Here is a 543787-nt window from a genome sequence, read left to right on the forward strand (position 1 = left end):
GCGACCCAGCCCGGGCGCGGATTTGTGGGGGGGGAACGTTTTTATCGTTGTTAAGAAATTCCGCTTAGTGAACGGGTGTGCGCGTGTGGACACGGTGCGCTTCCCCGCGGGGACGGTGCCGCAGACGCCGGCACATCGCCAAACGTCTGAGGAGCTGCGGGACGACGGAGAATCGCCCCGGGATCGCCGCGGCAGCCCCGGCGCCGGGCAGCGGGTCGGGCTGGGGCCCAGCCGGCTCAGGAGGAGCGGCGCCGAGCGGCAGGCAGGGCCGGGGGCTGCCCCTCGCCCGCGCCCCGGGCACACCGCGCCCCGGGGACGCTCCTCGGAACTGTCCGGCATTTTATTCTTTTACATTTTTTTTTCTTTTAATTACAATAAAAGGAAAAGTTGTTCTCAAGAGTTGGCTGCTTCGTTCCCGGTGTACGTGCGGATGCAGTGTGGCTGCCCTGGCCAGCCCGAACCCCCGGCTCCCGGGGTGCCGCCCCGCGCCCCGCGCTGCCCCCTGGCCCCGCCGCCCTCGGGGCCGCCCCCGGCCGCGCCGCGCAGGGACGGGTCTGAGACGGAAAACGGCGGTTTCGGCCTCTGCGAGCCCGGGGACCGGCTGCCGGCCCGTTCCCGAGCCCCCCGGGGCAGGGGGATCCCGGCCGCTCCCCCGCGGCCGCCGCCGCACGGGCCCGCTCCCCCGGGGGCCGAGGCGACGCGTAGGGACCCCCGCCGCTCCCCCCCCGCCCCGGGGCCGGGTCGGCACGGAGCGCTTCCCGCGGGGACGGCCCTTGGCAAGGGGATGGGGTTCGAGCCCGGTGGGGCGAGCGAGCCCCCCGTCCACCCCGCTAAAGCAAAGGGGACGGCTCACGGCTCAGCTCCGGCTTGGAACACAAATACAGAGGCAGAGCAGCCCGGGGACGCCACGGGGACCCCGTCCCCAGGGGCCACCCCGAGCCCGGCAGTGCAGAGGCAGCTGGAGCAAGCGGCGGAGCAGGGGATGCTCCACGGCCAGGCCCCGCATCCCACCTCTGCGTGATGGAGCCGAGGAACCGAAGCCCCCGGCCAAGCACGTTGCTCTGAGAACCGCGCCGAGGGTCCGGGCAGGCACCGCATCTCCTGGGGCCGAGGACTGGCTCCGCTGGGAATGCCAGCCAGCTTCGGGGCTGTTGGCCGAGGGGGTGAAGAGCCCGGCAAGGGGGGAAACCTGCAGGGACAAGCCCTTCCCAAAGCGGCCCCCCAGAACCTTCACCCAGCCCCGTTTCACGTCTCCCAACCCCAAACACAGGGACAAAAGCCCACCGGCACCCGGGGCTCATCCTCGGGAGCAGGGGACACCTTTGGCAGCGTAAGGACAAGACCCCAGCTCCTTCTTCCAGCCTCATGCTCCAGCACCGCATTTGCATGAAAATTCACGTTTCGCCACCGGTTTTGTTCTGCTGGAGAAGCAAAATTACTTTTTTTTTTTTTTTTGAGACCCAAATATCTTCCCGGCCGAGGAAGAAGGCCATTGGTGAGGGCCGATGGCTTTCCCAGCTCCGGGCAGGATGGCGACTCTTTGCATTACAATGGAGGATTCTGCTCCACCCTCAGTCACTTGAAAATAATGTTACATTGGTCTCATCTTTTTCCTCGTTACTGGTGATTAATATCTGGGCCCTCAAAGGAAGGGGCTGAAAAACTACTCACAGTAGGACCGTGCCTTGCAACCTTGTGCAACGGCACCGGCAAAGCTTGGCAAGTGCACAGATTTATATGATATGCATGTTTAACGGAAAAGTCCAAGTGCAGCACAAGGGGAAGATGTTACCTTAGCATTAACGCTGGTCATTCACCTGGAGGCTCTCATAATTTTTTGGGATTAACCAAAGGTTCTGAATGCTGTTATTGAGGCTGTGCAGAATTTTTTTTCAAGAAATCAAATGTGTGCAAGACAGGTATAGATAAAAGACAGAAACATATTCTGGAGGGGGCTGGAAATAAACCACTGCATACTGCTCAGAATTTCAAAAGCCACTTTATAAAGCAAATAAAAATATTTACTGATTTGGTACACTCACACAGAAAATTTCTAGAAAGAGTGCTAAAAATGAATGGAAACTCTGCATCTATTTTAAATTATATATCAAAACGGACAAATACACCTTCCGTGCTTGTTTATGTTACAATAACAAATTCAAAAACAGGCACAAGTCATAAAAGTTGAAATGTTTTACTCCAAAGTCCGTGTCGTGTCCCCCCCCCCCCCAAATCTCTGCTCTTTGTGAGAAATTCAAGGAAGCAGCTGACGAGGAATACCGACAGACATGTCTTTAAACACCGTGCTCCGCAGGCTGCCCGCTGTGTCTTTCCCCAGAGTTAATAAAATCCAATTTCTATGCATTCTTTAAAACTCCGGGTCTGTTTTCAGGCTCTTATGTGTGAAGTAAAGGATGTTTGGAGCTCAGATTGACAGGCACAGCTAAGCACAGCTTATATATGTAATAAAGACAAAACAGCACTCCTACTTCATCAAATGTCTCACAGGCAAATTAGCAAGTCTAGCTTACTTGTATTTTGCAATACTCTATTTCCAAGTGACATAGCTCCCCACCTCCTCCCCCCAAAAAAACAAAAAAAAAGCAATAATCAGTTCATTAAGAAATGTGCACAGTAAAACAAGTATTATATTTTAAAAACTACAGGGATGATTCTTAAGGATTCCATCCATGCCCCCCCCCCCCCCCCCCAATAATAAAAGAACAAAAGCAAAAAACCCTGGACATTTTCTATACTTAAAAAAAAAAAAAAAAAAAAAGACAAGAGCTAATTCCAGCTGTATCTTCCTGAGGGAGGTGGTAGCGGGTAGGGCCTCCCGGGGCCATATGCCTACAAACAAACAAAAGCAAGCATTTATTTTTTGGATTAACATCACAGTAAACAAGCTTGCTGAGCTACAGGCGCCATACAAAAATGAAACAATACATCCTTTGCAGAGCAAGGTACCACCGGCAGAGCTGAACGTCTCGTCATGGTGTTTACAGATGCCCTCCTGAAAACACAAGCTGTAACTTCCACCCAGGGAGAGTGGATGCACAGCACCGGCCTCAGCGTCCAGCTGTACCACAGGAGCCACAATGCTTCTAAATCAGATATAAATTTGCCAAAAGGCAGCACTGAGGACAAGTTATGTCCAAGCTGTAACACCTCTGCGTGTTCTTTGCGTGCAGCAATGCTGGAAGCTAAGAGGTACAAAATGGTAAAGCCACACACACACATACATATACACATACACACATGCACCTGAAGGACAGACTGGAAATGTGAATTTTTAATTCCTACAGAAATATGGGCTTTGCAGTATGTATGCTTAAGCTTTACACAGTAATGATGTAAACATTATTTTTGTGAACTAACTAAAGTATGAATTAGAGAAGCAAAATGCCTGTGTGCTGTTAGCAGATTTAGTCAGGTTTATTTTTTTAGAGGAAAAAAATTAAATTCCCTCAATTACCAGCTTTCTGGTTTAGTTGTAAGCAATCTTATGCTGAAGCAAGGCAGACATTTTTACAAATAAGTATGTTAAGGAAAAAAAAAATATAAATTGTATTTATTACAGAAGCAGCATTTTTCAGCACTCATTCGATTTTAAATAATAGGTGGAAGATGCCTAAATCCCACCTTGGAAATCACTCCAAATTAGATGTGTTTTTGTATTTAGATTTAGACTAAGCATTCTGTATACCAACTACCTGGTGAAAAATCCATTGGAAAATTATTTCATATCGTCCCCTTAAAGCATTTAGAATTATTTCAAAACCTGATATATTGCAGAGATCAGAAAGTTAATTAAATGTGATGCACTAATGACAGCTACAGGGCTTTGTTTGTTTCTTTCTTGGGAGGTTTTTTTGGTGGGTTCGGGAAGAGAGGCTTCCTTTCATTTCTTTAAAAGAGAAATCTGTCTTTACCCTGTCCTACGGGGACTCAGAGAGAGCCACAGAAACCGAGGCGACAGCGAGCGAACCTGTGACAAGGGAGGTTTGCCTCAGCCTGCTTCTGTCCGGCAATCCAGAACAACTTCCTAAACATAAACTGATTAGCTGGTTTTAAGGGGCTCCAAAACAGACCTGCAGAATACACTGTTTCCACAATCAGGAAGGTTTTATGTTTGTTTTCCGGTGTAGTTGTAATCAATTAAAAAAGGAAACAAGTTGACTATATCCTTTGAAAAAATCCTTCCCCTTACATAACAAACAGCACCCATCCTGTACAGGAGTGTAATTTAGAGGTCTCGTAAGAGCTGCACAAGACATTTATCTGGACATTCAGTTGTGTATTACTGCAAACTAAAATAAAAACATTAAACCCCTGCACAACACCAACAAGTTTATTCTTTAGTTTTCTGCAACTGCTGGAAGACACCAACACACACCCGCTACCACAGAGCAGGCCATATCCATGGCAGTCGCATTAATTTTGTAAGCACTTTGTAGCAGCGCATTTATTAACCTCTTCAGACCATGTTCTGTACGCTGTAAAAAAAGAATTCAGAGGTGAAAGGGACCAAAGATAATTATTTATGCTGCTGTGTGTCACCACTTCCACTTGAATCCCTTTTCAAGGCTTTAAAGCTTTGAAATTTACAGGCAGCAACGCTAGATTCAATTATTGGTTTTGCACCCTAAACCCTTTAAGGTAGCTTCTAATTTTACTCCAGTGTTGTCAGCCCTGAGGAACTAATGACATCTGAAAGTAAATTTTAAAATAACCAAAATAAAATCTAAAAAAAAAAAAAAAAGACAAAAAGAGGCAACAAAAATTTAAAAGGAGATAAAAGCAGCTGGAAAGCAACACTACCCAAACGGGATTTTTTTAAGGAAGCAAACTTGACCTGAAAGATTTGCCCTTAATAACTGCTGCGTACATGAATACAAATAAAACCCTTGTCACCGCCCAGTTTTAACTTCCTTTCATGACCCAGCAGACACCTCCTGTGCTAGTGACAGGTGAATTACGTTTTGGGCAAGACTGGAGCATTACCAAATATGCATCCTGTTTAATCATTCAGCTGGCAAACAGCTGGAGCGCTGCGAGGGCAGAGGTTTTCTGTCCCTGCCAGGCTGCAGATGTCTGTGATGCTCAGCCACCAGACAGCTTTCCAAATGTGCGCTAACAGGGGCTGCCCTCCCCGAGCCCCCAGCACAAATGTTTCTGAAGACACTTCCCATTCACCTTTGCCGTCCCAGCTGTAGCTGTTACACATGGAGATTTAAGGTCAGGAATGAACTAGTTGAAGCTCCAATTCGTTTTGCAAATATACCCACCTATGCTACTCAGGATGAAGTGTAGCGTGAAGTATGGCGTAGCAGACAGACTTTTTTCAAGCATCTATTTTCCAGCCCTAATTAAATACCACCCAGACTCCACCAGCATCAAAATCCTCTACCAATCTTTCTACAGTACTACAGCAGCCCCTGTTACGGATTAGCGCAACTATGCATTTACTCCTTTGTCTCCGGGGTTTTGGGTAAACCCATGTAACATAAAATGAAAGATTTCTGAGAACCAATCCTACTGATAAACCTCATCCAAATTTGAAATATACTTAAACTCCCACACCGGGGACTAGTTGGGCAGCACAGCCACGATTCATACCCCACCATTAAGCCTAATGTGATCATAACCCATGCTGTCTAGTTTTGCTTATAGCCAAAACCAGTCCTGGAAGCATTTGTACTAGTAATGCTGTCCCACTATACTTGGAGCAAGAGTGCACAGTGGTATACATGCCCCTCTTTTTCCCTTGTTCCTCGCTGCAACACCAGTATGGCAACTGAATGAGCCGAAGAATTCCTACTCCAGTCCTAAAAGCCTCCCCTGCACTAAAAATGCTTCAGGGTAGGAGTCAGGGGGGAGAAGGGAATCTCACCGCTGCTAACAAGGGTTCAGCTGAACAAGAGTTTAAGAGTTGGGAGCGTTGGGGCAGGCTGCTTGCTGGCTATAGATCTTTTCAGCAGCACCATGTAATCCTGCCGCTGGCAGACAATGCTGAGAGCGGTATTAGCAGCTCACAGGCTGCTTCTGCTGGGCTTTGGTCCTGACAAGCTGCACCAGACAGAGAAACACACGGCACTCTGCAAAAACCTTCCCCGGCAAAGGCCAAAGGCTCTTCCCTTACAAACTCAGCTTGACAGTACATGTTTTTATTGTATTAGCTGCCTCAAAACCCCTACACCGTAATGTCATGGTGCAAAAGTGGTTGTGATAGATAGCGCTACCAGAGTCTCCCAACCAGAACAGAAAAGCAAAACATAAGGCAGACAAAGAACCAGAGAAGTGGTAAAAATGCTCTAAGAAGAATTCCTCATACGCTGTATGACATGACAATTTAAATGGATTGTACTTGCAGTCCCTACTGTATAAAAAAGGATACTGGGCTATTACCCAATATGCACGCTGCAGGACTGAATTTATACCTATGTGAAAATGACTACATGCTGCCAGTAGCGTGGAAAACCAGTCCCGGAAATAAACCACCAAATTTGACTGTGTTGGTCCTGTACTGTGTGACACAAATGTTTGCATACTGGGGAGATGGGCAGACTGGGAAGAAGAAAAGAAAAAGTAAGAGCATACACTAAGAAGTAACTCGTCTGAGGCACGTTGATGAGAGGTAGCTGAATCAGGTCCCAGCAGAAGGCAAATTTCAAACAGTCCATGCCTTAGTTTCCATATAAAGGATTGGGAAATAGTGCTGTTACCAAGCAGCCACGTGCTTTTCCTCCTCTTCCCCATTACTGGTCAGTAACCTTCCCACAGCTGAGGAATAGTTCTGACTTACCAGAATAGCAACAGAACTTAAAAGTTTTAAATAAATTTCAGGTATTTATATTAAACTAGTACAGAGCATTGTCGCAGCAATAGTCAGATTTCTAGTACAAGAATTTATGCAGATTCTATTTTTACTGGGCACACACATACACAAAAACCACACATGCAAAATCACCTGCTGCTTTCAAGAAGCATTTTCCTTATGTGGCATTTTCATAAACTGATGACAAAGTCAGCTATAATTTTTTATGAGGTTCTCCTATCACACTCACTTTTCATTTAACTGCAACAAAGCTATTTTCAGGTGTTCTTTCACAGACATATTTTATTTCTCTGGCTACCAGAATCTAACACTTGTGCCCAAGTGGCTTTTCAGTTAAGAGTAAGCCAATAAACGTTCGAAGGCAAAAATTAATGAAGTCGTAAGAATCTACATTTTAAACATACTGGAGAGAAACCTTTCTATCCCCAAGATTCGTAGCTCATAGATTTCCTTACAGAAGGGGAGGACTCTGGCTGAAATACTTGCCTTCAGATTATGTTTTCTCAGGCTGCAAGAAGCGTGTGACTTGGCAGCATGTTCGATCTACTGTTAATGAAGAACAGTCAGGGCACTGGCCAGGGGTACATATGGAGGGGCTGGACAAGGCTGGCAAGCTTACCTACCTGTCTGTGCTTTCACTGACGACACAGCTCCTGGGCTAAAACCAGCTTGGGAATGCCTACCTATGCCGCATTCACTCTCCACAGCCACACATAAAGGAAGCTTTACTCAGGAGGAGAACAGGACATGCAAAACGGGGCAATGTGTTTATACCTGTCTTCCCCTGTCCATCCGATCTTCAGGTCTCTGTGGGTAACTCATTGGTCCGCCCAGCCCCTGGTACTGACTTGGCTGGTACTGATTTTGGGATTGTAGCATACGGTTCCACGCAAGCAGAGGAGCAGCCCCAGCAGTTCTGTGTAAAGAAGAAACACAGTGCAGCGTGAACTTCGCTCCTACAGAGAGTTTCACACCACAAAATCCAAGTTTCTACAGTCTCGTGTGCTAAATGATTTGATTTGTCTCAGAGCTAAACACTGCCACATCCAGCTATGCCTGCAGTGGTACTGCAGGTTGCCAAGTCATTAGAGGTGAATCGGGGAAGGGGGAATATCTTCCAAGATTCCCCTACCAAAAGGCCACATTTGCTTACTGCTTCCTTATCACAGCCACAGAACCAGGTACTACCACAAGCAGCAAATTCAATTTTACAGGTCAGAGATTTTTCACATTCCTTGGAAGGATTCTTTTATTTTAGGGGCAAATTTGCCAATTCATCTGCCTGATCTTGAACATAGATTAGCTAACTTGGTGATATCTGGGGTTTAAACGTAACACACCATCCAAAGAGTAAACATGTGCGATACAGGAGAATGAGGCTTTCTTTTCTAAATGTCCAGACTCTTTCTGGGAGTCCATTCTTTCTAGTTAATTGCAGGTTGCAAATGAATTCTTACTGCGAGTATTCTGAATCTAGGGTAGGGGCCTTGGCTGCTTTTTCCCATCCATTATTCTGCTCAATATGTCAGAAGGTCTGATCGGGAAGAAACCTTTTCAAGTTCTATTGATGCCGTTTTCAATTGACCACGGTGACCTAGCAACATAAGCACTAATTGGCATGGACTGACTGACATTTGGTGTACAGTTTATATGGGAACGCAAATTCAACATCCATTATAACCTAGTTTGCCATCCTAGATTACTAATGGCAAGAAATGTTTTAATTGCCTTCAAGTACCTATTTTAACATTGCAATTATAAAGCAACAGGTATGATACATCAAATCATTGTTTGATTAGAAATATTTAGAAAAATGATATAGCCATGATACAGTCTTTAAAGCTGAGCACAGGTAAGGGTACAGTTCCTTACAGAATTCATAGCAGTTATGTTTTGCAGTACGATCCACTGTTGCAAAGGAAAACCACTGGATAGTTGAGACAGTTAATCTTTTCTGATCCCTGTTTAAGAGAGTCAGTTGAACAGTGTGCGGCCAGCCTGCTGGGAATCACAGAGAGCACGAGCACTGCATTTCATATTTACCTGCTGCACCACTGAACTGAAAGTTACTCAGTATACATCTTCCAAGAGCCTCTGCCTAGATTTGCCAGATTAAATTGGCGGGACCTCCACCTTGGAGGAGCAACCCTACCCAGGGGCTGATACAGTCTTTCAAACGCACATGCACTTCAGCGAGGAGGGTATGACACTCGTGACTGAGGGAAGATTCACAGCCAGCTGTACAGTGTTGGGCAAACTGAGTTTTGAACATCTGAAGAAGAGATGCCAGGAGAGGAAGGGCTTTTAAACACACGTTTCAGCAGCTGGGACAGAGGCAAAGTTGGAATCAAGACAGGTAAACGTAAGATTAAAATGAATGAAAATAGGCATTCTGGATGTGAAGGCTTTCTGGTTTTGGATGCAAATTGCTTTTAGTTTCACACTAAAGCCTGCAAGACAGCTGCTCTACCTAGTCAGATTCAGACCTCCCTGAATTTTAGAAAGGCAAAATAAATTCCTGCCATCTCCAGAAAAGAAATAACTTGGTTCCCATTTATAAAAGTATGAGTCTTACTTGATAAATAGGCAATTGGTAAATACAATGTGCAATACATGTAGTAAAAATGAAAATGCACAAAAGTTAAGAGGTACCAAACTGTGTGGTTTTATTTTTAGCTTTAGAGGTCTGTCTAGAAATGAACAATTTTATCCGAATCATTCATTAGGGGGAGCAATACTATTATTGCTATTATTATAAAAAATTAACTATTTAAAGTTAATAGCACACTACACTTGCAGGGACCAAAAACTCAAAATCAGTATTCTAAGTATGATCCTCCTTTTGGTTAAGTATATTGACTACTAACTACCCCCTCTCCACTATTCCCAGAAACCAGCAGACTCTCCAGGAAGAATACACTGCTCAGCCTTAAGGAAAGCTACAGGGAATTACCCAGAGAGGTCTAGGGCTTTCATCAACAGTCACTCTGTCTCTACAACTTTGCCAACATGCTTGTGACCAATACCCTCAGTGACTGATGATCACAGGCCAACACTTGCTACATGCCTGGAACGGGAAAGTTTGATGTAAATTCTGCATTCATATGTATTTTGCACAGAGTGTAAACTTTACTTGGTAAAGTGCTGCTTACTGAAAAGCTGGGATAGTTTAACAAGTAAACAAATAACACTGCTTTGTTGGGGCATTTTTGCTTCGAGGCCATCTGAAAGAGTGAAGTTGGTGATTTTCAAGTCAGAACAACTACATACTCTAGAGGATAAACCCAGTAGGAAAAGAAAAAAAAACAAAACACCAAACCCCTAAACAAACCTGCAATGTATCTTCCAGTCTTAAAGCCAGAAAAGCAGCTTACATCTCTTTGCTGTTCTTAATTCACAGAACTATGTACTGTTTTTAAAAACCAAAATTTTAGATTATCATCTGGTAAACAGAAATCAGAAATCATAGTCCTCACAGCACTTGACTTCATGTTTATCTAGCCAATGTATTAATTGGTGATTCAAATTACCTGAAGGTGGAGATTTGTACGCAGCAAAGCTGTGACTCACGGGTAATGAAGGAAGAACTGCACCACTTGGAATATTGCACGAGTTCACCCTGGCAGAGTTACTCAGGTGCACACTACCCAGAGTTATGTCAACTTATGACTAAAACTAACATGCCAGGAAAATTTATGCAGTAAAAAGTTTCCGTTTCCCAGCCTGAAGCATCTTTGGAAATCTCTTTTATGAGCAGGTTAAGCAAAAGGATCTGCTTAACGAGATTACAAATTTCCATCAGCCAGAAAAACATGTAGCATGTATCTACATCTGTCTCCCCTGAAACATATCAGATCACCAGCACTGAAGGCAAGAGCATGAAATAATCTGCGATCTCCAGTAACGCAGCCCAGTCAGACCAGGGCCTGAACAGGACATGCTGAAAGGGGTCCTGTTCAATGGCAACTCACCCATTTTATTTTACTTGCTGCACACTGAATTGCATCGCTACATTTAAAAGTAAGAAATCTTACGCAGGAAACAAGATCATCTGGATTACGAAGAAGCAGCTTTACAATGTCAGGTTTTCTTCCACCCAGGCCTGTGAGGCAAGTGCTAGTGTAGCCCCCACTACAATACTCAATCCCTGCACTAGCACAAAGGGTCGAAGCTTTCCTAGCAGAGACAGGGCTCCTTGCTTTCTCCCTTTCTTGGTGTCGCAAATCAAGGATATTGTAGCCTCCTGCCAACCCACTTCATCTGAAAAGGCTGGAGCAATGGCTGACCTGTCCCTCAATTACTTTCTTCCCAGGAGCGGGGGTGGCAGAGAACAGAAATTCCTCACTGCTCTCCCCTGTGGCACCTTGTGGCTCCTGGAGCACCTGGAGCTGCAGCAGCAAGTGGGGATAGCCGCAGCAGCAGTATGGGGAACAGGCAGCTCCCAGGGAACTGACTGGGAAAATGAAGACCTCTCGGGCAGGTTCCTTTCAACAGGTTCAGTCGTTTTTTCCTGCACTAAACCTACCTATCTTTGTATTTCTGTTTAAACTTCTGCTTAAGTTTCCATGTTTATCTCTGTATGACAACTAACTCCACACCAGCCCTAAGCATGTTTGATTTGTTTCTCAAACCAAACAACTCCCAAGAACATGGCAAAATTACTTATCCTCAACACTGAAGCTGGTGGTTTAGTGATTTTCACAAACCAGAGGTATAACAACGCACCACCAGGGAGGAAAAGCATTGTAAATACACTGTTGTCACTTGAAAGCTACAACAGCATTCTTCGAGCTTCTCTAAAGCTTATTTTCTAGATGATGATGATACATCTTCAATTTCAAGTCACCTCAGGGGACCCCAGTTTCCTCAGGTTTGGGCAGTGAATGGTGAGGTCGATACTGCAGCACTAGGGGCACACTGGACAGGTTAGCAGATCCAATCACAAACACTGTCTATCTGAAAAAAAAGCTCTGAAGTACTTGGGCAGCGTGCTGTCACTTCTAAAAATATTAGCACAAACCAAACACAGTAACCTTATGATGGGATTCTGATTAGAGAGACAGTCAATTATTACAATGGTAACAAAAACGTGTATTTCAAGTGAGAAACAACCAGAACTCCTGGCAGACGGATTATTTATATGTGAATTGAGAAACCCTTCCACTCCGCAAAAACTAACAGGCTGGTAAAATGACAGAAGTATAGTGTTGTAAAAGTAGCAACAAGTTACAGACCTGCAGCAGTATTTCATCAAATGGTACTAAATAACTTTGATTTAATTAAGGTGTGGGAATAGGAACTCCCATGGACAAAGTAAAACTGAAGTTTTTAATGCAAGATTCATTTATAATGCAATATTCCACATTGACTGGCACAGGACAAGGGACCTGGAATTATTTCAATAGGGATCAAAATGGTTGCCATGGAAAGCGTGATTGTGGAGAGCTCAATAAATTCTCCTGAAGCTCATATTTTCAATGGTTAACATTTGCAAATAAAACCACACACACAAAAAAACCTGTGCCTCAGCAGAAACTTCAAAGATCTCACATACGCTCTCATTCCTCCATAAATATAAATAAATATAATTATTCATGGATTTCACAGGTACACTGGAGTTTATAAAGTCCATCTGACTTAAGGACATACAACCTATCAATGAAGGAACGCATGTAAAACATCCCTTATTATCAAACCATGTCACATTCCTTCTATTCGATGGCACTTATTGGACTGCAGATTCCATAATCCTTCCCTGAGTCCCTTCTGCATTTAATTCAGTTCAGTCTTAAGTAGTTAAAGAAACTGTTTTCAGTGGCAACTAATAACTACTGACCTACAGTGACACTGCCCTACAATAGGCTTGTCAGGCCTGAAAAACTTGTACCAAAGAAGCTGATTAGGACTTCAAGAGGTTTGTAGCAAGAATCAATGGCTAGTCTGTACTAATGCTGCGGTTGCGGCACAGAAATGATAAAAGTGGAACACCATTAGTTATGCCTCATTAAGCTCCACAGCCCTCCTAAAAAGAAATTTGTTTAGCCTGTCCAAAATCTAATGCAGTTTTAAGCTCTCTGTGTTCAATTTCATAGTATCTCAAAAGCTTCAATAAGATAAAGGCCAAAGAACCAAGAACGGTACCAAAGCACCAACAGTAAAGTTAATTTTGAAGTCCGAGTTTTAATGGGAAGTGTTTTTGCCTTCTTTTTTTTTAATACACAGTACTTGAGCCTTTTAGAGGATGAACACCACATAGTGTACTCACAAAATGTAAATAAATCATGGACATTAATTAACTTTAAAAACCCTGCTGTACAGCATGATTCTGAAAAATTTAAACAACAAAGTTCAGAACAAAAAGGGGAAAAAAAAAACAACTTGTGAAGCCTGGCAGAACGAAGTACATCCTCCTGGCTGTCTTTTACAAAATTTCAATCCCTCCTGCCTTACCTTTGCGGTGTCTGTTGAAACAAGGGTGTAGGACCTCGCCAAGACTCCTGGGGTCTAAGATCTAGAGGGTAAAACAAAATGTTACAACAAAAAAAGAGCAAGTATACTTAAAGAACTGCGCTCCACTTATTCTTACATGTGCCTGAGAACATGTTTTAAGAAGTCAAACAGAAAAGCTCAAACTGGATATACTAACAAAGACATTTCACCAAGTCATTGGTTACTACTGCTGATTTCCATAAAGCTCTTGTGTCCATCAGTGCAAATTTAGTATTAAGGCAATTATTTTGTTTTTTTTTTTTACTATGTCTAGTAAGAATGAATTTTAACTGCTAGAACTAGCATTTGTTAGTGCTTGGGACACTTCACAGGTATCTTCTCTTGAATTTTTAAAAATGCAAACCTGTATCTGTTACCGTAACAGCTGGAGACTTCATTTAATGTTTACATTTCACCTCTACAGTATATGAAAAAATATAGATACTTTTACAGACACACGTACAGCTGTGTCATCATCACAACACCCCGTGTCTGTGAGCAACAAGTATTGAAGACTCAAAATATGTGCAAGTTTTCCTCTGACTAGGCTAAGTTATTCTATAAAGCAAACTAAAAGAATGAGCATGTAATGAAGTGAACAGTTCCACTTTATTCGTGTTTAATACACACATATATACAGGGGGTGTGGGGAAGAGAGAGAGAGTTCTATTTAGGATATATTTAAAGATAACAAAAATATATTTAAAAATTAACCTAGACAACAATAACATAGTAATAAAAATCTATTACTGATCTCTCTGATAATGTAACCAGACTGAATTAAACCTTTTTGGGTAAAAACTTGGCCACAGACCTAGCACTGCAGTTACAAGAAGCCGCAGTGGATAAAAAGACCACCCACTTTTCAATTGTTTGTTCTACCCAAACTAACTCTTTACAAAGATGCAGCAGTAACAACATTGCTTTAACAGGACATGCAATTAAACGGTTGTTGTTCTTCTAAATAAACTGGTCGGTAAACAGGATAAAAGAAACAGCTAATCAATAGCTCCCCAGTCAGTCCACAACACTCAGATTGTGCATCAATCAAAAGCTTCAGTTTCAGTGACACCTTTGATTATTTTCAATGGTGTTTAAGTGTGACCTAATTTCGACAGCTGGTTCCAGAAGTTGTCTAATGGATGTACTGCGATGGGACAGTAATGCCCTGTTAAACTGCCAGTATTCAAGTACACTAAAGCTCTCAATAATTTGAAAGAAAAAGGGGTGTGGGTGTGTGTGTAAAAAAAAAAAAAAAAATGGACAGAGGAAAAATCTGTGCCTCTCCTAACTGTGGCTGGATTGTCTGCAGGCTGTAATGATCTGACCTGGACAGAAACCTTTCACGGCAGCACTTGAGCGCACAGGGGAGGGCGCGGGCAGCGCCCATTGATGATAACACCATTTTGTCAGGGGAAATAAATTCTGATCCCCAGCAGCTCCCCTGTTTCTGCCTGGGCCTCCTCCGGGCAGAGCTAATCCAGCCCACCCAGCTCAGGGGTACATGCTGTATTTCACTTCTTTATTAAACATTACATGTATACACACACCCCAACCCATCCATACACCTCTCTTTTCATACACACACACCCCGTTACCAGGTGATGTTCATCAGCAGATATAATTGGTCATTTCCTATATACGGTAACCAAACCAGTCTAAAGCATCACAAGGACTAAAGACGGACACGTGGCACTCTTACTGCTCAGCCTGCGAATGACCAGGACTTTTACATACATAAACAGGCTGTACTAACATGCTGCTTTAAGTGATGCTCCGTTTGCTTTTGAATACAAGATTAGTGCAACACAAGAAAACCCAGGCCCATATTGCTGTCTTCAGTTAACTTTGAGGGCAACAAGTGATTAAGACAACATTAAACTGAAGCTGAAAAATTAGAAAGTACAAAGATGATATTGCTAAAAAAACCAAACACGCACATTTGGTAAAGAATGTCACTATTTTAAATCAAAAAATATCCTAAGACTACTTTATTTCTAATAATTTAAAGTTGCACAAATACCAGTACCACATGCAATACAGAAGAACTGAGTTCTGCTACAAATGTTTTCAGACGCACAAAACCCCTTCTATCTGTAGTTACTAACTCCAGCAGCTCTTTCCCCAGCATCCCCAGAACAAGGGCTAGGTTTTGGCTCTGTCACTGCAACCAGACCTGCAGGTCTCCTAGGCTTGGCTCAGTTCTCCTTTTGCTTGCTGGGTGACAAAAACTTCCAGAAAAACACCTATACTCCAGGAAGGACAATGACTGTGTTTCCCCCACCCTCCTCCTCTCTGCAGGCTGAGCTAGGCAAGACCCCCAAGTATCCAGACAATTATCCAGACTAACAGAGTCTCTCCCTCCCTGACCTTCCCTGGTCAGAACATCACATTTTAATTGAAGTTTATTATCACATTTTCCATTCTGCTGCCAGGGTCAAATGGTGCTCTAGTGAGAAACCCTGCGAGATGATGCTGGTCTTGCCCTGGTACGGTGTTTCTCATTCATACAGGCCCCTGCTTAAGGGCTAGTTAAAAACATCTATCCCATTTAATCACTTTCTTTCCATCTGAAAAAGAAAGGACCCTGCTCTCCTGCTGTAACCACATCTTTTTGTAGCTCTAGGGAACAGTTTATGAAAGAGTTTAATGAAATCATCATAAAACATTTAGAGCCACCTTATTACTATTCCTTTGTGTGGCCCTGACAGAGAGCAATCTTTGAGAGAAAAAGCTTGGAGAAGTGAATTACACTTCAAAAAGGTACAAAATGGGAGAAGAAATGACAATTAATATTTTCTTTAGTCTTCAAAACTTAGGCATTTCCTAGAGCTATAAGGCCAAATAAACTGCCTTCTCTAGCAGCTCCTCAAGTAACAATTTATCTAATCAGCGTGGCAATCAAAGATGAGATTTTGTGTTTACTGATTGCACTAATCAAAATCACTTTTCAAATGCAGCTAATTGACAAGTTTACTGACTGAAATGAAAATCATAGATCAGATATCCTGTGCTGCAGAGACCAAATATGCCATTCATAGAGTATAGCCAAACCACACTTGACTCCCCAAGTTATCAGCACAGACAATTATTCATCAACTGAAAATTGGCACATCAAAGTCAAATCAGAGAACAACAGTAAGGAACACCCACAGCAGGCTCTTGAGGAAGAGATAGCACTCTGGCTGACCGCATTGCCCTTCTAATTTTACTTCATCATACATATAAAAACATAATACACAAAATGAAAAGTTGCTCTGCATCAATCCCATAAAATGTGGGAATTTTAACCACACCAGCTCTAGTTTTTCAGGAAAGCGTGGGTTCCAGATGCTTCCCAATCCAATTATGTCACAACATATAGCTCATGCCACAACACATAGCTGCTCTCTCACAATTATATAGCTGATGAATGTGACTCTGACATAAGAGATAACCTGCCCTGTTAAGAAAGCTCTGCATATGCCTTCCCATTCTTTCTGTTTTTTTAGTTGAAGGTACCTGTGCTTTGACAGACATTTGTGCTTAAACTGAAGGGGGTGACTGCAAAAGGCAAGAAAACAGCTGTGATGTCAGACCTAGGAACACCTTTTGGTACCCCTAGACAGAATGCCATCTGGGTGACATTGGCCCACATGCTTAATTCTGAACACAGATTTCCATCGGAGCAAATGCACTGTCCACACAGACTGTTCCTGTTCAACAAGAGGACTGCCACCTACAGCAAAGCTGCTGACACTTTCATCTTCACAGGTTTGCTTAATACTAGACCCACACAATCCATAATCCAGGATGTGTTATGGTGTCGGGGTATGGTCTGATTTGTAAAAGCATCCTTCAGCGTGAATGTCTGAAAGACTCATCTCAGAATGAGTCAGCAGAAATTTTGGACCACGACACTTGAAAGTATTCCTCTTACAAGGGTTTAAGCAAGTCTGACTCTACCTGGCAGAAGAGGAGTTAAGATGCACATGGTTCACTTGACACTGATAGTTGCAGGTGGCGTGGGCTGGGTCCTGACCCACCAGCCAGGCAGCAGGATACATTTCTGGGACTGCTAGGAAGCAAGCTGTTTTAATCTGCGCCCGTCCCACTGACTGGGACACCAACTGTTCTCACACCCTGGTTAAATAATGAGGCACTGAAAGAAAGACAATCTCCAAATACTAAGTCAACTGCTGCTGTAATGAGTTGTAAAGACTTGACGCTGTAGTCAGTTTAAATCAGAAGTTAGAGTTTAAGACTTCTGTCCTAGGACAGTTTAGCATCATTAGTGTAAGAGGAGGAGAAACAACAAAATTAACTGACAAAGACTACATTTGCAGCATGTTGCACTGTGGTCTCCCATGAAAACAGAGAGTGGCAGGAACCAGCTTCCCTACTTCGGGATGAAGAGCCCCAGAGAGCAACAGCAGGCGCACAACCCCTTGCTTTGTGAAAAAGCCTTTGTACGATGACTGCCGGTGGCGCATGAGGCAACCGCACCACAACGGTGGCTGGAGGGACCAGCAGGTTGACCTGGCATCTCTTTTTGCTGCACAAACAGCACAGGATCAACCTCTACCTAATGGGGAAAGAAAGCAGCATCAAGGAAAGTGGCACAACGAAAGGGAAAAAAATCCCAAATCACCATCAAAACCAAAAAACCCACCCTGCTTTCAGATTTGCCCGGCACAACTGCAGAACAGCAACTAGGGATGCCTGAGGCAATTTGAGGGTGAGGAAGAGGCAGATGAGGGGAAGAAGGAATGCATGAAAGAAAGCCACCAGACGTTTTTTCTGAGGCCAATAGATGGACTGAGATTTCGTATCAATCGGTGGATTCAAGCCTCCTCAATCTGAAAAAATGATGACATTGGGGCATATTTGCATGTGAAGTGCTTGCCACACAACACAAGGTGCTCAGGTGCCATGAGGATGACAGCTTTTTAAGTACCTAACCAGCAAGATCAGCTCCATGTGAGGAAACCGCTTTGAAGTATTTTCCACAACATGTCAAGACTTGAGCTTCAGAAGACGCGAACAGCAGTATAGGGACTAGTGGGGTCATGAATACTTTCTCCAAAACCACACAGACTTTCTCTTTTTGGAGATTCATGCAAAAATGCAATACCTGTCTGGTAGTGCTGCCTTCCCATTTCCCACACTCTTCTTTTTAGACTACACTTCTTGTTTGTTTAAAAAAAAAACACTTGTTTTCCTTTAATCAAAGTTAATAGCTCCAAGCTCTCATATTCGATCCATCTCTCCACTTAAACCAATCTGATTCCTCACACAAGGAGGCTTCTGCACTCACTACTCAACTACACTTCACCTGCTTGGGACTGGACAAGATGTTTAACTCAGAGTGCCCATCAAAATTATTTACTGTTTCATGGGCAGCAGAAATACAAGTCATATATACAAAGGCTGACAGCCTCACTATGTAGTAATCTGGTCTTCTATATGTGACAAAATGTTATTCAAACTTTATCTGTGTCAGCTGTTTAAACTTCAAACACTTGCATAAATACAATATTGCAAGAATTCAGGTGAACAGTGAGAACTTCCTCCTTTAAAGCACTTTTTTAGGCAGTTTAGCCAAGTCTTCTCCTGTCTCAATCCCACCGTTACAGAAACATAGCTCCTGATCACAGGTGAAGAGACAGAACTCCGAACTAGCGCTCTTTTTGGGAGCCATTCGCACACGTAATTCCTTCCCAGGATGAAGAACTCCACTTTGGGTCACACAGTATTTACCTTACCCACTTCCACTGACCCACTTGTTCACCAAGCCAACAGCAGTGGCATCCCTGCCCTCCACCTCCTGTCAGAAGTTGCAACACCTGCTGCAGGGCAGGAGAAGCCAATACAGGACTGTGAAATGGCAATTTCGGTTCAGTCTGGCATCTCAACACCACAGCTCTTCTGTCAGTCTTACAATCTCTGCTGATCTGCCACCATGCCTTGTGCATTAAATATTTTCTGTGGGCAGCATCCTCCTCTCATTGTTCTCTTCAGACACAAAGTACCAAGCTTCTTCTATGTCTGTTGATACTGGTGGTGTTGAGATTTAGCCACATACTGAATACATTCTGGATAGCAGACATTAGGACACCTTAGTAGACAAAGTGCTACCGGGCACAGTATTCAAAATGGGATCCCACTTACATTTACGTGGGATTTAAAATTACATTTTAGTACATTTCACTACAGTAGTTCCATAAAGGAAGAGCAATAGAAAAAAGCAACACAAGGTTGATGCAGATAGATGCCTGAATCTGTCTTTGTTTTTTATTTGTAACAGTGCAACAGACCAAAACAAAACTGTAGTATTTTTCAAGCTCCGAAATGCAGAAAGCAGAACTAACTTACTTGACAACAGTTTAGGAATCTGCTGCTGCCCACTCAGAAGTGGCCTGGCATACGGGTTCCCATAAGTTCCGAGAGGTACTGCATTGGCATACATTCCTGGCATCCCTCTTTCCCTTGGCATCGTATGGCTATTATGTGTAAGAAATGGAAAGGAAAAATAATAGGATGTTTTTATGAATGTCATCTTACAGCACAGCTGCTACCCAGCCCACCAAATGCCCCAGCTCTCTCCAGTGCATCAGTGGAGATGTGCACAAGCACGATGCAGTGACTCGCTTCCAGATCAGGGTCCCAGGCACACCACAAAGAAAGCACATGCTTTGTGAGCTGGTCCCAGAAAAATTTCTGGTTTCTATAGCAAGCCACAATAAGCAGAAATACACATACTTCCTGCAAACCGCTTAAAACTTCACATTCCCAAAGAAGTGAGAGTTGATAGAGATGCAGGATTTGCAAATATTGGTGTGTAAATGTCTGCCAGCTTTTTGCTGTTTTTTTCTTGTGCAGAACTACATTTGCATTAAGACTTGCTGCTTGTGGTGTCTGCCACCCTGGACAGCAATTTAATGAGACATCATATGTGATCAGTAACACAGCTATACTTTTTTTTATAACTATGCCATGGAAGAACAGATGATGGTTCACAAGTGCAGCACTGGAACAATTATGCTTTCCAACACATGAATGGGGGCAAGGGTGTAGCTTTTTCTCCTTACAGCTCCTCCAGAGCAGTAAGATGAAGAAGGTATTTTCCCTTCCTAAAGAGACACTCATGTTCAGTTGCTCATGGAGTTTAATTTTATACGCTGGTATTACAGTCTCCTTTAAACCATTCTCTTTTCTGGCTCCGAAAAACATAAGGCTCCTTGCACCCCCCAGTAAAGAAAAACATTTAATTTTATCTGTAATACATAACCCCAGCTCATTCTCTCATCCTGTGCTCAGAAGCATTCTCATACTACACTGCAGCACCTGAGAAAGTTACTTGGACTTTCAGAGAATTAATAAATAACAACTGTGGCAATGCCTTGAAAAGCAACAACCAGATTGTCTGGTGCTACACATGCCTCAAACAACAGTTTTTAAAACTTCATTTTTAAAAGCATAAGACTGTTATAAAGACAGGAATCTGTTTTAATTATTACTTGTGTGTAATATTCTCATTGTACCTTCTGTACTTCAAGTGAGTATACACCAAACAAGTTTAAAAAACCCAAAACAGCAGGAAAGCTAGTTAGAAATATTTAGTAGAAACACCTCACCCACACCCACCCCCCACATCAAGAAGAATGCAAGACATTACCCCGAAATTATTGTAATATACAGTTTTCATCAACACTGAATGTAAATATCACATGCAAAAGTTTCCAGCATGGAACACCAGCACCTAATCTCTGACAGCCAATCTCTACCCCTTTGTTTCCTTTTTTTTTTTTTTTTTCTTTCTTAATTTAAAAAGCAATAAAAGACTAGAGTCATTTCAGGAAGGCAGTCAGTAACAACGCCTCCAGTCTTACCTTAAAGTTCTAAATGCCGACTGGTCTAAATGAACTGGTTTTCTGTCTCTGTTAAAGCCAAGCTGTGGTCTCCAAGGTCTGCCATCATTGTTGGTTTTTTCCCAGTCTCCTGGCTTCAGGACTGGAGCAGGCTTCCTTTAATATTAAGATAGTTCCAGAAATACTTTTCGGAGCAAATACTCAGATGAATAAATGAAAATGGAATTATTTGAAAACTGACGAATGATACTTACTTTGCACCAGGTAACACTATAGCCTTGAAAACAAAGTCTTCATCAAATTGTGGATCTTTGAAAGAGATACTAGAAGAAAGTATTTGAGGATTAGGTTTACTTGATAACTCAGACAAACAAGGTGAAAAAGTAATTGCTGCTTTATTAAATGTGATGTACACAGCAGACAGGATTCAAGAACCCATGACTTAAATTGCAATGGGTATTCCCTGCATATAGATATACTGATTATATTGAACTTGGATGTCTTGATTATTTTCCACAGGGTGACCTTTTTCCTCCCCTGTATCAATAGCCAGTCCAAAAGAAAGTTTAATGTCTAGAAAACAGTTAGTCCTATGTATGGTAATGAAACTATCTTCTGCAGACGATTGAGTACAAATCCTCTAGTCAAAGCACTGATTGTACTTGATTAAGTTCAAAGGCTGCCATGACACAGACAGGCAGGATATCAGCTTGCTATGCAGTCTACTCAAAAGCGTACACAACTTAGAAGTGGGATTTCCTGGGCCAGGGAGTTTTTATCCCGAAAGGCAGCTTTGCAGTTGTATGCAGCTGTATGCATACAATGTATGCAGTTGTACGTGTGTATGCAGCACAAGAGATATACACCTATTTTCAGTGACATCTTGCAGACCTTGCATTTTCACCTGTCTAGTATTAGACAAACTAATAGTAAATAGTAATAGAGCAAAAAGCAGCTGAAAGCTTAGTTTCTGCTGGTATGATGCATTACAAAGCAGTTTGGGTTTGCTCCAGAAAAATTCACACTCCCAGCAGTTCCAACTCCCTGCTGTAAGTATCCAGGTCTCAGGTAGGTCCCACCAGGGACATGTTTGAAGTACATGGCACCAAAATGCTTCCTGTTCTCTCACTACCTACCATATGATACAGAAAAATGCTTGGGATGCTGAGAAAGAGAAAAACAAGCAGCTAAGCAGAATAATCCACTCTTCCAGCTCAAACACATCTGTTTTTCAGCAGAGAATGAATGAGACTCAAAAGAAGGAGAATAATGATCCCTTGGAAAATTCAGCCAAAGTCACAAGAACTGAAGAGCAAAACCATGACTGCTCATACTATCTCAAAAGACAGGAAGAAAAATCCTTGCAACAGAGAAATGGACAGAAGCGTAGAACAATTCAAACCTCCTGACAGTGGCAGACAGAAAGCCAAAAACTACCTTTAACTCATTGCTCAAAGCAACTAAATCCTCATTTCAGAACATCCTTTCTACAGTATCCTGACAAGCCACAACTTGGCATTTCTTACTGCCTGTACATAGTTGTCCTACTTGAAGCAAGTTATGCCTCCTTGCCGGAAAAAATTATGCAGACAGATCACAAGTGATTTTCAGTGTCTCAAGTATCTTATGTGGCTCAAGAAGTGAAAGGTTACAGGCTCAAGCATTACATAGCTATTATACCATGCCAAATTAAGTGGGAACGACATACAACACACTAGATCTACAAAAATTTGCTGTCAAGTGCAAGAGCAATTAAAATCTTCTGTGACCACAAGATGCACTCTTGGAAACTCTGCATTGGTTTTATTCATTATGAAGTTCCTTATTATTCTCCCAAATACCACATTCAGGCAAGTTAGTATTACTCCTTTACTTCTTAAAGACACAAAGCTTATATTTTCAGGCATCCTATGGGAATTGCTAGGAATAAAAATGGGTCATAATCCAAGAGGCAAAAATCAAGAGCTGCAGGGCTGTCATTCAATATGCCATTCTGTCTCTGAGGTTTCACGCTCACTAACACTGGGGGTTTTTTAACTTAAAAGGCTTGCAAGTTCTGTAGATGTTCTTTGCTCGCCAAAGACCCAGAAGCCCCAACAGAGGGTGAGCAGAAAAGCAACAGCAGGTATTTCTGAGGGGATGAAACACACCTGGTTTGATGCATTGAGCAGCGACTATTTCGGACATCCCCATACGGCACGCCACTATGCACACTCTGACTAACCACCCTAACCTAAGCCCACTGGGTTACAACACAATAGCTTGGATTCAGCTCTCACAGAAAACCAGAAACGTTTAAAGTAAAAGCTTCAATTTTATTGAGATGGATTCTGTTGCAAAATCAACACCACAGAGCACCAGAATAAAAACTGCATTTTGCACACCATTGCATTAAAACCCAGTTTACTTACCTGACTGCAGAATTTTGTGCAAGATCACGCAGCATTGGAACAGGAGACTCCACTGTTCTGGTAAAGAGAAAAATCCCTGTCAAAATGTCATTTAACATATTTCTCACCATTTGCTCCACCTTCTCTGTTGCTACCACTCCTGTTTCTCTGTCAGCTAAGCCTGTGACACGTAAAAGGGATTTCAAAATTAACTTGCCTTTTCCCAAAATCAAATACTTCTATAAGCACTGGAATTGTTGAATCCTTATTTCTTAATGTCATTACTTTTGCAGCTGATCTGTGTGGATTCTCTAGTGTCTAAAAGTAGGTTCACACACTTCTCACTGCCCAGCAGCCAATTTACTTAGGACTAGTCTGCACCTTGGACACCTCCCTGTACTGCTAGGTGTTGATTATAACAAGTCAACAGGTTCTAAGAGGGCAGGAGAAGACCAGAAAGGCAAACATACATGCAGACACCATGAAGATGCAAACCTGCTTCACTAGGAAGAAAAAGGTTTTTAAGTAAAATAGAATACAATTCTAGCAGCTGTTTTACACAGCACCTAAAGAGTCTCCTTTCTAATTGAAATTTAATAGGCTGACACGCACTTGCATCTCAACTCTTTCCTTCCTTCCTCCAGAAAACTTTACCCCTTCAATTCAAGCAGACTAAAAACATGCTTAAGAAAATTATTCTGATCAATCCAAACCCAGATTTCTTTGTTCACCCTACTGTGCACAACTGTCACAGGCTCATGGTACACACAGAGGTCACAAACCGTACACATGTTGGCTGGATTTGATCCAAACCTTTTTAGCAGAGTAAGACTTATTTTGAAGAGGCAATATAAATGCCTGCTCATCTTCAAAGAATTCCTAGCAAACTACTTTCCTAGGTAAAAAACCCATCCATTTCTTACACCCTATCTAGCGAAGGCAAAGCCAGAAGAGTTTTCTTTTTCCTGCATTGCTATTCCCTCCAAGAACAGCTCTGACTTGCTCATATTCTCCACAAGCCATGACAAGAATAGAGAAATGTATATTAGTGAGTGTGACCTAGGATACATTATCTATCCAACAAAATCAGAGTGTTTGTGCATTTAATGCAAATGAGTTACTGAACACCTGCTTATGCCTCTAAGCAAGGTTAGATAAATGAATGCATATCCTACAATGCAAAGATGATACTGATAATTTCTCAAACTAAACGCATTATCTAGAAAACAAAAAATATTACCATTTTTTGTATGTGTAGCTGGTAACAGTCCCAAATTTAGTGCTAGAGCCCAAATGGAAACCAGCAAAATATAACTAATATATCTCTATCTGGATTTTTCTTTCATGCAATTAAGATTGGCATATAAAAAGCAGAGTTTTGGTTTGTTTGGTTTTTTTTTTTTTTAAACAGCATGCACTATTGGAAGTTACATCAGACTGCATTAAATTAACATTCATAACACAAGCAAAGAGGCCAAAACAACATGGCCTTACTGAATAAGACTAATAGCAAACAGGACCTATATAATAAAAGTAGTAGTGATCAGTAAAGTTCAAACACTACTAAATACATAAGTCAGTCTTCCATAGATGAAATGACAAAAATTCATCAACAATTAAACACACACATTAGAGAACTTTAAAGATTTCTGATGCTGCCAAAAAAGCCTAGATCTGAAATAAAAAAAAAAAACAATTTCAGAATTAAAAAGTTTCACTTTCTTGGATTTTTACATATGCTGATGATAACACCACCTACTATGAAACTTCGCAGAAAGCATGTTTAGCCTCAAAACTAAATACACTGCCTTGTCGAGAATTTGAAGTTTCTCGTTGTGGGCACAAAGATATTTTTATTTAAATGTAGATATAACTGAAGGAAATGTCCTTTAGCATCAAACAATCCATTCCAGAAACCATACTCACTGATCTGGAAGAACGGCATTTTCATTCAGTGTAAGCTTTCCCTGGATTCCATAGCACAACTCTGGGGGTATATCCACTGGCTACGGAAAAAAAAATATGTTTAAGCTGAAGCACTTTATTAGACCTCCACCCTCACCATTTACGCAATCCCTTAAGAACAAATACAACCTACCTCTGTATTTTTGGTCTTGTACTGTTCCACAATAAAGTCACAAAGTGGATGGTGTTTTCCAACAAAGAGAACATCACCACCAAGGCTATTTCTTCTGCCTAGAAAAGATGAAGACAATGGGGTAAGAGTTCAGAGCAAAGAGGGAAGGAAGGAATACAGAAGACCAGCACACCGTCCTGTTGACATCTCCACAAAAGGAAAGCTCCATTGTGATTTAGGAGAAAGCTCTGAACCCTCCTTCAGAGTGTTGGAAAGACAGTGTCTCTGCTCAGAACAGGATGTCTCTGGTCACAAGGGTAGCTGGCAGTCAGTAAATGGGAGTCTTGTCTTTAATGGGAGGAAAGCTGAATTTAGAAAGTGATGTTGAAAATACAGACAGGCTGGGCAAAAAAACCCAAACCAAAACAAACCAAAAAAAAACCCCAAAAAAAGAAAAATGAAACCACCCCCTTGTGCTGCTCCATGCCCAAGCAGTTTACCTGCAAGAACCATCTATTATTTTTGTACAACAGAGAAAGTAGCACATATATTTGCCTATATAAACTGAACTTGAGGCTTCACATATAACCAGGCACAGCCAGCCTACTGGTCAGAACAGCCAATACACCTATCAAGTTTTACCAACTCTAACCTTGGAAACAGAGTTTATTCTTTTGATTGCCACATACTCATCTAACAAGGACTTTAGCAGCATATACTGGTAGAAGCTTTTTATACAATTAACCTGCCATCTAATTTTCAGGTTGTCTTACAAAGATCTACTTGAGTAAAAGAAAAGTGGAAGCTACAAAAACAAACCTGTGGAGGATCATTCTAATTACCAGCACCATCCATGAAGAACAGGCTACAGACTGCCATAGTTCAATTCATCCAAATGTCTATCATACCTTGCTCATTTAGGGTGAAACAAAGGTAGTAACAAGTTGTTAACAAAATATCACAATTCTTACTTTCTTCAGGAGTGAGGTCAGGGTAGACTTCTTCCAGGGCAGCTCTAAGGCGTCGCTCATCAACAAATGGCAATAATGCAACACCTAGCAAAACAAAACTTTTTTTCAGCACTTGTTGAAACAAACAGAAAACCCCCCAAACAAAACCACACTAAAAATAAACAAAAGAAACCCCCAACACACCCAAAAGACACTAGCATGGAAAGGTCCGGTAGATTCTAACCCAAGAAACAACTGTTGCATCAGTCACAGAAAAGAAAACCCTGCATTTTCAGAGGCTGAGCCTACATGTTTAGGGAAAAACAGTTCAGTGCTACTGCAAGTTGAAAAGGGAAGCTTCTCTCCAAGCACCACTCCATCCTCCTCCTTCTCCCAGTCCCGGGCACCGGGAAGCAGTAACCTCTACCCTCACCTGTCTCATTTAGGACCAAGATGAGCTCAGTAAGACAGTCATTATTTGTCTCATTTGCTACAGTTACTCCCCTGACAGAACTCAATACTACTTTATTCAAATTAATTTATTAAGAGACAACAATGGAAGAAACCACTCCAATTTCAGCAATGAGGTGATAGAGACACTATCCATTAGGGACTATTCATACCAGCTATTAATTTTACTCTGAGATAACACAGAGGCTCTTCTCAGGATCAAAATCCTTCACTAAGCAGCACAGCTCAGAGCCTACTCGATCACACTGAATGAAGCCGAGAACAGCCTTCCCTGGTATGCTCCTGGATATGTTTTCTTCTACTATAAAATCAAAAAAGGCACTAAAAAATTTAATATGAAAATTCTTCAAAGATTTGCTCCCGTCAACCTTATTATCAGTCACAACCTAAAGTAATTATTTTAGTTTTTATCTCCCTTACCACAAAACATTAGAGCTTTTCCTGACCAAGATGACAGCAAAGGATTTCTACTAAACCAATATTTAGAGTTTCATATTTGTGCCTGTACCAGTTCTACTGGCAGGCAGATCTCCTACACACTTGTTATCACTAAGGTACAACATTCACAGAGACTTCCACAGACTTAAGATTCTTGATCTAAAAGTTGCTTTGCCTGAAACACTTTTGCTTCAGAAGTTAGATCATTACATGGCTTTATTAAAACAAATACCCTTGTCCTAGGGCTAAAGGAAAGGAGGCAACCTAAAACTCTACCTGAAGTGTAATTATACCAGAAGCTCATATGCTCTCCTAACAAAATCAGTTTGGAACAAACCATAAGTAAACTGTTAAATATGTCAGAAGTTTGAGTCAGAATTTTATTTAGCCTACTGTAAAATAACAAGGAGCAGAGCTGTACAGCCTGCTGTCATCAACCTCACAAACAAGAAATCTGCACTGTCCCTGCTTGTAAGTATGAGGATAATCTTCACACACCCTGACTACTGCTTTATCAAAGACAGCACCAGACCTCAGCCATGTTTGAATTTCAGCTGGAACATAACTACCTGTGAACGGGAACGGCGATAAGCCTACCCTGGAAAACAATTTATTTTCACCTTCACAACACACTGGTAGAATGACAACAAAACAGAAAGTGTTCATAACGTAGGAGATTGCAAAAATGATCCATGCTGAGCTTTCAGAAGCATAATCACATCTCTAAAAGGAAGACCTTCAAACATGTCATTAAGAGGACAAGGTATACTAGATGCTTTTAACCAAGACAGTCTGTACTTCCAGCTTGCAATATATTTGTTTCACAACCGCCTCTTAAGTATGAGAATTCCAGATGTTAATCCAGAACAAAGAGTTTATAATGCAATTAAGCATTGAATGAATCAAAAATAACTTTGCAGGCTGCTGAAAGCATGCGGGAGCTACTTAAAACATTACTGCTTGAAACTATGGACTTGAAACTGGACAAAAGGACTAAGGAAAGTTGCCAGAATTACCACAGGGATAAGTAAGAGCTTTAATTTACAGAGAGAAAACTTGTTATGCAACACTGCTCATAATATCTAGGAATATTCTCTTTGATTTTGGAACACTGTCCTGAGTAAGACACTTGTGTGTCTAACTGTGGCTATTTCAAAGCATTGGTGAGCTGCCTTGCGGCAGGCCAGGGAGGGAAATCACAGAACTGCTGATGTCAGCAGGAACCTCTGGAGATCACCTAGCCCCCACCCCCTGCTCCAGCATGGTCATGGCTGCTCAGATTGCCCAGGACCACATCCAGCTGGCTTTGGAATATCTCCAAGGATGGAGACTCCACAGCCTCGCCAGTCAACATGTTCCAGTGTCTGACCACCCTCACAGTAAAAATGTGCTTTCTTACACTCAGGTGGAATTTCATGTGTTTAATTTTGTGCCCAAATAATTATTTATACCTGTAACTGAGATGTTACACTATTGCCTGAGCAGCATAACCAGCCACAAAATTTGGCAGACCTTTAATATTCTCTAAAGAAAGAAGCTGCATTAAATACTATAGCTGCTTTTTCATTCTCTGTATGCATCCAAGTATTTCTATATTCCCCAAAGCATTTTTCACCAGGTACTAATGAGCCACTGATTGAACAGAACAAGATCCATTAATTAAATGCAAAGAAGACAAAAGACAATTACACAGTAAGCCTGATCAAAACACAGAAATGATTAATCTAGTTCAGGACAAATTAAAAAATCTAGAATGACTGCTGAAATTACTAATAATCCTTGCCAATCCTAAATCAGTTACTGAACCATAAGTTGTTCTCCATACTGATTTCTTTTCAAAAATATACCTGCTGCAAAAATACTTCTCCCACACACCAAGTAACACAAGTTACTTGTGTGACTTGGCGCATCATTATCTCACCAATTTTCCATTTTCTTCCTAGTTTTACACAGATTATTACAACTAAGGTCAGTATATTATAGCTCAAAAAAGAAAGTTGAAATGTCACCTTGCCAAGCATATTTCTTCCCATTTAAATCAATAGCAAAATCTTCAGGGTAGAAGTCAATTATGCTTGATTCCTGTATGTGAGAAAATAAAAAAATAATCATTAAAGCCAATTATGAATTTGACTCAGAATGCCATGTAGTACCATACTTCACAGAGGGTGAGCAAACAAAGCTAAGGAGGATACAAAGGACTTTGACTAATAAAAACATCTCTTACTAAACGTCTTTAAACACGTATAAAGTGTGGTAAGGCACTTCCATCAGAATGAGAAATTAAGCAGGACAGAATGATTCCAGATAAGTGGATTAATGTGTTTGCTCCCCAATTACATTTTGCAAGGTTTCTATAAGAAAGTAAACAATCTTACTAAAAAGAAGAGTAAAACAGTCAGGAAATAACTTTTCTCACTGAAACATCTGAATTCAAAGAGCCACTTTTAAGGATCTTTGAAGAATCTCTGCAATCTACCAAAAATGTTCCCTCCTGGTCTCTTATTTTTCTGCCTGAAGTAAGAAGCAGTGAGTCACGCCCACACAACTGCAAGATGACATAACCTTACAGGGGGGAATACAACAAGGACTCCTACCGGATCTGTCATGAGTTTCCTCCATGTTGGTGGCAGAAAATTCCCACTTGCAGCTGGAAATACTCCCATGAGTTGTTCAAGAGGCTTAAACTGTTGAAATTAAACAAGCAGATGTAGGACATTTCTAATGAGCTGTTAAATCATAAGTAAATAAATACGTAAATAAAGATGCCCTACCGGTTTGGAGCCTTTCTCAAAATCTGAAGGCATGTCTGCAATACCCTCAAAATCAGAAGCAAATGGAGCATAGTGAAAAGGGTAATACCAGTTCCAGGATGCACAGCCCTAGGATAGAGAAACAAAAATCAACAAATCAAAAAAGAAAAAAAATAATCACATAGCCCAGTCACAAAAGGTGACAAAATTTAGCCCAACAACAACCAGGAGAAAGAGGAGTCCCAATGATTAGAAAAGAAAGAGCTCTGGCCTCTAAAGGTACTCTGGACTTCAGGTTGGGACTTAACTTTTCATAGCCAGACTAGAGCGAGTGAATTCACTGGACAGTGAATGGAGACCTCGGGCATTTCCTCAGCAGCACAGAACAGTGGATAGACTTCTATGCCAAAGTACTCTTGCTATCTGCTAGGTTTGAGTCAGTAAGGGAGACAGTCAAAGAGACAGGACCTAGCACCAGAACGACACAAAAGACCTTAAAGCAGAATCTTAAACTTATCTCATGCCTTTTTCCTCCCCCCGAGAAAAAACATACACGCATGTGCACAAAGTCTAATAAAACCAAGCACAAGTTTTCTTGCAAAGAGTAGGAAATCACAGTCTATCCACACAGGTAACCAGTCCCTGGGGCTAAGCTGAGGAACGTGTAATAAACGGACACATTTTCAACTTGTGTAAACAGTTTCTACTACTGTTTTTCAATGCAAAATCCCACTGCTAACTTGGGAATATGGGAGACCAGAGAACCCTGACAAGGGTTTCACGCCACAAGGTGTGAAAACGTGAACACTATTTGTTGCAGGTTAAAAAAGTATTCTGGTTTTAACTGTTACTTTTCTGTTCAGTACCAGCACTAATACACACTTTGAGTAACATTTTGCTTTTCCCCTCTTCATCCTGAATATTGGGAAATACAAAGTGCATTCACTTGAAAGACAGAAAATAATCCTCAAAAAGGAGAAAATAAAGTAAACTCAAAACACATCAGAACAATGCATTTTGTAAAAGAAACGCAGCTCTAGAAGGTCTAAGTCAAGTTTTCACCTCCTCAGCTATTTTTCTTAGCAGTACCACTTGAAACAAAAGCCTACTATTTTGACTTCCAATTCTGAATTAGCAAATGTCAATGAGGCTCCTCCAGCGATATTTTTGGTATAAAATTATTGAGACTGTAATTATTAGATGTAATTCTTCATATGGTTTCAGTATGTTTCAAAAGCCAGGTGGATTGGTTTCTTTCTTTATTTTTTTCTTTCCTGTTTTCCCCCCCCCCTCCAAACAGATGTTTCCACTAGTGGAACGCGCGCTCTGCATTATTACCTTTTTATAAGAATAGAAAAGCACATACCATATTCTGTCAGAAGTTTTATGGACAATAAGCAATGATTATTGGAAGCAATTGTTATTATGGTAAAAAGAAAAACCAAAAAACCCTCAAGCAAGCCTATTTTGAAATTACCCCAGTCCGAACAGCTTCCTAATCTAACTTCGATATGGGAAGAAAGTGATTTGACTGCTGCTCCATACCAGTACAACAGACTGCCCATGTATAGCAGGTTACAGTATCTTGCCTACACATAGTCCTGTTAATGCAAGTACAAACAGCAGCACATGCAAGTACTTCACTGCTGCACTATTTTAAGTCTGCAATGTAATTTTTACGAGGTCTAGAGAGAGACTTGCCTTCTTTTGGAGTAATCTGAATACGAAGCAAAATGGCAAAAATGAAGGCCTAAACATTTAGGTACTTTATTAAAGTTTCCCTTTGGAACATTTCTAAATCAGAAAATATTTTCTGTACAGTCACTTTTCCTTGAAATCTTATTGGCAGTCCTCAGTTTTCTTGAGAGCAGCATGGTCCTGCCCGAAGTCTGAAGCTGTCAACCTCACAGATTCACTTTCTTTGCAACTGTAATCACTTATCACTTCTATACGCACTGGTCCCTTCAGCCAGAACGTCCACAAACTCAGAAGGACAAGGAGTCACCTACGTACATCTCAGTAACTAAACTGGTTTTACCACCTGGACTGCAGAGTGTTGCCTAGGGGCTTGCCCATATTGTTTTAAGTTTGGTAGGTGCCTGTCTTCCAGCTCCTACACATTCAAAGCCACAAATCTCTCAGCAGTGCACATGCAAACACCACCCCGGTTTGAACAGTTGTAAAAGCACACGATATCTGCACAAGGCCATGGCCACTGATTGCAAAGGAATAAATGCACACCCCACGCATGCTTCTTTGCATAAAACAAAGTTAACTTTACAATCTTCAAATGAGTATAAATATTTTGGCCACCTCACAAATATCTCAGTTTTGGCATAATACTCCCTTCCTATAAGCCCTTCAGTTGCCCTTAAAATTCAGACTGCCTTTTGCAGTGGTTTTGTACTACTGCACCACTGAAGGTCACACTGACAGTTTTCCAGCCAGCAGACACCTACCGCTCATCTGAATATTCATTTACACACTTTGGAGACATACGGGCACATATAGAGTTCTAAGAACGTATTTTACCATGGTTAGCGGGAAAACAGTTTGCTTTCAGCAGACCTTGACTGTGCACAGGGTCACGGGAATTTCCACCTATAAAGGTGTCCAGGTGACATTCGACCTCGGCGAAAGGAGCTACTCAAAGGTGAGGAGAGCTCAGCTCCCCTGCACATCAACTGCAACAGACTTGCAAACCTAACTGATACAGTGGAAGGGAAGACTCTTCCTTTTTGTTCTAAGGGGAAGAGTGGGGAAAGGAGTACACATTAAAATAAACTAACTTTAAGACTGCATAGTTTTCTTGCAGGCATGTGAGGTATTTGCCCTGCCTGTGCTCCAATTTGGACAGATGTGAGCTACCTATGAAAAGTGTGCAGTGTTATCAGTGTGGCACTGTGTTCAAGATACAAAGCTCTGCTGAGACAGATAAAACTTCACTGGCTCTAGCACATTCTGTTCCCAGGTCACACACAAAACACAACTTACTTTGTCTTCAGGGCATGAAGCTAGTTATTAACGATCGGTGCAACAAGCCCCAATATGTCTAACCAATCTCTTGCAGTCTGAAATCTCAATTATCAAAATATTTAAATCAGATACAGATTACTTCAATCACTATACACTTCATGTAGACCACTACAATCTATGGAGGAGACTGACAACTCTGTTCCGTTCAAATTCTTACTAGCATTTCACAGGCTTTGTCCCTTGTTCACTCATTTAGTCATCTGCAATTTCACTATGCATGGTTATGTATTGCAAAGGAAAAATATGCATCAGCCCTTAATAAACTAACAAGTGCTGTTACTGTATGCGAGAAACAAAAAATGCATTCAAATCTTGAGTGCCACGTAGAATGAGCACCCACTTATTTATATCATAAAAAAAAAGCACTGCTTTCCAAAAATGAGCAATGGATAATTATTATTTCCTGAAAAGAAATAGGGTACAGATGCAAAAGAAAACTGAAGTTTCAAGAAGAAATTTAAGTACCTGATAATAGTATCTGAGAACCCAGCAAAGCCCTTCTACATAGGACTGTACAACTTTACGACGGAATTTCTCATCAGAAGCATCAACATCAAATTTGTTTTTATAGTAGCGCTGTTTCCAACCAGTTTCCCATAACCTGCATAACAAACACAAATAGATGTCAATATATGCACATTTACATATCTGAATTAAAATATAAGCTAAAGTCGCTTGCTACTTCAACTCCCATTTTTATACAACTGAAGTGAAAGCATAAAAACTAATACTCAACAGCAAGAGAATAAAATTTGATGGTTGGCATCACACAAAATCCAGATGAAATTCTGAAGATACCACCCTGATAAATAGGTCTTCAAAGTACTTGTTAGGAACAGGGTAGCTTTTCAAACCTCTGCCTGCTGCTGTCAGGATTTTCCAGAACAGTATCGCTCCTGGTTGGCAATTTTACCTCTCTTATCAGGAATCTATTACCAAAACTGCCGTATGAACTCTATTCTTTAACTCTTCCAACCACTAGAAAGAGAACAAACTCTTTCCCTTCCTTATTTAATCTACCCTAGGCCAAAATCTTAATCTTATTGGAATATCTTTTCACATCAGGTTCACTCCTCTATTCTCAATACCCCTCTCAAGCAGAAAAGATAGTTTCCCAGTTAATCAAAATGAAAAAGTAAGAAAATAAATAATAAACAACAGAAGCTTGATTTCCATATTCCATTGCTGTTCAGACAAGCTACGATTACCAGCAGAATTACTGCAACTCAGGGATCCCGTGCTTGCTGACTCACATCAGTCTAGCTCCCTTCTACACAAGGATCTTCAACCTTTCATGCCAGAAATGGATATTGGAGCCAAAAGAGCACCAATCTCAGGCACCATTTATCCTTACTTCATGCAGCTCCCCATTATGTCTGTCTACAGATGGGGCAGGGGAAAAAGAGCCATTTGCTCATGTGACATACAAGCATCTGAATCTCTCAGCTCTACTGTATAATTTAGGAAAAAAGTGAATAACGCTCTATATTGTGCCACATTTCAAGCAAGATCATTCCATGAAGACTAACAGTAAGCCCAGACCATAGGCTCCTCAAAAACCTGACAAGGCAGCAGGAATAGAGCTGTGGGGGGCATGGGCAGCAACAGGGATTGCTGTCTACAGACTCCTGACCTTTTCATCCTTGGCCATTTTATCCGCTTGCTGCATCTGCTGTGTTCCCTGTCATTCAATAGGTGACACGTAAATTCTGAGAGAACAGTTGTGCCACAAGCAAGAAGCCATTAATATGCACAAAATTCTTAGGACTAACAACTTGAAGTGACACGACAATCTTGGGTGAAATCACAGTTCAAATCAGACTGCCATCTACAAAGGCAGTTTAAGTAATAGAAAGATAAAGCTCGACTTAACATTTGGTTCAATCATGATATCATGCTTCAGAACTGACCTCCCTCATAGAACTATTTGGTTTGGGATTTTTTGTTTGTTTATGGTTCGGTTTGTTTTTTGGGTTTTTTTTTTTTTTTTTTGTTTGTTTTTTTTAAATTTAAACCTATTAATCACCAGAGTTCATGCATTCTCTACACATCTCTCAAAGTTCATGTGACTTTTGGCATTCAAGTGAACTAGAGTAAAGCAAATTACAAATCTGATTTAGAAACTAGTTAAATCAGATAATCCCTTAATAATGGTGGGGCTTTGAAATAGAATTTAATTCCCAACAATTCAAAACTTGGCATTATCACAGCCAAAACCAATTGTGCAAGATCTCTTTCCACAAAGGCTGTCACCACTTTAAATTACATACAGAACCTAAAGCACACAAGTAACCTGCGAGGCCAACTCCAACTTCACTTGTCAGAATCTCGCAGAGCAATAAATATAGCGTGTGAAGCCTTTAAGACAGCAAAGATCAATCAACGCTTTTTTACATGACACATGTCCTTCTGGTTTTGGAAAAAAGATCATCCCTTGCTTCTGTTTCAAATTAGTTGCCCAGTACAGGGATGCTTTTAAAAAATCTGACCTGAGCTAGTTCAAAGTTTCAAACTGATGAGGAGGTAGAGAAACCAAGACATATTTTCAGGACTAAGAAAGGAAGGTGAGCAAGGACAGAGCTACTTGCATTAAGTCTTGAAGGACAGAGTCAAGAATGTCTGCAGCCTATGAGCATCTGACCCTAGGAGCTCCATGGCAGCTAGACACTTGCATAAATTTCAAAAACCTTTTCTGTGAGGTAACAAAAACCAATCTGCTAGTTGACTAGAACTATTTATTCTAGTTTCAAAGTCATCTTAAATATAAAAAGTATCTTTGCAGACAACTTTGCTGCATCTAATACCTTTATGCAGTTGTTTTTACCTACAATGAGAAGTATAAAATTAGTTTCCACTCAGAAAAGGATCTGAATAAGTATTCTGAGCTACAAAAGAGCTTAACTGCAGATGAATGTAGCATTTGGTTTTGCTTGACAATACCAACCCTGTCAGAACTATTGCTACTCATAAATCACAGCGGTTCATTCACACCGGTTGTTATAAGACTATTAAAGTTTCTTAGAGAACCTCTTCTAAAATTCAAATGGAAAGTAACTTTTAAATGTACACTTTAAAACCCAGACTCAGACAAAAATTCTGCTTGATTGATTAAAAAAACCCTATCGATCCATTCAGATCTGCACCTATAGGAAAGAAAGTAAGGATAAGAGCTAGAACACATCATATTGGAAGATCTGACAGGCTGCATGTCACAAACGTCACAGTAACTGTTGGACACTAGTCATCAGTACTTCACAATGAAGTAACCCTTACTGTTTTCCCATGTCCACTTACCTTCCCTGACGCTACAGGAAACAAAAACCTACTGGTTGCATTTATTAGCGCAGAACCTTTAACAAAAAACTGTAAGGGTCTTCATCCTCAACTTAAAAGGCGATAGCTTGATTTAAACCTTTGACAAATGCAGACTCACTGGTAATTCGCTGTCAGTTAATTCTCATAAAATTCCTATCCCTTAATCATCTAGGGATCAGCCATCCTAAGGCATTTAAAGAACTCGTCATAGACAAAACAGGGTTTGCTACAAATCAAAGATGGAGGAAAGCATATTGTGATAGTCAGGATAAATAACACTGCACATGTGAATGTAACTGAATTTTATGGGTTAAACAGCTCAAAAATTCAACTGCAAAACAGCGGCATTCAGCTCACATAATCAAAGCTGAACAGTGAATGTCTAGCCAATCTAGTGCTTGGTCTCAAAGGGAGTAGTGGCTTGGAGGATGAAAACCTGCACGCATACTAATCTAGATACTTAGATTTAACAGCTATAGCTTACACATCTCACTGGAATTTAGTGAATATTCTAACCCTCCACATTAATTACTGGTGGATAAAAAGATCATAGAAAAGCATCTGAAGGCACTGCTGCTCTAAGCTAAATGGCATTAATTAGACTGCATCTATTTCAGCAATTCGCTAACAAAGTGCTACAAAAAATGGCTTCACCTGATATTATCCTCTGGCTCAGGTTCACTGTCACTATCTTCAGCTTTCCGCTTAATTCCTCCTGTCAGGGATGGGCTGCCATCAGAAGTGAGGCTGGTATTTGGAGATGATGAAGTTGTCTAGGGTCAGAATTATTACAGATAAATGCGGGGGGGGAGGTGGTGGTGGGGAAGGATTTATTAGGCATTTCCAATTCAAGTTAAAATTAACAGCTTCGTGATAATCACATGCATTATTTTTAGTTCCCCCAAAACTCAAGGCAAAAGCTACACAATCCTTAAACTACTAAGCCAAGGAGCAAGAGAGAAGAAAACCACATCTTTGTATTAAAAGGCAGGCATTAATACAAACAGGCAAAAAGTTCATTATATTTGAGAAAGAAAAAAATGCATGAACAAGATAGCATAAATTGATAAAACATGCCATTTCTGATATATTCCCGTTTCCGAATACAACTGTTTTCTGTAGTCCTAACAGCTTATGTTAGAACTTTATTTCACAGCAATGGTGAAAAAAGCACGTGCAGATTATTGTAAAAAAACCCGCTGCTTGTAATTCAGAACTGGCAGAAATACTCTTAAGTTTCTTCATGACTGATCTTTTAAACGCCTTTCAAATTTATCTATTCTATTACTACAGAGTCTAAAAGAAACTTTTCCCATTCCATAAAGGAACTGATTTGCCTAACCCATGTGCAAAAGTTTCAAGACTAAAAGGGAAGAATAGCAGAAATTATATTTGGAAAAAGCATATTGTATTTATTTATTCTTAGGAGACAGAATACACATCTTTATGATGAAAAGGACCTTTAATTTGTTCACTGGATAAAGATTTGTGCTCAGAAATAAAACTTTAGTTATAATTGTTATTTAAAATTAACAATCAAGACTTCTAACACAGAACTCAACTTATTTCCAGTTTCCTCTCACTTCCTAATACCTTTCCAAAAGCTTCATTTAAGTTTCTCCTCTTCTCAGTGAGAAGCAATGCTTTGGAAAGTAAAATCAGCTGACAAACATGTACCCATGCAAATCACAGATTTCCAAAATACAAAATATCTATGTGTCTGTGCGTTTTAATATTCTTTTTGGTAACTGCAAAGACCCCCAGCTCAGGTATTCAGTTTGTGTCTCTCACAAGGCTACTGAGGAAGTTCCTAAACCTGACTCTGCAAGTGGCAAACAAGTTCAGGGAGAAGAGCCCCTGTATCTGACTTGGATGCATTCACCTCACACTTGCCCTCCCAGAGCTATTTAACAAGCAGTATCATACCAAACATTAAAAACACCATTTTATTCACAAAATAAATAAAGATTGGGTATTAAAAGCCACTTCCTTGAAAACAGAAATGTTTTGGTGTCTGCTTTTCAAGAAAGCTTGGTGGGGTGGAGAAAAGGGTGTTCAGAGCAACACAGGATGATTATTTCCCCTTCTACGTGGAAATACCTTTGAACATCTACTTACAGAATTCTGCCTGTCATGCATTCTCATCTCAAAGGCGGCTTGTCTAGGGTTACTGATTGCCTGAGGGCTAGATCGATTTCCCAGAGCTTGAGGGGAAAACTGTCCACCGGGAATAAAAGAAGGCTGATCCCTCTAAAAGATAAATATATACAAGTATACTGAAAAAGCTGTGTAATCTCCACAGCAGCATGATAACGCTCTCCTGCAATTTTGGGATTAACATGTTATATGAAACAAGCATAATTTACTTAGTTCAGCTTAAATTAGTTGTGTTTAACTACCACAACCAGATATAAGATGACACTTTCAAGTGAGATCCTTATATTCCTATAATTTATTACGCTCTTTAAAAAAACCAAACCAACCAAACAACCCACCCCTACATTTTGTGCCCATGTTCTTTCTACAAGGGCTGAAAGGCAGGTTTCTTCTTGGGGTGGGGGGCGGAAGCGAGACTTCGTCTAACTTACTAGCCAGAATGTATTCTTTGTAAGCAAAGTGAACAACCTCTCCCACTCTCATAGGAATAGTCAGAAAATATGTAATTTAAAAAATACACACAAGATCTTGATAGTACTCAGAGGGAGATATCATATGCCCTGAAAGTTCTGGAAGCTACGCTTACCTGTATGCCCTAACCAACAACAAAGAGCTATGTTGAAATGAACACACAAGAGCCCACTTAAAATATCAGAATTATTTTGTTAATAGAAGAAAATTCAACATCATTTCAATAACACAGTTTTAAAGAATATGATTTACATGGGTCAGAAAGGGAGAGATTTTTGACAACATCGACTTGTTTACAGGCAGAACGCAAGGTAACTATAGTTTGCGGAAAGCCTTCCTTGCTTTTTTAGAAACATGCCTCTAAGTGAGCAAATCCATTTAACGCAAACTGGTACACATATTTAACTTGAAACTCAGACTAAACTCTATTTGCCGTTGGCAAAACAACTGCTGAGACTACTTGTGTCAATGCATGGAAAAGGAATTCCTGTACAGTGACCATGCTGAAGCATCACTAAATAATCTTGAAAGTGCAAATTTGAGGGAAACAACATACAGCTATCATCCAGTGCATGCAACACTGTCCCTCCTTTCCCTCTTAAGAAGTCTTTAATATGCAATTCCTTCTTTTGAAGCCCCAGTCTACAAACAGCCATGAAAAAACACTCTACTTTTTATTCTACTGCAACACAGTTTACATAAAAGGCCAGAAAATACCATGATTACAACTGCAGCTTCAACCAACCCATGTGCTGAAAACTATAGTATACATTTTAATTCTTGTTAGCTTTTGCATTGTGAAAGGAAATAACTTACCTTCATTCTTTTTCTTTTTTCTTTTTGCCGCCTTTTAAAGTTATCCTAGACAAAGAATAAAGAGAAATAAAATCAGTAAAACATACAGATTTCCTGGAAAAATATTTCATTATAATCCTCTACTGACCGGAAGGCCATAGGTTTTTTACATAATGTTCTGAACAAGACATAGGTCAATTTTCCGTTGGATTTGCAGACGCGAGATTTTCTAACCTACCCTGAAAACCTACGGGGGAAAAATGTAGCTGTGCATTCAAAGCCCCACAATTTCAGTAATGGCTTGTATCATCTGCTATGTTTAGCTATAGCCTTACTTCAATGTGACAGCAGTGTCAAAGGGCACAAGCTCCTTGCCTGCACTGGAACAGCCACCAAGAAAAAAAAGTAATGTCTCTTCTACTTTCCTAAAGTCCTCAAAACAGGAAAAGAGGTGGCTCAAGGAAGATATTTCTTATTCTTAGGCCACGCAAACTGAAAACTTGAAGTGGAAATGCCAATTTGATATTCAAGAGGTGCAGGCTGGGGCAACTATAAACAAAACATTTTGCCAGCACTGGCAGAGCATTTTTTGACTGGAAAGTAAACACAACCCTGCCCTTTAATTCACAAGGTGTTTTATCCCCTGAACTTTATTAGTGAACTGGAAGATGTCTGCAAAAAGCTGCATAAACTACAGAGACACACCAAAATAACAATTTATAAACACATTTCAAATGACAGGAAGTACAGCAAGACAAGAATGCACTTAGAACTCCAATTCAGTATTTCACCCCTGCTCCTGGCTTGCACTTCCACATGCTGCAGCAAATTAAAAAAACATTCCTTCTCCAGTTTTCATAGCTGCTATTCAAAAAGCTGCAGGCAGTAACAGAACTCGCACACAGTTTTCGTTCTGCTGTTACTTGGGGTAACAATCAGAAAATCAACTGGAAGCGTGCAATTCTTTTTTGTGTATGGAGGAAGTCACTATAGATTATAAGAAAAAAATACAAAGTTTGGAGTTTTTCTTATCCTGTTAAAGGGCCGTAACAGTTTAACAGTAACACATCTGATTAAAACCAAAATGTAACGAAGAATGTAGGAAAAAAAATTTACATCATCATCTTTTCTCTTTTTGAAAATACTATCTTCAACTTCTCCAACAGCTAACATGATCATCTGGACTCGCTGCAGGTTGACAAAACCGCTTTCTGTGAGGTACCCCTGCAAGTTAGAAAGTAATATAGTTGAAAAACAAGGCTTTTTTTGCAGCAAACACACAGATGTTTTTAAAGAAAAAGTAAAAAGACTTACCCCAGTTTTATGCACCACATTTTTATATATGTTAACCAAGCGATCGATTGCTCCTTCCCTAAGAACAAAAAAACCCCAGGAGATTTTTTTAATTTAAAAGCACAGAATGTATACTTGCAGGATAAGAAAACATATATTCTCATGTACCTGATCTCCAAAGAAGGCAGATGAGGAAGAAAGTCATTTCCCACAAAGAAGCACATAAAGACCCAGTCATCAACACTTCTTTCGAAATCAAAGGTGAAAGGCAAACTGGCCATAGTGAGTTCTCTTTCCAAATACTGCAACACACACACACACACAAAAGGACATTAGAAAACGCTCTGTATGGAGTTTAAAAGTCCCATTTGTATAAAGCAGGTACAGTAACTGCTTCAACATACCTCTCGCAAAACACATAATCGGATGAAGATAAATTCTTGTTCAGCCATAGGAAGACTGTCTGCAAATTGATCATGCTAAAATAAAAGGAGAGTTGCATTATATCCAAGCTCACCTTAAAGTTCTCCGGCTCAGTTTTACAGGCTTGCTTTGAAAGGAGTTAAGAGGTATACAAGTACAGTTTCTCAAATTCTTGTGCCAAGCATGCATTTTGCTACTTTGCATGTCTTTAGTGATAGTTTTCTCACACCAGTGGGAAAAAACCCAGCCCAACAACAGAACACCACAAGTGAGGACATTAGGTTTGGTACAAGATTTTTGTGCTACAGAAGTGTAATTTTCACTGGGTAATTTCAATAATATAATTTGCATTATGTTTCAATCAAAACGAACAGCAAGAACAGTTTGAAGATCTCATTAAAGCATAAACGAGCTTATAGACAAAAAGAATTTCTAGAAATCAGCAAATTCTTACCTTGCCTTGTTTTTCTCTGGGCAAACCTTGGCAATCCTTAACTTCATGACCCATCTGGTTACACAGACTACATGGCTTGGGTTTATTTGGTTTAAATTCTTCCCTAATTATAGTGAAGTTTGGTTCATGTGTAGCTAACCCAAGCATAATCAGATCAGCTACCGACCAAAAGAGAAGAATAAAATATAATGAAGAATAAAAAAAAAAAAAAAGCTTGATTTTTAAACAAAAAAACCCCAACACCCAGTTTTAAAAGCAAAGTACATTCTACCCTAAGCAAGTGCGAACAGACAGATGTGCTTACCCACAAACCACCCAGATAGTACAACGAAGTGAAAATTAGCCCTTCAGCTATGGACAGTGCTAGGTCCTTCCCCATACATTACACAGAACTTCCAAAACCAAAAAAAGTACACTGGATTACTTACACAAATACAAGTGAAGCCCAACTCAATCAGAAAACAGCACAAGAAAGCTTAATATGACATATTGTTAGCAAAAGAGAACTCACCGTCGGCTCCACACAGACAATGATGAGTGTTTGGGTCATGGTTTGGTTGAGCTATACAAAAGAAAGTTACATTTAGTCAAGCAAAGTCAAGTAAAATAAATCATTACTGACCATATCTTAATTTAAAACAAAGCATTTGCATTTATTTGAATTTTACCTCTTTGTCTTCTAATGTAATCCATGATTTTATGTTCACCTTCACCAGGAGCACTAGCATCAGACAAAATAACCTGCAAAACATTTAAATTATGTAAACAATTTATGCTGCCATAGTAAAAAACCCGAAACTAAAACAACTTAGGTAGTTATATGGAATACTGAATCTAACATGAACATCTGAAATTCTACCTTGTAGTTTTAACTAAAATATTTTGACTCAAAATGAAATTATTATTTAAGAGTTTGGAATCAATGAATAGACCTTCATTTTTCTCTACTAATTCAAGGATGAAGCTGACGTATTGTTTCAAATAATGACCTGATAATTTCAGTGGTAACTAACATATCTGTAGTTTCCTGATAAATTGTCAGGGCAATCAAAATATGCTCCAGAGAACTAACAGATAAAGCACACACGCCCACTTCCCTTTAGATCTTCTAAACTTGCACATACCTGGATACATTACAACATTATACACCTCCTTACACTTATGTCCAGATGCACATTAGCCTTTGTAAAACTCATGTCTGATGGAGGGGAATTAAACAGAGTCAACTGCCTTCTAATTAGACCGCTTTAACAGTCAGCTTCTGGAAAATAAACCAGACAGCTGCATCCGAGAAGATTGACTATGCTGCCCTCTCGTACAGAGCAAAGACAGGGCTGTCAGAAACAAAACTCAGCAGATACGGAGTGGTCGAGGAACAGGAGACTAGTCCAAAAATACAACAAAACTAGTATGTGTTATTTTCATTGCCTGTCATCTACTGTCATCCATCATTAGAATAATGGAGACAACACAGCCTACCTGAGGTAGCAAGCAAGTTAAAACAAGAAATAGTGAAAATAATACATATACTATATACTTAAGACACTTTTCCCCAAAAGAAGAAAAAGTATTCCTGAAACCCTGTCTCCCATTATATCAGACTGTGGCTTCTATTATCAAATCTTTTTATTGCTCTTAAATGAAATCAAAACAAATGGTGCTGTTAAATTGTGTTATTAGGATGAAATTTATCACTGAAGTCCCAGCAGAATGTGCAAGTTGGTCCATGATTAACAACAGCACAGTGCCAGAAGAGGAGACAAATCTGTTTAAATTTATACTTTTCAATTGTATCTCAACCCAGCCTAATAGATCACCTTAATTTTCCTGAAGTACGAAACTGTGAAACTTACTGTCAAATTTTTCCACCCTGGGTCACTGTTCAAACGGTCAGCAATGTAATAGCGGAGACATTTAGCAAGATTGTCCATAAACTCAGTTCCCTAAAAAGTGACAGAAGAAAATATATTAAACCTTCATTCAGACACTGGCAATTGCTGGTTAAAGTGCAAGGCTACTTACCGGTGTAATACAGTTGCTGTCAAATCTCTCTTTCACTTCTTCTGGAGGAAGAATGCCACCTACAGCAATAAAAACATTTAACAGAAGTAAATCAACATGGAACATTAAAAACATTTTTGCATAATAAAAACCCAGATGGCTCCCCTGATAACAATGAACACTTACTGAAAATTAGTTTGTTTTAAAAAAAACAACACTCCCCTCCCCAAAATTAAAGCAGCTCTTACCATTACATTATTGTAATCTCAAAATAAGGTGTTAGTACATTTACAAACATTGTTACTTCAGAAAAGTGATTTCACTACCTATTCTGTCAAAAGACTGTGAAAGAAATATCAAAGAAACTAAGCTTGCTAAATGACATAAAACATTAGGAAATAATCATTTTCTTACATATTCTCCCCTATGTTTCCACTATCTATTCACTTGGGCTCACAAACAGGGTTACATCAACTTCTCTCATCTCTGAGCTTCATAAAGGGTCTTCGTAGTCTCGAAATGCTACAGGAAGAAACGTTAAAAAAAGTCTTTGTCCTCCCTTTTTAATTTCTAAGTTACATAATGGCCATCTCACTTGGGCTACAGCATTCGTTCTTCCTACACAGTCACCTGAATTAATTGCTCCAGCCCAGATAGCATGCGTCAGCTACACATGCTCCTTTCACGTGAGTCACGTCACTGTCACCCTTCGAAAGTTGCACTGACTTTGTTTCCTCACCGAGTTTAGAGTTTCCACTGCCCAGGAACGACTCTTGCTCACAGTTCGTTATTCCTGTGGAGTAGTATTTTAATTTGATCCCTGCTTTTAAGCCTCAACTATCCTTTCACCAAACCCTAGAAATCTGTACTTTCATGACAGCTGGCTAGTTTCCCACTACTACATTTATCCCTGTTCTTCTAAAGGAACTAAGAGTACTCAACACAAATCTATTACAGGCAGGAGACAGCAGAAGAAAAAAAGTGGCATTTTGTTTTATCTTAGTTCTTAACTTTGGAAAACACAGAGGCATTCTTCTGTAGGCTTGCTATCCCCTCCTCCTGGTAATGCACATCTGAATATCCACTAAGCAAGACATCCCTTCCTGAAGTGTTCAAAACAAACAAGGTGACTCTCACTTGAAAAACCTCAGATATGGTCACAGCTTTACCTTTTGCCAGAATTTCTTGTCTTATTTTTTGCTTCTCTTCAGCAGCTTCCATGCCTTCCTTTGATGCTCTGAATCTTCTTGACCGCTGTTGATTCATTTTTGCACGTGGAGCCTAAAAAACAGTATCACAATGCTTAAATCAGTTATAGCATCTGGACAACGGCTTCCTTTCTGCTAGTTGTTTCTGGCAGCCAAGACCAGTCTTTTGAAATAGGCTAGTCTGTAATTATACAAGCATTTAACAAGACATCAGTCTAAACTGTAACCGAAACAGTGATTTCTGTTGTCCCTGTCTCACATCACCACTAGCTCTCATGGCAGCGCAGAGAGCTGGACACGTTTCTGCCTAGGTCTCTTAAGCTTCTCGGTGAGGTAAAGCCAACTGTACTCCCATCTCAGAACCCCACAAAGCTCAAGGATTCAAAGTTTCTCTGGCAAAATAAATGAAACTTAGTGACATGTATCCAAACCCATTATTTCTTACATACCTATCTTCCAACAAGAAACTCCTACATTTGTATTCATAACTCTTGAAAACAAAAAGACTACAGCAGACAGTAGTGAGCTATTATTTACAGCAGCTCAGCTGGGGTTTTTAAAAAGACTACATCAACATTTTGTTTGGATTACTTCTCCATACACACACGTTAAGAATTCCTGCACTCAAATTCACGTTAAAAACACTTTTTACTTAATGATGCTCATTTTACCTTTGAGAAACTGAAAAGCCTAGAAAACCAGCCAAAGCTTAAAAGTCCTACCAGCAGTCTCTGCTAGACCATTTTGGCATCTCTCAGTGAGAATATGCAAGCTGGATAGAAAAATACTCAGTAAAGCAAAGTTTTAAAAAGGATGGTATCTTTCATTAGACCAACTGATGTACTGAGGGCAGACGAGGATCAGGAATAGCAAAAGACAAGCTTTCAGCCTCAAATGTCCCTTAAGGTTAGCCTGGGAAATATTCCACAGCACAACTAAGTCACAGCCCATTTTAAGTGAGTCTGCTTCAATGGTTTTCTGGTCTTTCCTAGCCTGCAGCATGAATTATTACTAAAGCCACAGAACGGAGGAGCATTACTGTCTTAGAGAAGTTTCCTGCTTTTCAGAAACAAAGTTCAGACTGCAGTAGACTACATTAGCCAGCTCATACAACACTGTGGACAACAAACCCCATTAATACTTTTAATTACCTTCACCATAACTAAATTAACACAAGTATATAGGCAGATGGCATCTACCCTAATTTTACAGTCATTACTGGGAACTAAATATATCAATACTTACTACTCCATCTATAGCCATGTAAAGAAGTCGCCTTGGTCTTACAATGTTGAAGATTCTGTCAATATACTCAAAAATAGCAACCATCATTTCATCTTCATTTTTGGGTGCCGGCCTAAAACATAGAGCATTCAATTTAACATCTGAAATGCTATCCATAAATTCTATTTGTAAAAAGAAAAAAAAAAAAAAAGCCTTACTTGTCTTCTGGATGTGTACAAGGGTGAATTATACCATTCATATCCAGATACAGGTTGTCAAACTCCACCTCGTTAGGGTTAGGTTTGCTTGTATCAATCGGAACCTTGACGCCATTGCACTCTTTCGCCTGTGAATGCAGTTGAAACAAACACTGCAGTACTTGATTAGAGAAGTATCACAAATAACCAGAGGTATTAATGTACACACTCGCGCTACCCACATAATTACCTGAAAATGCATGCTTACACTATTAAAATAGCACTTTGTTATTCAAGAAAGCAATTCCTTTTACTGCCAAGACCATACTGACTCCCTCGAAATTTAGCAAAGGGACTTCAAAGTTTATAATATGATGCTATAACCTTAACAAGATAACCAAGAAGAATCAAAGTTTTCCTGCTTTTAATGCTTAGTTTTTTATCCCCAGACTGATACATCCAAACAAACCTGCCCCTCTGCCTTTTCTCGCTGCAATCTGATATTTAAGTCACACACATAGCTGGGGGAGACAGGGCAGTAAAAGTGATTCACCTACAGCTGATGGTATACTGGAGCCCCACTGATGACCGACAGGCTTCCCAAAGTACATCAGCACATCCTGGTAAGCAAAGGGCGATGAGATTTAATGAGAAAGAGGACTTCTCTCAAATTCCACTACACGAAGAAAGGAGATCCTTTCAGGTCCCACCAGCCAAACCTCCGCTTTGGGCACATGTCTTTCTTTCCCTCATGACTGTCCAATGCACCGAGATCCTCAAACCCTGAACTCTTCAACTCCTGTCTCTGTGTTTTTCTGTGGCTATATTTGAAATGCTAAATAAAACCCAGTCCTTACCTTCTACTTCCGAAAATAAGTAAACTTTTTACTCTAATGCTTCACTTCCTTTACCTCAGCACTTTTTCCACTGTCAGGCTGCTGCCTAACCAAGAAGAAACTCAGGCCACAGTGCAGACTGTAAACTCAGAGCAAACTTACAACTGCCCTAAACCACCTACAGGCACCCATATTCCTGTACTACTCTGACATTCTTGAACACTTACAACAGGTGACAAAAAGTAAACCCAGAAGCACAAAGAAAACAAATCTCAGCTGAACTGGAAGCGATAAATAGTCCCATGTTATTTTTGCATACGCTGCCATGCTGATGACAAGTAACTACCTAGGTGAAGACAACAGTCCCTCTCGCCAGCCCCAGAGCAGAGACTGGAGTCAGCCCTGTAACACCTAGGCAAAAAACCTTACCCCCTTCTCTCAAGCTGTCAGAGCAAGCAGTTTTGAAACACCAGTGAGTGCTTCAAAGGGTGCCTCCTCTACAAGGTCCAGTTTTGTTTCCTCACCACACATTTGCCGTTTTTGTTTGTTTTGTTTGGGAGTTTGTTGTGGTGGTGTTTTTTGGGTTTTTGGGGTTTTTTTTTTGGGTTTGGGGCTTTTTTTGTTGTTGTTGTTGTTGTTGTTTGTGGTGGGTTTGGTTTGTTTTCTTTTTTAAAGTTTGGTCAAACGGCAGTTAACAACACTCTCACAGCTATCATGAGTAATTCTACATTCTCCCTTCTGAAGCAAGACCACCAGCCAAATGTGTAAACCACTGAATTTGAAACCACTGTGAAACCAACAGCATGGAACAGACATGAGCTGATCAAGAAAAAGTAAAATGATTTTCAGAGAAATTATGACCAAAAAGGTTTATAACATATCATAAAGTTGGAAAGAAGCGTATTCTTGAAGAGCTTGGCATAAATCGAAATGAAGGGAAATGAATGTCTTTTTATTACATGTAAGACTACAGTCACAGGATTGCATGAGACAGGAGGGAAAGATGTGGTGCTGCTGGTCCCCTCCTTCACATGAAACTTATCCACAGCCGATCAACCAACATCAAGCACTCCCTCTGAATTTGTTTGCAGACTTGCTGCCCGCTACTCATTAAATTAGTTTCCCAGGTCTGATACAGAGCTCAAACTATCAGATTCCAAAGGAGAAAAACACCAAAAAAAACACCTTACAGATTGTATCATTGACTTCCTTGCAATTTTCCTGCTTAAAGTATCATTAGAACTAGCTGAACTTGCCCCAGTCTTAAAAGGCAAAAATTAAAACCTTTAAAGCAAAATAAGTCTTTATTTGGTATTCACATTTTTCACAGTTATAGGTGTATGCAATTCTTTCAGGGCAATTTTGTGAAGTCATTTTTAAATAACCGAACACTAAGACCTTCTATTTCACTTCTTTAAACCAGGTGAAATTTCTGCCAGTGTGCATCTTTCCTATACTATTCACCCAAACTAGTTAAATCCTGACAGATGAAACCTCGACTACTGCTTGCTTCCTTTTCTGAACTTTCTAGAACGCACAAACACAAATCACATGGTTTTGGCAGAAACCAACTGTCAGGTGCAAACACTGTACTGTGGCTTGCAGTTCTAATAAAGTTACTCTGGGCAACCAAGACCTACAGTTTTAAAAGAAGAGTATTAATTCTGGTTAACATCAGATAATGGGACGAGAAGCTTGCCTTGTGTTCTACTTGATCTTTCATCAAACCTCTTGCCAGAGCTAACTGTGACTCAGAAGATATCAAAGGCTTACGACTATGTGATATGTAAAATAAAACTGTCCCCCTCACAGATCTTACTTTCAGTCTTGAAGGTATAGCAAAATAAGCATGATCTCTTTTAGATGTCTTCGAAAGCCATTCAGTTTTCATCTGCATACTGCTGTGTCAGCAACTTCACCATTATATTCTCGTAAACCTATCAGATTTTTAATGGAACAGCCTTGTAAAAGGTTTAAGTATCTGGTAGCGATATCTCTTGTGATATAACTAAACTGTTCACTTTTAATCTACAGCCTCTTTTGAAACCATTGAAAACAGATCTTCAAATATGATACTTTAGTTGCAGCTTTATTAATTCATATGAATTTGATTAAGAATAGTCTCTCCTGGATTTTATATTATTTTCAAGATCTTCCTCTTATTCTTCCTGCTCAGCTTAAGAAGAAGATTAATCAGATTTAAGAAAAAGAAATAATCTAGCATGGTAAGAGAACATGGATCAACTTTTTAATATTTCGAAGAGACAAGCTACTGGGAGATACAAAATTTCTGATTAGAGAGATTTATAGCAATCCTAAAATACACATAGAGCTGATTACATCGTGAGAGAAGTTTAAATTAATCTACAGTAAGACAAACTACAGCTTCTCACTACTGTCCTAGTATGCTCTCAAATTTATGACCAGATTTAAATATAAAAAAATTTAATGAATATGATTTATCCATGTGCTGTCCTTACTGTAATTGCATCGTGCTCTTAAGTTGGAACAAAGCAACGTAGATGAGGACATCAGGATCTGACATTTCAGCTATGGTAAACCTAACTTGGCCCAACGGAATCTGTTGTATCTCTTCATTTCTTTTAATAAAGAACATTTGCTGCTACAAGCCAATTATTAAAGACCCAAAAAAAGGGACATACAATCACAAACTCAGTAAAACCAAAACTATATAAACCTTTATTGTACCTAAATATTTGAGCAGTTTTGATTGCATAAAGATTAACATAAGTTTTTAATAATTTACAAATGTGTGATGATGTCTCCTGCTCTTAGAGCAAACTATTTAATTGTTGCAGATTGCAGATATATTTGCTATTTAAATTATGACTACTTTTAAATAAACTGATCTTAAAGCATTATCCAGAAACAGCTGGACAAGCCTGCAAGACAAAAGTGTAAAACATCCATTCACAATTAAGACAAACCTGTAAAAGAATCTACTTTATATTGTCAAAGCTCTATCTGCATCCTGTTGATCAGAAGAACACTGCTTCAAAAAACCAAAACTAAACTTCACCTCGCGGTTACTGAGTGCCAAGGCTATCTTGCCAGCGTGGCTACAAATATGACAGACAACTATTAAAGCTGCTGCCTCCACAGCCTAACTGTACTGCTGAAACAGGTGTTCATTCGCACACGTGAACTTTTGGCGTAATGGAGGAAAAGGGGGTTTGGTGAATGAATGGCTTGGACCATACAGCCAGCTGTGATGCTGACTATAACCAAAGAAGTTGTTCACCTCTGTGAGTTCCCTGCTTTGGTGGAAAGAGCTACTCAAATACGAGATATGTACCTGACAGCCCTCTGAACCAAGGGTTGCCCAGACGCTCAGAATAGGTCACATGAGAGATGGCACAAAACCCAAGAGTTTGGTAAAGCAACCAGAACAATCACTGCTAGCTGCCAACAGCTTATTCCAGAGCAAACACTCATACAAATGGTGATTAAGCTGCACTTGTAAACCCACAAACCACATGCTTCTATAATAGTTCCCCATGGAGCACAAATCCTCAGATTTTACCTATCCACTGGAATAAAAAAAAATCCACTTATTGCAGCTACAGGTAAACTAAACTTCACACATCATGCTGAGAGAGGCTAACTGAAACCACAATTGTAATAAAAACAAAAGGAGTATCTCACAGTTTTAACTGTGCAACATTTAATTAATCCAAATCTATGGTTCTGTTTCACTGCCCGAATCTGAAATGCAAAAACACCTTGACTGTAACAAGAACTGAATACTAAAACCGAACTGCCTGCCATTTGCATATGCTGGAATCTCGCTGAAGGCAGGCAGGTAACACATGCAGTCAAAACCACCCAACGTCAATACATAATTCAATTACCTAACTCTCTTTTCCCTTATCTTCTCTACCCTGCCTACACATTTCCATCTCCTCACACTACACTGTTTCCCAAACAGGAGGCATGTCTCTCCCATGGGACAGGAGGTAGCAAGCAGGCAGAAGCCACATCACATGCTTGGCAGCAGGGATCAAAAACAGTATTACGAAGGGCAGAACGCAGCTAGTACAACCTGACAAAAGACGACAGAATTATTTGGAAAAGCATACAGGAAAAAACAGTTTACGAAGCATGAACTCGAGACTTCATCTTCTTGGAAAAACTTTGGCTAAGTTAACCCTGAAGAGAATACCTCATCGTGTTCATTGCACTGTGAAGCTATCACAGCGCAGCTATTCAAATCCAATGCAAGCCTGTGCTGTTGCTGAAGGAAGACAACCCCATCCTCCCCATTACCTTCCACCTCCCACCATGTCCCTGAGGATGGCACAAGCCTTCACGTGTGGCTCCAATGATGTGCACAAAGGAACCAGCTGATCTGAGAACGGGCCTAGCAAAATATAAGGCAATGTTATTTCAAGCTGTTACTTCCTAGAGAGCGCTCCCCAGGTAACCATACAGAGCTCAGTGCTGGTGCGAGGGACGGGATGAACACCAGCCATCAACTGCAGGCAGTGACCAGCTGTAAGTCAGCCCAAAGAGAACTATATTGTCTCAACATTGCCAACAGAGACCTGGAGATGGAATGTGGTCCTCATGGACACCAAGATGCAAAGACCCTGGGAAGGAGAACTGCATGGTACGAGGAGTACTATGCCGCTACCTGGGACTGAAAGGAATGACTATATAAGGCCGCATAACTGCTTTCCAGAAGATGGATCACAACCGCTGTCATAGCAACAAACCAGAAAACTTGAACTTCACGTGAATTTTCTTCATTATAATACCATTATAATACAAAAACACACCTCCTGGCCTAAAGCTACCTGCCTCTAAGGCAAACCACACCTCGGGCACTCCTCTTTGGACATGCTGGTAACCTTGCTCGAGAAGGTGGAGACTGGCAACAATCCATGGGCCAGAGGAGGAGCAAGGTGTGTTGTTTGGCATAAAAGATGGCTCCTTAGCAACCGAACTTTGAAGATCTTCCCCACCAAGGATCATGACAATCAGAAGAACCATAGGGACGCCTTGGACCCGTGGCGGTAGCTATAATCCTCTTCCCTTTTCTTTTTTACTTTACCTTTTCTTCCCTTCCTGTCACTATCTATTACACGCCGCTTTACAGGCAAACAATAAAGTTGTGCTGTTTGATCAAGGCATAACCCCTTGGCATGGTCACCTTGATATTTTGCGCTTCAAGATCATAGTAAATGAAGCATCATGAGTCCACTGAGTGGACTGTGACACCAGCCAGCTCAAAGTAGTCAACAAATTGTACCTACTGTGAGCTGCAGGTTAGTAAAGACCACCCATGGAGCCCAGCAACTAGGTCAGGACTAAGTCTTCATCAAAAAGCATCTTCTGGTGCTATGAAAAGCCAGATTTCAGAGGACGTCTTTGGGAAAATCAGCTTCATGTTTGGGCAGGAGATACTTCTATACTAGAAAATACCAGCAAGACCAAAAAAAGCTGAACCTGCTCAAGGTTAAAGAGTCCAATTACAGTTTTAATTTAAAATTTAATTAATTTAAACCAATTGTTTTAAGCCTTGGATGCAAGCATGACCTGCTGCGTTGTGAGCACATTAAAAAAAGAAAATCAGGCTAAAGCAGGAAGCTGTAGAAGGACTAATATATGATAGAAAAGACTGACAAAAATAATAAGATCTGAAAATGATACAATTGTGAAGTACTGAAAAGCTAGGAGAATGAGAGCCCAAGGAAGTGTATGACCATATGTACACCAAGACATTGTTTTAATCTTGTACAAAACTCGTGCAGCTAGAAAGGGACAGCTCAGTTTCTTCTCAAATGCCTCATTCCCACCCTCACCCTTGTGCTGGCACCAGCTTTCACACGCAGCACCACGGAACTGATCTGCTTGAGAACAGGATGATCTCACAGAGACAGACGAGTTTCCAGGCCCACAAGTTACCTTTAACCATTCACACTAGCATTTCCTTACTCCTTCCAAGACAGGCAGCTTCACTTTTGTTTTCAACAAGTCCTAAAGCTTCCTTCAGCTTGTAATTTATAAAAAAGTTGTTGAAAAGCCGGGACTACGAAGAACAAGCACATAAACAAAACAAGAACCAGCAAAAAGTATCCCCACTACCCGCTATTCACCAGAAGTTTTACCAAACCCTTTCACAAAATCCACTTGTTTTGCCCGAGGCACGGCAAAGGCAGCGGCCACCATGCTCGGGAGGGCCGGCTTCAACAAACCGGCTGGGGCCTAAAAACCTGCCCGAGGCACCCGGCTCCTGCCCCCTCGGCTTCTGCCCCCCCGGTCCGCACCGCTGGGCACAAGCCGAGCAGCAGCCCTAACTTCTCCCCCACGCCGGCTGCTTCCAGCCAGGCTAAAAGCCCCCGGTCAAGAAACCACCACCAAACACAAACGCAAAAAAGTAAAGAAAGAAACCCCAGACCGACGAACCCCACTCGAAAAGGCAGCGGGAGCGGCCGAGAGAGCACAGAGGGGCAGGAGTGGCGTCGCACGGGCTGCGCCCGGCGCCGGCAGGCGACACCCACCGGGCCCTGCCTGCGGCCCCCGGCCCCGGCCCTGGTCCCGCGGCCCCGGCGCTGGCCCCGACCCCGGCCTCCGGCGCTCCCTCAGCCCCCCCAGCCGCGGGGCGGCCGCTAGAGGGGCCCGTCCCGGGACAGGAGGCTGCGGGGCGGCCCGCCTCACCTTCTCCTCCACACAGTTGACGATGATGGAGGGGTACTTGCGGCTCAGCCAGCGGAAGAAGGCCGGGACCCCCATAGCGGGCCAGGGGAGCGGGGGCGGCCGGCCGCGGCTCTCGGCAACAGCCGCGCCCGGTGAGGCAGCGAGCAGCGCTTCCGGGGGCAAAGGGCAGCGCAGGGCATTGTGGGGGCAGGTCACGTGAGGCGCACGCGGCGCGGCCGCCATCTTACGGGCGGGCGCGGCAGAGCGCGCAGGTGCAGGGCTGCCGCGGCGGCCCCAGCGGGGAGCGGAGGGGCTGCTGTTCGGGCTGGCCCCTGCCCTCCCGGGGGTCCTTGCTGGGCCCCCGAGCCCTCCGGCTTGCAGGGTTGCTCCTTTGGCCCGTCGGTGACAGGCGGAAGGGAAAAGCCTGAGAGCGGTTTGTGGTCTGAGGTGGCACCGCATGCCACCCTTCTCTCAGGCAAGGCTCTGTGGGAAAATGCCCCTCAATGAACGGCCTCGTTAAAAAAAAACCACAATGGCATGCTGTCGTGGGATGGCTGAGGCAGAAGACATGAGAAAAATAATTCAGGGCATGGCTGCTCTGCTGAGGCTCGTGCTGTGGGGCTGCTCTCCGTTCTGGTGAGCCTGCCTCGCCATGAGGAAGTCGGACAAGGGGCAAGGCTCTGGAAGAGGCCATTGCCCCTTCGGGAGGAGAGAGGGGGCTGTTGGCAGCAGTTTAAAAGGAGCATCGAAATACTGGCAGGAGGGTGGGAGAGCGGGAGAGGCCATGGGGACATTGGCAGCAGCAGCGAGCATAAAATTGCTCGGTGCGATATGTGACGGTTGCAAGAAGCAGCCTAAAGAACCCCCATCCCATCGGTTTGCCTGTTGCATAAGCAAATAGTATTAAGTTAGCTGTCTGACAATGTTGAAATGGAATTAAACCTTAAGGTATTAAACAGGATTAACACGAGGAAGATTCTGTGCTCCGCTGTGTCCTGTCACTACACACCAACTTCATTAGGAGGGCAGCAACAGGGGCGAGGACATGAAAAAAGCAGCCTGGAAATCATTAATAAAAATAACAAAATCTCAGCAGTGCTTATTGAGTCAACGCCGCTAATTTGGGGAGGGGAGAGGAACCTTGCTACCTTGCTAATTTGCTGTAGAACAAATTAACCCAATATTGTATTTCTCATTATTCTTAGCCTCACTTAGCTGTTGTTAAGCCATTTTCTGTTGTCACTCCTCTTAATAAAATCTGTGACTTGAATAAATTTCTCCAGCAACTTTATATTGGCACCACATCTGTGGTATCAGCTAAAGATTGTCCTTTATCTGTTCCTTACAAAATGTGCCCTGATTGAAGTTTCCTCCTCCTGGAATTTAGTGTAGAGTAAGACAGCTTAGTATTAACAGTTGGTTTGTATCGATGGGCAATCAGTTGGTTTTCTGATAATGCTTAAGAAAACAGAAGACAGTGGCACTAGCAAATGCAAATGAAATATGATCATCTTATCTTATAATTACTTGCGTAAACAAGTGCTGAAAAAATTAATACTGCAACAAACATTTCTCTGAAAAGTCAATCTATGTTTTGCTAATCAAAACTCAAACCCTTACAAATATCCTACATCAAAACTCGTGCTGCAGAAACTTATGACCTGGCATTCTCAGTGGAGGAGCGTGCCTGGTACTTGCTAGATGAAAGCACAGCTCTTTACGAACAAGATAGGCAAGGCAGAGGCAGCTGAGCAGGAGGGCTGCTGCTGTGCCAGGGTGTGCACCAGCAAACTGAAAAATACGGAGTCTTTTCTCGTGCAGGAAGCAGTAGCAGAAATCTGCCACTAAAGAAAAATAATCTCGTTGCCAAACAGGTGACAGGCTCTGCTTTACATCCAGTTTGGAGTGGGGATGACCACCTTCCTCAGCACAACCATCTCTCCTGGAAGTCCCCGCCAGCTCCATCAGCTTCCCTGTTAGTGGCCAGAGGCAGCAGCAGTTCTCTGCTCCCCGAGCTCCCAAGTACAGTACGCTTCTCTCTGCAGGCTCTCGGAGTCAGGCTGCACGCCCACGCAGGCTCTGTTTCAGCTCACCAGGTAACGGCACTCATCCGGCATTTTTTTTGCCAGCCGCCGTGTGCTAGCTTGTTTTTGTACAGGGGCACGAGCTGAAGTTTCGCCTCACGACTGCGTACGTATGACATGCAAAAAAAGCACACAGCACCAAGTCGTTGCACGTATACAGCAGGAACAGGGGAAGACTTTTCTTACAGTATTTCCCATAGATGAGTGGCATGCTGATTTAAATCTGTTAAGGCTGTATTGATTACAGTCCCCCTGTCCATCACCATCATCTGTCATCGTCCTCCAGCTGCCAGTATGACAGCTGTGAAGGAGCAGAATAAAGTTGACTGGCAGAATGTTTTGCATCTAATGAGTCTGTGCACAGTAAGAGTATAATAAATAACACTCTGGAGGAACTTGGCTATCGCTTAAACACCAAAAGGGAGATACTGCCTTAGCAGAAGCTCCCAAAGCCATCTGTCATCTGTCATGTGTTGCATGTCTGTGGCTGAGCTGGACTGAGGGAATGGAAAGCACCAAAGACTGGTGATGGGTGCCTTGTATCATGCGAGGAGATATAAAGTGGGCTGACATCAAGAACCTGGAATCACTCAGGAAGAGCTTAAAAGTACAAAGCACTGTGGATTTGATGCACCGTTACTGAGCAGCGAGGGACTTTTTCCACACGAACCTTGGTCTGACATTCACTGAAAAATCACCCAGCGATAGCCTGTCTGCAGCATGACATATCGGTGAGCTTACATTTAGCTGATGGCTAGACTGTCGGGAATGAATGACCACGGCTTAGGGAAGATCAGAAAAAAGCAGCAAGGAGTGATGATCCAGGCACTGGCCCTCAAGACGGTGGGTTCAGACATCAGTCCCCGTACAGGTCTCGTGGGTGACGTGAACAGCCTGCAGCACACAAAGCCTCCAACGGGCTGTTGGAAGACTACTGAGAAGCCCCTAAACTTACCTGGTGGTCCACCTTGGGCAGCAGCATGACAGGGCGCTTGCCCTTCTGGTCATATTGCCATCATGTTGCAGAATTTGTTTTCAAGTGTCACAATTTGCAGGATGGTCCTGCGATTACCCCGCCCTATGGCTCCAACAGCCAAGTGTTGACTGAGGCTGGCCATTGCAGTGAAGAGTTGGGAGCTGTGCCACCCTCTGCAGCAGCCTGGCACAGAGGCCTCGCGTGGTCTCCTGTCCTCCTCCTCCTCCTCCACTCCACGCACCTCCCATCCCTTGCCCCCCTGCCCTGACTGTCGCACAGTACAGGGACTTCTCTGTCAGGCAGCAGTCCCACAGGACATGGGGAGCTGGTGTGGTAAAAATCGGGAAGGGCGGGAGGATCTTGGCTGTTTTTCTGGCTGAGACCATATCAGCAAGCCAGCCCCTGAAGGGAGGGGTCGCAGGAGCCTCAATCCAAAAATAGCCTGTGGCCGAACGGGCTCAGAAACCCTGGCACAGTGTGGTGAGGGGGACGCTGGAGCCTTCCGTCAGGTCCAGCTTTAGTCCTTCAGTGGAGTGCAGCTGTCTTGCCTGACATCAGCCCTGGCCATACACCCACCCCACCCCTTGTGCCGCTGATTTTCTGATTGTTGGAGCATTCGCTGCTGCACCATTGCCAACGCCACGCTGTAGACCACAAGATTCAGCAAGCCAGCAGGCATCTGCAGTAAGGGTTTCTCCTTATTTTCAAGCCTTCTGCGAGCCTTTATTTCATATTCTCGAGCTTGTCTCAGAGACTACATACTCTCTTTATTAAACTGAATATTGTTACCATTTAAAAATTGTTTTTGATGGACTGGGTCCAGAGATTGGTGCCTATATTCAAAGCTGCAGTGCTGCTTTGCAGCCGAGTTTAATTGGGGTGCTGTTTTTTGCTTTTGAACTTATCATAATTATGAACAGATTTTTTTTTAATATGTCCCCTGGTTTCTCCCTTCGAAAGAAAATCTCATGTTTAATGAACTTAATTTTAGATAAAAGGAATTAAAAGAAGAAAATTAAAAATGCATGAAGCTCCTGGAGTCATCCAATTACTGTGATGTCCACACAGCAATGCCAGCGTGGATTTTACAAAGCAAGTAAAAGCAGAAAATCACTGGGGCTCGCCACATGTAAATGCTGCTCTATTCCAAAATGTGCTGAATTAGAAATGTACGTTTTATGAATTTCTTCTTCTTGATCTGTTGCAGAAGAAGATAAAGATCAAACATGCCAGCCCTCCCCGAGCAGCATATGTATGCATACCCAGAATGCTAGCTTTTTTTGAAACCACATCTAGTTCTGTAGGCAAAATACTAGAATACATATGAGCATCGGGAAAGGACGGCCTGTGTGTTCACAGTGCAACCACAGCAGCGGCCAGGCTGGTTCGAGGAAGCTGAGCACTCTGTCACTGCTGAGCAGCTCGCAGAAAAACAGAGACAAGGCTGACCTGGCCATGAATACTGCTGCCAATTCCCGATCGCTGCTGCCGGCCTCCTCAGCCCTGCCGTGCGGAAGGGTTGCAGTCAGGGGCTGTGTCCGGTACTGTCCCTGCTGTTGCCGGGCAGATGCTTGCTCACTGTGAGCAGGGGACCGCAGACAAGTGGCTCTCAGCAGCGAAGAAACGGGACAGGCACCGTATGTAGGGACGCATCTCCCTGCTCGAGGAAGAGGGTGTTTTACAGACAGCCCAACCCTCCAAGGTGATCACGCTCAGGCACCGTGCTAGTCCACCTTCTCCGAGATGCATCTCGGGACCCATCTTCAGCTATTCTCTGAAACAAATACATTGCAAAAAGGCTCAGTCTGGTGGGGCAGGATTGCCGTCAGATAGGAAAACACTTACTAGTTAAGAGAAAGCACACATATAAGGAGGCTGTGTATAGTACTGAGTAATATTTATTTTGTATTTAAATTTTGAGTATAAAGTGATGAGCTGCACTTCAGACAGTGACACTCTCAATACGTACGAGATGATACCATTTATTTCTTCCCAAAAGCGAGTGGGGAAGTCTTAATCATAGAAGTCATCAAATTCGTCTCCTTCTGTGCTGTGTGTTTGTGGGCGCAAAGCAGCCTCTATCTCGGAGCTGCTGTCATCAGATTCGCCCCAGAAAGCTGAGGGTGAGGAAAAAAAACAAACCAGTGTAAAATCTTTTCAATGTTTATGTCATTTATGTCACAGACATTTCACAGCTCTCCTGAGGCAGCTAGACACCATGGCTCATAGAGGCGGCCAGGGTTCTGAAGATGGCAAGCCCTAGGTGTGTGTTTGCGATACAGTGTACTGTCAATGTTGTGGCCTGCGACAGCGGGGCCGCTGTGGCCAGACAGCGGGCTCATTCAGAGGTCCCACTTCATTGTTCCTCAAGGTGGCTTGAGAGAACATTTCCACTCCAAGCAATTTACTTGACCAGCTGCTGCCTGAATTACAGCTTTGTCTATTATGTTCCACTTTCTCCCTCTACTTGACCCTGCGGTGAAGTCAGAGTCGGACCATGACATCACAGATTTGGCATAGAAATGGCAATGATGTCACAAATGAAAAATCACCACTTTGAGACAGGATCAAATACAGGCAAGACTGACTTCAAACAACTGTGTGGCTTTAACAAACAGCTCTGAGAATGAGCAAAGAATTTCACTGACATAAACAGAATCACATTTAAATTCTGAGTGCCTGAGAGATTCCTCAATATACAAGCTTATTTGGCTGGTGGGAAAAAAACCTGAAAAGCAAGGCACACGGGGAAGCGTGAGTCAAGCCCACAGTCACTTGCAGAGCCGTGCCACCTGCCTGCTCCCGAGCACTTGTGGAGGGCTGCTCTTTTTCCAAAGTCATCGCAGTAGCTGTGATGCCCCAGATCAGGCATAAAACTCAGAGATGGGGATTCAGGCGCAGGAGAGAAGGCGGCTGTCATACCTCATACAGAAAGTTCAGCTTGCGTTTGACTGAGGCACTGTTAATGCGTTTGGTGCTTTTGACAGCACAAGCTATATAAACATCTTATCTACAAATGCAGCAGCTGCATCTTTTATCCTACATCCCCAGCTCCCTGGACTGCAGGTTTGCGCTTGGCCGGGAACATCAGAGTGGCACTAGCTGCACCCACCCCCTGCGTGCGTTCCAACATGGAACACCTGGGAGCAGGCTGAACATGCTGAAAGCCTCCAAAAAAACCCCAGCCAAAACAAACTCCCCAGCAGAGAAGGAAACGAGCTGGGGATGTGAGCCTTTCAAATGGCACTGAAGACGCCATTGTTTATGGCATCCTTGGTTCAATGCAGATGCCACACCTCTGCAACAAATCCAGGGCTGCACAGCACCTAAAGCTGAGCTCCAGGTGAAGAGCTCCCTGCTCCCAGCGCTGGCTGCACTTACGTGAGGCTCCATTAGAGGTGACTTCAGACACCGGTGGTCCTTATGGTAGTTAAAAGAGAAAGATGAAAACCGAGGGAGGATGAAAACATGCAGGACCCAAACACCAATTTAAAAGAAAGCCTGCTGACTGGCAGAAAAATATTGCTCTGGATGCACACAGCTGCCATGCAGGCACCTCTGTGTGCCTTCCTGCTGTAACTACGCAAACACACGCACTGCTGCCCACCCGCTCCTGCAGCCCCTCTTCCAGAGGGAAGATCAAGAAAATGTCAGGTGTTTCTTCCCTACATTTTCCTCCTACTTGCTGTTTGCTACTGTTTGATTTAAACCCTGAAGCAAGCATCACTACTCCTTCCACACCATATGCGCTATGAAACACAACCTCTCTGGTCTAGAAGCAGTCATCATCAGCTATATGCTGGCTTCTGCGTTGAGCCAGGGAAATTCCATGCTTTCCTGTCTCCTTATGCCCATATTTTACACAGTTCAATCATATTGTTCCTGGACGTTTTTCACAATATAAATTACACTTAGTAAGACATTGATTTTAAGTAGCATAACATTTGTTTCTTACCTTTGGATCTTATAGCCGTTGCCGTTCCCTTCCTCATTTCAATGCTGTAAAAAAGAGAAAGAAATAATCAGCACAATGTCACAAAATTAATAGAATGTAGATTGGTTTTTTTAAAATAAAAACCTGTGATGTGGTTTAAAAAATATCAGTAACTTCTGTAACTACTCTTTTTTGCCAAGGCTTTCTTCACTCTTGTATCTTTTAAAAGGTCAAGAAATTAACATGCAGCAGGGACACTGGTACAGATGTTCAGACAGCATGAACTGGAGTCATGCCTTGGTAACGGCACCGATTTACACCAGTAGTGAATTAAGGGTATAAAGGATCAGAGCTCTGTCTCTCTTTTGCAGCCTTTCAGATAATGCAAAGTAAGTAAAGAAAAAATCCAAACAAAAATAAAAGCACCCCCCACTGATGCTCGCTGAACTTCCTTATGCCCTTCCTGCCTGGGTACTCCTCCAGCCCAGCTTCTGGGTTCCCATAGCATCACCCTCATCCCCATGTAAATGTGCAATCTCCCAGCTGCCTTTGATCTACCTTGATGTATATGCGGTTGCAATTCTGTTCTGTAAAATGACTGCTCTTGTGTCTAGAGCATCACAGGCCCTTTTGAATCTCTCAAACAAGCTGGAATCATTTTGATCTTTTGTGTGTAGCGTGTGTATTGTGTTGGTGCTGTGAAATAATCACATAGGGGCGATGATGTAGGAGAATTAACTGTTATATTAACAATCCTGCAATAAGCTCTAGAAATAAAGCTTCAGCTTATTTTAATAAGGAAGATCAAATAGGAGGTATTTGTGACATTACTCTGCAAACTGGTAAAATATAAGCAAGTGTCAAGCTGCAATTTGAAGCTGTGGCCACAGTCAGAGCAGGACTCGATCAGCTGTCAAAAATTTCGTAAAAATTTGGTGCATTTCGTTTAAAGAGATGGCAGCTAATACATAATTGCTTAAAGTGGGAATAATTCTAGTGTTCTAATTGCTATTGTGGAGGCATTTGTGAAGGAGATAAAAAAAAAAGCAGAGATGATTCACTGTATGTCTTGTACCACTGTATTCAGTAAGAATTTGGAATTGCAACTGGAAAGCTAAACTTAAAGCAGGGAGAATCTTCATTGCATTACAGTGACCTATGTTACAGAAACTTTTCCTTTTAGATAAGAAAAAAGCTCACGCTGTTTAAATCACATTCTTTTTCTACAAGCTGTGACTGCCATTAGCATGCAGCCTTCCTTCCCTCTTTGCAGATGTACAGAAATTCCCAGAAATAGGTTATTAAACACAGCCAAAGTTCAACCAAGCCACCGAACCAAGGCTCAAGTACTAGCAACAAGTTATTAACTTATTATTTAAATACGAAACCTTAAATTTTTAGCCTTCAAGTGTTTATCTGACGTTTTGTTAGCATGCCATCCAAATGCTTTTCCGTTTCATTTGGAGTAAAACCCCATGTGGCATTACGCTTCAACTTCTTGTTCAAATCCGTTCACTGGACGGTATCCCCAGCAAGTATTTTAGGTCAGAGCCTCTGGGCTGAGTCCTGCAATACACCGATCGCCCTTAACTCCTGCTCCCTTTTGGTGAGGTTTCATGACCCTCAGCAGTTATCAGGAGGTGCTCCACGTACCCCAGGCTTAGCCCATATAAATGTGCTCGAGAGGCTGCAACTCCGGCGGCTGCATCATTTTTCCCCAGGGTGTAGAGCGAGAAGCCACTTGTCGCTGAGCTGCACACATTGGGAGGTGATTCCATGGCAGACCGCACGAGAACCATTTTATCTTCAAGTGGTTCAGTGGGGCAAGGACTGCCCCAGCCTCCGTGGTCCTCTGGCACAGCTGGAAGCATGGCAGGGTGCTCCAGCTCCGGCTGAAGGCTGGTGGTCTGATGGAGAAGGTGCAGGGGATGGCGACCACTATGGCTGTAGGAAGTTCTAGAGACCTTCCCTCTTCAGCCCCAGCTTCCCACAAAGGTAAAGGTCAATGCTGACGGGACAAGGGTGAAGACAGATGGTCATCCTCCACCCCAACCCATCCAGCTGCTGGGGCTCGTCCTCCTGGGGCTAACCTACTACGCGTGGAATGGGATTTGCAGCAGAAGAGCATGGAGCCGCAGTGCTGCACGCCGAGAGCTGGGCACTGGTGTGACACAGCAGTGCGTGGAGAGAGGTGGGGAACGGGTGTCAGCGAAGGCCTGACATGAGCACTGCTGCCACAGAGACATGTCCGGCGCCATACGGGAAACGGAACTGGGGCATCAGAAAGGCCAGACTGGAAATCACAGCTCCGCCAAACCAAGCCTGGAAAATGCTGCAAGATAGCTTTGTCACAGGGAATAGAATTCCTGATTATGTCTAAAGTGTTACTCAAGGCTGATAAACTGCAAGAAGACCTCTACACTACAAAACATTTGTATTCAGAAATCAGAAAACTCAATCACCAAAGTTATCATCTGGTATATACTGAGCACACAATACAATAACCAAACAGACCTCCACTGAGAAATTTTAGGAGCATAAATGAAGTAAAAGGCCGGTTTCACTGCCTTGACTAATCCCCCATCGTGACCCATCAATATCCATTTACACATTTGCTTCTTCCCTAAAATAATTCCAAACTGAACCCAGGCTCTAACAAAGAAAAAACCCAAACCAGTTTAACTTCAAAGGGCCTTTTAATCTCTCCTTTACTCCGGTGAAACGGCCTTTTTGTATTGAAAATGTCTGCACAACAATAAGAAATTAAAAAGCTCCAAGAAAATATTTTTCCTTCCATAAAGAAAATTAATACTAAGAGGAAAATACCAGACCAACAAGAGCCAAGTTAATAGAGGCGGCTCACTGAAAAACAGCAGAAAGCGTTTACTTGAGCCTGAGCTTTTTGCTAAAGCACCTGTTGAACCTCTACGTTTTAGAGTCAAGTGAAAAAAGACACCCAAATACCGGGGGGTGGGGGGGTGGGGCGTGGGGGGAAGAAAAGAAAGAGACACAAAGAAAGCTACCCAAACATCAAGGGGGAAAAAACACCAAAAACCCCCAACCAAAAACCACTGAAGCACCAAGAGAAAAAAAACAGGACCCAAATGCCAGGTTTTATCAGAAAAACAAACAAAATGCAGAGTGCATCAGCCTTGGGAACACTGATACTCTGGCTAATCCCGTCAGAGGCTCGAAGCCTGCGTGCCTCCGCCTGCACATGCACCGCTGCGGCAGCACACCACGGACAACAAACCCAGCGTTCCTTTTGCACAGGGTGCTGCTTGTTAACCCTCAGCAAAAGGAGAGAGGAGGCTTCTTCCCGGCAATACGTGAGGATGCGGGGTGGCAGATCCATCTTGAAAAGCATTTTTCGAAAACATCTAAAAGCCTCTCGGCAGTAAGCGAGCCAGACAGCTTAGTGGCAGTGCCTGCAACGTGACAGTCTCGGCTGAGCATCCCCCGCGATCACACACTCTCCTGCCAGCTCCTGCAGAAGCCTGACGGCTCTATCTTTTGCTGCTGGTCGTTTACTAGAAATTGGGCATCACTGAAGTATTCCCCGCCCTGAAAAGTGAGTACAGCCTACAAAATCCATTCATCACTCCAGAACTGGAGTAATAACATTGAATTTAAGTAATCACAGTGCTAATAGGATGACCTTTATTTTAAGATACCAAGATCAATACCGAGCTACATTGAAGACCATTCTCTGTTTAGATACAGCATGCTGAAGAAAAAGAAAACGTTCCTGCCTAGAGAAACTGTTAACACAAAGACTGCATCGCAGCGCTGCGCGGAAACTGTCTTGGAACTGCTTAGGGCATCACTGCAAAAATAAACTATTTCCTCTGCAGTACAAAGGCAACAGATTTAGAGAGACATTGGCTCTCCCCACAGACCATTCCCCACCAATATTCCTAGAGCATCGCCACTATGCCATTACTCTTTCTGCAACAGCTGGATGTTAAGATTTAGGAAATAAAGCTCACACAAATATCGGTAACATCAGAAAAACATGCTTGAATTTACGGTCAGCTTTGTACAGAAGTGGTTTGACGACTGAAAGTACGGCAGAAGGCTAACTCAATCAGACATGGGCTAGTTTCTGGGGGCATCTTTCAGGGGTCTGGAAACATGCTATACCATTTTCCCTTGGATTTCCTGGTTAAATGCATCTCCTGACCACTCCCCAGCCCCAAACCTTTGGAATCTCTCCTCAGAGCTCTGGCCAAAGCGGGCTGTTGCCCCCCCGTCAGCTGGGGGTGCTGATGGGGGACACGTGGGGCCGGAGTGCCCCCCCGACGGCCAGCCCACCTCAGCACCAAGAGCAAAGGTGATGGGCCCTGTGTTAGACATCGCCCCCGAGAATAATTAGAGGATGAGTTATAATTTGCCAATTTTCATTTGCATGTCACTACAAATGTGTTTGGTAAAAGTGACTTTTGACTGAAAAAACGCCTTCAGAGACCAGACCGGATTACTTCCAGAAAACATATATAATCAAAATTTAAAATACTTTACACCGTGTTTATGTCCTGACAAATTAAAATTATTCTTTGGTTCTCAGTTGATAACGCATCTTTAATCTCCAGATTATTCTGAAACAAGACAGCACAAACAAGTAAAATAAACTGCTTGCATGGAAAATTCAGAATTACCCAGAAAATAGTGACCTCCACTGGCTGCATCCATTGCTACAGGACTGCGAAATACCACACACATCGCCTGCCGCCCGCTCTTGCGGAGAGATTCAGTCCTGACTTCTGGTACCTTTTTCCCCAAGCAACTGTGTAATTTAACGCGCTCCTTTCTGCTGCAAAACACTAACTCTTCAAACGCAAGTTGCATCTCCGTGTGTGTAAATACTCTCTCAGCAAAGTAAACGAAGCCAGGAAAAAGTAGTTTTATAGCTAAACGTAGAGCAGGACGATATTTGCAGGAGAAGAGGAAGCTCTGGCATGCACCGCTGAACAAAAGGGAACAAGTGGTCTTTACTCAGAGAGCAGCTTCCTATTAAGACTCACTCCTTCGTACATTATGCCTTTCATCCCCACTCAACCACAAAATGATTTTGCTGTAGGAAATACAATGGCAGAAAAAGATTTACATTGAAAGAATCTTTAATAATAAACTGTTGCAGATCTGCCTACTTCCCCATGATTTATAATACAATAAACATCGGATTCTATTAAGTCTCATGCACTGAAGACATGCACTGAAAAACCGAATATGAAAGCCCTCAATTCTTCCCGTCTCCAGTACCATAATAGTGAAATGAGCATGTATAAATGTGCTAAGAGTATCTCTTTGCATCTTTTATAGCTTGTGTGTATCAATCTGTAAAGCTTATTAAGAAAGTCATTGCTATGCAAAGCAGCACCCAATCTCTTTCTCTTGCTTTTCAACAGAGCGCAGTGTTTAGCCAATAGCACCGGTCCCCTGCCCCTCATTCAGCATTCATAACATGCAACATTTGCACAATGTATCTCTCAAAGGCTGCTGAATAGAAAGCCTTAATACTCATGTAAACAACTGCAAACCAATTACTTAATGAATCAGGCCCACACATAATGAGGTGCCAGACAAAGAGCTATAAATGCATTTTTGCGCCCGAGCCTCTGCTTTAAAGTAAAAATCCCTCAGCTGTAGTTTGGGCTTAACTGGCACATCGTAATTATTGTCTGGAGGACATCAGAGGAAGCCATTTTTTTTATTTAGGTCCAGCAGGGTCTTTTGCGAGGTCACTCATCAGCTCAGTGACAAAACGGCGCAAAGAAGAATTTATAAAAAGTACCACAGCAGCGCTGCGTGGTTATGTTTATTCTCAAGTAGTGGGTTTCGAGACCACTTGTAAAAGCAATAAAGCCCCAGAAGTGACTGCAGTAAGTGGAGCGCTTAAATGTGAGCGGCGAAGAAATTGCATCGCGTCCTGGCCACAAACAAGCAGCCGGCCACCCTCTCCAGCTCTCCGTCTTTCTCACTACTTTTGCCGCTCTCCCTCTCTGCCGAGCAGATGCCCAGCATCCAAAAGCAAGGGCTGCTAATAAACTTTGTGTCTGTAGGGCTGCATTATTTTTGACTCATTTAGAAAAAACTAACTTTAAGCCTTTATGAGTTCTTTTTTCTAATTTTTTTCTTTTTAAAGCAGCATCATCGTGTACCAGCACATGAAGTGCGCTTGCTTCTCAGCGCTGAAAGACATGAAATTATAGGGCAGAATGAATTACTTGAAAATCTATCACAAATACGAATCTGAAAAAAACCAGCAAAAAATACGCATGCCAGATGAACAGCATCTGAAAAATGCAGAAAATGGCCAAACGCATCATTAGCAAGCAGTGCAACATCCAATGGGGGAAAAAGCTTGAAGAGTTGGTTTTTTTCTTTTAAATAAGAAATCAGCTCATTTTAAATTATACAAATTTTACTCTGATGCTTAGCAGTGATCCTGTAGGCCACTTCTTCAGGGCCTGATCCTTCTCTTCCTGCTATCCTGGGCTTCAGTGAATGACTAAATTTTAATGTTTAAAAATTCATCTATAGGAGCACCCTTGCGCTTCACAGCACTAGACAGTACGATTTGGAACATCATTCTCAAAGTTTCAGAAAATTTGAAAAGAAAAAAAAGTGGAAAAAAAAGTTTAAATGTAAGACTATAAGAATTAATCCTAACCAAAAGACTGAATGCCGTTCATCAATATTGTATTACAGCTTGTATTTACCACACTTGAAAAATTACAGAAATACTGTGATTTTTAACACAAAATGCAGAACAACACTTGCAGAATTGGAACTGACCTCATCAATAACAGCATAAAGAAGCTACAGAAAAATAGCAACGTCATATAAACAGGAGTAGTAAAAGATATATCAAAATGCTTTAAAGTCCCTCCCTGAGTACTATTGATGGCAGTCGTCAGCCCAGGGGCTGCGTGGCAGCACCCGCTTGCCGGTGTTCCAGTAAGAGCAGATAAGGATCTAAAGCCCAGCCAGTATTTCATGAGATGGCTGTGTTATATCCTATTTTCTGCTGCTTCTTGACTAGTAATTTGATTGCTGCTGTTTGATGACTGTTATATGCCAAAGATGAACACAAGGAACATCCAACAGAACTGCTCAGAGACCCAAAAGGAAACTGCTGCAGTTTAAAATAAACAAACACCAGAACAAAACCAACTTTTTCCTTTTTTTTTTTTTTTTTTTTTTTTAAGAACAAGCTGTGCCCTTTAGGTACACGTAAGGCCATTTAATTAAAAACACTCCATATGAAAGAAAGAAAGGCATGTTATAAATACCCCAGTATCAAACAAGAAAAAAACAAACCCCAAACCCATGGAAAGCATTATCCAGTTCCAGCTAGTTTACATCTCGGACACATGGAGAAGAAACCCACCACTTTATTTCTGGAAGACTTTATGTTTTATGTCTGCCCCTCTCCTGACAAGCCCTATTGTCTGGCCCCTGAGTAGCCCTACTGAAAGCAGCTGTACACGCCAATTTGTGGTTCACTGAGATGTCAATTGAGTCTTAAAATGAGAAAACAACAGCTGCAAAACAATACTTGGCTTTGGCACATATATTTTCTAAGGTGTACCAAAGTTTAAGATGTTTTATTAGATAAACATAAATATGAACCTTAACCCTAGATCAAGTTAAAAAAATAATAATAAATCAGCGATTTGGTCATTTTCTGTCAGCATTTCTCATTCTACAGAAAAATTTCAAATGTTACAGGATTTAACAACTTTACCTTGAGAAGGGAGGACTTCTTCCATTCAGTGAAGAACTAGTTTCTGAATGCGATTCCTGGCTTTCTTTTGCTTTGGAACTCTTACTGCCAATATTGCAACCTGTTAAGTAAAAAAGTGAAAAATAAACTTTCGAATAATGGTGGCTGGACCTTATAACAGTGTGCAGTCACTAGCAGCAACACACTCTTATTTTCAAATAGATGCACATAACGGCAACACTCTTGGTTTGATGACAAGGTCCAGAGAAGAGCACACACTGCACAGTTATGGCATCCGCCTCAAGAGTGTTTGCTCATGATTAAGTGGAAACTAGTTAAAAACACTGAAAACAAGACTCCCTCAGTATAAATCAAAGTTATCCAATGACGATTTCTTGTGAATACTGAAAGTTTTGCACATTTTACCTCATTTTAGAAAAAACAAACACTGAGATTCTCTTAAGAGCTGTATTGCATCATGGCAACTAAGTAAAACCTAAAGGATATAGATACCTAATTTTTTTTTTATCCCTGAGTTCTCATTTACTTTATTCAGGAAGCAAAATTATTTTTATTCTCCTTCCCCTTAAATGCAGATTATTTTGGATAGTTACAGTTTTCTTGATATTAATTGTTACATCATTATTTTCAACTGTTCTTTTGAACTAAAGCTGCATTTGGGAAACACAGATCTTTATGACTTGAACAGCCAAACACCCAACTATTTAAAAATCTTTTATCCACACTTTCCTTTCTTTCCTTTCCCCCCCTCAGCTCTGCGAATCTCATTTCCATTCTGTAGAGACTGACTTAAAAAAAAGAAAATGAGGTAAATTAATTCATTCACTGGAATTGTACAATTGCTCATCTTTGTACTCATTTCCAAAGAAAATGATGCTCAAGTACAAATCCCACTTTAAAAGGCTACTTTGCATGCATATATATATATATATATATAAATAGAGAGAGAGAGAACACCAAAATTATAAACAAGCCCTATCGTTACCAGCTTCATTCCAACTCAGGACAGTTTAGTATTTCTGTATATCTCGGACACTTCACTTTCTAGCTGGCCATGCATGTTGCCAGCCCTCTCCAGTGGCTCACAGCATTCTGTGCGTGGATTCTGGCGGCACAAATCCTGCACAGTCTTGGGCACTTCAACAGAGGGGGGCATGAGCCGTCTGATGGGCACAGGGGATGGCAGAGCTCAGGCACAGCTGCTGCAGTGGCAGCAGCGCGTTGCTTGTGGAACAAAGTCCAACCGCTTTCCAGAGAAGGCACAGAGAAAAAAGAAATCAAGAATGGGAGGGGAAAAAAAATGAAAAAAGAAAAAAAAAGGGGGGGGGGGGGGGGGCGGATCCCCACCTTTCCTATGATGTACACATGCAGAGACCTGTGGAGATGACGGTGGAGGTCCTGGATGCAAGAGCGATGGCAGCTCAGAGCTGCCGACTGAGCGACATGGGCACATGCTGAGAAACCATTGCCCACAAAGGAACAAATATTTATGCTTGTTTGTACATTACTTTGTGAAAGTACAAAAGCTAATTTAATCTAATCGAGCCAGAACTCCCTGCTTTTCACTCTAGCAGTAAAGCACTTAATACAGCTGTATTTTTCAGGGCTCCCCATGCACGGATTCAAACTACAGCACACGATGTGTCCGAGATCATGTGTTCGCTTCTTGCCTGGGATAGCGGCTCAGCGCCAGGAGGGCACCCCGCCGCCTCCAGAAGCCCACCACAAAGCCAGCTGTGCCCGCTAGCAGAACGCCACAGGCCACAGACCCCGCAAACATTTAAATCCAGTTACGTGTGCCCTCTGAGGTGGCTCTGGTGTGTCCAGGGCTTGCTCCTCGTGTGAAGGAGAACGTGGAACAAGCTGTCTCTGCCCAAATCACCAGCTGTAACCACGCTTCCCGTCCCAGCCCTGTGTGTGCAGAGGGCCACATCCACCAGTTACAGCCTGTCAATGGAGTGAACGCTTCTCCTCCTTCCCAGCCTCAACAGGCAGCGCTCCCAGAGCGGGTGGCACCACATCAGTTAAGCGGCTGCATCCGAAGTGTGCCTCTCAAAGCCTTCCCTGTGCTTCAGGCTAAGCCTGGCACCCCAACCCTGGGCAGGGACCCCACACCTAGCTGGCTGCCAGCAGGGTCCCCTGCAGCAGGAACACATCTGGAATTGCAGGGAAGTGCTGCTACCTGTGCACGAGTAGCTGTGCTGCTGTTGAAAGCTCTCCTTGTCCCTCAGGGCAGTGACATGGAGCCTGTCTTTGATCCTGGCATACTCGCTGCACCTCTCCAGCTGGCACTTCAAACTCCAGGTCTTTGCCAGCTCTACCAAAACTTGAGCTGGGCCACCATTGTTGTGCAGCTCTCCTTACGGCTTTTGCATGCACACCAGCCTCAAAAGACCGTTCCCTCAAGCCTTCCGTGCCTGCACTGGCTCCCCTTCCTTCGCAACATCAAGCAGTAACTCAAAGTACTTGTTCTTCACCCTTTAAGACCCTACAGAGCCCAGCTTTGCCTTATGTACAATTATAATACAATGCTGGGCTATCAGTCCCCACTTCTGCCTTAGTTACACCAGACTGCCTTGCCAATTAGTTCAGTCATTCCCCTTGAGCATCTTTGTGCTGACTTACATCCCACGCACCCTACAGAAATGGGAGATCCTTCTAGGAACTCCCAAGCCCACCAGCTCACCTCCCTGCCATGGGGATTCACCTGGGCTGTGGCACCCACCAAGCGTCAGACAACATGTAAGCAGTCAGCATGCAGCGACTGCTGCTTTGCGTGCTGAGCACCCACCTGGCTCTTACCTCCTCTTACCCCACTCACCTGCTTAATCCCTGCGCCTTCAACATGTCTGCATTGTACGCTGGCGGAAAGGAAGAGTCTCAGTTACAGATGTGCAGTGCTGACAACAAAACCAGCCCAATGTAGGTGCATGGCAATGCTTCACCGCTGTGAGACAGCACAAGCGACTGGTGCAACATGCAAGGCAGAGAAGCAAAAAATATGCTGCCAGGAGAGAAAATGCTTAAGCACTTTGCTCCCAAGAGAACGGCATCATGCCATACAACCCTCACGCAGATCAGTGTATTTCCTTCATAAAAACTGATTGTTGTGTCCAAGGTTAAATGCAACTTAGTTCAAAAAGACACTTTTATTCTGGGGGGTGCATGTGTTTCTGTTGTTTTGCAAGAAGCATCTCACCTGCTGTGCTATGACAGCCAAGTGCACCCTCCCTGTCGCAGGCTGGGGACAGTGAGAGGCCTGCTGTGCTGGAACACAAATACATATTTTTTCCTGAGCGTGCAGCAGAACACAATAGCCCTGGCCAGAAAAGATGCACTGAAAAAAAAAAATAAAAGAAGAAAAGATGGGTTTAGAGCACATCAGCAGTGCGCAGGCTGAAACCCTTGGATAAAAGAATTGCAAGCACTATAGAAATCGTTCAGTGGGGAGCAGTAGCACTGAGAACCAGAAGTGGAAGCGAGGAAGGCCACGGGCTGTGGCAGTGCTGCTGGCAACGGCTGTCTAAAAAGGGCTTCCTAAAAAGCACCTCTCCCTTGGTAAATTCTTGCTACGCTGGGTAAAAGAGTGTCCTGGTTTCAGCTGGGATAGAGTTAATTTTCTTCCTAGTAGCTGGTACAGTGCTGTGTTTTGGCTCTGATGTGAGAACAAAGTCGATAGGACACGGATGTTTCTAGTTGTTGCTGGGTGATGTTTATACTAAATCAAGGACTTTTCAGTTCCTTGGGCCCTGCCAGCCAGAGGGCTGGAGGGGCACAGGACGCTGGGAGGGGACACAGCCAGGACAAGTGACCCAAGCTAGCCAAAGGGACATTTCATACCATATGACATCATGCTGAGGATATAAACTGGGGGAAGAAGGAGGAAAGGGGGGACATTTGGCGTTAGTCTTCCCAAGTTACCATTATGCGTGCTGGAGCCCTGCTTTCCTGGGGATGGCCCAACACCTGCCTGCCCATGGGGAGTGGGGAATGAATCCCTTGCTTTGCTTTGCTTGCGTGCGCAGCTTTTGCTTCACCTATTAAATTGTTCTTATCTCAACCCTTGAGTTTTACATTCCTTTCCGATCCTCCTTCCCATCCCTCTGGGTGGGGGGCAGTGAGCAAGCGGCTGTGTGGTGCTGGGTTGCCGGCTGGGGTTAAACCATGACTGAACCACGGGGTTAAATCCCAGCCGAAACCAGGACAAAGACAGATGCCATTTGCTTGATGTTCTCTTCCTAAACAGGTTTTGGAAGCATTGGCCTCGCCACATCACCAGCTCTCGTGCTCTGGAGACACCCCAGAAGCAACACGGGCATGCAGGCGTGCAGCTGTCCAGACGGGGTACCTGGAGCATCTCCTCAGTCTGAACGGCCAGCCCGCGCTGCACAGGCACAACTGAACAAGCCTGATAAAACTCAAGTCTTTAAACTCAAACTGGGATTTTAGCAATGGGAAGTTCTCAATCCAGTCATTTGAGCCATACTGCAGCAGAACAGGAGCTAGGGCATCCCAGATGACAAAGCTCTCCTTGCAGCTTTTTCCCCTATGCACTGCTTCTTTCTACTCGGAACTAGCAAAAGATCTGAAATACCACTATTAATTAAAAACACTCCACACTTCAACTTTTAATTAATTGTGCAGCCGGCATGGGTCAAAGCAGCTTTCATGTCAGCTTTTACAGTTTTGTTCTGAATAAAATGGGTGTATTTTTTTTCATTAGCCAACAATTCCAGGAAAATACACTGTTGTTGCATAATGAACCAGTATTATTTTGTTCTGCCAAAGAGTTAAAGTAATCTTTAACCCAAAAGATACTGCACCAGCACAGAACTGAAAAGAAGTCATTTTCTCCATGTGTTCCCGCTATGGCCTAGGTTGCAGCATCTATCAATTTACAGCCAAACATCTCAGCAGCTAAAAAAGTGATATGATGTAATTTCCTGCATATAAAAAGACAAGCAAGCTCTTGGCCTTGTACTTGCAACATTTGTATCTTGCTAATTGTATCACCTCTCTTCACAGAGGAAGCAGCCCACATTTTAAACATCAAAACCAGCACTGAAGCCCTTCACTACAGCTGGAGTCCCAGCACAGTCATTGCAGACATCAAACTGTCTTTCTACAACAGCTTCCAAGTGCTTGACTCTGGAAATGGGAAAGGTAATTCACAAGGCTGCTGGTTTTTAAAATGCAGACTGGGAAAAGAGAAATACCACTGTGTTCGTGTGTAGCCCATACAGTGTGAGCAAAACTGGAGTCTTTGACCTAAGTGACAAAGTGTGTAACCAAGTTGTAGAAGCAGTATAGTAGGTATTGCTCTACCGGGAGAGGAACAAAAGCACTTTGTATGCCATGCAAAAGCTATAAAGAGCTATCATCCATTATTTCCAATAAAAATAAATCTCATATGCAAATGGAGGTAGTTGGAGGGCAAAAGACCCCAGTGCTTTTGCAGACCCAACCCAAACACATGTTTGCATCTTCCTCGTGTACGCAAGTGAGAGTCTATGCCAGGAGGAACATTGCTTTTCTATGTGCTTTTTATCACCAATAAAATAGTTAGCAGCTTGGGTATTTCAGCTGTCACTAGACTTCAAAGTCAACAATGCCTTGAAAGGAATATTATCCGGATCAGCTGAGCCTGCAAGATGTGTAGCTTTAAGTTACCTCTGCAATAGTTATTGCATCTGCATTCAGAAGTCCTGGTAGCTCTGGGCTGCCATAGTGCCAGGTCCTGTACCAAAACAGACCAGCAATAGTTCCTGCCCAGAGCAACTTTAAATCTGAACAAGCTCCTCTACCACCGTTAACGCTAATTACTGTGCAGGCTGATAAACTGCAAAGAGTCTTGTGGGATTAAAGGTGGGCTTCAGCTGCCGTACCACTGCCAGCGCACACACAGCCGCGCTGGGACAGGAGGTGGGAGTGCCAGCTGCATACGGGCTCTGAGACACACTGATTTCCCTTGAGATAAGGCAAAAACACTTGCATACAGAGAGAAGGTAAAAGCTACCTGCAAATCTGATAGAAGGATGTGCTCTTTGGAGAGCAAAGAGATGGAAAAAAAATCTCCAAATTAAAACCTAACACTGCAGCAAAGTAGGTCAAATATCAACAAATATTTCCCATCTTTCTTTAAATGAAAAAAAAAAAGATAAATACTCTTATCACAATAATATACCAACATACGAGGCTATCCTCTCAAAAGCAGACTCTTGGATGACCAGAAGACTTAGGAAATCCCAGTGGAGCAAGCCATCCACTGGGAATATTTCTAGAAGCTGCTGCCTCTGTTTAAAGGTCAAAGAAGAATTATCACCCAGAATTCATAACTAAAAAAGATTCTGAGGTCTTTCAGGAACTGTTGAGCAGCATAAAATATCGCCTACTGGAGTACGCAATCCAAAATAATTTAAGCAAAAAGTACAATCTTAGGCTGTCCCAAGGTAGTTCTGTTGGATCACAACAGCAGCAGGAATTACTCACATACAGATGAACTTTTTCCATAACAGCAGTTGTGAATGGGTTGATACCAAGTGAAGCGAAAAGTTGGGTAGACTTATTAATGCCTTTATTAGTGCACTCCAAGTGAAACCTTGGGAACCTTTTAACTTCAAGCTCAAAGGAGGACCTCACTGGAAGGACATGTGGGCGTGGGAAAAGTGTTGGCAGGATTATTGGCTCATTAAAGGTGACCTAAAAAGGAAAGCAGAATTGGATTTGTGCTCTTTTATGTTCCCTTATGATATATAAAGAAGGGCTAATTTTCTTTTTCTTCTTAAGAGGGTTTTTCCTCCTTATTTCTATATTAGAGATTTTATATCTGGAGAGTAGCTGGAAGGTGACATTCAAGACGTTGTGAAAGTGAAGCCTGATGAGTGGAGAGGTAACGGCATTTTTATTCAAATGCTTTATAGCTTTAAAGTCTGTTTAAATCAAAGACATACATGAAGGGGGGGGGGGGGAGAGAGAGAAAATCTGGTTTTGTTAAGAGATTTAACAAAACTGCCCGTTCAATAAAATCATCAGTTTCCTACCCATAAATGAGACGCCTAAACAGTCATCCAGCAAAATAAGAAATAATGGATTTTATCCTTTCTTTTTCATCTCACATTATTCGCCTCAGGAACTCAGGAACAGCAAAAAGCTGAACAATTCCTTTTACATGTCTTCCCACGATAAAAAACAAAGCATCCATGAAGAAAATGAGAATGAGTTCACCTATCTTCCTCTATCCTCATACAACCTGGTACAAAATGAGATTGTTATTAATAGCTAACTCCTCTCTGGGTGAGACCATACACAAAATATAATCCTTTTAAAGTCAATTATCACAACATGGCCTTCCACAAGCTTAGGAAAGAAACCATCATCATGCTATGAGCTACACTGCCCCTGCGCCCCGAGCTGACTACATGTTTGGAAAGCTCACGTGTCCTGCTACGGGGGGGACAGCTCCACAGATGTTTCAGTCCCAGCCTCTGTTTATAAGAGCTCCGGGTGAAGTCAGTCCTCGCACAAGCAGTTTCAGGTACCACCACAGGCTGCCTCTAAGGGACATACAACACTAAGCCAGCCACCACTCTGAAGCCCTTTCCCCAAAGCCACAAAGCTCTCTCTTCCCTCCCCTACAGGCATTAAAGAAAAAATACAAATCTCTCTGGAATATTTACAGAATATTTAAATAAATTTTTGGTTGGTTTTTTTTTCTTCTGTAACAGAAATAAAGGAAAAATAAACCAAAACTGCAGAAGCATTCGTAAAGTGCTGTTACAGAAGACTGCTTGGAAGCACATCCACCCGGCTCTCACAATGAAGCCCATCAGAACCAGAAGCCCCAAGGCTTCCCATGTTGCAAGACAACTTAAAGCCCTTAAACAATGCAGCAAATACTGAAAAACCCCACAAAATTTGTATCGCTTAAGCTTAGAAAAAGTTGTGCAGCAAAACGATTGCATATAGAACGGACATCAAATATCAGTTCATCTAAAAACACAATGCCAAACGCCCAGACAAGTCATTTGAGCCCAAAAGACAACACGCAGAGGTGCTGCCTTTATTTTAGGCACAGAACAATTCCAGAGCTCCAGAGCCACAATCTACAGCAAATAATGACAAGCAAAAAGGAAAAAAGTGACAGGCTGGAAGGGTGAGGAGCCAGAAGAGAACAAGGAGCCCAGAGAAGATCACGGGCTGAAGATGAATCACATCTGAAAGGAGCAACTTTGCTTTCAATTGAGATATGAAAAGCCTCACTCCTAGAGACAATGTGATCGCTGGCTACTGGAAACATGCAGCAACAAAACAGTAAATACAGCAGACTCAGAAAGAACGGAGTTTAAACTGAAGTCACTGGTTTCAGTGTTTAGGTTAGGGAGAGTTTCTCAGCATTTTTACAAATAGGAAGCATGCGTATTCACATGCCCATTCAAAAAGAGAGCTATGGGAGAAGGAGGGAAGGGGGATGTCCATCGTGGCTTGGCTTACGGCTGACACCTGACACAGCAGCCAGCTGCACAGACCGCCGGGGTCTCCAGCATGAAAAACTGCAGCAGAGAATTCCCCAACAAATTCATGTGCAAAACCACAGCTAAAACCACTACTGGCCAGTCACAAAATTCAGGGTGGGCAGAAGCAAACCAAAAGCATTGGCAGTGACAGGAGTCTCAACTCCAGAGCCGGTATTCTTAAAAAAAAACAACCCCAAAATACTATCAGTGATGGCATTAGTTGGAGTGAGCCACCACTCCTGACACTGGTCTTGCTGGCACTCTCTGCAGTTTAGGGAACTTCAACCTCCATCCTCAAATTTGAATCCTCTTAAATTACAAACAAAAATTGAATCAATCCCAGGATTTGTAAAATTTTAGATCAATTTTCAAACGAGAATTGTGTTTTGTTTCATGAAAAAGATTTAAGTGGCTTTTAATTCTTCTAAAAATCAATGCAATTCATGTTTTAAAATATGTTACCATCTGTGACTGAAGGACATTTTAAGAAGCAGGAAAATGGAAAGCATTCTACTCTAGAAATATCTAAGTTTTATTGGGCTAACATAGGAATATTACTGCTGCAGTATAATTCACGAATACAAGAAGCACATTTTTATATTTCAGCTGCAAATGAGGCTCAAAAAGCAGCAGAGGAAAACCTCTGTAGAGAAATGAATTGCTCTCTGAAAGACAGGCTATTTTGAAGCCGTAAAAGAGCAGAAAAGCAACAGTGAGCATTGCATAAGCAGATGCCCTCGCACCTTTCCATCGGAGTACACACCTGCATAAATAAATATTTAGCCAAACATCAAAATTTATAAGGAAGCAGCCCACCACTTTACAAAACCAGGCAAAAGAAAATTGAGACTCATTGCAAAGAGCCCTGCCCTGAATACTAATGCATTATTGATACCCCCGGACCGAAAAGCAGCGACATCTCGGGACCCTAGGCGAGCCTTATACATCTGCTGTTGGGAGGATCTGAACACGTCTTGATAAAACCTTATTGCTAAAAATTTTGTGTTATCAGACAGCTTTTGTAACAGAGGCAAAGGCACGGCTTCCCAGCTAGCCAGGCTTTTCCCTGCACTTATTCTAATGATACACATTCAATTACTCGAGAAAAGAAAAGAATCAAATCAGAAACATCTGTAGTTTGCCACATAATTACTGGATCTTCCCCATGGAGACTGACCTTTGTAACACTGATACTGGGACCTGAAAGGCTAAATGACAGGATATTCACATGGTTTAAATGTATAACACGATTACAAGGAATTAAATAGGCACTGTTATTTTCCATCTTGGTTTATGTTAACATAAGCATGGACTTTATGATCTTATGTTTAATCTTTGCGCTCAGTATGTAGTAGCTGAATTTACTCACTATTAGTGGACCCAAACCACTAAAATGCTGCGTTTTGATTATGTAATAAAGTTGAATACTGGATTCAAGGTTAATATGCAGCCATTACTTTTACCTGTAATAGGAATCTTTTCGACTGTGCTTTCTTCCTTGCTCTCATCTTCACACCAGCTTGTGACTTCTGGATGTGAACACACCATAATGAAACACATTTCAAAGTCGCAGTGATCAGACTGGTTTGTTTGCTTTTAAGCCCTACTCCCTTTAATTCTCACTTTTGTTATCTCTTGTTTATTGATCTAAACTATCCATTACCGTTCTTAAAAGAGGCGCCTACTGTGAACTTTCCTCGTATGCGAGGCTACCCTGCCTCTCTGTAGCTTCCAGAGCAAAGGACAAGCTAACCAAATGTCTTAAATAATTTAAGACCCAATGGGATTTAGGAAACAAACAACCGACGGTAACTCTGCGATCTCATCCAGCAGCCCGACAGCAGCAGCATCTATCATACCGACTGAGGAAAATTAGTTTAAATCAAAGTCTCTGTCTCCTCCGCGGATAAAAGTCGTGTGAATTTAGGAGGCCTAAAGCAGTTTGTTTACATTTGCTGTGTAAAGAGCACTGCAACCTAATTGCCTGTCTCTTCCGGACTTTGATGTAAGGGATGCTCTGAGAGCAGACTGAGCAAGTTGCCGTCGCCGGTTATTACGCCGGACTAATATATTACTTCCTTATCTAAAAAAATTAACTGTGTTTTCACAAATGCGTCCACCTTCTAAGCTCTGAAATGGCACCGCACACCTTGCTCAGCATGAGCCCTTTTACGTTTGAAAATTTGTTTGCGGTCTGGCTTTATAATAAAAGGCAACAAATATATCCCACAATTTCTATACAGTAGGCATTTTTTTAAATACATGCACACCTATAGATCTGTTTTTATTAACTACCACAAGGCTTGCTTTTCTGCTCCTGCAGAAAAAAAGCAGTCACAATAGGCATCGCTCATTTTAAGAGGTAACAAGTATGACGAACGGTACTGATATATTTAGGAAAATCCCTCCAAGTTCATTACAAATACACATTAATTTGCCAGTCACTATAATACAGTCCCCTGCGGGTTTGGATAGAAAATACATATATACAGAGAAGGACAGTAACTTTGAGCGCACAGCCAGACCGTTTACCACTTGTTACCTTGTTCTCCCGCGCCGGCGAGCCAGGGAGCGTGTTTTGCCGGCTTTATTTCCTCACCGTCGTTTGGGATCGATGGCAAGCTGTAAGATGACTCATTACTCTGAATAGATGGCCTATCCCCACACTCTTCTGGAAGGACCTCTCTCAACACTGGTAGAGCCTGCAGCATTAAAAAAATAAAAATAGCCACAGCCCTATTATCCTTCATCTCAAGCGTTTTCCAACATACATTTAGGCTAATCTATAATTCACGGTGTAGTCTGTTTCCAGGGTGGTTTTTTTAGATGTTAAATTACCTCTGCGTTATATCAGCGCTAGTTCAGAAATTGCATTCTGCCTTGAAGTAACGCAAACTTTGAATTATTCTTTTAATCACTAGGTTTTCTGGAAATGCTCAGCATTCCCTGCCTCACGCGTTCAGGGTAAGCAGAACAGAAGGGTGTATCAAATACACTGCAACAGCAACAGACTGAGAAGAAATCTCTCCGTTTCAGGCACGCAGCGATAAGGCCAGGGAAGCCACAGTGTTAGCAACAGCTGCAGCTTAAAACAACACTGAGACTGATAGACCTTGGTCACAGCTTGACCAAGCCAGCCTCTGCCGGGCACGGCTGCGATTCTAATCCACGGTATTCCTGCACATTCATAAAGTTTGGTCCGTCCTGCCTGTGCCTGCAAGCCCTCCGCGGCAGCATATTCAGACGTCCACAGTTAAACGTATTTTTAATGCAAAAAATTAAGTTGGAAGCCAGCACCTTTATAGGGAGCTGAACGAACCTATGTAAATGTCTGAGTTAAAAACAGGCTTAAAATAAAGCAATCACTTTTTCAGCTACCATCCGCCTGTATTAGAAGTACTGTGTGTGGCTTTATAAAGCCCTGAGAGCAGGAGAAATCATCCTTCCTGGTGTTTATTATTTCACAAAGAGCAGCAAGGGCTTTTTGGGCCTCCTATCTCTTCTTTACTTATAGGGTGTTCCTCTTGGTTTTATCTTGTAACCCAAAATATGGTCTGGAGTCTTTAAAATCAACTAGATTTTCTGCCCTAATTATCTAATTGTTTAATAAAACAGTAAGCCTTCAGCGATGAAAAACAACATCTTAGAGAGAACTCCAGGCTTTTTAACTTATTTTGCTATACCGACCTGAGAGTATGGGACAACTCCAAGCCAAAACACTCTGGACTCGTGAGGATCTTTTGTTCCCCGCATCTGCCCCTCCTCATTAATCTATATTTATTTAGGAGCCCAGAATGGCAACTTTTCAGTCTTAAAAACAGCTTGCTGAGTTTTTTTCTTTGTTAAACTTACATAGGGGAAGTCTCCCTGTAAAAACAACGTGAGCAAGCTGCTACTTTATCCAAAAATGGGGACGGACTTTAGGTATCACTTTCTTAATGTAAAGAATGCCTTAAATTACAGGCAGGACTGGGAAATCTTTACTATTGAAGTAAATTAATTCCCATCTAGCAGTTTATCTCAGTGTGGATTTCTCACACCAGAAGTACTTTGTTTACCTATCTGCAGTATCATTTAACATCCAAATAGGTACAAACCACCAACAACAAATACAAGCACTCAGTGTAAACTCTAACACCACAATTAGTCCAGGCAGAAGGACAGGAGAACCAAAGCTCAGCATCACAGGGACCATGGCAATTCTGGCGTGGCTGACACCTCCATCAGGGCATGAAGACAACCAACATGCTGCATGAGCCACACCGGTCTTATTCTGACAGGAGTGTAACTTGACTGATGAAGGCACTCAAGTCTCCAGCTGTCGCAGCCAAGGGACTATCCCACTGCCCAGAAGAGGTGTCACTACCACATCAGCTCCCCAAGGCTGTCCTATGTTCCACTGGAACAATACCCAATTTTCTTAACAGGGATAATGGGACAGATCCGTGAGAGAAGAGAAAAACTGATAGTAAGATGTAGAGAACAGAAGAGAGACATAGTTTAGCGATAAGAGACAAGGAGAAGACAGGCAGGTGGACAGACTCTGTGGACTGCTGCAATGGGAAAGATGCTGAAGGCACTGGAGAAGAAGGTGGACCTGCTGCTGGTCATCACCAAACCCCTGCAGACCACAAGTGCTGATGGGGATGGAGGTGACAGACTTGCCAGGGAGCAAAAAGGCCCCCCACCTGCACCTTCATCCTGCTGCCTGGCTGTACAGTACCATCATCCAGTGGGGTTCTTGGCAGATCCTTAAGCTCTAGGAGAAAGAAGCCATCAACATGGGCCAAAAATTCAAACTTTGGAGTCATAAATATATAGGTGCAGATCACTTATGAGTTCACTACTGCATTATACACATCTTTATGGTAAAGCAAATGCTCCAGTACACGCACATTGCATAATTTATATTGATCCTGTTCTGTGCAACCTGCTTGGAAATACGGTGTTTCAAAGTAGAGGATGCCTCCTGGCTTTACGTTTAATTGACTGGATCCACTGAATAGGTAGTAGAAATGTTAAATGAATACGTGTGGGCCACAGTAACACACAGCAATAAACAGATTACTGCTGCGTATATTCACCCATAAAGCTTGTGTTATTGAGCTTTGACTTTGTAGAAGTTTTTTTACATGCAATTATAAATTTATGTATGGTATTTGTTTATCTGTCACCAGTGCAATGATACATTCCTTGCTCATCTCTTCTACTTGACTGACTGTACAAAGGACAGAATACAAATTACTTGGCCAGATACAGAAGCAGCAGCTACCCTGGCTATAACTGAAAGTCTACAACAAACAAAAATATTACATCTTCATTATTTGTTTCAAATGCTATTAAAACTAGAATACAGTAAAGCAGCTCAAACTGCTTTTTAATTTCTTGTTTACAATTAGAGCAAAAAATATTTTTTACACGTTTTTTTGGAGCAGAGCATGGGGCCAATTTGTTACCAGCAGGCTGCCTGGCAGATCTCCCGTTCCCAGTGCAGCAGCAGCTGGGACTTCACCCCGGTGCCAGCGTCCCAGCTCTCCTGGCATGGCTGCAGCCCGGGCGCTGGAGGCAGCGGGGATCGGAGCCCTGCCCTCCCCCCGCGGCTGGCTGCTCTGGGTGTGCAGCAAAGGAGGGTGGGGCACTTACGGGTCTATCAAATGCCAATTTTATAATTTTTTTTAAGAGTCAGTTTATAACCTTTTGTATTAACATTTAAAAATACGAGCATGCTACTATTTGTGAAATGCTTTGTGCATTCAGTGTACCAAACATAACTGTTTTAAAAGAAAAAAAAAAGATCAAAATACACCATGATAAAAAGCTACCAAGCCACAGAGAAAGACAGATGATAGAAACCTTGTGATAAATTTGCACCACAGGAAATGCGTGACCTTGTTTAAATAAATAACTGGTTTGAAGGGTGGAAAACAAGATGCCCCCCTGGAGACCTTAAAGAGACTGTTTTCTTCATGGGATGAAGTGCTGTATGTATTTGCCCCAAGACAAGCAAAGAACCTGTATTCTCTCCTTACCCACCTCCTAACAGTCTCCGAGGCTGATTAACGAACGCAGACTGCTTGTCATTCCCCTTAAAAGCCCACACACTGGACTGTATGAGCAGCACACAGGGCTCATCTGACCTTAACAGCGCAAATCAGTCTCTAGGTGTCATCCATTTAAATATTACTAGGTGCAAGTGCCAACCTGGCCATCCTGTGCCTCCTTGCTGGAAACCAGCAGTCTTCCAAACATATCTGCCACTTCTTCTGTGAGCTGAACCTGGTGCTTTTTCAAGAACAAGGCATGGCTGCTCAAGCAAGTCCGCAGCACGTCCACATCCCACTGCTGGTCTGGCCTGAGGAACAAACCGAAGCACCGTTAGTGGGACACCCCACGCACACCAGGCTCACACAGGTGCCGCACTACTCATTTATCTGGACAAGCCGATCAACATGCAGTGGGAAAAGCCATCATGCATTGTCCCCCACTTTTTCTTTTAAAAATGTTCAAAGTGGAAAATGTGATAAGTTACTCATGACTTCTGCAAATGTGGGGAGGATGGACAGGGGTGACTGTCATCATGTCTGTCCCCTGGGTACATCCTGAGATGCAGGATCAGGAGACATTAAACCTTTCCTGCATCCCCTTGTCTCAGCCATGGGCAGACCTGGCTTACTCCATTCAGGCGCTTCCCCAGGCTTATCCTTTTTTTTTTTTTTTCCAGAAATCTTTTTATTATTTTTGAGCAAAAGTGCTTTTTCTTTTAACACAGAAAATATAAATACTGCAATCTTGTTCACCAAAGATGTTTGTTTTTCCAGTTGCTCCAATGAAGTTTCACAAACAGAGGAGCGAATTCCAATTAACTCCACAAGTGTTTGTCCCTAAGAAACCATTCAGGAAATACAACAACATATTAGTGCTCGCAGGCATATCGGCCTCAAAAGGAGAACCAGGTATAGTTAAATAGACCATTCTTCAGCGCTCACAAGTGCCCCGATCCTGCTAACACTTGAGCACTGCTAAGCCTGTAACAGGGAGGAAGGTCTAGACAGAAGCTAAGTAAGAAAGAATGGAAATTGTTTTCATTACTGTATTGGAGACCTAAAAAAAAAATATTTAAAAAAAATCAATTCTCACTTGTCCTTGTGGCATACGCACAGGAAAGCAAAAAACCATTTTGAATAACTGCGGTTTATTGTTTTTAAAGGCTATATGCATCTTCTGCTTCACAGAAAAATAATTTGCTTCTCAAAATTACATTCCCCATGTTTACGTGCCTGAGACTCATGTTGAAGATCACAGAAATTACTGGCTAAGAGGTCTCTGAAGTTAATATGTTTTCCTCCCTGCTGGAGCAGCCTGGGGGAGGTGATGCCGTGGACTGGGTGAGACAGGGAGACCTGGCCCAAGTGCTGTCCAGCATTGTAAGATTCACCATCAGTGAATGAAAAGGAAAATAAATGGATTTGCTTAACGTTCTCATTTCAAGTCACACAGCTGCTGCCAAGATGCGTAAAGATCAGCACTCAGATGTCTTTATTTCCTGGTATGATCGGAGGTCTGGCCTCAGGTCTGCTTTCAGAGAGGCAGAGCAGGCTTGGGGAGGAAAGAAAAGAATGTTAATCACACCCACACACAAGTTTTGTGTCTGCGTACCTGGTTTGCTTTTCATCTACCGCTGCACCTTTAGCATCAAGTGTTTTCTCAGGTAGAAGACATCCATTCAGAGCGCTCTGTAATAAAGCCTGAAGCTGATGAAGGACAACTGCTTCACATGCTTCAAGGTCTTCTTCTTTCAGATTGCCAGCCCGATTACAAAAGCTACAAAATAAAGCAGGTATTACATGCGACGTTTATTTAAAGCCCAGACAGTCAGCATCTGTTGAAGGCAGAATCTGTAACACTTCTCCTGGCTAATGGAATAACTGGTGAGACATCCCAGAGGGACAAACACCTGTGATGCTCTCCGCGAAAGATGCAGAGGATCAGGAGATCCAACCCAGCACTTGAAAAATGCCAGGTTTAATCTCACACCTTTGCTTTTTGACAGGGAGAGGAACTAGCACACATCCACTTGGTGAAACCGCTTCTTGGCCAGGCAGCTCTGGCCATGCTGCCACCAAAGTGGTGATGTTACAGGAACCTGCCTCCAACAGCAGGCTGGAGGGCCAGGTCAGTTACGCAACCCTTCCTCCTAATTCCCTAGAAATCCTCTACCCATCAAGTGCTTACAAGAATCCTAGTTTAGGGAAGCTGACATACAACTTTAAATAAAATTACAAAGCCGTTCCCAGTTCTTGTAATTAAGAGCCTGTGCTGCAGAGGGGCAGCAAGGACTCTCTGGCCCTCGTTTTGTTAACAAGTGGGTTTTGGTGATTCTCTTTACTCTTTTACCTTGAAGAAGAAATTATTTTTCTGGTTATTGTTGTCTACCTGAATAAATCAGGTAGCAGCACTACTAGCTAAGGGGACGCTCTCATTCTTGGAAATAAGTATTTACTTCACCTAAGGGATCTATGGAGCAAGGCTGCAAGACATGCTACATTTAGGAAAGAGTATTTGTTGGAGTAATTTGCGCATGTGCTTCTATGTGCCCTATTTCAGCTCTCTGATGACATTAAAACGGTGGAAGAGGAGGGAGGCCTCTTAGCAACTAGCAATATTTGTTTGCAGGAGCCCGCCTGCTTTTTGCACCAGCCATTTGTCACCACAAGAGCGAGGACTCTGGCTCAAATCTCAACAGGCTCCTGCAAAGCTGCTCGGTAACATCCTCTCCCCACTGCTCACCCAAATTCAAATAGAAGCATGTAAGCAATCAACAGCAAAACTATTACAAGCAATAGGTTGCATGTATGGCAGCAAGCAGACAAGAATACGGGTGACGGGGTTAAGGCGCAGGCAGCACAGCCTGCCTCCCCGGTTCTTGCCGCTCTATGAGGGCAGCAAAGAGGGGAGGCAGCTTGCAAGGAAATGGCATTAACCTGAGCAGCTCCGCCGTCCCCATCGTCCCCACGTGCTTGCCCTGGTACAGAGCCTGGCGCTGGGGGCTCATCCTCACCACCACATCTTCTATCAACTGCAGCGCACAAGAGAGTCCCACCAGCATCCTGTGGTGCCTGTGGATGACCGCAAACAGGGCTTGAGGTGACCAGAGTTGCGACAGGTATTTTAAATGCATTGCCTTGCCGTCACACCCGTTGGAAAAACACACACCCTCATTTTAGCTTTTCAAAGCCAACAACAGCAGAACCCCCCGGCGCTTGAGCTCTGTAGGAAGGAAAAGAAATAAAAAAGCACATGAGCAAACAAACTATCCAAGAATCAGCCAGGGCTTGAGATGCTGCATTGAAATTACCCCTGTGCTGGGTAGTTTTAATTCCTTCACCTCCACAATCGAAACAAATCTGGTGACCACCTACAGGTATGGGCACATAACTGGGACCTCAGAGGGGGTTTGATGAAGCTGCACCTCTATAATGATGCAAATTAGGACTTAAACATTGAAACAATACAGCAGGCTAATCCTTGAACAGAGGTGTCAGTGGCTATTCAGGTCCAGGCCGGCTGCCTGCTTTGTTGGGGACTTTCCAGGCCAGGTCTCCACCAGCAACGCCCCAGCTGGGCCGGCGCCCGCAGAGCCCCACAGGCAAAATAAAGATTTATTTTTGTTTCTGCAGCATGTAGAAGCCGACATATTTATACAGTTAACCTTGGTTTATGCTCCCTCAAGTGAAAAGCTCTACGCACGAAAGCTTGCGTTGCTTTTGCCATCATGTTAAGCTGTACTAAAAATTGTGTTTTTCATTGGACTGTTGGGCAACAGTGAACAATTAAGTGGGAGCTGCCGTGCATTTAGTTGAGTTTCCTAGACATTTAATAAGCAAAACAATACCAGGGAGATCACATATGCAGTTAAACAGTGCTTTTTCTTTTCCCCTAGTCTTACAAACCCTGTATTTTAGCTGCCAGCTCGTTTCCCATTGTTTTCCTCCCGCTGGGTGGTCCTTCCAGGGTGCCACTCGAGAGGGATACAATAATAAAAAGGGAAGGGGAAGGAAGGGACACCAACATAAAGAAAAACAAAATGTATGACAATCTGCAGCAGGCTACGGATCAGAGGTCAGCAAACAAGAGGTCCTTCTCTTTTACAGGTTGCTTCCTGGAAACAGTCTGATTAAGCTGACAGCTTGAATTATGTGTTACATTTTGTAATGCACAATCCATCTGTGCTAAGTCCTCTTCAATGCAGCTGAAGCAGCACAGGCATAAGCTCTGCCTTTTTCCACCCCTTCAGCGCAGGCCTTAAAATAGTCATCATCTTTTTCTGCACTAATTCTCAGAGACCCTCTCCCCCCACCACCTCCCGCAACCCGGGTTTAAGCCCTTAAAGAAACGGCCGGGTGCTCTAAGGAATGGTAAGAGGATACGGAGCCTTTCACCTCCGGTTCAGCAGCTCAGACCGGCAACAAACCACCGAGGACCAGAGCTATCGGATGGCTTCACCTGGCGGGAGGGGGGCTCGGGCACCTTTATGGTGCCGCTCAAACAAGCCAGGCAAGCTCCAGGGATGCAAGACCCGAATGGAAAATACACAGCCCAGGCTCTCATGTGGGTCTGAGCTGGCAGGATGAGTCTGAAAGCATGTGTACAGCCTCTGATCAACAAGCCCACCCAGCAGCGCTCAGAAACACAGAAGTTATTTGCCAAAAATCGTAATTTTTAATAACTAAGATAGCAAAATTGCAGCACCCTACTGTGGACTGCAGCCAAGGCACAAACCTTACACTAAATAACTTTTCACAGCAACATCACCTTTACTTGGTTAAGAACTCAATGATGTTGTCACGATAACCATTCTTCTAGCTGGAGAAGGCAGTCTGAAACTAGGCTGAACTCACCCAGCAGTAAAACATGACCTGCAAACACTGCGGAGAAAAAAACCCAAAACTTTTTTTAAAAAAAAAGAGAATGCTATCTCTGCAGTAAGGTAGGAAAGGCATTTTCTCCAATATGTAAACTTGTGACTTCCTGACATGCAACAACGATTATGTTTTGCCTCTCAAGTGAGCTGTGGTCTCTGCACACGAGAGTTCAGCTCCATCACCTGTACTCACTTCAAGTAATGCATCAAAAGGGAACAAACAGCCCAAAGACAACAGGTGAGGGAACGGTACTTTGTTTGGATGGCACAGAAGCAACACTGCTGCACTGGGAAAGTCCAAGCTACAAATATTTCAATTTAAGGTGACAAATATGCATAGTTTTGCATAATTTCAGCACATTTATTCAAACAGATTAGGAATTTCATCAGAAAAGCACGCGGACTGAAGGGACATCACAAGACGTACGACACGGCTCATTTTGTTAAACTGTGGCATGATACATTCAGACCAAAAAATGTTGCATTCTCATTGTTTGTATAACTTACATAATTGAAATTCATGTACTAATAACTTGGAAACTTCTCTCCCCCAGATTTTCAGCTCGTGAATTATTTTGCAAGACTTGAGCATGCCTGCTGAATTTCACGTGCATTGGAAAGACAGACTTGGAAGGTCCACCTGGTTTCAAGTGCAACAACAGAAATGCTGCTTATCCCACCATGAGATCTTTCATGCCTGCCATTTTCAAAATTTTATCCCTGCTTTCATTTTCAGGTAAAACAAATTAAAATTTGTATCTTTCCTGCAGAAACAGCTATCAATGGCAATCCCACTTCCATGGCCTTAAGAAACAGAGGTATTCGGCTTCGCATTACGTAAGAGGAAACCTCCACGTTCTGGTTTCAGTTGTGCTCTGGAGATAATGCGAGTAGTGAAACCTTTTGTATAATTTAGCTGGGCTTCAAGAGCATCACACAACATTTTCATCAGTTTGTGAACAGCGAGGCATCACTAGTGTTGACAGGGAGAGAACAGAAGGTTAAATGACTATTGCTCAGCTATGACTTCTCTAGCAAAGGCAGGCACTCTATGCAACTTCCCTACAAAGTGTTATGATTAACAGGTGTTATACAAAAGAAAAACTGGGTAAAAGCTATTTAGATGTAAATTAGATGATGTTTCCCTAGCAAGTAACAGTCTGATGCAAATGTGAAATGATAAAGTTACAGAAGTGTATATTGATGGCCACTGGTTTCTGCTCAACCGTCATCTATTAAAACACAAACTAATATTGAAATCAGTAGCAAAGACAACATGACCATGAATGCAGGAAGAATAGATGAGTTAAGCAGATTAAAAAGCTGCAAACAATCAAAAAGAAAAAAAAAAACCCACACAAACCAGAAAAAGAGGAGTACTCATTCTCCAGGGGTAAAAACACCAGTTTCTTTTGTACCTGGTCGCTCCCCAACACCCCAACGCACAGCTACCACCTAACCACCCTGTATCTAGTGTCTAGTTAACTGCTCCAGCTAGGAGCATTTTGCATGGAAGTAGTACTCACACCAGGTAGGGAAACCCAAGGGGAGCAGAACCTCTGGAATACAGCACGTGCCTGCAGAAAAGGCTTTCCTCAATATTTCTGTTGTGACTGGGGGCAGGAAAATGCTGGTGAGGAAGGAGAAGGGTGTTGAGGATACAGAGGAGAAGGAAAGAGAAGCATGCTGCTAAGGCAGAGCAGGCAGGAGAAAGACAGCAGCTGTAGGTCACAAAATTGTGGGGTCAAGCAGTGGTAGGATGGCCGGGGTGAAGGGGGATGTGGACATGAAGCACTGCAGAGCAACCCAGCAGCACATGGACTTTCAAAAGAACTAGGAGACAGGAGATAAAAGTGGGAGGGATGCTGTTGCTGCAACATGGCACAAGGCGAGGACAGGAAGGGCTAATGGTGGTTGGCATGGGGCTGTTCGAACACAGCAAGGGAGCAAAGCCAGCCCTCCCATGCAACCTGGGCAAACGCCATGGGCCATCTCAGAGCAGGTATTACCCTGCCAGGATGGGGATGTACTTCCCTGTCTTACAAGGGCCTTGTGAGGCCAAAAATCCAGCTACGATTGATATTACAGCCCTCTGATATTGCAGCTGTTGGCAGTAAAGCCCCACCACTTTCACTCGGTAGCAGAGGACAAGCTGTGCACCTGTGTCGCACTTTCCTCAGTTTTTCTTTCTCTCCTTCTCTCACTGCTACTTCCAAACAAAATGTTCAAAATATTCAAACAACTGGAAATTTTAATCCACAGAAAGTATGCTGTTTAGTAAATTGTATTATTATAAACTTGTTGAAATAAGATTTGTGTACATTTAAAGAACTTCTGTTGCATTTTAACAAGCATACTTAACTTGTCCAAGTCTGACCTGAACAAGTTACCTGAGGCCATCAACCACCAGCGCAGAGGCAGCAAGATAATAAACAAATAGGTAAGAAGTCTTTCCCCCTGTACATGAGCTTTAGCTCCGCACATCAGCGAAGCTGCAAAAATAGCCTCCAGAGCACACACTAACGAGTGAGTACCGGCAAAGACAAAATATTTAAGGACATACCCATCTGGTCCTGAGCTGACCGAGGGTTCCTTGTGCGCCACGGCAGGGTTTGGTGGTTGCAGTGGGGAGCCCTCCACAGTGTGGGCATCCCTGCTCCGCTCCCAGCCGGTCACCAACGGGGCTGTTCCATGCAGCATGCCAGCAGTGCTCGGCACCACCTCCTCAGCGCTCCTGGGGACCGGGAGCTTGCTGCTGCTCTCCCAGCTTGCTTCCTTACAAGTCCACCAGTTACTCAGGCATGGCTTTGGTTCTGTAATAACAACAGCGACAACAATATTCCCAAAACATTAGCAGAACCAAGGAGTACATCGTAGCATAGGGAATTAAACTAAGATTGCCTATGCCATTTGCGCACCTCTCATTTAACACAGAGCATCCCCCTGCTCTCCCTTCACTTGGGGTTTCCCTGCCCAGCGTGTCCTTCCGCAGCGCTCTCGCAAGGGGGAGTCTGGGGAGGCTCCAGCCTCCACGCTCGCGCCTTTTGGGTTTGCAGCTCTGCCTGAGTGGGAAACAAAGCTGGCACTCCTCGCTCCTCAAAAACCACCCCCGGCGTGAAGACCAGCTACTTCACTAAAACCTCCCTGAAGGAATGGTGAAACGGGAAAGCTGGAAAAAGCTTTTCTTAGGGGGAAAAAGGTGCACGTAAAGAGGCTACTATCGTACACATTTTTCTACACCTTGCAGAAGAAAAACATGCCTGGAGGCTTTTAAACTCTACATGTTAATTGCCTTCTCTAAAAGGTACCGGGGCTGAATCACGCTTCTAAGATGACAGATACACTCCACCTATCTTTTTATAGCATGCCAAAAGTTAATGGACCAGGCAGTGCTGTAACAAAATAGTATTGCTATGGAAATTCCCAGTTTTCCATAAAATTCACCACGGGTTTAAATTAACCAGCATTCACACACCTGCTAACACTACAGCACCCAGCATTTCTGCCTGTCTTGGTCATGGAGTTTCACTGGAACTAAATCACTTAAGGTTTATGCCAAACAGTAGCTGCTGCCAGGATGGGCTCTCTTGGCCTTGTTCCAAATTTGTGAAGCAAGTATGTGCAACAGAAACCTCACACCTGCTGGGAAACAAGGATAGAGAGGAACTGAGGGTTTTTTCCACTTTGGGGCTGGAGTGACAAAAGGGCCATTTTCTTGCTTTGGTAACGTGGCGGCAACAGGGTTTATTCTGTTCTAAATTTTGTGCTGCCACTGCCTAGCTCAACACACAGCTGCGAAGCTCTGCACCAAGCTGGCAGCAGAGCCCAGCGCGTGCTTGCCCCTGGTATCTTCATCAACTCCCATCATTTGCAGCATGGAAAGTCAAGCTTAGGAGAGCTGGAACAAGCCAGTCCCCTCCACGCATTCAAACCTGGACCACATTAGCCTGTTCACTTCATAACATGCATTTGGCAGCGGACAGACATAAGAAGCCCCCCAGGCAGTCCAAGGCGATTACTGTGCCATTTGACAAAAACCTCATTTTGATTTTGAACCCAACTGTACGGTTTCTCTGAAGGCAGAGATACTGCATTCCAGACATTAAATGGGTATTTCTTTCCCAGACACGATGCTGGCCACCTCGGCCTTCCCCGCAGGGAGGAACCAGCGCTCTGCAGAGCCCAGGGCTAACGTAAGCCCGGCTGGACTGGTCTCCTTCCAGCACCAACAAGGACAGGCTTTCATTAAAATGGAGAAGTGGCAAATGCATCACATGAAAGAAAATGAGAGGCAAATAAATTCCTTAGAGAAATAAGGAGGAATGGAAAAAAACCTTGAGAAAGAGGATGCCAGAAAAACCCTGAGGACAGAAGAGCATCTGATGGGGATGCCAGTTTTCCTCTATAAAGAAACCCAAAATCATTACAGGAGAGAAGTCGTCCCCGCATCATTAGGGTTGCCACCAGTCTCCATTATAAATAGCACAATTTTAGCAATTGTTATGGGGCTTGGGAAAAACTAGTTTAAGTTGAAAACTGCTATGTTAACTGGGAAGGCAGGGGAGAGTATTTCTGCAAGGTCTCAAAAAAAGGAATAAACTTTTACTTAGCGACAAATCTTTGTCACTGTGACTTCAAAAAGAAGACCATTTGCTTACTCCAAAGTAACCAACCAAGCCAGTAAAATGGGAGAGAACACATGTTGCCAAGATGGGGGTGGAAGGGAAAAAAAAAAAAGAAAGGAATGACAAGTTGGAACACAGCTGTCACAAGCAGCACATCTCACCCCAGAGCCTGAGTATCTTGGCTGGGAGGGTCTGCATCACCCTTCTCAGAGCAGCCCAGAACACAGCAGACCACCAAGGAGGAGTTAATCCAGCCACATCTGGGGACATACCGATCCTCACTCTACATTGCCAAATCCCACTTTTGGAAAAGGTTGAACTATTGTGCAGAAGTGTGTGAGGGTGAAGGAAATCAACCTGAAACAGAAGTGACATACTCTTCCAGTAAAGTAGGTTCACATTAAGCCTCAGTTTAAGAAGTTCAGACTACTTTAGCACAACCATGGGCACAGCAGTGAAGAAATCTTCACCTTCTAACAGTGAACCTGAACAGGTTATCAGCCCCTAGGAAGCCCTTGCCTGCCCAGATGAGCAGCCTGGGAGGAAACAGAGTTAAAAGGAAAAAAAGAGAAAGAAAAAAAATTTAGAGTGCCACCATGCTTCAACCATAGTGCAACAGGTATAGGAGAAAGCAGCAGCCATGGGCATCGCTCTGGTTGGGATGAGCGTGTCCCAGTGCCAGGCAGAGGCAGACAGGCACACATCCTGCCGTACCTGGGATGCTTCCCTGTGGCTCTTCCTCCTTGGGGGTAGCTGGTTTAAGATCAGAAGCTGAGGAGATGAGCTGCTCGGAGCCTTCCTCACTGGCAGCCAGGTCCCTGTGTCTTGCTACTCCCTCCACTGATGCATCGCTCTCTAAATCAGCATTTCTTCTCTCTGGACCAGGTTCTTCAACTGACAGAGAGCATGACGGTGAGTCGAGTGTCAAGCAGCTCTCTGTGGGCTGGGGGTGGTTCTGCTGTGCGCCCAAACTTCCAGCGGCAGAGACAGCTGAGGTATGGCAGCCCATAAAGACTGTTGCTGGATGATACAGTCCTGTTAGCACGCCTGTCTTGGTGCTGATTTCTGCCTGTCTTCCAACCTGCGGCATCTGAAGAACACATGTGGGAGATGGTTTAAGGAAACACACAGGCAGCACATTGCAAATGGAGCTTCTAGAGGCTGGCATGTTAGTTTCTGGAGAGAAAAGTATCACAGAATTCAAGTATTTTCTACAGTAGTAGTATTATTATTATTAGACAAACACTTGGCACGCATTTCTGGCATCCTAGCGTGAAAACAAGGGCCTGGACCTCAACTGATGTTCTTGTGAGCCAAAACAACCAGTGGCAAAAGTGCACTGCACACCCAACCAAGCTAAAAGAGACTGAAATATATGAAGGACTTCAGTCAGAACAGTTACTGTTGTTTTTTTTTTTTTCAAATGGGCAAATCTTTAAGATTAGATTCCTGCAAAGGCTTTTAAGGCCCTGGACCAAAGCATGACCTTTTAAGTCACCATCCCTGGAGGTATTTACAAGATGTGTAGATGTGGGACATGGGTTAGTGGTGGACTTGGCAGTGCCAGGTTAACAGTTGAACTCGATCTTACAGGTCTTTTCCAATAACGATTCTATAATTCTATTTAGAGCCATCCACAAAGTCACTGAAAATGCCTTGAAGTTCCTGACTGTAGAGGAACCATTGTGCTCTACTTGTATGCGAGACGGTACAGCTGCCGGTAGCCTGTGGTTTAGGCACCGCAGCATCCCCAAGCCAGGAGAGGATCATTAGGACACCATTGCAGTGTCCGTGGCACAGCTGGCCTTTCTGGAGCCACCCACAGCAGCACCTCTGAGCAGTCTCCTCCTGCTGCTCTTCTCATGGTCTTCTCCTGAAGGCAACAGGATGGGAAACAGTCCCCAGAGAGCTGGAACCGTACATCTGCCATCACTCACTTGTCTATATTTCCAGCTTTGCTCACAGCACATCAACAAAGCAAATAAGAACGAGGCAAAAATCACTGCATTCATTGTCTTCCTTCTGCTCTTTCCTGTCTGTTAAATCACAATGATGAGGAAGGACTACTCAGCTAACCCCACGTAGATGAAATTGCATTTTCCACAAGGCAACTTGGGGCACCAAGTAGAAACATTTTAAATGGCACTTTCCTCCAAGGACTGTTGAACTTGCATGAAAATAGTTCCAATGGCATAACCACTCTGCTTCTAAATCCCAGTATTTTAATACTTGCCTTTTTTTCTTTGTAAATCTACTCAATCAGAACAATTTAGGAGGAGTGGCTGCTGCCACCACTACTACTAAAAGGTCACCGCCAGTTTATGCAAAGCCAAAATTAGCTATCGTAATACCATTGTTCATACTAAGCAGGGCTTACTTTTCAGCCCTGAATCACAGCAGGACAATTTACAGTCACCTCCACACCTCTCTCCTCTTTCATTGCCTGACCTCTTCCTACCACACAAACTCAGCTGCCAAGCCCAGCTTAAAGGAAACAAAGGCATCTTGTCTAGTTTGTGACCAAGTTTCATTAAAAAAGCTCAAATTCCACGTAACAAGAAGCAGAACAAAAAGCCATGAAGTTATTTTAAGGAGGAGTAAAGGTTTGCTACTCAGATTAAGTTCACAGCTTATTCCATCACCACTGCTCGCGGGTTCCTCCTAATTACTTTTTGGGTGTTGGATTTGCTGCTTTAAAATGCATCTAGCAAGTACTTTATGGATTTAGCAGCTCCTGGATGTGGTGTTCCAAAACAAATGCAATTCGAACAGGTACAAGCGCTTGGCAGTCACACCTCTAACAAGCTCCTCTGATTGCTGAAAAAAATTATCTCTTCACTGCCTTTGGATTCTCAAAACAAAAGTATGGCACATAACACTGATCTAGGTACTGTTTTTACCACCAACAAACAAGATGGTAAAAACACGTAGATGGCTTACCTAAAACAGTCAACAAAATTACTGAACTTCACGTCACTCCAGCTGGGAGTTAAATGAAATCTCTGCACAAAGCACACTTAGAATCCTTTTTTTGGCTGTGAAGAGCAGGCTCCCCACTTCTTCCTCCAGTAACAAATACAATCTTTTTTACTATCATTAAAGTGTTTTGAAGACAACAAAGGTAAGAAAAAAAATGCCTTCCAACAGGACTTACACAAGGGCCCAGTCTCCCATGGCAGTGGCTGAGCACGTGAAAGCTAGGGAGGTGAGTGAAGTCCAGCCAGAGGCTTGTCTCTTCCAGGTGCCAGGTGTTACGCTCACCTGGTGACTCCTCCTTTCTCAGGCAAGGATGCTCTGCCACCCACGGGTGCTCCTGGGAGGTGCCCTATGCCCCACATCCAACAGGCATGGCAGTGCCAAGATGCACAAATCCAAAAACTTCAAGAAAGTGTTTTGAAGTTGAACAACAGACCTCACTGCACAAAGGCTTCAGAGGCCCAGGTTATAGGGCTCTGCCGGCTGAGAAGGACCTCTTCTCCTCCAGCTTCCAGCACCAGACTGCCAATACACTGGGCTTAAAGACTGGTGCTCAAGTCCTTTCCATGGAGAATCACGGTTTCTAGACAAATTGTGTTTGTGTATACGATTTCTGAGTTTGAAGACTCCCATAAAAATTGAGAGTCCTGAAGGGGACATATCCCACAGCTCAGCGAAGCACCAGATATGCACACTGGCGTTTTAGGGGCACTGTGATACTGACCATCTCTAGAAGATTGGTTCTGTGACTGTCCTTCTTGGTCTCCAAGACGCATCAGTGACAAGGTTATCACGTGATCACTGGCATCCTGACTAGCCTGAAGGAATATCCTGGATATACCACCTGTTAACCACACACGCTCACTATGACTGACTCGGTGCCACATCACCCAGAACAAACTCTTGTATTTTGGACATAATAAGAAGCAGATTTTAAGCGAAGTGAAGGTGGTGGGAAATGGACACCGTCAGTCTAAAAAAACCCCACAAACCCACAGAGCTACAAAGTAAGATCTGAGACACAGCACACAGACAAGGCAAAAGGATGCACAATTTAACTGAAGTTGCCTTTGTATTTAAGGAGGGAGAATGAGGAGAAAAAAAGAGAACGGGATCAAAGAGTCCACAATCAAGCTATTAACTGTAATTCAACATGAAGTGACATATTTGGGTATGCACCAAGTTCTTGTACTGTCCAAAACCTGCTAAGAGTTTTTAAAAATCTAACTCACATCTTGAGCCTTTGAAGTTCTAGTATTTATGTAAACTCTTCCATAGGTTAGAAATCACGTCTCCTACACTGACTGCTTTTAATTGAAGGTTCAAAATTAGCGGTCAAAAATAAACTCACCTTTTCACGTACAGCTGAATTAAAAATGTAATTCACAAACTGCTGGAGGTCTGCTTATATAGGTCAAGGTTGCTCAGGTTCATTGCTTTGTATATTACAGTTTAAAGAATGCTCTAAATTCAAGGTTTTTAACTTTTTAATCTATGGGGAAAACTTCCTATAAACTCAGATTAACAACTGCTAATGCACTGAAGAAAGAAAACTGAAAACCTTCCTCCTACTATAAAAACAAAACAGTGTGGCCTCTGTTTCTTTTCTGATAAGAGTCTTAAATACCAAACATTTAACTGCATAATAACATTTACTGGCAGCCAGGCTGCCTGCTTAGCAGATATATAAAGCAGGTAAAAGGAGGAAAAGTTAATTTCTTGGCTGAATGATTCCATCGGTAGCTATAGGGCAAACTAGAAAGTCTTTTAGTAAAGTAGCAGTTGATTCTTCTATCAATCTGCAGCACACATACTCTTCCAAGGAATGCATTAAATATGAAAATCATATCCCGTTATCATCTGTTTCCAGCTTTCAGCCCAGTAAGCTTTTCTTAATGAATGCTGTAGCCTAAGGGACAAGCATGCTGTTGGCTTTTCTGAATAATGGAGTGATGCTACCATTTTTGCTTATTACAATATCGACTAGCTGAGGGGGTTTCACACATAGTCACAAGTGACTACTCTTGCCAGCATGCTCCAAGTTATTACAAGATGTTTTTAGACATTTCATCTAAAAGAGCTTTACTGCTTTTAGTGAAGAAAACAGCTATGGTCTTGAACTGTATCATTTATATGGAGATAGGAGGAGGGATTAGAAGCCTGCATTACTACAGATATATAGCAGAATATATTTAAGTATTCCTTGTCAGTCTTTTTGTCTGTTACTTAGATACGCAATCTCTTTTTGCTTCTTCTGAGAAAAGGTCAAAATGCACAAAATTATAAATACACCGTATGAATTGACTACTGCATTTTTAAAAATACCATTCATTAAGAATATTTCCTCCTCGGTCAAGGCCATTTTCACACTATTCGGCACAGGAATTACAAAAACCAACACAAAAATGAATATAAAGAGTTAGTGCTCTCCTTCCTTTCTGATTCTAGATCTTTGGTTAAAATAATTGCACTTTTTACCCAGGTTATTCTACTTCACTCAGTCACTAAACAGCATTTCACACTACAAATGCCACAACAAAAATCCCCACGCAAAGACTGCTTAGCAATGCCTGCCTCTTCATGCAGCAGCTCAGAGGAAAGCACATCAATGTAATAAACACATTTCCCCACACACACTTCTTTCGCATTACCTGCTTGTTGTATTCTGCTTCCCTGTCACCTTCCGCTGACAAGTTACCTTCCTGAAGTGGTAACATACTTCTAATTTCTCTTCCATACCATGCCTAAAAGTGAACAAATCTATTACATAAAATTGAAAGCCAAAAAAACTCCACCACAAATCAACAAATATTACTTTGCAAATTGTGCGCTTTTAAATGTAATATCCTAGCAGCACTTTTTACTTGGACTATATTTAAAAAGCCAGAGATCCCATTTTCTCCTAATTTTTCCGCTCCCCTGAACAAATTACATGGCCTGTACACAGCATTCTACAGGTTTTTAATACACATGTACTCGTTCATGTAATTTAGAATCCTACAAAACAGTAATAACTTGCTGACTGAAATTTATTTCATTCCAACTGGTATTTGTTACGCCAAATTATTTCTGCTCTATCCAGACAACAAATCTGCTGCTTTGGGATGAAATGAGCTTTAGGATTTCTTTTTGTTTTACATACATCATCTTACAATTCACTGAGCTATTATAAGGAAAAATATATGGCAGATGTTATAAAGAGCAACCCAGCATGAAAGGCAACTTGCTGTAGTGTTACTAACAAACAACTGCACACACCGTCTTCACCTCCACTACATTGTTTAATTGACCAAATGTAATGCGTTCGTAGTAGGACTACTGCATAAAAGCCAAGCACATGCAGCACCTATAATTAATCCTGTTTGTTAGTAATTGTAAACCCCAATAACAAGTTACATCGGCCCTGAATGAAAGCACTTCAGTACCTATTCTGCATCAGGTAATATGCATGAAAATAAATCTTTAAAACAATTAACCAGCTCTGCACTGCACTCCAATGGTGCATTCAGCAAGCCTGCTATTTCCCAGGTAACAGAAGCTGTTCATAAAATTGTAAACATGAAATTTCAAGAAACAAAAACTAACCACATGAGAATTAAAGATGCTTAAAATAAACTCAAATGTAACTATTAGATTTTCTTGAAAGCTTAAGCATATTTACTTATACTCCCAAAAATTACCGAACAAATTGCAGACATGCAAACAGAGGGAAAAAAGTGAATTTTTCAGAAACAAAACAAGTTTGGTCAGCTACAGCTTCATAATAAAATGTGCACATAGTTTTAATAAAGCACTCCTAAAAGGCACTCCCCCTTCCTGGGGAAAAAGAAAGAAGAGAGAAAATAGTAATGATTTCTTTCTGTGTACTTCCATGATAGATTAAACGATTCGTAATTCTTATGCAATCCACAACAAGGGGGCTCTTCATAACCACAACACAGAGGATATGTAATCTGTGCTTTGTTCAACAGCTCAGAAAAATAAGTAAGTGCAACCTGGCAAAAAATAAAATGGATGGCACACAAACATCAAAATGGAAGCAATGAATGAAAACCCTGCATGCAGACCCACTCATGGCACAACTGTGACTCACACCAGTACGTTGTAACAACCCACCCTAGTGAAACTGGCGTGCATTAGAGTTACTCAGGGGGAAAAAAAAATATATATTCTTAAAAACAACAGGGGAAACCTAGCATCACAATGCATACCCTGTCCTGCCCCGCTTTAAATAAAAATTTAAAATGAAAGAAAAGGGGCGGGCTGGGGGTTGCAGAAACTGAAGCGAGCAAAGTATACTCTGTGAACGTCACCAGATCCAACATGCTTAAGAGTTACCAGGCACTAGGTAGCCTACAGTTGGAATTTATTAATGTGGGTATGAACCACGGCATGTTAGCCAGCCCACTGGTTTAGTGGAGTGGAAATAATCCGCCACCACAAGAGATGGCTATGTCTTTTCCAGAGAGCTTCCTTATTTCCAAAGACAGGGAGACCAGCTAACAACACCCCAGACCACCAGCTCCGCACACAGAAGTCAAGGACAGCAACCCCCAAATAGGAAGGGCAGATGCAAACCTACAGCATTTCAGAGTGCACAATAACCAACACGCATGGGTCCCACTGCCCCATCTCAAATGCCATACGTAAAAATCTTCCCCGTGAGCACAGAAAAAGGGAGAGCAGGGCTATTTACTTTAATGGGAACAACGGAAGGCAGGGTTAACACATTGCAAGTTATAGCTAACATGGGGAGAGTTGTCTGGGGCCAGCTAGTTGTTGTTCTTAATAAAAAAAGCAAGGAGGCTTTCAATGAAATCAAAGACAACTAATTTTAAAACAATAAAGCTGGGGGGGAGGGGGGCACGGGTTTGTTTTTTCTAGCCACAGTGCAAAATTACTGGATTGGGCTTGTCACGTTACACTGCATTTGAAACCTTATGAGGATTCAAAAAAGGACTAGAAAATGCATTAACATCCACAGTTAAAAGGACCAAAGATTTTTAGAAAGGACAAAGGCTCACAATTCGGTTCATACATTTATCTACTGAAAGAAAGGAACTTTTCTAATGCAAGAACTGCATACAAAGGGTTTCTTGCCCTTTACTGTGACGGAGCTAGTGAAAGGCAAACCAGACAGCAGGAAAAAAAAAGGTAATAAAACACATTGCTGCTTCTACATCCCTAGGTCAGGCTAAACCGTAATAACGCTTCATAGTGTGGTGCTTCCAGAGCATACCGAGAGAAAAGTTTCAAAAACACTTCAAAGTAAGGTTTCCTCATTTGTTTTCTAAGTTTTACACTTTCCCCCCCTTCTGCTCCCCCTTGTTTTTATGTTGCAGTTGGATTCTTTCCTCCTCTTAGCTTCTTTCAGAAGTGCTTATGTATTTCTTTTCACATACTTGCTGCATTTAGCCTCTCAGCCACCCCACACTTTTCAGTCCTGTACCACTGTCATCCAAGGGTGCTGCTGCATGTTTACATTTTCGGGAACCTGGACCCAGGCTTTTTAGACACATCCTTTCAAGAGGATCACAGTCTAAGTTTTACTGTCTCAGATCAAGCTCTGTGTGCTCCTGAACAGCAGAAAGAGGGAGGAAAGGAGTACACTCCTTGGACAGTGTTCCTGTCTTAATTCAAACTGCATTTTGGAGAAATAAAACACAATCACAACTGAGTTCTAGAGAGCCACACAAAAGTGTTGTGTCAGTACCCCATCACAGGGGCTTAAAATGCCTCAACTGATTTGTTTTCTTTCCTACTTTCTTCCAGCAAGTTAAAAAAGGGGTGCAGCAGAGGGACCGAAACAGCCCCTGCCAAATTCTTCTGAAGAAGCGCTACTGCTGAACTCATTTCCCTCCCAGATTTTCCCTCTCCAAAAATCTGACTCCATATATTAGTGGCATGAGCATGTTACTTTTTTTTCTTTTTTAATCTGAGATCATCGCCAAACTATATCACTTCGCAAAATCCTGATTTGTTCTTCAGTGAATAGCAAGACAACATATTAATAATGACTCAAAAATCCTCACAGCTCGGCTTTTTCTTAGAGTAGCCTATTCAAAGTACTTCAGTCATGAGTTATGATAAAAAAAAATCCTGTTTCAAATTGTTTCAAACATCAAGGTAAGTAGTAGAACTAAGTGTGGCCTTGTTTGAGCTCAGCTTTATTCCAGATAGTTCAAACACAGTACTTTGTTATAACCCAAGTTATTTACTCTGACACTTCCTCTGCTGATGAAGACAGAGCAATAAGCAACGGCAAGACTAACTACAGCTATTTAGGGTGTTCACACCAGCAAAATTATTAAATACGTCCTGAAAAACTTCCATGAAATATATTTGGGTATTTTTAAGTAATAAAAGCCTTACTAAAATATGGTTTTATAACAAAGTTTTTTGTGAAACTATTATAACTAGTCTTTTTGTCCTAACCTAGATAACACTGGTTTATTATCGTATCACTAAAACTCCAAACACATGAACTATCTCTACTTTTTTAACCTTAGTTCTTCCTCTCTTCCAAGAGACTTGGAAGACTGTAGAGCAGATGTAGAGTTCTGCGAAGTATTGCCGACTACATCTGCAGCTACAAGTAGGGTCCATTACATCATATATTATCAGAGTTTGGGTTAGTTTCAAATCCCCAAACACCACCATTTTAAGCACTCCAAAACATCTAATGAGGTTTCACTAGCATCTGAAGTCTTAATGTGCATAATACTCAGACAAAGCCAATTTAGCAACCCTGTACTAACAGTAAACACTAATGTATTAAGGCTTATAGAAAGTTACTTCCATCTTCTGAATCATCTCTGAACTTGAAGCTTTCATATGAGCTTCAAATTGGTCAAATTCCTTTAAAAAGGTCTGGTTTCGCAGAAGAGCTCCTTTTTGTCGTTCTTCTATTTCTTTCAAGTATCTTTTCAGCTTCACGTATTTTGTTTTCATTCTACGGGGGAAAAAGAAACCCTTTTATTTTCATATTATTTTAGTATAAACACATCTTTTACAACCACCCTTCTTCAGACACATGCATACTAATGCTTACGTAGGAGCTGCCCCCTCAGCCCTTGCAAAAGAAGTAGACATGTCCTTCTGCACAGCTGTCCAAAGCTTCATAACACAACTGACAGGATGTCTGCTACATAACTTCAGACTGAAACAGGGGGGTTTAGTGTTCAGAAGGGCAAGTATATTAAAAAACTCTTGTAAATCTGTTTTAAATGGATTATGTTTTAGTCACATCACATTAAAACAAAATGAAAATTGTATTTAGAAGAATGTGCTCCACAAGTCATACAAATTGTAACATGAAGGCTGCAGTTTCACAACTGCTTTAAACCAACCTAAATCCATGCTGTCACCAAAAGTGGCATCTCACTCCATGCCTTTCTTTTTTGTGCCAATACTATCCCCTGTGTGGCCAAGTGACAATTTAGGCCAAGAGTAATCCAGCTGAAAACACCATCTACACCAGTTCTCACCCATCCAAAAAGCAGATTCACTTTGAGCCAGACTTATTTTCTTATGAAGGGCAGCCACACAAGCCTTTAGTGCCAACAATGGGAAAATGTGAACCAGGTGCAGTCAGGAGCACTTTTTGGTCTCGATGTGCCTACAGGTCTGCTTAAATCAGGAGTGAAACTGAAACCTATATCCCCCCAAATACCAATATTTTCAGAGAAACTTCAGTTCATAACTTGTTAGATTCAAATAAATCAAATAAAAACAGAAAACAAAGTACATGTGATGCTCCCCAAACTGTTCAGGCACTTTTTTCTGTAATTTACACCTTCGCTTTCTAATCTAAAGGTCCTCTTTCATAAGAGGAGTTCCTGAGGAATTGGTCATTATTGCACCTAGCTCTTGGTCCCTTGAGCCAAGACAGAAAAGTCACCTCTGAGCTTTACAAAACACATTTGAGGAAAGGAACAGAACAATGGATGAGACACTTTTAATTCCTCTTTTGTTGTTCTAGTTTGTTGATTCGGGTTTCCGTGAGGTTTTTTTCTCTTTTATTTGTTTGGGTTATATTGCACTTTGGTTTGTTGTTTAGGGTTTGGGTTGGTTTTTTGTACCACCTGTATATGCAATTTACATTAAATAGATAATGCAGAAACAATCCAAGCATCAGGACCAGAACCTAGAATTTCCTCCAGGACTTGCCAAGACTTTCAGACTTTCAAGACCCTAGGACTTTCTTGCATGAACTATGCTACAGTGATTTTGTAAAAGTTGCATAAAACCAATTTGCATGTTAGTTATTATGAAGATAATAACATATACAGTATTAATAGAATAAGGCAGTTGCGTTATTGCTGAAGTTATTTCACCAATAACGCAAGAGACATTAATCTTACATTATACTTAACATACGAATATAAATTTATTATAAAAAAACCTTCAAGGTCACATTCCAAAAGCATTCCACGATACCCAACTCTTTGCAACCAAAATAAAATAACCTATAAGAAGCTTTTCAATGGGCTTACAGGTATGCATCAGATTTTCGGTATTCCATCAGTTTTCTTTCTAATTCTAGCCTTTTGGCTTCACTGGAAGAAAACAAACAAGACAGTAAGATAAAACTATTTCACAATTCAAACTCTCCAAATGCAAGAAATAAAGCATTTTTTAACAGAGCATAACCTTTTCATAGCAGAAAGCACATTTTTGCTAGATTAGCAGTCTTACAGGTTGATATGCCAGCCAAGCTTATCACTAACACACACACCCCCCCACACCGCCAAACAAAAAAACCCTAAACCTCAAAGCTTTTACTTTTCTCTTTGTCCCTCGCTGGAACAAGAGCTATGTTGTTTGAAAGGGAAAAGATGCCTGAACAGGTATGTATCCACACAAGACCCACCAAAAAGCCAGAGACTTTTGCCCAGCTTAAGCTGCTATTCCAAGTCCCTTCTCCAGCAGCCCCAAGAAGGGCTCTGAACCCTGAGACTCATCACGGGCTCATGCCTCCCTTTCTTCCCCACTCCGAGTCCCAGAGCAGATCACTTCCAATGCAGGAAATACTCAGCTGAACTTGTTCAAATGGACAGCTCCCCAGAACTCCTCACAGGAATGAATCAATGCATTAAAATGGAAAAAAAAAACCCAATCCCAACTGGTTTACAGACCCAACGTCCTATCCAAGAATTTTATTTAACAATTTGAACTGAAAATCAAGTACATATTTCACACTTACACATTAAAGCCAAGTACATCTAGAGATGTGCTAGCAATACCTGCCAGTACTTAATACAGGGTAACAGATAAAAGTAACCATCAAAAATATTTACAGTTGTGAAAATGCTACGGGGCCATCTGTATCCGCCAAAAGCAACGCAAGGTTATAGGCCCATGGGGATGATCAATGTGCTTAAGAACAAACTCCATCTCTTATCTACAATCTATTTCAAAGTAAATCTACTTCAGGGAGGAGAAAAGAGCAAAGCTGATACTATTTCATAATTACAAACTGCATCTGAAAACGAGCAGCCATCCCACGAGCAAAAAAAAAAAAATTAAATTGATAAGACAGGGGCTTCTAGTAAATTCACATTACAAACCCTGCAACAATCAAAGTGTCTCGAGTTGCTTATTAAAAAAATAGCATCAAGTTCTTAGTAGTGAGGAAGGCTGTACACATGCAAGTGATGTGGGCATATACATGAGATCGCATACACCTGTACGGCTAGGTATGCTTATCTGTGGATTTGTGCACTCCCCCACAGACACGTCCGCACCACAGCCACACACATCTGCCTCCTCCCAGTTGCCCTGCAAAGGAAAGCAAGGGGGAAAAAAAACCTTTCTGCTTCTTAGTCTGTGAGATCAAGGCATCCATTTTACCCATCTGATCCTGCCACTGTCTGAAATAAGATTAGGTTTTCATGTCATGTATGCAATTTAAAAGCCACGCTTCATCTGGGATCTCATCCTTTCAATTTCCTTTAACATGATGGACAGCTAAGCAAAAGCAGATTTCAAGATCTTGTTTTTACACTTCTAGAAGTAATTTTCATGACTCAGTGAAGATCACCGATATCCTGATGGATGTAAAAGCCAATGGATGCAAACAGCCATTGGCTCCAATCCTATTTCTCATTCTTTGATACCATGGGTAGTACATCACACTCCTTAGCTCCTGAAAGGCTGCTTCCCTCCTACCAGTGTGGATTTTCAGTATCTCATTCATTAGTCTGTTACAGATATTTAGACAGCACATGAATATAGAAGTAAGGTCTTCTCAAGGCAAGACAAAGCAGTATAAAAAAATACCAGGTAAGAGCCTCTCAACATTTGAGTATCATCATTACAGATGCCTAAAATGGTTACTGCACAGCTCGTGGTGTTTTGCAACACAGCTCTGTCCAAGCACTGAATTAGAGGCAATCAAGACTTTACTTGTAGATTTTCTTGCCCAGGCTCTGGCGAGGTTTCAGCAGTTTCTTTGTGTCAGTGACAGAAGCGAAGCTTAAAGCAATACAGGGATCGTCCTGGCCATTCCGCTGCACCACACCCTCCTTTTTTACATGAAAAAGGAAAGCTTTCCACCTGAAAGTTTTATTTGTTCACGCAGTTTCGCATTAGATTAAAATGGTGCAAACAGTCAGTTATCAACCTTTTTTTAAATGGGCAAAAATAGCATACCAGAACTTTTTAAGGATTCAGGTGGCTCATTTTCAAAGAACCCTGATTCTTCAGTCTACAGAGTGTTGGTTTGGGATTTGAAAGCAGAATTGAATTCTCCGGTCAGCTGCAAGCTCTCTCTAATCTCTGTCATTTCACCAGGCATCAATCTGTAGCGATATTTGATCCCTCACCTCCCATTTAAACCAGCAGGACTAAGATGCCTCAATATTTTTTGAGATACCAGGCCTTAGTCTCTTTGTGCTTCAGTTTCGCATCCATAATGTAGGAATAACAGTACTCCTGTCACGATACCCTGTTGAGATAAGTACATAGAAAATTGTGCAACACTTGGGCACAATGCAATCTTCCCATAAAAGTAAGAAATGTTATTTTTACAGTTGTTTTACTACACCAATCTGGCATTAAATCAACTGTTGAGCATTCAGCTGCATCCACCTTACCAGCCTGGAGCCTGGCCAGAGCTTGCTCAAGCCTTAGCTGATGCTGCTGGTCTCCTGGGTGGGTTAGAGGAGGCCTCTTTGTTACCATCTTCTACATACAACCGATACCAGCTGACATTTCGGAAAGTAATAATCCCTACCCGGTTTACATTCTCTGTTCTGGACATCTCAGCATTTGCACACATTTACTGCAAATCCCCCTCAGTGTGAAGCACCTGGCCTCACTGTCTGAAAAGCAAAGCTAATTGCAAAGTTAGTCACAGTGTTAAGTACAGCACTTAACTATATAATGCATTTAAGTCATTGCCCACATGCCTTTCTCACTGGCAACCACTGAAGATTAAGTGCTGAGTAATCACAACATGGTCAGGTCTGTATAAAATGCAGAAGGTAAACCCTCTGCCCCGATTCACTTAAGGTCTTTGACACCTCAAGCCTAATTCTTTCTAATTTTGCTCATAACAGATACCACTGACCTGTGTACAGAGGCCTATGCATGCAGTGATTCTTATCTTTAGATTGGCCAAAGTACCAGCATTGGGAAATAAAACATGGCCAACAGAGTCTAACGTGTAATTTGAAGCACAGTTACACGCTCTTTGCACAAGTCTCAAGGCAGTCCACACTGACCATTTATTGGCAGCTTAATATCTGGTGGCTAATTTCTCAAGCACTACAGAGCTTAGATATTTAAAGAAAAAATATATTTATGAGAATAGGTTGAAAAGAAATGTTCATGAGAACTCCCTTCTAGTTCACCTAGTCAGATGAGGGACATAACCAAGCAGTAGCTTCCTCACCATACTCAATATCTTGCAAAACAGCTTATTAGTAGTGGCTCATTGTGTGCTTAAGCGCAAGCAGGACTGCCGTCAGGGGCGAAACAGCTGTTGGGTACTTCAGGTCTTAGGAACAGGCGACTTGACATTAGATCAGTGCAGAATTCCAAAGCAGGATTTAAGAAGCTGAAACGCTCCAGTGACTTAACAAAAGTTTTTATACTTTACACTTTAAAAAGTTGGTTAGATAGAAGGTATCACTTTGAGGAATTCTGCAGAGGCAACTGCCTCTGCAGCATCATTCCCAGAGGCAAAAGCAGCATACAACTTGCAGTCTGGTTAAAAAAATATAAATTACTCCTTGTTTGTCGCCACCACCAGGTACAAATACATATTTTATTTTATATTTGAAAGTACATACAACAGAAGTTTGCCAGGCAAAAAAGTTCTATTTATTATCACAAGACCTGTTAAGCTGGATCTCCAAAGGAAGCACAGCTTATGCCATCGTGCTGTCTGTCTGTAATTCCCCTTCCTCAAATAACTCCTGAATGTTTCAGTGCAACTGAATTAGAGAGACGAGCAGATGTTCAAAACATCCTATGTTCCCAGAGGTTTCAGAGGAGTTGGAGAGGGGTAGGTAGTCCATTTGTGCAGGGTGAGCTCAGCCTTAGCTCAGACAACAGAGAAGCTACAAAGGAGGTGACCCAACTTCATGCAGACAGGGCTCTCAGGAAGTACAAGACATCTCCCATCCTAAACACGAGGGACATCTGCATACAAAGACATAGTTTAAAGCAGCATGCAGTCTAGAACGCTCAGATTTTAATCTGCCCTCACTCTTCATTTTCTAACACTGCAATTTAGATAAAGTGCCCTCCCTATCTAGGGCCCACATCTTTAATAATTTCTATACAATAAAAGTATACTTTGTATATTCTTATCCAGTCTTTTAAACAGCAAGTTATTCCCATTTTGCTTGCCAGCAGTCTTCCAGACCAGAACAGGATATTAGCAAAGACATAACGCAGCACTTTTGTAAAAGCACTATCTATGTGCACATTCATATTCTCACAGCCACGGTGTTGTTATTTCTGCTAATACCGCACATTTCAGACACCAGCACAAGACCCAGAAATCAAAGTCTTCTGCAGGAGCTGGAAAACAGGTACTGCTTAAATACCATAAATGATCTCGAGAGACTTCCTCTGGCCAGAAAAAAGTGCTAATTGACACCAATTACTGTGGCTATTGCAGCGAGTAAAAGGCCAGGAGCATCACTAATTGCGCAGAGCTTCAGAGGAACTGACCACAGATGGACATCTCTCAGGCCAAAGCAGAAAGCCTGCATCACCACACACGCTTTCTTCCTGAAGTCATATCATAAATCTTAAACTGAAACACATAAAAAAACTTTTTTTTACAGATTAAAAAGGTGTCTGTAGAAGAAACATCTGTACACATCCATTCATCAGCTAGCCAGCTCCACAATACCAGCATCTGTATCATTTGCTTGTTTGCTTAAAATAACAATTTTATAAATATTGCAAGAAGCGCTCCAAAAGACCCGGCCAGGCAAGCAGGAGCAGCACCAGCAGGAGCAGCACCAGCAGGAGCAGCACCAGCAGGAGCAGCACCAGCAGGAGCAGCACCAGCAGGAGCAGCACCAGCAGGAGCAGCACCAGCAGGAGCAGCACCAGCAGGAGCAGCACCAGCAGGAGCAGCACCAGCAGGAGCAGCACCAGCAGGAGCAGCACCAGCAGGAGCAGCACCAGCAGGAGCAGCACCAGCAGGAGCAGCACCAGCAGGAGCAGCACCAGCAGGAGCAGCACCAGCAGGAGGCCTGCCGCGCTCTCAGAACCCCCCGGACCCAGAGCCCAGGCAGCAGCGACCCGCGGCGACAGCCGGGTGCCCGCAGTGAGCCCGCCTCAGGCACCCCCCAGGCAGTGCCGTAAGTGCCCCGGGACGCTGCCGGGGCCGCCGGGCTGCCCACCCCCGCCCCGCAGAAGCCCCCAGGTATTCACCCCCCGCATCAGCCCGCTACAGCTCTCCGGCAGCGCGGCATCGGCCGCCTCCCCAGGGCAGAGGCCCGGCAGCCGCCGCCCCCTGCGGCAGCCGCGGGCGCACCGGGCCGCCACGGCAGGGGCTGGCGGGGAGGCCCGCGGGTGCCGCCGCCCCTCCCCTCGGTGCCCCTTACCCCACTGGGGCGCGGCGGGGGGCGAGCCCGGGGGGCGGAGGCCGGCGGAAGGGCGCACGGTCTGCTCACCTGTCGCGGAGGCGCCGCAGGAGCCCGCCGAGGCCCTGGCAGCAGGCCCGGGGGGGGGCGGCGGCGGCCGGGTCCGGCCTGCTCATGCCGCGCTGTTTACGCCGGTGGCCAAAGCGACGGCTCCCGCCGTGCACCGCGCCGGCCCCGCCCCGGAAGCCCCTCCCCGCGCGCGCGGCTGTCCTCCGCAGTGCTGCGGCGCGGCCGGCGCTGGGGCGGGCCGGCGGCGGGCCGTATGCGGGTGTCTATAGATACGACACGGACATACACAGCGCATAGGTGCGCACGTCCGTAGCAGGGAGGCACCTGCGGGACTGCGGCCCAGGGAGCCGTGCCCGTGCTCCGTCCCGCCGCCCTGACCGGGCCGTGCCGCTCGCTCAGTAAACCCCGAATTGGCCGGGGTCTGGGCAGCGGCCCCTCAGCGTTCCTCGGAGGCTGCCCCGGGGCCAGCCTTGAGGGCATTTGTACGCCTTTAGGGCCCTCTGAAGCCTTCAGTGGCTTAAAATATGTCGACTATGTGAGCGTTGCCAGTGCAGGAGACAGCAGGCACGCATGTGAGGGCTGTAAGAGGTCTCCCCGCCATTGTGTTGGAAATCTGTGGCGTAACTTTGGGGGACTGTTGAGATTTTAAACATGTAATCCTAAATTATTGCTTCATCTGTTAATATAATGTTAATGTTAATAAATCTGTTAATTTAGGTATTACTACAGCAGTTACAATGGCTGTGGTGCTCAGCCAATTCTCCAGGCTGGTGCTGAGGAAAGCTGGGCCCCAGCCTGTTCAGTACCCTGGGGCAAGGCAGTAATCTCCAGAAAATGGGGTAAATGCAAGGCACCAAGACATTAACTCCAAAAATAATTGGGAGCTGACAAACAGTTATGGTAGCAGGGCCCCCCTTTAATAGTTGGTTTTACTGAATTTCTTGTACGGTATTGTTTTTCAGGAAAATAACCAAGAAAATGCAAATGGCTTCTTTCCATTTGTATAGAAATGAAATGTGTCAACAAAATTCCTGGTTCCTTCTCCTCTGAATTGCCACTGTCAAGCTGGCAGAGCTCTTTGATGTCCTGTCACCAAAATCCATTGGCCAGTGGAAAAAGCCTCACCTTCCCTGAGTGCTGGACCAGCTCTGACAGACCTTGCATTTACATCTCCAGCTGGCAAACGAAGCAGAGAGGAAACCCACAATTTTTTCATCTTCACATAAAAACTTAGGTCCCTTTGAAAGGACGTTGCCAAATTAGTGCTTAAATTCCAGTGACCCCGTGAAGTTCAAATACCCTGAGAGTATTTGAATTAAGAAGAAATGCTACATCAGTAGCCAAAATTGTGGATGGCTGTGAAATGCTTAAGCATAATTAGAACAGCAATCAGTATACGATTAGCATGAGATCACCATCATAATTACCCTTCATTAGAACTTCTGTCCAACAACTGCCACATAAAAGCATCAGCTGTAGTTGCAAGGTAGTCATGGCATGGCTGAGGATGCGGCAGTAGCTGGGGGCTTCAGGGGCTCATCAGGACAAGCTTCTGGGTGCTGCTGCAAGGCGGCCCCATCCTGTGGGTCAGGGTTCTGCCACTGGGTTTCAGTGTCACGATCCAGCAGCATTCCTAGTGTTTTTCAGCACCCACAGTGTCAAACCCAGAGAAACCAAATCTGAATGTAAAGTAAAAAGCTTTGCTGAATTGATGTAGTGGTACTTAACAGTCCCCAAATTAGCTTCTGTCACTTGAATAACCATGGCTGCTGCCTGGCTTAGCCTTTGCATATCCGTGCTAAATAAATGGCTCAATAAGATATGGAAGGCTTTAGCTCATGTAAGAGCTTACCTACTCAAGAAAATACATATGCAAAGGATTTGCAGATTTGGGAGCCTTTTATTATTGAATTCACATAAAACACACTTGTGATGAAAGTCATACTGTTCTTCCTCACTCTGCTGTTTATTGAAAGCAAAGATGAGCTATGGAGACCTCCATCACGGTGCGACTTCACATCTTCGCAAGAACCAACAAGTGAGATCTGGGTCTGCGCTTGCCTCAATTTCCACAATTAGGCATGTTTTCCCCAGGTCTTGACTTTCTAACCGAGGTCCACCACAGCTTGCCCTTTCCTTAAAATATATGTAGGAGCGAAAAAATGGAGCTTTGGCATCTCAGCTGTGAACATGATCCCCCCACCCTCCTTGAGATACTTGTAGTACTAAGACTTCTCCAGAGCCTTTGTATCAGCATGATGTTCCTGCTCAGTCATGGGAGCAGATAAAATGGAAATAAAAAGGTTTCCATGGTTAAATTGCTTTCCTCCCCCCCCCCCCCCCCCCGAAGGTCCCTCATAACAGCTCTCTTTACTAATATGTACGTCAAAATAAACGTCTCCCCTTTGACACCAAGGTGAGGCACTAAAAACTTGTTATTTCAGAATGTCAGCCATGAAACGCGCTCTGTCGGGCTGACATATATTGAATGCATCGCTGATTGTCAGTGAAGAAAGCTGTCAAAGGCTATATGGCGTTGGAACAAGAAAACACTTTCATATACGACAAATTTGTTATTTTTCAAAACAGGCAAAGAATCTGGCTTTCTTCAGCCTGTACCTGTGACATACCAGGTTTGGTTCTGGAAGACTACACTGCTTTCGAAAATATTTGTGCTTGCTAAAATAATATCAAAACTTTCAAACGCTTCTGGTGCTATTTAAAATGACAAGCATACATTATATTTACATACTGGAAAACCTTATTCCCAAAGTAAGATTTCCAGGTTTCAGCTGAAAGGGGTTGATCTCCACCTGACAGCTCAGATTTGTAGGACTGCGCAGTTTATTTGTCTCTCGTGCTGTTTCAGCCCCAGCAGATTTTCTTTTAACGGTGGTCCACAGTGGAACAAATGTGAGGAGCAGGGGTCTTGAGGGTGCTCACCTACCCATGACCAGTGCTGCCGCCTGGGAGAAGGTGGGCTGCTCAGCACCTCCCTGCCTGCCTCCCACAGCATCTCTTGCTCCAAATCCCTTACCTGGAGAAACGGGCAAGGGCTGGCAGAGAGTCCTCTAACTGGGGAGGAGCTGGGAGGGACCATCAGGGATCATGGTGACAAACTGAGAAAATTGTGGCAAAATGGTGCTGGCGGAGAAGAGAGGCCAGGAGGGGCTGGGGTAACTGCAGCAGGGGGTAGAGGTCTGTAATGCTGCCAGGGATGGCGCTAACCTGGCCTCACCAGTCCCAGTGCTGTGGCCAGTACAAAGGAGAAGGAAAAAAAAGTGGAAGGAAAGCAGAAGAAAAGCAGACAGGGTCAAACATTCTGCTGTTTTATTAAAAAAACCCCAACGCCCACAAAATAAGATGACTTTAGCGAGGGCCCCCCAATATGATTCCTGCTCTGTTTCTCTTGTCCCTCTACTCCTGGTCTCGGTGCTCACCCTCTGTGGTACCACAGCCCCAGGCCAGTGACATGATCCTGGCGCTGACACTTGATGGGCTCATAATTGACTCAAGAATAATCTTGTTACTCATATCCCTGATAACCAACATCAGTACCCCATCCCTGAAAGCCTACAAAGAGGAGTGTTTTGTTTGTGTTCTCCCTTCAGTACTTAACACTTCTTTTAGATTGTTTTAATTTAATTTTAATGTAATCTGATAAGAGCTGTAAAACTGTCAAAGAAATCTGTCTCCTTCTGTCTTATTAAATACACTTTGAATGAAATTATGCTTTTTTTCCCCCAATCGCTGCCAAACGAAAGTATCTCTTGATTCAAATGCAGGGATTGATGTGCACTAATCTTAACAGCTTTACACACTCTTTTTAATTTAGGGTGGAAACCATGTGTGCTTTTAGCATCCTGCTTTCCTCTGGAGATGTAACAGTACCCCGGAAGGTGCAGAATCCACCTCATTGTGATGAACATCTGGCCACACGGTGCTCACCTGCAGGAGAAAAAAGGGGTGAGAGGAAAAAGAAAGTGAAAAATAATACATCTTTGCAGGGGAAAAAAAAGAGGGCGAGGGACTGACGGTACCTGCCTCCAGAGACAGCTTGTGCTGCTCTCTTCCAGCGAAAGGCTGGGGTCCCAAGGTGTCACCCTGTGTCCCCACACTTCAGGACATTGCTGCCAGCACATCTACCATGGCTGGCAGGGCACCTTCCCTGCTGCGAGAGGGGCTGCTCCAGCCTGAAGCTCCATCTGCAGAAGGACCCGCTGTCTGCAGTGGGTGGTGAGGTGAATGGCAGGACTCGAAGGCACTGCCACACTGAGAAAAACTAGAGGGAAAAATCTTGCATTTCTGCCTTTTTGACTATTGGGATCTTTCCGAAGATCTCTGCCACAGTTTTCTCTGCCCGATGCTTTTTCTTCCCAGGTGCTACAGATCATCTGCCTCACCCTTGGCCTTACCCCAGCCCTTGACTACATCTGTCAGAAATCACTGTCAAGGGGTTGGCTGGTTTTCCTGAGCGATAGATCTATGCACTGTCTGTACCTGCTGCAGCCTGTTTGCCACAGCCTCTGATCTAAAGCCAGAAAATGGAGGGGATGCTGCTTGGTCCCAGAAAGGTAGGAAACTCTTTATATAAGGCAGAAATTGCCTGTGTCCTCGTGTAGAGTGCCTGGGACAAAGCCTCCCCCCACCAGCCTCTGCATAACCACCCCACCCGCACTGTTGCTGTAATGGTAACGATGAGCTTTTACAGATTAAGAGCCCTCTCTGATTTTAGCTGATTTTCACTTAACGTGAGAAAATACAAATATTGCTTGACATCTGGATTAGAGTAAACCAAATCATATATTCAAAAGCATGAAAGAGAAATCACTGGTTGAAAACAAAAGGGGCGATTAGCTGCGAGTACCAATGTACACAGCAGACACAAGCATGAGATACGAGAGCCTGAACATTTCATTGCCACCATTTTGCTATTTCTGCCCAAACACAGCAGGATGGGGTTTGTGCGTGGTTCCTCTGAAAAGGGATTTCCAGAAACATAGCCTGTGATGTGCTGAAGAGAGTTTTTTTTCCTCTCTGTGCTTATTTGATTTCTGAGAGTGACCGTACATTTAGCTTGCCTACAAGTCAGAACAGAACTGAATAAATTTTCTTCTCTCTCTTTTTTTTTTTTTTTTTTTTTTTTTTCAATTAGATTCATAATACATGCCCTGGTAGCTATGTAAAAGACATAAAAAAAAATTTACATAATGCCCATAAGTCTTTTTGTTAATGAATCAAGTCCCAAATGAAGAGCACTAATAATGTATTAGTAATCAAAGAGCAAATAACACCAGTGAACATATCTCAGCAGAGCAGTTGTGTGGATCCATTTCCGACTGTCAGTGTCAATGCACGGAAATAGTAATTAACATGTTGAATTTAATGTTTAAATTTTAATAAATTTAAATGTAATAAAATGCTTTTATTAAATGTTACAGTTCCTTGAAACCTATTATTACTCGTTTCTGATGCATAAATAGAAAATACATTGTCTTACTGAAGAAGGCATTTTCTGCTGTCGACAGGACAGGTGAAATGAGTTCCTCCAGCAAGAACTTGTTAACACAGAAGCCAACGATAATGGCTGATTGAATAAAAACCTTAAGAACGCAACTACAGCATTTAAAACTATATAATATTTATTAAGAACGTAAGGGCCTTATCCAAAGCCTATTGACATAATTGAAAAGTCTCTAGTAATGTCATTGTCAAGTAATTTTGAATTAATACTGGAGAATTTAGATACAAGCACACGCCATTGTTTACAACTCCACATTGTTAATGAGCAACAGAAATGCCATGGCACGGGGAGGGAACCAGTTTAAAGCCTGTGTGCCGGGAAGCATCCCTCTTCTCCAGCCGTCTCTAAGGACTTGTGGAGTCTCCTACACAGCATGTGAGGCTCTAAGACCAGAAGGGATCAGGTGTGACTCGACTCAGGCTCTTCCAAGGCCAAGGATCTGGAGAGGATGCCTGGGAGATTTCAGGTCACTCTACTTTCACAATAATTCAGAGTCACTTCTGTTTCTAAGATGGAGACACTAGGAATTAACCACCCTCCATCTAAGTGTCTGCTGTTTGAAGAGGAAAGAGGAGATTGATGGTGTTGAGCTTCCCCATCCCTGAAGGAATGAGAACTGAATTTTGGTTTTCTGAGATGTGAGGCAAGAGTCTGAGTTTGAACTAGACCACTCGCAGCCAACCATCAAAAGGCTCAATTCCTGTCTTCTCCGAACTCATCCACACCTTCCATTCTGGAGTGTCCCATACAACCAACCACTGCTTCCATTTCTGTTGCTTAGTCGGAAAGAGTTCTGCTGTGTTTCTGAGCAGGAAAGACTATTTTGTGCTATTTTGGATCATTATGGAATGCCTCTCTCAGGCCTGCAGAAACCAAAAAGAAAGCAGGAAGAAGCCTTCCTTCACAAATACGTAGCCCAAATCAATCTCACAGCTGCCCGCTTGGGTCTGGCAGCAGGCAGCGTTCCTCTGCCACGCAGGCTGCAGCTTGACCCAGGTGCCATAGCCCAGCACGAGGCAGAGCCAGCCGCACACTGCAGACCACGACCACCGAGAGTTCAGCTTCATTACAAATCATGGGATGGAGAACATCCATCGTGGGGCTCAAATCTGCCAGATAACTCTCCAAACAAATGAACGACACGGTGCGCCTGAGCGTCTCGCTGCCCGCTCTGCACCCACAGCGTGCAGCCGTATGTTCACAACGCCACAGAGCGCCTGCAAAGTGGAGACTTTGCGCCCAAACATTTTCCTAGGCACAAAAGCGCCCTACCTCGCCTTCAACGTGTGGTCTTTTGCACCGAGTCAAGATTCAAGAGGGTGCCGTGTTTTTGCCAGGATCCTCCTGGAGGCCATGTCATTCCCAGCTCCCCATCCACCGTCCATTCCCCATCTCCAACAGGTAAGGCAGGAGCACAACCACGGGTTGGCCAGTCAACTCCGTCTCTCTTGATCTTAACCCTTGCTGCTGCTTTGAAGGACAGAGACGTCTCAGGCTCTTCCATTAGTATTTTAACAAATGAGTGGATTAATCTCACGTACTGACTGAAATACTGGAAAAGATTTTCTTCTACAGGTCATGAAAAATTAAAGGGAAAATATGAAATAACTGGAAAATTGTTTTAACTGAATTAGATAATGTTTTCCTTTTAGCACCACATTTTATAGTGATCTGTTTTGAAGCGTTACTTTCCGCGTTGACAGGGACAAGGTATTTAGACAAAGTAAAAAGCCTGGAAGATCCAAACCCACAGACTCAAAGGGAGAGTGTCTGGCCTATTGTCTATTTTGATTAATGAAGCCTTTTGCATAGTGAGTTAATGTTATGTTTACTAAGCAGGGAATACTGCTGTGCAGCAGAAGCATCAGAAGTATGAATAATATTCAATATGATAACTACATCAATAAGCTAATCTACGTGTTACTGGATTCTGCTCAAAAATGCCTCAAATGGTATTTGTTTATTTCCTAATTGTCAGCCACTTTGATGCACTTGTCATCAGGTTCAACAAGTGCTCCAAGCTACAAGGGTTTGAAACGAAGGGAAGCACTTGGGCAAGCCTTGCAGTTCAGGGCTTTTTTGGACGAGGGAAATAAGATCCGAGGGCTGTCCCTAACTGACGGCACAGGCAGCGAGGTGCTGCTCTGTAGACAGACACTGACAAACACGGAGTCTCTTGAGAATACCTCACCACCTTAAACCAAAATATTTAAAACCTGTTAAAGGTGTTAATATTTCAGCCTGAGTGTTTGCAAGTCATTGGCCACTCTTTAAAACAAAAGCGAGCAAATCGGCATACGTCGAAAATAAATGCGCCTCCCTGAACTAGAATTAGATGTAAACCTGAACTAATTCCCAGCCACTGTTTGGCTGCTGTCTCCATTTTATTTTTACTTCTGTCTGAGGTTTGGAGCTGAGCGTCTGGACACTGTGAAGGGCCAGAGAGGCTGTCTTGTTTTTCAGCAAGCACTGTCTGCGGAGTGAGACCAGATTTCACCTGGGGCAATAAATATATGCTGCTTCTCCGAGTTCTCCATTTCATTGAAATCCAGTTTTGAGTGGACAGGGGTTTTTTCACTTCCTGTCCCAGAGCACACAGTTTTTCTGTGATTTATTAAGCATTTTCCCACCTGTTTTGTACAGAAGATTGTTCTGTGATGAATGAAAGGATCCATATGTATAAACTGTTCATTCATTTAAGAAGCAGGAAAACAAGCATAAGACTATGAAATTAATTAAACTGTGTCTGCTCAGAGCTCGGCATCACTGGGCCCAGCCCTCTGCGCTCCATTTAGTGTATGCAACAGTAAATAATTGCACTGAACATAAAAAGGAACCTGAAGCAGAAGCTGGCAAAAAGGCTTGAGGAGACTGAAAATATTCTGACAGCGCATTTAGATAGTGCTTGAACATTCATTTCAGCTCTACTTTCGAGGAAACACTTGTGTCAGTTAGGCATGCAGGTGGGATCTGCGAGCAGCAATGGTCTGGACTGACTTACAGGCTGAAGGTCAAAAATGTTTCGACAGTTTGCAGATGCACGTACCACGAAGAACCTCTCCAGAGCGCAGGATGGTGGCCCGGAGGTGCTCTGCTTCCATCAGGAGAGGGCCAGACCCCGGGGACAGATGCTAACAGACCTGAGCATCCGAACGTGGCCCTAAGCACTCGCCTCCAGCTGCCCCCCCTTTGCACAGCACCAGCATGCCTTCAGGTGCCACACAGCCCACCCCGAGCAGCACAACTGCAACCATCCAGTAAACTTTTTAACGAGCAAGCCTTTATTCTTGCTCAATTAAAACACTCCCCTCGCCTTTTTTTTTTTTTTTTTTTTTTTGAAAGTGCATTTATTTGCTGCACCCCGAAGCACCCACGGACGCACTGCCAGCCTGCCCGGCGACGGCCTGAGCGCCCAAGCCTTTAATACCAATTAAATAAGCAGCAATTAGCCAAAGGCCAAAACGAAATCTGGGCTGGCCGCACCCCCCCCGGGCCACAGCGAGCCCCCCGCCGCTAGCTTGGGCGAAGTGGCTTAAAAAGAAAGAGAAAAACCCAGGAAAAAAGCAAACCGCCCAGCTCCGCGCAAGAAACCGAAGGGAAATCTCTTCACCCGGGAGGCGACGCGGATCGTTTTCGGGAGCCGCTGGAAGACCCCGCCTCGCCACTCGGCTCTGGGGGTTGCAGCCAGCAGCTGCTCGACCCCTGCTCTCGCCACGGCGACTCCCGACGAGGGGCGAGCCGCCGGCAGGCGTGGGTGCCCCGGGGCGGCCCGGGCTCGGGGAGCTGCGGCGGCGTGAGGGGCGCAGGTAGGTCCCGCTCCTTTGCCTCTGCCCCCTGCCCACCGCCTCCCTTGCCCTCTCTTTCCTCCCCGTCGTTTTCCTCCAGTGATTTAAATCTGGCGATTTGATCACCCCGGCAGCGCGGCCGCGTAACGGCCAGCGACAGGGACGCTCGCTCCCGGTCAGAAACCAGGCGGCGGCGGCCCGGGGCGGTGAGCGCGGCCGAGCACCGCGCCCCTCGGGGCTCATCCCGCTGCTTCCCGGCGTTCGGCCCGAGCGGGGCCGGCGGTGGCCGCCAAGGGCTAAAGGCAGCGGCTCAGGCGGCCCTGGGGCTGGCCGGAGGCTGCCGTGTGGCGCGGGGCTGCGGGCTCGGGTGGTGGGAGGGCGGCGGCGGGTCGGAGCCCCCCGAAGGCTGCTCCGTGGGGGGAGCGCGCCGAGAGGCTGGGCTCTGGCGGTACCAGCCCGCTGGTTCCCGGCTGCCCCGGTAGAAGGGGCTGGATTCCTTCCCCCCGCCCCGCCCGAGGGGCCGCGGCCGCAGCCAGGCGGGGAGGGAGATCGCGGCTACCGGCTCCGCAGCCCCCGAGCACCCTCCCGAGCGGCCCGGCGCGGGGAGGGGCTGGGGCAGCGCCGTGTTCCCCCCGCCGAGCCCCCCGGGCAGGCTCCGGCCGCGCTCCTTACCTGGCTCCGGCCGCTCCGCAGCGAGACCCGCCGGCGAGGGGCCCGCCCGCGGCCGGGCGCTGGGCAGGCGGCGGTCGCGCTTCCCTGGAGCCCTCCTGCGGGGGCGGCGGGGAGCGAGCGCTGGGGATGCGCCCCCCGCCCGCTTTGGCCTCGGGACCCCCTTCCCCTCCATCCCTCCCTGCCTGCGCCGGCCGGGAGACCCCGTCCTTCCTCCCCGTATCGATTTCAGCCCGACGCCGATCGCATTTAGGCCAGGATTGGGGTATAATGGAAATATCATCAGGAGACAATTACCTTTTCACAGCATTCACTTCTCCTCCCAGACACTGTTATTTGAGAAATAGGATCATTTGATTTCATATTGCACTAAATAACACCCAGCCATCTCAAATTGCCAGCTTCTTAAAAGCCACCCATTGGAATAAATTGCAGAGCGACTCTTTTGGCTCTGGCTTTTTTTTTTTTTTTTTTTTCCTCCTTCCCCTCTTCCCTCCTCTCCTCTCCTCCGCAGAGCGGCGGGCCGGGGCGCCCGGGCAGGCTGCGCTCCACGAAGTGCCGGCTCCTTCATAGGCGCCTGAGCCGCTCAGCCCGACCTACGCGGGTTTTACTCGTGTTTTTCTCCCCCACCGCCCCCCGCCTTTTTTTTTTTTTTTTTTTTTTTTTTCCCTCCCCCCCCTTAAAGCCAGCTTTTCCCCCATCCCCGCCTGGGTCCCGCGGCTGCCAAAGTGCGATGTGCCTTTAAGGCTATCAGTGCGCGCTCGCTAATCTGGTCATCACAGGCTTCATTATATCGGTATTAATGTCATCCGCGGATTACTAATTAGATTTGCGGGATAAATGAAATTACCCGAGTGGGCTGCGTGGGAGGGGGAGCGGAGTCTCCCAGCGCTTCCCGGGATTTACGGAGGGGGAAAAAAAATCGTGTGGGGAAAAAAAATATCCTTTTATTTCCCCTCCTTTTTACTTGCCCCCCCGGCCAGGCCGCCCCGAGCCCCCCATCCCCGCGGCGGGGCTGCACTCGCGTCCTAATCGTGTTCTCCTCCGGCAGACACTAATCAAGTAATTTCCCAATCCCAGCCCCATCAAATTGCTCTTTAGCTGTTGAACTGTGGAGTTTTGCTCCTCTTTTCTCATGCTAATCAAGCCCATTCAGCATCTCTCTGTGAGGCTATTTGTAGTGGAATAAATCTCCTTGTTTGCCTGCTGCATGATTAATTGATATTGTTGTATGGCTTTTGTTTGGGCTGCGGGAGAGCTGAAAGGCAGTGCATATTGGATGTGACGAAAGGAGCTTGAAACATCATTTCGCTGCTGAGGTCTTTCAGAGGTCGAGGGATAGACCGATCGCATTATTCATCCTATTTATTTATCCTTATTAGAAAATATGATGAAAGAATAAGGCCCAGAGTCTTTTTTTAAACATTGACTAAACAGCGCATACACAACCCCAATTAAAAAAAGTGCCCAAGATGAGGCCTTTTCTCCGTATTAGAAAAATAGCTCTTTTTAACGAGGACCAATTAAATCGTACTTCATTTTACCTGGGATCTCACAATAGACTTGACAACAAATTGCCTTTCTTCTTCACTGTTAATTACCGGCAGAATCAGCCGCGCTCGCAGCGCCGTGCGCCCCTCCCCGGCTCACCCGTCCGAAGCCCCCGGCAGCCGGAGAGCGGGGCCCCGGCTGCCCCCCCCGCTCCCCCCGCTCCCCCCCCGCTCCCCCCGCTCCCCCCCCGCTCCCCCCCCGCGGGCAGCGCAGGCTGCAGCCATCGCCCAGCCCGGCCCCACGGCGCGGTGGCCGCCAGAGTCGGGCCCGTCCGGCTCCAGCCCGAGGAGCCCAGCCTGGCCCTGGCCTCCGTTCCCAGGCCTCCCCCACGCCCCCCCGCTGTGTTAAAAACTGCGGCCGGACTCCCAGAGGACGGCACTGCAACCAGGAGATTCAATTACATAGTCCCGGTCCTTTGCTTCTCCCACAAATGGCTTTTTCCCTCCCCCAAATATTTCCAAGTTCCTTTTCAGAAAGGAGGGGGGGGAATAATAAAAAAAAAGAAAAAAAAAAAGGAAACAAAAACCACAAACTGGAGAACAACAGGAAAAAAAGAAGGAGGGGGAAGAAAAGAAAGAAACTGTTCTCCTTTCTTTTCCCTGTATGCAGGGTAATTGATAGGCTCTATCAGAGGTCAGGATTTGCATAAGAATTAAGAGCAGTAAATTAATTTAATATTCAATGCACATCTCCAATTATTCCTGCAGACCTTTGTCTCCACGGCTGGCAGAGAGAAGGTTCAGCTGCTCTTCAACCAAACAACATCTGTGCAGTTAATAATTTGATAAACAGCTCATACAAATAGTTTCTGAATTATCTGCCAACCCAATGACTATTCAGTTTTGAAACACTTGGCAAGGTCTGCAACGTGCGGTCGGGGCTTTGTAGCCTTGTTCCAGTGATTTAGCTGCCCGGGCAGACATTTTTCCCTCCTTATCTCTTAAATATAATCAGCTACTTGCAACAAATAACCATCAATAACAATATGTAAAATAAGTAATTACCAGTAATTAATAAAAGCTTCCCCCCCCCAGCCCCCATTGCAGATGAGGTGCAGGGGTGCCAGCGCGCGGGGCGGGCTGCAGCTCACCGGGCTGGGGGATTCCCACGTCCCCAGCAAACAGCCCGGTGGGGGCCGGGCATGCCACAGGGCTGGGGGTCTCACCCTGACTCGGGGGGGCTGGCTCTTCATCTCTAGCTGACCCGCATAAGGCTGCCCAGTGAGCGTGGGTGCCCACGCAAATGAGAGCCGGAGAGCTCTCGCTGTGTCTTGGCAGGGGCCCCTTCCCTCCGTGCGGGATTTACAGCCCCCGGCTCCTTCCTTTCCTACACAACAACCTGGAAAAGGGTCAGGTTTTTCTGGGAGCCCTGGCTGTCCCCCTGCCCGGGTCTCAAAGGAGGAATGGGTGATTTAGCAGGTGGCTCTGCTAAATCCAAATTCCAGCCTGAGGAGGGCATCTTGATTTTCCCCCGTTGATTTCCAGGGGAAATCCAATCTTACAAAATTGACGTGTCTCCATCCATCCCAGTGCGGAGTAGACGTACGGCTCCATGTAGGCCAACCACCACACCTTCCGATACAACCCACGATGATGACTCGCATCGCTGCAATAGCTCTCAACTCGCCTGATTTATTTTTAAATGCATGCATTTAATGCACAACCGAGAACAGTAACTATAGGGGTAATACCCAAATGCTCCACTCTCCATGGCGTCATCGAGATGATAACCTTGCACAGACACGGGATAGCCCTCCCCAATTTCCTGGTGTTGCTTCTGGTACCTACTGATAAATGCGAGTGAATACATGGAGAAGGATTTACATGGATACTGGGAACCCACTTGTAGCGAGCCCGGATCCAGTGAAACCTCGTGGCTAATGAAGATGAATGGAGAGGCTAATTTGTTCCAGTGTATTGCAGCCTGCTGCCCTCCTTGGCAGCGGGAGCAGAGCGGACTGAGGAGTGGGTGCCGGCCACCCGGCAGGGTCCTTCCTGCCCCACCGCCCATCTTTTAAACAAACTGACTTCCCCATGCAGCAGCCGCCCTGCATTTCAGATTGCTATTGCAGCACCTCTGTTCACGGGGCTAAACTGAGCGCACAGAACAGTTCCTTTTTCTGGTCGATAGAACTGTTTAGGTTGGAAATGACCTTTAAGATCATCACGTTCAACTGTCAGCCCAGCACTGCCAAGGCCACCACGTTTCTGTGATGGCAACTACATCATGCCTTTCCTGCTGCACAGTGGCTTCCAGCTCCTGTGTGTTGCCCGTGCCTTGCGCATTGCTGTGGATGCACTTCAGTTGGGCTGTTGATCCCACCACCTTTCTGGAGGAGAAACCCCGATTCCTACATGACCATTCTCAGGCACTTCCATGGTTTCTAACACATCAATAACCCCTGAGTCTTTGCTGCCGCATGGATCTCCATCCCCCGCCTCCAGTGGGATGGCGTGCCGACAGACCTCGCTAGCACACCTCGTGAGCACACCATCCCCCAAACGCTGGCGTGCTGCCCCCGGGCTTATCTCTAGTGAGCCTGGTTTTACTCCTTCCCTCCTTCAAATCTAGTTTAGCACTGCTAGCTCCAGCCCAAAGACCCCTGTCCCCCTCTGAGACAGGCACACCCCATCTGTCGCCAGCAGCCCTGCTGCTGTGACCAACCCATGATCAAAAAAACCCCAAATTCTGCCCGTGACAGTGCAACAGAAGTGCTCAAAGCCACTGAAAACCACACCGAAGTTTTGAGTAGGCTTGATGAGAAGTGCTAGGCTCAGTGCCCTTCCACTGTAGTGAGGGTGCCCAGCACTGACCTTTCAGCACTGCAGACATTCCCCAGCGCAGAGGCTCTGCTGGGACGGTGCTGCGAGGCCACCGCGCCAGGGGAGTGCGGCAGTTCGAGCTGGGTGCTTACCACTCGAAACCCAGCTGTGTTCTTCCAAGGTGCATTCGCTCGGGGAAGAGCTGCCCTTCACGCACCTTGCGGGTGTGCTTCTTGGCCGTGTGCTGATGAAGGGGATCAACCCCTGGGGTGGATCACAGGGAGCACGTTTCCAGCTCATGCTCCAGGATTTTTTCGTAGGGTGAGACACTGCGGGACACAGCCAGGGAATGTGGTTTCTAGACCTCTCCTCAGAGCTGCATATAATCACATTTGCCAGATAAGTAACTGACCTCATCCTTTGTCCCTGCCCTGGCCTGTATGTCCAATTACTCTGCTGGAGTGCAATGAGAAGGAAAATTAAATTTACACACTGGGTGCCATTAACAAACCCAGTGGACACCTCATTTTTGTGTTAACGAGCCTCGTGGTGAAGCCACCAAGGAAAGGGTAGCACTGTGGCATCTCCTGGTGTTGTTCACCTCCTCCCCGGCCCCGAGGGAAGCCCTGTCCGGCCATCAGCGTCGCAGCACCTGGTCCCACAACCAGCGCCATGCTGCCTGCCCTGAGCGCCTGGCGGGTGCTGCCTGCGTGGCGCGGGCGCCTGGCAGCGATGCGCCGCAAGGAGAACTCTGAATGGCGGGCTGTTTTTCAAGTCCCTTGCCGTCTGAAGGAGCTGCAGCTGGCTGGCGGGCACGGGAACATTAGGAGAGGACATGCCAAAGGATGGAAACCCGCCTCAGCAGGGCCAGGGAAGAGCCAGCAGCCTCAGATAGCTCCGCTCGCCATCACACGCTGCTGCTTGACTGCCTTGAGTCGCTGCGCACCGCTGGTTCTTACAAGCCCTTGTCTGTGTTTGTATTCCGTGGTTTTGGCAGCAGTGGGGTAGCAGGGAGACGCCGAAACCAACCTGAGCGCTGCAGGAGGCACTGCTGAGCTTCCACGGGGCAAAAAACTGCTGAGGGTGGGACATGGGGGGCTGCAAACTCGCCGGTTGGTGAGCAAGTGCAGCCGGGAAATGGCCCCAGCTGGGCAGCGCTAGGATTCCCGCAGCACCCACGGGCACGCTCGATTTTGGCGTGACCTTAAATTACAGACGTGAGAGGATGCAGAGAGTTCCCCTGGTGATGCCACTGCGTCTCACTTCCTTCAGGCACTGAGCATCACTCCAAAATTAATAAAAAGTTGATTTTAAACAGATTATGAAGTTCTTCAGGCTAAAGGAAAGGTTAATGCTCCTCTCCATAGTCATGCAACTTTCATGACTTTGCTGTCATAAAGAGGAGTTGATTTTTCTCTTCCTTTTAAAGAGAAAATTTACATGATGAATAGGAGGCCAGAAATAGTGACATAAACAGAAAAGAAAGGATCAAGTGCCAAATTTGGACAGATGTCTGGGGCTTGATAAACCGTTGCAGGCTTATCCCAGCATGACTAACACGGGGCTGCAGGCGCCACTCGCTGGTTGTGCGGGACAGGCCGAACAGTGAACGACCCCGCGCCTCGCCCGGAGGGGCAGATCCCAGCACTGCGCCATGCTGAGCTGCAGCGGTCGCAGACTCAGTTCCTGCTGATGGCAACCCACGCTGGGGCATGGCGTTACCTGGCTGCGGCACGGGACTCAGCAGCATCGCAGCAGCAGAAACCCCAAAGCTCACCATGGTGGATCAGCCCTTTAAATATGCAACACCTGCAGCTTCAGGGCTGCTCAGACCCAGAGATTTGCTACGAAATGGACGCTTTTCTCCTTTCCAAAATTCAGATTCAGATCAATGCTCTGTGCTGTCTCCAGAGCCTAAGCTGTTCTGACTGAGACTGTGTTTTGCCCCACTGCTAATTAAAAAACCACACGCAAGCCCAGTTTGTAGTTTGGAAGCTAAATGGACAGCTTTAAGAAATTCAATTCCCCCTTCTACAGCCCCCAAACCCAAGGGCTCTGTGTTGTAAGGAGGGAACTGGACCCCCAGCTGCTTTCTGTCGCCCCAGCAAGGGGCATCCCCCAGCTCCTCATCCACTTCTGAGGGCACGGGCAGGGGTTTAAGGCAGCCTTGGGCCTGGCTTGGTGCTTTTTATAATCAGGAAGATGCAATTCTGGTTTTTGAGAGTCGGGACGCTGGACACCCTGCCTCTTTGCTGCTGTCGGTTCACTCCTGAAGATTTTAAGCCCCTTTGGTCCCTCAATTTAACCACAGCAAGAGGATTTCAACACTAACACTTTCCAAGTGGTGTTAGGCAACTTAATGTTTGCAGAGCTTTGAGGAGACAGCACTATACGTGCATAAATTTTGTCTTATTCCAGCCAGGCCACAGAACCCATGGAAATCCCGGCGCTGCTGCTGCATCAGCCAGATCCATGGCTGCATGGATGCATCACCTCTGCAAGAAGCTGCCTTCAGCATCTCCGGGGTGAGACACCCTGGGCACCCAGAGCCAGAGGACGCAGTGATGTTCAGGCTTCAGGAGCACAATGGGCCCCAGCTCCTCCAGAAACGCCTCTGAGAGGCACCAACACGCTGCCAGCCCCGGCACATCCTCCCGGCTTAAGATAATCGAGCAGAAACCAGTTTTGCTCTGCTGGTCAAACACGCTCCATCACAACTCTTGTACCATAGCTAATTCAAATAGCAAATAACTTCTAAAGAAAACCATTGGTAGGCTGTGGATACAAAATAAACAAGCCCCCAAACAGCTTCAGGTGATGCCAGTTGGTTGTTTTTGGGGGGGTTTTGTTGTTGTGGGAGTTTTTTTGTTTGTTTATTTGTTTTGTGGTTTGTTGGTCTTTCCCCCCCCCCCCCCCTAAAAGCAGTATTCATACCCTGGAAAGCTGGGCTAAGATGCTGCAGCATCGCGACACACTGTGGGATAAGATACCGTGGGGACACACTGTCTCTCACTTGCACAAGTCCATCACTCTGCACCAGACCACAAAACCAAAATCAGCATAAGGTCACTGTGGGCCTGGTTCATGCTCGGGAGAGCGTCCCCAGGCTGGCAAACACCCAGCAGCTCTTCTGCATAGCTTCGAGTTCGCCTTCAAGTATTTCCTCTGAACAGAGACAGATTTTAAGCCCTATCCCAGGTGTCAGACCTCTGCCCGCTCCCGGTCCTGCAGAGTGCCCCTGCACCCGCACGTGCACACGAGCCCCTTCACGTTTGCTGCTGCTTGCAGGTGGAAATCACACGTCAAGAAAAATCATCTGCACCAGGGGAGAGGGGCAGCTACCGCATGCCACCAGCCTCTGCCCTGTGAGTGACCGGGGCTGGGGGTGCAGGAAGAGACGGGCAGCACCTCTCCAGTGCCACATGGAACGCTGAGCAGCGGTGCGGGGCCAGTGCTGTGAGCGGTGCTGCTGGCACTGCCTGCCATCCGCACACCCATCCGTGCCATCACCAACGGCTGCTGGTGACCTGCAGTGGCAAAAGGCACACCAAGCCCGTGCCGATGGGGGCATGTAAGCCGCTCTCTCAGTGCCACTTTTTGGAGCAATCTCTCTTTACAGACTAGCTAATCGAGTTGTGCCGCCACTCTTTTTTTATTGAGCCATAGAAGTGTCTGTAATGAGAGATTAAAATAGTAGTCGTGCCCTGTGATTTATTTTTGAAATTCTTGTGTCTACGTGCGTGTAAACTACACCACGTCACCCGGCTGCAGACCGAGGATAAATAATGCATTGCAATATATTAAGCGAATGAGAATGCAAACCACAGAAAAATATGTAGAAGAGGAAAATGCATTTGCTGGGTGGTAAGTTATTGGACCTTTAAAGGCAGGGAAGGGAGAGGCTGGGGAGGAGGGGGGGTTTGCTCCTGCCTTCCCTCCCGCAAATAAATCACCAGCCTCGCAGTACTCGCGCCTGAATAAAATATGACAGGTCTCTCTCGCAGGGCCAGCACGCGGCTCTGTAACAAGTCGCACCGCTCGCCATGCATACTGACTGCAAATTGCGTGGGTTATCAGACGCCGCCATAAAAAAAACAACCCTCTTCCCCCAACTGATTATGAACCTCATGCATAGCAAATGACAGAGCAATAACGCTCGTGTTGCCTGCAGCGGAGGTAAAAAAAAAAATAAAATATTTACAGACTGACAGGCTAATGGACACTTTCCCAAAGAGCGGTTAGAAAGAAGTAGTAAATGGGCCCGTGCTGATGCAGGGCAGCGGGCCCGGTCAGGGATCAAGACACACAGCACCATATCGGATAACACATAATTGGCAGGTCACATCCAAATGAGTGTAGTCATGCATCATCCGGAAGGCTTTTGCTGGTTATAAAGACACTTGTAAACAATTCAGCCGCTGAACATGGCAATAATATGTTGATCCGGCATGTAATGAGGTGTTCCTGGAATCAATAAACTAGTCATGAAGAGCAGGGAGCAAGGTCAGCGCCTGCCTTTTTGATGACCTTTCCTGGCTGGTAAGGACATCATATACTCTGAAGAGGACTTTTCTCATATTGCAGAAGGCGCCGAGTGTCAGAACTTCCATTCGCAGCAAGCAAATGAACAGCCGGGCTCTGCATGCTAATGAAGTCCAGGCTATTTTCCACCTTTTCATCTGCACATTATGCTCTTGACTTTGGAGAAGGTGGGAATTAGGTTGGACCCTCGTGTCAGACTGCCTGATGGCTCAGCTCCGGAAAACTGGTAATTGAAGCTGATGACTGATGCGGAGGAGGCCTGAATTTGGAAATAAACAGTTTCAAGCACTGCATGTCATTTCTAGAGAGACTGCTGAGTGAATGGAAATGAGCTCTGTTTCTCCAATCTAATGCAGTTTCTCAGCAGGAAAAACACCGTCTTTGAGACAACAATGCCAGTCATTAAGATTTAAATGTTCTGGCGATAATGTAAGGAATCGCACCTGCCTTCGCAAACAGCACTTATGGAAATGCTGCCCCATGCCACGGTCTGCATTTCATCTCCAGCCCCCCTGGCGCCGGTCCTGGAGGGGTCGGGAGGCTGCAGACACCGGTGGGCGGAGGGCACGTGTGGTGCTCTGCTGTTGCTAGCTGGGTCAAAACGCAGGAAAAAATATCGGTGACGCGGAAAGTGTGGTTTTTGAAGAATCCGTAACTAAAAACAATGCTTACTGCACTGCATCTGCACCGTTTAATTGCTCATCCCGAGTGCATTTAGCAGAAAGCCCGCTGGCCTCGTCCTCCACCGCTGCTCACTGAGGTGGCCTTAATTCACGTCAGCCCAGCCGCCAGCCCTGGAAAGATAAAAAAAGAGTTTCTAGACAAGGCACTTAAAGGCCGATATTTTCAGATGTGAATGTGAACACTCTGCCAGCCTAGCTGCTGGGAAATAACATTTGAAATATTGTGAGTCCCTTCAAAATCCCACCTGGTGCTGCGAAGCTGCAGAGCAACTTGTTTGCTGGGGCAGAGGCAGCTCAGCAGCCCTGCGGCAGTTTTAGGGCTGTGGGGACATGGCCATCAGCTAACGATTCGTTATCTAAGGCACGCTAGCAATGCCGTGCATGGGTCTGAATAAGCAGCTAGCCATCCTGCTGCTGCCAGAGGAAGCATATTTTGGGTCTCACGCTGAGAAGTGGAGACTCTTGCCTACAGCCCGTTCTGGCTGACCAGGGAAGCGGCAGAGGATGCTTCAGCGCACACCGCTCCCATTTGACACTGCTGCAAAGCCCTTATGTCCACCTGTCTAGAATGGTTCACGCATAACATGGAAAATAAAGGCTATTTGTGCTTTGAATGTTCTTTTTTTTTAATATATATTGTGTTGGTTTCTTTCAAACCCAAGTGCTACCCCAGCAGCTGATAGCTCAGTCCCCGTTGCAGGCTCCCCCCAGGCGCGGGCAGGACGGGGACCCGCAGGCTCCCTGTCTCTCCAACAGCGGCATGCCGAGAGGCGGTGTAAGGTGGGGTGTGCTGCAGGCAGGGGCTCCCCAAAAACCACTCAGCACCCTGTCCAGAGCCCACTGCTCTCAGTGCTCCCCTGCATCCTCACCAGGGCAGCCGCTTCCCACTCCCTGAAACTGCTGCCCACTGCCAAAAGCTGTCGTCTTCCCCCTCGGAGGTGGCTGCATCTCAGGAGTGGGTCTGTTTGTATAATAGTTTGCAACCCCTCAACATGAAAGGATATAGAAGGATGCAAGTTATTATTATGAAAATGAACCAAGCAACAGACAAAAATATTCAGAAGATGTAATCTGCCATCCCTACAATGCACTCGCGGAGAAGAGCACTTGGCAGACAGAAGAGTAGTCGTCAGATACATTGCCTTTTGTTAAATTGCTTTTGCTCTGACAGTGCCTTTTAAAACCACATGCAATCTTAATGTAAAATACCTCATACCTAAAGGTATAGGGCCAGTGCTGGTCTGCAGTTTGGGATTTGTCCAAAGCAATTCACTGGCTTAATACCACTATTCCTCATTTTAATCACACGACAAACATGGGAGGCTGAATTCTGCTTGCAAGAAACCATGGACCTGATCCAAACATCACTAAAAATCAATTGAGCAAAGGTTTATTTCTTTAAAGAAGTGAAGCCAGCCTGCCACCTCACTTTCTTCCAAACCTTTGTCATCGTCAGCAGGTACGAAAGGGTCTCAGTCAGCTTTGCCATGCAAGATGGGGGGGAAATTCAGCCTTTTGATTTTTTCATAGTTTTAGCAAATGGTTCAAAGTAAGGAGTTGCTACATGCGGTAGTGTGAGAAACTATTGCATTTTTATTTTCCAAAGATCGAGCAATGGAGAAAAAAAAACCCCAACCAACCAACCAGCGCCTTTGTGTCAGCCGGCCTGCCCCTGTTTTTGCTGTGGCAGACAGGGGCAGGCCGTGGGCGACTGAGCCCAAGATCGCTTGAGGCCAAAGGTTTGGTTCTGCACCCTGCAACTCAGTGCTTAACGCAGTGCCCTCCGGCCTCCCGCAGAGGCCAGTGAGGTGCCAGTTTCACCCTCCGGCTGCCTGAAGGGAGCCGAGACGCTGGAAGTGAGCGGCAGCATCTCCGGCGCCATTCATGAAGGGCAGGTGTATATCGAGGCAGGCTGTGGCGGGGTGACGCTGTCTTCGGGCTCACCCCATCCATCAGCACTCCTCCCGGCCTCCCAACTTCATTAATAACCTCCTTCCCTATGCTAATTCCATCAGAAAATTATGCGGACTGTTTATATTTCTTTACAGCCAGAACAGGCTGCTGACACAAATCAGCCATTAGCGATTCACATTGAGGAGTCTCCGCTAATTGTGCAGAATGTAATTAGTGATTATGTAATATCTAAGCTCTTGCAACTGTCATTAATGTCCACTATTCACCAGGGATAGTTCTTACTGAATTAGAGAATGATTACTGCATGGTAAATCTACTTAATCCTAAATATGCTAATTAACACTGTATGCACTTTAGACAGTGGTTAAAAGCACTAGTAACCTCAAAAAAGGTTGCCATACACCAGAATCTAAATTGCTTGCAATGGATTTTCCTTCAAAAGGTAAATTCATTTAATTAAACGGTATAGTAAACCGTTAGGCACAGCTATTGATTAGTGCAACCCAAGCAAGGGTTTTCTGTAACGGATCTAGTGAGGTGCCACCGCAGGGCAGCCATGCTCTGGCAGCATCCCGGTCCTCCCTCTGGCAGTGTCCCGGTCCAGGTGCCGCCTCGGCAGAGACCCTCAGCGAGGGGGCTCCGTGCATGCCCATACACACGCGGATACTCCCCAACAGGCACGAGATCGCCAGTGGAGCCTTATGTAAAACAGCCTTCTGAAAGCTCTCCCTCCAGGATTAAATACCGTATTCCTTAGGTCATAAACCATAATATTGCTGCAGGCAGATACAGTAGCTTCCCTCAATAAATTCTTACTTAAATCTTAATTTTAAGATTTATTTGTGTAAACCAGACTTTAGATATTAAATACTGCCTACTAAATGAATGGAATAAATACAGCAATTGTACAGTTTTTGAGACGTCCCTTTTGAATGCCTGGGGTGTTTAATGTATCCTGGTTTTCTGTAACAAAAAAACAACAACAACAAAAAAGCTATGGCTGTCATGAACCCCGAAGATAATAGCATTTTGTGATTTATGAAGATTCTTCCTGCTTATATATTTTATATAAATAATACTCCTGTGTGTATCTCTGCACTCATTCATTTTTTTTTTGATTAAAAGCTGCACAGGCTGTAAAAAGAGTTTGCGTAGTAACATTTAAAATCAGCTTACAAAAATTGGATAACTAATACATCAGACACAAAATAAGTCATTGTAGCAACCATACCAAAAGGAAAATTAACAGCTCAATGCAATCCACGACACGCTTTTATCAGCAGACTGACACAACAAAAGAACACAAAACAAAAATTCCCACAAAAGAAAGTTCCTCAATGAAAAATAAAAGGTGAAAACTACGATAAGAAATTAAGCACACTCTTAATTTACCTGGGTGTATTAAATGTTCGTAACTGATAATGAGATTGCAAGTGCTCTTTGAAAGCTGCGTGATGCAGCGCGTGTTGCACTGACACACTGCGCCGGTACGGAGGATGCCGGGGGGGGGCTGCGGGAGGGCCCCCCTGCCACCCTGGCAGCTTTGGGGGTGCGGGTTTCGCCCCAAAGGCTGCTTTCATCTTCCACGGAGGCCGACGGCATCCTCTGCTCACCAGATCTGACGGGGAAGCACCGGTGGAGGACGGCCCTGAGGTCAGAGCCCAGCGGCAGAGCCGATGGCACCCACCGTTTCTGTGGCGGGGGAGATGCAGGACACCCCTGGGGCCTCCACCGTGGCCGGGCAGCACCTCCAGCAGAGCCCGGCCTGGGGACAGCAGCGCCGAGCTGCCCGCCTGCCCGCGGTGCCACGGCACGTGCAGTTCGCCCAGGACCCGCCGCAGTCCTCAGCCATGCTCGCCCGGGGCCGCTGGCAGGCTCTGCTCCTGCCGCTGGAACAGCTCCACGGCCTGGGAAGGGCCTCCCTGTCCCCTCTGCTCGCGGAAGATGACCAAAGGGGACCTGTGCTGCCAACGACCCCAAACCCATCTCCCTGGGAGCTGAGGCTTATGGTCCCGCTCCCCCTGAGAAAAAACACTGCTCTAGACTCCAATTCAGAACCCAGAGCTTTAGACTGGTATGGCGGCTTTAAAGCTGCTGCCTGGACCTCCAGCAATACTTTTGGGTTTGTTCACCTCTATTTAATTAAAAATACTTTCTCTAGCCAGCCCAGATGACTCTGACCTTTCGTCACTGCTGTTCTCGAACACCAAGCTGCCCTGGGTCAAAACCAGCTGGAAGATGCTCACTGGCCCTGCGGTGCCGGCGCGGCCCTGGGGTGCCCGGTGGGCATTGCGCTGGGGCAGAGCTGTGTTTTAAACAGCCCACTGTGGGTTATGAATGCGTTGAACATTTATATTCACTTTTTAATGAAAGTTTCTGGAAGGTTTAGGCTAAGCAGACTCAGTATGCATGGGTGACAGCCTTATAATCCAGCGATTTAGCAGCCCCGACGCATTTACTTTATAAAGGAGCTGTAACAGCCTATAGCATTGAAGAGGAGACATCTCTGGCACCTAAATAAAGATTTACACAGAAGGCCTGACCCTAATACTGACTTAGAGGATTATTTTCAATCATCATTGTCAATAACACAGGCCCTGAAGTTGGCAAACCCTCCTTGCCCTGGAAGAGGTTTGCAGGGTCAGCTCCATGTGTTTTAAATGCCCCTATACATATGGCAGCCTGTAATTACAAGATAAAAATATATGTGCAGAAGTGGGGAAGGAGACGGGCAGGCTAAGTCTGCGAGTTCACACGTGGCATCCCTGCGCTACAGATGGGTCTCACGTGGCTTTGAAAACCTGGGTTGCCCTGCGCTGCCCTGCTCCTCCTTCCCAGAGCCGCCTTCCCGAGCGGGGCGGCGCAAGTGGTCCTCAAATCCACGCCACCCTCTGGGGAGGCGGTTTGTTGGGGTGCTCCTGGCTCTCCCCAAATCCCCAGCTCCTGGAGCAGGGCTCCCTGAGAAAACCGCTAGCCTGTGCAGGGATGCTAAAGTCCTCAACAGCAAACCAGGCAGCAAATAAAAAAATAGCCTGAGCTTTTTTTCAAAGTTACTCTTATTTTTAAAAACATCGTGAGCCCTGGCTTCCAAATCTTGGATGCTGCCAGGAGAGGAAGCACTTCACTGTCATTAGCGGCACCAGCAGGCAAGCGAAGCAGTGTCCCTGAAGCCTCTCCAAAACAGCTAATTCCCCTCGTGCGTGCTCCCGAGCATCGCTTTCCCCCCTCCCCGTGCTGCTGCGGTATCGTCTCATTAACACAGCCCTTCCCAACCGGTAATAGCAACCCTGGCCTTAAATACCTCTGTGTAGCGACATTAATTCCTCAAACAGCGCTCTTACCTTGTAGAACGGTAAGCCACAGAAGACAGTCAATAGATGATGAGATAACAGTTGTTATTTCAAGCCTCCGCATGGCTGACGGGCTTTCTCTGCCACAATGCAGCTCACTCCAAGGTGATAAGCAAGCCCGTTATCGCAGCATCATGCTCTCCCGGCGGGCATCCAGGGGGCTCCGGCTGCTGTCCCCCCGCCGAGCCCTGCTGCTGGCTGCTGGGGAGGCATGGCCCGCCACCAGGGCCTGGCAGCAGCATCCAGCCCGGCCGCGTCCGAGGGCAGCACCACTGCCACGCAGCAGCTGTAAGGGACCCCGAGGGGACATCAGGGCTCCACATGGTCACCTGCGAAAACAGCCTCTCCGTCTGGAGAGGACACTTGGCTGGCTGCGGATCGAGGGTTTCCCCCCTGCCCCACCTCCCCCTCTTCTGGCCCATTTTGCAAAATATAGCAAGTATTTCTGCTTTTGCAGTCGCATGCCTCTGGTGGCAGTGGCCAAAGGCCCACCGAGAAGTACCTTGCACCGGGGCTGGGTGCAGGGGGGGCCCACCAGCACCCACGGCAGCAGCTGGAGCAGAGCCTCTAACCAGCTTCTAGCCCAGGTCTCCCGCTGCCTCCGACGCCTGAGGGACACATGCTCTGCCTCCAGAGCTTGCTCAGCCACATACACGCGCGCTGGGTTAAGGAGCAGAGCCTGCCATTCCTTACGCCTGAGCTTTTATGCTCCCGCTGGCTCCCAGCACCGCCACAGACCACCCTGCCTATGCCGAGAGAAGCATCCCAGGCCCTGCAGCACCCTCCGGTGCTCACACGCCCCCGAGGTCTGCTGCAGCCCACAGCAAAAGCCCCTCTGGCTGGCTCCCCCACACCCAGAACACAGCCGCACGGTCCTGCAGCTCCACGTTACCCCCAGGAGCCCTGGAGGGGGTCACAACAGCCACGCCACCCCAGGGAAGGGGCTCAGACCAACCCTGCCAGCTTAAATAACTGCCATTTGCACCTTCTGATGCTCACCTGAGCTAGAGACCCCCAGCCACGTGCCCACATCCTCCTTCCCACTGGGGAGGCGTGGTGGGGCTGGGGACACACAGGAGTGTGTCCTTCCCAGCCATGGGCTGGCCCACTCCCTGGGTGAGGGACTCACTGCCAAGCACGGGGTGGGCCAGAGACCACTGGGGCAGAGCTTGAGCTCAGCTCTGCAAAGCTGGTGCTTCCTGCGCTGCTGGACTGCGGAGAGAGGCAGTGGGCACAGGCAGGCATCGGGTCCCCCGGGCTCGCACCAGGGCATGGCACTAATTGCATTTGCTCTGATTTGTGCTCGTGCCGCTGCCCATCAGAAAAGCTCATCTTTCTCCAGATCTGCTTTTGGATCAGCGGGGAACAGCCAGTCTGCAGCTGTAACAGCATTCCCTTGAAAGGCCAAATACCGTATTCCAGCCAAAGCCTGTACGTACCCCATCGGTATTTTTAAGTAGCAACTCCAAATTATTGCCAGAGCAACTTACAAGGGAACTGAGTGGCAGTATAATTCAAAAGCAGACAGCAGCCCAGCGGCATGCAGCCCAAGGCTGGGCAGCGCGGGCAGGGGATGCTCTGGGGAAGGACGAGGGAGGACGCTCGCAGTGGCTGGCTGAGTGCCCACGGCCGCAGTGGCAGCGTGGGGCGCGACGGCCCCACTGTCCCAGCAGGCCCCCAGCTGGCAGCTCCCCGGAGGGCTGCGGGGAGCGGCGGGGGGGACGGTGGCACCCGAATGGTGAGGGGACAGGGAAGGTGCTGCCACCAGCACCGCCACCTCCCCGCAGGTTTGCCAAGCTCCAGCAGCTGCAGAGGCTCGGTGCTGCCGGCCAGGTTGCATCTCCCTGCTGCCAAGAAGGGGGTTTGTCCCTCTTTGCAGGGGGCTGAGGGCTGCAGAGCCCATCCAAGCCCTGGCCCCTGTTGCTCAGTGGCCAGCAATGCCTGTCTGCAGGAGCCACGCCTGTGCAGAGCCCTGCGCAAGCTTCCTCCCTCAAAGCCCAACACTTAATTTTTTTGCAAAATCAAATATTTCAGTGAGAAAAAATTCAAATAATTTCTGGCAGTAAAGTCAGAGCCGACACCTTCCCCTGGAATGCTCCTTCAGCCCCCTCGTGCCCAGCTGCCCCTCGTCCCCAGGGGGACCAGCCCGGGCTCCGGAGCAAGCATCCCACACCACTGTGCAGGAGGCAGGGAGGGCACGTGCTGTCCCAGCCCTCCGGCCAAGCTACCCACCGGCCCCACCGGCCCCTGGAGACCGAGCAGAGGGTTGGGGCCCAAGGCGGGCGGTTTGCAAGACAGATAACAAGCGAGGAGGGACCAGACTGCCCGCCTCCGCAGTTGTCCGCACTGGACTGCTGGCCGAAGTGACAAATCCAGAAGTCAACTGGGGAAAGAAATGGAGCCCCTTCTTCCTGAAAAGCTGCTGCAGCTGCCGAAGCCAGCGCCCAGGGGTGTCCCTGGTGCCGGGGGCAGCATGCACCAAGCACTGAGCCCACGCTCTGCCTTGTGCACGTAGACACAGGGAGCTACACGTGTGCATATGTGTGTGTATGTACACACAGGTGCACCGGCGTGCGCCTACATGCAAACACGGGCTTTCGGCCAAGGGGACAGCTCGTCAGAGCTGTGTTCAGTAATGACAATCACCAGTGATGGAAATGAAAGAATTAGCCGCACAATAAACCCCTAATTGCCTGGCAACAGCATTTAGGCCCCATTAGGTAGATTTGTAACTGCTTCCAGAGAAATAAACTCCTGTGTCATTAGATAACAAGGAAAGAAATAGGTTATTCCTTTTTTGAAAGGTATGAAAGCTTCCAACTGCCTGATGTATTCGCTTAGTAGATTATTTTCTGTCATCTCAGTTAATTGAATTTTATCCATTGCTCTTAGAATTCCTCCCTTTCGTGTAAGGTTAAAAAGTTCAGAGGAGTCATATTTTTGAACCTCGCCCATTTATCGCATAAGCCAACTCCAGCTGCACTAAGTGTGCTGGGGAACACGGAGTAACAAAAAACTATGCAATAATTGCTTTTTAGCATCTGGGTGAATTGGCGACCGAATAATTGTAAAGCGTCGCTTTTCAAAACGGTGTCCAGTTGGGATGCTGCTGGGAGTAATGGGAAGGTATCTGCTGTGCTGGGCAATGCACTGCCCTTGGGAGGTGTGCGGACCAGCCGGTTGTGCGATGGTCTCCACCTCCTCCCCCAGAAAACCAAATTGGAGACCCAGATTTAAACCATTTCCCTAAATTCCCCAAGGGCGGAGAGCCTGGCTGATGGCAGCCAGCCCTGCGAGGTGCAGCCCGGCTCTCCTCGCCGCTGAGCCGAAATAACTGCGTGTCGGCTGGAGTGCGACGGGAGGAGTGACAGCTTGGCAGCGCTTATCTCCGTGCGTCGGCTGAGCGGCAGGTCACCGCCGGCACGTGGGTGCCTGGGGGCGGATTTTCTGCTCGCCCTCATTGTTGGCCTCCGTAGGACCAATTTCAGACCCGTCAAAACGTATTATGGCAAACCTCCCCTGAACAAAACCCAACATCCAGCTCTTCCAGGATGTTTCCTTGACATGCCTCAGCCCAGGAAGCCCTTCCCAGCACACGCCATCACACATCGTCTCCGCTCAGCTCTTCATGACAGCGTCTCTCAGCTCCCTTCCTTCCTTTCCCTTTGGTAGCAGCATCAGCAATGCTCAGGTTTGCTTTTAAACCCTTCCCTACCCCTTTCCCTCAAGATAACCAAGGTAACAGACAAACTACCTGGGCTGGAGATCACTCTTGCCAGCTGAGACTTGCCTGTGGGAACTAACGCTGTTCTGGACCGGAGCTGGTCCTCCCTCCTGCCGTCTGTCCTTCCTCTGTGAAGCCCAGGGCAGCTGTGACGCATGCCGCAGGGGATGGGGCAGAGCTGTTCCCTGCACAAGTGGGGTTATTTTTTTCCCCTGGGTAAGGTAGTGGCATGGCATCTCTGAGCATGAGATGTGCAGAACCAGAAACATGTCCCCAGGATGCGTGCTGGGTAGGGTGGACGCTGAGCTAGGGGCAGCTCCATTCCCCATCCCAGTGAGCAGAGCAGCTCGTCCTTGCTAACACCTTTGAAGTCACAGCCCTCTGCAAGCGTCTGCTTTTCTGCCAGGCCTTGCATCTCCATGGGAGTGAAAGTCCTGGGGAAACCAGAGGTGCACACAAATTATACCCGCTTCCCTGTAAGACATCAGTGACACCGCGTTAATACGCCCACCCACGGGATACGGACACGAGAGCGTGAGGGTGTGCGTGCCTGTGCTTGTGCCGGTTGCACAGACGCAGTGGTGTGGACAAGTCGGGGGGTACCCATGTCCAACACCCAGGCGTGGTGAGGTGGGCTGCTCTGAGCACCGCTCCATCGGTGGCTGTGTCACTCCACGCCACTCTCCTGTCCCTCGCCCCAAGCGGTGATCAGCCCTCACTTTCAAGCAGCACCCTAATTTCCTTCTTTCCAAAGCAAACCTAGGCAGATGTTCTTAATTTCTGAGTAAATCCATAACATACGTCATCCCTCTCATCATCCCTCAGGCCGCTGCTCTTAAACTTCAACACCTTCCCCCCTCTCGGTCACTCCCAATTACTCCTGTGAGGTGCTGGCACCTTTACAGCCTCTGGCTGGCACCTCCTTGCAGGGACCTGATAAGCAAAGTTAAAGTGTAACAGGGGCGATGGGGAGAGGCAGCTTCATTCTGATCCCCTGCAATATCTGCTGTGCAGAACAGCACCGCCCTTAATGAAATGGGGTGGCTTGGCTGCCGAGAGATTACCTAAATAATTGGTTGGTGACTCCAGAGCCGCTTGATTTTAAACACTTCTGAAAAGCCAGCTCCATTTTCTGCTTTGGTGCATACCAATTCCCTGCGCTGGCATATGAGAATAAATCAGCTCTGTCGGTAGGGCATTGTTATCCAGTTCCCAACTATTATGACATAGTTTCTATCAGAGCAGTTTTCTTCTCAGCCAGTCGAGTGGAATGATCCCTGAAAGCAGCAGTTTGTGGAATAAACGCACTCGGCTTCCTCCCCCCAAAGTCTCAGCATCGTCATAAATTTGTGATTGCCCACACGCACGCCAGCGGCCAACGGGGTGGCTTAGGAGAGCTCGCGTCCGGATAACAAGGACGTGGTAAAGTGCCTGGAAAGACAGTGGGGCTTTGAAGTGCTGGGGAGGGAAGAAGCAGCAGAAGACCCAAGGAGGAGAGGGGGAAAAAAGTAAGTATGGAGAGATAACTGATCTGGAGCGGCAAAGCCCAAGGTAACGAACCTTCCCAGGGGCTTGCCTTGGTCCCACCTGCATGCACCGTAGGCAGCAGCGCAGAGAAGCACCTTCCCTCGCCTGCCCCGACTGCAGGAATCCCACTCTCGCCCTTGTCCCCTCCTCCTGTGCCTGGTGCCCCTGCGCCGAGGCATGGGGAAACCTCCCAGTTGTTACAGGCACATTTCAAACCTCAGGACATTCAGGGGTGAGAGCCCTGAACTGCCACCGCTTAGGGCTAGCAAGGCGGCAGGCATCACTCCCAGGCCCCGGGACTGCGTCCTTCAGGCTCGGGAGGCCTGTTTTGGAGAGCTGGGCCCTGTCTGGTCTGTTCTTCAGCTGGTTTATTAAACTGCTGATGGGGACAGGAGAGACCCTGTGGCACTGCCAGGCTCGTGTGCATGGACATGACCCGTATGTGTGTGGGGGGACCCACGCCCCCATTCAGGAGGAACAGGAGCGGGGCAGCAGGTCTGAGCTGCTGGGTTGGTGCTGGTGGTCCCCAGAAACCATCCTTGCGGGGGCTGAGAAGGCAACACGGAAACCAGAGAGGGGGGAAAAGTGGAAGGAAAGGGCAGGGCTGCCCTTTTCCATGCTGTCTTTCTGGGGTTTTTTTGTTTTTAATTGCACCCTAGAGCACTGCATATTAATCATCCTTAATCAACGAGGGACGTGAAGGGCCACAGGCGCTGGGGGAGCAGAAGGGCGGGCAGGCGGCCAGACCCTGCTCCCCGCATCGGTGCGGGATGGGATGCTGGCGTGGAGCTGGCGCCGGGGAAGACCCATCCACCTGCCAGCAGTGCCATTCATGGGGATAACCCTGCAACCTACAGAAATCTGGAAATTATTATGGATATTACATAAACCACCCCCCGTGTCAATAAGGAAAAAAACATATTTAAAAGTAAAGCAGCTCAAAATTAACCCTGAGAGCATGGTTTTACCCAGATCACCTTGGAAAAAAGCAGCAGAGACAATGGTATGCATTCATTCCCTGTCCTTTATCATTTAAATAACCTGGCCTTCATTAGTTTCTGATGGATTGCTTTAAAATTGCTAAAAAGGAGGTTTGTTTGTTTTTGATGTGTAGTTGCATTGATTCCCTGCCCCCCCCATTTAATAAAAGGCATTTTATAGAGCACCAGAGTGAACCAGGGTAAAGCACCCTGCAGCTCCCAGTTTGTCAGGCGGGGTGTTCACAGACCCGTGTGGAGGGACAGACCCACCCCGGGCAGGCAGGAGCCGTCGGAAGGAGTTTGGGGAGGCAACACTGGGACCATGGCAGCAAGGCCCCCACGTTGGCCACTGCGCTTTAACTATGCAGCGGGTACCAAAGCATGTGAGGCTCCTGAAGTTACGCCAGAACAGAAAAGCTGAATTGCTGTTCAACACCCCATGCACAGTCCCCGACACCATCCTTGCTGGTGCTGCCAGCCCTGCTGACCTCTCCGAGCGGATGCAGATACAGGATGCATCTAAGCAGCATCACCAGCTCATTGCTCATTAGGAATAACCTGCTAAGCCCAGGCAGCACAGCGAAGCGAGGCTCTGGGTGTCTCACAGAATCATAGAACCGTTCAGGTTGGAAAAGAGCTTTAACATCACCAGTGCCAACAGTTAAGCCAGGACTGCCAAGGCCACCACGAAACCGTGTCCCTAAGCACAACATCTACGCATTTTTTGGACACTCCCAGGAATGATGATTCCACCAGGTCGCTGGGCAGCCTGTTCCAGTGCTTGGAACACCTCAGCACCGGTGCCGAGGAGCCCTGCCTGCCATGCCTGCTCTAGAGGGATGCGGCCAGCACCCACCGGGGAGTAAAAATGGGTCATGTCTTCAGCAGCCATCAACCCTGTCCCGAGGCCAAAGCCCAGGCATCATGGGATACAAATGACTGTCAGGAAACTCATGGATAGCAGCAGCATTGGACTGTAAACACAGACGGGAAAACAGGGACTTGGCTCTTCTCTCCTTGCAGCAGCAGGCTGTCCCAAATCCCCCAGCCAACAGCACCTTCCCGCAGTGAAAATGTGCATCAGAATAGCAAAATTCCTTCAACTCCTCTGCCTGGCCCTGCAGATATTTCCAGTAACGGTGCTGAAGGTGGCAAAAGGCTTTTGCTGCGGTGACTGTGAGCAGGGAGGTAAGAGGGTGCCTTTTCCCTTCCCACAGAGCCATTTTTGCAAGAGCCCGTGGGTTCCTGGTGTGGCTAGAAAAGGCAGAAGCAGCAGCTGGTGCCAGCAGCCCCTGGAACAACTAAATGCATCCCCTAGTCCAAGGCTGTCTTTTAAACTTTTTATTAAGTAGTGAGCCACACTGTTAGTAACTTGGTATAATCTGTGAGATCTGCGTGTGCACGTTAACACACACAAAGCTGATAAGCTCCCAGGGATGGATCGTCTCTGTTTATACATCTGGACCAGTATTTGTATATTAGCAATCTGAAATCTGACTACTGAAATATACTTTTTTTTTTCCTTAAAGGAGAAATCCTGAGTTAATTTAAAATATGTTTCATTTACAAAACCCTCAGTTTTAAAAACCTGCTATATCTACTTGGTTCACAGCAAACAAACATCTGGCCAGTTTTGCTCTCGTTTAGGTACACGGCAACCTTGCCAGCCTCTTCCAGCCGATCAGCATCAGACCCCCAGGGAAGTTTCTCAGGGCTGGTTCCTGCTACACTGCATTAACACTCCTCACTTCTTCTCTGCAGCCCTCGCTATTTGTAACACAGCATCTGGAAACCACATTAAATACTGTTCTTTCCTCTTGTTTTAACTCTGCACAAGAGATCTGTGTTTCACGACGGCAAGTGCTAGAAAGAGGATGAAGCAGTGATCGCTTAGGGAAGAAAGCGTGTGCAGGGCAGTGGGAGAAAGCTGGCCCAGGACGGCTCTGGGGCACAGCATGATGGCACTGTCCTGCCACCCCTGCCCTAGCAAACAGTGGCCCCGTGCCACGCCACCCCACAGTCAGGAATCGAGGGGTAGCTCCTGACCGCGGGCAGCTCCCCCTCCCAGTGCCAAAATGCTCCTTCTTCGCATAACTGCTGATGGACAATGCGGCCTGTGAAAGCCCGGGATGTCCCCGAGCACGGCTCTGCAACACTGCGCACTGGACGCACCTCCTTTGGTGGGACCAGCTGGTTCAGCCCATGCTGGGGGCTTTCCCCGAGCCTTGGGCAGCTCTTCCCCTGGAAACCCCGCTCCTCTGGATGCGTCCCTCTGCGGGCTGTTGGATCCAGCTCTGTTTTTCAGAGAAGGTGGTGATACTACCTAAATAAAATAAAATAAACCAGAAAATAGAATAAAATCAAAAAGAATAAGGTACAATAGAATGGAATAGAACAGAATGGAATACAACAGAATATCACTCTCTAGACTGAAGGCGGGTACCCCCCCAAGCAGCAGGCGGGGGCAGGCGCTGGCCAGGCTGGGTGTTTGCAGACTGGCTGGGTGTCTGCAGGGAGCCCAGCGGGCAGCCAACGAGCCGGGTTTAATGCTCTCGGTGGCCGCGCACGGGCCCGGAGAAGTCGTGCACACACCATCAAAGGGAGGGCACGCAACCTGCCTGAGTCGCCTAACGCTGCTCAAATAGGATTGCTGCCGGTGATGGACAGATCCTTATTTGTAAGTATTTAATGTTTCTTAGGAAGCACTTCTAAAAGAAATTGGTATGTAATGACAGCACTCACTGGAAAACAGGCCGATTATAAAATGCACTAACTTATCTGGTATTCATTTGAAAAGTAAATGGACGCAAGTAAAGGTGAGAGTTCACTACCAATTCAAATATTTTGCTCTAACAGGCTCTAGCACTCCTACTTTAATTCAAGCAGAAGCACAAGTATGAATAATCAAACTGGATGATGCTCATCAAAACCTTTGTGCCTTGCACCATTTCAAATGGTCATTGAAGCTTAATGGCAAAAAATTTACATTATTCCTTTAATTTGTATTCTGTTCCTTCCTTCTGAGTGATGTGATTGTGATTTTCTCTTGCTGGCTGTATTATTTTGATGCAAATGTTATGTGCTGCTACAGTCCAATTTCCTGCTTTGCCCCCCCCTTTTCTTCCCTCAGTAAAGAAACGACAGCTAAAATAGTTCAAAACTGGGGAGGGATTTTGAAATAGTTCCTTAACTACTGCTCCTAATTAAAGCAAACAATGCAGGGTCTTGAAGCACCCTGAAAAGCTGAAAATTAGTTATTAGCTGAAGCGGGAGGGAAGTGGCTTTGCTCCCCGACCTTCGGGGTGGTGGTGGTGGGGAGTGGAAAAGAGAGAGAGAGAGAAGTGAGGGATCCCAATTCTGTGTACAAAAGAATTAGGAAAGAAAATTTGTAATTCAGTTAAAAACTCCTTTTGCTGGAACATAATCACCTAGGGATGAATGCTTTACTGAGAGGCATGGGGTTGCAAACCAAAGCCTTGCAAACAGGAGGCCCCCGGGGTGCTCACAGCACGTAATATATGCACCAACTAATTTATTGCGCTGTGACTAATTTCCATTCCTTGTGCTTAGAGTTGCCTCACTAATTACAGGGATGTTTTCTTAACTTGGGTAATTGCACTGCCTGCGCGCCGCCCCCCATGTGCGCCCCATGCAGGCTTTGATGCACCCCCACGGGGCGGCTGCGGTGGGGCGCCACCCTAATTAGATTGGCTGCCTTAATTAAGGGAGATATAGAGGTGTGTGGAGGGGTGGCAGTGCCAAGCCCCCCGCTACGCAGGCACGCGTGGGGCTTGTGCATCCCGAGGCTGCCCAGATGTGCGAGAAGAAGCCAGCTCTGAGCTTGGAAGGATACAACCAAAACCAGGGGAGCCCGTATCCTGCGCACTGACACCCAAGCGTCCATCCCACCGAAGCGTCCATCCCACTCAGGCGTCCCTCCCACCCAGGTGTTCGTCCATCCCACTGAAGTGTCCATCCCACCCAGCATCCATCCCATCCGGTGTCTGTCCCACCAGAGCATCTGTCCCCACCAGAGTGACTGCGCAGGGCCAGGCTCCCACCGGGAGCATCCCTAAAAAATAAGTGCTGGGGGAACAGCCCCGTGTGTTTGTGCCACTGTGCTGCTTGCCGTGCGTTAAGCCTATCTCCAAATCTGCTGCCTCGGGCTGCCTTAATTTCATATGTGGAAGTCACTCATGCATTTAAAATTATTAGACAGATAATCACTTCCTTGAAATAATTTCAGCACTCATCTATAATAAAGAAGATTTCTTTCAAAGGACCCTTAGTTAAATGGGCTCAGTGCTACTTTCTGTATCATGCAGGTCAATTTGATTCTGCTCTATACTCTCTATACAGCTAAACAATCGCTTTTCATAAACTGAAGAGCAGAGTGAAAGCAGCCTGTAATATCCATCCAGAGATGGCCTTGAACACTTTTGTTAATAAAAGCTTGACATCTGAAATTCTACTTCTTTATTCCTCCCTTATCAAAGAGTTGGTCAAGATTTCAGAAAATTATTGCCATATTAATAAGTACTAATAACCCGGCAGTGGATGCCAGCAGGAAGATGCTGAAGCAAAGCCCCCGGCATGCCGGGTGCAGCATCCCCTAGCCCGGCCCCACTGGGTACCGCTGCTCAGTGCTGGGGATGGCTGAGAGCTGGGGAAGCCTCGCACGGAGGGACAGCGATGGAGGCCACACCGGAGCGCCACTTCCCGCTGGGACTTGTGCCTCTCTGCAGGGCTGAGCCCTGACCATGCTACCCACATCCCATATGAGCTTGCCAGAGAGATGCCAGGGAGAGACCGTCCAGGACGCAGCCCCAGCAGTGTGGAGAGCCCCCAGATTTTACCCAACCAGTGGAATTCCAGCTGTGGGCTCTGACTGCGTGTCTCCAAGATGACTTTAAACCCTCATTCACCTGGCGATGCATCCCTCCCTGAACATGGGATCGCCAGCAGCTTGAAGAAAAGCAGTTATTTCCCTTTTACCTTAAAAATAAACAAATGAAGAGTTCCATCTCATCTTTAAAGGCTGGATGAGACCTGGTTTCAGAGACCACTAACATCAGAGATGCAGACACTTGAGAAGGGGAGAAGTTCAGTTTCCCTACCACACAATTAATTGAAGTCAACACACAGGGAGGAATGCCACCTCGTGGGACTGTCCCCACCACTGCCCAGCCTGCCTCTGGCACACGCCACCCCATGCCCCTCTGGCAGCAGACCAGCTCCCTTCCTCATTTACTAACCCAGCACACGAGCAGACCGGAGGGACTAACCGTGCCTTGCTGACAGGTTTTGGTGCTCAGGTTTTTAAGTTAGACAGACTTTAAGCTCCCTGCAGCCGGTGGTGCAAACAGGGAGATTTGCAAATGCATTCTGTGTACCTCCGGCTGGGCAGAAAGGGTTTTTTTCTGCCTGGACACATTTTCCAGTCTTTGCGATTCATGACGAGCAGGGGAAAGTTGCTCTGAGCTTGAAGGTTTAAAGAAATAGATGGCTCCGCAGGCGATGGCCCAACGGCAGCCTGGCTGCTCCTGCGGTGCCCTGAGCCAGCAGCCTCGCTCTCCTTGCTCCAGCCCTCGCCGCAGTACTGCTCACCTATCCTTTCAGTACTGCTCACCTATCCTTTGGGCTGGTAAATAAAGATAAGTTGAAAACCAGCACAGCTCCTACCCAGCAATGCAGCATAAAACCTCTTTGAGAGTTTGGAGGTTTTTCTGAAGGCAAATTCAGCAGCCAGCCCTGCCTGCCCTCTAGCATCGGCAACTTCACTGCAGTTACCCAACGGGGTGTATCGAACGTAACGTGGAAGCAGCCCGCAGCACTGAACCAGCTGCCCGCTAGCACCACCGTGCAGAGCCAGCACGTGCCGGGCTTTGCCCCAGGAGACGAGGGGGTCCCTTGCCCGCTCCGCTGTCTCACCACACTCTACCCAACAAAGTGTCACGCACTGGGCCATGCACATGGCACCACACTCTCGGGGCTGGGGATGCACCTACTTCCGCTCTTGCACCCATCCTGCAGTAGCAGCCTTGGGGCTAGAGCTGGAAAAGCGTGCAGAGCACCAAGGATAACGTGGTGGGCGGGGGGCACGTCTGCTGGGGGGCACCCGGGGGTGCTGCAAGGTGCCTGCAGCTGTGTGTGCCATGTGAGGAGCACATGCACCCCAGTAAGCTGCTGCTGGGGACCATGGAGGCATGTGAGATGCTCACATGTATAAAACACCTTCTCAGGCTCGCACTTTGCTTTGAAAAAAGGAAGTAAAAAAGAGTCTCCCCTGACGAAGCTGCCTTCAATGTCTCCTTTCTAATAACTTGGCATATTCACTTAATACAGCCCGGCTCCTTCCAAGTCGTTAGCGGCAGCAGGAGACACAGCCTGAACATTGACCTGGTTTGCTTGCCAAGACAGAGCAAAGAGAAACCTTCACATAATCATTTCCAAACATTAAAATGGCTCCATTGTCATTATAGCTGAGAGATTGAATTCGCCTCATCAAAGCGGCGTATGACAGGTGACTCAATAGGATGGTGCCAAGCGCGGAGGCAAGGAGATTAGCAGGGCACTGATATCATTATTTCCGCCTATCACAGATTCGGCAGGGAGGCAATTGTAATTTCTGGGCTTATTAGTCTGCATTCGCAGGAAAAAACCTAGTGATAAACCTCAGTGTGACAGCCAGGCATTTGTGCAGCAAGTGCTGTCATAGTGACACTTAGAAAATGCCAATGTGGATACGTTCTCATAATCCCCCCTAATAGAGGTTAAAGCATGGCACAAAGGCACTCTTATCAATGATCGGGACACTAATAACATTTGCATTTTTAAGTTAAATATAGTAAGTAAAGAGTAAGTCTCCTCTTTGTGGCTTCGGCAATTAACTCTGCACTGGAAGAATAAAAGCAAAGCAGAAATTTCAGCCACCCCCAGCTCGCCGGTGGGCGCAGATACTCTGCGGGTGGTGGTCCCCAGAGGGCTGCAGCGGGCAGGCACCCCGCGGGGCTCCGCTGGGCAGCGGGGCTGGGGTGGGGGTCAGGCACCCCGCGGGGGCCAGCATGCCACAGAGATGCTCGCCCAGCTTGGGGTCTCCTGGGAGCTGGGGGGTGGCTCGCCCTGGGTGCTGCCCTTTCCCCCGAGCTGGGGAGATCATTTGGGTGCTTTTACAGACTTTTACAAGTGTTTTTGCCTCGGAGGGACGAAACTTTTAGGGATCGGTTTTCCACTCCACGGCACATGCCAGGCTCGGGTTTTCTGTGACAACTCCCACCCGGACATGACCCCAGCATGTGTGCACGCACACGCACGCTCTCCGCAGGAATTTCTTAAGGAAAAAAAAAATAATTACAGGTGGTAAACTGTTACTTTTCCACATTTAAATAAGAGACCAATTAAGAAGACTATGTAATTCAATTCTTGAGTGAGTGCCACTGAATTCAATTTGTTTCAGGTCAATGAATATAATGTGAAGTTATTAACAAAAAGGTCAGGGACTGCATATAAAATATACACACATGACACAGGCAGGAGTAATTAGTACACATTTCACATGTTCTGTTGCTCAGACATATGGTGTAGAAAATCTTAACAGGATTAGATGTTAATAAATGTTCCCCTCGGCCTCCCCCCTCCCCCCCCCCCCCCCCCCGCCCCTATTTAAATGGGGTTTAGAGCTATTTCCCCCGGTGATCCTGGGATCCACCGGCGGTTAAGGACCCACGGCTTGCACACCAGCACCAGTACCAGGATCCTCAGTCAACGGAAAGCACCTGACTCGCCTAACGCAGGGCTCTCCCTGGGACCCATCCCTGGCACCATCTCGTCGTATCCCCTTAACGGTGTCTCCCACGCATGGGGGACCCACGGCACCCACTGGCTGTGGCTCCACCAGTTCCCACGCAGCTGGCGGGGGCAATGCTTTAACATCTGCTCTGCAGCAGAGGGGAAGCGCCGTGCCTTAGCTTTAACAACAGCTGCCGCAGCGTGCCTGTCATTTTGCTTTCTAGAAACGCAGGTTATTTGCCTTTACCGCCCTTCCCCTCCCTGCCCTCGGCACAGTGGGGGACAAAGCTGGGAGGAAGGGGTGCAGGGCTGCGGTGGAGCCAGGCTCCTCTGCACGGGCAAATTGCTTGGGGCTGGACACAAGGTGCAATGGGAGCCACGGGCAAATTGCTTGGGGCTGGACACAAGGTGCAATGGGAGCCACGTGCCAGCACGTGCTGTGGCAGCAGCAATGCTCAGGGACCTTGTGCCCTGCACCGCGCTCATCCCCAGGCTCTGCTGACAGACGGGGTCAGGCCGTTTGTGGCCCCCTACCCTCCGTGAGAGCCTCACATGTGAGCTGTTCCAAGGCGGCGCGCAGGTGGGACAATCGGAGTGGGCTGGGTGAGAGCAGGGGCAGCGATGGAGGAAGAGTCCCATCCATCCCACGGCAGGGGGACAGTCTGCAGGAAGTGCTCTGCCTGCTCCTGTTACACTCCAGGTGACCCTGAAGACATTCCTGCACCAATTACTACATTTTTCAATGTAAATTTGTTACAATGGCACATACCTAATGTGAAATCATTATATAAATAATAATAATAAAAAATTTTCTATATAAATTCTATGTTTAAGCAGTGGTTGAATTAAAATAGTCCACAACATACAATAAAAAAAGTATCAGAGGAATACAAAGCCCTAAATGCCTTTGTGACTCTAAGCCTAAGTATCGAAAGTCAAGATTCTTTCTCAGGTAAGGCTGCACTTTAACAGGGGAAGAAAACAAGGATTTGGGCAAAGTTCCCCTGGAAGCTAGAGGAACAAATCCCAAGTTGCAAGAACTCTGCTCAGCTCTGTATCATATAGGGGCTTTTAAAAAAAGGTACAAGGACAGAAAACACTGGAAAAGTGCAGATTTGTGGCAGTCCTGGCCCTGTCTCTGCAGCAAGGGAGGAATGAGTGCCACTTAGGCACTGGTAAAGAGTATCTCTGACTCACGTGAAAAAAGTGTCCTGCCTCCAACCTGCAGCACCTCCTCTCGATTAAGCTTGAGTTAATGTTTTTGCTTGAAAACTTTCAAATGTAAGGTAATTTAAAGCTAAGTGCTTAAAGGAACGACTGTGCCATTCTTTTTTTATGCAAACAATAATCCTGCCTGCAGAAACTCAGGGGTTTTCTGAACAGCCAGAGCTCAGTGAAACTTTGTGGGCAGGCTGCATGTGATGGACTCGTCGTAATTAAGCAAGGGCGTTGATGGGTACCCCATCCCATCACGCCCCACAGGCAGAAGAGGCCCTGAGGTCTGGAGCGCTGCGGTGGGGTCACACGAGCATCCCCAGAAAGTCCAGTGACCACAGCCACTTCCCTCCATGCAGTTGCCCCCTTTGGTCTGGCAGCTCCGAGCTCCCACGGTCGCTTCACTCGAGCCGGATCTCACGGCTCCCGACAGGCAGTGGGTGCACAGGCAGTACTGGAAAGATAGTACTGTTTGCCTTGGGAAAAACATCATGCGAGATCACACACCTCTGGGTGTCAACTTTAGCGCTCAATTCGTAGAAGTAAATTTTAGAGGCCGGGTCTGGGTTTGGACTAATTCAGCGAGATGCTGTCCTACGCCATGGCATGGAGCTGAATTTCTTTTTTATCACTTGTGACCTAAAGAAATGTCTTCCTCTGGCGTGTTGCACAGACCTGGAGAACTGACATGTGGCTGGATGCTTCTCTGCTGAGGAAGACGTTTATATGGAACATAGATAATATGAAGTCTTGTTAATAATTCCTCAGATGAATGACCTCACTGTGTTACATGCCAAGTGTGTCCCCTTTCCTCTGCCAGCCCCTGAGTCAAGAGGGAAAGCCACAGCCCCCAGGGCTAAGTCATCCCGCAGGAAAGCTGCTGCATGGCAAGTCCCTGCGGGATCGGGAGATGCCCTTGGAGCCGGTGGCTCTTCACCGCCTTCTCCCTGTCAAGGGACCACACACACATCCTTACAAAAGCCTTGCTAAAAGCCTGCTGAGCTGCATCCACGTGTGTACATATTAATAGCAACCCCCTGCCCCACCCCCAACCCCCCCACCCCTCCCAACCCTGGAGGTCTTCTGGACCACATACAGGCACACCCCTACAACACGCACTGGGAGAAGCCTTCCCCAGCCAGCAGCACACTCCCCATGTCGACCAAAAACCCCTGTGTTACACCGTGCACACGATAAGGCATGTATGTGCCCTTGTTTTTCCCCACCGGATGGATTTCTCCATTTAAGCCAACATTCATCCTAAGTCAGTAAAATATCTACTTCCCTCCCTACAGAGACTTAAGTTCCTCTTTTTTCACTGGAAGCTAGAAGATTAATCCATGCCTAATTCCAGTCCTAGGCTTGGGAAGCAGGAGGTATTTGGGACTACAGAAACTTCCCCGATGTTTGTGGAGTTAGCAGCGAGAGCAGCACTGTGAAGGACAGGTTAACTGATGCCTGGCAGCTTCCCCAGTACTTGCTGTGCAGAGCTAAATCTGATTTATAGAGATGCTCTCGTGTCCATTCAAATCTGCTTGAGATTCTTTACTGGGAAAAGATAATCATGTTAATGAGCCAGATGTGTTTGCTTGTTCTGACCTTTTTCTTCACATCTTCTGTTCAGAATGAAATATGCAACAAATTTCCCAAGTTATACTTTATCTCCAGTGTTGCCTGATGCATTAAAAGAATTAAGTCATTTGTATATATTGATTAATAATTGTCATTTATTGCTGAACTTGTTAACATAATCCTCAGCTGGAGATACTTATTTTGCCCACACATTGCTGTTATTGTTTTTGTATTAACTGATTGCGGAGAGCAACAGGAAAATGCATGAGCCAGAAATGGAGAGCTTCAATAATGGATATGAAACATACTGCCACACAGGTACAGCCCCAAGTACATATGGGTTTAATACCTGCTTGTAAAGAGCGAACTTTACAGTGAGATTGGCTCATACAGGTTCGAGGGTGAATTAAACCCGAGTTTGTTACCTAATGTTACCGTGGCTAGGTATTCAAGGAGGATCGTATTCCAGAGCAATCAGCAGAATTCCTTGCGTTTGCTCAGAGGAGATCCAAGTTAGTGCTTACGGTGTATTTTGTCCTTAACAAAAGGCTGAATTTCACTTCTTCAGCTGCCTCAGCACGTCACGCGCCACTCCCCACCCTGCAACAGCCCCTTGCCTTTGCGTTGGCTTCCCAGGTACCTTTTCCCACATCCTCCTCCCCACAGAGATGAGGAGTTGCACATCAGTGCCCAGGAAGGGCAGCTGCCTGGCTTTGTCCCAGGACTCTCACCACGTGTTAGCTGGCACAGCATAACGTACAACTTGTAGTTAGGACAGGACGAGGTTTTCACCAGTACTACTGACGATTAATTTCTCCCTGCTTCCAAAAACTGCAATGTCACACAGTCACCCTTAAGAAGAGAAGCAGAGAGAGGAAGGGCCAGCTCAGCAGCTTACTGAATGTACCAGGTGGAGAGGCAAAAAAGAAGCAAACAAATTAAAAAATCTATTTTCTTTTTAATTAAGAGGTGATTACTCCCCCAAGTGGCTCATTTTCTCTCCCTGTGATTTCCCATTTTTTTTAAAAAAAACTGAAGGATTTTATTTTTAACTTTACTGTTTGGCTTGCACATTAGAAGAAAATGAATAAAAATAAATATCTATGCAAAGCCTTTGTTTTTGATTTCCCCCGCTTTTCTTTTTGTGTTTCTTTTCCCACTGCAAAACACAACCAGCTTTCCAGTAACACATGACATGACTCCCAAAACCTCTCCACGGCTTGAGCCAACCCAGAATGATGCTCCCAGCCGTTTCCGACACTGCTACGTCTCAAGCTGGATTTTTAGTTCACGCCACTGGGATTCACTCAGTGAACCCAGCAGCCACCCACCAGAGGACAGAGGTGGCAGCAGACCTCCCACGCTTCGGCCACCGCAGCACCACGATGCCGGCAGGGCTCCCACCGCCGCCGCCGCTCCTAAGCCCCTTGGGCAGCCACGCCGGCACGTGCATTGTGATGGGGGGATTTGGAGGCTGGGAGCATTCAGCTTCCAGCCGCCGCGGGGTCAGCGCCTCCCAGCTCGGCAGGCTCTTACCACTCCTGTTCCCCAGCATTTTCATTAACTGAAGATTGCGAATGGGTCAGCAGATCTATACACTTTTTGTATTCCCTCTGCTTGGTTTATTTATTTCTTTTTTTTTTTCAGGATGCTGAATAACTAACCTTTTCTTCAATAGATAGATTTAAAAAAAAAATAGGATCCATCACACAGCAGCAGGATAGCCTTGCTCTGTTTTGACCTTTCTGAAATTAATTTCCCAATCTTAGCTTTCAAAATCAGAGATTGAAAAGGCCTATTAGATCAGCCAATCCATCTTATCACTAGTACGGCAGCAAGCAGAGACCCCAGCTAAGTGCTCCTCTACACAGGGAAAATATTCTGGAATAAGACGGGGCATGAATTTAAAGTGAAATACCTGTTCCAGAACATTCTGCACGTGGACATGTACTCTGGAGTAACTGCAGCTTCTCCTGAGTTTGCTCAGTTGACACCTAGAGCCAATCACTATAACAGAAGGGGGGGGGGGGGGGGAGCGGGTAATATCCCATTTTAGGATAAGAGTACTCACCTTTGGAGCTTTTTCCTAGGGTGGCTACAGGGAGTATTTCATCCTGATCTTTGTTTTCCCACACAGGGCTGTTGCTGGCAGGGCAGCACCCAGCCCAGGAGGAGAGGAGAGGGTGCTAACCCAATTGCCCGGGGGAGAGCTGCCCCCAGCCCTTGCAGGTAAAGTCACTCTCCACTGGCAGAATCAGTGATGGCCTTAAAGGATTTGGGCCAGAAAGATGAAATTCTAGTCTGCAGCTACTTAAGGAGACTGATGTTAAAATACACCTCTCCCAAACTGCGATCTAGCAGCTTTGTCAGGCAGCCCAGGTCTTCTCAGTGGATCGGTACTTACCCATATAGCAAACAGCTCAGCACTTTGGGGTAAAACACCAAAGCTTAAGGCTCTGCACCACACGTCCCTGGTGCCAGGAGCCCGAAGGCACAGCCAGGTCCAGCTGCCCTGACCAGCACTCCCAGACCATGGTGGGGGTCCCCAGGGAAGCCCCTTGGGGAGGGGAGCGCTCCCAGTGCCCCATGTCCCTCTCCTCCTATCCCCCTAAGTAACCTGCTATGCCATTTTTGTGGTATTCCTCATCCTGTGGCCAGCATTGCTCTGCCCCAGCCTGGGGCTCTGGTGGTTGTGTTTTCATGCCGGCACTGCTGCCCCATGGGGAACACCCCGAGGGGTCCCTGCCATGCAGCTCTGACCTGGCGAGGGCATGGCCCACCTGCAAAAGCACCTGCCAGAACAGGCTTTAAGGAACAGCGGCAATAGATTTCATAGGGGACAATTATAAAATAAGGCACCTGAAGGAGATTTCTGGCTGGCTGACTGCCAGAACAATGAGGTTTTATAATGCTTTTAACCATATCTAATACAACAATCTAATTATTTTTTTTTAAATCCTACAAAACTCTGCTCCAGCCGCAAGTGAATCACTGCAGTACAGGACGGCATTTTCCTTTAAATCCTCAGCCACCGTTGCTGCTTAGGTGGCAGCTGGTGGTTATTTCACGTCTAGGGGTGCCCATCAGCGGGACCCGGCTGGGAAGGGATGAAATTGCACGATCTCATCAGGGTCAGGCTAGGAGGAATCACAACCCACCTGGCGGTGGCACAGGGCTGCTGCTGCTCAAGGATGCCGAACCCCAGGGTGATGGGAAGGTGGTAGGGTCCGGCGGACACCTCTGTCGGGTGCTCAGGCTGGATGGAGATGACGAAGCCCTTCCCAGCCCACGGCCTGGAGCTCTGAAAGAGGGCAGCAGCCAGCCCAGCCCTGCACAGCCAGCGGAAGACGGGTGCTGGCTGAGAGCCCACGTGTCCAGAGGGAATGGGTCACCCTCCGCAGACCTCGGCCTCTGTCTCCAGGCTCTGCAAACCCACCACCCACCCTAGATGGGTGCAGCAAACACAAATCCCACCCTTTGCTGTCCAGCTGCGCCTGGAGGCTCAAACATTCAGGATGTGGCATTCCCAGACAGCCTGCCTGCCTGGGGAAGCGGCTGGGGATGTTTGGTGGCGTTGTGCCCGTGGGGGTTCCAGAAGACAGGAGCAGCACCGAGGGACATCCCGCTTCCTACCAAGAGCAAACAAAACGAACTAGGCCAACACAGTGTTGCTGTAGATCAGGTCTCGTCAAACCAACCATGTTTCCTACTTGGATGATGCTACACGTGTAGTCAATTAATGCAAAAAAATAATAATAAAAAAAAATCCTCCCGCCAGCCCAGAGCGGGTTTGTGTGAAGCGTTTCACGGCAGCCTTGGGGGAGCGTTTGCGCTATAACAAACTGATTCATGTGCCGCGCTGATTAAAAACCAGATACCTAGAAGACCTTGAAAAGTCCTGGAGAGGAGGAAATTGTCAGCAGTTCAGTGCTTTCTGGCGGCTCCCCGAGGAGTGGCATGAAGCCTGATGCCAGGGGCGGCTTCACCCGGGCTGGAGGGAAATGCTTTGGTGCAGAGGAGACCCCTCCAGCGGTACCACGCCGAGCCCAGGTACGGCGTCTCCCCGTCAAAGCCATGCTGCAGACACACACATGGGGAGGGAAAACCACCAGTGATACCGATTTATGCTGCTGGTAGTAAACGATATCAATGCCACAACGGGCTTCGGTCTGGGAGAGAGGAGAATGCATTCAAAAGTATTTGAAAACGAGTTTCTTGCTATCAAATTCAACAGGGACAAGCCTCTGCCTAAACCTGCAGTAAGCGTATTCACAGAGAAACTGTAAATTATATAAATATGTATAGATCAGTTTAAAGCCCGTTTACATTTCCTATCAAGCACTGCAGTTTGGTCGACAACTGCGAGTCTTTTCCCATTCAAATGCCTCTATTATGCCTCTGCAGTTACTGCCCTTCTTAAACATCACCACATTGTGAGGAGCCGCCGCTATATCCATACAATGAGGAGAATGAAGAGCACACATATAAACTGGAGCTGCAAACTTTGCGCACTCAACAAGTCCTCTCCACAGACAATTAGGGCCAAAAGATAAATATTGACACATTAGACTGTTTTCCTCAATTTGTTTTCCTGTTGACCGTCTGAGCGATCCGATGGGGCAAAATTCCACTTTTCCGATATCTTGGATCCTTGGCTAATAGAAACAAATAAAGTGAAAGCTTCTGTCCACAATGAGTTAGGAGCATCTATTGTTGGCAGGCTCTAATCGGATTAAATTGGCTCCTGGCTCTATTGCTAGGAGGCTAACGCATTCCTAAATTTTTCCCATCTCAAGGGGATGTGTCATTGTTGCCTTTTTTTTTTTTTTTTTTAAACTGTTTAAATCTGATGGATAGAAAGAAATAAGGAACAGCTGAAGAGGACGGCGGTGCCCGCTGCCCTGCGAACAAAGAGCGGGGTGCGGTGGAGGCACAGACGTGGTGCGGAGTGGTGGTCCGTGCTGGCCGGAGGGGCTGACGGCGGCTCCCGCAAGTCCCTTCTCCTGGCTGCAGCCGGTCTGGCATCGCCACCGCCGCTCCCCTCTGGAAATGGCATTTAAACCCACAAAGCTAAGGCAGCCGGGCAGGGAAAAACCTCCCGCCTTCCACGCTGGGCTGTGCTCAGGTTGTTTCCCCATTAGCATTTTAATACTTACCCCTGGCATCAGCCCCTTAAAAGAAGCAAACACGTTTATGCAAGCAGCCGAAAAAAGACAGCCTTAAATAATGTCGCCTTTGGAGGGAGGCCCCGCGAGCCGCGAGGTACATTTTTGCCCACAGTCTGATAATTTTCAAAGCTATTGGCAACCTGGGAATTTTCCTGCCTTATCACCAGGGCTCAGCTAACTTCACTAACACTAATCAGAGCTGGAATCATTCATTCAAGGATTGCATGATCATGTTTTTCTTTAGCAGTGACAGCTGCCTGAGCCGTATTAGCAATGCAGATGAGTCAGCCTAATAGGTTAATGCAGAACACGCGAAAATTAGGTTTAATCCCCAGTGAAATAATCTAACATTTTCACATTTCTTGATGTTGGGATAGAGACGTTGGTGGTGACTCAATTAGGTGTAATGTAGATCAAAGCAAATTTACCTTCTGGCTGAACCTTCCCCATAGTTTAGATAGAAGAATATAAGGGTTCTTTACTAATTGGCCAATGGCTGTGGGGAAAATTATATTAAAAGCGTGTGTACCACAAGAATGGTGTTTCAGATTTGGACCAAGTAATGGCTGGGCTTTGCAAACACCCAGGCACGTAGTTTTTGCCAGAATCCAGCATTTTGTGCACGGCACCTACCAACTCGCAGCTCTTTTCAATGCAATGCTTACAAAATGAAGACATTTGTTTGGTTGTGTTTTTTGTTTTTTTTTTAAACTCTATTCATTTTTAATGTCCCATACTGAAATATCCCCACTGACGTTTGAAAGAGCTTGTATTATAAAAGAAGCATGAAAGAAAAAAAACCCACAAAACAACCCACCCACCACTGTGTGTCTATCTAATGTTTTCATTCTTGGGGAATAACATACCAAACAGCAATCGCTTTCAGTCATAAAGGGAAGGAAACAAAAAATTACATGCCCTCAGTTGCCAAATTATTTTTTGCCTTGACATCTTAATTCTTAATCCTTGTGTGTGGTCAAATCAGTCTACTATAGACAACCAATCAAGCAATTATTCCTAAATTATATTTGCCCAACTCACATTGATTGGTTATTCTTTTCTTATTGGGTAAGCTCATTAATTCTGAGCAGCTTGCTTATTATGCTTTCCACATCATTTTCTTTCTGAGCCTATCTACTCACACCAGCCTGCTGATGTTTCAAGATGCCATACAGAAAAAAAAGGCCGAGTGATCTATTGCATTGTCTCTTCCAGCAATTACAATTCACATTGCTGATTAACTTTGATGTGAAAACTAATGAGATAAGGCAAGTTATCAAGGCGGACCTGATCGTCATCTCATTTATGGAGCATTTGCCATCAGTGAATGACAAAAACTAATGAAGACGTATCTGACAGCAGGCTGAGCCGAGGCCGAATTTCGTTTCTCATCAGCAAGTGCTCTGCTTCGAACTCATCAGTCTATCTGAAACATGTGGAAATTAGCTTAATAATGAAAACACTTCATCCAAATAGACAAATGTTTACATTAAAATAGCTACATGATAAATAGATGTTAAAGATTTTATGCCTTCTTGAGTCTAAACAATGGAGCACAAAATATGTTCTCATATTCACTAAATCATCCCTGTAAACCTCCACACGTGCTGCTGTACCTGCAAGTTCCCCGCTTTGTGGCTCAAAAATATTTCTGGGCTGCAGTTCGTCCTTTTGGAAATGTACAGTTTGGGCTGTAATTAATTAATGCCTCTGCAATGGTGGCTGGCAGGAAGAAGGCAGAAGGACACGGCGAGGATGGCACAGGGAACTGCCCCTGTTGGGCAGAGCTCCCCAGAGCAGATTGTCACCAGCACCGTCAAAGGAGCAGAAGTGCTGACGGACCTTGTGCCTCAGGAGGAAATCTGCACGGTGTATGAAAGGGACCCAAATACAAAGTAGAGATGTAATTCATGTAAATACATCAGTGTTTCTTGCCTGAGCCAAAAAGTCTCCTGTAAGATCACTCTAGTTTAGAAATGTTCCTGATAAAAGGGAGGTGGGCAGAGCTGCTCCCATTTTTAATACTGTGGGTTTGGTATCTTTATTTATGAGAGACTATTTCATGTTTGTTGTGCATTATTTCACATGCTTATACTGCATCCAAACATATCCCCAATATGTTTTTGCATCTGGAATAAAATATTCATTAATCACCTGGGATCAAAAATACTATTTTTAATAAAAGAGAAGGACCTGCATCCATAAGACAGAATGGTGAACTCACTTTAAATGCTTTTTTTTTAAACTGTGTACACTTCAATTAAAAGAAAGAGTTGGTAAATTATTCTTTTCCATTACCATGATTTTTACCCCCTCTCTGGATAAAAAAAATTTTCTATATGGACAGCCTATACCAGTACCTCCTCCAGGAAAAAAACCCAACAAAACCCGAACACATCACTACCAACCTAAGAGGAATTTTAAAATTGATTTAAAAACTCATTATCCAAGTGGGCTGAAAAAAAATCACAGACTTCCCAGAAAAGCTGCAGGAGCTCCTATAAATTATGTGCACTGACAGCTCCGTGCACACACGTGAAGAAAGCCCAGATCCTGACCAAGTTACGCCCGTAATGCCCGTGCAACAGGAATCACGCCGGGGCTTTCCAAGCTGCCGAGGGGTGCAGCCCCCCCCCTCACTCCCCCCCCCCGCCCCTGGAGCGCCACTGCCAGACAATTCCCACCTTACCACTCCAACCGTAACACACTCACCAACTTTCATTCCTCGTGTTTGGAGGACATCTGAGGTCCAAGCCCGAGATACCCCGAGCAGATCGGCATTGTGTGTCACAGATTAGCCTGCACAAAGAGCCCGCATCCCGGGAAAGTTAAAAGAAAAGCCTGTTATAAAGTGCTAGCAACAAATTACTACTTCAGTGCTGGATTAAATTTAAAAGCCCTTCACAGAGCTGCGGATAAATCCTATATATTAGAAGAAACCATAAAAGTACTTGTTCAAGAGCGAAAGGCACAAGTGGAAAGCTGACCCCAAAGATTTTTTTTTTAATAGCCTGCTAAGTTTATAAAATTTCTCAAGATGTGGAGAGAGGGTTATGTTACTTCTGTAATACTCAACAGCACAAAGCTAAAACATGCTGCTTTGGCTGATTAATGAAGTTAGAGAAATCTGCAGCAATCAATGAGATTCATTAAATGAAATGACAGCAAGATGTGGTTTTTGGTTTTGTGGGGATTTTGTTTGCTTGGGTTTGGTTGCTGCTTGGTGTTTGTTTTTTTTTTTTTTTCTTTTTTTTTTCTCTTTTCTTTTTCTTCTTTTCCCAGCCAATGTAGCAGGATGGTTTCACTTTCACCACTCTCCCACACAGTGGGAAAAACACTGATCCCATCCTTATTTTCCTTTTCACAGGGAGCCATAGGTACAGGTACATAACCACTTTCCTCCCAGCCCGGTGTCAGCACTGACATGAAAATCCCCAGCGGCTACGCTGAAGGGAGAGGACACTTTCTAAGTGGTCAGGATGCAGTGTTTTCCTTTCGGTTCATAAAAATACGTGTGATCTGCTCACGCTTTATCTTTCCTTTCTGCACGTCCACTATTTTATATTTCTAAACTACAGGGCTTGCAATTGCTTTGCTTGGTCGCTGGATATGTGTACATGTGTGTATCTGCAAGGAGGGACACACAGAGAAAGGAATGCTGCTCCTCCCTCCCCCTCCCCATCCTTTATCCCGGTAGCCTATTTTAATAAATAATTATAGGCAGCTAAAGGATTTGTTCATTCCAAAAGGTCTCCCCTTCACATTTCTCAGAGGTTCAGCTCAAGGAGACACCATGATAATAAGGCTGACTCGGGATCCCTACTTCACAATGTCATTATGAGCTAGCATTTAAAATGAAAAAAAATATGTATATTATACCTAAAAGCATTACAAGGTTACAGTCTCATCTCCGAGAATATTTAATGCTGCTGGGAAAGCAGTGCTGTTGCACTGAAGAGGAAAAGGGCTGGGGGGGGAACCAAGAGAAAAATCCTTTCTGAAACACAAGCTCAAAAAAAAATGTTGGGAGCAAGCATGGGGTTGATTTGCATTTCCAATGACTAGGACTAATCCTCCACTACCACATTTATATTTTCTTATTACTTTTCCTAATTATCTTCTTTTTTTCCCTCGTAGCTTTTTCTCCTCTGTGCGTTCCCCACCCCTCCCCGTTTCCAAACACCCACCATGCTATTGTCTGGCTTGGGGCCGGCGGGGCCGTACAGCCCCTTAAACATGGGGATGCATCCCCCCACGCCCCCGCTCGGAGCCCGGCTGCCCTGCCACAGTGCTCCGCTTTATCGGGGTCTGCTCGGGAGTCCTGGGGGTCAGCAGGAGCACGGGGCTTTCTGCCAGGTCCTCGGGGCACGGTCCAGGCAGCAGGCAGCATGCCCCAGCCCGGCGGGGGCGTGGGGCTCCTGCGGGGCTGCCCCCCCAGCGCAGAGCTGCCAGGGCTCGGGGGGCATCCCGCGATGGGGGCGCCTGCCACTGCCCCGCGGCCCCTCCTCGCCCCCCGAGAAGCAGGGGTGCCGCGGGAGCTGCAGGGTGGCACCAGCGACCAAGGCTGGAAAAGGCACCAAACCCAACGCTGTCACAAAGGCGACGGCCACCCGACGCGGCTCTGACTGGAAAATTCAGCTCTGTCGTCGCATTGAGACTTTCCTAAAAACGAACGCGGTTTAATCTTTAAAGCCCTATTCAGAATGGCACTTAGCTAAGAGTCTGACATGAAACTGGAGCTATATCTTAACGTTAATATACATCCTCTATCTCTGACAAGTAAATTACATTGCTAAATGCCTGTTTGAGACCAGCTACTAAACTGCTGTTTCAATATTATCCTAAAATTTGTTAATAGCAGCTCTTTCAAATAAATTATTAAGTGATAAAGGAAAAAAGTCCCACTTTGAATTTATATATATTTCAGCAGAGAATAATGTTTTATTTAAAATAGTTACAGTGCGCCTTTTGATTTAGAGTTTAAAGTAAATAATATTTGTACATCTAAAACATACTCAAGACAAATGAAAAGCCTCTAGATGCTTTTGTATGAGATGCTGAAGAGCTCTACAAACTTAAAAGCACAACCTCAATTAAGCCCATCTTCATCTGGAAAAAAAATTAGCAACTGAAAGCTGAATATATTAGATAATGCACACTTGCAGAAGAGCATTCTCTTAGCAAAAAATTCTTGATAACCAACCTAAAGCTGGCCTTAGAGTTGCTCAATGCTAATTTTGTTTGAAACTGTTTAACTAACTATGAATAGATATCCATATTCAACAAAGACATAATTAATGGCAACCTTTTCTTCTGCTTAGAAGACATCATAACAAGCAGAAAAGTACAAAAAGATTTTTATAGTAACTAATTTAAGGACAAAGGGTTGACCTCTAGCATTTCATTAAATAAACTGAGCGAATAAAAGAAGAGTGACAGTATTCATCCTTGCTCAATTCAAGCAGCCAATTTCAAAATGCAAATCATAATCTGCAGATGTTGGAGCCTGATATATTTTTTTTTAAATATCATTTGTTCAATTTAAGAACATCAGACATTTGAATTTTAAATAAAAATCAAAACCAATTCCCAGCTTCAGTTTTAGGCATAGCGTGACCATATGCATGGCACCGCTGAGGTCTGTGGGTGAGCTGGGGCTCCCCTCCCTCCCCAGCCGTTTGAAACTCGCTGGGCGAACCATTCATTTAATATATTATTTCCAAAACCTTTTAATGGAGAAGTTCTATTAAGCCGCACATTATTTCTGATTAGCACAGCCGGTAAGCGCCGCTGCGTTTGCAGCCCAGGTACAGAGGATGAGAAGAGCTGCAAGCCGAGCCCACGAGCTCCTCCACCCTTGCTGCCCAGCCCAGGTCTTGCCTGAGCCGTGGAGGGCGATGGATGCGGCCCCCGAAGGGCGATGCAATGGGGCCGGTCTGCCCGCAGGGAAAAGCATCCTCGCTCTGGTCCCCGAAGGCAGCAGGAGCTCAGAGCCCCGGTCCGGGGGGAGATGCGGTGGTGCACCCTGACCAGCCCACAGGTGGGAAAAAACCACAGAAGGTGAATTCACCCTGAATTTGGCAACACAGCACCAGATCTCAGCAGTCTGGGGTTTCTCCTGGCTGCCAGGGGAGAAGGCGTGGTGGGAAAGGAGGAGATTTTGGTTGGGCTGCGGGTGAGCTGCCGCCTTTCACCTCAGAAGGAATGAAGTCTCGATCCAGCTTGACCCTTTGCACATGCGTGATGCCCTCCACAGGGACTTGGGGAAGCCAAACACGCATTGAAGCACACCTCTCCGACAGGAGAGCCAGGGGAGGCACCTCCAGTTCAGGAGATACTATGCGCTTTGCCAACTATGGACCCACAATTTAAAGTTTCTCACACCTGTTGAGGGCTTTCCTCTTTGATTCCACGCTTTAGTAAGACTATTTTAGCTTTTCTTACCTTAAGAAACCGAAGTCACAGCAGAGGTGCTAAGAGATGCTTTTAATGTGCCTGAAAAGACCAGAAGATGGCTTGCCGCACCTGACGCCACGGTAACACTGGTTCCTCCCTCTCCCATTTCTACACCAAAGCTGACAGCTGTTCACACGTTCGTGGAGGATAACCCACAGGGCACGGCATCAAGCGAGCCTGGAAAAAAACAGAATTTCTCTGAGCAAATTACTTTGGGGTGTTTGGAAGGGTTTTGGGGGAAGCAGGAGGTTTGGTTTTTTTGTTTATGTTGACCATTTAAACACATCTAGACCCACGGTATGTGTTTCTGTCTGCACTGAACTCGGCTGTAGGCTATGGTGGACCAACGCTGAAGTGTCCTCAGCGAGTAATTTCCTTCCTTCTTTAATAAAGGGAAAACATCCCAGGCACCCACCACGAGGACCTTAGTGACTGCCAAGTTACAACAAAGAACAACATCTGTAAAAGCACGTATATCAATTAAATTGCTGTTGATTAGAACTCATCAGTGATTCATGTTGCATAGAGAGGAACGGGGATAAATGGTCAGGAGCATCACTCGGGAGAAGAGAGCGGGATCGCTCCGTGGCTGGCAGTTTGTGCCGTCTCACCCCAAGCAGAACGGAGACGTTTCTGATACGCAGTTTTCTTACAAGACCCTTCAAAAAGCACCGTGGATTTGCGGTTGGCCACCCCAGCCCCGCCGGCGCTGGGCATGGGCAGCGAGGAAGGGCCAGGGTCTTCCCAAGCGCCTGCAACCCTCCTACACAAACAGACCCTGCAGCTGTCGCGGAGTGAAATAAATGACTTCCGGAGGTTACGGAGAATAAATGAATTCATTCATGCAAAAGTGAAGGGGACATTGTTTTCCTCCTCGGGGGAAAAAAAAAAAATCCCCAACAACCTATATATTAAGGTATCAATGAACAACAAATTCATTCTGTTATGACACAGGAAATCTAAAACAGAATAGGCTGCAAAACAAACTCAATTTATCTTCACCACACATGCAAAAGAAAAAATTTCTCTTGTTAGCTGTTCTGATTAGAGCATTCTTTGAGTGGCGGTTTTGGCTCACATGCCTCTTGACTAGTGCTTAGAATTCAAGCCACACATGGAGAATTTTTTTGCCGGTGCTTTAGCGGTTGATGCTAACTTCTTAGATTAAGATTGTTTCCTTAGGTTTATCCTCTTCAGTGACAATGTGTGTACAATACGCCTTTAGAGCATATTTAAAATCAGGCTGCAGATGCACATAATCTCTGTCTTCCTGCATTACAAACAGGAGACGTGGAGGTTTGGAGCTTTTTTTTTTTTTTTTTTAAGAAGGAGGGGAATTATTCATTCGAAGAGAAATCGAGCTTTTCGTTTTCACTCTAGCAACCTCCGTTCTTATATTAAGGAAAAAAAAAAAATAGGCAAAGCTGAAACTGGAAAGGCTGACTCAAACCGGACCCTACTTCTCAAAATAAGGCAGTAGCCAAGGGCGAGCAAAAGACAAAGTGGCCTCCACCAGCCCCTCGCCCTTTCCTCCCCCATGCCGGGGGGCGGGAAGCTGCCGGCACCCCTCTGCTCCATCCCCTCCCCCCCTCCCGCCACCAGCCCTGAGCCCACCCAGCGGCTCCGTAACACCTTTGGGCACACACCTTGCCTGAGTGGACATTGCACCCTGGGGAGGACAGAGGTGCAGCGGGCGCCTCCTCTGCCTCCACATGCCCAGGGCAAACGCCGGCCGCAGCAGCAGGAGGGGCACTGGAGGGAGCAGCCATAGGAACCAGGTGAGAGCTTTGCCCCAGCTCTCGCTGCCATGCAGCCCCATCGCCACCTTACACTTGTGGTACCTGCCGGGTTGCAGTCCTGCAAGGCAGCTCTCCATCCCGCCCCCCTGCCCTCCCACACACCCCCTCAGCACCCCAACGTACCTGCTTTTCTGAACCCAACCCCAACTTTCTGTTTGACGCTATAAACCCAAAGTGTGGCCAAGAAAGCCCATACTGCTCTTCTGAATGTCTGAAACATTTATGCTTAGCTATTTTCCCCAAGTAACATTTAAATAAAACCTCTTAAAAATTAGAGTCACGGGTCAATCCTGCTATAGAAATGGAATCTGTACACTTGTACACAGCTGCAAGCAGCGCTCAGCTTGCAGGGGAATAATCCAAAGGGTTTTAATTACGGAAAGCAACAATAAATGAAAGAATATGAGCTTGGATGAGAACACTTGAAAGTAAAAATAACTCTGAAGGATGAGACATTTGCAGACATCTTCCTCCACAAGCATTTTTTGCCCTGCCCAGCAACCCTGAAGAAAGAAGGCACAAAGCATTCCCCGGCACCAGCATGCCCTCCCGCGCCGGCCAGCCCTCCCAAATCAAAGAGGCTCTTTAGGAGAACAAGCCCAGGCGATGCCCGCCGCATTAATGCAGAGCACATCCCTGCACCCCTGTGCGGCCGAGCCAGGAGCCCACCCCTTCCGTCAGCTGGTGACTTCCTAAGTGTCCCGGACAGCTGCGCGTCTGTCTGCGGTGCCCCGAGACGCCTTGTCCTGCCCGGATTTCTTGGGACCGCCGGCTCTAGAGGGGGTCCCCAACAAAGGCAGGATGCACCCCCGGCACCGCGCCAGGATGCAGTCGGGTGTGGGGGGCTGGGGCCAGGCAGTGCTGTCCTCCCCAGCCGCTTCTTTAAAACCATGTCACGCTCCCACAACAACTGCTCCTCTGTGCTTGTTTGAACTGTCCCTCCCAATTAGCGGTAATAAGTGACTCTGTAAAGATGAGCAAACACAGCGCATTCATTAGCCCCAGCAGCCCCCTCCCTCCCTGCCAGCCCAGCAGCCCCAGGAGATCCCCAGGGCACCGCTCTGCCGGCGCATGGAGGATGCTGAGCGCATCTTGCCTGGCCTCAACAAGCACCGGCAAAAGGCAAATTAATGACAAGTCGTTCAAAGAGTTTGCCTGAAATTATTTTATTCTGCCCATCTACCCAAGAATTGATTACTCTTGGCCTGAAAATATGTCCAAATCAATACGCTAAAGCTAAGAGCAAAAAAGACATGCTCTAGCCCCATTTATTTAATTCACTTTTTTGAGGAATGGCACATAATTTACTGGGCAGGAATTGCTAAGCCTTTCCAGAGCAAGGACTAATGACAAGCTGTGGGAAAACTGCAACTCCATCCATCTCCTGGCCAAGCCGCGGGTCCCTGCGCCCGCCGTTGACGGCCTTGGTGGTGGCGAAGGCCCCCCACGGTGCCAGGACATGCCCTCCAGCCTCTTGCCATCCTTGCTGGGCAGACAGATGTGGAGGTGAAGCACATCGCTCAGGGTGCCAACCAAGGGAACAATCTCAAACCTCCCCTTCAGACAAAAGTTCTTAAAACAAGAAAAAACCCAGCAACAAACACCAGAAAGGATGACTGGCTGTCCGGTGGCATACCCTGGGTGACTCGTATTTGTGCACCTTGGCCCATTTCCTACAGGTAACACGGCCTGCGGACAAACGCTCGCTCTAGGCTGTTAAAGCGCACAACAAACACCCAAACCCCACCCAGAAACAGCCCCGCGTGCTCTTTTACAGCAGAAAACTCTAGGAAAAGGAACAACTCTGCAACTATCGCACGCACAGGCAGGGCAAGCGTGCCACTCCCACTTGAGGCAACTCCTGTCAGGCATCCAAACCCAGAGGTACTTCTTTTCAGAAAAGCAGGAGCACACAACAGCATTACAACGTTACGAAGCAACGGCCGAGGAGAGGCTCCAGGCTCTCCAACAGGGCCAGATGTGAAGGCAGGTGCTTCCTCGCAGCTAGACCAAGGATGGCTCTGGGGAGGGGACAGGCAGCACGCAGGCAGGGCTGCTGGCCCGCCCCGCAGACCTGGCTCTTGCTCAGTAAGCTACAACAACTTTGAAGTAAGCACTAGTTAGGGGCTGAGCTAAAAATGATGCTGAATGTTCACAAACATTGAAGTTACTTGAGCAACTATGGCTGGACTCCATGTTAGCAGAAAATAGATGCGTTCCCCAGAGCACCTGAATTCCGGAATTCAGCTCCCAGAAGTAAATGGCATGAGGGCGCTTTGCAGGATGACGATGCGTCACGTTATCAGGGGGCTATGCGCCAGGTCTGGGGAAGTATCAGCACTGCATGCTGCTTTCCAGGCTCAAAACCCACCTTGCAGATGACACCAACACCTGCCAAAGGACTGGTGGATCAGCATCTGTGATGTGCCCCATTTGTGAATCCTCTGCATGCTCCCAAGGCATTAAACTCTGTTGCTCCCCTCAAAAAGCTTCGCAGCAGCTGTCATCCTCCTTGAGGGGGGAGGACGGATGGGCTTCTCGCTGGAGACCATCAGTGTCATTTGAGCCATTAGCGGGTGAAGGACAAGGTGTCGCTGCCGGCCCTGGCAGACTCGCTGTGCCCAGGAGGGCAGAGCATCATCATCGGTGGGTTTGCCACTACTTGCCTGAAATGGAGCTGCCAGGGCACGCCTATACACGTGCACATGGACACAGGCTCACATGCGCCATCCTGTGCACTGCCACGGAAAGCTTTGAGGAAAGGACAGTTCAGACTGCTTTAAAACAAGCGCACTCAGGCCCTCCTACTCGCTACAATCCCTTAAAGCAAACATCTGTACATAAAACAAAGAAACAAAGCAGCAGAACATTGCAAAAAATCAAAACCCAGGATTTGCTGGCTTCTCCTGCCAGCTCGCAACTTGGGCGAAGCCATCCGTGTGCCATGGGGCTGTCCCTGGTGTTGCACAGGGTGGGCATCGCAGCAGCGACAGCCCCAGCAGGGTCCCACTGGCGTCAAGGGCCGAGAGGGGCAAAAGCCGTGCAGTGCAGCCCCTGCTGCCGCCCCGTGGGGCTAGGCTCTCTGGCTCCTTCGCAGAAGCCATCTCCCTCCAGCCTCCGGGCTGCTGCAGCAGGGAGAGAACATGCCTGTTCCACACGGGGGTCCTGAGGAGCACCCCCTGGCTGCTCTGCACAGCCCCTTGAGGGCACCAAGTCCCCAGGCCCACAGCCACCCCAGGACAGAAGGGAATTACTGTTGGCCCCATTTTGCAGATGAGAGACTCCGACCTGGGGAGATGCCAGGGCAGGAGAGGGAAAGAGCAAAACAAACTGGACTTGAAGCAAGGCTTGCTGAACCCCAGCCCAGCTCCTCCGAGTCAGGGGGAGGTGGTGGTGGTGGGTGCAGAAAAAAGGCAAATTTCTATTCCAAGAGGTCTGTGCTCTGTATTTCTGGCACCGCCAGCAAGGCCAGGGACACCTTGGGCAGGGATCATGCCTAAGGCTGGGAGTAGGGCTCCTTGCAGGGCAGTCGCACCCCGGCTGATGCACGGCCGTCAGCTGCTGCTGGCTTTACTTAGAAGGGATTTTTCTAGATTAAAAATGCTGGTTCTTTCCCATTCAGAATGGGAACATCCATGAAAAGGGGTCATTCATGATCAATTGGTGAGTGCTGGGTAGAAAAAAAAAAAATCAGCCCAGAAAACAACGTTGCCTTTATTTTTCAGCAATGCCTACCAAGCCCCCAGGAGCCCCCCTAGGGGCGATGCACCTCCAGCAGCAGCCCCATCAAGGGCTTGGCGCAGCCCACCCACACCCAGCCTTCATCAGCTGCCTCTGCACGGCGTTACAGGTGCCGGGCAGAGAGGCCAGGGCCATAAAGTGAAAAACGGCGGGGCTGGGGTACCAATTTCTTTACTCGTCTCCCTTACATATTAACAGGCACAAATCCCCATATGTGGCAGCAATGTAAACTAGTTTTATTACTCAATAAAATATTTGAAACAAAATAAATGGTTTTGTCAAACACTATATCTCCTCAAATAATAATGCACCAGCTTAAAAAGAAAAACAACCGACATTCATATTCTATTGCAAAGTTTTATTTCCCTTCCCAGAGGAGAGGGGAACGGGCATTTCAATTTTGAATTCAAATACTGTATAGGAATACAGTAACTATAGTTCTCAGAGGGTTTGTGCAAATGCCAGCAAAACAAACCCCAAATCAAATTTATTAGCTGGTGGAGATCTCTAACAATTTTACACAGTGACTGATAAAGCCGTCTGGGAATTCCTTTCAACATTAAGTGATTTAAAGCCCCTACAGAAACTTCATTGTCTGTTACAATATATAAAGAGTTTCTCAGTATCAAGTAATGCTAGAACAGCAGCGATTGGGTTGTTTATTATTGCCAGTGTATGTTTTCTTTAATCTGGAAAGCTTACCAGGAATCCTAATATCCAGAGTCCTGTGGAGAACTATAAAGGGAGGAAATGAAAATTAAGAACCACAGCCTGTGTTTTAAAGAAACTATCTGTATTTTGATTGCAAGGTTGAGATGCTCACTTCTGCTGTAAGTGCGCTTGCAGAAAATGATACTTATCTTATTCCCCCATTAGCAACAGCCATTAAATGCCCATGATCTGCTCAGCGTGCATGGAGGGGGACTCCCAGCCCTGCAGACCCTCTGGTTTCTGGACACAGCCAACTCCCACCAAAATAAATGGGTGCCCGGGTTAGGCTGGTTTTGTGCTGCTGCCACGCTGCTTTCCTGGGGAAAGCAGCCGCAAGTGCAGCCAGGCTGCCGCTCTGGGACAAGAAATGCCCTTGCTGAGGGTGCATGGTGGGGAGGAAGGCGAAGGCAAAGGCTTTTTTAAAAAAAAGCAAAGCCAGAAATGCACAACTCTAATTGCCAGATTTTTATTACGCACAGTCATAACCATGTCATTTGCATTTTAGTTGTTAAAATATCGAAATATCGGGGTGGGTTAATAATCAATCATCACAGCTTACAAAGTCCTAAGTGAGAGAATATTTTTTGATTGTCTCTGCTTGTATCTAAACATTTCACAAACCCGACAGACAGTTCTTCATTTCAATTAGGGGAACACTGATCGTTAGCTAACTAATAAGGACCAATTTTCTGTCACAACTATTTCCTAATTAAATTCAAAACAGAGATTTCTAACCCAGATGGTCAGTGATGCTACAGATTTGTTTAAATTTGGTATCACAGTAACAAACTACTAATTAGGGTTTGTAAATACACCAATTCCCTTATGACTTAGTTGTTAGTAATGCATACAACCGGTTTATTAAAGCACTAATTGTGTCTGGCTTTACTTGGGCCTAACACATAATCCACTTATCACATACTGGTACCAAGTCATTTTGAAGGGATTATGAATGAAATCATAAATGAGGTCTTGCATCCAGTTCCCTGGTATTTTTAATAAAGGGTTGGTGTCATATTTAGATGATTTTCTGCCTCTGGTGGAGAGCGGCCCCGCAGTGATGCTGGCCGTCCACTCTCCAAAAGGTATTTAACAAGGAAGTTCTAGATACCGCTCCAGTGCCTAAACCAGGGGGCTCTGCCACAGCACTGCATCACCACACCGGTCAGGCTCCTCAAAAGTAGCCCCAGCATTTCCCAGAGAAAGCGCCAAGATCAACAACTAATCCCTGTTGATGTCCAATTAAAGTCAAGCTTAGCACCTCCATGGGCCCAGGTCTTCCATGGGGGGCCCATGAGACCCCCAGCCCTTTGCCTGAAGGCCAGAGACCTCCACAAGCCCCGGCCACTTTCTCCGAGAGGGATGGAGGAGGTCTCCTGGTGCCACCAAACCCCACCTGCTGTGAAAGCTGGATGTCCTCTCGCCCTCACTGGGGGCTGGCCCACCCCAGGACGCGCCCCAAGTTTGATTTCGTGGGAACACGCGTTACGAAGAATGTGGATGGGCAACGTGCTGCTGCTGGACCACGCGGGCTGAACATCCCTCGGCTGCCTGGGCTTTATCGAGTGCACGTAAAGTAGGAAATAAATGATAGATAACTGTGAATTGCAAGGTTACGTAAACATGGAGGGGGTTTTAGAAGAATCCTATTAAACCATAAAAGAAAAGCATGGATGGTTTATCACATCACTAAGACCCAAGAATGCATTAATAAATAGAATAATAGATAATGAACCATGGAGTACAAGGCTAAACTATCCGCTATTGTGAGGATCCTGTGACAGTATAAACAATGAAGGGGAAGAAAAAGCTTTGTTGGTCTGTCACCAGAACCTTGTAGTGTATCTTTTATAGCCTGTTTTTAATGCACAGCACCTATCAGTTATTCTCTGCCCAAACCCCTCATCTTCCTCCCCCTTGAATGTAAATTCCCATGCTCTGCTCTTCCTTCACCATGACTTCCCATATTAAACTTTGGGTTCCGGTGGGTTTCAATAGCCTTTCAGCCACAGCAAAAACAGATTTCTGCTTCGGCTTTCATATTTCCAGAGGGTTACTGGGATGTGAACAAAAGTGGGTTTTAATGCAAAGTAGGAGTACCTCTCAGCCCTGTTACATCCCTTGCTGCTTCTGAAACAGTAGCATGAATAATCTGTCAGGTCTAATTTAGCCCTCGGTGACTGTGCCGGTGGACACGCCTGCAAGAAAAAAATATGCATCAAAGCTGCTGCTACTCTTATTGTTTCCCAGCCTTCTGCAAATAACACTGAGAATTGCTGGAGGGGACTTAAAATTAACTCAAGAGATAGTGCCATCTTTGTAGACACTACTGAGGCTCACTAACACTTTATTTTCATGGCACTGAGGTGTTTTTGCCATGAAATAGGTATCCAGGATACATTTACTGTAGATTACTTATTTTTGCATACAGCATCATTAGGTACAGAGGAGTAAGGATACAGGGATGACCCCAACAAGCCCAAACGCAGTAAAAAACCTTGGTCTTGCCTCCACTGGAATCTGAAATACTGGTACGATTTCCACGCAAACCCTCCCCCCCAAGACTTGTTGCTGGGGTGCTGGCAGCTTTGTGACTGTGCCGTACCAGCACCTTGCATGCCATGCCTGCGTACAGTTTCAACAAGCAAGGCTGCCCAAGGCAGAAGAGGGTCCGTATTAAAGACAGGCAACTCGGCACAGCAAGAGAAATGCCCCAACATCCAAAATTGTGTTGGTGGCAAACCTCACCTGAAGCAAAAGGTCACCCAAGGAGCCTGCACTGGGCCCAGGCTTTGAGGCTCACGTTGGTAACTACTTTCAAGTCATTACTCTCCACATTTCAAGATGCTGCTGCAAGTTGCCATGAAAAGTCAGACAGCTGTTGGTTTGCTTCTCGTGCTAAAAAAGTGAATTAAAGAGACTTGAGCAAAACTCCCAGCAGCAATCACTAATTTGGATTTGCCTTTTTTTTTTTTTTTTGACTGTCTGCACCCGAGTTCGTAGCAATATTTGATGCCTGTCTCAAGTGCATCTCTGCGTGCTCACAGGGTCTCCTGCAGAATGGCCACGCCAGAGGGTCTCTGCCCCCAGGGATGGGATGGGTGACCACCTCGCCTCACCTTTGCCGGGTGCTGGAGCCAAGGCACAGGCAAGGAGGGGGCTGCCCTTGCTCTCAGGCTGGAGCTCCTGGAGAAACCTTTCTATTGACCATGGGGGAGGCAGAGAGCAGGCGACTGCTCTGCCAGGAACACACTTCACACTCGTGAGGAGTACAGCCATGTGCTCAACAGGCTCTGGAAATAAGTGGAAGTCAAATAAGTTTGCCACTCTTTGTCCCCCCTTTCAATATCTAGCTTTGATCAAAATCCTTGGATGCTCAAGTGGTTGTTGACTTAATGTAGTAATGAGACGTAGCCTTAAGTGAGGCTATTTCCGTGCCCATTCAGCCTCTCTGAGAGCAAGAGACACTGCAGGAAAAACCTCTCCCAGTCTCTGTGAGCTGGAGACGGCACAGCAGAGCCCTGACTCCAACTACCACAAGATGCAGCAGGAGGATCTGTGTGGCCACAGCTACTCAAGATGTACTTAACTCATCTTTTTTATGCAATACAGCCTTACTAGAACAGTGCTGGGTAACATCAAGAAATCAACTAAAACCGCCTCCCCAGAAAGCTGTACCATGCTGTTCATTCCCAGAGCACCTCCAGAGATGGCCTAGGAGGAACCCATTTGGAAACCAAGCCCATTCCTTCCAGATCTCAAACGCACAATGCAAAGCAACCTACTGCAGGATTTGAGCAGTGAGGGTGCTGGGCTGAAGCCGGGGCTGTAGGCTTCTAACAGCATGTCTGGAAGAAGTCATGCAACACCAGCCTTTCACCAGTGAAAGCCAGTATGTCCAGTTTTAGAGCAGAGCCGAGGGTCGAGTGAAGCCCCGTACATGTGTTGATGAGTAGTGCTGCACACCAGTGAGGTACTGTGTACAAGGACCAGCTTCAATTTGGGCTGTGGTGCTCTGGGCAATGCACAAACTGCCTTTTTGGTGTGCACCTACAAGTGTTTGTTTGCACAGGGAGGAAAACCCCACAACTGTGTCCTCATCAGGGATGAGGGGGGACACGCTCTAGGCCATGGGAGCAGCGCCCAGCCCGCAGCACAGCCCTTCACACCCTGCCTCAGAAGCCCATAGACAGGTTTTTAGATCTAGAGTTTTAAAATTCAAACTTGTTCTCTCCTTCTATGTACACAGCTGGAAAAAGGAAGCAGAAAGCAGGGAGCACAGGTGAGGTTTCTCCAGGGAGGCATTTAACAAGACTGTTTTATCGCAAGGAAAGCTATTACAGTGCCTTCGGAGAGCATGGCGACTTGCAGCACAGAGCAGGACTGACGCTTCAATCGCACTTTGTCTTCCAGGCGAGTTCCCTTTCCTACCTTCTTAGTACAGCAAACAAGCTCCAGTTTTGTGCTGGTGCTGGGAAGCCAAGCAAAGTTTATTCTGGAAGGGAGAGCACAGTCCAATCTACGCAAGGGCATTTACCAGTGCCAGTGCAAGGGACGTGGCCTCCTGCTCTGGGAGGTGACCCATGCAGTGGCTCTGCACCACACATCTGTCTTTTACCCTCATGCCTTGCAAGGCGAGCAATCCTTAGTGCCAGACTCCAGCTAGGCTCTTGGACACCACTGTTCCTCCTCCAGAGCACCGCTGAAGAGGGCGGCATCATCCCAAGGAGATTCTTCCTCTTTACATCTCAGACCTACAAACCAGAGAGCAGTAGGAAAGCATCCAGGAACCTTGATAAAAACATCAAGCCCTGAGAAAAGTAAAAATTCTCAAACTGACAGGAAGCAGCTCAGCCAATTAGGTTTTTAATTCCCCTCGTTATGCACAGTCGGTCAATAAATTCTGCACCAAGCAGCTGCTCTAATTCTTAAGCCCATTAAGCCCTACATCTGATAGGCGGGAGGGAGGGGCTGCCGGGGGGCACATACGGCACTCCTTGAGATATGAAACATTTCCTCTTGTGCATCTGGGTCACCCTCACCCAGCCCCACTCCTAACGGGTATTTTATGAAGCCAGCAAATAAGAATTTATATAAATATACATGCCAGAGACACACACAACACATATGGACAGAATAAATAGGTAACTGAATTAGATGCGCCGAGGGATTTTTTTCGGTGCTATGAGGAAGCAGGAGAGCAGAGCCAGGGGTCTTGGGGGGTGAGGGGGGGTCCCTTGAGCCACAGCAGCACTTGCAGCCGTTGGGGTGCCAGCAGAGGGAGAAGGGTGGCTCCTGTACCACCATGGCCCTCAGCCCTGACCTGACCACAGGATCAGCACCCATGCCAGCACGCCACCATCAGGGCCCAGAGAGATGCTTTTAGCGTACAACCTACCTGATCTGCTTGGGTCATCTGTTTTGTAGCCAAGCTGAGCCATGCCCTGGAAGAACTAATTTCCACCCATTTCCATCCTTTCGTAATCAAGGGCAGCGGAGGTAAGCCATCCGTTACCCACAGCCACGTCAGGAGAGGCGTCGGTTTGGGCAAGTGCTACACCACGTGTCCTGTGCGGCCCCCACTGCCCACCGCAGCTCCCCACGGTTGGGGGCCGTCTCGAAGGTGTGCTATTCCAATGGCACTGCCCAGCACAAGCAGGTGTCTCGCCTCAGAGCTGAAAGGCAGATGGAGAGACTATCTGGAGACCCTCTCTGCCAGTCTTACTGGTGCCTATGACTCAGAGACCACCCTCCGCTGCTGTCGGAGGGCAGGACATCGCCATACCCATCTTCAGTTCGTTCCCATGCTTCAACCCAAGCTTCAGAGAAGCCATCACTCAGCCTGGGCTGCAGATGAAGCTTTTGCATCTCCACAGCAATGGAGTAAACCTGCCCCTCTTGCTCCCCCCAGCCCACCTCCACTGAGGCGAAGCCACCATCCCTCCTCAGCAAGGCAGGAGTCTCCTCCTCACCCCCCCTCAAACAAACCTCACAAAAGTCTGCCTACATTCGGCCTCCTAGTGGAATATCCCCAAAGAGCTAGTAACGCCTTTGGAGCAATAGGAAAAGCATGAGACCCATCTCAGCCACTGACACAGCACAGCAGACTGCTTGGGAAGTCAGTAAGGTGAGAGTCTGGGATGGAGCAACAGGATTTTGGTGTCTGAAACGGAGGGAAAGGATCCTAAAGAGCTAGACAGGCAGCCAAGAGTGGAGAAAAGCAGGATCAGAGATTAAGGGAGTAAGAAAAATCATGGAGCAGAAGAACAAGCCCAGAGAGGGCAGGATCTGACACAGCAAGGGACCAGAAGCTACGACAGCAATTCCCAGAGCAAAGGGGCAGATGGCTTTAGCAGTGGTATCCAACTGACTGCGGAGATGAAAGGCAGGAGAGAAAAAGGGAATGTATTGGGAGTGCAAAAGTGTTCAGCAGCCATGACAATTTCGCTTGTTAATTGGCAATTGGCTAACACATTAATTACAAAGTTACTGCATGGTCAAGAAAAAAAATTGGCAGCAGAACAATTTGCATTCCTTCTGAAATGCACTCCTTGCTTTTGAAACGGCTGATTCTGCTGCCATTAACATTCAGCACTTCAAGCGCCCAAAGTCTTGGGAGTCATCGCAAAATGCAAATATGACAGCAGCCGCATCCAGGCGAACCTGATGAGCAGCTTGAGCCGTGGACTTCCTCTCTTCCATGTTCTGGATTAAGCCATGACCATCAAAAGCCTTCAACAAAAACACATCTTTTTACAAATGCAAGGTTGCCATGCCAGCCCCATCATCTTTCGCACGCTCTTGGCTACAGAAACCTGACCACAGCCGCTCAGGCAGCCTGGCTCCTGGCAGGGCTTCGACTAATGACGACGGATTTCATTATACTGCAAGAAACACTCTTGCTAAATCATTTGCTAACTACTTATGACCCAGATCCTTGAAGACATTTTCACACTCGGCACGCATTGATAGGAACGGGGACCTAAATATTTTCAGAGTTTGGACCTGGCTTCTGGAATTAAAAGAAGTGGTCCCTCTTTTAGCTGTTGAGCCTTCACTAATCTCAGATTAGTTTGGAAGATTAATTGCAGGACATGAGCATCTAGCCAAAAATTTATTCTTCATTCATCTCTCTGATAAAAATATGAAAATGAGCTACCCACTGTAAATTGCACACCCAGCAGGAAAACAACGGTCCTTCTGCATCAGTCTTCTTTCCCTATCAGCACGAAAAGGCACTAGAGCAGTAAGCAGCAACAAGCCCTTAAGCTTTAGTCAAGGCAAGGAGCATAAATGAAAGTTTGCTCGACTCCTGTGAAAATACAGGCTGCAAAGAGGCTGTTACTATAATCCTACCCAGCCTAAAAATGTAATTTCCTCCCTTCGAAGGCTGGTTGGAGCTGTTATTCATGTCTCAGCCCCCAGCCAAAGCCCAATCTCTCGCCAAAGGCTGTTTCTAGACTGGAAGTCAAACACGGGTTTTATTGTCGGGAATCAAATGGAGCCATCGGCATGTGCTGGAAGTTGTGGCAATCAAAGCTTTCCCGCAGCGCCACGCTATCTCGCACCCGCCACACAGCTCTTGAAAGGCAGAAACACAACGCTGGGTTGAATCAAAACACCAAGTCAGGGGCCTGGAAGCCTGGCCAGCCACAGCAAAGCCCCCAGACTTTCTGCATGCTGCACTGGAGATCAAGCACAGCCCTCTCCGCCCCTCCAAACCTGCTAACAGCCAAAGGGGAGATGCAGCGAAACTCCAGACAAGTCTGCTGGACAGCTACTATCAGTGGTGCCCTCCATTTATCTCAAATGAAAGAATATTTCACTTCACCCTGAACTTGCCAGCAGCTGGAGTCTTTGTTTTTAGTTAAAAAAAGCTAGTTCTCACAAGCCAACTTCCTAAAACCCCCTCAAGTTTTAGGAAGACTGAAAAAACTCGAATTTTTATTTTTTTTTCACTGCTTAAGAGGATGATTCAGAAATGTACCTCTAAATGTCTGCTTTGCTTTCCACACCCAGGAAGGGGATTTACACCAGGCACCACAGAATACTGCCAGGCAGGGCAGGAGCAGTGGTGGACCCCCTTCCCAGTAAACTGGTTTAATGTAGCAGCAGCAAAACACCCTGCTGAGGAACCAGTGTTTTAACACGGCTCCTGGCCTCTTTGCACATGTAAGGCTCTTCCCCGTCAGAAGATACAGAACAAATAATTACTTGAAATAAAATAGTGGCTGCGAGCAATACCAGCACATCTTGCAGGCAGCAGTTTGGGAACAGCAGCAAAATAATCTCAAATTCATTCCAGGTGCAACACCAATACTACCGGAGGGTGTTTGGCCTTGAAGTTACTTGTTCTTCAGAAAGGGCGGATTGCTACAGGAGTACAGAGAATTCACCCGACAGGCCAAGCAGAGCTTTAAATCTCCACCACTGAACATCATCATGTGCTGAAGAGGGACCATGTAAATTAGCACCAAGCCTGTTGCCTTGGGAAATCAAGATTTCTTGATGATTGCTACCAGTGCAGAGGCACCGAGTCTGCATCAGCAGCCAGCCACAGGAAAGCCATTCTCCAACACACTCCACGCAGTTAATGAGATTCACCGTAATTAGCTCTGTAAGGGATGTGAAACTAATAAATGGAACTAGCCACTGAATCAGTAAATAATTATTTTTATGCTTTATTCCTTTTGGTTCTCATATCACTGGAGCAAGCATCGATTTTATGCTTGAAATGAAACAGCGCACATCTGCCTTAAAAGCTCAGGGCTGTGAGCCAGCAGCCCGGCAGTCCATGCAGGGGCTACACAGCGCCGTGGGGTCTGTGCCTGGGGGACAGCCAAGCCTCAGATGCCCCCTCGCAGAGGCCAGAAAGCCTCAGAAAAGAGCCTGTGGCTCCAAAGCTCTGTGCAGTATCTTGCACTTGGCTGGTAAATTTACTGCCTTAGCATGTTCAAGAACGAATCCACCTTACAAAGTTCAGATGCAGTAACTGGGGGGTAGGTGAGCCAGCCCATCACGCACACGGACCAGGCAGTCCCTATAGCTCCCCGCTCAAGGCAGGTGCACACCAGCCTCCCAGAGCCGATGCCTGCCCGGAGACAGGGATGCTACAGAGATCCCTTCGTGTGGGTGCACGAACCCGGGCTGGGGGGTCCCCCAGCTGGCGGGGAGCAGCTGCCCAGGCGGCACCAAGCTCTGGGGCTTCCAAGTGGGAATGCACCACAGCAAGGGGAGGGCACCCAGCCTCTGCTCCCGCGGGTAGTACGCCCACACCACGCAGGCAGATTTTTGCATATTTATTGCAACTCCTGTAAACAGCATAAGCTTGCTAATAATGGTACAGATCAGTGCTGCTCCAAGTAAATTAATTAGAAATGGCATTACTGTAATCAGATTAGTTGCCATCCCCTCCACCTCGTAGATTGAGATAGATTTTATTACCAAGCTTGCCAGGTTTGCCTGCTCAGTTTTCAAACTCCATTAGAAACACATTACATTTATACAGAAAGGAGGACATGCAGTGCTAGGTACATATTCAGGATTAGGAGAAAACAGTTTTAAAACCTTAGCAAGTTTGTCAAAGCTGGTTTATTTAATGTAATTGATCTGTCAGTTTTAGGATTTGCCCCTTCTCACCAAAGATGCTCCCCGGCGGTCTCTGCCTCTTCTTAGCAGGGTCCCACACAACTGAGCTGGTGCTCAGCAGAGTGCAGCGGTAGGACGTGAGCCAGCCCCAGAAGCCTGGGAAAGTGAAGGCAGAAGCAGTCACCCCAGGGGGACCCAAAACTTTCCAGGAGGCAGATTCTGTTTTGGTGCTCTTTTCCCCAGCTGCACATTGCTGCCTCCCCTCCCTGCTGCACAAAGCAGAGGTAAAACCCTTCACGACCAAGGGCAGGGATCATTTTTTAAGTTGTGCTACAAGAGTTAATTACAATAAATTAACAAGTGCAAAATTAATAAGTCTCCTCCCTTGCCTTATATGTTTCCTCCACAAATCAGCTGACAATGTGATGCCTCCTGCAGAGACTTTCTGCATTGCTGCCTCAAGAACACAAGCCTCAGGGATCAGCCCTTCCCCTCCCAAACCATTGCATCAGCTGAAAACGAATGATTATACAGACTGGCTTCCCTCCCTCGCCTTGTGGGGTTTGAACATGAAGCTCTTGATTTCTCCTCAATGGTGAGAATCGGGAATTAAGTGAAAGTTTGAATTCAAAGACAAAGATCACTTAGAAATTTGAAAAATATACCTCAGAAGACCTATGGCTGTAGTTACAAAAGCTATTACTCCAAATGTTCGACTTTAATAGTTGTAATACCATTTCACTTCTGGTAGCAACACAGATTCAAGCACTGAAATATCCCTGTCATTTTTGATTATTCAAGTTTATAATTTATCAGGAAAATGGGTTCCTGGTGGTCATTACCATTAATTGTTCTGAAATGCCCCACCCCTGAGAAGAGGAAGAGAATAAAGATGCTGCAATACACCAAGCAGTGCACTGATACAGTATCTGCCTGTCAATTAGCCGTCTGCAGCAGAGAGCACTTTAATTAAATAGAACCAAAAAAACTCTTTTGAAGTTCTAAGAAAATAGCCAGCAAACAATTGTTGAGGACAGTTCAAATGCATCTGCGTGCTTGCTGTATGATATTCATGTGGTATTACCCTGTTGTTGATTATGATAAACGGAGCTAGAGATCAAAAGGAACAATAGTCTGTAATCAAGGGTATCTGCATAATAGTTTTCCTGAAGGATGTTTGTGCAGGTGAGAAAGGAGTAAAGCATTGTTTCATCAAATGGTAATTTCCTTGTATCTCAAAGAATGAATCCCATTTGTTAGTCAGGGCATAATTCAATTAAAGGAGAGAATCCTAGGAGAGGGAATGAAATCTCTTTGACTGGGATGCTGCAAATCAGACCAGGAAAGAAAATGGCATTTGGTCCTGACATTATGATTTATTTCCTACTTATTATCTTATAATTCCTACAAGATAAGCTGGGACTAGAAATTATCATGTGTAAATGGGGGTTGTGTCTGATCCTTTTTATTTTCTCAACTGCAGGACTGTGTGTTTCAACCTTATCTTTTTAAGAGGCCAGTAAAATAAACAGTAGTATTTTCAGAGAGGCAAAGCAACTCTTGCCCTGCACCCAAGGCAAGATCAGCTGGTGTAAGCCCACGCCATGGAGTCCAAGGACATTAATGGGCTGCTCAAAGCTGTGCTGAGGTCCAGCCCCAGTGCTGCCCAACCTGCACATCCCACTGCCTGAGCCACCTGGGGAGCTCTGCTAGTTCACCGTGGACTCCCCATGCCTGCCTGCTCCAGCAATCCCTCTGGAAATGGCAACACTGGGCCAGAGCCCAGGCTCCCAAGCTTTGGGCTGAGCAGCACCTTCCTCCGAGGAAGACCTTCCTCCCTAGGTGTTGGCAGCTCAGCAGCAGCACTGCTGGGTTTGGACACGAACATGCAGCTTTGGGTGCAAGCTGCAAGGAAGATCATTGAAGAGCTGCTGAGACAATGGGAGACAAACTCCTCTGCTCCTCTTTGCTTTTCATATGTCTCAAACATTTAGTTATATCCAGCATGGGACCAGGGCTCCCACCACCGGGGCTCCCTTCCTCACTGTCGATGCCCCCCCCACACACACCTTACACAAAGGAGCAGTTTACTCAATGAAGATGTTTTCTTCTACAGGCAAAAAGTCCCCCATGAGACATCTCAGTTGATTTTTTTTTTACCTCTGAGCTTGCTACCAGCACCAATGTCCTCAGCAGCAATGACTTAGGGCTGCCACAGCCCTGAGCTCTGCAGATCTTCCCGGTGTTTGTAGCCAGACAAGTTTGCCTCCAAAGGCAAAACACCCATGAGGCAGGCCCGGGCTGCTTCGTTCCAGCTTGCACAGGAGTTGAGCATTACCACTCCACAGAAGGCTGCATCTGAACCACCAAAATTCCTACGAGCAACTTGAACAGTTATGGATTGCTAGGAGTAGTCAAGTGTGAGACTCCAACCCAGTGTCCAAAATTCGAACAGTGATTGGGAACAGCCCTGTTTCTGCTCTTGCAGCGGATGAGCAGTGAGTCTGCAATTTGGATTTACAGCAGAGACCCCATTTTTTGCCACAATTCATAAATCCACTGATAACTGAGTATGCCATACTCTCATCAACCCTCCTGCTCCTAAACCTGTATGGGAAGCCAAACAAAGAGTGAATGTAGCCAGCCTGCCCTCCATTAGAAGTTCACGTGAACATTTGCCAGCTCGGAGCAAGGCACACTTCCTACGGCTGTGGCAGGACCATGTCCACCTGAGGACCATGCCCAGCATCCAGAACCAGAGCTCACTGAGCTCTCTGAGGCTGAAGAGCCAAGATCACCATAAAACTCCCAACACGCTGCCACTGACTTGAGGCCACCATCAACTACTGAGGTTCAAAAAGGACATGTCCTCCTCCTTGGACTTCCCAGAACAGCACTTGTCTCAGGTTGGGCTCGGATAAGAAACTAAAGCCCCATTTAATGACTTAGCACACATTACAGATTTGTAAGGCAGCATGCCCTGTGAGGCTGGCTTGCTGGAGACATGCCCTCAGCCTTGCAGGCCCATGCATCAGAAGCGGGAGGAAAGGAGGCATGTGGGGTGCCAGGCACCCCGTCCCAGCGCACGGCACAGCACCCAGTGGGTCCTGCAACCTGGGACTGGGCTCTGTGCTGGTGGGCTGCACAGAGACAGCCCCTCTGGAAACACCTCCAGCAAATGCCCACTCTGGCTAAAAGAGAGAAAAGGAAAAGCATACCTCCCGGGCTTCCCTTCCCCTCCTCCAGCACAGTCCGCCAGCCCCAGCAGGGCTCCCCAGGGTGCCTGGCACAGGAAAATCCTCAGCAGCCAGGAAATCACAAGGTAAAGCTGTCAGTCATCCTCACCAGATAAAACCTGGGCTCAGGAGCCCTGCCTCAGTGAAGCACCATTGTCGGCCAGCCTGCCATGCTCAGCCCACACGGCCGGCCCGCATTTTTCTCTCCTCCCTCGGCACCAGCCTTGAAGGGAACCTCGGCTCATCTCCTTGGCCACCAGCAGGAATGCCCGGGAGGGGGGTTGTGTTTTGATGCCTTTGCCCCCCTCGGTAAGGATGTCAGGCACCCCTAGTCTGCTAAACAATTTGTGAATTCATTAGTCTGGCTAATGTAGCTCATTACTTTTGCTGTTTATTTCACAGCCGCCTTTTTCATGGCAGTGGGGAGAAGCACAGTATTCCCAGCACAGTATTCCCAGCACCACTTGGTTACCTTTGGAGAGATTTTTAGTTAATTGACCCTCCTCCTCCAAGTTTGCTCTAAGGATCTTAATCTCCCCCCTCTTGCCATCAGGGGAACATATTTTCCTCTCCAGGCCCTTGCTCACACTCCAGATTCCTAAGCACAGGTGAACAGATGAATTTATTCCAGCCTGTCAGCAGGCAAGAAAAACTAATTAAAATATTTGTAGCACTGCTGCACAGTACTGCAATTCTCTGCAATTGGATCAGAAAGCCATCAGAAAGACTAAAACCACGCTGAATTAGTTATTTTTTTTATTTTATGCAGTTCCCTTTACTGTTACTCCCCATAACCCCTCTAATTACCATGAAAATGTCACTGCTCCATACAAGTCTCTTCTCATTGCCTCAGACTTTCCTGAGGGGTCATGTGCCCACACAAACTGCCTGATGGGCAAAGCCCTCTTGTTGAAGCCTGTTTTCTCCTAAGCGCAGTAAGAGATTTATTAAACAATGCTTCCAGCTCTGCTTGGTGTGAAGAGACAGGCTGGGGATGCTGCGGTAGAGGAAAAGCCACCCTAACAGGAACTGAAGGAAAACATAATTTTGAAAATAATTTTGTGCTTCACATTTTTGTTATCCGTTTTTTATATATATAAATGTATCTTCCCATATCTGTTATTTTGCCTGCTTTGTTTCCTCCATTGCTGTGTAAAAGAGCACTTCCAGGAGGACAGCAACAACGAACCGCAAACCTGCATTTTGTGTGCACGCTGGGAGATGCGGGCGTACCAAGTTACTTGAAGTTTTACTCCTGAACCGAAAGTTAATCTAAATTCGAGAACAAAAGCATTCCTATTTGTCCTTGCATGTCAAGGATTACGACAATTGAAAGCGTTTTCTATTATCGGCTTGTCACTTTCTCAGCTTCCTAATCTCCTTCTCTTGCTGCTCACCGCCTCCCTCCTGCCGGCTCTCCTGCAGCCCCGGGATGCTCAGCCTGGCTGGCAGGGCACGGGCAGCCGGCACCCGGGCAAGCCCGGCAGGGCAGCCGGTGATCCATTCAACTCCCTAACGAGATCATTACCGAGGGCTAAACACCAGCCTGACCCCACCACCCTGTGGGAGATGAGGCAGGACCAGCACAAGGACTTCACGCTTTGCTGGGACCACCGGGCAGGTCACAGAGACCCCCTGGGCGAGGTGGCCAGAGGAGCTGGAAGAAGATGCAGTGTTCCCTTTGGAAACCACCAGCATTCACCCCATCCTCCAAAACGGCATCCTGCTCCCAGGCACTTGCCTCCCTACTCTGCAGCCCATGGTGGGACCTCTTCCCCTTTAGTCACCAGGCTTGAATACTGCCAGAGAAGCAACACCCATCACAAATAATTAAAATATCCAAAACCTTTCACTACCAGATCTTTGACAAACATGGGCATCTCGCATCAGGAGCATGCACAAGTGCTGCAGACCAAGCACACCTCATTTCAGCTCCCTCATCCTGATCTCCAAACACCTTTCTGTAATTCAGGTCTCCCTTTCCACAGAATTTAACATTCATCTGCTGACACAACAAGGCAAAACACGTGAACAGCCCCCTTTAAGACACCCCAAGCATTTCGGGAACTTGGGCACCAATGTCACACAGAGTAACAGCTGGTGACGACCACGTGCTGTCACATTAGTCAGCACCACAGCAAACCAGCATTATTTGCCCATCAGCCCCTGAAAGCCATCACCATGATCCGGTAAAGAAACAGGAGACATTTAACACATGACTTGGATGAAGTCACCATGGAGCATCATTATCTCAGAGAGAAAGAAAAACGGCTCATTTTTTAAATCTTTGGTGGAGGAACTCAGTATTATCTCCTGCCTGACACAAGGAAATCTTTATGCAGCTATTATCTGAGAGCAAGCCGATCTTGTAGTTTGCAAAATTAATAGTATTTAGCCCACTAGTTTCCGTAGTAACCAGCCCAGCCATCCATCCCTGCCTGTGACAAGGTCTCTTAAGCATTTCACATAGTACTTACCCATTTTCTTGCTCTCACCTCGCTCTCACCTTTACTTTCAGCACAGAATGCAACACAATCTACTGCCACTAAAGACAAGGCTGAGAGTCAGGTTAAAATTATCCCTGTTTGCCCTGACCTCTTTTCTCTGCAGGTGAGAGTGTCCCCATTCAGCAGCTAAATGAAGCAGAAATGATGGAGTGTTTGTTTTCCCTGACTTTTCCTCAGCTTGCCAGTAAATTTACAGCCACGAATATGAAGTGTTAATTTAATGTTCCCACTGAGCATCTCATTGTCAACAAAGGCTTCAAACCATAAGAGAGGAAAAGGTTAGCTCATGCAGAAAATGACCCTTATGGTTTGATTGTCTTCTGGTCCAGACTAGCAGCAAGCAAAAAGCTAAGGGCTTTGACTTCCAGCTTAATGCATTTGATGGCAATAAATGGAACCTCTCTACCTCCGCGCCAAGAAAGAATCACCTGTAATGCTCACTTATTTTCCTGTGCAGGCAACCTCCGCAAAACCAAAAGGGAAGCGGGCCTCTCTCCTCACTCCCACAACTAATTTGACAGAACCAAAAAGTTAAACCCTTAATTATCCCAAACTTAAAACGGAAGGGGCTTGCTCGCTGGAGATTACAACAGAACATTAATGGTGGCATGAACCATGAAATTGCTTTCTTCACCTGGTGCTTCAAAACTTTAAGGTCTCGGCTCTGGTGACACAGAAAAGTTCTTCCAGCCAGAAGCCATGGAAAGAAGAAAAAAATTAAGGTTTAAATAATCAAAAGCCTTTTTGGACTTTTCGTGGCAGAATTATACATGCAGAAGGCTTTATTCCCAGCACATTTAGTTCCTTTATGTGGTAAAAGGAGCTTAATACTTGCTGTAAGTAATGTTTACACAACTAATTTACAGACCAACCAGAGCATGAGCGAGAGCACCAGAGTATGCTTTTTACTAAACCAACACTGTTTGGTGTCTTTAGGAAAAAATGAAACCCTGACAGTGTTGTGGAACATAAAAATTAAGACAGGACTAATATCAGAATTTTTCTTCTGACAGCTAAAACTGAGCCTGGAAGCAAGATTGAGATACTACACGCTTACACATACAGAGCTGGACTGTTCAGTGAGAAGACAAGTTAATTCAGCAACTTTTTTGTACACTTGACAAAATCCACTAATTAATTTGGCAATTTCACAGGCTGCTTGCATTCATTCTGAGTATGACCACATTGGTGTTTTTCAAAACAGTTAGTAAGAATTACTAATATATCAAAGCCATCCGTCACATTAAATTAACTGGTCATTTACTTATTGTGAACCCGTGCGCTCTACGTGACCAGAAGGAACGCTCCCTGTCACAGCAGCACCAAGGCACTCTGAACATGCATGCCGCAACACCCCCCAGCTACGCCACGGGGCTTCGGGCATTTGATGTGCCAGGCACTTTAATGCATTTTAACGTGTCCAGCACAGCATCGCAGTTGACTGCACCAGAAAAGCCTGGGAGCAAATCAGAGCGTACAGTAACAAAACTCTGCTTTTTGTTCTCTCTGATCACACAGCGCTCCCATTCACTCACCAAGTAAGCCCCTTCCTGTTAGCATTGGGTATGGGCCTGAACCCGAACCCCAAGACATTTTTAGGCTCTACATGCAAAACTAAGACCCATCTAGGATGGGATAATGCGACCAACCACATGGGATCCAGGCAGACCCTCCAGGCCCAAACTGACGGGCTTGAAAATCCAGATGATGCACTGCCATGGTCTGCTTTACCTGAAACAGAGGTCCTTTTTAAAAAGCCAGCTTTGCAACATGTGTGTTTCTAAAACTAGGCAAAAGCCTCTATTAATAGTCAAAATGTAGAAGAAACATCCCAACCCCACCCAGAAATCATTAACTTAGGATCCACAAAAATGTTTTTCGATGATCACGGAGCACAGGTACATTTTGAAAGCTCTCTGTTCAGATATGACTTATTTTGTATGGAAAACCTTTTGAATTGCAATTGTTTCAACTTCCATCTTCTACTTGTATTCAAATATATAAGCAGAAGGAAATTTCACAAGTGTCCAGCCCATCCCTTACCTGCACCAAGACAGACAGGTATTTCAGAGGTCAGAGCAGCAGCACTGGGCTTTCATAAAGGATGTAAATCACATAAATGAGTTTCTCTTAACTCATCCCACTGACTGTTAAGCTATTGGGAAGCAGCCCTTTGTGTCCCATACAAACATCATTGAGGTCACCATCCCAGGAAAGCCAAGTTGCTTACAAACAGGTGAAACTGGTGAGTCTGCCAGGGACATAAAAACGTTCACAAATAACAGTGCAAATTGAATTTGAAAGTCCCTTTTAATTTCCTTCAGTAATAAACAGACACAGAATCAGGCATATTGAATGTGCCCCTTTTTAAAGGCCTTGCAAGAAATACAGGCGTGTGTGAAGAGAGACAGTTGCTTTTAGTTAAAAATGTATTATTCATCACATGCCGAGATGTGTTTAGAAACACCATGCTAGAGTTCACTAACATTATGCACAAACCACCCTGCCTTTGGTAACCATTTGCCGGTCACATTGTCAGTTAACAGTAGTCATTTTGAAAGCAGCAATTCATTCTCTACAGTCCTTTCATAACACAATTTTCAGCCTGCAATTTAGATGATAGGAAAATTACAACCCTGCTGCACTATATTATGTGATATAAATGTTATTGCAATTAAGCCAATGAGGAAAAATCCTGGAAAACAAAGATGTTTAGTTCATGCTTTCTCCTTATTCTTTCCCCAAAATTCAAGCAGCTGTCAAAGGATAGAGAAGAGGAAGAAGTGTTTCCATTAGTAGAAGGTGCCTGCATGCAGCAGGAGCTCAGAAGCAACACAAGCCCATGGCTGACTTGTTGGGTTTCCTCCCAATGCCCTAACAAGTTATTTGCCCAGGGCACAGGTGAGTGAGAACAGGCACTGACTGAGCAGTGAGGTATAACCAAAAGTGGTCCAGATGTCCAGGCATCCTTCTGCAATGGAGACATGTTAGGATATCCCCACGGAGATTTCCCAACAGCTACACTGGAGATTTTCCTTCCTCACGTTCTCAGCATCCACCCAAGGTATCATTCTTCCAGCCATGGCTCCAAATGCCTCTGAACTTTGTGCACTGGACGGTTTTTATGTGTCTGGAACACGTAAGCCCAGGCAGCAAGGCAATACCTCTGTGCTCAAAGCAGGAAAAGGGTATATATACACATATCAGGAGTAGAGGCATATAGCAGCTAAACCACACTTTCAGTTTTGGCTTACTTTGTTTCTTCCCACCCTCCAGCCACAGACAAATAGAATGCGTGTTCTTGTTAAGTGCCCTCCACATTAAAGTCTATTAATTATTCTTAATCATTCCTGGCCAACATGCTGCCTGTCACCATTCACTGAGTGATCTTGCAAGTAAGAGATATCTACAAATTATTTTGCTACTTTTAAAGTCATGACACATATCTAGACAATAACACTTAGGTTAAAAGTCTAGTGTAATACTAAACTATACATTGGAACAATTTAATTGCCATAGCAGCTCAGGCAAGCAAGCTGGACTGCACTGAGAGCACACAAGAAGGGGCAGGTTTTGAGTTAAAATGCTTGTCTGACGAAGCCACAAGCCTGTGCTAAAATACGGATGTCTAATTAGCCCCAGAAGGCTGAAACATCCCAACTGGCACCAGGAACCAGCAGTCATGGGAGTAAAGAAAAACAATCATTTTCTTCCAGGCTACAGCTATTGGAACAAGGCACCAGGGACACAAGGATGTGAAGCTCTGAGCTTCACAATACTCCCAGCTAAAAATTAATAAAAATCTCACTGAAATAAGATTTCCCTTATTATTCTTCTTATAAGAGGGATAAGGAAAAACCAAACATATCCCAGACAAATTTCTTCCCCCAGACCATTACGTGACAGTTAGAAGTAAGATGTACGCGGTCCCATGGGTGGATACAGGCCCAGCTCCACATGTAACATATGGGCAGTGCTGCTGGTTTGGGCAGCCTCAGGAAAAAAGCTTGTTTGGGACACCAGGTTTGCTTTACAAACACCTCACACCTTCTCTTTAATGACCTCAGCTGGGTGTCAAGCAAAATGTTCAGTTGCAAAAGTGTCAGCCATATTAACTACTTCTATTTCACTGTTTCTGAAGAGGGAAAAAATAGAAAAAAGAAAAAGTCCTAGCATTCATCATTTACCCCAAGGTGCTGTAACCAGGTGGAAACTTGTCTTTCATATGCCGAACTGTGTCCATGAAAACACTAAATGGGCACTGGAATAACCACACACAACACTGATGACTTCATGGCATCACTAAGAATGGATACTTAAATAATTTGAAGCTTTTAAAGTGGAGATTAGCAGAGACATCACCTGCACCTTTCTCTGCTGATTCAGTCTGTTTTGGACATGCTTGGCAGCAGCAGAGCTTCATACAAAGGCAAGGGCACAAAAAAGCCCTGAACTCATCTTTATAGTTTTGTCCTATTAAATAAGAGCAAGGACAGGAAATTGCTTTTGCCCTTCATGAAACCCAAGCAGCTGCTCAGAGGTTCCCAGTGGACCAAAGAAGAGTCAGCAGTGGAGATACCCCAGGAAGGCTGGCTTTGCCTGTTGGGGAGAACAGCCCAACCTCTTTGGTGAGGGTTTACCCTGGGAATGCAGCAACACCAGCCGAGCATTCTAGGAAACTATGACCCTAGGCAGGTCAGCCTATACTGTCCGCATCCACACCATCATGCAGAAGCCAATGTAGCATTCTTTCCCCCTTTGTAGTCCCAAGCCCATGCCAAGACTTTTGCAGAAGCTGGTTTGCAGCCCAGAGCCCACTCACCCTGCACTCCAACATGCTATAGACCATCACACACTTGTGCTTAATTTCTTACCATAAACCTCAGAGCATTTTGCAGAACAAGATGTCTGTCATAACCCCCATACTGGACAAAACCAGGGGCCCACAGAGGTATGTGCCAGATCCTGGGGCAGAGCCACAATTGCTCAGGTGGCTTCCAGAAGCCCCAAGCTCTCCCCCAATACACTGCAGATGCAAAGCCTGGCCAGCACCCAAGCACAACTGCTATTTCTGCAGCAGTCAACAAGCTCAAACGCTTTAAGAAGTACCCTGAGCAACCCTGCCATGCAGGAGACCTGAGCAGCAAGACAGCTATTTCTTCTTTTGGTTTTGGGTTTTTTTTTGGGGGGGGGCTCCCAGGCCTGGGCACTGGAGGATTTTGGAGAGACAGAATACCACTTGTGACTTCTTTGAACTTCCCTGAGCTTCCCAGAAGGCAGACAGCTGTGGAAACCACTGGCCACACATCAGTTTGTGCGCTAGGCTGGAGACCCTGTGGAAGGTCTCACCAGCTCCAGCCATTCTGGAGATGGCGCAAGCCTCCTGCAGAAATTGGAAGGGAAGACTGGGTGCTTACCACACATGCCATTCAGGGGCAGGGCACGCCGCTTGTGGCCTCATGGCTGGATGCTCTGCAGCCCTTCAAAAGCCCTTTTTTGTTCTGCCACGTGCCCAGGCAGCAAGGGGGATATGGCAGGTTACACGGCATGCTGTGCTGCAGCCACACATCCCTAATGGCTCTCTCCAATGTGCTGCCACGTTCAGCTGATTAGTTGTGGGTGATTTGAAATGTCAAACTATTAGCCTTGACAACTACTGCCAAGGTTACTATGGGCTGAAAATATCTTTTTAATATTGTAACTGTTCGTAAGTGGAAAAGGTGATGCTTAAAATACAAAGCGGTAATAAGTATGAATTACTGAAACAAAACAAAAGGCCTTTTGTTTTTAGTCAGCCTTTCTAAGGCATGTCCTGCCTGGTTCCTGAAGGGATCATGTCCTTGCAAGGCAATTTGCAATATCTTAATTAAGACAGTAGAACCATTAGAGACAATAAAAAGCCTCCTACTGGGGTGCCCTCCCATCACACCTCTAACACACAGGCACCTGCACACCCATCCTGCTACGGGTCTGTAACCTACTCATACAAACACTCCCATCCGCATCCAGGGGTGGGAATACCTGGAAGGAAAAGAACTCCTCCCACAGAGGGAAAGGGGGGACTGGGCTCTTCACAGCATCTGCAGCCAACACAGCACGGGAAGAAATTCAGGACAGGACAAAAGCAACCAGCGATTCCGCAGATATATTTTATTTTACCTGAGCAGTTTCTTCCACAACATGGCTCTTGGCTTGGCGGAAGATGGGTACGCTTCCTCTCCCTATTAGTGCTTGTGGAACAGACAATTTAAAAAACCCTATCACTCACCCTACCCCCCCCCAAATGGTGCTGCATTTAGATCCTGTTATGCTTGACATTTCTTATGATTTCTTGGAGAAACATTAATTTGAAACATTTCCATACTTCATGCCAGTGCCACAGCGGGGAATAAACACCACATTTCAAGCTCAGAGCAATACTCAGATATAGGAAGAAATTAAACAAGGATAAGAGCAAGAAACTGTTAATGGTCAAAAATATTTTACTGCAGGTTCAACAACAAAGTCTCGAGGAGATAAGTCTGTGTGTATACTAACATTATATAAGAAAAGTGATTATTCAGGCATTCATGGGAACACAGCTATTGATTCAAGTAACAAAGGACACTATATAAACTGCTGTGGTTTTGCTCTCTTTAGCCTGGGAAAATTGATTTTCTTAAACTTTCCCTTGAACCTGCAGTAGGGTTTAATCTGAACCTAAGGGAGCCTTTTAAGGACTCCCATAAATTAAAAATATATCTCCTCATTTTGCACATTTTTTGTTCCTGCTGTTACAGCAGAAACCCAAGGAACATTGGCAAAAGAGGTGGAATAATAATTGTGTTTTGTTACAGTGTTACCAGTACATGTTTGTTTACACACATTAAAAGTAACATGTAAATATTGAAAGTAAGTGAAGCAAAGCATAAGACAGCTTAATACTACTGCAAGACTTGAAGGCTGAAATTCAGCAGGAAAAGGGAAAGATAAAAGCTATAAGAGTACAGTAGATGAGAGGCTCATCAGAAATGATCTGTGAGCAAACAGAAGATGCAGAACTACCCGTGAGCCACCTTCCCATCCTCTGGGCACATTTCACTCCGCAGACCAGGCAGGGAGGCAAAGATCCCACAACAGCCCGGCCCTTGGCCTCGCTACCAGCGGTCCTGCTGGGGGAGCAACAGGCCACAGCAGAAACCCAAGACAGGCTTGGGGCTGCCTGGGTCCACGATGTCACCCAGCTCTGAAGCCAGTCCCCAAGGATGCCCAGCTGCAGTGCAATCCCCAGGCCTGAGCAGGGTGCCAGGAGGGGAGTCGTGCCCACCCAGCCAGCATGAAGCCCCAGGCGAGAGGCAGGAGTTAAATGGGAACACCTAGGGTGGCAAATACAGTCTGCTTTAGCAGTCATTAATACCAAGTCTCAGCCAGAGCACTTAAAAAGGATAACCCCTGGTAAATGTGTAGCTTAAATACTGGAAGAGCATGTGGAAGGGCGCTCTGATTAGAGCACCAATACATCATTGCTCCAGTGACAGCAAATCTGACCTGGGTGTTCGAGGCTGGTGCTATTCAAGCCCAATGCTTTCAAGGGAGCAATCACCTTCAGAACCACAAACACAGCGAGGTGGCTGCCCAGCCTGACCACAACCAGCAATCCCTTTTTGCAAGTTATAGTATGAACGAGGTCCTTGTCAGCATCCCCCATTGGGACCTGAGTGGCAGAAGGACCTTGTCCAGAGCCTGGTCCTGTAGGATGCTGGTGCCCTGACTCACCAGCCACATCCAGCTGGCATCTGCCACATCCCAGAGACACCTGCACCTTGATAATGAGACACTCAGCACCTACTAGAGCTGAGCCCACTGGAGCAAGAGAAGCTAAACACAGTGGGATGCTAGCACCGAACCCCCTCCTCTCCCCAGCTCTCTTTCACTTGGCTTTCCTCCCCAGGGCACAACTACATAGCAAGTCCCATGCAGGGGGCTAGATGGGATGCCCACTGTCTGCACGGAGGGCAGCTCCCTGCTTGCCTGTCTCAGCAGAGCTGGGTCCCATAAAGGTGCTGAACACCCCACACATCCTGCTTTCCTCTGCAGAGCTGGGTCCCATGAAGGTGCTGAGCACCCTGTGCATTCCACTCAGCCAGCCGCATGTTCACACGTGGTATGCTCAGGCTGTTTACAGCTCCCGCACACCACCTCCTTTGTGGACCTGCTGAAAAACCCCAGTGTGCAGTACACCACTGTACATTTACATTGTTGTTTTTCCCCTCAATAAGACAGTAAATGACCTTTTATTCAAACAACAATTCCTAAAACAAAACCAAAAAACACCACCGTCAGAAGATCTGTGAGCAGAGAGGGATGATGTGTTATTTAAGTAGCAGCCAGCCCTGTGTGCTATGCAAACAAAACCCATGCTCTGTGTTCTCACAAGCCTCCTGCTGACTTTGCAACTAATTTTGTTAGCAAGGAGAACACACTGGGCTGACATCAATAAGACCAGAGACGTTTGTTCATAACTTTCTAACAAACATTGATCAATCAATTTTTGCTCATGTGGGGAGGGAAAAGCCCACAAACAAAACAACACACATACGGGGAGGATTTTTTTAATGGCACAAAGGGCAATTAGGCATCCAACCTTCCAGTGAAACTCAGTTCCTTATGGCCCTCTGTGCTTTTAAAAGTCTTCCCTTTATGCTCAATGTAAAAAAAATATCTACTATCAACCCTCCAAAGGAGAGGGGGAAAAAAAAGCTGCAATGAAGAAAACTGTCAGGAGGCCTGCAAACAGCATTTCTGAATGCACCAGAACAACAAAAAAAGACAGGTAAAGGTTCCTTGCAAAGCAAAGGAAACCCTATCCTACATGAACTGTCTTTCATAGCATGCATTATATTAGCTTTAAAAATGTCAAAATAGAAAAGACACTAATTAGCTATCAAAAATAATTAAGTGTTCGGTAAATAGTGTAACACACGTTTATTTACTCAGATTCATCTCAATGCTAATGCCCATTCTCTTAGTGTTAGCACTACAGTAACATTGTCAGGCCACATCCGAGAGTTTGCAAGGCATAATATGGACTGCTCACGAGAGGCTGATCATGCCCCAAGGGGACCAAAGTCTAAGTACACAAGGCAAAAAGGCAGAATGTAAACAGAAAGGATTTGGTCGAGGTGAATTGTGCAACAGCAAAGCCAAGGAAAAAGCACTGAAGTCTGCAGATTGAAGACCAACATCCCATTGAGAGGCTCAGGTCACTTAAACCTCATCCACCATGCCCCAGCCAGGCAGGGCGAGCCGCGCAAGGGAGGCTGTGCCACTCTTCAGATGCTCACTGAACAGAGATGCTCATTTATGAAGCTCTGTAATTAACTGCCAGAACCAGACACCAAGGGATGACTTCACACCACCCTTGAAAGCCTCTTTTGGAAGTGTCGTCCAGAAAAGCATCACAGGGCAGTGACTGTGAAACTGTCCTGTACTACAGCCCAGGCTGGGCCAGTGGCCCCTGCTCACCCCCAGTTTATTTTCTATAAAGTAATATATATAATTATTTCAGATGTGAAATATCCATGCCAGCGTTGGCATTTCTAGCCGCAAGCTGTTGAGATGATGGCTATTAACGGTGTACTCGCTGCTGCATTGGGACTCACAGGCATGACTCTTCCCCAGAGAACTTCCCTCAAAGAGCCCCTCACCCCACCAGCCTTGTAACAAGACATAGGAAAGCTGAAAATCAAGTTACAGAGCCCGAGCCTTCCAGCTAGTCTTTCCAATACTTTGTTAAACAGAAAAATCTGGTGCTTGGGTCCTTCCTAGCCAGCCAACTGTGCTACAGAGAAATGCTATGCATTAGTTCAACACATACACACAAAATGCAGTCTGCAGAAGCTAACAAATGCAAACTTCAGTGGAAGGAATAATTACACAGCTAATTTAAGAGGGTGTAGAAATAATTCAGCCGAACATGTGGAAAATGTGTTTTTATTCAGAGAGAACCAACCCATATTTCTCTACTGGGCTGTGGAACCAATCTACTACTTTAATATGATTTACTCAACATATAACTAGATGGCAGAACAGCACACTGGAAATACCTGAGCCCTCCCCACAGCTGCAGCAGGACAGATCATCCCACAGCAAGATTCACCATGGCACAGCCGATTCCACTTCCATTACTTTGCAACACAGACTTGCCCTTAGGTATGTGAAACAAGCTGCTCATCTGAGCAGCCCAGTATTCCTGCAGACTCCCAGCCACTAACAGCATGGTTCTGTTCCCAGGGAGCTAAAGGACACTTCTGGACCACAGGCCCAAGCAGAATTTTACCTGAGCATGTTTCACCTGAGCTCCAGCCTTCAGGTTGTGCCAGCTATGCTAGATTTAATTTCCATGCATACAGCTGCTGCCTGGCTCCCTGGGATCCTGCTTGCCTAATGAGTTAGCACTTTGGAGATGGATTCCTCATACCACGTGCCTGCACAGCACCCTGCACTGCAATGTCATTGTCCTGACATCTTTAGATGCAAGGATGCTGGAAATAAACAAGCCATCTTTAAGGTGAACTCGCATATAAGGTACATGGACCCCTTCAGGATGAACACAACTGTAAAGCAGAAAAGCTCAAACAGCACAACCCAGCAAAGGCAACCCCTGTGCAGAGGCAGCTAGGGCTTGCCAGCTCCAAGGAAGATGGCATTTTGATTTAAGAGCTATACAACAGCTGCCAAATGGAGAAGAGAGATGAAGAACATCTTCCCAAGTTCACTCTTCCAACCTAACTAGCAGCTTGCAATATTCACTTGGCAAGTATTTGTGACCTTGTTTTTCTTCTGGAAAGAGCGTGCTCTGAGGCTGCACTGAAACAGATGATCACCTGCTCATTAGCTGGCTCCCTGAGCAGAGAAATGCCACACGGACTGATTGCAGCACTATCTAGCTGCTCCCTGTGCACAGCAAACCTCACAGAGAAGGTGCTCTGCCTGGGCTGGGTCCGGGTGACATTTAGCTGGCATCTGTAAGACACAGCGCTAGCGAACATCTCGCTGTCAATCTCGATACCACATCTCCAAGGGCCTGCAAAAACTAAGATCACAGCAGCCATCCCTCTCTGGTCACCAACCATCTCCCTCAGCTGCCTATTTCCACAAAAACAGTGGAGCTGCTTCACTTAGAGACCAGCTCTGCTGCCAACTTTGCCTGTAACCGGCTGGGAGGAGGAAGAGGTGGTGGCACTGGCTGCAGGCAGAGCAGGGTTCTAAACTTCTTGCTAAAATGAGTTCTCCTAGCAGTTTTGAGCATTTATACAATTACAAATATTTACAATTCTTACTTACAAGAATCAGCATAGCTGAAAAAATACCTGGGCACTGACAAGAGAAAACATGAATGTTTTGTACGTTCGCTAGACAAATACTCGCATCCTGTCTCGATTACAGCATCAGGTGCTCAGGTCCCGTGAACCAGTATATCCATAGGAACGACACTAGGGCTATTCTGGCTTGCACAGGCTGGGGATCCAGTCAATGAAGCACTAAGCAATACCATTCACCATAAAACGAAGGTCTTTGGGAGACCTATATATACATTTACTCCAGAGCTCCTCGCTTCAGACAGAGACAGCACAGTTCATGCAGTCATCTGGCCCCCACCCAGCCTGGCTGCTTTGGCAGGAGTACAATATGTATTCTCCCCTTATGCTATTTACTCACAGCTACAGATGTTGACATAACAAAGAGCTAAAGACAGACGGACAGAAGGGGAATAGTGTTGCAGCACAGACACTAAGGGCTCTATTCTTCAGAAAAGAGCCTCTGACTTCCCCACCCAGCCCCGCAATTCATTTGAAAATCATCTGGGCTGGTGAAGCTTGCTTTCCTCTCTTGCAGGACACAAATATATGTAAGTGAACATCATCTTTGCTGTTTGTTTCTGTGCTGAACTAAGCCCTTATAAGTCCACAGAAAAAGCAATTGTTTCAAATCAAGTGGCTAAGGCTCGTGGATGCATCGGGCAGTGTGCAACTTCATCTCCTGTTGACCTGCCCTACCAAGGAGCTACGCTGGGAAAAGCATAGCTTTTTACTAATATTGTCTTTAGAAAGCCAGGTTTAAAGGGACAACTTTTTCCACAGGAAAAAACCCTACTTAAATGTTTTCTGGGGGACAGCATCTTGCACTTTCAAAGGTTTGCAACTACACATAAAAAAGCTCAAGCAGGAAAAGGATATCGACATTTTGAAAAGCATGACCAGAAAAGCTGGGAAAGGTAGGAGCCGGGGCCAGCCTGGGGCTCAGCAGGATGGGTTTCACCTGCCCGTTCTGCTGCCAGGCTGCCCAGCACAGCATCGTGCCCTGGCCCTAGCCTCTGCATTCTCCTGGTGCTGCCAGGAAACTGCTGCAGCAGGGTGGGTGCTGGCGTTTAGGACTCAAGAACGCAGAGCTGGCTTTCTGAGCCTTTCCCAGTGGGTCTGTTTTGGAATTGGCTGGTGGTACTCTAGCTGCAAGTGCCCAGCATGATGCCTGCATTATGGCCAGAGGGGTGGAAACACCCACAAGGTGGCCAATGCTGGATGTGAAAGATGTCAGCAAGGCTTCACAACGCTGGCCAAAGCTTTGTAAAAATTGTGCTCATGCTGCTCCAAGGTGTTTGGTCCTGCTCTCCATGTGGCCAAGATGTATTACAATGTTTTTAAAACCCTGCTTGTCTCATGCTACTAATGACATCTGCAGTGACCCTACATTAAGTCCATTTAGGAAAGCCCCAGACATGCACCGAGCCCCACCAGGTTCAGGGAACCCTGCGCACTCAGACAGTCTCTCTTTGCGTGCTGTCAGCTGTTTGGAAGCCCGCCACTGCAAGCCAGCTCTTCCCCAAGCACCGTACAAGCTAGAAAAGGGATTCTGGTTTTTAATCAGTTGCTTTTTTAAGCTCCTCATGCAAACTAAAGTTCAGATCCCTCACAACTGGTGGGAAAAGATATTATTGCCTGGAACCATGCCCAGAAAAACTCAAAGCAGAGCTTCCTCCTCCGGCTCCCACCACTCAGACCTGATGCCATCTGGTGTTTACAGGCAGCAAAACCAGCCACTTCCCCAGCAGCATCAGGGCCTCCCCTGGGCTAAGAGTCCAGGAGATATTTGGGGCGGATAAGCAGCCCCCAGACTAGCACACACGCAACAATTGGCGGTATTTATTCTGCCAGAAGATTAACCTTCCCCTTGCACCGCATTGACTTACAACCCATCAACTGGTCTTAATGCTTTAGGTTGGGCTTCAAGGAGAACAGGGGTAACAGTTTAACTCTTCATTTCACTAATGTCTCCATTGCATGGGGATTTGCAAGTTTGGACTGCAGACATCCCCACTGCTGAAGAGCTGTCCTGGCACAGCACGCAGCATCAAAGCAGCCTCCCATCCCACAGCCACACACTGCTGGTCCTGAAGGGGCTGTAAAGAGGATTTTCGAAAAGCAAATAAATGAGTTGACTTAAAAAAAAGAAAAGCAGAGAAGCCAAGTAGACTCTTTCCCTCAGAAAAGTAAGAGAGTATGAAATAGGTCTGCTTTGAAAGAACTGACAACAGTGGTTTTGTGGATGGCATTTCCCTAAAAAAGGCCTCTCTCCTACTAGGAGGTGATCGCTGACCTTTCATCTCAACATTTCTTGCAGTTCACATCTATGTTCCAGCAAACCAAAGCCAGGTGAGTTTTGTTCTATTTCTCACTGGCAACCATGCATCCAGAGACAAAAGCCTGACTCCCCCCACTGATGGCTGCTTAATGGGAAATCACATTTCCTAAAACCAGTCCAAGTCTAAAACCAGCTGGCCTGGCTGGCCAGCCTCTGAAGGCAGGCCCCTCAGACAGCTTCCAGCCTGGGCACCGCTTTGGGAACAGAACAGGGAATTTCCCTTCCTGTGCCAAACACTCTGTCTGCCCTCTGGCCTGCTGCTGCCCTGGAACCCTGCCTATTTTTAACCCACCTTGGCACATCAGAAGTCCCAGCAGGCAGGCAGAGCTCCAGAGCAGCAGATGTGGCTAACACAGGGGATGGCCCTTGGCCAGCAGACCCTGTGTAACAGAGCACAAGGACAGCTGCCCGCAGGTGAGCTGCTCTGACCCCCCACATCTCTTCCCTGCTGCTGCGAAGTGCAAAAGTCACAGCTGGGCATGCACCGGTGCTCCAGTGCCAGGATAACCCTGGCAATTGTTTGAGCTGCATTCCCTTGGACTTAGCCAGTTTTACCCTCCCCAAAGCAACACAGTAGGAAACAAAGTCAGCACTCTTTAGGAGGAAGATTCAGGGTTCTGTTTCCCAGAATCCCTGGGGATAATCCAGATCTGCAAATTGATTTATACTGGATAAAACCAGTTTGTCTCAACCACTAGTACACTATCACTTAAATACGCAGTGGATCAGTAGGCCCTGCCGCACCCAGGAAATGTGGTCCTTCCTCTGCCATGGGTTCCCATCTGGAAATATTCCCCACCAAAAGCAAGGGAGGATGGAGGGGAGGGGTTGGTGGGTCAAAAGCTGCAATGCCCATCCCATCTCCCATGCCCAGAGCACCAGCCATGCCACAAGTACATGAACAGGCTGCAGGGGAACACATCTCCAAGCAGGAAACCGGCAACACTAGAAAACATGTTCTCCAAATATTCAATGGGGAACATCTGAACCTACAAATTTACTGAAGTTACCCACCAGCATGAAACGAAGTAGTAAGCAGAGGTGTACCCTTACAGGTTTGGTTTTTTTTTTTTCTCTGAAAAACTAATTTACATTCTTACACTTGTAAAATCTTCCTAAAATGGAAAAGATGCTTGAAATCCTACACCAACTCCTGTAGCTGGACAAGTGGCAATACAGTTGAATCTCAAGGCTGAATAGTTTGATCTTCGATCTTTCCGGTAGATGGGAGAGCACTCTTATTTCCTTGTGCACACTGCCACCTTGTGGCTTTCCTCCGCCTTTCTAGAAGCGGCACCAAAATTCAGAGATGCAGCCAACTCATGAAGTTATTTTGAAGTATTTTAATTCACTTGATCACAACCTGCAGCTAGAGAAATAACAGGCTATGAAATAACACTGCATACAGTTACACAATTCAGAGATAGTTTTATCAGCCTTTAATTCTAATTTAATCATGTTTTTCCTGGCTCCAGTTCGTATCATCCAACATTGTGGTAGTAAAAGAAACCAGGGAACTAAAGAATTTTGCACACAGGGTTATTTATAAAAGCAGGAACTCCATTTTTTGCATTTCTCCTGTTTCTCTGCTAATTACTGTTTAAATTAAACAGGTATGTTAGCTGCATAATTATTTGTTTGCAGATGAAGTTGACACTGGTTTACAGAGCACAGACAACCATGTAATTCCTCTGTAGCTACATGGTAATTATTGCGCTATCATAGAGTAATTAAACATTCAAATAAACATTAAAACAAGGATTCTGTATAGGAGCTGCCAACAACTGCAGGACAGAAAACCAAATAGTAATTCAAATTATAGTGTACTGCAGTGGTACCAGCTAAAGCAGGTAGTTAAGAGTATCATCTTTTATACTACAAACAGTTTTTGTAGCTTTTCTGGCTGCACAAGTCTCTGACCTAATGACCGAGGAGAGATCTAATTTTGCAAGTTCTCATGTGGGTTAATCATTTGGCCACCATGCCTCTCCTCTTCCTAGTACATTATTTATACTAAACAGTACAAGCACTTCAGAGAAGCGTTCTCCAGAAGACCTCTCTCAGCAGATGCCTTGGGCCTCCACAAAGCCAAGTCAGAACTGCTGCTGTCACCCAAGGCAGGGATGCAGCAGCTCCGTGCTGCAGCCAGTGTCCCCACCACTGCCAGACCCAGGCCAGGCTCCTCGAGTCGCATCCCAGCGGTGCTTTGGTTACTGGATCACACCGCTGTGGTTAGCTGGGTACATTAAGATCAAATCTATTCTATGTTCATGTTTTATTTCATCTAGTTCCTGCTTAAACCTAGCAAAATTCCCACATTCCCTCTTATGCTGGAATTCAGTGGAATGCTTGTTTCAACATTTTAACTTTGCACACAGAAATCAGAGCCACATCTTACCCTTCATGGTAATTACCACCTTCATGGAAATTACCACCTTCAGCAACCTATGCCTGTTGATGCTGCCCAAACAAAACAGTCTGGCTTTGCTCAAGTTTGTTTAAGAGATAATCCCAAATATTAACATTATCAAGTCCAACTGTTAGTTAGCTGTCCTGAGTGAAGCCCAAACACAAAGTACCTTGTTACAGGTCAAAGTCCAATTAGTAAAACCAACATTTATTCCTACGCTGCAGTGAGGCCTCAGGACAGTGTGTATCATGCATAAGGACAGCACCTGACCAAACTCAAAAGTTTGATTATTTTTTTTCCCAGGGACTTTCTCCATGCATTTTTTTACTTTTTTGATGCTGCAGTGAAGACCCTCTAGAAGAAAGCATGTCAGTTCAGAAGCAGCCTGAACACTGCAGCTCCTGCCAAGTGCCAGAAGTGAGCCCCGAGACAAAGCCTAGCACATCCCTGCAGCGCAACAGCAGGGCAGGCATATGCACACACATTTGTTACAAGCACATTTCAAGTTGCCCACTCTCTCCAGGCAAACATCTGGCTATAGACAGTAAACCCTGATTTTGTTCAACTCCATTGCTGACCGTGAATGCAATGTAAACACCCCCAGCTCATCCCCGAAGATCTTCTGGTACCCGATTCTCAGCTCTCAAGAAACCGCTGCAATCAGTGATATGAACTGTAATTCCTCCTATAGTTGCCCTACAATGTGAGGCATCTATTTAGTTGAAATATTCTTGTAATTTTGCCCATTAAATTTTTTATTCAATTACATTTGCCCATACAAAAATCATTGTAATAAGTGATCTTGACAAGCAGATGGGAAATTCTACTTTTTTTGGGTGATTAATCATCCCAAAAGGGGAAATATTTTATTTAAGCAAAAATCCTCTTACTGAGCAGAGAGGTATGCTTAAGAACAATCTACGTCTTTTGTGAAAACTCCTAGAACTGTGTGAATGCATATAAAAGAACAAACTCCAATTAGGTGGGGAAAGGGGGTGGGTGATCATGAGCAAGCGGGAAGAGACGGGTTGCAGTGAAGTCTTCAGGGCTAATACAGGAACTGCATGTGGCAGAACTGCACTGTCAGGAGATCACAATACACACTGGGACAGAAGTTTTCACAAGTAAACAAGTTATACTTTTACTCCAAGTTTGCATCCAAGTCAGTGAGCCAGCTTGGCTCAGAAGGACCTACACATTTAACGTCCTTTCGTGATGACAGCTGGACCATGCAGTGCAGCTACAAGGGAGGTGTTAGGGATCTCTGCCCTGTCATGCTTATTGAAAGGAATACCTGCTCCCAAAATATCACCTTACTTAATTTAGTCAGTAACTTTAACTGCAGAAGCACTTCTGTTATGCCCTGGCTTCTTATGACACAACTTTTATGTTAGCCCAAGAAGATGAACAAAAAACTGATTTGGGGCAAGCTGCCATCACTTGTGGCAAAAGCATTTTCCATCACTGTTTAAGACTCATATAGCACCTGTCCACCCATAGATCTTAACATTTGATGAACACAAGTATCATTAAGCCAAAGGTCATACTGTAAATCATTTTAGACTGGGGCCAAAAATACAGCAATTCCCATTTCTTTCTCAGTCTCCTCCAGCAGGCACTTTGCCTTGAAACCACAGCTCTGCCTCCATCTCAGGGGAAGCTGTATCAGGACCCACACGCTTAATGTAAAGGCACAGATTAATGAAAGTCATTTTATTTGCACTGCCTGCTGGCCCAGCAATTAGCTGTTCCCTCATCTGATCACATGCTGCCATTATCAAAGCACACACGCCCATTTAAACCTCACTAAGAAAAATCCCCTGCATATTTAGAGGGGAATAACCTTCCCAGTGACCAACAGAAATAAACAGATGTATTTTGACCATGGACAGATTGCCTCTAAGATGCATACCAAGGCTTTACTGACCCTCAGTTCCCTTACGCTGTTTACAAAGAAAGAAATCCTTTTGACACTGGGAAACTGTGTAGTTTGAAGAGTATAATTTTATTACCTTTAATGCATATTTGTTAAGGTGGTGATAAATGTGCCCACTCTCTTAGCGACCAGTTTGAGTGCTGCCAGCATTATTCTTGGCTTACCAAGGAAACTATTTATGTTCCTTGAATTTTAATTTCCTAGCAGGGTTTAATTTGTATTTTGTGGCTTTATGGTTTTCATGAAAACCCTCCCTTCCCTGCTAACTACAAGGTAGGCTGAAGCCTCCTCCTCCCACTCAGCAGATGCCCAGCTGTTGAGGGGGCTGGGGCACTACCTCCATCCCCACAACCACACTAACGTTTTGTTGAGGACTACATACTTGTACATACACATGCAAAATATAACATCTTTCCAGATTTTGTTCATTGGCATCTTGGAAGAGACTTCTTAGAAGAACGGAATTTTTCTACCTCCACAATGAAGATAAATCAACGCCGATGAAGTGGAAGCTCCCTGTAGAGGGAGCAGGCTCACCATCCCATCACAGCCGGGATGCTTTAACCGTTTCACCAGATGAGGGTGGAAATAAGGCCTTTCAGATGAGCAGGTGGCACCTGCCACCTAACCTACTTGCTGAACCTTGCAAACTCTGTTAGGGTAGCTTGCTCATTGCATGAGAATTGAGCAGACTTTCTGATTTCTTCAGGGCTTCAGGTTTCTTTTTTCAGCATCACTAGCATGAAGAACACCTACAGATGTGTCCCAGCACGCGGAATTAGGAAGTAACTTTCCCATAACGCTACAGTTTTCTAGAGTATTGGTCAAATAGTGGTAGAAATGAGCATCAGGCCAAGGGACTCCAAGGAAGGGGGGTGTCAGGCTATCTCATTGCTCCTCCAATGGTGTCCTGCACTAGAAAATACTGATTCATTCTGTTACACCCAGGAAAGGAGCAAGCTCCCTCAAGACAGGTAATTATTTTACATCTTACACCCGCAGCCCAGAGCCAGAAACCACAGGCTGGTGTAGCATTGCAGAGACCTCTCACCGAGCCTCACCACACTGCAGATACCAGTGAGGTTCTCCAGAGCTCATGGTACTTTGCTTCCAGATAAAGGCAAGGCTATGCCAGCATGGCATCATCACTGATGCCAAGTGGGTGTCAAAAGGATTTATACCTTTTCAGCCGCCAGAAGACAAGGCAAACACCTCTGCAACACGAGCCCAGACCTGTCAGCACACGCCACACACAGGCACTCACAACCAGCACTACAGATGGGAACAACGCACACAAGGGGTACAAACACACACATTCAGGACCCACTTTTAAACACCAAAACAACTCCTACAAGAGGCTCCTGAGGAGCTCTTGAGAGCCTCCTTCAGTTAGTCTAGAGTTCTCTGGTGCTCTGTGTGTTGCCTTATGACCGCTCAGAGCACCAAAGCCCACCTGTGTATGCTCTGCAAGCAAATTACAGAGGGTTATTACCGCCTTCAGCAGGTCTGGGGGTGTTCTTCCTCCCAAGAAGCACACACCAGGAGGGATACATGGCTCACACGAAGCCTGAGGTATAAGCAAGGTACCCCCACCCCAGCAGAGTTGGCAGCAGCACTGAGCAAGGTGCAAACTGTTTGTAAGTACACAGTGAATGCACGTACAATGAGGAAGGGAAGCAGGGGGCACCCACCCTCCCCAAAGCAGTGCCAGAGTCCAGCCAAGGTGTGAACCATGTCCAGGGCAGCAAGCACAGCCCAAGGACCAAGAGAGGAACTACCTGCAGCACAGGTCCCAGGTCCAGCCAGGAGAAGCAGCAAAACAGCCAAACAAGGCAGCAGTAGTACTAAGCACAGAGACACTCCCAACACAGCCTAAACCAGGGAAGGCCTGGCCCTGGGCTTATAAGGAGCTTGTCAGGGTAATACAGGCTTATTAGTGCCTGCAGTGCTCCTGGATCCCTTTTCACTCTGGGCTTTGCAAACCTCTGCCTCCTCCCCACGCAAACAAAACGCTGGCAAAGCTGGTGGAGAAGAAGATGGAAATACAGTCCTTTCCCTGTATTAGGTGTAGCTGGGAAGTATGTGCTAATAATTTGTCCAACACTGAACTGAAATTGTGGATAAGAATCATGTTTTTTGTCTAGAAAATTGAAAATGAAATAGTGTCTAAACCTGTAGCTATTACACAGCACATTATCTTGAAGGGCCTTGGTATAATTTAGATAAAACTCTGTATCTCTTATTTCAGAAATGTCAATATCATTCTAAATGTACGTGTGCTTTTCCATCGGTTTTCTATGAAGACTTAGAACTCTACGAGCCTCTTTCTTTTGTTCTCTCCATTTTCTTTTTAAATTGGCAAATGAGTATTCCATCCTTCAAAATTTCAGGTACATTTTTATATGTGGGAAAAGTGCATGTTCAGAGATGCCCCTGAACAGCTCCATTATGTATTTTATCAGCTGTGACACGCTACCAGAAATAAAATCTATGCATCTGGGTGAAATAGAAAAACTTAATACTAAGCTCCAGAAAAAGATGAAATGTTTCACTTCCCTCCTTAAGCTCCTGGTATTTATGTTGCACTTCATCCCTACTGTTCTATATGTGGTGCGTTGGTGAGGTGGGGTGTGAATTAGCACCAGAGACATGGAGCCCTAGACTGAAATGAGAACCCCCCCCAAAAAAAAACTTCGGTGCAGGCAGGCTATGTGACTGAATGAACCAGCTGGCTGCAGGTGGGCTGCAACAGCGTACTTCGGGAAAGGAGTGGAGCGCAGGAGCCCCCCTGAAGAGCTGCATCCCATCAGGGCTGTGTCTTGGCTTCGCACAGGGCTCCTGGCTGGGTCCAGTGCATCCCTAAGGACCCTCCATGCATGCCCAGGGCTATACGGCAACCCCAGGGTCTAAGCCTGGGGCTCTATCAGGGAGCAGGGTGTGTAGGAGTTTGGCACCACAGAGCCCTTAGACCCTTAGCCCCCAGCACATCCAGAACCTGAGCATGTTGAGAGCAGGAGACAACCATTCCCCCCTAATAACTGCAGCAGGTCTACACACATCTGCACCCACAGACCCCCAGGTAGGACAGACCAGTACAGGAGCAGATGGCTTCTTGTCCTGCCTCAGCCAACCTAAACCCCACTTCTTGCAGGGGCTGCGTTTCCCAGCCCGCTCCCGAACACCTCTGCCCCTTGCCAGCCCCCTCTTTTGCCCTCTGCACCCCTCTTCAACTGCAGCCCCCAGGGCAGACCTAGCTTTTCTGGAGCACAAGAGCTTGTTGATGGCAACAGGAGCAGAATAATGACCCGTCATGTCTCATGCACTATTTGTTCCTCTAGCTGCCTTTTGATTTTGGGAGAGGCTCTCACCCAAGAGCCTGGGATATCCCTGTTACCCTTACTTTCATCACCAAAACTTTTTCTTCAAACCCTGGGGAAGAGGAAAACAGACAAACTGAAATTGAGGAAACTCCAGTTAAGCTTACAAACCCCCTTTTTTCTGGTAGTCAAACACTGGCCCAGGTTGTCTGGAGAGGCTGTGCAGTTTCCAGCCTTGGACATACTCAAACCCCAACTGAGCACAGTCCTGAGCAACCTGCTCTGGGTGATCCTGCTTGAGCAGGAGTCGGACTAGGTGATCTCCAGCGCTGCCTGGCAACATCAACCACCATGTGGGTTTCTGTTTTCCTTGTTAGCTCATAGGAAAATGTGTACAATTAGCATGCATTTTATCCATGTTTTGCCATCTCCAACTTCTGATCAGGTTTCAGAGGTGTTTCAGACCCCTACTAATTGTCCTCCGATGCCTTCACACCATTCTTGCAGGGAGAAAAAGCCCTCCTGCGATGGGAAGGGGAAAATGGGGTCTTGGCACAAAACACCATGGGGATGTGCCTCTTGGCAAATGCTGGCAAGTGAACGATCGCAGAAGCCGGGCTTTGTGGCAGCTGCATCAGCCTGCCTAGGTACCCGCTCCCCTGTGCGAAACACCCCTGCATGCATGCAGCTGGACATGTGCAGCTGTTGTCATAGCTGGTGGACTTACACCATGGCTGAGTTTGGCTCTGTCTGCTTTGTACCTGCATCAGCAGCTGGACAAAAAGAATGTGATTTTCCCCCAGCACATTTACATTCTCCTTTATTTCCATGCAGGCTGCCCCTTCCCTGACCTGGGAGCTGAGGCACACCACACACAGCCCACTCCTGTCAGAAACCACCAAGTACTGTGGAGGAAGGTTGTGGTAGCCATTTACCCTAGTGAAAACATTGCTTAGAGCATATAAATGTGCAGTTTTACATGACTTGACTGTTTGCTGTCATGAGCAAAGACGCAGTCACACATCAACACTTACCCTGAAGTACCTGTGATTGTCTACTGCTCTTGACAGTGTACTACATGAATAAATAAAGAGGTTTCTAATTAGATTAAGACTGATCAAAAATACATAGTGAATTACCATTCTTCTTTTTCACAATGCCAATTTTTTTGTGAGATGAATGCCATCTTCATTTAAAGTTTCAGCTTAGCTCTCAGCATTCCCCGTATTAACCGTTGCCATTTCCCACTTGCAAAGTGCCGTAGACAGCTGTGGGCCCTGAGAGGCCATCACCAGCCCAGCCCTTGGGGAGACAGGACCATGCAGGCTGCACTGGCGAGGATGGTGAGGCACTGGCGGGAAGGACAAACCTCCCAGCGTACACCATGGCAGGCAAGGACAGACCCCAGCCAGCCCCAGCTTGCAACGGTACCTTGTTCCATATCCGACATCCCCCTTTTCATCCTCCCTGCTCCTCAGCACTCGCTTCTCTCCATTTCGACTCAGCTTACTGTCCCTGTTGGCCAGAGAATGACTGCCCTGAGTGAGCAAATGGGTCTGGGGCAGGGTGGGACATTCCAGCGGAGACAAGTGCGAGGGTCTCCGCAAACACGGGGTGATTTCCCCACTCTGGAGGAAGAAGAGTTATCTGTGCTGACTGCAGCAGCTGCAGCAAGCTCTGTCCCGAGCCAGGCGGTGGGCAGGGACCTCTGTGCATATGGGGAAAGTGGCCAGCAACAGTGCTGCCTGTTTGCACCCACTTGTGCAATACATGCCATAAGCACCAAGATGCCACTTGTGTTCCCAAAGTGCAGACTGCGTGGCTAGCATGGGCAGGGATTGCTGTGCAGGAGCCAAGAGATGACTGCCATCCCTGCACACACGCCAGCAGCCTTTGCTCACTGCTTCTGCATACACAAATGGAACCAAACAAGGGGAATGTTTATAGGGATGCAAGTCTGCAGCTGCAATTTACAAGTTCATTAACAGTGTCCCTGCAAAGATCATTTTTTTTAATTGGAGCCCTAATTAGCAATGAATTCTCATTACTTTTCATTGAAATCCCAAAGCAGCTTTGGCACATTCTCTTTGTTCTGTTGAAAACGGGGAAGCTGAGAAGCTTAGGGGAGAAAAAGAACCAGCTGATGATATACTAGGGGGGTTGTTTTCCCCTTGAGCCATTCCTTCAGTTTAATACATTTTGCAGCAATTTTACTTATTATTTATGATTTAAAGAAGTAAGTATTTCCATAAAGAAACATTAACTTCACCACGGTTGACTGCTACTCTACCCTTCCCAGAAAGACGCGTCACTAGAGTAACATGTACCCTGTAATGAGGCTGGGTTCTTCTTTCTTTACTCAAGCAAAATCTCCATTGACTTCAAGAGGAATTTTACAAGTGTGGTGGCACAAATCCAAAAAGTGGCAATGAGGCTGCCTGAGAAACAGCAAAACAAACCCCACAATTACAGCCCGGTGGCTCTGAACAGGGAAATGTTAAATCAGATGGAGAGGTTTGGTAAAATTTCATTAGCACCAAAATAAGGTCAGGCCCCAGAGTGAGTATCTGGTGCTGGGAACCGACCTTGGCACCTTGGGGTTGTTTAATGCAAGGCACAAGGACCAGCGGCCAGCAAAAGCTGAGGCATAGGCTATTCCTAAAGCGATGGGTGAGATGCTTGGCATCACCGGGGCACCCTGCTCCTCTCAAAGATGAAACCTCTTCAGGAGAGGGTCAGCCTGCCAGCCGGAGCAGCCAATACCCAGGGCCATGCTGGCTGCTGGGGGAGAGCAGAGGCTGCACTGGTGGAGAGCGAGTTCCCTGCAGCCTGGCAGTATGGGGCCCTATAAAGCCTCCAAGCCTTGGCTTGACTCATTAAAATGAGTATTTGACGGCAACAGTGCGCAAGGTGGCAGAATGAAATCTTTACAGCATCTTGGAATTAATGTTTTGGTATCACCTGGGTAAAATGAGATTCTCCCTTATTGAAAACTGGCAACTAGATGACACCAAGAAGCCATCATCCCTCGCTAGTTAGAGACATATGGACAGTATTCTTCTCAGACAGCGAAATACACAGGCTGAGAGGTTATTTAACAGCGTAGCAGCAGCACCCATGCTCTCCATCAGAGCTCATGCCAGGCTGCCACTCCTAGAGGATTTACCACATCTTTCACTGGGTCTATCGCAAATGACTACATTTACGTTCCTATGGCTGTAATCAGCCTCTCTGAACGTACAAGCAGCTCTTGGAGGTTGAGCTGTGCCTTGCTCCTGAGTAATCGCCCCGGATTTACTAGGCTGTGCTTATCTGACCCTCACTCTGCTAGTTTTTCAAGAGATGTAAAAGTGAAGAGGAGCCCTTCAAGCAAGTATAAATGTAATTTTTCTTGGTTTTGGTCCCTGTTCGTGGCCTGAGTGCCTTGGAAGAGCCACGGTAGAGACAAGAACCAGCCCCAGTTAATTTAATCACTCAGTTTTGCTGCAGCTAACAAGCAAATAATGAAAGAAAAAAGAGATTTATCTTCCCAGCACAGTGCCCTGTGGCATCTCTCCCTCTCTCTGACCTGCACAGAAATTCGCTCACATCTGGAGGTGCATCCGGCTCCCAGCCACACAGCATTACTGGGATGTCACTGGCTGGCTGTTGCCTGTGAGGGGACCGTGGAAGAGATGTGCATGAAGAAATGAGCGACCTACGCATACTCTAGTAACAAATGGACTTGGCACAGGAGAAAAGGCGTTTGGCTGCTGGACTGTACCAGTACCTGCTCCAAACCCAGAAATGCTTTGGGCCCTTAGTGAATTTTAAGATTTATTTTCCAGAGAGATGGATAATCATCACATTGTTTCCACAGTCCTTCTACAAATTATCTTGATAATAAAGGACCTCCTGTGACATTAAGTACATTTTAATTACAACATCATCTGTAATGCATATATCTAATTGCAAATAATTATTTTATTGTATTTTGTCTGTATGCCTGTTATATGCATCAGATATTATCTTCTGACCCAGTGGTACAGGTTAATTAAAATTTCTCTTTTAATATCGTTTCAAAGCTAACCACATAATTTCATCTGAACACCAGCTGTGTTGGTAAAAATTATTTTTTATTATTTTTTGTCATGCTTGTCCATGGAGGAAAACCTAAGCCATTTCTGAAGGCTATAATTACTGCACTGCTTTCTGCAGTCATTTATTTGCAAAAGAAGAAAAGAAGGAAGAACCTGTGTAACATCAGTGGCCAGCGGTTGCTTTGTGTGTTTCTCTTTTATTTTGAAGGTTTTTTTGTTCTCTTCCTTATCTACAAGAGAATTTGAGATCTTACTTTCAGAAGGAGAATATAACACATTACGCAGCCATTAGATAAAGTCTGGTTTGTCGGTATAAATTGCACTCAGGGTTAAGACAATCTGCGTGGTCATTCTTGATGTTAACAAAGCTCGGCTTAAGGGCGATCCCAGTCAGCCGTTTCCTTCCTCATTTATTGGAATTGCCTTAGAGTGACAAAGAGCAAACACAAGGTGAGAGAAAAAACACAATATGAATATATTGTTGAGTCATAAAAGGAGAGCTTAGGTTCAATATATGGCAATACACAAACCAAAACAAGCAAGCTGAGCAGAGGACAAGAGCAAAAAGATGACTCTTATTTCATATGGGAGAATGCTTCATCTGTAACTTATACTAAAAAATGACCTTTACTTCTCACCCTCTGTGCGTTATTTCTTAGGACCAGAAGTATTTCTGTAAGTCTGACTGCCTGCATCTCACTGCTATTTAAGACCGTATCACTGACATACCCTGCCTATTTCTTCAGTCAGCTCCAGGGAAGACAGGGGCAAAGACAGGCAGTGAGAGGGTTAACAGGTGTCCCCAAAAGCCAGGATATGGCTAGGCGGCCAAAGGAGGGAAGCGGGGGCTCCCAGATCCTCCTGATGCCGGATGAGCAGAGGTGAACGCTGCCAGGAGGAAATTACGGAGCTCTACTGAGACTACAAGTGACCTTTCCTCTTGGAGATGGGTGAAGTAAACAATACTTATCTCAGATTTAGTGCAGTTGAGACAAGCAGCACTTTATCTCTGTACCACGACACACAGAGCAGGGAGGCAGAGTAGTGATTTTCCTGCTTTTATTGTATAAGCCATCTCTGCTTTCTTAGTCCAGCTTCCAGTTGAGCTGTAACACCTCATGGAAAGATCTTGGCCAGGGCAGTAGGTTATGGGCTTTCACAACTTGCCATAAACCTCTCCATGCAGTGCAAGCTTTTGTGAGCGTAGTTTGATCTCTCCTTAGTGGGCTGGTATTTTTACTCCATGAAATTTCCTCATTCTCTGTGCTATTTCCTTTCGGAAGGCACCAAGGGACATGCAATCCATGTGCCTTCTATTTTGGTTTTTTTTCCACTCGTAGACATAAATTCTTCTCTTTCCCTCATACAGGTTGAAATTCTGGCAGATGGAAATCTGATGTATTTTTTTGACAGTGGTTTTTTCCTGTCTATCATTTTTACTGTATGAATGACATTTTAAAGCCTCATATGCTGCAATGGTTAGAAATTTTCCAACAGATTTTTCCTAAATAGCCCAGCACCCAGAAGGCCCGTGCCCTTTTACTGCCAGATTTCCAGGATTAGGAACTTCTGAAAACACAGTCCCTAACCACTGCTCTGCTTAGGGACACTCCTGTTCCCAGCTTGAAGTGTGGTTTATTTCAGCGTAGTTCATTTCTGTGCTATCACCTGTCCCCAAAGGAACTGGCCAAAACGCTGCTGCCAAGGAGTCCCATCTGCTTTGCCTAAAGTCAATATTCAACTCCTGTGAAGTAAGTATTAAATAAGTAACTCATGCGAAATAATTAACTGTTTTCTGGGAACCGTGTTTATCTGAGAGTCAGCACGCTTCTTCAGGAAACATCCCCTGCAGACACTGTGCACCTTTGAACTGCTTTTCTTTACCTGCCAGATAAGATGGGCACTGGTCACATTCTCCTGATTCCTTTGCACTGCCAGCTCCTCCAACACTTCAGAGTCTGTGTCAGTCATTAATTCATCTGCAACAGGCAAAGGGATGGCAAGAAACCCTTGGGCTGCCAACGAGTCACTGGGGGAGATCCTCAGTGAGTGCAAATGGATGAGGCACCTTTGCTTTCATAAACTCAGCGAAATGCCGAACCTTTGGAGAAGTTGATCCATGGAAAGCAGTCTGCAGGATCTAGACTTTGGAAAAGTCAGATGTATATTAGAAATCAAGTGCTAACCATACGGCTTTGAGTCTAAAGCAGTACCTTGTAGGTGCAGGGATCCATGCCTCCACATCCTATAGGACCACTGTTAGGAAAATAAACCCATCAAACTCAGAGCCAGCTACAAGTCTTTTACACACACTTAGTCATATCAAGTGCAGAGTTCCATTTCCACATGCAGCACGCTGACACAGTACCAAAGCTCCGTCAAGCAAACTGCACACTGTACCCAAGTCAGAAACCATCAAGTGAGTTGACTTGAATGCAGGAATAAGAAGCTAGTGTGCCTTAATGGATGTATCAGACCAAGGATATGCAACAGGACACAAAAAATAACTAAGTACAATTTGAAGCATTTCGTTTGAAGGACAAATAATCAGTGCCAGCATCCTATGCAAAGGAAGTTATTATCTCACCTGTACGTTATTTAAGAGGCAAGTCTCTCTTATTTACTTTTTCCCTACCCTTTTTTTCAGGCTCATTATAAAGTGTTATATTTACACAAGTAAGCAGAGAAGTTTTGTAATTTAATCTCTGTCATTAAAATTTCAGACTCAAGGAAAAGTAACCTTGCCTGTTCATCAAGTCCAGTGAAATTCAGGTGGCTGTATTTACAGCTGCAGCGGCAGGTTTCACCTTTCCACAAACTCCGCAGCAAGAGGTAGAATTTCTTACCACTGCCCACCCTTGCTTATGGCGGGTACAAAAACAGGACAGCGATTCCAGCCCTCTGTGACTAAGGAGCTTAGTGCCTTAGGAGCACAGAAACACAGCGCAATTCCTGCTTCTCCTGGCCCACTGAAGTGAAAAGAGTAAAGCAAATGAGGCACATCCTATTACTTTTGACTGTTTGACACATTTTGTTGTACGCTAATGGTAAGTCACTGCTCTCTGACCATCGACATGTGATTTGTGTCATCTTTCTGATGTGAAATTTAGGAGGTAAGCATGTCTTCAAGACGGTGATAAGAAAACCCCTGAGACCCATAGCTAGCCGTTACTCCTCAGGACTGCTATGCTCTCCCACAATGCATCAGAAATAAATTCAGAAATTGAGTGAGGACAACGTGGGATGTGTGCTTGTACCTTCACGTCTTGGGTCAGTCATCCATGGAAAAGTGAGTGCGTAAGGCACAGGGACCGATGGGTTGTGGCTTACAGGAGCCAGCACTGGGTCAGCACCTGCTGCTCTGCTCTGGTCTCTAAAAGGATTGGAGGTGGCATAGCCCTGATCTCTCATGAGGTTACTCTCCACCCGCAGCAAACAGACAGCCCCAGGGCAGGAGGGGTGTCCCTGTGCAGGCACCTGGCTCTGTTCGGGCTTGAGACCTTGCTGAGCTTTTCGTCTGTCCTTTGGATGGTGCTCAGGCCTTGCGCAGGCCTGACATCAGGAAGCAGTGCAAGCAAGCAGATGCACAGGGTGTGGGAAAACATCCCTCCTTGGAGGGCACAGCAGTAGACCTGCAGCTTTTGTGTCTTGGAGAATTTCGGGAAGCCTCTTCCTTTCCAAGGCAAAGCTCTCCGGGGAGAGCACTGCTCAGTGTCCTCCCCTTCACATGATCTGTGTCCCAGTGACTCACTCCAGCAGAAAACGTGCTGGGGACGTGTCCTGCTGCTGCTTTGTGGGCACCCATTAGCCAAAAGCCCACGCCCAGGCAGCTGGCAGCCCAGAAGTGAGGGCAGAAAACGTGACCAAAGACCAATACTGTGCACTTCGGTTCTGCTCCCCTGCCCCACCTACCCCTCACAGTGTCCCAGAGGTGGCAAAGGCAGACACTGAGCATAAGTGGCAGGGACCAGCTGCAAGGAGATGCAGGGGCAATGCCCGCTGCGAGGCTGTCACTGCTGGTGTGACCCCCTTACTCTCTGGAAGTACCATGCTGCTTCCAAGAGGGGAGGAACAAAACGCATGAGTCACACCAATTCAGGGATAGCATGCCTGCCTGTAGTGTAAATGCATAGTAATTATTTCAGCTATTCTAGACTGGAAATGTGCTGCCCCTTACTTGTATCGCTTATATGCAATGAGTGGCTGAAATAGTAACTCCTCTAGTAGCTCTCTACAGCAACAAGGCCATGTACAGCAGAGAGGCTGTGACTGGTAGGCAGGCTCTCCTCCTCAGGGCAGACACTGCAGTGACGTTATTTTCAAGGTCATAATTTTCTCCTTTGTCTGTGGGGTCTTGGCTGTGCTACGACTTCTCAGAGATCTTGCCTATACTGATGCAACACTGGTCTTCCTCTGCTGAGGCCAGCATGGGTGAGGGTCTGCCCACTGCATTGCCCGAACAAACACACAGCTAAAAGGCTGATTCCTGCACAAGGGAGTGATTTACCTAAATGAATACCGAATCCATTTGCACCACTGCCGTGCTTATGTCTGTATGTTACGTTCAGCTCACTTAGGACATCACATTGTGCTGTGACCTTTTAAAGTTCAGTTCTGTGATAACTGATGACTGCTTTGTCCGCTTGCATGGCTGCTTTATATAGATTTTTACTTCAGATCCTGAAAGCTGAATGACCAAATCTCTTCCAGGAAATTCTTCTACCTTAAGCATCAACTTCTGCAAATCCATCATCTGACTTTCTGGGAAATTGCAACTGTTATATTGTTAGAAAATGTTAAGTCATAGGATTTTACAAGCAGTTCCCCTACACAGGCTGAAATCATTGCTGCACGTTTACTGGGATTTCTGGTTTGCATTATGTTACATCAACTCATAAATGATTAATTTGAAAAGTTGTATTTTATGATGCTTTAACTAATAGGTTAAAGATCTGTATTTGCTTACCTAATATACTCAGAGGAGAAACAGTTAAATAGGTTTGCACCTCGCTGCTGTACTGATTGCTTGCTTGTTCTTAATAAAAGACAAAGGAATTGTACACCATGAAGATTAGCTAGCGTACAGTAACGCATTTACAAGCAGAACAAAATATTGTCTCATATGACACATGACATGCAGAAGAAAATGCAAGTTATAACATCCACAATTTACCAGTTTTTTACTGCTATGATGCAGCTAATGCAAAGACATATCAAAAACAACCAGGAAAATTGTCAAAAATCTTTAGGATAACTTCAATTTTTAAAAGCTTTTATGAAACTGTGTATTTCCAAGTAATATATGCCCTCTGAAAACTAGGACAAGAAACTTTTGAGAAGCAGTCTCTCATCACAGCCTGTATGGAAGTATCTTAATTTCTCGGAGCTTTGAAGTTTTCTTCATTGCAACCAAGAGGCCAAAACCCCTTCTCAAAGAAATCCACTCTAATATGTCAGTGTGTGTCCCTTTATCAGCCTGCTTATTTCTTATTCAGATGAGCCACTAGTGATACAGAGATCAGATTAAGTCCTCACTTAAGCAGAAAACATGGTAACACTTTAACTGTAATGGCAGCAGAGTTGAATTTGGTCCATGTGCCCTGCACTAGGCTTTCCAACACTGCTGGAAACAAAGGTGGTGGTGTTCAAACCTCCTCTGGTTGCTTGCAGTTGGATATCACAACACATTCACTCATCAGTGTCAACCCTACAAGCTCCAGGTATGAATGTCCTGTCCCATGGCGCATTAACTGCCTGCTACCTGCCTACAGCATCAGGTGCACTCTCTCAACTCTGCAGCTCACCAATGCACAAGAACTGAGTTCAAATAACCTTAATTCTGTGATTAAAGCACAAAAGTAAAAAAACCAACAAACCAAACCACTGTAATTATCCTAGTGTTAAACGATACTGACTCACTCAGCTCTTCACGTGACCACATCTTCCAGAACCTAATAGGGAGAGAAAGGACTGCCCTCACAGAGCACTGCGATTCGAGTAATGAAATCTATATTCTGTGGAGCTTTTAACAAGAAGAATTTCTGGCAAACTTCAAAACACGGAGTGCCTAAAGCTATGCAATTAGGTGCTAAGCACCAAAATGCTTTCCTAGTTACCAGAAAAGTTATCAGAAAAGACATTAAAGCAGCTATATGACAACAACTGCTTTATCTGCAATAACAATGACCTATTTTTTTTTTTTAGCAAAGCAGGAAAAGACAAAAAACATGGAATGATCAGAAATTGCCAGAAGAGACAAACTGAAAGTTGTTGCTTTTCTAAGTCAATTAAAATAAAAGGGAAGGAAAAACAAAAGAAAAAAGAAAAGAACAAGCCAAGATTTTAGCCATGTGTTTCCTGAGCCAACTGCATATATTGATTTGTGGTAATGACAGGGAAAAGCTGGAATGACCCCATTTGCTCTTCTCAGGAAGCTGCAGATGCTCAATTCGCAACACATGACCAACAATTTTAGACAATTGCTGAAGATTTATAACTTCTTTAGAATAAGACATTGTGTAACAGTGTTATGGGAAGAATATGCAATACGAATTACTGTAAGCCTTTTACTGGCGCCAAAACAATAGACTATTAGGCGACAATAAATTCTCTGTGCCTGATTCCAAGGTCATTCAAACTGTTTTGTGCATGTCAGCACTAGTCATCTTCCTGTGACTCCAGGAAGTGGATTCTTAAAGAGCAGCAGGAATACCACAAGGTTTGGTGGCTCTACAGGGTAGCACGATGAGACGCAACCAGCCTTTGCTCCCCACCTTCCAGAATCCAACTATGCTTCAAAGGGGTGAAAGCTGTGCCATGGTTGCAACCATGTTGTGCAACCAGCAGCACCATGAGCACCAACTACAGCCCCCTTCCACCACAAACTCTTGCTGCCTGCTTGTTTGTTTACTTTACCAGGTTGATTTTCACCCAGACCAGTTCCCTGATCTCACTTGCCATGTGGTCATCCCAGGGGTGGAGACACTGGGACTGTCCCTTCGCTAGCAGGATGTACTTAGCTCTTGTTGACACGTTGCTTTGTGGGCTCCAGACCTTTGCAGAAAAAAATGATCCTTGAAAAGGCTCAGAGGAAGCAAGACGCAGCAGTGATGTATTCTGTCATCCTAACACCAGTAGCTCTTGTGACATTTTTCTACAATGGTTCATGGCTGAAAAATAATCCCTATAAATATATGACGTAAATTAATTTTTAAATAATTTTGTTTAAAATCTAAGACATTTATGTGCAATTTCTTTCTCTGAAATACATTGTTCTTTTTTAGGGCCTCATCTGGCCTTGGAGCTTATTAAAATTTACATCTCTACCCAGGATTTTTACCAAGATGATCCGAGGGTCTTTAGCTGAAACCCTGCTGCCTTCTATTTCCAGGGCAAAACCTGCTTTTGTTGTGTAACTGTAACTCTGCTCAGTCTTTTACCCCCCCGACGTGTCACGGGAGTAATGACAGGGCTTATTTACGTTGCTACAGGGCAAGCAGTTATTCAAAGGCGAGGGCTTTTCCCCTAAACACAACCGAGTGTAGCCCGGTGCCAACTCCCAGCAGCGCGCCCGTCCACACCGCCCTGCCTACGGCACCGGCGCCGCTCTCCCGCTGCCACTGCGCCTCGCCGGGCCCCGGCCGCCCCCGGCCCGCCAGCTGGGCCTGCCACGCCCCGCGGCCTCAGCACCGCCACCCCGGGCGGCCCGACCGGCCGCAGCGGGTACCGCGCGGGGGCGGCCTCAGCGCTGGGGCGGGCGTGCCGGGCGCTGGAGGGCCGCGGCCTAGCCCGGCGGGGCCCGCAGCCGACGAAGTGCCCGCGGGGCTCGGGCTCTTCCCGCCCCTACGCAGCACCGACAGGGCCGCCGCACGGTCGCCTCATCGGGGACGCCCTGGGAGATGACGTCAGGACAACGCCGGCGTGACGCCATGGGCGACGGGCCCCGCCGGCCGCAGCACCACCCACTCCCGGTGCGGCCCGCGCGGAGCCGCCCGCCGCGGGGCACGCCGGGGGCCGTAGTCTTCCCGCCCGGCGGCGGCACGCCTGCGCAGCGCGCAGCCCGCGCGGGGGGCGGTCAGCTGGCGGCGGGGCCGGCCGGTTTCGCGCTGGCACGCCCACCCGTGAGGCGGCGGGCGACGAGCTCGGTCGCCCGGTGGGGACGCTCCCATCTTCCCCCCTCCCTCCCTCCCTCCCCGCTGGCCCCGGGCGGCGCAGCCGTAGCGGGCAGGGCTGTGGGCGCCCGCTCCCCGCACCTGCCCGGCCGCCGGGCCCTCAGCCCCTCCCGCGGACAACAGCCGCTGCGCGGCCCGCACCCGCCGCAGCCCCCAAGGGAGCCCGTTCCCCTCAGCTGCCGGCGCCCCCCGCCGCCCGCCCCGCGCCGGGATGTTCTCCAGGAAGGGCCACGCCGATGTCAGGAAATCCACCCAGAAGGCACTGGACCCCAAGCGGGACGTACTCACCCGCCTCAAGCATCTCCGGGCGCTGCTGGGTGAGTGGGGGGCGGCCGGCGGGGTGCGGACCCGTTTCCCGCCGCGCCGTGAGGGGAGAGGGTGGGGCAGGGGCGGGGCGCGGACCCCCGCCCCCTGCTTCTCCCTCAGGGCTCCTCGCCCCGTGTCTGCCCGCCGGCAGCCACCGCCCGCCGTGCTGGCGGCCGAGGCGGTCCCGGGCAGGGCAGCGGCCCGGGGCGCGGGGGCAGCCGCCGCTTCCCCTCAGGGAGGGTTGCCGGCGGTGTCGCGGGCGGCTGGCTGGGCGCGCTTCGCTACTCGCCCTCTGGCGCGCCTCGGACCGATCCATAGCGCTGGCTGGGTTGCCGGGTCAGCGCTGTCCTCAAGAAAGAGTAACGCTGGGTGATTAAAACTCTTCGGGGGCAACCCTTGCTGAAGGCACCTTGTTCTGCCTTACGTTTCCTCAGTTTTCTTCAAGCTCCTTTTGCAGTTCTGGGGAGCTCTGTAATAAGCTCTCCTGGTTATAGCTGTTGAAAGGTAGCAGTGTGTGTCCTTTGAAAAGTTAGAGGAGCTCTTAGAGGCAGTTGGGTGTTTTGCTGCTTCTGGCTTGGGGAAACTTGTGTTGCTCAGTGCCAAAATATTTGTGATGCAGTGGTGTTGTTTGGGTTCAAAATAGTACATTTGGGTACAAAATAGTACGTAGATGTGTTTCCTACAGGGTTCTTTGAAAGATCAATATGTAGAAACTCTGCTTTTGTCAACAACGTTAATTTTTGGGGTTTTTAATTTTAGTTCAGTGTTGGTTTTTTTTTTAAAAAAAAAACTTTGCAGGAGGTCATGTAATAGTATTTTGTGGTGCCCTTCCCATGTCTGTGGCAAGGTTGTACCTCTCTGTAATGTCACCTTACAGTTGAAGCCTTGACCCTGGTCTTTTTATTCTGAACACTGAAACCAGTTAATGTATTTTGGCTGTGAGCTATGGTTTGCAAGGTTTTGGGTGGCCTTGTGTGCTCCATTGCTCAGCAAACTGCAGCAGGAAAAGGCTTTTTTAAGAGCTTTTGTGCTCTGTCCCAGTTCAGGAGAATCAGTGTTAGTATTTGTTTATCTTGTTTTGGATTGTCCTCCTGAGAAACAAGGAAAAAAGGATCTGATTTGTATTTTTTGTGTACTCTAATCTACCATTTCAGTCAAGTTTGGCAGGTATGTAGGAGCTTCAAAGGCGTTGTGTTAGGAGCTTCATAGGTGCTGCGTTAGGAGCTGTGAGAAGTGGCTGGAGGGGAGGGCCTGAGGTTAGTAGCTCATTGAGAGAGCAGAAATTGGCTGATATGTCTTCCACTGAGGAGAGGCAGGTCAGTTGGTGTTCATGCAGTTCTCCTTCAGCCCCCACCATGCTTGCCCTGTGTGGTGTGAGGGGTGCACAGAGCCAGAGTCACTGCCCAGGGGGTAGCTCAGGCCTTGCAGAGCAAAAGTGCTCCCCTTCAGTCCTCAGCCTGGCACGACGCTGCAAGGCTTGCACTAAGGAACCTCGCTGTGGTTTGGAGCGCAGGCTCAGTGGTGGTGCTCAAGATTGAGCTTGAGATTAAAAGCTTTTTCCTGTGATATTCCACTGATAGCACAATATATACAAAAGAAGTTTTGAATGTACTGTAACAAAGCGAGGAACTTTTGTGATGTTGACGGTGGGAATGATCCTGAGGGAGAAGAGTAGTGATTAGTCTCCCCTTGGGATGGTCCCTTTGAGAAAGCTGTACTTCATGAGAATGTGGAGATGAATGAGTAAGTTTGTGATGATTTAGCTTGTTATGGGAGTCTTGCTGATTTTTGGGGGATGCGTTTCTTACAGGTGTGGGTAATCATCACAGATTTAAAGACATTGTTTGCCTGTGTTCTACTTCATTTAAGTAGCTAATCTCAAGAAGAGATTTTTGTGGGTAATTGATTAGTGGACAAAATGCTGGACTAAGTGGTCTTAGGCCATGCTCTAGAAGTGGCCAGAACTTGCTCATCTTTTGAGCAATGATAGGCATGTTCAACATGCCCAATCCATAGATAGAGATTTCAGCTTCATAACCTGGACTCAAAAGTAGAGCAGTTCTGACCACTTGTGCGTGGTGGTGGGAGACAAGAGGCTCACATGTTAGAGTCCCTCAGCACCTGCATCCATCGTGGGTTTCGTGAACAGTATTGAAGCTTTGCTTTGGCGTTAGCTGTGAGTAAAGGGTATATGACTGCTCTGGGTATAAATTCCTCCTATTCTGCATATAAAAATTTTTAATAGTTAGCAGTCAGTGGTCAGTTTTGTGTCAGTCTCTCTCTGGGGACCAGATGTGTACATTTCTTGTGCTGGAGGTGTATAAATATTTTGTTTGGTTGTTTTTGTGGTTTGTTTTGGGTTTTTTGTTTGGTGGTGGGGATTTTTTGTGTGTGGGTTTTTTTTTTTTTAATCGTACTATGTATCTAGATACCTAAGGGCCTAAGGGCATGTATATAGAAAGATGGGAGGAGATACCTTACCTGCATTATGATATGCCTTTTAACTGTGTATGTCTTATCACTCGTGTGCTGTGCAAACAATGTTAAAATAACATCAAGTGTCATTGTAAAAAGTTTTGGGGAATTCTTTGTTTATGAGATGAGGTTTAGAATGTTTTGTGAAACCACCCTGAGAAATACTGCTCTAACAGAATGTACTGTGAGCTCTCAGACCTTACATTTCTTCCTTTCCCACTAGCTTCGCTAAAAAAAGCAGATTTGAAGAAATAAGAAATACAGCAACTTTTTGTTAATGTTCCCCTTATGGTCTCTCAGAAAGACATGGCTGAAACCAAGACATGACTAGTTAAAGATGAAGTCCTGAACTTGCTATGGCTCTCGGTTATACCCATCTTACGGGAGTGTTATGTTTTTGTGCGACTGTGCAGTACAGAGGAGGTTGTCAGGCTCCTGTGACAGACCTGACGGGTGGAACAAAGGGAAAAATATGCCTATTAGTGTGACGAAATTAATTTATGTTCCAAAGCAGATGGTGCAGAAGGTAGTGTTGTCTGGTGGTTTTGTGTAAAGGTACTTATTACCCACTTGGCAAGGGGGTGGGAATACACCCATCACTTCACAGGAAGTAGTTTTTCTTCCAAGTGTGTGTTACATTTGGGGATAGTGGCCTGATTTTTTGATTGAACTTATGGTTGAACATTGGTTTTAAGTGGAAATTGTTATCGGTGCCAGAGGGCCAGGTAGCGTATTAGTGGCTTATTAGCTGAAGTGCTGTGATGTGACAGCTGGCTGTTTTCTAGTGGATGTGGTTTATTGCAGGGACTACATCAAAGCAGGCTCTGGTTACGTTCCTGAGATGTCCACTTTAGAGAACATGAATGTAAACATTTTAGATAATATGAGAGTGGCTTTTTGAAGATAGTATCTTCATAGATATTGTTGCCAGTATATGTTTTGTGGTATTATTCAGCACAGAAGATGAAGCAACACATGGTAAAACCTCTACTGTATTTAAGGAAAACTTTGGTATAAATGCTCAAAAATAGTTGGATGTTTCTCCACCCCCCCCCACCCCCCCCCCCACCCCCCCCCCCCGCTGTTTTACCTCAAATGTGGCACTACTTGTGCTGTTCAAGGGTAGGAAGGCATGTGTCTTAGTGTTCCTTCCACCCCAGTCATTTCACTCCCTGTCCCCGTTTCACTCAGGCCGTAGTGGCCCATGTTCCTGAAACAACTGCTCCTGTTCTTATGTTTCCTTAGGAGGTGTCATCTTTTCTTCCTCTGTTAGTTTAAATTCACAGGTATTAAATTGTAGACAAAAGGACAGTTAATCTTCTGAGATCCTACTGATGCTGCAGGATAAAAGTCAGAGAAAAGAATGTAATAGGGGAGGGATGAGGGAAAGGAATAAATAAGTCCTTTAGGATCCGAGTTCCTGCTTCTGTGGGTAGTCTACCTGCATAACAACACAAAACACTAACCGGCATAACAACAAGATTATTTTAAAGTGGATGTTCACTGGTGTTAGTTAAACGACCAGAAAATTTCCTTTATTTTTTTATTGCTTTAAAGATGTACTAACATTCAGAACTTTGCTAAAGTCAGTAGGAACTGTGGAATTGTCAATAGTGTGGTCTTTTTTTAGGATAGACTTGAAAAATAACGGTCTTACAAACAGTGCTGGTTTGGCTTTTTCACACTGGATTGGCCCTAAGTGAAGCCTGCTACATTGCTTCCCGAAGTAGTTTCTTGTGGGACTTTTTTTAGCATAAAAATGTGTCTCTGCTTTTTGAAGCTTTGTTTCTGTGGCTGTTCTTGGGTAAAAATAGTAATTTTCTTTTTTTTTTTTTTTAATTGAAGCATCTCTTACAATAAAGCTGTGCAAGGATGTCAAACTAAACATTTCAATTGTATTTGAAAAGAAAGATTGAATTTCCCTTACATTTTTCTTCTGGCTTCAAGAATTGCTCTGTCATGACACAGTATCTATGTGAACAATGATCCAATAGGAACCACAGCTACTGTCGGCTGTGATTCTGCGGTAATCTAGGTGACGTCAGTCTTTGCTCATGCGTGAAACGGATTGAAGTATTTCTGTTTCATGAAGGTGATGAGCCTTTTCTTCATGGTGGTGGTGTTCTTGCTAATTTCAGAGTGTGATGTGCATGAGAACTTTGTTTAAAGCTGGAAATAACGTGGTCCCTGTGAACAGTCTCTGGTGATGATTTAACTTGGCCATTCCCGTTTCGTTTAAAAAATAAGAAAAAAATTGGAGCTTACCCATAGCTGCTACTGAATATGCTGTGAGCTGCCTACAAGAAGGTGACAACAAATAAGTTGAATTAAGGGGCTGGATTTTCAGGGTTTTTTAATACTGAATAATCTTAAAATGATAACCTTGTTATGGAAGCAGCACTGATTTGGTGCAGTTGTCAAACCCAAATTGTTTCACAGCTTTGTGGATTGTGTTGATCCTGAACTTGGTTTGCTGGATGGGTTAAGACTAGGTATGTGCTCACACTTGATTTTGAGCCTACTGATGGACTAAATTGTGTGTTTCAAAAGACTGGGTTGCATGGCTGATAGTGTTTGCCAGCTTGCCTTAGATTTTAGTGCTTAGAGTTTTGAATTAATAACGTGCCCCTCAGAGCCTGTGCTGTGGCCCCTTGCTCATGGGTGCATGAGTAAAAGCTGGTCTGTCTTCAGAGTTAACAGTACTTTACATGTATTTCAACCCTGTCATTGAAGAAACTCTTACTTAACTCCTGAACTGGAAAACGGCAACACTTTGTGCTTTCATGTGTGTTGGGAGTACTACTGCTAGCAGATGTGGGGTGCTGCTTATGTTCATTGTTTTTATCCTTTTCTCTGTTGAGAGAAGACCAGATATGGCTACACACAGACTTCAGTTTAGGTTAAATATGAAATTTGTTAGGCTACCAAGTGCAATCCTTAATCTTTTTCTTTAGAAAATATATATTAATAAAACCCATGTTTTTAATATAACTCAATCAAAAATGAGATAATGAAGGAGAGTAGTGGAGTTTTTTAGCTGTGGCACTGTCTTGGTTTGCACAGTTCTGTACAGCTAGATAAATACCAACTTAGCAGAAATTTTCATTTAGAGACATTCAAAACTAAATGGTTCCCAAATTCTTGCTGAATTTAGAACAGCTATTGTTCCTTAGGTTTCGTGTGAAATTTGAGGTATGAAAATTTTTTAGAAATTGTTCTAAGTTTGGGTTTTTTTAGTAAGGGTATGTTTCTATGCCAACATGCCTTCTTTTGAAGGTAAGTAAAAATTTTATGTAGTTTCAGGGGTGAGGCTAGTAACAGAAGTTTATCATTAACCAGGGTATGACTGCAAAGTTGTCTCTTCATCTCCTTCAATTGAAGTACTCGAGATGAAAAAAAAAAACAACCCTCAGGATTGAGAAGACTTTGTATAAGTAACTAAAGCCAAGTGACTTTGGAAGTTCATGAAATAAAGGGAAGATTTCCAACTACTTAGACTGCAATAACGTTTGGTAGTTAACAGGAAAATAAAAGGGAAGCTGTTGTGCTAAGAGCATGATAATTGTCCCCTCTAGGTTTTTTTTTATACAAGGAAGAGAATGAGAGTTTGGCAGATTCTTATTAAATGGTACCAGAGTAGTTTATTTCCGTAAATTTTTAACATTAGTAAGGTAAGTCAGGGTGAATTGCAGTTACCTATTGAGCCAACTGTTTCATATTTTATGTGGAAGAAAGGTCATGTATACTCTCATGAATGTCGTGCTATTTCCTGTATGTTGCTGTAAAAGCTGTGAAGTGTTAAACAGCAGTCTTTAACAGGAGATCACCTGTCCTTGTTTGGGGAATGGAGTAGTTATACGTGTTTCTGGAAAGCCACTATGTAGCTGATGGCTGATAAGGTTTGCCAACTTGCCTTAGATTTTAGCACTTGGACTTTTGAATTCAACAGTAGTAATGAGAGCTATTTATGTGTAAATACAAAAATATAACCTACTACCTGCAATTCAGTCCCAACCTTGCTGTTTAATTTCCTTGAATGCTTATAAATACTTCTTCAGGCAACATGACTTACCAAAAGTCAGTATTTTGTCTTACTGTCTTAAATGATAAATAGTGCATGAAACTTTCACTAATATTTTCCATTTGAAAAACAGAAGAATGAGCCTTATGCTGCTGCAGGTTAAATATATGTGTAGTAGTGATCCAAGTTACTGTCTTAGGCTTCCTGCCAACTTCTAGTAAATCCTCTTTGAGAAGCAGTCTTTCTTTTTGTGGTCTCATTGGTGATCATTTTTGGGTGAAATGGGTGAGAGAAGATAGGTTGTAGCGAGAGCCAAAGTTGAGAGAGCAATGAAGGAAGGAGCGTGTGGGACTTGCCATAGTGCTGCCTGTTCCCTGCAGTCTGATGTGATGTGGAAGAGAGAGAGGCCACAAGAAGAGCTGGTGTCACCAGCTTAGCTGGTCCTCCTACCAGCAAGGGGTTAGTTGAACTGGCAAAGACATCGCCACCTTTCCTGTGCCCAGAGGAGCAGGGGGAAGCATTCATGGTTAGTGCTGCTTTCCACTGCTTGTCATCATGAACACGAGCACCGTGGAGGAGTAGAGAAATGGTGTTTACTTAATGTATGCAAAAAATAAGGAATTGGTAGTGAAATGCCCAAGAAAGCTCTGGCTCTGACTGATCAATGGAATTACTGGGTGTTTGACTTATTCATAATATTTTGGATTATTATTATTTTTAAATTGTGCAATGGTATCAGTATGACAACTTGCATGCAGAGTTGCAAGAAAATCTTAGTTTCTGAATGAGTATCTGCTCTTAGGGTTGTAAATGGGTGTATTGTTGTTGGCCTCTTTTAAGATTAGAAATTGCTTTCCTATGTATCTTGTGAAGGGATAGAAGGAAGAAAATAGTTCAATAGGAAAAGGATGTAGCTCCAAGAATGCATGCCTACATCAGAATAATAGATGAGTCACTGTTGAAATGCCACATTTATAGAAAAGGAGAATTTACTTTTTTGATTGGGCAGTTCCTTTCTCCTCTTTACACAATTTAAAGGGAAAGTTTCCTTTTTGTTTAGATTTTAATGACCTCATTCCTTCATATGAAATCCTTGTAAATGAAAGCCTTGTTTTCTCCTAGAGTTGTATTTAACAGAACGCATTCATAGAGAGGAATAATTGCACTTAGCTTGCAAATTCAAGACCAGTAGTTGGTAGGAAACAAATATTATGTAAAAGACTTTCCATGCAGTAATTGTTTCCATAGCACAAGCAACCAAACTAAGCCTTACTACTGGAAAAGGTACCATTTTTTTGCAAAAACACCCCCATCTATTGTCTAAGTCTAAAGTAATTCTTTCTGCTGTAAGCTGTGTGATATATTGGGTCGTCTTGTTGTAATCAGCTTTGTCTTGATTAATGAAAATGTTTCTTGAGAGGTGAAACTTCAATGAGAAGATGTGTTGTCAGTAATTCTTGCCCTTTATCCTATTAATTTTGGGTGGAATCATCTCACTTTTCTTGACCAAATCAGTTACAATAAAGAAGAAACAGGTGAAGTTAAAGTGTGTTTTGCAAGTACCAGGTTTAGAAAATATTAGATTATTATTTTTCTTAAGAAATAAACTTATTTCAAATTTTAAACTAAGTTAAGGCTTAGGAAAGTGATGCACGCTTGAATTTACATTATTTTTTAAAATTAATTGGAAATCTGCTGCTTTCTGAATTGATCTGCTTTTCAGATAAATTTAAGAACTGGATTTGCAATTTACATACAGAAATCTTTGCTGTTGTGCTTGTTTCCTAACAGTATCTGCTTGTTTTGATGGTATAGAAGCCATTTGTTTAGATAGCTAAGACACACCCCACCTTTTCTCTTTTCTTTTTTTTTAATGGAAAAAAAAATGAACCTAAGTCACACTGCAGACTTTCATAAATTAAGTGAAAATGGAGATTGGCCTATTTACTTGCAAGGATGGAATAACAATTTAGTATAGAATATTTAATGAAGTCACTAAAATTGTTCTATATTGCATTTGTTTCATTCTGTAATACTCAATTTGCATGAAAACAACAATCATCAGCTTTCTAATACTGTGTAATAACTGTTCTTTTCAGATATTGTGGATGGAAGTGACCTGAAGCAATTTTTTGAGAACAATTATTCTCAAATTTATTTTATATTCTATGAAAACTTTGTAATACTGGAAAATAGCTTGAAACAAAAAGGTAAGTTTTAGAGTTTTGCCAGCAATTGAGTCAGTTTTCCCTAAATTCTGTTCTCAAAATTATTCCATTAGAGCTTATCTAATGATTATATAGTCCACAGTTATCTGTATTTGCATTAATAGTTTCATGCAGTACAGTGTTAGTATTAATAATTTTAATTTTTTGGTATCAGAAGAGATGAGTGAAATACTGCTCTCTGAAATTTCATAAGTAACTGAAAAGAATTCTAGATACGTTTTTATGGCTGAGTGTCATTTCAGCACAGAAATCGGGTATTGTGCATTTATATACATATCCTCTCATCTGGTTTTGAAGTACTGAAGGCCTTCATCCTACAATTAAGCACATGTCTGTTCAGGTGAAACGTTGTCAGAGATCCACAGAAAAAAACCTCTGTGTTGAAGATATGTTGGTAGGAATAGCTGTTTGCTTGGAGACGAGCCCAGTAACAATGCTTTGTGGATCTGGCGCTCTTGTTGTCCCTTATTCATTATTGAGAGGCAATGAAGTTTGGAAACATCTTGCTCTTTTGATATTAGATAAAGATGAAGAAAAATAAACCAAGTGCAACATCTTTGACTTCAGTTGAGAAACAGCAGCATAATTTTGCTGTCTGTCTTATACCGTATACTTATAGCAAACAATATTGTTTTCTGTCTTGCAGGGAATAAATCACAAAGGGAGGAGCTGGACTCCATTCTCTTTCTTTTTGAAGTAAGTTTTCCATATAATGAAACTTTTTTATTTTATTTTAAATCTCGTCATTATATGCTTACTTACACCTTACAGTGAGGGGTGAAATCATATGACAGTAGGTGTCCATGACTATACAAGGTAAAAAGCAGAAAATAAATAGGATGTGCATTAAGTAGATAAAACAACGATAAAAATTGTATTATGCAACGGGAATGTTGCTTGAGTGAATATCCCAAGTTAAGAGATTTTATTAAAATTACTTGAAAGTCATACAGTAATATGATCTGTCCTAAGGAACCGAGGATCAGCTCTTTGAAAATGCCTTGGGTTTTTCCTGGAGAATTTGGTAGCAAGTGATCAGTAGTTGCATAGCTTCTGTTGGGATAAAGCTTTCAAAGTAGTCTTTTTTTTTTTTTTTTTTTTTTTCTTTTTTAGATTAAGTAAGTTCTTCTGTATTTTATGGAGGGCTAGTTCAAAACAGCAGTACTTTTTCCCTGTGCCTTGTCAGTATGAAGTTCAGTGTTATGTTTATTTTGAATGTGTCACAGCAGGAATTTGGGCTGTACTCCTTTGAGATGAAGGCATCTAATATGATTACAGTATTTGGTCTTGCAGCACAAGGAAAATAAAAGGATAAGAGTTGTCAACTACTGCATATCAGTTTGATCTGAGTCTGTGAAATGTTAACTTTTTTTTTTTTCTAAATTCAGTGGAGCATCTTTTACTTCCAGAAGCATATCTTTCCCAGCAGTGATGGTCGTAGCATTTGCAGTGTCTAGAGAGGAAATGTTAGCTGGTTAACTTCTGCATAATCAAATTGGGATGTCTTTAATTTAAAGAAGAAAAGACTGTGATAGATCATTTTCCAAGGGACCTCTTTAATTAGTTATTACCTAAACATATTTATATGTGAGAAAATATCACTGGACCAGATGAAAGCCTAACATATAAAAAAATTGTATAGTGCATACCTGAAGTCTTAACTCTACTTGTCTCTGAAGTCAAGACATCAGTGGTGCCTTTAGTTGTGGGTTTTTAATAATTCATTAGGTAAACAATTAGCCTGATTTCTTTAAGGGTACACACACACATCTTCTGTTGATTTCTCTTTTTAGTTGAGCATTGTATCATATAAATGTTATCTTTGTTTATATTTTGGCTTATTTTTCGGTAGGAGTGGTAGAAAAAAACCCCCAGACTTTCAATGGAACTCTAGAAATTGAAGCTAAAGCAAAGGTTAAATGTTCTCAACTCTTATTCCTCCCTTTAAAAATGGAAAAAACCCACCATCCCAACTCAAAACTTTCAGACATATATGGCTTTTTTTTGCATTAATGTGTAGTTTGTCGCTAGAATAATATTTATACTACAATAAGAATGATGCTGTTTAGCCTAACGTGCTTGTAATGTGAAAAATGAGCATGAAAATTATTACAGGAAATCCTGGATTTTTGTCTCATCTTCTGCTTTCTATCAAGTTCATCTCCCTTTTCAGGTTCTCCCCACCCCCTCCCCCCGGTCCCGCATTCCATTAACCTCAAGATTCATTTTCAGGCTGAAATCTGAAAATCCAATTGTGCTTTTTTGCTACTTATGGTATTGGTAAAAGAGTCTGCTTTAGGATTTTGCATGAGGCAGTGTCAAAGAACATGAGCTTGTATATCTGCTAGGACTGTATTTGGGGAAGGAGAGATTCTTCCTCATTCTCCTCCCTCCCCACCCCCCGTGAAGAAGGTACCACCACATTTACTGAGCAAGGCTGTGCAATTTAATGGGAGCTCATTAATACACTTACTCTGTGGTCTTGAATAAGTAATTAAATTTCTGTGGCTGTCATTGAATGGAAAATAGCTAATGCTTACTCACCCGGTTAGAGTGAATAAATATGCATTCCTGTGTCTTGAAAACGGGTGGCTAGTAACCACTCCTTTAATACTGCTTAAAAACATCAGGAGAACATACTATACGAAGAAGAAAAAGATACATATTTATATATGAACAAAGTGCTGCTTTGGGTCCCAATTGAGGAGAATTATATTATAGCCTAGTCACCGACAGTTTTGAGGAAGAAGAAGTTGTTTAATTCACCAAATTTGTGTGGAATTTGGTGCAATCCCCTTCATGGTGTTTATCAACTGGAAGTAAGTTTGCAATCCATTTATAACTAACACTTGATAACAATGCATTGTAGGAAAACAGCTTTTTAGAGGGGCTTTTAACACAAATCAAGAATGCATCAGCCTGAACACAGGGCAAGAAAAAATGTAAATGCTAAATAATTAAAGATTCATATTGTAAGCCATAGGAAACAAAACTAATTGATTGTTAAGCCTGCCATATTTAATCTGATGTCAGCATGAGCCAGAGGTTTCCTGGAGTTTTCTTCTAATTAGCTAAATAGGTAATTACTTAACATAACAAATCCTGAATCCAGGTGCTGAGGGTTAACAGTTTAAAAAATCAATAAAATTATTTATGAAAGGAATTGACTTCTGCCTTTTCTGGTACAGTTTGGTGGGTATTTTGCTGCTGTTCTTGAGTGACATCTAGTGTGTATATTAAGCAAAAGTAACAAATGCCTTGTCCATTTTATTTCAATCCTCTGAAAACTAAGTTGACTCAGTTATAATGTGTAGGATTAAGACTTCAATAAATTGGCTGCATGGCTTGGCCACTCAACAACATGAAACAATGTATTGATCAAAGAAGAAATATTAATCAAAAGGGAGTAACATGAAAGGTTAACAGTTAATTTTGTAAAGTGCTTTTTTACAATTAATATTGCAAAGTTCTTGCGTGTAGTTTTATATTCTCCAAAGTGCTTTGGCCTTGTCTTTTTGCAAATAGGTACTAATGAAATGATACAGCAACTGTAATTACCTATATTATTTTCTCCCTGTTTCAGCTAAGAGGCAAAAATAATGTGAAAAACAAATTTGCTTTTTGTCTGGTAAGGCTTAGTTGCCTCTAGATCTGCAGTGTATTTTCAGAACATGTTAATGTTTCTTATATCACTATTCTCTGGATTTGAGGGCATTGTTTGTTATAGCTGTCTGCCGAGCACTGTTACAGAAGTCACAAAAGGTGCTTTACTTTATGTAAGTTTTCTACATCCTGTAAAAGTATTATGCCATCACCTGACTGTGAAAGTTTTGGGTTTTTTTTATAATATTGTATTTTTGTCTTGCAGCATCAGGTACTGATTTTTCTGACACCACTTTTTTTTTTGCCTCTGCAATGAAATAAGAGCAGACTGACAGTTTTGATATAATACTTAGATCAATTTCTTTCCATGCTCTATAATTATGCTTTATTAGAAGTTAAAACCAGCCACATCTCTTATGCTGATGCAGTCATAAAATTCATTACATTGATTTAACACATTCACTGTATGAAATACTGTATTAATAGAATTTTTCAGATACTCCTTCTAATGTGTAAAGCTTCCCAAAGTCACTTACAGTAGCCGCTATTGTTGCTAGAAGTGTTTCAGATATTGTTCAGGTTCGCTGCAGTTTTGTAGATAGCTAAGAAGGTGGGTTAGGTACTCCCGCCTCCCTGAGAAGATACATATGCTGAAAGCTTCTCAGTATGGGTTTGTCTGCTTGTTTATTTTTTTTAACCAGTGAACATTAATATACCATAAAGTGCCCTTGTGTTTCACAGGTCCTTATTTATAAGAGCATACTGTGTTTTTCATATAGCTTGTACAAAAAGGTTTGTTTATGCTGTAATCTCTTAATTTCTGTAAATCCCTGTTTTGTGTAGAATTTATGGTTCTTGAACTTGGTGAAAATGCGGGCGGTGTGAGTCCCTGGGTTTGGACACAGAGTAAGCACAATTTTCAAACCTTTTTCTAAAGAATTTGCAGAATTATAACTCTGGAAAGATACCTAATGTAACTCACACTGGCCTTGCTGTGATTATGCTCCTAAACCCTTTTATCTGTCAAGCCTAGCCTTCCCCCGTATTCTCTGGCCTGCTGAAATGAGGAGAGGCTAGGTGTGGTTATAAATGGGAACAGAGCAAGCTGTCTGTTTTGACCTTCCTTAGAAGTTCAGCAGCAAAATGTTAATGTATCATTCCTAGCTCTGGAGTATTCTGAGTATGTACACAGCAGGTGGATTTAAATATTAAGTGGATGTAAAATAGAATATAAATGCGCTAATAGCCTCTGCAGTGTTTGTATTATACACACTCAAATTCATGGTCTGCTTTGGCTTTTGTAATAACACTTAAGTGTTTTTCCAGAGAATGATAATCAATAAACTGTTAGAACTTGCCTGACCATACTTTGAGCTCTTTATGTTGTAGCAGTAGCTTCTGGTTTTAATACAGTATTGTTGTCCTTAGAAGCACATCTAAATATAAACTACAAATGGCCACATACTCAGAAGATTAAGATGTGGTACAAATCCATGGAAATGTGGATTGGTCTGCTATCAGAATGTGAATGTAACGATTACAGAAGCAGCTGTATAACCTGAATTTATTATTGCAGATGTGTGCAAGTTACTTGTTCTGCAAATGCTAATGATAATTCAGTATAGGTTTATAATTGGCTATAGTCTGTTAGGAATCCTTTTGAAAAGTAGATTACAAACCATACATGGTAAATACACCGCATCTGTCAGAGGAACACCTGCTATGGTAGTGGATGACCAGATAGCTCTATGCACAGACACAGCTTAGGAATATACACTTCTTCTTTTGTACTGCCTAATAATGCACATAAATACAGATTTTAGAAAGAATAACTTTGGTTCATTCTGGATTAAGATTGCTGTGCATATTTTAAATATCTAATTCTTTCACCATGTTGTAGGTCTACTTCATGTAGACTACTGTGTGAATTAGCAATATTGGTTAAGCAGCTTAAAATAAATCTCAAAAGCCAGTGGTGATTTTTTGCAGGTCATTTTCAATTTCATAAAAGCCTACATCAGTGAAACTTTTCAGTACTTTTGGATTTGTAACTCTTTTAGAAGATTTTAGTACTGTGTTGCTATTTTTTATGAATGTGCAAAAGAATGATCTCTTATACCTGTAGCATTTTCTTAGGGTGGTTTGCTTATCTTAGGATGTTGCTCCTAATTACTTGCTACATTTTGAATAAAACTGAGTAAAATTGAATTCTGCAGAATAAATTGTGTATTGCAGCTGGCCAATGTGAAAAGTACTTATGAAATTCTTTACAAGGAATAATCAAGTCAAGTTATTGTGGAGTTCTTATTGCCACAGGTCCTGGTTTCTCATTTCCTGGGGTTATCCCTTTTATTTAACTTTTCCCCTTTATTTAACTTTCTTGTTACTATTTGCATTTTCCCTATGTCTGTACAGCTCAGTGGCTTAATTTCCCCATCTGCAGGTTATCTTACACTTGAAATCAAATTACTATTAAGAGTTGCAGCTTTGAATTCAGGTTATAGGTTCTGTTACAGCTTTTCAGTTGGTTCCCTCTGCCTACCGTGATTACCAGTTCCACTGTTTAACCTCGAGTCTGTCACACAGACTTGGTTGGTGATTCTCAGGCTCGATAGAGTAACAAGGGCTTATTTGTTTATAACAACAAAATTGCGTATAGCCCTTTTTTCCTACACATAGAAAATTACTTTTTGAACCGGTTTGTTCTGCCATAATTCTGATTGGTTCATCTATTATTGCTCTTTAAAAAAAAAAAAAAAAAAGATGGTATTGTTACAGCATTCTGTTGTAAATTCTACCTATGTCTCATATGTTTGACTTCAGAGATATTACTGTTTAATATTATGCCTAGGGCAAGAATAAGTATCTCATGTTTTGGGCAGATGTTTTCCTACAGCGAATAATTGTAAATAATTTATTACTGTGATAAATGGAGGATCCCTTTATTTAGATTGAATTGCTGCAGGCATGCTAACTTCATAGGGCTTCTGGCTTCACCTAAATTGGTAAATAGTAGCTGGTGGAAAATTTATAAATTACTGCAGATTTTAGTAGTTGAATGCTGAAACTCTTCACCACTGTTTGGAGATACCACCAGACAGTACTTGAACATAGAGACATAGGAGAGCTATTCTACATTTGACTTGGCTTAAAGTAAATCCACCTGCCAATGACTAATAGAAACTCCTTATTATGTACAGGTTGTATTGAAAAAGCTATTTTTTTTCCTCAGAATGCATTCTCCTGGAATGAACGTTATGCTGAACTTGTCACTGACATTGCCTCTGAGAGTATGTTCAACCAGCAAGAACACATTTTTACTTGTTGTTTAATAAGAGACTCTGCATGGCACGTTACAGAACAGCTGCTTATAGTTCTGGAAGGCAGAACAGCAATGCTTATCATTTCACTTTTGTGTAAGTTGAGCTGGAAAACATTCAGGCTGTAGGGATCTTCAGTGTAAGATTTAATAACAGCCTTAGCTTTCTCTGCGTTCTACAGCAGGGTAGGCAGGACACCTTAATAGGCACAAAGATACCAATCATTGTATGATTCAACCAAGTTAGCAAAAATAAAAGACTACTTAAAAGAAATTTCAGAATTGGTTAAGTCAGAGTGAATCTGTTGAAATACAAATGTTGGTATTTTATTTTACTTTGATAAAAGAGAGAGATATCTTTCAAAAAGCAGCATCATGTGTAAACTAAGATTTAAACTTAACATTATTCCTAGTCATGCAGGAAGTCCAGAAGAAAAAGAACTATGGATAATCAGTTAAAAGAACTGACAGATACCCTGATGTGTTGATCAGTAGTAATACCTAATTTCTATTTCAAGTGTGCTATAATGGATTACCATATAGATGCAGCAAAGCACTAAGCATTAAATAGATCTATGTGTTTTCTGAAAAAGCAATATTATTTCGCACTGTGGGGTTTCTTAAAATATTTCTTATTAGTGTACTGTGAAACTAGAAACAAGATGTCAATAGCCAGTTTGGATTCAGAGCAATATTGCTAAAAGTCTAGGCTGGAGTGGAAGAAACTATCATTTGTTTTATAGGAATAGCAATATGTGGGTTTTTTAGAAGATGAGGGGTTGGGAGGGTGTAGAAAATATTCTTGGAAAGCCAAGTTGAAAGGACAACAGCCAGAGCTTGTTCATGACTTAAGCAGCATTATGGTGTGCTGTAATACCATCTTAGTCTGGGGACTGTCACGCACACATGTGAATATTACTAGTTAAAAAGCATTCTAGCTGTGACTTTGAACTAACCTGTAACATTTGGAAGTTTTTATTTAATAGTGTAGACTTTTAATAGTGATAACTTATTTTTGCATTGCAGGAGCAAATGTGGACTCCGAATTTACGTTATTTATATTCATTCTAATCTGCTGCAAAACTTTAATTTCTTCAGTAGATAGCTGTGATGCTAGCAATCTAATTTGCCTCTAAAAATGACTTCTGTTTGCTGTTTTGTAGTGATTAATCACATCTTTTCATTTTTTCAAAGTGCATCCACGTTGGTTTTTTTTTTTTTCCTCTGGTTCTGAGATGCTGAAAAGAACTGCATGGGAAGTGACTTAAGTGTTTTGATTTTTGCTACATGAAAAGATTTTTGGGATATGGAAGCTTTCCTCAGATAGGAACTTCTGTCCTTTTACTATTTCTTTCAACTGTTGAATTGTTTTGCTTCAGTCACCTGACCAGGGTGTTTGATTCTGCTTCTTTATAAGAGAAAACCAACTGTGTTCTTTCCTTCCTCAACCCTCCCAGCTTCGTACAATTTCAGAGTTTAAGTTTGTTTTTCCTTCTGGTGGTTGTACTCTGTAACAGCATTTGTTTTCCAGGTTTTCTCTGGGCATAACCTAGAGTTCATTAATGCTTGGATGCAAAAGTTGTTATAAGTTCCTTTTCAAAATGGGTCTTTTATGTAGTTTTGCCACCTTATCAGCTTGTACTTTATCATAGTTCACTCTCTGGTAGTCAACTTCGTGTTTAAGTTTAGGTGGAATTGTGTAACATTGAAGATGATGCCTTTACTGCATGCCATTTTACCACTGGCCTTTCCCAAAGAATGGTTAACGTGCTTCACATCTTGCAGAGAGGGTGTAGTAAAACCCAGCTTCCTTCATTGCACTGTTGTGTTTTAAACAACTAAAAAGTGGTGGCTATTTGTTTTGATCCGGAATCAGTTGGGATGTGTGAACTGTGCAATTAGTCCAAGAACATTGCTGAAGCTCTTGGGAAATAGTTATTGTTCCTTTTGGCAACTAAGGAAAATGTCTTTGTATCTCATCGGATCGCTTTCAGAAACATTCATTCATAATACGTGAGTATGGCATGCCTGGTGTTTAAGTATGCATCAGACATTTAGTGAAGTAGAGGTATATTTTTTCTAAATGTAATTTTTGTTTTACAATAAAGAATTTGACTGTAACATCTGAAATACACCAAGATGTGCATTTTCACTAGTGGTATTACCAGATCTTAAAAAACATCTAATAAAACATCCTGCTACAGAAGTGGTACTTGATGATTGGCTTTTTTTTGATGTTTGATGCAATTGGTTCTCAAAAGTTAGTGTTTTGAAATAAATGAGAGTTTATATCCAAAGACAAGCTGAAGGTATCTTTTTAGTGTGGCCTGTAAAAGGAAGTTGGTTTTACTTTAACAATCTACTATAATTCTTACAAAACTTAAACAATGGAAATGAAATACATGTGTGTTTGTCTGGTTTTCCATAACAAATGTGAAGATGTTTGAAGGTTCCTCCCTGCAGTGTATTCTGTTACTTGAATCCAGATGGTTTTTTTATTGCCAGTTTGTCTTAGGGTTGTGTTTAATGGAGCCTTTTCTTGAGGGCTTTGGGCATGTGGTGTGTGATGGGTCTAATGTGTGCCTGCATACAGACCAAACTCTGCATGCAGAGTGCCACTGCTCTTGTAGTCACTTGAGGTATTTATAATTTAGGTTAGAAGCTCCTTTCTGCCCTGTGCCAAGTTAAGTAAAGATCAGTGTCAGAAATATTCTTGTGAAGTGGTGGGCTGCTAGTACTTTAATATTTAGATGGATAATGATAATTCTTTGTCTGTGGATCCTGCAATCTGATTGGCAGAAACGTGGTCTCTAACAGGTAAAGCCCAAATGTGAATCATGGCCTCATTTTTAGCCAGTTGGATCCTTCATCCCAACCGCGTTTCTCCTGCCCATGGATGGGGAGCCAGACCTCTGGTCACCAGCTGCCCGCTCCTTTGGTCCCTGCTGCCACAGTGTCCTGGGGAGGGAGCTGTGGGAGTAATGCTGAAACAAAATACAAGAACGTAGAGGGGATGTGCCCAATTTATATTTATATTCTAAGTAAACTTTCAGAAATGCCAAATACTATTTGAGGGGCCTGTGCTATGGTAAAGATGTGAAGGAAGGCCAGTCTGTCTGTGTGACCTGAGGTCTAGTTCCCTAAGTCTATGAACTTTTCATGACTTCCATCTTCTGCCATGGAGAAAGGAATGTTCCATTTTCAAAAAGACTCTATTCTGAGTGTTGTGTATAATTTCTGAAGCACTTTGTTGTCAAAAATAAAAAAAAGTCTTACTTCATCTCTCAAGCATACTGTTTTTAACAGCAGTAATGATTCATGTGTTGGCCGACTCTGAAGGATAGCCTAAAATGCCATTTCTTGCTTTCCTGGCTGTGATGCTTTATTTCCTCTTGAGAATTTTTACATGCAAAAGACCAACAAATGGGTCACCGTTGCTGATTATGACTCATCATTCATTTTGCATCCTGCATGTAGTATTTATGAAAACTTAATGGCGCTTTGTTGTGTAGAAGTTTGTTCCGGTGATTTTGTTTGATAATTACAAGGAGCTCTGACTGCTAGTCATTTATAACGTTGTTTAATTAAATTTTATTTCCAAAAGTAGATGTTGAAAACTAGTTTCCCATTTAAATGTATCTTCTTAATTTCATATTTCAATGGCTGAAAAGTTGTAAGATCCAGACGTTTTTCTGTGAGATCTACATGAAAGTGTATTTGTTCTCTCACTTAAAAATTCGAGAGGCTGAGCAGCAAGTTAGCTATCCTGTACTACCAATACACTTACTTGCTGAGCCCTAGTCTATACTGATGATAGTTTAAAAAGGAGAAGAAAGTGTGTCTTGGTGCCTGTTAACTTAGTCCTTTTAAAAGCCATATTTACCCAAGTAAGAGCCCCAAATAGTTCTGACTTACCCAGATTATTTAATAGTGTTACCATGCAATAAACTGACAAAGAGCAACATTTGGTAGCTCCAACTCTTTTTTGCAACTAAGATTATAAGGCTCTGTTCAGGAAAGCACTTAACACATGCTTAAATTGCTTTGCTTTGTTGCCCCTGTAGTGTAACAAAACCAAGGTGGAATGGGTTTGACCACAACCTCTTTCTTTGTTTGATCTGCCTCTGTTAGGAACAGTCCAAAACTACAGAGGCAGGCCACTACATATTATTCCACATAAGTGCTTTATTAACTGCATGTGCTGTGAATTAAATTAGTCTAGCTTTGTGTAATTTGGCTCAGTTTCACTTACCAGCTGAAAACAAAGGTAAATCATCTCACAGTAAAAATAACTGCACCGCTGTTCATCTCTGCCATAGCTGGGAGATCAGACCCCATTAGCTGCTGAAAAGACAGACCTAAGCCACAGGAGCTCAAATCTGGACTGTATCAATCTAGCAGTAGTCATTACCAGACACTTCAGAAAAATGTAACCCAAAGTGAGCTGCTAAAAGAAATCTGTAACTTCTTCATTAGAAATCAGTTTATATTCTGGAATACTAGGGTTTTGCAAGGCAGTGGGAAGGTGAAGGCGGTTCATGACAGCGTCATGGTATTTATTCAGGACCATTCCAAGTATCTTTCTCTGTAACAAGAGAGCAAAGTAAAGGGCAGGAGTCCTTACAATGATACTTACCTATTTTTTATTGTGTTCTCTATGTATATATTACCATTCCATTTATGTCTTGTGTATTAGTTTCTCTGTATCCTCTGAATGAGCCAGTTTATTATGGAAAATTTGACTATTTAGTTTTGTTTCCTGCAGAAAATATTGCAGCTACTGCCCGAGCGGATTTTTTATCGATGGCATTTTCGCAGTATAGGTAAGAAGGAATGGTTTACAAACATTCTAGTACAAATAAAATCAAGGTTCCCTGATTCTGCAAGTCCTGTTAACCACAGAATCCCTTAGTACTGACTCCACAAATCCAGTACTTCCAAGGCTTGCGGTAGAAAATTCTCGAAGCATGTGGAAAATCTTTACCTGCTGTAACAACTCTGTGTTCCTTGTTTTGTGTGGTTTTGGTTGCCTGCTTCATTTTTATTTTGCATGAATGCTCTTTAGATTGTTATATTCTTGTATTTACCCAGGGTCCTCTTCCCTTTTCTTTCATATGCTAGAAGCTTTCAAGATGGTAGGGGTTATTAAACCAACACACCTCTTTCTAGTTAGGTCTCCCTTGGTGTTCACAGACTAATACCAAAAATTAAGATTGAGGAGGGTTGTGGAGTCTGTATGTGACTCTTGCAAATTTGCATTATGATGGTCTTTTGCAAGTGATCATATATGAGATGCCTGTATAAATTCATAGTAGTAAATACTGCTCTTTGTCTAATGGTACTGTGTTGAACTTGACCCTTGCTGCCTCCTGGAAATCTATTCTGCACAACGTAGCTGTGAATAGGTGGCTGTGTGGTAGTTGAGCCAGGCTGTGCTAAAATAAATGCAAACTGTGGGACTGCTGCAGTGAACAGGAATTTAATTTCTTCTCTGATACTCCTGTATTCTCTGTGCAGATTAGTTTGTTAATATTTGTGAAACGCTCAGTTGTCAGGCTATTTGTGGGAGGTAAATGAGGAATTTTTGGTTTAGAGCTGGAATAGTGAAGGAAAGCGATTTAAAGATAAAAATACAAACTTTTTAGTAGCTCTTTTTGAACAGTTTTTCTTTTAATCAGTTGTCCATAATTTTACTGGCCTTTATAAGTGGGATTAGGAATACACGGTGTTTCTGCAAGTTTGGCACAGCTGTCTTTCACTGATCCTCAGATAGTGGAGGATTTGCCAAGCTTCATGTTAGGGTACAACTTTGGACATGACAGCTATGGATGGCACTCACTTGGTCAAACTGAGAGACTATCCGTTCTCCCCCCACCCCTGCTCCTGTGGTATTTGCTGTACATATTCTGGCTTCTGGAGCAAGGGAAGGAATAGGAGGAGTCTGGCAGAGAGAAGTCTTGAAGTTAGGTAAAGCTCTTTCCCGCCCCCCCTCCCCCCCTTCATCCCCTCCCCTTGGTCTCCTGTCCATTCTATGTGCTTTGTGGGGCAGGTGTTCTGACAAGGCTTCACAAGCATGGAACTGAAGACTGTATTGCAACACATGCATTAAAAAGAACAAAATGAAGTTGTCAACTTAGTTAAGCACATGCTTGGGGTGCTTGGCTTAAAGCCCTTAATGTTCTGCTATAGCTGCATAAAGATAACATATCTAACAGGGTTGATTCAGTCATTCAAGAAGTTTGGGAATCTAAATAAGAAAAGCAGGATCAGTTTTTCTGATAAACTGTTATGTTTTTTAGAAGTATTCCTATAGTTTGTATAGGACTTTCAACTAGATTTTAAAATTGGATTCAAACATTAATGCCATGGGGAAAAAAAGTTTTATAGTCTTTAGTTTGAAGACAGTTAACTCTTCAATGATTTAAATATTCCCTGTGGTCTACAGTGCTTGTATAATGAATGTTTTGACCTTGTGGTCATATACTGGAGCCAGAAGACAAAATTTATTATTCTCTTCCTTTGGCCAGATAGAATAACGTTTTAGTCAGATGGGCACAGAAATACTGAGAGGTGAAATACATTCATTTGGATAGTCAAAACACCTTGAAATCCCATGAAGTAGTTTAACTGGATAATTTGCTCTGAATTAAACATCTTTAGTTTGTCACTACTTTGAAAATGTGCGTTCTGGATGATACTGAAGTGGTCACAATGTTTTGTAGGGGGTCATACTTTTAAGTAGTACCTTTCCGTTGTTGTTTGATTTGGTTTCCAACATACTTTCATCAGCTGCCATGTTTTTCATCAGAACAAGAATTTGCGGTTGCAGAAGAAATGAGTGGAAGTTTAAAGGTCAAGGAAAGGGCTGTTACCACATTTACAGTGAGCACCAACAAAGATAAAAGGAGACATCTGCTTGACCATTTTACTGCCATTTCATCTAGATTAGTCCAGAACAAATTGATATTAGTCAGTTGTTTTATAGCTAATATATTCTTAACATTTATGCTTTCCTTAAATACACATATTTGGATAATTTTTTGGCTGTGTCCAAGAAATGAGCTACTAAATTTGGTGGTGCAATTATTTACAGCTGTACTTTGTGATTTATCTTTTGCTTAATGTTCATGTGCATTAATATGCATTTGCTATATATAGTAATAATTTCCATTTAATATTGTGGAAAAATGGTAAGATCTTGAGAGAAGGATCACATTTAAGGAAGGTACATAATTCACAAATCCAGAAGAAATAACAGCCAAATGCTGTATAATGTTACTTTTCTCAAAATTGGATTAAAAACATTTTTTACCTGAAGCATTTGATGAATAATCTCTCTCTGATTCTGGGGTCAGACATTTGAAGTTAAGGGCAGTTAGCCTGGTATTTCTAAAACCAGAATGGAAATATTTTGCAATTTTAATATGTTTTATAGACAGGAATGTAGTATAGATTGCTAGCATCTTTTTCTTACCATTGTTCTCGATGTTAGCCTATATGAATGCATTAATCCCACAAGATGGACTTCTTGATTTCTCCAAATCTAGTAGAAGTTGTCCCCAACTGAAACCAAAGCACTTCGCTGTAAAGTTACATTATATTTAACCTTACGATAATTGTAAATCAAATCACTTCAGGTTTTTTCACCCCATAGCTTTCTTCTTAAAAACCAGCGCAGTAGTCACATAGGAAATTGCATTAAACTAGCCTTTCCTGTAGTTTTTTTAAATAAACATTCTGGTGGAAAGTAACCATCTTAGTATCTGATATGTGCCTATTTAATTTTTCTGACCTAGGGTCGATTCTGAAGAAACTTTTGCACAGTGGAAATTCTCTCAAGGTATTTCTTTAATGTATTCATATTTATTTTTAAGTCTTATGAAGAAGGTTACTTCACAGTTTTCTAATATCAGTGGTTTTCAGATTGCTAGGCTTTGTAATTTGACTTATTCACCTTTTAATCATAAATTTTACTGTTGTAATCCTAGATTATTTTAGTATTTATCATCTTCAGTTATTTTGCTGTTCCAGTGACCTTTGTAAAGTTATCTGGAGAGGTATCAATATGTTTTGCTTAATACGTTATTTTTTTCAGATCTCTGTAGCATTAAGTATACAGTATTAAATGTATTAGTTGCTTGTTTGCCAAAGCGTTTTAAATCCATTTTTCTTTTTCTAAATACATTGCAAAAATTAAAATTGTATCTTGTTTTTTTTTTTAAAAAAAAGTAGTAAGTAAACTTGCTGCATATACGCTACTTTGTTTTTGCATGGTGGTTTTGTTGCATCTCAGTTTTCATGAGGATCTGTCTTCTGGTCCCAGGGATGTTGAGGACAGTAGCTTGCTCTGATGTCTGTGGGGCCAAGATTTCAGACTTCGCAGGGTACAAAGTATTGGCAGCTCCCTGGTTGTGCGTTACACTTGCTGTTGTACTTCCAGAGCCCCCTTTAAGATTGAATCTTGAGTCTAGCAAAGATGCATTTGGCCCCAGGACCTGGAGGAGTGGAAATACAAATTTTTAGCCTCTGAAGTTGGAGTGGTTAATGCTGTCTCCTTGGAGTGCCACTGTCTTGGGTACAGCTTGCTCCCACCTTTCTCTGCTCATGATTACATTAACAATGTGATTACTCTTGGTATGATGGAAAGACTCACTAGCACATAGCTGGGATGAAAGTACTTGTTCTGCATTTTCTTAACTATTAAACTGTGTTACTATCCTTACAAATTTGTTTTACTATCTTTTTCTACAAAATCGTCCCCTTGTAGATAAGATGTGAAGGAATCCGACTGTTTCTTCTCTGGCTTCAAGCGCTTCAGACTAACTGTGCAGAAGAGCAGATATTAATATTTGCATGCCTTGTGCCTGGCTTTCCATCCATTATGTCCTCACGAGGTCCCTGTACACTAGATAACCTCATTAGTCCTCCTAATTCGCCAGATGGTGAGTAGGTGAATACAATTTCCATGTTGGGTGTATTGCTTCCCTCTTCCACTGAGGTAGTTGTGAAGCTATAGAGTTTCTTGAGGGGAAGATGTCACGTGGATAATGCTATTTGTCAATATAATTCAGAGATGTACTGAATTTGTCAAGCTACTGTATTTGTGGCAGCTGTATACCCTTCTGATCTTGTCAGTCTGAGTTGAGAACAGTTGAGTCTTGTTCTGTGGTTTTCTGTTGGGTTTTTTTTTTATTTTTAATTGAGGTGCAGCTATAGGAGCATGTTACTGCAAAATAAGTAGTTGTGTACATTTACCGCTTATTGGTTAGTCTGCAGCAGTTGCTGGTGTTAACACTTCCAAAGTGCAGTAAGTCAGTGGTTGGTGCCACCCTTGATTGTATGGGGCAGGACCTGGGGGAAATACGGGAAGCCCAAGTAGTTACTGGATTTCGACTTTCTACAACTTCAGGACACGCTAATGATTATTTTCAAATTATTTTTTTTGTAGAAAATATATTTTATTTAACTTTTTTCAGTTTTGATTTGTTTAAAACATTTTCTTTTTATTTTAGCTAAGATTTTTCCAGAAGAAATAGCTCCACTTTTGCCAGCTGTCTCTGGAGAGAAAATAGCTGAAGACCAAACCTGCTATTTTCTTCAGCTACTGTTAAAATATATGGTAATTCAGGTGCGGAGGATATATGTTTTTAACTACTCATATTTGGAGGAATGTGCTTGTGGTAGAAAATTAAGCCTACACTGTATCTGTATGGAGCTGGTTTTGCCCCTCCCCAGGAAGAAGCTTTCTTCTGCACTTTCTTTTCCTTTTAAAAATAACAGTAATAATCCCAAAGGTGTTTCCTTGTGCCATTTTGGGTGAAAATAGGAAGTTTTTCACAATTGTTATAAGAATTAATGAATGTTATCCAAAATTGCAGGATAACTGACTGTTTTATGTGCTTATGGTTGCATTTAGAAAATCGATATGGGATAAAGATGCAGTTTGTTCTGTTTGGACACCTATGTAGCCGAGAAGACATGTAAAGGAACACTGGAGAAAGAGATTAAAAAGGAGAGATAGCTTATGAGATACTTTTTTAAAGGATGCGAGTAACATGTACATCAAAAATTTTAATTAGAAATAGATCAGATTAATCTGTACAGGAAAGAAATTAAGATAATGTGTATATTTTGAAAGTACAAATTAAGCCACATTTTAAATGAAAGTGGAAACTATGGACTGAACATTAAAGAAATCAGTATTTAAAGAAAGATAAAAGATAATTAAATATTTTGAGATAGATTTTTTTTTTTAAATATCAAAAAGCAAGACCAAAGTGATATTTGGAAGGGGTTTTGTCATCTTGAATAAATGCTTTATTTTGAAAAGTGGCTATATGAAATTATCAGCTTCCTACACGCCGCTCTTTGTTTTACATATCAGTCTCACAACACTTCAGTTAAAAATGTTCACTGTTCTTTTTATACTTTTATTACATGTTTGGGATCTAAAAAAACTTCACTGCACTATAAATCCAATTGCATTGTTGTTCATCAGCATTCATTTATTTGTATTGCTTGGTAGAGGGGAGCACAGCTGGGCAGTAACCTTGCTACAGACAAGAGACAAGATTAAAATAATCTGATGCAAATGCAGAGTGATTGCTCAGAGCCATAAAGTAGAGCAAATGTACATCTTCAAGAAAATTTCTGCCTGCCACTGGGTAGAGTTTGAGTCAGTTTATTTACCTAACAAGTAAAATAATAGAAAACCTCAGTAGTCTTGTTTCCAAGCTGTACACATGTATTTTGCAAAAGTAGGACATTGCATGTTCCACAATTTTTAGAGATTTGGGAAAAGATCTATTGTACAGATAAATGTGTTTAAAATAAATAGATCTCATGTGACTGATATAAACAAGTCAGTGTAATAAATTATTATCTTGGATATAGATTCAGTGAACTTATCTGCTATATACAGTTGGACAGGCTTTTCGAAGAGCTTTTACTGGAAAAAAAAAATTAAAAAGTTAAGAATCCTGTAGTCTTGTGAAGTTGTTTTAAAAAAGGAAAAGAAAAAACAAAGTGGGCCTGAATTTAAAATGTATGTCAAAAGATAAATACTTTTAGTGCTCACTTGAGCTTCACAAAAAGAGAAGTGATATAAGAGACTAAAACTCAGGTTTAAGTTATCAGTGGGAAAAGTGCTTCATTGTAGAGACATCTGCTTTTTCCCTTTGTATTTGAAGTTGTATTGGATTTTCTGAAACAAATAAAGAAAGCGCCCCCAGCTGGTTATGTGCCGCTTATTCCAAACTGAAGGTGTTTTAATTTGGAAAGAGCAACTCTTTGTCAAAATTTGGTACAGTCTTCCAAGGAATTGTAGTTCAAACCTGTTGGTAAAGAGAAACTTGCAAGTACGTGTATGACTATTTGGTGTTGATCTATGCAAGAACAGAAGAGTATCTTTAAAAACAAACTTAATGTCAGCCATCTCCTTGTCAGTGGAAAATACTTGTGCCTTGAGTCCGGTTTTGTAAAGGAGTATTGCATATGCATGTGCAACCATATTAAACGTGGGCATTGAGTATGTTTCTGATGAAAAATATGTTTGTGATAAAAGCGTAGCGCAGAGTAACAGTGTCTAAATGTACAGGTAGAATCAAATTGGTTGAAAACATTAATACGACGTTTTCTGTTCTTCACTGCATTAGAACAGCAGAAATACCCTTGGCTGCTAATGAGCTTGCTTTCTTTGATGTGCTAAAGCCCTCATGGTAATGTCTTACATTCTTAATGCAGTTTGTAAAGTTTTTTGGGACAATGCTATTTTTTTGTATTTCATGTTAAAGTGTAATTATTTATCTCTTGTATTCGATGTGGAATGGTTGTCATTATAACACATTAAGTTAAAGCTTTTTGTTTTTCCTCTAACTCCATGACAAAGGCTGCAAGTTTAGAGTGGAAGAATAAGGAGAACCAAGATACTGGTTTTAAGTTTCTCTTCACCTTGTTTAGAAAATATTATCTTCCTCACTTGTTTCCATCTTTTACAAAGCTTACCAACCTCTACAAACCTGTACTTGGTAAGTAGTGAATTTTGCCTTTCAATTAAAAAAATAAATAATGGTGACTGTTCTCAGTAGCATGTCAGTTACCTTGCTGGCATATCGCTACAGTTCTGTCGAATGAACGTTTTTCCTCCCTTATCTCATGTTTTGATTTTTTTCTAGCACAACTTTTGATTTTTCTGAGATAGTCCAGGAAGCTGCTGCTGCTTATCGCTGTATAAGGGCCAGCCTGATTCTCCTTTCCTAAGGACGTTTCCAGTGCCATAGCATTTATATTGAGTGAGCGAGGACTCTGTAGTTGTGATACATAATGAAGACAGAACATGGTTCCCTGACGGGTTTTTTAAAAGAACCAGCAAGCTGCCCAAGTGTGAGAGAGTTGCTAACTTGGTTACTCTTGTTTTATTTCTTGGTTCCTTGGAAGAGAAAATGAGCATGAAGGAACGAATGAAAGGAAACTGAGATGTATGTCTACAGTTCTAGGATTATCAGAAACACTCACGTTTTTCCTAATTTTCTACTGAATTATGTATTAGAGTCAATAGGAGTGGTGGTGTTAATACTTTATGTACTACAGCCTCTTCTCCGTCATCCTTCCCCTCCCTCCACTGACTTTCAACTCCTTATAACTTTTAGTGTCTAAAATCACCTCAGTGGCACTGCAGCTGTGTTGTTCACAGCTAGAGCCCAGGTCTTCCATGTTTTTCAGCTGGGCACCAGTGATTTTTCCCTAAATCTAAGCATCTGAATAAATTAATGACCCAGCCTTTCTCCCATCAGCAATCTTCCACTCCTTCCATGTGTTTTTTCTTTTATTTGAGCTTGTGCAGTACTCTTTGCACCCAAGTTAACTTCTTTCTGATGCATCAAGTATCCTTTTTCTTCTTAATCTTTGCACTGTTGAGCGTTCCAGAGTGTTTCATCTTTCTTGCTGTACTTTATTAATAAACTCTGTGAAACTTCCAAAATTAACTTATGTTGTAGTAGGAGTAGTTCTTTGTGTTAGTTTTTGTCCTTTATGCAGCCCTTCTCTTTTGCTTTCCTTTGTTTTGTGTAATACAAATGATAGCTTTCAGGAAGGTTCTGTGCTTTTGTGTTCTTGCTTTTCTTTAGGAGTAATAAAATTATGACAATGTAAGTATTAATATAATGAAAGCAGTTAGTCATTGCATCTGTTATTTCCTATGGAGAAAATGTTGGTCACATGTTCAGTATGTTTAACTAGAGCCTGGAAGCAATTACAGTTCTCTAAGATCAAATTTTCTTTATATCTTCTCTTTTTATCTCACCAGATATTCCTGATATAAGACCAAGACCAGTATACATTACTGCAACACGAAACAGTGAAAATGTCTATAGCACAAAAATCCCATATATGGCAGCTCGAGTTGTTTTTATTAAGTGGCTTGTTACCTTCTTTCTTGAAAAGAAATACTTAACTACTGTTCAGAATACAAAAAATGGAGGAGAAATGCTCCCTAAAATTATTCAGGTGTGCTTTATAATTTACCTCGCTCTTTTCATATCCGTGCTACCCTTGCAAATGATCTTAATGCACTCACAACTGAAGCAAGAAAGAAATGCTACCGCTAAGTGAATAAATGTTGTACTTGATTTGGTTTTTTTTCTTCGAAGAGGGGAATCTCCAAGGGAAACCCTTTAGTAATTCACTGCAAGTGTTTTATTTTTTTCCCCTCATAGCTGTTTGCCTTACCAGCTTCATCAGTATTGTGTTTAGACTTTTGGAGTTTAATCTGTAAACTGTCATACTTACTTGTGCCATGGACCATTTCCCAGCAGCATCAAAGGCTGCTTTGTTTTCGTCTTTTTTTATAGCAGCTTTTTACAATGAGATATTAGAAAATTGTTTCACTTGGAATTTGCTGGTTGAGACTTCTCTAGGATTACAGACTTCACAAGGAATTTTATAGAAATATATACTTTTTCTTCTAAGAGACTCTCCGGTTTCCTGTTAAGAATTTAGGATCAATGTCAACTTAGATTTTTCTCTTGAATTGTGAGTTAGTGTAAAATCTGGCTTCAGCAGAAAAGCATACATGAACTGCTAGGGTAGAACTGTATATTTTCACATCAATTGTTTTTGGAGTTCTTCCCTGTAGAAGTTTGAAGACCTAAACCAGTTAAGTGTCACTTACCTACTGAAAGTGCTTTTGTAATTGATCTTTTCCTTCTCATTGGAAATTCCACCTTTTGTATAAACTGCTGTGCTACTCCAACAGACATAGCCTGGAAAAATAATACTTTTTTTCACTGAATTTTATAGCTGACACCACATAAATATTCAAGTTGCATAAAGGTATTGCTGCCCTGAAAATGGAAACTGGTCAAATGTTATCACTTAGCTGAAGCTGTGTGCCAGCTTTTGGCACACATCGACGACTTAGTGGTTTTGAAGTTCACTGACTGTAGCCTGTGCCTCACTAGTGTTGCTTAATCTTACCAAAAAACTTCATTACGAAAAGCAGTAGAGGTGTTCCTGCTGCTCCATTACTGCCCACTTGGTCAAACAGAGGGCAGCCTTATTAATGTAAACATAAAGCAGAACCACATTTGGGCAGTGTTTTGAGTTAGTGTAACTTAGGGGTTTTTTTCTGGTAACTCACAAGCAGTTTTTTAGTCCTCTTCTCCTGGCTGGATCGTTTTATCCTAACACGCTTTGAGATGTTGCAAAATACATCCGGTGCCAGAACAAAACTTGACAAGAGAGTTGTCAGGGATAATAATGTGCAAGAGTATGAGCCATGTACAGTGGTATGATCTGTCTTTTCCCAAAAATGAGGTGACCTGGGGATTCTCCACGGTCTGTGCTTTCCTCCACTCTTCTACTCCTGCCGCTGCACCCCTCCCTTTTTTTTGTCTTTATGGAGTGGGAAAAGTCTGTAAAGTATCCTGTTTGTATACTCTGCTTGATATATGTAGAGCAGAAGACTGCATTCCTTCATGGACCAAGTAGCATACTGAAAATTCCACCTCCTGACTGCTGGGATTCCAGTGTTGTGTGTGAAAAAGAGCAGTAGTATCTGCGTCTGTGTAAGTGTTCCAGATTTTTGGTGTATGCTCTTTCAGTTAGTTAATTAGGCGTTTTCTTCTGTGTAGACTGTTGGTGTTGTAAACCAAGATAAAAACACAGAGCTGGAAACCACTATGTCTTACGCAAGTGAGCAGGAGAGAAGCCATTCGAACAGCAGCACCTTGTCTGACAGAAGGCTCAGCAACTCCAGTGTCTGCAGCATTGAAGAGCAGCATCGGACCGTCTATGAGATGGTGCAGAGAATCCTCTTATCCACTCGAGGATATGTTAACTTTGTTAATGAGGTATTTCGACAAGTAAGTGTGTATGTTTAATTGCTATTGGTTTTTTGGTTTGTTGTTTTGGTTTTTTTTGTTAAAAAGAAATGTCATGGTTATGAAAGAGAACACTGTGAAGGCTGTTGGTCAGGTAACCAGCCAAACCTGATGCTAATCAAACCAGCACTCTTTTAGTCCTTCCTAGGTCTAGTTTTAATGATAAAATAGGAAATTTTTATGGGAAGTGAAGCTTGTTCCTGATGCCAGACTGCAATGTGTCTTACTTGTTCTTGGTATTATGATGTGATTTAAAGGTGTGTAAAGAGCTGTTAGCTTGCAGATGTGTTATTTGAATTCATAAGAGTTTTGTTCCTGTAATCAATGTCAGTATTCAATGTTTATATCAGCACTGATTGCTTCTACTAATAATTTTCATTGATTTGATACCTTTTCAATTTTTGGGGATAAAAATACATATGGACCTACCGGAGAGTCCCATTCTTTTTTTTTTTGTTTGGTACCAAGGTAGAAATTGGTTGAAGCAGCTGTTTCAGGTCACTGAAATGTGCAGAAGATACTCTCCAGCAGCTTGGTGAGCCCACATGCTTCGCTGTGAAGCATCTTGTGTGTCGGCGCTTTTCGGGGGCGGAATGGCACTGCACCGGCGGGCGTGCCGAGTGTGTGCCGATCCGCTGCGCCGTGCTGCCCTCTCCTGGTGGCTGTTCGCAGCATGCAAGGTTCGCCCAGCTTCCAGGGGACAAAGGCTAACGTGATGCAGTACTTTTACCTTTATTCAATATGATCAGTGGTCAGTAATTGAAACTGATAATGGTATTTTGTATTTATCTCTCCCTTACAGGAATCTCACTAGTTACTGTGATTTCCTTTACTTATTTCTGGGTTTGTTTGGTCTTTTTTTCTTTCTACCCTACTTTTTCTGAAGGCATTCTGTGTAGTGCCTATGCATCCCACTGATGAGCTGCTGTTTCTCTAATATTCTAGCAGTTGGATTCTGGTTTTTTCAGTTTCTGCATCCTTAATAAGTTGACAGAATTTATGGTGATTCTATGATGACAGTCTCTGTGGAGACATTTTCAGAAGTTTCACATACTTGCTGTATGGCACATATAAAATTGCTTTTGCAAGCTCTGCAATTTGTGTTGAAATCAGCTGTTGGATGTTGCACTTCATGCTGACTAGGGACAAGGAAGTGTACTATATGATGCAAAGATTTCCTGACCTGAGCAAGATACCTTTGTAATGGTTTTGCAACTAAACTGCGTATAGGAAATGCTATAGGTTTTGACTGTTAATCACAGAGAGTGGGTAGTTTCTTCGCAGTTGAAAGGACCTGGTTTTTTTAGTGTGAAAAATGTATTCTCATCTCTTTCAGTGTTTTTATAATATAGTGCATACTGATACAAATTTTTTGCAAAATGCGCTGCTTTTTCTTTTAATAAATGATATTTTCAGGCATTGATTTCTGTGCCTATTCACTACAGGGCTAAGGTCTTCCGTCACTACATTTTTTTCAGTCCATTAAGACATCTAGAAATGTGGGGAAGCAGCCAGTCTAGCCTTTGCAAGTGTTCAGAGGGGACATATTTACAGAATGATTCCCAAATACAGATACTAAGTAGCACGCTGACAATAAATTAATTCTGTTGATTTCCAAAACTGTAGTGAGAAAGGATCAAATACCAGCCACTGTTGTCCTCATCACAACTTACCTATCCTTGCTGAAATGTTATTTCACATTGTGTACTGCTGATGTAATTTGAAGTCATGTTCTCCATAAAGTGTAGCGTAGTACCCAGGTTTAGCCTGCCAGACCTCTATGGCTAGTAATGGCTTGTGAGGTGAATTCACGTTACGTTAGGGAGCTTGCAAGGAGCAAACCCAACTACTTTGGTTTTGTCTGAACAAATATAACATGGAAGTAATATGGAATTAATAGTTATGGAATTGTGGATGGTGTAGGTATTTGCATAGGCTGTTCATTAATTGTAACTCTTTCTAGGACAGACACAAAAATAAAAATTATGTATCCTTTTTTGAGCCATATTATTTATGGGTGGTGGTTTGTGAGTGTGTTTACATATGCATGCACATCTATGTCCTATATATAGTGAAATTACTTTACTTCCCAATTTAGGCTTTTTTATTGCCACCTTCTGATATATCTGCAACACGAAAAGTGGTGAAGGTATACCGAAAGTGGATACTGCAAGAGAAACCTGTGTTTATGGAGGAGCCAGACAAAAAGGAAGATGGTCAGGATGCTGTTGTCAACTTGGGAGATTCATCAGTGCAAACGGATGGTAAACATGTATGGTATCAGTGTTACTTGCTTTATTCTGTTTGCCTACAATATAGTTTAAGTCTTAAAATCGCTTTGTAAATGAGTAGCAATTTGGAAATTGTGTGGAAATCCAAGATTTAAAAATACTTCTATTTAAGGACTCAAAATTTAAAGAAATATTGAGTGTTCAGTAACACTTACGGAGTGCAGGGAAAGATTGCAGCTATTTTTCAGATGTAATTTGCTGATTGTTCCCTGCCTATACAAATATGAAGACAATAACTTAATGGAAGAAATACTAATAGGTTCTGCAGTGTTAGAATTTACACTGTCTGTTGGCCTAGTGCATGTAGGACTATTTCCTTTTGGTGGTAGTTAAAGGATTTGACAATATGTACTGATTTGTGTATACTGGGTGATATATTTTGATTCAGACACCTTAATCTAGGAAATCAAAGTGTAGATACAAATTCTGCACGTCATCTTTTTAATATCCTATACTGAACCATCAGTAAAAGTTGACTCTGACACTATTGACACTGTGAAGATATATAAAAGGCAGTTTTGTTGTACTGAGAGAGATTTGAGTTGAATTACAAGGTTTTGACAGATTATTTTTTTTTTAGAGGGCTTATAGTTTTGTCAGGTGTAAATTCAAATATTACTACAATCAGTGGCATAAAATGTGATGTAAAATATTTTAAATAATACAGCTGTTAAAACTTCGACAAACCTTAAATTCCATATACAGTCTGTTTGTTCAGAAGTCAAGAAATAATAGATAGGAATTCCTTGCTGAAATGAATGTAGGACGTGACAGTTCCTCCTCTTTTTCCTTTTGACACTTCAAATTATTTTGAATAAATACGGACGTACTCCTTTCTACTCTGTCACTAACTGAATGATGCTTTTGAAAGCTCTCCTCAGACCATTCAGGACATAAGCGCTCATCCAGCTGGGGAAGAACATACTCCTTTACCAGTGCTGTTAACAGAGGATGTGTATTAGAAGATGAGGACAAAAATGTTAAAGCTGGTACTCAAGCTGCGTTACAGGTGTGGTGTGCAGAAAGAGTACAAGGCTGTACTTTCCATAATCGCATAACTTACATTATAAATTATGATATGGTCTCTGAGATTAAGGAAAAGAACTACCAGCAGTTGATGGTTTTTGTAAGATATGATTTGGACTTCATTTATAACTTCTTAAAAACTGCATATTAAACCATGTGACCATGTCTTAGAGCCAGATATCTGTATTTTAAGATAGAAGGTTTGGGTTTTTGGTGGCTTTTTTTCTACTGTGGGTACTAGGAATTAGTCGGAACTGTACATTTGCGGTCATTGAACTTATTTATTGGAAATATTGGTAGTTGCTCAAGCATATAATGCCAGGAAATGAGTAGCTGGAGAAATTGCACTCTTGCCTGACCAAATAGAAGACATACCCACAAAGCCCTCTACTGTGTAATGCATGCCGTTGGTGGGTCAGTAATATCAGCTGACTTTTCACTAGAGCGGTGTAGAATAGCAAAGTGATAAGTAAAACATGAAACTTGCTCTGAGGAAAGTGAAAGGTTTGACTGGAGAAGCATTTTATTCTAAGTTTTGACTTTTTTTTGTTCTACTGTGTAAGCTGACTGTAAATGCCTGTCTTGAAGGTATTCTTGACAAACTCTGCAAATGTTTTCTTATTGGAACCATGCATTGAAGTCCCTGTGCTTCTGAAGGAGCAAGTTGATGCTTGCAAAGCAGTTCTGAGTATCTTTAGGCGCATGATAATGGAACTGTCAATGAATAGAAAGACATGGTAAGCTTACTATATTTGCATAGTTTAAGAGAAAATTATGAACACAAACTTTATGGGGGAGTTACTGGGTAGGGAAAAGATTTGCTTTCTCAGGGTAGACGTCTTTACATAAGTTATGTTTGTGACTTGCCCCTGAATTGATTTGCGAGATTGCAGGTTCTGCAAATTTGACTTCAAGGTTCTGGCTGGTATTTCCACTCCTGACTACACCTTCTCAAAAATTAATTTTTACAGTCCAAACCCAATTAATGTTATCTTGCAAATGATCTGTGAAGTCTGACACGTGACCACATTATCAATAAGTAGAGGTTTACTGGATGGCTAAGAGGTTTTTTTGGTACATGAAAATTAACAAGTGCAATTAATAGGAGATGTGAACAAAAAGTACAATTTTGTTTTGGAACCAGGGAACAGATGTTACAGATACTCCTTAGAATAACAGAAGCTGTGATGCAGAAGCCGAAAGAGAACCAAATAAAGGATACATTCGCTCAGAGCATGTCAGGATTACTTTTCCGAGTGAGTGTTTGGGGGTTTTTTTGTTTGTTTAGGTTTTTTTCATGTTGTTTTTTCATAATGATTGCCCATTGTTTTGCATGCTACTATGAAACCCAGTTGTAAAACATGAAAAAATTCTCCTTTGCAGTAGTGTGAGTAATTATTTTGTAAAGCATTCCTAAGAGTGGGAGGCATTGATTTGATACATTCTTCAGGTCTCTATTACAAATGGTGGTGGAGCAGTCTCTTTGTGGGATATCTTCAGTGAGTATTTCTGAAGCATAAGCTTGATGTAACTTCCTAGACGATCAACTGGCAAGTCAAAATGGAGTTGTGTTGAACGAGATGAAAACATTTATACATCATATTGTACTTCGCATGCTCAGCTACAGTGTCTAGGCCTGAGTGTCACAGGTGTGGCTCAGTCAGTACCATCATTCTGTACATGTAGAAGACAGTTCTCCATTCTATTATTATACACAGCATATTATTTCAGTTTACCAGGGAACAGGTAGACCACCTAAAACATATGTTTTGCAATTTTTAGATTTCCTTTGTCAGTAACTTTAACAATTATATAACCACAGACTTTTGAGATTGTGTTTTGATGAAACATAGCCATGCATAATATCTGTGCATCATGAATAATCGGTGCTAGTATGCAGGTTGGCATTGACTTCATCAACGTGTTTGTTGGTGTTGGTGTGCTGAATTAATCTTGACAGAAATGCTTGAACTGTCATCTGTTTCTTTACTCTCAGACCCTCATTGTGGCTTGGATCAGAGCAAATCTGAGCGTTTACATTTCTCGGGAGCTGTGGGATGAGCTGCTCAGTGTTCTGTCTTCCCTGACGGACTGGGAGGAGCTCATAAACGAGTGGGCCAATATCATGGACTCTCTAACAGCAGTGCTAGCAAGAACCGTGTATGGGGTGGAAATGACAAACTTACCCTTGGATAAGCTCAGTGAACAAAAAGAAAAAAAGCAGAGAGGAAAAGGTTAGTCTCTGTGCTTCAGTATCAAACAAGTTAAATATTTAAGTTTAATCTTAGATATTAATTTAATCTGACGTTAAATACTGCTTAATCTAGTGTAAGAACCTGTTTAATGAAATGTGAAGTGCTTTGGATTTATGTATTCTCATCCTTCATTGTGCGACAAAAGGTAATTGGGGTCAATAGAAGATAGCTATTTAGCAGTTTTTAGAACGCACTTAAAATCAAGTCTTTTCTGTAGCAGAAATGAAACGTGGTTTCCTGTGCTGTGGTCTGGCATAGTCATCAATGTAAATTTTTTTCATGTATTTTTATTAAACTTTATTGATTACAGTATTTTAGCTGTATTTATGTGCTGCCTAGCAATTGATGCACATAGTTGAAGTAATGATTGGTTTTTATTAATAGTAAAAAATTGTCTGTTTGAAATATTAGTATTTTCCATGTCTGAGTCCATTCATACTTCAGCAAAAATACGTGCCAAAGCATACAATGCTAGAGAATTTTGTTTTCTTTATCTCTAAGGTGGCATTTTAGAGCCTCAAAAGACAGCTGTAGTAGGAAGATCTTTTTCATTAAGCTGGAAAAGCCATCCTGAAGTTGTGGAGCCAATGAGATTCAGAAGTGCTACAACCTCTGGAGCCCCGGGAGTTGAGAAAGCAAGAAATATTGTTCGTCAAAGAGCAACAGGTTAGACCTAACTAGATCCTTATATTCCCAAACACTCAGTAACACTCAAGTTTTAAATCTGCCTTTGAGTTGTGGTTCGTTCCAAAAGTAGTGCAACTTAATAATTAAATGCCTGAACAGAGGTTTTGCATGTACCTTTGTCTGGATGTCTTGACCATTACCAGTATGAAGGAAGAGTCAAAGTATTTCAGGAAAGTCTAAATATATGCTTTTAAATAAATTGCATTTAATGGCAAGTTAGTCCTGTGCACATTACAATTTTTTGTCAAGTACATCCCTAGTTTATCAATTCGTAAGAAAACATAATTAACATCAGTCAGGTAATACATATTGGTTCTGTACTTTCATACAGCTAGCCTTTTACTGTGAGCACAAGGTAAACCAGATATTTAATAAACAATTTCATCCTTTCCTATGAGCTTTATTTAATTTCTTAGCATGATGAGAGATGGTATAGCATCTCCCTTTCCATTTTTTCTCTTATGTATACTTCTGGAAAGAAGAAAATGTGAGAGGGGAGAATGGGGGTGTGAGAAGTGATGAGGGGATGTCTGAGACCCCCAGATACCTGATTTTTCAAATATTTCAGCATCCTAAATTTGATCTCTTTATTTCATGGTAACATGTTTCTGTGTTCCAGTTCCATGGGCTATGGATTAAAACTCTCCACAGAAAATCTGCTTTTGAATAGGAGATATTTTGCTGCACAGCTTCCTTCCTCATTCATGACAGATTAGTTGTGTTTCTTACCAGGAGAACTTGAAGGTGATTTAGTATGGTTTTTGTGGCTACAGGCTTCATGTAGCTAAGCCACAGTCTCCAGTTTAGATCACAAAATGTTTTGGCAATGGTGTCAATTCATTCTTTGGGTCTGTTTTATTTTTAAATTCAGCGAGTTCCTATTTGTGCTCCACCAGAGAACATTTCTTCTGCTATAGCATTTCTAACCTAGACTTCTCACCAGAGCAGCAGAGAACCTTGGAAGTATTGGTCCGTGAGGACTTCTCTTGGTTGTGTGCATTCAAATTAAAGGAACTTCCTACCTTCAGTAAGAAAAGCTTATTTGGTGGGGAGCATGTAGGCTGTCAGATAGAAGGATGGACTTCACTGTAAAAAGCCCGTAGTTTCATTTTGTATCTCGTGTTTATAAAAAAAGAGAATTTATTCTGGCTTTCATGGGATTTGTGAACATCAGTGGCTCCCAAATTGGCAAGTACAAAAAAGTTTTACTTTGCATATGCAGTTAGAAGAAATAATAATTTCAAATATACAAAGTGCATATCTCTAGAATTTTCTAAGGTACGAGTATTTAGAAACACAGAAAGCGTGTGCAGAGGTGTCATCTTCCAGAATGAAATGTAGAATGCCCTAAGGTGATTACAGAAACCAGGGCTGTTCATGGGACAGCTTTCTTGAGTAACGCAGATGTTGTTACAGGAACAGTGTCTCGCACTGGGGGCTTTTTTAAAAATCCCTATTCTCCTTCTGCCATTTAAAAATAACAGAAACCCTCTAAGTCAACACACAAATACCAGAGCCCCTCCTGCTTCCAGGTAAGACTTTCTTTTGATCTGCTGCTTGTATCTAGAGTTATAAAACTAAGAACTGAGTATTTCTGCAGCAGCAAAAGTGTTTTGCCCACTACCCTACTTGAGTGTTTTTGCTTCTTCCTTCCTTCCCTCTGTCTTCTAAGTGTCAGCATTGATATTGCCGTGTACAAGAAGAGAAACTGTTCAGTGAATAAGATGGGGTTTTTTCCTAATAAATGTTAGACACTTCCCTAATTCAGCATAACTTTTAGTAATACACTTCATGATAAATTGTTGCTTTTCTCTAAAGGACACCTTAAGCGTATGGCAAATGGCTATTAATGCATGAAATACCAAGTTGTTATTGATGATAGACAGCCTCTAGAGTGTTAGTCACTTGTTTTTCTGATGGCCTTTCTTTTTCTGAGAAACTGTGAAGCTATTTAATGTTGCTGTTGTGAAGAGAAATTCAATAAGGTATGCATTCAGACTGCACTTACCTTCTACCTTCCCTTGTGATGACTTAAGAACCCCAAAAACTTTCATGTAACTTGCATCCCTTTCATCATCCTGCTCAGAAACGTGAAAAACAGGGCATGGTACCCCAAAACCAGAGTCCACTGGATATTCAAGGTGTAAGGAACTTCAGGAGGTCATCAAATATAACTACTTGCTCAAAGCTGGTCAGGTCAAACCCAGGTACTCTGGGCTGCATCCAGTCTGGAGCTGGGATGTCTAGTTTTAAAAGCAGAACCAGAGGCAGCTATGTCTTTAGATCAGTTTCTGAGAAACAAACACACTGTGCTACTTCTCAGGTGAAAATGGATTGTTTTCAGCAGAGATGAATGAATGTCAGAGGTAGCTGTTTGCAGGGGGAGCATTGCTAGTAGAGGGGAATTTGAATAAGTTTTTCATTCTTTATTTTTGAGCTATATGGACTGCAACAGGTACTTCAATAAAAAAAAAAAAAGTCAAATTAACTCAGAGACAGGAATCGTACACCGACAAAATGAAATACTCCGCATGGTGGAACTGCTGTGATTCAGAAATCACAGATTATTGCACTTCCAAAGTGTGAGATACAGTTGCACATTAGTAACTTACAGCTTATAGGAACTACTTCTGGGCTTAATGTTGTAATTTTTTTTTTTTTTTTTTTTTTTGTCCAAAAGCATTGTTTCATTGTATCATGACATTCAGAACTCCAAATATTTCATTATTTCTTCTGACATAATTATTGCTTTATTTTTTCCTGGAAGCTAAGCGAAGCCAGTCTATCAGCAACTGTGTTCATCTTTATGAGGCTTTGCCAGCCACTAAAAGTGTACCTCTTCTGCTTCACACTGTGAGCTCTCTCTTACCTGGTATCTCTTACACTTCTTGCTCTCACAGACTGTCAGGTACTGTACTTTAAAGTCATCTTTTATAAAAATGTTCCTTATATTTTTAAACTGCTGTCTCTCTGTTCCTTTTCTGTCCAGTTGATTATTCTTCAGTAATGTGGCATTAGATGTTTTGCACTGGTTCTTTTTCCATGCCTTGGATTTATTCAAAACATGGTGTTAAGTAATATTGGGAGCCATGATGAGACAGGCCAGTTTAATGGGAGCATATCTTGTCATTTTTCAGAGTCACAAAGGATGGCAAAAAGTGGCTACTTCTAATGCTTTTTTGATATTCTGTCATTGTCAAAACAACTTTTTTAGGGGAAAGGAGAAGACCAGTATCTTTTCAAGAAGCTACCCTAGAAGCTAGTTGAATGCTGAAATGTATGAGCTAGCGCAAGCAGAATATACAAAGAAATGCAGCTGGTCGAGCTACTTCATTTGAAAGAAAAATCTCATACAGTCTGTGTTACCCTCAGTTACAAATCGGTGCTTATAAATGCGGATTTTGTTTTTTCTTCTAAAGAATTCTTCCTGTAGTTATTGATTCCAGAAGCAAATTTAAAGATTTGTCTGTGCCTCTTGGCACGTTTCAATAGTGTTTTGATTTATTTCAAAATGTTTACAATACTGCAAGCAATGTAGTTTTTGTTCATCTTAACATTAAAGATTACCATTAATTACAATTAGATTTGTATTACTTAGTAACTAAAGTAAAATTAATTTAAATTTCTTAATAAAGAAACCCTTCTATTTATGTTTACACTTTCAATTACTTGATTTAAGTTTTAATATAGTGCAGACCAAATATACTAAGGATTAGGAATGCAAGAGCTAAAGGCAGCAATCCAGATTTGGGCATTTTTGTGGTTATTTGGACTGAAACAGGTGTATTTTTGCTCAAAAGTGTAGTAAATTTTTTTCCTGCTTTTGATACAGTCTTGTCCTGTGGAACTTGCTGTTGCAATAAATAAAGCTTCAACAAACTGTAAGCATATGACTTCTGAAATGAATTCTATATTGGTATCCAGACATAGATGTAAAAAACGGGTGTAATGGCCTGAGAATACAAAGCTCCTTTGTTGCAGGGCACTCATCCTGTTGCCCAGCCAAGATGGGTTGGTGGAAGTAGCGAGGTCATGTTAGCAGGCTTTCTTTTGGTTTGTTTCCATCTAGTAAGTCTCTGAAAATACGACTTTGTCACCTCCCACATTTCACTTCCTGAAAGGGGTTTCTGACTCTTGAGCTCTAATCAGAGCTGTTAGCTGCGGTAGCAAGAAAAGAAAAGTTTTGAATGTGGTGTACTATGGCTCGCAAGGGATTCTGATTCTGTGAAATATCCTTAGTGTTCCTTCATCTCAAGTTATCTTCAGTTGTAACACTGAAATAGTTCTAGCTAGTGAATTTATTTTAGTATTTTGTTTTATTGCTTTCTGTAAGACTTAAAGTCAACAGTGATGCTTTGAGGTCAGTTGAGTACCAGAACAGGTAGGTTTTGTACATGTGTATTTGTGAGAACTTCCTGAAATGCATGTGGCTTTGTTAGGTATTTAAGTATTGTTCAAACTCACCTGACAGTATAGATTGAATGAACTAAGCACACTGTCCTCCTGCAGGCTGCTGTTGCAGTCTGTGCATATCTGTCTTAATCTCATATCCTGAGGGGCTGTGCTTGCTCATTTCTGAGGAAGTGTAGTCTCAGTGTCTGCGGGGCAGGCAGGAAGCAGAGCAGCGGAAAGAAGGCAAGAGAAGGAGAAAGCTGGTGGAAAGGTCCCTTTTATTTAATATGCATATTGTGTAACTATATGCTGAAAGAACTCTAGAAGACTTAATAGTTCAGCCCATGTTCTTCACTGAAAAAAAGGAATTCAAGGGTTCTCTTATAAAGAGTTGTTGGAGCAGCATTTTTTCATAGTTTTTTAAAGAAGGAAAATAGCATTGGCGGTGCAGATTGAACACCTTGACAGTCTGCTGGTGGATCTGTTGGGTCAGCTCGTGACGGGGTGTGTGGGCCACCTCTCTGGCTGCTTTCTGGGAAAGGAGTTAGTAGTCAGCTTAAGTAGAGCAGGTGGCATTCACCAGTGGAATGGCCCTGTCTAAAAGCACTGCTACTGAATGGGAACACGCTTGATCCCAAATATTACTTTTATTTTTTCCTTCCCCCACCAGTGCTGGGAGAAATGCACTTCTTAAAAGCATTGTGTTGCAAGCTAATCTCAAGAGTACCTGTTGCTCCTTCCCCAATATGTCAGTTTACTTCCTCACTTGAATTTTTGTGCCACAGTCTCCTCTGTTTTAATTTCTCATTTGCAGTTACAGCAACCAAACTGCATGATTCAGTTTGCCCTCACAAACTAAGCTGGAATCATGTAGCTCAGATCTTTTTTCACTCTGAACTGTTGCTTTCTTTATTCTCCCCTTTCCCTCTTTATGAAGTCAGTAAGCAGAGCCATCTTTTCTGCACTCTGCATTTATAGTAGTTTTGCTGCCTTTCCTCTATTGTTTCTGTTTCCAGAATGGACAAGGTCTAGTTTGGGTCTCTAGCACTGAAAAACATAGCTTTGTTCACGTGATGCCCTCCGGTGCTTCCTTGTGCACTTTGAAACCCCAGAGTAATTTCTGTCCTTTTTCTAGACTTTTTACTGCTTGCACTGTTCATACATCTCTCTCTAAACTTTTAACATTTTTCTAAGGGTATTTTATAAAGCTTAACTTCTGTGACAAGGTGTTTTATTCTAGCTTTGTAACTTGGTAATTTTAAATGTTCGAATGGGTCACTTTTTTGTATAGCTTTCTTAGTAAGGAGTTCACACGTGTATAATTCTGAAGTCGTGCAAACATGTGTCTCGATTTAAATCAACAGAAGTTGAAGAATCTCAACAGATGGAAAATCCAACAGGAACAGAAACTACAGGCCTGTTTGCAGACCAAGAACAGCAGCTAACTCGTAGTAGCAGCACTTCAGATATTACAGATCAGTTTCCATCTGAATTTTTTCAAGGTAATTTTGATAAAATACAGTGATACTGTACTGATGAAGAAAATGTGTTGAGACTTCTTCAGCCTCATGAATGCTCTGATCTCCTTTGGGATCCAGCTCTCTTCTAAAATCATGTTTATCTTGTTTTCTTAGTAAATATATTGTTGATATCTTGTTGAAAGAACTAATTTTAAGAAGTTACAGATCACAAGTGCAGGGCGTGACCATTTATAAAGCAAGGTGGTTTAAAATGAAACCTTTGCATGATGTATTTTGCACATAATGAACTTCTTTTTACTGGCTTGCATTTAAATCTTGTGTATTCATGCGAACAGTTCTACTTCTGTTCCTATCGTGTATGTTATACTTATGAAGGATTTTTCAAAACATCCTGTATTCCATTTTAATGTTTTATTACTTCACTCAGCTATAAATGTAAGAAGCGTACATGTAAACCATAACTGAAATTTTCATATGATTTGCTATGTACTTTGATCCCCAAAATGTCTTTATTTCTTGTTTATTTTCTAAATTTCTTAAGGTAAAAAGGCTGGAAGTTCTCATAATTTAACTTCAGACTCCAAACCAGTTCAGGAAAATAAGGGATATATCAAGAAGGAACATGAAGGAGAGCAAGTAAGGCACAATAGAAAATGATTATTGATAAGATTCTAACAATGTTTCTGTTTCCAAATCCTAAAAGGTATCTCATTAGAAATAAAAGTGTGGAAAATCATTAGCCATATTTCTGGTATCTTAATTGGGAATTGAGCTGTAGCTGTTCATTGTGCTATTTGGTATGGTCATTCTGTGTCTGCTGATCTTGGCTGCTTATGCACTTTTGTGTAATTGGCTATATTCTAGTCTTACATAAGACTTGTACTTTTTTATATTAAATATAAACAAGTTCATAACATTAAAAATATAAATGATTCATGGCTATTGCAGAGCTGCAGTACACTGGAATAAATGTTTGGCGGTTTAAAGTACTGGGGAAAATGCGTTCTTTCAGCACAATTTGTATCACCAGCTATGTATTGCAAATGTCTGTATGAGTTAACATTAGGACAGGCAAGCTTTTTAAATTTTTAATGCAACTTGTGAATAAGAAGTAGAAATAATAACTGGCTGAGGCTTCTAATCTTTGTGGGAGAATAATGCAATACAATGTGAAGGCCTTCAAAGATGAGATTCAGCTTGGACTTTGGCTTTCCTGTACGTCTGGACTTACAGTACCATTAACTCTTAGCTCTAGAATGGAGACACCAAGCGTTTTCTGCAGAGTGATTTTAAGTGCTTCGGGGATAATAGTGTGTCTCAAGAAGGAAGGAAAACCTAGACCGCTTTGCATAGGCGAGGGGAGAGGAAGAGAAGTAAGCTCAGTAGCTGGGAGAATTAAAAATTAACCTGTCTCGCTGTTCTGTTTTAGTGACATGTGTTATGAAATATTCACAAGCACATGCTGCCAGGCTGCTTCCAGTGTTGCATTTTCACCCTTTTTGCAAGCAGAAGCTGGGGTTTGACCATATATTCACTGCATCACTTGCTAACGTACTGTGAGAGCCAGTTTGACTTCATATCACAACCCACTGAAATATTGTCAAAACTGATCACTAGGAGCCAAGTTTGCCAGGGAAGATAGACGTTGCAGTCTATCAGGCAGCGCAGGCAAACATGTATTTCTTGGGAATGATTGTCAATTCTCTTTAGTATAAAATAAAATTTAAGAAACCCTGCCTATAATGTTACATAATATGATTTCTACAAGCCACTTGTCTCTTTGGTGGCAATAATTGTTTTCTCAGATTTATGCAGAAAGAATAAGCGGGTTAATGTCTGGTCAGTGGATCAGAGGTTGCTTCAAGGAATTTATTTAAAAATACTAATAACTGCAAATTTCAGAATGGAATTTCAGAAATGTTAGCTGAATTTAGGAATTTTAGGGTAGAGATTCCTTCAGCAGCTAGATAAAGTATGCTCCTAGGGGTAAGGCCTTGGAGCTTTTTATTGCCTATTTGCAGCAGAAAACATGATACTCTATTTTTCTGGCCAAAGTTTTGCTTTTGTAGATGACATGGAGTTGCAAGAAATGTGAATTTGAAGGTGATCTGTCAGACGGAAGGAACAACAGTTTTATGCTCAGGGACAGGGCAGTATCATCTGGAAGCAGAAAATTATCTGAAGGGTTTTCAGCAAATAGCCTAGAAATCTGTTTGGCGAAGGAGGAGGTAAACAAACAAAAGATCGGATGCCTTGCCTAGGTTGTTTTGCAACAGAATAATGCCCTGACATAAAAGATGACAACTTTCTTCCTGAGAGATTTTTTGATGCTTTTGAAAGTATTGAATGATTTCAGATTTGTAGGAAAATGTAAGTAAAAAGCCCTGCTTGTTGGTATGAAATCTGAGTTAAAGAAAGGGAAGATAAAGACTGAAATTGAAAGCCTGGTGGTTTCCTTAAGATGTTTAAAGATATTTGAGTAGTCTAAGTATTTCTGAAAATATCTTGACTGACTTGTATGTAATTAATTCCTAATAACTGTGTATCTCAGATTTGCTAAAATATGATGTAGTTTTCAAAACTGTAATAAGCTGAGAATTTTTTTTTCTCTGAAGGTACTAGTACAAAGAAGAAGCAGTAGTACAGCTGAACTAGATTTGAAATCAGACTTGCAGCAATCGCATGGAAGTTATAGAGAGAGAGAAAAAAGTGAGTTACAAGAAATACAGTATTTTTAAGTGTAGCAGTTGAAATCAGTGTTGTAATTTTGTCATTACAGATATATTAGATGCTTTACTCATCACGCTTTGTAATGCAGTCTTTAAAAACAGGATTTGTGATCTTTGTTAATCCTCTTGCTTTAGGTGAAAGTGTTAGCAGCGACACGTCCATTGGCTATAATAATGAAGTAGAGATCACACTCATCCCCTGGCAAGCTTCTGAAGAAGACCACGAAGTTAATGCGTCAGCAGATATTTGTGTGGATCCTGATGCTCCTCGCTGGCTTCAACTTAGTCCTTCAGATACTGCAAATCTAACAGGTACTGTAGTCTAGAAAATGTATTTACTGTTTTAGATTTTTATCTCAAAAAGGAGCTTATAGTTTGTTTGTTAAAAAATGTTTCATTTGGCAAGTATCACCAAGTTCCATTGATAATATTCATTCAAAAGTGAACTTTGACTGCTCAGAGTCTAAGGAATGTGGATAATCAGATTGAAGCTGACATAGGTGCCAATAAATTGTGATCGAGAAAATGATCGCACAGTTGACAATTACTGGGTTGTTTGTAGTGTCCAGTTACTACTAACCAGCGAGTTGTGATAGCTGATCACTTGTGCTCTTAGCCTGCCCCAGTGTTCAAGTAAAATAATTTAATTTCTATTTTAAGTTAATAGGTTTTATTTCATAGCAGAATGGTCTAAGGAAATTCCTTACAGTATATTTTGACTGATAGGAAATAAGTGGTTAATTCACAAAACTTCTCTCATCTTAATCCTGTTACCTTCCTTATTTATACTTCGAAGTACACAATGCCTGTGCTCCAGTAGGATGTGATAAATGGCATTCTTGGAAGAGTTAATTTGGAAGTAAAAGTCCTTTGCCTTTTCAATTTATTTGTAGTATCTTTAACATATGCAACACTTGCGATTATTGAAATGTTTTAATTCCTTGCAATTTGTAAAGGTACTTCCCCATCTAATAATGTGAGTCAGATGTTATTTCAGTAATTTAATGCAGTAACATATGAAACTATCTTACAGGCTGTTTTTGCTAGTAGATATATAGTTTCAAGGAGATTTTTTTCATATTCACTTTTTATTTGAACGATCTCTACTTTAATGAACCAGCCCACCTAGTTCAACAGTTCAGACGACCACTGTTGTCCAAAAGGTAGCATGTAATACAGTACATGATAAGGATTATTACATGTGATAAATTCATTGCTTGCAGGCATTGCTCCTTTGTGTGCACAAAGAGAAAGAATTACATAAAATAACCTGAAAGGTAATGTAGATGAAAAAGAAAAATGGGGTAAAAAAATGTGTAGTTGTCCAACAGAGCCAATATGCCCTTACTGCATTTCTGGTTCTCACCCAAGTCACTTTGTTTTGCTCTAGAAGCGTCTATGGTGTAAGGCAAACCAATACTGAACCACTGAACAGCATAGGTGCAATTTCTCTGACAATAGATCCTGTTGAGGATCACTCTGATGTGCTTAATAAATAACATGTCTTTTAACACTTCGGGAATTCATAATGCTACAACACCAAAAAAAATGTGAAAAGAAAAAAAAAATCCCAAAAGCTTTTTTAAAAAATAGATTCAAGCATACATAAAAACATCTAAAATCGCTTTTATTTTGCTAACTTACTTTGGGTCCTGGGAGGACACAAATTATTTCCCTCTGCCTGTGTAGAAGTTTCCTGCAACTTTCCTCAAAACACTGGCTGCTGAGCAGTGCAGCGTGCCCCAGGGCTGATTCTGCCTGCAGACAGACTGTTACGCAGCTCTCCCTGGTCTGATAGAAGATAATGTAACATCTCTTTGTCAGGAAAATTTGCACTTCAATACAGAATTTTTGTTCTACTGCTTAAGCATATTAATTCCATTATCTTGACAGTCTTCACAAAATCCTGCTTTCCTTCTGAGATAGCAGTATGCAAACTGAGGAATGGCTTCTGTATAAATGATAGTGCCTGAGTATATTCTTCCGCACTAGGAGTGCATACTTTTTAGTTCCTTTGTTCAGTTGCATTTTGAGGTCATTTTATACTGTGTGATCTTAAAAGAAAGGACTTTTCAAAACAGAAATATTATCTGTAAAAACTAGCTATTGATTGAATAAATCTCTACATGTTCCGTTCAACTGCATTTGCCTCCCTGCTAAAAAAACCCAACCAACCAACCTTGAATGGGGGCAGTCTGTCTGATATAAACCTGATCTACAGCTGTGGCATCTCTATGTGGAAGACCCTTTAGCCTCCATTTTCTGCCATATCTTTTTTTTTTTCTTTGAATCATATACCAACTCGAGTAGTGAAAAAGAGAGATGATTTGGTGGGAGAGAATACTTCTGAGGTGTAAGACGATTACAAGGAGTAATGTGCCTGTTTTATTGACCAAATCTATACTTGCACTGCATTTCTAATTCATGGAAATTGAACTTTTTAAAACTTACAGACAGTAGTGAATTCCTTGCTGATGACTGCAGTATAATTGCTGGTGGAAGCCTTATCGGTTGGCATCCTGATTCTGCAGCTGTTTTATGGAGGAGGATCTTGGGAATTCTTGGAGATGTGAACAATATACAGTCACCTAAAATCCATGCAAAAGTTTTTGGGTATCTCTATGAGTTGTGGTATAAACTTGCAAAGGTATTGTATATGATGCTTACCTCTAATGATGAAAACTTTTTGCTATAAAAATTATTATTAAATTTGATTTAGTGTTAGCATCTGGAACCATAAGCATGAGATTTGGAGGGTTCTGTCATAAAGAAAGCTGATCTTGATTGATTTCTAGTATGTATACCCCATAGAGAACATTTCTGTCCAATGACAAGGTAATCCAGATTAGTTAAATGGGGTGAGGAAACAGTAGCAAAGAAAATAGAGGTATAGAATACTGCAAGTGTTAGTATTCAATGTGAAAACACGTGTTATGACCTAAAATGGTAATATTTGCTTAGGCCATGGGGAAGCACAGTATAGAACACTCTTTCCTGGTAGTTTTAAGTAGGAACTCTGTATTGCACAGAGTGTAATGCCTTAAAGTAAATAAAATAAAATGAAAAATTATTAATAAAGAGCATTAATAAAGTTATCAGTTTTATTAACTCTTTTCTTTTAAAAAACATTAGATAAGGGACAACCTTGCTATCAGTGTGGACAATCAGTCTACTCCCTCTCCTCCTGTCTTAATTCCTCCTCTCAGAATATTTGCATCATGGTTGTTCAAGGTAAGTTATTTCTAAAATTTTCACACATTAGCAGTTTCTTCTACGTTAGTACTGAATTTGTGTATGTTTAGTTGTGTTATTTTTAATATTTACAGTCACTGCTGAGAAGGTGAATACCTCCAAAGGCTGTTTGGACTTGAATCTATTTTATTAAATACACTGATTTGCTTTATGGAAAATCTGCTGAAGATACAGTTTTGTGTTAGCTGGCTGCTAGAAAAAAAAAAAGTAATACTACAAAGGTTTTACTCTTTTTCAGGCAACAACCCTGCCAAATGAATATAAGGAAGGCAAACTTCAGGCATACAGGCTGATCTGTGCTATGATGACTAGGCGTCAAGATGTTCTGCCAAATTCTGATTTCCTGGTTCATTTTTATTTTGTGATGCACCTTGGCTTAACAAGTGAAGACCAGGTACAAGGCTTACTTGATAAAAAAGTTTTATTACTGTGTGCTGATGGAAATGTCTGGATTATCATTTTTGAAGTTCTGAAGCAGAAGGGAAGCAATGCTTTGCAACAATTGTTGCATGAAATTACCCTTTGTAGCCTGGTCTGTACTTTTTTTCCGATTGTGGTCTTAACTTTCCCATTGCTCTCCCAGTTACAAATTTTTAAATAACTATTTATTTGTGACTTATTGTTATGACTGCATCACAGACACATGTTGATGTTTCTTTCTCGTTTTCCTGACTTTTCTGAGGAATAATCTCAGTGAGCAGTTTCTGTCCATCTGCATTGCACAGTTAGTAGCTGGATCAAGCTGGTCACATTACAAATGTTCAGTCAGGTGATACTAAGTCTTGAGTTACACCGTGTGTTTGACCAGTATGTTTAAACTTTGGTTCTACCAAAGCGGGAGCCTCGTGTGTCCAATGGCCCTACTACATTCCTATATGAGCGGTGATGCTGTGAAGTCAGTGCTCCCGAAGCAGCCACTGGACTTAGTCTGTTGTTCGGGTTATTTACAGCTTCGGGGAGATAGTAGTTACTCCCAGCTCATGTTACAAACGTTTTTACCTTCTATCATGAGATAAAATGCTAGATAGGATCTCGGGCAAAGGAGGGGCTGCAAAGAGCTTTGTTGGTTTGAGCAGTGTCTGCTGTTATCATGCCCTTTGAATGCCCTGTGCCATTGCTTGAAAGTGTTTCCTCAAAAATGAGAATTAATGTCATCTCCAGACTTTTCCCCTTCAAAGTTAGTCTTTCAGGGATGTTTAGAACTGTCACACTAGCTCTTTTTAACTGGTGCAAAGGGGACTGAAGGGAGAATGGAGACAGAAGGTTATCTTATCACTTTAACTGAGGGGTGCTGCCAAAACATTCTGTTTCTGTGGATAAATGTTGTTTCTAGGTCCCCGTGTCCTGCGTTGGCCTAATCAATAAAGTATTCAGTGGGAGATGACAAAGAGACAATCTGTCGAGATGTAACAAAATTATTGGTCCACGGAAACAGCTAAATACTCATAAAAACTATAAGAAATACTCTTCAGACAAAATAGAGAATATCTAAAACAGTTTCCTTGTTTTTTTGTAGCTGTAGGCGTGAGTTTTCTTCCTTAAAAGAGATAGCCTAATAACGGCGATGGCTGGAGCTGTGCTGGGATGCCGGCAGAGGGCATGCAGAGCCCTTCGTAAATCCCGCAGAGTTCACTGCTGAGGCTTCAGAGTTTGTTGTGGTGCCTTTAGTAGGCCAGCAGCAAGTGTCTTGCATGGGTTTGGGTATTTCTGAGATGAAAGAAAGACATAATGGATTGTTATGAGACTCTTGCCCTCTGAATCTCAGTTTTCCTCCTTAAAAGTCAGAGCATTTGTCTTTATTTAAAAAAAAAAAAAAATAAGGCGGGCGGTGGGGGAGGGGAGGAATAGAAAGGAAAGAATTTTCTTCTGGACAAACCTGAAAATCCTGACTGCTGTTGAAACTTAGAAAAAAACATAAGCATCTGCTATTCATAAAGCACAAATGGGGAAAAAGAATAGTGTAGTAGGAACTCCCCTTTTTGCTGCTCTCAGTTGTTACCTGGGAGTAATGAAGAGTATGTTACTCTTTCATGTCACTAATGCCATTCAGATTTCAGTTTAACACTAGTTGTTAGTGTACAGAGTAACTTAATTCCCCTACAAAAAAAAAGACTGTGACAACACCCACTCTGACCAGACCCCTGAATTTTAAATACCACACCACATTAAATACTCACTTAATTTCTTGTGTTTTAAAGCCTGATGTAGACCACATTTTAAAGAAAATACTCATTTTTATATTTGAAAAAACAAAGACCCTTAAGTCAATATTGCAGCCACTGCTAACACAGAACCACAGGGACAGCAAATACTAGTAGTTTTAAGACTTAAGTTGTTTTCATCTACACATTTCCATGAAATGGCCAGACTTTCAGAGGTGTTCAGCTGTTGACAGTTCCTTTTTTCTAAGCTAAAGGGTGCTCTTTTTTTTTTTGAAATCTGACCACTTCCTGGAGAACCAGTTTCTATATAGGAACTGGCAGATTTTTGAAATGTAATGTTGGTTGGTTTTGAGCTGTCTTTTAGCCTGCTTGTTGCGGTTTTGTGTTAGTAACAGTTCTGCAGATTTTTAAGCTTCTTGCTGCTGGGCGCGTTGGATTTCAGTCCTTGTGCAAAGTTACAGTCCAGAAGCTGAAGGTGGTGGTGAAGTGAAGACGGAGTATTGAAGGCAAGACCCCACGTTGCACATTGTTCCAGGGTTTCCCAGATACTTAGCATGCTGCTGCTTTTTTGTTCTTCCTTGCCTTGCTCGGTTTTGGGTTTTTTTTGCCTCTTGGTGGCAGACTTGACCACAAGTTTTCCCTGCTTTCCTTAGCTATGAAACTGCTTGAGGTGTTAACTTATGGTGCTTTCTAGCTTGGATTCTCATGTAACGTGTTGATATGGGGCATGATCCTTATATCTGTTTCTTTATTTTCAGTATGATTAGCGTCGAGGTGATACTTGATGATGGGTGGTGAAACTAGTCAGACAATTTGGACATTGAGGGTGACATCTGCTGGAACTACAAATGCAGGAACACGTAGTATGAGGTAGAAGTACCTCCTCTGATAAATGCAAACAGCAAAGCGTAATGTGTGCATTGCAAAGCACTTTGCCGTCATAGGGTCTCGCAGCTTCCTGTGAAAAACAGGATGATGTACAATGACCACAACACAGTACTGGTGCTGATTTTGTGATTTTTGTACTTCTCAGTGATTTTTGGTATATGCTGTTACCTGATAAACCTCTTATAAAAGGTGGTGTGATATTGTGGAGCGCAAGGATCATTGGAACATGGATCCTTGTTCTTCAGCACTCTGCAGAATCTGTCCCCACCAAAGCATGGTTTCTAGGATTCAAGTTACTGTGTATCAAAATAAACTTTGGTGCAGATCTTTTTAGTACAGTTTGTTTTTGTTTTCTAAGCACAAGCATAAATTTCCCACTCTTAAGGAACATTAACAGGAGAAATGGGGGGGAGGTTCTTATGGAGGAATTTTTCTTCTGTATGTATGGGGGAATGCAACAGAAAGGTAGACCAGCTCAAGGAAATCACATTGGTTACTTCAGAAGAGCTTTTTAGGTGGCTATGTAATTTTTAAAAATTACAGTCAGAAACCTCTTTGACCTGAATGTGATTATTATTTCAATTAGCATCAGAAATGTTTATTTGTGAAATATATTTCTCTTTCCACTCCTCCTTTAAGGGTATGAGTATACAAAGTTTCTGCTGTATTTTGTAGGTTTTGGTGTCAATAGAAAAACAAAATAATATATTTTTGAATATGATTATCAATTAATACAATATTATTCCCAGCAAGTGTAACCTAACTTTGCAGATTTGTCTCATGGGATATATAAAAGAGCAATGTAAGGGTATATTTTATAGAAAGCTCCCATGGCACTCTGAGTTCAAGATGCAGCAATTAGCAGATGAGAAAGGAGATAGCAAGGTAATGAGCTGCATCTAATTTGTCCATGTGGAAGTGTCTAACAACAAACATCTCTGTATGAAGAAGTGAACAATTCTCCGCAACAATTGCATCACCTTTTCAGGTGGGAGAAGTCATTGCATAAACAGCAGTGCAGAGTAAGTCGCAGTCTGGCGTTGTAATTACTTCCAGCTTGCGAAGGGGCCTGAGGTCAGGGGGCAAGTGACCATCTGCGGGATGATGATTCTCCCCCTGTAATGCTCAAGTCAGTGGGCATTTTTCTGGTGCTGTAGTGAGCCTGGACTTTTACCCTACAGTTTTTTATGAATGAAGTTCCCTGAGGCTGACCACCTTCCCTCCCTGACCTCCAGTGTAAAAGAAAGTGAATTTGGACGTTCACTGCCATGTTGTGGGTTAGTGGAGGTAGTTCACCTACGATTGCTCCAGATCCTTGTCTAGAACATTGAAAACCATTAAATGCTCTTGAGGGGTGATTTTTAGGATATGCCACAGGGTAGCCTGTTGCAGTTTGGGCAGTCGTAGCTGCTTTACGCTGCTGGGTGAGACTGGTGGTTGAAAAACCTCTATTTCAGTGGTCACAACTATACACATCTTTTGATCTGGATGATAAGTATAGCTTTTCAAATTAAATCAAAGTCTAATACTGCAACGCACAAATTTTACAAATAACTGAACCAGAAAAGGAAGTGTATTTTATTATTTCTGCTAGTTGCTTACTGTAGCAGTAATTTTTGCTTCATGAACTTTAAAAAGTCTATAAACATCTCCTTGCTTCATAGCTTCCTTGGTTTTGCTGAAGGACAAAAGTACCAAAACATGATTCCAAAATACTGCTAACACTATTCAACCCCTTTCTCAGAAAAGCAACTATTGAGACAATTCTGATTCCTCAATTCTGGTACTTTTGGTACTTCAACAGTCCTTATATATTACGGGTGTTTTTCTCCTAAAACCCCTAGCTGTGTAGTGTCATTCTTCTAGAAAGTCTTACCGTACTACCAGGGCTTTGGCATCAGCTAATGTGCTTGGTGTAATCTAATGTCAACACGTGCCATCAAGGTTTTGCCCAGTAGTCAGAGGTTATCGAAAAGTGAACTAACAGGTCAGTTATATTCCTGACATTTGGAATTAGTTTTAACAAACAAGTTTAATAAAAGTGAAATTATACTGGCTTGCCAGAGTATCTTTGGAATAGAGTGCTTTTACGTATATTTATACACACACACATATATATACATACATCTAATATATAAAAGAAGATATTAAGGAATATAAAAAGTACAGATTTCAGAAATCCTCTGTGGGAAGGACAGCTAGTAGATGAGGAAAGAGACTGTGCTGATGGCTTTTAGTTTAGTGATGTTAAGGGCAGAACAAATGTTAAATATGGAAGAAAAAAACCCACCCAAGTCCAAATGAGTTGACAGATGTCCTTGGTGATTAAATTTCAGCACATGCAGACCGGACTGCCCACAGGACACAGCCCAGCTGCAGACGGAGAAGTTAACAGCTATGTTTTTAGCTTGATTCCTTTTAGCAGTAAAAGGGTGACTTAGATGAAATACTCTTATCAGTAAAGATGGTGATATACTAATGTATATTATGCTTGTCTATAAGCCTTTTAATTTGTTTAAAATATACTGTTGTTAACTATGGAAAGGAAGCTACACCAGTTGTTATGTGTTAAGCTTATGTAGAAACAGTGGTTATGGGTCTTTGTATGAGATGGCTGATTTATGGTATGAAGCATTTTTTAGTGGAGTTGCTACTGCAGAAGCCATATTAATTACCTATTTGTATTAACACTGATCTTTTCTTTTTTAAAACACTGAAGTTTTACAAAAGAAAAAATACTTGTGAGCTTCTATATCATTGTGTTAAGTTCTTATTCAACGGTGAGGAGCCTTCTAGACTTCTCAGCCGTTAGTGCTGTTCACTGGCACATGTATTAGCTGGGTAGAGCACTGTCTTCTACAGGTACAATAAATGAGCGGCTTTCCTTTTGAATGGTGTGGAATGAGTGCTACTTGCCTCGATTTCTGCTTGACAATGTTGCACATGAGGACCATTAGTCGTACAGTATTTCAGAAACTGTAACACATTTTAGATTTCTTTCTAGACTGCCATTCAAAAGAAAATAATCATAATATAGTCTATTAAGGTTAGATTCCCATATTTTTCTTGTGACTTTCTTCCAATGGCTACCATGGTTTTTCTCCCTCTTTTTTAATCTCCCATTCAGGTCACTTTCTGTAGAAAATTTGCCTGTGTGCCCCCATAATGTGCTTTATGAGTGCTTAGGAAAAGTGTTGACAGCCAGCAGGTTTCCAGGAGGACAGAAGTTAAAATGCCAAGCTCTCACAGGAAAACTTGTATACCCCACTGCTCACCTATAGTAGGATAAGTTGGCAGCACTGGGGAAAAATAGCTGCTAGGATTGAATGGAAGAAAGGGAGAACCAGGTAATGCCCATTGTAGGAGCTCTGCATTCTGGAACAATTTTGGTAGTTTTGTTTCTCTCTAAAAAAAAAACCCACACAAAACCCCCAAAAGTTCTGCTTTTTCTAAATTGCTTCCATCCCACCCAAATTTCTGTTTCTGAGTCAGTGTTCTGTATGTCTTTTCTGTATTCTCAGCAGTATCTTGGTGGGGCATGTGCTGCTTGTAAGGTGCTTTGTAGGCATTTTCTGAACTCCGTCCAGAATAGAAATAGAGTTTTTGAAATAGAGGCAACTTCTCTCTTCCTTCCATTTTGCTTATATCTTCTCTTCCACCTCTCCCATCATCATTGTAGCTTTGGGATCTCCTGAAGTAAGCTTCTTTGTTAACATGCCCCTGCAATGCAATGCTATTTCATCACCCCTTGTCTTGAGCCCTGCAATTGACTTCCCCTTTCCAGCTATTTCAACTGGGCTGCGTCTTTGGGATCCTTCGTTTTTCATGTGCTTCTCTGCTTCAGACATGGTTTTACTTCAACTTGCTTTCTTCATCTTTTAAACAAGGCTACATGACAGTGACTATTTTAAGCAAATCAAGGTTTAACGTATTTGCCTTTTTTTGGGATGTTCTAATAAAAATGTGCAAAACAATCCCTTATGCTCTGCATTTGTTCCTCCATCTTGAAAACTGATACAGCACGCAGGTGACAGTGAAAAGTGTTCAGTGCTGCTAATTGCCACCAAACATGGAGGACCTGCCATCCTCCTGTGCCCAGCAGGGAGCTGCTTTGCCTGTCCTCTGAGGTGTGCTCATGTTCCCTTCCTTAAAACCACCTTCCCTCTAACATGGTTAACCTTGTGCTCTACAGGCACACTACAGCGCTTCAGCACTGTCACCTGGGTTTCTTAAAACTGGAGACTTCAGAGCGGTCCTGCCAGAGGCATTTGGGAGAAATCTGTATGGTGACACAAAGTAGTCTCAACATTTCAAGCAATGCCATGGACTAGTAACTATGTTCATGCTACCTGTAACCCTGTACCTGTAGCACATGAGTATTTAGATATTGCCCTCTCCGTGTGTGTGAACTTAAAATACTTCTCCCAATTTGAAGTGTATCCTTAATATCAATGGTTTCCTAGGCTGTGAAAATGTCAGACATACTCTAAAAGGGGAGAAACTTTAAAAATTGTGTTCTCTTCAGATGTTTGTCTGATTCCTGTTAATAGGGCATCTGAGCTCCTCTGTCAGCACAAAGGCTTTGGGGTAGGGTTTTTGTTATTAATATGACTGCAAAAGAGAGCATTTTCTAAGGTAGTTTAGAGGTGAAGGAACAATCACCAACAGGTGACTTATGCACTAATCTGTCACCTTTAGCACTTGTGAGTAACCTTACGCATGTCTTACAAATGCAATGGTATTCTGGTTTTTAATATCTCTTCCTGTTGCAGTCTGGTCACAAGATAATTGTAGCAAATCTAACTTCTGTGGAAGTTAGATTTAAATGACAGATTGAAATGGGTTTTTCTGACAATCTAATCCTGTGCTTTCTGAGGGTGTCCAAATACTTCATAATTTTTTATTGGAACTCAATTGTTGACAAATTAAATAATTAAATAACAAATAAAAATCCTTTACCTAAAATGTCGTGATAGCTAGGAAAATTTGGACTAAGTAAATGGAAACGTTTGTTCCTTTGAAATAAAGAAGGAAAATGAAGGATTTACCACTTAAGTCTTGTGTAAATTAATAATCTTTCTTGTGCTGTAAATTTCAGCCCCTAATGAGGTGTCTCTGTCGGTGAAGAACAGAGTGAACTTTAAGTGAAAAATCCATGTTGTTCCTGTTGAGGGACAATTGGAAATGTGATGAAGGCAGATGGCAGGCTATTTGGTTACACCTGTAATCTGCAAAAGCTTGAACAAAAATTAGGTGAAGAATATTTTTGTAATTGACCTTTCTGTGAACTTGTGTAAAATTTTTTTTTTTAGTGGATGTTTATGACCTTATTATTTGGATTACTAGATTAACCTATACTGAAATATTGTGCCATTTATAGGGTTAATGAATTTGAGAAGGACATGCATGTGATTGCTGCCTTCTCTCCCTTCCTCCCCATTTTTAACACTACAGAGCATCATTTTGAATTGAAATTGTCCATAATGGTCCTTTTTTTTTCTTCACTTTTCTTTAACAACATGAACACTAAATTATAGCTGTGCAATTATGTAAACAATGGAAATGCTTCCAGAATGAATACTTCCTTTTTAAATTTTCATTTTGTGTAATTGCTGAAAGATTTGGAGCCATAATAAACTAAAATTATTTTACACATTTATCGTTCTAAAGGTCAATTATGAAAGAAGAAACAACACTGTAAAGAATGAGTAAACCAATTTCTATTGCCATTACCATATGCTTTTCTTATGGCTTGTGTTTTTCCAGTTACTGTGTACATAGCATTCAATTAAAGTGATTCATTTACTAGGCTGTAAGCTGCTGAACAGGGTTTACATTTATAGAACAGTGCTTTGAAGGGAAGGAAACAACTTGCCTCTGTTTGAGTTACCTGATTTTTGCAATATCACTGATAGGACATATGTTCTCACTCGGTTGCTTTCTCATAAGCCCGAATCTTCTGATAAGCTTGCAATGCTACTGAATTACTGTGTGAAATCATGCTTTTATTGTTAGCTGGGTTGTGTGTAAAATGTGCTAATTGGGAAATGGGAGAAAAACTGTCAAATTTTACCTGTAAGGGCCTTCCTGGGGCATGGTTTCTTTCCTGTCCATTCTGTTTGGAGTAAGCTCAAGTACTCTGCCTCGTATTAATGTAAAGGAAGTCACTAAAGCTGATGCAAATTTATATTAAAATGTCGGTGGAAACTAATGGAAAGCTAGGCTGAACGTGTTTTAGCCTGAGCTTTTATGCATCTGTACACTGTTAACTTTGTTAAAAGTTATGTGTGTGCTGTATCACTGCAGCATATGATCTGTGCTGTGAATTCATCAGTATGAAGCTACATAACAAAAAAGAGAAATTGAAGATTTTCATTAGCTTTGCAAAATAATTTGTTCAAAGGTTTCTTACTATGAAAAATAATAATATTTTTTTTGAGTAGTAAACATAGTTTGGTAGTAAACATCTCATAAACAGCAAGTCAATCCACGTAACCACATTCTTACGATTTTGGAATGTGTGTGTTGTCATGGCATTTGTTAAATTTGCATGAATTATGTTGTGCTCACAGGTTTAAACTTTAAAGTGACAGTCTTGGAATTAGGTTTTTATCCTCGTTTTCTAAGTGTTCTATGCAATGACCATAGTTAAGAGCTGATGAAGCCGGCTGATCGTTACAGTGGTATTTAACAGATGGGATTGATGGAGTGAGGACAGGAGTTAACGCAGTTGTTTGTAGCAGGTCTTTGTACTTCCGATGTTCTGTTACCTTTCAGGCCAGGTTAGCATGGGTGCTTTTATTGTGGCATATGTCAACAGAAGCGTACTCCCATCTGCTGCTCTATAGTTCGATGCCCAATTATTCAGAGACCAAACACATCACAGTACCTGGCTCTGTTCGTAATTACAGGTGTGTTGTGTTGTGAGGAGCCCGGTGCATTAATCAGACCCTTAATTATAAAAAGGTGGGTCTTTTGTTCTGCTTGGAGTGTGAGTTTACCGCTCACTTTATGAGCTGCTGCATCCATCTGCTCTCTTTTTGAATGTTTGCATTCACTGATATTGACTTTAAAATGTATCAAAGGAAGTGATTAAAACTAGTTTAAACATTAACTTGAGTGGCATTTTAGCTTATTCAGGAAAGTGAAAGCATTATCTGCTACTATGTTAAAAACTAATATTATTTATTTAAAATGTATCACACAGCTATTTCATAGGATGTTGCTGCTTTGAATACCTAACAGAACACTAAACAGGTTCTGTCCAGGTGTTTGGCAGTGCTTTGAAAAAATACTAGTGGTGTTAAAGCATATCTTCATGTAGAAGATATGCTTCTTCATCTTCAGCATACCTTCATTTTTTCACATAGAGAAAAATGTGCTTGATTAGTTTCTGATGAAGAAATTGAGCATACAGACACGTTCTGGGACTAAATTTAAGTTCAAGCCTTCTTTAACACATCAGAAAACCAGTAAAGGTGGACATTGAAAATGGGTTTGCTCTGCAGCTTTTCTCTGAATCTTTATTGAGATGAAAAATAATTTTCTACTTGATATAGCAACAGCTTTATCTAATTCTTCAGCAAATGTTGCAGGTAAGGATTATATAGATTTGGTGTCTAATTTTAAACCTGCTGAAACCTTGTGGGAAGGAAATCTTAACTCAAATATAGGAACTTTGCTCTGATTTGGAGAGACTGTGAAGAATTGAAATGTGGAAGGATTAAGTTGGAACGCTTACCTTGCCTGTGTTCTGTGTCACAGGGTACTAATGAGAGCAGAGCAGTTGGCGGTGGTCTGTTCTTACACGTATAGTGCTACCTCTTAAAAAACAAACAAAAAACCCCCTCTGTTCTTTTTGGGCTTAGCTATATTTGCTGTCTTAGCTATTTAGAAGAAGAGGGACTTAGAATAATCTTGTTAGCATAGATTATTCTATGTGTTGCCATACTGTGTATGATCACTTCTTGCATTTGACACTGACATATTTCTCAGCTAGTTCAGACAGCTAAAAAAATCCTGTGTGTGCTGGAGCAGCCTAACAGTGGTAAGCCTCCCACCATCAGTTACACAGCCTTGAGCTCCTTCAGGGCCAAGGCGGCATTCATTTGGGTCATCTCATGTTGTTACGGCTACAGAATTTTGAGTAATGTGATTTTAGGAAATACCTCATTTGGAGAGGTGTAATGCTTCATCTTAAATTGATTAACAGTTTGAACACTTTGAATCCGAAGTCTTATTTAACAGGAGAACTGTTATGCTTAGACACGAAGAGACATGGATGTTTGGTGTTGTGGTTTTTTTTTTTTTGTTTGTTTGTTTTTTTAACAGGAGTGTAAGAGTACAAATATTACCAAAATACAAAATGTGCTTTTCCAACTTACTAAATCTAAATGCCTCTGCAGTGGAAAGTAGTGGTTGCTACATGACAATCGGTTGTGCCTAGAGCTGTGTTGCCCTATGAATTATCACCTTGATTAGTGTGGAACTGGTGAATCACAAAGTTAAATCTTCTCAAACAGTCCCTTTTGGTTTTGGTGGCTTTTTTTTTTTATTTCTTCTCAAATGGGTAACTTCTCTTTCAGGATATCTTAAATACCGTTATAAAGCACTGCCCACCTTGGTTTTTCTTCCTGGGCTTACCTGGCTTTACGATGCTGATAGGAGACTTCATTACTGCAGCGGCCAGGGTGCTGAGCACAGACATGCTGGAGGTGAGTATGGCAATGCCCAGTGCCCCTGTCCCCTGAGAGGGTGCACTTGCTAACGAGGTTCGGATATCTCCACTCTAACAGGTGTTGACTCATTAGTGCAATGTGAAACGGGGCTCTTGAGGCAGATACCATGGCAGCTGATGTGTGAAATTGTGGGATAAGGTGACATACTAGTATTGCAAAGGTGTTTCATCAAAAGGCCACAGTGTGAGAAATCATATCCTCGCTAATATTGCAGCACGCCTGTGTGCTAAAAGCAGGACTTGGCTTTCAGAATCTCATTAATTTTTTTTCAGTGAGCAAATCTTGGAAATATGGAACTCTTTTGGTAATTCAGAATTTCTTACAAAATATCAACTTGAATAGAAATGTGACTCTGAATGATTAAATTAGTGAAGGATAAGTAAAATAGCGATTCAGCGATGGGATGCCAAAATAATAAGGGTAAAGGTCTGGCAATCCTGGGAAGAACAGGAAAGCTTTTTTGTACATGAAATACCAGTTGAGGGGAGGCCTTTCTGTCCATTTTGGCCAAGTGCTTTTACTGCTGCTCTTCTGACATTTGTGTAGCTGAGCAGGTGGCCCTGCACAGGAGCACAGCCCTCTCATGTTTCAACAGAACTGAAATGGTGAGCCGTGAACCTAGCACACTTTTTCCATCATCCCTCAAAGCATTTACGGCCAGTAATTTTCTGACATCTCTCTTAAACTCATCAGTTTGATCATTGATCCAAAGCTTAAAAATGCTAATAAGAAGTGAGTACTTTACTTTCTATGGAAAAAACCCCCACCCAAACAACCGTACACCACTTCCAATTTTTCCTACAAGCATAAAACTTCGCGTGATTATATAGCAGTAGTTAATGCATTTATAGCTTATGCCATGTTGCTTTTGATGGTTTTATTCAAGCAGGAATATATATGCGTTCTTACCATGTATACAGTCAGTTCGAGTGCATTGTTCTGTCCTTTGTGTCACACAATCAGCTAATAATAGTGCTGGATTAGCACATAAAACTCCCACTCAGCTTTTCTTTAGCTTGTTTTGTATTTTTTATTGACACCAAATTGCTGATAGTTGGCTTGTGTCATGACAGAGGAGGTATTAAAAATGTAGAATATGCTTAGGAGCAGAGCCAGGTACCTGCTAGAGAAGCTCAGCCTCAGAAAAAGAGCAGAGCAACTCAGCAGCAAAAATCATGGGCAGGAAAGCGTTTGTTGCTTGCTGCTTCAGTGCAGCTTCTGCTGTAGTTGTAAAGGGAAAGCTACCAGGATATGTTCCTCAGGACACTTTAAATATTGCACTGTGAATACAGCACACTTACTGTTTATGGTGATGTACACTAAAATCCTAGCATATGTAATTTTCATAACTTTATGAAGTTGTTTTTATGAATCTTTTTGTTTACTTTTCCTTTGTTAGGCTCCCCGTTCAGAAGCTCACACCATCCTTGGTTCTCTTGTTTGCTTTCCAAACATCTACCAAGAAATCCCACTGTTGAGACCTATTTCAGAAGCCGGTGAGATCATTGCAGGAACTGCAGATGTGAAGGTAAAGTCACATTTCATTAGTAAATCTTAGGTAACCTGCCATATTTTTACTATTCAGTCACTTCAAAGCCCCACAACTGCACACGTTATATGTACTTATTTGATAAGTGTTGCGTTGCTTAACATGTACCATAAAATTAACAAAGCTTAGATACTGCAAATATCGTTTTATTTTCAAGGAGAGTGAACTGGCTGTGATAAAATGTGATGTTTTCCAGCCCAATGCCTGTCACATCACTAAATGATGTTGGTGATATTATTTAAAGTGTCTGTTCATTGTATCTGTGTATATTGGCTTGTCTTCTAAGAAGCATGGGGTGTACATAAGGGAAGATATTTTTTGCCCTATTGGTATTATAGTAAAATGCTAAAGCAAGCTTCACTGTTAGAACCATCATCTTATGTGAATGGTTTTTCCCTGAGATTTAATTTCAGTGGGGCACCTTGAGACACAAATTGCTCTGCAGGATGGAAAGCTTTGTAATTTAATGACCTTCACAACAGTAATCTTGTAGGGGAAAAATCGCACATTCCCCCTCCCCCAAAGACCTGACAAAGACCTGGAACATGACTTGCAGGTGAAACCTGCCCAAATAGGTGCCCTTATACAAGTCTGTTGCTTTTTGGTAAACCTGAGGCACACGGTGACCCATTGTTCAAAATTAGGTGTAGCTGGGGAGGAATCTCTGAATTCCTTGTGCGGCCTGAGAAGGTTGAACTGGAGAGAATGCAAAACCCTTATCACGCTTGGCTCCCAAGGTACCTTTCCTTCATCAGGCCTTGGATAGTCATTGGGGTTGTGTTAAAACAGTCTCAATTTTAAAAGTGTCTTTTCTGTACTGAAAAATACACTAATGGCTTGCTTGTAGTGACATACGGAATTAAGACTCGAAAGTTATAAAGTAGGTATGTTTATTGCGCGCAGATGCAGGGGCGGGGGGGGGGGGGGGGGGGGGGGGAAGGGATTGCTCCTCCACAAGCGTGCATGCCCAAAGTGATGGACCATCTCACATTTATACAATAAAACAAATGAATATTCAATTAACGCCTATACATATTCGTTACCTAAATCCGATTACTCTCGCTTCATATGTTAATTAGCTTATCAGTCTGTTGCCTGGAATGTGGTGGTCTTGCAGGTTTGTAGGTGATTCATGTCCTTGTGACCATCTGAACTTCTCCAGCAAGACTTAGCACTTCCTTCCTCTAGATAACACTGGAATATCTCTCATCCTTTTCTCATTCTTTTTTAAAATAGCCCCTTTGTTAGAGGAGGAAGGGCAGGCGTCTCCTCAAAACTGTAGGGGTCTCCTCAAGGCTGTGTGCCTATGTGACCAGACACCGCACCCATGACTAGTCACCATACCCACATTCCTGAGAAGTCATATACAATCACGATCGATGTCCATTGTCCCCATTTCACACTATTTCTCCATATCAGTAGCCTAAACACTACAGTTTGTATTATCAAGTGATCACCACTCATTGTTAGTAAATACCCACCAACTCTGAAAATGAATTGGTTTCAATCTTGCTGCCTGTTCATGATTTTTGGATCGATGATATTTATCCACAAGGGCCTGTATCAGTAAGTATTTCTCCCCTGACAAAATAAAATTGGCATGAGGTAAAAATGCTCTAAGAATAGACTGAGAATTAAAGTAATTTCACTTCTAACTATATTAAAATTAAACAACTTTTTTAAACTAGATGTATGAAAAAGATGCTTATTTTAATTTATCTTACCATTTTAGTGTTACCTCATAAATATTTTATTGAAGAATGCTACAGAGGAGCCAAGTGAACCCGCAAGGTAAAATTTTTGAGTAAAAGAAATGGGAAAATAGGAAAGTCTTTCTCACTTTTTTTTTTCTGGTGCATGTATAGCTGAGTTGTTACTACTGCCTTGTGGTTTGGTCCTGTTTAGAGTTCTTCACTTGATGCCAAAATGGCACAGAGTAACTGCTCAGAGACAAATTTTGTCTTTAAGTAGCAAAGGTATTTATTTCGTGCAGTGTTGGGGAGCTAGCCGATTCGCACCAGACAAACTAGCTCCAAAGTTTTCAGTGAAAAGTCAGGTAATTTATACAGTTTTCTGAGAGGTTACACAACATCTTTACATACATACTCACTTGATTTTGACACCTAATCATTCCATTGACAATAGGTGGGATCTAGGTGGAGTAGACCTTTCAATTTTCTTTGTGCAACGATTTCCTGACTTGATGGTCTCCTTGTCTCCTTCAGGTGCCCACCTTATTTTTTCTAATTATTCAGAGTACATTCCTTTCTAAACAGAGCATCACCCAGAGCACTGTACCAAACTCATCCCGACTAATCTTTTATTTTAAGACCTTGTTCTGTTTCACACTTTAGCCCTCTTAAGATGAGGTCCACTCAGCACCATGGAGGTGTTGACCTGCTGTGTGAGAGGGAAGAGAGATTGCATTGTTGTACTTTTCTTTCTTTTCTTTTTTTTAATTTTTCTTTTCCCCCTGGATATTCTAAAAATTCTGACAAAATCACTTTTTCTTTTAAAAAAGGTGCATAGCCATTTGTGGTCTTGGAGTTTGGATATGTGAAGAACTAACGCAATGCACAAACCATCCCCAAGTGAAGGAAGCAATCAATGTCATAGGTGTGACACTGAAGGTATTACTATGATGGCCTCTGTAATTAATAAGCATTGTGTAAAAAAGGTATCTTCATTTTTTACATAGTTGCTGATTATATGGAGGACAGTGTGCTGGTTTCTTTCCATTCAAAGCACTGACGGTATGCTGCTTAACACACAACTGCTCAGGACGTTCTACATGGCATTAGTGGTGTGGCATTAGCCATCTTCAAAAAGAGATCTCTCCCAGTTCTGAACCATTGCATGTTATTATGTTCAGTGGGCATAGCTCTCAGAGTATATGCACAGTTCTTCCGTGGGGCCAAGGTGGTGTCCTATATAAAAGCGGAGAATATTTGCAGAAATAGCATGGGATTGTGTACCTAAACAGCCTTTCCCCAACAGCCCAAGTTAAGATTGCACAGGTAATGTTGAGCCTGCTGTTCACTAATGCTTACAATTGTGATTTTGCAACAGTAACATTTTTTATTGTTTGTGTAGATGCAAAATAATATAAAATGTAGAAAAACTGACTGCGTTGTATTATAGCTGGATATTCTATTTGGCTTCTAATCACCTTTTCTTCTTCCAGTTTTCTAATAAGCTGGTAGCTCAGGTAGCCTGTGATGTTCTTCAGCTTCTGGTTTCTCACTGGCAAAAGCTTCAGAAGTACGAATCCTCTCTGTCCAGAAAAATTACTGAAGTACGTCAGTTTCTTTAAAATATTTCTATGGAAATCATATGCAAAGTCGTCTTAATTCCTTACTTGAGCTACTGTAATTGTGACTTTCTGATTATTTTTCTTTCGTCTGTAATTACTGTTAGGAGATGCATTTGCTGTAATCCTAAGACCAGTGTACTTCTCTCATTTGTAGTGATGTATTTCCAAAATGATCAGTAAAACATTTTGTTTCACTTGGACATTGATTTACAAGGACAGTTAGATGCTCCTAAGAGAAGTTAATCTTTCATACCCTGTTCAAATGAAGTTTGATGTTCTGTCTTTATAGCAAAAGTAGTTAAATATCTTTCTGGAATTTTGTTTATTTTAATGTAGATCCTTGTGGCCACTATTGCATTTCTTTTGCCGAGTGCTGAATACTCTTCTGTGGAAGCAGATAAAAAGGTACATCACTGAAAAGAGCAGTCTCCGTTCTTTCCTTGTGCTGTTCGAGATGGTTATTAAATGAAATTGCTTAGAAACAGAGCGGCATTTTAAACTTTCAAACTCATACCTTTAACTGTTTCACAGAATATACCTAAATACTGTGTTCTGTGGTTTTGTTTAGTTTATAGTTTCACTGCTACTTTGCTTATTGGATTGGTGTATGGCATTGCCCATGAAAATGCTACTGGAGCCGGTATCTGCTGGTGTTCTTGAGGATCAACATGCATCCAAAGCCCCTTTACTGGACTATATTTACAGAGTGAGTATGAGGAATGAATATGACTTACTGTGTCTAGATGTTTAAAGATGCTTTTCACTGGTCCTGTTATGGACAGAAGCATTTTTAGCAAGTTGTAGAAAATCATGAATTCTCGCAGTGTGGGCAGAAGTCATACAGATGAGAAGTTAATAATGCAACATGTTAAGATGGTAAGATCAGAGATGTAGAACAGAGAGAAGAGAGTGAAGAGAGAAAGGTCAAATGCTTAAGACACCCAAGCCAGGGAAAAAAATTCAAATAGTTCTGCAAAGATTATTTGAAATGGGCTGTTAAAAACACAAAGTAAGGCCTGAAGCGAGCTGTTAAAAATACAAAATAAGTGCTGATGAAGTGTTATTTTAAAAACTCCGTGTTTACACATAGGTGGTTTTTGTACCGTGTCCTGGCTTTCACAGTGTAAAAATTATGGTGGGTCACTCCTCGTTGAACGTGTTTAAGTGGGTAGTGTAATATATACTTCATTACTTCTTCAGTCTCATGCTTGTCCACTTGCAGGTTCTACACTGCTGTGTGAATGGCTCCAGCACGTATACTCAGCAAAGCCATTATGTGCTGAGTCTTGCAGATCTCTCGTCCAGTGATTATGACCCATTTTTGCCACTTGGGAATGTCAGGAGCTCTGAGCCAGCCCATTGCCACTCTTCCACAGATTTGGGCAACCTGCTCACTGTTGCTGAAGGTAAGAGAATTCACAGTGTGGTGAGGACCAGCGTGTCGGTGTTCAGCAGCTAGGAAATAAAGCTTTCCAGGTTACATCTCTTCCTTGAAAATGTCCTCCTTACTGCACGCAGCAACTGTTCCTTGAAAAACTGGGCAGTGCCCTTTTTGATTGATTTCAGTTGTCTCTGTAATAGGATATTCAAGTTTGTTGCTGACATTGCTCTTTACGAAGATCACAGGAGAAAGAAAATGACACTGTGGTGCTGTATAGCAGAGATAGAATAGACGGAGAAGCTGGTTTTGCCTTTGGTACTGCTTAGAATTTAGTATATAGAATTAAATTCAACAACCAAAGATGAGCCCCAAATCAAACTTCTTTCAGAAATATGCAGCTGCCCTTCTTGAATTTTTCAGCAGAAATGAACCCATTGTCATAGATAATTTGCCTGCTCTGAGTGATTGGATAAGAAAATGTACAATTTGGATAAAATTCTGCAGCTGCATAAATATGCAGTTCCTGCTGATTCACAATCTACCTGTCTTTAAAGTGAAAAGAGATTATTTGGATCTAGGTACGTGTTACTGACTTTTAAAAGTCAACTTAAAAGAATGCATCCAAACACATGAAATAATTTATTTTTATAAATATATATTTTATCTCTAAAGGATTTATCATAGAGGTCATCTTTATTTCAAACAGTTGTTAAAAATAACCTTTAAAACAATGGCTGTTCAACTATGAATTATGTCCATTTTAAGTAATTTCACATATTAATATGCATTAATGTATTTCTGCAAAGGAATCAAAAGTACAGATGCAATATGAAGTGGAGCAAGATAATGTTGGATTGACAGTGATGCTGTAAAACAGTACTTCCAAGTTTTGATGGTGTCCTTTTTTCCATCGTGCAGCTTATTTTCTTTGGTTTTGTATGTGTACTTTGAACAAAAAAGTTAAAAACATTAAACCTGTTCTGCACAGGTTCCTTACTGAGTAGGACATGCTGCGAATAGCAGAAGGATAAAGTTACATGTCGGGTACATTTCTCATTTTGGGTAGAATGAGTTGTTTCTCCTATTGGATATGTTAGTGTCATACAAGTTCTTTGGTTAGCTTGCTTTTGAAAAGGATCAGTTCAGAAATTTTTCTACTTACAGGATACAGGAAAAGAACGAAGAGCCTCTTGTGAGAGGAGGCTGAAAAATTTTGGTTTTGGCGGGGCTAGGAAAAAGCTGAAAAGGGATGTAGCTGTTGTTTAAAAGTGCATTAGAAGGTATAAATAGCAAGGAAAGAGGAAAATGCTATAAACTAAAGAAAAATGGTTTGAAATTGAGCATGAACCAACCTTGAAAATTATAAGGTTTCTGGCTATAAAAAAGGGGTAATATTCTGGTATAACATTCCAGTAGAAGTGGAGGAACAACGTAACTCGGAGCATGATCAATCTATGGAATAACGGATATATTTGCCTGTGCTGAAGGGAACATCTTGGAATCCAGAAAGTCTCTTCCTGCCTCATACATAAACTTTTGCACTATGCTGCTAAAGATCAAGAAGCAGTGGTTCTTAGTTGCATCACTGGTTTACCTTTGCTTTTTGTGCTGTGTCCCTCTCTTGCTATGATTGCTGTGGGGATGACTGGGAATACAGACGCTAAGGAGAAATGCCTTAACCTGCCAGATTAAACTAGTGACAGCAGGTGCTGTGGGATTGCTGTGAAGGACTTTGTGCGTGTTTGTGGAGACCTGGATGTTACATTAGACTGAATGTCAAAGAGCATGTGGTAAAATAAAATAAAATGTGTGACAGGTAGAATTTCTTGGAAGCTGATTGTAAATAGTTTCTTTAACAGGAAGAATTAGGAGGACAACTAAGGCAAGCTTCTGAAATCTTACAGAAATTTGCAGATGCTCTTTTTTTAACGGTGTCTTGCTGCTGTTACTGATCTATTTTCTTTTTGTTGATCATTTTAGAAAAAAGGAGGAGGAATTTAGAGTTGATACCTTTAACGGCGCGGATGGTTATGACTCACTTGGTGAATCACCTGAGTCACTACCCACTTAGTGGAGGCCCTGCCATTCTCCACAGTCTCCTTAGCGAGAACCATGACAACTCCTATGTTGAGTCCTCCGAGCTGTCCTCAGAAGTCTTCCGGAGTCCCAACCTGCAGCTCTTTGTGTTTAATGACAGTACTCTTATATCTTACCTCCAAATCCCTGCAGAGAAGACGACAGACACTGAGCCAGCAGCAACCCCCTCAGACGTTAGGGTAATTGTCAGAGATATCTCAGGGAAGTACTCTTGGGATGGCAGAATATTGTACGGACCTTTGGAGGGCTGCCTTCCACAGCAGAGTGCAACGAACGCATTTGTGATCTCGGGCAACTCTGAGCACCACTTCACTTCCCAGAAAGACATTTCTCAGGTGGAAGACGGAGAAGATGCCCTGGACCATTTGCTGGAAAAGATTGGTAACACCAGCCCTGAATGTCTCTTACATCCCCAGCGAAAGCTGAACGAGCCATCGCCACCACCGTTTGGTATGAGCTACGACCAAGAGAATGCAATCGCTGAAGCCCTGATGAGGCAGAGTGCCCGTGAAAAAGAGTATATGTTTAAGTGCAGCTCGGAGTTCGGTATGAAGGTGGCCCGTCAAGAACCACCACGTCCTGCTGAACCTCAAGCATCCTTTTATTTCTGTCGGCTGCTGCTAAATGACTTGGGGATGAACTCCTGGGATAGAAGGTAGGAAGAGAGGGTTCAGAACATGTGTATGGTGCTCTTACTCTTCTCACTTCTACCCCCAAACAGGTACACACTTAAAGTGAGAATTATGTAGCTGGGTGGTAGGCAGAGCATACCTTTGGACTTTTATGGATACCTGCTTCAGTGATTATTTTAAATAGATGTAGACTGCTTATAAATACAATACAAAAATAATTTGAGTCATGCTAATTTGATTCCCTTCTCTCAGGTATTTGAATGAGAAAATACTGTGTCTGTACTGTCTTACGTTTTCCTTCAGATATTTTTTTTTTATTTAATCTATTTGTAGAAAAAGCTTTCATCTTCTTAAGAAAAATTCAAAATTACTGCGAGAACTGAAAAATCTGGATTCCCGCCAATGGTAGGTAATGCTTACTAAACACACCATTGATAAGGTTAGTGTTTCCGAAGACAGAATGAGTAAGTTGCCAAAACCAAAACTTCATTTAAATTGCATGTGCTAGCAATACAAATATTTGTATGAAAAATGGATTGTTTGTTTTTAAAGAGTTCTGGAGCCTGAATGGATAAAGTATTTTCACTGGCACTATATACATAGAATCGAAAATGAGTAGCAAATAATAAGACACAGCAACTATTTCCTGGTTTTTTTAGCTGAGAGGGGAGGGAAGAAGTTTCAAATTTTTTTGTGACCTTGGCTCAACTCAGAAAGGATGATTTTCTGCAGAGTGATCCCTGTGTCGGAAGCAGTATTTTAAAGGGTGATCTCCATACAACTGCTTTACGGCCAGGTAGTGGCAGAATAGAATTCTGAATATGATATATTCTTTTTAATTACTTGACATGTAGCTATTTGAAAAATATGTGCAGCACTGCAGAGTTCTGATTTTCTTCTATCCCAACAATTTCCTTACCAAATCCACTCAGCTGGTTTTCAAAGAAGCCAGTTGTCACTGTCAGCCTTGTAGAACTCAACCCAGGATCTGGAAGTCAGTAATGTTTTTCTTTCTTGTATATCATCACCCTATAATTAAAATTCTGTAGGTTATATTGTGCTCCCATTAACACCTGTGCAATCTTACTGTCGTTGGCAAGGTTGCACAGATGTAAGTGATTAGCTGTGTAATTGGAACTTGGTCATCAATTCTTTTGCTGATGCACAAAAGGAATAGACTTGGCTCTGCTCTCTGAACTGTGGTGTCTGCAGTGTGGTCATGGGGAAAAATAATTGGTGAAAATACATTTCTGCAACTGAAAGTGATGTAACAGACAGGTGGAGTTAAACATGGTTGCTTGTTCATAGCTTTTGAGTGCAGGTGGTCTGAAAAATAATTTTGAGCTAAAACTTCTTTAACCTTCGTTTCTTTCTATATCAAATTACAGCCGTGAAACGCATAAGATTGCAGTGTTTTACATTGCAGAAGGACAGGAGGACAAATGTTCCATACTGTCCAATGCCCGAGGAAGCCAGGCATATGAAGATTTTGTTGCTGGACTGGGCTGGGAGGTAATAGTCATAAATTTAGGCAAGCTAACATACTGGAAAACAAATTGCTTATCACCGCATATTTATAATTATTAAAAAAAGATTATTTTTTTTATACACGTTAATATTCAGTAGTACTTATGATCACCTTTTCAGCAGAATGCTGTAAATCCATATGCTACTTCTAGATGAACCCATCCTACATGTTTGTGATTGCACAGGTGGTGCTGCAGTGGACACTGCTGCTTTCTGCGTCATTAAGACCTGCAGCATAATTTCACCGTAATTTTAGCTCCTTTTAGCTCCTCACATACCCAACCACAGGACTGCTTTACAAAGGACAACGTTTAGTTTGCATTGTTGAAATGGTGTCAGTAACCTAAAATGACATGAACATTTACGGTTTTTGGAAATACTGAGTAGCTGCTTTCCATGTTCAAGGATTTAAGTGACACAAGGTCTACAGGGAGAGGTAGCATCCTCGGACTGATGCAGTTGGGTAAACAAACAAGCTGTTGGACACAGGCTTGTCTTCAAAAAAACATTTCTTCTAAGAATAATTTCTTCTAAGGTTTTCCTTTTTGTATGAACCTTCTGATTGTTTATATTTTCTCTGCACTTCATAATTATTTCTCAGAGTGTATGCTTTGAGTGGGTTCGCTAAGCTGTGCGTATCTCTTAGAGCAGCTGCGCATGATAATGCTTTTGCATCCTTGCTGTTTGCTGGAAGGAAGGTAGAATAGCCATATAGATAATGACGTAGTACCTAGTGAAGAGATGTTTAGTTTTAGTAAATGCCAGATACAGGAATAGGAAACAGACAGATTAACACAAAGATCACAAACTTGTAAGGGAAGACTTCCTTTTTCTCTGGGTTGGCTACAGAATTCAAGAGTGGTAAATTCACCAAGTCTTGGTATATAAATAAATACTGATTTATTCATCAGTCTTTTCAAATTTCTTCTAATTATGACTCTCAATCAATCAGGTTGATCTTTCAACGCATGGTGGGTTTATGGGCGGCCTGCAGCGCAATGGCAGCACAGGACAAACAGCACCCTATTACGCTACCTCGACTGTGGAAATTATTTTTCATGTGTCTACAAGAATGCCATCAGATTCAGATGATTCGCTTACCAAAAAGGTAAATAATTTCCTGAGCATTTCAAGACATTGTCTGTAGTCTTCAGGTGCTTGTAATTGAAGTTTAAACTGAAAATGGATTGTGCTAACTGGTCCTAGCAGGCCATCTTTGCTGTGCCACATGGTGCTCTGCAGCTATATTACCTGAATTAAATGGCATCTAAATTCTGGATTCAGAAATGCAATTAACATTTCCATGGGAGCCTCAAATACCGCCATTAGTAATAATATTAGCAATAATTTCATTTGTATGTTCTCTGCCTGCCAAAGCTGTTGTAGTTTGGTAGAACAAAACAACCAAATGCAGCATAATAAAACCTTACAGATGAATCGTCCAGCACATAACAGGAAAGAAAAGAAGTGAAAGAGAAGTGACAAGCATACTACCAAAAGCAGCCAGCTGATATTTAAAACCATTATCCAGTTATTCACCATTCTGACAAGCAGACTCTACTTCAAAGATGGCCAGAACCCAGCCCCAAATTTTGTTGGTATCAGTACTTAATCATTTGTCTTTCCTAACAAGGAGTGATTTCAGATTATGGTGCTTGCCAACTGCTGCTTAGAGTCAAAGAAGATTTTAGGTGCATACTGAATCGTTGCCTTCTTAATTAGGATTGGCAACTTGTCCTACATAGGTTGTTAATGTGTGTTAATAATGCTGCTACAGCCATCCAGCCTACCATGTGATACTATTGTGCTGTGAAAATTATCTATAAATATGTCACTGGGTGATTGTATTGGTTGTCCAGTTAGTTTCAAAATACCATGTGCTTTTCCTTGAAATAAAAAGGTAGAATTTCTGATTACTGGTCTTGAAAAATTGCCCAGCGTTTAATAGTAAAGCTAGAGCCTTTCTTTTTTTTATTGTGATAGCTGTCACAAAAAAAAGGCAACAAAAAAACCCAACACAATTACATGTTTCCCTTTATGAAGGCAACTCATTATCTTCATATTAGTGGATTTATGTGGCTATGGAAAAAAATGTAATCAGAGTACTTCAGGGTAGAGCAGTAGGGCTGTGGTACATATTAAGAGGCTGTATAGGCTCTGTCACTTTACCAAGGTAGGGCTCATCTGTATTTTTATTGTTCCTGGCTGGTATATATCCAGCTGCTAGTTAAAAACTCCAGTGACAAACACTACAGTTTCCCTAGGCAATGTATTCCTATGCTCCACTTCTTGTACCATCAGAAAATTTCTTGTGGCGTCTACTTTGCTTCAGTTTAAGCCCATTTATTCTTACCCTATTCCACATGGATATGGAGAACAGATTATTTTGCAGCAGAGTTACCCATGTTTGAGAACTCCTACCATATTTTTCCTAGTCTTATTTTTCCTACACGGATTGTGGTTGTTTAGTCCAATCTCCGCATGTAAGTCATAGCTCCTGGATTTTACAGATGCATAGCAAAGACAGTGAAATACTGTCTAGCTGTTGAGTAATACATCACCTGGGAGAGGAGAGAGCACAGACTGACAGAGCTACCACAAGGGGGAAAATGGGTCTTAATTGCAAACAGTGTATTTTACTAATTCTCCTAATTCCCATCCATGTTAGGGATAACACAGACATTGAGAGTCTAGTTATTCTATTTAGTTGTATTCCCTATATTTGTTTTAAGAGAATGTCTTCTTTGTGAGAAACAAAAAGCACAAGCATTTAGTTAGTTGCCAGCTTCCAAGTCTTGAAGTGCTAGGAAACAAGGCCAACTCCAGTACATATCATCCACAGAAATCACTGCAAAGTAATTGCTTTAAGATTTTAAAAAACACAAAAAACTTAAATCTGCTGTAGGAATGAAACCCTGCAGGGATCAAACTGTGTATTCCTGTAAAGAAGGACAAAGCTCTGAACAACCTAATGGACTTCAGGAGCTGCCCCCACTGTAAGCAGAGAGTTGGACCAGACGACTTCCAGAGGTCTTTTTTAACATATAATCTTCTGTGGTTCCATGCTTCTGCACAAAACAGATTCATTTAATTTATCACAGCTCTTTTGTAAGCAAGCATATATTTTTGTGCAAATTAGCACAGACTTGTTAACAAATTTTATAAAATTGCAGCAAAGAGTGGAGGCAAGATGCATTTCAGAAGCACTGTAAAATTACTCGATGATTGATAGTTCTGTAATGCTTTGAAAATGCTGATGGATGAACTAGCCTGCATTTGAAACCAGTGGTTTGAGCGTGAGTGTATATCCACAATATATGGAATATATAATACTGGAAGAACTCTTCTAACCCTACAAGTGTTGGTTACTTGAAATTTCCACTTGTGAACCTTCGCTGTGGAGGCCCTGTACTGAAATATGTAAAGGCAAGTACATTGATACTTTAGTGACAAAATTCCTCAGTCTACAGAAGTCCCATGTTGATTTTTTGGCAGCCTTTCATCTGCAGGCCACAACTGGCACGTGTGTCTGAAAAGAAACATGTGACTGCCTGCAACATACTCTTAAACAAGAGGAAAATGTATTTCCCCCCCACACACACCTGTTGATGCTGCGCTTGTGAATTCTGCAATACCTGGTTAACTGAGTCGTGATCAGATGCAATGGTGCTTCCAAGATTGTGGCAACTCTTGGATCATCAGAAGTATTTTAATATTTCCACTTGTTCACTGAACAGTTAGCGCATGCTGGGCTGATTATTGGAATGGTATGTCCAGGTTGAAAAAATATTTTATATTTATTACTTCTTTCTGTTAATCCTTCTTTTTCATAACTGTGTGGGAGGAAGGCAGATGACAATGTCATTGCATACCTTCTCCATTTTAATGTTTGCTGTGATAAAACTGTATATTGTGATAGAGTACAGTATTACTGGTAGGAGAAGATTATGTTGCCAGTCACAATGCAATGGGGGGCCCAACTTTTTTCCTTGCCTTTTCTCCTGCTTCTATCAAATAGGATCCCATGGATGCTATCTGGAACCTAGGGGGTCCCCCTTATCTCTGAAATCTTTATGTAATTTCTGTGGTTTCTTCTCTGCTTATTTTGCCTACAGACAGGCAAAAAGAATTCAATACCAATCAGTGTGCTCGGCTTGCAGGCTCTGGAGCTGAACAGAAGGTCTTACCACCTGCTGGCCAAGGAAGTAGTACAGCAGGTCATAAATTCTGTGGGCTGGGGAATTAAGCAGATGCAGTAATTTTACTTAAATATATTATTATGGGTCTTTATTTTTACCGAACACAATAGGATAAATTCACTTCTGGTATAAATTTATAAGAATAAGTACACTTCCACTAAGGATGAACTTGGCCCCATATTTTTGTGCAGTACAGTTGTAATTTGCAGTTCGTATTCCTTCATTTGAAATATATGCTGACACATTATATTGCTCTTTCAGGAGGAAGAAAAAAACCCCTCTCCAAATAAGTCTTAGCCCTGAAAGAAATCTTTTCTGGTGGAATAATCAAAATTCAGCTGATAATCTTTTGCTGCCGTAGGGTTCAGCATCATTGGTTCTAAACTTTTTTTTTTTTTAATTTGGCTATCTTGTGGCAAGAATGAAAATCAGTCATAGTAACAGCATCATACTGTCCCTGTCTTGTTCTACCGAAATTGTACTTACCGGTTTAAAAACAAGCTGCAGAATTTTTGATTTATTCAGTCCTCTCCATTGTCATAGCAGAACTTTTTCAATTCAGAAATCTGGTTGCAACCCCATACTGAACTCTTGCTCCTTCGCCACAGAAATTTGTTAGCTAGAGCTAGATTAGATTTTTAGCAGCTAATCTAACTGCTGTAGGGGTTTGCAAAGTGGGGACAGAGCTGTGGTATTGGATTTGTCCAATTCATTTGACTCCAGGACTATAATTGCACTTATGTCTTACAAGGCTTTTATAGCCTAGGGCTGGCGAGCAGCAGAAAAACAAATTGGCAGTGATACAGTAAGAGTGAAAGGGAATGAAAGGCACACATTATCAGTCTCCAGGCAGCACTGTTCTGGCAGGAAGTTTCTTGGTTAATTTACAAATAAAACTTAGATTTTAGGATGGGTACACTGTCAGCCAGACAATGGGGATGTCAGGCCCGACTGTTACTTAGCAAAAGTAGCAGCCCTGCCTCCCCAAAAGCAGAAATTCTTCAGTCGAACAGACGACTCCTCTCTGGAGCCAGCTGGCTGTGTAATGCAATTAGCAGGGAAAGGAGGTCAGGCCATTAGGTGTGTACCGTGACCAGTGTCAGCGGCGGCGTGTTGCCTGGCAGTCAAGTCAGCGTGCAGCCCAGCCGAAGCGGGGAGCCTTGAAAACTATTTGCTCAAGCGAAGGCGAGCGTCAGGGCTCGGCGAGCCTCCCGGTGCCGAGGCTGGCTGCGTAGCTTCTGGAGCTGCTGGCTGCGCTCGGATGCCCGGCTCAGGGCTGAGGAAACACAGACCAGATATGATTAACGACAGCGTGATGCACATCAGAAGCTATACATCGACCCAGCTTCCAGGCGTGGGGTGCTCAGCGTAGCTGAGCCATCAAGCTGTGGCTGCGCCTGAGAATGTATATATTTTGTTCGTGTTAGCGAAACCGCTTTTATGTGCAAGCTAAAAATTCATGCACAGTCAGCTCACTCAGGGAGGAGAGGCAGCTGCAATTTCAAGAGCTGCCTTCCCTGAACGTTTGTAGAGAGATGGTTCAAGTCGGCCATAAACTTAAAAAAACTGACTGCTTGTGGTTGAGCTGGTCTGTTGTTTGGTTTTGCTTTTTAATATATATTTTGCTTCATGGCTGCTTTGTTGTTTTTTTTTTTTTAATGTGTTGGGCTTTTATCTTTTTATTTTCTCTGCCCCTAAACTGCATGGAGAGTACAGCATGGGTCTCCATTCCAAAAGCATTGTCTGTGTTACTTTGGGCCTTTAAGCAAAACTTGCTGGTCCCCTTCAGGGTACAGAGTCTGGCCTACAGCTTTTATTTCGAATGAGCAATACAGGGAAATTTTTCGCTGATAAGATTATAATACTGCTTTTTATCAATGAAATTATCTTTCAAGAATAAATATTTTTGCTTAATACCAATTTTATATTTGTAACATATCTTATAAATACAAAGATTAAGACTATGACTTCAAAACAATGATAGGTAGTAACTCAAGCTTCAGAATGAGTTACTAGCACGTGATGAGGATTGTAGTAATTTATTATTACATGATGTTTGCAAGATTTTGAGCTGGTAGCTATCACTTCCTGTCTCAAGCACAGCAAGCATCGATTGCTCTAACTTCTTCTATTGAATTTTACCTGTTTATTGAATTTTGTTCTCTTGGAAGCGATAGTAGTACATAGTGTTTGGAGATTCTTTAGTGTGAAAAGTATTTGAATATTAGCAGAATAGTTCCCTGTGATTTAAAAATGGTCTCTTAAGTGCTCTTTGGATACTGTTTTTATAGTGGTATATGCTATTTATCACTCTAAAAGCAATAGGAGGCAAGGCAGCGCAGTACCTTTTCTTCACGGTTTGTTTGTGTAGAAGTGCTGTGTTCACTTTGTGACAATTGCATCACCTTAAAGAAATCTGTTTCCATATTTATTTGTTGCGCTCTTTAAAGCAGAAGTTGCTAAACACTGCTGTTGTGGGCTTCCTCTGTTGTGAAGCTGGTGCCAGAACTCACTCTAGTATTAGGATGCGTTGGATTCTGCCTCGTAAATTGTGGGTGCTGCTTACAAATATGCTGCCGTTGGGCTGCTCTGAATACAGCTGGTGTGAGCTGGGTCCTTCCTTCGCTCAGCTTTCATAGAAAATTACAGCTCAGCTTTGGCTGAGAATAGCCAGATATTCTGGGAAGGAACAGCCTTGCCAAACACTTCGGTCCTCAGTGTGTAGAACCTGTTGTGCACAAAGTCTTGCAGCCAGACAGATTTTTTGGGGGGGGCTTTTAGGACTAAACTTTACATCTTACTTGTAATGACTTTTAAGGTGACCTAGCTGCAGCTGTTCACAGAAAAGTGAAATCCGAATTTTGTTGTATCTGTAAATTACTGCTTAGTTTTGTATGTATCAGTCTGTATTGTGACATTATCAAGACAAGTATTTTCTTGGGTGTTGCTTTATTTTTACTGAGCGATTAAGAAAATATAAGAATGCACAGAAATCAGGATGCCTGTGAGAACAGCAGTTTGTACTGATTTTTATGCATGTAAGAATCTCTAGTAATAGTCTTGTTAATGTTTCTGTGTTTTTATAAGATGCAATTTTTTTGTTTGTATCTTTTTCAAAAGAATGGAAAATACCTTTTATTTGTAGGTGCAAATAAAATACAGCTCTATCTTCTATTTAATTTAAAATAAATGAAGAATCTAAGTCAGTCTATGAACTTAGCTTTATTTTACTCTGCTACAGTATAAACTGTAAGAAAAGTTCATAGTTTTAACTTTTTGATTCTCATAATGTGTTATGGTTGTGCCATGTTTCTCTTACAACTAGGGTACAGTTTGCCATCCAATATGTAGGGGTGAAAGTCACTACTTTTAAAGGCGCTACCTGGTTCTGAAGAGGGAAAATGAAGTGGTACAATATTGGCTGATAGGAAGCGGATTGAGATTACTTAGCTGATGTTTACCAATGAAAATCACTACCTTTTTTATTATACCCCCCCCGCCCCCCTTCTTTTTCCCCTGCATAGAGATGGTGAAGAAGGCAGAGCTACGTTTTGGCTTCTTTGTTAGGTCTATTGTGCACATTGTTCCAGGGGCTAGCACCAAATTGGGGAGCAGGGTGGGGGTGGTCTTTTAAGCTTTAAGTGGGGCTTAAATTCTCTTTATGCTTTGGGCTGGCATTCTGCATATGGATTAAATTTTAACTTTAAAGCTTACAGTTGAAACTATTGTGTGTAGCTTGTACATGATTGCCAAATACTATTTGCCATCTGTTAGATCACCTCCAGTTCCTCCAATAACAAAGCAAACATGCAGGCTTTCAGATACATTTTGTGAATGTCACATTTAAATTTTATACATATTTTATGCAGTTCTGCTCCAAATAAAAAGGTAACTCCCACAGTATTTCCCATTCTTCTCTAATTCACACTGCCCAGACATTTTGCTTACATTTTCAAACAAAAGTCCTCTCCAGACAGAGTCAGCAAGGAGATACTTGTAGTGTAATAAATTCAGGAATAGTGGTTCATGATGGAAAGTTTCTTCACATCCTGAGTCGAGGCATTTCATGTTTCTGTGACAGCTACCTTATTTTAGCTGGAATATGGTGTTCTCTTGGTTGTTTTGTTCTAGTAATTCAGATTTCCATCTTAAATTATTGCAGGTAATGTACATTTACATATCATGCTAATGGCTAGTTCGATAATTACTTAATTAAGCCATCAAACAACAATGCGTTCTGAATGAAGCGAATTATTTAGCTGATCTTTTCATGAGCAACTGGAGAAAAACAATATTTTAACTTTTTCTGTAATGAAATATTTCTACTATTGAGCGTTGTAATTCAATTTGTGTGCCATGACCCCTCATAAACTGTTGTTATCACTCTGATTAATAAAGAGCCAATTTGCTGTTGCAGCTTCGTCACTTGGGAAATGATGAGGTTCACATCGTCTGGTCTGAACACACTAGGAACTACCGCAGAGGCATTATACCAACAGATTTTGGAGATGTTTTAATTGTTATTTATCCAATGAAGAATCACATGTTTTTCATAGAGATAATGAAGAAACCAGAGGTATGTTTTGACTGCTTTATTGGATCTATCATGTGTGTTATACAAGTGACCAACAGTTTTGTTCCTTAAATAAAACTCACTGTTTTAGAGTTTGGGGGTTTGTTCCAGGAAATACAAAATATAGTCTGTCCATCTCAGTTTAAAAGTATGCTGAGCAATGAGCTTTTACTTTAAACCTAGAATTACTGATATTTCAGAAATCTCAACCCACAGGAGTTATTGGACAAAGGGCAACGTTTAAAATCATTGTGAATTTCCAATGCAAGGCAATAAGAGCAAAAGAATAAAGATTTAAGTTCCTCATTTGCTATTAATTCACCCTGTATTTTTTATACATATATATAATTACCCAGGCTTGGTAACTGATGTACATATGGTATTGCGCATAACCTCACATGTTTTTGAGACAGTCATCATAATCTGACTCGGTGGGATGATGTAGGGATTGGATACCCTTATATCAAACAACGTATCTGAGGTTTAGTATTTTCTATTTAAATCATTGTTAAAGCAACCACATTTTAGACATTTTTTTGAAAAAATAGCTTTTTCTCTGGAAAATGTCAGGGGTGTTTGTATATGTACATCTGTGTGTGTATGTACGTCTGTGTACACATACAAAAAAAGCTACTTTCAATAAATTCTTGTCTGGTACATTACGGATGCAAAAATGTATATAAAATATACTTCATGGAAGTAATTGGTGTGGTAAATAACATTTCCCTTATATGAGGGACAATATTTGTCCAAGAGAACAACCAGCTGTGGAAAAATGCATACATCAGATGACATATTTACCAGCTGTATACATTATTGTTTGAGTTCTGAATGGCAGAGCCATTATATACTAACAACCAGTGGCTTGCCAAACTTTTTCAAACTGAAATTTTTTTATAAATTGGAATAGTGGGGGCGGGTTCCTACCCTTGATTTTGAGCTCAGCAGTTTTCTTCTTGGGAATTTTGGCTTTTAAAGTTCTGTCAGAAAAATCAGAATTTAGCCTTATGAACATGCTTGAAAATTCTATGAAGCAATCGAGAAAAGCTATGTCATCTTACATACTAGTCAAAAATACCCAACGGGCAGAAAGAATAATAGCTAACTGGAAATTTAGTGTTATCCCTACATTTAAAGTACAAACCATTACAATGTAATAAAATTAATCCAGACATTTCCAGGGCAAGTGTGGCTGACCTTTTGTTCACCAGCTACTGACCCCAGGGTGAATGAAAGAGGCTTGCAGAGAGAAATGTCTGTTGTTTGGCTTCAGTCCCTGGTATTTAAATTGCATTCCCTAATCAAATGAAAAGGCTGTCCTCTCTATCAGGTTACAGAATCCATGGCAACATTTGGCCTTTTATATACATAATGTTAGCCTTTTTGTTTGCATCTAAGTAGAGACACCTGGAGCAATGTTAACATTAACCGATTTAGCATTAATAGCTTCATTATATAAGAATTTCTGATCAGATAGCTGTTACTTTTGTTATATTGCTTCAGCTTGTATTGTTTTCATTTTTTATCTCCCTGCTTGGCAACCGGGCAATGATTTGCAAATTTTTTTTGTCTTGATTAATTAAGCAATATAATTATCAGAAACCGTGATGCAGTCTTTGCTCGACAAAGCTTCTGAGAGAAGACAATAGTAAGTCTGTTAGTGTGAATGCATTCCACGCGTCACAGATGCATGAGGATATTCTGAACAATGAGACGAAAAGCTGCCTGTAAAAGAGGACAAAGAATGCCAGGCAGACTCTACACACTGCACATACCGCCAGGGACATACTGCGGGTTCCCTGGGACACAGATGCCTCGTTAGATTGCAGCTAGTCATCAGAGATTAATTCTCAGCCATTTGGTACAATAATTTACCCATTCCCCACTTTTAACTAGTGCTGCTTGCTATAGAGGGGAAGCCTTTGTGCTCAAAAGGTTTATTTAACCTTGCCTACTTTTACTGCATGTAATAGAAATTTTTTTTTTTTTGGGGGGGGGGGGGGATTGTAATGAAGCAGGTGTTTGCAATGTGCTGAATATTAATTTTTTGCTTCATGGATAACATGCATTGACATTTGGAGTACTCAAGGAAGGGGATACTTCCCTTTATCCTTTTTTTTTTTTTTTTTTAATTGATTCCTGTCAAAGCATAGTATATTTTTTTGTAACCATTCAGAACACTGTTTTCCTCAAATGGGTTTTTAATACCAACTTACAGAAAAGTACTGAGCAGGGCACATGTCCCTACACATTAAGTTGGTCTCCCCCCTCAAACTCCTTGTTAAGGCAGAGATCCCTACACAGATGGAAGCTGACGATATGCGAGTTCCATTGACTTTAATGACCCTTGGCATGGCCAGTAGATCTGCTCGGGAATTAATAATTCTGAGCATTGTGTCCATGCGGGCGTATGGTCCGGTTGTGCGCTCCTTGTGTAGCAGCGGGCTCTGCGGACCTGGAGCCTGGTGGGGACAGCAAGGCCTCTGCCAGCCTAACGCATGGCAGCAACGCCTTTGCAGGTCTCCGGAGAGTTAGCTCCACACAGCAGAAAGCTGTGAACTGATTTGGGGAAACGCTGCTGTTGGTTCTCATTTTACATAGGTTACACTTTTTCTTTGGTAATGTTAAATCGGTTGCTCTTGTACAAAGTCACTTCTATCTATTGCATTATTTTCTTTTTCCATCTGCCAGTGTATGCCAACTTTGTGTCATGAAAAATGTGTGCTTTTTGACAAACAGTGTGCCTGGGATCCTGAAATAATCTGTTCAATTATTCGAAACATGCTTGAAAAAAGGCATGTTTCCCATTTTCATGAAAGTCATTGTGAAGAGCACCCACTGTGCTCTTACTTCTGTGCTGTGGGGACAGAGTTCAGGGATGCTAAGGATAGGTTTCAGTTCTTGGGGCTCAGCTCTGATTAGCCTACTTTTCTGTTTTTAAAAGGAATTTTAGAGTAAAGTATGTTTTATTGGCATTTGACTATTAAACTTTCAGAGAAAATAATTGTTAACCTTTTTGTTTAAAAACGCCAGACAGACTGGAGATATTTTTGATAAATTTGCTGGAGAGTCCCCACTGAAAAGATTATTAATAATATTTTTTTAAATGTTGAGTGTATGTATATATGTGTTTGTATTTATATACACACACACATATATATGGTGTATAAAATATATACACCTTGTTTATATTTGACGTATATAAATTCTGGAATACTGTGTTAAGAAAATCTACCCCATTCCCTAGACTCCAGATGGTTTTGAAACAGTGAAACAAAGTCCTGTAAGCAAAAATTGCTTGTCAAAAAGCCTGACAATGAGTTTCCCTGTACAGTGGCATATGTAAGTGCTGATCTGACTTTAAATAGCTGGTATTTGTATGTTGGTATAATTTTAATGCTAGTGTGTACTTAACCTCCTTATTTGTACTTACATAAAAATATAGTTTTCCAGGTTTTTTTCTGCTTTTGTCAATACTTTTAAACAGAGTATGTGTTAAATTCATTTAGAAATGTTATTGCTTAAAGAGGAAAAACTGTGCTCTAGAACACTATCACATAGGTGGGTATAGACGCTTCCTGTCACCTTTCTTTCCAACTGCCTGGATAGTAATGCTAGCATTAAAAAAAAATGAAAGGGAAAACCACTATGGAAACATCTTAAACTAATCTGGGTGCGTTTTTTTTTTGGGGGGGGGGGGGGGGGGGCGTTGGTAATTATTTTAAGTAAAGGAATGACAAAGTAACTGTGTGAAAAGACAGCTGTCATTTGCAGATGTTATATTAAAACCAAATTTCTTCAGTAATTCATTGCCACTTCTAATTAGAGGAATTCCCTAGATGCAAGGGTTTTATATTATTCCTTTGTCCATTTATTGAATGACTGTCACAGTCACCCACAAGCAGTTGCAGAAGAATAATAGAGGGTATTTATTTATGTGATAAGCCTCTGTACAGATGGAAAAAATCCATAGCTTAAATATTGATAATTGCTACTAGTTTCTGTTTAGGGTTTTGGTTGGGGGTTTTGGTTTGGTGGTTGGTTGATTAGTTAGTGTTTGGGGTTTTTTTTTTCCATTTTGAGTTTGTGAAAGGGAAATGAGTTTACCTACTTGTAAATACTAAAACTTATTATATATTTAAGCATTAAAATTCTCTGGGTTTGACATGGAAAAATCAGTTATGTGTATGCAATTCCAGACGTTTTTCACTTCTATGAAGTGTCTATCTTACCAAGTATAGCCTTTATCTGAGGAGCCATATGTCACCACATGACATTATATGGTGGTTTCCTCTGGAGGTAACCCTGAAGGAACAGCATTTTAACAGCTTGGCCTGCCATGCTGGGACAGACCTGTTTGTGCCTGTCCCAGACCCGGTTGTAGGGCACTGCCTCTGAGAGGTGGTGGTTTTCCACCATCTCCTTTGCTTTCCACAGACCTCATTATCTTAGATCAACTCAACTTCCACCACCCCACCCACCCCCCTCCAGTGAAGTCCATGGAAGGAGTTTACAGGGGATGGTCTGAAACAAATACTCCTTTGCAAAAATTCCTACCAATGTCAGATTCAGCCAGTGAATCAGTTTCTCCTGTTGAGAGGCACAACAGAAGGCAGCTCTTAATATCTATTAAAAATGGAATATTGATTTCAAATTAATAGACAAATTTTGTTCATATGCATAACAAGCTCATGTTTACCCAGTTGAATATTCTGTGAAACATGCTGCATATCCATGTAAAGTATACTGATGGCAATTATAGAAGACTTGCAAACTTAAAAAAATCAGGGAATTAATACCACACTGGAAGCTTCAGTGTGGGAAGCAATGTGGTCATGCTGTTATCTGGCAAAATAACGTACTAGTTTTCTGTAGTGGTTCTGATGTTCGTTATTCCGAACATCAGTAATATAATGCAAGACAAAGTGTGTTGTTCTAGCAAGGGTACCACCTGACTGACTGTGCTGACCTGGCTGGTAGTGGCCTTGCAGCTACAGCTCATGGAGATGGTTTGTTTCTGTGTTCTGCTGGACTTGGAGGAGTCTCGTTGTAGATCTAGAGAGGAGACCTAGAGCGAACTGACACTTGTAACACAACCAAATAACTTCATTGCCTAGAGCAGGACCATGTGAAACTTGCCTCCCTGGCACCTTTCTTAAGCAGCAGATGCCTTGCTGTGAAAAGCCCTTGCAAGTCAGGCATGTTGTTTCTGATTATGATTTTGGAAGTTTCTCCCGTGCCCTACACTGGCCTTTCAGCTTCCTTTGGCTCAGCTTTTCATGTGGTGTTTTTATTTTGGGGTCCACAGGTGCCATTTTTTGGTCCTCTCTTCAATGGAGCAATCGTGACTGCAAAGCTGCTGCCAAGCCTCATATGTGCCACGTGCATCAATGCCAGCAGAGCCGTCAAGTCACTCATCCCGCTCTACCAGAGCTTGTATCCTTTCCTCCCACTGGGGCGATGCTCCCCTTGGTAGGGTTCTTACTTCTGAATGTTCTTCTGTGGAGAGGTAGGCTTTAATGAAAATCCTTCCCATGTGACTTCATTGGAAAAGGTCAAAGCTTTGTTCGCGTCAAGCTCAATCTTTTCAGTTGTTCACACCTGGCTGCCATCCAGTGTTTTAAAAATAAGATCGTGACATCACGAGAGTGGTCTCACCAGCAGCTTCAGACGGTCTTGCTGGTGGTGAACTTGGACTTAACACTGATGCTTTGAACTGTAAGTAATGATAATACTCTATTTTCTTTCAGACTAATAGAAGTTATCTACTGTGTATATTAGGCTAATACGCAGAGCTCTGCTATTCAAAGTAGTCGTCCAATTGACTTTACTTGGACTCATTACATTAATAAGACAGATGGGATTTGGCTCAGATACGGATGTTTCAGTTCATGAATTCCGGTTTCATTGCAGCTACGTCTGTATTTGGGCATTTTCAGAACATATTTTCTAACAGTTGCTGGAAGATAACTAGATGGTATGCTTCTGTGTTAGAGGAATTGCAGCATGGGCTTCTATTCTTGTGATAACAGCATTATTAGTAATCTTTAGTTATTCTAGGATTTTCTCATAATGTAATCATGCTAGAAACGTTTTATAGCTTGCTTTGTTAATCATACTGCTGAGTTTTCTTTGGGGAGCTTTTGATTTGAGTATTTCTCTAATCGTATTACAACTTTGAGAAAGAGTTTGCAAATGAAATTTTTTGATCTTTGAAAGAACATTGATTAATTAGAGATGCACATTTTAAAACCACAAAACATCCCACAAAATACTGGGCTTTTTTTGAAAAGGCTAAACTTTATCCGGTAGACTTTGCAAAAGTCATCAGAAATTGGAAGTAGCATTGTGGTTAAATAAATCAGTATTTTATCAACTTCATTGTGGACTTGGTTTAAAATAGACCGTTGGTGGCTTTTGTGTAAGCAGTTGAATGCAATACATCAGCTGCAAAACCATGGCAGTACTTAGCAGATGATGCAAAACTTGCCAAGTTTTCCACTTCTGTTTCATGAGAGAAATCTAGCTAATTGATAAAATTCTTCTTTGCAGAACTTAGCTTAATCCATGTGCTTCAGTAGTCAATGTATAATAATAAAACAGCAGTGTAGTAAAATTAACATAAGGAACAGCGGTCATAAGAATGAAGAGATCCTGTTGACTCCTACTGCTGTCCCAGCACCTCACTCCTGGAGTCCTCTGATTCCTGGTTCTGCTCATCTTTTGGCTTTCCACGTTCTGTGAGCAGTGTGCACCAGCCTGCTGTGCTTGCACTCTCCAACAGGGTCTCTCAGGGTCCTTCCTTGTCCCCAGGGAAACGTGAGCAGCACAAATATGATAGCACAAGCCACTTCTCGGCATATGTTTGAGGTCTAGCTGAAACAGCATCTGTCCCCAGATTCTTTTCTTCCTTTTTTGTGCCTGCTTTTGCAGCAACGATATCTGTAGTGAATCAACTGCTGCTTGTCTGTTTGATAAATGAAAGTGGATTGAGACTTCTGAAACTGGGCAAAGATAATGTGGTGGGAAGATCCCATCAGGATGACCCTGGAGTGGGAGAGAAAGCTATCTGTAACTTTTACCATAGATAATGAAACACTTTCAGATGTACTAAAATTCTTAATGAGCCAGAAATTGGCATGTGAATGAATATATGCGTAAAAGGTGTTGTTTGAGTCTATCCAATGCAGTAACGCTGCTCTATAGCTCCCAAAGGGTGCACACACAGTGAATGATTTTGCTCTGGTGTTTGCTTTGCTAACTGAGAGGGAAGCAGAGCCAGCGATTTAAACAGTAAATGAAATAGTTTAGCAATTTGGGTCAGACTGGACATGAAAATAACTCAAAGGTGGAATAACTCAAAAAATTGCCATAGAAGGAAGGAAATAAAAAGCACCAATCGTGGAAAAGTAACAGGTAATGTTTGGTGGCACCAAAGATGTAACCTTGCCAGTTCGAGTGACTGCAGGAAAACTTGTGTGGGGCAGAGGTGAGGAGTAGTCTGCCACTTCTGTTTGTCACACAGGTCATGTTAAGAGTCAGCATCCATAATAAGGATTAGTAGCTAAAGATTTTCTTGATTCAAGCATGGTTAGAAATTGATTGAATGCTTCAGTTGGTGTTAATGGTTCAATGGTGATAAGGCACTGAGCCCGTGGTGCTCATATTGGAGCAGCAGCAGGGAGTGAAATACCTGCTGGGACCCTACCCCAGCTGGAGCAGAGCCTGTACCCTCGCTCCGGCCTCACAAGGTGCAAGAGGAATGAGCTGGTGGCGGGGCCCATGGGAAGCGCTGCCTGCGCGGGGTCGTGTGCCGTGGAGCTGGGGCAGCATCTTGCCAGCAGTGACAGCTGAAGTCACTTGTTGGAAAGTCTGTAAACTCTGGTTACAGCTGCACTTGTCAGGGGCTCTGAGGGAAGTGTAATCAGCCACAGAGATTAATTTGCATCTCAATTAGGAAAGAGTCAGGAGGAAGCATAGGGTCTGTTGCTGGAAGGTTGTGGAAGAAATCTCATCAGGCACAAAAGGCTCCCAAGTCTCGGTGCTCCAGCAAGTGGAGGACAATATCCGAGTCCGGTTTCCATGGGGACCAGGACCGCAGGGCCGCGGGAGAATCTCGCTGTGCACTGTAATCGCTGGGTCATGATGACACAAATTCCACTGTTGTACCCAAATACATTTTTCTGTTGGAAATCTCTTTGAAAATGAGGAAGGTAACTATGGCAGACCACATTAGAATTTTATCTTTTAAATCCATTTTTTATGTTTATGTAACTGTTTCTGTTTTAAGGAATTTGTTAGAGCAAGAAAAATACTCCTTAAAAAATAATTACCTGTATTTAAAGTTTAGTTTAAAGTTATTCTGGCTACAAGCTCCTTGCATACATCAAATGGCCTGCGATGGCATTACACAGGAGCAAAATGAGGGTAGTTAATGCATAGCTCAGTTGTCTTTTGAACAGTTAAAGCTCGGTTGTCTCTGTAGCTGCTGCAATGTTTACATGGTCATGGTTGATTATGCATTAGTACATGTTGAAAATAATCATTTTTTCAGGAGTGCATTCATTCTTCGTGCAATGCGGCACTGAGTCTGTGAGGCTGCAGACCATACTAATTGGTGCTCTCACCACCCTTAAGTAACTGTTGAGTGTAGGTAATATATTTCAGCAGCCTCACCAGTCTTTTTTAGGCAAGTTTTTATTTTAAATATGCCTGTGTATTTTAGGGAAATCATAAACAATAAGGTGGCTTAAAATATATAAGAACAAGGAAGAATAATATTTAAACTTAATAAAATTGTTTTATGAAAACACATGTTTATGCAAGTCTTTGAGAGCATTAAAGTCACCTTTCTATGTGCTGGGGAAAGGAAGGAGCAACGAATCTCATGGATGAATAATTATATATAAAAACTAAAGTTCCTCTTAATTAAGCCCAAGTAAAGCAGAGGTTGCTAATTGTCAGTATTTAAGACTAATGCTTGTCTGTAAGCAGAGAATACCTTAGGAGGGGAGAGCAGGGATGAAAAACAGTGTGTTTGTAATTGGTGCTTTGGCTGCAGTGCTTTGGTGATTGTAATGGGGCTGAGCAGGACCCTCTCTCTAAGCAAGGGTCTATTCTGGTTCCAGTAGCGTTGAATAATTCAAAAAATGTTAGGACTGATGATACAAAACTGCACCTCTGTGCTTTCTTCCAGCTTAAATTTGTTGTATGCTGGAAAGGATTTTTGAACACCTGAATGTTCTGGAGTCCCTGTTGCCCTAAGCTGCAGTAGTGCAAATAGTGCACATCTTTGGGAGCTGGTCTTATCTTTAAAGATAAATACTTTGGGGGGTGGGAGAGCATGTGGAAAACATGGTTTGTATTTCAGTCCTTATGGGTCTGATTTACAGCTGCTGTTCAAGCTGACTGTTTTTAAGCTCGGGTACTAGTAAACCTCCAAATATGAAAATGTAACTAAGTCTGCAGATGTCAGGCACATTGGTTCGTCCATAATTTAATGTTGCCCCCCCAAAAGACTTTTGAGATTTGGGAACGGTGATGTCTGAGCAAAAGATTCCCCTTGGAATGCATAGGGAAATGCAATTTTGACTACCCAGAATCCAGATTGTCTTTCAAAATGGAGTAATTTCCCTGCTCCTTGAATTGAATTGCTCTTGTTTAGAGATTTGCAAGTTGGTCTCAGGTTCTACTTGAGAAATTTCATACCCGGGATGCTTATTCTCTCCCATCGCATATGTTTTGATAATAACAATAGAGGTAAACATCCTGGATTCTTACATCTTTTATCATCAACTTCTAAAAAATAATTTTTAAAAAAACCTGTAATGCAAAATTACCTTCGCAATTAAGACAGCTGTTCTTTAAATTGCATTGGCTGAAAGATTGTGCCAGACCTGGTTTGTATGTGTATGGTGGAGCAATGATTTTTGAGCTTCTTTACTGGCAAGAAAAGCTTCTCAGAGTTTGAAAAATGGCCATGGTGATGAAGAGCAAACTGGTGAATTGCTGTCATTATCTGTGAAGGGGGCCCGTGTACCTGAATGTAAATGCCTGTACCTCTGTGTTTCCACTCTGCTACTGAAAAAAGCTGCTTTTTAGTTGAAAAATTATTTTGATGCCATTTGTAGTATCTAACCGCTTTCTTCCACTGTTTCAAATAACTACCATACTTACAGGCCTACTTGGTCTCACTAACAGAATTTGCAGAAAAGTAAGAGAGATTCTGACATGTCTGAAATGTTACCCTAGCTTCCACCAGCTCTTTGTAAGCAGCCTATGGGAGGGTGTAAAATGTCCCTATGTGCAAGCCCCAGCTGGCTTCTCTCCTGCATTCTCAGCTGATTTTTCATAGTCTTTGAATTGCTTTCTTAGCAATGTAAGCTACATCTATCTTCCTGTGAATGAGTAAATAGGGAGTTAGTTCCTGTTGGGATTTATTGAGAATTAACATCTCTTATTGTCTTTTTAAGCAATCTTACTTTTAGGATAAATTAGTTTGGTCTTATGGAAAAGGGGTTTGTTCTTATTCTGTCTGTTCATTCCTGTGTATTTTTCATCATCTTCTGTAGCATCTTGACTACAGTGCTGCATTACTCTACAGGGCAAGAAGAAATAACTGAAGGAGTGGGCATGCAGACTCATGTGTGTCAGCCCTATTTTTGCTGTTGGAACTGTCCATTCCAGGTAGCTGTGCAAGTGTTCTTGAATGTGTAATCGTAACAGATCTCTAATACAAGCTGTGCTTCTTCTGCCTTTTTCATTAATATAAACAGAATTATGTAAGGGCTGTCCTAAATATTCTTAGTCTGGTAAGAAGAAAAATAAAAAATTACCAGAGGTTGTGGTACTGTTTCCAATGTTGTTTGTATTAGTTGTTCGTTCAAAGAGAAAACCTGAAGTTAAGAGTTTTAAATTCTTCTTGTTTGTGGTGGATGTTCGTAGTACTTTGCTGCAACGTAATGCTAATGCACCTATGCATTAAAGACTGAAGGTGTCTGTGCATTAGAACAAACAAAAAAGGGCATGATGAGGATGCATATGCTTTACATAATATCTGAGCACTGGATGTCACCATTTCCCTACTTACGATTTGCAGTCCTGTTTGTGGGCCAGAAGAAAACACAGCCCTTGCTTTGGAGAAGTAATTTGATACATGAACAACTCTTAAAGTTGCAATGAATATGGTATGCCTGCTTAACTATACCCAACAAGTACTTCATTAGGACAAAAACAAAAGACCATCTAAGTACGCAACAAAACAAGATATCCATAACTTCGCTTCCTTGTATTGCATCCAGATACTAACACATCTACTATCTTGGTATGTTGTATCTCGAATCAAGAAGATTAAGCAAAGAACATCAACTCTGAATTTAGAATTAATTCCTTTTGTTGCTTTAAGCCAATGTCTGATTAACTTAAAGTAGAGCAACTGATCTGCTTACCTGCTTTATCAGAGACTAAAAAAGAAAGATACTTGCTATGATGGACTTAACTGTGTGAATGGCTGTCATGTATTTTGTTGGTGCATGTAACATCACATGCCTGAAAACACATTTTGTGTCCCTTTCAAAATGTGCTTTGTTGAGCTTGCATTTAGAACTCTGCTTTGGTTAAAAAGGGGTGTTTGATTGTACCATGAAAATAAAATAGAAAGCCTGTTACTCTTTTTAGAGAAGGGTTTGCAATTTGTTCCCTTTATTTCATCCAAAGAACTTACGCCCTCAAGCTATATAGATGCTGTTAGAAATTACTATGAAATTCTAAAGCATGTGTCACAGGAGCTGTGACAATTTATATGACATGGCATCTGACAGTTTTCTGCCGAAGTGATCAGTTCTGGCTCGCAAGAGTGTCTGTCTGTAGTCAGTCCTCTGCTGCTTTGTCTGCAGAGAGCAGCAGGTTTAACTTGCCATCCTTCGCTTTTCTGGGGGTTTGCTGTAACCACCCTCGTGCGAGGGTTTGAGTTTCAGACAGAAGTATTTGGTCCCGCTGCAGCAGTTGGAGGGACGCTGATGAACACGGCCGTGGCTGTACAGGGTGGTGTAAAGCAGCACTGACCTTCATTCTGCAGTGCAGCTCCCTGCTGGAGTGGATCGATGGCCAGGCTGTCTGTCTCTGCGGCTGCCTTCCCTCCTCGCAGCAAGAACCTTCTCCAGGCAGCGATCGATGCCTCTAATCTGCTCCAGCCTGTAATAAGTCATGCGAGGCAAAGCTTTTAGGTGGCATTACATGGGATTGTGGAGGCGGCTCTTCAGCTTTTATTCATAGTGCTCTTCATAGACTTGCAGAGAAATCTACTGCATCCTGCTTGTTCATGTACAAAGAGTATATAATGCTTCTGCAGATTTAAACTTCACATGCTGCTGAGTGATGTATGGACACAATTGTTTTAAATTAATATATTTGTGTGCATGTGGCTGTACGTACCTCTCCCTGTCATAGTTTCTTGCTAGACATGTATCTTGTATATGCATTACTGCACACTGCTGGTGAGCATCACCATTTTACAAAGGCAAGGGAGACAGTGGTGAAGTTTGCATGTCAACAGTATGAATTATTTTTCTGCTGTAGCGTAGGGCATCGTTATTCTTCTCTACGGCTGGAAGCTGTGAAGATCACTGAGGGTTGCTGAGAAAGTCCCAAGCTAAATCTGTAGAAGGGTTTTACATGGCACAAACTGCTGCCCCGCCATATGATGATCTCTGTGCAGCAGCCATGCTGTTCAGTTAGAGTAAATAAACCCCAACAGTTTTAAGGGCTTGTATTTGCGAAGTGATTTAATGGGTAGTTCCAAAAATAACCCTGTGGCAAAGTGACATCATGAATGTAATGTGTTTTTTTTTTTTAAAATTAAAAGTGAATTCACTATGTGATGTATGTCAGAAATGCGGGGGGACTCCACCAAACTCAGCTTTGGATTTGTTAATTAGTTAATTAGTGCACATACATGTGCACTAATTTAAAACAAGGTTCCTAAAATACACAGACATACCTCTTTAGCCCTAACCAGAGACTGGAAAGTCATGATCTTGCTGAAAATAGCGTAGTAGCTAAAGCATAAGCAGCAGATCAGGGTTGGGAGTTGGGAATTTGAATTCTAACTCTCCTCTGCCATCGAGAAGCTGCTCCTTTGAATGAAACACTTGGTTTCTTTATTCCGTTTCTTAATCAGTAATATTTTATTTGTTCATGAATAATTTTGCAAAAACCTAGGGGGTTTAAGTGCAGCTTTAAACTTGTGTCCTAGAGCTGAATCAAACTTGATTGTGTAAAACTGTTCGTGTACCACTGTTGGTCTTAAGAGTGCTCTGAGTAATATTTATCCAGTTAAATCTGTAAAAGCATAACTTAGTTCTTCATATATTCCCAAGCAAAATTCAATACATTTCTCTGGCAGTCTGCAAAGAGCACCGTGAGCAAGGGATTCTGAGGTTTGTACCCACTGGCCCCACTCATCATCACTCGCTGCAGTCCACGTGGCATTGCTCATGGAATGCCAACAGTTGGGTCAAGCTGACAGTGATCAGTGTTTCTGTTGTTGTCTGTAAAAATAAAACAAGTTCATCAGAAGTGCAGTTTTGTTTGTGCAATCATGCCCTACCCAAAGGGTTTCTAGGAGGTCTGTGGTTGAAGTCTGCCTGCAATTTAACTTGCAATAATGAAGATTGAGTCAGTGTGGTACTGGTGTTTTGTTTGTAACTAACTAGTAAATGTACCTTTCATAGTAAGGTGTGAACTCAAGCTCCCACTCTCTTCAAGATACACAGAGGTCTGAACAGCTATCACTTTGTGGTTTATGTTTTCTGTTGCATTAAAGAACTGTGGCTTGTGTTTAATGAGAAGCTCTCCAGACTGACAGAAGCAAAATTGGTATGTTCAGGTTACTACTAAGTAGTTCATTCAGTCTTTGGGGGTTTTTTGGTGATTTTTTTTTTCACATGCACACCAGAGAAATTAAAGGGGTTTGTGTTCTTTGTATTTTGAAAGTAAGTTTTGATGATTTTGCTGTTCCGCCCCTTTTAACTTTGAAGGGATTTGTGTGGCTAAAACCTCCTCTGTAGCTTTTGGAAACTTGCTTTTAAACACTCACTTGCGCTGTGGATTTCCTTGGGCTATTTTTGTTTGGCTTTTGTCAGAAATGGGTGACAAAAAGAAGAAAATGGAGCTTTATCCGAGTGGACTTTAGTTCAGGCTGTGCAATTCTCACAGGGACAAAGCACACGTTGCCGTCGGTGTGAGTTTCGCCTGACTAAGGATTGTTGCCTTGGCCCACTCTGCTGCGTTGCTGGCAAGAAAGAGATGATGTTTGTATTTGAGCGCAGCAAGGCACCCGGCCCCGAGCCCTTGCTGCAGCACTGGGGAGTCTGGTGGGCGCAGCGGAGCCGCGGCATTGAGGTTTTGAGGAACAGGCTAAAATCTCCAAAATCTGGGCTGCACAGGACCTGCCAGCCATGGGGTCGATCCCCTCTGTGGCGGGCTTTGTGCGCGCTCGCTGTCTCATTAGCATGCTGGCTGGCCGCCGCCGCTGTGGCGCGCTGGCTTTGCTAGCCCTGCTAGCTCTGCTAGCTCTGCAAGCTTACCAGCTGTTCCTGCTGCTCCCGACAATGTCCAGCGTGTTCGGATCACCGGGTTCCTGCGCTCGCTGCCGTGCACAGACAGCCTTTCCGCTGGGGATGCCCACGTGGCTGCCCGTCCGCAGCGGCACTGCATAAAGTAACAGGCCCTCGCATGGCATATGGTGTCTGGATTCATACAAGATGCAAAACTATTCTGCCGCTAATGCACAATGACTCATAGCATTGCTAATTTTTCTAACAAAAGCCCACTTCCACACCCACACTTTTAACCCCTCAGGCTAAAAAGCCTCTTCTTTGGTTTCAAAGCCTTGGAAATGTAAGGAGGTGGCTTCTGGATCAATATATGAAACCCTATATTTATTTAAAGCATACACAAGTTCTAACAATTAAAATTTCAGTAAAACACAGTTTTGAAATCACTGTTCTAACATACAGTAATTTTTTTTGCTCCAGTGTAGATAAATTGCCAAATGTTGGGCAATTTTTAGTTTTTTGGCAGCTACATCTTACAAAAATGGTCAGAAGGCAGCATAGACAATAAAAAGTTACTTTCATTTAAGAGAGAATCAAAGCAACGTAGCTAGTACATCTACAATGATCGTATATTGCAGCATAAGTTACTAAGCCGCTTATTGTGAGAAGCTTGTAATATCTGGCTGTCTTTTCTATATACTAGCTGTTCAGGGAGAAAAATAATACGCTTTCCAACTAGAGGGAGCTGCTGGTATCGCTGATGCTGATTCTTAACCTTCCAGTCTAATTCCTTTGTGCAGAAAGTACAGTGATCGTTTCTACATTTTAATAAAATCAAGTTAAATTACCCCGAGTAATTTAGATTGAAAGGACGTGTCTTAATTTTTACAGTGTAATCATCAAATCGATCTGTAAAATTCAGAGAAAACTAAAGCATGTCCTGGTTGCATGGCACATGGGTACTCTGCATGAATGTGGAATTATATAGGTCATGAAAAGACGCGTTAGAAGAGAGAGTGAAAAGCTGAGGCTTGCTTACTGTTGTTACAAGACAAAAAGCATAAGGGAAGTATGAGCGGTAGGGAGGGGAGCAGGCGGCGCAGCAGGAAGCTCCCCGCACCCTCCATCTCAACAAAGGAACAAAGGGACCTGCGGTGAAAGATGAAGGTGGCTGAGTTCGGCAGCTCAGGCTCCCCATGAGCAACTTGTTACGGGGGGCCTCTGTGGACAGTGCTTTAGCAAGGCTAATGCTCCTGCAGGGAATGTTTTTAAAGAGAAGTCCTGGCTTTACTAGGAGGTAGTTTGAGAGCTTTTGTGGAGCCGGTGACTCCACACCAACCTGCTGTGGGGTTCCCAACGGATCCGGTGTCATGCACCGCATCCTCACTGTGGCCAAAGCCCAGGTGCCGACCTCGGAAACTGCAGTTTTGATCCTGAAAGGCAGTTCCCGTGTCCCTGAAACTGGGCATTCGCCTCTTCGCAGGCAGTGAGAAGGCGCAAAGGACGCAGAAGGGCAGCTAGATGTGTACACAGGCATTTTCATGTGCGTCTCCGCAACAACCCAGATGCTTGCATTAATACAGACGTGTAATCACCAATATGGGTTTATACAATTTTTCAAATTTTTCTTTTTTTTCCTCTTTTAAAGAGAACCTGACTTGAGTATGTTTTCCATGCTGCAATCACTTCATTCAAAAGTTAAGAAATAATTTTTTAAACAGGAAAAATGTTTTTAGGTTTAGCTTTGAATTTTCTTAATTGCTTTCTTCCTCTTTTCGTAAGAATGAGCTTCTGAATTCTGTGTTGACCATGCTTTGAGCAGGTGAGACTGCATCACCTCCTGACACTCTTCCAACTCACAACAGATTCTGTGCATCTGATACTAAGAGGATGAGGTGCCTAATTTTTGTGCCTGTTATATAAAACCTACTTTAATGGATAGCACCATGATCTTGTATCATTCTTTAAAGAGGAAAGGCTTTCCTTCTGTATGCACTTGAAAAAATTTTAAAGCCATCCTGTTGCTGGGGATTTTTTTATTATGTTGGGGACATAAACATGGAGACAGCAAGAGAGTGGAATAGGAGAAACCCACTTTTTCATAGTGGGTTTACTGGCTGGTGTATTTAATTTGTATTTTTTCTTTCCTCAGTGTCATACTTTTGTGTGTGTTTCACAGTAAGATTGACTGTCAGGGTTCTAGTCTGTAAACAGGGGCAGGTGGATTTTAATGATTTCTTAAATCTAATGCCATGTAACAGGCTAGTACATGTACAGCATTTTCTGTTTAAAAAAAAAAAAATCCGAGTTAATTTGCTGGTTTTTAATACTTTCTCTGAATTGGCCCGTGCCAGGTTTTTTTTGAGAACCTGTACTTGTAACTTCTGCCAAGCAACTGATGTTACTGTACCTATTTAGGATTAACCATTTCATTCATTTTCACCTGTGTAACAATGTGGATGATCTTACAAAACCTTGCTAGCCTACAGTTTGTTGGCTTCCTTAAATAGGCATTCTCCTGCCTGCCTTTAGGCTGGGCAAAGTAGTGTCATTCAAGCACCTGTTATTTCACTTAGAAATCTTTGTGTTATCACTGTAACAAACAAACTTGGGGTTAGCTTGGTTTTTCATTACTGCAAAGTCTTGATACTAAAAATGCAGCATCATTAAAGTGAAGTCATTAAACTTCAGAAAATAACCTCAACCTAGCATACATTCATTTTTCTTTTCTCTTGTTCCTGAAAGATCTTACTGTAACTTGTGCCATACCTGTGACTCAAATTAACTTCCCTGTCTTGAAAGTTGACTTCAGGAATTTTTGAGGGCGCTGTCTGCCAGACTTGACACCATTGGAGGTGATTAGAAGTGTAGCAGTACAGAGAAGATGATAGAAGTATAGAGCTGTTACTTTGAGGATCGGGTACTGAAGCTGATGTTCAGAGGCTTCACATATCAGAAATGAATTCCTCCCCTTACTATTAATTTGTCTCCATCTTACCACCTTCCTCTCCCCACTGCCAGCATCTGTTACAACTGGGAAACTGGAAGCTCTGAAAACACTGTTTCCCACAGGCAGGTCCAGTAGTAGAAAATGGAAGTGGCTGGGATTATTTTTCTGTCCTTAATTTTTACATAAATCTCCCATGTTTCTTAAAGGTTTGGAGTTGTAGGAATAGCAGTTACACCCTGTCTGAATAACCTCAGCTATACAGTTCTCCATGCAGCTGCATTTTTCTGATTGTACTAGGTTTAAAACAGTGTCTGTACCTGATGTTGAACATTTCCATTTCACTGGGAAGATAAGAAGAAACATCAGTGTCTTTATTTAATGTGCAACAAAGGCTTCCTATTCTCTTCATTTCAATAACTGGTTATTTTTTAGCTTGTTCCCTTGTTTGCTGTACTGTTGCTAACCCTTTAGGTACTGTATGCCCTGCACTCCCCTATGGCTAATCAGTCCTCCCGGATGTCAAGAGAGGGACGGTGCAACCCTTAATAGTTAGATTACTGAGCATTTTTATGGGGTTTGCAGTAGAGGGGAATCATTCCAATCCAGAAGAACTGTTTTAATTCAGAAACGTTTTCTTTACAGGCTTTTGCAGAGCCTGTTGGGTTTTGTGCTCCCATGTTTTATGACTTGTTGCCATGATAATTCCGCTCATCTTACAGGTTTCTCTAATTGTGATTGATGTGTAATCATTCATTTTATTGAACCTCATTAAGGTCTGCGAACCTCTGTACTAACTTACAGTAATTAGAGCCCAGATAGCCTTTCCATCTGTTCACAAGCACTGTTTAATTAATGAACTTTTAACATGTTCTTTGCCTTGTAAAAGCCCTTAGTATTCTCAAGTTGTTGAATAGGATTTGCATGCCAGCATTTCCGTTTTTTTTAAAATGCCACAGCAACATGCATTTTGGAATCCCAAAAGTCAACACAAAGTACGGGGATCTCAGAAAGCAAAGTGGAGAGATTTTAGTTTCAATTTTTCATGTCAATTACAATATCTGTAAAACTGATGTCTACAAATAAAAGGCTCACATGGATTTCAGTGTTCTTTTTAACACCTGAACCAACAATTTTTAATCTTCCCTTGAGTCGCTGCAGAAGATACACAGAGACCAGTAAACAAAATGTTTCATTTTTCAGTTTAGCACTTACTGGAGGAACACTAGAAATGAGATGCATACAAACGCACATTTTCCTCCCCTTGTATTTCATCTTTTTGTTGCGTTTAGAGCATTGGGACTGAGATGGGTTTGTTACTTCTTTCTTTTTTTAGTCTTCGGTATAATGAGATTTTAGGATGGAGTGAAATTCACCAGTGCTGTTGGAGTTATTGTAGAGAGTATTGTAACAATGGTCCAGAATTGCGAGAAAACGGTAGGACAGAAGATCGTAAAAACTTTGAGTGTTTCTGAAAAAGTCTTAGAACACTTCTGTGTATTAAGAATGTGTAGTCACATAGTTGTGCTGAAGGTGAATGTCAGATTACTGTTGTGACTGACTTTGGAGCGAGAGAGATTAGTAACAGAGAAAAAGGACCCTTTTTCCTAAGGTATTTTTGCATTCATGATTTGTTGCCCTTTTTTTATATATGGCACGGTATTGCAGTACTGTAGTTGTGCTTTACCTAATTTGGATTGATCTTTGTTTACCTTAAATACTCAGGACAAGAATTAAGTCATCCTACTCAGCTCCCTCAAAATCCTTTTCAGCATCCAAAGGCAGACCATCTGTCTGGTCCAGTCATTCTTTCCTCCCCCAGTATGCGTTTTAGCTGGTGCTTTGAGTACGGCTGTATCCTGGAGAAGTGAATATATGTGAAAATATGAAATCAAAGTCCTGGGTGTGGGGCTGTATTGCCTACCTTCTAAATTTCAGATATTATTTGTGAAATAACTAAAAAGAGCCCCTGGTTTCTGTTGTACCTTCGGAGTACTGTTCTGTAGCACCGTGGGAAAGGCACAGGCAAACTTTTCTATGTTGTGGCAGTTCTTGGCCATGTGAATCTTTTGTCGTGGGTTTTCCTCATGCCACTGTCCACTTTCTGACCTTACAAATGTGAACATTGAGTGTTTTCATTGCCCTAAAAGAGACATTTCTGAAACAGTTGTTTTTAATATCTTTTCCAATATTTCTGTATGCTAACCCGTCCTCTCACCACTGACCCCACGCTTTAACGGTCCGTTTAGGTGAACCTAAATGTGGTCCACTCCTCCTTTTTGTAACTGAGGTAGTTCAACTTTCAGGTTGCTGACCTATCTGCGAGAAAAATATGGTTTTTCTCAAGCGTTTTGGGAAGTGCACAGGTTTTGTTTAGGAAAGTACCCATTTGTGCAAAGTATCAGGCGTGAGGCTCAGCTGTGGTGCCTTCGCGTTCTCCATTGGTGACGTTCTACAAGTCAAAAAGACTGATCTTACTTAAGTTCTTCCAAGATGTCATTCCACTGGCTGTGATTGAGTCATAACCAAATGAATTAGGCTTTTTTTGAGGAACAAATTCATTCAGCATGTGCATTTAATAATGCTTGCTTATAGAGTTGTGCCATTCCTTTACAAGCTGATCATTACGAGGATGCAGTTGTGTTTACATGAAAAAACTCTGGGATGTTGTTTCTATGCAGTTCCTTTCCCATTCTCTGCAAGTATTTGGATTCAGCAGTTTCAACACGTCAGCAGAAAAAAAAATGTACAGAAAGGCTTGGTGAAATTTTAGCAGCCAACAGAGCATCCTGATGAAGGAAGGAGGGGAGAAACATCTTGCCCTTCACTTGTTTTCCCTTTCCCTCTCATTCCTCCGCAGGCAGATGCAGGCCCATCTGGACATGTGGCCCCAAGTAACTACCTTGCAGCAATCCTCCAAAGCTGCTGTACCATCTTCGAGCATGTATCTGCTGAAGAAAAGCACTGGAAGAGTTATTACTGGTACTCTCCTTCTAGCTGCTGCTTTAAAGGAGCAGAGTAAAAGTAAATTTTGCCTAAGTGGGAAAGAGGTAATCAGAGTGATCCCAGTCTGTGGTGTTAACACTGCAAGAAGTAATGATCTGATGGAGAGGCTATGGATTGCTGTATCACTGAGGTGGTGTTGCAGCATTTGGTAATACTGCGCTGTTGGCATGTGCTCTCGTTTTCAGGAAGTGCTTCTCTGTACACTTTGCTGAGCAGAGAGCTGTCTAGAGCAAACTGAGTATCTCCAAGGTGTTTGCTTCTCTGGGCTGATTGGCACAACTCTTCTGCAATGCAAGATCTACGTGTGGAATTCTCTGCACTTAGAATGAACATGATTAGTGTAATACATATTTATATTAATACAATTAATAAAAATACATATTTTAGCAATATTTTCTTTTAAGCCTATAAGCGCAGGTCCCGTTCTAACCTTAGTAAGCTGAACAGAAATGCTAATTACATGAATTACACTTCAGGCTGTTCTATGATGGGTAACTGATTTTAAATAATAGACACTTACATGAAGATTTTAATATTGCATGTATTTTGTTTACTACTAATTTATTAAATTGTTTGGGCATTTATTATTTATTTTAAGAGTAAAATATTTATAATGGTTTTTCTGTATGTGGCCTGTAAAATGTGTTTTATATTATTTGGGTTTATTAGGAGAGATAAGAAGTTATTCTATCAGTTGTTAAATATTATTGCATGTTAATCCATATTTTAAAAGTTCAAAGAGTGCGTTAGCATGCCTTTCTCTGTTCTTTTTGCTGTTGGTAAAGATGTCCTCGTATCAAGCATTCACATTTGTGTGAAAAATAGAATTCACTTCAATCCATGCATAGATTGTCAGAAAGATTAAAGTGTGCATCATGCAATTTTTCTTCTTTCAGAAAGGGGCCTTTGATGTGCTAATGTTCACTTTCTCTCTTTTCATTCAGAAGTGCTGGTCATTGTTTTGAGCTGCAGAACAGTATCTGCTTCATATAAGCAGATTCTAATACCCTGGTAGCCCAACTTTGCTCAAGGTAGCATAATATAAATATGCAATAATATTAATGGCATTATACACTGGGATCAGATAACAGTGTGCCTGCACAGATAAATAGCATGGCAAAGCCAAGGCATTTATTGAAAATAGATGTTGCAAAAAAGCCAAATACTTAATTTCAAATAATCCGCTTACATGTGTAAGTGTTACTGCTGTTATACCAACTCAGATAATTCAGTTTTAAAATAGAAAGCTTGGTGGTGCAATAAGCACTGCATTCTGTTAAAATCACTCTTGAAGAGAAGGCTGTAACGTATTTCCAAAGTTAATTAGCAAGTGAAATTATTTGGATGGCCTCATCTTGTGTTGCAGTGGATATTTTCCAGCAAATGGATGAAATTTTGCAGGCTGCTCACAGGACCAACTCGCAGCTCAAGTAGCAGGGGAGTGATGTAGGTCGTGACACAGTCATGACAAATTTACATGGAGAAGGGCTGTTCATAGCTGCTCTTACCTTTGCCAAAGACACCGATTCTCCTTTTGTTATTGACTGTGTAGAAATAGTTCACTGAATTCCTCATGAAGACAAATACTGGAAGTGTTAGTGTGTAGCTGCGCAGGAGTTATTTCAGTGTTGATAGTGTTCTGTAGAAGACAGAATAGTTGACAATTGTGTGATAAAAACCTTCCTTTTTATAATCAGGGGAAATCTGGTGGTTGAGTTTTGAGTAAGTTAAATAACAGTAAACTAGCCTCTGTTGATGGATATTGTAGGAAAGTGTCATCTAGTATGCTCAACAGCTTTCTGCTCAAAATTCAGAAAATTTGCCTGTTGTGTTTCTCAAGTGGTAAAAAACTATAGCTTTCAAAAAGCTGTAATTATAAAACCAGTAAGTTACAAATCAAGCAGTAAAGTTGCACATGTTCAAAATGATTTCTCATATTCTTATTTTAATTAATGATTATATTTTAACTAGAAGATGTTATTTCAGAACACTTATAGCTGGACAGGTATTTCATTGATAAAATTAAGACTTAACAAAAATTGGACAAAAACTTGAATAGCGAAGAACATTACAGAAGCCTGCACTTGAAGTATTTTTAGTGAGGTACGGTGGCAGCATTACTGATGTGTAGCTTCTTCCCTCGGTCACCGTCCCTGTATATTCTCCTTTTCTGTTTGCTTTCACCAGCTTTGATACTTCATTAAAAATTCATCTTCGGCTCTCCCCCTTGCTGTTTGGGATCCCCATGATCTGCTTTAATACCTGAAATGACTCAGCAGTTAAGAACTTAAGAAATTTAGCTTAAAGAGCGCCGCCTTCAAGAAGTAGTGCTAACACTCAGAAAATGATGCGATTCAGCAGAAGCCGAGAAGCAGAAAAGTTCCCAAGTTTTTGCTCAGCCTGTTTCTGTGATGTGCGGCCTGGCTACCTTTCGTGTCCTGTAACTGCTGGAACGGCCTGACTCCCGGGCATCCCACACTTGTGCAGCAGGTATTTAGCTCCTCAGCACACACGTTTTGTTAAGATCCTTCTCCCAGTCTATAAAGCTGGAGACGGTGTCTCAAGGCATGTGGCGGGGAAGGGTCAGCCCATTAGGTGATCCGTGGTCATCTTCAACAGAGTACACAAAGGAACATTTCCATGCTGTCTGGAGAATGAGTTGTGTCAAAAAGATCTGTCAGGAAGCAGATGGAAAGGGTTGTGCATGGCAGTGTTGCTTTTTCACCCAGGGGCTCTTATGCAGTTTTTCAGATAGCCTTGGAGAAAGGGACCTGAGCTGCACAGTTGTCACCAGTTGTCATCCACCTTTCCTGCCTGGTGTTGGCTCACAGGGAGCGTGAGCAGAAGCTACTTCTGACTCTCGTGTGGGATTTCCGTTCCACATCATAGCTTTCCCTACAGCAGCACTAGCTCCCTCGTTTGCCTCCTCAAATCAGATTAATTTTCCATTTTAACAAAGTGCTGCCATTCTGTGAATCAGCCATAATCTCATCGTGGTGGAAGTGCGTACTCCATAACCCAGACACCTTGGGGATGGGCAGGAGTGTAAAGCCTTTGCCAACACCCTGTTGCTTGTGCAGCAGAACTGTGCACTGACGCTCTCCCCCGTGTTATTTGTGTTCCCTGATCCTCTGAGCACCTGGGGGGTCTTTGCTGCGGGGACAGGTCACTCCACCTCTTTCCCCTGTGACATGCAGCTTCCACAGCCCAACTCCAGCCTGTCTCTAGTGCTGCAGTACACTTTAATAGCTTTTAATTTCAGAACACAGGCTAAATGCCCTGATCTGGAAGGGACTCTGGTGGCACTTCATCTGTTCTTTCTGCCCACTTTGCTAGGTTTTCAAAGCCCTTCACATTGCCTCTGTAGCCTAATTTCTTCCTATAAGCAGAAGTAGCTTTTCTTTTGTACTGTCTTGGGGCAGTTTTCAGCACTTCTGTTCTTGTTCCTCTGTGCGTTATATTACCTGTGTACAATAGTCTGTTTTCTGATTGTGTCTTAGTCTCGCTTTTTTTAAAAGTTAATTTAAAACTGACTACTCCTAGGTGTTAAAACAGCAACAGTCAACTAGGGCTGTGTAGCCAGCCAGTCCTTCAGCAGCCTCCCTAGTATGTTGTTTCTCCATTTTCACCCTAATTTCTTTTACACTTGTACTTAGAACTTGGTTGTTTAAATAGTATATCGTACAGCTCAGTCATTAACTCGCCTCTTGCCCCACAATTAAATGTGATGGTAAGGCTATGGCTAACCTGAGTTCCTTAAAACCTGTGGGGAAACTTTTTTAGAAACAGTAGAACTTTCAGAAGATAGCAGCAGTGAAACTATTGCATTAACTGGCCTTTTTATGAAGGAGTTGCTTACATTTTCAGTTTTGCTTCCACCCTTCCCCAGTCACCCTCCACCCCCACTTTATAAGTAAAAAAAGCAGATTTCATAAACATGCACCACAATTTTAATTTTCTCCTTTAGGGAAATGGAGAGACATCACAGTAAGCACACTGGCTGAGCTATGCAGTGAAAGGGGAATCCATTCCCCCTACTGAGAGGTCACTTCCAGGGAAAGAAATGTTGTTTTAAATGCTGACTTAATCATCTGCTTTTGGGGATCAAATTTTCCCGACAGGGCTGTGCGCCTGTGACAATGCTGCATGAACAGACAGCGGTGGGTACGTACTGCTGTACCTGTTGCAGGCTGTGTGCTTGAAAGAATATTTTAATTTAATGGATTTTAAGCAACATTATTCAAAGATCAACAAAAGGCATACTGTGTTATATGAATAAAAGATTTCCTCTGGATACTTGTTAACCCTACAATGCCTAGCTGATGTAATTGAAGTGCAACCACCTGGCAGGGAGATTTCACAGTCAGCTGCCAAGGAGGGCCCCGGACAGGAGTACCAGGTGTTGTGCTGCGCCGGCCTGATTGTCGCAGAGGAACAAACAGCATGATTGCGCCGGGCGGCTGGGGCGACGAGCGGGGATGGCTGCCAGCCAGGGAACGCGCTCCTGGGGCTCACTGCTGGACTCAGGTAGAGTGGGAGTTAGGGGCTCGGACAGAATGAAGAGGGGGCAGCGCAAAGTATTGGCTTGAAATGAAGCTGCTGCAGAACTCCCATGGCCTCACAGTTCACAAAGCCAGACCTCAGGAGATGTTTTTCAATACATCGCATCTATTGCTTAGAGCCCCACGCCCAGGAGATCCCTTACTCAGTCCCCAGGTCTGCTCTGCTTTGAAATATCTACCACAGTGATGAATGCCAGATTATAATTTTAAACCTCCCCCCCCTTTTTATTGTTGTCATTATTGTTGTTATTATTTAAAGCTGGGACAATCCCCAGTGATTTCTTGGTAGTCTTTTTCTAATTTGTTCTTCCATCCTATCCTCTAATGTAGAGCAATTTCCCAGCCTGTATCACTGCAGCAACAAGTAACATTTAGTGTTGAGCATCTTGCAAAGGGTGTCACTCGTAATGGATGTGATAATAAGCCCCACTGTTACCTATCCCTGATTGTAATGCATGTAAATTACCAAGTATAATAGACCTGAAATGGAGCCATTTAGTGTTAGTCCCAGAAATGATGACAAGATCTATAATAAACTAAAGGGGCAAAATTATTTTGTATAATTATATTTTGTTCTGGTTGTAGCTGCCTGATCCTTATACTCTTATCAAACTGACAGTGATGGTTTATTAACCTTTAGTAGGTAAAAAAGGTATGATTATAAATTCATCTGAACCAGAGACTGAGCATTTGAAGGCGAGATCACTAGTCCATTGGCTATATCCAAGGCACAAAGGTGACCTTTGTACATGTGCAATGGGAGGCAAAACCCCATACCAGTAAATTCCAGGAATCCCGTATGTCCGTGTGCTGCTCAGCCGCAGCTCAGTGTGGCTGGACTCGTGTGCACAAAGCCCTCTGGCCGTGGGACTGTGTGCTCTTAGAAATCAGTGTTTTTGCACTCATTCCACGACAGGTAGAAATCATGCATGGTTAAAGGTATTTGGGTTTATTTTTTCTAGACTTATGTGTTAAGATCCTTTATGACATATTCTCTTTCAAAAATAATTTTGTAAACATTTATAACTCCTTCACAGTTTGTAAAATCTTGTGTTTTCAGAGAAATTAAACTTTCCAAGGATTTACGTTTGGGAAACTTTTTAATTTTGAAGAGCTGGAAACATCACTATTGAATATCAAGAAATCAAATATATTTGTGCAAGCGATGCACCGAATATTATATTCTTAGAAGCAATGGAGTGGTTCCTTCGTCACCTCTCATCAGGCTTACAGTGCTTTTTACTCCTTCATTTAAGGCATAGATTCTCCCATCAACAAGATGTGTGTGGGGGGGATGCAAGTTGGTGCAGCAGATGGCTTGCTACACTCATTGTGGGCAAAAATTTTAATTAAAAACTGAATTACAATTTTTATTTCAATTTATGTAAAATCAAGAAGGGCGTTTCCTTTTGTTTCGTCTTCATGTAGATAACAACAGTCTCCTGATTTATCCTTGGCACATATGCACCATATAAATAACACTTGTAGATCTTGCTCAGAAACTCGAAACACAGACTTTCACCAGCAAATTTGTAGATGAGTATAATCGCAGCTGATTTATGGGTCTGCAATTGCCAGCCCATCCTCCCTGCCTCTTGGAAGTTACGTATGCAAATACACAATTAAGTGTGAACTCTTCCCTGTTTAATACAAATTTGCTGGGTGATTTTATCATCATTTCATCTCGCCCTTCTGCAGCGCTGCATGTTTAGGTATCTGGTAAATTAGTGAGCAACTTCGAGCATTGTGGCAAGTGTGTTATACATTAATCACGCCCCGGCGTGCGTTGGCTTCGCTGCGAGGAGCGTTGCGGTTTCACAAAACTGCGGTCAGTAGTGCTCCCAGGGAAGGCACTCGCGATGCTTCTTCACAGAAAAGGCCAGCTAGTTTATGGGGAAAGGTTCAGGGCTTTTGGGAGGGGTTTGGATCAAGGTTGCTTGAAGGGACATCCTCCCACTTTGCACGGGTCTGCGGGGAGCCGGGTGCGGTTTGGGTGGGATGGCAGAGTGCAGGAGCCGTCCTCAGCCCCTCGCCGGCAGGGAGCACCTCTGCAGCTCAGCTGCCCGCAAGGGTCGGTGCACTCTACCCTGTGTGATGCATTAATGCACAGCTAGCTGAACCAGATTCCTCTCCTGAGCTGTGTCAGCTATTTTGCAAGTTTCCCTGCCGCTGCACTGCTTGTCGTCTTTAAGGTGTCGGTAATTATCCCTTTTTCAGCTTCCAAAGCATCCAGATTAGTGAAGTGAACGTGCGGGGAAATATTCTGATAATTTCTGCTTGCTTTCCCTTATAATTTAAATGTGATGTTGAGACAAAAGTTGACTTCTGACTTACTGTGGTGACATTACCTCGCAAGTTACTTAATTGTCTTGTAAATCTGATGAACCGTTCTCAACAATTTTGAAATATGAATCTGTCATTATCTCCCTTTTCCCCTATCTCTGATTGTTCGATTTTCAAAGCTGAGAATGACTTAGGTTATTGCTGGTACATTCAGGTTTTGAATGGTTTGGAGTATGCCAGTATCCTGGGAGATTCTTAACTGTATATTTACTTTGATATTGCTGTGATGGAGCTTGAAAATACAGACTCCGGAAATGCAGTGACCTGTACCCTTTCTCAAGGTGCACTACATAACAGAGTGGGATGAGGAACAGAGCTGAGTGGCATTTGAATTTTTTAAGAGGTAGTGTACCAGTCTGGTGTCATTTCCAGCTTTCGCCGAGTTTGCTTGCACTTGGAGAATGTGATGGCAGTAAGTGTAGTAATGTTAAAATATACTGAGAAGGGTATACGCGCATGCCTGTAAGTCTACTTGTATATATTTCTGTGTTTGTGTATTTTCATATGTACAATGACCAAAGTATAACATCTCATTTTCAAAAACTTTTCTAAGCCTCTTACTTAGACTCTTGTGAGCTGTCATTTTTTTGTTAGTAGAAAATTTTAAGATATGAGTGACTACCAACAGCATTTTGTCATCAGCTGATATCATTAAGAACCTAAACTCACAGACCTTACAAGCAAGTCTGCCCTTTTCCTAAAAGCCTGAGTAAAAGACAGGAAGATCTAGTCTGGCTAGCTGAATATTCCCCTGCTAGCAGCTCCTTTGCATTTATGGTGAGAGAATTGCAGCCCGGCCTGTGCTCAGCAAGAGGCAGCACTCACTGCAGAGCATCCCCGCGAGCACGTGCCCCAGCTGCCCTGGGATTTGGAGGTTTGCAGGATCCTTCCGAGCTCCACCTGGAAATTCATCATGGCAAGGCACTGCGGATCCTGGCCGAGTGGCTAGCTGCGCTCCCAATATGGGTTCTTGCTTAATGAGCAGGCAGCTGCATTCTGTATCAACTTTATTTTTGAGTGTCCTGAGGGTAAAGGTACACGTATAGGACATTACAGCAATCTCATCATGAGGTACAGAGGCATAACTCACTGAAACAAGGTCCGTAGGAAGGAGAAGAGGTTCTCTCCTTCCCTCCTGTGGAGACTCAAACAGTAATTGCTGTGGCTGTGTTTAAGGAGAAGGCATGAGGCTTTCACTTAACCATGCTGCGGTCTTTATTTTCTGGTTACGGCTCCAAGTAAACATTCCACTATCTGCTGTGCATGTTTTAGGACCAAATCGTATTATCTGACATGTCCAGAGGAAGTTGCAGCCATATAGGAGAGCCATGTGATAAACAGCTCTTCTAATTCCTGCCTGCCTGCCTCACTTATCTCCATCAAGACTATTAATATTTCCAGCATGTAAGCAGTTTCCAACAGCTGTCAAATGCAAACAATGAGCTACCAGAAAAACTGTTTCTGCTTCTCCCCCTGAACTTGGCTCCCCAGTAAACACACTTATACGGCCCAGAGCTAAAGACACTGAAGTCCAGGACCAGCTAAAGGTTTAGATAGTTTGCAGCCTGCTGCTGCTACCAAAACCGGATGCTGTATCTTATGAGAGAGAGGGGATTTCTAGCTTTGCAAAAATGAAATGAGTTCCACTTAAGATGTTAAAACTACAGAATTACTATTCATAGAAATAACTCTAATTAAAGTCACTTTTGTTTCTAAAACATACTAGTTAGCAGAAGTGTTTTAAAATACAACATTTTTTTTTTACTTATTAAAACAGGAGAGATGGGAAATCTGTCAAGGCAAAAAAAATTGAGGCCCGAGTTATTCTCTAGTTCCTTAACCACAAAATCATCCATTTTTCAGTCTCTCTGTACCTCCATCTTCTGTAAAATGAAGGTAATAATACTCCCTGGCTGTACGGTTTTCTTTCTGCTTAAGTGTCAGATGTTCAGCGTAGCTATCCTGCTTTGGAAACAACAAAAAAAAAGTTAAAAAATTAATAGCATGGATGCGAGGTGCTTCATACAAAGAAGGTGAAGTGCCTGAGCATTCCTCAGCATATTTAATTTATTTGTGTGGATAGAGCATATTTGTTTTTTACTTGGCATATTCTGGTCCTTTAGTTTCCATTAGGTCGTCCAACCTACCAGTGAGGGTCTCACACTTGGAATATGCTGAATAATACCCACATGGCTTGGCCATCTGTAAGTGGTGAATGAATGACAAACACTGGTGGACAATGTCTTTATGTTGCACATTCAGATAAGCTATATTGTGTTGGTAGCACACACCAGGTCTGACGTTTTAATTAAATATTTGGTCCACACATGCTGCAAAAATTAGTGAGTTTGCAATTTTCTCCTTAACCTGACCCATGCAGTGCAGTCTGCAGGCTCCAAGAGAGCACCCGTGTTAAGCAGAAGGCAGATGCACAATACACGTAAACCCCACTAGTGATGGTTTGTAGCTCCAAAACGGCACTGCTGTTTCCTAAACAGCCTCTCCTCCTAAGGGTTCAGTTACTCGGTCACTTTTTTTTCTCTGAAGAATGAGTTACAAATGCCAGCCACCCAATGCAAACAGGCCTGAAGGTTTTTCTCCACAAGGTTTTGGGGAGGGTTTTAATGCAGTACAGCATCTGTCGTCATAAGCTGTCATTTCTGCAACCACTTTAACGATACCTCTGAAGTGATCGCATGTTGGGGAAGGACATCAATTCACAGGCTGGCATCTGGCTTTCTATTAGTGACTCTTTATTGCTGTTACTTCAGGGTTGAGGTTTTCAAAAGTTCTCAAGATCTGCCTGATAAAAGCAGTCAGGAGTTTTACCGTCCCTCCCAAAGGTTGGTGTGGGCAACTTTTAACAGTTCTGAAAATCCTGCTGCTGCTGTTCACAAACAAAAAAATATTAGAATACTGGTTTAGTGGAAAGATACTCAAGCTTTCAAAAGAAACCTCCCTTTCCCTGTAATACACATATGCTGTAACAAAGCGGATAATAAAAGTAAAAGGGGATAGTATTGCTGGTATGTGGCTAACAGTAGTGGACCAGGGATAGTATAGTATCCCTGTGTGCTCAAGCAGCCAATTTGAAGGAACTGGAAGGCATAAGTAAATGACAAATAATTGAACCTTTGTACCTTTGCCCTTTTTCTGAGATGTCCAAAAGTAACAGCTCATTAGTGGAATTACTGAAATAGGTGCATTTTATTAGTGTTTGAAAGTTTAAATTTATTCTTGAATAAAATTAAGACTGCGACAAAGCATGGGGGAAGCATTGCTTGGTAACATGTGACCTTTCCTCCAGTTATTTATCCCTTGATGATCACCCCGCTTGTGGAACAAGCCAGATAATTGCAGAACATGAGCATTGGCAGCTGTACATACACTGATAAAATGGGACAGCTATGATGTTATACTGATCCCTCAGAAAATACGACCTAGGGATTTGTCTTCTGCAGTCATTGGGCAGCTTTCTGTCTAGACCTGTACAGTGAAGGCTCCTCATGATGGCAGCTCCTTTTCTTGAGCTCCTGCTCAGTGCATAGGCAAAGGCAAGGTGGGGCTAGGCTCTGCTCTCAATGAGGTTCTTCTGAGGGTCCATCTCTGTCCATCTCTTCTGCAGCCTGTGCTGCCTTGGGGGAGACCAGCAGATCTTCTCAACCCTCTGTTCTCTGGGCCTCTTCCACCCATTTTGCAGTCTCCAGGTTATTTCCCTGGGTGACCAAGTACTTTGCTGGAGGAGAATGCCAGGAGATAGCTCACCCCTCTGCCCTCAGGAGAGGGGACCTCTACAGCTCTCTGCTCTAGGGCCCTGGAAAGGTGACTTTCAGTTAGACCTGCACAGCTTCTGTCCTTTTTGAGTAACTCTCAGGATTGGATAGGAGCTATATGGATACTTCTAGAGAAAATATATATTGGGGGAATCATGCCCCACTAATTTGCTGGCCAAGAACTTGTATATCTGAACGTACAATAGTCCTTGCAGTACTTTCAGAAATAGCTTCTTGGGGGTTAAATCTTTGCGTGCCTTGTGAAATGATTTACCAGTTAGGGCTTCTGTTGCCCCAACTGATAATAGGCAATTAAGTCATCACTTTAATCAATTGAAATATTTTAATCAAAGCCTTATCAGTATGGTGAGGCATGGAGTGCAGCTGCTGAATGGACCTGGCGTATGCAGAGGGCTGACTGTACAATGCAGAATGTACAGTGCCATTTTTCTAGGCACATATGTGTTTGGCAGTTTTGCCACTGGTCTGTGCACTGCTGTAGTGTTCTGTTGCTGCTGTACGAGGCGAGGAATGCTTTCAATGAGAACAAAGGTGATAAAGGAGATGAGGTGCATTTCTAACTTTTTTTTTTTTCCCTCAGAGCAGGTATCTGTAGAAACAGGAATACCTGATAGGAGATAATCACAAGTACTCTACGTTGGAATAAAAAAAGCTTCAGATAGGGATAAACTTGAGTGCTGTCAAAGTACAGAATTGCATTGTATTAGGAAAGTAATCCGTTGTTCCTTCACCCCTCCTACAAAATGATCGGTCTGTAATGGTATGATGTTATCTGCTCCCAGGGGCTTCCCGCAAGGAGTAGTAGTAGTAAATTAAGATGAAAGCTTGTTTTCTGCCTTAATCATAATAAATGCAAAATTCTTCCCTGAAGCACTTGGCATGACTAATGTGCCACATATTCTTGATATCCCAGAGCGGCAGGCAAGTGCTTCTGCCAGACGGGTGGTTTGCAGCACACCTTGGGCAACGTGCTACCTAACAAGCCACGGGAGCCAAGAGCAAGCGCCAGAGCAGGGCTCCGCACAGGAGAGCGTGAGCCAGAGCTTTATGCCTCGGGGCACCTTCACGTTACTTGATTTCTGCAGAAATGGTTTGACACCATGTGAAATGTGGTTTTGTTGTTGTTTTCCAGTTTCTTCTTTAAAGCAGTTAATGGCAACAGTCTGTGAGGAAAGAAATGCATTGCACAGTGCGTGTTGGAAAATGCTGTAGCAGTCTGCCATGTTACTTGCAGCAATTACAGGTTATTTTTTATTCGGTGTTACGGCAGTATCTGAAACCCTGTCTCCATCAGTCGGGACTGGGATTCTTTTGTAATCCTGAGCAAAGACCCAGGCTCCCCTTGGGGGGAGAGAGATGGCAGAGCTCCAGACATGGTGCCAAGACAGTGGGCAAAAACTCCTCAAAGGAGAAATCCATTTGGAAATCTGTCTGTACCTGTCAGTTTTGGTGAGTGTCGCATTTCTTGTACACCAGGGTGTGCTGGGCTCCAGCCATCCCCCACGACTGGAAATCCCCCCTCTAGTCCCCCTGACACAACAGTAAAAGAGGGCTGCCTGCCTAGTGTAATTCTGTACTGAGGGGTGGCAGAGCAGAGGAAAATTATACTGCGGAGAGGATGAGCTCTTGGTTTTGGCAGCAAAGGATCATCTGCCTGCTCTGGATAAGGAGGTGGAACAGCAGCCCTGGCACTAGCCGTCCCTGCTCCGCTGAGGGAGGGCATCAAGCCCTGCCTCCTGCGGCTGCACCGCAGACAGATGGCCTTCTCAGGGGCTGACCACGGCGAGGGAGCCCGTCTCACTCCCCTCTAGCACAAAACCGTTGGTTTGAGTTGGATGGTTATAGTCAGCCTCGTCTAATACATGTCTTACGTGTTATATTGACCAATTTAAGACATGCATCACTCTGAAAAGTTTTAATCTCAGATGCTCTGTTCTAAAAAAAGCACATAAATCTGCAGTTGTTGACAGGTATGGTTTAATTGCACCTGTTCAGTGAAGGATATATGTTACTAAAATTCCCCCAAAAGTTTTCAGTTAAATTTGTGCAGCAGTGACAGCCACTAGACCATAAATGATGGCAGGCCCAATCAAGCATATTGAGTTTCACACTGAAATTGCCTATCGCAACATTTTAAAAGCACAGTAATTCTCTCCTGTTCAGAGCTTAAGGAGAACAATTAGGTGCATAGAGGTCATTTACCAATACATTTATGTTAACCTCAATTTTATGGTCCCTGCTTTATTCTGCTTTGGTAAGTCCCAAACATTTATGTTCTTGTTTGGTTTCAAAACCACTATCGTGGTTTCAGGAGCAAACCTTTTTTGTGGAACCATCTTTGGTTCTTATGATACAAATTAGGAGGATACCAAAATACATTGTAATGGTCAGAAATGATTTACCAGTAGTTCTTTGGTACTGAAGTCTTGAAAGGGCAATGGGTAAAACAGAAGTTCACCATAGCCTTCTATTTCCTCTGCCTTAGAGTCTGTCAGGCCTGCCCAAGGAATCGGCTGTTTGCAAAACAGGTTTTCCTTCTCTTGTCTGCACACTACCCGTGTGATCACCTATATAAGCACCAGTGAGGCTGGAAAGCTCTAGCATAGATTTGGGAAACATGCTTTCTTGCATTGAACTAAGTTCAAAGATTTTATCCTTCAAGTCTCCCTAGTTGGGTGGAAGGAGGAATTGGCATGTGGACATGTAGACAGCCTTGATGTCCGATGGGCTGGAAAGAGCTGTCTGCCTCTATACTTTTAGCTACTCCACTGGCCAGATGCCCCCAAAGCCCTTCTCAGGGTGGGATTCACATCACAGATGGAAATTGCAATAGGTTCATGCCAATAGTCCGCATTAACTTCCTTGGCAGTCCCTCCGGAGCCAGAGGAACAGTTGTTTCAGCGCGCGCTCTCCATGGACCCAGGCGGTGGGGTTCCAGTCCCAGGCCTAGAGCCCCTTGGCATCGGCACGCTGCAAACGATGAGCTCTGGAGAGCAGCCAGTCAATTCTCTCTCCACCTGTTCACAAACCCACAAATACTTTTGTCTTTTGTTTGCATGAAGAGAGTGCTGTGTCAGCAAAATACAGTTGTTTCCGTATGTTGGTGAGAGTACATAAACGTTGCCAAAATGTTTTATTTCCAAAAAATGGAGTGGGGAAGGACTTGCTAGCCATTGCCATCAGCAGTGATGGGTAGTTGATGGTTTTGCTTGAAGTCAGCGCATAGTTAAGGTTAGTAAGCAAAAGTTCTAAATTTTCAGGATCTGTTTAAATAATCATCTTCTATTTTTTCCCTGTTTCTAAATAGTTATTTATGGTTTAACATTGTGCGTATGTGCAGAGAGGGAGATGTTGGGCAGACCCAGGGATGGCTCAGCTCACCTGTAGACCCCAGATGAGTAGGACTTCGAAGGCTTTTCAAGGTCTTTATATTTTAAATCATGCATCTGAAACTGGCTGTACGTTGTAGAGGTTAATTGTGGAGGTGATGCTCACAGGTCAGCTGTGCACTGGCTGCTACCTGCATCTCTGGTGAATATTCAGAAAATTCTACATTACTTCTTCTTTTGGATTGTCCATCTGGAAGGAGGTCCTGCATGTGTTTCACCACAGAGCTTCACAGATCGTCCTACTGCTTACATTGTATAGCTGAACTGTTAAAATAATTGATGAACTGATATAAAAGCTCATGATACTCGGATACTGAGATTTGCTTGCTGTATTCAAATTTGAGCTAAATTCTTTTCTCCCACAGTTACACGTATTCATGGTGGATAATTCACTCCTTGTCGTGGCTCTCGACATAGTTTAATATATGAAATAAATAAAAATGTTCATGCCCATTGAAAACATTCTGCTCTGAAGTTTCACCATGGTAAAAGCAAAATGTAAAATAATGCAGTTGTTGAAGAGGTGGGTCAAATTGCCATACATATTAAAAGAGGTTGCTTTTGATCAGCTCCTTTGAATGTCTAGTATAACTCCGTTTATCTGAAGATCTCAGGGGACGCCCAAAACCTTCAGATAAATGAGGGCTTAGTTAATCAGGGAAGCCAGCTGTCCAGCTTCTTCACCGGGGTAGGGTTCAAGATCATAACCCATCCTCCCTGCAGCCAGGCCGTCTTCAGAAAATGATTTGCATGCTTCACTTCAGCAATCTAGCCTTGAGGCTTCTGTAGAAAAGCCAGCCAGGCACTTCAAGCTTTCTCCTGGCCCTGCTTGACCCAGAGCATAACAATGAGCTGGGAGTGGGAGTTTGCTGATATATGTGTTGCATTTTTTAAAAAGTAGTAGTTTATGCGGCACTCTGCACATACTGGCTTGATGTAAATAATGCGACGCAGCTTAGCATTCATGGGCATCTTTGCATCAGATGTGCTATGCCGAAAGCTGACAGGGGAGAGATGACACAAATTTCATATTAAAAAGATTCAGCTTAACATTCTAACACATGTAAGTAAGTAAAATCGCATCACCGGTTCTTAAGGATGAAGGCACAGCACATTTACAAGGGCTGCAGTTTTGACAGATCAAGTATTGCACTAGTGATTATCTGAATGAAAGCGTTTTTACATGGTGATAAATACGAAGCTTCTTGAGGCTGCAATTGAAAATTACTGTTTCAGACTGCTCCTGTACAAATGGTCTTGAAATGCTGAGTCTTCTCCTCTGCCCCCTCATCTCTGTCATATTATTGTTCTTTGGGTATGTTAGGTTCTCTCAGATCCTGAAAATACCTTGCCTGGGACTCCAGGCTGTCTGATGGATGACTAACGTAGTGGTGCCTGCAGAAGGTTCTGACATAAATACAGTTAAGTAGCAAAATGATGGGTTTGTTTGCATGTAAGAAGTGGAACTTGAGCAGGTTACAGAACAAAGATTTTTGTGTGAGAGGTTAGGCACTATTCGTGATGTCATGCTAGTTTCTTGACCTGTGTTTACAAGGCTGGAGGTATTTTGGGAGGGTTCTTTAAAGCTTGTTTATTAAGTTTCTAATGCCTCCATTAGAATTCCTAAACTTCAGTAAAACCTTAGTTGACTTTTTTTTTTTAAATGAATCCAAACTGTTTTCCCTAATATGTGTGTGTTTTAAAATAGGGATAGCAGAGAGTTTAGTTTAACTTTCCTGCAGTGACTTAATGCTTTTTAGATTAGGCTGTAAGTGAAAATCAGTATGAGCATCTCGCTCACTGCCCGTGTGGGAGCAGCCGCTGTGCTGTCTGGTGCTGGTGGTAGCTGTGCTGTGGGGAGCCTGGGCAAGGTAAGGAGTTCACTGAGCTGCGAAGGGTTCAGGTGAAGTGGAGCTGGTTTATGCAGCGGCCTTCCTCACTGAGTCTGTGGTACCTGCACCTACTGCTTTCAGGTTTTTAATCTGGAAGAGCAGCACTGAATTGGGATCTTCCTCGTGTGCCTCTGGAGCTGCTAATCGCACTGCACAGCGCTCTGGACCTTGGCTTAAGCGCAGCTCAGTATGTTATTTTTCAGATGCCTCTCCTGTAGCTGCCCAGCTGTTTGGCTGAGTGTTTTTTTTCTGGTCTTTTGTGTGGTTAGGGTATCTTCCATTTCATAAATAAGGGTTTTACAAGATGTAATGCTAACCTAGTCAAAACCTCCTCACTCTCTTTTTCCGTGCAATATTTAGCAAAATCGGTACAAACTTCTGGTGTGTTAGCAGTTGTTCTGCGCATTGTATGCTTATGTGTTAGATGTGCAAGGTCTTTCATTAAACAGCAGGATATTATTAGGCATAGCATGAAAAGCCTTTATAGTCTCCCTGCCTTGTTTAAAGTGGGCCCACAAGCAGACCGCAGCCTAAAAGGCTGTGCAATGAATTGAGCGCTGATGGCTGGTCCGCAGGCTCAGGTGGTCGTCAGCCGCAAGTTTAGCCGAGCCCTTTCAGTAATTTGTCACGCCTGGGTCTGTTCCCGCTGCGCCAGCACGTGCCAGCTCCGTGGCGGAGGGGCTGTTCGCCAGACGGCCACGCAGCCCCCGCGTCCCGCTGTTAGCAGGGCCAGCACTCGCCCGGCCGTGTGCTCCGCACAGCCCTGGCAACAGCCGAGCGCACCGTGGAATAAGCATCTTCATAATGAGAAGTGAATGGCATCCGTCAGTCCCTTTAGAATAGGGCCCAGGCGTGTGCCTCCTCTCCTAGGAAGTTTGGCAGCCTATTCATTAACAAGAGTCATCAGGAGTTCAGCCCATAATAGGGAGGCAGCCCCAAACGCAGGCGGGCTAATGCTTGCACTATCAGGAATGTGTTCTCCTGGGCATAGGGAAAAGAGAGAAAAAAACTAAGCAAATAATGCTGTCAGCAGGTGCAAACTCTGAAATGCTATGTATTGATTTTCTTTCCTCGGGCTTCCACGGGAAGTTTATAAGAAGATTTATCACATATCAATCGTCCTCTGCTAGCATTAAAAGCAAAAAATTTTTTTTTCTTTTTTACCACCGAGCTTATAGGAACCTGAGTACAATTAAGATGTGCTTTGCTTATTGCCCTGGAGGTAGAACGCGAGACCGTCATGTCCTATTTTTAAGCATGGCTTTACTCTGATATATTTTTTTTTTTAAATCCTGTTTCAGAGTGGTTTTGTTGATGTAATGAAAGTAAAAAATGGTACTTCGGTATTAATTAGTAATGCTTTTCAGTTTTAAATGCCTTCACCTGCATTATGTTGTCACTGGTGTTATTCTCACTGCTTCCAATTTCTAAATCTAAATTGGCCTTTGCTTCTGCATAACAGTCGCGCAGAGTTAGAATGCATTTCTCCGTAACAGAAACAAAATCTGAAAACTTTTGTTTTAAATGAGGAAACAGAGAATGAGATGTCATACTGGCTCCTGCGAGCATTAATTCATAAAGTGATACGTGAGGTTCTTCAGCCCATTGTAGATTTGTTTCAGACGTTATCCTGTTATTGGAAGTGTATGATTCACCTTCTGAGAAAACAGAAGCTGCACACAAAAGGAAAAGATTTGCTTTCTCCGCTGTGAAAAGCTGCCGCAAGCAGGGGTCCTATTAAGACAGCTGGAAAGTTGCTTCAGCTTGTTACGCTTGTAAGTTTTATTGGTGACTGGTTTTTGATTACACATTTGAATGCTGTGTGTTCCAGGTTGCCGAGTTTTAATTAAAAGGCAATAGTCTTGATTTTAGATTGCTTTGTTGCCTGCATTATGCAGACTATAATGCGTGCAAGTAGTGGGGTGAATTTTTCCAATATGCATCATTTATTTAGGATACATAAGATTACACCTCCTAGCACCTGCCTTAAGTACAAACTTCACAGTTTCAGGCACTGTTTATGACAGCTAATTTCTTTTATGAACTACAGTGATCAAATACATGGGGGGTGGGGGGGGGTGGGTGTTTGTGTGGGGATAGTTCTCCTCTGTCCTGTAGCTTGTCTCTTCAATCTAACTATTTTTCTAGTCTGACAGGGTCATTGTAATGGGAACATTGTGTACCAGGAACTTCCTGTAATGCCACAGCTTGTCTGCTAAAGTTGGGGTTTGCTTTAAAAAAGCCTGCAGTCTACGGGGTTCGTTTCTGCCCTTGGTAACTTCAGCAATCTGTCGGATCTACTGAGTTGCAGCTTTTCATTCACAGAGCTAAAAGGTATTACCCTTAATTTTAAGCCATTGGGCGTATTCACTCCTCAGCGTTCACGTTCAGAACTGTTAAGCAGCATTGTGCAGTTTTGGTCCCCTCTTTTCCACGCCTGCATACAGCCTGGTTAGCATTGTTGAGTATCTGAAGTGCTGGTGTTGGTGGACGTTGTGTAACATTATTCAATTCTGCACACACATTTCCTTAACCTGGTTGTTGCAGTTATGAGGAAAGAGCTCTGTATCTCGAAGCAATAATCCAGAACCATAAAGAAGCAATGACATTTGAGGATTTTGCCGCTCAGGTCTTTTCTCCCTCTCCCAGCTACTCCCTTGGTGGAACTGGTGAGTCTCTGGACGTTATTTTTCTCTTTAGCACTAAGAAGCACTTGAGCAGCAGATGTACACCTGTTTTTTGTAGATAAATGCTTGCAAATTTAAGACAACCATTCTTCCCCTGAATCTACTAATGAATATCAAAAGGAATGATGACATTCATTTTAATTTGTTTTGCATCAGAGCTATTCACTCTGCTCCTTTCTTCAGCTATCCTGTTAACCCCCGAATCTAGCAAGGTTAATGAACTTTCTCTCAGTAATGTGCTCTGGTTCATTCAGGAGTGTGGGTTTCTTGCTGAGCTGGGAATATGTTGTTCAAAAGCTATGCCTGAATTGGTGCTTACTTATGGAAAAATAGTTCCTCACAGTAGAAGCCGTTGCTACTAATGCTAAATGGGGATTATGCTGCTCAGATACCAGGGTCAGGGATTAATGCAAAAGAAATGTAAGAATGGTGTTCTGTTAGAAAATCATGGCAGTGTGCAGTATGCTAACATTTCCCTTAAATATAGATGAGCAAATTTCAGGCTTCCTTCCAACACCTGGTCTGGAACCTGTTTGAGTATATGTGTGTGCGTACATGTGTACATTTATGTACACGCACATGAATGCGATCATCATTCATCAGCCCCACTGAAATACAAAGATGTGATGCTGAACTCTGTGAATGTATTCCTTATGTGCCCTATAAAGGTTTTAATTTAGCGTACAGTCAGTAAGTTGTGAACTGCTACTTTGCTGTTTTACTAAATGTCTCCTGATGGAAACTTCGACTCTGAAATGCAGATTTCTAGTACCCTTAAGATTTATTTTTTTTCCAGTCTCCAAAAAGTATATGGTCACTATGGGTTAGACTCTTTAACAAAGATTCCTTAATCCTTTTTTTACCCCCGTCGGGTGAAACTAGCACTTTCTAATTATTCCCTGCTACTCTTTCGGATTGTTTAATAGATTATTTCAAACCTTTATAAGCAGGACATCTGCTGTATTTCTCTTTAGCCTGACTTGTTAGCAAAAATCTTCCATCTAAACTGAAAAATTGAAGGAAGAAATTAAATTTGCTAAAATAAATCACTTACAAATAAAATCAGCCGTGCATCATTGTTTAACGTTACTGGCTCCAATCCTCGAGCTTTCAGAGCTTTGTTAGGAGATAAGAGGTGTATGCATGTCCTTGCATTGGTCGCCAGTAGCAGCAGGCAGAAGGCTTTGGAGATAAGCAAGCTGGCAGAAGTAAAGGGGAACCAGTGCTATTTACATAATCGCGCCTCTGCTTCCTGGAGAGGCGTCAAGAAACACAGGGATGGCCTCTATTGATCTTTGTTGAACTGGAATACTAAACAACATTAGAAAAGCTTATAACTTAAAGCTTTGATTAATGTTTTCTACATTAAAAAGTAGAACAGCTGTGAATTAAATTCTTTTATACACTCTGCCAAAAGCCTGAGACAAAAAAATTATCAGTTTCAATAGAAATGTAGATTTCATGCGCAGTGTTGTTAGCGCTTTGAATCATTTATCTGTTGATGCATCAGCAAATAAAAATGTAGATACATTGATATCTTTTAAATGTTTTGCTCTATACGTAATTGTATTCCGTTTTCACGTCATTCTTACAGCACACAGTGATCTTATATAGCTATTCAGTTCGACAAGCAAGGACAGATTCATTTGATAACACTGCTAGTCATACTTTCTAAAGGTTGTGATATATTTGGTATGCCAAAAATATTTAAAATGTTTCTAATGTCTGCCTAAGTTTTTCAGAATACTGTTAAATCATCAATACCTGAATGCGTTTTTAAGATTTCACAATTTTATTGCTTTTTTAAAGAGTAAAACCTGCCACAGTCAGGTCCCAGTTTTTGGACTTTGAATGTCAGAATTTATTTCATGCTCACAAAGAAGCTGGAGGCCAGTCACAACTTCTGGCATTGAAAGTCTTTGCTTTAGAGAGTCTCCTCACATTACCCACTGATGTACCTGCATAGTCGGTCAGATACTGCCACAAGCTGTGTCGGTGGTTGCCATTAGGATGTATTTTCCATCAAATGCCATCCTGGCAATCGGCAAGGAGGCTGAATGTAAACCCTGCAGCTCAGGTGCCGCTGCCAGCCGCTGCTGGGGCGAGCCCGCGGCCCGTGAGCAGGGAGCCTGGTGCGGAGCTGCGTGTGGATCGCCAGCATCTGCCTCAGCCTCGCCTGTTCCCAAGTTTATCGTGGTTCAGATTGGCGGGGTACTGCAAATGTGCTGGCAGCCTCCAGAAATAAGTAACAAACCAGCTCGGGTGCAATTTGACTGAAGTTTGCAGCCACTATTCATCCCTCCTAATGAGTAGAAAGGGATGAAAAACTATTCTGAAGTCACCGGTTTCCCTGTCGGCATGGTCACAGCTGGGGGCAAGCAGGAGGGTTGCGGGCTGCGAACAGCGGCAGCTCTGTGTTTTCCAGCGTGCAGCCTGTCCCCCCGTGCCACAGGCAGCAAGACCTCCTCCAAGCTTAGCTTCCCCTGTCCTGTGCCTGCAAAATCGGCTGTCTGCCCCTTAAGAAATACGGGCGGCATTTTTCTTCATGTGAAAGGGGAATTTCTGTTCTGTAACAGAAGCAAAAATGAATCACAGAGCAGTAAATGCATGGAGCTGACACAGGTCTGTGTTTCCCCTTCTAAAGTAACAAGCCAGCTGATACTGCTAACCCTGCCTAGCTTGAACTTTTCAGGTAAATTTAAGGTTAATTCTCCTCTGGTCTTTGTTCTTAAAACCACCTAATTGTAATCCTGCCATCGCTGCGTATACGTGTGCACGATAGAAAGGGTCAATGAGTAAGTATGCTTTTTTATTAAAAGTAAGATTGGTTTTAGTAATTAACGCAGTATATAAAGCAAATCAAGACCATTAAATTAATTGACTATGTAGCTGTTAATGACACACATTATTGGTGTATTATTAACTGTGATCTGTTTATTTAAACTAAATGTTTTTATGTTTGCTGATACTGCCTCTAGGGATGCTTCCCCTAGATTCAGAGGGACGTGGGTTTCCTGTAAGTATGCCCTGGCTCAGTCTCCCAGGTCACAAATAGTCTTGCAGGTGCTACATTTGATGCATGGAAATCGTCCGATTGACCTCTTTTGCTGTTTTCAGAAGTAGAACCTTCAACATACCCTGTATGTATCATAGATAGCCCTGAATACCTTAAACGTTGAAAATGCAGCCTGGTAGGCAGAATGGGCATCCCTGAACTCATTTAGGGGATGTGCAGATTAGGAACAAAAGATGAGAATACGGTCCTTTGTTGTTAAACTGGTACATTACATGCTGTATTTTAATTAGGCTGGGTATGAGAGTCAGCCCAGGAAATCCTCCGTAATCCAACACTATTGAATTATTCTTATCCTTTCCCTCTGCAGATTTCTCTCGTTTTAGAGGATGGGGGTTTAAGCTGCTGTCTTTTTTTCTGTTCTTGCTCCCTCAGCCAAAAAGAAAAACAGTTATTCAACAAAATACTCGTGTGTTCTTTGAAAATATCGTAAAAATTAAACAGGCACAAACAGATACAAAACGTTCCAACTTTAATTACCTCTGCTGAATAAAAAGCATTTGTTGGTTTGGTTTGGGTTGGGTTGGGTTTGGGTTTGGTTTGTTTTTTTTTTCTTTCCATTTAAGATCGGAAGCCAGAATCGTGTTAACCCTTAGAAAGTGGAAGTAGTCAGATATTCTAGAAAGGAAAAGAGGTAACTTTTCCACCAGAGAAAGATTTAGATTTCAGGGTTTTATACTTAGGAGGGTAGATTTCTACTTTCAAGAGAATCTACAAACCTGCTTTTCAGCAGCGCAGACTTGCAGTTAGTGCTTCAAAGGGTTAATTGAAATGGGCACACTTGACTGCTGAGAGGACTGATCTAATCACTGCCATATCCAAGTGCATCTGTTCACCATGAGGTCATTCTTGTGCATGCTAATGATTTGGAAAATAAAGCATAATGCTTGACGTTATCAGAAAGGATATAGTGTAAATCTTTGCTTTTTAGTTGCTACAGCTATTGTGGAATGAAATGGCAGGCAAAATACCTCAGATTATTGCTTTCCATTTAAATTTTTTTAAAGCATCATTTTCAGCGGAGTGTCAGGAAAACTGTGCTGGAAAACTCTGACATGTGGTATCTGTTGATAAATGGATTCTTTAATGAATATTATAGCATTGCCCAGGAGCAACACTTGAGTTGAGGAACTACAGAGGTTTTCAGCATTCCCTGGTTTTAAAGCCTTGGAAGCTGTGCCTGCTTATTTACATAAAACTGAGATCTTGCAGCCTTTTTGTTGAAAAGGTGACACATGCTTTTCTTTTGTCTCCGGACTTTTACATGCATAAATTTCATGTAGAAAATAACTTGAACAAACAACAAACAAGATTTAGTTTATTGAAAAACACTTTTTTCTAGGTGCTGAGCTTTATCTTTCCCTGTTTAAAGCAAAAGGGAGTATTTCAAATGGCCGCGCAATTTTAAAATCTGTTTTTGACAGAAACAACACAAAACGTGGAGTAACTGTTGTCTTAAACAGACTTACATTCTTTTTAATGCTAACTGAGTGATGGTTCCTTTGGGGTTCATTTGGTTTGGTTTTTCTGGGGTTTTTTTACTTCTTTGTCGATGCCTTCTCCTTGAAAATCTGTAGTGTGTTTTGTCAGTTATGTGTACTAGGTAGAATAAAGTCTCTCCAGCTTCTCTATAAATATTTTTGCATATTTTTAGGGAAGATGGATGGAGCTGAGTATTTCAAAAATACACCTCTGAAAGTGAGTAGCTGTGCCACGACATTACAGCATACACGGCACATGCCAAGTGTTGGGTTTGATCAATATGACAGTGTTGCCTGAAACTGAAAAAATTAGTTTCTAGTAACTGGGACTTAGAAAATTCCAGACTAGCCTGGCAGCTAGGAGCCCACTGCTCAGCTGTTTCCACTGCGAGAAGAGGCAGTGCTGAAACCATCTGGCAGTTGTTACTGCCTGGACCGGGATGCTGCTGTGGAGCTACACGCGGCGCTTTGACGCGGCTTGAACCTCTGTTCTGAATCCTTACTTTTCCAGTACAGGTGTTGCCCTTAAATGTGGAAGGAAGCACGAGAAGGCAAGTCATTAGCACAGAGCTCATCACAAGGTGTTCTAGGTGAGAAGGAAAAAGTGCAGTTGTAGGTGCCAGACGTTGCAATGGTAGAGGTTGTCCAGGCAGTAAACAAAGAGGAAAAGCTTAAGGAGGTGGAGCAGAGGGGTGGGAAGAGGACTCAAGGTGTTGCTGTGGGGTTTTTTCCTCCCTCCCCTGTGAAGAGTTCAGAGGAGGCGCAGGGACCTGGCCAGCTTCTCCTCTCTGTTTAATTCACACAGTTCTTACAGCTGATCTTCAGCAAACTAGAGCATCTTTGACTGCTGGGTTAGCGGCCTGCCCCAGCTGCCTGCTTGGACTGCCTTCAGAGGGCTCCTGAAGCTGCACCAGCGGGTTCAGGAGGTGCTCCTTACCCCTCTGGTCTTGGTTATCAGTGGTCCACATGTGGCCATCCTGCCCATCTTCCACAGCGCTGCCACCTGCCTGGGCGTTCTCACCACCACGGGAAGGTGCAGTGCCCAGCAGCTGGATGCTGCGCCGGGGCGGCTTTCAGCACCGTGCTGTTGCATGTGTGTGGCTCCTAATTTCTACTCGTCAGCAGAAATGGCATTTCATAACCACCTCCGTCACTGCCAGCCTCAAAACTCTTGCCTCAGAAATATGGAGGTCTCCCATCACTGTGTTCCTTCCGTGGTAGCTACCAGCTCACCCAGGAACTTGCCGAGGTGCTCTCTGCATCTCAGCATCACGGAGGCAGAGCCTGGTGGCGGATGATCCTTTCCTGCTTGGTGAAATTGTCTCTTGGCCCATGGTAGCTGCTTGACAGCAGAGAATGAAAAGGTGCCAAATGAAATTTCCAGTCGAATCAAGCATAATTACCTGATTTAATGAAGGAGGAAAGAGGATGTTCTGCAGAAACCCAGAATTTACCCTTTCTCCCCAGAGATGCCTTTCAGCGTGTGTAAATGGAATAAACCCATTTCATATTTTCCATTACCTCCTTCTTTCCTCCACACTTAGGGAAACCTGCTTGAGCGTATTCAAACAACACGGCACAGCAATTCTGATCCACTTTCTGGGTCTTTTAATGGCAGAACTGAGAAATCACAATGATTTCTATGACGACATGTGGATGCTATAAAGAAAATAATAATTTTGCTGAATGATGAAGCAGTGACTGAGTGGAAGTGCATCCCTCCTCCCGCAGTCAGAAAGACGACGCTAGAAATCAGAAACACCATTTTTGCTCTTTCAGACTCAGGCAGCGAGTGAAAATCTTTTCCAGGCTGTGGTGTGTTCCTTGATTTGTTAATCTACTCAAGCATTTAGCAGTCTGAAGAGTTTAAACACCTTGCTGGTAGTTCTTTATGAAGGAATAGGAAGGAACCTCCTACATCGTCAGTGTACCATGGGACCACCCCCGTGCCTCGGTCAGACCCTTTAGGTTTTTAAAAAAGTCGAAGGTTATACATGCTGACAGTATGATACTTTGCATTTTTTTCATGAAAGAGAAATACTTTCTTGAATTGGTGAAAATCTTAGCATCCCTGTAAGGGTTAGAAATGGTCTGTTATTAAATAGGGCAAAGTTATAGTAAATACCATGAATCGTTAGGTGGTATCAGCTCTGTACCCACTGTAGCTCCTCTGACTTGAACAGTCTGGTGTAAATTTACACCAGGCCTGGTTCAGAAGAGGACAAATCCCTGCAGAACGGTGAGCATGTTGCATCATTACTTTGCAGCAGTTTTTCCCTTTGCCCACTGCCTATGAGGGTGTACAGCCCGGACCTGTCCCAGAGGCTGTGTTAGGTGCTGGGCTGCTTCTCCATCAAGCCTGGTGTAACCTTGGGATCTGCAGCAGAGTGGGGGTGAGAGAAACATCAGGGCTTCCAGCCTGGGCCCTTTCTTTTTTCCATTTAATTGATTGTCTCAGAGGGAGCTCTCCCAGCTCCGATCTGTGGGAGAGGAGATGTCAAGGGAGGCTTCCTCCCTAGCAATCAGTGCTGGGATGGGAAAAAATACTAGCTTGACGGGCCTCTCTCTTCTGCGGGGTGACAGCTCCAGCTGCTCAAGCTGTCAGGTTGTGAGAAAGCTCCAGGCCATGCGGCCCCTTTGCATTTTTCCTCTGCATTGAGGCATGTCAGCCCTGCAGCCGCCGTGACAGAGAGCGCCTGTGTGGTGCCGTCCTGCTGCTGCAGGCTGCCGGTGCCCAGGCCAAGCCTCGGGGCGGTGGTTTGCGCTGCACGGCGTGTTGCATGCCTGCCTGCAAAGGAGAAGTAACCACTAACGCTTGCTGTGGTCCGTCTGGCTGGCTGGCCAATGCAGAATTAATTAGCGGCTGCTCCAAGTCACAACTAATTAGAACTTTGATGTGTACATTCAGGCTTTATTTCCAAATCTCTAAAACCATCAAAGCTGGGTACGTGATGGTGTCAAGCACTCGTTACCTGTGCTGGGAGTGCTTTTTTGGGGGTTGTTCCTGCCCTTGATCAACCTGTAGTTTCAGATTCTTACTGCGCCAATTACAGCTCTTCGAGGCGCTGCTTTTTTTTTTGTTTTTCATAGCCAAACAAGAGTGGAGCGAACCTCCTCCTCTACCTATGTTTCAGCTGCTGTGGTGCTCACTTAGGGTCCAGCCTGCTCAGGGGAAGCAGGTATGGAAACTGCCGGTGGCTTGTGCTGGCCCTGCAAGCGCAGCCTGGGCTGTCCCCCAACACCTTCCGAAGAGCCGTGCTGCTGGGTGGGCTCAGGGCAGTCAGCTCAGGCACCCTTCTTTCTTCAGCGTCTTTGTGGGTTCAGCGGGGAGAAGGGGCTGTGTAAACTCAGCTGGGAGAAAGACTCTCCAAATATAGTCGGTAAGTGCCGTGCTGTGCCGTTGCCCAGCTGCCAGCCGCCTGTTCTTCCAGGTTGCTGCTGAGGTTGAACCATGTAGCCTTTGGGGTTTGCTTAAAGGCATAAGCCAAATGAAAGATACCAAATGCAGGTTTAAATGGCTGTCAGTCAACAAAATACGAAATAGTGTAACGGCTCATACCAACCGCGGCAAAGAGCTGCGTGGTGTAAGTGCAGTTCCAATTATTTGACCTCCTGCATACTTGATGCAGTTGGTGGTTGTATTTGCATTTCAGACCGTTGAGTACGTGTGGTTTTGCATGAAGACAGCCACTGCTTTATTTAGTGATAATTTCTTCAAAACACACACACCTGAACATGCAGGTTCAGGATGCTGCTTATGTTGTATTTTGAGCCTGTCCTTGTGAGTGGAAGGCAGACCATGTCAAAATGCTAAGCGGATTTACTGCTATGATTCTCTCTGGAATTTTATTACCTTCACATTTACTGGGAAAGAAAACAAAGATTTCCACAGACCTGTTATGGCTGATAGGTTAATTGAGGGGGGTGGGGGGGAGGTATGTCATGGCACGTGTGAAAACTTCGTAGGTCTTCTCAAGTATAAAGCTTCAGAAACCGTAACCATTACGTGTGATGTTGTAATCCATTTTTACACACTTGGGTTCCACATTAAGACCTGCTTTTCTTCTCTTTTTCTCATATGATAGAAAAGTTTACCAAGGAAGGGCAATAGCCTTGCGCTTGGTTTGTCAAATGAGTTCCTCCCAGGGCAGCAAGGGCAATGAGGGAAAAGGAAAATGCTGTTGCAGTGCTGGGGATGCTGCTTCTTCCCTGCGTGCTGTGAGGGTGGGTGACCACAGCCACGCTCAAGGAGGAGTTTGTTTGGTTTCGCCTGCCCCTCGCTGAAAATGGTTGGGCCTGGGGCGGTGCCCGGCTTCTGAGACAGCGCAGAGTAATTCTGGAGAGACCACGTCAAAACCAAAGGAACCTAATTTCTGGATTCTGTAGTAGCCCCTGAAATGCGCGTGTGAACGTGGTTAAAGGCGCAAAGGGTTTTCCAGCTTGCACGTGGGGGTGGGGGTGAGGGAAGGGCAGGCACAGGGGGAATGGCAGTAGCTTACCACCTGCTTTTACCAAATAATTTCCATGGGAAATTTCGCAGCAGTGAGTTGCTGTCTTTTTCGTGAAATTATCAGTAGCGTTGCAACACACAAATTATACCCTTTTTGCTGTTGTACTTCGTAAAAGCAAACTCAGCAGCTTTGCAGCGCATCAGTAAGGAGCCCGTATCTTGTAAAGCCGTGAGCGGTACCCGCTGTACACATTAAGTGCTGTTGCTGAGCACAGAGTCAACTTGAAAAGCTGATTTTCAACCACAGAGATACTGGGGCCTTCTGGTGGGTTGGGTTGGTGGGGAAGGAAAAAACCCTCTAATTAGTTACTGCAGCTCTGAGGGAGCTGACAGACAAGATGCTTCTAGATTTGGTTTTCCGCACGTGGTGTCCCTGAGGGGGGCTCAGCCAGTTTTGGTGAGGAGTTGGACCCCCAGTAGTTTGGCTGCATGATGACAGCATTGCACTGCTGCTGTCCTGGCAGAGTTCCTGCCTGTTTTCTCCATAGGATGTCCAAGATGTTTTGCCATCATCAGTACCAATGTTCCTGTGCTTGTACACATCTGAAGGGTGGGGAAAGGGTTATTTTGCTTTCAGGAGCATCCATCTGCTGCACGGGGAGAAGACAAATTGCTAAAAGATCTTTTTTCCTAGAGCACATGTCCTGGTGCTGTGTGAGAAACCAGATTTTTTCTGTTCTGTAGATTCAAGCTAAAATAAGCCATTCGTCTCTACCTTTCCGAAAGGTAACTCCTCATTTAAAGTATATTTGTATCTGTATTACTAACTGAATTTTTAATCCCCTCCTGCAAGGAAGATATTTTAAACACTTGAGCCTTCATCACCGTAAAGCAGTTGTATCTGTAGGAGACCATGGAGGCATCTGCTCTGTCACTTGTGTGCCTCTCATTCGCATGCAGGGGTATGGTTGCCTGGGATGAGGTTTTGCACACACAAGTGACACCATTCATGGGAGCTTTGTGTGGCCCAGTGCTGCATGTGGTGGTCACCTTCTGGTGGTCCTGCCTACAGTGCAACAGTGGTTTTGGTCTCTGTGAAGCCTCAGATTTTACCCAGTTTGAAACTGCGTGACCATGAACAGCGTCGGAAGTGCAGCTGAACTAAGAGGCTGCTGAAGTCCCCCCGTACCATATCGGCAAGTCTGGTGAAAGCTGAAGGGAGAGGTTTATTCATTCCAATTTTTGCCGACGTTTCCTCCATCTGTTTTTTCAATCAAGAGACCAACAGGGGCAAGGAAAAAGCCTGTGGGTACTGGATTCTCTTTAGGTCCCTGAGCATATTGAGGTGTACTTTGTATTGTGAGTTGCCCTTACAACTGGGGCCCACCGTGTGCCAAGTTTGCCATGTCGCCTGCGGCCGTGCCGCTGTGCTAGGTGCCTGCGAGCCGCTGGCCTGGCCTTCGTGCGAGCGTGACGGGTGTGCAGTTCCTGTACTTATATGATTTTGTGTTCTTTCCCTTTAGATTAGAATATGTAATGGTCTCATTATGGTAATTGCTGCAGGTAAGAGCAATGCTTCCCACAGGCCTCGCTGCTGCTGGCGTTGCACTTCATCACTAACAGCTCTCCTCCTCTTCCTCTTCCTCCTCCTCTTCCTCCTGTGCTCAACGCACGGCTGCTGTGGCTCTGGGGCTCTCTGGGTCTGTCTCTGCCTGTCCCTGTTGCCACCACCCCATCTCCTCCCGTCCCTGCATACCGAGCCCCACGGGGTGCCCACCGCCTGCCCACCCAGGCAGCTGCTGCCGGGCCCAGCCAACACCAGCACCTGCCGCGATGGGAAGCATTTTCGTCGTGGCTGGGCCCGCCTGCGTGTGTGTTCGTGGCCAGGGCACCACGGGGACGGGGTCAGGGATGGGGCAGCCACTGGGAATATGCTGGGCACACCCCCTGGCCCGCCAGTGGCGAGTGCCCATGGCAGCTGCGTGGCATCACCTCCATGGCGGCGCTCGCCCAGAAGCCAGCGTGACTTACAGGAGAGAGCTGCTGGGCAGCTTTTGACGGAGTTTCCCCCCCTTTTTGCAAATTTCACATGTTTGTTGGCCAAGCTGTAAATTTTAAGCACTGTGCTGGTCCACCTGTGAGTCAGAAACTGGTAATTTTTATTTACTATGCCATCACGGAGCTGCTGCTTGGTTTTTGCAACTTATAATTTCACATTGCCCGTGCACCACCTGAAACGAACAGAGCAAGAGAGAAAAAAAAACCTCCCCCACATCACTGCAAAAAGAACAAGAACTAAGCCTCTCGCAAGCATCTTGACACCAGTGGAGCTGGCTGTCCCAGCGCGTCGGTGGCTGCGTGCAGCCCTGCTTCTCTCCCTAGCGCAGCTGAGCGAGCGGAGCCTCGGCTCTGAACAAAGTTGCAGGCTCCTCTTGCAAGACAGCCAAGTAATTAGAGTTCGTGCCAGACAGCTTGCGAGTGGAATTATAATATTTGTATGAAAGCCTTTATCTTTCGTGGTTATTACTTGCTCACTCTGCAGCTGCTGTCTCCCTATCAATCAGGGCGGTTTCGGGGGAGCTTCAAGGTTGATTGCATAGCTAAGGACTCGCCAGAAGAAAGTTTGGACTGAAGGAATGTGCCGGCTCCTGAGGCGGGCGGATGCTGCGCTGCGGTGTGCCTCCCTGCAGCCCCACCTGCCGCAGCCGCCCCGCTTTTCATATGCGCAGGCGATGCATTGTTCAGTGCTTGCATGAATATTGCTTGAGCTTGTCCATTTGGTGAAAACTGTATTATTTTGACCATCTGCCATTCTGCTTAACTGCAGGAATGTAAAGTACAACATCTCCCTCACAGCCCTTCCCTCCCCCACGCTTTTCTCCCCACGAACAGCACTGCAGGTTTTGTTTTTAATCCCAAACTGACAGCTCCAGGTTTTTTATGGAAGATGTCTTTACATGCTAAGTCATATTTTTCACCTTTTTTTAATGCAATATTTCCCCTTCAGTCAATTGTCTTGAAGTATAAATCTGGTAAGTAAAGATTGTCTTTGAAATGCAAACACCTGTTTGCAAACTGTTGGAGGAGCAAGAGGTGCTTTGGGCTTGGCTGCAGCGGGACCTGGGCATTGCTCTGTTCCTGCTTCGAGTCACTAAAGTATCTAGGGTCAGCTAAAGCACCGGGACAAAGCTTTAACCCCTGCCGCGAGGAAATGGAAGGCGATGCTGCCTGTGCCCAACAAACCCCATGGAGTTTCCGAGCATTGCTCCCCAGAAGTGACAGGATCGGTGCAAGCTGTTAACGTGCAGAGCAGGGCTGCTGCCGTTCCCGCTGATGGGGTGAGACGGGCTGTCGTGTTTGGCAGGAGTCTGGAATACCCGAATTAACTTCAGCTGCGTGGTGAAAAAGCAGCCGAGTCTATTTGGGTCTGTGTCCTTAGGAGGTAAATTGAGTGCCAGGGGCTTCACTGCCCACAGAGACCTTGCCCACGGCTGCCCCCTCCACCTGGCTGAGCCACAGGCGAGTCCTGGCACGTTTCGCGAGGACAAGGCTCGCCCTGCTCGTGAGCGAGGTTGTCCCGCCGCGCCACCGCCTGTGAGTGGCTCAGCTGTGGCACTGCCTGCATCTTGGTGCATTGCCTGCGCGTTCGAGAGTCACCTGGGCTGGTAGAGGGAGTATTAAAGACAGTAGCCCTATAGTCATCAGTTATACAAACCAACAGCAAATAAAGGCGTGGTGTGAAAGTACGGCTCATTGCGCAGGGGAGGGTCTGTGCTGCAGAAGGCAGCCATCGGCCTGGAGCTGGGAGGGGTCGGGCTGCCACAGTGGCCTCGACCCTCGGTGTGGGCTGGGGGCCGTCTGCCGGCCTCCGCACAGGCTCACACCACCTGGCTGCGAGGCTGCTCCTCCGCCCCACCGCCAAGCAAAACCTTTGTGTTAAGGCGTAGAGAATTGTGACATGGTTTAAAAATACCGTACCCCAGGGGAGCTGATGAAATGACGCGCACACGGGGAAGGGCCCTGGGACAGATCAGAACTGCAGCAGCAAGAGCAGGGCTGGGTTGCAGCATGCGTGTCCCTATTCCTCCGAGCACCATTATGGGCGCACCGGGGAGAGGCAGGAGCTGCGCACACGCGCCCACCTCACTTCATTCATTTACTTCTTAGTTTAATCACTGCTCCTCATCTGTTCTCATTCAGACAACACATTTAGTCCTGGCCTCTAGTCGTAACCGCCCCTGGGCAATAACCGAGATGTAACTTAATGTTGTTGAACAGCAAAGCGTAAACACTTGTAGACACTGCTGCAGCCACCCGGGTCCCCCAGCCCACAAATGAAGGTCTTGGATGGTGGCCGTGAGTGCACCAACAATGGTGGGTACCTAGCGTCCTCTTTGAGGAGTGGAACTAGTTGGGAAAAAATTAGGATTCTTTTTTAATTGGAGTCTAAGATACCTTCCAGGTGGAGTTTCATGAAAGCATTTGCGCTGTGGAAACTCATTTCTAGCTCTCTGTAGCCGATTAAATAGAGGAGAGCCATGTAGTGGCACACAGAGCAGAAATAGTTTTACATAAAACACACACTTGAAACAAACATTTTTCGAGTCCTGTTAGGTGGGCTTTATTGGCCCGTCAAGCGAGCAGGATTGGTGCAGCCATTCCCCAGCACGGTGCTGGGCTGCAGGCGGCTGCTGGAGCCCCCCTGGGAGGGGCTGTTGGGGGGCTCTCGCCTGCCCACCGGGCGCTGCTGGCCGCTCGCAGCCCCGCCGCACCTTGCTTCTCCTGGAAGCCGGCAAAGAGCAATGCCTTTTTTTTTTTGCGGGGAGGGCCAGGGTGGCAGTTCCTCAGCTGCCTGGGCCGCTATAAAACGTCAGGTTCACCTGAGTGACACCCAAGATTAATTTGGAAGAGGAGGTGGGAGAGGGGCTGCGTTTTCTGCAGTTGTTCTGATGCAAAGACACGCAGGCTGTTTCTGTCCTTGCGTTATTTTCCCCTGCCCGTTATGTTTTCCAGGCTGCCTCACCACAAGTGCAAGCGCTGACCTTCCCGTGGCAATAGGACTGGAGCTGGCAGAGCAGACCTCGCCCGCGCTGCCACGGGCCTCGAGGAGCAGAGTCCCTGGGAAGCTTCGCCGCTCCGCCAGTGCTCTCAGCAAGTCTTCCAGCTGAGGTCTGCGGGAGCAGAACTCCGGCCGAGGGAACCCAAGAGACCTTAAAATAGATAAAGTATTTACTGTCACTGTAGAACTTGCTGGTTTGGATGAGCACATGTTGAAGAGGATGGGTGAGAGGTTTGCTCTGTAAAATCGCAGTTCTCGCATCCAGATGGACGTGGCCAACGATCAGCCATCACCTGTCTTACCATCATGCGCTTCATGTGATCGTTGCAGTCACAAAGCAAGTGAAGGCGACGGCGGGCTCTTGCTGCTGGTGTGGCATCGGGCGGATGGCAGCACGCACTTCTTCTCCCCAAGCACCTGTGCACAAGTACTGGTGACGCTGCAAGAGGACATGAACCAGTGCTGAAACCAGTTATTTAATGTAGCTTTAGAGTGTTGCTTTAGTCATTCCGGTCAACACTTAATTGTGTATTAGGGAATTTTGTCTAGAGATTTTCCTATGACCAGCCACATAACAAGTGTTCCCGTCCTCTGGGGTGCGGGTGAGCGACGGAGGCACTGGCCAGTCTGCGTTCAGCCTCTGCTCCCCTTCTGTTTCCTGGCCATCTGGTGCCAGTTTTGTGCATGTCGCTAAGAACTAGCAATCACTTGCAAAAAAGAGAGGTCGTTTATCTGAAATTCAGGAAGAGGCCACCGCTGGCACGATGTGGCACCACCTGCATTAAAATCTTATTTAATCGTGGTGTCTTGTTCAGGGTCACATGTCACTACCTATTGCATAAAATCCTGAAGCCAAAGCTGCTCCAGCTGCCGCTTGGTCGTGCCCGGTCCAGCACGGCAGAGCAGAGGGCCAGGCTCGTCAGTGCCTGGTGGGTGCCCACGCTGCTGCCGCGGTGCGATTGCCAGAACAGCAGCGTCCAGCGCAGGTGTGAGGGACCGGTCAGAAGCTTCTGCCCCGACTGGGTTCAACCATTTACCTTCGTGCCTTTGCATTTATCTTAGGCAGAAGCTCTCCTTGTTGGCGCCGGCTTTGGCTTCAGGATTGCCGTGTCATTTGCAATAGTGCACACGATAGCTGTGTACTGTGAACCACTCACTAAGAAAAGTAAAAATAACCAAATTCCTTTTTGCAGAGCAAATGCCGCACATTTGCCACAACTGCTTCTCACCATGGTTTGAATAATTAGGCAGCACACCTCTCAGGTAGCCACCTCACTGTGACACAGCGTCAGGGCAACAGTCTGCAACCTGAAGCATCTCTACTTAGAATAGAATAAATCCGAAGGCTTCTGAGGATGTGCCATGTCCTCCTGGCACTTCGTATAGCAAGCAAATCTTGTTATTTTCAATAGGAAATGTATTTCAGTCTATGTGTGTCCTAAGTTTCTAGGGGTGGTAACTCTTCAGAGCTTAACCCCCCACCCTGTATTATAAAAACAAAAGAAATGGGAGACATGCCGGAAGCCCCCGGTGTGAACGAGGCAGGCTGGGCTGAGGGCAGAGCTCCAGCAAGGCGCCAGCATGGCCAGGCACAGCAGAGCAGCAGCCGGTGAGTGCTGCGGGACACGCCAGTGCTGGGGCTGGGCTGGGCACCCCCTTCAGCGGGGGCTGCCGTGCCCGCCTGGCGCGCCTGCACGGGGAGAGGAGCTGGCTGCACTATGAATATCGCGTTAACTTTATTTTGTTGGTGTTTTGAAGATCAGTGTCTGTCCCTTCTGAAGCGGTGTGTCAGACCCCTCCCACCCTCCTAACTCACCTTGGCTCTGGGCCGCCTGGTCGCTTTTTATTCGTTTTTGCTGTTTGGCACTTCCATGCACACCTCAACTTAATGTCGTTTGGTTTAAGTGAAGGGGATTTGGTTTCTGGTAAAGCAAAATGCACCATTGGGCCACCATTTTTTTTTGCACTTCTACTTTGGTGTCAACATGAACGTCTGTTTGCGAGTCGGCATCCAGCTCCGTGACTGCCCTGTAAATACGGGACACTAAATATTGCCAGTAACACTGAGGCGGCTCCGCTGGGGCTCTGTGTCCGGGGCTCTTCGGCGCAAGGGGCCGGCAGCTCCCCTGAGGCACCCAGAGCAGGGCTGGAGGCGCCGAGCCCGAGCCTGGCTGGTGTGCTGGGATGTGGGCAAGGCAGCCGTCCTGCTGGGAAGGGGCCTCGTTTGCTAAGGGCTTTCACTGCCATTTTGATTTTCTGCTTCACGTGTTGGTTTTGCTTTCTACTGATCATGTGTTGGTAAAGGAAATAAGAAAATAAAATGTGTATTTTAATTTATTTTATTTTCAGGACTGGATAGGCGAGGCTGTCTTGTTCTCAGTGATCCAATAAATGGTCTGACGTAATTTCAAAGGCATCCCCCTGAATAAAAGGAGACTTTTCTTGTTAGAGCAATATGCATCTCTAATTCAGGGAAGAATTAAAACACCGATGGAAATACTGTTTTCCTGATGTCAAAAACCTAAAAATATAAATTTGTAAAAATTCAGCTGTGGTTTCGTACTATGAACTGGATAACAAAGCTGTTCTGTTACCCCTCACAAACTTAATAAAACTTGGCTCACAACGGCATTCTTCAGAGAGCGCTGGAGGGCCGTAACTGCACGGCGTGTGCTGCGCCCGCGGGGCACGAGGTGCCGCTGGCAGGCACGCCGCCCTCCGGCCCCTGGCAGCCCGCTCTGCCTGCCGGCACCCGGCCGAGCTGCCGCAGCTGCCGGGCCACGCTCGAGCTGCTGCAGGTGGTTCGGATGCACCAGGGACGCCGGTGCTGAGGCGGTGCTGTGGTGTCAGTGGCGTGGGTTCGGCCTCCCCGCAGGCAGCGCTGCGCTGACCGCGGCCGCAGGAGCGGCTGCCGGGCACGTAACTAGCAACACTGCTTCAAGGCCCAGTTCTCTTTGGCAGAACATCAGTTAATGCCACGCCACGGCTGAAACCAGGGCAGCCACGAGCGCAGGCCTCACACTGCCCTGACCGTGTTCTTAACCGGGAGGCCCTAGAGCCCCGGCGATGCTGTTCACAGCCCCCCCAGCTCTGGCCACCCCAGAGCGTTCCTCCCGCTGCCCTTCGCGCCTCACGGGGGCATGGGTCCTGGACACGCTGCCAGTGGCCATGGACTGAGAGGGAAAGACCAAACGGTTTTGTTGGGCTGAATTTGGCCAAGCTACTCCTGAAAATTGCCTCTGTATGGCTAAGGAGCAGCTCCAGCGCAAGACAGGAGGACCTGAACTGCTGCTTCTAAAGAATCAGTCGGCTGCAGAACCGTGCTCGCTCTTTTGCTCTTGAATGTTCTGTGCTCTGGTCACCAGTCACATGGGCGGGCCACCTAAAAGAGATGCAACAAAAGATTTTTAAGGTGGTCTCAGCCCCCGCATCGCAGATGCCCCTGCCACGAGCAGCACCCACCCGCCGGGTCGGGGCCGTTGGCGCTCCGGCAGCCTCGTCCCTCTCGGGGCGCTCAGCCCCACCTGCGAGCATGCTGCCCAGCACCCGGCTCACCCCTGGCTACAGACCGTTCTTCATTTGGGGGAGGAGGTGTCCCACTCCCCACCACGAAGAGTCCTTTGCTGTAGGATGCTGGTGGCGCTCGTGCCCGGGAGCCTCAGTTACAGCACTCGGGCAGCAGGAGCACACGGAGCTGATCAGTATTTCCAAAGCACCGGCCGTCCCGGCTGTGCAGGAGCCACAGAGCCCGCACTGACAGGAGCTTGCAGCAGTTTGTTAATAGTAATTACAGACCGTTAAGGAAAGCTCAGAAGACATTATTTATATACTATTCATTCCAAGAAACACGTGATGACAAGGCTTCCCTTTCTAAGCCGTGTAATGCCTTATTGCTAGGCCATTTGCATGAACATTAAAAACAAATGTCTCCGATGGTGATTTTCCACTCTGTGGAGACATTACTTAAGAAAATGAGGGGGGTCTGTGCTCTCAGTCATAATTATGTCAGGGGTGCTTACACATTACCCCCCGCTTATGCCAGTGGGAATGCAACGGGATTATTTGGCAGTGGGAAAAGACCCTTGGAAATGTCTGTTCCTTTGCCAAAAAGAGAGGACAGAGTTGTCTTAAATTGCTTTCAGGTGCTTTAGTCTGAAATGGAGAATTAATCCAAACAGCTCCGGGTACAGCCCCGCATCTCTCCAGCTGCAGAAATAACTCCACACACCGAGCTGGCGCTGGGAACGCGTCTCCCACGCACTCGCCGTGGGGACCCGGGCCCGGGCGCAGCTCGGGCCGTTCTGCGGGACTGGGGTAGCAAACCCCGGGAGCGGGGAGGGGGCGGCCGGGGGTCCCGGCGCGGTTAGGGCGCCCCCCCCCGCCGCCCAGCCCCGCGGCGGTGCCCAGCGCGGCCCCGTCCCAGGGCGCCACGCTGCGGGGCGCGGGGCCGGTCACTGGCGGGGGGCGATCGGCGCCCCGGCCCCCAGCCGGCGTGACCCGGGCGGGGCGGCCCCAGGCGGGCCGGGCCGGGCCGGGCCGGGCAGGGCAGGGGCTGGGGCAGGGGCTGGGGCAGGGGCGGGGGGCTCAGCCAACCCCCCTGGTCCCTGCCCCACAGCCGCAAGCCGGGAGCGCGGAGTGCCCCTGCCCCTCCCCCCCGGCCCGGGGGTGCCCGCGCCGCCGGCCGGTGGCCGCAGCGGGACGGGACGGGACGGGACGGGACGGGACGGGACGGGACGGGACGGGACGGGACGGGACGGGACGGGACGGCCGCAGGCGCCCTGACGCCAAAAGCGCACAACAAACCGGAATGAAACGAGCACGAGCCCCCGGGGCCGCCCCCGCCCCCCGGCGCGCACAACCCGGTACACGGTGCTGGGAACGCACCGCCCGCACCCGGCACCGCCTCGTACGGCCCGTGTGTTACATTATGCCTCACCATATATAGTAGGTATAGTATAGATTAGAGGCATTATACATGGACATAATGTATATTATAATACTATAATAAGCATAACAGACACAATATACTCTATTGATTATATAATGCACATAACTGATATACATTATACAATGTACAGTATATTATATATGCACTACATAATATATTGTATATTATTCATACATTAATATTGGTTTAAAATACTCATAACATTTATTAAGATTATAAAAGTACGGGTTACAGGTGACACAAATACTATATATTATTTATACATAGTATAGGTATATATACATATGGACGCATACCTAGTATAGAGTTTATAGTATTATACACTGTAATGTTGTAGACATAATATATATACAGTATATTTTTATTTTTAAAATTATATAAGAAAATTAAATAAATCATCTCAGCAACGTATGAATAATCTATGTAATTGATTATATAATGAATATGTAACACATGATACTATATATTGCATAATGCATCTATAATATACATCATAGCATCTTCAATCCACAATGTACAATACAGTGTATAATACTATAGATTACAGCCCATGCTAAACATGTATGTATTATATACATAGGTACACATACATATGCGCACCTATACAAAAACCTAGATCTGCCTGTATACATGTACTACACAAGAGTGCATTAGATACCGCACACTCTGTACTCCATAGTATACAAATTACGGCCACAAAGCTAATAAAAGATTCTGTAAGTATTATTTCACTACATGAATACTGATAATGTATCAATGATATATAATGCATATGTAATATATTGTATACAATGCATTTAATATGGACCATATAACAGACACTATATCATTTATAAGATTATATGAGGTATCGCATATTATACACCGATATGATGTCTTATGTGTAATATATCATACACTGTACTACATACTATGAAGTATACTTATAATGTATATAAAATATACTGATATAAAAGGACTGTAATTTATATATTTGCTGTATGTAGGATTATAATTTATTACACATTATAAGTTCTGTATTTCGTGTGTGCAACTAAAAGCCAGCCCTGTGGGCCAGCGCGCCATGCGTCCGTATGGAATTCCCCTCCGTTTTCTCTCAGCCCGTCGCTGCGACACCTGCCCGTGACACGGAAGGGGCTGTCACACCAGCACGCAGGGCGGCAGCCGGGGCACAGCAGTGGTGCGGGTGGGCATCGCCCCCGCCGTCCTGCCGCAGCACGGGCAGGCTGGCACGGCTGCGGTGCCTCGGTGTCCCCACCGCCCGGGGGAAGGTGTGCCGAGTGCCGCTGGCCCAAACCCGCGGTGAGCCCAGGCTGGGGCGAGGTGCGGGAGGCACGTGGGGACCCGCCTGGCCCTTACGCTCCCTTGCCTTCACGGCTGCAAGGAGAGGTCAGTATTATTTGAAAATAGTGACTCTTTCCCAAAAGCAACTGGTGATGTAATGGGAGCGGGCGGATGGCTGTTAAAAACAACGCCCAGGCCGCCACACTGGGAGGACGTACTGCGAAATGTCCCCATGCCACTGGCGCTGCCCCAGCCGTGCCACCCCACTCCAGCCAGCCCCGCACTGATGAGAGCAGCGAAACCAGAAGCTGGGGCCAGAATATCAGCCCGAGTGTTTGTGCCTTTGCTAGGCATTAGGTATCTTTTCAGCCGTGCCCTCTGACTGAGTAAGATTTTCTTTTCAAAACAGCTCGGCAGTGCCCTGCCCTGCAGCCTGTATCGGCCGGACAGCCCTGCGCAATGAAAGGCCACGCCTGGCCTGGCCATCTCTCCGATTAACATATCAAATGTTTCCACGAAGCAGACCTCTGTTATGTGGACTGTAAACTAAATTTAATTAATACCATTAAAAGCTGTAATGAGGCTTTTTATCTGCATGGAAGGATTTGGGATGTTTGAGTGCAATGCACAAAATGCAGGCAGCCCAGGCACCCTGCTCCTCCACCACAGGGTGATGCCTGGCTGCCCCAGGTAGCTCGCCCTGCCACGCAGCTGCAGCAGTAGCCGCACTGGCCCGAAATGCCTGCCAGGACCCAGCACCCTCACAGGCGGGCAACAGGGCAGAAGACATGCTGATACCACCACCCTGCGGCACCCCACACCATCCTGCATCACCATGTGGCACCGTGTGGCACCCCACATCCCTCTGCAATCACCCCATAGTATGTCACATCACCCTGTGGCACTCCACATCACCCCATGGCACCCTGCATCACCCCACGGCACGCTGCAGCACCCCATAGCACTCTGCATCATGGCACTGCATGCCCCGCCAGGGACGGACGGGCAGAAACGCTTGCAGCAACTTGAGCCACTCTCCCAGCCACCAGCTCATGAAAGGCGACACAGGTTTCTGAACAGGTTTGCATGGGAAAGAGGCCTGACACCCAAAGCAAAAGCCCCACTGCCAGCCCATGACACAAACCAGAAGATGCAGAGCAAGGCCAGGCTCCCTCCTGCCACACAGCCACGCGCCCCAAAACCTTTGGCCATGCCCAGCTGTGTCTCAGCGAGTCACCCAAGCAAGGCACCTACTGCACTGACAGCTGCCAGTGACCATGCTGTTGATACCAAAGACTGTTAAAAACCTACACTCAAGAAGCGGCATCAGAGACACTGTTCCTCTGCTAGCAGCAGCACTTGGCACTGACATCGCCAAGAGGAAAAGCTCTTCCCAGCCTCTCGCCAGCCCCGCACCCGCGGTTCAGTGATGGTTTCTGAGCTGCATTTTTTAGGACCCTGCAGGTTCCTGTAATTAATCTCCCTGGTTCCTTTCAGTTTGCAAACAATCCGTTTCAGACCATGTGTTCAGCTCTTTGTGTGCTCAGAGAGGTGAGAAGGAAGGCTCCAGCGGTCTGCAAACTGGGTAAACATCTCTGCCCAAGCGCACAAAGAGTGAGCAGCCTCTCTACCTGCACGCCAACTGCCTCCCAGTATTGGAAATCGTATCACATTTGGGGTAGCATCAGCATTTTCCGTGGGGCCCGAACCTGTTCCTGCTGGATGCACTGAGAGTCATCAGCAAATTGATTTGTTAGCTGACAGCAGGAGGCTTTGTTTGCACAGCGCTGGCCAGCCTGTGCTGCCGGATGGTGAGAACATGGCACCAAAAAGGCAACACCTGCATTCCCAGAAGCTGCTGCAAGCAGCGCTAGTCGAGGTCTGGGTTCTGTCATGCTGCTCAGCTCTCAGTGCGTCCACCGAGCTAAAAGTGGCTTGAGGGTCTGACGGGCACAGAGGTGGAGGCAGAGGAGGGCCGGGCTGCAGCCCTGTGCCAGGGCCCGGGCGGTGGGACAGCACCGGGGAGGAGCACGCTGGGGCAAGCTGGTGCGGGGCAGGGACAGATCCCTCCCCAAAACGCTGCCCGAAGGAGGCTTGCCCTGAGTGGTGGCAGCACGATACCCTTCACTGCCAGAGCTGCAAGAGACACGGACAGTGACACTGATCGCTCCCCGTCAAATCCCTCAAGCAGCTGGTGCCTCACACTCGTACTGACTCCGATACTCATTTCCCCAAAGCCCTGCAGCGGTGCAGCCATGCAAGGAGAGATGCGGCGTGGATGGCCCAGCAGCATTCTGTGCCAAGGCTGCTGTAGCCCGGTGACTCCAAGAACAACTCCCCTTGCTTACAGGGTGTTTGTGAACGGAGCCCAGTTTCTAAAGCACTCCCGTGTCACCCCTCCTTACTCCTGCCCAAGACACAAGAATGCGAGCCTCTGCTAACCACATTCTCTGCTGCCATGTATGTTCCCGTCCGCAGAAGATGCAGAAGCGTGGGTGCTGATGGCTACCCTGACAGCTCTCTACAAACCCAGGAAATTCTCCTGACCCCCAAGAGATTTTATCTGACTCCTACCGGGACAGGCATGACTTCACTTGACTCTTGGGAAATCAATACCAACATGAAGCAGTTGTTTTGTGGCCTGCTGGTGCCACAGGCTTAGAGCAAAGGTTTCAGCAGTTTCAGCACTGCTGTGAAGACACGGCTGGAGCCTCTGGGAGTCTCTGAAGGATGTGCCAGACACCAGTCTGGAAGCAGTAGTGTCCAGTGGCCCAAGATGACAGCCACGTGCATTGGCCAGCTCCCCTCAGGGAGCTCCTGCTCTGTACGAGCAGGGACAGCGTCCTGCCCAGCCCACCGACAGCTGTGAAACCCCAGGCTCTGACAGCCCGGCACCTGGGACTTTCCGAGGCCAGGGAACCTGGCAAAAGCAAAGCCACACTTATCTCTCAGACTGTTGAGGCCACAATCTCTTTTTCAGTGTTATCAATTTACAGTTAAACCCACAGCTTCACCTAGACCTGAAGTACTCCTGGTACGACAAAGTTGGTTTTCCCAGGAATCAAGGCAGCAGGAGCATACTGGCTCTGGTGCTTTTTAGCCTGACTGAACAAGAAGAAGAAAAAGAAAAAAAATCTTTCTCTAGAAAGATTTCCTTTCTCCAGAAGCTTTTCTCTATCAAAAAACATTCAGACATTTCCTGCGGGAAGTTCCAGAAGGTCACCTGCTTTTCCCACAGCAAAGCAGCCGTCCCTCAGAGGAGAGCCTTTAGGTGAGTGAACGTGGCAGAACAGGCTGGAAACCTCTTTCAGTGAGCAAAAGCCTCAGCAGCATTACCAGCCCCGAGACAGGCCGTGCCAGAACACCCAAGCCAAGACCTCTGAGACCACGCTCGGCCCTTAACACACCGGTGCGTGACCGGGTATTTGCGCTTGGGGTTGCCACACTGCAGAGCTGCATGCCATGAGGCTGGCTCCGTGGCTTCTCCTGCTGGTAAAGGGAGAGATTGTGCAGCTGTGCTGCAGCACCTGCAAGAGAGGTTTGTTTCACTGACCCAGCATACATCTTCCCTGCTTATGCTGACATTGTAACCATTTTTGCCAAAAAAATACTAAGAACCTACTTTTTGACCAAACCCGTGCAATTCCCACCTACAGACACAAGTCATGGGGCACCTGCGCACATCAGGGCCGATGACCCCAAGCCAAACTGCTCCTTAAACCACTCCTGGGACCTGGTAGGTCCTACACAGAGCCCTGCCATGGGCCAGATCTGCCACCCCTCTCACAGGGTGAGCCAGGGCTCTCCGCACCCTGGTTTCCCCCTGCCTCAGTCACTGCCCTGTGAGGTTTTTTCACACACTGGCACGCTCCCCCTTTCCAGTGAGGAGCCCCAGCACACCGGGTTGGCCAAAACCCTGGAATTACGGAGGGACACTGCAGAAATCCCACCACAGAGCAGAGTGGGACCAGGCAGGATTGGGCCCTAGCTTTGAAACAAGGCAAGCAGAAGCTCAGCCTTCTTCACACCAGCCTCCACAACTGACAGCTGCAGGAGGACAGCAGCTTTTCCTCGAGAGCCCCGTAACCCCACAGATCAAGAGTGCCAAGCACAAGAGAAAGCCACCCAAGTAAATAGCGTGTCCTCCCACATACAAGGATTTCCCTGAGTTTTCCACTTCTCCTTCAAAGGTGCTCCCCCTCCTCGTGTTTTCCCTGCAACACTTTCCTGGGAAGGTCCCCATAAAGTCTCTCGCAACTATTCCCTGCAGCAGCACCTGGGGACAGCAGCAGGCCCGGGGCCAGGCTCAGGCTCCAGCCCGCGGCGCAGGGAAGCGGCCCCAGCGCTTCACTTCACGAAGGGGGGGCAGCCTTCTTCCCCAGCACCAGGCACACCTCGCCCTACTCTTCTCCCCCCACCCCCCCTTAATTAATCTCATCAAAAGGTCCAGAGCAGGCTGGCGGCTAGTACGGCACCCTGCCAGCCGAAGCCCAGAGCCTTGCCCCAGCATCCCACCCCCCCACCCCGCCCCCGGGGCCAGCCCAGCAGGCAGAAGCAGGAGGCAGCAGGGGAACGCTTGAATTTGAAAATATTTTATTTGAATAGTAAATAATTATACAGTTGAAACAGTCCTATCGAAGCACTCTATAAATAGCTAACAGTTAAGAAAATAATGTGTGTAGAAAAAGAGATTGCATCTAAAAGTAAGAGCTGTCAGTTGCACAAGATAAAATGGTTAAGATCATGTGTTATTCTAGGTATAAAAGTTAAAACCTTTTTAGCAGATCCCTTTAGAAAAAAAGATCCTCTAAAACGCACAGTGAAATGGCAGGCGGGGGAGACAAAAAAAGGCGCATTAGAATATCCGTGATCAAATAATATCAATCTTCATAATTAATATAAATAAATAACGAATAAATAACATAATTACTCAAACCAACATATACAGACAGTCAACTCATCAGCTACCTTAAAAGGGAAAAACGAAAACAGAAAGTTGGCATGTCACAGTTAAGGCAGTTTCTACAGCATTTTCTGGAGACCATCAACAGCAGAGTCAAGGCATTTGTGGCTATACTAAAGGAAATTTCTCGTTTCTTCCTCAAGCGCTTTGATCTGTTCACAGATACATAAAACGCGAAACGAACGAACGAACCAAAACGAAACGAACCGGGGAAGAAAACCCAAACCAAAACCAACCATGAAACCGAAGCAAAGCAAAGCAACAAAACACAAACCGAGACCCCGGGAAGGTGAAACGTAAAGCCAGATTCCAGCAGTTCACAAGCCGTATTAAAGCTAATGGTGCGGCGAGCCCGCAGCGCGGCCGGGCAGCCCCGGCGGGAGCGGCCCCGGCGCCGGGCCGGGCCCCGGGAAGGCACGGGCGGCTCTAGCAGGCGGGGCGCAGCGGCACCTGGAGCAGGATGACCTGCCTGTTCTCGGAGGGGTGGCACTTGTTGATGTGCCGGGTGAGGCCGGGCGAGCTGTAGAAGGTGGCCGAGCAGTACTTGCAGGGGAAGACCTGGGCGGCGTGCAGCAGGCGGAGGTGCCGCTCCTGGCTGCTCTTGCTGGGGAAGGTCTCCCCGCAGACGGGGCAGAGGCGGCACTCGGCGGGCGGCGGCGCGGGCGGCTCCTCGCCGGCGGGCTCGGGGGCCGGGTGGCCCAGCAGGTGCTTGCGCAGGTAGGCCTGCCGGCGGAACCGCTTGGCGCAGCGCGGGCACTCGAAGAGCCCCTCCTCGGAGCCCGCCTCGGAGGCGCCGCCGGGGCTCGGCGTGTCCCGCTCGCTGCCGCTGCCGCCCGCCTCCTTCGGCGGCTCCTCCGGCGGCGCCCGGCCCGCCTCGGGGCCGCTCTTGGTGGCGGGCGGGCGCGGCTTGTGCCAGCGGCGGTGGGAGGCCAGGTTGGCGGGGCAGGAGAAGACCTTGTCGCACTCTGGGCAGCGGTACTCCACCCGCACGATGCGGGAGCAGCGGTGCTGCGCCAGCGCGAAGGGGTCCCCGTACTCCTCCTTGCAGAGCTGGCAGATGAACTCGCCCAGCGGGCGGGCGCAGCCGCCCCGCGCCTTGGCCGGCGCCTCCACCGGGCCCTCCTTGATGCGCAGCCCCAGCACGGGCGACGTGGTCACCTCGTCCTCGAAGGTCAACTTGCGTATCGCCTTCGCCTTCTTGCCCGACGGAGCCTTCTGCCGGCCGGGCTCGGCGGCGCCCGGCGGGCGCTTGGCGGGTGGCGGGCGGCCCGGGGCGGCCGGCGCGGCCGGGGCGGGTGGTGCGGGGGCTCCGCCGGGGGCTCCGCCGGGCGGTTCGGCGGGCCCGGCGGCGGCCCAGAACTTGAGGTCGGCCGGAGCGAAGAGGAGCGGGTCCATAGTGCCGGGCACGGCCGGGGCGGGGAAGGACTCGGCCGAGACGGGCGAGCCCAGGCTGAAGCCGCGCTCCAGGTACTTGTCCCTGCTGACGGGCCGCGTGGGGCTGTACAGCGCCTGCACGGCGGCATCAGGCGTCCCGAACGGCACCGGCGGCGAGTCCCGCGGCGAGTCCCGCGGCGGCGGGGCGGCGGGGCAGGCGGGCGGCGGGGCGGCGGCGAGCGGCGGGCCGGCGGCGTCGCGGCAGCAGCGCGCCCGGTAGGAGACTGGGGTGGGCCGCCGGCTGCGCTTCACCAGGAAGCCCCGGGGCATCTTCGCGCCGCCTCCGCGCCGGCGGCGGCCGCGGCGCACGCTGCTCGCTCTGCCCGCGGCGCGGCCGCCGCCGCCTTTAAGCGGGCCGGGGCCATTGTTCGGCCCGGCGGCGGCGGGACCGGCCAATCAGCGGCGCCGCGGCGGGCGGCGGCGGCGGGCGGAGCGGGTGCACCTGAGCCCCCGCCCGCCCGGCCCCCGGCGGCGGCACACGCCCGGCCCCGCCTCCCGCACGCTCCGCGCCCCGCGCCGCCGCCCGGCCCGGCACGCGCGGGCCTTTGTGTGCCGCCACGGCCCCCCCGCCCGCGCGCCGCGGCCCCGCCGCCCGGCCCGGCCCGGCCCCGGGGGACTGGCAAAGTGGCTGCCGCGGCGGGCCGAGGAGCGGCGGCCGTGCCGTCGGGAGGGCGCCGGGGCGGCCCGCTCCGGCGTCAGAGGCCGAGCCGGGGCTCTGGCCCGGCGGGAAGGACGAAGCCGGGGCGGCGGGCGGCCCTGTTACACGCCGTGCGCCCGCCGCGGGTCCGCGCGCACCCCCTGGCCCCGGGCCGTGCTGCCCGCTCTCCCGCGGGGGCCGGCCCGGGGGCTCGGCCGGCGGGCTCCGTCCGAAGCGCGGCACGGCGGCCGCACGGCGAAGCGGGCTGTGTGCGGGGCCGCCGGTCGCCGCCGGCCGCAGTGGGACGCGAGGGCGAGCGCTCCCCGATGCGCCAGGGGGCGGCGGCACCGGTGCCGCGGCCGGTCCCCGGGCAGCGCGGCGGGGCGAGCACCGGGCCGCGGCCCCGCTCCCCCTTAACCCTTTGTCTGCGGCGCGGGGCGCCCGGCGGGGCTGGGGGGGGGGGGGGTGCCGGGCCGCTCCGCGCGTCGCAGGTGGTGGCGGGGCGGGGGGGAAGCGGGGCGCCCCCCGCTGCGAGCAGCCGGCCGGCCACGGGGTACCCCCTCCCCCGCGCCGGCCCCGCGCGCCTTTGTGGGGGGCGGCGGGGCACGCGGGCGGCACGCGAGCGAGCGCCGGTCCCGCCACCGCGGCCCCCCCGCGCGGCCCCGCTCGCCGCCTTTGTGCGCCTCATTAGCATAAAGCTGCGCGACCCTCCCGGCGGGCGGCACAAAGGGGAGGGGGGGGGGGGGATCGCCCGCACCGGGGGCCGCCGCTTTGCCGCGCGCTTCGTCAGCGAGCCGGGCCGGGCCGCGGGGGGGGCTGTGGGGGGCCGCCCTGGCCGCGCAGCCCCCCCGCCCGCCCGGTGGGACAGGCGTGCCGCGGGGCGGGGCGGCCCGCCGGGCATTAGCATACAGCTGCGGACCCGCCGGGCACGCGCCGCCGCCCCTCCGTCGGGGCTGCGCACCGAGACCCCCTCCTTGCCCCCATCCAGGCGCACACCGAGACCTCCCGGTTCCCCACCGGGGCTGCACACCGAGACCCCGCCCGTTCCTCACCGGGGCTGCGAACCCAGGGTGACGCTGCCCCCGCCCCGTCGGGGCGCACAACGGCCCCCCCGGACCCGTTCAGCCCGGCGCCGCCTCACGCGAGCGGGCCCCGCGCTGCCTCACCTGCCGTCGGCGGGGCTCCGGGGCCGCTGGCCGGGGCGTAGGCGGGCAGGCGGGCGCGGTGGCGGCGCAGGAAGCGCAGGACGGGCTCCCGGAGCGGCGGCGGACAGGGGCTCTGCTCCGCCCGGTCCTCCGGGGGCGGCTCGGCGGCGGGGGGCAGCCCGGGCACCTGCAAGGCAGATCCGTCAGACGCCGGCCCGGGACGCGCACCGAAGACGGCACGTGTAGCGGCAGGGACCGAAACCGGCGGGGGGGGGAGAAGTTGTGTCGGGTGTGAGACGCGTGGCGGAGGGGCTCGCACCGGTGGCACCGAGCCCAGCCCGTGGCCAGGGGAGCTCCGGCGGGGAACCTCTCCCCGACCCGGGGAAGGCAAGGCAGGCGCGGCCACCAGCTCGGGCAGCTCCCCACTCCGCCGGCACCGCCTCGGTTGCTTGTCCCTCCCGCAGTTACCCACACAGCGGCCGCCGATGCAGCATTTGCGCGGAACTGCAAGACCTCGCCGGTCTGGGGCAGGCTCCGAGCGTGCACCGGAGCCCCCCGCCCCACCTAACTTATGGCTGCTTTAAAGGGCCTTCTCAGAGCAACCCCAGCTGCAATGTGAGATTTAGACCATTATTTTTTATTGAGGACAAGTGCCTTTTCTAGAGCATCTCGTGCTGCACGTGTGCCCTCTGCTTGCTGTCGTACTCCCCGCTTGCTGTCGTACTCCAACAGCTGATGTAGGTGCAAAAACCCAGCCCCGCCATCTGCATGTTTGCATTGCTGGAGCGCTGCATGTTGAAATAAACACATGTTTGTGAGCCTGTGAAAGGGTAAACATTCCCCGCGCCGTAGCTCAGCTTTCAGCAATGGACAAGAGCATCCTGTGCAAGAGTCATGCCTACATCGGCTGCTGCATCAGGATGCCAATTTCAATGTGCAGGCTGAAGACGCAGTCCCTGGCCCAGCTGCAACGGGCTTTTCTAGGCATATCTTTCTTACTAGTAGTGACCATTTCCATAAATACTATCCCTAAATGCATGAGACCATTGCCAGTTTCTGTGGAAACGGTAACCAGAAATGTCTGACTTCTGCGTATTTGCACTCACAGTTTTTAAACATCTCTTTCAAAAGGTGTATTGTTCCCTCATTTTTTACATTTCATTACTAGTTTATCTGTGTGCTGAAGTGAGCCTGGAATATGAGCAACAGGAAGCAAAGACAGCAGGTCTCTCGCTCCATATAGAAATAAGAACCAATCCCAGGGCATTTAAGATACATTCCACTAAGTGCATAGTACCTGCTATGTGTTTGGCAATGTGCCCAGAAGGAACACCCAAGGAAAGCATAAACGTGACACTTAGTAAATACAGTTAGAATCACCGTGAAGAAAATCCAAATAAAAATACAAAACAAATCTGCATTCAGATGCAGATGCCGTCATCTTTGTTCATGTAAGCAGTTCTGACTCACAGAGATGCTTTCAGTCTGTTCAGTGAGACTATTTGTGTGTGGCAGGACAACGGCAACAAGAAAAGGGTAAGGCAAGCGAGCCTCTAATTTGTGGGACACCAATTCCCCTTTCTCTGAGGATGTTCACATTTTAACAGCATGCGAAATGTGGCTGTGTGACGGCAAGAGAAACACTTCCCATCAGGCCTCCCATTCTGCACAGAATTTCATTTTGTGTCCTTTTATAGATGTCTTCCAAGAGAATCTAAAGTAAAACCGCACTGAGGAGCTTTCTGTATCATGACAATAGGAGGAAAATTGCATCTAGCCCTTCTGGGAGGAGGCGGGGGTCGAGCGTTTGTGCGGCTACAGCTGTGACCCACAACAGGGCACCAGTTTGGGCCATGGAAATGGGTGTGCTACAGTCCACACAACATCCCGTCCTTTTGTCACCCTGCCTCCATTTACAGTCGATTCTGATTGTTTGCTGCACAGTTAAAAACTGTTGCAAGTGAATAGTCAAACAATATTGCCATGGCACGGAATTCCATTGCGTTAAACAAAAGCAAAAGCAGCATGAGGAGAAAGAAGGCAAACTGGGTCCCAAGTTGCAGGTCGGAAGTACCAAGATCCAGACCGCAAGCTACGTTTGAGAGATCAGCCAGAAATTCATCAGGGGGTAGGGGAGGCAGTTCTTGGGGTTGTTGGAACCATTTGCAGTTAGCAGTTCTTTTTGTGGAGCACGGTGGGCTTTGGATTTTGAGCAGATGAAGTTGCAGGCTGCTGAGACTTTATGCCTCTGACTACGGTACTAAGGCCAAAGCTGTAAACAGCATTAGCAACCATTTTAATTTCATCCTTGCTCAGGAAATCCACTTAGCACTGAAAAGCCAGTTGCTTTCACTCTTTCAGCTAGAAAAGCCATTCCCTATGGGTAGATGTTGGAAAATCTACTTCTCACAGGCTCAGCTGAGACAGGTTTAAGATGGCCCGAAGTGTGTTTGTATTAAGTAACATTAATAAAAAAAGGGGATAACTGAACAATAAAGCCTCTGGATTCTGCTGGGTACTTGTACTAAACTGCACGTGTAATGCAAAAATGCTGTGAAGGAAAACAAAGCAATGTAAAGTTATATTGGCAAATTTTAAAAATACGCCCAAATAAGGGAACTGAACAATATGCTGTGTGCTTGGTGAACCCACCCAGCTAAGGGCTATAGGATCTGCTCAGGTTTCCCAGAGGAAATAGCTAAACTGAAACGTAAAGCTTTAGGAGAAAGATGGGAGAAGAAACTGAAATGAACAACACTAACAAATTACCTAAATAATAAAATGTACTCGCCAGTCATTTTTCTTACCTGCTCTGACATCAGGGTTTGGCGCAGCTCCTTCTTGAGATCAATAAACCGATCATGATAGATGGCCATGGACCAAGGTTCCCTGAAGTAGCTGGTTAAAAAAGAAGAAATTTAGTTATCTTGTGAACTTCTCATTAACCACTAATAAAGTATTTACCTGCTTTTTTGCCTTTATAAATTACAGTTCTGGACCCATCATGATCGTTTGTTCATAAAATGCCTCCTGTAACAGCATGGTCAATCAATTCTTTTAATGGATGTTCCTGATGTACAGCCAGCTTCAGTAATTACATTTAAAGTGGCTTAATTCAGAGCTGTGGCAAGACCCAGTGAAGAATCCTGATTTTATCAGAATTTAAAAGCCTGAAGACCTGTAAAGAACGGTGTCTCCATTATCTGTCCTCATTTGAGAAAAGCAGATTGCAGGATTAACTGAACTGCTGCATAAACAAATTAAATTTGTGTAGACAATGACACAAATGTTGTTCATTATTAAGGTTTCTGGATTAATAAAGGCCAGAAAAACAGGCCACCACGGTGTTGCAATATGTTCTTTGCACTAGTACGCTGAAGCTAAATTGAACCTATTCTAGGAGGAAGCTCTTGTAACTTTTTCTTTCAGTGACAGCATCTATGGCAGCATTCTTCTGTGAAAAAGGAGTAACAAGATGGAGAGGACATGACTCGATGTAGAACCTCAAGGCTGTAAATATAACCGGAGGCAGCTAGATTACAAACCTGTGATTTATTTCTCTTTTCTCTGTAATGAAAAATAATTTTTACTGCTTCAGTGAGATGCTCTGTGTGTAATTCTTGTTAGTGCTGACTGGAGTCAGGAGGTGCACCATGTTCATCCCAGTAATGAATGAACAGATGTCAGCAGGGTCACCCAGGAACTTTTAAGACGGGTGCATTTGCATGGCTGCAACCAATGTTTCCATCTTTGGAATGGCAGCAGCACGCTTGGCACTGTTGTCAGGAGTACATGTATGCTATCACTTGATTCAGTTGCATGGTCTTTAAATGACCATCTGAATAAAGCAACTTAAAAGGTGCTACACAAGTTTAATAATTCTGACGTACCCGTCTGCAGAAAACTAACCTGCAGTTTTCTTTTTGCAGATTTTTTTCTTCATTAAGGTCAAATGGCAGGGTTTCCCCCTCCCACTCTTTGAATTAAACTTCATCTTTCACCAGTCCCCTGCACAACTAATAACAGTTTATGCATCTGGCAGAACTTCGCTGGTTTTTCACATGCTCATCCCATCATAAGCTCCCCTCCGCCTTCCCACTGAGCCCCTTCATCTGCGTTTCTCTTTGTATCACAGGCTGGCTGGGGCTGCCTCTCCTGGATTTGCACAGTGGCCAGCACAGTCTCTCTGTTCATAGATAGATATGTTCATAGTATAAATATTTATAGACACCACTACAAATAACCGTGTTCTTGCTACAGTAAGCGCTGCCCAGCCTAGAAGTCTCTGGTAGCATGTTACCATGACTGACACTACCTATTCATTTGGACAGGAAATGTTAGAAAAGATGAGCTCAGCTTTAACTTTAACTTTTATATACCTATAACATGTGCAGAGAGCTAGAGAAGAACAGGATATTCCCCACACATTTAAAAAAAAGCCTTCCATTTCAGAAGAAAAACGCCACCCAACAAAAACCTTTAACTCAATCATGATATTAGATAGCAAAGCAGCAAAAAGGGGGGTGTTATACAAGAATACATTAAGGTAATTGAAGACACTATTTTTTACTGATATACCCTGCTAACCTTTTTCCACTGGCCAAACATTTTGTCTTCAAGCTGGCATCTTAATTTTAATTCTAACCCTGATAAGGTGATTTCGTCTCTCGATGGAGACGTATCTTCCAACTGCCTTACCGTGGTTCAGCTGTTTCCCTACCTCACTGAGAAGCTGCATTAAATGATGTTTATAAAACGTTTCAGGGATGCTACATATTACTGGTGCTGTTACCAGCAGCTCAGTTCTTAATTGCATTTTTGACTGCCTCTGTCAATATCCACAGATTTGGAGCTCAAAACCTGAAATGCATCACCCAGTTTGCAATATTTAATGCAAATAAAACGCCTTGTTTGGGGGAATGGAGAACATCTTGTCTGTATTTTCTAGATAGGCTGCCAAGAGGAGCTACCAGTAAACAACATTTACTACCAGATTCCCTTTACTTCCCTTCACCTGAAGAGATGGAATCACCAAAGGCAATTTAAAGATCTGCTTCACAGAAACAATTTACTTTCCTTGCTGGCTCTGCTTTTTTATCTATCTTTTCAGTTAGAATCACCTTTATAAAGGAGCACATGGTGTTTTCAAGAAAGCAGATCTACATATGGCTGCTAAAGGGAAGTTTAATAATGAAAAAACCCATTTGAAGCCAAACCAACAAGTTGACTTTCTGAGGTTCATTCTCAATTTTATTACCACTTCAGCAGCAGTCCCTCAGGGCAGGCTGTAGAAGGCTTGAAAGTATAATGCTCTTCAGTATACAAGATGAAGCTGGCATGCTACCAACAGAGGCTCAAAGGCTCCTCAACTATCATGAGAACGGCATCTGCCACATGTGTTTGCACCATTTAGTCTTTCATAACCTGCCAGAGTGATCAGGCTAAATATGTACAAGATGACAATGTTTGCCAGGAGCATAACAGGTTTTCAAACTTGGTCACTTCCTAACGGGGATCCCCTGCCGACAGACTTTTATATCGACAGAAGTTATCATGGGAAGGCATTTGTAACAAGATGGGATGAAATGGTCTCCTTTTGAAGACAATAAGCGACATCCTTTTTGTTGCTAGGAAGCTGGTCTCGCCTTTCTTTGACAAACAATATTTAAAGTCTGTTCTGCCTCATTTGTGATGTGTAGCCTGCATTAGATGAAAGGAAAGAACGAGGAAAATATTTAGTGGCATTCTCTAGAAAAGAGATGGAATCTTTCCCTTTTCAAGAGATGCAGCGTTAAATAAAATGGATACAGTTGGCCACTGCTAGCAAGCAAAAACAGAGTATGCATGCAGGCGGCTTCCCATCTGAGAGCTATCTGTGTTTATTCTCCATTTCATTTGCAACTACACACCACTTTTGCAGAGCAAGGCTTCTGCCTCTGAAAGCTAATTCTGAAGCTGCCGTTTGTCTGCGGTGTGTCCTGGCTCTCTAAAGCAGAGGCAGCGAGGACCTGACACTCACCTCTGGCAACGTTTCTGCCATCTAAGTCAGGTCTAACAGCATGAGATGTATCACTGAGAGCAAGATGTTAAAACCAGAAAGTTTTAAAAATTGAATGAAAAGCTTTCAGAATAATACCAACCACCAAACAAAAAGTAAGATATAAAGTTTAAAAAAACCCATCAATAATGGAAGTTTCTGTAAATAATTTTAAATCCCGTGACAAGAAAGCAATGGTGGAGAGGTGAAGACCAGCTCTGTAGGATGAGCTGACCTACTCTGGTAGATCTAATCTTTTATCATTCACAAGCATGGTGTAACTGTAATACTCAAACTGACCAGTTTTATCACACTACTGCAATGTTTTCCAAACTTCTACAAGTTGGGCTTCCCTTCATGGAAACGAAGCAAAAGCAAAGCCCAAATAATTTCCATTTATACTATTAACGATGGGCTTCTGAGGACCAGTGTTGATATTGTCTCTAAGTATTTCACACTGGGTGCTCTTCTTTGACAACCTCAGCCAAAATCCTCTCCAAAAAAAAAAAGAATCACCAGTGGAAAGAGAAACTGAAAGCAGTGATGATATGAATGCATGCAATGTGGCAAATAAAACAGAAACCAATTTTTTTAAAAGGTTTGATTTTCTCACTTATCTTAATGTGCAAGTAAATCTCATTATTACAGCCTGAAAAATAGTGATTCTTTTTTTAATATGAGAATTGTAATATGTTTTTAATTACTTCCATTCCTTTTCTTGCTGCTTCCATGAGCCTGATGACAGCAGAGATAACGGGTGTCACTGTGGACAGGCCTGTGGGCGCACCTTATGTACTGGGAATGCAGACCTGACGGCTCATTAAACTATGTGAAATAATCCCTCCCTGCAGGTGAGCTTATCAAATTACCACAGCGTGCGTGCACACTTAGACCGCCATTCTCTAGCGCAGAATCCTGTTAAGGGAATTTAAATTGCGGCCCTAAGCAGCCAGCACTCAGCTGCTGCCTCGCCAGCGCTGCCAGTGACTTCTCTCTGTGTCTCTGTGAGACCAGGACAAGTTGGGGGATTTTGAAAAGCTCAAAGGGCAGGTAGGCACCTGTTCCTTGTGATGATGCTTTTGTAGAATCCCTCTGCAAGCTACTGGCATGTTATTAACTATAGATTTTGAAGACGCTGTGTCTGCCAGTGTTCTTTTGCTACTCAAAGCCTTGATGAAAGCAATAGCAAAACCAAATTCAGCTCCTTGCATCCCCACTATCCCCACTCTTTCACCAACACATATGAACTCAGAGGAAATGACAAAGTTCAGAAACGGAGACAATCTACGAAGTGGTTTGAATCCGTTTGCAACTTTTGTTAAATGTCTCTAAATAATCATTAATGCAGATCTCTTGAAATCACATCTGTTTCTTCACAAAGCAGTCTACAGTTTGCTAGGGACCTGCCTTATGTCCCATTAAACTCAGCAGGACTCTGGTCAGAGTTGTATCCTCTGCCATCCAGCACTGCAAGCATATGCAGAGCAGCACACGTTTTTCTAGTAGGTGGTACAAGGCAGAGTCATTGATAAACTTAATCTCCCGTTAATCTGTAAGTAGCATAGAGTCTCCTTCCCTCTCTGTAGCTTCCCACACTTAGTACAACACGGTGAGTTTTCAAGCTGGATGTCCATTTTTCTGGGTTTAAATTTCCTTAAGAAGAAATGTACTGCTTGAAATGCAAAATCTCCAGGCTTTATCAGCTACATCTGGAATATACATTATTGGTTCTCAAATATTCAGACCTCAAAATATTCAAAGTCATTCCTTGGCACGTTTGGATCCTTTAAATGTGAACGACTTGGGCAATTTATGGAAGCTGAGTTTCTCATTGGTACTTTTGACACACAATGGAAAAAGCTACCCAAATGGCAGCATGCTTTTGCTGCAGCATACCTCATTCCTCCTTGGTTTTGCCACTAGTAAACAGTAAGAAGAAAGCTGCTGCTATTACAAACACCACGAACCAAACCAGAAGGACAAGCAGAGATGAAACTGAAACAGCTGGTCAGCTGACACAGCCTCCAGTGTAATACCGTTATGCCCAGAGTACCTATGAAGAACAGGGAATTCCACTTCCCAGGAGTGGGGAGAGGACAGTACTGCTGTGGGTTGGGATGCAATGCAGTTTTACTTTCTAGGTTGTCCTGACATTACTTCCCAAACAAAGTTCACAGTCTTTTCTCCAACACAAGTGCACTTAATAAGAAATGTCCCATCTTGTCAGGAAAAGAGACAATGCGCTGTTTGCAGACAATATATATGGATGTTTTAAGACTCCTAATTACAACGACATTGTGATACCAGTAAAAGACATTTCCAGACATACCTTGCCTAGCTGGACCAGGAATCATAAAGTGTAAATTTAAAACCACAAAGCATTTCCTGCTAAATACCATCTGACCAGTAATTTTGAAAGACAGCCTGTTTATGTAGGTAAAAATCAAGGCTCATTTGTGTAAAACCCCATAAAGCACCACCTGAAAGCACTGTTCTTAATCACAAAGAATATAAAACATTCCCTGGTTTGCAGTTTCTTAAAAATCACTTACAATGGCCTAACAATCAAGCAAATGTTGAACCAACAGCAAGGTTGTAGCAAGACAGCTATTTAACTCCTTGCTCTATAGTTCTACTCACTGAACACCTGTTTGTCCATGCATTTTAAGCCACTCCTGTTAAATTCATTAATCTAGGACGCTGTTACTGCTCTCACCCAGTAATTAGTGAAATCAATAGTCTTATGGACAATGAATCTGTGATTTACTTCATTGGGCAGATTTACAAAATAATGATGGTTTTTACTGACTCATGGGCTGACATTTCTTTTGTACTTTTTGCTAAGTAAATCATAGAAAGGAAGCCCATGCTTTTTTGCCACTTTCAACAGAACTGTGACCAAACCTGCAATATCTTTTCCTTGGAAAAGAACCGTTTTACAACATGTGGTTTACAAAACCCTTTTTTCTGCAGCTGCAATAGCAAAACATAGTGCAGTGCAACTGATGCTCGAGAAAGATGGGCACTGAATCCAGAGCTCACAGAGGACAATACTGATCCCACTGGGCCCAGTCCAAAACCTCACTAGGGCTACTGCAGAGACCTGCTGACTCCAGGGGGGTGCGAGTCATGATTGACATCGCGTATTGCTTGCCAGCCTCTTCACTTCACAAATGCCCCTTACCCATCATGGCTGATAAATCACCTCTGGTTTCTGCATTTTTAATATCCTGGAAATGTTACATTTAGGTGCCATTACCTGGAGGCACCATCAGAAAGCAAATCTTTGCAATCCCTGCTTCACATTGAGATACTGCAGTCCCTTCCTATTCTAAATATCATTGAGAGATATTATCCATTATTTCAGCACTGGAATTTGGTAAAGTTTAGATACTTTACTAGATAGTAACAGTTATTGTGTAGCTGACTCTTCACTGAATTGCTCTTTAAACTTTCTAAACTCTGCTCTTTAAAATTGATATAAAAACATTGCTCTTTGCTCTGTCTATGAGGAAGTTATGGCTGACCTTGAAATAAGGTTTATTACATTTTTTTCACATAGTACTATTTCACATGTAATGTATTATGAAAAACAATTAAAAGGAAATTAAAACTGACATACAAAATCAACAGATATGCTGTATGCACTGGTATGATTGCTTTTCTGTAATTACTTGTTTGTTCAGAGTTCAATCATTCATAATGGCTTGCATAATTATTAATATGAATCGGCAAGGTTCAGCTGCAAATTGCTGTGGTAGGATTCGGTTGACTGGCCTTCACATACTAATTTGGATGTGGAGTGTCTTAGTAACATACCTCTTCATTAGTAAGTTAGCTGCTCCTTAAAAAAACCACTAATGTATAGAAATCTAAAGCCACCTAAAGGGGTCTGCCATTTATATTGATTTGCTATTGAAGTACAGCTTTACCGGAGCACCTTGGGGTTAGCATTTAATTCTGGTAGCAAAAAAAGCTGTTAGTGCTTTGATATCCCCTCATGTGTTCCTCTTTCCTTATCCTGTCTCTCTCTTCATAAAAAGCACACAAATTTTCCTCTAATTAGGCTGCGAAGTGTACTGAGTAGCATTAGTCTCTCTCAGCCATGCTCACTACCTGCCACACTTCCTTTCTGTTTTTTTTCATCCCTGCAGAAAATAAGTCTCACCATCTGCATGATGAACAAAAGCCTAAGGTGGAATCCCTTAAATGTAATCACAGTGTGCTAATGGTGTGGGATCAGCAAATTCCAGATAGCAGTGCATTCTAGTATTTCTCTTAACAAACAGTCACTCTTCATTTTTGAAAGTCTGGTTTAAAAACAGCTTTTCTATGTAGCATGCATTTCATGTTTAAATACTTGCTGATTATCCAGGCTAGAAGTAATAGATCTATAGCTTTACCTAGTCCTTTTAAAAATAATACTGAAAACAGCAAATATTCTTCCTTTTCTTAATTTGTTATATTACGAGATTTATTAGTCACATCAATAAACAGTCCAGTGTGGTGTTTCTACTTAAACTCTCATTTAATGACACTGCTTAATAAATCACTTTTAGCCTGAATAGTACTATGTATGATGTGTGAACTGAACTTAAGTAGAAGAGATCTGAATGGCTACTTTAAAATAAGTAACTGTTGTTCCATACCACTCAAAATATTTTGAGCATTTAGCTTGTACAGCTAATAAGAAAAATGGAGTGTGAGCATAAATGATGGGGTTTGAAGAGAAAAGCTAATGAAATATCCAGTGATAGTATTCACTTTTATAGTTTCTGGGTGGAATTTTCCAAAGCATCTTAGTGAAAGGGAGTTTGACTCCATGCCTTCCTGCTGCATGTTTGGGAGCCTTGTGTCCTAGTGCATATCAGTACCTGTTGCTGTTGAAGCTGTGCCACTTTGTGTAGAGCATCCCTTATTTTTTTTTCAGAGTGCTTAGCCCCTGGACAGCAACACCCACCACAGCCAGGCTGCATGCAGATCTTCCAATGGACAGCTGGGGCAGATCACCAGAGCTCTATGCATGTGTTAATTTGCTGATGCCCTTCATATGGCAGCACTGAATCCTATCTGCTGTTCTGGCACTGGGAAAAAAAATCCTTTGTCACTGAATTTCAGCAAAATCCCCTGTCTTTCTGTCCCATGCATAGGTATTGCCAGAGTCATCAGCCACCCTTCCCAACTCCTGCTTGCCAAAGTGCCTCTGGTTAACGTCTGCCAGCAGGGGCTTCTCTCTACGGACCTGGCCCCTCACATCATCAGTTCCCAGACTGGCGTTTGCAGCCTGGTGGACATATCTTCTCAACTCTGGAGAACTCCAAGCTTGCAAAAAAGATGAGACACTTGGAGTGCATGTGCATCTTGCTGCAAATAGCTTTTCTATCATGCCATGAACATATGCTCCTCATGATGCTACTTGAGACCACCGTGCGGGGTAGATAAATTGTCAATGGGCTGGACAAGTCCTTAAAATGCTGGAAACCAAGTTATTTAGAAAAAAAGAAAAAAAAAAGTAACAGTCTTTTCAAGCTCACTTTGGATGAGTGTGCCTGAAAGGTTTCTCTGCTAAATGTCCTTCAAAACACACGCTGCCTTCTTGGACTCCCTCAGAGGACTGACCCTGTAAGGCTCCTCAGCTCTCAGCTGGAAAGCCTACACACATACACAGCAGAGCCTGAAATGTCCAGCCTACATGCACCAAGATGGCTCCATGATGCAAACTGAAGCGTAGTGAGTACAGATGACTAAAAGCACATTTCTGGTAAGAACTAAATATAAACACAATATAAATAGAGTACTCAGTACTCTGTGTTACATGTTATTCAAAACACTTTGATTGCTACACAATGCATTAGTCCATCAGCATGCTTTACAAATTGTTAAATACCAGAAGTGCTTAACATACAGCATCTTACTAACTTCAGCATTACACAGAGAGTAAACTTGGTGAATAGGTACAAGAAGAAGCTTGAGCAGGGGATGGCTGAGCAACACAACATTTCACAGGTTGCCTTTTAGAAATGGATTGGCATAACGATGTTTCCCTTAACAGGACACTTTATGACTGTCAGCCCAAATCTGTGCCTTTCCTCCAGTGACGCTGATTTTGCTGCACTGACTGTCATACAACAGTGGTACTCCTTTGCCTCATCTTTAGTATTACTGCCCCATTAATGCGATGCACCAAGCATCTTCTTCTGTAGGTCATGATGGAAAACAAGTTCATTAAGACAGTATTACAAAATCCCAAGTAAAAAACCACTCACACCTAATTTGATAAATAAGCTACTTAAGTATTTTAGAAACTAGTGGCACAGATTTTTATGCATTATGTTAGTAGATTTGGTTTTCATTAATGCCAAATGAAGCCTACATGAAGCACTTCTATTTCATATTAAAGGCATGATGCCAGTGAGCATCCATTTGGTTGCCAGGTATCAGGAGACCCCTCTAATTATCCATTTTGTACCTAAGATGCTGCAGAGGGAGATTCCACTGCTCTGTGGACATGTTCCATAACTTGGCAACTGCCTTACAGTTGCCTTCATCTTGGATGAATACAAAAGGTGTAACTGGCTGGTTACATTCCTCCTTTGTGAAGCAGTGTGGAGGACTGATGACCAATAACAAATGTATAAGCTTAAAAATAAAAGAAAGAATATCTCAGAGCTCTCTCCCCACCCCCCTCTTTTATATGCTGCTATGACAATGGAAAGAATTTGAAGGCTTTCAAACGAGCACCAGAGAACAAGGGAAGGGAAGGAGTGTGGTACAGGGGACACTTCATATGAAACCTACTGGAATTCACTTTCTTTTTCCTTCAAAAGAAGGCTTCCCTATTGGAAAAAGCCTCACTCTTGGGTGCTCAAATTCCAGTTGAGCCTTTTTGAGATGCAACCTTATGTGAAATGAATAAAAATTGAAAAAACTGCTTCCTAAAGTGGATTCCAGATCTAGGGGGTAATGCTGTTAAAACTTCCAGGTGACATAAAAGGTTTGTATACAAAATCCCCAGCTTCAGGATACTGTGTCTTTGGTTCCTATAATTTTGCCTGCCCTGGCACCAGAAAGCTGCATTGTAAGACCTCTCTGCTCAGAAAAGTAATGGGTGAAGGCCTAGATGGAATGAATGTAGCTACTGTGGTGGCATGAGGCAGATGGAAGGGTGACCATTGCTGATGGCAATGGTGCATTTTTCTTGTAGCACCGTGACAAGTGAGGATAAGACTTCTCGTGGTTAGTAAATATTGCCTGTCCAAGGCCCTGACAATTTGCCCAGTAGACCTTGGCATCCTATAAAACAGTCACAGGGATGAAGTGCATCCCACTGTGGCGCAGTCAGAAGAGACAGCTGTCTGACTGGATGTGGTCATCTTCTGGCTTAACAACCTATTTCCTCAGCTGTTGTTTGCATAGGTAGAAACAAAAACATTGGCTCTTAGATTCGTATTTGGCTAAGTAATGAACTGAACCCACACAGACACTGCTCTGAATTAAGCTGGAATACCTAACACCTATGAGAATCAGGCCCAAATATGGCTGCAGAAGCTTAATGATAGGCAGTTGTTTTTGAAGAAGATATTAGATATCTGTTATTATCATATGAATATCTGTATCACCGGGATCACGGCTAACTACGGCAGCCAGGCATCATGAGGAACATTTATTTTAACTGTGCAGCTGTAGAGTTGCACCAAGACCTCCTTTAAACATGTCAGTAGTACCTGTCTGCTAAAGCAGGAAGGGTAAGAAACTTTAAAACTCTCTAGTTCCATCAGAAGTAGTGTTGGCTGGTTTAACTATGAGAGCTAAAAGCATTGTTTCTGTGAAAAAAAAATTAATTCAGATGCATTTGAAGCTTTTAGTAAGCTGTGAAAATACCATAATACGGACAAGGAGTATCTAACTCACTAAAAGCTTACACTCTCCAGTGCGCTCGTGCATTTTGTAACCAAGTGATTGTGGCAATACAGTCAGATGATTTTATGCTGGCTTTTTCGGTTACTGCTTGCTAGGCTGATAAATTTATGACCTTAAACTCTTAAAAGAGCTGCAGCTTGAATATACATCATCAATAGTGGCGTGTCTGGGGGCATCAGGCTGTTGAGTCTTGCAAATCTAGGGGCTGAAGGGCTTCCTTCGCCAGCCCAGCACAGGACTAGGGACAGCCCAGCACATGGGGCAGAGCCATGGGCAGACCCCTCTGACCCACCACAGGCGTGGGGTGATGCATGCCCACCACGCTGCTTAGCTTCCTCCACAATGTATGCTGACTCTATGGGGAAAGGAGGACAGGAGAGAAGTGATTTCCATCTTCCATTTGGTTGTAGATCAAGTCCTGCAGTTTTAAATCATGTTGAACTCGTACTGAAATCAATGGAACTTTTCTCTCAACAAAATAAGATGTTATTTATCTCATTATTACCATTAGCTGCAGTTTCACGTGTACAACCAGGAGTTACTTGTTCACATTAGCCGAGTCTTGAGAGCCTGTTGTTAATGCTAATTTGAAAATGGCACTGGCACATTATAGTCAGGAAATCCGGTATCATGGGGTTAACTTTCAGCTCTTATACCAAACATAAATCAGTGAGGAAATTCATTGCTAGATGCAGTCTCTAATTATTTAAAAGATAATTTGCATGCTACACAGAAATAAATTAGCTCCCAGGTGACAGCTGTTCCACTGTGTCCATTCCTGGAACTAGATGCCATGCTGGGAAATCTAAATGCAGACCAAAAGATTAAAACATTGTACTTTCTGGACTTAGAGGAAGACCCTCCCCAAAACAGAGGCATAAAGAAGGAAGGAGGAGAATGAATGTTCAAGTCAGCAAGTTTACAAGCTTAACTAATGAACCACAACTTTTTCACAGTCTACATTTTCTTTTCACTAAGGGCACTTCACATCTTTCTAGAAGATACTGCAACTGGAGGCAAGTGTAACGTGTACTAGTTTAAAAGGATTTTTTTCAAAGAAAGAAATTCAGCCCTAACATCAGGTTTGCATTCACATGGTCATGTGAGACCAGTATAGACCATGTAAACACCATCCAAAAAAGTTTTCCTTCTTTTGATCACACACATAGAAATCGACGAATGCATCTTCATATTCCTTGCCAAAAGAAGACCAGACACCACTTTTAATCTACATAAAAGCCTCAAGAATATCTTCATCTCACAAGAGATGCTAAAACTTGTTTCAATGTAATGGTTTTCTAATAAATAGTGTTCTCATGGCTAGGATTTAACACTGTATATTGTTGTATATTGTACATAACATTGTATTATATGGATGCATGTATTGTAGGTATGATACTGTATTATATATTATGAGACTACACTACACTGCCAGCCTTCTTCCATTGCTATACCACCTCCTGAAAGCAGCCATTTCCTGTGCCAGTCTGCTTTGTGCTAGGACTGTTACATGGAGATGAGAGGCAGTTTGCTTCCTCCTCTCACCGTCCTTTTCTCACTAGTCCTTTCAGTCTGCCCTGGCTGACTGCAAAGGGCTTTCATTTACTCTTCCGTCTCCCACCTCTTGATCTAGCTAGAGAATCTATCCTCCTCATAGCACAGACGTTTGTAACAGAGATATCGAGGCTGCTGTGAATGGAAATGCATACGTGTGCACATGCATTTGTGTGAAAGCACCAGAAGAAACAAGCGAGCAAGGATTAAAGAACAGCATATGTTAATTGCTACAGAGCAACATATGTGATTTCATTCAAATGACCAAATGGCAAGAGAAGGAACAAACCTATCTAAAGATCAGATATAAAGAAGATGAAAAACAGGACTGGAGGCAATAAAATAACCAGATAAGAAAAACCTGGCAACTGTGATTCAGGAATTTTGCCACAGGCTAATGAGAGGTGAGATAAAATAATGAGGCAAAAGATCCCAAACAACGTCCACATGTAAAGGCTGTAAAAGACAAGTCCAAATTAGTTCATCATCACTAATTAAGAAAAGCTCAAGAGATGTGATGAGGACCTGCTAAGTGGTGTCCCTCTGCATGGCACACTAGCAGTCTGGGCCAGACCACCCGGACACACAGGTCACAGTGCCTGTGAGTACGTGGAGGTGAGGACCCTGACCTTGCACAACTTCAGGTCCTAGTAAGTAAAGACCACTTAAGTTACCAGCAGTCTTAGAGAAGCTGACGACTCCCTCAATGAGTGCGTGCTCATGGCAATGCTGCCATCAGAAAAAACTGCACTTCTTACTCTTACGAAGTTGACTGGCCTGACTCATCCTATTAACAGATCACCACAGAGATCTTCATCTCTCCTAAGATTTTTAAAATCTCTGTGGATGTTTGGAACTTGATCTTACTTGTAATCCCACAATCAGCTTGTGCACTGGTGGGGATCCTATCACAGTCATGAGAGCATAGGAGACTAATACATTCTTTATTTCTGTCACGAAGCAATAAGCCATCCGTTCAGAATGTTAACGTCTCACCTCTTCAAAATCTATGTGCATCGCTATCGACTATCGAGAGTGCAGGTTAAGTGCTGCTGCAGTGAGGTCCTTGGGCTGGGCTACATGCCCACCATGCAGCAAATGCTGGTTTTTGTCAAGGCAAGGAAAATGCTGCTACCTGTGTTGCAAGCAGAAATCCGAAAGCAGGATAATTTATTCTTCCAGGTGTTGATGCTACTGTGAGACTTGCTAGTACATATAACAAGCGATACTGTAGCCACATCTGGGCAAACAGCAAAGGCTAAGTGTCTGGCAACATTTGTGGTTCGTAGAAAAGAGTAGGTCACAGCTGTGTTTGCATATTGTAACACCATGAAAGAGACTGATGATACCTTGCCACAACCTGAATACCAAGTTTCTTCCAGTGCTCAAAATGTATTAACTGATCAGCATCAGCTGTGACAGGGAAAGAAAATTACCTGTTGTCTTAGCCCCTATCTCATACAACTGTGTCATCCTCCTTCAGTTTCTACTTAACACTTATTGACAATATACTGTTTATGTGAACTTCACATTTGCTATGTGCCATTACTCTCATAAAACAAACCCAGCATTTTCTAGAAATGAGAATCAATCCCTGTGGCAGCAGCAATTCAGAAGTTTCACACTCCTCTCAGCAGAGGCATACAAAGGTCTCCTGAAGTGAAATTTTTGAAGAAGCGTTTTTGTTCAAGAAACTTTTAAACCTTACAGTTGAAGTTTGGGTTCAGCCCATTTTTCAGAACAAGATGAGAAGAAATAAATGAGCAGCTAGACTCTGTAATATTTACAATCAGGAGAGAGTGCAGGAAAAGGACTGCAGAACACATCAGAGAAATTGCGAGAGCTGCACATCCAGTCCTGGCGAAGCCCTGAGTCCTTTTCAGGGGAGTTCACCCTTTCAGTCAGCAGCTGATACCACTGTTCTCAAAATACAGCACACAAATCAGCCTTTTGTCATCAACTGAACGGCTTGGCTGGACCTCCCCTCCTCCTGATTTCGGCAGACATTCTCATTTAGCAGTGTGCAATGCCTTATCCATATTCTGGCAAAGCTTTTTGACACTGAACCAGCAGAAATGCAAAAGCTAGAGAAAGAGGTGCTGGAATTCAGAGGCTCTTAAGTCCCTGTCTCAAGGTATCAGGTGCTTCATTTCTACAGTCTTTTTTGAACTAATAGATTGCCATTATCATGCAAAGTTTCTTTTGGACCACAGCACATCCTTTACAGCAAATTTCTACAAACTGTTACTTAAATAAAATTGTTTAATCTGCTACCATTTATGCCTTTCTTCAAATCAGTTATAAATATAACAAAATCAGACCTGGAGACTTTTAGGGCACCACTATCAGCTTTGTATCATGATAAAAATCTATCATTTGTTCCTGTGCTTGGCTTTTTGTCTCTAAACCTGCTTATGTAACATGGCACTTCTCTGTCTGTAACAATTTAGGATCCCAAGACACCAGTTGTGAGGGATTTTTAAAAATTAAAACCAAAACCAAGATGTATCAGCAAGTTCTTCTTTACCGCCTGTCTCAATTACACACTCAAAGAATACTACCCAATGAATGAAACTCAAGGCTGGGGTTTTGGTTTTATTTTTGTTTGGTTTGATTTTTTTTATTCATGCTTGACTTCCAAAGCACTTGTATTCACTGAAGCATAAGGAATAAAACATGTGTAAGTTTTCAGGCCAGGTAATTTTTTTAAAATACGAAATTCTGGAGAAGTAGCAGAAAATCAAAGATATGGTAGATCACATTTTTCCAGATACTCCTCTCTCCGTAGTAAGTTCCTTAATTAAGTTTGCATTTCCAAAAGCAATGAACAATTCTCTCTGAGGAGACAGCACATAAACCTTGGCTAGAAACAGTCAGGCTCTTCAGGCTTTCCCACCACTTGAGAGACTTGCCACGGAACACCTAGTCCCTAGGACTGCCCTGCACTTGCTTGGGCACAGCAGGCAAAGGGGAGCCCCTCAGAACATCGGCAAGACTTGTTTCACTGCTGCAAAGTGCTGTAGTGGGATAAGTCCTGCAAGTTGCATGGGGAACCTCCACTAAATATGCAGAGTCCTGACACAGCCTCCAGCTGTAAAATTAAGTTAAAATAACCACCTTACATAGAGAACATAGTCTGGAGGATAAACTTCAGAGCTGATTGTATCACCAGATAAGCTGGCAAGTTGTTGAGTATGACTATCATCAGGAGTGATTTAAAATCTCCCTAGATACCTTGACTTAAAAATTTGATTCAAAGTGAACAAAAATACGGAGTCCTAAAAGTGACTTCTGAATATGAATCCTCAGTAAAAACGATTGTTCAGGTTCAGCTTAATGAATTACTCCTACTGAATATTCTAAGCAAAAGTTATAAAGATATTGAAATGCTCTTTCAGATGAAAGATGGTCAAGTAAACCACTGCTCCTTCTCTAAATAAATGTCAGAGACACAGCTCTTTCCAGGAGGGTCTTCAGGGCTTGTATTGCCACTGATAATTTTGCCAAACAATGGAAGACATTTTTAAATAAATCTATCTTTTGTTCTAAGAGAAAGCAGCCAGAAGATAAATCACAATAAAATAAAACTAAAATTCTGCCAGAATGTAGATTTTATGCACAGTATTGAGTTTATCTTACCTGTAAAGATCTGTAATCTTCCCTTCATTCCAGCGATAATAAAGATCATTAAGAAGACGCTCATGCTGTCCATACAAGCAAATGTAGTTGGAGACAGGGAAGGATTCCTTTGAAAAGCAGGTGATGCTATCTACCATACTATATTTGTTGATATGCATCCTGAAATAATTCCCATTTCTTGCTTCTCCAGTTATAATCTCTGTCCCCTGGAACAGAAAATAAAAGGAAAGCTGTGGAGATGGAACAGACTCCTGACTTGGCATATGCGCTGGATCAGCTGTGGTCTCCTAGCTGGTACTTACCATTTCTTAAAATCCACAACCCTTTTTTAAAATCAACAATACCCATTCCCAGTAACATGATTTATACAACAAGGCACTTTGCTATGTTTTATACACAAAGATTTTCTGCGTGGTTTATACTTGATTAACTGCACACAAAACTGTGCAGCATAGGACTGCATGTGCAGCATGGGCTGTGGTTGCCCAGTCTCGAGTGCCATTTCAGACACCGAAGGGTATCTGGGCCATCTGAACTGTGCTGGTAGTTACGGCACAGGATCTGTGGGAGACCTGTGACCTCCTGGAGCAGCAGCTGGAGGTCAGGAGGGATGCCGCAGGGCATCCCAAACAACACTAGATGCCTCTGTTTAGGCAACTGAATTGAACTCTATTCATCCTAATTTATTATACAGAGTCTGTATTATTGCATACACATGGCATATCATAATTTACTATAGGATACCATCCTGATGAATGAAGAACACACTGGCATACTTTCACTCTCTCTCCAGGTTTACAGCTATACATACATATTGTTATACATGTACATACAAACAGCACATGTGCAGAGTCCAAATTTATGGCACATCACAGAAGCTATAGGATTGTAGGCAGGGGGTTGGTACTACCATATCAATGAGTTGCAAGCAAACTTCAGTGTTAAACTCAAAGATTTATCACATACCAATTAAGCATTTTTGACTTTGTGTAGCAGTTCTCCAGTGTCAGAGGTGTGATGTGTTGTGCTTCCAACAAGGAAAGAAATACCAAGAAGGACCCTGTTCAGTTCTGAAACAAACTTCTAAATTTTATAAATGGCACTACGTACTAGATGGTTGCTGCAACTGCAGGAGGCAGGACTTGATCTCTTGGCACGTTTCCTTCAGGCCATGTTCTAGACTTTTAAATGGTGAATTCCTATTAACTTTAAAAAATATATATGCATATATACGTGTGAAAATATATATAAGCACATACGCCCAGAATTTAGAATTGCTCTCAGTGACTCCCTCTTGCCAGTTTGAACAGGGGCTGCCAAGTGTTGCTAACACCAGCTCTGCTATCAATAAAAGCATAACAATGTTGGATGCTGATGCTCAAAAGGTAGCGTTTCATTTCAGCTAGTTAAATCAATCACTTAGAAGACAAAAATGTAAAAATTTTTTTTCTAACCTCACATTGCAGTGGGATGATCAAATAGCTTGAAGCTGTTTTTTAAAGCTGTATTCATGTTCCAGTTTTATGTATTTCTAAAACCTGTTGCTAGGCTACAGTAACCTTTGTTACTTCCACATCTCTCACCTAATACATGTCACTAGCTTCTCTTACTTCTTTCTTAGGCAATTCTTTTAGGATTTACATGAAGTTTCTGGAGTGGCTTTAATTATGTTCCTTTTCAGACTGCAGGTAATCAAAGCTGCAGCAAAAGAATTCTAATCATGCTCTAGCAATTTAGAGTGACAAAACCAATTTTTCTCTCTGTGATTGTCCTTTCTGCTTCCCAGCATGTGCTGCTTTGGACAGCTCATCCTGGATTTGCAAAGTTGGAAAACAAGGTGAGCCAGGCTTTGATTCCAGCCCCCAAAGCATGGATTCGTTTTCAAAAAAAAAAGAAATTTCTTTCTGTGGACCACCGCTGTCCAAGTTTTAAAATCAACACTGAAGTACCCTTTCAAAAGCCACTCTTTACATCAGCCTCAAGAACAGGCTCAATGCAGAAATCCCTGAGGAACAGGAGCTTGCCTAGGTGGATGGTCCTCTCTGGCTTTAAAAGACATTAGTCTATTCCTTTCCTTGTTTCACAAGTCAGGTTCTTCAGTAAGAGAAGCATCTCCATGTATGTATCATGGGACAATCTCCTATGTATCCCAACTGTGTGAAGTGCTTCCCTCTTTCCTGTCCAAAGACGACTCTCATGGTTGCAGCACAAGCTGTTTTCTAGCAGCAAAGTATGGAGCATCCCTTCCAGAATATATTCTTCTCCTACTAGTCTAGATCAACTGAATTTCACTAATAGACTGAGAAGTTTTATCATCTGTATGCATTTATAGCACCTTATTGCAGGGAGGAAAGAGGTTCAGCACTAAGGCTGAAAGCGTCTTTTAGTGAAATCCAGCTAATTTCTATCCTATGTCCTCTTTATAGAAATCATACATCTTTTGGGAAAGCCAAATATCAGAACGTATGGAAATGACCATCTAAGAGGTTTGGTTGGTTATGTAATTCATACTCGTTCACCCGCTGTACCTGATTTATATGATGCACCCAGGCTTAGCTGATTGGATTTGTTTTTACCCAAATCTGATACCAAATAGCACCACTACCTTGATGTGCTGTGTATTATGTGATGTGCTAGGAACTTCAAAAGCAGCATATTCTGTATGACTGAGAAAGTGACTTCTCCTTCTCTCCACAGAATCATGCAAAAAGGACATTCTGAAAAAGACAGTACTGAGGAAAAGCCTACATGATAACCTCCCAAGCTGTGCTGAGACAAATGGCTCAGGAAACCAGGTACAGTGCTGAGCCACCAACTCTGGAAAAAAAACCTCAAGGTGTCGAAGCTGTAGTGCCCCATTAGGGAGCTATTTGAACCCAAAGCGCTGCAAATAGTAATGAAGAGTTCAGGACTGGCAAGGATTTCCTGCATTCAAGGACCAAAAACCCCTTTGGTTTTGGTTGATTTCATGGCAAAGTAATTAAGAACTGCAGTAAAGAAGTTAATCAGAAAATCTGTATGAATCCACATTTACAATACGATAGTGAATTTACATTAAAATAAATATTTTTAAATAATCAGAGATTTTGTTTTATGTGGTTTGTTCCATTCCAGAGTGGTAAGTCCCAGCTCTGGAAGGTTGCTAAATACATACTTAAACCCATGCTTACTCAAGATACTTTTTTAAGATGCATGGTACTTTTGCATATATGTGTGCTATCCTAAATAAGTACACCTTTCCAAAGGGAGGACAAAACAAAGAAAAGTTAAATAATGTAACTTACATGATCATACAGTGCGAGTTCTACGTCCAAGCAGATGGGGATTTCTGGTTTGGAAATATGCAAGTAATTACATCCTCCAGGAAGAACACCTCCTGCCATAAACGAAAAGATGAGATTAATTAAATCATAAAAAAAAAGAAGAAAATAAAGTGTTTGTGCTCCTTCTCCCATAATCTTTTTTTTTGTTGTTGTTGTTTATTAAATGGCTCTAAAAAGAAAACAAGGAACTTATTTTGTTTTGGTGGCCTTCATGCTCTAAACTTTTTTTTTTTTAGACATAGACTCTTAGACATATTGGTGCAGTAGCCACACATTGACAAGTTCTGATTACAGTTTTATTGAACTTGGAATATAGACACTGAAACAGTCCATATTTACTGCAATATAAAGGAAAGCACAGCTTGGTCTGTTATTAGCAAAAATCTACAGTGTAAGCTTTATCGCAACTCAACCCTTTCTGCTCATTATGTAAGGAGCTTTAAGGACCTTACTCCCATTGGATATCATCTCAGGTGAGATGGACCTACCCAAAAATACCAAAGAGGGTATAAAAGTATAAGAAAAATCCATTTTGACCTACCTTTAATTTTACACCCTCTGTACATGGGGATGAGTCTATCTGTGCCTTCTGGTTGCTTACGAAAGGGTTTAGGGGTTGGATCAACGAGATCCAGCAAAGATACAGCAAGCTCAAAGCCAACCTCTCTTGAATTGAAGTTGCTGTGTGTCCATTCATCTACATAGTATCTCCTGGAGTACTTTGTTAAAGGACCTGCAGCCCTGATGTTGACATCATTAGTACAGAATTTGCTATCGATCACAAGTCTTCCATCAAAAACAAGGCAAGCATCATTAATTGCCTTAAAGGTTTCATAATCCACTGTCCTGTAGGCAAAGCTAAAAAATGCCTAAAAAAAGAGATGTACATAAGTGTGGTATACATCTAGTATATAAATAGTATACATTCGTTGCTGGCTAATTCCATAAATCAAAACCTATACTTTGTTTTTGTTGTGAATGTTATTGATTTTAAAATACAAGAACATGAAATAAAGTGTGATTTTATACACGCAGATAAATCCTTCTGATCCAGTATTTACAGCTACTAAAATTAAAACAAAGACAGTAGAGAGAAGAATTACTAAATTAGACTCATCTACTTCTGGTTATTAGATGAGTTTTATTTTAAAATCTCTGTAATTAACTATGTCAAACAGCCTGAGTGGATGTGCATATTTTCTGTGTTAGTACAAGCATATGAAATAAGGCTCAAACCCTCTATGAAGTTGTTTTCTTTTCTTTCAAATGCTCAGGCCAAACTGAAAAACTAAGTAATAGAAATGTACAAAGTACTTTGCATTTGAGCAGGATAACTGTATATTACAAATATTTTCCCAACTGTTGTGCCTAACTGTTTACCAACAAACTATGTTACTGTGGCTACCAGCACAGGGATATTCAATTGAAATGGAAAGATAGGAAATTAAAATTGTTCAGAGGAAACGTCATTCTCATTCAAACTACAACAGCAGAATTTAAGCCAGTGGAAGCTGTGGAGGCCAAGAAGTTTGTGAGAGGTCCAGGAGGACTGAGTATTTACATGAAAAGGAAAGCATTCAGATTTATTATACTTCATAGTGATGTAGATTTTGGAAAGCATATTCACACTTTGTCAGAACTGAAACACTTCTCTAACTCTAGATCTGCATAATACTTGCTTTAGGAGGCAGACTAATCTGTACCATCTCAGTGCTTGGGACCACTGTGCCTGCAGCGGCTGGGGCTGGCCACTCTCACAAGGCACAGGTCTTGATGGGCATCAGATCCACTGAGATGATCCAGGTCAGCGCAGAGGAGACTGTGGCTATAAGTAAAGTACCTGGTACATTCAGCAGTCAGTTACTGAACCTGGTAATGAGCACAGCAGGTACCTGTTCACCATGTTTTGGCACTGCCTGTGCTGTCTTACTCCTTACAGAACTGACCTTGAGGTAGGGATTTATCTCGGGACCAGCATCTACTGAAGCCATGAGCTCGTCTTCCCCACAGGAAGATTTCAAGGGCATTGAAAGAAAATCACCCTAAATCCTTAAATTCCTCCTCTAATCTCAAAGAAAAAAGCTAGTGATAATTCTCTTCTTTTGTCTTCTTGTGGTACCTGCATAGTCCCTCTCCTGGGTCATGAGGAAGCAGATCAGACCTCATCTCTCCAAAACAGGAGCTGAGGCAGCACCACTGTGACAAGCACTACAAAGCAGGCGGTGTTGGCAGCAGCCACCAATTCATCCTACGCATTCGGCATCGGTGTGGAACAGATGTGCACACAGCACATCATGCAAAATGTGCTGGATGCCTGAAGAGTAGCTTTGAAATCCAGCGCAGTGCGAGAGCGAGGGCTGCAGGGTCCTGCCACAGCCCTTGCCTTTTGTCTGCATGCTCCACACAGACTCTGCGCACTGATTAGCAGGAGAGGAGCTTTTGAATTGATTTAGAATCATGCACATCTGACAGTTTTCTTTATATGTGTTTTATCTAGTTTTCTACATTGCCTAGAAGTAACTTCAAAGAGGCAAAAGTACATCTGAAATCTGGAACCAAAAATGTGCTCACGAAGGACAGAAATGCCCATTCAGATGAAGTCGAGAGAGGCGCTGGGGAAGGTAAAACCTGGAGGTGTCTCATTTCTTGAACACAAGAAACGAGGAGCAGGTAAACAAAGATGGGTCACTCCAGCTTGGAACTGGGGGGCACGCACACAGAACATCCACCTCCGTCAGAGCACCGCAGATGGCAGAAACAGGAGAAGCTTCAACTATAAGCAGCGTCTTTGTAGTTGTCTCTTACAAAGGCTAAACGGAGAGCTGGCACAACAAAGGTCCCCAAAACAGTGCAAAACAAGGGTGCACACTAAACGTTGAGGGTTAACAGTAGTAAGAATGACAAGGCTGAGAAATGTTTTAAAGCAAGATCATGGTCTGCAGAGGGTACAGCTGAAGACTGACTGTCTCATTGCTACAATATAGTTTGTGAAACTCCAGAGCCTTTATAAAGAGCTTTCTCCTTCATCAGTGCCTTCAGCTTTTAAAATGATTAGACAAGCTGAATGTTGCTGCCCACTAACAAGAAATATTACTGTACAGGCTGAGGAAAGTGTTACCTTGTTGCCTTCATCTCAAACAGCCTGAGACATAACTATCAGGGCAAACAAGCATCAGTAATAAGTCCTTCCTTTAGTGTCAGCCTCAGGGAGGATGCAGTTGTGACCTGGGTAAAGGTATTACCCAATTATACCACCAAAGTGCCTTCCTGTGGACTAAGGGCAAGCATCTGATGTTCACAACCGGCTGGATGATCCAGCTGGAAGAAAAGGCACAGGAGAGGGAAGCAAAGGAAGCTGGAAATTTTAGCAACACTGATACACAGCAGAGACGTGGCAGCAGAGGAGCGAGAGCCTCTGGGTTTGTTCGTATATAAAACAAGTAATAACTATGCACAGTTAAGGGAATTCTAACCATCTAGCAGGTCCAAAATCAGGGAAGCTCTGCCCATGAGGGCACAGGGACCACACAGCCCTGCGTCCTGCTGGCTGGCAGGCAGGACTGTGTCACCGGAGGGGAGGGGATGGCTGCAACCTCCAAGCTGGGAGCCATCTGTCAGCCCAGGAGGGGAGGGAGGGAGGCTGCTGCTTTAGGGAAGGAGATTTTCTCCTGTTGTTTTTATCTTGCAGGACTCAACAAATTAAGCCTCCAAGAACTGCCAATCAACAGTTGATACTGGCTCAAATCCCAAAAGGCCCAGAGCTGCTGCAGTGCCGATTCCTGCACAGCCTGCTCCCTGGCGAACGCAGCTGCCTCCTTGGTGGCGGCTGCTCTCTGGAGCCCTGTTCTCCCAGGCAGCTAACAGCAGATACAGGAAAACTGCAAAACTGCTGAACCGGGTTTGGAGAGTATAAAGCCCCTGACACCACCAGTAATTGACCATCTCTCATCTTAGAGGCTGAATAGGAGAGACCCCGAGAGGGAAAAACCATGGCTGGAGGAAGGATGGGCACAGGGCACAAAAGGGCAGGAGAAACAAACCAAGAGGAAATGGGGGTCGTGAAGGAACACAGCCACTTGGGCAAGGTGGTGTGGAAAAGAGGGGGCCTGATGGGGAGGTAGTGAATTGATATTAAGTTACAAGATCTTGATCACACTGAGATCTCTGCAGAAGGATAAAAACAGAGGGATTTCAAGGAAAGAGGAGAGAAATTGAAAAGCTGCATACAAGGAGAGAGTGGGAGGAATGTCACTACTGATAAGGGGCCCAAAGTCAGGAGATTGCTAGCAGATAAAAGTGCTATGCAAGGTCTCCACCTCCATCAGAAAGGGCTTAACTATCCATATGTTAAAAAGAAAGGGGTTGGGAAAACCCAACGATTTCAAGCTTTCCAGTGCAGGGGAGCCAGCAGGGACCATTGACTCCTGGGGAGCTCTCCCAGGGAGGCACATGGCTCTCCCTTTCCAGAATTACAACAGACTTGCTGCACAAAGAATTGTGCAGACAGAGGGGTGTGTTGAGGGGGCCACGCAGCTTCCTATGGATACACATTGTGAAGTAATTTTATCAGAAGTGCTCACTCACATGGATTAGCCCAATAAAGAAAAACAGAACTGTTCTGCCCAATGGGAAAGCTAAAGCTTGTCCCAAATATCAAAGTGGAGCCATACCTGTGAGTGTGCATATCATTTACTTAGATAACATATTGACACTTTAGATGAACAAAAACGCAGTCATTAAGGCAGAAGGAGAAAAACCTGTTTAAAATATATTTTAATTATGCTACATAGTAGGCCTCTCTATCCTAACATTTTTGGCTTCTATTATGACTTAATCAAATGCACATAACTGTAGACAGGAGTCACTGTACACATTTAAATAATACAAGGATTTCTGGAATTATTTAGAAAATTAATTAAGAGTATTTGTCACTTAGCAGTGAACAACTATTTGAGAGTCAGGTGACTTAAATTTTAATCCAAATCAGGGTGTTAACAATGGTTTTATTTGGGATTTTTTAAAAAAACAACCCTTTAGACTAACAAGTGAATGTTCAGTCTTCTACAGACAACGAGAAAGTGGAGAAACCGACGGACTATCTAAATTTGATGGTCTTTGTCTTAAAAAACAGACTGAAGGAAACACAAGTGAAAGCATATACTTACTGAACATTGCAATTTAAATGGTTTTGTATTAGTAGTGAAAGCAGCACATGTGATAAGGTCTGGGTCATCGCCTTCGTTCCACTGTGCCAGGATACTGTCATAATAAACAGACACGCCAGCCTTTGACAGTGCCTCCTGAACAGCACTTTCGATTTCGTTGTTGTTAAGGCAAGTAACATTTGAGCAGAGTGGAGGCTGTATGAGGTGTATTCGAGAACCATTAATTCCAAGAGATAAGAGGGTTTCTACTGTGGTGTAAATGTCAACTGTATTCCCATAGACAATGATGTTCCCTAAGGGAGAAAAAGAAGGGAAAAATTTTTAAGACATACAATGAAAACCTTATTAGTATAACTCAGATGATAATAACACGAAATTGCTCTATTTGACCCTCTTATTTCTCTGATGCTATGAAGCAAACAATGTTACCTAGCAACAGTAGCTAAGATAATTTTGTGAAGAATCTGTACAAAACATCCCACGAAGTAGGCAAGTACTTAACACAGAAGTATGACATTCATTTTGACCCCATAATTTGAAATTATTTTGATTGAAAATCCTCTAGGGGAAAAGAAAACTCATTTTTGTTTTGTTCTCCCCTCCCTCCTCAATTTTGCTCACTCAAAGGATTTATCGGGGGTGGGGGAGGACACACAGCAGCCAATTAAATACATTGTGCAGAAAACCCCCACAAACTGTGCAAAGACCAAGTGACAGAAAAAAAGCCATTGTGCAATATGGGAGGTCACTGGTGCTGCCACTTCCTTCCGTAAAAGCCTGATCTCCAGACAATGGAGACGCCCCTGCAGAGGTACCCCGGTGCCTGCTGCTGCCTATCTGCCGGCTTGTCTCACCGAACTGCCCTGCTGAGGGGCACAGGCGGCTGATGCGCTCGACAGGCAGTGGCTAGCAGCTCTGCGCTGCTCTTTGAAGACAGTTGCCTCCCTCCAGCGCATGTCAGAGAATGCCCAAAAAATAAATGCCTCAGTACGTGCTCCTAACGAGCCAGCCTCCGTCCTTGAACGCTGCCTAGAAAAATCAGCAAGCCCGAGACAGGCATTTCTGATCAGCTGGTGTGAAAACAACGTTTGGATATTGCTACTCCTTCTGCAGTGCGTTGTCACTGGAGCAGAAACCACTATTTAAACCAGCTCCACCTTTCCACCCACTGGGCCAAAGGTGCTCCGATTCAAACCCACATCCCCCATCTACCACTGGAGTGCCCTTAACTACTAAGCTGCAGGCTATATAGTAGGATCTTGCAAATTCTTCTACTAAACTGGTGCCACTTCAAACTGCACAGTTAAAGCTGAAGAGCAAATACACGAAGATGGGAGTGATGCAGGTTCTGTGTGAGCATAATCTGACTCTCCAGCCCACAGCTGTACGTTATCAATATTAATTAACCCAGCTTCATTCCTCTACAGAGCAACACCCAGCCATGAACTCTTGACAGACCTTCAGTAAGACATCAGATCCTGCACGTTAAGTCTGATGGGTGTTTCAGTACACCAAGAATCTGATGTCAGCACAAGGGTGCATCAAATGCACATTCCCAGTGCATTTAACATCCCACACCTGGGCAGTGCTAATGGGCAGCAGGCGCATTTACTGCTTTCTGGGAAATCCCTGGCAGAAATAGGAAATAACTGAGCCATACCTACACAAGCTAACATGTAAACATCCTTGTGCTGGAGGACATCACACCAGCATGGAGAAAGGAAATTGCAGAAAAGCTAACACCACCCAAGTGTCACTCTTCCAGGCAATGTGCGTATAGCAGAAGCAAGCCAGTGCACAAATCCCAGGCTATCCCGGGCCTGTCCAGCCTCATATTGAAGCTGAGGGATAACACAGAGGATACAGGGCCTTGTATCAGAAGACTGATGATGTGGCAGAAGTTCCTCTATGAGCTCTATGAAAATAACTTGTAGTTCGGCACTGAAGAAAAGTGTAGGGTGGAATGTACTGAAGGAAAATCAGTGTTGAAACATAGGAGGTGTTTCAGGAATGGCCTTTAATTGACATAAACAGCAGCTGGCACTGGCTTCCCTCAGACTACATAGCAGTATCTGCAATCAGAATTTGGACAAACAGCTGACTTTCCCACATAACTGGCTCAGTCTTGAATTTTGGCAGCATCTGTTTTCCTACATGGCATTGCAGTAAGCAGTGCTGAACAGGTAAGGGAATGCCTCACACAACTAACCTGCACATTTATCTCAGCATCGGTATTTATGTCTCACTACAAGTGACAGCATCCCCCACAACCTAAATTTTATTATTTCATAGGCTAAACTAATTTCACTGGGACCATGTTTTACTGCATGAGATGCAGAGCAATACTAAATAGAGCACTTACAAAGCTCTAGCTCCCAAGAATATTAATGATAAAAATTGTTAACAGATGTTCTATTATTCCCTTTTGACTACAAGGTTATTTTATTTGTCCATATCAGTTTGGCTACTTGTAGCTGCCAAATACACGTATCTCTTCATAACTGCCAGAGAAAAGAATTGCCCCATAGTTAGACATGCTCAGAAATCATGGAAAACATTATTTTTACTGTTCATATCAATGACCAGAGGGACAGAACAATCTTACCTGCAGATGCATTAATCTGAAATCATAAGAACAAGATCCTACTACTTGCATAAATATAACATAGAATACATATAATGTGTGGTAACGGGAATTCTGTTCCATGTGTACACTGCTAAGCTGACTTTCCAAGCCAGAAGAACGCTTTCCGTTGCTTGTGCCTGCCAGAATGCCTATCTGTAGGCAGTCCAGTCCTCATGAGAGAGCCAAAAGAGAAGGAAAATGTAAGACTGATCCATTTTTTTCATTACTGCAGCAGGGTACAACACAAGAAGCAAACAGACAGAACTGGTGGTGAAATACAAACTTCGATATATTCTTTTTTAGTAATCTAATGTTGTAATAGTGCAGATAAGAATGTGGTATGTGGATGCTGACAGCCTCACATTACATTTACACATTTTTAATTAGCAAAGGGTTGAAAAACATAAGCAGCTGAAGAGGATGCAGTGGCTAGGAAAGGGGAATAAGAAGCACTTACCAAAGGCACAGCCTAGCCAAGTTTTATTCTGATTCTAAAGCAAGCAAGTCTGGGCAACTGAGAGATGTTCACCATTTGGCAGAACAAGCCCCTTTGGATTGAAGTTCAATTACTGCATTATATGTTGGCATTTTTGTATATACCAGATCAGATTTGAGCCCTGCATTTCTCAAGGAAAATTAAAATTCTGTTTTATATGGTAATATTAAATACAACTACATTAGATCAAGGAAAGCAATGCTCCTTTACTGACCTCTTTTAAATCAACGATTTACGGTGTCTGCTTCTTACAATATTAGTGGCTTTTTAGATTACAATTCTAGTAGTCTACGAACTACAGATATTCATTATGGACTGAAATTATGTTGACTGGACAGACAGCAGTTCCTCAGGATGCTTTTATTATTTAACTACATGAAAATGTATCTATCTGTGAGTAAACATAATAATCTTCCATAGAAAAAAGCAGCCATAAATAAAGATTGTTAAGAGTAGTTTTATCATTTATTACTAGATTGTCAGCGTTCTGCTGCAGAGCAAGCTCATTCATTTTCCCCAAGTGGAAGCACAAGATTTCAGTGACCCTAGCATGACCTGAATCTTTTTAGCTTGCAAACACTAAAGGAGAAAACCAGTATTAGCTAAAGCATCAGTGGCTCCAGTTGGTGATTCATGCACTGGAATTTTAATGCAACAGTATTCCTACAAACACACTTTTAATAAGGCAGTAAACTATGTTTAGGTAAAGAGAAAAAATAATTGCTCCATTTTGGGCCATTAAAACAGTTTTGTTCCTTACTTCCATCCTACTTTTTATTTTCATGGAAAGTGCAGAGCTAATAGGAGATGAATTTCAATTAGTCACAATTACAGTTGTCATAGGTTACATGCATTAGGCGGCTGGGTTTCATCAGAGAAGCCGCAGCAGCAGCCATTGGGGCTGGTGCTCGCTCTGCTCCAAGGGCCCTAAGCAGCAGCAGGCCCTCCTGGACCTGCCCGACCGGCCAGGGGCAAAGGCCTCCAGCCCCAGCTTGGAGGACTGTTGCAGCCCACCATGCTGCAGCCAGCTGAGGAGCTGGCAGCGGCAGATGTGGCTCCCTGCTTCTCCCACGGGCTCCTCGAGCAACAGCTGCTGCTGAGTGCCAGCCAGCTTCTCCCATCACCTCTCCTCGCCTGAGGCAAGGAGGACCCCGGGCAGGAAGGCTGCAGCAACTGTGCTGCTGCCCATCCTTGGTGGCACAGTCACTGCTGGGAGCAGCATCGCTTCCACTGCAGCGTGCATGCAACACCCCCCACCAGCACATGCTACCAGGCTGACCCTGCTCTACTTACAACCTGCAAAAAAGCATCACTGATTTAATCCAGAATGAAGTGGCACCCAGTGCTCACAGAGGGAAGACAAGCAATTAAAACCCCTACCTTAACTCTTAATTAAAAACTGCCCTCAGAATCAGTGCCACAAAATGAAGATTTCATCCAATTAAGCTAATAGGACTGGCATTGTGAAGCCCAGTGATTAACACTTTCCTTTAAAAAACCTCCAGAACTACAGGTGGTCTTGAAGGTGCATTCGCCCTCCCTCGCCTGGGGCTTTTCTCCCCAGCTGGGTAGCTCAGTGCACTTGCTGCACTGGGCGCCGGTGGGTGCTGCTCCCTGCCTGAGCCCCTGGGCTGGCTATATGGGACCCCGGGGGGCTCATGCAGTGGGGCTCAGCACAGCAAGCTCCAGACTACTTTTGATAAACACAGCTAATGGCCAAATAAGAGGAGCACAAACAGAAGGAAGTTGCATGGAGAAAAGACTAAGTATCAGCTGAGAATAAGTGGGAGGATGAAACGTGTGTTTGTGTACTGCAATACACGTTACTGTTTGTGTAGCTGCAATAACCAGCATATATAGTTTTATTAGCCACTTAATTTTCTTTAAACATAAGCAAATCCTATTTTTTAACTTTTTGAATTCTAACATGTTTAAAACAGGTTTAGTAGGAATTTGACAAACAATACTTTACAGTTTTGATGAGATGAAATATATGAGGTGGAATATTACTATTTATTGAAGGCAAAACTAGGATCTGGGGAATTTCAGAGATTAAAAGTAAACACAAATGTAAAACTTTGATCATCCCAGTGGAGCGGTAGCATGGCCTGCAGAGAGCTGAGACACATCTAAACCAATTGCTGTGCTCCACAGGAGCCTTGCCTCTGCACCTCTGTGAGCCTGTCACCTGTTAGGCTGCCTCCAGGACAGGCTAGGGGCTGAAAAGTGGACTCATTTTCAGAAAGAATAGGGATCTTGGACATAGCTATGATCAAGTCTGAAAGAACAACATTCATAAGAAATACAACTGGAAAAAGAAGCAGGGTGAGGAAGAATAGAAACAGAGAGGTGGACAAAGACTTCTCCAGCTGGGCACTCATTATACCTGCAGCAGCAGAGAACATGAGGTGGGAACAGCAACAAAAGGGAACCGGAGGCAGAAGCAAGGTGGGGAGAAAGGGGGAGGGGTGTTGCATCTCCCACAGACCACAACCCGAAAAAGTCCCTCCAGACCAGCCTCATCCGGAGTTGTTGATTTAGCTTTAACTGAGGACACAATAGTGCCTAGTTAAGATATCCAGCTTTACACCACAACAAAAGTCAGCAGCAATAATGAAATTTTAATTAATACATTAATTTAGTATTAATAATAATAAAGGTGCATTCATCCCAAAGCAGATGAGGTGCTGTAAGACTGCCGTTCACCTGAAGAGCAATCCTCCTGGGCACCTTGCGTCACAGCCAGCAGCTAGCTCTCACGCAGCATCTCTGCGCAGGTGTACTGGAGCACATCCCAGGACTGGGCACACAAGGATTTACATGAAAGACTAGCAGCAGCAAGCAGGGAAAACTAACAACCTCATCTGTTTATAAACACAGCTGGGCATACCAGCTGGACATCAGGTAAAACTGCAGGCAGGGGCTGGTATCAGCTGCAAAACAGGCAGAGCAGTACTGCTGGAGAGGCTCTATTTACATGCCTGAGGCCAGGAAGCTGTTTGAGGAAAATGTGAGTGGAAGCATGATCATGTTTATTGTCTTCTGTCCTGATCACAGCAAGACTTGGAGGATGATAAAGAAACTTCCAGTGTCTTGAGAACTTCCCTAAAGGTGTGCCAAGCAGGACACAAACCTTGCAAACCACACCAAATAACTACCATTTTTCATTATGTTCCCTATGAACAAGACAGGAAAACTACTTCTTTAGGAAACTCCTGTTGCTGTGCTCAGTCAACAGAATTTCCACAAAGATGGCTTTCCTGTTCTGAACTCTGTCCTAACTCAGATCCAGCACACAGAACTGACATTACATGAATTCATTTACTGTTTGGTCTTTTTTTCTGTAGTTGAAAGTTCAACTCTGAAGCCTGGATGATTCCTAACATTTTCAATGGCACACACATTCAGTGAATGAACTGATGAATATATGAACAATGCACACATGAACAGGCTGAGAAAATACAGGTATGGTGGACATCTGCAAAGATGTATCATTTTTAAGGGTTAAAAAGAAAATACTGGTAGCCTGCAGTTCTACATGAAAATCTGTAACTGATGTAAACGAACACAAAGATGACAGATACCGAAAAAAACCCCCACTTCCTAATTTAGACCTGTTTTCTTTGTGTTACACCTCAAATCTAGGTATTTTTCTATACAGCACAAAAACATACCCACTAATTAAATTATTATTTAATTGGCTAATTATGACTTCATCTGGATTTGCATTTGGGATTCATTTTGTTTTATATAATAATTATGGATAATTAATCTATCTCAAGCTTTTTTTCCCTAGCTAAATATGCTGGATATCAAAAATGACAAAAAATTTTAAATTAATCTGGAAAACAAAGCACAACAGATGAAAGACTTTGTTAGAATTAATCAGGCACTGATTATACCATGGAATTAAGGAAACAATAAGCCTAGAAAACATTTCTATAAATGTGGGTGTGTTAACGAAAACCCTTACCTTCCATGTCAACAACATTTTCTTTCAGCCAGTGCATTGCCTTTAAGCAGTCCTGATCGTTATTGAGAGTGAAATGATTGGAAGGGACCTTCCCTGTGTATATTTGTGGCCACTTACTTATCACTTCTCTATTAGTTGGGAGTTTACTGATATCTGCTCCAGTGGGAGACAGGACCTAGAAGAAATGAATAAATGAGTGCATGAATACATAGCTTGTATCTTGAGAACAGTTAAGAAAGATTTTTAAAAACAACACCACAAGCCACTTGACTACCTAAGGGTTGCTATCCTCATACATCCTAACCCTTCTTTAACATTAAGCAAACATATCAGTGACCACAGAGAAAACAGACTGATGCTAGTCTGAGTACACACACAGGTACATGCGTGTGCTGCATGTATTCCACATTTTCTATGGGATATGGGCAATGGTTTTAAACAGCAGTGCCAGTACAAGTGAATAACAATACAAGCAAAATGCAGGTGAAATGGACTTCACAGCAAATATCAGAAATGCATAAATTTATGGTTGGAGGATCTCTGCAGTTATTTGAACACCACATACCTTTAATTGACACTTGAAAATTCTTTGGGTAGCAAGACTGCCTCCATCTTTTGTCAGCAAAAATCAACTTTCTAAAATAAGAGCGATTTTGTCCCAGAGAAAGGGACCAAAACCTGCTTGATGGTTAAAATGCCAGGATGCAAAGTGTTAATTGTACAATGCTACTTCACAGTGACAAATTCAGTCTGAGTTACACAGAGCAAAAAAGGAAGTCTCATCTATGACTTCTGTGGCACCAGTGATAACGTCCTGAACAATGTTCTCACTGCTAATTGGATCCACTGAAATATTATTTGGTCATATAAAAACAGGCATGGCATCAAAAGATCTTACTTCCCAACAAGTAAATCCTCTTAATCATAATTAATAATGTTTCACTAGACATTAATTTGACTGCTTATCAAATGAGGGATAGCTTATAAAAAGGATGGACCTCAGCTCTGTGTAATAAAACAGAAATCAGATGATAAAAATAATTCCTTCCTGTTTTTTTGTAGAACTTAAAAGTGAGAATAGGGGATGTTAAGTTTTCTTATTGGAGGCAGGTAAAACCTGGGTTTTCCCTTTATCTTTCTTTCTCCTCCAGTGTAGTTACTTCCTGTAACTTAATCTGCAAATCAGGGTTACCTCCAAACTTCTTTTTCTAGGAGCACTTACAGTCATTCACACCACACCAACTTTTGTTTCACCCACATTGAACAGTGAATATGGATTATTGTTTAATGTGTGGCTCTACTCTGAAGAGTGAGTACAGGAAAACTGAGGCTTTCTTGCTCCACAAATCTGTTGCACATGTGCAGTCCAGAGGCTGAACACACCTCAACATTCATATTTGTGACTTATGGCAAACAGCGCTGTAAAAACCTGTAGACACATGCTCAGTTTGATCTGATTTTAAAGGCAAAATACCTTGCTCGTGATTCCTATCCAAAATCCATCAGTAAGGCAAAAATCACTGCAGGCAATGGGGCTATACAAAAGATGGCCATTTAGTTGGCATAGCTTGAAGGCCATGTGACAACAGACAAGAAAGAATGAACTCTGCCCAGGACATCCAAGCTGAAAGTGAGCCTGTAGTGCTGGAGATGAGCTTCACATTTCACAAGCAGCTAAGGGTCTGCTTCAATCTTACTGGAAACTTTAACTGTGTGCTACGATGACATACAGCACCACGTACGTGCCTAGGCATGGTCATCATGTGAGAAGAGCAATTAATCTGATAAGGAATTCTCTCCATTGCCAAAACTAGGTCAAATGGTGTTAGACCAGCTGGAGTTAAGTCTCCTGTGGCTGGGGCCACATGTCAGTTGGGCCTACACTTCAGCAGGTTTAATGGTCACGGTGGCAAACATACTGGCAGCTTTGCTTAATATTTGATCCTGAGCACAACATTCCCACCAGGAAATATAAAATCTCTCATCTCCTCCAAATTCTATAGCCTCACTGAAATTGTACAACTTGCTACACTGAAGGGCTGCAAACTTTCTGGCTATACACTTGCTAAGGACTACTCTTCTGCCTTGCTAATCACAGAAACACTATTCACTGTAAAAACTGGATATATTACTATGTTGTTCACTCTGCACACTATCTTACCTGGTATTTCTGTCCCATACAGAGAACAAGGTAGTCATACGGTACTTTTTCCTCCTCGGAAACAACTACATATTTGGCAGCACGATTTATGCCAGTCATTTTACCAACCACAACGTTAACCCAGGAACAAAGTGACATCTGTGCATAATCTTCATCATTAAAACAGTGGCTGTGAAGAAAGAATATCTGTAAGTGACATTTCAGCAGCTGACAGCAGGCATTAATTAGACATCTGGCAAGTGAGCCAGGTCCCCTAGCAGCTCGAGCCTGTTCTCTCGCTGTGAGTTTGCAGCAGTCTATAGTAAGAGATTAGTCATTATGAAATACTCTGTTACAAATTGACAACTTTCTGCTAAAACCAAACAATCCCTCCCAGCATTGGGCCATACAACCACGTAATTTAAAAACAAAGTCAGAAATACATGCTTTACTCTGCTTTTTCATTGCACGCTAATGTGAGGAGGAAGCTTTTGCACCTACAAAGAAAGTGTTTTAACACTCTAATACTTCCTCCTATACAATACTCTCTTATTAAGTTTTTTCCACTTCTGCTTCATTTGATATTCAACTTCACCAGTAGTGGTTGTGGGGAGACACAAACGCCAACAAAAGCACCACTGGCGTATTTAACATCTGTGTTCCTAAGTATTAAGTCTAAAAAGTTTTAAAATAAATAGAAAACTAGGAAAACAGTTGTCAGGGCTGGAAGTAAAAGGCAGAGATCTCAAATTTTCTCTTGGTGACCCCTTTCCAAATGAACTTTTCCAAAATGCAAGCATGAAAAATTCTGAAATCATACTAAACCAATGCCCCCTACCCCCAAACCTTCAAAAATCTTAAAATGCAACTGAATTCCTCTGAAAGATGAACCACGTATTAACAGGAATAAAGAAGAAATAATCCCATAGGCTACCCAGAAGAAAATAAGATTTGCAGTTAAACACAGGAAAGAGACTCAAACAGTGCAAATGTGAAAAATACTAATCTTCACTAATTTGTAACTGAACAACAATTTATTCTTAATGAAAATGGGGAAGCAATTTCTGTAATTTCAAAGCAATCACCTTCAGTGCTAGGTAACAAACAATATAAAGGTTGGTCTGTTTTAAGAAGCAGAGCCTTGTTTTGTACAGTAGTTAGTTTCCAGGGCGTTTTGTCCCTGAACATCTCATGGACTAACTGTTTTCCAAATGAGATACCTCGACATAAATCTAATTTTCAGGGTGAGTATGATGTGCACATTCTAGCATCATACTTTGGCAGTATTAATTCTACATCAATAACGAAAAACTAAGGAAACTACTAAAATCACTTGTCGATTTTGAAAATCTCAGGCAAGGTTTACTTTTGCAGCTCTTAAATTTCAGTGCTGTTACAGCCTGTTTTCAGTGTGAAGTATGATATATATCCCTATGTATGATGGAAGCATCAAAGATCTGGAAGCTGCTTTTTAAAAAGCCAATTTTGAAGCAAATTCGAATGGAGCAAAACATCTTCTAATGACTCAGTAATTAAAAAAAAAAAAAAATTATTTCCAAAGGTCTTTTATGACTCAAGAGTATGCCCCCACCCTGCCCAACTAAGCAAATACCAGGATACTTATTTATTATTGCATTTGTACTACCCTCTCTGCTTAATAAACTTATGGAAAGACAAATATTCCTGAAGATAAAATACTTCAACACAGATGTACAATAGACACCATTAGAAATTGCATGGAGGACCAGAGAGATAATGTTTCCAACAAGGTCCATTATGACTCTTGAACACCACTGAGTCTTGCAGTAGCCCATTATGAAAATAGTACATTGCTGGCCATTCTGCAAATCCAGCTAGACTCAACTCAATACTTTCTTGATACTGAAAACTTACACTAGGCAAAATTCTGTGAAATTAGGTCCTTTCAGTAGAATTGATTACTGCTAATCCCAAACCTTTTTATAGCTTTGTAGAGGGATGAACACATAGGATTTAGTGAAAAAAAAAAAAAGCAACAGGTTTTAAACAGGCAAAAAAGATGAATGAATGGCTGGTGTTACACAGATGTCTAGTGTATGAGATCAGAGTGACATGGCAAGAAGATGGAACTTGCACATCTTGTGTGAAAGGCAGCTGAGTCTCACGCCCCTGCTAGTGCTTCACGCCTATGAGACAAGATGGGAACGCCCAATAAAGAAATCCTGGGCTTCACTCAATCTGTGATCTGAAATCACTGCAGAAAAAATATTTCACCTACCAAATAAAGCTCACGGCCATTCAGATGCTCAAGAACTTTACTTTCTATTGATACCGAGTGATGAAAAATATTCCACTTTCTTCCACAGGACTAAGTGTAATGTGACTAAATAGAAGGAGACTCCACTCACGTTCAAGCATTTGAAGCCTTTACATATATATATACATGTATACATATATATACATGAAGTACCAGTGACTGCAGCAGAGAACACCGGAGACAGACTCAGTGCTAACAGCTTTTATTTTGCCATTAGTACCACAATATACATTCTAAATCAGAGCTGATTGCTACACATTAATTGTTGTTACTGAGTTTCCAAAATTGTCATACAGGATGCCACAGAAACAAATAAAGTCAGTTTCATGACCTGAAGAATTTTAGGATCGAATGACCTTGCTTTCTGAGGCACTCTGCATCCTGTGTACTCACAAATACCACAGGCAAATAAATAAGGGGGAAAAAACTACTGACAATTCTGAACTGTAATCATGCAGAAATCTATAAATAAAACAGACATCAAGGAAAGATGAGAGTTTTCAAAGGCACCTTTATAATTGAAGTGCACAGCTCTGAGGAGACTGACACTCCAAAATCACAGGGATGCTTTCAAAAATCATACCCTGCAGAGTTCAATTTTCACTCTTAATCTGCTTTCAAATTTTAACAGCTAATTCTGGTGAGACAGCTACAAACTGCAACTTTTCATCAGGAAGGATGTTTTGTTATTACAACTCCTTTACAGTATAGGTAGGAAAAAGAGCACGTGCATTTATGTAGGCATATGATCCCTCCATTTACTAGACTTGAACTTTATACAATTAAAAAACGAATGCAGGTAACTACTTATAACTGGCAGGCAAAATTCCATGAGGTAAGGTGGTTTTAAACAGGTTCACATCACACTATTTTGATGTTTTGTAGAGATTTCATTTTTAAGATTCACCACACAGACATTGAGTTATTTTTCCATTTAAAGAGCTCGGCCTTTAGTGCATTGCCACTTACTGAGCAAAAAGATTTGGTAAAAAACAAGTGTGCAGGTTCCAAAGAGTCACATGCCAAATCTGAATAAATTATACTAAAGTTCATTCCTCAGCTACTCAAAGTAACCAATTCACTTTAATACCATGCTTCTCAATGTCAAGAAGAATCATGTTCCTGTCTACAGTGAGGATTCCTACTCACTATTCCAAAATAAAATCATCAAAACAAGTACATTAAATTTAAGTGAGAATTATATACTGTGAATTTTAATGAGGTAAGATTTTATCCTACTAAATGGAAGATATTTTACTCATTGGCAAACAAGAAAACTCATGAAATGTCTAACTGGTCACTAGATGCAAGCCTAGCTCTCTCTCACAGTCTTCCCTTCAGCTGTTTGCACGAGACCCCTGGCTCTACCAGCCCCAGGGAGGTAAGCATAAAGGAACCACACTCTGGCTGGGACTGCAGGTAAGATTTCCACAGCCTGGCAAACAAATAGTTCACAAGCAGCAGAATTGATGCAGCACAGTTCTTCCACATTTATCAACAGCAATAATCCTAAACTTCACCCTGTATACTCAGCAAAATTCCCACTATCATCATTGGGGTCTGAGTCTCACCACAAGGCTGCTACAAGTAGATCACCGGTCATACTGTCAATATTAATTCTTACATGTTCTTTTGTTCAGCATTTCTTGCACCAAAACTCATAAGTTTAAAACTAAGTAATATTTAAAAAGCAAGCATACATCTTTTGTCATTTTTCTTTAACCTGGAGATCTAAACAATCTAGAAAGTTTTGGAAAGCAGAGACCAGTGTCCTGGTATAATACTATGGATTGCTATCCTGAAGTTACTGCTTTAGCAATATTTCCCTAGTAATGAATATATTAACGCCTTTCACAGGTGAATGCATGTTGTACAGACACCTTGGATTATTTTGAGGCTATCTGTCTATGTATCTATCTAAAATTTAGAACAAATTTACAAAGAATTACAAAGTGTTATGTTTTCCTTTGAAGCTATGGAAGTGTTTATATATTAAAACAAACCTGGTAATTAAAAATCTTCTGTGTTTGGAGCCTAGTAGGTCTTTTCCTGGAAGGCCATGAATTGAAATCAAGATCAGATTGTTGAACTTCAGATGCGGACTGTGGAAAGAAAAACAAAATGCCACAGTTCAACCAGTGTAAGTTTGCTGAGGCTCTGTTTGGTACAAGCATAACACGAGGGCATTTCAACATACGGTTACATGGTATGACACCATGCTTAGCTTCCCAGCCCATCACTGTGACTGTCGAGCTGTGCAGCACCCAGCACAGTATCATCTCAGTCCTGACAGAGATATTTAGATTCTATCACATAACTAACAAGCTCTGTTCCTAAGACCTTATGGCAGGACTTGCCTTCCATGACCACAAAAGGTACTGTAAGGCCACTCAGTCTTTGGCAAACACCTTTGCTGTTCACAGCTCATCACCTGTAAGCTGCAGGAAAGAAAAAGAGCAATTCCTGACAACTGGTAATTCACCTGCTTCCTTCATATGCTTAGGAGGGCATATCAAAGGAACAGCACAGATTTTAATTCCATATTCAGGAGGATGCAGAAAGTAATTCCTTTACACAGGCCAGGTACAAAGTGTTTTACCATTTTTCTAAGATGCATGTATCTGGATACAAAAAGAAAAATGCTTTCCATCATAGTTTCATTAACACCAGAGCGTAGGAGGGACAAGACCGACAGTATGTTGAACTAAATGTGATCTGACATTTAAAAACAAATAAATATTATGAGTGATTAAGCCTTCTAATCTTCAAGGCTTTCTGTAAGTTAAGTATGGATCGATGCAAATAATACAAAGGAATCAGAATGTTTTTTATCAACCAATGTTAATTTGTTATTCATACGTTTAAAAAATATATTCAAACAAAGTTAAAGGTCACACTTAAACCAAGGAATTTCAAGGTTATGGCTGCCTCTCACAAAATGCATATTAATAGTTTAATTCTGGATTATGGATTATCTATGGTAAATCTCCATGCATACTCAGCCTGACTGCAATGTAATAAATAACCTTAATGTAACAAGAGTGCATATATTTATACAGATTATGGGCCTGATGCTCATTTAAATTAAGGTCACTCTGCAGAGGTGGGTGTAAATAGAATTTGCTCTTCATCTATGGTCACATTATGAATGTGCCAGCTGAGTGATACAAAGCGATCTTCATGTAAATGAAAGCTGGCCCAATACATTAGGCTGAATTTAAAGTGTACAAAATGCCATCTGCACTCAGGGAGCACTCCTAGTGGGGTGCAAATGTGAACAATTACAATAACTTTACACACATAAATAGCATGACTCCTTGGAATTTAGTTTACATCTTATTATTAGGAAAACTACTACAACAGTACATAGACATCTTAAACATTCTCCTATCCTGTCTGCCCTCAGAGCAGTGAAGTTTCTTTTCAGCTTAGAGCTGAAATCATCTCTTTACATGCTGCATGGCCTCTTGCCAGCAGGTCTCCAAATCCAGGTGCTACAGTAACATTAATTTAAATTATGTGAACAATATTTAGGATGAAAACATTGCAAGCAACCACAAGAAAAATGGCAGGACGAAGGCCCTAGGCAACATTAATATGCCTCTTTTGCATGATTGCGCTATGATGCACTTTATTGATCTGGTCACATACCTATTGTCTTCCGCAGATGCTGCACCTCTATTAGCCCATATACAGTCATCCAGTTATTTCCACAGTCATATAGTATTTGTTCAGTTCTTCCCCACTGAGCGTGAGGCTTCAATTCAGACCTTTCACTCAGTAGGATGTACTAACTAATGATTTACTTCTACCTCAGCGCTCCCATGGCATTCCCATATGCCTCAAACATTAATTCATGTTTCCCATTCATTAATCTTCTAGGCATCAAAATGTTGATGAGCATCTCCTTAGAATACCATGATGAAATGAGTCATATCTTTGATTCCCGTTTGACATTGAGAAAAATCAAGACACAAAGAAAAGTAGATTAAAGCTATCAAAAAGGCACACTGAATTTGGAGGCAGAAGGGAAAAGACCCAGAGGCTGGTACCTGGCACTCTCCCGGGCTCAGAGCGTGGGCATGTTGCACTCCGGGTCCAAGAGCCACACAGTGCTGGGCACAATTTATGCAAATAACGCTCACATTTTCACAGAGTTAAAATCCATCCTCAGCTAAGAATCAAAATTTGTTAAATGTTTAAGCACAGGCTGGCATTTGTGAAAATTAACAGAATCTTTAAATAAGTGAAAAAATAACACCCTAGTATCTTGTATTATCAAAGCTTGAATGTAGAACTGTAGTTGGTATGCCTAAACTTAGGATTTAAAATATTTATATATACAGGCACTTAAATACAAGCCTGAACACTACAGGCAAACTGTCTTAGTTTAAGTGCAAAGCAAAGTGCTTAGCCACGGTTGCTCAGGCACTGGCACACAGTTGCAGGGAGATAACAGGTCTGACCATTTCGACCAGGGACTGTTACACACGTTACCACACCCCACGCCATCATCCCCTTTCCTCTACCTAGCATTACTATTTCTAGGCTAACAAAAGGATGGTTTATTTATTATGGGCTTTGATTCCTTACTGCTGCCTAAAAGCTCTTAATAACTGAAAAACAACAAAGGCTCTGAGAAGCAGGTAATGCATGTTAAGAGAGTGAATGTCTTATGTGCTTCTAATATATATAACAACGCCTAATATGAAATAGGGTAAAAGCAGAGGTTCCCATTTGGTGAAAAAGTCTTCAAGTTAAGAGCCTCAACCAAACATTGAATAAGAGCACCTGCATTTTAGAAGCAAATAATTCCAGCAGGGATTCATGTTGCTGTGGATACAAAGGGAAGAACAGCTCAAAGATACTGGTAAAGCAGGGAGGGATTAGAGTATCTAGGGAAATAAGTAAAAGGTATTGGGTTTCATTGCACAGTTCTAGGGGACAGCTACAAAAAAAAGTCTAAATACCCTTGTCCTTGAAATAAAATAGGATTGCTAATTTACTGTGAGCATAATCAAAGGAAGAAACAAAACAGTTTTAGTACATTATTTTTATGTATCCTGGCATCTGTGAATCTGTTAGAATATTCCTTGCCTAGTTTTTCTGACTTTTTTTTTTTCCTGGTGTCTTGCTACCTTTTTTTCTTTTTTTTTTTCTTGTGCGTGTGTAATGATGGAGGCTTAGATAGTGGAAACTGCCTGAACAAATGATTTAATTAATTGTTTTCATTAAATCCCTCATTATCACAAATAATAAGTCAAATCACTTTTGTTACAAAAAATAAAGTGCAGTGAAGTAGCCTACATGAACCTAAGCGGTGCAATTTATTTGAAACAAAGCATCACACTTTTTTTTATTTTTCCAGTCATTTATAAAAACTAAAATAAACAAGGGTGACAGAAGAGAATGCTTGATCTAGCTACCAAAATTGGTAAGCATATGCACTATTTTCCTGTATGCATAGTCTTTAGACAATAACTGTCATATCTGGAATTATGACCTATCCAAAAGTAAAGTCCTAATTATACTGTATCCTCAACTTTGCTGCAGCAGAGAACGCTTGTAAAAATGGCAGCTCGAGATCGTTCCAAAAATGGCAACAAATAGTCTGTTCTCAGCACTAGATGCTGAAAACTTAGCTGTGATAAATTCTTGCATTACTGAAACTTTGAAATCAGAGAGATCTCTATCCTGGAGAAAAAAAAAAAAAAAAAAAAAAAGCACCTTCAGTTTTTTTGTGGAGAGGAAGGAGCCCAGAATGAGGTGGTGTTTAAAAATAAAAAACTCCCGGGAGGCAATAACTTAGTGTTCAAGGCACAGAAACTCAAAGTGCCCAGGTGTAAGTCTCACTGTAGAAGGCAGATATAGGCAGTAGTTCTCCTTTTCCCAAATAATACAACTACCCAAAGTAGGACTTTTTTTTTTTTTTTTTTTTTGTGTTAAGGAAAGATCAGCATTCCAAACATTTCAAGAACAGTAATAGGGATGTGACTTGCAGAATTTCCTTCTCCAAAAGGAAAAGATTTTCTAACAAATTTTCCAGCCCTACACAGAACTATAAATAGAAATGCTCAGCTTAACAAAGGTTACTAATATTAATAATAACTCAGAAATCCCCACTCATTCACATTTTTCACTAAAGGATAAATAACTTACATAGCACTATAGACTTCCTTTGAGTAATTTTTCTGAGTAATGTATTTTCATACTGCCACTAAACTAAATTGCTCCTATTCGCTTGGACAAAGCCCCCTCCTTTCACTAGCAGAGCTGTAAAACCCTTTTACCTTTCTCCTTGCTTCCTCCCACTCTCTGGGCAGCTATGTTTGTCTCAGACAAACAAGAATCCACACAAAATCAAGTATGAACGTATGTGAAAACACAGCAAAACCATCTCCCCATATGATGCTACATGACGCCATTCCAGTAGTATGAAGGCTCTGCAACTGATCCTACGACACTTGGTTATCAAACTTTTAGTAAGAGTCAGTAAGTAACAGAAGCAGCAGAAAGGGTTTATTGTTTGTATCACAATTACCAAAAGCGCCTGTTCTCAAGAACCTTATGTAAGTGCATCAATTACAGGCCTCAGAACAGGATTTCAGCTTAACTGCTGACCAACAGATGTCCATTTAGAAGTTATCCCTCTTTAATTACGAGTAAACAAAGATAAGCCAGTTCATTGGATCAACCTTAGGAAAAAGTGTTAAGATTGTGAATGAATTTTCTCAATGAAAGAACGGATAACAATAAAGTCTTTACTGGGACACTTTTCAATGTAAGGGTCAAGAAAGGGGTTTTCCATGTATTTCTTCTATAAACCGCACCCACGATGACTCTTCCTCCCAAGATCAGTGACAGACGTATTAAGAACATCAACAACTGAAACAAAAAGATAGGTCAATCTAGTTGCCAGTAGCTCACATTTAATTTGACTGCCGCTTTTGACACCAAGGGATAGATAAGTCAGTTGCTTACTTCTGTGGGAGAATTCACCTCTTTCTTCCCAGAACATAACTATTTCCATTCCAAGATAGGCCACGACACTGGTGAAATTCACTGTCCTTTTCAATTTCAGAAACCACTCTTCTAAATTGTTCCAAACAGAGATTAAAAAGAAATTGTTTGGCTCTGATTTTGAATTTTTAAAAAATAAGGATGTAATTTCTTTAAAAACAAGAGAGCTGCTTTTCAAAAATGACACATCAGTGAAATATTTTGTCTTGTCCCAGTTACCACCTCCTGATATTAAAACAACATCCTCCCTGCAAAAACCTAAAACTTTTATGGCATAGTGCTTTTTATTAAGGTACTGTTTTTTTCAGAAACTTCCCACCAGATTTACTGGTGATTAATATTATCAGATGCTGTATTCCAAAGAAGAGCAGCCTGTAAGCCCAGGCCATGAAAGTCACCACTGTCACCACTTTTGGCATCTTAGCAAGAATCCATTAAAAAGCTCTGTAATGTTTACTTTGACCTTTGACTGACGCCCTTCAAGGATGCTACCAGTGTTTCTCTCTCCCCAGCTTCTAGCTCTTCCTCACTGGGTTTCTCTCCAAACTTTGAACTGGATGGTCTGTTTGTACACAGGATTTGGAGGCACCTCCTTGGTGTTGAGGTCTAGTGCCCACTATCACGAGTCAAAAAAAAACCAACACCACCACCACCACCAAAAAACCACAACCCCCCAACAAAGTTTCCATAAACTTTCCAAGCACCATGTTGAAGATAACTACATTTTTTGCCCCCACTATGCCTACTGGAAGATTTTCTCTTTTCAACAGTGATAATTCTCCTAACTTCTGGCCCCTGTTTGTTGGGTGCCAATTTATATCTACTTGAACTGGACAAGGACATCAATCACAAACTTAAAATAGCTGGGTTCTCGTCCATGTTTAATATAGTCTTATTCTTGCAAAGCTTCTGTTGCCCCTGAAATTATCACTTCACCTCTTTTTGTTCAACCAATATTCCCTGCTTCCTTCTTTGATCTCACTGAAACGCATATCCCCTCTCCGACCCTAGCTCATGTGGTATTCCCTCCCCTGTAGTGATCAACCCTTCTTCAAAAAACCCCATTTCAAAAGCTGTTGCTCTCCAGTTATATATATCTCCTGCTAGGGTAGATCAATTAGTCCTCTCACTTTTTCCTTTAAGTGGTTAGTCTTAAATCCTCCTCCATCTTCTAATTTTAATGCTTGTCTCTCTTTTATCCTCTGGGCTGACTGCTTTCCCATAGAATATACTTAAAAACATTAGCAACTGACTGCTGCATTTCAAGTCTTTTATTAATTCCTCCTTTTTTCTGTAGTTTTGTATCACCCCATGATCTTGATTTCTCACTGAACGTTACCAAACATGTCTTTTTCTAGTTACTTCTTTCAGACTCCCGTCCATATCATAACTCATTTTTCTGAAACAACTCAGCCACCCTCCTGTCACTGCCACTGCTTTTATCCCTTCTAACCACCTCTCATTTCCCAGCAACTGTTTTTGCTTTCTTCACCTATGTCAACTCAGCTTTCCCTATTCTTTTTCGCACCATTCTTCTCTAGTGATTGTGGCTCTTTACTGTAATTCAGTTGAGCCTTTTTCCTTTGTTAGACTAATTCTTTTCCACACTTTGCTTCTCAACCTATATTGACCTTTGCAATTTTACCACTAAGCTCTTCTCCCTCCCTTAACCACCCCTTGTTAAGCTTTCCTCTCAGAAGTCTCTTTGACTCTGCACCTTGCCAGTACTTGCAAAGCCTATACCAGGCTGTGAATGTGTGTATCAGTTAACACACGTAACATACACACACTGGAGTACAGCATTTAAAAGCAAACTTCTAACTCAACTTAAAACTGAGTCTTAAGAATGTGCTTATTTGCAGGGGTACTTCCAAGATCTAGCTTATTAAAATCAGCGTGGCAAATTCCTTACAGTATGAATTGTTACGTGACAGAACAGGAAAATCTAAAGAGCTCTTTCCTTGGGCCACACAGAACACACAGCTGAACCAGACACACCCATATACTTACGTGGGAACATCCACAGCTTTACAAGATTAGCCCTACCATCCCAGATGTAAGCTGGCCTTGAATTTGACCAAATCAAAGTACCATCCAAACACTGCTTTAGTGAGAGTCTTTCCTTACTAAAATGTCAATTTCCATTCCATAAATGTTTCAGCATTTCATCCTGTTCAAAGTATGTAACAGGGCAATTATTTTTCTAGACCGAAAATGAAGGATATCTGTTGATGGCCTTGGTAGTTACAGTCTCTAGCTATTTAAATCTAATCACCTGGAAGATTCAAAATCACAGTTGAGAAACATCAACATCATTTTCCGCAAATAAGGATACCATAAATCAGAGAGCAAAACTAGAGTTTGGTTGAAATTTTGCTGTCCTGTCTGAATGTTTCAGTGAATAACATACAGTGCAAATTCCACCTTGTTAATAGGACATTTTTAATGTTATTGGCCAATCACCCATGTTAAAACTAAGGGTTTGTTTGCCTTTTTTATGGCTGCCTACTTGCCAAACCCAGTTTTCCGTATTATTGCAGAGGAGATTAACATTTTGATTCTGTGACGTTGTTTGGTGCAGATTTGGCAATGGTGCCTTCACAGAGATGAAAAAGCATACACCTTAGAAAAGCTCTTGGATATCAAAAGATAGACTTCACTTGAATTTGAAGGGCTTGAGATTTCTACCAACATTTTTGTCCTTGCTTATAGCCAAGGACCATCTACATTTTCCTCCTGACAGCAAGAGCGTGCAGAAAGAGAAGATGCTCATGAAAGTTGCATGTTCTGAGGCACCACCCCAGTGCCACATGCTGTTGACAGAAAGCTGGCAGCTCAGGAAGGACAGGGACATGGCTGGTGGAGGAGTCAGCTGGGCCAAAATTCCTGATCTCAAACATCTGCATGTAGCAGCTGCGGATCTGGGCCTCGCAGCACCTCCAGCCCTGGCAGCCTGATGAGCACAGCTGCCTCTCTGATATTGCATCCTTTAAACATAGAACAGCTCAGAGTGGTGCAGCACCACAAAGCCATGTAATGCCTGTTTCTTCACCAGGGCAACATGACGCTTCTCCAGCAGCTCCTTCCCAAATGGCCCATGCCCACAGGAAACTGAAATTCTGCCTGCTTAATCCAGAGATGCTACTGACTGCCACAGTCCTAGGGAAACAAACCCCACAGGGTAGGGTGTTACACTTCACACCACAGTGCAGTGCAGTAACATGGGTACTGGAAGCAATTGAGCCGCAGCACCGTGGAGCTCCATCTAACCTAACCAATCCACATTAGAAGTCTGGGGAATCCAGATAACACAGCATGCAGTAAAGATTTACCATCTCGTTACTGTATCTTATGCACTCCCAACTCTCATTTCAATGTAAACTGCATTCCAGATCTCCCTCCTGGGATCTGGAGGGTAACCACAGCAATCCAGAAAAGGAACACTGAAATTTCAGCTCATCAAGCATTCAGAAAAAACAAGCAAGTACCTTCAAATAGTGATCTTCATTTGTCACAACCCTCACTCTGCCCCCTGGAGTGCATACATGAACATGAACATGAACACATGAACAGGAATCAAATCTACACAAATCTCTAGAGGAAAGGATCACAACTTAACCAGCCAACTAATTTTTTCTCCACTGTAGTAGTCTGAGCAGTCTTCTGTGCTTCAAAACCAACCTGCAGGCAGTTTAGACACTGTTTTGAAGATCTCTGTAGCTACACCTCCACAACAGCTTTGGGAAACAAACTTCAAACAGAAGAAAAATAAATATGAACAGATGAGAAAGTACATCTCCATCGCTTTAGCAGAGAAATGGAAAACCTAAATGCAGTGTTTGCACTTGGAATGCTTCTTTATTTGCTTTGAACTGCATTGATCAGAGAGCTACCAGATGCTTCGGGCAGTCAGGTTACCAAACTCTGTACACAGCTGCTGAAACAGCCATGCTAATGTCATACTTAGTCACCAGGAAAGGTATGATAAATACAAAATACAGTTCTATAAAAATTCTTGTAACTCATTTCAATTTTGAAACAGGCCCTTTACATGAAAACTACTATTTCCAAGATGGGGTTTAACATGCAACAAGAAGTTAGGAATATTCAGGTAAAAACAGCAACAAAAAAAAATCCTCTTTTTTATTTAAAGTGTGAAATAACAGTTTGGGCTCAGACAAATCTTTGCCTATGTTTAAAGGGCAAGCACCTGAAGATGAAATAACCTTATTTAAAACTGAAAACTGTCTCTAAAGCAAGAACATAGCTATAAAATAACTATATATCAATGTTAATTGAGTATCATTTTTTGGCAGAGGCATGTCAAATGCCTGTTAGGAAGGCTGATCTTGACCCATATCCTCTCCCCTAGTTTATGTCTGGTATCAGTCACTGACAGTGTTCATTGTGATCCTGACTGTGCAACAAGGCGAGATATGACCCGCCTTATTTATCTGTGTCACAACTTGATCTCTATTCACCAGAAATGATGGAAGGCAACAATGTCTGAAGCACGCAGGCCCGGTGACACTGAACACATGGTCGACTACAACATTGTTCTGGATTTGCCCTGGTATGAAAAAAAGGCAGTCAAAAGGAAGCACATGTATATCAATTCATGTGGCAAAGATAGATAGTATGAAACAATGAAGATCACTAAACCATTCATTACATGTTAGCTCTGTGATCAGCAAGTAAGCACTAACTATTTAATTAGTCAACTAATTAGTGACAGGCAACATGGAAGGCTTCAGATGTTCTCAGACAAATGCAAAGATAAAAAGCCTAATTAAACAGCAAGCATTATGCTAACTATTGCCAAACAGGACAGATGTGCAGGATATTGTATAATACTGTGCCGCCAGATAACGGCAGTTTAGCTGTTCTGTCAGAAACCACGTTTTAAAAATCCCTGCCATTTCTAAACTAATCTTAGATACCCTTAACTCACAAAGGGAGAAACTGGCCTGCAGACAAAAAAAAATAAATCACAGGTTTACTAGGTTAGATTCTAATTCTACTTTAAGAAAAAAGTTCAGGACTTGGACAAAAATATACTTTAATCCATTCACTTTTTAAACGAAGTAATTATTTTAATGCACCCACACGGAGAGGGAATATATTTTGCAACACTTTCACACAAAATATTGTGATCTCAGCCACCATTTATTGCTATTTTGTGTAGCACATTATGTATATTTCCAACATCCTCAGAGAATAAGTCATTGTTTACACCAGAGGTTGGATTACGGAGGTTTTCAAAATCGTGGATTAAAAAGGGTTTTCCCTATAATCAGAAGACAATAACGCTTTCCACAGCTATATGCAAAGAGGTGGATAAAAAGCTAATTGGTTCACTACACTGGAACCAATGACAAGATACTGCTGCGAGCAAGCTTTCTGCGTTCTTGCAGCCAAACTTCAATCACCTGCTGTCAGGCCGTACTAGTTAGCATGCTGTTCTGTGAATCATCCACCCGAATAAACTGAAAATGCTATTTTTTAAAACTGTATGTTCTTCTGGCCTAACACTGCTGCCATGACCATCATTCTTTAATTATCCAAGAGAACAAGAAGAAAAAAAAAAAACAAACCCTGCCCTCCTGGTAAATCTGTATTTAGCAATGAGGTGATTTTTTAAAGCATCTCAGTACCTGGGAATATGAAAATGTTGGGCTATAGCTTACATTCATCAGGAAACCCATTTAGGGAAAACAGTGGTTTAGCTGAGGACTGTGCAACTCAGTATCCCCAATTCTAGTTGTTCACAGGTTTTTAATTATTTAACTGCAGTTGATATTTCTCCTGCTGAACCTCACCTCCAAGAACTGGTATTTGCAGAACTCTGAACAGAACTCATTACTCCTTGTCTCATATTCATAGGTATTGATACTCTGTATTCACGAAAACAGGTTTTACACTTGCAAATCATTTTCAGATACAATTTTCATTGAATACTTGCAGGTTGAATATTTGAAACTGCTTTTTCATTTATAAATTCAGTATATGCATACTTGATCTCAGTGGGGATGACAAAAAAAAGGGTAACATTTTAAAAACTTCTGTAGATTTAAATCAGGGTCTTCATTCATGATAATTTGCCAATGTTAGTGGCTCATCGTACTGCAAGCGTAAGTGGGGGCACACACATTATTTACCAGAACGACTCATAAAACTCTTTGTAATTTTTTAGAGAAACTAAAAATAAATAAAACTTGCATTTTATCTTAACCTCCCTTTGTAGTTTCTTTGATTTGATTCACTCAGATGCTGAAAGGGCTTTCTTCCCACATCCTTCAACAAAGGGGAGGCAGGAGCGCCAGCCAGCACTAACAGTTTGGAGGGCAGAGAACAATAGAGGCTGAGAGACTCTGTGTTGCTGGGCTGAGCTGCATTTTCACAAGGCGGGTTATTTGTTCAGTTGCTACTTCTCTTTTAGGACTGCACATTGCTCAGAGTTTACAATCCTTTAACAAATGGTCTGATGCTGCTGCAATTTACGTAAGCCTTGTCTTAGTGCTAGAGAGTGACCTAAGTCCTGGCTTTATGCTAGGGGAAGCATATAATTGCACTGCCCAGGAGGAGCCCCATGCAGGAATTGTGGGAATCACAATTCCTTCCCTGCTTGCCATGCTCCTGCAGGGAAGTTAATTACTGCAGCAATTTATGATGCAACTCACTCTCCCCCTTCCACAGTGTCTCAGCTCTGCTGCCCAGCTCGCTGCAGCTCCTCACCTCAGTGCTGCTTTCACACCTGTACTTATGGACAGCCAGCTGTGCAGGAGAAGGGAGGCCAGGCTCTGCCTGCACTGCTGCGAGCGCTACTGCCTCCACCATTTATTTGCCTGGTTCTTGAATAAAAATTTCATGTGCATCCTAAAGAAAAGCAGCACCGTAGCTGCAAACATGTCTGCATGCGATTACACTCCAAGAAAAAAAATCAGCTGAAGATATTTATTCAAATAGTGAAACGTGTATAATGAGATCACCTTCACTGACCTAGTGTTAGATTAAGCACAACAGAGGCAATTCTCCAGGGCTGAGAGTGTCCCGAGCGTTAGGAAGAAGCTTCGCCTACTAACAGGTTATTCTGTAGACTCATTTGCAACATTTCCACAGTGCCCTTTGAAATAATGAGCACCAATCTGGGTGCACCAATGCTCTGGCCTCTGTGACGATGTGTTTCCAGAAACGCTACCAGCAAGGTAACGAGCACCAGTGCAAGACTGCAGCAGGATTTTGTAAGGTGACAGTTCACAGCACACACTCCTCCTTTGCAGCAGGGGCTGTAAAACTCATTTTCGGTTCGGATGGATGGATAAGAAGCGGTGCCCATGGCTGCTCCACGGCACCGCTTGAGGAGCGATGATGCTGAACTTCCCCAGAAGCGCTCTGCCGCCACAGACATGGTGCAAACCACAGTGCCGCTGCCCCAGCACAATGGGAGCCAGGAGCAGCCGTTGCAGCTCTCCAGCGAGGAGAGGTAATCCTCCTGATTACTTCTCTGTTCAACAAAAACTGTGTTCCTTCAGTCTCATAGAAGTTGAAAACACTTGTAAATCTAGTTCTGATAATTGTTATGTAGGTAAGTGAATTACATTTGTGTGTTTCCATGGTGACTGATAATGTAAAATAATTAAGTATGAAGAATAATGAGGAGAAAACTACTTCCTCTTTTTAAGGATTAGGGGCTTACAAATTGATTCAATCTAGCTATTTTTAGTGCATGTAACCTTTGCAAAGAATATTAGAAAATTATGAGGAAATTAAACTAAATTGTATTAAAAGGCCTTCACGTTGATCAGGAGGCTCTTATCTGCTACTGATGTGAAAATTAAAAAAACAATCTTCCTTAAATTTATACATATATTACATAGTAATATACATATTAATATAAATTCTGTGACATTTTGGCACTATGTGCTGACTGCTTGCTTTTTGCATTCTCAGAGCAATACACCATTTCTCTTCAGCAGGAGCGCTCTATTTGTGCAGCACTGGAGACAAGCACTCTCTGCTGTGTACAAGAAGGACATGTTCTGCAAGAACTCTTTGCTAGAATATAGTTCAAACAAAACTTCTGGCTGAAAAGACTTGGTTAAGGTATCTCGGAGGAGGGCACCTATAAAGGATTGCTCTGCAGAAACGACACTACCTGTATGTTCTGTTCACTGCAGAAGGACTTAAGTTTCTGACTGACAGACTTGGAGCATAAATATGCTTTGCTTTTCCCTCACAGTATTTCATACTGAAAGCGTGTAGTAATAAACAACACAGGATGAATAACAAGAAAGTGGCTAATAGCTCTAAAGCACATTTTAAACTGAATTTTGAGTAGAACTGAAGGCCTAAAAGGTGCTGAGAACAGAAGGATGAGAGGGAAATGGTTTTACCTCAAGAGGGGATGCTCTACAGGAAGTCAGGAACTAAGAAAAAAAGAGCAAGAAACAGGTATTTTTTTTCTTCACTGCTGCAGCAATATAACAACATCCGTATAGCACTTCAACTTTGCCTCTTCTTGCCATATTGATGTTTCAGTTTGTGATGTTAACAGTGGTTGTAGTAGAAATACAAACTCTTGGTTTAACAGGAAAAAAAATAGGCAAAACTTCCAATTTTCTGCCAACCATAAAAATGACAGCCTCCCTTAGTTTTTGTAACAAACATTTTGTAGTAACAATCGCATTCAAAATTTTAATTTTATATTAATTTCTGCAATTCTTTCAAGAAATTTCCAGTATGTATGTTTAACGTATGAGGAAAACAACAACTGCGTAAAAGGAATTGCATTCTCACATATACTGTTTGACTTCCCAATAACTGCCTAAAATTGGAGGTATTATGGAGGGGGTACAGGCACAGAAGGTGCCAACAGGGAGGTATCAGAGAGAGGGAACCCCTGTCCTAACGTTGAAGAGTCTGTAGAACAGCAGAACCTGTCCACAAGTTAACTCTGGCTTAAACAGCAGAAGGTATAAAAACAGTTGCGTACATTTATTCCCCTTCTCAGCCAGTTTATACAGTTTATTTACTCCAGCTTGGATAACCCAAGGTAACCACACCAATTTGATTCGCAGTTTTACTGCTGAAAAATTCTTTAATGTATGTTGACAGCCTACGCTCTTGGTGGGCCACTGAGCTGGCTGACACTGCCAAAGAGCAGTGTCTTCTGCTGCACCTTTCCCACACCCACTCCAGGGTCTTCGGCAAAAATAGCAAAAGGGCCAGAAATGAACATTTTTTTGGTTCCTGAACAATCCCAAACATCAAAAGCCTCATCAGAATCAAAGGTATAAAAATGTGTTATCAGAATCAAAAGAATCACAGTTGAGACTAGAACTTGACAAGCTTATGTTGTACATTTCTGCACAGCTTTGAAACACAGCATCACAATGAGGTAGGAGAAGGGAGGGATTCAGACAGTGATTTGTGATCCCACTGGGCACAACTTTAAAGATCAACACTGCTTTGGAGCACACATGAAGGGCTATGAACTTAACCTCCACCTGTAGTATTTTTGTGTAAGAACAAAGATCAAAGAGATTTTAAGTATGTGAAATTCTCATTTTTAGTGTGCCTTCACCTTGAAGGATCTATGAGCAACTCTGTCAGTACTTTTGAGTTCCAGAGCCAGCCAGGATGCAAGTACCTATCTCTTTACATCTGCAGACACTCAGACCTTTAACATCTAGTACTTGGATACAGACTCGAAGCATGCTTCTAAATGGAGAAAACAAGCCACTTCTAACAAAAGGTAACACATTCTTCTCAGTAAAGGAAATAAAATTACAAACTTACCAAAAAACGAGTGTTTCCAGAAATGAGATTCCAACATCAGATGCACCAACCACCACAATTCTAGTGTTGATAGACACTTTAGACTCCAGCACCAGCTTTCGATTTATGTGGTTCAAAGAATAACTCAACTGTAAAAAAAAAATATGTAAAATTACACAGAAATGAATTTTTTTTTAAAAAAAACATAAACCTGCTAAGAATCATTAAACCATCAGTAATGCATTACCTTGTGTTCTTATAAAACTTATTATGGCTAACTGACAGGACTAATACTACGATTTTCCTGTGCATGGCACAAGATAAATGGTACTAAAATGTTGAAATATGTGCATGTTTAACAGGTCACAGAAAATTAGCAGAGCTTAATGGTCTGGCTGCTTCTGGAAAAGATGCTATGGAGTCCTTGTAAAAGAGGAGAAAATACTGCCTCTTCTATAATTTACTACTATTTAGCTAACACCTGGGGAACATATATTCATGCAATGTTAAGGCCATTTTTATACCTTCTAGAGCAGTTTTTACTTTTGCAGTTCTATTTATGGAAATGGTCTTACTTGTAAATTAATTAGAAACTTGCATCTTGAGTGTCTTTGTTGGTTTAATTGAAAACTCTTCCAAAATGATAGAACTAGCTTTCTTTTTTGTTAAATACAGGGCAGCTACACTGAAAGCCAGGCTGTCAAATGAGTAAACTAGTATCTCAATGCCACTGAGATCAATACTCTGGCCAAAAATCTTACGATAAAGTTTTTAATTACTAGCTTATCAGTTTCCATTCTTAATGCATACACTGGTTAAGACAATAAACTCCATGTAGGTTGTGGGTTTTTTTATAATTTGTGTCTCTAGGTCTTGCTAGATAGCAGAGATTCTCAAAACAAATATGCAAGAAAGGTCCAAGAAATAATATTGCATTTGACTTTTTTTTTCTACCCTGAACTGTATTTAGTTTTCAAATTTCTGAAGAAAGACAGGGAAATACTTTCCATTTTGCAGAACAACACACCTTGCATTTTTCTTATTGCTTGGAGCAACTTTTATTATTTGTCAGACACGTCTCTATATTTCTGCTGTGTCACTGAGGCAGGAAGCAATCTAAGACTTCTAACAGGTTTTCCTCTATTACAAATAGGAGACAGAGGGTTAATAAAATTAAGCCCTCCAAATTCCTCCTATGAAATTACAGTAGAAATATATTCTTTATATATTAGTTGACAAAGTAACTCAATATATGAAGAATAAGTATTTTATTTTAAAGCTATGGTAATTACATTGGCCTTCTCAAGAACTACATTGCACATCGAGATTCCCAAGAGATATTTTATGCCTTGTCTTTGCGATGGTGGAGACCCACAGCTGAGATTTCAGCACAGCCTCACCACAGAAGGTGGAGAATTGTCTGTGTAACATACTATAGAGTGCCATCGCCTATACCTTAAGGAAGGATTATGGATCAATTACTTGCAAACCGCCATCACTGTATAGCAAGTGATCTGAAATGTGGCAAAATTAAATGTCTTCTTCAGTCAGGCAACATTATTTTTTACTGCCAGACAAATGTTCTTCTGGTTGCAATTCATCACAGTGCAATGATGACATCCAGTGGTGAGCCACATTCATCTCAAGGATTGGACTGTACCGAGAAAACTCCAGAAGATACTTTAAATTGAAAGGTACACTAGCCCATGGTGGCTGCTTAACAGAGAAGTGAGATGTATGAAACCTAGCACATGCCCACAATCTCAGAGGCAGCTCTACACCAAGGAACAACTTGACTAGCCAGGGATAAGCCACAGAACAACTGTAACACTGCCCAGATTGTTGTCACATAGGACATCTACAAGTCTCTATGAACAAGCCTAATAATCCAATCCAAAGCCAGTGCTAGTTAGTGGTTAAACATTTCTTACATCAGGATTTGCCAGTAAAAAGGCGTTCGATCATCAATGAAAATGCAGTGTTTCCACACTTCAGAAACTGAAAAACATTTTTCTATTTAATTGAAAACGTACATCCCTGGGAAGAGATTTTAAGAAATGAGAAGAACCAATGCCAACTATTAAAGGCATCCCCGACTGCTTAAAATAAAACTTGGACAATGTTTTTTCTAACATACTAAATGGGTGTGCTCCAACTACAATGTCTGACATGGTTCTGACAAGTGCTGATGTATGTGGAGATCTCACGCTACCACAAATAGGTGTTGAGGATGCTGTGCTTAAGGCCCTAATCTTGGTATTCAAATTCCTTGGCCTTGTGAACTCTGCAGACAAGAACTCTGACAAGCTTTTTTTGCTGCACACAGAGTTGCAACTTTCTAGAAAAGCAATGCCTTCTGGAGGAAAAATTATTAGTGATGTTTACTGAAATGTGGCTTTTAACAAACAGTAAAATGGTAAAAAGAACATGAAGACAAACTACTTGTAATACATTTAATGAAAGTAACTAGACAGGACTGTCAGCAGCGAACAGGATAAACCCAACAGACCTTACAACAACACCAAGTTCAAACATGTCCTTGTACTGCAGTGCTGTGTTGTTTTGGGGGTTTTGTTTTCGGTTTTTTTTAAATGTACTCCAACAATGAAATACAAAGCAGTAATACAATTTCCTAGGGAAGAGTTGCATCTAAGTTATGAAATGGCTTCTGTATCAATGATGCAAAGGCAGCGTATGAGTAGAATATAACTGTTTTTGTTCACCACACAATGGACCCAACACCAACAGCTGTCATGCTTCAGAAATCACCTTTCTAACAGTGAAGTACACTAAATGGCCCCAGGGAGTAAGGAATTAGGTGGATTGGTCCCATAATACCACCTTATTTTAACAAAATGTCAGGACAAATGACTACATATGTTCCCCAGAGGAGTAATCAGACATCATAATTGATAGGTCAATAGCAAACTAGCATTTATTTTGTATCTGATTTATTAAATAAAACAGCAATCTAACTAACATAAGGCAAAAAGCAATAATTGCCATTGTATGAAAAGGTATACATAGCTCAGAAAAAAAAAAAGTATTTTCTCTGATTATACAAAAGATTACTTCCCCTCCTTCCCACCTAGCCTCTGCCACTGTACCACCTGCCATGGTGCTTCCACCCAGGAGGGCAGAGGGCCCTCAGCGCCTTCAGCCCCCATGCTGACAAAGGTGGTCTTTCTCAATCAAACCACAGAGAACGTGTTTTTTCATGTGGACAGTCAGCACCATCCACTTAGAGGCCTTCAAACTTTATCTCAATTAAAAATGCTTATGCATTTCTCAGAATATGCCACTGAAAACACAAACCCTACATGTAAATCACATCTTTCACTTGGTCTCACAGCACAGCATCTGCCAGAGGAGGATTAATTTATAGCTTTAAAAATTCACACATCCTTTTACCCTAAGTAACCAATGGAAAAAGAAACATGAGATAATTATTTGGTTTTAGCAAACACATTTGTGTGGGTTTTTTCCTTTGCACTTTCAAACTATGTAAAGCATCATACATTCATTGTGCGTGCCCAGATCTCCCATCTGGGTAGCCACTCAGTTTACACATTGCCTGGAAATGTATTCATTGTACGTTTACTCAACAGTATACATTGGTGGTACAACCTCAAATGGAGCATGTTTTGTAGCTCCTTTTAGTTTGGTTTTATTAGAGCCTGGGATATCTGTAGGATTTCTAAAAATATTTATCACAATTGCTCTATAACGGGTCTTGGTTTTATAGCCAATGTCACAGAATGTTACATTCATTTAAATAGAAAAAGCACCAAAAAATTAAAAAACAAGTTGGACAGAATTTCAGCTGTGACAGAAAAGGGGCAGTGCTATGTTCTAAACTGGGTATTGGTAAATATACCCTAGTAAAACATAGCAGAGCGTCAAGGAGCTGTTATACTCATCACCAGAACTCTTTATTCAAAGACTCCATAACGCAGCAGAATTTAGACTCAATTTTATTACACACTGAGGACTTGGGCCTTATCCAGCTAAACACACTTAATTGTTTGCTAAATTTCAAGTATGTTAAAAGTGCTCCCGCATTCAGAAGGACTCACGGTACTAAAAGACAAACATGGGACTGACTCATTTGCTATATACTCAGCATCCTCACAGATCCCTTGTTACTACAGGATTATGCTACTTCCAAAGTCAATCTACAAAATGCTTTGAAAAAGCTTTAAAAAAAGTCTGACTTGTTTTTAAGCAGAAATTACTATCTTAGCTTGCTGCAAATGTCATTAACAGCTGTATAGTACTGGCACCATGCTTTCAAAATAAAGATAGGTCATCTTACTTTTAATTTCACACGTGCACATAAGTGGTAAACATTCAGAGCATTCCTGTTAATGATGCCATCTGGTGCCTCCCATAATTGTGTAATATTCACCCTTCCAAACAAGATGTAATGGCAGCAACACACAAAACCCACTGACATTTACAGTAAGGAAATTTATTATCAACCATCAGTTCAGAATGATTGTGTTTGCATGACTACTGGTGCTATAAAATCATCACCTTTACCAACTAAGTGGAGGTACAATAAATAATGGATTTTAATCCATGCACATATTATAAAAACATTAAAAATTCATTACTTGAGCACAATAGCATCTTAAGCAACAGTTACTTCTTTAAAAATTAATACTACTTTCCTGGTTAAGTGAAAACTATACACACCAAGCCTTTGTTTATATATGAACCAATATGTTCATAGACAAATTATAACATGTAGGAATTATTCTGTTTTAACTTTGGTACATGAACCTTAATATTTAAAAAACAGGGAATTCTCTTGCCCATGCTACCTAGGTACTCTCTCCTATATTTATTCTCTGTTATCTTAGTAGAGGCTTAATGATTAAAAAAATAAAAAATAAAAAATACTTTTGCATTTTAACTACTTTCAGTACATTCCAGTGCCTCAACTGATCTCATACAGAACTGAAACTAAGCCAAAATGAAACCTCCTATTACTACAGGTTTTCTACAAAGCCAGAATACACTTTGCTTTAAGGCAGAAAACTATAAAGTAAAATAGCACTAACAGCTTTTCTTAACCACTTCTAGTAATTCAGTGTACCTTCAACTGTTATTAAAGAGTACCATTGGAGAGAAGATGCCTACAGAAGCATGGCTAACTATTTCTGTGGTAATGCATACAGACCACGATGGGGAATGAATACTTCCCAGTTACTGCAGCTCTGTAAGCTGCACTGAGATACGCTCTTATACACATTTGCACTTCAGGTGGGCGCACATTCCAAAGCAAAGGTTTTTTTGCTTTATAGTACTTTTACCTGTCCACCTTCCTGACATTTCTCTTGGGACGCATCATGTGAAAAACCTTGCTCCCTCAATTTCTTTGAACCATTCAGTTATGCAAAGCTTTTTGCTTTGTTCAGAACAGATTTTTCTGTTGTACACAGCCTCTTCCCCCACGTCATGCTTATTTTAACTCTTTGGTTTTATTACTTTTTAAATGCAACTGAGCTAAAATTTTCTAGCTGCAGTCTCCAGACTAGCTGGGACTTGCAGTCATGATGCAAATGTCCCTTCTTTTTCTTCTGCTTTCGTCCACCTTGACAGCAAAGTGTTAACTGTCAGTATATCAGTTCTGAGTCCCTGATAGGTCAGGGGAATGGATTATGCTCAGCCTGGGCTGGTGATCCAAAACATTCAAGATCCTGTCCAATTTTTTTCAGTAAGAAGTACTGATGAAGGTGTAGTCAAGTATGTCCCAACTAGACAGAGACACTAACATGTAAGTAAAGAGTTAGGGCAACTTCTAATTAGCTGCCCTAAACATAAGAAAGTAGAAGCTGCAGAGAGTAAAATGCTCAAGACATAAAAAAAGCTCATTAATAGAGAATAGCCCAGAACAGTACTTACACTTGCAACTCATTTGAGTATCTTCTGCAATACAAAGAATATGTATGAACATATGATTTGATGGAACAAGTTATAAGATTACTCTAAAAGCAATGATGTCTTGTTTAAAAACATCTTGTAAATCTTAAGTATTTTCTCTCATTTTACTTTATTATTGTTATTATTTTAAACTGCTTTCAGGCCATTTATTCTAGCACTTGCCATAAGCATCAGCATGGAATCAAGTAAACAGACAAAAATACATGCATTCTGGCACTGAAAACTAGTAAGTTAGCAGTGCCTTGTATTCCTATTTCTTCTTGAATCTGACATTAACATTTACCATTTCTTCTGTGGTTAAACTCCCATTTCTCCCAGACTACAAACAGGCGGGCAAGCTTTCAGCCTTTCCTCATTTTCTGACTCCAAATAATTTCATGTGGTGGTACAGAACTACACACAGACAGCATAAGAATATGGACAATAGGCTTGCTTTTCTTAGCCTCTCCTTTTTGCAAACCCCTTCTGGATGGTCCAGAGCAGGGGTCCTCAAACTTTTTAACCAGGGGGCCAGCGCGTGGATGAAGTGGCAGGCAGTCATCTGCGGCTGCTTGGTTTCCCCCCCCACACCCCCCAGTGGGGGAGGGGACAGACAGGGGGGTTCTGTAAATACCGGAGGCTGGATTGAGGATCCTGGGGGGGTGTATCTGGCCTGCGGGCCAGATACAGACTACACTTCTGCAAAAACCATACACACCACTGATAATGTGACAGTAAAAGCTCCATGAGTACCTTACAGGGAAAAGAGGACACTGGAAGTTTTGCTCACAATGGTAAAGGAAAAATCCTCTTTTGAAGAAAAAAGGCTAGTGCTGTTAATAAGACTAACTCGTTCCATAAGAGTTAAGCAGGCTTTGCCATTCTAGTGACGATGGTACAATTCACATAACCTGTAAAGCAATGCAAGTATGACAGAGCAGAAGGATGCCACCTCCCACAGCTGATGCCACCGCTCAGAACAAAAGGCGGCACATTTTCATGCACTGCATTACTGAATTCCATGTACATGAGGTCTTTTCAGATTCAAAACAAGATTTATACTGATACAGTCCTCTGTGGGCTTTTCAGTCAGGTAAACCAACCTGGAACTAACTTTTTTTGAAGAAAAATTATGATCTTCAATAGCAGATCAAAGGATGTAGCAAAGTTACTTTTTGTTTGGAGGTGTATTTTTTTAAATAAAGGACTGCTGAAAAAGCACATTGTTTAGTCACACAGAGATGAAATCATGGCCACTGAAGGAGTACAGAACTCACTGGTCTACAGGCATTCTCCCCCCAGGTCATTTCCTGGTCATCTATTCAGCCATTCCGGCAACAGACAACTCTTGAATGAGTTTAAAGCTGACTAGCTCAGAGAACACAGAGCTGGGGTGAGCATCAGATTCTAATTTTTTGCCTGACCCTCCTTCACTCACTACTTCTTGTCGTGATTTAAACATTTCCTGTAATACACCTATAGCATCATTTGAGAAATGCAAAATTAAGAGAAAGTGTTGGTTTTGTTTGGTTTTTCCAAAATAAATTTATACAACACTGTATGGGCTTCTGCAATGCTTTAATAACTGTTCTGTCTTCTTTTTATGAGCTGTAACAGAAAAAAACAGTTCTGAACTGTGCAATAAAACCTGACAGCTTAAAGCAGCCATGAAATAATAATAATAAAAAAAAGAATAAAACCAACAGCATGAATAATGATGAAAGGGCAGAAACAAGAAAATAATTCAACAGATGTGTGACATTTTTGTTCTTCATTGTGGATCAGTTATTCTTGTTAATTATATCACCTATTCTTCCCTTTTATTGATAATTACATGAAGCAGATGGATAACAGAATGCTCCCAGATGGTGAGAAAGCAAATAAGTTTATAAATTGTTTATTTATGAAGGAATCATTAAAAATTATTTAATTATCTATAGTTTTCTACTCCAGCAATAATTACATGCACTGTAAAGGCCAGCAGCCTTTTGTAAGATATTTAGTATTCTGTTGTAACCAACTTTTTTAATGTAACTTGAATTAAATGACTGACAGATGTGTAAAACACAATAATAATCTAATCTGTTTTAACATTGTGGAAATTAAGATTTTGAATCTTTGGATCTTCTGCCAATTGGCACTTCAATACTGGTTACAGGTTCAGAATACAAAAATCAGTGATTTCCTTTTGATTTGGAACAGCTGTAGAAAGTGTTTGATCTAATGAGCAGACAGGACGTTTTTCAGGTCTGTGTCCTGAAACCCTAGAGCATGGCAGATGTATGGCCTGATGCAATTTTGAGCTAATATCTGGAACCTCTGATATACTTGCTGCAGAGGCACAGGCTGAGCAGGCATCCCGAGGTCTGGGCACTTCCAGGAGACTAGATGCAAGTAAGATCGTTAGCAACTGTGCCATTCCAGAGAGCTGCAGTTGGAGACAGGGGAATTTAATGCCTCCCACTCTGTGCCTTCTCAGTCAATCCTTAGCTGATTTATCCAAATCTCTTCAGTAAAGCAATGGGAGATAGAGTTTTGTATGAAGAGACACACAAAATCAGCAGCAAAATGTATTTGCCATCTGCAGGACTGTGGTAAAAACATGCTTTGTCAGTAGTGACTGTTATAGGAAGATACTACTTTGTTCATAAGAATTTTCAGCCCTTTAGGAAATGGAGAGGCACTGCTTGGGAAGTGACAGGTCTTCTGATGCAGAGATGAAGCTGCACAGAGTTATTGCTTAAAAAAGAGTGAAGAAACTTGTGGTTGCCTTAAAACCTATGCAAAGCTTTCACAATAAGGCCAGGCAGAGAGGAGGAACAGGCAGTGTCCCTAAACTCTGTACTTCTTTAGAGTCATAGTCATTTTAATGATAAGCAAAAAGGCAACACAAACCAAATGCCTGGCTCAAACTAGAAACAATATTGAACCAAGGGAAATATCACAAGGATACGGAGAGAACAGGGCGGCTAGAAAACTGCAGTGAAATAATCATTCAGGTAATGGTAAGTTATCTTTTTATATAATAAATATCTGGATTTTAAGAGTAAATCTCTCTACCTTGCAGCTAGCTCTCCCAGAGAGACTACAGGAAGGACCTATGCTTTCTTAGACACCATGAAATACAGCTCATGCTGCCTTCTAGAAGCAGGAGTGAGCAGGCCAGGAATCCATGGCAGGGTGGCTCATTATGTTTCCCCCTTTCTGATTTCTCCCAGATGCTGCAGTAGAATAGAGATATTTGACAGAGGGACAATGAGAACAAGTTACCACAGACAATTTCTGGTGCTGATCTGTGTGTAACAACCAATCCAGACCTGCAGGAAAGCCATCTCTCCAGCACAGCAGAGATCCATCTGCACTGGCAATGCATGGGAATTAGCTGAGGGCAAAGCTTTTCTGATTTAGATTGCTGCTTTCACTTCTGGCTTTGAAGGAAGGAAACTAAAAAGGTCCTGGTTGAGCTATCTGTACTGGGTCAATATTTATGAGTGAATCTCTTCATGCTCACAAGCAGGCTGGAACGTATTAAAAGAGATACACAAACTGATTAAGCCCCAGGGCTCCCACTGTGCAGTCTCTTTAAGATACTAAGCCACTAATGGTCTACAGAGATATATATGCACAAATCAAGAGCTGTGCTTAGACACTGAATGGCTGAGCTGCTGAGCCCCAAGCTGTTACTGGTGAAAAATAATGTTACTGGTGAAAAATAAATTTTGCAGCAAGAAAACGAGATAGCTCGCTCAAAAAAGGCTGGAACAAGAGGAAGGCAGCTGAAAAAGCAGTAGATGAGAAGCAGATGTTGATGGCTAGACATCAAGGGGCATCTTGTGGGTATCAAAGCAAGAATTTCATTACAATTATCTCCATCATAAGCAATAGATAATTAATTAGGACAGGCAGTCAAATGAAAATTTTACATTTCTGAAATAGACTTGCATTTACAATCTTTGTATTGTAGTATATGTGAAAATATCCTGACGTTATTGCAAAGCTATCTAAAACAAGAATTACAACAACAACCCATCCTCCAGCTTTCAGGAACAAAGCAGGCATGGGTTAATGTCTGAAAGAAGTGCTTTCTAGTGTGACAAGGCAAAGCCTCCTCAGCTAAAACAAGCTTGGTAAGCTAGAATAGAGAAGTGTGATACAGAAATGAGGAGCAGTCTCAACTACTTTGAAATCCTGCTTGCCCAAAGCTTTTAAGATACTGCAAGATCCTGCCCCCATCTTTTTCAAAACCACCATAACAGAGATGATAACAGACATTTTCTCCTTATGCTGTCCAGGTGTTTGCCTCACACAGCTTCCCACTAATTCCTACTCCAGCCTCTTTGTCTGCCTTTCACTTTTCTCCCTCTTTCTGCACACTTTCCTTACAACACACTTTTTCCATTTCCCTTTTACCTCACTTCCTAGCCTGCTAGCATCTTCTAAAGCCAAAGTGTGTCTACACCTTATCTCACAGTATTTTTTAAGGTGACCATTCTCAGCCTTCCCATTTTGCAGTTATTACATTTAACTCCTTGGTGGTATATTTTGCTCTTTGCAACACAGATTGCATCTTTCTGTTTACAGAGTATCTAAACAGGCCTTTTGATTGCTACAAAAAGGTAGAAGTATAATAATTTTGTGCCTACTGAAATCCAGTTACATTATTTTTATAAAAATACACTTAATTTTATTTGCAACTTAGCTGCAGGATTTTGCAGGAAAGTGCAAGATTACTGATGGGGATCAATCTTCCTTTGTGAAACATTAGAGAGGGCAAATGGCTTATGCCTGGCTACTACCAGAGCTAACAAAGCATCCAAGTTCTAAAAGCAGCACCAGATTCTTACTTTTATTAGTACACTCAGTCCCCTATGGTTGGTTACCTCTTAAGTTATAAAGCTTTCCCAGCGTATGGTGGCCAAAGGTCATTTCATTCACTCAACAAAAGTGTCAATTTAACTTTGTATGGTTTCAAATTCTTGGTATTTCACAAAACTACAGGCAGCAGTAGCTGACTAGCTTTATCCTCAAGTTACCACTAGGGATCAACCCCAGATGTCTGTTTTAATAGAACACAGTCTGTCAAAAATCTATAATTAATGCTAGTGCATATGCCTAGATACTTATAGAGTGGCTAACCATTTCTATTTTTCAGCAAAATTTTGTTAATGAAAATCTTCCGTATTTTATTAAGGAGAAATTAATTAAACTTTTGAGATTTTAAACAATTATCTCACTACCTGCAACTCTCAGAAAGCCTCAGGAAGAACCTGGGAAGAGAGCAGGCAACAGATTTGCAAATCTCTCAAACATAGGAAGTTTGATTTTCCAGCTCCAACAAAAATGCTAAGACGACCTCTTCTAGTAAGAGAGCAACAGTTCATTTTAAAGACAAAATAGGGAGCATTTAAAGAAAAACATCAGAAAATTCTCTGCAGAGAAGAGAAAGGCAGGGATGTGCATGCTGAGGGAAGACTGTTTAACAAAGCCAAACTCAGACCAATGGCCTCAGTCATGTTCTGGATTTTGCTTTGCCAACTGCTGCCTAATTAAGAGTTTGGGATGCCAGAAACTACTGACTAACTGCGAAAAGGACAGCACTAAAAAATATTATATGGGAGCCCATCTCAGCCAACTGGAAGTTAGTAGACAGACATAAAGCTCCCTAATTATGTTTCTTTAGGAAATCACAGCTACCTACTGAGAGTATCCATCACTAACAGTGTTTTTCCTAATATTTCAATGTTGCTAGTTACTCTTGTGAAGAACTATCTTCACATCAAATTTTATTTGCTTAAAAATGTTAAAACAGAATAAGGTATAAGTTCTTTAATAAATGAAATTTTAAGAGACTTCTAGTTTAGAACCTCCAGACTGCATGAGTGCTACGCAACCAAGACCTGTTTGATAACAACAAAATTTTCCTTTGCTGTTACATCATTCCTGATATTTTGAAGAGTTCTTTGAGCTTATCTTGTGCATGGAAGAAACCTGACTTTGGGACTGAAAACTAAAATTTACTTAAGCAATTTCTCCAGAAATAGTCAGCAGCATGACATTGTCTTTTTTCCACCTGCAGAATATAATACCTAAATAAACTGAACTGTTTAGCCATTCTTCCCGGTAAGTCAGAGCATTTGAAGCATGTTGGGAGTTTGAAAGTAATGACATGAAAAAATACTCTTAAAATGTAAGCATTTAGCATGTAGATGTTATAGCTCAGTGATTGCTCTTTATAATGTGTTTGAAATTCAAGCTTAGAAGAAGCAATTCTTGTCCAGAAGCAAAGCTGGGACTGTAAGAGTATGGATACCATGTTCAATGTAATTAAGAAGCAACCTATCAACACCAAGATGGTAATGCCATCCCATCTGCCAAACCCTGCATTAGCTGGCACTATGCCTCTTGCCTGGTGCTGCTTCTGTTACCCACCTGATCCTTGGAGACCTGCTCTGATGGAGCGTTTATGCCAAGCTCTTCCAGAGGATAGACAATCTGTCGTCTTGGTCGCACGGGAACCATGTAATGAAGGGCAGATGTCAGGGAATGGGCACAGGGATTCTGAAACTGAAAGACAGCGATCTATATCTCAGCAGAGAGAATGTCAGAACAGTGCATCACAGATGTCTGTTGTATGGCTTTGCAAATACAAAATTCTTAGCTCTGTTGGCTAGATCTGAGAGAAAAATCAGCAAATAAACAAACATACTCAGAGCAGAGGAATGAATTGCAGATAATTCCTGACACTAATGAAGATAATTATGAGAGTAATTACATTACTATCTCTGTGGGAATGACAGATAAACAAGTGGTTTGGTTTATGGGATTTTTCAGCACAAGTATTTTCCCCAGGAGGATATTTTTCTCCATAGTGATCATGAATCAGCTTGATTTGACCTCATTAAGCTATGTTATCTGCTTACTGCTAACCTTTGCTTGTTTGGCAAAGAATGGTTATGAATTTATATAGAAATTCTATACCGACTAAAATGTCAATTTCATTCAAGTGATAAATGTTAATAAACTGGCATAAACTTGAACAAAAATCCTAATGCTAATGCAAATAGCGTGGAACATTAGAAATAGCTGTATTCCATTTATTACAGCATGACTAGCTCTGTCATAATTTATGACATGAAAGGGGAATAAATAAGTAAGAGAATTACAGGAAATAAAGAATGAACATTAACGCAAACTAAATTACACTGAAGTACTATTCCATCCACAAACATTGAAAAAACTTGATGTTACTACCTTGAGAACTGAGTAAAACATCACATTTACCATTTATTAGAAAGCAATGATAAACTAAAGTAACTTAAAGGAACACTGTAGCCTGGAAATAGACCAAACTGGAATCATCAGTAAAATTTAATTTTTCTCTTCCATCCACTGCCATTAAACTGCATTTTTTTAAGTGCCTCTTAAGAACCTGAGAACCTAATGCTATGCAAGGACATTGCTTCCTCAAGAGAATACTTAATAAAAGTCCACAAAAGTGTATAGGAAAAAGCATCCTTCTGAAAAATGTACCTATGTCTAACCTGTCAAAAATCCTATGTTAAAAACTGTGGCGATTTCAAAAACACCCAAGTCACTGAGGACAGAATTCATCTCAGTCACCATCTAAAAGCTAGGTGCTTAGTTGAGCTAGCCATGCAGACACCCAACCAGAGTCAGCAAGGTGAGCATCTCCAGAGGGCAATTCTTTCTGTCCCAAGGTAGGCAGTTATGAGCGCTGGATGAAATGCCCTCTGGATGCACTGTGTGTTTCTCCATTAATGCTGGCAGGAGCCTAGGAGATTAGGCTGGGCCAGATAGTAGCTTTAGATGGCTACGCATCAATGAGTTCACATGTTTGACGATTTTACCTTGTGTTCCCTCTTCTGACATGAGACCAATGACAAGACACATATATGAGTATTTTTGAAAGAATCTTTTATTTTGCTTCTACAAATTACGTTCTTCTCTGAAATGGACTTTCTCACACAGGATTAGGTTCTTATGGTTTTCCTGTAGCACTTGCAGACACGTCACATTTTCAGTGACAGTGAGGTGTCTGGGTCCCACTGACTTTTGATGAAACACCGTCTAGAGTATCTAAATCACTTTTGAATTCTTATAAACCACCTGGATGTGTTTTTAATATTATCCCCTTGCATTTATTCATGCTACATTATGTCCAGTGACATAATTCCTTTTTTCCTCTCTGCCTAGCACTTTGTCGTGAATTTACTGAAATAATTAATGCATCTGAATGGCAGTATGTGGAACAGCACAACTTGATCTGGTTCTATTATTAACTACAACAGGAAATAGAAATAATTGTTAAAGATACAATATGTGCTTTATAACCCGTCATTTAAAACCTGATTGGTAACTGATTTGCAAGTGACAAAGGTGTATCAGCTGTTCAAAACAAGAAACCCAAACCACATCTTAGAACTCTACACAGGGTCCTAACTTCAGCAAATGTGGGAATAGCGGATGCTTGCTACTTCATCCTAGAACCGATCTATTGGGAACAGACAGGAAAAGGCAGAATCTTGACTATTAGTACCACAGCACACTTATGGAAGAGTCTGACAATACACAAGACAATACCAATACATGTTTACGTGGGTAAAAAGCACATATACTTCTCTCAGAAACAAGTGAGGAGGTAGCAAACAAATTGCTCCTCTAATGTGCTGCTCCCACGGCAACATACTGATGTGTTTAACTTAAAAGACATCTAACTACATTTAGAGAACAGTCACCCTAGGGTTCTCTAAATTCAATTGAGAAATAGACATTTGCAAAGAGTGACTCAGATCAGAAGGAGCCACCCCCTAGGAAGAGCTTCTCTCTCTTCAAAGACTAGGCAAAGACCCAAGGCCAAGTACACTTCAAATTTTGGCTCCTTCACACGCTTCCTGAAGATACCTGGTAAGTCTGGATTCACATGCACTACTGAGCACCCTACAGATTAACTCTGCAACAGCTATGTCTATGAGTACAGATTATATCATGCAAGAAGAAAACAAAGTTTGCTGCAGGTTGCTAACAAAATCTCTGTTTACAGTCACTCACAGAAGCAAACAGAAAAATAAAGTAAGTGCGACAATATTTAATATAAGAAATACAAATAACTTTCTCCTTACCTTGCCTTCCACATACTGTGGATAAATAGGATAGTAAAGAGAAGATTTGTGGGCCAAGCGAAGAATCTCCTTTAGAAAGTGTTTTGTATAGTGATGAAATATAGGATTTAAGACAAAGTGGCAAAGATGTCCATGTTCCTCTTGCTGGTGGTGATTAAAATTAATAAAATCTTCCATGTTGTAGTGTGATTGAATATACTCAATATCCTGGAAAAGAACTTGGAAATCAGCAGTGATGAAACAGCTACATTTACTATGTCTTAGCAAGTGCCAATGAATTGCTTTCTATCAATTAAGGAACTAAATTTGAACACTGAAATTAAGTGCCTTTGAGAGTTGTTCTCAATTAAAGCACGCTGACTGAACATATTTTTCTTGAAAATCTTTTCATTGTATCAAAATCTATTCTTGCAGCTTGCTCACCTTTATTTACAGGGAATGCATATTTGACCCTTTCACAACAATGTCTGATACAGGTTAATAGACGTTAATGGAGGGGAAAAAACAAACAAACAAAAAAACCCCACCTTCTGTGTTGCCAACTTCCAACACAGAGAAGAAGCCTAGACCATCCCCGCACAAAACTTACACTGAAAATGGGGAATTCTACAGAGAAGAGCTGTGTTAAGAAGTGCCCTCCAACAAGTCTTCCATGTTGAAGTGATAAGCTGAGATTTCTGCACATTTATACACTCAAGAGAAATCACTATATCCTCTTATCTCAATGCTCTTAATATAATTAAGAGCTATTTTTGAAAACAGAAGTGACTATTTTAAAAACTGAACATTACAACTGCTGAACAATCTAAAATCTGCCTTGTCAGACAGCAGAATACCACACAACTAATGCTTAAAGAATGTTTACTTTTCAAGAGTAATGTGCAACACTGTCTCTTTTTGTACTCCATTAGGGCATGTGCTTTTTATTTGTTTTGAAGTTAAGTGTGTGATTCATTATCACTCAGAATCTACTGTGGGAGGGGAAAAAAAGCCAGTCCAGAAGGACAACTACTACTCTTCGGAGTACACATGGCAAAACTGCTTGTTGACTTCAGAAATTAGGGAGCAAAATAGGTGATTATAGACATATTTAGGAGACAGAATGGCTTGTGCTAAAGCAGCAAAAAGAGGTGTAAGATGCATACTTTCAGAACACATCATCAGCTTCTTGCAAATAACAGGATGATTTTTTTTTCATCTGTGTGTCAATCATCTATGAGAAGGGAATTAATACAGTCTACATAGGAAAGACAGAAAGAAAGTGTAAAGAAGCAGCATCTTTTACATATCCTTTCTGTTAGATACACGTATAGTGGCAAGCACGAAACTCAGCCTTTAGTGTTAAGGGCTAAGCATTACAGTTTTCATACAACACAGAAATAGAATTTACCATTTCATCTCTAATGACAGAAATGCCAACTATTTGATCCAAAACTTCTGCTATGAAAGCCTGTACTGGAATCCCATCCTGCAAGGCAAAAGCAACATATGCACATTTCCTATTTCATTAGTAATCTTTATTTTTAATTGTAACTGTGTATTTCACCACATGATCACAGTTAAAATATTTTCCTCCCAGTACACATTCTATACACCATCTCAGTTTAACCACTCTTCCTTAACTCAAGGCGTAATGTTTAAGCAGTGTATGTGGCTGGACTCGACCATGCAGAATTCTACTGGACTAAAGTTTCAGTTAGGATCTAGCTGCTGCAGGAGAGCTATGAGCTCAGTCACTAATTTAGTCCTGTGTGAAGTTCTGATCTTAGGGAAGAATATTAATTAGAACAGATATTTAGTTACATAAAATGGATTTCCCTACAGCTATATGATTCGTAATGGCAGTGTTTGTCTTTTTGGCTATGCAGAATTTTCCATCACACAACAAAAATGCAGATGTTCCCTACTAACTGATGAGTGTCTGTCTGGCCATATTATGGGAAGAAGAAAGAGGCCCCCATACGTGACAAAACACAAGTACATGTTCATCACAGAACCAAATGTGCATGCAAGAAAAAGCAGCAATGCTAATTGGGCTGTGGGTGGCCAAAAAATGCATCCAGCCTGCTTCTGTCCCTGCATTTGAGGAGTCTCCAAAGAAGAGGGTAGTTGGTATAAGGCCACAGGTTAGATACACCCTATACTGACTGTTGGTACTGACTTGAGTACCTATATACTCTCTATATATAGTATACTAGTTTAGAGTAATGTAACAAATTCTGGATGTTTTCACTAGTATTTATCCATTCTCTTGTACATTTATTTGCAAGAAATACTCACTGGATCCCTGCGAGCCAGAATAAATATCTTCAAGTCATTCAATATACTTTCATTCAATCTAAGGGTTTTAACAAGCATCTTGACACCAAGTAGGTCATTGGTTGTTGCCCTTCTTACATTAAATGACCTATTAAAAAAAAAAAAAAGAAAAAAGAAAAAAAGAGTAAAAGTTAACTCTGTGACAAATTAAAGACAATTCCCATGCTTAAGACATGCCTTTCCACAAGCACCAAACCTGTCTTTTAGAAGGTGAGACTGATTACTATATGACTATTGTTTGAAATCCATATTAACTTATTGTGTGATAAGAGATCACACATCTACCTGAGACAACTGAAGAATGCGGCTTTAAATGCTACTAATCATTCAGTCCTTCTGCACCTACAGCCCATTCCCACAAAGCACTAGCTATGACAGATATCACCTAATCTTTGAACGGAAAAAGAGCCAGCAGAGAAAGAAGGCAAAGAATCTTTAAAAATGAAAGTAGAATCCATAACTGCACACTGACATACATGGGGAAAAAAGAAAAAACAAACACAGAAAGGTAAGAAAAAAAAGAAAAAAGGAGATGGGGGGGGGGGGGAAGAAAAGAGCCAACTGTCATCCTTGGATATGGCACAAAAGAAAGGCAGTAACATCAATTTCTCCAACAAGAACAAATTACTAACATTTGTGCTAGGCCTCTTTTCTTTGAATAGTAATACATGAGGATAAACTTACATGAACAAAATGCCTCTGATAAACATAAGATTGCCAATTAGTAATCACACAACAGTGGTATGCTGTGAAGGTCTCTGTGCAATATATACAGCCAGTAACACGTTAGCTACAGACAAGGATATCCTGGCGCTTAACTAGTTTACACACTCTGTTATAAAACATCTTCCCAGCCGCTAATTATTTAAAAAAATTACTTCAAAGGAGAGTGTATAGCAGCTAAGGAACTCCCTCATATTGTCTGTTAAAGGCATCAACCCTTCCTGGTTAAACAAGGCTTGTATAATACAGACTTACAGAGTGCTGTTCAAGGAACTGAATTACAACTTAATTTCCAAGAACTAAGTTCTTCCACCCAGTTAAACTTGCCATTCATATAGTATAACTTCCATTCCTGTTGTTCTTGCCTTCAATTTAAACTTGTATGTGCTATTCCTCAGCCTAAGTCACAGTCACATTGAGACTGATTTTGTGGAACATGGTATAATGAATAGCACTAGTACCTTAACACAAATACCTGATACATTAAGGGAAATTTCAAAGCTCAATCTCATTGATCATTTTCAACTTGATTATTTGAGTGTTCAAAAGCATACATTTGATTACTAAATTACAAACTAATCCTGAACTTCTAAGTCAGCATCAGCTTAGCTTTCACATTTAACACATTTCCAGTTAATTGCAAGATCAACCAAGTGATGAGGATGATGGTCAGCAAGACTAGCAATATGGTTCACTCTGCAACCCACAAGCGTGCTATCTTCCTGCCACTCCACTGAGCCCAGCATTTGAGTTTTTCTCCCCACCCATGTCCAAGTGGAGGCACTTGTGCCAATAATGAACTACATTTTTAATGTAATAAAAACCAGAATATGCAAAAAAATTTGTAACTTAAATAAATAAATAAACAAAACCACCAGATCCAGTGTGAATTAAATAGTAAGAAGGACTATCCAAGGTCTGTGCTCATTTCTCTTCCAGCAATGAATTAACTCATTCTAGATGCCCAATTCCTTTGACTGCTCAGAGACCAGGACGCTATTATTATTATTATGCTTTTTAGTGAAAATTGAGGGAAAGTATCCATTAAGCATTTCAGCCTATGCCTTGTCATCTGTTATTTTTTTCTCCTTCACTGTTAAGTAGCAGACCTATACTTCCATTTGCTGCACTCTTGCTTTTTGTGTACTTAACACTTTTTCTTAGTCCTTTTACAACCTCTACTAATCAGTATATCATTTTGTGCCTGTGCCTCTTCTGATTTTGCCCTTTCATGTCTTCATATTCCCATCTTCTTACCCCTGTTTTTCTTCTATTCCATTTTCTATGACTTCCTTTTCACTCACATGCCTTTCAAAAGCCCTTGGTACAAGTACAATGTATTGATCTTTTACTTCTTTGTATTTTGGTTTTATCTAAGAGAGTATCTGCTGTTGTGCACTTAGTTTTTTGTTCTTCAGAAGTTTTTCCAAAAGCTTCATCGGGTTTCTTCCATAGCTTTTCTGATCCTGAACCTCAATGGAAGGCTATTTTTTCCTTACTCCCCTGCACAGCCACAAGGAGGACTGGAAAATGCTACTAATGACATTATTCTGTTTTCATAGAAGGGGTGGTATCATTTGGAATATGCACAATTTAATCAGAATTGTAAAAGTGTTTTTAAAAACCCTGATAAGTTTAATTTTGACCAGTATCGCAAGAGGACATATGACTACCAGTCCTACTGGTGAATTACTGAACAGCTGTGGCTGAGATTAACAGGAATTACTCCAGTGGCTTTCTCTTCAGCCAGCTGGATTCTTACGGAGTACACAGAAGCCGAATTTCATCCCACGGTAAAAAAGCTTCTACACAGGTCCAACAGTAGCTGGCCAGCTCCTGCACGAGCTATTTGTATACAACCCAAAAGGTGATTAAGTATGCAATTAAAACAGAAGTATTTCTCTGAAAACATGCAGTATTTAGCTACATTAAGACCAATAATAATAATTAAAAAATAATCTCTAACTGCACCATAATTCAAGCTTGGTGTTTGGGCCAGTAGAGGTGTGTTATACAACCAAAGCATTGGAAAATTCATACCACGTAACAGAAGTCATAGCAAGAGAGGTTTCGTGTTCCAATTCACCAGTATTTCAGACTAGAGAAGTATTCAGTGTCTCACAGAAATTGGAAGGTATGAAATAAATGATTCAAAAAAAGAAGTAAGAGATAAATTACATAAAATAGGTACTCAAGAATGAGGTTACTGCTGTGTTCTGCATGTTCCAGAAATGCATTACTGCATTTCTCTCTAGAGAGTTATGCTATGTTTCCAGGAATTAAATCTACACCAGGCTTTCAATTATCAGTGTTACACAACCTGACCCAAGTCCAAAGGGCAAACACTGCACCGTGTTTCTCTATCAGCCTTGGTCCACAGTGAGGTAACTTGAAGCAGCTAATTGCCCATTGTTTATTAAGTTAGCAGTCTATATACAAATTTTAAATGAATCCACTCATTGCAATTTGGTTTTACTTAAAAGAAAATATATATAATGTTGGCAGTCAGAAGAGTGCTTGCTTTTACATGTTTACCTTTTTTTTCCCCCCATTAAAAATCATGTCACTAACTACTTTATTTCACTGAAAAATATAAGGCTATTTCTACATTGTCTAGTATAGTGCTGTGTGGCAATACATTTGAGTAGGTTTAGGATTCACTCCAGAACAGGAAGCAAGACAGCTGCAGCAATGCTGCTGAAGACAAAGTTATTTAGCTTTGTTTCTAACTGCCCCAGGCACAGTTCTGTGCTCTTCAACTATACTGTTTTGAGGGTTCAAGCTACCATTTTTGCAAGATGTTGTGCCATATCGTGTAGAATACCAGCTTAGTCTGAGATAACAAAGGAATACCCATCTGGCGCTAGGTTGAATGATGCAAGTATGTTCCACAGAAGCAGTTCAAAATACATCATTTGTTGTCAAGAGGCACATGACTCACTTGAGCAATCCTGCACGATGGAACACATAAAGCTCATGACCAAGTCTGGAAGTACAGAAAGGGACAACCCGAACAAAACTCTGGATCAGCTGGAACTCTGGTACATGATGTGGCACAAGGATGACACAGAAGTCTTTATCCTGAAAAATATTTGCAGACAATAAAGGCTCTTAGTGATCTCGGCATAAGCTTTGCACAAAAGCTTCTGACTAGAGTGGACAGAAAGCAGAGAAACTGAATGCAGTGCTTACAAAGTACATACACTCCAAGTATTGCTCTCCCAAGATAGCTTGATGCCTGGGCAGCACATAGGAGCTAATGAGCTCAACATTAAGTTGGCTCACAGAAACAGGTCTTTCAGCTCCCATAGTCAAGACTTATGGAGTTAATATCCTGATATTCACTAATGATCCTTTTTTAACACACTATACCCCTCTCCCTTTTCTTCCTCAGTAGAATAGAGTATTTCAGTTGGAAAGGGCCTACAATGATCATCTAGTCCAGCTGCCTAGTAGGAACACCACACCTTTAGGGCTAACCTTTTCCCTTAGAAGGTCTTTTTTTCTACCTCACTATTCTGCAGTAAAATTTCAGGACAGTGCATGTCTGACTGGGATCTTTTGCCTGTTTGCAGCCCAGTGAGATGATCAACTAGAACAGCATGCCCTAAAATCCCGAGCCAGTGTGTATGCACTGCTTGACTTTGCACTGCAGGCACAACAGACTTGATGAACTCAAGTTTGTATATGCACTGTGATGTCCAGCTTGTCCCAAATTTGGCACTGCTGGCATTTATGTGCTACAAGGTGTGTGTGCATACAAAGACACACTGTATTGGCAGTCAATGTAATTGTCTAAAGCCCTGTGCTGTAAAGGTCGCAGAGGTGCAAAGGAGTGCAGGAATCTCAACTGAATGCTCTCAGATGAAAGACAGCATCCTATGGAGATAAAACGGCATGCCACAAATAACTTTTACCCACTCAAACTGTTCAAGCGCTCCATTCCATCAGAGTCTCTCCCATCCCTTTTTATTCAATACATATTTTAAAATAATCTCATTACACACAGGGATATTGAAGAATCCTGAAAATTCAGGAAGACACTTCATGGAGCATGATACATGCTGAGAGACTCCCAAGTGGCATGGATCTAGAAGATAATTAATTGGTTTACTCTGGCCAATTATTCTATAACATTTTTTCAGTAGAAAGATATTATTAGAATCTCGTGTCTCTTCTTCTCTTTAATCACACTATGTGATTAATTTTTCTTACTACACCTGTGATTCCGTCATGACATTTTGTTTCAAGGAGTGACAGGTGCATTGTTGGATGGATAAATTACTTATGAAATTTGAAGTGTTCTCTGTTCACTTTCTATGGGAACCTTCTTTGGTGGTAAGCAGCCTGTCTGAACACGCTGACATTTAGGGCCAAGTCTGTATCTCTAGTCAGCAGGACTGTCTCTAAGGGATGCTACCATGCAGTAATTTGTAGTGTGAATTTACAACACATTGCAGTGTGTATTAAAAATGTCTCAGAAAGGGGACTTTGCTACCTCAGATAAGGATTGATCACAGAGGGCATTACTGTGAAATAGCTACTGCACTATGAATTCACATTCTTATTTGCCACACGTTACTTTTGACCTAAACATAAACCTTCAGTGGCACTGTTAGTGCTACAGATTTCCTTAATACTGCTGTTTTCTAGGCTTTAACTCCACCTACTTTAATGCATTTTCCCTGATATTATTTTAATTTAGGTACTGTCTGGATCTATACACCATTTTAAAGGTGTTTGAAACATTTGCTTTCTAAATCTGTACTTCAGAAAAGTCCCTATGGAATATAAACAAAGGATTTATGTATGCAATATATAAAGTCCAAAAGCAGCCAAAGAGAGGAGTCAAACCCCTCTGGGTAACCCAGCCCAGGGTAACTAGCCATAGCATACTCCTGTGAGTCACTGACTTAGTTGGGCATCATATCTAAATGCTCTGGCTGACAAATGCACTACTGTCCCGTCATGCGTAAAACTTTAAAAAATTAAATATACATACTGGAAAAAGCTTGAAAACATAGTGCAAAAAGTCCAGTGATCTGCAACCAAGAGTAAACATTGTTAAATAAAGCACATATCAGACAGATCCTATACATTTTGGTATTTACATCCCTCTAAGTGCAAGGAACATTGATTCACAGTGCTTATCAGACAATTCAGCATTATTCAATTGCAGATGTTGCATGCTGCACAGCAGTGTTGACTTTTAGTGCCTAAAGCATGATCATTAACAAGAATAACCCAAATGTTTGAAATATCATCAAAACATTCGGCTCTTCATCAAAAGGAAAAAAATATATAATTTACTCCCATGCTGTTGACTCCAACATTTTTCAGAAGCTACTCATGGACTGTCAGAGCAGCATTAGTATATAGCAAACATTAATTGAGGTTACAAACAGTTGTTGCTATGTTCCACAATATTTTCAGCCAGTACCAAGAGTTCTGTCACTATCCACTTGGTAAGCCTATCCAACGTACTTTATCAGACTAACAGGAACATCAATACTTTGAAATTGTTTTTGAACACTTCTTTGCACTTCTCACCTACCGGTTTAGAGTAATTCCACTCTCTTTTCCATGGTGACAGTGAAACGTGAAATGTGACATTTGAGTCTTAAAAAACCATGAGAAATCTAACAAATTCTTCCTGTTTCTTTTATGCGTGAGGACATCAGAGAGCTCTAAACCCAAACAGAGTTGCACTGAAGCTTTATAAAATATTTTTCCACTGTATAAAATGTGTCTTTTGAAGAAATTCAATACAGACATATATTACCTAAAAATGTTGATAAACCCCTTCCTCCCTCCAGACCTGTAATTAAGTTCCCTTTAATTACTTCACCAATAATATTACTGAATGAAAAGAGAAATAATTTCTAATTTGAATGAAATCTTAAAAACACCCTTGTAAATACAGCTCTGGATTGGGGTATTATATGTTCACCTATATAATAAATGACTTGTTAATAGCTAAATGGGGGAAAGGAAAATGCTATTGCAATGTAATTTTTTATTCTCTGGTATCCAGTACCTTCTTGGCAGCAAGGAACAAAAGAATGGAGGTAGGAGATTTTTCAGGGGGCTTAAAAAGTTATCAAATACCTGCAGTAAGCTAGCAATTTAGTTGCTTTGCATTTCATGGTCAATGTGCTAAAAAGCCACGTAACAACTCTAGATATAAAAGATGGAAACATTTAGCAACTTTACTGGGTAACACACGTTCTCCAGTAGTAAACATCCCTTGAAGGCCAAGATGCAATCATACCTACACTTCAATAACGCTACTATTTCTGGAAACATGCTGTGCAAGGTCAGCAGTAACTCCTTCAGGACAAGATTCCGAGATATACTCAGGATTACCTCGTGCCAGCCTTTCAACATATTTACTTGTCTAATGTTTCCATTACAAACAGGTGGATCAAGTAAATGCAAGCTAGTGAAGCATACAAGTAAAATACTTGAAAACACCAAGATCTACAGATTCCTCAGCTCTGAGAAGAGGATCCTGCATGAGTTAATCTTAGCATTCCTTTCTGAAGACCTCCCCTATCTTCTCCACAGATAACCATCTTGGAAACCAAACTGTTCCAGAGATATCTCCAGGGAAAGAAAGAATGGTACTGCAGCACTGAACAATAAACACAGTCAGAGTATCTTGAACAGAAACAACAATGGTACATACAAAGAACAGAATGTCAGAAGGGGGCAAAAAAGTGCTTATCCTAAGCAGGATACTAAAAGCAAAGAACTCAACTAGTCTACAGAGAGATTATATCCCAGCATTGGTATAGAACACTGCTTTGAATTGCTATTTCAGTATAATGGAGTCATTTTAGAACAAGTCCTTGAGCTCAGTGTTATTTTAAAATAGTTATTTTCTTCTCAAATAATTATTTTCCTTGAATTTTATTTTAGACTAGTTTGTAAATTAACTGTTCCGGAATGGACTCCCTGCAGTGCGATTGTTCTATCGCATGTACGTTGATCAGTGTTTCCAAGTATACCACAGACTTCTAGCACTGCATTTCTCTCTCTTCCTAACTTGTCTGAGCTATATGACTCAGTAACTATGTACTAAGAAGGCTATGTGTTAGCTTTGCTTTAGTAACTCAGGGTATTTGCATTTGTAGCAGATTCAGTGTTTAATCCCTTTGATAGGCCCTCTCCTTAATCAAGGAACAGCTTAATAAATAGAATTAGTTTCCAAGTTCTGCTTTTCTTCTTAATGAAGTTTATTCCTAAATTTCCTTGAAGGAGGTAAGTTCAGAAGTTGTCAGTCACCAATGACTACTACTACAAGTAGAAAAACGTTTTTTTAAATAGTTGTCAAACTCGTCATCTAAAAAGTCCTTGCTACTAATACTTTGTGTCTCTAGAAATTACGTTTATGTAAAGTATGGAAGATCTTGGGTGTGCTCAGCCTCCTTCCATCTACACGTTTTATTTTTCTTTCTAGGATCTAATAACAAGAGCAGCGCTCAATAATAATGAGATAGGGCCAATGTTCCTGGAAGGGCTTTGTTGATGTGGTTCAGTATAGGTTCACTCTTCAACAGTGCAGAGAGATTTTGGGGAAAAAAAAGGTCTAAACTACATGTATAGATCTGTTCTACTCTATCTAAGAGCCCAAGGTCAGCAGCAGCAATCATTTTAAGATAAAAAGCCTTTGTCTTCCCCCTGCTGTAGTGGATTCCAGAAAACAGAATCAATTATCTCAGTGACGGGAGACCGAGTATTTAGAAAGGAGAACATTTAACTGCAGAGTTAAAACCAGCTTTATTGCTCCATGATATTAGATGACCAGTACTGTAACATCTCACTCTTGTCACAGTTTGTCAGCTTTGGAATAATGTTTGTTTAGAGGAAGAAGTGGCCTTCTTCCACAATTTCAATTAGCACTTTTCCAAAAAAATATTTAACTTATTGTCCCCACAGTCCTATGAGAGATGGGAATTTGCAGCTAGAGGTTGGAAATTTCAGTAAGTTATTGATGAAGGTAAAAGAAATGGACAAAAAGAGGTCGTAAAAAAATCCAACTTAACTGCAGCAGGTGCTGTCACTGTCAGATTTGTCCTAAAAACGTAGCATTGAAAATTGTTATTAAGATTGGGAAAGCAGTAACTATAAATCCATGCTTACCTAGTTTCATGCTTTTCATCAATACAAAACAGACGGATACAGAAAGCATTTGAAGCTCCTCTGTACTCTGGATGAAAAGTACCTTCTTCAGTCTCAAGAAGTGTTGCTGGGGCTTTGAAATCTTTGACATCATCTAATGACAGTTCAGTATGGGAAACAGTAACAGCTCCATCCTTCTGCAATAATAATAGACAAGTGATCACTTAAAACATTTCAGAAACTATTTTCGTTTTTTAATGAAAAGGAGGTCTTGCATCATTCCTATCTTGTAGCATTCCAAGCAGACACATAGAGATGTACTTTATGCCTGTCACATTCTGACAGACACAGAAGTTCAAGGAAGGGTTTGTAATGTGATATCTATCTGTTGCTGAAACACTAGATAAAAATGGCCTTTACAAATGTATACATTCTTGCTGAAGAGCAATACAGTCACAAACGAATAGTTACCATTACAGTCCCCTTGTGAGGCAATAAAATATCTTTCAGAAATGTTTCTATATAAAAAAAAAATTGTTTCCAGATGTATGCTGAAAAGATGCCAAAGTTACCTTAAAGAAAAGGGGATCAATGTAAAGAATATTACGGAAACGGAAATGAACAATAACAGGAAGAGAACCAGAGTAGCTCTGATACAGTACTAAGAGAGAAACTAAAAGACAGATGCAACCATTTAAAACTTCTTTGGATAAATTCTCTGCTGATTTATGCCCCACCAATAGATTTCATAGTGATGGTCTTTTATCAAGTTGAGCTTCACTCAACAGAAGAGGCACAGACAGAACATGTGCCATTTAGCTTTTACAACCTATATTGCTGCTTTTCAGCTTTTGTAGCTTTTAGTCAGTAGCAGACTTTTAGCTCAGTAACAGCCAAGTCAAAATCTCAGGACTCACAGATCTTCAGAGTAAGATGACTCTTACCCTGTCTGTTACAGGAATGCTTTCTCCACATCTGCAGAGAAGCCCATTCAAACCAGTGCTTCCACGTGCCTTTACTCAGCAGCAGACCGCACAAGCAGGCCCCCACCCTTTCCTCCTGTCAGTGCCACTGTATTCCCACCCCTATGCTGTCTGGCTGTTCGCATGGAACTGGATGGGAAAACTCATCCAATTATTAACTCTCCCCCTCCATCCAGATCCTAGCTAAAGCAGCTCCTGATCTACGCACAGGAGCAGATGTAAGTATGGGCCCATGCAGAGGACAGTGCAGAAGTGGAAAAAAGCATTGCTTTTCCTAGTAGCCTCCACTTTTGCCTTATACTAGCTTTTAAAGTTATCAGCATTGCTGTGTACAGTGCTATTACCTGCACAGCTGCATCCTGATCTTGAACATGGTCAAAGTTTTGAGATGAAACAGACTTTGTTTCTTCACTAGTTTGGTTGCTTTTATATTTATCTGAGTAATGAAAAAGAATAAACGCATCAGGCTTAAAAATGCAAGCTTAACCTGCAGAATCACAGCAATAACTAGAGTGTGCCAGACTACTGCAAGGTTTTACTTATTTTTAACAACCACAGTTAAAACAGACCCTCCTACCATTACTGGGCTAGAACTTCATTAGACTATTTGATTCCAAAGCAAAAAAAACCAACAGAGAATTGGTTGCAAAATAATCGAGTGAGCAAGACACAGTTTGGAAGCAATTCCTAACTTGTGTGTTATATGTAATATAATACATGTAATAAACAATATATGTTTACCCTATTTGAAGAGAAAAATACGAGTCACTGTATTAACTGGTATCTTAAATCCTGTGCCTGTTGCCAACTTGTTTTTCACAAAAATGAACAAGGGCTCTCGATTCTCAGAGTAATTCTAAAAGAACGGAAATTTAGAACAAATCCTAGTCAAGCCAGAACACTTACTTACTGGTGCAAGCAGAAACAAGAAACAGGGATTTAAATCTTCTCAGCTTCTCAGCTGCTAAAACTAACTAGCTCTCTAAACACCATTTTGCTACTTATAAAAGGTGGCTGCTCTTCCATCAATCTTTGTCTGTTTGTCTGTTTCCTCCTTTTCCTCTGATCTAAGAATTTCTCTCCTCTGCTGCTTTGTTTGGATGCTGAAGTAACTGCTTCAAAGCTCTCTGTCAACCATTGCAATTTTGCGTGTGTGTATGTGTGCATGCACAAGATTGTTTAGCCAAAAAAAGACACCTGTTGAAGCACACACAATACCCACAGTAGTAGTGACCACTGGCTTTGGTAAGCTTTTAGACAGCAGCAGCATAAAAAAGAATAAAAAAGCTCCATGAAAAGGAAAGGCACTTTACAATCAAACTAACAGAAACCAAGTTTAAATCTGCTTGACAGATCATCCTACCATCCTTGGTAACACTATAGTAATATTCTCATCTGAGTAACACTCCAACCTGAGTAATAATATTTTTGTGGGAAAACAGGTAACTAAGATGATAGGATGAATTACTTGTAGCCATCTAATGAATAAATATTTAAACACTGACTGCTGTGATACATACATATATGATGCAAGATATATTTTTTTTTTAATATACATGTATACACACAGTACCTCTAGTCAAGTGCTTAAGGCAATTAAAGCATTTATATGTTAGGGAGTTTATTTAAATGGCACTTTTTTTTTTTTTCTATTCAATCCCCTCGCCAGAGCTAAATCCACAGTGGATATTTAAAATATTAAGAAACCATAATAAAAACATCTAAAGACAATTTGGAACATAGATGAATTATGTTTGATTTCAATTACCTAGCTATTTTTTAAGATAGATTTTAGCAGCTTTATACACACACAACTCTACAGAACTCCACTGACACCTGACATGAGCACAACAGAACAAACTATGAACTTTTATAACATCACCATGCTTGCTAGAAAGCAGGCAATCACCAGCCCAGATGTTACACCCTCTGGGGAAAGCAGTTCCTAAATATGTATGGTGATGGGTTAATTTCTTTAAAGTCAGTGGAAGGTGAGGGCATTCAGAATGAGAGATCATCCAGTAATACATCATCAACGTGACATTTAAAGTTAATGTTATGGACCAAAATTATTTTAGTCTTCAACTTGGAAGAGAAACACTGACATACTAGTGAATCTTACATATTGCTCTAAATAACCACCAAAATTACTACAGCAAAGTTTTAGCTGCCCTATTTTTAGCCCCTGTACCACTCAGTACAGTAGTTCCACTCCTTAAATTGTCACTTCCCTAAATTTACAGATACGTTCACAGTTTGGTTTTACATGTAAAAATAAAGACTGAAAATAAATTTTAACTACTAAACTCGAGGTGTAGTATTACTTCGGCAGAAAACACATCAGGCCAGGATGCCCCTGCATTTGAAAGCTCCAGCAACATGGAAGTCCACGTTTCCAGGAGGAAAAAAACAAACTCAGAAAACCCAACACAACAGAAGTCTTCACTCCTCTCTGAACTTTACTTTGGGGAAACCTATCTAAGCTATATTCACCAACATAAGCATTTCTTCATACAGTAATGAGATTTTATATTTTTTTTTCAAGAAATACCTCAAAGGTTTGAAATGCTTTAGCCAAAAGCATTTTTAAATATCTGTTATCTGAAAATCTGTTTCTCTGTTACCAGAAAAGAATGCAGACGCAATGTGCAGGGCAAGAAGGAACACAGGGGTTAGAAATCATGGTTTCTCCAGGGGTATCACAGATGTGAGACTTCACAGAAGTGATCATATGTCATCTTGATTAACCCAGCTACATTTCTCATGATAAACAGCCTTGCAGGTGTCAGAAGTTAATTAGTACAAGTCTCTTGTTGTCATGTAAATATTGATATGTTGTTTCTGACTTTATACTAAAATGAAATCCCTTAATGGCTCCACCATCCACTACTGTCAAATGTAACTGCATCACTATTTACATATATGTTGCACACAAGTGACTGGGAAGTACATATTGTTGCATTAGAAGTAAGGAACACGCACAAAGAGAAAATTAAAATAATTCAGTGATTGCTGGGTCGTTAGCAGAGGTAACAGTCAGCAGGATCAAGAAGGCAGTTCACCATGAAGCCTGATGAAAAGCACTTGAATCATTCCCACTGCATCATGTTTTCTAGCTACTAATTCATGACACCATATAGAGTAACAACCAAATTACTGTAATTACCCTGAAATGTAAGTGGCATATCAATATTGTGTTAAAGACAGATTTTTGTAGTCTTTCATTATTATTCAGTATTACATTTTGAAAGGAAAAACAGTATCAACCTGTGGTCTGCACTCACAAGCTAAAGAGCTTGAAAAAATACCTTTGTTATTTTTTTAAAGAGGCAACATGAATTACTCTACAAAGTAATGCAACTTGCATTTTAAATTCTCAGCCTTCGAATTCCTTAAAAGAAAGTCCACAGCCTCTGTTGATGTAAGGCTTCTAGCGAACCTTCACATCAAGGGCCAGTTTGGCACCAAATTTCTAGTACAGTAGCCTGCAGAAATGATGCAATTGTTAAAACAGTGTTTATATAATCGTGCATGTGTTATGCAACGTAATCAAACATAAACTATACGTGACTGACACTATAATAAATTTCAAGGATACAGGTTAGCCCTTATATTGGAAAGGCTTAACGATGGACTACCAGCATGCAACTCTTATATGGGCTCTACGTTTACCAGAAAAACCCAAAACAAACCAAACAAGGTAATTACCTTTTCAAGTTACATGTTATTGTAAAAAGCAAAAGTCAGAGAGGAGAGGAACTGTGCTTATGAGTTGGTTGGGGTTCTTTTGCTGTAAACTTTATTAAAACTGGGCTTTTTTATTCCCTTTCTTAATTAAAAAAAAAAAAAAAGAAGAAACGAACATTACTGCTTTTCCTAGAAGTTTTCATGAATGAATACTGAAATGAATTTTGAGTTACATCGCATGCAATAATGAAACCCAGATCATTCAGATGGAAAGGGCTTTTCATTCAAACTGCTCAAAAAATGTGAATTTTTTGTTTAGTCCTAAGTCAGACGTGTAATAAGCAGTAAAAAGAAAAGCTGTTTATCAAATATCTATCATATACAGCATGTATTTTCAATAAACCATAACAAATTTCTGTAACTTGTGACAAGCTAAGGCCTTATTGAAGTGCTATTAGAAACTAGAGTAAAAAATAGCATACATTTGATTTTTTTTCCCCTTCTTTTCTTTCTCCATTCTTTGAATTCAGCTACCAGAGCCTTTAGTTTCATCTGCCTCTTCTTGGCCATGCTGGGCAGGTATAAATAACTTATGTTTCAGGACAAGCAACACTTCTTAAAGCATTAATTGTTTGTTTATATTTGAAAACATGCAAAACTACAATAACTTTAATTCTTATTCACTAATAACAGAATTAATATTCCCAAGCAGTGCATAGCCATGAGCTAACTCTAATTTTACTATGAAATTTCTAGTAGCCCTTTCTCTAGGAATAATATCAAGAGTCAGGCTCTTAGCTTACATACTCAAATTTCTTCTCAGGTATCCCAGACCATCAGTGATTTCTACTCATGCTATCTGAAAAAGCCCACGAACAATTCTCTTTCCCCAGAGCTGCCCCTGTCATTCCAATACCTTTTAAATACCTTGCCTGAAGAAAACATAACAGGATTGCAAACTAGTATCAACCATCAAAACTAACATAGCTTTTAAAAAGAGGAAAAGAGACAGATAAACACGAGACTGCTAACTATGCTGCTAAATAAATTTCTGAAAAGCACTCAGATGCTAGATTGATGACAGTCAATAGAACCTGAATAGTTGTTTACGCTGTTTTCACATTTAGAACAAATCTCAGGTTTCCTAAATGTCAAAAAAAATATGTGTAACAGCAGTACTGTTAAAACCTATAACCACACCTATTAAGAAAGGGCTTAGCATCACAGAATTTGCCACAAAGTATGGGCCTACAGCTTGCAGCCCCTGGACAAGGAAAGCACACAGAAGTGTCTAAGGGTTTTACCAGAACCAGGTAATGGTCACAGAATGGTTAAGATTGGAAGGGACCACAGGAGTTCATCTCATCTGAGCCCTCTGCTCAAGCAGGGTAACCTACAGCAGGCTGCCCAGGACTGCATTCCAACTAGTTTTCAAAGAGACTACCATGAGTGATCTTTCTTTTTTCCTCCCTCAGTCTCAAGTTTCCACATATGTCTGTCACCTATTTTGAAATAATGCTCCAGGAGCACAGAATGATACAGGAGGAGATAGCTGGCTTACTTCAGCTCTTATTTGCAAGATGCTTCTTTGCAGGGGAAGGGAAATCCACAGGAGCAGCTATAAAGACGTTTTTGCTTTCCCTTTTCTGTTTGGTGACTTGTCAGCAATGAGGTACCAGCTGGTGACTGCTCTGTAGCTCCCTAGTTGCCTTTTTTGCCTGCTGCTTTGTGTTCAGACAAGCAGATACATAACAACGTAATGGTAATTTTTATAATTCTGTTACTGATAATTAGTAGATAGCAAAATGTTTCCCCCCTGCACAAAAAGCCCTTTGACACTGAAAAATAAATATGACAGCTGTAAATCATTTACACCACACTTCTGTTCCACAATCAGGTGACATATTCATGTTACTGTTTTTTATCATTTGCAGTAAGGTGGTTTGTAGAGGTGCTGTTATATCATGCCCAATATAAAAACAGAATAGACAGTCCCTGATATCCCCAAATTTTTTAACCTACAAGACAGCACACAGTAAGCAAAGAGGGCAGAAGTGGACCTCAAGGAAGTAACACGCCACAAGTGAACGGGACAACATAACAGCCACAGTTAACCAGCTGCTTCACTACTGATGGACATTAGAACCAGATTTCAAAATTAAGTCTTGAATTATTAGCACATCTGCAAATAACAGATAGAAAATATACCTGATGCTTTAGCTTTCCAGAACTTGAAACCTAGGTTTATCCCATACCTGCTATAGAGCAGTTCCTCATGTACTACAATCACTTCTGAATCAGAGACCAGGGCTATCAAAATTTCTCTCCTGAATTAAAAAACACCAGGCAACGATCTCCAAAACACATACATTAATTGTGTTTTCTTGCTAGTAAACCTCTATCCTCTGCCATCCTTTTGCAAAACCTACTCAGAAGCTAGAAATAAATGCACCTTGAATCACCTAGCATTTTAGAATACAGGTACCTTCTTGAATGCTTGGCTTCTGTGGCATTTTGAGGATATCTTCAGGATGTGGTTTACACAGTCCGTGGAAAGGCCCCAAATCAAAACACTCTTGAAACAGGGAAACATTTACTTGAGAACATACGCTCATGAATCCTACTGCAGTGCCACCATCCTGAAATATAAAAGTGATGTAAAAGTTGAGCATGTTACTTTAGGTCAGGACAAAAAAATCAAACAGAAATTTATGAAACATAGAAGTTACAGTGCTCTATCTCTGGCTGTGCATAATATAGGAACCATTCCAGCAGAAGTTAAAGATTATTTTTTTTCTTCTCATAATGTGTATTAGGACTTCTATATTAGATGTTACAATACTTCTGTTAGCTGTACTTGTGAGAGCATTAGGATTGTACATATGGACCAAATAATGACCTATTGATTCAATAAAGCATCTGTTATAGTAAATAAAAAGCATATACCTTTTAACTACATACCTCCAAAAAGGTATAATTTTTCCTTAACTTAAAGTGCAGCTGGAGTAAAATCTGGATTTAGTTAGCCATAATGGTTAACTAATTACTGGACACTGTTTTGCAAATAAAATTTACAGCAATTATCAGCACTATATATTTTCAAGTTGTAAAAAAAATAAATCTAAGAACTACTCTTTAAAAAAAGATAATAAAATGCCCTGGCAAGCGTGAAAATTACAAGCTCACTACAATGCTGAAATGACAAGTTATTCTCTGTTTGAGTATGACTAAAAGTTTCCAGACAGTTGCAGTCTTCAGAAAGAAATATACCCTTAAAAAATGAGAACTGGTATGCTACATGTTTTCTGGCTTTAAGCTGAGTCTAGAAGGAAGCTCTTCAACTTTTAGTACTATATGCAACTTTCTGGTGAAACACACATAATCAAAATTTTTATTTTCCTTTAATACACATTATGAAAGCCTCCTTTGTAAACATAATGAAAACTCAGTGGCTGGATTTGTATAGCTGTTTTATCAGGCCATCAGCAATTCAACAAAAATAAAAAAAAAAGTTTAATTTTTTTCCCCCCTCAAACAACAGGTGATTGTTTGTTTGCCTTGTTTGCGTAACTGAACAAAAGCCGGGTCGCTGCAGTTGTCTGGCTGCTATGCAATTTTAGGCCCAAGGCTCAGCAGAGACTGATTAACCAATCCATCTACCATATGTGCAAAAAGAGGTTGCCAGCTTCATTCTCTGCAGGGAAAATTGACATCTATCTTGGTTCGCATGGAGGTGTCTTTCCAATCTGCAGCAGCAGCGGCAAGTGTAAACTATGAGGGCCTGAAACACCTTTTGCTGGTATACTGAGCTATAAACGTACAATTGAAATGTATTATTTATAAAGATAGCTGTTTGTAATGTGCTATTACACTAATGGTTTATTGTTTCCCATTTGGCTTCCAATGGTAGTGATTACATGTTACGGTTTTATAAAATCATTTAATATAGAAAGCAGACTTCTGGAATTAAGTAGGTTATGTTGCCTATCAGCTTACAATACCACGCACTATTACTAACACATGAAAACTCTAACAGGAATTTTCAGCAGGATAACTATTACCACCTCTTTCTTATTTAAATTAATTCCTGGGTTTCTGTCTTCAGTTCGGCAAAAAACTGACTGCCTGAGCCAGGAGGTGGAAAATATCTACAGCATTTTTAACTGTGAAAGTATTACTGGCTACTAGTTTTCACATGCAGTATTAATTTTCACTGGGAATGAAAATTGGTCATCCATAATGCAAATGCCTAAAATGGCAACATGATTTCTTCCAAGATGGTCTGTTCAATCACTTGAAAAGAATCTACATAATTAGTGGGGATTGCTGTTTCACTTACTTAACAAGAGATATCACTCCCAAAGACAGAAGAGACATAAAATAGGTGGCGGAAGGCACTGTGAGTGTGCAGGTCATGAATTCTACCTTCCAAAAGTGAGTTTGTTCATTTTATTTGCTGAGCTGCAGCATGAGCTGCCGCTCACATATGACATCACTAATGTTATGATTAGAAAAATCCAGAGCTCATGGCAGACTGACCTCACAAACAACAGCCTGATTTTCTTCATCTTGACATTCTATGAGATCAGCAAGGAAATATTCACTGTAGGTTTCTTTCAGAGTCTCACTCTGATGTGTCCAGATTGGCATGAGATCGTCATAATCTTCCACCCTACAAAAAAAGAGATCAGGTATGTCCTAAAGCTCTGCCATTGATAGGCCCTGATACCACCATTCTACTTCATTAGCATATTGACAAATATTGCAAATGACTGATCCAAAGCCTCCACCCACAAATAAATAATTTCATCTAGGACATGTCCCCAGCACACACTAAGCTGGGAGCCTCAGCACCAGAGAAGAGACAGAACCACTTCCAAAAGCCAGCACAACCCACCTAAGATCTGAATCGGCCAATGGAGATGATTATCTTTCCCCTAACAAAATACGAGGGCAGCCCAGCTCAAAATTCTCTTGCCTAAAGCATGTCAGGCCAGGTGGACCTGGGCTTTAGGCCTCATTTAAAATAATTATATTCAGTGAGCCCAATCATCAGTTGGTCAGAGTTGGCAGAGATCTCAAAAAGCAACCCCAGTGCAATTTAGAAAATCAGTTCTTTTAAAAAAAGAAAATAGTGCCTTCCTGTATGGGAGAAACAGTGCTGAGTATTGGCTAGATGACTGTTATTACACACAGCAGTATGGGAGTCACCTGGCAGAAATCGAGCCATTATGCCTTTGTAAGGTCAAGTTAATGCTCCACCATTGAAAAAGATACAAAGGCCAAAGTGCAATTTTCTATCCCCCTGCCTCATTAAAGGCTTTCTGCATAGGTGGGAACCTGCCGCATCCAGGCTTTAACTGCCTCTGCTACTCCAGCCTGCTCTCCATGCTGCTGGCGCAGAAGCTGCCTGAGCTTATTTCCAGCAGTCCAGGTTTCAGTGTTAAGACTCATACAGGCCCCATGCTGCAGGGATCTTTATTTAAATAGGCAACAGAATCTCTCCCATTAAAGCACTTAAAAAAAAAAAAAAAAAAAAGGGTCATTCTTAACCAGGATCAATGTCTTAACAAGTTTCAGCGCTTTTACCAATGCAGCAAAGGAATTCATGTGCTGTGACCATGACATAAAGGCTGATGGCAAACCAGCTCTAGCACATAACTGCTTTCAATAAGAAGATGAAACCACTTTTTTCTTTATCTGTAAAAAATGCAAGAATTAAATCATCCAACCAACAATTCTGCAACTAAAAAAGTGGTGAGAAAAGTGGGGCTGTGATGGTCTGGCAGAAGGAGTTATTTTTATTGCCAGACAGTGAGCCAAGAAAACCCTTTCTCCTCAGGGATGTAAGTAGAATGCTACTGAACATGCTTTTGGTTATCTCAGCGATCACTCGCACAAGCACACAAGGAGAAAGACAAGCCTCACAGAACAAGTCCACAGAGGAGTGTGTGGTCGAGGGAGGGTTCCTCCCCCTCTGCTCTGCCCTGGTGAGGCCGCATCTGGAGCAATGGGCCCAGTGCTGAGCCCCCCAGTAAAAGGACAGGGAACTATCGGAGAGGGTCCAGCCGAGGCTACAAAAATGATTAGAAAAAATCATTAGAGGACAGGAGCAACTCCCTCATGAGGAAAGGCTGAAAGAGCTGGGCCTGTTCAGCATGGAGAAGAAAAGGCTGAGAGCGGATCATACCAATGCCTACAAATACCTTAAGGGCAAGTGTCAGGACGATGGGGCCAGGCTCTTTACAGTGGTGCCCAGTGACAGGGCAAGGGGCAACGGGCACACACAGGGAGCTCCATCTGCACGTGAGGAAAAACCTGTGAGGGCGACAGAGCCCTGGCACAGGCTGCCTGGGGAGCAGGCTGCCCAGCCTCCTCTGGAGACACTGAAACCCTGCCTGGATGCTGCGGGCTCCAGGAGCGCCTGCTTTAGCGGGGGGGCTGGACCGGGTGATCACCAGGGGTCCCTTCCCACCCCAAACAGTCTGGGATTAAGGAATTAAATCGAAAAGAGTAAACAATGCACTTCAAACACAGGAACACGTTCATGCTCACTGAAAGCAGCAGAGACCACCGGATTCGGCTTCTCTGAAGCAAGAGGCTGCCCCCTCCCCCACAGAGCGCTCCGGAGACTAAGGGGGCGGGAGCGTCGCGCCGCGCCCAGCACCTGCCCTCCGGCAAATGGCGGCCGGCGCCCTCCCCTTGGGCACCCACCGCCTCGGCTGCAGCGCCTGTGAGACTGAGCGCGACCTTTCCTGCAGCCTGTCAGGCCTCTCTGCTCACCGCTGGCTGCGGCCGGCACTCTTAGCAGCAGGCGGCTCCGCCCGCCGGGTCCTCGCCGCCGCGGACCGGGGCTGCCGCTCCCGCCGGCGGGCCTCTGCTGCCCTCCAGCGGCCGCCGGCCCCGCCCTCGCCGCGGCGGCGCGCGGAGCCAGGCTGCCGGGGAGCCCGCGGCGAGGAGCGCCGAGCCCCGGGCCGGCCGCCGGGATGCGCCCGCCTTCCTCAGCAGCGCCCTGTCCCTTCAAAGCGGTACGTGCTGTAGAAAGGCATCTCCCAAGGGTTCAGGAAAAGTTTTGCTTCAGGCTCCTATTGCTCCAGTTCGCATGTGCTGGTACGTAAATGCTTGTAACCCACCCTGTGGAACCCTCAGTGCTGCATGTGCAGCAGCTCAGACAAAGCCAACTGAGTCTCATTTCCACTCTTGACGTGTTTCTGGATTCGGAGGAAGCCTTAAAGTTAATATAACTGGGCCAAAAATCTTATTTCCAATTTTATCAGACATGGTCTGAGTTTCTAAGTACTGACTGACTCTAGCGTAAAACTGAAGGATAATTTAGGTGGTACCGAGATGGTTATTGCTGCTCCTACACACCGGTGACCCTCTGTGTAAGATTACCTTTCTACTAGGGGCCAGTGACCCCTTCTATTTTGACATTGTTTCTGCTTTTTTTATTCTCCCGTCATCTGTCTGAGTGCTCCCTTCTTACCCCTGCTGCTCCCGCTGCTCAGCGCAGCCTGGAGACAGGGCGGCTGCACACACCTTACTAACCTCCCTTTTAGTAGGGTGAAGAAATCCTTTGCTTGTGACATTTGGAGCGTCCCACCTCACAGTACTAGCCTATCTGCCAAGAGTTTTAAATCATTTAATACTTTCTCTGAAGGGCAGTCACCAGATTCTTTCATACTTTTTTTAAGAAAGCCACCTTGAGAAACCAGTAGAGAGGAATATTATCAGTGCCTACTCAACACTGAAAACGGGTGACAAATTTCCAAGCCCCACACTACTTCATTCTTTTTCACTGTTAAGTAAGAATCTTCACTGTAATAAATTATTTCCAAAAGGAAAAGGTACAGAAAATGTAACACACCATCTGTTACTTCTCTGTAGAATTAACTCAAAAGATGCAACCAAAATGAAGCTCCAAGAACAATGAAACCCTGAAAAAATTTATAATCATTCACATTCTTTGTATCTCAAAGCAAAATAGTAGTCTTCCTCTTCTTCACAGGCAGTATCTCAAGGGAAAAGCTGCAGTAAGGCTTTCTAGTATTAGAACTTCACTACTTCAACACGATTCACTAGTACAACAAATCTGACAATATGTTATAAAACTTCAAACAAACCAATTTAGGAGTAAAGGAATGAGACTGTACTCTAACTGAAACCTGTTGTTTCGCTGCAGTAGATAATATACACACCACTTCTAAACCGAATGTTTTGCCAATTGCTCCCTGCTCTGTAAAACACAAGACACAAGGCCACACATCAAGATGCAGATGGCAATTTTGCCAGCTTGTGGTATGTGGAGACTAACATCATCACAGTCAATAAGGCTCCACATAAGCCCATTCATCTCCCTGCATGCTAGAAACTGTAGGAAAAGAGCTATTTTTTTTCCCTATTTTTAGTATCTTCCACCAGCTCCATAGCCTTTTAAAAAATACCAAAACCAAAAAAAAACCCCAAACACAATAGCTTTAACATAAAAATACTACAAAATTCCTACACTGTGAAAACAAGCGCAATAAAGGCATTTCACAGAGCTGCAAACTTGTGAGCCCTTATGTATATGGTACAAAACCAAGAAAAGGCAAGATCTAAATGAGAGATCGGCAAGAAACTTAAATATAAAAGCTTAGTGGGCTGTATTCTGGCACACTACAGATTTCTTTCATGTTATAAAGGTCAGATGGAAAATAACTTAAAAATTAATGGTCAAGCAGAGTATCAGTTTACAGCTCCTTCCCCCCACACCTCTGCCATAGGCAAGGGACAAGGGAACAGAGATTACCCTAATCTCCTATCATTGACCCAGAACATGTTGCTAGGCAGGTGGCTGGGGACAACTTTCATAGATAAGTCTCTACAGGGCTCTGCTGAACGTTACTATGGATGCCAGTGAAGTACAAAGGTGAATACAGAGGAAAAGGAAAGGCAAAGCATCTACTGCAAACAGACTTTACCTTACTCACAGAATCTACTGATAGACAATATTAAAGTATGACTTTTATATCACCAGATACTATGTAATTTAAGAGAAAAAACAGTTTCCTGGTTAGTTTTCTATTAACAAAACCCCTAAAGTAAATAATTTTTATTATTCATAACATAGTACAGAAATCCCAGGCAAGATGGTATCTCTTATGTGGACTGCTGCTGTGGCCTACGTGACGTTTCCAGTCATGTCAAAAATGTTTCTATTGATAATATCCAGTGGCCATCAAAAGAAAGAATACAATTCAAATTAAATAAAAGACAAACATAATAGTTGGAACCAAGACATATGGAGAAACTTTAAATCCTCAGGAATTAATTCACCTACTGATAACTTCTCAGTATTAAGGTCCATTCACTTACTGATAGACTGAAGGGAAATACTCATAAAAAGCCTAAAAATTGTACATCAAGTTATCATGCAAATAATTTTGTAATATATTGAAATATCCAGACCAATAGCAGGATGGTGTGACGTGGTCAAGGTCAGGCCTCAGTCCTTTGGCTTAAAATGCTCAAAAGTCAAGCAACAGGATATTGCGGACATTGACTAAAACTATAGGATAAAGCACGCAACCCGCAGGTTTGTTTCAGGCCTATTTGGTAAAATTCAGTATGTGTAAAACATTTCTCAGACAGGCTTCTCTCGGAATCCAGTCTAAGATGTCAACATGAATTAACCCATAAGCAAACAGGTGTGGATTTACCAGGCAGAGTGATATGCGTAATATGGAATTACCATCTGCTAGCACTGGTCAATATGGACCCCCCCACACACATCGATATCATATGATATAGTGTCCTAGGGATGCGTTTGTCCCTAAACTTCAGTTTCCACTACAAGGACCAGAAATGCTAATGTAGTCATAATCCCACTACATAACCACACAGCGATACTTATATTTAGAGAAAAAAAAAAAGAAAAAAAAAGAAAAAAACTCCAGAATTAATCAGGATCAAATAAAGTTATGTTCTGGTTTTGGATGGGACAGTTAATTTTCTTCCTAGTAGCTGGTCAAGGGCTATATCTTGGATTTGTGCTGGAAACAGTGTTGGTAACACAGAGATGTTTTACTTACTGCTGAGCGCTGCTTACACAGCATTAAGGCTTTTTTGCCTCTCACACCAACCCACCAACAGCAGGCTGGCAGGCACAAGGACTTGGGAGGGGACACTACTGGGACAGCTGACCCCATCTGACCTGAGGGATATTCCATACCATATGACATCATGCTTGACATATAAAGCTGAAGGAAGAAGGAAGGGGGGTGACGTTGTTAGTGATGGCAGTTGTCTTCCCAAGTTACCGTTACACATGACGGAGCCCTGCTTTCCTGGGGATGGCCGAGCACCTGCCTGCCCATGGCATGTGGTGAATGAATTCCTTGTTTTGCTTCGCTTGCATGCACAGCTTTTGCTTTACCTATTAAACTGTCTTTATCTCAACCCATGAGTTTTCTTTTAGTCTTCCAATTCTCTCCCCCATCCCACTGCGGGGAGGGAGTGCACAGCTGCGTGGGCATAGTTGCTGGCCAGGATTAAACCACAACAAATTATTACTTCCCAAAATATTACCCTACAGTAACTCTTCCCACTATGAAAATGAGTGAAAACAAGTGAACCAAAAGGCAATAGATACTAGTTATATTTCAACCACACTAAAGGGAAGCCTCTACACAGCAATGACAGGATCTATAGTCAGGAACCTACACAGAAAAACATAAGGCCCTTTGTGTCAGAAACTCTGCATTTCTTATTTACTGTACACAATGCTGGCACAAGCACAGAAAGCTGTGATTTGGCACAGGCGGCAGAATTCAAATGGCAGGAGAGAACAAGAGTAGTAATAGTCAACGTACAGGTAGACATCAATAAGCAAGGCTGCTAAAGAAACTTGAGTTTCTGCATGGCGTACACCACAGGAAGCTGAGCAGATTGGAACAAAAAGAAATAATCCAGTCTAATGATATTTAGGACTTGAATCCCCAAAAAAGAGCAAGGCTGTGTTAAAGGCACGTTGCATGAGCGTATCAGAGTCTCTGCTCCAAACTGTGTCCATTGAAACAGACAGCAAGATGGATGGAAAAAAGCATTACCCTGTTATCTTCATAAGCTCTCTCAGCAACACCAAGGCAGCCTGCTCCCCTGAAACACAACGGGAGTGAGCATATGATGTGCTTATTCAGAAAAGACTACATAAGACAAAAGAGGATTACTCTCCGTGTCTGAAGGACTACTGGAACTAGGGATTCTCTGCTCTTGTTTAATTGTTTTAGATAACTGGCCTTCCTATTCAGACTTTGTTCAACTTGTCAGAATATGACATAACAAGAGAAAATTAAAAGTAAGTTGGAGGGTGCTCCAAGAGATCTGGAAACCACATGCACTAACTGAAACAGTGATGCAATTCTGCCAGCATATTCACAGAATAAACATCACTGACAAAAAATATGTTCTTTCTAGATGGCAAACTACCTTTGCAAATAATACAATTGATTTTATGATGAAGTAGAACAGAAACAGCATAATCCTAGAACTACTTAATTAGGCTGTCAAGGAAAATCACAGCAGTTTAACTAAGATACTGATGCTGTAAACCAAAAAAGAAAATTCTCCAAATTAACCCAGCCACATCTGCTCACAGGAGGGAGAAACTGCATTACCTTGCTTTGCGAACATACAGCTGTGGGTGATACCGATGTCTGGGGCACACAAGCAAGGTAAAGTTTGCATCCACTACTGAACCTGGAGTGGTCATCATCTTTTCAAAGACATTTCCCATGTCTGGCTCTGTGAAAGACAAAAATCTGATAGGAGCTACAAACAAACTTCATTATGTAAGCTTTTAAATTATCAGCAAAATTGTTTGAGGAAAATGGGATTTTTGAACTTAAACCACAGGTGGCATAATGCTCTAAGTTATTTAAGTTAAGCAATGAAGCTGAAATGACAGTAGTATAAATATACAAAAAAAGTGTCCTAAACCTGAATAAGCTTCAAAGCAATCAGAAACTGGTAGGAGCAAATCCCTATAGAAATACTGGTCATATAAACAATACTATATGTCACTGGAGAATTTCTTTGTCAGGACTTGTTATGTTGAAGGAAAGCTGACATTTGTTAGCAGGCTAGGTTTGACAAAAGCCTTTAGTCAGGTACTCTTTCCTGTAGTTGACACAGCACTACAGAGTTTTTTATCATGACTTGGCACTAAGATGTCTAGAAATCGGCATATCAGAAAATGTTCCAATTCACTTCAAGGAAAGCTCCAAGCAGGGGGGGGTGTGTGTGTAAGAAAAAAACCAATCAGTCATTAAGTAGGTTCTTGGTTTATTAGTCTGGATTCAGGACTGAAATTCCAAGTCAGATGCTGTTCTCTCATTAAGATATGCATTCTCCATCTTTGTACCTCTGCTGTAAAAGGTTTCCTTCCGTGTCTCCAGCACCTCTTCTTGTATTCACTTGGCTAAATAACAGAAAGTACCTGATTTCAATCTCTTGACTCTATTCAGCCAGAAATCTTCACAAAACTTGTAGGAATGTATTTCTGAGATCTTTACTCCTATTTGAAGTCCTATCTGTTTCTGGCAAAAATTAAATACTGCAGGAAATGGATAGACTGCTTAATGGACTGCTGGAGCAAACATGTAACCACAGAAGCCTCTTTTACAGCGTATACCCATTAGAGGATGCTTTAAGATTGTGGTGTCTGCATGTTTTAGAAAATCATAACTGTTCTCAATATTTAAACAAAAAAAACCAACCCACAACCACAGTGCATATTAATGAGACTTGAGATTGTTCTCATTATTTTAAGAATAAAATATTACTAAATTCTTACCTAAATTCTCATCAGCTGGTATGAAGACAAGTATAAACTGCAGTTCTGGTACTGTGATAAAAGCTCTCCTGGTCAAATAACATAACGCTATTCAGTCTTACATCATTACACCCATCAAGAAGATACAATAGCTCATCTTTCAATATACGTTTTTTACCTCCAGTGTCCTTTATGAGCCCACATGGCTCAAAAATGAAAACATGACAAATAAGATCATATGAAATTCAAATGGGCATTTTTTTAAAACTTTTTTTTCTACCTTATTTCTCTCAATTTCCTAATCCCTAGATTTCAGTCATCCTCCTTTTTATATCAGCTCCCCAGTGGTGAAATATTAAAGATGCCAGATCTCTGACCTGGCATCTGGCTGAGCTGACTTGACATCAGAAAGTAACCGTAAATTCAACAGCAACAGCACCAAGTACAATTCACTGTTTATATAAGCAGACTGAGCTATACCAAACAACCTGAGCAACGGTTATATTTGAGTACTGAGCTAACGCAGTAATATTTTGTGCTATTTGTACTGTAAAGTTTGCATATATCATATAATCTGTAGCTAATGAACTATCAATAGATTACCCAGGAACAAGTATATTCCAGAAAAACAGTTTTCTAAGTTTCCTGCTCTGTCGTGCACTTTGATTTTTACAAGTGGAAATGTAGGAAAAAGAAATATCAACCTGCCTTGCAACTGCAGTACTGTTTCTGTGGGAAATTACAGCAAAGATACAGCCCAACCTTAACTCTGGGAAGCATACTTGGAACTGTAAGAACTTTCAAAGCCAACAGGGCACATTTGATCAATACCAGGTTATGTTTTATTACCTTCCTAGACTGTTTAGAGAGATACTTAATTTTGATCCACTGATCACCTTAAGGCATTTTTAAATTCCACAGCCTCTCTAAATGATGGTAGGAGAGTGTACATGCTTCACAAAGTTACACAAACTCACCTAAAAATTTCTTGGGAACATCCAGCTGCATATTCTTCTTTTGCCACAAAAAGATGCATGAACAATGTGTTCAAAGGCTAAAAAAAAAGAGGGATGAAAAATCTAAACACCATGCAGCTAATACTTATTAAGTCAACCCAAGTATTAATATCCACATTTATTTCCAATATATATGAACTGCACTCAGAATGAGTAACTTCACATATAAGTAACTTCAAAGCATGTGTGGCAAGGTATGTTATTAAAGGACTTTTTTTATATCACGATTTGTGCTTCTGTAGCAGTTTTGATTTACACTCAAGCTTACTATCGTTTGACTACAGTATATATACATCATTTAATATTTAACAGTATTAATTCCAGATGAACAACATTTTAATTTAAACACATTAATTAAACAACTAAATCTTAACAACATTCGATTTAACATTTGACTGATAAAGACATTATTTCTAGGTTTAAAAAGACCAAAACCTCACATACTTCTCATATTCCTAAAATGCTTTTTCCTTAAAAGTAGTAAGAAAAGTGACAGCCTTAAGATTACATCATTAGACACATTTAAATATCCAGACAGAAATAGGGCAGACTAAAAGACATGTTTATCCTATATGCCTCCAGTTAACCTGACAAATACTTGCAAAGGAAAAACCCTTGTGCTGGAATGGGAAGTGTTATTAATTCAGCAGTTTTCCCTTACATATTCATTTCAAGGGCTGAGTCAATGAAGGTCTACCTATATATGAAATATTTCCACCTAAAAATATTTTAAATTGGAAAACTTGAAGTCTTCTGAATAGTTTAGTATTCAACTAAAATGTCATGGCTAGAGTCACCAATAAATTTCAGAAACTTTAGATTAAGAATGATTTTAATAGAGGTTGTAGTATATGGACCAGCACAAAGACAACAGGTTATTGTAATGAATAAACATCAAAAGCCATTTCTAAAAATGAGACTTTTTTGTTTATTTAAATGCAAAAGAAAAAAAAGGAAAGGAAAAAAAAAAAAGTTTTGTTCATGAGGTTGAAGAGGATGCCCTGGAGGCATGATCTGGTCTGTAACAGTTTAATAGTGATGGCAACCAGGCAATCTTGCAAAGCATCTTCACTAATTAATTCTGCGTAAAGTCAATTCCTAATTTAGACCTTTAAGCTATCTTATAATTTCTGTGCTCTAGGAAAAAGACCTCTCAAACTAGATTTTTTAAGAGATTCTAGTTTCAGAAGATCACAATTTTGTAAAGCACATCTGCACGGCTTTAACCTGCAGTTAACCAATGATATCGTCTAGTTAGAATAGGTTCAGTTGTTTTTTCAGTGCAGAAGTGTAAAATATGTTCTGATTCTTCTATATGTATTTTAGAAAACCTACATTCTAGAAAAAGAAGAGTTCTTCTGCTCCTTGTCAATGTTCCAAAGTACCTTTCATTCCTCTTTATGAGTAATAATTCCTAACATGCTCAAGCTCTTTTTTTTGGTCTTTTCTCTTTGTACACCCCTGCACTCTGAAGTCAGCTGCAGCTTTGCTGCAATAGATACTGTCAAGCAGAAGAGCTTGCGGAACTGACAGCACAGCAGAACCCAACAGGAGCAGCTGCACAGTGAATGAAGTGGTTGCGCCTGCAATATGCCTGTACAAAGTATTGTTCAAGTGACAAACAGATTACAAGACAATTATATGGTTTTTTCTGTACTCCCTTTGGCTGTAACAATTTTGTTTCTTTTAACAGCACAAAGCATTTTCAAATATACAATTGATGTATTTGTCAGTTTTTCTGTAAGCCATTGCTTAATGTCTCCCGGAACAACATTGGAAAACTGACGAACAAACTGTCTAGAAATAAGATGTTGGCAGTCCTGAAGTTAAGGCATGCGCTGCCTACCTTTTGAGTGCTTATGGTAAACATTTTTGATCTTTTCTCAACAATCACAGGATCAAGTTTGTAGCTGGACTTGGTGATAGGCAGCATTTGAATCCTAAATTTTCAAGTCCCTATTTCTAGTCCGTGACTCCGAGTAATTCTTGACCAAGGAGCCTGTATGAAAACCGCCACTACGACAGAATGGAGCGCAGCAATCTCTGTACCAGCACCCAACAAGCTTACTCCAGAAGCAAGACGTTCATGGCAGCACAGTTCTTCACCGAGTGTTAAGTCACCATCCCTCAAGCAGGGGTACACTCCCTGTCCCTTATACTTTCTCTGAAACAATTAAATTTGCGTTCAGTTCTATAAAATAGCAAAACTTTGTTCCAAAAGGTTAGAAATGAGGATTCCAGTTCCCTTACTGTGAGAAGCACCTTAGAGCAAGGACTCTACCTCAGGTAAATGTCCTGTTAGACAACAGCAGAGCTGGACAGGTTTTTGAGTGAAAAGTATTAGTGACAGCTATGATGTGCACTGCTCTCAATGCTAGTACAATGCATCAGACATGTTCTGCATGCGCCTGGCAAAGCAAGGAGTTGCATTCCCCAACTTCCTTACAGTTACTTTCAGTTACTGTAGTGGCAAAAGCACAGATAATTGTGAACTTCTGAGCACCTGGGGATTTAGTAAGGGATCTGATTATCACCTTCTGCCTGACTGCCTCAAATCTACCTAAAATAGATGTTAGATGCCTATGCATTTTTTTAATACCTGAGTCTTAAATGAACAACCAACTAAAAAAAAAAATCATCACACAGTTTACTTACAGTACATCTATTGTTAGCGTAGTTTTCATGTAAGAATGATTCCCAGTCAGACTGATCAGTGATATTCCAATTTGGATAGTCCAGAAAGACTGCGTGGGCTATAACCTCATTCTTCTCAGTGCAGAGTGTCAAAGCAAGATTTGCTTTTTCTCTGTAAGAACAATTCATTTTTGCAGAAGTTCAAGAAACTACATATAGAAAAGTGTCTGACTGTTAATTCAGGCTGTTAGAATAGCAAAATTAACCACATTCAAAACCCGGGATTGGGCCTCAATAAAACTTCATTATCCGCATCCTAACTTGACATTACTGCTTCAATGCCAAATACTTTCATGTATTCTGATATTAAAACAATTCACATAATCTTTCAAACCCTCCATTACTATGAATGCAAGGCACAAATGCTCCCTCTTCTTTGTATGTTCAGTCATACATCTATTTTTCCCCCCAAACACCTGATATCCAAAACCTTTGCCATTAAGCGGAAAACTAAATGACCCATAAGCATTTCACAGAGACTGTCTCTGCTGTTCATCACTGCACAGAAAGATGAACCTTCCTATCTTCATCACTGTATCCAGAGATGAAGATACAGTAACAGAAGCCTTCTACAACCACCCACATCCACTAAGGACATTGTCATGCAAGCAGCAAGGATACAGATGCCAAAACATGGAGAATATTAGGAATCTTGGGGGCATGAAAAGAAGAGGTGCATTGAAACATATTTTATGGCAGAGAGAGGCTGTCTCACAAGGTAGAATCAAGAGGCAAAAAAATCCTTTCATTAAGAGGAAACGGGAAGAGACAGAAAAGTTTTAGAAATACACAGGAAAAGAAAACAGAATGGTCACGGCCACACAGCAATTCAAAACCCTAGTCCCTGCTCCTCTACTTCTATCACTCTCCAACAGGTAAAAGGATTCTGTTAGATGGAGCAAACATTGGAATCTGATGGTTTCATCAGGTATTATTCAACAGTGTATCTTCCAAACTTTTATAAAAAGAAAGCTAGTATAATCAAATCTTGTCCACCATGCTGACAGCAGTGCTCCAAGCTTGCAGTCATGCATGTGTGACGCAGAGAAGAGATGGAAGCAAATTTTCTTTCCCTTTTTGTGAACAAAGTCATTATACCACACCATGTAAAGGCTCATAATGTTTTCTGCCATTTTAAATGTAAATTTCTTGACATTTCCTGCAAGAAAGGCAATATAATGTTCCTAAAACAGTTACTTACAAGAGGTACATGACATCAATCCTTCCAAAAACTACTTCTGTAAAATGGCTGAAGAGGCTGACAATATCTGAAATATCACGTGATTCTGTTCTTCTGGCACTGACCACTTCTGTATTTCCTCTTGAAGAAGTTACTGTAGTCATCTTACAAACTGCAACCAGAAAGAAAAACGTTGCTGTTCTGGTGGCTCCCACTGCAATCCACTGTTCAATGTAGTTACTTGAAATGGATTTTTATAAAAACTATTAAGTGCAATTTAGATGGATTTAAGTGCCTATTTCCTGTAGACCTCTACATAAATACGCACTGCCTGCATATACATACAGCACACAAACAGTGCACATGTAGAAATAGAGCAGGCAATCATCCCTATTGTATGTATTCCACATGCTACACTGCAAATAAATGTTTTTAATAGGATAAAAATTTCTTTTACATTTATTCATTTACAGGTGTTTGCATACTATTGATCAAGAACAGTGCCCATCATTAATAATTTCAAATTTAATAGCCATATGTCTACAGGGTTGGAAGGATCAGCTGCAAACAATCAGGATAAGAATGTCCTGGCAAAAGTAAACATCAATTTCAGGTGAGTAAAGTGTATTTTGTCCAAAACAGTTCCTCAGATTTCTTTTTAAGTCAAAGCTATACTTAAATTTCAGAAGGAACTGAAAGTTGTATAGTTCTCCTGCCCAGAATAAAAACATTTTTGGGTTCCACGTTCACAAAATTTGCTAGGTCCAAGTGATTTATTGACACACCTAGCAGTTTCAGAACATACAGGGGCTCACACCACCTGTGACTTTCAACTAACAGTTCATTATCTTTCAGCTGTGCTGCTACTCAAAAATGTTGTAGCCTGTCATGCTACAGTCAAGAATTAGGCATGTAAAACAAATAGACCAAACACAAAAATTTTCTGCAATTTCTTAAATATACTTGTGCAAAATACAGCATTACTAACTCAAAAAAAAAATCTAAATAACCAACATACCTAGACTAGCAGAACACTTTTACCGATCTACCAAACACAACAGCCATTTCTAACACTGGCTCCAAACCCAGATGTGATGCCCAATTATTAAGCTGCACAGATGCCAACTAAAATGGGATAACAAAGGAAACCTGGAAATTTTATACCTTTTACATACAAAGTCATGTGTACAGCTACATCTTTCGCACATGATTAAGACGTCATTATAAGTGACAGGACAAGTCTCAGCCATGCCTACATACATTCACAAAAAAATCCCAGAACCAACCTGAGGCAAAATGTTCTCTGCACATTTTAACATGTGCAGTTAGTGAACAGAATTGCGGTTAAGCAGAAAGAACCAGCTAGGCTACAGTGTACTTATTACTGCATACAACAATAACATCTACAAGGAAAAAAGCGATACAAGCTTACATAAGCAACTTATCAAGCATATCAATTTGCAAGATGAACATATTGCTTCATCGTGGAGCAGAAGGCAACTATACCCTGGGCTAAATGTCAGGGGATTCTTAAAAAGTGTAAAGAAAACGGCTGCACAATTCACTTAGATGTCTCACTATGGAACTGCAAACTGTGAGACTACTGAAATAGTTGGTTTTTACTAGTGTCAACTCCATGTATCAAAACAAGCAGGAATCTTAAAAGGTCATTAATGAGCTTAAGTCTAGCACTGGGATTTCTTCAGCTGAAGAAAACAGAATGCTACCTTTCGATAGTCAATTGTTTAACTTGAAAAAATAACACCTCTTCTGCACCAGCTCTCCCTAAAGGCCCTAGGCGCTCAGCCAGCAGCACCGCACGTTGCAAACGCACCCTTTCCCCAAGGGAACGCGCCTGCGCCCCGCAGCGGGGCAGCGGCAAAACGCGCGGGTCGAGAACCGCTCGCGCTCCGGGCCGGGGCACGCCGCGTGCCCGCTGCCTCCCAGCGCAACCCGCGCGCTCTGCCTTCCCGACCCGGCCGCAGCCGGCCGCGGGGCCGGGCTCCCCTCAGCGGCCGGCGGGAACCCGCCCGCGCAGCACCGCAGCGGAGCGCGGCCGGGCGGGGCCCCCTCGCCTCGCCTCGCCTGGCCGGAGCTCCCCCCTCGCCTGGCCGGGGCGTTCGACCCTCACCGGCGCCGTCCGCCCCTCTCAGAAGCCCGCGGCACGCGCACTAACCCCCCCGGCCCGGGGCGCCCGCGCCCCCGCAGGCAGCCGGAGCCCGCCGAGCCCCAGGGGGCGTGGCCAGTGGGCGCGGGGACCGCTTCGGGGGCGCGGGGGCCGCGGCCGCACGCCACTCACCCGCTAGCGCGGAGCGGCCAGGCGCTGCCAGCCCGGCCGGCCCCCGCTCCGCCCGCCGCCTCCTTGCCGGCGTCGGGACGCGCCGCCGTTACTCCAGCAACGATGCGCGCCGGCGCTGCGTGGGGTCAGGGGTGACGGGCGGGGCTCGTGGGGACAGACGGCAAGATGGCGTCTACGGCGGCCGGCAAGCAGCGGATCCCCAAAGTGGCGAAGGTGCTCGGGAGGAGGCGGCGGGCACGCGGCTTGGGGGTGGCCCGGGGCGGTGGGCGCCCCGCGGCCCCCGGGGAGCAGGCAGAGCGCGCGGCCTGAGGGCCTCCGCCGCCGGGGAGGCCGCGGGTTCGCCTCCCCCCGGGCCCGGGCTGGAGCCGCGGGGTCCGGGCCAGCGCTGGCCGTAAGGAGCCCGTCGGTCTCGGGGCGCTCCGGGTCCCTCTTCGGTAAATAGTGAACGTGGGGAGCCCCCGGTGTCAGTGAATCATGGCGGGAGCCGCGGCGGAGGGGGGGTGTGTGTGAGTTTTGCAGTAGAACATGTGAGCCAAGCACCCTTACTTTACAGGTGAAAAATAAAGCCCCTGCAGAAGTGCAGATCACAGCAGAACAGCTTTTAAGAGAAGCAAAAGAGAGAGAACTCGAACTTCTTCCCCCGCCCCCACAACAGAAGATCACAGATGTTGAAGAGCTAAATGACTATAAACTCCGGAAAAGGAAGGTAAAGGAAAAAGCCCAACCATAATCTTGATGCTTGTATAAACTGTGACAGTTTTATTGTCTTTGAAAGAAGATGTAATCTATATTACTTGTGGGTTTTCAGACGAATAGCAGTTCTTAGAAAACCCTAACATTTTCATAGACAATGCTACTTTAGTGCAAAAACTGTAAGTTGAATGTGGTGTTTAACATAAAATCTGGTAGTACGCGACATCTCACATGTGACCATGTTCAGTACATTCAGAATCATGTATATGGTTTATATGTGGTTTCATCACCGCTAATATCTGGCCAGCCAGCGTCACAGAACATTAGCAGGATTTACAGTAATGATGCTGGTTTTTCCACCTCAACTGTTGAAAAAACCACAGTATGTTTGCAAGTGATATTTCTGTTCTGTATGATTATGGCATAAGAACACAACTTTTTACGCTAATCATTAGGGTGATTGTCTTGAAACTTGACCATCTGACATGTGAGATATTGAGTATAGTTTTTTCTTCTTTATTTGAAAGAATTGCTTTGCTTATGTAAACTTTTCTATGGTTTTGTTCCATATTTTCCTGTGATAATTGCTGTTCTGGATCAACAAAGCAAACATATCCCTAACAGGGGACTTAAAATTGCCGAGCGCTGGCAGCGTTTAGATACAGACAGCATAGACTAGGGCTATCATTCCCTGAGGCATATATGCATATGTTCAGAACTAGCAACTGTTGTAGCACACCACAGCATCCCTGTACCAGCCCTGAGTGGGTGTTCATTTCCCTCCTTACCGTAGTGGCTAGCACTCCTCATGAAGACTTCGGGCCTTACTGTGCTGGATGCTGGCGTACCTCACTTGGGCACGTGCAGAGCAACTGGAGTCAGATGATCAGCACCGCAGCACTGCAAAAACAATGTTTGATGTTATCTTTTTTTCATCTCTCGTATGAATGGCAGTAAGGAGCCACCACGTTAACTGTGTTAAGCCATGTTTAGCCACGTGTTAAATACCAGTAGCATTGATCCTGACAATAGCCCGACACAAGACTGAAGATGCCCTCACAATTGCACTGAGCAGCAAAATTTGTCTAGCACATTTGATCCAGGGAGTATGAATAAGGCATCTTGCTTTAAAGAAGAGTTTAGAGCAATGATACATACAAGTCAAAGTGAATGAACTTGTGCAGGTGCATCCAAGTATATGCAATGTTTTCTGCAATGACTGGATTTCCTCTGTCCAAATAATGTTGTTATTGAAACATCAAGCAGGAGATTTTTTAAAAAGTAGTATTTTAGTGCTGTCAGTTATTACTCCATCAGTATTTCAGGTACAGGTTGCAGGAATTTCAGTTTAGTCCTGTTCTGTATGATCTATACTCCTAGCTTCTCTGTTACACTATTTTTAGAAAGCGTTCTATTGAGTATGATTTGTTACTACATCTGCATGGGGGTAAGACATTTGGAATTCATTCCAATAAAAATAATAATATTCTATAAGCCATGTTTAACAAGATTGGTTTGCACAAAGGAATTTCCTACTTACAAGATAATTTTCTCCTCAGACTTTCGAAGATAACATAAGAAAAAACAGGACTGTTATCAGTAACTGGATAAAGTACGCACAATGGGAGGAAAGCCTAAAAGAAATACAGAGGTAATTATGACGCATCTGCAGACGGCACTTATAAGTCTTCTAAGACACATGTTGACAAACACCATCAAAGTCTTGGAGGCACATTTATATAAGCAATTTACTTCTCTTTGATTTACAGAGCCCGTTCCATTTACGAGCGTGCTTTAGACGTAGACTACAGAAATGTCACACTCTGGCTGAAATATGCAGAAATGGAAATGAAGAACCGCCAGATTAATCATGCACGAAATATCTGGGATCGAGCCATTACCACTCTCCCCAGGGTGAACCAGTTCTGGTACGTTTGCAGAGGATGAAGCATTGCTTCTGGCCCCAAAGACTACAGATAATTTTTACATTTTGGTATCAAGCAAAAATGCATTGTTTTCTGTTTCTCCAAGTCTTCAGTCTAGTCGGGGGGGCGGGGGTGGGGAAGGAAGAAGGAAGGTTTATGTTTTGGAAAGGTTTTGTACTTTTCAAGTGGGAAGGGTTTTGGGAGAGAAGGGTGTTTGTGTGCCTGCATGCTGTCAATCATAATGGTATCTATAGGCATCTCGGGTCAGGTGGGGAATAGGTGAAGAAATCTCAGTAATGCTTTTATTAAGCACTCAAAAAATCCTCGTAATTTATGTGTTTACTATGTGATTGTAAAAACTTGATCTTGTTTTCTAAGGTATAAGTATACTTACATGGAAGAAATGTTGGGGAATGTTGCTGGATCACGTCAGGTGTTTGAACGTTGGATGGAGTGGCAACCGGAAGAGCAAGCTTGGCATTCCTACATTAATTTCGAGCTGAGATACAAAGAGGTGGACAGGGCACGTACCATTTATGAGAGATATATCCTTTTTAGTGCATTGTGACACCTGACAAAGTTTAAGCCTACATTTTTCATATCTTTCTTATCTGTTCTACCTCCAGCTGTGTCCCTGTGCTCCTTTTTATTGTGGTGTGTGGGGAGTAAGCCACTGTGGTGAGAGCCAGCAGTAGGTATTAAAAGCATGTTGAGTGTATGCCTCCAAATTCAATTAAGTGAATGTTCATCCTGCCACAGCAGTGTGTATTTAACAGTGCTCATGCTTCGAGCTTTTTTGAAGTTGTCATTTGTTTCACATTTCTCCTCCTTAAACTTCTCCCTGACTGTTGCCTGATTTTTATCCCTTCTTAATTTTTAAGTTCTCAGTAAGGCACAAAGCCTTTTCATGCTTAGAGCTGTTTTGTGTCGTCTTTGCAGTGGCATTTTTTGCATGTGCTGTCCTTGGGAGTTGTTTCGTGTAGTCCATGACCCTGTAATCACTGGGAAGAATGTAATTTGAAGGCTCCAGTTCAAATACCACTGTTTCTTTAACGTAGCTCTACTTGTTATTGTTCATCCTGATGTTAAGAACTGGATCAAGTATGCTCGCTTTGAAGAGAAGCACAGTTATTTTGCTCACGCAAGGAAAGTATATGAGAGGGCAGTGGAGTTCTTTGGAGAAGAACATATGGATGAACACTTGTATGTGGCTTTCGCAAAATTTGAGGAGAACCAGAAAGAAGTAAGACCATCTTGATAATACATCAGACTAATACTAACCGCCCCCACAAGATTTTCTTGAGTGTCAAACTCAAAGCCAGTTAATACTCACTGCAGTACTTATGTTTTTCTGCACCTTGTGAGATACTGTTATTGTAGTCTGAGTTAAGGAGACAGTTTTTTACTTAGCTTCTATTTGGCTTTTGTGACATCAAGGAAGTATGTTCTAAGAAAGGTATGCACCAAATCTGCCAAGCCTGAGAATAGCGTCATCAGATCAGTTACATATCCTCAAGATTTGTAAGTTTGAGATGATGTAGGCCTGCATGAAAGAAAATCAGAATTAGTTGTGTTTTTCCCAGACAGTCTCTTTTAAAGGCCACTAAGAGATTGAAGATGTTCTGTGAACCCAAAACCATGGGCTCTTAAAAACATTTTAAATATTGCAAACCTGTAAATGAATAAGATGGTGGGGTTTGGTATTTACAGAATTCCTGCCTACCCCTCCCCTGCCCCCGCTTGGCTCTTGAGGGAGATCTGTGTCCGTCCTGTCCTAAAACAATCATTTCAGTTGAGATGTTCTATGATTCTGTGTTATATTGAATATTGTCAAAAGCTTGTGGAGAAATTATGGGGGAGGACAGGAGCTACTTTGTAAATATTACTCAAATGGTATTTAATATTTTCAGTTTGAAAGAGTAAGGGTGATCTACAAGTATGCCTTGGATAGAATTCCAAAACAGGAGGCCCAAAATCTCTTCAAGAATTACACCATCTTTGAGAAGAAGTTTGGAGACAGAAGGGGAATTGAAGACATCATTGTCAGCAAGAGGAGATTCCAGTATGAAGAGGAAGTGAAGGTATGCATTACAAATATCTTCTGGGCTCATCGTACATCCAGCTACTGCTTGAAGTATATGAGTGTCTCAGGATTATCGAGGATGATGAGTTTTATGTTACCGTTGATAACCCAAGAAAATACCAAGAGAATGCTGTTCTTCTTGGGGGCAGAATTTCATCCATGGGAGAGAGAACGATACTTGCACTCACTGCTTTTTGTTTCTGCATTCTGATGTAGATTGTGGAGCCAAAGTTTTTCATTTAACTCATAGCTCGATACCCTTCACAGTCATCTTGGGGGATAAAGCAGTTTAACTTGTAATGTACTTCACTTCTGTTATTCAGTAACCGTTACAGGACACCTCACCTGTGTGTAAATACCTTTGTGAGAGTACACCAATATACTATTCACCACATACTGCATATTTCATGATTTCCTCTTCCCTTCTCACAGTTCAGTTTGCCTTCACTTAAAGAACGTTTGTAGGTAAATTAAAAATAAATAAATGCGCTTTAACCCAAAAGCTCTAGCTTAAGCATACTTGAGACTGTCAGTTTCCATTAATATTCTGATGATCTATTTTAAGGAGAAATTCTGAATAAAACCTGTAAGTAAAGGAACATGGTCTGTTATTTGTAGTTACTGAAGTTTCTTTCCCTGCTTTTATCTTTCTGGAAGGCAAATCCACATAATTATGATGCATGGTTTGACTACCTGAGGTTAGTTGAAAGTGACGCAGATGCTGAGACTGTCAGAGAAGTGTATGAAAGAGCCATTGCCAATGTTCCCCCAATTCAAGAGAAAAGACACTGGAAAAGATACATCTATCTATGGATTAACTATGCATTATATGAAGAGCTGGAGGCAAAGGCAAGTAGTAAGAACTCATCTTTTTTCTTTCCCTCCCAAGTATTTTCCTTATATTAAATAGCTACAGATATTTTAATAAGAAAATGGAGAACTAAAAATACTATGTCTTACTTGTTTCAAGTAACTAGCTACAGGATTTTTCTTCCCCCCTTCATTTTTTCCTCCCATGCATAGGGGAAAAAATGTTTCAGTTTCACCCCAATTGATACAGAAGCACACAGATAACAAAAGCAGTAGGTCTTGCCAGCCCCATCTGAATTACCTGTTCCAGGCTGTTACCTGAACTCATGAAATAGTTTTGTATTTAACAGCTGTTTGTGAAGTTCTTTTGCAAAGCAGTCAGATCCTTGCTATAGTGGCCCTTTGAGGCTGTGTAAGTATTTCTTGTGTTATCAGTCATGTAACGTTAGAGCTGCTCTTTATTTCATAAAATTGTCTTGCAGTATACCTAGTCAGTGTCTCTTAAATGTAAAAAAAAAAAAGACTTTTTCCCCCAAAATGGGGACACTCCTGGTTTAATTATCTTAAGTCTTGCTGTTGAATATTGTTCTGAAAAGATGACTTACCAATTCTCAGATCTTAACCATCTTTGAATTGTGCACACTAAGTAGATAAGTACATTTATATCTCAAGTATATATGATTCTAAACAACTTGACTTAAAAATACTGCTGGACAGTTTTGCAATAATTGCACAGTGCAAAATGCAGTGTAATCTTAGCAGTGAGCAAAGTATTTATATGCCTGTTCTTACAGGATGCAGAGCGAACCAGACAGGTGTATCAGGCATGTGTCGAGCTCATTCCCCACAAGAAGGTATGGCTCCTCCAGAAGTATGTATTGAGTCTTGGATTAAAATTCTTGAGATAAGATCCTTTAGTTTTCTTTTCCCCCAAAGTTCAGGTGTGTAAGTATCTCCAAGCGGCTACTAGCACATTCATGAAGACTCTGCTCAGGACTTTAAACTTCCAGTTTCTCATAATGTCCATCTTCCAAAATTGCTAGATTTTTTTTTTTCTCAAGCTAAGGTGTTAGGTGGCTGTAATTTGTATCATCAGTGGGAAATAGCAGGCCACACGCTGATGTCGGATTTCCTCATACAAATGTGGTGCATCGGTTTCCCCAAGTATTCTCAAATTACTAAGTATGCTCTGAGAAGCTGAAATAACATGTAGCTGGAGGATAGTCCAGTACTACTAAGCAGCAAGGAAGAGCTCTTATCTATTCTTTACTTATGTATTTTCTTCCTCAGATTGAGTACTTTTACAGCTGCTCTGAGCCTAGTTGCTTGTAGCCTCTGTGGAATACTTACTACTCTATTTTATATGGGGTTAGCTGCTTCTGTAGCTACTGTCTCCAATTGTCTGCATGGCCCCAGCTAAGGGAGGTGCATTTGATAAACTGTCTCTCAGGTGTGTATTCCCTGTTACAGTCTGTCTTCCCAAGACTGATTTTCTTGGTTTTGTGGGGTATATTTTTCCCAGTGAGCTTTAACTAAAATATCTGTGTGGCCAAACCCTTAAAAACAATTGACTTTGCCATGGAATGTCAAGAAATCTTAATTCACGTACTTACTTTTCTAGTGTGTCATTAATCATGTCATCTGAGTATCAACTGTGTAGATTAGGATTAATCTGTAGTTTATTAAGAGTTTATTAGCTGACACTTGATTAAGTGATAGCTGATATTTTACCAGTCACTTGATTGGCTAAGGAGCCATTGTTGTTGTTTGAGAAGACTTCTGTCCTGGCCATTTTTGCTTTCATCTGTGGTGCAATATATTGTCCTGTTCTAGAGAGGTTGTTTTGGGATATGAACTCTCAACTTTTCAGCAGGAGAACACTGAGATCAAATGCAATTGACTGCAGTAGCAGTAACATCTTGTTTAGACATTGGATTTCTATATCATATGTATGGAGTGATTATTTTTTTAAGGAACCTGTACAGTATTATTTACTAGGATTCCAGCCTAAGCATCACGCTGTTCTTTTTCTTTCAGTTTACATTTGCCAAAATATGGTTGCTGTATGCACAGTTTGAAATACGCCAGAAAAATCTTCCACTTGCCAGAAGAGCTTTGGTAAGATTTTGTTAATTCCATAATTGACTTTACTAGCTAATAAGGGAACGCTATTAAAAGATGTTAAATTGTCCTTTATAAATTGCTGTTTTAATCCACTTAAATAAAGCATCCAAGAATTCTACAGGGACCAGTATTTACTGTCATGTATGATTTAAAAAGAAGCAGAGCTCGATATGATGAATTAGCCATGGGCAGAAATGAATGCAGCTTTCTCATTTCAGCTGACAAAACACACATCTGAATGCGAGAGTACCCAAATCAGCTTAGCGCACTTGGAAATTTTTAACTGCTGCTGATTTTTTTAAATGATACTTGCACTAACAATAGCATTTTAAAAAAGAATTTTGAATAAATAGGAGTTTTTGACTTGGAAACTAAGACCTGCCGAGTAGAGTGTTTGAGTCCCTACTCCCAGGTTGCTCGTAGAAGTAATCATGGAGACATTGGGTGAGCTCAAGAGCTTCTGCACAAATTCACTATGCAAATGTCAGCATGTCAGAGAACAATGGAGTACGTTTTGGCAGCAAAACCTTTTGAAATTAAAACCTTTCTTTCAGTTCATATAGTCTGATAACCTCAGTGATAGCATTAGAAATTTTGAGAGGAATCTAGTGTTGGTAACAGTTGAGATTGTTTGACTTTACAGAGGAAACCGATGGGGTTTCCACCAAGCTTGTGGCCCAGCAGTGATGAGAGCATTAACGTGGCTGGCCTGTCTGTAGCCAATGCTGGGCCAAGTCTCCCCCAGTGTGCTAGCAAAGCTTTGTCTCTTGAGCCAAACTCCTGCCTGTGACCAGAAAAAAGTGAAGCAGAGGGGTTAAGTCCACTCTGAGACTTACTTCCTCCTGCAGGGGAAGACAACCATCTGCCCTGAAGCTTGCTGCTGGTCTAGCTTGGCTAAGATACCATTGCTTAACATCGCCATGGTCACCGGTCAGCACCCTACTTCTGGCTGCCTTTTTTTTAAGGCATAAATGTTACAGTAGATTCTGGGAAAAGGGTGCTTTGGCCTGTCTAGAAATACAAAGTTTCCTCAGTTTCTTTTAGGCTTCTCTCTTTGTGGTCTTTGTCCCTCTTGTTAATTTTTTTGACAGACTCTTTAGTAGGACACCTCTTTCTTGTTTTGGAAATCAGATTTTGCTGCTGCAGCCGTAATACTTTTTTGGACTGGACCCAGATTTGGCAAGCAGTTTCTTTCTTTCTTTTGTAATGAGTTGACTTTGAACCACCTCTCTGGGAAGAAGCTTTGCTCCTGTCCTGAGGTGAGGGTCCCATGCTGTCACCATGCAGAAGAGAAGGTCTGGCTTCTGATGCTGAAGCTCTCATCAGCATGGAGACAGCACCTTGCTCTGCCTTATTTTCACTGGCTGCAGATGGTGTGTGGGTTCTTTATGTTCCCTGGGTCCGAGGAGATGCTGGGAGGTGGAGGCAGGGGGTCGGCTGGAGTCTGTGCTGCTTAAGAAAATAGTAACGGGGGCAGGTGGGGAGGAAGTGAGCATATTTTGAAATAGAAGAGGCATTTGTAGAGCTGGAGGCCATAATGGTGACCAAATTGATATTCCCAAGTTGTGGTTTTCTCCATTTTTAATAAGTACCAAGATAATCAATGTGTAGGAAGGTTGTGCAGGAGAATTGTAGTAAGGAAATTTGATCTCAAATTATTTAACTAGCATTAGATTGGGGGAACAGAGGCTGTAGTGCTTAATAAATAATACTTTTCTACAGAAGTGACTCAAAGAGTAAAGCTCGATATATACCTGTTTCAGATATGCCCACTCTTAACCCTTGCTTTAAAAGATTTCCAAATTAAGAATCAGAAACTGCTCTCCCACAGCTTGGCACTGTGTCTGAGGATGGACAGTTTTCTTCAGATACTGAAGCATATCAAAAAGGAAATATCTTTTTAAAACATTATTGTCAGTCTATTCATTACCATAAGTCAGCAGGCAGGGACCGTGGACAATTCTCTATGCGATGATTAATAGCAGTGGTGGTCCAGGAGACAGTTTCTCTTGATACAATTTGTTTTCTAAGATACTTGGGAACTGTTTCCCTGAAAGACTGGTACAGACTGGTACTGTGCTTTCTTCAGCAAATTTTGATTGCATTCGATGAGCCAGGGTGAGTTTCAACTAATACTTTGTGGGGAATCCATGTTATGTACAAGTGTAACAAGTTAGAAGGTTTTCTGCTTTGGGAGTTTTTGTTGATGTTTATGGATGCACACTCATTTTGCAAACATTGGTTTTCAATGGTTCAATGGTTGGTTTTCATACTGGCTGTGACCAGAGTCTTAAAAAACAGACTCTGCTCAAAACTGAATTTTATTTCAAATACTGGAGACTAAACAGACGTTTAGAAAATAGTGTTAATTTTGGGGTTTTTTCCGTTGCAAAATCGTTATGTGGTTTTGGGGGTTGGTTTGTTTGTTTGTTTTCCTTTACAGGGGACATCCATAGGCAAATGTCCAAAAAACAAACTGTTTAAAGGTTATATTGAATTGGAGTTACAATTGCGAGAATTTGATCGTTGCCGAAAGCTGTATGAAAAATTCCTGGAGTTTGCACCGGAAAACTGCACATCGTGGATTAAATTTGCTGAACTAGAGACCATTCTTGGTGATATTGATAGAGCCCGTGCAATCTATGAGTTGGCTATTGGTCAGCCCCGGCTAGACATGCCAGAGGTAAGGGGGTAAATGAACTTAGTGGGCACAATTCTAAGCTATTTATTACACATTGTGGCTAATTAAAATGTAAATAATCTACCAGTTTGAGCAGAACTGCTTTACTGTGGTGACTTAGCCTGGGTCTCATTGATTTAGCATCTGCTTCTTAGAGTATGCAGGACTGTAAAACTCATGGTAAAACATGGAGGACGAAACATGCTTACAGGAGTGAGCTAAATGGATTATGTGCACAAGATCTGATATTGCTTAGTCGTAATCCTAACCCTTGTTCAGCCAATAAATACTCACTTTTTTCAGAGAACTTTCACATTTAGCCATGCTCTTCTTTCCCCCACTCACGCCCCACCCCACTCACCCCACCTCCATTATCTCAGTGTGCTGCAAACATCATGAGAGACTTCTCTTTTGTAGGTTCTTTGGAAATCCTACATTGACTTTGAAATTGAGCAAGAGGAGTATGAGAAAACAAGAAATCTTTACCGCAGATTACTTCAGCGGACACAGCATGTAAAGGTATGTGTGGCTACCCAGAACATAGAATTGGTCTTGAACCTGGTCCATGGTGGCTGGAAACCCTTGACTGCTTTGATTGTGTGGCTTTTTCAGCTCAGCAGTTTAGTCAGTTCAGTTCAGTCCCATGCCTGTGCCATGGAAAGGGGAAAGAAATTTCTGAATTGCTCATAACAGGCATATCTTACGTGAATGAAGGCTTTCCCAAGCAGCCCTCTTCCTGCTGAGTAGCTTTGGAATTTTGGTTGCAGAAGCATTGCAAGGAAGAAATAGTTGTGATTTTTCCAGTGTAGTTTGGTGCTGTCATAGCCGGATTTGTCATGACCCAAAACAACCGCAAGAAATTTTGTTGGCATGGCTTACAAGAGTATTCTGTCTTGCCAAAATGAGGCCAGTCTTACCTACAAAATTCAAGTCCGTTTCACATGTGTATCTGCTTATGAAAACGTACTTTTGACTTGCATTGCTGTTTGCCTTTTTGGCTGCTTTGGGTTTTTTTAAACTATAGCTTAGCTATCAGACTTCAGAATGGAGGTTACAGCTAGGTTTTGATTTGCTTCTACCACAGGTATGGATCAGCTTTGCACAGTTTGAGCTATCGGCAGGAAGGGAGGAGAGTTTGTCAAGATGCCGGCAGATTTATGAAGAGGCTAACAAGGCAATGCGAAACTGTGAGGAGAAAGAGGAGAGAGTCATGCTTCTGGAATCCTGGAGAAATTTTGAAGAGGAGTTTGGAACAGATACCACTAAAGAGAGGATAGATAAACTTATGCCTGAAAAAATAAAGAAGAGGAGAAAACTGCAGGCTGAAGATGGGGTAAGAGGAAAAATTATGCAAGGAATCACTTTGAATCTTTGGTGGCTTGGTGCTGGGGTCTGGTACACAAAACAAAATTGGCTATGATGGATACTGTAGCTGCATACCAGTTTTACTCCAGTAACTGAAAAAAAGTCTCGGCCTGCAATATGTGCTGTTGAGCGCCTTGCTCTGCAGCAGGCCAGGTGGACAGCTGATTCAAAGTGAAATACTTGTACCAAATGCGCAAGCTGCCTTTGCCTTAAACTCCTACTGTAGACAAATCGAAAGAGCTGTAGGCAGTACTGTGCAGATAGCGTTTGTTTCTTAACTTTGTTTGGGGAAGCTATAGCCAAGCTGTTCATCAAGTCTGCCTGCCCACTGTGCACAGCAGAAGTAGTTCTGTCTCACACCCATTCAGCTTACTGGTTTCAGCTGCTATGGATGGTCTAACAAACACTGATGTTAATTTTATCTCACTGTTACACTTATTAGAAGGACCTTCTAATAGCTAACGTTAACATGCAAATTGAACTTGCTTTGTCATATTTTTTTTTCCCTAGTCTGATGCTGGCTGGGAGGAATACTATGATTATATTTTCCCAGAAGATACTGCCAATCAGCCTAATCTCAAACTGCTTGCTATGGCTAAACTCTGGAAGAAACAGCAGCAAGAGAGTGAAGCTGCAGAGGTGGATCCAGACAAAGACATTGATGAAAGTCAGTCTTAGTACATTGCCTTTCCCTGCTCCTTTTCTTGGGTATTGTACAGTATTTTCACTGGTGATCAATAAATGTACTTGAAGGGTTTTACTATTAGTGACTTGAGACTTTGGGGGGTGGGGGGGGAGCACCATGTTGGAGTTGATTTGCTTTAATAGTCTTTTGGCTTCCAGAAATTGAAAGGAAAGGTCATGGGGCAAGTGCAGGAGTCTGGAGCTATTACCAATGATCTGAGAACTGGAAGAACTGGATGTTAGCTTTGGTTTTAGTACAAGGCCCATTGTTCTAAAGCTCCTACAAAATATCACTGTACTACTTACAGATATTAACATGCCAAGACAGTAAATCTGCTTTCTTTCATGAGAGAGCTGTCTAACCCTTCCTGATTGATTCTACCCCCCACCCCAAGTAATTCTGTAAAATAGGTGTTGAATATGAGGGTAGTAGAAAACAATAAATCCTCTTGACTGCAACCTGTTCAACTTTCTATCCAAGTAAGTTTTCGTTGCAGAAGACTGTTTAAGAGGGACAATAATAAGAGTTTCATATACTGAAACTGGCCCCTTGAAGACAAATCGTTAGAAATTAGTACCACAGAGTCTGTGTTTTAACATTTGGATGTCTTGGCAGCATATTATGTAATCTATTGAGCAGTAAAGTAGAAGCACTGTAAGCAGGCTCTTAATGTTTTTTATATTTCATAGGAAAAAAACCTGAGCCTAAGCTTTCTCATCCGTGAGTTCTTGCGGTGCGAAGGAGCCTTTCTGCCTTTCTTCCCTGTCTGGGGGAAGTCGGGCAGCTTGCCCTTGCCGTGGGGAAGGCAGGGATTGCTGCCTCGTGGCTGGGGACCTCACCCACCACAAACATCGCTGATTTAAAAAAAAACACACAAAAACCCCCCAAAAAAACCCCCAAAACCAAGTGTACCACAATAACCACCAGAGCTATGAGTCGGGCCTTGAACAAAGCTGCTGTTGAGGAGAGATGGGGCAGTTACCACTGTCTAGCTGTGGTCAGAGCAGCTGGGCAGCCCTGGGGCTGTCCCTTGCACTGGCCAGGCCTGCTGCAGCTGGAAATGCTTCTTCCCCATGCGCCCCATGCTCAGAGACCGGATCCTCAGTCCTTCATCCTCTCCCATCACCCATGTCATCCTCCCTGGGCTGATGCTTTTGAGCTTCTCCCTTCTGCCTGGTGTGGGGAAGGGTGACCGTGCAGGGGGCATGCTGGAGCATTGCCAGAAAGGTCAGGCAGGACTTGGTGGCCCTGGGGGTGGTCAGAGGCCAGGTGGTTTTTCCCCTTGATCCTGCCCATGAGGGAGGGGACTTGAGGGGTGAAGGGGGCTGCAGGTCAGAGCCTGCTTGCAGCTGGTGCCAATGAGGGCAATTGGGCTTTGGCCCCAGAGCCTGCTGGGGTGGCTGTAATGGGATCCACCTGGGAAGGGGGCAGGGGCTGCTGAGCTGGGGGCAAGAGAGCAGGAGTTGATGGCCAAAGGTGCAGGTGTGCTGCGTTGGCAGGGTCGGGCATGGGGGGACGTGGTCGGGGACCTCAAATTCAGAGCGAGAGGAAGCCTACACTGATGGTACACCTGTGAGCAGGGGAGTGGCTAGAGAGTATTCTGGGTGAAGTAGCCTGCTCTTTTCTTGGGAAACCCAGGGGAATGGGTGCCTGTCCTGAGCACCCCAGAGCAGCCTGGTTTGTGCAGTGCTCTGCTCAGCCTCATCCATTTTCCCGCCCTGCTTTGTCCCACCTTTGCTCATCTTGTTAACTCAGCTGGCTGACCACTAAGAAAGAACTGCTTTACTGGTAGGGACTGTCTTTGATCGCTTGCCAGCCATCGTTCTTCCCAGTTAAGAATATAGACATTTGGATTTTTCAAGCCAGCTACGTAAGTTTATACCTTCTATTTTAAAGCTTAACTGTTGCATGGGCTGCTTTTTCACAGCAGTAGTACAACCAGTGGCTGTGGTGTGGCTGTACACTTGCACCCTTTCTCCTAAAATCCCACGTGGTAACACAGTGCTGTTTTATCATTGCACCTGAGAGGAGCATACGGACAGGATAAAAATCTAGCTGGTTTAAGTTTATAATGGCTACTGTGCTTTCTGGGCTTTAATGTTGCTAGCATCCCAGGTGTTCAGGGAGGGGATTTTGTGGGGTTTTTTTGTTTGTGGGGTTTGTTGGGGTTTGCTTTTTTTTTTTTTTTTTTTTTTTTTGTAATGGGAGTCCACAGTTACAGTTCCAGTGAATCCCAGCAAGGGTGCCTGTGCCTTGGCCTTCATCTACCCAGAGGCCAGAGAATATGGGGTTCTTGCATGTCCTGGAGCTTCTGCACCTCTTAGAGCATCCTGCAAGGCACATTTACAGTCTAATGGGAACAGCTGAGGAGGTATCTCTTCTGCAGCCATTTTTTCCTTAAAATTGTGAATTGCTGCATGCCAGAAGAAAAATAAATGCATGTACGTTAAAAGAGAGACCGGGAGAGGGAGGGTCTGCAGGGCAGTGGCAGACAGAAACCAAATACAGCAGTGCTATGGTGACAGCAGATTTAGCTTGAGCTGTCTTTGCTGAAAGTTGGGGTGATGTTTGCTTTGATCTTAAAGACAAAGCAGAAATTGAAAGAAGGACATCCAATAAAAATAGGAGTGAGCTGATCCTCATGCCAATGTAACCGATAAAGCACTGGGTATTTCGAATCATTTGGACTTGTATGCAATTTCCCTTTTCCCCTCAATATCTGAAAAAATCCTGGAAAAACAAGTTAAGTAGAAATTTCCTTCTGCTGGGGAAGGCACCAGGGAAAAGTATAGAGAAGTGTTGGGGGATGAGTGTCCTGGGACTGTTTGTAGCACAGGAGCCTTAACTTGTCTTTCGAGGGATTCCTGTCTCCTGGATTTCCAAGGTTGAAGAAGCTTTTTCCACGAAGCACAGGACCAGGGTCTGCTGGCACCCGCTGCACAGCACAGGTCCCTGTTTACAGTCCTTGGCTCCATCTCCCTAGCACAGAAGTTGCCAAAATAGCAGACTCAGCCCTCTCCCTGCCACCCATCCCTGTGCTCACCCTGGAATGGCAAACCCTTCAACATCTCCATCTTCTCACTCTGGGTTTTCCAGGGCTGTTCTACATGTAGCTGCTCTGAATTTGCATCTCTGAGATCCGGTTTTGTCTGTTTAAACCCTGAAACACCTGCAACAAGCTATCTGGGCTGACATGCTGAATGCTGCATCTCTAGTAGTAAAACTCTTCCACCCTTCAGAGTTCTAATGAGACATACAGGTTTAATTAATTTCTCAGGTCATGGCCATGTTTTCACCTCATTTGTCTCACTCCTGCCCCTATTATAAGCTTAACCTGGAAAAGGCAAACAGGTGGTTTTTATTCCATAACAAGCTAAGCAGAAATTATCCACTAATGTGACTTTTGTATGGCTAAATGCTGCCGTGGTCAAAGCAGTCACTCCTGCCTCCCTCTGACACTGTGCACAGGGATGCCCGGGTGTGCATCCAGCTCCTCACAAGTTTTATTAGAAACTGCTTTAAGGTGTTCTCTATGTGCAAACTCTGTGTTTGCACAAATGATTTGGTTACTGCAGGTTTTGACATCTCTTGAGATTTGATTACATCCACGGTGGTGGGAGAATGCGGAATGTGTGGGCTGCTCTGCCGGGCTCGCTGTATCACAAGCAGGGCTGCAGCGGGCTGCCTGCCACGCCAGCGTCTGCTCTGTTAGGCTCTTTCCCATTAGGCCTCCTGAAGCTCCAGGCAAGTTGCCGTGGGTTTTGTCCACGCAGGTTTGGTGTGGCACTGGCCCTGCCGGTGGCCCTGTGCTTGCAGGTCCGTAGCCGCCCCCGCGGAGCTACGGGCAGCCCTCCCAGAGGCAATGGGAATGCCCCGAGCTGGGATGTGCCTGGGTGCCTCGCTGTCCGCGTCTCCTGTGGCCTAGCCGGCCCCCCTGGTCTCCCACTGGCAGAGGTGAAGGCCCAGAGACCCCGGGAAGGGGCTCTCTTACTTCTGGAACGGTAGATGGACACAGGATTTCTGTCCTGTTTTACCTTGGAAAATGTGAGGCACCCGTAAAGCATCCTTGTGGGCCCTGAAGCGGGTCTCGGTTTAATGAGTAGGAAATGGCATCTGGCAGGGGCTCCCTTAAGGGAAGTCAGCTGAGAAACATCCCACCCATGGGGAGAGCCCGATGGGGAAAAGGGGCTCTCTGTGTGCGTGTGGCCTTGACATTGCAAGGCTGGACACTGAGCAGGCAGCGGTGTGGGCACCGATACCTGCTTTTGCCTGGTGCCGCAGAGAGCCCGGTGAGGTTCCTGTGCTCCCCCAGCGGGAGCGGGCAGCGGATCGGGTGCATCGGCAGCAGTGCCAAAGCAGCTCCTTCCCTTTGTAAGCGATTTGCTGTTTGGGGGTGGCGTGGGGGGGCAAGGAAGGGTGCCAGGACGTGGCAGCTCGCAGCATGTGGCTGCAGTGTCCCTGTGCCTTCCACAGCCTTGTATACAGTGTGGGTTGCTTGTGTGGCCTGGCTCCCCTGCTTAACTTTCTGGGCTTTTATCAGAGGACAGAAGCTGTTCCTGACCCAGACTGGGGGATTTTGCCACTGCCCCCGGGGCTGTGAGCCGCAATGCTGGCTACCAAGGAGGCAGCTGGGCTCTTTCTTTGATGCAGAAGCAGATGGCTGGCTGCCGGTCCGTGAGGATGGTGCTCATCAGCTAGTGATGCTGTGCTCTTAACGAAAAGATTGTGGCAGCCACAGTGGTCCTGAAATGTGTTGTGGGAGTGAGTATGAGGCTTTCGAAGGCTGGATGGTTCTGAGTGGACATTTCCAGCCGAAGGTAAACTGGTGGTTTTGGAGACTGCAGACTTCCCGCGCTGCTCCAGCTTGTCCTGCAAAGGAAAAGCAAAAAATGCAGCACTCCTGTATTTAAAAGCAACTCGTTTGTTTCGTCACTGCACATATGTATAAGGCATTCCGATATATTTAAATGGAATTAATCTGCTAGCTATGAGGAGGAATGCAAAAATTCACACGCTTGTTGAGCAATCAAGATTTGCTGATGAAGTATATTGGTGATGCAGTGGTTAGTTTTGTTCAGGATCCTTTATTTGAATCTGTCCAGCTGATACACTATTATGTGTCTTAATTCCAGCCTTACAAACTAAAGTCCTTGAAGTTCTGTTTGCATCTTGATAAGCCATAGCCCTGGTGATGGCAGTTTACCATTGGCAAGGGTTATTACTTTCTGTAACATGGGAACAGCCATACACAAGCGAAGCAGCTGGCCCTACCTGTTTAATCAAGCATGTGTGCAGTTACCTTAAGGAGAGACAACCAACATTTCAGCTGCACCAAATTAAAGATAATTTAGGTGGGACTGATGCCATCTTTGCAGTTTCCTAAACTCCAGTGGATGTTGACTCCAGCAGTGGAAAAATTGACTTGCATGTGTGATTTAAACGTTTTTGTGAAGTTTTTTGGGTTGTTTTTTTTTCCCTAACAAGTAAAAGCAGGTAGTTGATTTGAGGCAGAATATTAAAAACTACAAATTTTTGAGTCAAATTTGTTCCAAAAAAGCAGCGCAGCTGACCTGTGCTGTGGTGGCTGGCAAGGGGGTGAGCCTGGGATCTCGGTCAGGGCAGTAACTGGGAAGATCCTTGTGGGAGCAGGTCCCCCGGACATGGGGTACCTCTTCTGGAGGGACACAGCAAGCTCAGAGCTGGCCAGTGCTCAGCTGGTGTGCTGAAGTGAGGCATTTCTTGTCAATTAGCGGTGCTGCTTTTTTATGGATTGTAAATCCCTATTTGTGGGTTGGCTTTTTACATTTTTTTCTTAGCAGCATAAGAATGTGCTTTGCCAGCAGGTGCTGCTCACAGCAGTGTTTGTGCTGACTGTGTTGGATGCTGCTGTGCTTTTACCCCTGTCCTGGACTTGTTGAATTCTGTAGGTTTTTTGAGATGCAGTGAGCAAAAGCAAATGCTATTCCAGGTTTTACCTAGACTTGGCGATGGCTCTTTCAGTTCTTCCCCTGCCTCCTCCCCATTTCCTACCAGAGGGGATCCTCTGATCCCAGCAGGCTGCTCGGTGCTTTGCTGTGATCTGAAGGACAAGGCTGAAATGAAATGTTAACGTGCGTGTCGGAAAGTGGTGTTGAATTAAATTAGACTGCACATCAAGAATCTGAGGACTCTGTTCTGACAGGGGTTATAACGTCACCTGCCTTCTCCCTGATGGAGAACTCTGCTGTCAGCAGTGTTGTTTCACATTCTTCTGGAGCATCCCTGTCTCCTGCAACACTCCTGAACATTGGCCCCAGCACAGAGGTGCTTCCCACACACATATAAAACTGTTCCCTTTGCACACCAAGATGCAGGCACTGCTGTCTCCATGGGGCTCCTGAGGATGCTCAGGTCTGACTGAAAGAGGACGTGCTTTGGCAGATGCCTCCAGGTCCAGCTTCACAGTGCCTCCGATGCCCCTTACTTCTGTCCTGTGTTTGCCCAGTGAAGTTTTAAATGGTCATTGATGATGCAGCACAAGAGAAGGGTTTGATTTCTTTTCCTTTGTCTCCCTCAGGGGGAAAAAAGTCAAGGAAACCTGTTAATTTTACATACCTGAATTTGGGGAAGACTTCTGTCAATACCCGATGAAGTGGTTTTCATGTCGCTGTTGGGCAATGCTCTCCCACATGTGCCAAAACCCATTTTAAAATGTATTTTTGCACACGTGCTAGGGTGCAATTCGGTGATACTGAATCCTTAAGAGGAGGAATGTCAGCTAAAAAACAGCTAAACAGTGCCTCGAAGAGCTACACCAAGCCCAGTTACAATTTTATTAAGCAATACTCCGTAATAGTGGTCTGGATATCAAGTAGGATTAAGCCCTCACTAGATTGTCAGAACACAGAATCGCTGAGGTTGGAAAAGACCATTGAGAGCATGGACCACTAACCCAGCACTGCCAAGCCCACCAAGAACCATGACCCTAAGTGCCAGATGCATAAGTGATGTTTATGGGGATATGACACATCCAATTTCTGGAAAACAGTCAGCTTGGCAGAGGGAAGCTCTTCATTTGAATTCTGGATTTTTATCATAAAATTGGCTGTTATGCTTTCGTATGCCATATTAAGCACAGCTAAAGACCATGTCAGAAAGTGTTCTACAGAAGGTTGCTTTGTAGGAACGAGTTCATAGAAGTCCATGTTCTTTAAAAAATAATTTCAAACATTGCATTTTTAAAACTAATGCAAATACATTTTTCTGTCTGCTCTGCAGACAATTAAGGACCCAAACTGGCCTGCTGCTGAAGCAAAACTTTGGACAGAATCCTTCTCTGGGTAGGATTTATTCCTTGGTCCTGTCGTTAATTTGAAGAAAAATGAAAACAACAACAAAGACCAAACAAAAAAACCCAAACTCTCTGAGCTGCTGCAGTGGGTAGATTTTATCTCAGTCTGCAGGCTGTGCTTGGATTCTCTGATGTCTAATAAGGAATAACCTCCTCTGGTACCTTTCCTTTGGAGGAGGCTATCTCTCCTCTCCTTGTTGTCCTGGGAAGCAGGTATCCAAGCATCCCTGGAAGTGCTCTCTTCAGTTAGATGTGGCCAGTGGAAAACTGGTAGAGGGGTGCAAAAGCACGTCGGCTGCATAAGCTCTGTGTCCTGTGCACCATGGGCTAAAATCATGTGACTTTCTCCCAAAGCGAAAAGCAGCGCTTTTGAAAGTAGGACCATGTGTTTAACTCTGATGTGGAAAATACATGCAGGGGGAAAGCGAGTCCTGCAAGATCAGTGGCTTTTTAGGCAGTATGGACTAGTGCAGTATCCCCATATGGACAGGCTCTTCTCTGAGCAACCGGTGATGTGCTGTTGTAGTGCAGTCCTGGCAGCGGGAGGAGCGGGGACAGGCAGAGATCAATTTATTTCTGGTATTTTTAGCACTGTCTTAATTTGGGTCTGTAATCGCCCTTCCAGTCTGCTCATGCAGGCTGCTGTGCAAATTGGTGCTTGCAGCACCTTGTCCTTGCATCACTTGGCCAGGACCTGCAGTGGTCCACGCTTGGCCTCCCCTCTTCCTCCTCCTCCTCTGCCAAGGAAGGGACCTGCTGGGCAGGACTGCAGGAGGCTAGGGGATTCTGTGAGCTCTGTGTGGGATCTGTCCTTGGAGAAGCTGAGGCAGCGGTGCCTGCTGCTCTGGCTGTTCCCCTGCCAGGCGTGCAGCCTGGTCTGGCCAGCTTTTATTCAGGGTGCCAAGTCGGTTAGCTTGCTTCCCAAAACAACAGATTATTTTCCTGCTTCTGTCAAAGTCACCACAGAAGCAAACCCTTGCTTGCTGGACAATGTGTGGAGCAAGCAGTGGTTTAGAAGCCTGAGTGAAGCGTTAGGCTGGGTAAAGCTGGAGCAGCCTGCAGAGGTTTAGGAATGTGGGGTCTGATGCTTGCAGAGTTCCTGATGCTCTCAGGGGGTGCATCGCCCACAGGCACTGGCCACAGTTGGTTTGGTGCTTTGATCTAATGAAAAATGACACATATTTAGAATATGAAGAGCTATTTCTCTCTTTGCAAAGTGCATTTTCAGATTGTATGGAAGCTTGGGCATTCGTATAAAATACTTACAACTCAGTATTATACTACATCTAATTAACACTAAATATAATATATCTTTTATATCCTTAAAATAACATAATGTCTGGAGTAGTGGTAACATATATTTTTGGCAAATTAACTGTAGATCTGGAGATGTATTGCATTATTGACAGATGCCTTGATGTGCCAGCTCTCAGGCATTCCCCTACCTAAAGGACACTATAGCATGTGAGCTCCTTCTAGGTACTTAAGAAAAATATTTTTTTTTTCTCCTTCTTTCTCACTTTATAGGAAGGATAATTTGATTATTTTTATTAGGATTCTTTTTCTTTGTTGCACTCATTTGTTTCACGGGTGCACTGTGGTTTTCTGTTTGGGAGCCATTTGCTTAAGGTCACTTCAGGTGAATAAATGGGTTTTGCAGCTAGTACGGAGAGCTGCCAGCTCCTTGGGTGGCAGTCCCCCTTGGCGGGGGATGCATCCAGCAGCGGGACCCTGTCTCCTCTAGCAGGGTCCCTGGCACCCTGCACCCCTGCCCTCGATCCAGTGTCAGGGTCTGGTGGGATGCGAAGGCTGCACAGGGGGCCGGTTCCGGACGTTTACAGGCAGCCTTGTGTTGGCACAATGACCACGAGCTGAATTTCACCAGCTGGCACGGCAAGGACAAGAGGCAGAGAAGCAATGCAGCATACCTCCAGGATTTTGGCTGGTCCAATAGGCTGTTATCATTTACACCTTTGGGATTTTTTTTCAGAGGAGTATTTCTAGATTAATTATAATGAGCTGTGGATCACAGCAAAGGGAATAACTGAGATCTGCCTCAAAAACATCAGGTTAGCATGTAGGAATGGAAAAGTACTGTTTTTTAATCGAATCAGCTTAAAAATCTGATACCTATATTTGGCTCTGAGGACTCAAATGTGATACCAGGGTTTTTTTATTTTTTTATTTTTGAAAGGAAAGACTTGCTATGTGTGGTCTGTGTACCTGGCATAGGAGTTTTATTCAAGGGAGCCAGAGGTTGCTCAGCTCAGCTGGTGGCTAATCATTATGTAAGAAGTCTTGATGCCTTGAAGTTATGACTCCAACCATTTCGTGACCAGCATCCACCTCCCATACAACATTGGGGAACCGTAGGGGATGTGAGTCATGTCCAGCAATGTACACTGAGCTGTTCTGATGCCAGCCTGAGCAAGATCTCAAGAGCTTGAGTAAGATCTCAAGCCGCAGCGGGAGTCGAGGGGTGGGATGGGATGACCTACATAGGACCGCTGTTTCCATGGCAATGCCGGACCATGCAAGCCCTGTTTTGGGTGGTACAGTGATGATGGTGCCAGTGGTCACCCAGGACCAGCTATACCTACCAGAAAAGTAATGTGACAAACGAAGTATCCTATGCTAGCCCACGTTTGACTTAACCCTGTAGTTGGGATTATGAGGGGAGGGAAGGGGCAATGTCCCTTGCAGCCCCTGCCCATGGCTTGGCAGACAGACCCCCAGCCATGCCATCTCCGAAGCGTCATTCCTCACGGTGTTTCTGCCCTTGGCTGCGAGGGCGAGATATTCTTCTGTCTCCTTTCACAGAAGTGCCAAGCACTCTATGCTCCGCCATTTGCCCCTCAGTAGCTTCTGTTGTCTCTGGGGCTGGTGTTCTGGAGTAGGTGCTGAAATATTTGTGACCGTTTGTTTTATGTCAGTTTGCTTTGTTTCTGCAGAACTGCAGGATGGAACATTTGCGTTATGAAAGCCCGGTGCCCACCTGGCTCACGCCTGGCCTGCCTGGATTTATCACCAGAGTGTAGGGAAAATAAACGTTCCTGATGGAAAGGTTTCTGGCAGCGGAGAGGGGGAAGACCCGACTGGATAAATAATCTTCCACTGTCTCAGGGTCAGGAGAAGCACCCACCGTGCTGCCTGCGAGGTCGAGGGGCGTGGAGCAGGGGTGACCCTGCTGGGGTGGGGAGGGGGCGGCATGTCCCTGTGGGGGGAGCGGACTTTGCCCCTGGCCCCTCTGCATGGGCCGTGTAGCTCCCCTCATTACGGGGCTCTGATGTTGTCTGTCCCCTCTCTCGCAGCTGCTCCGAGGTCTTCAGCTGGGTGGGATGGGTTAGGGGCTTTTGGGGTACAAAATGCCTTCAAATCTTGCTGAAGTCAGGTTCTTGGCTAGAAGAGGGAATACTGAACAGCGGAAAGATGACCATCTCACCTTTAATCTGGCAGAGGAGGATTCACAAGGAAGGCGACAGAAGGACTTTGGGAATGGGGGTGGATTTATTTTGCAACAGCCATTTGAAAACAGTCTTGTTCATGGAACTGCGTGTTTAAGAGAGGGCTAACTCCATCATTAGGTCAGGGGTAAATATGTTTTACAGTCTGGAGCTTGTTGTGTGGCACAACTTAAGCTTTCCGTCGCTGCCTTGAGAGGCCCACCAACTTGGCTACAGTCGCTGTTGTACCAGGATCTGACAATTATTGAAGGTCACAGGCCGCAGGCTGCTTTCTGTCTTTTAGAAAACATATTTTTTTATTTCCCGATTCTTAATTCTGCATGTTATCTTTCTTGAAGTTGCCTTTCTACCTGCTTTTATGAAAATGCCCCCCTCTTCATGAGTGATTTATAATATTTGTGCTTTCACTCCACTTCTGTAGATACAATCAGTCAATAAAATACTGCTCTTGAAAGAAGATAAACATTAGCCTGTGCTTTTAAGTTGCATTTTATTAATGGATAGTTTATCTGCTGCTACAAGAGCTCAAAAGCAAGATAAAGCTGAGGACCACATACTGAAAATAACCATCCATGGTCCTAGCCGAACATTGTACGAGGGGGCAGACGAGGGGCTGCCGGCCATAAAGGTCTTGCTGCTGTAGAGCAGTGTTCTGGTGAAGGGGAGATGATTTAACGTGCTTCTCCCTGGATGCAGTAGGTGGGCTTTCCCAAGACTTGCTGTCACTCTTGTGAGGGTCCCCACAAGCTGCAGAGCGTGGTGGCTGCAGCGGGCGGCCCCCACAGTGTTTCTGGGGCGTGTGGGTGGGCTTGGCGTGACGCCAGGGCAGGGCTGTGCTCGGGCATCGGGCTGCTGCTCTCCCCCTCTGCTACATGGCTGGGAAAGCTGCCTGGCGATGGTCTTGCTGCAATTGCTCTGTTCAGGGGAAGGTGACTTTAGCAGGGCAGCCTAAAAGAGATTTTGCTGAAAATTCTGACCTTGCGGGTGAGCTAGAGGCCTGCCTGGGGTGCACAGCTTGGCGCAGGCAGGGCCAGCTGCTGCCTCAGTGGTGAGGGGCCGTGCCTACAAACTGTTTCCTTCAGTGCTTCCTTACGTCCACGTCCCATCAGACAACTGGGATTTGTAACTGTAGCTGTGAGTAACACTGCCATGAACTTCCTTCCCCAGTGGAATTATCAATAAAAGTTTGAAAGAACAGAACTTACCAGAATTTCCTTTGAGCCCCCCAAAAGTTTATTGGTAAAGTTTAAGAACAAAACCAACCAACAAAAAAACAAAACAGAAAAAAAACCCACCAACCCCACCCCCCAAAATATAATAAACCCCCCCCCCCCCCCCCCCAACACCCAAAACACCCAAAGCCATTGATGGTTATCAGCAGGCTTGCTAACAGGGAGCATATGACTGAAGCATCTGAAGTCAGAACACATTGGAATTGAGACTATATAAACTAACAAGCTGTAAACAGCATGCGGCTGGTTTTTCTGTTGCCTTAAATAGAAAAGGTATTTCGGTTTGGAGCTGGTTTGCCTTTACCACCAAATTCTGTTCTGTATCCTTCAGTGCTGCCTTACACCCCCCCCACCCCCCCACCCCCCCGATAGCATCTGTCAGATGTGCTCCCCTTCTTTCTCTTGTACCCTTGTAGCATTAGCTCAGGGGATCCTCAGCCTGAATAGTGTGCGGTCAGCAGCCGCGGTAGCCCCATCCTCGGGATGAGGATGGTCTGCAGGTTTGAGCACTGCCATCCTTGCCTGAGGGAACAGAGCTGGTGCCCAGTTTGCCCCGGGAAGAGTACCTGGGGAAAGCTGGATGGCAGAGGGACAGAGCACTCTGCTCTCAGCTCTGTGTCAGTCCTTGGAAGGGTCACGGGCTGCTGTTTTTGGGTGCCACATTGATGGGATGGTGTTTCCGAGGCTGAGGTCTGGCTGTGGTGCTTGTGGCAGGAATGGCCCTCTGCTCTCACCATTCCAGCTCCCGGTGGGATGCGGTAAGGATGTGCTCCCTCTATGCCACTTGGCAAACCCCCCTTCCCACGTCTTCTGCACAGGTTCTCTGTGTTCTTTGCATGGCTCTGCTGCAGGTGTGGGTGGCCACATCCTTTGAACAGCAGCTCTTGTTGTGACCCATGTGAGGGCATCAGTGGGGGGATGATGGCTCCATCTGTCTCCTGCGGCCTGGGACTTTGGAAAGGAGCCCCGTGGTGTCCGGGTCTCGGGCACATCTGGTGAGACTGCTGTCTCATCTGGTGGGAGTTAGTGGCATACAGGTGAGTAAATCATGAGAGGACAGCAAGGATTCAGCTTGAAATGCAGAGCACAGGGAGCTTTTATCCCTACCCTCCTTGTGTGGGTGAGAACATCCCACAGACCAGCAGGGCCACCAGCTTGTCTCTGGGGACGGCTTGCAGGTGGCTGCAGTGTGGGCAAAAGACTGGGGAAGATGTGGGTTTTCAGCCTTTCCCTTGCCTGAATTTCCTGTTTATGGTTTGGGCTCCCTAAACCTCATCCTCCATCAGCAGATGGGGCTTCATGTGCAGGCTGAGCTCAGAGCCCTGTCCTCTCTCCTAAGGGGATGTTACACCAGAAGCGTGTCTTCTGATGGGGGCCGTGCCTGGGGTCCTATGGCCCAGGTTCCACCTGTCGGAGCATGTTTCAGACTGACCGTGTACGAGCACAGCAAAAGCAAAGGCTTACTTGCCTGCCCTCTGAAATGCATCATCCACATAATTCTTTTACGTCATCGAACGTGACGTTGAAGTGTTGTGGTTTATTGCTGCTGTTCTGTGTGGTTGTACTTGGCAGTCTGGTCTTTATAAATCTGCAGTGACGGCGTCATTAGTGCAATGCCTAAATAATCTAAATGTAATTTTGTATGCTCTTTGTGCTACAGAGTTGTAAATACATTGCTTTCAAAATTAATCCAGAAAATAAACATCCTCATACCATAAATATTACAGGGAAACAGTATGCCGGTGACTTGTAAAACCTTAGTAAAACAGCAGTACCTACTACAGTTTAATTTGTTGTTGTAAACTGGATTGGTCATATTCAATAGTAAGTAGATGATTTGTAAGTATGAAGCAAAGCAATATTTTCACATCACCAGTACCTGCTGATTGCTGGGCCTCTTCTGAAGAAAGGACTTGTAAACGTAGAGATTTTTTGGACATGCAAATGAAATAACAGGAAAAGGAGCAGCCAGCATTTTACTGAGCTGTCAAAGCACCGTTCCGTTAAGTCTGTTGCACAAGGTTTTGCTTGAAAGGCAAAATAAAGCTGTAGATTAGAAACTGCATGAGAAATAAGAAAATATAAAGGCTTAAAATGGCAAAGGTTGGTATAAAGATGCCCTCACTGCCTTCCCATTTGATAATAGTGATTACATTTCTCTAGGGAAATAATAGGGGCTTAGGAGTAAGACTGCAGGATTCACACTGACAGTAATGTTCTCTTTAATAGAAAACAGGGAAAAAAAAAATTGGAGCCCTTTCAAGGGAATGTGGGCAAATTGGTTGACTGTGTAGCATCTGTGTGGACAAATCCAGTACAATATGAGTCAGAGTAGTCTCTCGGAGAGTGGGTAGGTCAGGTATGTCTTTTCACTCTTAGTTATGATGCAGAAAACAAAAGGGTTTTTGTTAATGGTCTACAGCAGCTCTGCCGCCTCCAGCCTTCATCTGTGAAATTTCTTTGGAGTTAGGTGTATCCATTTAGACCATACTGGAAAACACTGGTTTTCATGGAGAAAGGAAGGACCTGTAGAAGTTACATCAACAGTCACACCCCAGTGAGAGCCATCGTTCACTCTGCACACACCTACCTTGTACTCCGGGGACCAGAGGAAGGTTTGCCTTGACTCGAGCAGACCACCGATCCCATGGGTGAAATCCTATTTTTGGAAAGCAGCCTTCTGCCACAGAAACAGGCATGAATCTAGCTGGGAGTGACACCTGAAAGCACGGGCTGTTGTTCATTGTGGAGCTACCACTTGGCTTGAGCCTTGCTCCACAGGCGTACCCACCGGTGCCCCGAAGGCCCCGGGGCAGTGGCTGTGGGACCAAGCCGGGAGCTAGAGGCCAATGTGAAGACTGCAGCAGATTTCTCTGCTGTCTCCGTGAACCCTGGTGCAGTGCTGAGATAAGGTTAGCTATGCCCAGAACGCTTTTGGCTTTTCCACCACCCTTGGCTTTCCCAAACAGGAATTAGTTTTATGAGGAATTTGTGCTGAGCAAGAAGCAGCCGGACAGAAATGGAGGAGGGAGATGTTTAAGAAGTTGCTTGTGGAAAAGACATGGTGACATCTGAAAAAATAAAAAACTTTGAGAGCCTTATGGATAATTATGGAATTCAAATTGGAAATGTTCTGTGCATTTTTAATGTCTCTACTGGAGAAGAAGCATAGCTGTTTTAATGTTTAATGCATGTACAGTAATAGAAGGCTGAACTGATCTCCATGGGCCCATTTGTTCCATTACTGTCCAGAAGGAAATAAATTAAGTTCTATTTCAGACCATATTTTGGATCCCAGTGCTGCAGAGGGAGAGATGGAAGAATGAAAGCATAGGGAGAGCTCTGTCCCTGGACCTGTCCTTGTCTGTCCTGGGAAGCTGGCAGAGGTGTGCACATGCTGGGTACAACACAAGGAATGAGTGACAGCGCAATGGCCTGTGCATGGATCGTTGTTTTGGAGGAGAGAGGATCTTCTTGAGTCAGAGATTCAACTGGCATACCTTGAGTGCTAGGAGGATTTTGATTATAGCAAGTTAATTTAGTTAATTTCAGATAACTATCATTTATGCTTTATAAAAGTTCTCGTAACACTACAACCAAGATTGTCTTTTCTCCTGAATATGAAGAAAACCCAAATCTAGTAGTTTAACTTTTCTAACACTTTTCAGTTAAGACCTTTTAATATAATGTAGTTGGAGGCAGTTTTGGCTCCCCAGAGATGCTTCAGCTTGAGCTCTCATGCTAGGGCAGCATGGGGATTGTCTTGGTGTCGTGGGGAGCACAACTCTGGTGCTGTTGGTGGAATTACAGTTTTAGATTAGTTCAGTATTTTAAATTATTTTCTGGTTTCTGGTATTTCATATGTGTGGTATCTCAGAAACAAGCAGCATGCTTATCATGCCTGAAGCTTTATTGATGAAGGATGGGAGTGAGGAAGAGAACTGTCTGCCTCCAGATGTGGAAAGATCCTGCTCAGGGTGTGTTGCTGGTGATGCGCTGGAAACTTTTGGGGCAGGGTCCATAGGGTCTCACGTTCTAGCCCTCCACCTCCTACCTCATTTTAAGGAAGGGATTTTCCACTTCAGCTCTCTTTCTTCCTTCCCCACCTTCTCTTCCTCTTGTCCAGTGCTGCCTCTCGGCATTGTGCCGCAGTGGCCCTTGCTTGGGCTTGTTGGGTGCGCCCTGGTGAGGATGCCACGGGGCTGATGGAAGGGCCTGCAGCAGTTTCTCCAGGTGCGGGCTGAGGTGATACCTGCGCAGCTTCCCCACGCTGGGGCTGGGGGCTGAGAGCCCCTGGTGCGTGGGGGCGAGTGGCAGTGCCGTGGCCATGGCTGGGTTCCACCCCGTCGCAGGTAGGTGCCTCCTGCGCGGCAGGTGCACTGTTGTGGCTCCTTCTTAGCCGCACAGCTCTTTAATGTGCTCTTATTGGCACTTCCTTCGCATATAACTTTACACATGTTATATGAAAATAGTGTACTCATGTATACTTACACACAAAACGATATACTTATTTTACACTTATTCATAACAAATTCTACTGTGGCCATCTGGCGTGCTGGTTTTATGCTTCCCAGTGGTCTGTGGTTTTCTTTGGACCTCCTGCAGGTTTCCCTTTACGCTGGTTTCACGGTGAGGAAACTTGATTGTGGCAGCCTGAGCAGCGTGTCGGTGCAAACACGGAGCAAAGCGCTGCCGGTGCTGCAAGCAGCCCCCCGCAGTGCTGGGCTCGCTGCTGGCCCTCGTTCCTTGGTCTCAGCAGTTTCTTCTCTGCCTCTCAGAGCTGGAACTCCTCTTACCTTTCCTGGTGTGGCTGAGGCATCTGACCTCCTGCAGCTTTTCATCTTAGGCTAGGAAAAGTTAGCCTTGTTTAAACCAGTTCCGCTCAAGAATATAAACCTGCCAGCCACATCAGATGCTGTTATTGACCTCCTCCTCCATTCTAAAGGAGAAAGAAGGATAGATTTTTTATTTGCCCAGCTGAATTGCCAACTGGTATGTTTAAATGCTTGTCTCAAGTGGGACTCGTTTGGGCAGTAACATTAATACAATGCACAGGAGATGTAGCTTGTTTAAAAACAACGCACCAAAGCCACAAACCCAGCTGATACAGGGGACCGCTGCTCTCCAGCAAGGCTGCAGAGGATGTTGGGGTTGAACTGGCACTCAAATTTTAAAGGTTTTTGAGAGGAGACGTTTTATTCGTTATTTTACATGTGATTGAAGGGCAGTGGTGGGTGCCCACCCAGCGCCCCAGGCTGCGTGTCCTCCGGGAGCGGGTATGCGGCCGCTGTCTCTTGGGAAGGCTCAGCACTGCTCGCGTGCGGATCCCAGCCTGCCTGGTGGCTCTTCTCTTGAAGGAAACCTCTGTGTAAAAACCCCAGCCGGCAGGCTGTCCCACAGGCTGTCCCTCAGGCTATCCCTCATTTAAATCCAACCAACCAAACCTACCACACCAAGCCAGACCCGAACAAAAACCAAACCACCCCAGCACCTGTGGTAGCCTCTTTAATGCTTTGTTATGGCTACTGACTGGTCAAACTTTTATGATTTTGTTTACCCTGATTGTTTCCACAACTTTGAATGTTTGTTGGATAAAATTTTGCTATTAGGAAAACAACAATATTTTGTCAAGTCCTGCAAATATTTTTCTAGCAAAAGCAGATTGCTGGGAGGCTGGGCAGGACAGGCTGCCTATGGAATGCCCTCCGGGGTGGCAGCACCAGCAGCCCGCGCCAGAAAATGAAGGTGTTCAGCTGTGCAGTGATCCCTCCCCATATTGCTCCGGCTTGGAGGATGGAAAAGCTGGGTTGGAATTATCAGGGGGGTTACAATGCTTTGCTCACCTTCTGCACTGTTCCCTGACACCCCCCCTCCCCTTTTTTATTTCATGATTGATTTCTTCAAGAGAAAATAATAAATATCTTGCACAATTGCACAATTATTATTTTTTTTTAAGGAAAAAACATTAGATAATTAGCACAGAAATTTTAAGTGTATGTAATTTCTTTTGGATCATGGGAACATTTTGGGGCTTATTGCTACTTTGTCTTCAGAGCTTCAGATGTGGGGGGTGGGACTGGAAAACTTTTCTGATGAGCTGTGGGCTTCGGTACATAACTTGGCACAGAAGCACGTTATGGTGCTGCCAGCCCTCGCTGTCGCTCGCCTCAGCACAAGGATACGATTCAGCACACGTACAGCTGCAGCTTGCCGCTGCCCACAGCCCACCTTCCCGCTCCGGTGTTACACAGCCCTGCTCTTTTCGTTAGGATGCTTCCTGGTTTGTTTTCAGAGTTTCACTTGCTCAGTTGGGATTAAAACAAAAATTTGAACAAATTTCAGTAGGAAAACTCCCACCTGAGTTTAGCTTGTGTGTTATTTGCAGTAGTGTTGTATATATGGGAAATGTGATTTTGTTCTGTTGCTGTGAGAATATCCCATCCTTTAAAATGAAATCTACTTCAGCAAAGCAAACAGTCTTGGCAGCAACAGATAAATTGCTGGTCTCCTCCAAAGGGTGACACGAGAACTGACCCTCTCGATAGTATTCTGCTGAAGCTTGTACAGCCCGTCTTGAGAGAACAGAAGCAACCCACGGGAAAATAATCTCTAGTCAATACTGTAATCATCTGTGCAGTATCTAATATTACTTTGATTTCTGAGTGCTTAAATGAGCGATTACTTGTTCTTACATGCTGTGCTTTTCATTTGGTATTACTTATGTCTGCAGAGTTGTTTCAGTGTGTAGGTAGGGAGTATGCTAACTACAACATTTTTAGTCATTGAATAAGTGTGAGGAATACCTTGCTGGCACTTTCCTAGGAGGTGGTGCGCTCCTCGGGCTGCCACAGCCCAGCGGTCTCAGGCCAGCTGCAGCCTGGGTCCACAGGTACAGTGGCTGGCTGCATGAGGCTGAAGCTAGTGGGGGATTTTGGGACAATATTGGATGTCCTTGTGTATGCCAGGCTGGATGCAGCCATGACGTGGGCTAGGGGCTGGACAGCTTGGTTTAATTGCACTGTTAGCTCAGGAAGCACCAGCTCTGTGTTTTTGTTTTTGTTTTTTTTTTCTTCTCAATCTCCTGTCTTCACAGAGAGCCCTCAGCTGAGTTAACCTCAGGAGGTCCTTGAAAGACACTGTTTCTGAGTAGGTTTGTTCATCCACAAGTATCACGTTTACAAGAGACCTGTTTTTGAAACATTTAATCTAAACCCCTATGGGACTGCGCACTGTGTTCATTTCTTATTGGAGAAGCAAAACAGTCCTGAGTATCTGTACTATTTGGGGACCCTCTTGCCACTGCAGAAGGGGCAGGGAGGGAGCATCCCACTCTGTCCCATGAGCTGTGACAGCTGCAAGACAGGGCTTCAAAATGGGAGAAGCAGGGCAAGTCAGGGATTCCAGGGGAAAGCTGAAAAGGACAGGGTTTATTTCAGTGCACTCTTCCTTGCTTGGCCATTTTTTAGGATTATTTTGTTGTTTCTTGGAGCACTGATGGATGGTTTGCATTTTTCACAAATGCTTGGTTGCCTCTCCAAGGGCTCGTTCGCATTTCTGAGCATTTGTTTCCCTTCCTCAGAGGTATAGCTCTCACGGTCAGACGCACAACGCATGCAGTTACCAAAGTGATGTGAGTTTGCTGTCATGCCCTGGGGATCTATTACATGAAGCGCTCAGCAAATACGGGGAAGAAGACTCTCTTCAAAGTGAATCCCATGATTACGCAGCCCTAGCTTGCATCCGCCTTCTCTCCCTCCTTCCCTTCACTTGCTCCCAGGTTGGTTACTACATCTAGGAATCTTCCCCTGTACTTGCTGCTGAAGGCAGAAGCTGTGGGGAGCGGGGCTGACACCGGGGATGCTGGCTGCCTGCAGGCTGGACCACCCTTGCTGCTCATGGTGGCATCTTTGAATAGTGCCTGAAAGACCGTGTGGGCATTTGCTGCCCAGCTGGCTTGTAGCCATCCTTCCTCTTTGGGTGTTGTCGGAGACTCCTGGAAAGCAGTCTCCTTGCCTCCCTCCTCCTACTCCGGTCTGGCAGCCGTGGCTGGGCTCTGCCTGGCGGGCAGCAGCCCAGTCCTCATCCCACCACATGCCCAGCAGGGCTGCGTCCAGGGGAAGCTTGCTTGCCGGCGTGATGGACTCGAAGAGACAGAAAGCAACTTTTCATTAGGAGAAAGCTGCCTGTCAGCTGTGTTGGGCCGGGTGGCTCTCTCTTAGAGAAAGAAGTAATATTGTTGGGGAAAAAAGGCTGCCTGTATCTATCTATACATTAAAACCCCAAAACTTCTTTGTAGATGAATTGGGCAAGGAACTGAATAGATGTATTCAGTGACAATAGGTGATTTGGTTTTCAATGTTGCCAACCTTTTCAGCACAGCTTTCCAGTTTGTACCTCCTGCATATAGCTGCCTTCAGGTTGTAGGTGTACAGGCTGGTTTTGAAGCAATATAATTTTATCCCCAGTAATCCCCTTGGCCCAATATTCTGCCTTTATACTAGGGTGCCTTTATACTTTGCACTTCTGATTTTCAAAATAGCAAGGTAAAGAAGTTTTAAATTACTGCAAGCCTGGATTTCATGCCCTTCCAGTTGCTTTGGGAGTATAGTTAGTTTAAGGCTTGTGGAAGCTTGTGAACAAACGGGTTTTCTTGTTCTCTGTTGCAAGCATTAAATGGAGACTGTTGAGAAGAGCCTGCAGAAAACGTCTGTGGAAGTCTGGTCTAAGAACATACATTGATTTGCATGAATACAAGAAATGAGAAGAGATTTCAGGTAGCTTAGAGTATTTTAAAGCATCAGCCTCTGTGCCGGTCTTTCTGGCTAGAAAGTGCATTTTCTTTAAGACAAGCAAAACACCCTTTTACACACATTTGCTTGTTCAATTTTAATCTTTCTTTTCCAGTTATGTAAATAGTGCAAGAATAATATTAACTGTGTACCACTAGCAAGCTGATTCACTTGCTCCAAGTTATCAGAAACAAAAGCACTTCAGGGTTGGTTTGTAAATTGAGTTGGATTTTTTTTTTTTTTACATCTGTGTTATTCTGAGCTCTTATGTAAACACTTGGAATGCAATTTCTATATATACTCAGCTTGTTATGCAACTACCCTGCGCAGTGATGCCAAAGGGATTTAATTTTCTTATCAGTGGCTTTTGCAAGAAGTGATCAAGCATTCTTTCTGTGGAAAGCACAGAGAATGATAAAGTGAAAAACAATAATAAAACTGACAGAAAACAAGGATCACTACAGAATTTAAAAGGGGGGAAATTTTTTTAAATATTCCCAAGTTACAAAACTATTTACGGTCGTTTTCACTGAATGCATGATTACTGCTTCAGTACTACTTGACTACATTTGTTCTTTATGGAAATTATTGAATAGCTCAATATATACATCTGTTTTACAACCCACGCTGAGTACATTCTTTATGTATTATTGATGAAACATGCTTATTTATAGCAGATGTTGTTTAGCAGGAAAACTATGGGAAGTGTTGCTGGAAATGCGTTCCATCAGATCTCTGGGCTGGTGCTTTTTAAAGCGATAATCAGCACATCATGAGAGCAGTTATGGGAATGTGCTGAAATTGCGCCGGTGATGGGTAAATCGCAGTGTTCGCTAGCTGCTCTCTGCAGGGGCGGCTCTCCAGCAACATGGCTTGGAGCTAGCTGCTTCTGTCCTGAAAATCTCTTGGAAATCAGGAAGCTGCTTCACATAAAAAATTATTTTTAATTGAAATTGAATTAGTTTTTTAATCAATGTATTATGTACTAAAAAGGAAACACTGAAGGAAAAGCTAAGGCTGCAAAGCCAAAAGCTGTGACTGCTCAAGCCACTCAAGAAAACCCTCAGTGGGCTTTCCTGGATATATGCTGCAGCACTCTCAGTAAAGCCACAGGTGAAATCCAGTTCCCTGGGCCCAGACGGGCTTCTCCAACACAAGGCAACGTCCTCTCTTCTTGCATCACCAAGTCACAGAATCACTGAGGTTGGAAAAGACCTTCCAGTTCATCAGTTCCAGCTGTTAGCCCAACACTGCCCAGGCCACCATTGAACCGTGTCCCTGAGCACCGTGTCTATATGCTTTTCTGACACTTCCAGGGACGGTTGTTCCACCCCGTCCCTGGGCAGCTCATGTACAGTTCCTGTGCAACAAACTGAGCCCAAGTACAGCCGTGCAGACACTGCCCATCCTGCCTACAGGAGCTGAGTCAGAAGCACACAAGCAATTTAATCCAGTATCCTGGCTGCAGCTGATTGACTTGGTACCACTGAGTCCTCCTGCTGCAAGGCGTACAGCTGCAACTGGAGGGCTCGCAGCCTGCTGTGTGCAGAATTTCAGCTAAAGTGGAAAATCAAAGATTGAAAACAGTGGTGAATTTTAGAACAAGAAAAAAAATGCTGGTGAATTTCCTTCTACATCAGTATTTCCCCCTGAAATATGTCTCAAAGCATTTTTTTTAAACACAAATGCTTCAGTGATGTACAGAAGCCGGTCTGGAGGGGTGTCAGGTCACTGTTGCTGATCGCCTCTGTGATCTGGTGTTTGGGGAATTATTTCAGAGAGAGCAGGTGGTCTCATCAACCTTTGAAATGAAGGTTTTGCAAAGTGTCAGAAATGTTTTTGCACTCTGCGGGTTTTGTTGCCAATTACCTTTGAAATGCTGATGAAAAGGGTTTCTAGCACAACTTGCATCACGGCTGCATCTGTCCTTGCCCGTGCTGCTCCCGAGCTGAGTGGCTGCAGCTTTGACAGCGCCAGTGGCCGGCTGAGCTGCCCCGTGTGCCTGTCAGAGTGGGGGCTCCGCGGCCACCCTGGCCCTCGGGCTTGGGTCCCAGGCATTGTTTTGGACGAGGCAGATAGCAAGGAGTCACTTCCACCGGGAGCTGAACTTCAGCCACCAAACTGATCTAATTTAATACCCATAGTTAGATTTGCATAGCTTTTGGAGCTGAAAGTCCAACACATCCTCTGCTTAATCCTTCTTGAGTCAAAGCAAACACACGTTAAGTGGATTTTAGAAAAAAATGTCTGTGGCTTTACACATTTCTGTTTTCAAAATAACTGTGGAAGTCAAAGTTTAAAGTACAGTGAAACACTTAATTTCTTCTTCCTCTCTGAAAAGAAGGTAGGAAGACAAAACTGCATTGCTTGTCCTCTGAAAGCGTTCTGGCTTTTAGTTTGTGACTTTTAGTTTGGTTTTTAGTATCTTGGAAGAGCAATAGAGCTGAATGCAAAGGCTTTTTGGTATTAATGATGAAGATTATCTGACAGCTGTTTTATCTTTGCGCAGCTTTGCATCACTGTTCAGAATAATACCATATCATCCAATTATACTTTGGGTTTTTAACTCTTTTCATTAGGAGTGTGCCTTATCTAAATGCCATTGTATAAAGCAAAAACTAGCTTGTTTTCCGGTTTGCATAATGTTTTTGGACTCCCAGTATAATTTTTGTAAGCTTGAATGTTTAAGTTGCCATAGGCTGTGGGCAGGGAATAGGTTTGGTTTTTGTTTCTTCTCATAGCTGTTGTGAAAGCAGAAAATTGTGAATTCCATTTAAAGTGGAATGAAAACTGTTTCTTTTTACCTTCATTAGTAATATAAACTTCTGTAGCTGCAGAAGAAATGCATTACCCTTTTGCCACTTAAAACATGCTGCTCTTTCTGCATTTTGTCCTGTTTTGGTAATACAAACAGTTGTATTAATTTTGTATTAAATTTCTCATGCATGCAATAAAATCCTCTTCCTTTGTTAATCCAGTAATCTAAGCAAATGCAATATAGGAGCATTTCAGGAGAACATCTAATCCTCCCTTTTGTTTCTCTCCAACATGTTTTTGACTTGTTTAAGTGCAAAATGAGAGTATTTCTGCACAGACAAGGTCAGGTATGACCTTTCCGCATTTATTACCGAATTTAAGTTAATAACGTATTGCTAAAACACATTTAGGTTTTGGTGCATCTCTATCTATACATTCCTTGCCCCCAGACTCAGGAAAAGCGCCCCCATTGCGTGGCATTCCGCACCCCGCCTCGGTGCCAAGGCTTGTCCTGGCTGTGGTGCTGCCTGCCAGGATGGTGCCCAGTGCTGCCGCACGGCTCCCGGTGAGCCCAGCGCACCTCCGAGACGCGAGGGACAAGGCTGAGGCGTGCATGTTCCTCCTCTCGCCCTCGAAGCCATGGTGGTGAGTTTGGCGACATGAAAGGAGGGCTCGCTCTCCTCTCTTGTCCCAGGGAACAAGCGACAGGACAAGACTGAACGGCCTCAGGTTGTGCCAGGGGAGGCTTAGACTGGGTATTAGGAGAAATGTCTTCACCAAAAGGGTGGTCAGGCCCCGGAACAGGCTGCCCAGGGAGGTGGTGGAGTCTCTGTCCCTGGGGGCGGTTTAAAGCACCTAGATGCGGTGCTTAGGGACCTGGTTTGGCAATGGCCTTGGCAGTGCTGGGCTAACAGCTGGACTCAATGATCTTAAAGGTCTTTTCCAACTTTCCAAATGATTCTATGACTCAAAGGCAAGTTGGAAGGAATTCAAATGTATTTAGTCTTTGTGACCTCCCTTTGAAAAGGGACACCTGAAAAGCTGGGGGTTCAGCTCATGTCCTGACGGGCTCGTCTTTACAACAAGCACACAGATCACCCCTACAGCAGAAATCCCCATCCACACCCATCCCAGGGAACACGCTGAATACGTTCCTGTATCCTGGAAATCATGCAGCTGCAAAGGGTGCTGGCACAGGAGACTGGGGGAAAACTAACTGCATCAAAGGCCCGGAGAATTAATAATGCTTTTTTTTGGTGGTGTTTTGTTGTTTGTTTTTTTTTTAGCTGGGATGTGTGCACCAGTCTGAGTATTTTTACAAAAGGCAAGCTGATCAGGGAAGCTATGTGACCCCTCTGCCTCTGCAAACCCCCCCTCTCCAAGTGCTGTCAGGCTTCCCACCGGCAGTGTTAATTGCCAGGGCTTTGTGTATGTTGTGTACTATTAACTTGCATCAGGCTACGATTTGGTGAAGGGGTTGTGAGACCAGCGTAAATCCTGACCTTTTTCAGAATGGCTGTTGGCCAACCTGCTGTGGAGGGAGCGGCGCCTGTCCCCATCGGCACAGATGGCTTTGGTCATCAGCAGCCTTTCACCAAGGGGAAGCATCTGTATTACAGTGGGAGAAGCGGAAAGTTGCCTTCTGCAGACTGAGACCAGCCTTTCTGTGTGACGAGAGCAGTCTTTCAACCCCTGAGATCTCTCAGGATGTCTCTGTCTCTTGTCACACTCCAGCCACTGGGTGGTCGCGCCAGACCAGCTGCTGACCCCAAATGCAGTGGAGCGTGGGTTTTGGCCACTGGGTGAAGGCACGAGAGGTTTCTCTGAACACCTGACTCCTTTGAGGGTTTTGGTTCACAGCATGGTGTTATTCTAGGCTACTGTGACTTGCGGTGATGAGGATCAGTGTTTGCTGGTTTATGTCTGAAATTATTTTCCTGGTGAGTTTTCAGGCTTAATCACTCCTGCCATGCCTGTGGTTCAGACAGTCTGAAAGGTTTGAGGGGTGCCGACTCCGAACGCGTGCACCCATCACTTTGACCACAGGCAGAGTGTTGCAGCCCAACGCGTGGGATGTGGGATGTCTGCTTTTGCGTAACAAACGCAAGTGTTTGTTTCCCTGTGCAGATGTAGCTCAGCTGCATGCTGCTGATTGGCTCGGTGTCACGTCTGTGCCGGTGGGGTCCTGGTGCCGAGGGATGGCGCTGGCCGGAGGACCGTGCTCTAAAATGTTAGTGTCCCCCCGAAATGCTGCTGAAAGAACAAATTTCAGATCACAGGTAAGAAGCTCAGCCAGCATCTGTGAAGGTGTGCCAGCAGCAAACAAGGGGCAGCGGCTGCAAAGGGCTCATGGTATTTCTGCAGGGGAGACAATGAGCGGCGGCACTGTCGTTATACAGGCGGCATCCAAGATGTGTTTCATTGAATTGTATCTGAAGTTTTGTTCGTTATAATACCAAACCTTAACCAATCTTAACTTTTGTCAGCTCACATGCAACTCTGTCTTCTCTGAGTATTCTTTTTTAAATATCCTTTTAGATTACTTCAGTAGTTTGAAATCAAAGAAAGCAAAACAATTGAGAAGCATAATTCCTTTATTGCCTCTGTAATACAGATAAGTCTCTCAGAGTACAAAGAAATGCAAATCTATTTATATCCTTTGCATCTGAACTTTTGTTTGTAGAGTGGTATATGCATAGACTGGAGAGCGTGCATGCATGTACGTACACACAAATCCTCATTTATCTCAGTATTCAAGTTCTAGATGGATGAAACTGTTCCTTTATTAAGCTTACCTTTAATTGGGTGTAATCTTAATAAAGTAAAACCTAAATCCTGTTCCTGATGAGATGGGAGTTAATACAGCTTTTCCAGTTAACCCCTTCCTTCTTCAAGACTACTTGTGTTGTTTTCCTTTGGGGTGCAAGAATACAGCTACTGGAAAATGGTCAGTACAGGCATTTTTGCAATGGTCGTGTAGCCGGCCATCATATAGCGAGCCTTTTCCACCTGTTGTCGTGTTACTTCTGAACAAATATGTCTTATAAAGAGTGGACTCTTTATCCCATAGTGCAAATTTCACAGTCTGAATGCACAGCTACTTCCCAAATTTGGGAAAGCCAGGGCTTGTCATCTTAGGCTAGCTCACAGCCTTCTCAAACCAAAACGTAGCTTGGTTTGATTACTCCTGCCACATTTTATAGGCTTTTCTTTTCATGGAGTAATAATAAAGAGGAACGTGTTGTTTAGGGAAGACTGGGTTTCGTGCCATTCTGTAATCACATAATTTTTGGAAACCGCTATGTTAAGAGTCACAGAGCTAAAGGGTACACAGAGCAGAAACTACTTTTTCTGCGCCCCTGGCAGCGAGAAAGGGTCCCTGCTAGGATTCTGGCTGCTGCAGGAAGAAGTACAGATGGCAAAGGGAATAAAATAAAATAGACCCAGCTGTTTACAGGTGTGTTGCGGCAGGTTTGGCTGGGTGGCACCCTTGTGTGGGGAGGTACTTTGTAACTGCTGACTGCTATGTTAGGTTTTCACCTTGAATGTGCGGTGCATGCTGGTATAGTTATTTAAAAGCATACTAATAAGCTTTTTGAAACCCAGGAGCTGTGATTTCTGTTTGCTGAAGCATGCAGCTAAGGTAATGTGCCTTTTCTTCATGAAACCTTTTTGTACTGTGAAGATTAATGAAATCCCAATTCTGATTTCAGCACCTGCGTGATTCCAACAGTATTTATATAAATAGGAACCAAATGTGCAGAGACCCCGGGAGTTCTGTTAACTAAAGTATAACTCTTGGTTCCCTTCCTGCAAGTGTGCTGGCTTCCCCGGCTGCCTCTGTCACCTGTGCGCTGCGCCTAGAGGCTTGCGGCCAGGAGACCAGTGTGCGCGGTGGGTCTGCGGGCTACAGCGCCCGTGCCAGGCTGGGCTGTGCCGGTTGTGCTCTCACCTTGTTCCACATGGTTGAAATGAGCTGGGTTTAGCCTGTGCCACAGCCAGATACGAGTGAGCCACGTGCCGCAAGAAGCCACCTGTCTGGGTCCTTGTTCCCGCAGCAGCCGCAGGCAGGTGCCCGGGGTGGGATGGGGCTCAGGACATCCTCCCAGGGCTCTGCCGCTGCCCGGGGCTCCTGCCCACCTGCAGGTCCCTTCTGCAGCTCTGCGTGCGTCTTCTTGACTCTGCAGCAGCTTACTTGGCTTTGTGAAGACTTCGCCCCCGAAGGCATCTGCTAGCCCTGAAATGGCTGATGACTGGCGTGCTTTGTTTGGGGGGATTGTGGTGGAAGCAGCGGAGAAATGTGGTAGATCATGGACACTGGCTAAGCTGATAAACTGCCTGAGTGAAGTGTCCATGGTCACTTCAGATGCTGTTGATCCGCGGTGTCCCCAACGCTTGCAGCAGCCCGTTCCTCTGAGAAAGGGGCAGCCAGGTGCCTTGCCCCTCCTTGGGGTGGAGAGCATCCCTGTGCGGGGCGGCTGGGCAGCACTAGCGAAAGGGCTTTCTCTGGTCTGACCAGAAATGGTTGTTCTAAACTCTAGGTGATGCTGTGGAACGCACAGATCTCTCTCCGGAGAAATACAATTTATTTTTGTTGACGTTCTTTGTGCTGAATTGCTGATCCTGGGATATGGGGGTTGACTGAAAACTTGAAATGGCAAAGCTGCCTCTGAAATAGCAAAGCAGAATGAGAGTTTGGCAGAATTCAGTTTCCCCCATTTTGCACCTTCAGTTTCTGCTTTGACATCCTGGCAGATTGTATTGGCTGGAGAAGCAGCTCTGAAAAGTGGAGGGTAGTGCTCTGAACACACATGTTCTTCTTCCCTGGGGGATGATCATCATTCGGATAATTCACCTTCTTCTCCAAATGCCTGAAAATGTCAGATATTTTTTCTAGTTTATGGACGAGTGCGTTGTGAGTCTGGGTTACCAACTTTATACAAACATTAAAATACAATTTTTTAAAAAAAGTATCTTCTGCAATGATGTTTTTATTTCATTAAATGTTTTCTCCCTCTTTTTGCTTTGTGAATAGCTGATGAAACCTGAAAAAACAGTAACAGAAGATGAGAACGAAGGTGCCCTCTGGATCAAAGCAAGGAGAAATGCCCCCACGACAAGGATGACCTCAGCCAAGCAGAAGCAGATGGGACTGGGGAAGGACACATCCAACCTGGGCCCCAGGTGTGGCTCTCCCTCTCTGCACTGAATCAGCACCTGGAGCCTGCAGAGAACTGCCTGGGAAGTGCCAGAAGGTGAAATTGTGTTAATCTTGTTAATTCTGGGCAGTGGGCGGGCTGGGGGCTGGTCACCTCTATCTGCAGAGCTGTCTGCAGTTTGCTCTGAAGTAACTGCTGCGGAAGATTACAGCGTTTGATTTTGGCATTTCAGACAGTGCACAGCCTGTCTTTAAGCTGCTTAGCAGAGTTTGGGTTTTGGTTTGGGTTGGTTTGGCTTTTTCCCTTTCCACATTTCAAGTGGCAGGAAGTTTTGAAGAACATGATGCAGAGGGGAGGGGAAAGGCTTTGCTGACACAGACTCAAAACTTCCCTTCCAGAGGTCCAGGGAGAGAGAGCCTCAGGGCTGTGTACTCCCAGGGGAAGGAGGCAGAAATTTGTCTGTACACACATAGTATTTCAAAGTATCTTCTCAGCCTCATAAATAAAAAATCGTGTAGATCTGAGCCTTTCTCTTAAAATGGGACATCTAAATCTGGACACTCAAAATGTAATTTAAACTTGAAATCTGAAGAGCATCCATAATCCTACCTAATTTTAGCCATTAAACTTGGTCCTACCTGCTTTTCACGTTCAGTGGCCATTACTGAGTGTACTCGCCTCTGCCGACTAGAGAGCAAGCCTCGGGGTACCCTGCTCCTAACATCTCCCTGCCCCCGAAAGCAGGTGGCACAGAGCTGGACAGGAGACATGTGTATTTCAAGCTTTTAAAAAAGCTTTGTTAACTCCCTGAGGCTGATGAAAGTAGACTAGTTTCTTTTTTACTTTAACTTTTGCTAATGACGCTTGTATATTTTCGCTCATTGGTTCCCTTATTTTGCTTCAGTTCTGCCAGATGATTCATGTCAAAATCTCATAAAAACTGGCAGTAAACAACCTACTGTTCATCAGAGCGATTCAGTAACTTCTCCTGGGAACAAATTTCAGATTGTTTATATTCCAGCCCCAGGGATGTTCCAGTGCTGCTGCTTTCCAAAGTATTGCAAATCCTTGGGTGCTCTATATTTTTGTTCTTCATGTGTCTAAATATGATGTTTGGAAATAAACAATGATTCCCCTTCCCTTTCTAAAAAACCCCTTGCCTCCTGTGTCTGGGATTGTTCCGACTCGGACTGTTCATGTGTGTTACTGTAGGGGTTCAAACTGGCATGTGTGAAAGCAGACGGGTGAGTTCGGTTTCTTGTGAGTTTGACGGGGTGTTTTACTTAAGCTCACTTCACCCAGCCTCACCAGCTTGGTGACTGTTGGAAAGTTACAGCACCTAATGATGCTGGGGCACAGCCATCACCATCGACGAGAGCTGGGAAGCCCTGAGCTGGCTAGGATCTATGTGGTCTCGTTAAAACTCAACTACCTCATCCCCCAAGACTAATTTAATGGAGATCCATAGGTTTCTGGCCTCTGTTGACCAGCAAGGAGGGTTGTAGGCAGCTTTTGCTAGCTGTATGCAAACCAGCCCCATTTCCAGGGACCCTGCAGCATCTTGTCCTCAGGCCCATGCCGGCCACCCTCAGCTGAAGGTAGGCAGAGCCTGTGGGGCGGATAGCCTGGGGTCTGCCCCAGTGTCAGCTGACCCGCAGTAACCCTTGGGGGTTCCTTCCGACACCCCCTTGAGCCGGTGCCCTGGTCCAGAGCTGGTCTCTGCATGCTCTTTGTGCTGCTGTGGTCTTCTCACATCCCACTCCGCAGCAGTCATCACCCTTGGTGAAATGCTGAGGAAGCCTTTGGGTGCGATGGAAATGCTAAATACCCACAGCGAGGACGAGCACCACAGCCCTTGAGAAAAGAAACCTCATTAGTCTGTGGGCTTGGTTATGGGTTTGGCTATTTACAGTTCAATGTCTTTTTTGGCAGTCTCTCCACATTCCCAGCGTTGTCTAAAAAACAGTTGTGCATTTACAGCGAACACGCTCATAAAATTACAGCAAATGCTTCTTGGTAGGGTGTCTGTGATCACCACATTGTGTTCACGTGTGACAGGCAGGCCTGCCAGAAAGGCACGTTGAGTTTTCCTGCCCGAAATGCCCAGCAGGTATCAATGCAATATAACTCTGAATGCAAGTGTTTTCCATAACTTCTGTTTAAAGCACTGGCAAACAAGAGTGGCTGCAAATTATTATGTACTGAAATTCACACTTGTACTTGAGCAATTTATTGCAGGTCTTGTTTTTCTTTAAAAATTATTTTGATTTTTCTCAATAGAAAATTCCCCACGGAAATCTCCTTGGTAACCAGAAATTGTTAGGGGTCCTATGAAAACATAATGCTAGTTTTCATTGGCTTTTCTAGAAAAGACAATAATTTTAACAGTAAAAAATCCTAATCAATAGGTATCTTGCAAATGTCTCTGTTCAGATGCTGAATTGAAGGGCTGTGTTTCTCTAAAAAGTGGAATTTTAAGGGTGCATTACCATGAAGAAATGATGCTACCACGATAGACCAAAGGTATTTGGAAAAACAATCGGAGGGTTTTAATTTGATGTGTAAACACTAATGGATTAAAAGTGAAATAACTTATGACCGTTGATGTAAGTGCTCGAAAAGAAAAATCTCTGAGCGTCAAAATTAAGGCTGAATGGCTGAGCTCGCAGTTTCCAGTCTTAGAGGGCAGTGTGAGTAATGAATTTAAAATGGCCTGATTTATGGAGGCTGCAGCTCTCGGCAGACCTCTGTTTAAACGCCGGCTGTCGCTCCCCATTCCGCACCAGTGGCTGCATGATGGCAGGCTTTGGTCTCAAAGTCATGTACTGCCCTTCACTAAAGCTCTGTGGAGCTCTCCCACAAACCAGCGTGGCTTTTAGTCTGTCTATAGGCACACTTTCATATTGTGCTATAATGAAGTTTTTCAAGACTGGATAGCGGTGCAGAGAAAAACTCTGGCGTGCTTTAGGGCATGCAATGGGAACAGCAAAGAGGAGCTGGGGCCCCCAGAGCAGACTCGTCCCCCCTTCCCGCGCCAGCACTGCCTCCTCTCTGGTCAGTCTGCTGGGCTCAGTCAGTTGATTTCTTCTAATCCTTTAAAACTGGCCTATTGTTTATCCAGAGAGGTTGTTGGGGTTGGTTTGGGGGGTTTGGTTTTTTGCATCTTCTCTGCTGGGAATAGAGATCTGGTGGCAACGTTTCTGCCAAAGCTTCTTCCATTGGCTGTGGCTCTGAGCTGCAGGGGTGTTGGTACTCGGCAACGTTTGGCTCGCAGAAATCCTGCCTCAGCTGGGAGCTGAACAAAATGCTTTCTGTCACTTGCAAAACGTGCTTCCCGTTCTGATGACAGATGACTTTCCACTTCCAAATTGCTGTATTTCAGTAAAAAGAGAATGTCAGACACACACATCTCGTAGGGGAAACTGTCTGGTTTCTCACCACAGATGAGCTTTCTGGTTTCCTGCAGTTTGCCTGCTGAAGACGAACCCCAGGTGAGCAGCAGCATAGCTCTGTCCGTCACTGCCCGTGCCAGTCCCCGAACACCATGCCCTCACCCCACTGCGTGGGCAGGAGCTGGCAGCTGCGCTTCCCCCCAGGGCTGTGAAACACGGAGGCTTTAGAGCCCACGTAAGAGCGTCTGGAGCGCTGTGGCTCAGGGCAGCAGAGGACTGTCCTGACCAACGGAGCTGCGGAGCTGCGGAGGCCTTTCCCTACAGCAATAAGCAGAGCTGGCAGAGTGACAGCCACTCTGCTTTGACAGGGGCGTAGAGGGGTCTGCTGGCATAAGCAGCTCAAAGCTGAACTCCTGTAAAGGGATTTACAGAAAGTCCTAGCAAACGTCCCTGCAGGGGGGGTTACGTAGGGAGGAGACACTCTGGGCCTGACCTTGCTCAAGGGAAGCTGATGAAGCACGTTGCCTGATTTTCACTTAGCAGTTGACAATGTAGCTGGCTGCTCCCCCGGCAGAGAAGAGATGTGCCCAGCCCTCGCCTGCCACACCTGCAGCCCAGCTCATACTCAAGGGCCGCCTGGTCCCTGCAGAGGCAACGCTGGGGACACTGGGCTCTGGCGAGGAGCTGCCAGCATCACCCACCACCACAGAAATGCGCTATCTCACCCATCGTTCCTGACTGCCTTTGCTGAGTTGGATGCCATCTGATGCAGCTTTGGGAAATGAATAGAAACAACATCAGAGGAATGATTTAGGATGGAGAAAGATGGATCCTCCAGCATCACCTCCACAAGTCTCTGCTGTGTCTCCTTGCTGGCGAATGGCGGTGGCTTGGGATGCTTCCAGAGTAAAAACATGTAAATACAGCAGCGAGGGAGAACCTCACAGAAGGACAGAGCTATTTCAGGTGATGGACCACACCAGAGCAAGTAAATACAATCTGCACGCACAGCGGAGCACACCCTTCAGCTCCTCGGGAGCCAGGGAGGCACTCCGGCTTGTCAATGTGGTAAATCAAAGTCAACAAGCTCACAGTGCAGGGTGACATCGGCTCATGCCCAGCACAGAGCATCTGGACAGGGCCATACCTCTCCAGCCAAGTGGTGACCTGTGTGATCTCAGAGCTGAGGCACCTGGGGACGTGCGTGGGAACCGTGGCACTTGGATCCATCAGAAACATGTCTGCATTGCCTGCCATGGCTTCTCCTTGATAGATTCATTGATCAATCCAGACGATGCCCTCCTTAATATTGTAGAAGGCATCAAACGATGTGAACACTGAAATGGGAAGCTGAAAGTCTACGTCAGGCACGCCCCTGGTTTTTGGAGAGATCAGTTCTGGAGCCAGGCTGCGGCAGCCATCCCACAGACCTGCCTGGCTCCACTGTGGGGTCCTTTGCCATCGCTACCAGCTTTCTGCTCTGCCTCAGGCTGTGGCCAGAGGTGTGGGACCCAGCAAGAGCATGGTGCAAGGAGCGAATTGTCATGATTGGGTTTGTGCACTGAAGCCATAGCTGTGCTTTTAGCAGCACACCTGTGTTGGCAGCTGTCACGACGCATCTCCTGGCTATGCCACTAGGCTGGCTTTCACGTATTTTTGCCCAGTTCGCTATTGGAGGTAAGTGTCACTAGTGAGGATTTGATCACCTCTGTGCATCGCCTCCCCCAGACTCCCCTCCAGGCACCAAGCTGAGCGTGCGGCTTGTCCCGTCCCCTCTCACTCAGCTTGCCAAGGGGCACAGCAGATTGAAGGGTGTGCTGGGTTAATGGTTGGACTTGATGATCTCAAAGGTCCTTTCCGACCTCAGTGATTCTATGATATTAGCAGGGGTGACTCTGTCAGATCTCAAAGATTATCTGGTTCCTGTAACATGGGGGATATCTCACAGAACTCCCCTGCAGCTCTCACCTGCCTGCTTACAGAGGCATTAATGTCAGGAAATGGCTTTTGCCCCAGCCCTTTGCAGCCCCCAGGGATGCTCCCGGGAGCTCCCCTGCCCTCCTCCCCGATGCCGCCCTAGTGAGCGGGGCGGCACAGGAGCCGCTTCGGGCTGGTGAGGATGCTGTGCGAGGGGAAAGACGAGGTGTACCTGCTGCTCACTGTCCCCATTCAGCACCACTCAAAGGGCATCCAAATTCAGGGGCTCGCTGCAGCGTCTGTGGCTCTGTGCTAGGGCTGGCAGGGGGGCACCTCCTGATCTGCACCCAGTTTTTAGCTTTTCTCCTTCCTGGTGGCCTGTAACACCCCACCTGTGGCTGGTGCCAGCCCACGGGTCTTTTAACTCTCATCTCTCAAGTGAAGTGGAGCAAAACCACGCATGGCTTTGGGGGTGGGGGGATCTCAGCATCTGTGTTTCCTCTGTTCTCCCCTCCTCACAAGCCTCAGTGCTTCTCCCTTTCTCCAGACAGGGTGGCTTCCAGGAGCAAACACAAATAAATCTGAGCTGGAGCTTTGGATTTTTATCCCTCCTTTCAGGGCCAGACTTGTCTGGGTCTCTCCTGTGCATTGAGCGATCGACTCAGATTAAGGGTCGAAGGCAGGGAATGGTGAATGATCCCCAGGGAATATAAATCAGAGCTGGAAACAACTTGATAGTCCTGTGCGGTTTGTCCTCGGTCGCTGTTCCCCTGACTGCGTTTGTAAATGAATGGTGTGGTTGCGAGGCTCTGGAACACAGAGCTCCACCGCGGTGTGGAGGTCACCCGCAGCCTGTGCTCTGGCTGCTGGCTACCCTGGTCCTGGCATTGCCTTTGGTGGCCCTGGGCCACAAATGCATACACAGAGATGAAAGAAACTGTGGGGTTTGTACAGTGTTTCTGAGCGTAGGACCTGGCAGCTTCCCATCTGAGGAGGAAGGAACCCAGCCCTGCCCAGCCTCTCAGGCAGATCCTCAGGTAGGAAAAACAGCAAAGCCTTCTCTTTCTCTTACATTTTAGGCTGGTTCTTGAATGAGGTAGAGCTCATTAGCACATTTGTGTTATGATATGGACTTGTGCTTTTTTTTGACAAGGCTCTTGCATTTCACTGCTGGTTGGGCTGTGCATCATGCACTGCATCAAAATTTAAAAAAAAATAATATGTAAAAGCAGCCTTGCTGAATTTGATGGCTTGTCCTAGGCTGACTTTAGGGCAAGGGACTGGAAAGAGAAGAGTTTGCCTGGTGATGAAGTCATGCAGTAATTACAACAGGGATCTCCAAAGAGCTGCTATTGCAGTTTTCAGATGCAGTGCTCCCATTGATACTCCTTTGTTTGGTTTCCAGACCTGAGCAAATCTCTTGGTGGGCACTTTTGAAGCGAACAAAGGAAGATCTCTGGTTGGGTCACTTGCTGTATTAGAGAGCATATTTAGACCGTGCCAGGAGATAGAAAGGCAGTCTTTCTTTTCGCTTGTTCTTCCACAAGTCCTCCAGCCCTTTGAAGTGTGAGGTTTATGGTGGGTAAATAGCAAAAGCTCTCCAAAGCATACCCTGCCTTTTTCCCTTGTTAGCAAACGAAACTGATGCTCCTGACACCTGAAGAATTAAACCTTGCCAGGCTCAGGAGAGAGCTGGCTTGTCCCTGCAGCAAACTCAAGAGTACCTACTGTGTAGGGCTGTCCTCTGGTCTGGAGCAAGGCTCTGGGCACGCAGCCACAGGCAGGGCAGTGTGGGTGCTTGTGGACCCTGGTAAGTGCCGGCTGGGGAAAAAGGGGTGCTTGCAGGGTGGGGGGCAGCCCAGAGCAAGCACATCCCACAGAGACAGCACAAGGCTGCAAGCCTGTGCTGTTCTGCTCTTCCCCACTTCTTGATACCATGTTCTTAATGCTTCTCATCATCACTTGTGTCTTGTATTTTCCTGCGCTCAGAATAACTGCGGGTACACGCAGTCAAATTAAGTATGGATTACAGTAATTTGGAGGTGAAAGGCTTTTGGATACTTGTTTCAATTCTTTTGTGTGTGAGCAGGGAACAAAACCCATCACTTAAATGTGGCGGCAAGAGCTCACACTGCTGGGGAAGCAGAGTGCTGGGGAAGCAGCCCTGGAAAGCAATCCATTAAATTGGATCCCGTGGCTTTTTGCATTCAGTTTAACGGGCAGCACTGGAGCTGTGACTCACCAGACCACCACCATTGTTGTCTAAAAATACCTCGAGAAAACATTTCAGATTGATATTTCAGTGAGTCACCCTTCCCAACAAAAGGGCTTAAGGAAAACTTTGTGCATTAATGGAAATGACTCTCTTCTCCTCAAGCGCAGCAGTGATTTGGAAAAGAAAGAGCAAGCTTTTTTCACAAGCAGGACAGCCATTTCCAGAAAGCAGCAGGGAGCCGGTGGGACTCAGTCATCCCATCGCGCCCATCCTCGCTGCCCGAGGCTGGCTGTTACCCGGGGACCTCTGTCCCCACCATGGTCTGTGTCATAAATAGTCAGACTTTCTCATCGGGTGCCGTACCGAAGCTTCAGGTTCACTGGGCAATAGGAGCTCCAGTAACTTCTAAAGCCCTTCCCAAATTTCTCTGAGGGGAAAAAGCAGTATGTCAGCAGGATGAGGGAAAGCGCGTAGCGGCACATCGTTGCAAGGCACATTGCTAAAGCCCCGATCTGGAGCCATGGTAGGTTAAGTGCTGCCTGTCTCCTCCAGCGTCAAGACGTGAGTCACCACTCGGGTTCATGTGAGGTGCTGACGCTGCTTTGGGGGATTGTGCTGGTAAAGATGAGTATATACAGCTATTCATGTTTGTTCTAGGAGCAGCAAAACAAACAAACAAGCCCAATCCAGCAGAAACAATGCTCACCACAGTCACAGCCTCTCCTGCAGTTTTTTTTTGGTGCAGAGTTTTAAGCCCAGATGCTGTCTCCCAGGGAAGCTCCTGGGACAGCCTGTCCCAAAATCCGGGGCAAGGCTCCCCTTCCTGCCTGGCAGATGGGCCTCCTCCATGGGCAAACAGGGATTTCAAGTGGAGGCTTAAACCCTGTTTATGCCGATTAAAAAGACAGCACTGCTTCCCTGTGCCAAATACCGAATGTCCAGTGATCCCAAGGGGGGCTCCTGACTGGTGCCAAAAAGTCTGTGAACCAGTTGCTCGTTTTCCTGAAGCCCTCCCACGGGCCGGGCCATAGGGAAGACTCTGAGGACAGGCAGGGTAACTAATGCCTGCCGAGTTCAGGTAACCCCTTCTCCTCCTGTTTCCCTGGCCTGCCTCTCAGCCAGGAGCCCAGCGCCTGAAAAATCTGCTGTTTAAGGGTTAGCAACAGCTTTGGGAACAGTAATTTTTCAGTATCACTTCCATCTTCTCACGAGGTCTATTTTTAAGCCTGGGACCTCGATACCATGCTCAACCTCTGCCCAGCAAAAGCGGCGCTCGCTCAGAAAGCGGCGTGTTCCTGTGGTCCCGTTTTGGTCCAGCATCAGCAGGCAGCGAGAGAGATATGGTCAGAGGCATGAAAATGCTGGAAAGGGTGTCTGAGTTGTTACCTGCATCTGCAGAGCTGTGCTTGCTCCCAGCCAAGAAGGGAGGTGGAAGGCATCCTGCCAGAGCTTCGGCAGGGCTCTGCCGTTGTCTCGCGTCACCCATCCTCTGGCTTGAGCTACACGGGTTGCTCTTGGCAGCAGGTTCCCCAACCAGAGATGCTGAGCTGTGTAACACAAGTAAACAGGGCTGTAATTCTTCAAGTTTATTTGCATATTCTTTCTGTGTACATGCAGTGTGAAACACCCTGGAGAGTTTTGAAATTAAGAGTGTAATTTGTTGTGGTATTCAGGTCACTTTCTGACGCTGCTGCAGTTCCTCAGGGTTTAGTAGGGATTACATTCCTTTTCAAAATAGTTCCAGAATTAAACACTGCTGTTTTCTATGAATTGTTATTTTGGGTAGGAAAAGAATGGGATGGGTTGGGATCTTGCTTGAGGCAGTTTGTTAGGCACAAGGAGAAGCGGCAGTTTGTTAGGCACAAGGAGAAGCTTTATAAACAAAAGGACAGTGAGGTGCTGGAATAAAGCTTGTGGCAGATTTTGAAAGCAGATTAAGTAATTCTTTGCAAACATTAGGATAGAGTTACCCTTGCCTTCAGGCAAGAGGATGGATGGGTCCCACCTCATCCTCTCTTCTGTGACTCCAGCTAGGTGTAGAAGATCTGTGGTTGTGTTCATAACCACGCTAGCAACAAGCCACAGCAGCAAACTTTTTAATTTACACACAGAGTTCTGGAAAATTGTGCCTCATCTACTGAGATGGTGCAGGGCACACAGAGGTACCTGCCCTTAAATGGAAACGCAAGAGCTGATGAATCTTTTCTCAGTTTATCTGCCAAAAGAGAAGGGAAACAGGAGGCCCCGCTTTTGCCCATGGATTTATTCTCTGTACTGACTCTGTTGGCTGTTCTAGACAAAGTGCCAGCATCCCAGCATGGGTACCAGCATCCTGAGCATGCCAGCTGCTCCTAGTATCTGTCTCCACTGTCTCTTCTACAGAGCAAATGGGAAGGAGAACTTCTGTTGTCCAAAGTGGAGAGATGTCTCTCCATACCTCTGCAGGCCCCGTGAGGGAATGCCTCCATCTCCTTGCAAATGCTCTCTGCTGATTGGGACACCTGAGCTGGAAGTATTTGGGCTTCTCCGAGTGCCTGGGGAGCAAACCTGTGAGCATGGGCAGCAGGAGGGACCGGGGCCATGAGGGGCTGTGCTGTGATTCGGGGCTTCGAAGTAGCTAGTGGGAGCCCCCGTGCTCCTGTGTCAGCATCCTGGCGGGCAGTGGGAGATGAGTGTGACCTTGGTGTGATGAAACCCTATCTCCCTGCCTGCAGTCATTCCTGGAAAGTGTCAGCGAACAAGCAAGTGGTGCAGGGCAACGGGCTGCTTGTGGGTCTGAAACAACTTCTGGGTGAGATTCTGTCACAGGAACACTGCAGGGAACGTGGAGAAAGAACAGAGTTTTGTTCAGAATGAGGAAGGTGGTTGGTTGGGAGCAGCTGTAAGGGGTGACGGCTCTTCAGCGGTGACGAGGCCAGGTACTTTCTGCTGGGAGCGCTGGTTCACGCCTGTCCCTGCCAGAACTGCTTGGTCATTCCACTAGGTCCTTGTTCAGGAAAATCCTCGTGTGGGTCATCACACCTGGTGAGGAGTCCCCACAAGGACAACTTGTGCACACACAAGTGCTCCCCTGAAGAGGGAAGTTTCCCTGCTGTGGATGTTACCCCCCCTTTTGGAGCACCATGCCCCTCCCAAGGGGCAGGCAGCCTGCCTGGCCGGGGCCCCTGCCTGCGGCTGGCAGTTAGGAACAGGCAGGGAGAGTTGCCTGCTTTTGGCAGCCAAACATCCTGAGCCCTAGCAATGCTCTGAGTCTCTTAAAGCTCAGTTTTTACAGTGGAAAATCATTCTACTGGGAAAACTCTTGACGACTGTACGTCTCTGGTCTGTGTAGAAATCATCTCCCTGTGGAAGGAGGAGGAGCGGCTGGTGGCTGGGGTGCACCATTTCCCTCCAGCTGCCGGGCAAAGCCTGAACCTTTGGTGGCTGTCTGTGAAGGAGCAGGGAGCAGCTTTCAGTGACAAAGCTGCTGCCTGCTTGCAGCATTCCTCCTCCTCCTCCACTGAGCGTGTCTCGGTGGTGGGAGCAGCAACTCCGGCTCCATGGGTCTGCTGTGGTCCCAGAGCTGGGCATGCACACACAAATACCTGTGCAGTGGTGGCGGCGGTGGGCACTGCTCACACCGGGGAGCCCACCTGGTAGCTCCCCGTGCCAGTGGTGCCTGAGCCATGCTCAGAGTTCCAGCTCACTTAGGAAGGCGGCAGCAGCCTCACGCAGCAATGCCTGCCGAGAAGGGAATGGGGAGCAGACAGGGAGACTTCAGCTCCCAAATGGCCTGTCACACTGTGGTGAAGGGTGGGCTCAGCTCAACGTCCAGAAAGAGCATCTGCATAGTCCGCTGCAAATGCTGCCAGTGCTCCCTGCCTGATCTGGCAGATAAAAGGCAGCCAACGCTCCTCTCCTCCTGGTGACGGATGACCAGCCACCAGAGCTTGCAAACAGGATGAGTTTCTGCTCTACAGCCACTGCTCAATGCGCCATAACTCCCCTGGCAGCGTGTTTGAGAGCTTCATCAACAGAGAGTGGATTCTGGTGATTCAGGGCAGCCACATCACTTGATGCAGTTTCCCATCCGTCCCTGGTGCTCCTCTGGCTTCACAGAGTCTGAAGCACAAAAGCTTCCACACTGCTGATGGCGTGTGCAGTGGTACCCAGAGCAGCCCTTCCCATGGGCTCTCTCCATCAGCAGGGCGGAGAGCTGCGCCACGAGCCTGCTGCCCAGAGAAAGTGGTAGATGGGGGCCTGAGGCCAAGCGTTTTTCTAACATTAGTTTATCGGGACGGCTCTAGAAGTTGCCTTCTGAGTGTCCCTGTATGTTTCAACCTATATATATATAAAATTTGTTACAAGTAAAATATATGTGTATATATATATATATATTAATTTTTTTACCCCATGTAAGCACCACAGTTTTGCACAGTGTTTTCCCCAAGTCTGCTGCTTGGGATCTGAAGCAATCCCACAGAATTACTTTTCCATTTGCCTCTGTTACTTAGCCAAAGTGCTGCAGTTATCATACCCACATGAGGATGCAGACTGAGCGTCCCACCGTGAGGATGCGGTGGGGAAGGTGGCACAGACAGGGAAGGGGGATGGTGGCCCAGGCACAATGCTGTGCTGCTGAGGCATTCTCTGAGTGGCTTTGGTTCCTGTTCTGTTCCCTTCTCTCCGCTCCCCTCTGCCTGGGAGCAAAGGGATGAGCCCAGGGAGAACTCATACATTGGACTCTTCAGACATGGCACTGCAGCCCGGCCATGGCCTGAAGAGATCATTAGGTGTGAAATAAGGGGCCAGCATCTACAGGTACAGCAACTGTGCGAAATGCCTTGGAAATAACTTGATGAGGTAGGCTTGCTTTGGAGCAGAGTTAGCATACGGATCTGGTTACTTATTTGGCCTGCTCCCTGTGCTCCCAAGCAGTAGGAATGTAGTTTGTTCCTTTGATCAAGGTATAAACATTTACACTCTCCTTTCTGACCCTATCACTTTGATCTCCTCCATATACTTTTCCAGCAATGCCTACTGGCAATGGAAAAATGCATTAGCCTGAGCTAATTTGTTTTTCCTTTCTATAGAAGTGCATTAAGTCTTGGGAAATGGGACAGTGAAGTGGGATTGTGGTGCTGCAGGGCAAATCACTGCATCTGTAGCACCATGACGAGGGTCTTGGGGCACGTTTGTGACAGGAGGTAGCAGAGATTTTGAGTCATGCTACTTTTACTTCTCAAAAGGATTTGCTTTCTCTTCTTTGGTGCTAAACAGTTTTTGCTAACAGCAAAACAAACAAAAAAGGTGTCTAATTGCTCTGCCCTTTCTGAGGGCTGTTTTACATGAGTAGAGAAGGTTAAGAGGAAAAGAGAAACTTATGAAAATTTATAAGCATAATTCATGGGGCCAAACTGTGAGCGAGCATAAATCAGTTTTCTGGATGCATTCTATCACTTCCAAGCAGTAAAATTTTTGTCTTGCAGTATCTTTTTTTCTTTCTTTCTTTCTTCTTTTTCCTTTTTATTTTCCTACGTGTGTAGTGGTGGAACCTGCTTTAAGGTGAGCAAGCAGGTACATGGACCTTTCCTTAGCCTGCTGTGCCTGTTCTGCACCCGCCCGCAAGGTGCTCTGGAGACCCACCGCCAGGACAGTGCCTGGGGTCCCCACCGCGAGGACGGTGCAGCAGCCACCTCGGCAGCACGGATCACAGGGGCAGTGGCAGCACTGCCCCGGTGGCCGGGCTTGCACCCGTGGGCTGTAGCCAGGCAGTGCTGGGCTCTCCCCGACCCGGGAAATGTTTATGCATGGCTTGCTCCCATCCAACTCCTGACCATCACAATGAATTGAGCCACAGACTTGCTGTTTCCTTAGTGACTGATGTATTTTGAGTGGAAAAGAGGCACAGGGAGGATTTTATTTTTTAAAGCATAGAAGGTCCTGTGCTAGCATGGCTAATTATGTTGCTAACTGGATGCAGCAGGCAGCAGCTTTACTTAGCACAGAGAGCATGGTCTAAACTCCTGGGAGCAGGACACGGTGTTGCTCCTGTGACAAAGGAGCACAAGTTTGCCAGCCAGGCAGGAAGGGTCCACGTGCTCAGGAGTGACCAATTCCTGCACCCATTAAAAGTCATTCATTTCCTCCAGCCAACTTCAGAGATGATTAAAATACCCTTCCATCTTCAGCTGTCTTAAATCCACAGGAAAAACATAACATGCAGCATCTGATGGCCGGAGCTGTGCTCACGCTCGGTATGCCCGCAGCTGACACCATTTGCAGCCCTTGGGTGCCCTGGGTCTGCACACGCTGCATTTTGCTTCTGAAATGCCCACATGGGCATATAAATTAAAGACTTGTTTCTGCATGCAACTGCCTCATACACGCAGCAGCAATCACATGCAGAACAAGAACTCTCAATTTATTATTGCACTGAAACGCTTCATAGGGCTCCTCTTGCACATATGTCATGCAGTACAGCATTTAGGCAAACTTTCCTTTTTCTTTTCTTTTTGCTACCCTTAAATTGGATGGTTTTGCATTTTAAATATCACAAATTGGCAGAATATCACCCACAAGTTGGCAGTATATCACAGCTTTGCTTTTGTTTCTTCATGGGATAACTCTACTTCTTGGTTTTGGGGTTTTTTTCCCCCATTAGGAAAAAGGTAGCATTAATGGACTTTGTTACTGTACGTGATTTGAAACTGGTGTCCCTGCTCCCCTGGATAATGCTGGAATACAAGGTGCAGTTAATCTGTGGTGCCCTGTTCCATGTGGCATCCAGCCTCCTGGCACCAAGGGGAGTTCTGAGATGCTCTAGCCAGGCCTGAGGGCATCAGCTGGCCATCTCTGTGCAGGACAAGGCTCCAGAGAGACTTCTGGAAAAGGTACAATTCAGTGCCTTGAAAATATGAGAATATTCTATTGCTGAAATTGCCACAGCAGCTGTATGCTTCAGGACACCTTTTGATCACTTCTCCACCCAAAGGGCCATCCACTGTTTCTTTTCTGTTCCATTATCAAAGTAATAGAAGAGGGTTTGTTCCTTCCATTGTTTTTATTTCAAGTAACTTGAGGTTGCAAGTACACGATCACTCGCCTGGGACATCTCCCATTGCAGTTAAAATGCTAAAGGGGGATTCAAATACTATGATCTGGTCTCTGGTTTTGACAACCATAAGATCACAGTGTCATTAGGGACAATTTCCTGATTCCTTCATCTCAACATCCTATATTTAGAAGGGGAATAATCTGTTTCTGTTTTGCAACTCCTCAGACCATGAAATCTAAGGCAAAGAGTATGAACCATCTAGTACAGTAAATTTCTGGGCTCAACTAACACTTTGCAGCATTTTGGTGCCACTAAAAACCCTGTGGTGGAATTTCCCAAGAGGTACCTTGTAGGAGGATTTTTGTGTTACCTCTGCACTTGAGAATTTTGTAACTGAGACTGAATTTCAGTGAGTAGAAAAATATAAATATTTTTCTCAATTTGATAGTCATCTATTTGCTTTGTTCCCAGTGTACTGATGTGCTTTGCCCATCCATACTGACCTTGGGCTGAAACTTTACTTTTAACAGAGTATTGGGTTTAACCTGAAAGCCTGTCTGCTGTCCCGAGATCTTTACGACTCCTGGAAAAGGGGATGGAGCTGCAGGCTTCAGAATTAATTATGGACATTGTGACTTCTGCAGGCTTACCCTTTGCATCATATAATTTGGGAAAAAAAAGAGTGTGTTTAAAATTAGTTAAAACAAATGCATCACCAAGGTAAATACGTACTTTAAAAGTACCTGTAAATGGGTTTTTTAAGAGGAGTTCAAAGCTGTTTCCTGTTATCACTGCTATAGATGATGCCTGATCAAGGAAAAAGTAGGTGCTCGGTGTTTGACAGGGTGAAAGCCGTCTATTCATTTAATGTAAAAGCAGAGTCTGCAGGGAATGCAAAGTCTGGCTACTGTTGCTCTGTGACCAGTTATGCTGCAGCACTTCACAGCAGCCATGGGCAGTGGCAGCAGGACAGGAACAGGGTAGAGGAGGAAGGTGGCATGCTCAAGGACGCTGCACAGAGCAGAGGCAGAGCCTGAAATCCCAACCACAACCCTGCCTCCCGTTCCGTCCTCGGCTTGCCAGAACTATCCTTCTGGTTTCGTGGTGACATGCTGTGACTTGGTGGCAAAGACAATAACCGAAGCTGTCGTACTTGTCTGGCTGGAGGGGCACGTGGCACCCGTGCTGCTCCCCGGCAGCTGCCTGGGCAGAGCCCCTGGCTGTGGAGCCCCTGGCTGTGAAGCCTGGGGCCGGGGTGGCCGGGCACACGCCTGGGGCTGATGCGGACCAGGCAGCAGCCCTGCCTGCACTGCCGCACACCTTCGGGAGCCGGCAGCATGCCAATGGAGTTTCAGAGGCTTGGAGCATGGTTTTGATTAAGACTCACTGTTTCCCTAGTGCTCTTCCGAGACAGCCGCTGTTGCAGCTTGCAGTGTTTCTCATGGTGTGGGTGAGCCAGGAGCTCCATGGCCGCAGGCTCTGAGCCAGGTGGCTCCAGCAGCCTCTGCCAGCTCCGGCCTCACACCACTACAGGCTGAACCCATTAGTGCGGTCTCTGCTTGGGAGCAGCATCATTAGTGGTTGCAGGCAGTGCGTGCTTTCTCAGGTGACCACAGCAGAACCTGCAGGCAACAGTGGATGGTAACGTGGGTTAACTTGGGCTCCATCACGGGAAACATGCTGGTGTCCTTTGGCCAGCAAGCAGCTTTGCCTCTGTCTTGGATTGTGCCTCCCTCCTCCTGTTCGTCCAGCTTTGCTCATGGCTATAAAACAGCCATATATAGAGGTGTTAAGTGCATGTTCTTATTTATAGGTAATTGTAGATACTAAGTTTCTTCTCCAACTGTTCCTGTTCCTGTCACCAATCCTTTGTCACTGCCAGGCTCTCTGCTGAAGCAGCTGTATCAAAGGTGAAAGGATAAATCATAAATAGATGATTTTTGTCTAAAGTGAAAGGCTTAATCACAATGGGATTTTTTTGTCCCTGATCTCAAGCAGTAGTCTGAATTCATCCCTGTTATAGTGGACTGAGCTGAGGATTGTGTCTAGTTGTAGCATCCTACTTGTAACCAGGATCCATCTGTCCTATTGAGATGGAAACGCCCCCAAGCCAGCTGCCTATATAAAAAACAGGCCAGCAAAGCTCAGTCTACACTGGTCGCAGGTTGCAGTGTGCTAACATCCTGCCCATTGCTGCTGCTCTGTGGCTTGGTGCTATTCTTCCTCCTACCCAGACCCAATTTTTTCTCAGCAGAAGATGCACTCTGAGGTCTCAGCTTTGTGCCGTGACAGAACGTGAAGTCTTATTAACAGCCTCTGCCTTCGTTTCTAATGCAGCTAGCACTGTCTTGGAAAACCAACCCAAGGAATTAGCAAAACCAAAACTACTAAAAGAGCCAAAAGTATTATTAAAAACACTATAGGCAACTCATCTGCCTCTCTGTAAGTAACAGCTTGCAGATGTGCAGAATGAAGTATCTCTGGTGTTTTGCAGTTCAGCTGAATACAAGTCCTGAGTGTCGCTGAGAGGAGAGGAGGCTTGGAGACACAGCCCTGCTCGCCTGCCTGGCCTGGCCAGGGCGCAGAGATCATGCTGCAGATGTGGCTCGATGCTGTCCTCACTGACCACCCTGCTCCACAGCTTCCCAGTGGCTGCAGTGCCTGGAGCGGGTTCTGTGGGACATGGTGTCAGAGACTGGTCTTGGTGCTTAAAAGTAGTGCTAGGTCTTCCAAGTGCCTGGCGTCCAGGTACAGCCAGCTCTCACGGAAACATGACGCCTATCACTAGCTCTGCTCATTTCTGGTGTTTGCCTTTCCATCCCTGCACTGCCTGTTCTCTGCAGCAGCATCCCTCTGAATTGTATTTGCTCGGAGAAGAATGTTTCTGGTTTGCCTGGAAAAAAAAAGCCTCTGTCGTGCAATCTGCTTTGAAGGGTGAAGAGAGAAGGCTGGGATGGTGTTAGCATCAAAGCCAGGTTGCTCTCTGTGCAGCTGGTGCCCCCACACCCTGCTGGACCCTGCTCCTCTGCTGCCCCAGAGCCTCTCCCAGGTGAGACCAGCTGTGCTGACCCTCTGCTGCAAACAGCTTCGCACCCGGCCAGCAGGACATCTGCTCATGGGGAGGAGAGGGCAGAGCTGACAGGTTTGAAGCGTGGCAACTTGCAGCCTGTAAGTCATTTCTCTGCTGGCCTGTGCCCACCAGCTCTCCTTGCAGAGAGGTGCAAGGATATCATCGTTATCTGCCTGCAACCTATGATGCTGGTTCATTGACTTTGCTTTGCTGCAGGGAGCACAGACCAGCTTGAAGTGCAACAGAAGACTTTCCATGCTTCATGTTGTGGACAGGGCGACAGCGCTCTGCCCAGAGACCCCGCTGGCACTGCACCTGTCCAGCCACACACGATGCCGAGCACGGGGACCAGTGCATGGCTGTACCCTGTCATTTACATCCCCTGACCAGCCAGTGCTGCTACAAAATCCCCAGCTACCTGAGCTGTAAGACTGAGTGTGGTGTTCACCTGCCTTTTAGACAAGGTAATTTCCTATTTGGGACTGCAGAGAGCTCGTGAAGTTCTAGCGCCTATCTCAATCCCCTTCCTCCTTTAAAGCTTGCAAAACAGGGAAAGAGCCCTGTTTTGTGAAGTCTCACAGTACTTAAGTCAACCTCAGGATTTTGGGGGCTTGACTCATGATTTCTGAATAACTGGGGCTGGCAGCTCTGTATTTGTTGGCTTTCTGCCCAGATGACTAACTATCAAAAGACGTGTTTAGATTTCTGCAGAATTCATCATTTATTTCAGAAAATACAGCAGCGTGGTTTTAGGCAGACCCAAATATGGCAATTGCAATGCCTCTTCTCTGTCATCTCCACTCGAGACAAAGGAATGACCCGGATTCCAATGCTTTTTTGTTACCCTGACCCACACCTGACATCAGGGATACATCTCTCAAGGCTGTTGAAACCTTTCTAACTCTGGCTGTGCCTGTGCTGCTTATGATATTTTAATGCCTTTCTGAAAGTCCCAGCTCTCCTGTGATTAGAAGGAAGTCTCTGCTTTTGTACTTTGAAAAAAATCCAAACTTTTTTTGGGAGAAAAAAAGAAAAATAAAGAAAAACCTAGGCATTAGGGTAATGAGACAAATAAATAGTTAAAAATCAGAAGGTTCATTTGTTTTCAAGTGCACTCACACAAGGTATGACCCACGTGGCTCCCGAGGGGCCTGGGCAGCATCCTGCTGTCCCTTCTGAGAGCACACCAGCTGATGGGAGGCAGCGTCTGGGTGCAAAGCACTGCACCCCGGGTGAGGAGCGACCCATCCTTTCCCAGGCCACGCCAATGGGCTCATAGTGGGATGCTTTGTACGTGGCTTTAGTCCACAGACATCAAAGCATGTGATTGTAGAGAAAAGCAAGAGAGACCTGGGAAAACGTCAAGCAGCCCCTGTCCTCCTGCAGCCTGACCCCTTGGTAGTGGCTGTTCTCCTGTAATAAGTCCTGGTTGGAACAAGCTGTTTCTCCCACTAAGGTGAGGACCCAAGGAGCCCCCGTGCCAGCCGGTGTGACGCCCATTGCTCATCTCCCATGTAGGGTGACAGCCCTCCCCTCCCAGCTCTGGCACAGCCCTGGGAGAAGGTGGATGGAAGCCATGCGCCTTCAGGCAGGGGGTGCTGGCAATGGGACAGCTCCACAGCCCTGGCTGTGCTGGGCCCCAGGCTCTGCACTTCCCCAGCCCTGGGATCTGCGGCTTTCTGCCGGGTTTCATGCCTGGGTCCCAGCCAGAGGCTGGCTTTCATCCCATCATACTCACTCTGCTCTTCTCCCTGACCCACATCAGCCCCACCAGAACCTTCAGTTCTCCAAGGAGCTGGCAAGACCCTTCAGTTCCTCCCACAGTGCTGTGTCCAGCGCCACAGGCAATGTGACATTTCCCTCCCACATCAGCTATCCCCATCACCCTACCAGCCCTTCTGCCTCCTGGCAGAGGGACGTTTCAGGGACCTGCCAGCCCCTTGCTCTCCCTGCCTTCAGCCAAAAGTATACTGGGGGCATTGCCAGGGCTCTTCCTGATCTTCATCTGAAGGACCCCAACCCATACCCCAGCAATGAGCTCCTCCATCCTTCCATATAGTCTGTCCATGTGCCCCACCACGGCAGTGTAAGCCAGAGTCTCCTCAGCTTCATCTACCCAACCTTCTGAGCTATGGCTGTGAGAGATGGGGCTCTCTTAAGCCTTTTCGGCAGGTGCTCCTAAGCGTCACTCTCTCTTTTTCCTTTTTTTTTTGGTTTTTCCCCCTCTGCTAAAAGCCACTGATGTAAGTGGCCCCTGTCCAGGGCCCCCAGCCCAAGGCTGTGCTGTCTCTTGGGTCTGTGCTCAGTGGCTGAGACCAAAGGAGGACTGATCCTGTGGGAGACGGGAGCAGCCACCTGTGCTCAGCTGGAGAGGTGGCATGGTGCTCAGCTGCCGGTCCTGCTGTCTGGCATGAGACACATGCTTCTTTCCCCTAAAAGGGTGCTGTCAGAGACCTCTCTGATTCCAGCCAGTGAACATCTTCATTAAAAGCATATGCTAGGGGAATGGGTCTGGGAAAGACCAGAAAGGTCTCACTGGCTCTGCTTGCCCCTGTCCCAATAGCTTCCTACGGGTCCCCGGGCCTGGGGCTCCGTGTCTTCCCAAGGCCATCTCATCTTAACGCTCTCTTAGCTTTCTGTTACAAAGCTTTCCCTAACATCTAGGCTGTACTCCCTTCGCTACGATTAATGTCTGTTATCACTTGCCCTGTTCACCATGGCCATGGAAAACAAATTATTCAGTTCTCTTTGAGGCAGCCTTTTATATATTTAAAGCTTGCTGTTGCAGCCTCCCTCTCTGCTTCCTCTACTCCTGCACCCCAGCCACCTTCGTGTTGGACGGAGCTGTTCCAGCTCCTTCAAGCCTCCCCGGCAGGTCATGTCTTCTGCTCACCAAGCCTCACCAGCATGAGCATGAGGCTTGGCACAGCACTGCACACAGGCTTCAAAACCAGCTTCCAACCCAAGGAGCTTTTTTCTGCTGGCATCAGTGCATGCATTTTTAGGATGAGAAATGATGGGATGTCAGACTCGCTTTGCATGACAGGGTCTTCTGAAAATCACCTTTAGATGGTGGCATCTGCAGAGAGGACTCTGCCATGTCTCACCCTTAGGGAGAAGCAGATTAAAAACTGGCCATGGATGGCTGGTGTGAGGCAAGGGAAGTGGATGTGTGGGTTTAGTTTATATGTATACAGATGTGTGTCTGTATGCATGTGAATTCAAACTTGTGCATTTTTTTCTATTAAAATATTCATAGACTTGCTAAATCTTGAGTTGCTATCTCATGAGACACAGGGAGCTTTAAAGTCCAAATTCTTGTAGTCAAGAAGATTTAAATTCTCTTTTGTCAGATTTTTTTGCTATTTTCCAGCTGTTTCCATCCCTCCTGACTAAAAAGAATAACACCTGAAAATGTGACTGACTGCACGTTCAAGTAGCAGGAGGCAAAGAAAAGAATCCACTTATTCTCTTAAAAGAAAAAGAAACAACAACTCACTTAGTTTTTCTAAGTCAAAGTCATGATTTTACTGTAGCTTGATTCATTACTGCAGAATACTCCAGCTACTGCTGCTACCTAGCCTAGTAGCTGTCAGGCCTTAACTCCTGACACATTAACTGGTTTACATGTTTTTTCAAAGCAAAACAGTCTGGCAATGTCTAGCTCTCCAAAGCAATTCACGCAGCCTCTCTCATGAGCCTGGCAGCCTCACCACTGTGACACCACAGAGAAGTTCTGGTCACCAGCCCACACCTGGCTGCTCCTTGGAGCAGGGCTAGCAGCACCCTGCTCCTGCTGATGCCGGCACAAAGGGGCTGAAAACTGGGGTGTCTGCGCTGGATGCTGCACAAAGCTTTATCCATGCCCCCAGCTGCTAACGGGGAGCTGAAGGTGTCGTCATGACCAGGCTGGGAGGGGTGCCCTACCTGCACTGCTGGTACATCCCACAACGGCAGCATAGATGTTGCCTCACTGGGGAAACAGAAGCTGACCAGAGCTGGCACGCAGCACCTATGCTCCTCAGGCACCTGCTCACCACCTGTAAGGATCTCTGAATAAGTAAAGTAAGTTGCAAGAGACCATTTAAAAAGATACAAAGGTAAGGCCAGAAAGAATGGACAGCTGGCACGCGATGGGAGAAAACAGCAATGGACTGAAGAGGAGGAATCCTAGAATGATTTGGGTTGGAAGGGTCCTTAAAGACCATTCAGTTCCCATCCCCTGCCACGGGCAGGGACCCCTTCCACCAGCCCACGTTGCTCCCAGCCCCGTCCAGCCTGGCCTTGAGCCCTGCCAGGGATGGGGCACCCACAGCTGCTCTGGGCAGCCTGTGCCAGCGCCTCGCCAGGAGGAATAAGCAAGGTCATGAGGAAACACAGGTTTCTCCCATTTCTCTCCTCGTTTTTGAACAGGGAAATTTGTCCCCTGCACCTCGGTTTGCAGCTGCTAAAGACACTCCTGTGCCCCTGCTGAGGAGCAAGGGGGATCAGCATGCAGCAAACCGGCAGCACTGACCCCTCCTGGTGCAAGGTGCTTGGCAAGCCCCGGTGGTGGCTTTGCGCTGTGCTGGTTGGGGGCTGCCGGGCTCACACGTGCGCTGTGCCGGGGGGCACGGAGCCCCCAGCCGCTCTGCCTGCTCCTGCCCTCCGCAAAGGGCCTGCCCATGCACAGTGGCTGCTCTGCAGGGGCAGCTTGCTTGCCAGGTGGGAGCAGGTGTTTTCAATTATTTAGGTGGTTTTTAACTGCCAAGGGGTTCATGAATCCTAATCAAAGCAATTAACAGCTAAACCAGTCTGAGCAGAAAACAAGGGAGCCCTAGGAAAGAGGAGAACACTTCGGGGTTCATTTCAACCCCGTCCCTCCTACAAAAAGAGAATGAGCTGGGGTAGGAGAGTGCTCTTGTGCAATGTAGTGTTGCTGCTGGGCTTGCTAGGACACAGCTATGTCACTGTAAGCAAATCAGTCTATGGTTTTCTTATCAATGGTAAGTAAGTACTTTGTACTACTGGGACTTACTGAGCAAGGTGTTGGGTGACCTCTCTGTCCTCCAATTAATAATTTATTTGCTCATTTTAAAGCCTTTGTTATTTTACTTCTGCCTGTGGCAACTGGGCAGCAATGAAGCAAGTGTCATTTCAACCATCAGCAGGTCTGTTGGAATCAGGATCGTTAATGGTGGTATGACAGTGGTGCTGCTGAGCCATGATAGAGCTGGAATGCATCGAGGAAATTCCAGCCCTGGCCTCGAGCAGCTACAGGGCAGGAAAGCGCAATGAGTGCAGAGGGAACTGCACTGCAGGTCAGAGCAAGGGCACGGCAGAGTGAGGGATGGAAACCTGTTCCCTCCAGGCTCCTCAGCCCAAAGCCTGCCTATCGTGTCCTACCCTATGCTGTTCCTGTGGGGCTATTGTCCCCGGAGAGGGCTGGTGGACCTTTGGGGTTTCAATGCAGAGGGGTTATGGCCCTTTTGGCTCTGCATGGAGTGGGTTAGGGGCTGGGCACGCAAGCAGTTCTCCTGGCCAACCTGATGAGATAGCAACTTCTGGCAGGGTGGAGGGACCACAGTGTTGGAGGTGGTTGTCACCACTGCTGGCACCATGTGTGTGTACTGAGTGGCTTAGCAATGCAGCTCAGCATGCCTAGGGCAGGACCAGGGCTCAGGCTAGCCCTGCGTTCCTCAGGAGTCCCTGCACAGCAGCAGCACTTTGCATAACGAGCATTTGAGTTTAGTTTTTTATTAATGTTTATTCGATTTTATTAACATTTAATCGTTTCCATCTGGAGCACCACATCCAGCTTGGGGCCCCCATCATCAGGGGGACATGGACCTGGTGGAGTGAGCCCAGAGGAGGCCACGAAGGTGACCAGAGGGCTGGAGCCCCTCTCCTGTGAGGACAGGCTGAGGGAGCTGGGGCTGTTCAGCCTGGGGCAGAGAAGGCTTCGGGGAGACCTGGGAGCAGCTCCCGGTGCCTAAAGGGGGCTACAGGACAGCTGGAGAGGGGCTTCTTACAAGGGCATGTAGCGACAGGGCAAGGGGGAACGGCTTCAGCCTGAAAGACGGGAGATTCGGGTTAGATGTTGGGAAGAAATTCTTCACGGAGAGGGTGGTGAGGCACTGGCACAGGCTGCCTGGAGAGGCTGTGGGTGCCCCATCCCTGGAAGTTCAAGGCCAGGCTGGATGGGGTGTAGAGCAACCTAGGCTGGTGGAAGGTGTCCCTGCCCATGGAGGGGGTTGGAACGAAGTGGTCTTCAAGGTCCCTTCCAACCCAAACTGTTCTAGGATTTCTTTCACGGTTGTTGTTGTTTTTTCTTTAATTGTCTTGCAGCAGATAGTAAAGGATTAAATTAATAGATGTACTTTGAGTTCTGCATAATTAGCATAGGCAGCATTCACTAGGAATAGTAAGTACTTTAATCACTTAATAATTACTGCTTGCCTCTTCTAACCCCGTAACAATCTGGCCTGAAACCACTTCCACACAGTATTCCTTTCTTAACCTTTGGCTTTTGAGAGCTTGGAGCAATAACATTCATGTGGCAGGTAAGTGTCCTATTCGTTAACAAGCAAAACCTGGGGAGCTGTTAGGTGGACTGTTGGCTCTATAAAGCCAGGCAGCCCTCGCCTATTTAGTCAGTCACTTGGAACATGGGGTGGGTAAAGTATCACACAATAGACAATTTGCTTTTTCCATTCAGCCACTTAATTGCACACAAATTTCTGCTAGCTTTCCTTGACATTAGTTGAGGTCAGCAGAGCCTCTCCTGATGGGAACTTCTAGAAGTGGTTTGAAATCTCGGTCTGGAAGAGGGATTCCTGCCCAGCAGAGATGCAAAGTTTCCACCTCAGATGCTGCACTAGCTTTGAATGACCATAGCAAAACCCCTGTTTGCTGAGGGGGTTGGGTCATTAGTTCATCATTAAGTGTGGTAATTTCTGGCTGACAAAGGGGCTTTCAGAGTAACCTGGATGTGTCTTGCTTGAGGTGACCTGCTGTGGCTGCTGGTGGTGATGTCTGCTCTGAGCCTTTAACCTAGCAATTTCACTTTAAAATTCAGACATCTTTAGACTTGTGTCATTGTGAGAGCTGGCATCCCAGTATAGATCTAGCAGTTTGAGTCAAGATGTAGAAGATGTATGTGGATTCATGTGATGCTGCTCTAAATGTTAAGTGCTCTCTGCTGTGGATATGCTGTCAAACATCCTGTGGAAAACAGTGTGAGTTTGGGTTTTTTTTGGTTAGTTGGTGTTTGTTAGCATTGTACAACCAAGGCTATGATTAACTCATGAAGGGTAGGTGCAGCATGCAGATTCATTTCGAAGGTGTGCAGACACATAATTTCCCCTCCACCACAGAGATGCTGCTCCTGGCCAGTGTGATAACTTGTGGTCCACCAAAGATAAGCAAAAGCACTTTGTTCATCTATCTGCGGAGGAAGCACTGCAGCTCTGCTATAGGACTCAAGAAACACAATGCATGGCTCCGTTCTAGCTCTCTGTAAGGCAAGTGAATGTCAGTAGACCAGATGCAGTTTGTGTGCTGCCTTTGGCTGAGCTTACTGTAAGCAGTTAGAAACTTGCTGTGAACTTAAACCTGAGCATCAAACACTTTATCTGGAATTAACAGCAGGGGAAGCTCTGTTAGCAGAAAGGATCAGTAATATAGCACAGTGTCTCTGTGAAAGCCAGAATATTATCAAAATATTACAGGATTTTCACAATATTTTACTCTCAAAATCTAGGAGCAGGTTCTGCACAAGATATGGTGCCTCACAGGCTGTTCAGAGCTGTTGGTCTTGCTGGGGAGGAGCTGGTTGATGTGGTATGTTTGCACAGACTTTGACACAAGTCTATGCTCTGATACAGGCGGAGGGCAGGGGCTGAGCTGCAGGGATATGAAGCTGTGAGCTGCTACTCAGTGAAAGCTCTTCAGAGAGCTCCAAGCCACCCCAGGGAAGGGAGAGCATGCTGTGTTCAGTGGCCACAGGTGCGGAGAAATACCCGTGGCTGCACACACGATGAACTTCCATCGCATCCCATGGTCCCAGGCAACTCAGTGGCCCAGGGAAAGGGAAAGGACATGGCTGTGTTGCAATGGTTCCATAAATATTCTCTTGGCCTGTTTGTAAGGCAGTGTTGTACTAAATGGAGATGCTCCTCCAGACGGAGGTCTTGGCAAGACCTGAAAAAGGGACTGGGAATCCTATGAACAGCAAGAACAAAGTGACCGTAACTAATGACAAAACCACTTTTGGCTAAACACTACAACTCATGAAGCAGGGTTTAAAATAGCCTCACCCAGGTTAAACTTTATCCTAATCTTTCAAGGTTAGAGACTATCTGACATCTGCCTTTGAGGCTTTTACTCCTTTTGCCATATACTATGATGGCCCAGACCAGGGCTCTGGTTAATTAAAAAGCAACAAACAAACAAAAAAACCCCAACCAAACAAACCCAAAGAAAACCCTCAAAACTAAATCAAAACACGCCACAGTTTTTAATCGTGCTGCTATTCTGCACCTTTCCCTTTGGGAAAGAACAAAACAGTAAGTTTCTGTTCTCCCTAGCCTCCTGGAGAATGCAGTAGACATCTTTCTGCCCTTGGCTTATTCCCAGCATCTCTTGCTGACTCAGAGCTCCACTGTGATGTCTGAGACCTGAGAGCCTGGTTTTAGTAATTAGCATTTAGGAAAAACCAGAAGTAGCATTCAATCTTTGTCTCTTGCAGTGATTTACACTTTTGGGAAATGAAATTTAATCCTAGGTTTACAATGAATAGAAGTTAATTATAGGGAATCACAGTTCAAAAACCTGAAGCTTAAACACATGCACACAGGTACAAGTGCGTACTTTGTGCACACAAATGCACTCCCCTTTGTGTTCATCCACGTGCAAGGCAATGGCTATCCTAGGAATCTCCTGAGTGCTGCTTTTGAGGAGGGTGTGCTCTTCAAACCAGACTGTTATTATCATTTGTCTGTGTATTAATGTGCTGCCTGAGGGCAGATCCCGTTCAATGGAATTTGCCTCTTTTACTGTGGAAAGAACAGTCCTCGGGTGGATTTGATCTTACCCAGATGTGTGTGTTGTTCAACAGGGTCCACTGAATCCTCTTTCCAGAGAAAGACAAAACATGACATGCAGTGACAGGTGGGTGAAGAGATATAAACCTCCCTACCCTGTGTAACATCTTGGGGATGGGAAAGTTAACCCTTGTCTGCACCTTTGCAGGTTTTTTTCATCTTTTATTTGAAACACTTATTGTTGTCCCCACCAAACCAAGGCCGTTGTTCTAGGTGGGCCTGGTAATGTCTGGCAATTCCTGGGTTTGCATCACACTTAAGCAGGCTACTTTTGACCAAAAGAATGGAGATGATGCCGCTCTCCCGAAGCGTGGTGGTGTAAGCAGCAGTTACCATGCTCTCCCCTGGGCTGTTCGCAGCTGGACGGCCTCTGTGGGGCACTGGCTGAGGTGGGGGTGAACTGGAGCAGCCTCTGCAGGACACTGGCTGAGCCAGGGACAAACACGGCCGTCTGTTCCCATTGCTTCTGGCTCATGTCACACCAACGAAGCCTTAGCTCTGCAGGGACAGCAGCCAAATAGGATGGGCTGCAGGATCAGAGGCTTCATCCCTGTGGGGAGTAAAGAGCCACAAGAGGACACTGGAGGGGTGATGTGACCTGTGTGAGTCCAAAGCCCTGCAGTAGCAGCAGGAGAGATTCTGGTCTCTTGCTGTGCTGACGGTGAGGGACCTGCCCAAACTGTGCGCTGGCGATGACCGAGATGAAGCGCCGAGTGCTGGGTACAATATGAGCTGGGTTCATGGGAAGAGTTAAACTGCTCTCTGAAGAAAAGTGGGAGATGAGGAAGGGGAGGGTGTAGTGGGGGCCAGGAGATGCTTCGTGAGCAAGGGTCAGCCTGGAGGAATGTGATGTGCAGCTTGTCTGGGCTAAGATGTAAAGATGTAAAGACGACTGAGAAGTCATGGAAGCTGAAATGCAGAGGGTGCTTTTGATATTGCAAAAACATGCATTAAGAGCCAATTTATTGAGATTAGATACTAGTTTAGGTTAAAAAACAACTTTTTTTTTTAACTTTTTCTCCCATGCAGGCACACATACCCCTTCTGCTGTTTTGTTTCATGCTGTCACACACGGTATTTTTTTCTGGACTTGTGTTCTCAGGAAAAGTGCTGTTAATACAGACAGTGGTTGAGAGGAAGGAGCAGTTTATTTCTGGGCTGTTATCAGTCTGGCTGCTGCAGCTCATCTGCTGCTGTGTTCTGGCATGGCCACAGGCCTGTCCCAAGTCTTCTGCAGGAAGCTGTGATGCAGGGCTTTGACCCTGCCTTGCATGCTGTGCAATGGCTTCGCACCGCTGTGAAATGGTGCTGTGCTGTGCTGGCAGTGCCGCTGGTCTATTGCAAACTCATGCTCAGAGCTGGTCCATGAGAGAGGTGGAATATGGTCCTATTCCTGGGAGTGCCCAGCCCCATCCTGGTCTGGGCTGACTCCCACAGCTCCATCCCGTGAACCTGCAGCAAGCACAGAGTGAATTGACCTGATTAAAAAAAACAAGAACAAAGGGAAATGTGGTAGAGGAAAATAATTTCACATTTAATAAAAAAAACCAAAACATTTCTGTAATTGGCTAAGATGTTGTTCCCTTTGCTGGTTTCTTAAGAACAGCTATGTGCATTTCCAGTCTTACCCACTCCACATGGTCTGGGAAAGCGTAATATTCAGCTATCAGCGTGCTTATGCGCTCCAGGCAGAACTAAGCTTTCAAGCATGTGCAACCAGATTTTCCCATGTGGATATAAATCTAGAAAATTGTTTCTTCTTAAAACTGCTGGGCACTGTGAGAGCTGAGTGGTTAGCTAGAAGCTTTCAGAAAGTGAGAAGTTTTACTTGGCAGGGGGTGGGGGGGTGGAGAGCAGTTTGTTTACTGAGCCTGACACATCCATTTGTTGCACATCAGTTTCAACAAACAAGCAGAACATTTCCAAGATGACTGTGTGTATTTTCCCTGGGATCTGGACCCTGGGAACAGTATAGTCCTCAGTTCCAGGGCTGCATCTCCTGGCAGTGAAATGCAAAGGGACATTGCTGTCACTGAGCAGGTCCAAGAAACCTCACTGGAAATCTGAGATTTCAGCCTAAAACTACAGGGCCAGGATCTCAACCATTCTGATCCTGGATGGGTCTTTTGACACAGGTTGTGCTAGTTGTTTCCAGTGCAGGCTCTGGTGCAGCTTTTTTTCTTTCTATGTTGTGTTTCACTTCCCCCACCCCACCCCCACTTCCCCAATCGGTTTTGGAGATTTTTTTGTGGCTTTTTAAATGGTCTTACCTGAGGGAGATGCAGCGAAGTGTCTTCACAGATGCTGCCCAGCCAGATTTCAATGGCTTTTCTGAGAGGCACTTA

General features: G+C 43.7%; 6 protein-coding genes and 1 long non-coding RNA gene across 28 annotated transcripts; 2 read left to right on the forward strand and 5 right to left on the reverse strand.

Moving 5' to 3' along the window:
• Window positions 1–1980: 1980 nt before the first annotated feature.
• XRN2 (5'-3' exoribonuclease 2) lies at window positions 1981–54507 on the reverse strand. 5 transcript variants are annotated; one of them, XM_056357844.1, is made up of 30 exons: window positions 54348–54506; window positions 46852–46979; window positions 46655–46766; window positions 45371–45482; window positions 44223–44281; window positions 44054–44143; window positions 42869–42941; window positions 42712–42762; window positions 42201–42358; window positions 41728–41802; window positions 41492–41625; window positions 41345–41402; window positions 41147–41254; window positions 40052–40096; window positions 38726–38857; window positions 37262–37380; window positions 33758–33893; window positions 30278–30385; window positions 30101–30190; window positions 29513–29585; window positions 26616–26699; window positions 25666–25763; window positions 25494–25573; window positions 23589–23645; window positions 21432–21500; window positions 21199–21333; window positions 19682–19809; window positions 13289–13349; window positions 7613–7754; window positions 1981–2850 (listed from the first exon to the last, which is right to left on the reverse strand). In XM_056357844.1, exons 1-30 carry the CDS (start codon window positions 54420–54422, stop codon window positions 2788–2790), a joined length of 2853 nt encoding a protein of 950 aa, XP_056213819.1. In that variant the 5' UTR covers window positions 54423–54506; the 3' UTR covers window positions 1981–2787. The 5 variants fall into 5 exon arrangements, 4 of the variants coding, with proteins under 4 accessions (XP_056213819.1, XP_056213818.1, XP_056213820.1 ...); XM_056357843.1 differs by having other exon boundaries at window positions 46852–47003; XM_056357845.1 differs by lacking the exon at window positions 13289–13349 and having other exon boundaries at window positions 46852–47003; window positions 54348–54507.
• A 4759-nt stretch (window positions 54508–59266) lies between these two features.
• On the reverse strand, window positions 59267–110382 carry KIZ (kizuna centrosomal protein). Of its 11 annotated transcripts, none has more exons than XR_008825067.1 (15): window positions 110247–110382; window positions 104601–104663; window positions 102901–103057; window positions 98757–98849; window positions 93844–94219; window positions 91068–91317; window positions 86565–86699; window positions 85240–85404; window positions 83785–83935; window positions 80126–80285; window positions 79047–79112; window positions 71892–71931; window positions 69071–69170; window positions 61342–61385; window positions 59414–59503 (listed from the first exon to the last, which is right to left on the reverse strand). XR_008825067.1 is itself a non-coding variant. In XM_056357851.1 (15 exons), exons 3-15 carry the CDS (start codon window positions 104627–104629, stop codon window positions 60649–60651), a joined length of 1884 nt encoding a protein of 627 aa, XP_056213826.1. In that variant the 5' UTR covers window positions 104630–104663; window positions 108448–108753; window positions 110247–110371; the 3' UTR covers window positions 59510–60648. The 11 variants fall into 11 exon arrangements, 7 of the variants coding, with proteins under 7 accessions (XP_056213823.1, XP_056213826.1, XP_056213822.1 ...); XM_056357851.1 differs by lacking the exons at window positions 59414–59503; window positions 71892–71931 and adding exons at window positions 59510–60806; window positions 108448–108753 and having other exon boundaries at window positions 110247–110371; XM_056357848.1 differs by lacking the exon at window positions 71892–71931 and having other exon boundaries at window positions 59267–59503.
• A 17966-nt stretch (window positions 110383–128348) lies between these two features.
• LOC130157617 (uncharacterized) lies at window positions 128349–219270 on the reverse strand. Its single transcript, XR_008824950.1, has 5 exons — window positions 218899–219270; window positions 163424–163612; window positions 143409–143559; window positions 129731–129852; window positions 128349–129317 (listed from the first exon to the last, which is right to left on the reverse strand). It is a non-coding gene; the product is annotated as an uncharacterized LOC130157617 (long non-coding RNA).
• RALGAPA2 (Ral GTPase activating protein catalytic subunit alpha 2) lies at window positions 218530–354691 on the forward strand. Of its 3 annotated transcripts, XM_056357459.1 has the most exons (41): window positions 218530–218927; window positions 227512–227622; window positions 228287–228336; window positions 239328–239385; window positions 242359–242402; window positions 243330–243504; window positions 244075–244190; window positions 246450–246588; window positions 247866–248065; window positions 249691–249921; window positions 252038–252211; window positions 253102–253239; window positions 253845–253993; window positions 254401–254512; window positions 255253–255490; window positions 256013–256177; window positions 258966–259106; window positions 261955–262092; window positions 262613–262707; window positions 264687–264780; window positions 264936–265112; window positions 267254–267447; window positions 267933–268031; window positions 268291–268446; window positions 279688–279816; window positions 281240–281368; window positions 283122–283180; window positions 283911–284019; window positions 284574–284684; window positions 285039–285107; window positions 285271–285408; window positions 285925–286108; window positions 288064–288835; window positions 289146–289217; window positions 290201–290324; window positions 291292–291447; window positions 298956–299114; window positions 304420–304547; window positions 338147–338268; window positions 348814–348853; window positions 352304–352440. In XM_056357459.1, the coding sequence occupies exons 1-40, from the start codon at window positions 218822–218824 to the stop codon at window positions 348816–348818; spliced, it is 5766 nt and encodes a 1921-aa protein (XP_056213434.1). In that variant the 5' UTR covers window positions 218530–218821; the 3' UTR covers window positions 348819–348853; window positions 352304–352440. The 3 variants fall into 3 exon arrangements, with proteins under 3 accessions (XP_056213434.1, XP_056213432.1, XP_056213433.1); XM_056357457.1 differs by lacking the exon at window positions 348814–348853 and having other exon boundaries at window positions 352304–354691; XM_056357458.1 differs by lacking the exons at window positions 258966–259106; window positions 348814–348853 and having other exon boundaries at window positions 218531–218927; window positions 352304–354691.
• A 428-nt stretch (window positions 354692–355119) lies between these two features.
• Window positions 355120–473746, reverse strand: CFAP61 (cilia and flagella associated protein 61). Of its 6 annotated transcripts, none has more exons than XM_056357463.1 (27): window positions 473634–473746; window positions 471356–471506; window positions 470116–470266; window positions 467422–467498; window positions 466466–466533; window positions 465288–465414; window positions 458170–458302; window positions 456116–456269; window positions 450288–450379; window positions 448982–449157; window positions 445839–445878; window positions 443778–443917; window positions 440075–440201; window positions 439185–439262; window positions 437795–438001; window positions 435084–435218; window positions 422748–422875; window positions 407933–408031; window positions 403655–403823; window positions 401494–401668; window positions 394399–394691; window positions 389775–390102; window positions 389195–389286; window positions 385911–386116; window positions 369568–369658; window positions 366782–366947; window positions 355120–355731 (listed from the first exon to the last, which is right to left on the reverse strand). In XM_056357463.1, the coding sequence occupies exons 2-27, from the start codon at window positions 471496–471498 to the stop codon at window positions 355715–355717; spliced, it is 3612 nt and encodes a 1203-aa protein (XP_056213438.1). In that variant the 5' UTR covers window positions 471499–471506; window positions 473634–473746; the 3' UTR covers window positions 355120–355714. The 6 variants fall into 6 exon arrangements, with proteins under 6 accessions (XP_056213438.1, XP_056213439.1, XP_056213440.1 ...); XM_056357461.1 differs by lacking the exons at window positions 355120–355731; window positions 473634–473746 and adding exons at window positions 357113–358674; window positions 473466–473610; XM_056357460.1 differs by lacking the exon at window positions 355120–355731 and adding an exon at window positions 357114–358674.
• Window positions 363153–365475, reverse strand: INSM1 (INSM transcriptional repressor 1). Its single transcript, XM_056357467.1, is given in 2 exon segments — window positions 363153–365298; window positions 365301–365475. Coding segments are annotated over 2 exon segments (1371 nt in total). The 5' UTR covers window positions 365344–365475; the 3' UTR covers window positions 363153–363970.
• CRNKL1 (crooked neck pre-mRNA splicing factor 1) lies at window positions 473736–486076 on the forward strand. The gene is made up of 14 exons (XM_056357466.1): window positions 473736–473846; window positions 474187–474339; window positions 475886–475977; window positions 476096–476254; window positions 476630–476796; window positions 477316–477494; window positions 478162–478332; window positions 478992–479183; window positions 479939–479998; window positions 481182–481262; window positions 483712–483951; window positions 484366–484467; window positions 485033–485281; window positions 485824–486076. Exons 1-14 carry the CDS (start codon window positions 473799–473801, stop codon window positions 485989–485991), a joined length of 2061 nt encoding a protein of 686 aa, XP_056213441.1. The 5' UTR covers window positions 473736–473798; the 3' UTR covers window positions 485992–486076.
• The last annotated feature ends 57711 nt before the right edge of the window (window positions 486077–543787 follow it).

This window comes from Falco biarmicus, chromosome 12, assembly GCF_023638135.1.
Source record: "Falco biarmicus isolate bFalBia1 chromosome 12, bFalBia1.pri, whole genome shotgun sequence".
Taxonomy (NCBI): domain Eukaryota; kingdom Metazoa; phylum Chordata; class Aves; order Falconiformes; family Falconidae; genus Falco; species Falco biarmicus.

What these genes read in the sequence shown, in the direction of transcription:
- XRN2 (XM_056357843.1), bottom strand. Translation starts at nt 54,422, where the DNA reads ATGGGGGTCCCGGCCTTCTTCCGCTGGCTGAGCCGCAAGTACCCCTCC. An exon ending in ACAGCAACTGTATTACACCG is followed by an intron (nt 44,144 to 44,222) that starts GTAAGTAGCCTT and finishes GTCACTTTTTAG; the next exon opens with GGAACTGAGTTTATGGACAA. An exon ending in TTGTCTGTGTGGAGCCGACG is followed by an intron (nt 42,359 to 42,711) that starts GTGAGTTCTCTT and finishes TTTGGTCGGTAG; the next exon opens with CTGATCTGATTATGCTTGGG.
- KIZ (XM_056357847.1), bottom strand. Translation starts at nt 110,332, where the DNA reads ATGAGCAGGCCGGACCCGGCCGCCGCCGCCCCCCCCCGGGCCTGCTGC. An exon ending in CGAAAATCTGATGCATACCT is followed by an intron (nt 103,058 to 104,600) that starts GTAAGCCCATTG and finishes TTTCCCCCGTAG; the next exon opens with AATGAAAACAAAATACGTGA. An exon ending in GTCAGCTCAGGACCAGATGG is followed by an intron (nt 86,700 to 91,067) that starts GTATGTCCTTAA and finishes GGTCATCCACAG; the next exon opens with GCACCACAGGATGCTGGTGG.
- RALGAPA2 (XM_056357457.1), top strand. Translation starts at nt 218,822, where the DNA reads ATGTTCTCCAGGAAGGGCCACGCCGATGTCAGGAAATCCACCCAGAAG. An exon ending in CCATTCTCTTTCTTTTTGAA is followed by an intron (nt 228,337 to 239,327) that starts GTAAGTTTTCCA and finishes TGTTTCCTGCAG; the next exon opens with AAAATATTGCAGCTACTGCC. An exon ending in TTGCATCATGGTTGTTCAAG is followed by an intron (nt 268,032 to 268,290) that starts GTAAGTTATTTC and finishes ACTCTTTTTCAG; the next exon opens with GCAACAACCCTGCCAAATGA.
- CFAP61 (XM_056357461.1), bottom strand. Translation starts at nt 471,498, where the DNA reads ATGACTACAGTAACTTCTTCAAGAGGAAATACAGAAGTGGTCAGTGCC. An exon ending in CACAGTATGTGGAAGGCAAG is followed by an intron (nt 435,219 to 437,794) that starts GTAAGGAGAAAG and finishes GCTGTCTTTCAG; the next exon opens with TTTCAGAATCCCTGTGCCCA. An exon ending in AGCAGGTCTCCAAGGATCAG is followed by an intron (nt 422,876 to 435,083) that starts GTGGGTAACAGA and finishes TTTTTTTTACAG; the next exon opens with TTGAGTTATTCTTTGAACCA.
- CRNKL1 (XM_056357466.1), top strand. Translation starts at nt 473,799, where the DNA reads ATGGCGTCTACGGCGGCCGGCAAGCAGCGGATCCCCAAAGTGGCGAAG. An exon ending in ACGTACCATTTATGAGAGAT is followed by an intron (nt 476,797 to 477,315) that starts ATATCCTTTTTA and finishes ACGTAGCTCTAC; the next exon opens with TTGTTATTGTTCATCCTGAT. An exon ending in CCCGGCTAGACATGCCAGAG is followed by an intron (nt 483,952 to 484,365) that starts GTAAGGGGGTAA and finishes TCTCTTTTGTAG; the next exon opens with GTTCTTTGGAAATCCTACAT.